The 542,669-nt window shown below is 40.2% G+C and overlaps 1 protein-coding gene and 2 long non-coding RNA genes across 4 annotated transcripts; 2 read left to right on the top strand and 1 right to left on the bottom strand.

Moving 5' to 3' along the window:
- Positions 1-171,886: 171,886 nt before the first annotated feature.
- LOC116719158 (uncharacterized) lies at positions 171,887-179,877 on the top strand. The gene is made up of 2 exons (XR_004339109.1): positions 171,887-172,600; positions 177,707-179,877. It is a non-coding gene; the product is annotated as an uncharacterized LOC116719158 (long non-coding RNA).
- Positions 179,878-231,098: 51,221 nt separating this feature from the next.
- ntrk3b (neurotrophic tyrosine kinase, receptor, type 3b) lies at positions 231,099-530,000 on the bottom strand. Of its 2 annotated transcripts, XM_032560214.1 has the most exons (17): positions 529,148-530,000; positions 480,394-480,468; positions 475,102-475,173; positions 412,867-412,935; positions 386,132-386,286; positions 385,567-385,709; positions 382,768-382,909; positions 364,733-365,032; positions 364,247-364,261; positions 361,183-361,232; positions 357,931-358,033; positions 291,881-292,069; positions 274,246-274,376; positions 268,438-268,610; positions 264,439-264,682; positions 247,349-247,507; positions 231,099-234,726 (listed from the first exon to the last, which is right to left on the bottom strand). In XM_032560214.1, exons 1-17 carry the CDS (start codon positions 529,387-529,389, stop codon positions 234,541-234,543), a joined length of 2,448 nt encoding a protein of 815 aa, XP_032416105.1. In that variant the 5' UTR covers positions 529,390-530,000; the 3' UTR covers positions 231,099-234,540. The 2 variants fall into 2 exon arrangements, with proteins under 2 accessions (XP_032416105.1, XP_032416106.1); XM_032560215.1 differs by lacking the exon at positions 364,247-364,261 and having other exon boundaries at positions 529,148-529,999.
- Positions 239,713-255,676, top strand: LOC116718352 (uncharacterized). Its single transcript, XR_004338919.1, has 3 exons — positions 239,713-239,978; positions 248,965-248,969; positions 255,665-255,676. It is a non-coding gene; the product is annotated as an uncharacterized LOC116718352 (long non-coding RNA).
- Positions 530,001-542,669: the final 12,669 nt, after the last annotated feature.

Here is a 542,669-nt window from a genome sequence, read left to right as displayed (position 1 = left end):
AAAGAATAAAGTCATATAAAAAATTCATACAAGAATAAAGTCACAGTATTTTCAGATTAAAGTTGTATTAAGAGAATAAAATCTGACTATTCTCCTAATACTATGAATTTATTCTAGAAATATTGTGACTTTATTTTTGTAATATTATGACTTTACACTCGTAGGAGTTTATTCTTGTAGTTTATATTTTTATTTGTTCTTAGCATGGTCCTAACATTCTGTTGTAGTAGTTCAGTAAATTCTTATGATGCAAATTTTGATTAGATTTTCTCTTTATATAGAGACACATTCATAAAAACGGATATTAGCTAATTAAGGTGTCTATTAATCTGATGATGCAGCCAGCCTGCAGCCTGCTGCTGTACAGACTGGCAGCTCATTGGGTGGAATCGTAATATTTCATCCAATATACAATTGGGTGAAATATCTCTGCTTATATTTGCCTCCAGATTATAAACACAGATATGTAAAGTCATAAAAGGCTCTTTATACCTTTTGCTGTGACTTTTAATACACTGCCTGGCCAAAAATAAAGTCGCCACCAAAAAATGGTCACACTCTCTAATATTTTGTAGGACCGCCTTTAGCTTTGATTACAGCCCGCATTCGCTGTGGCATTGTTTCAATAAGCTTCTGCAGTGTCACAAGATTTATTTCCATCCAGTGTTGCATTAATCTTCCACCAAGATCTTGTATTGATGATGGGAGAGTCTGACCACTGTGCAAAGCCTTCTCCAGCACATCCCAAAGATTCTCAATGGGGTTAAGGTCTGGACTCTGTGGTGGCCAATCCATGTGTGAAAAAGATGTCTCATGCTCCCTGAACCACTCTTTCACAATGTGAGCCCCATGAATCCTGGCATTGTCATCTTGGAATATGCCCGTTCCATTTGGGAAGACAAAATCCATTGATGGAATAACCTGGTCATTCAGTATATTCAGGTAGTCAGCTGACCTCATTCTTTGGGCACACAATGTTGCTGAACCTAGACCTGACCAACTGCAGCAACCCCAGATCATAGCACTGCCCCCACAGGCTTGTACAGTAGGCACTAGGCATGATGGGTGCATCACTTCACCTGCCTCTCTTCTTACCCTGATGCGCCCATCACTCTGGAACAGGGTAAATCTGGACTCATCAGACCACATGACCCTCTTCCATTCCTCCAGAGTCCAATCTTTATGCTCCCTAGCAAACTGAAGCCTTTTTTTCTGGTTAGCCTTACTGATTAGAGGTTTTCTTACGGCTACACAGCTGTTCAATCCCAACCCCTTGAGTTCCCTTCGCATTGTGCATGTGGAAATGCTTTTGCGTTCACAATTAAACATACTCCTGAGTTCTGCTGTTGTTTTTCTTCGATTTGATTTGACCAAACGTTTAAGTAATCGCCGATCACGATCATTCAGGATTTTTTTCCGACCACATTTCTACCTGGAAGACGATGGTTCCCCACCATCCTTCCAGTTTTTAATGATGCGTTGGACAGTTCTTAACCCAATTCTAGTAGTTTCTGCAATCTCCTTAGATGTTTTCTCTGCTTGATGCATGCCAATGATTTGGCCCTTCTTAAACAGACTAACGTCTTTTCCACGACCACAGGATGTGTCTTTTGCCATGGTTGTTTAAGAAATGAGGAGTTACTCATTGCATCAGCTGGGGTTAAATAACTTGTTGCCAGCTGAAAGATAATCGCCTATGCAGTACTTATCCAATAGGAGGCTTGTACCTATTTGCTTAGTTAAATCCAGGTGGCGACTTTTTTTTTTGGCCAGGCAGTGTATGTTTGACCAAAGATGGTGAGCAGTTTTTAAGAATGTAAAGGTAAAGAATAAATGTAGTGAATGTTTTCTGTAAAGTAATTTTCTTTCTCCTGTAGGTTGCAGAACGGTTTTAAGATTTGATGATGCTATTAAAGAAAATGCATTAATTCTCTTTTATGATAACAGTTGAAGAGTTCAAAGAAGTTGAAGTTGCTTTTTTCTTTTAATGATTTTTTTTTTAATCCGAAAGAAGATATTGTAAAAAGTGGTTTTGTTTTGAAGGGCCGTGTCTCTAAAAAACTAACCCCTGGTTTAGACTCTGGACAATTCATAAAAAAACTTTTATTCTGAAATTTTGGCTTTTATTTTGAAACTACCTTCTTCACAAACATATCACTTATGTGTTACAGGGTGGCATCAGTTCCTTCTAACATGGGATGTAATTTCCTGCTCCTCCACTTTACCCACACCAGCCGGTGAAGTGTCACAAGGCCGCATGCGGTTCACCACAGCCGCCGCCTCATAAGCCGCTCCTTTGATCTGGTTACGGCAGCCATCTTGTCACTGCGCCGCACTGATCACATGGTGATAAACGGCATTCAGGAAAACCATTGACGCGCTCTGCCACACATGCTAACACAGAGATAAACTACCATTTAGCCTTAGCTAAATAGTGGCAGACAGTAGTTTATATGAGGTTGATCACATGTCATTGGTTTGTCCTCGTTGGTTCATGTGCTCTAAGATAGCTGCTGTTAAAAAAAAACCTGAATTCAAACTATTGTTCTACCAAATGACACACACAGGCTGGGCCTGACTTTACAAAGAGGGCAGTAGCCCAGGGCCTGAAATCTTGGGGGTTTGGAGGTGTCCGGGTTTTTTATGTTTTTGTTTTTTTTATAATGAATGTGTTTTACGTTGTACTTTATACCAATTATTCAAGTTTCTCTGTGTAGCAGGCTAGTTTCAGCAACTAGCCAGATGAAAGTGCTTTACATCATAAAAACACAAGAACACAAGTCATAGAAAAAGACAGTCGCTGAGTAAGAAACCAACAACATGTGGGTTCTTATGGCTCTCTACGTCACCCACAGCATCGACACGCATCGAATATGTCGGTCATTTATTATGGCTCAACTCTAAACAGCCTCGACTTGAAGGAACTCAGTGTTTCAGCTGTTCTGCAGTTTTCTGGAAGTCTGTCCCAGATTTGTGGTGCTTCTCCCTGTTTGGTTCTGGTTCTATAAAACCTTTTTATACCACATCCGATAAACTGTATTAAAATGTTGAGTATTGCTTATGGAGATAAACAAAACAATATTTGATAATTAAGAACCTGTAGTATTTTTTCAGGAACATCATGAAGCCGTATTCAACCTACCTATTAACGTACTGCAACCTGCAATAGCAGGAGAATTTTTCAGCAAAAATGGCTCCGGGCCAATAAAAACTTGCACTGTGTTGATTTAGTCTAGAGGTGAAATTGGTGAGAACAAAATCCAATATCAGAGTGCATGAGGAAGGAAGGAGAGCAGAAGATGTGTGCAGCTGTTAGCCTTTCTGCTCACCTGCTGACTGGACGGCAGCATGTGGGAGGGAAGATCCAGTCATCAAGGCAGAGCTTCTGAAAAGCTTGGAGCCGGAGCCGGTCCTCACTCCCACATCTCCCACAGCCAGGTAATGACCGGAACCTCCTAAGGCAGCCTTTGTTTCCTCCGACACAGCTGGCTAGGACACTGACGAAGAACATCTTCTCTTCTTGGGGCTTCGCTCTCTTTTCCTTTCCCTAAAGAGTCGGGTATGGAGCAGAACTGGACTTCGGTCTGCAGAGGAGGTGCGGGGTGTGTGCAGGGTTCATTATAACAACGAATGAGAGACTTTAGAAAAATCTGGAAACGATTCAACACTTTTCCTGTTTCCCCAAAACCCCAGAGCTGTAAGCGAGCGTCTGCCTTGGATGCCACCACACCTCCTCTTCCTCCTCCTCCTCCTCCTCAAAGGTCCACAGATTTTACTGTTGCACCGCAGCAGGCATGTGGTAGAAAAATACACACCATGTTGATTTTAAAGTAACACATAGAGTCGTTTTGTTGTCACCGTGACTAACAACTGTAGCAAAAGCTATGATTTTATCCTGGAGGTAAATAGATGTGCAGCTGGTGTGTGTTTAAAGCAGAATCCTTCCCGGTTCTCCTCTGTCCGCCGTAACAATGTGGTGTTTTTTATGACTTAATTATCCATAATAGATCCCCCATTTGGCTGGTATCTTTAGACAGCTGCAGCACTTTGATGCCAGCAGCTGCAGCACCTATCCGTGTGTGGAAATATTCAAGCAGCTGGGGTATTTTGTTATCTCTTTTTTTGTTTTGTTTTGTTTGCAATACATTGTGACATGTTTTTATTTCTGAATCCAAGAGTTTTGAGGGTTTTTTTGCCAATTTTAAATTTTTTTTATTTCTTTTTTTTTTGTGTTTATTTATTAAAGCGAGTGCTGGGTCCATCGTAATGGATTCCCTTTTCCAACGTGCCAGGCTCGACAGCAAATGTTTCTGGTTTTGTCCTCTTCACGCCTTTTAGAGCCGGTCCGACTCACTGACTCCAAGCGAGAGGAAAACCTGCCACCAGGAGGCGCTCTTCAGATGAAACGACGAGACACAAGACCGGGAGTATCACGTATGTGTAAGAAACAAATTACAAGACAAATCAATTAAGAATGATTAAACTAAAGCTATTTGCACCCACTTTTTCCACTGTTTTTGGAACTTCTTTTGCTTCGATAAACATAAAATAAATCTCATCAGTCAGAGAACAGTTATGATCTCTGTCTGCTCACGGTCTAACCAGTGGTCAGTGTGTGCGTTCATATTGTTTGGCAGGCTAATGGCAGCAGTCTGGGTCATAAAACTATCAGGTGGTAAGTGGAAAAATCTTGTTTTCTGACGGTGTGGTGGCCCCACACTGCAAAAACACAAAATCATACCGAGGAGTTTTGGTCTAGTTGTAAATATCTCAGTACGCTTGAAAAAAGGCAAAAAACTGGCTTAAAACTAACTTTTAAGCAAAAAACGAGCAGGTTTTAAGTCAATAATTCATTATTATTGATGAAAAAAATAATTGTTGCATTGACAAATGATTTCACTTATAGCAAGACATTTTTCCTAAGTGATAAGTGAAATAATTTGCCATTGGAACAAGTTTTTTTGTGTGTCAATATTAAATAATTGTTGACTTAAATCATGCTGCATATTTTGCTGAAAAGCTACTTGTAAGTTATTTTTTGTCCTATTTCATGTGTACTAACATATTTGCAGCAGAAACTAAACCAAAACCAGATTTAGTGTTTTTGCAGTGCAGCTTTAGTAATGGGTGGATTTATTTTCCTGCTCGCCTCATCTGCATTCTGACCCTGGGCGGATTTGTTTTGTTTGGACTTCGTGTCCAGGAAATAATGAAGCACAACAATAACTCACTTATTTCTGTTTTGGACGCGATCCAGTCCCGGAACGCCAAACTGGATTAATGCTTGATGTCCGGGTTCTGTTTGCTGCAGAGCAAAACCTGGCAGCGGTTCTGGTGGATGGACTGGATGAATGAACGTCGACCTGCTTTCAGTTCCTTCTTGTTTTAGTTTGTTTCATTTTTCTGATTTTGTTTTTCCAAAATCAGTCGATGAGCACGGAGTCACCGCAGCTTCTGATAATTTCCTGTGTTGGACTAAAAGGCTCTGTCTCGTTTTAACAGGGTCCACTGATTAAAAGAAATACAAAAAAATCAAGTCAAATTAGAATTTATTTAGTGTAACAATTTGCATACATTTACCTTGGGTACATTTTAATCAATATTTCCCAGACTAAATGATCCAAGCAGCAGCTAAAAGCCAAATAAATCAGTTAAGATGTACTTAACAAAATTAGGTGAATTATAAATGATTTATAAAATACAATATCTAAAATGAACTCGTCTAATATAAATTCATCGGGTCGTGACTCAGACTTTCATCGGGCCAGTTGATGCTAAATATTTCCACACTGTAAAAAATAAAAACTTTCTCAGTGTCTGATAATAATAAAATACAGAAATATAGAACTTGTTTTTAAATAAAATAATGTTATTATACTCATTAGTTATATTGATAGATTGTTTTTACATATCAAATCAGATGTTATGACCAGTCACTCGGTACTTTAGCAAACCTTTTCACCAAATGCCTTTTTGTGTAGTTTCTTGAATGGCTACTTTATAATTTTGAGTATAAATATATTGAGGTAGTGCTGCACCACTGGCAGGTTTAGTCAGATTTATTTAGGAAAAAAAAGTTGTAGTTTTTATCATTTCATTATTTGCTGTATTGCTTATTGTTATTTCCTCATTTTTAAAGTTTGTAAATTAGTAGTTGCATTTTTTAATTAAGCTATATTGAAAGCCAGCACACACCCTGGTTCTTGTTTTGTTTGATCTCTGGATTGTATTTATTTTTCTTCATGGATGTGTTGCGTTCCCATGGTGATTTCACTGCGCAACATTTAGATTTGGATTTGAATCTAAATAACTCACAAGGATGTAAACTGAAAGCCTTCCCCGGCACGGCGAGCCTGTCAGTGAGCTGCAAAGACTGAAAACCGGCTCCGACTGTCAACGGCGGCAGGAATACCGAGAAAAGCCAAGTGGAGGGGGGAAAGAAACACTAACTTAGATGTGAAGAAAGGGAAGTCTGCTAAATAAATAAATATTCTGAATTAACGATTCCATCACGGCCCCGTGAGGAAGATGGAGGAATAAAGCTGCTGTGCTAATCTCGCAGATAAGGCCGGGAGGCTCCAGCGAACAAAAGAGGGAACCGCTGAGAGTTCACGGCGCTTTCCCGGCGTTCCGCATCATCTGCTGCAGATGGGATAAATTTAGCATTGTGGCGCTTAATTACTGTCGCGCGATAACTGTCTAAATCTGTTTAATTGATAGTTTGAAAAGCAGCTTTGAATCATCATCATCATAAAACAAGCAGTTTAATCAAAGCATCGGGGCTTTTCTTAAAACACTGATCCCCAACAACGCAGAGCCTCCGTTCAGCGGATGCTGATGCTGGAAGGTTTCACCCAACATCAGCGGCGGCGGTCGGTCTGCTGCGTCTCGTTTATCTAAGGATTTTATTTTTTTTAAATGCTGCTTCAAGTGAAAAAGCACATTATGCTGGGATGCATCAGCATTATCGTCGGTGCTCTAATTTGCTAAGCAGAAAGTATCAAAACAAAAAACCAGTGAAAACGAGTTTTTTTGGAGTTTTTTTGGTGCTTCATTAGTTAAACTTTAATCTGCAAACTGACTAAAAAGTGACATGTTTAGAGTTCATGATGAAGCTGAATGATAATCCTGTGTCACTCTACAGCAGTGTTGTCAAACTCATTTTCATTTTGGGCCGTAACAAAAATCTGACTGTTCTTAAAGGGCCGGTTGTTCCAGATTGTATTGATAAAACCTATTAAATTGCTAAAATATCAATAAATAGCTGTTTGTTTCAGTATTCAATAAGCGATTATTAAAATGAAATAATATTGAACATCTTTTCACACTCCAGGACTTTTATTGTTTGTTTGTTTCTTGTTGTTTTTTCCAATCAAAATCACAGATTTCGTCGTGCTAATTTAGAAATATTTGTAAGGAATTTTTATGATCTTTGCACTAATGTATCATGTAACTTTTTATTACATTTTGGTCATGGACTATAACTTCAGGTAACTCTGAGGCGGCAGCCACTTAAACCAAATGTTTTCGGCCAATTTTAAGATCAGAAAAAAAAAAGTGGGGATCTGTTGATTTTGTGTGAATTTTGCAGATTTGTGTAAAACTGGAGGGACTAGTAGATGTAATTTGGAAGTCAAAAGGGCCACATAAAAAGTCTCGGCAGGCCAGATTTGGCCCCCGGGCCTCGAGTTTGACATGTGCGGTAGCAGATGATGAGTGTATGAGCGCTGTCTCGTCTTAAACAGTGAATATCTCATTGGAAAGGTGCTGATTGAGCTTTTTATACACAAGAATAAATCAATGAAACTAAGATTCAACATACTGTAAATGAATCTTTCATCAAAAACTGCCTGTGTGGGAATTTTGGGTGGAAACCAGCTTGCTTTTCATCCGGTGCAGCTGCTCACAGCCGTACTTCATGACAAAATGACTCAAGTAAAATCCAGAAGCACGGCAAAGTCAAAGCACATTTCAAAAAAAGTAAATGTAACTAAATGTAAATGGTTGCTATCCAGCTCTCGTAATGATGCATTCATTCCCCGTCGTTCCTGACTTGCTTCTCTTTTGCTAAAGAAGAAAATCTTCACCACAGCATGACGTTGCCACCACTATGTCTCACAGTGGCACCGGGTCATATTCGGTGTTAAAAGTTTGGCATGGATTCATCCACGGTGTCCCGAACACGGCCTCGCACCAAACTGAAAACAACACTCCTCGTTGGTTGTCTTGAAGCGTCGGCCTCTCCGTTTTCAAATCCCGCATCAAAATATGTCGGGATATTGTGTCAACTCCTGAACATCCTGAATCCTCGTCCTTCCACCTCACTGTTTTGTGCCACTCCGTGTTGGTCTCCTACATAACATCCCATTAGAGCGCACTCTGAAGGAGAACCTTTGCAAAGCGCTGCAGCTCTTTACCGGGGGAAAGGGATTATTGGGCGGAGAGCCGTTTATTGTGGATGTTTGAGTCTCTCTGAGTGCTAAACTATTTTTCATCAAGACTGTCCCCGCTCTTTCAGCTGGCAGCTTATATTTTCAAGTCCCTTCATTATTGTTCTGTCTGATTAGAAATAACCACATCATTGATTGGATGTCTGTTGTGATGAACAACTGTGTTTTTTTTGTTGTTGTTTTTTTAATCACCTTTCCCTTGTGACAAGAAAATATCCCGATAATATTTTTGGAGAAATGTCCTCAGTGTTTGCAAAACCTTTCAGAAGATGGAATAATTAAAAAAATATATTTTTAGAATCACTGAGTTCACGTCTGAATCTGGTGAATGCCGGTTCCCTGCTTTAAACGACACCATATCTGTGTCGGATGTTAATGTTGACAAAACTTTGTCAGTATTCAGCTGAACCATGAGATGCAGTGTTTTCATTAAATATTGAAGCACAATTTAAAAAAAAAAAAACAATCACATGTTCACTTAAGCCATTAATAAACATCCTCCAACTACTTCCTGTCTTCTTCTTCTTTGTCTTTTCTGTCAGCAGTAACATCCTGTTGATCATGTGACTCATGTGATGTCATGAAAGCCTCTCCGTTACAGTTTTGTGAAAAAAAAAAGCACACCTCATCCTAGAAACAAAACTTTTTATCAAAATATTTTCAAAATTTGCGTCTATTAAACAAATTAATGTGAAATTGCCTCAGTGGAAATTCAGCTGGTGGCGGCAGAGATGGCCCTCCTCATCTCTGCTTGTAGATCATAATTCAGTCTCTAGTCATAACTCAGCCACAAACACCACAGCCTGCTTGTGTTCATTTCTCTATCGGCTCATTTTCCGTTTCACGCCCGTTTCTCTTCTCCATCCTGACACTTTGACGTCATCGTCTGTCTACTTGCTTGTTTACCTTCTGCAGGCTTCCAGTTTTTAATGTGTTTGTTTGACATTTCTGACAATGCTGTGTTTTTTTTTTTGTTGTTGTTGAATTTTCCTCTTAATGAACTTTTAAAATCCTTCCCCTTGCCTCAGCTGACAGCTCTCTGGTTGCGGCCATGTTCCCCGTCAGTCACTCAGCAGCAGCAGCTCGTTAAGGTCTGCAGGTTTTCTCCTCTAACTGCTCACTCATTTGCACATAACAGCACTTTGCAGGTGCTCAATCGAGAAACGCAAAAATACGTAGTTTTATTTATTTATTTACTTTTTACATTAAAATTTCTTTTCAGAAATACTTTTTTTTTTTATTATTATCCCTCCAGGGGTTTTTTTGTGGGCTCTAGTGTCCCTTATATGACAGTAGGCTGACAGGAAGCGGGGAAGGAGAGGGGGGAAGACATGCGGCAAATGTCGTCGGGTCCGGGAGTCGAACCCGCGACGGCCGCGTCGAGGACTCAAGGCCTCCAAATACGGGTCGCGCTAACCGCTACGCCACCACGGCACGCCCCTTCTCAGAAATACATTTGACATTAATTGCAGCCGTACTAGTTGGCCTGATTTATTTGGGGCCTCGGTCGTCGTTTTGTCATGTAAGTGAATTGATTGTTTACCATTGTTGAAAAGTTTATTTGAAGATCTTTTGACATTTTCACCTTTTGCCCTCTTCCAATTACAGATGCACCAATCCGATATCAATACCTGTATCGGCCCCAATATTGAAAGACACTCTAGATCGGTTATTGGTAACAATGTGTCCGATTGAGAAGGGCAGATCTATTCAGTCTAATTCTATGCTTTGTGCTCTGGTTGACTTCATGCTTTATTAATATTATTATACATTATAGTTATAATTCCTAATTGCTCTTTCTGAACCGTTTTAATGAAGGTTTGCTGCAGTTTACTTTTACATGTTTGACCAAACTACTGGTGTATTTAAATGAGCTGTACTAGTGCAGAGATATTATGTGTAAAAAATAATAATAAATGTTTTAAGTCAATTCAGCCATTTTTCTGTGTCAGATCGGTACCGATACTACACCTCAGATATCGGTATCGCCACTACCACCCACAGACTTCAACGTATCACTTTTGATTTTCTGTGTTAAAACAACTCAAAATAATTCATAACCAGAATGTCAGGTCACATGCGCAGCGTATGAAAGTGCGATGTCATTTTCTAGCTCTTTGCTCCGATTTCCCTAAATAAAATCCCGGGCAGCTGATTGGCTGCAGAGGTAAGCTAATTAGCAAATGGGGTCCAGCAGAGTGGAATCTGTCACTCACACTGGAAGGCAGCAGACAGGTCAGAGGTGAAGCTGTGGGCAAGTTCAAAACACAGTTTGGTGATAAACCAATATTCTAAATTTTGAACATGTAACAGTTTCTGTGAATCGGGTCGTCATAGAGACACACAGAAGACCATGAGTCTTTTTTAATTAGTAGTAAAAACAAAGTAACAATTACTTTATTCACTTAGTGCTTCCTATTCCTACATTTGTAGACAATAAACTGGATTTCTTTTTAAAAATATGATAGTAAGGTAACGCACACATACATGATTACAGCAGACACGCAGATCGCAGCCAGACCGTGAGAATCCAAGGAACTAAAGGGAAAAAAGATGCAGAACAGCAACGAGTCTTTGAGCAGGAAGTGTGGCACAGCTGTGGTGACCCTGCCCTCTCTCTCTCTCTGGATATTTACAGAATGCTGACTGGATATGAATCCGTTCCTGCAGGAGGTTGAGGGGAAACCGCGGCCGTGAGCAATATCTGCACCCCATTTGGACGAGCGGCGACGTGGAGGTCGGGCGGGTGGAGGCGACGCCTGGTCCTCCATCTTGGTCAGAGGCGTGAGGATGATTTAAGAGGCCTGTCTCTGCCAGAGAGTCCTGAGAAGGAGTAAGGCCGAGCAATCCTATTACTCCCCCGTGACCCTGCCTTCCAACACGCCCCCACACACACACCAGATCTTTACACCAGCTGGAACTGGGTTCATGCGTCCTACAGGAAGTCATGTCCACACATACAGACCACGCTGTGGACAAACAGCAGCAGATAGTGGACTCTTAACAATAACACTTTGGACAGAGTAGCTAAAAAAAAAAAACATGATTCATCCCAAATGTTCAGATTGTATTTATTCACTTCTGTGCTATAGAACAGACAAAGTCAGTGTGGTGAATGCCTGACGCAGCACTATTCACCATCAGAGCTGTGTGTGTGTGCGTGTGTGGGTGTGTGTGTGTGTGTGCTGTGGCGGCTAAAGTCCTTTATAGTGGCTGAAAAACACAGAAACTTAACGGTAGTGACAGAAAATCCAGAATGACGTCAGGATCAAGTGTTGACCCTCCCACTGAACGGTTCTGCTGTAGGCTTCGTTCACACAGCAGGCGAAACGACCACATTGTTTTGCCCATATGTGGGCCATACCTGCAGAATCAGGCCATCTGAACAGCCCAGTACCAAACTTTCACTCCCCCCAAAAAATCCAATCTAATCCGGATCTGATCGTTTTCAAAGCGTCAGAACGGCCATGTTGTTTTTATGTCATTAATGCGAGCCGAGCGTCGTGATTCTGCACCGGGACGAAGTCAGTCGCTGTAAAGGTGAATCTGTGAGAGGGAGACCAGGTTTATTGGCCGAGTTTAAAATCAATCACTGATTATTGGTTATTTGCTGTGATGTATTTGTGAACAAACCCAATTCAAACACAAAGATTACACCATATTGTAGCCATGGTAACACAACAATCAAACTATCAAGATGATTCTTTAAGCTTTTACAAAGTAAACGTCCTAATTAAATCCTAAATGTACTTTTTATTTTTCTCAGCTGAATGCATTAAATAAAATGTAATAACATTGTTATTCTCTATAAATGATGCTACAGGTTTAGATCTACAGTCTGTGTTACAATTAAACCATTTCTAGGGGCCCCTGAGTGTCTGGAGGCCCCTGAATGTCTGGAGGCCCCTGAGTGTCTGGAGGCCCCTGAATGGCCCCTACCAGAAGCTACTGTGTTTTCTTTGCCTTGATATCTCAGTCTTATTATTCTAGGTCTTAGAGATTTTTTTTTAATTTTTTTTCTCCGAAGAGTTTTTGCGGCGCTAGTGGCTCGTATTTTTTCTACAGTAGGCAGACAGGAAGGAGGTTGAGGAGAGGGGGGAAGACATGCGGTAAAGGTCGCCGGGACCGGGAGTCGAACCTGCGACGTCCGCGTCGAGGACTAAGGCCTCCAAACGTGGGGCGTGCTAACCCCCTGCGCCGCCACAGCACGCCCCGGTCTCAGAGGTTTAACATCAAACTATTATATAGAGTTAACCCCTTTGAACTTTTTGATCTATAAATCAGTCTGCAGCCAGGTTGTTCTAGAGGTTAAATAGATATTATTAGGGATTAATTAGTAAAATGGCAGCAAATTTGCTTATTTCATAACTTCATGACCTTTGACCTTCTCTCCTCTGGTCTGTTTAACAGCTACAGTCTCAGATCAGCTCAGCCCTCCAGGACTGTCAGCAGCAGAAACAGAAACTTTTTACCTGATGGGGAAAATATAGATTATATTTGCTTTGCATTTCCCCACATGATGGCAATGATACAGTAGGATCCAGTTAGATTCTTGATTAATATGGGTTGTTGCTATGTTGTTGTACGGAGTTTAGGTTCAATGTGGCCCTTTTTTAAATTTGAGCCCCTGCCCCTCCAAAGGTCTCTGCACGGCCCTGCGTTTTCGGTTTTTATTTGTAAAAACAAAATTCAAATTTCCTTGTACGTCATATTAGCACATTATTTTATGCTAATCCATCGCCTGAAATCTCACTGGTTTGTATTTGTTAGCATGTAGTCTGTAGTTACAAGATGGGGATATGTTGAGGCTGTCAGTGATTTTCACATTAAATGGCTTTTATTTCCCCCCACAACTTACACTAGTTTTGATAACTTAATCCAGCAGGGCTTAAGTGTCTTTCTTTCTTTCTTTCTTTCTTTTTTGTTAAATGATCTTATCACATGGCTCTGAGCCTGAGCAATGTGTTGTGAACGGACCGCGGTCTGGAGAAATGGTCTGGACTGATTTTCAGGATAAAAAGACTTTAATGGAGACCAACTTGCTGTCACTTCTACCTTTGCACTAAATGTCAGAAACGAGCCACAGATAGGGCTGGAAAAGGAGGAGAGCTCAGACAGCAAGACAATAAGGAGCCGCGCGTTCGCATGAAACAAACTTTACTAAAAAAAATAAAAACCTAAAAATAAAAAAACAGATCTGACAGTCAGGCGTTAAAAAGTGACCGCCGTACACACTCGCGCACGTTCACATGTCTGCTGGGAGGGGGTGTTGTGGGGGGGTGCTCATCAGTGAAGCCTGTTTCCGAGGTAACGGTCAGCCCGTCTCATTGATGACCTCAGCGCTGCTCTGCCGAGCTCAGATCAACATGTTTTCCTGTGTCGCCTCGACTCCCCGCAGGTCTCCCACAGAAACAGGAAGTTCAGCCTTTGTTGCTCCTCTTAGCCGCCGTCTTCACCGAGGAACCGGGTCGGCCGCCTCGTTTTGCTCTTCTGTAAACTTTGTTGACCAAAAATCCGGCAGACGGGAAGCCGGAATCATAAATTGTTCTCGCGTCGGACGCTCGAGAACAACTTAGAGGAGTATTTATGACGGGTTTTCAAGCTTTAACGCAACTCTGTTTGACATGTCCAGTCTCCAGTCCGTCCTTCAGCTACAGAAAAGGAAGAGGCAGAAACATCCCTTAAATTACATGATATGTTGGAGCAACACAGGCGCGCTCTGTTGTGTATCTTCTCTTTGGTCGTTGTCAGAGAGAAAACAAGTATACGTTACACGTCTCAAAGGGCAGCGGCGCTCCTCACGTGTTGAATACACTGTCAGCTATTTTCAACTGCGTCTGTTCTGCAGAAACCAGAAACTGTGGATTAAAGGCGCTGAGCTCAGAACGGGCGAGAAGAGGCTAATAAATAAACCTCCATGTTGTTGGTTTCACTGCAGCTGTGAGAAACTAAACCTTCTTTACTGCATCATGGGTCAACATAGGAATCTAACATGACTATTAGTTACATTGAAGTTCTCTCTTTATTAATACCAGAAATATTATTTGCAGCTGTCTTGATTTTGATTCATAAACTTTCAAATTAGCTTACGGCGTAGAATATTATCCCTTTGGATTTTCGCCTCTTTATAAACAACTATAAGAGTTCATTTTAGAGGGTTAGTCAACGTATCTGCTCTGGAATGAGAAACATTATTTATATATTCGCATAATAAGAAGCAGTGAAGCAGCTTTAGATGGTTTAAGAAAATGTGACTGAAATGCCAATCTGAAAAGAGTCAAGAGAAGGCAGATTAAGTTCCAGAGTAAATGTTTTCATATGTTTGTCAAAACTGTCGCCATGTTGTGTGTGAGACAGATAATCTGTGAAAAAAAATCCAACTCTTCCACCGCCTTCCTGTGATACTGTTGCCGTCTGCAGAAATTCGGTCAAAAACAACCAGTCAGAGCCAGGAGGAGGGTCTTAGCGCTGTCAATCACCCTCATGTACGCTGCTCAATCTGCTGAAGGTGGAGAAACAACTTACCGTTTATCCGCCGTCATCAGCCGCCATGCTAACTAGCATGAGGATTCATGATATGCTGTTCTGTGGAGAGGTAGCCGTAGCGTACACAAACTTGATTGGCAGCTCTAAGACCCTCCTCCTGGTTCTGATTGGTTGTTTCTGACTGAGCGGTGTATTTCTGCAGATGCCGCTGGGAGACGACTTGTTTCCCACAGATTATCTGTCTTCTGCCAAACTGTCACAATATAGTGACAGTTTTTAACAAATAGGCAAAAATAAATAAATGAAATAAAAGTTACAGACTTTGTCTTTAAGGGGTTTGCCTGGATTCTCTCGAGAGATTAGTTAATCTGTAACGATTCACTTCAACCTGAAATCATATCACATGTTGAATAGTAAATTCATCCTTGGTCAGACATTTACTGGCTTTTAGTTTAATTAGTCAAACTGAAAGACAAATTGCTAGTGAACTAAAACAATCAGCACTCTAGAAGCTCTGAGTTTAAGTATTTCTTAATGAGCTTTTATTATTTTATTGTCAACTAATAAGCCGTTTCCCCTTGGGGATCGATAAAGTCTATCCCATTCTGCTACATCTGCTACTACATACAGGAACTAACTACCAGAAATGGCTGCCTAATTTAGCTTTTTTTTTTTTTTTATTTATTTTTCTCTCATTGATATTGCAGTTTGTTCACTCAAATTTATTTGTGAAGTACAAAAACAAAAATTGAATCAAAGATAAATGACAAAAAAAAAAAAAAACACCCCTGAGATCTGATGAAGACGACACTTTGACAGAAAATGTTCACGATTCTGAATTGCTGCGCCTTGCTAGCAGCTCATGCCTAGTTTCCAGTAGCCCGTCTCGAATGTGGCAGCTGTTGCGTCCAGTTACCATGGATACACGTGTCGTCCCTGTCTGTTACCCCGTTGGTGAAAGAGTCTCTGTTTGGTTGTCAACACGCTCGGTGTGAATGTAACTTTGCTCAGCGAACCCAGACACCATTTCCAATCTGGGGCTGTCTGCGCCGAGCCGCTGCCTTTAATCTAATCTGGAGTCTGGTTCAGCGCCCACTGAAGCTCTGCTGTCTCCGCTGCAGATAGACCAACTTACCTGCTCTTTGAAGTCATGTCTACTGTCTGAGTTATTACTGGAGGGAGTTTCTGCAGGGTCGCCTGCCACGGTGATTTATGTCCAAGAAGATTCGGCCAAACACAACCTGTTGACACACTGTAGATTTAAGATTTAGATCTGGCAGCGGCGAGGCAAGGCAGATAAGTTTACTTATCTAACGGCATTCATGAGCAAAGTGATCTTTTATAAGTAATCTCTGAAACAGTTTATTAGTCAGAATCTCTGATCAAAAGCTGCTGAATTAAAACACGTTTTCTGTCCTGATTTAAAGGAGCACACAGTTTCTTCACATCTCAGGTTTTTTTCTTTGGACAGTGAAGGTGCATTCACACCAGCCCTGTTTAGTCCGCTTTAATCCAGCTCTAGTTCATTTGCCGAGAAAGTCCGGTTCATTTGGGGAGGTGTGAATGCTCAATAGAACTCCGATGTGGTCCAGAAAGGTGTACTCTCGAGGTCTCGATTTGGTTGAAGTGAACTCTGGCACGGTTTGAATCCATATGTGGATGCCAAGCGAGCCAGAGACCGCTCCAAAAGCAGGAAGTGGACCAAGCAAATGCCTGGAGCTAGCGCTAGCAAGAGAAATGGCTCGAAATCTGACTCCACTCCATTTTTGTTTACACTTCATAAAGAATAAAGTTATGCTCTGGTTTTTGTTTTGTTTTTTTAGAGGTTTTTATGTTGTTTTCTTTAGTGGTTCTTGGTGCAGCGCCACCACAGGCGAGGAGGGAGAACAGCTTTTTCAAAGGGTTTCAACTGGTTGCAGTGTGAAAGCGAACCACAGCAGCTGAAAATGTAACATATGTTACAATTTTGGCCCCCAACTGAACCAAGTGGTCCAGGTTTGAAAATGACCAACAGAAGTTAACACTGGCTCAGGGGTCTCAAACTCCAGTCCTGGAGGGCCGCTGTCCTGCAACTTTTAGATGTGCCTCTGCTGCACCACAGCTGAATAGAATAATTAGGTCATTAAGGCTCTGGAGAACTGATCCACACAAGGAGGAGGTAATTAAGCCATTTCATTCCAGTGTTTTGTACCTGTGGCACATCTAAAAACTGCAGGACAGCGACTGGAGGCCTGGAGTTTGACACCCCTGCACTAGCTGCATTTCCATTGACCATATGAGAGAGAATCATTTAATGGCGAATAAATGTGCTTAATGGCGAGGAAGCGTGCCAATTTTGCAACAAAAAAAAAAAAGAAAAAAAGCAACAATCAGGTTGTTTTTTTTTGGCCGTATCAAAATTGGTTTTTCATATGATAAACAACCGGATGTCGCCACAGGCGCAAATCTCGAAGGAGATGACAGGAAGTAGTTGGAGGATGATGGCACAAGATGGTTTCTAATGACTTATTGCGTGAACAAACTTCGTCACGTGTGATTTTAATCGTGTTTCTTATTCAATCTAAACACCTCATTTGTGAAGTCGTGCTTTTTCAGCACTAGCGGAATATTGACAAAGTTTCGCGCACATTCGTAATGGAAAGGCAGCTAATAGGACAGTTAAGGCTGAGAGGTACATTAAATATTACTGTACACAACACATATAATAAAACACCCTCAGACGCTGCTCGATATATAAACCCTAACGTTCTGTCTCAGTGTGAAATGTCTTTATATGAGTGCCAAGACAGTCTGGCTCCACATGCTAACAAGTCTACAAATATCGCCAGCTCAAACCTTCGATAATTAGCGGGACATCTTCTAACATTCACAGCCTACTGCACCAGTGGAGCCGGGGCTCCTAGCTGCCTGTGCCAGGGTAGGACACAGAAGTCGGCTCATTTTGCTTTCAAATGGAGCTAACAAGGTCCACTGGGATCAGGCCAGCACAGCAATTGATGTCAGTTTGGAATAGTTAAGGAGGGCTGATGATGCTCGTAGGAACGTCCCAGCGGCCCAATGTTTTGTGTTGTTTTTTTGTTGTTGTTTTGTTTTTTTTTCCACACTGGATCACATCGGAGCGAAAATGGACTCCATGGATCCATCAGCATTCTCTCCGCCTGTTAAACGAAAACGGCTTTTAATAGAATCGTGTCGTTAACACTTCATCTGCTAACACACTCCCATTTAAGACGCCAAGACAGATTGTTTTGGCCATCTTCAGAGTATCTAGAGCGACGGGTGAAGCCGTCTTACTGGCCCGCAGGTCTGACTGGCGTCGCCCCGGCACCTTAAAGACTTCCAGTCAGAACACTGCGTTTAAATCTGGCCTCTTCTCGGCTCGTTAGGCGTGTTGCAGCCTTGCGTTGCATGCCAGATGCGGTGTTGCAGAGCGGTTCCTTGAAGTCGCAGTCCCTGGGGTACTCGCAGGCATAAACCTGTTTTTTTTTGTCAGATCACTGAGCTCATTGTTAGGGAAATAGGTCAGCGGCAAAGTTTAATTGAATTCACCTCGTGGAGGGCGGTGCTGCCCGGGAGGCAGTGGGGATGGAGAAAACGTCTCTGAATGGCAAAACAGCAGCCATTAAAACTTCCTGCTGCTCTGCCTGTCTGCAGGTTGGAGTTACCGGAGAAACACTCGGCTAAATCTAAGCCTTACAGCTCTCAGATGAGCTTCTAGTTCAGGTTCGTCATTGAAAGAGTGTGACTTAGCTTCAAGTTGTTTGTGTAAGACGCACGTTTTGTCACACTTGCACGTTACGAGACAAAAATAACATCAAAAAATAAAGTGCAGTTTTTAGATTATGATTTTAATCAACCTGGGCTTAAGAGATAAAGTGACAGCCCTGTGGCTGCGAATGTTGGTGATGACTAGCATTTATTCGGATACATTCATGAACCGTTTCTATTTTTCTAGCAGAGAGCTAAATTTATGCCTTCTTTGGTGACAGCAGACCCACAGCATCACACTACCACCATGGTGTTTTTTCTATGTATGATATTTTTGCTGTCTCAGTTTTACATCAGATGCAGTGGGACGTTATTGGAAGGTCTTGATTCGTTGGTTTACAGTTTTCTCACAGGTTTTCGGCGTCATCAAGATGTTTTTAGCAAATGTGAGATGGGCCTTTGCTTTATTGTTGGTTTTCACCTTGTATCTCTACCCTGGGTGTTATTTTCACCCACTCACTTTCTTGAGGTCGACGCAGACTGATCTTAAATGAAGTGAGGCTGGCAGTGCTGTAGATGTCGTTCTTGGTATCTTTGTGACATTCTGGTGAGTCATTGATGGACCGTTGGAGTCATTTTGACTGATCCGTCGCTGTTGCATATTTTCTCCATTTGTGGGTAATGGCTCCCATTCTTGTTTGAGTCCCAAAGCCTTAGAAATGGCTTCGTAATTGCTTCCTAGCCTGATAGATGTCGAGATGGGAGACTTTGTTTCCCATCTCGGCATTTATCAGTCTAGAAAGCAAAAAAAGTAGGGAGCTTTGTTTTTGTTCACCAATCCCAAGCCCGGTTAAATCGGCAAGAGTTTGTGTCCGGAAGCGCATCTGACGAAAAGGTGGTTCAAAAACAAATGAGCGTTATCACCAAAATGGCAGTTTGGCTTCATGCTAAGGTCGTGCACCACAGATGTCACTTTTGCTAGCAGCCCGAGCTGAGCTCCAGCACGTTTGGTCAGCTGTATATGCCGTACAGGGGCTTTTCTGATGACTTAACATCCAGAAACCACATGCTGCATTAATGTTGGTTGTGCAGGAGGCTCCACTTCTGCTTCTCAATGATGTATTATGCCAAACAGAGGTATAATTGCGCCTCTGTTTGCAGCCATTTTCACATGCTGAGTTGAGGGGGCGTGAGCGACACGGCGCCCTAAAAACAGCAATTCAGAATATGCAGAACAGACCAGACTAAAATCTCATTATCTAAGAACAATTTTGTGCAAAAACATGTAATGGCGTCACCGTGATAAGATATAACTCCTATGGAAAAGGTCGTGGGAATGTTCCTGTTCATTTATGTCACTTCTGTTTTGTTTCTACATTGTCTTTCTTACTCTTTATGCCTTTAAACATCAACAGCTTTGTATAGTTGATGTTTCTATTTTCATGACTGAACCTTCAATAAAATTGTTTGACAACAAAGACATGTAATGAAGATGTTTGGTAAAGCCCCAATAAACCTATCCAAGCTGAAGCATAATGCTTCAGGTATAAGTAAAAATCTGGTGGCTCGGCTTTTGGATGTGTTTAAGTAAAAGAAAACAAAGAGTGAGAGATTAATCGTCTTTCTGATTTTAAACATTCTTCTACTGTCACTTCTACTTTTTATTCTGTGCATGGACTTGTCACGTGACAACAGGTTCATCATAAAGTATGCAGATGTTTCTGTTGCTGTCAGTCTGCTTGAGGAGAATGAAAGCCGACTTACCACTGATGAGAGCAGAGCTATGATTATTGATTTTTACGAGGAAACCTCACAGGCACAAAGCGCTTTGATCAAAGGATAAGCCATTCAGAGGCTGCAGCCTTACAAATATCTTGGGACTGTTTTAAATGAAAAATTAAACTTTGAAGCTAGCTACGACAAAAAGGCCCATCGGCGCCTTTTCTGTTGAAGGAGGCTCTGCCCTTTTACACCAGGCAGGTACGGCGGGCAGCCTTTTCTGTTTTAAAGCCCAACGTTCCTCCTCTTCACAGGCACTTTCAGCGTCTTCCCTCCGGAGGGAGGGTCCCTAAATGTTGAACGAGACGTTTGAAAAACGGCTCCGTTCCCACTGCTGTTACTGACGATGAATAATCTGAAATGACGCTGCTGTTCTCGATGGATTTAAATAGACTTTATTTATATTTAAATTTTTATTTCTTACTCCCCCCTTCTGTGATTTTAATCGCTGTGAGCACTTTGAGCAATGTTACATGCAAACGGTTCTAGTTATGTTGTTTTTTTACTTTTGACATTGTGTTTTTGTATATATATATATATATATATATATATATATATATATATATATATAAAACATGGTACATGGGAAAATGTCTTGTTATATGTGAGATAATTTGCCAGAGGAACTAGTGCTTTTTCACCAACATTAAGGAATTATCGAGTTAAAACAACCTCCTACTTCCTACTGAAATGTTACTTGTAAGCAGTGGTGAAGAAGATACTCAAAAAATTTACTTAAGTAAAAGTACAAATACTGTAGTAAAAGTACCACATAAACATTTTTACTTGAGTAAAAGTGAAAAAGTACTGGCTTTTAAAAATACTTAAGTATTAAAAGTAGAAGTACTTGCTGAATGCATCACCTAATTGCTAATACAATATCATTAAGTGTACCTATTGTATTTTATTTTAATACATTAGTAATGTGCCATTTTAATGAACAATGCCATAGAAAAAACATGGTTTTATTGTGTTTACTCTCTGTAACATAGTTTAGTCTTAGATATGTGATTCTTTGCATCATAATTTCAGGGATGGAAACATCTCGTCTCCTGTCCTAACATAGCATCAACTTCACTTTTTTTTTTTCTTGCCACTAGTGGCATTTATTTTGAAAGAAATTCAAAAGAAAGGGGATGGAAAGAAGGCGGGTGGGGGAGGACATGCAACAAAGGAGCCACAACGTAGCAGTGTTGTAGTCAAGACCACCGAACCCGAGACCACGTCAAGACCAGAGTGTATAGAGACCCAAGACGAGACCAAGACCAGAGTGTATAGAGACCAAGACCAGAGTGTATAGAGACCAAGACGAGACCAAGACCAGAGTGTATAGAGACCAAGACCAGAGTGTATAGAGACCAAGACGAGACCAAGACCAGAGTGTATAGAGACCAAGACGAGACCAAGACCAGAGTGTATAGAGACCAAGACCAGAGTGTATAGAGACCAAGACGAGACCAAGACCAGAGTGTATCGAGACCAAGACGAGACCAAGACCAGAGTGTATAGAGACCAAGACGAGACCAAGACCACCTGCCACCATGACAGGTGATGAACACAATCAAAGAGCAAAGAGCATGCTCTGCATTCTTACGTTCTTGCTTTATTTATTCGCCAATTAAATAAAGCAATTTAATTGCTTTACATTCGGCCCCTAATTACATATGTAACCCCTCCGGTTATATATATATATAACTCTTTTCTCCTACACCCCTTAAACATTTTCTTAAATACAATATAGACCTTTTCACCTTAAACAGTAATAATCACCTTTTACTTGGTTAATGTTTTTACACTCACATATTGGAAGTTTTACATACTGGAAAAGTCCATAACAATATAGTACACACAGGTATTTTCTGTTCTCTTAAAACACAGTAAATGTAGCGTTTTGTTAATAACTGTTATTTACTACCGCCAGTAAATGCATCAATTTTACTTGTCTCTACCTGACTGGTCAGTCAAGGTCAAAATCAAGTTTAAGCAATGTGACTGGTTGTGATGGGGTGAGAACGGTACCGCAGGTGAGAACGGTACCGGAGGTGAGAACGGTACCGGAGGTGAGAACGGTACTGCTGCTACGTACTGGCAGTCGGCCTGAGGCCGTTCATGGACCAGGTTGGACCTTTGCCGCTGTGGACTATTATTTATTTTTGCTAACCAGTTGGAGCTACAAACTTTTCCTGAACGTTTTGCCTGGTTTTTGGAGCCACAGAACCGGACCACCTTCAACGTTTTGCCTGGTTTTTGGAGCTGCAGATCTGAACCATGCCCGTGGGCCGGAACGGACTGTTGGACCGGAGTTGCAGCAGTTTTATTGCCGTTGGTTTAAAACTGGTAATCCATGGCGGGGTGAGTAACCCAGTCCTCCTGGTTGTTCTGGGAGCCGCCATCATTGGAGCTGCTATTCCGAGGACGGAAGCTAACTGAGTCCCTCAGGCCTGCAACGTTTGTAAAGCTAACGGACTGTTTTACTAACTCAAGAAACTGAATAGTGTGGTTGATACCGCCAGTTTGATACATTCAGCTTTGTTTGTTTTTTATGTATACGACTTTTTTAAAGGGTTGTTTTGAACAGTTCTGAGGCAGCACGGTTACACTAAGTGTGCTTAAAATCTCATTACTAATCTATTGGGGTTGTAATATTTAGTTGTAGCACTTCCTGTGATTAATACCTGATTAATGGTGGGATACATTCTGTGCTATTGTTCTACTGTGCTGGAAGTTTACTGTGCTCCGTTACTGTGCATTGCCCTTGGTTTATTACTGACCAGTACGGTTTATTACACTGGTACGTCTTCAACTTCACCAGTTTTCCTTCCTTATTTTAGTATAAGGTCAAAGTTGCACTGCATTTAGATCTTAGTTGTAGTTATCTTAGCCTTGCTCTTAGTATTTGATAGAGTGTAGGTCAGAGAATCTGGGCGCTGTTCATAGGGAAAATTAGAACAGTGGTTTCACATAGGTAGGATGCATAACAATTACACTTCAAAAAGAGCCATATAGCTACTAACCTACCAAAAAATCTGTCAAGGTTTCGCCTTTGAGTCAACTAGAAGTCTTTTCTTAACTCATTCTGCTTCCTGTAACAAACAGAGCTTACTTATAGGTCCATCTAGCAAACTAGACTTGGTTTGAACTTGAACCCGTCGCACAATTCCTCTGGAGTCCAGGAAGGTCTTTTGGATTCTTCCAGTCAACCAAGCGTTTCTTGGGGCTGAACTGTCAACAATGAGCACAAGATCTCCAGGGACAGAATTTCTCCTTTGAGTCCCCCATCTCTGCCGCTCTTGTAGCAATGGAAGATATTCCTTTGTCCATCTCGACCAAAACAAGTCGGGCCTTGTATTGTGTCTGTCTCCATCTTCGACGTGAGTATATATCATTACTGTCAAATAAGCCTGGAGGAAGGATTGGCTGTTTCTTCAACAACAGAAGATGATTTGGGGTCAAAACCTCCAGGTCATTTGGATCATCTGATGCAGCAGTCAAAGGTCGATCACTTATGATTGCTTCCACTTCACATATTAATGTGTGAAGACTAGGCCTGTCACGATAGCAAATTTTGCTGAACGATTAATTGTCTCAAAAATTATAACGATAAACGATAATATTGTTTGAAGACCTTTTTACACTGAAAATGATGTAATAATAAACAAAACCAAAAACAAAAATAAAATGGATTCTCAGTCTCCATTAATAAAAAATGTACTGTAAAAACTAAACAACATAAAGCCAAAGTGTAAATAAATACTGCATTCAACCAAAAGAGGGCAGATTATGAAGTCTGTATATTATGTTGCCCTTCAGTAATAATTAGATTTAAATAGAGAAGATGGGCACATCGACTACCTGATGCAATAGTTCACACTACATGGTTTTTTGCTCCTATTTTTCCCCTTACAACAATCTTAAAACGTTGGTCTTTCTAAGATTGTGTGGTGTGTTACGGTAGATCATCGTTGCAGCTCCGATCTAAATTAGGGATTTTCCCCGACTGGGATCTTAACGCAGCCTGTTGAATGTGACAAGTAGCCAATCAGAAAGCGTGGATTCTTTCTGAGGGTAAATTATGGAGGGGAATCCCAAACAGCTGACACGGCGCAACCCGAAGTCCAGCGGACATTGGAGATGATATGTGGAAACAACATTAATGTTTATTCAACATGCAAAGAATATAGAAATGACAAGGGGAGGAGTTGGAGCGAAACCGGTAACTTTTCAGCTGTTCTTCGTTAACGTGACGTAAATAGGTTCTGATGATTTTCATTCAGTCAGGACTTTACGCTGACACTAGCCACATGCATTGCAGGTAGATTGTAGTAAAGCATTGATTAATGCCTGGTTTTAAAATTAGTTCACTGGACTTGTAGCCATTATTTTGTGCCCATTGTTGGACACCACACGGCAGGACCGAACCGATCGAACCGTTATACCTAGGATTTCTGTCGGCTAATGTGTGATCTGTCAGGTTTTGAAAATGGGCCGACAATCGGCCGACAGCTCTAAGATCGTGTCGTGTGCGCTGGGCATTAAACTAAGGAAATGAGGAAGGGAGGAGTCAAGAGATACAGCCGGCATTAGGAGAGCAAGCTGAGTAGTATAAAAGTTGAATGGTGAAAATAGCACAAAGTATGCAGGAGAAGAAGCGTGGCGAAATTTACGGAGCAACCAGGAAAGTGGAACTCAATAGTGTGAATGAATGCCTACAGCATTCACACTAATAAAAATGTGTAGGGGGGTAAAGTGGAGGGACCAATGGTTCCCTGGCCCAACCTGTTCTGGCGAAGCTGCGCAGGTCACTTCCAGTTCAGACTTGTGGGAATAATGTATTTAGTGCCCACAGATTATTTATTTTCATAGCGCATGCTCACTGTGAGCTATTAGTACCCCAGCAACAGTTGCCATGCTACTGACAATGATGTCATCAGCCTGATTTCAAATGATGTCAGTGCCACGAGGCCCTTCTAAGGATGCCTCTGTGATGTCATAGTCCATGACGTCACCAACTGATCAGTTGAGTCTCCGGTCAGTCAACACAAAATTCATTTGGACACTTTAGCTGACGGAATAAAGATGAGCAACGAAAGCGACGTTTATGTGAGACCCAAGGTCTCCTTTTGGAGCAAAGTCAGAAAGACTTGTTGTTCTAACAGAGTTCATCCTGGGCAAACCACCCCAGATTATAGGAAGAAGAAATTTCTCAGCGAGCTTCTTTGGAAAATAATAGAGAAAGTGGCAGACGGCCCCACCATGCATCTCGTCAGGGAAATCTTTTTGGAACAGCACAAAAAACTTTTGGCCTTACTGCTAAGGAAAACGGGTGAAATAAACGTGGACGTTCTTTCAGATGTAGCAGAGGAACTGAGCGAACGAATTTTTCAAAGCATTGCGAGGGACGCGTTCCACTTTGCTTCAGGTCTTAATTTAATTGCCCTACTCGACTACCCAGAAGGACATGCATTTATTGTAAGAGAATTCAAACGCCACTTGGAGGATCCGGTTCCAAAAAGAAAAATGTTTACGACTACAAAAATGAAGATCAGGAGGACATTTTTTCCCAATGAAGACTTGTATAGTGATGAAAATTGCCTGAGTGAGTCTTACACTCAGGCAGAAATGGATCCAGATCAGTTTTTAAAGGACGCAAATGAAATGGGATTTAAACGGGGAACTGAAGCCCAAAGAAAAAATATGGTGGAAAGAATATTTTGGAGACTAATTTATATCTCAAGTTACAGATCCAGCTATGGTCATTATAAAATGAAGGACACCGACCCCGTCCACAAGAAGCTTGGTCCAAAACTGTGGGAAGCGGTAAAAGATATCGATTTTATATTTTTTGAGGACATGGAGACAAAACTCGGCCAGGATATCTTTCAACTTCTGAGCGGAAATGATGATGTAGTACAAGAGTTATTGTTTAAAATGATAAAAAGCGAAAACCCGCTGGTCATTTATAAACTAACCGAATGTTTCCGAAGAACCCTGGCACGTCCAAGAAAAATTCATTTTAAGAAAAGTTATATTAGAAAGGCGTGGAAGTGGTTTGAACAGGCAATCTGCTGTGGAGAAGATTTAGAAGAAAGTCAAGACATTTTTAACAATGGACCAAATGTTGAGCGTCGCCCTGTCGCTGACTCGGAACCGGCTTCTGAGGCCGGTCCGGCCCCTGGCTCGGGACCGGCCTCTGACTCGGGACCGGCCCCTGACTCGGGACCGGCTCTTGGTTCGGGACCGGCCTCTGAGTCGGGACCGGCCTCTGAGTCCGGTCCGGCCCCTGGCTCGGGACCGGCTCTTGGTTCGGGACCTGCTTCTGACTCGGGACCGGCCTCTGAGTCCGGTCCGGCCCCTGACTCGGGTCCGGCCTCTGACTCGGGGCTGGCCTCTGAGTTGGGACTGGCCTCTGACTCGGGACCGGCCTCTGAGTCCGGTCCGGCCCCTGACTCGGGTCCGGCCTCTGACTCGGGGCTGGCCTCTGACTCGGGGCTGGCCTCTGAGTCCTGTCCGGCCTCTGACTCGGGACCGGCCTCTGACTCGGGGCTGGCCTCTGACTCGGGGCTGGCCTCTGAGTCCTGTCCGGCCTCTGACTCGGGGCTGGCCTCTGAGTCCTGTCCGGCTTCTGACTCGGGACCGGCCTCTGAGTCCGGTCCGGCCTCTGGCTCGGGACCTGCCTCTGACTCGGGACCGGCCTCTGACTCGGGACCGGCCTCTGACTCGGGGCCGGCCTCTGAGTCGGGGCCGGCCTCTGAGTCGGGGCCGGCCTCTGACTCGGGACCGGCCTCTGACTCGGGACCGGCCTCTGACTCGGGACCGGCCCCTGACTCGGGACCGGCCCCTGACTCGGGACCGGCCCCTGACTCGGGACCGGCCCCTGACTCGGGACCGGCCTCTGAGTCGGGACCGGCCTCTGACTCGGGACCGGCCTCTGAGTCTGGTCCGGCCTCTGGCTCGGGACCGGCCTCTGACTCGGGACCGGCCTCTGAGTCCGGTCCGGCCTCTGACTCGGGACCGGCCTCTGAGTCGGGGCCGGCCTCTGACTCGGGACCGGCCTCTGAGTCGGGGCCGGCCTCTGACTTGGGGCCGGCCTCTGAGTCGGGGCCGGCCTCTGACTCGGGTCCGGCCTCTGACTCGGGACCGGCCTCTGAGTCGGGGCCGGCCTCTGACTCGGGGCCGGCCTCTGACTCGGGGCCGGCCTCTGAGTTGGGGCCGGCCTCTGACTCGGGGCTGAGTTGGGACCGGCCTCCGAGTCAGGACTGACCTCTGAGTCGGGCAATAGGGCGAGTCGCCTTTTTGCATTTCAACTTAGGAAAGCCCAAATAAATAGACATGTCCCCAAAATAAAACACCCCTCAACAATGCAGACTAAAACACAACCCAAAGAAATAGCTGAAGCATTCGCAGAATACTATAAAAAACTATATGATAATACGGACAAAAACACTCAGGAAGATGTAACATCCTCTTTTTTCAAAAAGATTAATCTCCCAACTTTGTCAGAAGAAGAGTCGCTGGAAATGACCCGACCTATAACTTCACAGGAAATTATGATCGTTATTAAAAACCTCAAAAACAACAAATCCCCGGGGACAGATGGACTGCCAGGGGAATTCTACAAAACATTTAGCCAAGAACTAACGCCAGCAATATGTAAGGTATTCAACTATGCACTAACAGAGGGGGACCCCCCTAAATCACGGTCTGAAGCCATTATATCGGTAATCTATAAAGAAGGTAAAGACCCAACTATGTGTGAAGGCTATAGACCCGTGAGCTTATTATGCAACGATTTAAAAATACTAACAAGTATAATGGCAAAAAGAATGCAAAAATATATAGCTAAATTGATTAAACCAGACCAAACGCGATTTATTCTGGGGAGGCAGGGAGCAAACAATATTAGAAGAATATTAAATATAATGTCATATACAAAATTTAAATCATTATCCTCCCTTTTAATTAGTTTAGATGCCCAAAAGGCTTTTGACAGGGTAAAATGGAGTTTTCTATACCAGACATTATTGAGATTTGGATTTTCACAGCAGTTTGTTGAATGGGTGAAAGTAATCTATAAAAATCCAAAATCCCGAATTCGAATTAATGGGTACTGTTCAGAATTTTTTGATCTCAAGAGAGGAGTTAGACAGGGGGACTGTCTAAGCCCTCTACTATTCGCGGTTAATATTGAACCGATGGCAGAAGCAATAAGACAGAATAAACAAATCCAGGGAATAAGAGACGAGGGAGGGGTGGAACATAAAATATCACTGTTTGCCGACGATCTATTAGTACTCCTAACAGAACCACTCCGGTCAGTACCAGCTCTACTAGAAAGCCTTAAAGAATATGGGAATATCTGTGGGTATGCGAGTAACGAAAGTAAATCAGTAGCAATGATGGTATCAGGGGAATGCCCAGCACAGCTAAAAGATAAAGTAAAGTTCAAATGGACCGATAAAGGATTTAGATACTTGGGCATAATTATCACACCTCCAACTTCACAATTATTCAAAGCAAATTATGAGAAACTGAAGAAGGAAATTATAAAAGACCTAGAAAGATGGGAGATCCTACCACTGACCCTCAGGGGGAGGGTAGAAACAGTCAGAATGAATGTATTACCAAGACTACTGTTTGTATTCCAATCACTCCCAGTTTCCATTCCTAACTCCTTTTTTAAAGAGATGGATAAAAGAATATCAAGGTTTGTATGGCAAATAAAAAGGCAAGAATCAAATTTAAAATACTTCAGTCCTCAAAGAGTAATGGAGGGTTAGGTTTACCGGAAGTAGAGAATTATTATTTAGCTGCTCAACTGAGAGCCATAGCTCTATGGTTAGCAAAGGATCAAGAGACAATATGGGTATATATGGAGCAAAGAACCTGCCCAAATCTGTCCCTAGAGTCACTGCCCTTTACAACAAGGAGGGTTCAAAGAAATCTCAACAGATATGACCAAGACTGAAGAAATTTTATTATCAATAGCAAAAGGTGAATCAACAAAAGGCATGATCTCAAAACTATACAAAAGCCTGCAATATGAATCCAGTGTTAATAATAAGTAGGCCTGTCACGATAGCAAATTTTGCTGAACGATTAATTGTCTCAAAAATTATTGCGATAAACGATAATATTGTTTGAAGACCTTTTTACACTGAAAATGATGTAATAAGGCATGCGATTTCTTGCCAAAGTTAGATACACTTTATTTTCAAAAAAGTTTCAAGTGTTATAGTTTTATTTTGTTGGTACGTTTTGTCTAATTGAGTTACTTTTAGTTAGTTTTTAGACTGTGTTTGAATATTCTTTTTAGTTATTATGAATTAAAAATGTTTTAGTTTAGGTTTTTCATTCATTGGTTAATTTTTAGGTGGAGAATATAATCATACTCGGCCAATAGTAGACCAAGTATGATTTTAGATGAATCGATTAGATAATGAATAATCAACAAAAGAGACCATTTTCTAAATAAAAATAAATAAATTAATTAAATTATTGTTGAACAAAAACTGACTGGTGTTTTCTCCCAGCTTCTGCTGTCGCCATTTTGTGGACCAGCATAAGCGCCACCAAGAGTACGGAGTACCGTACTTTGCCGACAGCTGAGGTAAACTATCTGTGTAGTTTACGGAAATCAATTTCACATCAGTTTGAAAAGCCAATAAATAGATTCATGATGGATTCATAAACTCGAAAACGAACAATATATCTATAATTTCCGTATGTCTTAGTTAGTTTTTATGGATGCACGATATACAGTACAGACCAAAAGTTTGGACACACCTTCTAATTCAATGGGTTTTCTTTATTTTCATGACTATTTATAAGACAAGAAATCCCACTTATTAACCTGACAGGGCACACCTATGAAGTGAAAACCATTTCAGGTGACTACCTCTTGAAGCTCATCAAGAAAATGCAGAGTGTGTGCAAAGCAGTAATCACAGCAAAAGGTTGCTACTTTGAAGAAACTAGAATATAAGGGGTATTTTCAGTTGTTTTACACTTTTTTGTTTAGTGCATATTTCCACATGTGTTATTCATAGTTTTGATGCCTTCAGTGTGAATCTACAATGTCAATAGTCATGAAAATAAAGGAAACTCATTGAATTAAAAGGTGTGTCCAAACTTTTGATCTGTACTCTACTTCCAGTTAGTTATCGTTTTCCCCCATTAATTACCGGTTTTTATTTATTCGAGTTAACAAAAAAAAAAGTTTACTCAAGCTCAGTTTTGGTTATTCCGTTAGTTTTAATAACCTGTTATAAACCACATGAGCTGCAGGACGTTGCTATTCCCTCAGCGCCTCTCAAATCACGCCGCCATTGTTGCTGCTGTTGTTGATTTCACAGGAAAGCTACCGGCTAGCAGGGCGAACGCTCCTCCTTCCTCCTCCCCAGGGCAGCAGAGGAAGTCTCGGCGTTTCTCCGTGGCTGACGGTAGCAGGCCGTGCTTGTCTGCCAGCGTGAGCGCGTTGGATTTATACGAGCGTGAAGCAAGGCGGCGCTGGCAAACAGCGTGCGGCTCAGCCGACTCTCTCTGAATAATTACAGTCAGCTTTAAAGAAGGCCGCCGCTGCTGCTGCTGCTGCTGCTGGGGCTTATCTGTGTCTCTCCGCGTCGCCTCGACTCCTAAGTGCACCATCTGCTTTTGCATCGAGTCTGGCTGAACTGTGACACTCCGTCTGAGCGAACTCGTGTGCTCCTGCTCCCACTCAGCAGGTCACGCTGCAGCTAGCAGATGCCTTTTTCTCAGCCTTTGATTTGTTACTGTAGCGACGCCGCGTTCCCGCGGAAAGCTCGAGCGCATGCGGCGCGCCGCGAGTGTTGCTGGTAAAATATTAATATTCGACTGCTGCTCGCTATTGCAACAAAGACCTATTAAACCTCAATTACATATCGTTTGAATCTCCACGGGGTGTGTGCGCGCGCGAGAGATTTCTTTCTCTTTTAAGCAAAACAAAACAAAAATCGCTCTCTGTGTGATTGCATTGAGAAAAATCTTTGTTTTTTCGTAGGGTGAAGTTAATTACCGAGTTGTAAAGAAAACTGCAGAACATTACAGCGAAGGCCTTCTGTTCCGCCCTGCTCACTGCAGGGAAGTTGGACGGCGTCCATGTGAAAACCTGCCGAGAGTCAGAGGAGAGGCGGCTCCTCCTTTAGAGAGGACAGGGGAGGCATCTGTTGGATCCTTGTTGCTTTGTTGGCTGCTCAGGAATACACTTGTGACACATTACTAGCTTAACCAACCATTCGGCTGTTCGGTGTGTGGAAAGAAAAAAAAATACAGATCAGCCTTTCATAATCTCAGAAGATTAATATCAAATGTAATATCAAAACCAAGCCTCATGTAATTTATAGCAGTGGAATCATGCGCTCTGCACCAAAATCATGTTGCCAAAAAATGAGCCTTTTACTTGTGTACATCAGTGAGAAGTTCACCTTCGTTAAATCAAAACATGAAACTGGAGTGTTTATTTCTGATTATTTTAAACTTAAGCGCGGTGATTATGGACTACAGTTAAAGGGGCAGTATTATTTAAAATTGGCTTCTGTAAGCTTTATATCATAATATTATTCCCTCATCAAAGTGTTGCCTTGATTTTTCTTTTTTTGTCCATGTAGGTTTGAGAAATCCTTTAATCTCCCATAGCAACAATTCAGCTGCATAAAACACCTGGTTGGACCTAGCTCCGCCTTCAAGATGCAGCCCCTCCTATGAGCTACAGCTTCCAAGCTCCCACCACACAGAGCATCCCTTCCCCACCATCCCCCCACTCAGCTCCTTCAGACTAGCCACCAGCAATTAGCAAACACCTGGTGGAATCTGCTGAGCTCATTATAGGAGCTATTTCTCAAAGCAGTGCTGATAAAAACGTTGATAAAGAGTCAATAGAGGAGCCATGTTGTGATGACTTCCTGAAGGACGAGTTTCAGGAAGAGCAGCAGTTTTTAAAGGGACAGAGGCCCAATTTTAAGGTGTTAAATTACAAAGTCAAATTTCTGTTAAGTCAAATTTCAGATATGTTAAGTCATATTTGATATATATAGAATTTTTATTACAACTTTAGGTGCTGTATTAATGATACTATTTGGCTGGAAAACACATAATACCCCTTTAATGAAACCCCCCCGATCCAGTCTCTCAGAATTTGAAATAAACATGCCGATTTTTAGTACAGCAATGTTACTCTACGGAAAAATCTGACCATATCCGCTCAATGCTGTTACATGAGTTACTGCATCAATGCATCTTGGCATGGAGGCGAGCCTGTGGTTCTTAATGAGGCGTAAAGAAAGCCCAGATTGCTTTATTAGCGGCTTTCAGGTGTCTCATCTTCCTCTTGATCGTACTGCATAGTGTCTCTATTGGGTTCGGGTCAGTCCGGTTTGGTCTTCAAACCCGAGTTTGGTACCTTTAGAAATGTGAGCATTTGCCAAGTTCTGCTGGGAAATGAAATCAGCATTTTCTTGAAGCTTGTGAGAAGAGGGCAGCAGGAAAGGCTCTGAGATGTCCTGCTGAGCCGCTGCTCTGATGAAACACAAATCTTCACTAATATTTAGCCTTTAGGCGGCTCCTCAACGACTCTCTGCATCTCCACTCTTACTCCAGACTCTATGACAAAGTCCTTTTTCATCTTTTGACCTTTGAGCTTCACTGCAAAGACACATAATCTTGCCAAGTATTTTCGGTCTCGTTTCTAGTGCAAATACCTTAGTACACATGAAATACGGCAAAACTATTCATAAAATGAAAGAATGTGCAATCCTTTTATAGTTCTATGGCTTTCATGTTTTGGTATGTGTGCCACGGTTTGGCCAGTAATTTTACTCATCGGTCTTATCACCGTGCTTACAGCCAAGTCTTGTTAAAAGACGACTTTAACACCGAACTTCCTTCCCTAAACGCTTTGTGACGATCTAGGAATTTGACACAGTGGACACAGCTTAAAAGTTCAGAAAGACGAATGAGGGAATGGACCAATAATTGGCTCTATTGCTGTTTAACTTTTAAACGACAATCGTACAAAAGTGTAGAAAAGAACTAGAATTGATTGTGGAAATAATAATCCTACTCTGTTTATATGTTATAAAACCTCTCTATGCACATAAACACTTCATGGTTCCCGTCTACAGGGTATAACCAAATTCTGTTGGAAACCTTTTAACAATTTAATTTTCTTACCCGTTTTCTGTGTCTTCTGTTCTTGATTCTGCTGTTTGTTCCCCAACAAACCTCTATTTGACCGTTAGGGTAAGAAGTTAGCTTTGGCTGTATTTAATTAAAAGTAGCAAAATAAAGGGGTCAAAATGGAAACTTTTAAAGTGGTTTATCTATACCAAAAAAAATAAAATATTTGACCTATCTCATAAAGTCTCCAGAAAACACATTGAAGGTTAACAAAAAAATGGCTAAACGGGGCAACGTCCAGAGAATGCTGCAACTTTTTGTGACAATTTCAGGCTCCTACTTTACAGCAAATGAATATTTTTTGCCCCATTTTCCAGCGAAAGGAAAGCGAGGAGCAGACTTGCTGCCCCAGGATGTTGGCCTGGCTCGCCCGTGTTTGCAGAGAGGCTCGGCCGCGAATGCTGGGGACATATGCTGTGCCCGGCTCAACCATATGCCCCTTCTGCTGCTGCTGTTCTCCAACAAACTGCATCGCTTTAGCACAACAAGTCTGTTTCTGGCACGCCTGCGTCAAGCAGCATTAATACCGAGACAGTGAGGGTAAAAAAACCCCAAATATATATATGAAACAGAGACAAAAACATCACCATAAAGCAGACACAACGCCACGGGGAAATCAAAACCGCCCAGACTAAAATCTTCCGAGCGTGACGGTCATTACAGCGGTGAGCTTATTTTTCTGTAATTCAACATGGTTTCTTTTTTGGACTAGTTGCATCAGGAACGTTGAATTCCTTCCTTCCAGCTTTGATTTCTGACAACAATCTGAAATCTCAAGAAAAGCCTCACCAGGACGCGGCGTGTCCCTACAGTGGTTGCATTATTCAGAGCGTATGGATTAGCGTTAGCTTTTCGTCTCCAGAGAACCGGACAGCAGAGTTGCTGTTGCTCAATTTGAATACACACACACGCCCACACACACACGCATACAAATTGCAAATCCTGATTAAAGAAGGGTCCAGTCACTGCAGTGCATCAATGTAACAAATGTCGACTCTAGCTGGACTGTGTTATAGAAATATTGGTAGAAATGCCTATTTATTCAGCCTAAAAATAGATGGAAACCACGGGCAACCGTATCAGTCCCCCGTATTGTGTATTCGGCGCATACAAAGCGGCCAGACATGGAAAGCTGAATATTTTCCATCTCAATGGTAAACATTCACATCCCACTATCATGTAAAGCTGTTTGCTATCAAATGCAGCCCTGAAATTGAGTATGCATGAGCACAGCACGGACTGCCAAACACTTGGCAGCAAATCCTTTTCATATTCTGAAGGGATGCCATTCCGTGAGGGTCCCACGAGCCCCCGCTACTTCCCCAAGCCGCTTCTCCCTGGTTTGTTTCCTGCTGGATTCAAGTTCCGGGGGTTTGGGAGGAGGGGGGAGCGCTGGATGCTTCCTCAGGGTGTCCGTGCCGCCGCAGCCAGTGGGGGGCACTGTGACTTTACAGCAAAAGGCAGCGCCTGTTGCTCTCTCCACCTGCAGTGTCTGAGTGGATAGCCGGTGCGCCTCGGCTACATCATATCTGTCTTCCCTCAGAAGCTTTCACGGCGGGGAGAAAATCACTGTGTTTGCCGATGATAATGCAATTAATTAAAGAGCCAATCGTTTTTGGCCCCGCACGTCTAAATCTGAATGGAACTGGCGACATATCGCGGCGTGTTGGACATTTTCTGCTTCCAGTTACCAACAGCAAACTTACCCCTCCCCCCACCTCCCTTAGTAACTGACCACAACAATGCAAACCACGCATTTATATTAATTTTTGATACTTGGGGAGCGGCATAGTAACAAGGAAGACGGAGACAGTGATGCACGCGCACCCCTGCTATCTTTCTGTTAGCTAGCTTGAATGTCATTTATGTTTTTTTCCTCCATTCAGGTCGTTGAAAGGGCTTTCTGTGCGTGTGTGTGTGTGCGTGTGTGTGTGTGTGTGTGTGTGCAGACGAACTTCTGCTCCTCTGATATTGTTCGGTTGGAGTTAGGAGGCCATGTTCTCACTGAGGATACAGGAGCAGGACGTGTTGAGTGTTTTAACTAAAGGCAGCAGCTGAGCGAGGCAATGAGGGGAGACAGCCCAGGCCCACATCTGCAGCCGTATCTCATGACAATGCACATCACATGTGGTTACAGTGCAGGATTACGGGTGTCTTGCGACGACACGCGCTCATTGTGCGATGTGGCCAGAGGCGCGAGAGCCAGTCAGTCAGCATTACCCGCCGGCTCTCTGATGTCAGAGGAGGAGAGCAAGAGGAGGAGGAGGAGGGATGGTAATACCGTCAGCAGGAAATGCTTCTGGGGGTTTTCTATTTTTCTTGCCTTCCAGCTATAGTGGAAAGTAGAGAGAGAGAGAGAGAGAGAAATCATGTAAGGTACTCTGGCACAGCCTATAATATGAACTTTGTGTGCGAGTAATTTTTCTTTCTCCGGGCCCACAGGGATCCGATTCGCTCTGCACTGAAAGCACAGAGCAGGCTGTTTGGAAGCCGGTGTGCACACACACACACACGCACACCCCAACACACCCACACACACACACACACACACACATGCCGACGCTTGTATGCCACAGTGTAAAACTGCATAATGCTCCTCTGATTGACTGATTATCTGCGAGCTAAAAATACACACATTTGCACACTGTATTTACACAGAGAAATTACAGTTTGCTCTGATGGAGGAGAAGAAGGAGCAGGATGAGAATGCGTCGGATGAGCAGCAGCTGGGCTCGGATCAGTGAAGGAGCTGGGCGTGTTTCTGCAGGTGCCTCCGCGGTGTCTGGGTGAAGACCGTGATCCGGTGATTGCCGATGCGGAAGCCGGTTGTTAGCTCATTATTATCGAGTCTTCCCCGGAAGCGCTTTGGGAAACGCTTTCCATCAGAAGAGCGTAAATAAACATCAATGGTGGAAAATATATTATGAACATCAACAAATAAGGCGACTTTCCAAAGTATGCACGACCCTGCCCCTGCAAAAACACTAAATATTACCAAATGGTTTGTTAGCACACTTGAAATAAACTATATTACAATAAATTTTCAGAAAATGTAGGAGCTTGTTTTAAGGCAATAATTAAGTTCCAACTCCAATAGGAGATTATCACACTTATAACATGTTATTGTGAAATAATCTGCCAGTGGAACCTATACTGCTTTTGCAGTGCAAAAAAAGCAGGTTGTGATGTGAAAAAAATGCTAAAAAAATTGTAAAACTTTTTGTGACATAATGTTAGACACAATCCAACCAATAAACAAATATATTTTGGGGGACATACAAATTACAAATACAAAGAAACAAATCCGGCAATAACTCAGTTGCATAATTGATCATGCTCTTAAAGGGACAGTATTATGTATTTTCCAGCCACTATATAGCCACTATATAGCATAATCAAGTAACTATATTGCTTTCAGTTATCAAAAATCCTATATCTGATATGACTTAAAAGAAATTTGACTCTATTTAGTGCCTTGAAATTGGGCATTAAATAAAGTCTGTCTCTTTAAGAAACTTCTGCTCTTTCTGAAACTCCGCCTTCAGGAAGTCATCACAACATGGCTCCTCTATTAACCCTTGTAACTATGTTTTTTTTACCAGCTAGCAGAGTTGTGTGGGAGAGCTGCTTTGTGAGGCAGAAGCTCTCATGTATATACTTGATATATTTTGGACTTTGACTAAGCCACTCTAGAAACCTTGCTTTTCCTTTCTTAAAGTATTCTGCTAATTTGGAGGTTTCCTTGAACTCCCTGAGTCGCTGAAAAGAAATGAATCTCCATCATGAGCTTTCTAGTAAACAGCTGAAGGTTTTGCTTTGGCAGCTAGCCATGAAGAGAACTAAGAGAACTAACCAACCCCAGTAATACAGCCTACTTACTCCAATTATTGTTGACTGTCATTACTATTCAGCTAAAAGGGGGGAAAAAAATCAGGAATCCATTTTGACATGATTTATCATGGTCTCGTTTTTATTTTTATATCACAAACCCTGGTACTTTAGCAGGGGCGCGTGGACTTTTGAGTGCCGGTGTCTAAGAGAGAATTAGCATTTTGACCTGTGATAAACTGTGATAAATCTGACTCCTGTCGGTCTGACAGGCTCCTCTTCCTCACCTGTCTGGGTCTTCTGGTGTCCCATCTGTCAGCTTCACTCTTCATCTCCTCCACTCCTCCTGCTCTCATTTCCTCTCTGCAGTCCTGCTCCTGCAGACTATCCACCCGGGCTTCCTGCGATGAAAAATAATTAAATTTTCTCATTTTTTGGTCCAATGACTAGGTAGATCCTAAAAAAAACACACAAAAAACCCCCAAATGCTAATAATTCATATTTTATACGCTCACTTATCAGAAAGCTTGACAACAACTGTGCCTAATTACTTTGATTCAATATGATTTAAAATCTAATAGCTAAACTTGTTTTTTTACGTTATGAATCTCAAGACTTAACCTGTGCATATGTTCATATTGATAACTTTTTATCTTGCGATACAATTTCAGTCAATATTTTAGATTATTTCTGTTTACTTTTCTATTCTGCTAAATGCACTAAGATTATGTGTGGCAGGAAGCTGGAGCATTGATTCCACCGAATCAATGCACTAGCTTAATAGACCGGCGTGTTCGAGAGTTTCCACTGCCAGCTGGACTTTTACTGAGCAGGTGGAGTTAAACCCAAACACCTAGCATTGTGTCATGCTAGTGTGACGACAGTGTAGTACAGCTAGTACAACTAGTAGCGCTTCATCAAGCCCAGGGGACTCCAAAGCACTTCGGTCATTCACCCATGATTTTCCACGTTATATCAGGATGTATCGATACCTAAAGACTCAAAAGACAAGACGCTATATATCGAGTTCACAAGAGCAAGATAGAACCAGATTTTAATATTACTTTCAAAAAATCATAAGAGATCAAATAATTTTAAAAACATTTTTATTTGTTTAACTCTATGCATCAAAAAGCTTTCATTTTACATTTTTGTTGATGTTTTCCACTCACAAACCCAACAAGCTCATGTCTATCATTTCCAGATAACTGTGCTTGATCTGCCGTACAACATTTCCCCGTTGCTAATGCTATCGATAGCGTGCGGTGCAATCATGATGTAGCGCAGCCGTCGTTGTTATAGCGATGCTTTCTGCCTCCTTCGACGGCTTACATACTGTTTGTGTCTTGTCTGTCACTCTGTTGCCGTTTATAGGTTCTTCTGGAAACTAAATTGCTGCTAAACAAATTGATTTAAGAGTCGTTGGTGTATCTTACACCACAACTTCAACTGGCTAGCTCTCACAAGAGAGGCATTAGCTCCTTGTAATGTTTTAATATCGCAAAATGTCGTATGACATGTTCTCATTTGATTCTGTTTTGTCCGCAGTTGTCACTCCATGCCGCCGTTTATTTTTCAGCAGTTATGAGGCACAGCGGCGAAACATGAAATCATCGTGTTGCTAGGTAACCAAAGAGTGAGTGAGTTAGTTCATGTTACCGCCCTAGCTTATCTAGCTGTGAGAGGTTTAGCAGCTAAAGCTTTTCTTCCCAGATTACTGTGCGGTTCTGGATCTGAGTTCAGTGAATTTTCTATATATTGACTACTGAACATTCTGTCAGATGCATTGGTTATTGATATCGATCGCATGTCTGTCGCGATATGTTGATTTATTGTCCAGCCCCATGTTTAGTTCTCACTGACACTAACCCTCAGGGAACGACTCTTGTTAGTTGGTTCTAGATCAGTAATGCATGCACCGGTCTTAATGCAGCCATGCAGGAAAATCCCCCCCAAAAAATAGAAAATATTTAGCTTTTCTCAGTTGAATCAAGTGCTTCGCCAAGCATGACAAGGAGGCAAAGAATGACTTCTGGCAGCAGCGTCTTAATAAATATGCACCTGATGAGTCTGAGGAAGCTAAAGCTGAATCATGCTGGCTTCCTTATTGGTGAACGATTCTAAGGATGAAGACATAAAAATGCTTTTTTTTTTTTGTTGTGCAGGTAAATTAGAGTTTCAGACGGAGCAAATTTGATTAGAGTAATTTGTCCTGCCATGAAACAGTTTGGTTTAGAGGCTGAGAACTGACTAGACAAGCCATATTTTTATGTATTAATATTAATCTAATAAGAGACGGGATGAGTAACTGGTTTGGCCGAGAATCAAAGCCCCTGAATTACAGAGCAACAAAATGTTTTGCATTTGACATTGTCGTGTCCATCTCTAAGCTACACACTCCATAAAACGTCATTGTCAGCTTCAATGTGTAATTTATGACGGCATAATGAACACGAGGGTTGAATTACATCATTAAGACGTTTCCCTCTAGATGTTATAAGGAACGGTTAGCGCTTGTGTACCGAACTACCAAGAAACCGACCCTGATGGTAGAACAAGAACCACTTCGTAAACTAACTCAGAGAATTTGTTATGATTTCTTTAAGGAAGACTTGCTTTCAAAAGAAAATAACTCAACAGATTGCTGCTGAAACATTGCTTTTAGTTTCAATCAACAAGAGCAATTTGATGTAAAAGAACTTTGATATATATATAAGGAAGTGAACTGAGAGGTTATGAATATGCAAAAACAATATTTAAACTGATCAGTGCCATATCTATGGAATAATTTGACTAAAGGGGGCTCTCGTTATGAAGCTACGTTGTTATTCTAAACAAGAATGTGTGGCAATAAAATATTTATTGTCGTGTTATGTTTAAATTATAATTTACTGGGCAGTCAGCAATGTTGCAGAGCAAGATGGGAGGAATATTTGAGCCTTTTCACAAATATAATCAGGAATTAAATTGATTAATAATCACAAATATCCATTAACTTATGATTTCTTCAAGCAAATACTAAACTAAAGATGAAATATGTAAACATAAAAGTTAGCATTTACCTAAAGAGACATTTCTGTGACTGGGCAAAGAACATCCAGACGATCCAAAAGATTAAACTTATTACATTTATCCTAAATTCATGAATTTTATCTTAAAAGTTGAGTAATGATATCTGGAGGTCACTTAAAGTTTTATGTGTTTTCTAGGCATATATTGCTATTTTGTAGCACAATCAAGTAACTATGTTAGCTACAGTTGTTATAAAAATGACTTAAAAGAAATTTGTCTTTCTAATTTAACAGTTTGAAATTGGGCCTCTGTCTCTTTAACAAACTGCTGCTCTTTCTGAAACTCCGCCTTCAGGAAGTCGTCCCAACATGGCTCCTCTATTAACCCTTTATCAATGTTTTTTTTAACCAGCGTTTCAATGAGAGGCAGCTCCTATAATGAGCTCAGCAGATGTGCTACCAGGTGTTTGCTAATTGCTGCTGGATAGTCTGAAGGAGCGGTGAGGGGGAGTTGTGGACCGGGTTAATCTTATTCCTGTTGCTTGCAGCTTGTGGAAGATCATCACGAAGAGGCTCGTTATCCAATCAGAGACGGGTTAAAACAAATGTTTATATCCACATTAGGCAGCCTATAGGAGGAATGGTAGTAATTACTTTTTGTTCTCGACCCCTAAACATTACAAAGGGCAGAATGGAGGATAAAGAATCATCAACATTTCCGTTTAATTTCCAAATTTCACACGTTAATCAAGGTTATGACCAACCCTAGGTCTGAAACAAGGAGACATTTTATTTGACACACACTAAACTAGCAAACTTTGATCAGAATGCTCTTGTAACTTGTTAAAGACGTTGATATTTCGAAGGTTTCATGTTTCATATGTGGGGGTTGATTTGACCAGACCTGCAGTCTAAAGTTATTTTAGAAAAGCCTTGATGGGAGTAATTAACTATGTTTGAATGGCTGAGTCTTAGTGTTTGTATGCACTTCAGAAACTATGTCCAGAGAGACGTAAACAACCCTTTGGATTGATTTTTCTGTAAACCACTTTAAAACCTCTCACTTCTTTCAATATGTTTTAATCCTACGCTTTGCATCGAGTTTCTCTTGTTTTCACTGTCTAGGAAAATCAGGCTGATTCTGGTTTAGTTCTCGTTTACCGTGGAACCGTTGCAGAAAACAAAAACGGTGAAATGTGCCCGTTGCAGTAGAAACAAACCAATGTAAAAAAAAAAAATTCATTTGATGCCGCGCGTCTACGCACGGATATGCGGCGTATATAATAATCATAACCATAATGAGTTTCTGGCTTCATTCCTCCAACAAGATACAAATGAAAGGAAACGCCGTCTTCTGCTCCGTCAGACGGCAGAATGAGTGGAAACAAATTACGCCTCGATTTCTTCAGAGTGGTCCCAGCAGCGATGCTAGCGTCCACACAGGCAGGCGGCGAGCGTCCTGCTCCGTCTGGGCCTGAGTCCAGCACCAACACTGAACGCTGGAGCTCTGTTCTTAAAATCCACTTCTGCAACAACAAAGACGACTCTTTGTTTTGTTTTTCTTTTCTTTGTTTTTTTTTATATTTTCTGGTTAAAATAATGTGTAATTAATTAAAACAAGGCCTGTGTTGACCACATGTTGTGTTATTAATAAATTTCACAATATTTTCTTACAGCACCTAAAAGGGCCAGAACACTGGACCGTTTAATTACCACAGCTGGGATATAATTCTTGTTAGAACACAAAAGGTTTTTTTTTTTATTATTATTATTTTAACAACATTTAAAAATATGTTGCTCTGAAAGATTATGGCTTTTTAAAAAAGGGTCTTCCTCTGACTCCCTCCATCAAAACTATTTCTCAGGGATGTAATTCACTGTGGCTAGCTATCATTAGCGCCTGATTGCTTTTGCTACTGCCATTCTACTTCATCTTGTTTCGTATTTATTATAGTTATCTTTAACATCTTTGCTTAAAGCTCACAGTTATTTTTTTAATGTTCATAAAAACAGTTACCTGTTTGCTTTGCAGTTTGTTTCTCTATTACAACTGCCTCACGCTATAATGTTCTAACCCTAAACCAATCAGCTTACATGTAGGCGTTAGCATGGAGTTGTTAGCAGTGTGTCAGACTACATATCAATATGGATTCATAAGGTGAGTATAAGCTATTTTTAAGTGTTGCACCGCAAAATCACAAAATCTAAAGTATTTTTGGTCTAGATTCTAGTCAGATATCTTAGTGTATTTAAAATAAACTAAATTACAAGTAACTTTTCAGCAAAACAGGAGCTTCTTTTTTAAAGGGCACTAACTATAAGTGAAATAGTCTACCAGTGGAACAAGCACTCAGACCAATCAGAGCCAGGAGGAGGGTCTTAGCTCTGCCAATCATCCTTGTGCACACGCTGCTAAATGTGCTAATGACGGAGAAACAAGTTACCGTTACATGAAAAACGTTTATCCGCCATCATCGGTCGCCACGCTAACTAGCCTTAGCATTCATGACAGAATGCTCCTAAGATCCTCCTTGTGGCTCTGGTTGTTTCTGACTGGGTGGTGTATTAGTCCTGGGAGCACTGCGAGAAGACAGAGGAGCCCATTTTCCCACATATTGTCTGTCTTATACTGTTACAATCATTTGGCTCAGGCGTGCTGCAGCAGGAGTATAACTGAAACTTTTGTTGCCTCGTGTTCACAGGAGGCGCAACGTGAGTTAAAGCCAGCGGTTTTAACTTGACAAGATTTCACAAAGCAGAAGCTGCGTGGAGAATTATGCGACACTCCGAACCTGCTGTACGACGGACGCGCCGTTAAACTGGGTTCATCCTCAGACGTCGTTACCTCTCTGCTTTAAAAAGGCTCGCTGCTGGCGGTTCGGTTGAAAACACCCACTGGTGAGGCGCCACATGCAGATTCGTTTCAGCGTCCAGCCACACCAGAGTCAATAATCCACATTCACTGCAAGTGGTGAGTCTGAGCAATTTTTGCAAGGACATAATCACTATGCTGCTGCATGACGCGTCGGTCCAATCAGCATCCAGCTGATTAGATTGAAGTGGGACGACTTCTACAGCTCTGTGAGGATCCAGTGCTGCTGGAATCAATTATATCACCACTACATGTAGCTGTTAACTGAAACTATGAATAACAAATATCACCAATCTGGGGTTTTTTTTCTTACTTTTCTTCAGAACAAGTCTCGTTGTACAATCTTCTTCTGTCCACTAATTTAATCCATTAAAATGTGTTTACAGAAATAGACCGGGATTTAAGAAATGACAGGACTGTGAAAAGCATCTGGACCACCGCATCGCTTTAGTTTTGATTTTTCAGGTCATAAAACAACCAACATGTGAAAAAAAAAATATTTATCCTCTTTGTTAAATCATGTATTTAAGAGTATTGGGGACACACTAAGAAAAAAATAAGTCATATTGCAACCACACAGTTGCAGTAATATGAGAATGACATGGAAGTATTAGTAATATTCCAAATTTATTCTCAAAATATTATGACTTTATTCTCATTATTTTTGACTTTATTCTCGTTTGACTTTATTCTTGAAATACCATGACTTTATTTTTCATAATTTTAACTGTTTTCTCACAAAACTATGAATTAATTTTCTTAATATGACTTCATACCTGTAAAAAGTCATATTTACGGGACTTTTTGTGTAAATATGACTGACTTATGTAAAAAGTCTTACTTATCCTTATTATTTACTTAGGGTTAGTCTACTCTTTACTTTTTAAGAAAGTAAGAATGAGCTACAAATTTTTGTAATTTTATGACTTTATTGTCATTATTTCATTTCTTTAAGGAATTTTTTTTTTTTTTTTAAATTTTCATTAGTATTGTCCTAATATTCCATCATGTGTATTAACTGATTAAACTCTATTTTTGTTTTTGTGTTTTCAGACATGCAGGATCAAGAAGTAACTCGAATCAAAGATGTCTGACAAAAGGAAGCAAGATAAAAGATCTCAAACAGAAACGGATCTCGGTGTTGGGGGGGATTCCAGGGAGAAAATTACCTCCGACTAAACAGAACACAAAGACCATCTGACATTTGCCTACAACATATTTTATATTACTCTCAGGAACGACGAGAGATGGAAGGAGAACTGCTGGGAAAATGTGCAACCTGATTCATGTTTTGTAAAAGTAACACAGCATTTCAGACAAGAAAGTACATTATACCAATAGTCAGATGTGGCGGGTGCAGAGTGTGATGAATTGGCTCTGCTCTGCTACTTCAGGACCTGAACGACTTTCTGTAGATCCAGAAGCTGAATTTTGCTCTGGTCTAAAAAAAAAAAAATATTAGAAAAAGAAAAGCTGGTCATTCAGTTTTGCCCTAAGTAAAATAAGAAATACATGCGAAGCACACCGGCATCAACAATAAACAAACAAAAAAAAAACTACAACAAAAAAACCCACAAAATAAACTAACAAAATGGAGGCTTTTGGAGTAATGCTGCGTTCCAGTTAGCTGGGAAATGGGATTTCTGAGCTGAGTTTGATGTCCGACCACGAGGTTTCAACGTGGCGACGCCCAGAGACATTGTTTAAAATGTTTGTAAGACATATTGCTAACACCACTTTCAATTTGTTCTGTTCACAGTTGCCGATGCCGCATGTAACATCGATTTCAGTCGCGCTTTTGTATGTGTGTCTTGTAAAATGAACACGTTTCCACCACATTTTACCGCTGGTGATGCGAGGAGCGGCCATATTGAAACAGGACGTCGTAACTGGATGGAGTGGGAGTTGCTCCCAGTTTCCCAGTGGCAGTTCCAGTTGATTTTTCTGAATGGGAGGTCGGAGTTTCCCACATTCAAGTACAACTGGAACGCAGCATAATAATTTTTTTTTGCTTAAAACTCTCAACTTGTGTGGCTGAGTTGAAACCGTTTAGCAACGATAATTGGGCCCAAATTCCTTCAGACTGACAGTCATTCTCACAAACACTTGATGAGAACTATAAGTAAAATATGCAATGAAAAACATTTATCCTTTGTATGATTAAAAGTACAGTAGCTTTTGGTATGTCTATATGATGGTTTAAAGGAATTTAATGAATGACATGTAAAGTAGCATTTACTTAATTTGAGAATATTCGACATATTCTGAAAATAAGTCCCGTATCTTATGTGTATATATAAAAATGGTCTTGTTTTTAAGTGAAAATACACCACTTGTCAGATATTTGTGTTTGTTTCGGATAGATATTTTTACTTGTTTTGGAAAATCTTGACGAGCCTCATTTTCATCTGTTGGCAGATCTTTTTTTGTTATTATTTTAAGTCATACTTGCCCTGTTTTTGTTTGGGTTTTTTCTTGCTTTTGAAAGGCGACGTTTTGCAGTGCAGTTGTTGCCATCAGGGATTGAACAACCAGCCATTGAGTTTAGAAACTGCTATTATTTGACAACTGCATTTTGTATTTCCTTAGGTTATCTTTGCCTGCAGCACAAAATTGTGACCAAAGAATTTTGTAGTGGCAGATTTCTGCTGCAGAAACAGCAGGAACCTGCCAGGTGGAAATGTTTCCTCCTGGCTCTGTGGCAACACTTCTCAGGTGCCTCCAAGCTGCAGCTCTCTGCTCATGATAATCCAAACTAGTCTTCAAACCCGACAGGCTCGCTCCAACCCAAGAAGCAAAAAGTGATTTTCCTTATTAAGAAATTCAGTTTTATCCACTTATTTTTCTTTATCACAGCTTATATTAAATAGCTGTTTTTTTTCATCTCTAATGTTTGTGAATTAAACAGACTTTAATCATATGTTTCCCAACAGACGACACGCTGGGTAGTTTTATGTTACATGATGTTAAATATTGCATGTAGAGCAGCTTCATCTGGTGTAGTCAGACCAGCCTCTGATAGATGTAGCCGGGGGTTTTGAGTTTGCGGCGATGGTTTTTACCACTCGTGACAAATTCTGTTTGTATTTTGCCAAAACGTTTCAAATAATCTTATTCCAAAAGTTCATTTGCCAAGCTAATGTTTTCCTACACAGGAAGGTGGCGCTACAAGGTGACCAAGACCTGATAAATCTCTAACGCTTTGGGTTGTAACTAGTTACTCAAATAGTTTTGGAAAAAAATTACTTTTAAGCATTTTTACTATGCTGTACTTTTTACTTTTACTTGAGTAATTATATTATATTATATTATATTATATTATATTATATTATATTATATTATATTATATTATATTATATTATATTATATTATATTATATAGAACCCAGAGAGTTAAATTGGCTGGCTTCACTTCTTCCATTCTTACTATTTTAAATGGTGTACCACAGGATTCAGTTCTTGGTCCACTTTAATTTTCTATCTATATAAATAACTTCAAATAATCTTCCATTTATTTTCAATTTAACTTGACAGTTTGTCTAATGCTTTTTATCATTTTTATGCAGATGATTTAGTAATTTACTGCTATTCTTCATCACTATCACAGGCAATACAGGATTTGCAGTCTGCTTTCAATGTAGTTCAAAGACGCTTACAAACTCTGAAGTTGGTTTTGAACGTGGATAAGACGGAAGCAATTTTTTTTCTCACACTCTAGAAAACCACCAGAAATCTCTCTATTGCTTACAACTCCTGTAGGAGCACAAATTGAGTTCGTCAGTAATTATAAATATCTTGGCTTTATTCTAGATAAAGAGATTAATCTTGTAAATGAGATCTAGATCTCAATGGGGTTTACCTGGTTAAATAATGGAAATTTAAAAAATTAATTAATTATATTATAATATATTATATTGTTACAGTTACTTGAGTAAATGTCTGGATCCTCTACCCACTGTGAGTAAACTTCACTGGATGAAGAACAAACATGTTTTAACCAAAAACTCATCAGACACACCTGCAGTTTTTGTCAAAGTTTTGTAAGTTTTTTATGGAAAATGATTTGGGGGGAAAAAAGTATTTTGCCTTACTTTGTTTTGTTTGTTTATTGTTATCTTCTAACGATATTAAATTATTATTTTTTTCATTTTGAAACTAAATACCAAAATTTGTAAAATTGACTTTTTTTAAACTTTGCATCAAGCTCTCTCACCCAGCTCCTTCAGACTAGTTAGCCGCAATTAGCAAACACCTAATGGACCAGTGCAGCTGCTGAGCTCATCATGCCAGTGTTATTTTACCCTTTAACAATATCGCTAAAGCATTAATAGAGGAGCCGTGTTGTGATGACTTCCTGAAGGCGGAGTTTCAGAAAAAGCAGGAGTTTTTAAAGAGACAGAGGCCCAATTTGAAGGTGTTAAATGACAATGTCAAATTTCTGAAGCCATGTCTGATATATACAACACTTTTATAGCAACTGAAGATAACAGTTACTTGATTGTGCTGTAAAATGTACATGAAAACCATATATTACAATATTAAATGATTGGTGGTTTGATCAGTAACTCGGTACTTAACTTAACAAATACTATTTGACTCTTGAGTAATTTCTTGCATTACTAATTTTCACGTTTACTTGAGTAAACATATGTTGAAGTAATGCTACTATTTGAACACAATTTTCAGGTAGTCTACACACCTTCCTATAACCACTGCATACATTTGTCGCTCCGCTGCTTTGATTCTCCACCTGGATTTATCTGCAGAGATTTCTGCCTTTGGCTGATTGTGTCTCCTGTATCAGAAACTGCTGCTGAAATACTCTTGGCATCTTAGCGCCAGGTTGGATTTCTTACTTTTCGGAGAAACGCCATGCAATTTTTAGTTTTATTTTCCCCCAGTGAAGACAGCCGGAGTGACAGCCCTTTCACCACGTAGGGGACAATGTTCCATACTGAGGAAAAAAAAAATCGTCCGGCACTCTAATCTGTTCCCCCTTTAAAGAGTCGGCGCTGGTGGGCAGGTGTGATGCTTTGAGTGGACCGTTCTGAGTGACTTTAAAGGACTGCCGCCATCACACATCTCTATGTCAATGCAGCCTCGGCTCACCGTGTGACAAACGCAAATTGGCAAGCCATTTGGCGGCCCCTTTCCCCTCATTACATTTGTATTTATTTCAGCTGCTTCTTCCTTTCCTGCCGTCCACTTCTGTCAGAGGCTGAGCACCGACGTGCATCAATGAAAGGAACATTTCTGACTCGGGAGCTGATGGCAATGCTGCAAAATGATTGAGCGAGAAAGAGACGCAGCGACAGAAAGATGGAAAGAAGGGCAGAGAAGATAACTGAGACAGACAGAGGGTCATACATTTAACACACTGATAATAGTATCATTTTGTTGTAAAAATTTAATGTCTTCAATCTTGGTGCTGATTTGAGTTAAATCACCCCCTCACTCTGCTACCATTTCTATGCTATAATCGTTACTAACAAGCCAATTTTGAGCTCATGGAGAGATTTGGCATGGCCGTGCAATGAATTTTGAGAAGGAGTCTTATACGGTACCAGAAAGGCAAGTAAAAAAAAAAATTTAAAAAAATACTTTGCTTCATCTGCTGTCAAAACTGAAGGGCAGAAATTTCCTTTGGGAAATGTGAAAGTGTATGTAATAGTTCAATTCATTTAAATGTCTGAAACTGGGGAAATATATATTTTTTAAAGAAACAAAGGAGAGCAAAAAAACTAACAAGGCGGACAACAAATCAAACCAAGACGTTCCACTGGTTCACGTTGACCTTGGGCCTCCATGCATTACACCATGACCTGCAGAGATAAGAGCTGCAAGAGCAAAGAGTTTCGCTCACATGCAAGTTCATAAGCTGAAGATTTATCTGCCAGTTTGTCTGGTTGAGGATGAGGAAGTTAAAAGAAATGCAAAGTAGGTTGAGATGTAACACACCGGCACTCTACCCGAGGATTTAAAAGTAATGTGTAGTGCTATGCTACATGTAGATGTTATGTTCAGAGTAGATGGTTTAAATTAGGACTGGACTATAAATCAGTAACAGTGTATATCAAGACAGACACATGATATCAATATCAATAGATAATACATCTGATATGTTGAATATTCTGCGATGGACTGGTGACCTGTCCAGGGTGACCCCGCCTCTCGCCCGAAATGCCTCGCTGGAGATGGGCACCAGCACCCCTCCTGACCCCACTAGGGACAAGGGTGTAAAGAAAATGGGTGGGTGGACGGATGTATGTTGAATATTCAAATATTCAATATTTAGAATATTCACTGAATTCTGACCCAGAACCACAAAGCATTCTGGGGGACATGGGTAGATGAAAAGATACCCTCTCATGGTGAGCTAAGCAAGGTTGGTGTTGTTGGTGGTTGTTAAGTTTTTCTGCCATATCGTCCAGCCCCAGCTTAAATAAGTACTGGTCTTTCATGGTATCGAATCGAGATGGTTCAGTTACATAAGACACACTGACATAAAGTCACATTCACTGGCACAGTGTTCATCATGCATACTTACTGTACGTACGCGTTCATACTAAAATAACTTACTAGCAATTGTTTCTCAATAGCAGAGGGCCCACACCTTCTGTACAAAGTGAAGTGTAGAACAAGAAATTGATTTTGACTGAGTTACAGGGATCCAGAAAAGGTCTGGAAAGTTTGGGCGAGTCTGAGTCTGCATTGCTCAGAAACTGATCTTGAGCAATGCACTGGAGGGCGTACAATGCTTGGAAGACTGGTCCCACGCAGGGCCGGCCCAAGGCAAAGTAAACTAAGCAGCCGCTTAGGGCCACTAAGGCGCCCCTCCCCCAGTGGAGCTGATATTATTTTTTTTTAGTAATAATTTCTGTCATAATATCAAAAACACACAATTTCACTGTGAACTGATTTGTTTTTACAATAATATATATTTGATAATGTATGTAGAAATCATTATTTTAGTGATAAAAAGAAATAAATAAATTACTCTTGGGGCCCTCTGGTGGCAGCAGTAGGTACCGCACGCTTCGCCGGTATCATGAGCCGCCGTGCAGAGCGCGTCCAAACGTCCAAAGCTGCGGTCAGAAGTGAAGTTAGCAAAACAATGTCTCAAAAAAGGACTTATCCTTCAGGGAAGGAGAAAAGAAAGAGGAAGAATAGAAAAAAGGCAAGATAAAGTTTGTTTTAATGTGTCTTTGTAATGAAATATAGTGTAAAAGATTTGTGACGCTGCTAATAGATTTGATCTTGATAGCGACCTGGAGCGGTCCAGTTCAACAACCAAACATTTATTCTGTATTCTGAAAACCACTGTGTTCATGAAGAGCCTGTGGCCGTCTTCAAACACTACAATTCATTTTAATCAACTTTTATACGGAGCCGATTCACAACAAATGACATATTTCAATGTTGCTGTACACAAAAGTAGTCAATTAAAAATCACACATACTGTACACAGATTAAAGGTCAATTTCAGTTCAGTCCCGTTTGTAAAAGTTGATTTTGACTGCATGGAGAGACTCATTGTCCAGCTTAATGAGTGTGGTGCCAGTTGAAAATTAATTGCAGTGAAACTTTGCAGCAACTCCATTTTGAATGAATAAACCAGTAGCGCCAAACAGATCGGTGATATCCCAGCAGCAAGAAAATCAGAAACCATTGTTTTTATATCAATGTTGAAGTAGGGTGGGGTTTTTGTTTGGTCTTAAATTTGATTTAAAAAAAAGATAACTCCTGACGGCTAAGAGCAACTCCGTTTATTCCAGCCATTAGCTTCTGGTGAAGGTGTGGCTCAGCTTTGAGTCTGTGCTCAGAAAGAACCAGCGTACTGGTGCCGAATCCTGCGAAGCAGCACTGGGAACATGATGCAAAGCAATCACCTGTTTAGTTCTAGAACTGCTTGGTGAAAATGAGGCTTTTTACTGCCGGCGTGGCACAGATTACAGATTATCACCGTGGAGACGGCCTGCCATGTCTGCATAAGCTGCTAAAGTGGGCAACATTTACCGACACAAATGAATCATTTGAAAAGGTTTATTCGGGGGAATAAATCAGAGGAAAACATATACTGGAAGTAACAAAGAGGTAACAAAATAACATATTTTCTTATTTGTTTGATGTAGGACTTTGACATAAAGGGAGCTGGTGAGTTCCTTGCTGTTACCGGAGGTGTAGCTGGTCGAGGAGAAGATGGATCCAGCCACACTGGTTTAGTTTGACAGGGAGCGGGTAACTGGTTTACCTGATGCAGGTATCTGTTTGATCTTCTGAATGCAGCAGCAGAGAGAAGAGCGTTGGAGGTCCAGGTGGGCGGGCGGAGGAACAGCGAGGAGAAATGAGAGTAAGAGAACTGTTACTGAACACTGAGCTAGGACCCGTTTTACCAGTGAGAAAACAATCTGCATCTGCCTTAGGGGTTCTGCTGCTAGTTCTGCTCTTCCGATTGACATTGATGAGCTTCAGCTGGGAACCTCACCTGCTCATCACAGCCTGCAGCAGAGGAAGGTAAGACACACACACATGAAGTATGAATTTCATACTAAACATGGCACCACTGTTTGAAAAGGTTGTTTTTGTTGACATTGTAGCCAGTGATTTACTCAGTGGATGTGCAAAGTGTCCTTCTGTTAACGTATCAATAGTGGCGGATGCAAGTTCACCTTGATGCTGGAAGTGCTCCTTTATATACCAGATAGGAAACATGATATTGGTCAGAAAAAATATTATGTTACATTTTTCAGAGGAGCAACTGTGTGATAAGAGAAATCCTGATCTCTCTCTTGCTACTCAGGCTGCGTAGGTGTGGAGGGGGGGAAAAGACAGATGTGTATCAGGAACTGGTTCCACAAAATTTACAAATGGCCATAATTAGACACAGACTCCAAGGTGATTTATAGAGAAGTGAGTATCTAGATGCTGGCCAGTGGAGCATTGAGTCTGTCTGCTTCACCGCTGTCACATCTTTGACTAAATAAACCAGAGAATCTTCTAACAAGCTCACATACTGAGTACCGTACCTAATAAAGACAAATGGTCTGCCTCCCTTTTTCTTTTATTTATCAGGCATACATTTTAAGATTTAGGATGTTCTGTTGTCAACTTGGCAGCTAAAACCAACGGTAGTCGTCGTCACTGAGCAGCGTTTTGCCCACAGGGTCTATTGTGACGTCACGTCGCAGCGTGTCTTACTTCTGCTGCCGTTTAGGTTCAGGCTGCTAGCTGTGTCTCTTCCTGGAAAAGCTCAACAGACTGAGCTCTTGCTGTTTTCACCCTTGAGTTCTCTCTGTTCTTCCCATTCAAGCTGTGTCTCCCAGCTAAACAGCTCTGTTTAGCTGTCTCTCTCCTCTTTTGGAGCCATTAAGCAAGCATACTACCATTTTTCTCCCATAAGTACATCTGGACCAGCCCCCTTTTGTGCTTTTGTGTCGTTTCAGATGGCTTTTCCTACCGGGCCTTTCATTGAGCCTGTGCCTGTTGGACGTTTCTACTTTTGACACACGGTTGATGGGTCAATGTAGTCGACTGGGCTTCCTTAGGCACATTATAGAAACAATTGAAGTTGACAGAATTCTATCTTATTTAGGATCAAATTGTATGAAATTTCCCCACTGTTGGACAATAAAGGGTATTTCTATTCAAAGATATTATTCTGCCTTATGTGGATCACTGAATGTAAATTAAATGTTGACCAAATAGGATGCCATTTACCTATTAAATAAACTAGATGTTCATTTAATAGGTAATGAACATCCAGTTCTGCACAAAAAGTGGCGTTTTTGACCTTGTACACTGACGCAAGCGCAGCTGGTGAGCAACAGCTAGCAGGATAGCTAGCAGGACAGCTAGCAACAGCTAGCAGGATAGCTAGCAGGACAGCGCTGTGTCATTCGCGGGAGTCGAATGTTGTCGATTGCGGAGTCCCATAAGCGGCGGGGGGGGGGGGGGGGGGGGGGGGAGCGGGCTGGCGGGTATGGCAAGCCGTTTTAACATAAATTCGGTTTCGTCTGCCTATCCGTAATTACATTCTAGATGCATTTTGACTAGACAAAATTACATTTTGACTATCCGGAATGGTAATTTAAGATATTTGCATTTACATTCTGACTAGTAAGAATAATAATTCAAGATATCTTCAATAACATTTTGACGAGTCAAAGTTCCTTTCAAGGTATCTCAAATTACGACACTGGATTCGTCATTTGACGGGGGACACATCCGTAATTACAATTTAAGATATCGTGAACTTAATTATGACTAGTCAAAATTACCATTTTAGATATCTGAGTTAAGAATTGTGTGGAAGGCCCTTTGTGCTGTCCAAACAGTTGCCTGCAGAATTTTATGTTTCCGGCACAAAACTGTCAGTAAATGCTACAACGTAGAAAGAGCTCGGCCATGTTGGATATGCGGAGAACGCAAAACTTCATCAACGATAAGACTGCTTCTCAAATCTGGAAAGAATTTCCTGTTTTTTCATTTCCACCAAACCGAATGCACTTAAAAACAGCTTTGAAAAGCTAAAATTGCTTTATGTCAAAGCATTTTCAACATGAAAGTTGTGCATTTTCAAACATCTTTTTTCGTTCTTTTTATTTTTCATTGTTTTATTAAACTTTTAAATTGCCACGTAAGTCAGGGATGTTTTGACTGTACAGAATACATATTCAAGATATCAGTAATGTCATTCTGACTAGTCAGAATGTTAATTTAAGATATCTTAAAAAGAAAAGCTGTGTAATTCAAGATATCTCTAATTCATTTAGAGATGTCTTAAAAGGAATTTTGACTAGTCAAAATTACAATTCAAGATATCTTTAATTTAGTTTTCGCTAGTCAAAACTACATTTCTCCTATCCAAAAATACATTTAAGATATCTTGAATTATGTTGTCATTCGAGATATCTTTAATTAGAATTATGACTAGTCAAAACTAAAATCAAGATATCTTGAATTTACTTTATGACTAGTCGTAATTTAATTGTAGATATCTGAAATGTGTATTTCAGATAGTCAGTAATTCATTGTAGATATCTTGAATTGAAGTCTCCATACAACTCCATGGTAAATCTGACGTCATTTCGACTAGTCAGAATGTAATTAGAGATATCTGAAATAGGTATTTTGTCTAGTCAAAATATAATTAGAGATATCTTAAATCGCTAAAACGTCTAGTCATAAAACAATTTGAGATAACTGGAACGTAAGGGCGGCAAAACCGAATTTATGTTAAAATTGCTTGCCATATTAGAATAGCCTAGCATACGCAAAGGCGCTTCAGCAGACCAACGTAGATTCTCAGTCATTGGATGAAAAACAATGACGTCACAATTCATCACTGACATGTGATTGGTTGGTTGATGTGTCCCCATTGGACAGCACATGTCTTTATAAATAAACCCCGCCCCTATAATTCATATAAAAATATTAATTGTATTATACAGCATTAAAAAAATGCTGTATTAAAAAAATCTATACAAAAATACATGCTGCATTAATATATATATATATATATGATGCTGCTTATATGCAACATGTTCATATATGAGGAACATTAATGAGGCACCGAACTTGTTTTTTCTTTATTTCATTTTTTTTTGTTTTCAGTTTCCACACAAAATAGGACATAAATGCTTGTTCACTTCTGGACCATCTGGCAGTGTTTTTTTTTTTTTTTTTTTGTCCAAACATTATCCAACATTGTGCTGCGTTCAGGAAAGGCCCGACGTCTCTCCTGTAGTGTAGACCTGACCTCACTGACCTCCTGGCTGGGGGACCTTGGGGTCTCCAACCGTTAGGTGGTCCATCCTGACACCCCCTCAGGTGCCACCATCCCAGAACCCCGCCTCCTCTGCTACCGGTACTCTCTGCCTTCCTCCATCAGCTGTGAACACAGAACAGACAATCATTATGAGCTACAGGCGTCTTTGTTGTCATTATGAAATTACAGTGAAATTTTGTGGCAACTCCCAGCTTCGAACGCACACCCAAAACATTAAAAACTCTAAAAAAAAACATCCTTTTAATACATTCTTACAGAAAATAAAACAACTTTAAAGAAAAAAAACTGGAAAACACTCAGAATAATTGGAAGAAAAAAAATTAAAAGCACTTGGTATTGTAAAAAAAATCCTCAGAAGAAAAATATGTACACAGAATGTAGCATATGATGTGTCGTTTGTGCCAAAGCAGGTTATGAAATGAACAGATAACATGCCATTTCTGGGGTGATTGATGACCAAGTTTTTATTATTTCCAAGGAGACCAATAAGCATTATTAAAATGAATGATTAAAAAATGTGTGATGCAAAGAGTACGACAACGTTTTTCCTCCCTGAGCTACTGCCTAGTGGTCAGTCAGAGCAAATGGCAGCAAAGTGTGTGGCTCCATCTGTACTTATGCAGGTGGAGTGCATAGACAGAGCACCGCGACTGCTGTTCTTAGCATAAAGGTAGCTTTATGGACAAACTGGAAAATAAATGTACTACCACTCTGCCCACAACAGACCGGCGTGAACATGGCTGGCAGATGTTTCAATGTATGACGTAGGAGCCAAATCCTGTCCTGAGCTATAAAGTCCTGGGCAAAGTGAGAGTTGATCTGTTAAATTGACTGAATATGACAATATAAATTAAAAACAGGACTATGGAATTTTTTTTATAAGTGTCTTGCTTTATTATTAAATTGATAAAATATTGGTTAATACAGCAGTATTAATATCGTATATCAATATTGGCCCAAATTTTCTAATTTGTGCATCTCTAACATTTACTTTTCTGCACTTGTGACTAACCTGTAACAATAATAGCTCACAGTCAACCTGAAAAAAAATATATACAAAAATCTGAAATGATATTCATTTTAATAACAAAGCAGTAGGTCCACAAAGACACTTATGAAAAGAATGTCTATACTCCTGTTTGTAGTTTATGTATTCAAATTCAGTCACTTTAATAGATGAACTCTCACTCTGTGAAGTCATTTATAGCTTTTGTGTCCAAGTTAGCGACAGGATTTGGCTCCTTCATCATATAAACATCATATAAAGAGCGTTGAGATAACATTTGCTATTCTGATCATAAATAAATGAGCTGAAATGAAATGAATAGATTATTTAGTCTCTAATATGGCGTGTAAAAAAATAATGGAGCCTTTACTCTTGTTCTGCTGTTTTATATCTGTTAATCTTCCACCTCCCAACAAACCAGACAAGAGCAGTAAAATGTTTCACAGAAAACATTAATGGCAATTTAAAAAAAAAATCTTTTGATTTAAAAAAATGTTTATGTTAATAATTGCTTGACTATATATTCTTTTGCTTTTTTCTCATCTCAACCAGTTACATAAAAATGATTATTAGCTTACAAAAAGTTTAAATAAAATCTTCATTTCTTTCAAACGTGTAAAATGTCAGAGGAAAAAAACCCAATAATTAACAAAACCCAGAACTTTCAAGTCCAGTTCTAAACGGAGTCAGGAAGACGCTAAAGATGATTAAATCCTACGCCCAAATGTTTTGTCCAGACACGTCCCACATTATGCATATTTACACATGTAATTTTTATTATCGTGCAACATTTTAAAGATGTTCTGAGTTTTTTGTGGGGTCTTTCATTTCGTTGCAGTCACATAATTTCAGTTTGACCAAATAAAATGAAGAACTCTTGATAAATTTTGCCTTCAAGTGGTTTATTGTGTAAAATGTACTTTTCTGAGGTTTTATTTATTTATGTTTATCATGCTATAATATTATTCCCACATCAAAAATACACCTGGAGTGTTGCTTTAATTTGTTTTTCATGCATGTTTCGGAAATCATTGATCGGTTGTATATTATACGTGGTGTATTGTATTTAGTTCTCGATCATTCGATTACACTTTGAGGGGAAAAAAAACAAAACAAACATTTGATCTGATATTGAAAACTGTACTTGCAAAAACAACGTGATTCAATCGGATTCCACACACTGATCTCAGTTTGTGTATTTCTGATCAGAGTGAAGTCTTGATCGTCGCCGCGATGCAACTCTGGAAGTAATGCGGCTTTCAGCCAAGCATTAGAGAAAAAGCCTCTCTCTGAGTAATCACTTGCAAGACAAATGGTTGGCATTGAAAGATCTTACATTCCCCGTCTAATTAATAGCTCCCTTCTTTGTCCCCTGTAATAATTCAAGATGAAGGACAATAAATAAATGGTGCTGCCATGACGCTGGGTTTTATCTGCCGCAGGAAGAAGGATTCAATTAAAGGGAAGATTTCGAGCACAAAGTTGCCCCGTCCTAAGGGCGAGCAAACACCTGCAAAAGAGGTGTTTGAATATTTAATTAACAGATGTCATTAACTATCCATTGATTTTCCAAAGTGAATATATTGTCTAGGTTTTAATAGAGGCTTATTATGTAGCTTTGATTAAAAAGAATATTGTTTTTTACATATTTCATTAAACTGTCATATTTGTACATCTGTGGAAAAAAAAATCAAGCTCCTTTGCCTTCTTTTAGTGCTAACTAGAGACAACCAATCAGAGCCAGGAGGCGGGTCTTAGCGCTGTCAATCACCTCTCAGCAGCTAGCAAAGCCTGTCCTGAATGCTAAGGCGCATGGCCACCGATGACGGCGGTTTTCCTGTAATGGTAATTTGTTTCTCCGCCGTTAGCACAGTTAGCAGCGACTACATCAGGATGATTGGCTGTGCTAAGACCCTCCTCCTGGCTCTGATTGGTTGTTTTTGACTGGAGGCGGTGCATTTCTTCAGATGGCAACAATAGCTCAGGGAGGATTATCTGTCTCATGACAAACTGTCACGACACGGTGAAAGTTTTCACAAATATGTAAAAAAAACACAAAAATTTTGTGTAAAAGTTACATACTGCTCCTTTAAAACTTCTCGGAATCGGATAACAGAGGCAGAGTGGACAGAAAAAACATTAAAGTCAGCACAAAGGGACTCTAAATGCAAATTTGGAACATGGAGGTGAACTTGAACAAACGGGGCGTGTGTGGGTGGAGCTTGTGTTCGGCGAAAGGAAGAAAAGCTTGGAGTGTGACAGTCGTGGCTGGCTTCTCAAACTGTTTGACTCGCAAATATTTAAGCCCCGAAGGGCCCCGAAAACTGATACCCTCTGAATATCAATGGGACTTGATTTAATGTGACACACATTAGTACAAACCCCCGCAGCCCGCCAATCGGAATCTGTCTCAATCCACTAATCGCGCGCTGTGGCTTTACAATATCGTCTCTTTCCTGGAGTGCGTGTCTGCGTCCGCGGGGCCGACGCCCAGAACCACGAGGCGAGTGACGCTGACACTTAAAGAAAGAAAATAACTAAAATGAGAGCCCCCTGCACAGATAAAACAATGATCTTTCTTTGAAGTGCTTCCTGAACCTCACCTCTCACCTTCTCTGAAGCTTCAGCCAATTAAGACAAAGAAAAAAAACACGGTTAATATTTTATATTTCGTTTTGCCCAGTGCTTTACTCGGATATATCTCCACCGTCACGTCCCACCTGTTGGAGGTGACTTGACTTCAAGAAGGTTTTTTTTGTTTTTTTTTATGTGCTGCTTGAAAAGCCTGCTGCAGCAAATACAAATACAACGCTAACTAGGAGGAGAAAAAAAGACACGCTAAGGAGCTTTCAGATGGCTAGAATACAAATTCCAGTGAGCGTTCATTTGCATACGGTGTCAGACTCACAAAGAAAGCAGGCTTTATTGAACTCAAATGTGCTTAGAGTGGAATCTGAAGATGCCATGCATCAGCATGAACTTCTGCAAATATTAATATTGCGCTGTTCTGGACTTTATGAGCCTAGTTTAAAATAGGGAAATAAGAAATAAGAAGATGTGGAGGTGGGGGGGCAGAAAGCAGTGGGTGTTTTCTGATATCAGTCAGGGACAGAGATCTTTCACACACACACACACAAGCGCGCACGCCTCCACACATGCAGGATGGTCAGTGTGTAAGCTGGGGATGACTCTAGAAATGCTTCTGATTACTACATTAGTTTTACTGGGCAGCTAAAGGAGACTGGAAGCTGTTAGTTCGTGGCCTCTAACCAGATTTTGCTAGGTGGGCGCCAGTTTGTGTAATATGATCAGGGAGTGAGCAGCGCCTTGTAATCAGGTTAATTACCGTTCCTCTTGTTTAGCCCTTGTAGTGTGTGTGTTTGTTTCTAATACCTTGTGGGGACCATTTTCCTGACATACTACGTTGTGGGGACCCACTGCTCCTTGTGGGGACCAAAGCCTGGTCCCCACAAGAGGTCAGGGGTCAGATTTACAACTAAGGTGTCAATTGAGTTTTGGATAGGGTTAGGGTTAGGTATGCAATGGTTAGTGTTGGGATAAGGGTAAGGTTTAGGCTGTAGAAATGAATGGAAGTCAATGGAAAGTCCCCACAAAGATAGCCACGCAAAACATGCAGTGTGTGTGTAGCCTTGCTTAAAACAACACAGTCTGGTTTATTATGACATCTATTCACCGAGGCACAGCAGTGTTAAGTGTTAGCAAAGACGATTTGCTTCAAAAGCATACAAACACTAAGATTATTATTTCTGAGAATTAGAAAAAGGCCGATGCTCTTTTTCTTATCGCTTTTCTATCCCTGTGATTAATTAACATTTGAGTTAAAAGCTTCTTCATGGGAAAATGTGATGAAATCACCAAAGATATCTGGGAGAGAATCATAGATCTCCATAAGTCCGGGCACGATTTTCAGTTTGATTTGGGACCAAAGTTGCAACATTTGTTACATTTTCAACTGCTGTGGTTGGATTTCACACTGCTCTGTATCAAACTATGAAAACCAATTGAAAAATCTGTTCCCCTCCTTGCCTGTGGGGGGGGGCGCTTCACCAAGAACTACTGGAGGAAACGACAGGAAAACCTCCGAAAAAGACATGAGCCCAACTCCCTTCATCACAAAACGTTAACAAAACAGGAGTAGCGTCAGATTTTAGCGCTTGCAGCATTTCTCTCCTGTCGTTGGGTAGGAGACGAGGAGCCATTTCTCTCTTACTCGATCGTTTGTTTTGGTTGTTTTTACCCAGAATGCCCTGCGATACATTCCGCTTCCTGCTTTTGGAGCGGTCTCCTGTCTGCTTATATCCACATATAATTTCAAACCACACTACAGTTCACTTAAACCGAACCGAGACCGAGGTTTGTAGGCAGACCAGAGTTTGGTCCGTTTGGTCCACAAGCGAACCGGAGTTTGATTAAAGCGGCCATCATATGCTGTTGTGAATGCAGCTTTAGTCTAAAGTCTAAAAATCCTCCAGAAAGCCTGGACATCTACTGATCAAAACTACCTAGAAAGGTTACGGGAAACCTTGTCTCCTTGGATATATTTGCTCAGAATTACATGTGCACATTTCACGTCCTGCACAGACTGGACCAGCCTGTCATTGTAAGACCTCAGCCTGACTGCGTACAGGAACAAGCTCAAACAAACCCGATAGGCGGAGCTCCCAGGAGATTTTTCTTTAGCATTTAAAAAGTCTCCCATCCCTGAACAAATCCCTTTTGTATTTAGTATTCATCCCTGTGAGGTCAATGCTCTGACCTTGGACCCTGCTAGTACATGTGAAGTGGGATGCAGAATATGGCAGCAAGCCAGAGGATTGGAAACTTTATTTCTTTTGGACAATGCTCCAGGTGAGCAATTTTCATCCGTATGATTGGGCACCATCTTTAGGGTCTGCTTGCATCTGCTAGTTTAGGCAACACTGACCGAATAATCCATCAGTAGCAGGAAGTAAAACATGTTCTTTGTTTACTTCTGCTCAGGCAGAAACTCAAGAGAAAAATTATTCCTCACACAGAATATCTAAACCTGGAAAAGATCAAGACCCCCCTTCAAACTTCAGGAGCTAAATCTGTCAGTGTCAGAGTGCAATCACATTTAGATTAATTAGGATTTCACTTTTGATTTTATTTCAAAATATTTTTATCAAATATTTTAATTTTATTTCCAGCAGACCCGTTCATTAGACTCGGCTGAACGACGGCAGCGTTTTTAACGGTAAATATGACCGCTATCCTGATTTTATTACTGACAACAGATGAGAAAAATTTTTCCAGATAAGAAAATAGACAATTTAGGAATTTTATTTTTTTTTTGCTCTTCTGTTATCTTGCCACTTTTCAACAAAAACCCAGATTTGGAATATAAACTAAATCTTTTAATATCACTGGTAATGTAACCAAGGACTTTTATGGGTTTTTTTTTCTCGTTATATAACGCTGTTTTCCCCCATTTCTTTCTTATTTATGAACCATATCAACTCAAACACACTATGAATACCTAAAGAAACACAATGGACTCGACTTGTTACTGGATTTCCTGCCTGCATATTCAGTTTTGCTTCTGTGTCTGTTCACTTTATCTTAATCCATTTGTTTGATTCGTTTACATCAACAACCAATAGTCGTCCCATGAACAGCGTTTTTCACCCGAGTTGTGGATCTCTGAGGCTCCTCCAGAGTTGCTGTTGGTCTCTCAGCTGCTTCTCTGATGAAGGCTCGTCCTCGCCAGGCCTTTAGTTTGAAATCTCTCGCCTTGAAATCTCTCGGTAGCTTCCCTTCCATTACAAATGTGCGTAAAACGTCTTTGATATAATGTTGAAAAACAACACAATTGAAGTGTTTCCATTTTACAGGAACGCAATTAATAACAGATAAGTTTGTTCACGCCACAAATCCTTCAAAATCACGACGCGCCATCTTCCTCCTTCCACTTCCTGTCGTTTCTTCGTCATTTCCGCCAGCGGTAACGTCCGGGTGTTGATCACGGGACTCGTGTGATTTCAAAGTGTTTACATAAAAAGCGGCTTTATGAAATCCAATAATTTTGTTGCCGCCTAGTGCAAAAACTTTTTATTGAAAACCCTGAGTTTTTCTCAAAATGTCCATGTTTCTATTAAGCAAATTCGTTTCTGTTTTTCCAATTTGCGCAATTTTACAGTCAATGGAGCCACAGCTGTTGTCTTCCTTCCCTCCTCTACAGTATTTGAGCTCTGTGCTCCCGTCTTCTTATTTCCCGTTGCTTGATCGTTCTTTTATTTCATTTCCAAAAATTCTTGATGCATTTTTCTCTCTCCTTCTTACCGCTCTCTAAACAAACCACTGATGCCTTCACAGAACCCTCTTTTCAGATTTTTATTTGTTAAAAAACAATGCTGGAAACTACGTACATCTCTTGCTTCAGCTGCCAAACTATTCACCACTTTGCTGTTCGATCACATTAAGCCTCGGTAGTCGGTTTGTGATTGCAGCGTGATAAAATATAGCGAAGATAATTGTATAATGTTATTCACAGTTCCGAAAAAAAAACAACAAAATAAGCAGATTGTCTCTGAAGCAATTACATTTTTTTTTTCCAAGTCTAGATTCAAGGATCACAATAAAAACGTAGGCAAAACGACCACAAGGTGCAAATCAAACAGACCATCTGTTACTCATCGCGCGGCAGCCTCAGGCTGATTATGTGTCCTGTTAAAAGTCTCGTTCTCTGAGTAAATATTTCCTATAGTGTAACGCCGCACCCTGTGGAAAACATCAAACGGCGTCGTCCATCTGTCCTGAATCACCGTTAGATTATGAGAAACCAGCTTGTTCTGATGTGATCCTGTAATGTCGTCTGCTTCGAGGAAAACCGGCAAAGCTGAGCTTCCTTTTACCTTTGCTATGGTTGCGGCGTCAAAACCTAACGGCACACGAAAAGAGTCTGTGGGTTTGTGGGCGCTCCCTCGAGGACACACACACACACACACGCATACACCCATTCATACTAGCATGTCGGGCTTTTTGTGGAAGTATAGCAAAGGGAGACGATCTTAAATGTGGTTGTGATGAATTATTGAGCTGGTGGAGACGGTGGTACAGCGCTCTGTGTGATTCAAAACCTCCAAATGTTTAGTCTCTTATCTTAACTTTAACATTTGCTGCATAAACCCCGCATTTTAGTTGGCATACACCGGCTTGCAAAAGTATTCATACGCCTTAATCTGTTTCATGTGTTGTCACATTGCAGCCACAAACATAAACATGTTCATGGCATGTGGAAGACCAACACAAAATGCTAAACAATTGTGGAGACGGGAGAAAATTATGCGCGAAACATCTTTAACAAATGTATAACGGAAAAGTGTGGCGTGCGAAATTATTCAACCCCCTTTTCTCTGGGGGCAACCAGTTGCCTTCAGAAGTTGCCTGATGACTTGCTAGCGACTAACCAGAGTCCACCTGTGTGTATTCATCATGGAGTCCAAGGAAGGTCAGGGAAATGACCACTGATCAGATACCAGAGTGGGTGATATGGACTGTATGGCTGTGACTGTGTGCCGCAGACACAAATGCTGTTCTTCGAAAACATTCGCAATAGAAAATGGCCTCATTCAAGATGGCAGCTACTGAATGGGATTTATGTCACCAAGATTCACAGAGTAGCTGCATTTAACCATATTTTCGAATTTCAAACGGTGGAGATGTATGAAAATAAAGTCGAAAATAATTGTAATATGAAGAAAAGACTCATTATTTTGAGAATAACCTCATGATGTTATGAAAATAGTTGTAATAACATGAGAAAAAAGTCACAATAGTCATAATATGAGAATAAAGTCGTAAGATTATGATTTTATTCTCATAACACTATGAATTTAATATTGTAAGATTTCAACTTTATTCTTGTAATTTTATTATTTTTATTTTCTTAATGGTTCTAAGACTTTGTCGTAACATAGTTACATGTGCCTGGAAAACATGCAACTATGTAATACTGATCAAACCTTTTTTTTCCCTTTAAATTAATCCATATTAAAAAAAACCCAACATATTGCTGATCATAACTTGTTGTTCAGATGGCCCAGTTGTTCCCCCTCCTCCGCTCTCCCACAGTGGTGTCGGGACCAGAGACCTCCATTAGTGCTCCACAGCCCTCCAAACACTTTAAGTCTCGGCGATATCAACAGAATAAATAGATATCATATGTGCTTATTGCTCCAGAGCTGTGCTTGGTAACAGTGCAGTGAAATATGTTTTCTTTAGTTGGTAACACGTAAAAAGTGAGAAGTGCTCTGGTGGGAGTTTGCTTCTGGTGTTTCAGTGTAACTCTTCCTCACAGGGGATTTCTGTGAGCTCATTACTGTACATCACGTCTGGAGCTGCAAAGACTCTCATTAGCTTGCAGAGGAAATCTTTCTATTGTGCTTCTAAGAACAGTAAAACCCTTGATCCTGCATATATAAACAGCATAATAAACAATGACATAAAGAAATTTATTTTTTTTTTTTTTTTGGGTGCTTTTTGCAATTCCTGAATTCTTCAGCGTGTTTATCCGTTTAGGCTTCTTGATTCATTTTTTTTTCTGCTGCAAGCATTCGTTGTCATTTTCTCTGCTTATGTATTTTACAGTAATCATACGTTTCGGAGCCAATGGATCCACACCGCATTTTCTGCAAAGGTTTATGTTGCTCTCTGTTGTGAACCAGACTCTCTCTTCCTCTAAAGCTACAGTAGGTACCTTGTATAAAAAAAACTGCGCACTGACTGATGGAGAAAGTAGCTGCTCCTGATATTTTCATATTCGGCCCACTCTGTGTTTGCCCTTCCGGGTCTTCGCTATATGCCACTTTCCATGCTGCGTGTGTTTTGACAGGCGGGGGAAGAGGGGCGCTGATGGATGTTAGACGTTTTCAATCGGGAGAAGAAAGGAGGTGAGAACAGATAAGCAGGAGAGGAGGAGAGAGCGAGCGAAAAGGTCGGCAGACGGAGCCGAAGACGCGCCGAGTGGGGAAAGGCAAAAAGGCGAGGACAGTGCTGAAGCAGCTGTTTTCAGACATGTGGAAGCCGGTTGTGCGTGTGTGTGTGCGTGGGTGTGTGCAATTTGGCCAGCATCCGGCTTTAGCTACAACTTCACCGCTCCACCGCCACCATCACCACCCTCCCCATCAGGTTGATTAATTGTGAACAGAGCCAGGTGCGTTTCTCTCCCCACAGAGAGGTCAGGCATATGGCACATTGGAGAGCCAAGCAGTGGAATTATCATATCAAACCCGTTCCCCCCTCAAACACTCGAGAGAGCGCGTGTCTAAGACACTGATTCTGAAAAAAAAAAAGAAAGAAAAAAGTATTAGGAAGATCAAGGTGCTGAAGCCTTTTCTGTCAACCACTGTTAGCTTTGAGATTATGATGTTTTCTGGAGCCGGGCTACGCAGGAGCTGCAGGACCTTTTCATCTTCCTGACTATATCTGTCCTCTCTCCGCCTCTCTCTCTCTGCGCCGCTGTAAATTATGCATGGAGCAGCACAGCCAATTTCCCCAAATGTTAAAGCCGGCAGCCTCCGAGGCACGGTCCCGACCTCTGCCGTCCGCCGAGGCCGGCGGTAGATCTTCAGGAAGGCAGAGCTTGTAGGAAGCGTGACGGGGTCTGTGCCAGGCAGCGCCGGCGATTAGACCAATCAGGACCTGCAGGGACGAGTACAGTTTTTAAGCCGGTAGCAGCCTTTCTGTGCTTTGTTAAAGGTGAGTGCCGATACAATGTAATGTGGGCAAAATCAATGACTGGGAGTGTAGCCGTACATTCACCTCAGGAGATGAGGCCAAGCCCGATTGTTTTGGGGGGGTCGACATTAGAAACTTTGTTTTTAAGACGTATAAAAATCCAGGACTTTTTTGAGGTTTCCAAACTTACAAACCGTGATTTAGGGAGCATTCATACCAGCCTTGTTTAGCTCACTTTAATTGAACTTTGGTTCGTTTGTCTAGAAAGTCTGGTTTGTTTGGGGAGCTGTGAATGCGCAACCGAACTCTTATGCGGACCAAAAAAGGCGAATTCTGACCCGTCTATGAACCTCAGTCTCAGTACGGTTGAAGTGAACTCTGGTGCGGTTAGAATGCATACGTAGAGGCCGAGCAGACCGAAGACTGCTCTGACAGCAGGAAGCGGACTATAGTGCAGGGAATTCTGGGTAAAAACAACCAAAACAAATGTGCAAGTCTAGCACTGCGGGGAGAAACGGCTCGTGGTCTTTTATCCGGGACAAAGGAGAAATTCTACAAGCCCTAAAATCTGAAGCTACTCCATTTTTGTGTACATTTTGTGAAGAAGAAAGTTGCTCTCTGTGTCTTCTTCAGAGGTTTTTCAATTAGTTAGCATCATTTGACACAGTGCAGTGTGAAAGAGCAGCTCAAAATGCAACAAATGTTGCGATTTTGGTCCCAAATGGAACTGAGTCTGCCAGACTATCAGGTGTGAAAACACCTTTGAATTAAGTGTATTGCAGGGATTAATAGGTCGCATCTACCTGCTAGTCTGGTAGACTCGGTTTGATTTATGACCAAAATTGCATTTGCTTTCTCAATTAGTTTGGTTTTCTCGAACAAACCAAACTAGTTGAAAAACCTGTTACCCTCCTCGCCGGTGGCGGCGCACCAGGAACTACTGAAGGAAACGACATGAAAACAGCTGAAGACACTGAGCTCAACTTCCTTCTATATAAAATATAAACAATAATTACTCTGACTTTAATCTCAGAATAAGGAGAAAAAAAAAGTCAGAATTCTGAGACTGAAGTCAGAATTTTAAGAATTGTAATTTTACAGATTGTTTTCTGTGGCCTTAATCCTCTCCCATTTTTTTTTTTTTTTACCATAATTTGTAATGTTTGAACTGAACATTTACTTCATGTAGGTCACAACTCGCATATCTTCAAAACATCTCCCTCTGTTCCTTCTGTCTACACGCATCAACAGAAATGGCAGAGTTTGTTTTTGCCTTGGTCTTAAAGGCACACTAACAAAATGAGTTTCGTTCTAAAGGGTATGTTTAATTCATTTCCATTAGATAATGCCGCTCATGTGTTTACCTTGGTATCTTGTTACTCTGCCTTTGAAGAAGCCTTTGCCTTGGAGAGGCCCTCTGCTCTCTCATCGCCACATCTCATTCAAACTGCATGCTGCCCAGAGCCCCTTGTGATCAGCAATCGCAAAGCTACACGATTTTGCATAAATTCAAACGGGCAACCATCGGACGTCATTAATACATTTATTACAACAAGCAGACTTGTCGTCTCTTTCTGGGGGCGAAAACTCAAACACCATTAGAAGAACGGATCCTGCAATTTGCAGCAGCTAATTGCACCTTCTTTTTTTTGTTGTTGTTGTTGCCTGAATGGCGACGGAAAGTGAGGGAGACCGCCTCAGTGGCAGTGTGAGAAGAAGCTACAGTGTTGGTGTGAAGATGGATGTCAGGGAATGCCACTGATTGGAAAGTGAACCATGGAAACTGTGAAAACCATTCTGGTATTGTTTTTCTTGGACAGTGCTGTTTTTAAGCAGTTCAAACTGTTTCCAGAAGGACGGGGATGTAGTGAAAACATTTCCAGGATGAGATAAGAAAGAACACCAAGCTGCAGACGAGGTAGTCCAATCTCAGCAGCGGTGTGGAGAAATCTTTTTCCTTTTTCTCTGCGCTCAGAGAAATGGGCTTAATCTTTCAGTTTGTTTGGGCGTTTTATTCCCCAGAGGTCTAATTTAAAAAGAAGTGATCTGATTAGCCGAGCTCTCCCAGAGACCCCCTCGTGGGAGCCACCACCGACGGCACCACTTGAATCACAATCACAAAGATGCATTGACATAAAAAAAAAGAGATGCATTCTTGATCTTTTTCTCAATTCGCATTGATCGTCTACTTTTTTCCCAGCTCCTCCCTGTTTAATGGGACATTTCCTCATAACGTTCTGTTGTTAGTCATAGTTCCCATTAGAGTGGATTATTACTTTCAGTAAACTTGCATGCTTTGCTGCCATCACCATTATGGCACCATTTCATCTTCTTTGCCACTTTGAAGCCCTTCCATATTAGTGGTGGGACTCGGATTAAAATCTCTTGTCGAGTTAATTGTGGGGTCAGTAATTAATTGAAAATAATCACATTTAAAGCAAAAACTGTGTTGACGAAATAAATATTTATAATTCAAAAACTGCTTTGCTGCTAAATTATTGAGGAAAATAGACATATGAGCTGAACAACATTGTTTAACTGTTATTTAGGTTGTTATAACATCAAATTGGTGTGAAGTACTGTTACACCCATTCAGCTTTCAAGATGTTCAAAAAACTGATCATTCTGCGGACGCTGACGTTAGCGTTGGGGACGTCTGTGCTGCTGCTACATGATTAGCATTGAGATGCTAATCTAGCCTCGACTAGCTTCGTTGATGGACTAACTATTTTTAGCTCATCTTGCACACATTCTTTTCCTGCGTCTCATCACATATTTTTTTAAAAGCAGAAACTAACTGCCAGTGGGCCAAGAGAAACGGCTTTTATCGTCCAGGTCCAACGCTTTTGTTTGCGGGATATAGCTTGTGCGCCAGATTAACGGCCATACTAGAAACATGCAACAAAGGTTCCGGCTCGAAACTTCGTATGTAAAACGGGGGACAAAAACGCAATTCAGCGTTAAAATTCTTATTTAATTTGTTGAAATTGATACACTAATATCCTATATATATATAGATATATATATCTATATATATATATATATCTATATATATATATAGATATATATATATATCTATATATATATATAGATATATATATATATCTATATCTATATATAGATATATATATATATCTATATATATAAAACTCAACTTTATCAAAAGTGGAGCTTGTCATTGTGGTGTTCCAGACAAAGAAATAATGGAACCTACAGGATTAAGATTGTTAGACACTTTTGGCCTGATTATGCTCCTATGTGTTGGAGGCTGTTTGGTTGTATAATCTGAAGGTAAACGAAATATAACAATTCGCCATTGATGGCGCTCTTGCTGTGCACAAGAGAGGTGAGCGAAAACCTGTGAAGAAGAAGAGATGTTCTCCGTTCGAATAAACGTTGCCATGTGCTACTTCCAGTTATCTGCTTGAACAGTATTTTATTTGACCTAGTGTATCAAACACAACAGTCATATTTTTGAGTTTGTCGAAGCCGTAGCTCTATTGTAAAATTGCTGACAATTTTTTTATCTTTTTAAACGCTGCGCAACCGCTCCAATGACGGCGGCTGATGATGAGCATGCCAGTCATATTTCACGCGTTTACGTGATTTTTGACTTATTGCAAGTACGTAATTGCATTTTTTATTTAACTATTGTGAAATTTCACAAGTCCACAATAGAGAAATTGTGTTTCTTTTTATTCAACATTAGCATAACATCATAAAAGTTCTGCGCAGGTTTGTATTCAGCTAGAGATGTATTAACTGCTTGCAATCTTTTAATAGGACCTCACGTTAAATTTAAATTTCCTCAATAGTGTTCTGCATGCTGTAAAAAGTGTCCCAGCAGTCTGCATTTGATTAACAACAAGAAGAAAAAAAAAGAACTACTTTACCGCATTAAAACCATTTTAAGCCATAATATAAACAAGGTCATTATCTGCAACCTACACTGTGCACCCCTGGCTCCCAGCAGGGCCCTGGAGCTTTCAAAGGTATTACAGCTGAGTAGTCGCGTCAATGCAAATGTGTTTTTGTGTTCTGCCCCGTGGGAGTATTTGTGTGTTGTTGTCAAGTGATCTTAATGTCACCGTGCGCGGTTGAAGAGATTGTTGTCTACAGCGGTGTACGCCGGGCACCGCACAGCGCTGATGTCTATTTATGAGCAACAAGCTGACAAGGACATGAGTGAGCACACGGCACGTGTTGCTTATCTGCAGCATTACTCATTAAAACACAATATGTTTTACAGAGCGGCGGAACGGGGGGGACTGCACCAAGTCACGCCGTGTGCAGGTCGGTGACACACAATGGAGACGTCAAGCGGCAGAGTGGCTATCAATCAATAGTCACGATTAATATGATCACGTTATTCTTGGGAGCTAAACAGATTGAAGGACAGCGTTAATCTACCTGTCGGCTTCCTCCAGCTCTCACCCCTCCGACTACAACGGCGACTGTCAGTTTGATATTTGTTTTGTTTGGGGGTTTTTTCTTTCTCCTCATCCTGTTACTGCTGAATCATTTAACTGAGTAACAACTATATCACCGCCGTGAATCATTACACAGGGTTCAGGGGGCCTGGCGGAGGGATGGATGAGGGGTTAGTTATGCTCCCTTGCTTCCTCTCCTCTCAGCCGATCTTTCTTTTTCCCCCCAGTCGCTCACTCACTTAGACACACACACACACACACCCACGGTGAGTTTCACCCCACACACCTCCGAGCGCACCAGCCCCATCCACTTTTTCCACCTGGTGTGGGAATATAAATGATCAATTTCCCCAAGTTGAAGTAGAAATGCTCATAGAGGAAAATTAAATCCCATGCCTGAGGCTGATGGGATATTTATCTCTCCCGGTTTTATCTACTGCTCTCTTCTCTCAGTAGTTGGCACATTTTCCATCAGTGGCTTTCTCCTTCAAACAGTTTGCACTGTGTGTGTACACCGAGTTGCCGCTTTCCTCTCATGGCAAGTCAATGTGTATTTTATGTTTTTCTTCTTCCCTCCGTAGCAGACGCACCTCGGACCTCCGATCTTGCTTACATCGTAGCCATGAAGTTGCAATTGCGCCACACAAAGCCAGGGTGTTTGGTACATTTTTAAAGACAAGTGCCCTGACTGTTCAGAGGCGAAGACAACCGAGTCCTAATCGACCAGGGCAGTTTCAGGCACGTAAACAGTTGTTTATCTTCAGATGGAGTCTGCTCCCCGATTCCTGCAGCCAATCAACTTCCAAGTAATTATACTCCCGGCTAATGGTAAACATGGCTACCTGACGTCTTTTGGGATGGGAGGGGTGGAGAGGTGGCTGGTGTTCATTGTTATTGCTTTGTGCTCTTGATTTCATTGGTGAAGATGCTGACAGCTGCCGGTATCAGCAGGTAGTTCAGGTGATGGAGCTAGTTTCTCTCTCCTCCCGTCGATAGAAAGCGGTATTGATTGGGGGCAATGATGTGGAGGGAATTGAACTGCAGGGAGCTGCAGGGAGCTGCGGGAGACGGTGGATGTCCTCCACCCCCCGACTCCCTTGGGTTTGTCAGCGTGGCTGGCTTTCAGGATCCTGGTGATTCTGCTGACAATCAATGACCTTTTTAAGTAATATCCACGTCCAGAGAGATGCATACGTATGACATGCTTAAGACATCATTAAAACAAGGTTTCTAAGGGCACTGAAGGACTCCCATAGGCATCAAAACCACTTACTGACACTTGGCAATTGAAGAAAAAAGATTTTCATACTTTATGTAATAGATGCCTTTCTAAGAAAGCGTTCTTCTTGGTAAGTCCGGCAATAGGTCACATACAGTGCCATGAGAGTTTTTGTCCCTTTATCCCGTCTGTCTTTGATTTCTTTCTTTTTTTTTTGGCCACGTTTTTGTTTTGAAATCATCAAACAAAAACAAATGAGAAAAAAACGCTAAATTGTTTCTCTGCCATTAGAACATTTAGCACGAGCATGACTGACAGCGCTAAGACCCTCCTCCTACCTCTGATTGGTTGTTTTTCACTGGGAGCGGTTGCAGTATTTAGGGAGGAAGTGGAAGAGGTCGATCTTTTCACAGATTATCTGTCTCATATTATACAGTCATGACATGGTGACAGTTTTAACAAATATGTAAAGAAAATATTTTTGTAAAGGTTACATACTGCAGCTTTAAGGGAAAACGCTATCCAAGCTAACTTCCCCTCTGAGTAAAAGTATTTGTCCCCCTTTCATAAACTTACTGCAACTAATCAAATCAAAAGCATTGTTTTGTAGCCAAACCAAGGCCTGAAAACTGCTTTGGCAGTAGAGTTAACAAAACTCTAACATGGAACATAGCACAAATTTTAAGACACAAGCGTTGAATAAGATTAATCTGACAGGACCCACGTTTGGGCACTGACCATTTGAAGGGACCTGGATAAAAATAGTCGTGCTCTACCTGGACCAAAGGAGAGCTGAGCGTGAATTAAAGCTTCCTCGCCTTTTCTTTATATTGCCAGGCTCAAACATAGTGAATTGAGAAAAGTTAATTTAAATTAGTTTAATCAAATATTTAATTTACATTCTCCGGTTATATTGGCTTGGTAGATTAGTGAGAAAACACTGAAAATGGACCGAGTTAATTGATCGCCCTGCAGGCTAATCTTTATTTCTTTGTTAATCTAAACCTGGGGGCATGGTCGTGCCATGGTTAATGCAGTTCGGATGCCTCACAGGAATGGGGTTGTTGGTTTAAATCTGGTCGTTTAAGTCCCTACCGAGGCCTTTTCATGAGACATTTGCATATTGTTCTTGTACTGATTTGGTGTCAAGACAGGGAAAGGAATGAACGATAACAGGTATAGATGCTTACATTTTCCTCAAAGCCTTTATATAACTCTGAATGATCTCACGTTATACAGAAGTTCGCAGGCAGAGCTGCTTCTAAAGGTGCTTTCTACCATCTATAAAGAAATTAGCATTCTATACCAGTTCATCAATATATTCTGTTCAGCCTGTGGTTATAATTAGGTCTAGTGAAAGTCTAGCAGGTTGTTTTGATACTACACTTAAGGCCATGTGCAGTGTTGGTTCTGGTGTCTCTCATCTTCCTCTTGACAAAACCCAAAAGATTCTCTTTGGGGTTCCGGTCAGGCGGAGTTTGTTGGGTAATCAAGCACAGTGATACCAAGTATTGATACTTTTGGCGCTGTGGGCAGGTGCCAAGTCCTGCTGGAAAATAAAACTAGCATCTCCATAAAGTTGGCCAACAGAATGAAGCATTGAGTGCTTTAAAGTTTCCTGGTATCCGCTTGCACTAGTTTTGGATTGGATGAAAAATAGCAGACCACCGACAGCAGATGACACGGATGAAGAATGGGATGCCATTCCACCGCAATGTGTGACCAGGCTGGTGGCCGCCAAGAAGAGGACGTGCCAAGATGTTGAGTCAGCTTGTTAGATTGATATACTCTTTGGGACCACAATGCCTTGTTTCTTCAAGCTTCAATCAGTCAATTCAGTTAACAACAGCAGACAAGAGTCGGTACCTCATCACGCTGTTCGGCATTGGCAGAATGTATCAACAACCATATTCTGAACTTTCCTACACAGTTCGCAGATTAAATGACCTTATAATTTATCCCCTAGAAGTTCTTTAACATCAAATGAGTTATCGACCAAATTCAACTTCCATACTTATTGTGCTAGATATATATCCAGCCCTAATCCCTGATGACCCTAAATAAACTGCAGTGCAGCCAGTGGTGCTATTTTCAGTCTATGAATAAAATGATGGAGTACTAAAGTCCCTTGATGCAAAGCTTTATATTTCTGTGACCATACTTCATATTAGCCCACTACAATAGCCTGCTACAGTCACAGAACTGGTGTGTTTATAGTATCTATCAATGGATAAGGTTAGATACACATGCATGGGAAACAACCGAACAACCATCAGGAAAACTAAACTTAATTTTAGTAGGTTAGATCATAGTAGTAATGTCTTTATTGATAACTGTAAAACTGCACTGGTCCCCTGTTTGTAAAAGGATTATATTTAAATGTCCAATGATGGTCTATAAGGTTTTGAGGTAAAATATATTTCAGATTTGTATAGTCAGGCATGAAGCATCATCTGTAACCTGCTCACTCAATGTTTCTGAGACCAGAACTAAAAGGCGACAGCATTTAGTGTGTAAGCTGTGTAAAGAACTCGCTGAAAACCTTAAATGTGCACAAGCTGCTGGTTCATTTACACCAAGAATAAAAACATTGCCATTTAATATGGCTTTCCCATAAAAAGCTGTAAAGCACTTTGAATTACCCCGTGTATGAATGGTGCTGTACAAACAAACTCGATATGCCTTCAGAACTCCCCAATTAGTAAACAGAGTCCAGCTGTGTGTGATTTTAATCTCTCTATAAATCCAGCTGTTCTGAGAAGGCCTAGCTGGTGAGTTTGTCGGGGAAAATTAAAAGGAAATAGAAGATCAAGGAATACACCAGGGAAAAAGTTTTGAAGATGTTATAAGTCAGGGTAAGGGTTTGAAGTTCCTTTGAACACATCGCACAGCGCTCTCCATAAATGTAATAAATAAATAAGTAAACTGTGAAATTTTCCTTCCGATTTACAATTAATTATATGTTTCTTTGTGTTGGTCTATCACACGAAATCCTAATAAACTACACTGAAAGCTGTAGCTGGTTACTATAAAGTTATCAAGATTTCTGAGTTGCTGGCCCATTTTCCTCATTATAGGTTTGACTATACATTTTCTCTTTACAGTGTATCTGAAAAGTGCTTCACTACAAACTTTTTTTCCCTCCAACATTGTACATACAAATACTGCATTATACCAATGTGTAAAAAAATGGTTTAGAGGTTTTTGCCAATTAAAAATAGAAAAACAAAAAAAAAATCACATTTATTTAAATCTAATACAATCTTGAACAAGGCTTTGACAGAATGTAGAAAAAATGAAGTGGTGTGAATACTTTCCAGATGCATTGTAGGTTATTTTGAAGATGTCGGTAAGGTTTAAGATAATGGTTTGGCTGAGAAGTAAAACCTGAGTAGGTTTGATCAAATAACAGAAATAACAGATCAAATAAATCCACTCAGAGTACAAGACGACAAACAAGGTCCAATTTAAATATTTGATATAGGATGTTTCCCATCTGATCCTCGTCAAGGTTCAGAAGGTTTTATTTCATGTGAGCAGAATTTTCTTACATATGGGCTGACATGCCGCCAACATGCCGTACGCGTTCTGTATAATTTTATTCAAGAGCAAACCGATACTAAGTCCCTACCTCATTTATATGCAAATTCATTTTTATTCCATCACTCCACTCTCAGTCAGACTTGGATGAGGATGTATTTTCCGATTGTATTGTTTTCGGGTTATGATGGGCCTCGGGGATTTACCTGAGGGTGTGTGCTCGGTTTTTATGTTTATGAAGATTGATTCTGCCACGACTGCTTTCTCCTCTTCCTCCGACTTCATAAGTACAACCGAGCTCTTAACTTGTTTGTCTTTTTTATTTTCCAGATTTATTAGCACTTCTTGTTTGTTTCATAGCCGCTGCTGTATTTTTGCCTTTTTACTTCATAAAATATACTCTCTCCCAGCCGGTGCTACAGCCATCTCTTCCCGTCAGTGACCCAATGACTCCCTCTAAGCTTCCACAAATAAGACGTATCCAGTGAAGAGAATCACTTTGCACATTATTTTCCCAAAGTTGAGAAATAATGATGGAATTTAGCTCTGCTCCCTGACCTCTGCCTTGTAGCAGATCGCCCAAAAGCTTTGTCTCCTCGCGCCGCGGTCAGCTCAGGAACTTGTTCACATGGTCCTGCATCCATCAGGCCCGCCACAGTTTCTCCCTCATCAGTGTCAATAAACACAAACAAGGTGAAAGGCAAAAAAAAAAAAAAAAAAGCAGCCGTGGTGGAAGCCGCTGTGCCTGGCTCTCCTATCTGCAAAGGGACAAGAAAGGTTGCGTTTCTCTGAGCAGACTCAGCGAACTACATTTAATGAGAAAGGATAAGGCACAGGAAAGGGTTGAGCAAAGTGAAGCCACCGCACATAAAAATGATCCCCCTGCAAACACCCGGCACAGACGGAGTTCAATTAAAAGCAATTGAGATATTAATTCTAATGGGTTTTGACGGATGGTTGTGTTCAGCATGTTGTTTTAAAAAGTGAGTGAAGGTCATTTTTACATTTCTGAACATTTTACTTCACCAAAACAAAAAGAAATATTGTACAAACTGAACTCTCTTTAGAATTGATGTTTTGTTCTGCTGTTTTCCTGATTAATGTCTGCATCCTCGTACCATCTTAAAGGGGCAGTACTGTGTAATATATATATATATTTTTAGCTTTTAAATAATGTTATAATGTTATTCCCTCATCAAAAACACACATACCTTCTTTCATACATGTTTGAGAAATCCTCAAATCTCCAGTGGCAACCATTCAGCCAGCTACTACTCATTGTTAAAGGGTTGATGGAGGAGCCATGTTGTGACGACTTCCTGAAGACGGAGTTTCAGAAAGAGAAGCTTCTTAAAGTGACAGAGGCCAAATTTCAAGGTGTTAAATTACAAAATAAAATCTCTTGCAAGTCATATTTAATATATAAAGCATTTTGATAAGAACTGATGAAGGTAACATAGGTACTTGAATGTGCTACGTGCCTGGAAAACACGTGATACGGCCTCTGTAATGTCATTTTGTTAAGTTAGGACCAACTCGATCACGCCAGTATTTATTCACCATTTAAATGATTGCGCTGATTAAATTCTACACTGCTGTTGTTTTAAACTTCATCTGTCACAAAACATTTAATTTCCACTAAAGGCAATAAACAATCTGGCTTCTATTACTTTGAACACAACTGTAACTCAGCAACTTCAGTTCATTTAAAAGCTGATGTAAAATGAATCTATAATGCATTTATCAATTCCTCCTGGCTAACTGCCACTTCGCCGGCTCAGGTCAAGCACTCGTGCCCCGCTGGCTCCACTCCATTAACCAACAGTTAATAATTTTTGCTGATGCTAGGTAAGTCATATTCCTGAACTCTGTCAAGTTTCCACTACACAGCCGGATGGGTTTTTCTTGAATGAGAGAACAGCATTTTTCTTAAGTGTGTCGAGGGTTAGCTGTAGATGTTTGATCATAATCCTGAGCCGATGGGTTGGGTTAATTGTTAGACTTCTTTTCGTGCATATTAGGAACAAGATTTATACGAGTTATTGGAAGTTGCAGAGTTTTAAAAACTCAGAGGAACAAAATATCACGATAAAATGCAAAAGTCCGTATCACCCACACCTAGTATCAAAACATTAGAATTTAGTGCGATAATTTCTTTGACAATTTATCGTCCAGCAAAATTGGTTATCGTAACAGTGCTGTTTACAGATACCTGAAGACAACACATTTATCTTTCACTTAATTGTAAGTATTAACAGTAAAATAAACAGCATGGAAATGTTCAGGAATTAGTCCGTTTCTGTGTCCCAGAAATCAACGTGCTCTGATGCAAAATGTACAAATCAACCCCAGAGCAAAAGCAAATGTTTTTGTGAAGACGCTGGAAACAGATCGGTAACAGAGTGTCATTAACCACAGTGAAGTCCCGTACCGAAAGGGTTAAAATGTCTAAAAGCAACAAAGAAACACAGATTATAGTTCCCAAATGCACTCCGTGATAAACTACTCTAATGTTTGTAGACATGCCCTGTGGTCTGATGAAACTAAAATGAAAGTGTTTGGCCATAATGATCATTGTTACATTTAGGGGAAATAAAAGTTTGAAATTAATGCAGTGTTTTTTTTTGTTGTTTTTTTTAAAACAACAAAAAAACTTCAGTTCAAGCTCGGTTAATTAAAAACTGGACCGGGTTGAAGTTACTTGAAAGAGGAGCAACCGTTCAACGCAGTCATTACTCGTCACCCAACTGCGTGGAAAAGCACACGTACTCCTGGTGAACGTTTCTTTTTTTTCTCCCCAGATTGTGCTATCTGAGTATTACTGCATTACTAATTGGTCTGCTCCCTTTCTGTCTGTTCTACTCGTCACCTTGAGAGGGCAGATCCTTCCTCTTCAACCAGATTGAAGTAAGAATACCAAATCCACTGTGACCACCCAGCCAGCCGTGTAGTACGAGGATGATATGGCTGCCAATCATAAAGAAATATTGACACAATTCCTCCAGACTAACCTGGCCGATGCCTTCCTACGCAATTCCAGTAAACAATCTACCAGTAAACAATAAAATAATTCATTAGCTGTCACTGGTGGCCATGCTAACTAGCCTGAAAATTCACATCAGGCTATGCTAGCTGCAGAGGGGGGTAACAGCGCTAAGCCCCGCCCCCTGGCTCTGATTGGTTGTTTCTAGTTTTGTACTGTGAGCACTGCTATAAAGCAGATTAGTTTCTTCTTCTTTTTTTTTTTTTACGGATTATTTGGCTTGTATTATACTGTCATGACAGAGACAGTTTTAACAAATATGTAAAAAAAAAAAAAAATAATAATAATAAAAGTTACTTACTGCAGTTTTAAAGTGTCAAATAATCTAAAATAATTCTCAAAATATTTTTATGACATTCACTTGTTTAAAATTTGCTCCTGTGGAGCAGAAAAGTTAAATGAGCCGCCTCTCCTACTGGTCTGCTCTTAATTACTCCACTAGTTTAATAAAGTAAGGATTTCAGACACAAGATATTCCTGAGTTTGGAAAGCCTCAGGAAGTGAGCTATTCCCAGCTGTGATGTGCTGCTGAGGTCTGCCTCTCCCTTTGTTTTCACTCTCTCATTAAGTTTTTTTTTTCTTTTTAAACCTAATTCTTCACGAAGCCTTGTCTTTACCCCTCTTTCACTCTTTCGCTTCTTTATTCACTATGTGTCACCTTGGATGATAATGGCAAATCCATATTCGCACCCTTCTCATTTGAGCCTCTGTGCATTTCTCTTCATAACACATCAGCGCGCTGGCCCTCTGGAAGAGGCCTGCCTCTTATTAATTGCGTGCAGAGTGATCTGTGCCCCGCGTCTCCTGCAATTGAATTGTGTAAATATTCGCTTGGCAGCTATCCGGGGTTGTGGCAGTATTGTTCCGTCTATTTTAAAGGGTGGTGGGCTTGGCTGTTTGGGAGCAGTAAAGGGCTTCGTTTGTGTAGCTGCAGGGATGATGTGGCGTTCCAGGTCTGTGCATCATTCCTCTTTATTTTTTATTTTTATGTCAGGCGCCTTTATGTTTTTCAGCGGGGATTCCTTTGGCTGTTATTCACCGGCAGCTTTATGACAGCCACATAAAATAACTTAGGCTCGTTGCATGTGGCGGTACGGGGGGAGACAGAGGACATAATCCATATGTAGGTAAGCGCCTCGGCTGCTGCACTTTGTGCACTCTAAGCAATCGGGAGAGAGCAGCGGAGCAAGGACAGAGGATGACCTTGGGCTCGGCTCCGTCAGAAATGGCCGAGCCGAGCCGCTGTGGTTCTGCGGGAAATATGGAGAGCTGTCAACATGAACAATGTTGTCGTCCTGTTGTCTTAAAATTTAAAAAAAGCCATCAGTCCCCGCAGAACACAGCCTCCGCCAGAAACGACCTGCACAGAAAAATGACCCCGAGGTATGTCATTAGGTACTAGACATTTATTAAACCAACATCAGAGAACAAAGTGAAATATTGTACATAAGATTGTAATGAGATCTTGTGGAACCAGGACAGATATTAAAACACACTTATTTATGCTTATGTTAAATCTGGCACAGTGCAGTCTAGCTGTTGAGCTGTTATTATGGGTTATATGATAACAACTCGCATATTGTTTCATTCCCAGCTTTTTCATATATGAGCCAGAGGCCTTTCTGTTAATTTTGTCAGCTAATAAACTAAGCTAATTTTGTAAACCTGCTCGTGGTTTAGTGCAGTGATTTCCAAAGTGTGACACGACCAAAATTCAATGCTGGTGAAAGTCTGGGCCAGCAGAGAAGAAGCTAACAGGACATCTGCTCCCACAATTTTTGAAATCATCTGTGTGCGAGTACAAAACGCAGTTGGTGACAGAGTAAGATAAAATCAGGTTGTAAGCAGTGGGAGCCTAGCTAAACGTTAGCTTCTAACACAGCTAACATTAGCATCTGCTTCATAACTTCCTGTTAGCGCTAAGGGGCTAGCTCAGTTATAGGGAATTTGGACCACAGCTTTGTACATCTTGTTAAAAATCTAAAACATTTAGAATGGTCAAGCTTTAACTAGATAACTATGTACACTGAAGAGAGATTACTTTAAACACTGTTTAGTTTTTTGAATTCCTGTTTGTGAAACCTAAAAGGAGAATTATTGGAACATATGTCATTAGGCCAGTCAAGCCTGAAATAGTCGACACTGATTACTGGTTTGTACAAGTTAAAACCTTTACACACAATCTCTTTGTAAAAAAAAAAAAAGATTGTTAGGCTTCCTAAAATATCACGTCACATCTCTTGTCTCACACCCTTCTATCTCTCTATTCTTGTCTCATAAACTGGATGTATGATTATACTTTTGATAGTACTTCATAAGGCAACAAAGCTTTTTATTCCTCCTGGCAAAATGGTCAATTAGGCATTTGCTAAACTGCTTCCAGACACTGCAGATGTTTATTAGATTTGGAAGATGTATAAGGACTGAATGGAGTTTAATTGAACTGTGTTTTACGGCAATGAAAGATAACGATTTGCAGGTATGGTACCATTTCATCTGCTTTCACTGCCGTGTTAAATTTCACCGTTGTGGAAACACGGTAAAAAAGAAGTGCGCTGGTAAAGAAAGCCTGGATCGTTCTCAGCAGGAGGTGACAGAACGTAATAACAGAAATCTGAAGAATGGTAAAACCATCAGACTCCATCAGACGTGACTCGAGATAACAGGCAGGGATATTTTTCAGAACGTTACAGTGAAGGTGTGAAAACGGGGGGGAGAAGTATCAGATGGGGGAGAAAAGAAAAAGTCAATTTTACTATCATAATTTAGCTGTCAAAGTTTCTTTCCCTGTGCAGAAATTGGACAGGAGACGAAATAAGAAAATCTACACCATTAAACAAATCTGTTCCGAAAAGGGAAAGTACGCAGGTTTCTTTGTAATTGAGTTCTTGAATTCAGCCAGACAGACCTTCAGAGCTACATGACAGCAGGTAATTTATAAGGATCACAGAAAGTATCTGCAGTGGAAACACAGAATAGGTCAAACAGGTCCACAGCTTGTAGAGGACAGGTAGAGGGTTAAACAGCATTAAAATGTTTGGATGCCTTTCTTGCCATCGAAGCCTTTGACATTGACTTAGGGTGACACCTTCCAACCTGTTTTGCTTAGACAGGTAAATGACAAATGGCCCTGACTGTCAGCCAACATCTGTTATTCAGCTGCAGCTTGGGCTGCCACTGGGACACACACACACACACACACACACCCACACACCGAGCGTGTTGTCCTGGCTCCAACCCATAAAGCCAGCCTCCCACTGCACAGTCATGCAATTAGCGCCAATCGGCGATCAAATACCGTTATCAGAGCTAGCTCAAGTGCAATCACACACAAGTTCCCAACGAGTTTGGTTGCTTGTGCTTGTGTCAGTGTGTGGTTAAGTTAGATTGAAAAACACGGTGGGGGCTAAACTCTAATCTTTCCTTTGGGGAGGCAGTGTCAAAAAAAGGTCCTAAAAGTACAACAAGGACAGATCTTGGAAAGGCACAACAGCCTGCACTTTATCGGGTTGTTACTGTAAGATAACCAAGTTTTACTATTAGGTGTGGTATTACACTGAGCAGGCATAACATTATGACCGCCTGCCTGATTGTGCGGTAGTTCCTCTTTGGTATCAGAACATCCCTGACCTATAGATGGACTCCACAAGTCCCTGGAAGGTGTGCAGTGTTACCTGGGACTGACATGTTAGAAGATTCTCTGTGTCCTGTAAGTGGAGTGGTAGTACCTCCATGGATTGGACTTCATTCAGAACTTCCCACAGTTGCTCAATCTGATGAGGGAAAACGGGGTCGGCCACCTTGTTGTCCATGTAGGGGCAGAACTCCCACCTTTGAGAACATCAATAGTGTCACTATATTCTGGTTCCCATAGCTGACCCTCTGCATTTCGTTCGGTAGTTTTTCTGTAGTTTTAAGGTCGCAACACGTTTGGTGGGGAAAAAACAGTTAAACACACTGACTGACCCATAGCTAAAATCCTCAGAAATAGTGATCTGTCTCGTTTCAGCAACCTTTAGCCTCTTCAGTGAATGACATTGCAGTTTTCATCCAGGAGTTCTTAACCAGTCTTATTAATAATATAGTTATTTAGTGAAGAATCGTACAAATGTACATAATTCTTCACTGCGTCAGGTAAACGTTCCTCAAAAGTACTCATGTCTCCCGCAGTTACAAAAGTCTGATATTGGAAAAGGACTAGCTGAACATTGCTGTCGGCTCATTTTCACATAAAAACAAACTTCTGACCAATAACACACCACTTCGCACAGAGCTCTGTACAAATAGTTCGACCAGGGTCTGGTGTTGAGTTCGGTAGTCGAACGAAATGACGCAACTTTTTTCACGCGTCTGATTTCGCCACTTCGGATGAAGTAAAGGAAACACAGGGGAAACAAATACTAACAACTACGGGGGAGATTATGAAGGCTTTAGATGACTTGATGGAGGAAAAGTGAGGCTAAATCAAAGACGAGCTAGAATGTGATAGATGTATTAAAACATGCAGATAAAGATGGAAGTCTGGTTTGTTGTGTCTGCCAAGAAAAAAAAAAGATCTGGAAACATTTGTTTCTGTAAATGATGCAGTATCCTACTCCATACTGCTTCACCCGCGCTTGGTGCCATTGTTAATATCTGTGTATCCTCTGTAGGTGGAAGTCGGCGTTAAGTCAAGGTTAAATGGGCGAGTTTTTGAGCTGCATTGTGTTTGGATGCTCTGTAATGTGCTAGTTCTTTAGTGATTATGTATAGCAGTAGAGCAGCGGCGGTGTTTAGGGACTGTTATCTGCAGCCTGTTTTCATTTATGATGCTTTTATAATGGTCTCTCCTTCATGGATCACACCCTCACAGGCACTACACCTCACAATGATGCATTCTTTATTATATTTAACAACAGAGGTTAAGCACACAGTACACAACGGTGTCCTTGAGGATCCCAGGGAAGCAGTGATCTCTGTTTAGGCTCCACAGAGAAATAAGCTAGATATCCTCACATTTTCTCTGCACCCTGCTTGAAGCTGTATTTGACAGAATTAGGTCTAGGACAGAGAATGATGTGCTAATTATCCGAGACAGCAGATTATCCTCCTTTGACTGGATTCAGGTTAACAGTCTATCTTTTTTTTTACATTTCTCTGGTTGTGGTCTGGCCCTATTCCACTGGTATTTGGTTGAAAGATGTCACATGTTCTCCCAGAATAATCCGCAGAATCAATTTTCCAGGCAGCCGTTTTATTTTCGTGTCTATGGCGCTGCGTTTTACCAGCGTTTCCTGCAAAACAAACAACCCGAAATATCTGTTGCCCACTCACTTCTATTCAGCGGTTCTAGAGGAATGAGAGGATGTGTTCACACTGGAAAACATTGAGCATTTCGTCTCTCTTTTTGTGTCATAACACCTAACAGTTGCTAGGGAAACCTCCTGGTCAGATGCACAGCTCACCTCATACAAGTCTTCAGATAACAGCGTCATTTTAAAAAATGTCTTCTACATCAAGTACAGTCATTTGGAACCGCTCATCTCCTTTGGTTTAGCAAACTCCTGAAAAGTATAGCTGCAGCTCTAAGACCCAATACCACTCTAAAGCCTCAGAATAAGTGGCCTGTTCTTGTATAGTGCTTTATCTAGTCCAAAGGATCCACAAAGTGCTTTAAACTATATTATATTATAGTTATTCACCCACTTATACACACTTTCACACCCTGATGGTGGTAAGCTGCTATTCTGTAGTCACAGCTGTAGTAACAGGTCGAAAGAACCGACACCCTTTAACCAACCACATTTTTTCCGCTTTCGCTGCTCAGCTCTCACTCTCTGTGACTCCGCCTTGTTCAGAACTTTGTTTTGATTGACAATATGGCGGCTTGTCTCCTCAAAAACAGGGCAAATGCTAACTAAGAGGATGAACCGCATCAGCCCATCCAAGCGGAGGTGTTATATTTATTTGAATGCAAATTTGTGCTGAGGGAATTGTTTGGTTTATTCTGTTTTAGTTCTGTGTCGTAGATTTTTAACAGTATTTTTTTCATTTGTTTGTTTGTTTTTTTGCTAATGTTCACCTATTATGCTTCTGATCAGATTACGATAGGTCTGTGCAAAACAAAACATCTTCATTACATTTTTTGCACAAAATCATTCTTAGTTAATGAGATTTTACTCTGCCCAGTTCTGCCTATTTTGAGTTTTATTTTTAGGGGCTCTTGTCCCTTTAAATCCAAATAAGCCACTGGTGCCCCCCCCCCCCCCCCCCCCCCCCCCCCCCCCCGCCCCCCCCCCACCCCCCAAATGGCTGTGAACAGATGCACAATTATAAAACTGTACATCTTTGAAAAGCAGAAGTAGAGCTTCCTGCACAATCAACAAGAATGCAGCAAGTGGTTTCTGGATGTGTGTTTTTGGTTTTTGTTTAAGCGTTTGGACTGGTTTTTTTTTTAAACAATAGAAATAGAAATGGATGTACAAAAATATGCAAAATGTGACATTTTCACAATATGTCCCCTTTAGATAAAAATTTAATGTTTGATTAAAATATTACACAGAAGTAACATGGTGCCATAACAAATAGATAAAATTAGAAAATCATAAGGCTTCTCATTAAAACACTAAATGCAAAAGGATTTAACATAAAAACAATTCATATTCATAAACTGGAAACCCACAACAAACACATACTGCCGTCCAGACAGCCGCCCAGATTGTTGTTCCTCTTTGTTTCTCCTCGTCTATTCTGATTATTTCCTGGTTGTGGGTGGCATCATTTCCTGTTTCAGTATGTTGAAAGGAAAACTCCCTTTTCAAGCTCAATGTGGATATATAAGTTAAAAGCTTATTAATGTGTAGCTTTCATTTAAGGTCAGGTTAAGATTCATAAGCTTAAGGTTATGAAAGTAAATCGTCACTGAACATGAGAGCAGTGGGTGCTGAGAACGTGAATGTTTCTTAAAAATGTCAAATAAGAAACAAAGGAATGACTTTCTTGTTTTTTGGTATCTTTCCTCTGTTGTTCACAATTGAACAGTAAAGAGGAGCTGGACAGAGGAGCTGGACAGGCCAGCAAAACACAGTTCACCTCCACATCCACTTTTATGTGTAGCCATAACTTTTCATTTCCTCTTTAGGCTCCATTTTGTTTCAAACCGTTTGATATAAAAACCCGCCATTAAATAAATGATAATAATAAAAAAAACAATCACTGTAAAGTGCTCATGTATTGTATGGCTGTTACTGTAATGCTGGAGTTAATTTGGTGTTATAGCAGCTTTTGGGATAACAAACGCTGCTGGCAGCTGTTTTCAGGGAAGCAGCCTTAAAAGCTCCCTGATTATCTACTAAACGCCACCATGTTTTTCCTGCAAGGTGACGGAAATTTCAAAGCATTTTATCAAGCGGCAAGCCAGACACTCCACTGCTGGGCTTAATAGACGCACCACGGGTTTTCGTCCAATGTTTCTTCCACGTGCCTTTGACGCATTTAATTAGTGCGTCGCAAGCCACCTCGGCGTTTGTCAGCGGGGATTTATATTTGTTTCTATCTCGAAAGTGAAGACAGTAAGTGTAATCTGAGCTTCTAGTATTTGTTAAAAGTTGGTTTTCTAAGGATTATGACAAACATTTTTGCTATTTTAATCCAGCCTTTGTAATGTGTTGTGAAAAAAACTCTGCTCTTTGTAAGGGAGTTGAATTGAATGCAAGAGATTTATTTAAAGCAGATCTAAAGCAGCAGGCCGGCTGAAATTATACTTAGACTAACTTGAATCACTTAGCATGCAGCGGCTTTGGCCCCCTTCGTACCCCACAAAGATTAAACCGCAGTATTAAAAACTAGCGAACATACATGGCAACTGCCTACTTAAAGAGAGGTGCCCAAGGGTGCATCAAGAATTCACTGAGCTCCCCATCAGGTGCATTAAAGTGACCCTGTTTCCTGACTGGTTTGAGCTTTAATTGTGGTTGTCTGTGACTCAAAGCTGCTTGGTGTTTGTGTTCACCAAGCAGCAAAAACAAATATCTCCCAACCTCCTACAGTCTCAAAGGCCCATAAAAAACACACAGTGCCACCATCCTCCTACCACTTCCTGCCAGTGGCAGTCCTGGTCTGTTTGGCGCCGTGGGCGAGCCACCTTTCTGTTGCTGGCTCATGCCGCCCGGCCACAGAATGCCTCCCTGGGCGGTTGCCCATGTTGCCCATGTCAGAAATCGCCACTGCTTCCTGCTGTCTTCTTTGTCTTTTCTGCCAGTAGCAACATCTGGTTGTTGAGCACTCGTGTTTCCATTGCAGTCTTGCAAAATAAACTAATTTCAATACATCCGGAAAACCACCTCATCCTAGCACAAAAACTATTTATTAAAAAACGTGAGCTTTTCCGTGTTTACAATAAAGCAAATTTATTTTCGTAATTCCAATTTGCGCAATGATATGGTCCATGGAATCACATCTACTGCTCCTCCTCTACAGCTGGTTAAATACACAGCAGAACAAAAGCCGAACATGAATATTAAAAGTCCACAAAGTCACATCAGTGGAACATTTTCTGCTGCTGTGGTGTTGCTGTCTCTATTAGTCGAGCTGGAACAGCACAGTGTGCGGTCAACAATTAGCTTTTAAAATGCCACTCGCTTCAGTACCAAACAGGCCATGCAACACGACAGCGAACAGAACGCGTCGCTGGCTGACTGCTGGGCTTCGGCTCCACCGGGCCCGTTGAGAAACACCAAAAAGTATGAAAACCTCAACATGGAAGGCGCCGTGAGCGTCCCGCAGAGTCTCAGTCAAATAGCAGACTCCCGTGACGAGCACTCAGTCACATTTACATTACAAACCAGCACAAACACGCCACAGTGCACTCCCAGTTTATGAAAATTAATCAACAACTTAAATAGGGAAATGGATCATTTATGTACAACATGTTCAACTTTTTAGTGGGCATACATATTTAGCGGTTCAATAGAATTTGAAACATCTTGCAGGAATTTGCAAACAGAAGATGACGGGCGCCCGGCAACATTTTTTGAAATGACAAAAAGCATTAAAAATAAATAAAGATTAAAAGCAAACCTTCAAAGCATAATAAAAGTTCCCCACACGTTTTCCTTGGAAAACCTTAGGAAATGGCGATTGAGAATCCCCTTAAAGAAAGAATAGTTCCCTGATTTGTTTGAGGCTACCGTTTGCGCTTTCAGCCTCGCTGACTCGTTAATGATGTGGTAAAGTCACGTATGAAACCAGACGGATGAACTCCGCCAGACTGAAACATGGTATCATCTGCAGCCAAGAAGCGTCCGTATTATGTTTTGCATGTTTAAAAGCTCGGTAAAAAGCTCGCAGTGATTTTTCTTTTCTCATTTTACTTCAGCATGATTAAAACATGAGTTTCTTCTCTGTCAAAACACAGCTGCGATTTGTTTCCCCCCCTCCTCTCCCCAACATTAACAAAAGGAGACAAAGATAGGCCTGTTTAATCCCAGCGTCGTGCTTTTCGTTTAGAGAGAGAGAGAAAAAAAAATCTGTTATTAGATATAAAATAAATCAGCGAAAAGGCTCGCGCTACACATTACCGAATAGATCTTGCGATTTCATAACAGACGAAGCTGGATGGCGAGGTGGGGGAACCTGCTGTCTGAAAGTGGGGCGCGGAAAATCATAAAACTATGGATAATGGTGCATGCAGGGCTTAGAGCGAGGCAAATTTGGTGGACTGAATTGTGTTCCCCGGTCGGAAAATCACATGGAAAGAAGAAGAAGCGAAGGGAAAAAAGATATACAGGAAAATAGACATTTTCACGTTTGTGTGTTTGTGACCAGAAGTGCTGTTGCTTGATGAAAATGTTTTCATACCTCAAAGAAATGAGAATACTACAAATATTTCAGCATGTCTGGTGTTGAAGTTATAACAGATATATGTTTTAGCACCAAAGTATCATCAACTAAAATATATAATAATAATATTATTTCAACATCATGTGTTAAGTGAGACAGATTTGTAATTTGTGATAGGCACAAATAATCTGCACAAGATTAATGCTTAAACTAGTATTTATGCATTTATGTTTTCCTGTTTGAAATAAAGTGGACAAATGTTTGGAGTTCATCATCAATTTTGCTGAAATACTTTTATTGTAAAGGGGTGCTGTATCATAAAGTGGGGTGGTTTGTTAGATCTGTTTAAAAATGAATAAAAACAATAATTATTGCAGTTTTATTCATGTTATTTTGATTTAGAGAGACAAGTATATACTGTTTTGCTGTAGAGTTTTTAGAGTAACACAACTATTAGAAACTGATTTTAGCTGTTTGGTCATCCTCAGGTAGCGCTTACTACATACAGCGTTATGTATTTTACAACCACATAGTGCCACTATATACCACAGTCAGACAATAGTGTAACCTTCATTTGTTATAAAAATGCTGTATACACCAAACATGACTTAAAAAAAAATTTTTGACTTTGCAATTTAACGCCTTGAAATTGGGCCTCCGTCTCTTTAAGAAGCTCCTGCTCTTTCCGAAACTCCGCCTTCAGGAAGTCATCGCGTGAACGTTTCTCTGTTAAGCCTGTCACATCGTTCTTAGGAGCTTTGCAGTGCACAGCATAAAGTCAGTACTTTCATTTTACACAAAGAACTTCAATAAACCGTTGTTCATAGGAATTACATGAGAGAATGTTTTGTGGTATTGGAGCCTTACCGTTTTAAATCCTTCAAACTGCTCTGCTGTGTCTAATAGAGCTGATTTAATGAACACAAAGGCATTGTGGCATTCATTAAACACCAGGATCGTTAATATCAAGTTCATTTCTTGTCTCGTCTCATGTCTTCGCTATGTTACTGACTGTCTCAGGAGAACAACAGGTGGCATCAAATCTCTTTTATACCCTCACTTTTATTCAACATCTAAGAACATCCAGGTCAGATTCTCTAGATGGACGAAATCTGTTACAATAATCACCTTTCTATATGAAACGTATTCACTCGGAATCTGATTGAAATTTGCGGGGTTTTTAAAAAATACTTTTTTGTATGATGTTTACACTCTGTTTTTCTGACATATTTCATGTTACGAATATGTCTCGTCTCTGTTCTGTTATTTATTTATTTATTTTTTTTATTATTAATAAAAATGGTTTGAATCCCCCGGGGCACGAACAGTGCTTTACAAAGGACGTAGCGGTACCGTGGATACTCGCCGCACCTGATTCGGATTTTTTTTTTATTAGTCGAGAGTAAGCATAAAAAACATGAGACATGAAAAATAGTTGTAGAGAAAAGTCGGCAGCAATAAGAAAATCCTTTTTTTAAACGCTAGTCTAACAAACGCGGTATGTTTGTGACGCGATTTCACTCGTAAGAACAACTGAAACCTGTAATGAAGAAATGACTTTGGCCGCACAAAAAAAAAAAGGTTTAAATCAAGTCATTTTGCTGGATAACGTCGTAACGTCACGGACTCTGCCTATGAGCAGTTTCTCTCCTTTCTGCTTCCTCCTCTGTTGTTCTTGATTACAGAAGCAGCTCCGGAGTGCGAGGGTCGGGTCACAGCTGCAGCTCATCCATCACCTGCTCCAGAAATACCTGGCTGCTGCCTCCACACATCATCCGATCTAAAAACTGCTTACAGACCCCAGGCTCGCCGGCTCTGTCGCTTTGTTTTCGCTTTTAGCTTAGCTGGTCTTTCCTCATGGGGACCTGCTCACAAATCTAAGAAATATATATATATATGTATATTTCCAGCAAGTTATGCTTGGCCTCTAGCTTGTACTTTAAGAGCAGAAGCAACGGAGCGTGGCAGTAAGTCGAGGAAACATTTTACCAGTCAGATAATGATGATTAGTAAAAACACGATGAAGCTAAATTAAATCACAGCATAAACACAAAATCCTAGCAAGTATTTTCAAACTACTTTCTAGTGTAAATATCTTAGTGGACTTGGAATAAGACAAAAGCAACTTATAAATAACTTTTTAGGAAGATATAGGAGCTTGTTTAGAGGCAATAGTTCTTTAATATTGAAGAAAAAGTTCCAGTTCCAGTTGGCAGATTATTTTACTGACAATAAGGCAGAATTATAATTATAATTATATAGTTATAATTGGAATAATCTGCCAATGTAACTGGAACTTTTTCATCAATATTAAGGAATCATTGACTCTAAACAAGCTAATATATCTTGCTGAAAATTTACTTGTAAGTTAGTTTTGTCTTATTTCAAGTGTAATAAGATATTTGTACTAGAAACTAGACCAGAATTACTCGGTAAGATTTTGTGTTTTCCTCTTTGCTGAGCAACATTAAAAGAAAAGAAATCCGACGTGACAACCAGTCAGCAGTTGCTGCATGGCTGCATTGCGCGATCTATAAAAGCCGTGTCTTCTTTTAATATTCACTGTGTTAACCGGATATGAAGCATGTGAGTAACATCAAAACTGGAACGAAACAGCAGCAAACGTAAAGTCAAGCAGTGTTTGTCATGTCATCTGACCTCACATTTAACTCGCGTCGCCTTTGTTTAACCTCGTTTAGCAAGTGAGCGAGGCTGTTGAGATTAAGGAGGCTTTCCCAGGGAGAACTGAGGAGAAAAATCAAGAGTGGCATAATGCAGATAATTCAAAAGGAAAGGAGCAGAAAGGGGGGATGGCGTATGCGTAGCTTCTCTGAAATCTTACACTCTCTCTTTAAGGTTAGAGGGAGTTACTGTGTGTTGCGTAAAACTGCAATAACTGTTTTGGTTTGTTTTCGGTTTTAAACAGCTCTCACTCTTCTGGATAAAGCGATTAGAGGCGTTTTCCAGCCTCGGAATCATTTTGTAGTAAAGTAACTTACTTTAAATCAGTGCTTCGTTCAGTTGTGCAAAATGCCTGGGTGGATCTAGCCCCGCCCTCAAAGTCGAAGCTCCTCCTTCGACCAGGAGTTTCAGAAAGAGCAGGAGGTTCTTAAAGAGACAGAGGCCCGATTGCAAAGTGTTAAATTACAAAGTCAAATTTATTTTCAGGCATAATTGATGAATAGAGAATTTATTTAAAGCAGTGCTTCTCAAATCCAGTCCTCAGGCCCCCCTGCTCTGCATGTTTTAGATGTGCCTCTACTCCAGAACAGCAGATTCAAATGATTGCATGACCACCAAGTGCTGCAGAAACCTGTTAATCACCAAAATATTCAATCCAGGTGTGTGGCAGAAGGGAAACAACAACTTCAACTTTGAACATCTCAGTTACTTAGTGCTGCAATCTGTTTTTTTTTATTTTTTTATCTGAGCAATAAGTTTGAAAGAGCAAAACGAAAAACGCATCCTGAATCTAACACGAGACTAACAGGTTTATAAACATTACATGTAATAAATATCTCACCCTATCTGACAGTAACTCACTCCCTGGAAGTCTGGATTTTGCTTTTGCTGTGTCGCAAACTGTTCCAGCATGAGTGCTGGAACAGTCTTTTTAAGTAACAAGTTGTGCAAAATCTTCCTCCTCCTCAGTCATTGAAACCACAGCGCTACGCACAGCTCTGATATTTCATCTGCAGTTAAATATACTTAAATCGTTTTAAAACAACACCGGTGTTAACGTCAAGAGAAGCGCAGCCTCTGGTTTTCCTCAGATGCCGCCTGAAGCTAACGACGTTCCATTTGAACCTGTGCTTGCTGAAAAAAGGACTTTTTTTTTTTTTTTAATGAATTTATGATAAATTGGATTAGCTCATCAGGACATCCAGCTCCTCTCCAATCCAACATTAGCCAGATCAATCCTTTCACCTTGTCTTTCGCTGATTGCGCTTCCACAAATGTCAAGACATTTGCGAGATTAGATTTTGATGATTTGGGATGGATGTTGGTGGAGGAAATGGGCCTTCCCTACCTGCTAATGCGCTCCGACCTTCAGCTTTGCATGTTCCTGCACTCGAGGTGGAGAAGCACGATCGCATGATTTCATCCAAGCGAGAATTTATGGCAGAAGTCCATTTGAGACGTTTAAATAAACGTGTTTTTGTTTTTGTTTTCAGGATTTGACAAAGCTCCTTGTTAAGGAATCATGGCTATTTTTGATGGTTTAATATAGTTAAGCTAATGCCATGTGCGTTTAAGTAGACCAACATTCCATTTGGACAAAAGCAGATGCAAGGCAGGAGTTCACAGATAAACATTCTTTTGGCAAGGCTGTAATTTAGACCAGCCATAAAACACAAAGCTCTTGAAAGGTTTTAAATTAGGAGGCCATAAAGAATATCTTCCCCGGCTCGCAGGTCAGAGGTCGGGGGTTTCTCAGGAGTTCAGAGTTGCATCTGGAGTTGATCACAACTTAGGAATCTTGGAAAACACTTAGTTTAATTTCTGATATACCTCTTAATATTAATAGCAATAGTGTGTTAGATTAAAGTATATTACCCAAGAGACAAATACTAATCTAGTAAATGGAAATGTATTTGAAAATGTACTAACTATGACAATATTGGAACCCAAAAGGGAATGGTTTGAATGTTATGTTTTACAGGATGAAAAAGACTTCTATCTCATTATTGTTTGTGATAAGGTAAAGATTCAAATCTTTGGAGAAGCTGACTGCAGAGGAGCAAGATAGGTTTTGTGAAAATAACTTATAATTTTAATAACTAAAATGACTCTTGATATTTGTCATTAAAACTCAGGGGAAGGTCTAAGTTTTTTCCAAGGTAGCTCTTGGTTGGTCAAAACAGAGGTACGCCCTATTTGCATATATTAACAAAGAGAAACGCCTTCACTAGAAAAAGGAATGCTCAATAATAAAAATTCAGACATCTGCCCTGTTTTGCTTTTAAGCATCAGCTGTCTCCAAAGGCGCCTTTGTTCTTATTCTTTTAATTCTTTTGTCTCAGGTAAAGAAATGTACTTTTGTGTACTCTGAAGTTTTCTTGTTAAATTCATACGGTGTTTTCTATTGAATTAAACTTTGTATTTCTGTGACGTCATCGTGCCTTGCCGTTTCCTTGCCGGCCGTGACAACATCCACTCGGGACCCGGGCATCCAGGAGGAAAAGGAGAGCCATGCTTTTTCCAAAATTTAAGCTAACCTATTAACTTTCCTCCTTAATATCCTGCACATTGAGAGCAAGAGCCTGGATAAAAATAGGTTGCAGAGGTGTTAAACATGACACTCTTTCTCCACAGGGCATTTACCCCTCTGCTTTCTAAAGCCTTGTCTGCATGCATCCAAGTCTGAATCCCCTGCTGACAAGAATTATTCAACAGCCCTTCATTTTCAGTGCCTTGGGCTTTCTGCGTCAGCTCCTGTTGTAAGGCAAAGCCTCGGTGTCAGGGGAGTAAGACCCAAATTCGCTGCATAAAGGCAGATAAATCCATTTCAACTCAGTTTGCAAAAACGAGGGATAGTCAGGAACCGTCTCAGCTAATATCTACAGTCGTCCTTATCTCGGCTATTGGTGATAGCCGGTCAGCGGCAGGGACAGTGAACGGCGCTCCTGGATTGGCTGCTATGCAAACCCTTGCCAGTAGCGCACCAAGTAGCAACGTGCCTTGGAGTTTCAGCTTCCCAAGATGCATTTTTAAAATTATTTTCTGCATGTTCTAGAGAACACAAGTGACAAGAAGTCATCCTGGCAGAATTTGAACATTTGCAGTCCTTTTTTACGTTGCACTGACCTAATAGCAGACATGCAAGAGCTAATGTACACATGTAATGACTGATCTATTGGTAACTATTCACTCTGATTTGTTCCCTCTCAAAATCCACAGTTCAGCTTTATTATGTTTGTACTTTTCTTTGATTTACCAAAAATATATAAAGTAATACAGCTGCTCTGACTTAATCATCATTTTAGCAACATTTGAGACAGACCGGGCAAAGTGAGGCTGTAATTAATAATATCGCCGCTGGACTTCTGAGATATGTTACTGAACATGTCCTTTGAGTCAATGTAACTTTTTTTAATTCAAAGCCTCCTACTTTGGTGGCAGCAGGGACAGTGTTTGGCACCCACCGCAGCCGTCCATGTAGCCACACTAATCTTAACTTGGCTTCTGGTTTTATCAGCCCGCCTGTGACTCGTCAGACAACTGCAGTTCCACCAAAAGTGGAGCAAATGCATTTAGTCAGCTTTAATCGAACTCTAGTTTGGTTTTCTCTCTAAAAGTAGAGAGTCCGGTTTATTTGATGTGGACCAAAAAAAGCGAACTCTGGTCTAAAAATCTAGATCTCGGTTCGGCTGACGTGAAGCCTGGTGCGGTGTGAACGCATATGTGAAAGCCAAGCGGAACGGAGACCACCCCAAAAGCAGGAGGCAGACTGTAGCGCAGGGCATTGTGGGTAAATACAACCAAAACAAATGTGCAAGTGTATTGCTAGCAGGAGAAGTAGCTTATAGTCTTTTTACCAAAAACAAAACAGAAATCCTGCAACTGCTAAAATCTGACGCTACTCCTTTTTTGTTTACATTTTGCAAATGAGGAAGTTGCGCTCATGTCTTTTTCTTCTGAGGTTTCTGTGTCGTTTCCTCCAGTGGTTCTTGGTGTAGCGCCACCTCAGGCAAGGGGGGGTGGAACAGGTTCTTCTCAGGGTTTGTTTGGTTTGACAAAGTGCAGAGTGTGAAAGTGAACCATCCCAGCTGAAAATGTAACAAATGTTCCCCAATCGAACTGAGCCTGCCTGTCAATTAGAAAGTTTTCGGCAGTTTGTTGCAGTCCAGCAGCCTCGAACGTCATGAGTTTCATCCATTTGATATAAATATTTTTCCGTTTGAGTTGTATAGAGTCGATAAATAGGCTAAAACAGTTACGCTATCTGAAGCTAGTATTGAACTGCACACGATGGGTCATGACCTCTGAATGTTTGCAATTCAGCATGGAACCCGCATGCCACCTTTCACTCAAACTGGACTATTTGGGAGGTAATATGGTAAATCAAGTCTGCCTGCACTGGTATTTATGTAAGAAGACTCATTTTTGGAGAATAGAGTACCAACGTACGCGTCAAGATTAAAGCTAAACCTCTTGCTTGGCTCAGGTGCACTCAGTGTGAACTTCAAGACTCAAAACTATACCAGCTATACTTTGCCTTTCACCACTCTTATCTACAAACTCATGCTGATATTTACCAATACAATTACATTTCCCAGAATCTTGCTTTAAAATGTAAACTATCCCTCTATCACAAAAGCAGCAACGTCTGAAGACATTTCTTGACACGGGATTGCTCTGATCGACACGTCCAACACTTTGACACCAGATGGACCTAATCATGACTTCATTCTGAAATGGTTTTTATATCAAGATTGCCTGTTAGGAGAGAAAGCCATAGACTGTGTGATAATGGTCTTCCAATTGATGTTCCTTTTAGTTGGAAATGGTTGCCATGAGTGAAACCATGAGATGAGTGAAATGATTGAATTCTAAGTCACGTTTCCATCTGTCCGGTATTCATTTCCTCTGTGTTGTTATAGGTCTAACCTTGTGTAAAATGTGAGCGTCCTGCACCCGAACATAAAAGGGTTTTTAGTGTGACAGCAGCAGAGGTGAGACATCTTTTTTGCCCTTTTTGGATAATATGTTTGAATTTCAGCACACCCCAGTGAGGATTACAAATGCGGCAATGCAAAATTGTTTTACTGTTCACACATTGCTCATTTATTTCACTGTCCAATCCAGGAAATTTTTTCTAAAAATGTGAATATAAGTCTTGGATTCCCTGAATATGATTTATTACTTTTTGCTGCTGAACATTTTTTTCTACCATAATTCCCTGTGAACAAAGCAAAAAAAAAAAAACTATCCATTTGACTTGACAAGTGCATTTTAATGACACGGTCTTTGTTGGAGCTCTGTAATGTCACTGCCCAATGATTAGGTCAGCAGCAACACTGACTGAGACGCAGCACTGTGTCAGTCAGATCTGAGGCTGACAGCCTGCGGCAAGTCAAGTAAATTAAATTCTGATTCATTTTCTGACAAACCACCGTAAGCACAAGGGTTTTTTTTTTTAGAAACAACATCAGATTTTTCCATCATCTGAGCGTTGCATACAGAAAAAAGGGGGGATTTCACCACACTGACTCCAGTGGCAATGGCTGGCGCTAGGTTTTAGTTAGTCCTTAACTAATTTCTACTGGCCTTTAGCTAGTATTTAGCTAGTCTTTAGCTAGTTTCTACTGGTCTTTAGCTAGTATTTAGCTAGTTCTTAACTAATTTCTACTGGCCTTTAGCTAGTATTTAGCTAGTTATTAACTAATTTATACTGGCCTTTAGCTAGTATTTAGCTAGTTCTTAACTAATTTATACTGGCCTTTAGCTAGTATTTAGCTAGTTTCTACTGGTCTTTAGCTAGTATTTAGCTAGTTCTTAACTAATTTCTACTGGCCTTTAGCTAGTATTTAGCTAGTTCTTAACTAATTTCTACTGGCCTTTAGCTAGTATTTAGCTAGTTCTTAACTAATTTCTACTGGCCTTTAGCTAGTTTCTACTGGTCTTTAGCTAGTATTTAGCTAGTTTCTAGTGGTCTAAAGCTAGTATTTAGCTAGTCTTTATGTAGGGTTTAGATAGTGTGGAAAATTATCCTTTCTCCATTAGATGAAAGGATAATTGGTTGAAGAAGAGTCAGTGAGCTGAATTTATGAATTTCATTTATTAAGACGAACATACAGCTGGTCCATTTCTTCATGCTATCTTTATGGGCTAACAGATCAAAATGGCATCAAACAGCAGTTTGTAATTCCCTTTGTTAGCCTATCTAAGCCCAAAGACGGCGTGCCCTAACATGTAATTTCCCTTTAGCCTTAGCTTTGTGTGTGTGTGCTATGTGTGCAAAAATGAGCATGCAAATAGTTAAAAGAGATAGAGGAAATCACAGAATTATTTATTCTCAACACTAGTATTTAGCTAGTTTTTAGCTTGTCTTTCACTGGTTTTTATCTGGCTTTTAGCTAATGTTTATTTCTAGCTAGTTTTCTGCTAGTTTTTAGCTAGTCTTTAGCTAGCTTTAGCTTTTAGCTAGTGTTTAGTTAGTTTCTAGCTAGTTTTTAGCTTGTCTTTAACTGGGTTTTTTTCTGGCTTTTAGCTAGTGTTTATTTATAGCTAGTTTTCTGCTAGTTTTTAGCTAGTCTTTAGCTAGTTTTTAGCTACCTTTTAGTGAAACAAGCTAAAAACTTGTTTTCTGATTCCTATGGAAAAAGATCCCATTCTAACAAAAAAAACATAGCTAGCAATCATACTTGATTTTCAGAGATATAACCTGGAGAGGGTTTGTCTGCGTCCTAAGAAATAATCATCTTCTTTCTTTTCATTTCTTCTCTTCTGCAATGAAAAGTATTTCTCTGTGAGGTATGAAGACAGGCACACGTGTGTGGTTTAGTGACATGCAGTCAGGGGAGGCAGATGAGGCAGAGCCTCACCTGTCATCATCAAATAATATATGATAAAATAATTTATATTGCTATTTTCACCCTGTGGTTTGTATTATAAAGTACCTATTTTTCATTTAGCTTAACCAATACTTTTTTGTGGCGTTGTCAGTTGCTATGGCAACGAGTCTGTGCTTAGATGCGCTGATACAGAGAGCGAGAAACAAGTGGTTTTGAGTTGTACTTCAACTGTTTTTCGCTTTGCTAGATATTATTATTAATTTCGTGCTGTGGAGCACAGCACGAAATTAATAATATCTACATGTCCAACTTTGATTGAGTTAATGGAATTATTCTACGGCGGCAGCGCAGCTTTGGAGGACATGTTAAAGAATTGTGTTTTTCCTCTCCAGCGTTGTCCGTATGCGCAAAATTTCCTCACCTTAACAATAACATGCAGGGGGTCTATATTTGTAAATATGATTATGATTAAGTCAGTGCCTCACCAGCTATGAACCTCACCTCACGTCACTGGTGTGGTCGTATGAGGAAAGGTTAGGAGGATGTCTCCTTGCTGTGAAACAGGGAGAATGAAACCATTTATGTACATTAGCAGTATTTTTTTTTCTCTGTCTTTATTTATAAGAGTGTGTGAAGAAACTGAGAAGTTGAAGCAATTCTATAGTATCAAATATTCACACGCTTGTAAGGCCTTAGTCAAGCCTAAAATGATTCAAATCTAAATCTGCCAGGTCATGGATAAATGTGCAAAACTGTGTCTGAACTTAATTATATAACCTGAGCACAAGTTGCTTCATTCAGTTCTTTTATTTCAGCTTCCTCTCAATGATGGTGTCTGGTCTTGCACTTCATTCTGATCCATAATAAAGCTCATCACAGATTTTTTTAATTGTATTTTTTTTTTTTTTTACATTTACCTCGAAGTAAAGTCGTTTATAAGTTCCACTTGGCATTGCTGGAGCGCGTCTCTACGACATCGAGCGCGACCCAAAAAAAACGGGAGACGGCGTAATTTGGGCCAGAGAGGGCATCTTCTGCAAATGAGCGACAGAAGATGGATTTAAATGAAGAACCTTCTCTCCCTGACAAAGTTACAAAATAAAAAGGATGATATGGAAAAGAGACCACGGGAGATAGTGTCACAAAAGAGCTTGGAAATCGGACTGCGTAACACGGCTCGCTCTGAAGTATCAACTCCAACGCTTTCTTCCCCTGATGAATACATATGGCCGGGGAGGGATGATGGATCCCTCCCTTCCTGACGGCAATAAAGATGCCCAGTGAATGTGAAATAGAAGCAGGTGGTAGCCTGAGAAGCGGCGACACACGCGGCACTGTCATGATGGGGAAAAATAAATCAGGCCTCACAATAAGTGAATGTCTTCTTTTTTTCCCCCCCTGAAACTTCCATGAAGGGCTTTCAATCCATTAGCATTTAACTGGAAATATGCTAAATGTGTTTAGGTTTATTTACTGACCCCATCATGTATCAGCTTGATTATATTGATGCACTGATAGCAGATTAACAGAGTAAAAGCTGGTAAGACAGAGGGTAGTGTTAAAGAAATAACGCACAAAGAAGATTGTTGTGACTCACACGCGTCCTCCATTTCTCTTGAAAGTTGAGCAGTTAGGTAGATTTTACTCATTTTTGTTGGTAAAAAAAAATCACTAAAGATGATCACAAAAGATGAATTACAGTTTTAAAATGAAGTGAGTCTCATTTTGCAAAACTAATTACAACATAAGCTGACTTCTTTTGAAGTTCATCCAAGGCTCTGTGATTTTGGTAACTTTACAAAAATTGGCACTCACCAAGTTCAAATTAAATTTGCATACAAAAGTGAAGGACACTGCAAAAACACAAAATCTTACCAAGTAATTTTGGTCTATTTTCTACTACAAATATCTCAGAATATTTGATGTAAGACAAACCTAACTTACAGGTAACTTTTTAACAAGATCCAGCAGCTTGTCAATAATCCCTTAGTGCTTAATATTGATAAAAAAAAAAAAAAAAAGTAGTTCCATTGGCAGATTATTTCACTTATAAAAATACTTTTTCCCATGTTATAGATGAAATAATCAGAACTGGTACTTTTTAAAATCAATATTAAGTAATCATTGACTTAAAACAAACTCATATTTCTTGCTGAAAAGTTAATTGTAAGTTAGTTTTGTCTGATTTGTACTAAGATATTTGCACTAAAAACAAAAATACTCAGTAAGATGTTATGTTTTTGCAGTGAAGGATCAGTTTTCTACTCTAAATGGTGTGAAGATTCAGGGATTTTTTTTATTTAATTTTTTGTTATTGTCTATTTGCCTCTCCTGTAAAGTTTATCTGTCGTCTATTAAAGTCTGGAATTTGCTTCTATTATTTTCCAGGTCTGCGTAAACACACGCTGAAAATTGCAGATGAAAAATATTTGCATTTCAAGATAAGAGTCTGAATTCTGTAAAACAGTCGTTCCCAATGTTAAAGAGGAAAGTTATTATGTTAGCTTAAATTTTGGAAAAGCATGGCTCTCCTTTTCCTCCTGTTAGCCGGGTCGCGAGCGGATGTCATCACGGCTGCAAAAGTACGGCGAAACAGAATGACGTCACAGATCACAGAGTTTAATCTCATACAAAGCAATCGACAACAAAGCTGCAGAGATACAGAGATATGCATTTTCTCATGAAAATAAAAACACACAAGGGAAGACAGACGAACACAAAACATATAAGACAGACAAAGGCGCCCTCGTGGAGAAAAGATGAAAAAAAACTCTCTCAGCCCCTCTCCGGTGCTGCCCTGAAATTTTAACCAAAGAGGCGTTTCCCTATTTAATATATGCAAAGAAGGCGTTCTGCTCTTCGACCAATTAGAACTCCCTCAGGCCCCCAAAGAAAGTTGTGACTTCCTGATTTATAGCAAAGGTGTCTGTTTTTTTTATCTAAGCAAAGGCGGACCACTTCGTGCCCATCGCTGCCTGATACGGAAGATCCCTGGCGCCAAACGTCCTAAGATGAGATTTCACAGACACCTCCGTAGTCCCCACTTCCATTGGAATGCAAATTTATTGCTCTAGTGTGGGGGAGGCAAAGGGCCCTGCTCTGTCTGCTTACCGCATCTCAGACGAGACCTGTTCCAAATAAGAGTATTGTATATAACTGTTACACATGTCGTAGATTAACTGTATTAAGCGCCAACAAATAATCATTTTCCTTTACAATCCCCCTTTTGAGGTCTTTTTCAAAAGACCTCAATAAATTGAGTAAGCCTTCTAATACCGAACCAAAACTATGTATGAAAAAACGAAAAAAACGAAAAATAAAAAGACAAAAGAGTGACGTACCCTAATTACATACAATCCCCCTTTGAAACAAAACCCAAGGTGTAGAAAGACTTATCCTTACAAAAATATAAAAACATAAAACAAAATTATCACAATCCAACCAAAACACAGGACAAACAAAAACCCAAAGTGTAAAACAAAAATAAAACATAAAGCTGGGACATACATAGAAAATCAGGAAGAAATGCTCTGCAACTTAAAAGACAACATTCACCACAAAATTACAATCTATCAAATGAGAAAGACACAAAATTACAATCTGCTGTTCGTCTTTTTCTGTTTTTTTTTTTTTTTTTCTTTTTCAAATGTCCATCGACAGTCTCTCAAAAAATACGAAGTCTTCGTCAGGAAATGTTCAAAAAATGCGCGCAAAAAACGAAACGAAAGTCCTTTTCAGAGTTCACAACGAACGAAAAACACGCAATAAAAAGTTAATGATGATCCTCTTGCAGCCTGATCTTCTTCGGTCGGAAACCTCAAGTTTCCACCTGAGCGTCCGTTGCTCACTGAAAATGGGATTATTAGGTCAATATTACAGAGAGATTTCAAGGAGAAAATGAAATCTCCTCGTGAGGAAACTAAATCTCGTGAAGCGACCTGTCACAGGTTATTAAACATACATTTTGTTTTCAACATGAATTTCATTAGCATCAGAAACACAATTACAACATTCTTTATTATCATCTTCATCATTGTCAGCATAATCAAACGACGGTTTCACCTAAAAAATAAATTTGTTTTGTTATCTTCCATCCAGGGAAATTATTTTAAGCCTTTTATCAAAGAACGTAGATTTTGAAGGAGATCACATCCGCAGGGCACCAGGAAACCAGACTGAAACGACAAAACAGAGATCAGATTTGTCCAAGGGCATCATTCATTTTGTGTATTCAACACAAACATCTTAAAGTCACCCCGTGTCAGAGTGAATCCTCCACCGCTCGTGACTCTGTGGCTGCTATCTTCGAAATAAGTGTGAAGCCGCTTCTCCAAGCAGCCCCACCCCCGCCTCGCATGACAACAGCTTGTGTGACAGAGTCCAAAGTCCCACCTGGAGCTCGGAGCTCCAGGGCAGTCTGCGTGTAAAACCATGAGCAACTCATCTCGTGAAGCCTTATCTCCTACTTTGTCCAGTTCTGCTCATCAAATGGTGGATGTGATCCCTTCAATGTACGTTGCTATTATTATATACTATAGCTCCAACCGATGAAAAATACCAAAACCCTGTAATCATTTGCTTCAAAAGACATGTTTCCAAAGTAACGTTTTCCCAGAATGTTAAACAAATGCAGATCTTTTCTTAAACCAATCTTGTAAAAATAGGATCAAACAAACGAAACAAAACAAACACAAAAACCTAAAAATGTAGTTGTAAAGCTTACATTTACCATCAAAAATGAAAATCGCTGTGAATTAAACTGTCCCATTTAAATTACTTTTATAGAACAAACTAGATCTTATTGGTTATTTATCTAAATCATTTTACATGCGTTCCTTAAACAAAATTCAAAAGAGTTAGACCTGGAGAAATTATAATGTAAATGTATGCCTTAACAAAACCAAACATTTTCAAAATATACCAATTTTTACCTCGGCTTTTACTTGTCGTCGAATTTAAAGTATTATTTAAAATCGTTTTAAATGGATGTAAATCAAAAAATCAAAATCAAGTTTAGAAAAATCATTATAATCCCGCCTTATATACTTTTACTGATTAGTGATAACTTTAATCAAGAACAGATTCTTCAAAACATTTCTTAAAACATTCATGCTCCATTAAATTAATGCTCTGAAAATGGCTAACACAATAATAATTTAATTTCTATAATTATTTTCCCAAGTTAATTAACCAAACTATGCTTCATTATCACTATAAATTCATCTATTTTCTCAAAATATGTTATCCCATTATCAGAACATCCTTTAATGGAGAACAACTCAAATCCATTCAAAATAAGCACTTATCAGACATATTCTTCAAAAGTTTTGTTTAAGTAATAAGTGTTTCAGTAATCTAATTAAGTAATATAAAAATAACCCATAACATATTCTCCCTCTGTATGATACATTACTGGCTAATGTATCATCATTACCTAATATGTTAACTAACGATGTTGATGAAACAGGGTCATTCTTTTACTGAGAAATTCTACCCAATACTGCCCCGTCCTAACAGGCAAACTGTCAAAACAAACAGAACAATTTATTATAGCATGCTGTAAACCTTCAAGATTACTATTTTCAAAAAAACATTTCACATTACAGTTTTAAAGCTCATTATGCAATTTTACTCTCATGATTTTCAAATAATTAATTGTAGAAACGTCTCAAAAATTCTCAGCAGTGTTTGACAAAACGTGTTTACCAATTAAGACTATGTGAAGGTTATGCATAAACCAGCCAGAGAGACGTTGAAGAAAAAAAAATTCAAACACAGTTAACAAAGAAAATCCAAAAATAATAAATTGGGCCCCTACTGAAATCAACATAACAAAAAAACAACACAGGTAGTAACAGAACGACGTAAGCACAAACTGACCTAACAAGACATGAGGGGAACTTAGATAATGGCTGATCAGACCATTAACACACTAAGGGGTAATTAAACACACAAAACCCTAACGAATACTGGTCAGTATGTCACTCAATCTACAAATGAAAGAAATTAAACTAAAAACTAAATTTCCCCCTCCCTGGGTGAACAAATGGAATGGCCCGCTAAGGAAGCTAGACACCCATATAGGGACACCGATCAGCTGGAGCTCATCAGTGTGACTTTCAGGAACAGGTCCAGAGGAAACTGATAACTCAAAAGAAAGAAAGTAATTCGTTATATTTAACAAAATAGACAAAGAACTGACACAAATAGCCAAATAAAAAGTCAGACTAATGAAAAGAAATGTAAAGATTAAAATCCTAAATTACTCACTACTTAATATATAAAGTAATATGAAAGGAAAACAGAAAATCATTACCAAGAGTGTCTGTGTGTGACAGTCGACTCAATGTTTCAATGCTACAGACTTATATTTAACATTTTCCACATTATTCCTTGCTCACTATGTATGTGCTTGTTTAAACTATCTACTTGAAAGAGAAAATGTTTCACTAAAGCTGGGAAACCAAACTGCATCAAATTCCTGTCTTATGTAATGAGAAAAGACTCTCTACTCCTTCCTATAATCTATAATGTGAAACAATACCCTAAAATTTAAACAGCCAATCCCTATGTTCCTTAGGAAAAAGAAAAATTAAATCCTTTTGTACTTTTAGATTTCACAATTTAAATTTGAAAGCCACTACACCAGTCTGAGCAATCTCCATTGTCAGACCATAAAACAAATTCCTAAGCCCACCATAAAACCCCCTTTTCACCTCTCGGAGGAACTATTTGTATGGCAGGAAAGAGAGCCAATAAGGATTTCAGGAAGAACTCCCAATTCTTCAACAACAAATCTTGTAAATTTTAGCAAACTTTTCTATATTTAACCAATTTCTATTTAACAAGAGAGTGACTTCTAATTTATCCTGTCTAATTATCCGTAAGTCCTGTAGATTTAACAATATTTTATCTATCTTAAAGTTTTGGTCAGTTTGAAAAAGACTGATTGTGAAAATATCTAGAGTCAGTTGCATATTGCAGTTTGTTGTCATCTGAGCAATTCCTCTTACAGTCAGAGCCTGTGTCTCTAAAAATCTCCGTTTATTCTTATCCTCAACTCATGAAAAAAAGTCCTGTTTTACTCATTGTAATTTATTCTATTTTACTACTTCCTCGTCAGCCTAAAAGGAATACTTAACATTTAAGCTAATATTTTAGTTGTCTACGCTACATACTTTTTAGTTTATTTATTTCTCTACCCAATCATGTGTGTATTTATCTATTAATTTGCCAAGACAATATTTCTACAATCCTCTGTGACCTAATTTTCTTGGCTTATTCTTTCTTTCTTTATTTATTTATTCACTTATTTAACCGTAGAACCCATAATTTATTTTCAAGTTGTTAAGATGATTTATTTAATCAAGATTCTATCCTTTAATCACCTTCCAAACTTTTCACTGCAGGTCACACTTACTGCTGTTATTGTTTAATTTTAATAATTTAGTCCAATTTAACACAGAGGATGTTCGTAAAAACTGGAAATTTTGCACCACATAACAGCACTAAAAATTTCTCTGTATTTATAAGACATGAAATACCCAGTGATATTTTATCTCCAATCACACACACTTTCACACCAAAATGAATTGCAACACAACACAAAAACACAAAACATGTTACAGAAAACACAAAACACACACATCTGGCCAGGTTTTATAGTCAGTCAGAATTTCATCAGTCCCCAAGTGTCAGTCTGTGGTCATTATTCTATCAAATTTTACTGTAATTTATATCAATTTTACTGAAGTTTATATGAAAATTTACTGAAGTTTCAGGAATTGTCCAATGTTTTATTAACATATTTTCATGTGTCAATTTAATTAATTTTAAACTCCAATCGTCAGGAACCTTTTAATTCCCCGTGCACGTTTAAAAAAAAATCTCAAAGTTATGTTAAAATCAAACCACAACCAATAATTTTGTTTGCTGGTACCAGTTTTATGTACTTAACTCCTATTTTTATTTATTTATTTATTTATTTTTTAAACTAAACGACCACGTGTTCGCCATCGTTCTACTGTCCCCGTTAAGACGAACCCCGACCATAAAATAGCGTATAGCACGTGTCGCAACTCAGTGTCCATAATAACTTCACAATAAAACGCAGCAAAAACAACTCACGTTCACGCAAACAGCGCTTTGCAAACAACTTACCACTCTGCTCAAACACACAGCCAGCCCGAACTCGCGCACGCGCACACACACGGCCACACAGATACACACGCAGATACACGCATGCACACATACACACACCCAGACACACACCCAGAGCTCTGGAGCACACAGCCTCGTGTCGCGGCAACAAGCACAGATCGCGACACACAGAGAAACACAAAGACGGTGTCGGACAAACGGAAGAGACAACGGGGAAAAAGAAAAATAAAATGCCGGCTTTAAAAATGCATTTCTATTCGTCACCACGGGCGACGCAACCCAGCTCAGTCACTTCGTCTTACTGAAGACAAACGATTTGCCTTGCTAAGGCACTACGTCTGACTGAAGACAGGCGATTCAGCCTTGTTAAGCCAATTGTAAGTCTACTGGAGATGAGTCAGTCTCCGGGCCAATACAAGCCCAAACTACCAAATTGATACACAATTACCAAATTCTTTTTAAATTTAGAGGTACAAGAATAAACCCTCCGGGGAAAAGAACCAAAAACTAAGAAAACCCCAGCCTTCTGACAATAGGGTAAGCTAGCCCTACGTCTGGACCCGCTACGGTCCTCTTGTGTCGTGTATTTATAATCCAATCACTCAACCACCGACTCTTTTATAAACACAATCTCTGTACCTGTGCAGCTCCGTGAACTCCGCGTGGCTGGATACAGCCGCAACAATCTAGCTCGCCTTTTTCCAGCACACGGCGGTGCAAACAACAAAAAATAATCAAAAGTATCTCACCTCACCGAGCCGAACCAGGCCAACGCGTGACAGCTCCACCCGCTCAGAATCCGTAACCGAACGAGCCCCCAAATTGTTAAAGAGGAAAGTTATTATGTTAGCTTAAATTTTGGAAAAAGCATGGCTCTCCTTTTCCTCCTGTTAGCCGGGTCGCGAGCGGATGTCATCACGGCTGCAAAAGTACGGCGAAACAGAATGACGTCACAGATCACAGAGTTTAATCTCATACAAAGCAATCGACAACAAAGCTGCAGAGATACAGAGATATGCATTTTCTCATAAAAATAAGACACACAAGGGAAGACAGACGAACACAAAACATATAAGACAGACAAAGGCGCCCTCGTGGAGAAAAGATGAAAAAAAACTCTCTCAGCCCCTCTCTGGTGCTGCCCTGAAATTTTAACCAAAGAGGCGTTTCCCTATTTAATATATGCAAAGAAGGCGTTCTGCTCTTCGACCAATTAGAACTCCCTCAGGCCCCCAAAGAAAGTTGTGACTTCCTGATTTATAGCAAAGGTGTCTGTTTTTTTTATCTAAGCAAAGGCGGACCACTTCGTGCCCATCGCTGCCTGATACGGAAGATCCCTGGCGCCAAACGTCCTAAGATGAGATTTCACAGACACCTCCGTAGTCCCCACTTCCATTGGAATGCAAATTTATTGCTCTAGTGTGGGGGAGGCAAAGGGCCCTGCTCTGTCTGCTTACCGCATCTCAGACGAGACCTGTTCCAAATAAGAGTATTGTATATAACTGTTACACATGTCGTAGATTAACTGTATTAAGCGCCAACAAATAATCATTTTCCTTTACACCAACCCGGTACCGGTCCGTGGACCAATTGGTCTGCACAAGCTGTAGTTTCTAAACGTTGGACTAATTACCTCGTACGTTTGTGAGTATACGTCATTCACAACAAACATCAAATAGAACAAATATATTTCATAAAATTTTAACAAACAAATGGCTTCTACCGCGATAATTACCGTATTTTCCTCACTATAAGGCGCACCGCATTATAAGGCGCATAGAATAGAGGCTACAGTAGAGGCTGGGGTTAATTTGTGCATCCATTAGATGGAGCTGCGCTAAAGGGAATGTCAACAAAATAGTCAGATAGGTCAGTCAAACTTTATTAATAGATTACAAACCAGCGTTCTGAAAACTCCGTTCATTCCCAAAATGAATAAACAGCTGTTTTATTATTTTCCCCGAGGTAAAGTCAGTGACGTGGTATTTTCGTGACACAGTTTATCTTTTAACAACAGCAACGTATAACATGTAGTGGAGGGGAACTTTTCCTCGATTCAATAAACGCGTAAAAAACAGTCTGATACTGTTACGGTAAATCAAACGTTAGTGGAATCACAATATATATCCACTTCCGCTATAACCACTGATTCGTTCATGTTAAATTCTCTGGCTGCTGCTCTATTCCCGTGTTTTACTGTGTGGCTGATCGCCTTGAGCTTAAACTCTGCGTCGTAAGCGTGTCTCTTAATAGGAGCCATTTTGGGGTCTTTACACAAAACCCAGCATGCACCGCGCGCTTCTTCTTCTACGGGGGAAAATGAAGTCGGCGGCTGCTTACCGTAGTTGCGAGACCTGTTGTAGCTCAATATTGGTCCATATATAAGGCGCACCGGATTATAAGGCGCACTTGAAGGTTTTTAGGTGCGCCTTATAGTGCGGAAAATACGGTATGTGAAATTAAATTAATTATATCCTAACTTCAGAAGAGAAGTGGCACTAATCGAGTCATGTTTACATAGAAACAAAGGCTTTGCTTGTGAGACTTGCGGTCACGTGGGTCGGTTGTGGGCGGAGCTTGGTAAGGTCCATTGAGCCCACAAGCAGCAAAATGAGTAAGAAACAGATCATATGTCTTTGGAAAGTTTCTTTGCAACGGGAAAAGGCCCAGAGAAGAGACAGGAGAATGGATTTATCCCGGTGGGTGACTCCCATATTCCAAGCGATAATGAGGCCATGAAGCTTCAAACTGCTTTTCCACTAGAGACCAAGCCCCCTGTAACACACCTCGGACGCCGTTGTCTCTCATCACTCCCAGATGGAGCCGTCTCGTTGCAGACAAATAAGCTCAGGTTTCCCATTGATTTGTCGTTATCGAGAGTTAAAATTTTCATGAAAATAAAAAGTTCGTTTTTGTGGCACATCTGTATCTTATTTTGAAGGGATATGTAAACCTTGCCATAGCGACCAGAGTCAGAGAGCGTTAGGGCAGTGGTGGAGCCGATTCCACTGACGATTCCAGAAAAAAATCCAGTGAAACCCCCAACATACCATACGTGAATTTAGAATAATCAAACATGGATGACGATGTAGAAGCAGCAGTGATAGTTTGTTGACTCATTTTAAGCCATAAAAGATGTAACAAAAATAAAAGGCGTTTGATAAAAGACGGTGTGAGCAGCCGCTCTATTTGCTGCACTAAACACTAAACCGGGCTCGCGGTCAGCTGTTTGGGATTCCCCTCCATTCTTACGTCACTGCGCTTTCTGATTGGCTACCAGTCACATTCAACAGGCTGCATTCTCGCTCCCAGTCAGGGAAAACCCCACAGGCTGAGACAGTTGGGCCAAGACAATGTTGAATATGCTGGATTTTAGATCTGAGCGGTCCGACGTTCTACCGACTGGACCAGATCAGTCGTGACACGCCTCACAGGACCGGATTATCGCAAGCCACGACATTCTGCGACAATTGCCAAGCCTTGACCGGTCCATGGTGGTAAAAAGGTTGGGGACCACTGTTTTAGAGGATCCAGAGGATCTTTAATGGCTTCCAGAGTGAAAATGTTGCCCTGGTAAATACAACAAAAACACAAATGTTCTAAAAATGCTGACATATTAGCCCAACATCTAAAGTCTAAATGCATCATAAATATTAACAATTAGCAAATTACATGTCTGCCATTTTGTGCTCTATTAGTTTTATAAATGGAAAAGAAGCTCGACTTCGTCACCATTTCACAAAAAAAGACTCCACCCACAGTTTTTAGTTCTAGTCTTGTTTTTTCTAGCTCTGTTTACCATTATCCTCACCCGAAGGCCGTATTCTCATGTCCTATACTCAATGTTTAGCGCCACTTACAGGTCTGGAGGAGTAAAACTAGTGTTTTTGTGTGTTTCCGTATGGATGACAACATTTCTGGAAACGTGTGTGGACGACTATAGGATCACTTAACATTTATGTGTTTTTGGACTATGGAAGAAACTCTAAATGCTTTGTTTTATATTTGTCTTTTCTTCCTTTAATGATTTCCTTTGCTGTGCCATTGTTCAAGTATCATACGATTAAACCTTCCTAATAATCTGCTGAGTTGGAATAGGCCGCATGGTTGACTAATTAGGACCCCACAGATTTGTTCTGCTTGCACAGAAACAACTTCACTGCCCGGTGTTGTCCAGGTTAATCTGACTAATGAATTTAACAGCAAAACTAAAACTCAGCTTTCTTCGGATCATGGTATTACGAAGTAAAACGCATCGAAGTGTTAAATCATAAATTACTTACAATCACAAACCAAACCAAGTCCGGATCACTAGGAAACTTCGACAACGTTCTGCCAATGTAGAGAAAACACAATTTTGCAATTGTGGTGTTTTGATTTAAAGAGAAGTGCAGTAAAATCATCATCATCAGCCATCAGGGGAGACGATGGTGCAATATGGAGCTCAGCGTTGGAGTGATAAGCCCCTTACATTTGGGATTGGTTACGTATATACGCAGCGTTTTGAGGGAATTGTAGTCAGCAGTTTTACATTAAAGTTATTGATTCAACACTTTCGAATGATGAGCTCAACTTTTGACGAACTGTGTGATGCTGTGAGAGCTCTGGCGGGGCCAGCTGCACGTTATCCAAAGAGGCCAGTGGGTCCAAACATTGGCGTTGCTGCTGTCTACAAACTGGTGTCATGCAATAAAAGTGCTTCCATTGCAGTTTTGCAAAATACACAAATTTTGATGCGGCTCATAAGCTTCCTCATCGTAGAGGAAAAACTTTTTGTCGAAAAGCGTCCGCTTTTTTAAAAATCAGAAAAATTGGTATGCTTCCGTTAAGCAAATTTATTTTCGTGACTTTATGCCTTACTAATGGAAACGCAACTGTGGCCACAATCAAGAAATACATTGAAACTGTACCCGTCTGACAACACGAAGTAGGCTAAGCGATCTTAAAAATGTGACGCATTATTTCCTAAACAAAGGCACATCAGGCCTCACTTGACTCCGGTGTGGTCTGTGTTTATGTTCTCTGATAGGAAAGAGACGGGGTAAAATGGCTGCCGAGATGAAACCAACTGCTGATCAAAAAATTTAAAAATGTAAACACAAATCCTGATCTCACATTTCCCCCAAAAATACCTTAACGAACCACAAGAATATTAGTAACATATTCTGTGGACTGATGAAGTTGATAAAAGTGGAGCTAGTTCAACACATTGTTTCAGAAAATGACGTGCCGGCATGATCTGTGGCACTGCAGGATTTCTCTCCCTGCATACAAAGTCTGCTTTGACACCAGGATGAGATCCGGTGTTAATGAGCTTTGCTGGCTGGTTCCACTCTGCTGCCGGGATGATTGCGGAGGCTCTCCTGCATCACCTCAGACGTTCCGTCGCAGATGTGCCTGAAAGACCAGTGGAGTACGTCAGAGGAATACTTCCAGGCCTTGTGAGATGTAAAATTCAAGAGATGGCTGCAGTTTGGTGGCTTAGTTTAATGTTTCTGCTCCGCGCAGCCCCCCTGCCGCCGCCGTTGAGTCGTGCATTTTTATTAAGCCCGAGAGAAAAGGAAGTGAGAGCCGAGGCGTGCATATTCACAGCAAGAGGCGCCTCTCGGTGTCCTCTGCTGTAACTAATTGTTACCGAGCCGATGCAAGCATTTCTGCTGAGATTCTCCTTGCCTTCGTGCGGCTCTTAGAGCGACGGCGGCCTCGTTAAAAGAGCAAGGTTCTGCTTGTTAGGAAACGCTTCCAGTCAGGTCGGACTCCGTTCCCCCCGCGTGTCGAGGCGGATCGGGGGATGGGAAAAGGAGATAAACAGCGAGGCGGAAGAGGGCATGGAGCACAAAGTGATGCGGGGACGTTGCTGCGGCTGCGTGTGGAGGACGTTGCTGATCTGAAGAGGGTCTGAGCCACGTGTGGGAAGCACCTGCCCGCTATGACGGATCTCCTGTGATCCTGGAGAGATACCGCAGCCTCTCGGCCGCGGTTTGAGATGTGACAGAATGTGGTGTCGGCTGACTTTTTTTTTCCCCCACCTCACCCACGGAGTTATTTCATTTTACAAAGACATGAAAGATTGACCCCCGGGTTATGTCTCAGAATGGCCCTCTGAAGGCATGAGCTGCCTCTGGATGAGTAAAGAGCGCCGTGGCAGAAAAAGAAATATAGAAAGATATCTCAAGTGTTACGTGTAAGTATGTATAAAGCAATAAAAGGAGTTTGCGAGCTTCCACCTCACAGAGCAGCCCTTCCCCCACTCAGCTCCTTCAGACTAGCCAGCAGCAATTAGCAAACACCTGGTGGAACTGCACATCTACTGAGCTTATCATGTCAGCTAATTTACAGTAGTTGGTAAAAAAGAAAGTAGCTAAAAGGTTATGTCGTGATGACTTCCTGAAGGCCGAGTTTCAGAAAGAGCGGGAGTTTTTAAAGAGACAGAAGCCTAATTTCAAAGCGTCAAATTTCTTTTAGGTCATATTTGAATTTCTAAAAGTTAAGAGTTATATGAGATATATTCATCATCTTTCAGCTGTCAGAGCAGACGCCAGCGTCTTATTCAGGCGTCGGAGCGACAAGCTGCTTCTACAGGGAGCGGCTACATGTGCAGCGTGTTTTGGAAAGTGTACTTGCCGATTTTAGAGAAGATTCAACCTGTTGGACTGACACTCAACTTTCCATCCATCCATCCCTCCCTCCCTTACACACTTGTCCCTAGTGGGGCTGGGAGGGATGCTGGTGCTTATCTCCAGCGAACTTTTCGGGCGAGAGACGAGGTCACCCTGGACAGGTCGCCAGTCTGAAAAAACCATGTTGTTAGCAAAATAAGTCAATATCTTCTAAATTGGCGCTCTTCAATTAAAGACATTTACTTCCGTAATTTAAATTTGCGCATTTCTATGGTACAATCAATCAATCAATCAATCAAATTTTATCTGTATAGCACATTTCAGCAGCAAGGCATTTCAAAGTGCTTTACATCATTACAAACACAAAAACACAATGCAACATAGAATCAACAATCAAAACACGACATTAAGTCAAGTTCCATTAATAAATTTGTAATTGATTACGTTTCAAATACAATCCTAAACAGGTGGGTTTTTAGTTGAGTTTGAATCCATAGAAGATTTACCTGTTAGACTCCTACTGTGTTATATGGAACAAAATACCTATTGCTATTTTTATTCCCACTCATGCTCACAGTCACACAGTTTAAAACGATGTAGACAGCATTTTAATGGGCTTCTGGCACCAGGCTCCGTACACCTCATTCACTGAATTTCGAGCAGGGACTCCTTAACTTCCATAGTGATAAAATTAAGTATTTTTTTACTCCCAGAATGAAAACCTGGGAATAGCTTTGGATTTGCCGGCAACAGAAGTGAGCTAGTGGCGAAGATGAACGTTATCCAGTCAACTGGAGATACATTTACACTTACCTACAATAGATCCAAAAAAAAGCTCACTAGTCCCTCATGGATTTTTGTGCAATTCTATGGTACCTGTTAGTGTCTAGAATTTACAGGGTTTCCGTTACGCGCAGTGACCCTCAGTCACTCGCCGTTTTTCTTCCGGCACAAGGCGCCGTACACCTCTCACGGAATTTCGCTCTGGGACTCCGTCGTCCCTCACGGATTTTTGTGCAATTTCAACATAGAACCAACAATCAGACCATGACATTAAGCCATTGATTGATTACTTTTCAAATACAATCCTAAACAGGTGGATTTTTAGTCTAGATTTAAAGGAAGTCAGTGTTTCAGCTGTTTTACAGTTTTCTGGAAGTTTGTTCCAAATTTGTGGTGCATAGATGCTGAAAGCTGCTTCTCCTTGTTTGGTTCTGGTTCTGGGGATGCAGAGCAGAACCAGAACCGGAAGACCTGAGAGGTCTGGAAGGTTGATACAACAACAGCAGATCTTTAATGTATTGTGGTGCTAAACCATTCAGTGATTTATAAACTAACAACAGTATTTTAAAGTCTATTCTCTGAGCTACAGGGAGCCAGTGGAGGGACTTTAGAACTGGTGTTATGTGCTCTATCTTCCTGGTTTTAGTGAGAACGCGAGCAGCAGCGTTCTGGATCAGCTGCAGCTGTTTGATTGATTTGTTGGACAAACGACAAATCAATCTGTGAAGACGCTGTTGCAATAATCAATGCGACTGAAGATAAACGCATGGATGAGTTTCTCTAGATCTGGCTGAGACATTAGTCCTTTAATCCTGGAAATGTTCTTCAGGTGATAGAAGGCCGACTTTGTGACTGTCTTTATGTGGCTCTGGAGGAAACGAAGCAAGTGTACTTAGTTTTCCCCATGAGGCCACTGACATACATTTGCATTGACTCCATTTTTTATTTTTTGCATGTAAAGACATTGATATTTGCACTGCAGATGTTTCTAGAACCGATCACTCAGAAAAACCTGCTGGATCATGGTAACACGTTGACATTTTGTGTTTTTTTCCTGTTATTTTCTGTATGTCATAGTGTATTAATTCAAGTTATAATTTATTCCTGTTGCATTTTTTTTTTCTTCAAATATTTCTTTCAGGTGTGTAATTAAAGGAAGGCAGGCGCATACATGGTATTTCGCAGTGAGGATGAAAGGCCTCTCCTTGTGCGGGTTAGCCGCAGTGAGAGGCGTCACAGTCACTCAGATCCACACCCTGCTCTCACACACACCAGAGGACAGATCATTTCATTGCCTTTCAAAAACCCCTCATAATCCTTGGGCACGCCACTTACTGTAATTGGGTAAAAACAAATGAAGTGCCAAAGCCGTTCAGGAGACGAACGCTCTGAAGTGTTGTCTTTGCTTTTTTTGTTTTCCCTCTTCTGTCGTCTGCGTTCTGCACTTGAGTCTGCCTCTCTTTGTGTCTGTCGAGGACATCTGAGGCGAAGAACGGAGCGGGATCCGCTGCAAGGTGGGGGGACAAAAGAGCTTAAAAGAGAAATCTAAAGTTGACTGACTTTTTTCTCAGAAATATGTCAACTCTGTGATTTATGACTTCAGTCTCCTGAGAAAGTCGGAATTCCAAAATTAATTTGAAAATTTGAGAAAAAAGTCAGAATTCTGAGAAAGATTTTTTTTTCCCGGTGTTCCTAGGCCTGTTGCGATAAACGATAAATCAATTAATCGTACGATATATTAAAACTATCGACGTCATTTTAATTATCGGCATTATCGTCTCTTCCGGCCTTTTCCTCTTTCTGTTGATGACACTGAATGAAAAAAAGCTCAACTCCGGTGCTCTCCACTGACTCCTCCCTTCCTCATTTCCTTAGTGTAAAGCCCAGCGCACATCACGATCTTAGAGCTGTCAGCCGATTGTCGGCCCATTTTCAAAACCTGAGAGATCACACATTAGTCGACAGAAATCCTAGGTATATCGGTTCGATCGGGTTCGTTCCTGCCGTGTGGTGTCCAACAATGGGCACAAAATAATGGCTACAAGTCCAGTGAACTAATTTTAAAACCAGGCATTAATCAATGCTTTACTACAATCTACCTGCATTGCATGTGGCTAGTGTCAGCGTAAAGTCCTGACTGAATGAAAATCATTAGAACCTATTTACGTCACGTTAACGAAGAACAGCTGAAAAGTTACCGGTTTCGCTCCAACTCCTCCCCTTGTCATTTCTATATTCTTTGCATGTTGAATAAACATTAATGTTGTTTCCACATATCATCTCCAATGTCCGCTGGACTTCGGGTTGCTCCGTGTCAGCTGTTTGGGATTCCCCTCCTAATTTCCCCTCAGAAATTCTCGCTCCCAGTCGGGGAAAATCCCTGATTTAGATCGGAGCGGCAACGATGATCTACCATAACACACCACACATTACAGGATGACCGGTTATGAAATCGCGAGCGACAATCTTAGAAAGACCAACGTCCTACGATTGTTGTAAGGGGAAAATCTGGGCAAAAAATCATGTAGTGTGAACTATTGCATCAGGTAGTCGATGTGCCCATCTTCTCTATTTAAATCTAATTATTACTGAAGGGCAACATAGTATACAGACTTCATAATCTGCCCTCTTTTGGTTGAATGCAGTATTTATTTACACTTTGGCTTTATGTTGTTTAGTTTTTATTCCAGTACATTTTTTGTTAATGGAGACTGAGAATCTATTTTATTTTTGTTTTTGGTTGTTTTGTTTATTTTGTTTACCAGTTCCAGTGTTTAGTGTTCTTTTGAAAATAAAGTGTATCTATCTTTGGCAAGAAATCACATGCATTATTACGTCATTTCCATTAAATCAGTGTAAAAAGGTCTTCAAACAATATTATCGTTTATCGCAATAAATTTTGAGACAATTAATCGTTCAGCAAAATTTGTTATCGTGACAGGCCTTAGTGTCCCTTATCTTCTTTAGTAATATCAGGAAAAGAGAAAACATTTTAATAACACTGTTTTACTAAACACACACACACATATATAAACCAAAAATTATTTGTTTTACTTAAGGAAATGTTTTACCACCCTGCCTCATGGCTGGTACTTCCCTCCACTCCCTCCAAATACCTCCAGTGATGCTTGTTTTCTCCCTGCACCAGACTGAAGCGTCAGTCTGAGGAAAATCCTCACTGTGAGCTGTTCATTGCAGATTCAGTCAGTTTCAGATCTCCCTACAGCGATGTCAGAGATGTCAACATGTGTGTTCTGACTGCCCAGAAATTAACCCTATTTAACACAGCACTCAGTCAGACCTTGGCGGATTTAATATGCTTGGCTCAATATCACGTTGGAGGGTTCAGTTCTGATTCAGTTTAACTTATTTTATAGAATTTTTTCTCCTCATTTTCTTCAAACAGCCCCTGATGCTCGGTAGACTCCATGTTGGATTGCGATGAATGAGAGCTGAGTAGAATCTGCTGCAGCAAAGCAAACCCAAACCTGCAGACGTCCTCCTCCGTGCTTTGCAAAAATGTTTTTTCCTTAGACTTTGGGGGAAAAACTTGAATATTTTCTTTCTTTCCCTGTCTTTCTTTCTTTCATAGGAAGATGAAAAATAGACTTAGAAAAGTGACACCATTTTTTTCCCACTTGCCCTTCAAGGTCTAAGGCCAGCAAAAAATAAAAAGACGATCGAAAATGTTTTTTGTTTCCACTCTGGCTGGTTGTTTGATGAAATAAATATATTTTTATAGTCAGAAACACCAATTAGAAAAAAACACAATGACCAAATTTTGCACGTTGTAATCTTTCTTTATCCTCCCTGTCAGGAAAAAAAACAAACTTTGTTTTAATTTAATTTTAATCCTAATTTAGATCTTCTTTTTATGACTTTTAAAGTGGAAAGAAAAAGTAAATTTGGTCAGACTTAGAAAATGGCTCTTCAAACAAAATGAGTTTTCCTCCCTGACTTTCAGAACTTTCCGTAGGTAGTCAGTTTGGACAAGATAATTTGACAAAATTAAGTTTCAAGATATAAAATCAGAACATTTTTCCTAGTGACAAAGAAGGCTGACGCTAATATTTTGACCTCTAAGCTTAAATAAATAATGGATAATGTATAAAAGTTGGGTCCATATCAAGAAAACAATCAGTTTATATTAGTTTAGATTAGTGCTACCAATTAAAAAGTTCAGCTTCGGTAGAGCAATAAGATCCTGAAGAGCCCAGTTTGTCTGATCCCACTTGGGGCTTTGATGTCAGGACAATAGTCGTTTTTGCGTTGACCTTGTAGCTGTGCAATGTGACATTTAGAAAACACATTTTCTTAATACACGGCAAATCCCAAAAAACTCATTTTTCGATTAAAAACGTTTTGCCGCCACAATGAGGTGGACTTTTCTTTGGCTTATTTCGCAAAACTGCAACGGAAACACTGTTTTCAAATCACAGGAGCAACATCTGGATGTTGCCTCTGGCGAAAACCACAAAGAAGACGACAACAGGAAGCAGTCTGAGGAGGACGGCGAGGTATATATATATTTTTAACATTTTTCTTATCTAATGGAAACACCAAAATTGAGAAATGATTTCAACATTAGTGTCAACATGTTTTACACATTTGCAATGGAGACGCAGCTACTGCTGGCCACTGTGCAGGACTTGACATTCGACTCTTATTCGCATTACTGGGAGGATCACATCATCAGACGAACCACGTGTTTGTAGACATTAAGTCGGAACGCCTTCGGAAAGAATCGGTGCTGTAGCTTATCCATTTAAAAATGAGCTCTGAAAAAAAACAAGCCCTGCAGACCAAAACCAGCAGGATTATGGATTACATTCCCCTCCTCTCTCACCACTCCCCAAATATTCCCTTACCACATTGTTACACTTCACATTTACCTCATGGGAGCCAATCTTATCATCTGCTGAAGGAAACCATCAGGAGCCTAACTGTGCGGATTAGACAAAGTTGAGGGTTTTTTTTGGGAAAGTGCACTCGAGTGGTTCTGAAACAAGTGCAGGAGAGAGACTGTGCCACACGGGTGGCTGAACGCAGCTCCTAATATGTAGCACATCCCAGAACGGAGGCATCTCTAGAGAATCCATCTCACGATTTATGACAGATTCCCTGAGCGTTTGTTTCAGCCAGGCGTTCGGCGGTCTGACATGGAGACTATGGGAGGAAAGGAGGCACAAAGGAAGGTTAAGTGCTCTGCTGCCTCTGATGTCTACATGCAGAGACTTGCAGCTCTTCAGATAAGTGTCGTAATGTCGTTTTCATTATGTCAGCTCTAAAGGAGACCACACAGCGAGCCTCAGAGAGAGAGAGAGCTGCTCTCCGCTTCCCTCCATCTTCATTTGCTGGCCGTTTTGTTTCCATTTCAAATGGCGGTCTTGCGTGTTTGGCTGTGAGGGTGCCAGAGCTTTCTTGAGCTCGACAGCTGGCCGTCTGACATTGTAGAGCGATGGCATTCGGCCTGATTGGGCTGGAGTTTGGACGGCTGCCCTAACAGACATTCTGCGGCCCAAGTTTCAAACAGGAAGCCGGGCCAAGAGCCGCTGCGCTCACCTCCCAGTAGACCAGTCTGGGAAAGTATTTGGGATTAGTCATGGGCCGGTTACTGGTGTCAAGGTATACTTCAAACTTTTTGAAGTAGACAAACTACAAAGGTTCCTCACCAGACCATTCTGCCTCTCAGAGAATAGACTTTAGAATCCTTTTGTTAGCTTATAAACCACTGAACGACTTAGCACCACAACACATTAAAGATCTGCTGTTCCAGACCAATTGGATCTTCTGGTAGATGCAGAGCGAACATGGGGAAGCAGCGTTCAACTTCTATGCACCAGAAATCTGGAACAAACTTCTAGAAAACTGTTGAAACCCCAAGCTCCTTTAAATCTAGATTTAAAAACACACAAAAAAAATGAAACCAAAGTCCTTGGCTTTTACTCAGACACAAACTCTAAAGATTCAAAGTTTGACTCAAGGTTTTGGTCTTCAGTCTTCCCTAATTTCTTCTAATCTGAAATGATTTCATTTCATTTTTTGCACGCTAACTTCTAAAAAAAAAAATACTCTAACACGTTGCAGTGCCTGATTTAAATTTGGAACCTTCAGCAGTGTATTGTTTTAGACATTAGATGGGATGGATCTGATGTGTTGGACCTTCAACTTGGTGTCATGTTCTCTGTTTACCCTGCGTCTTCTCAGGGCAGTCTCTTTCTCGTGAAAAATCTGATTTTGCTCCACGTTATTTAAGAACCCTAGTTTGAAACGCTTCCTTTCACCAGATAATCACGTCCCAGTGATCGGCTGCCGTTGTCAGACTGCATCCTTTGTTCCACAACACGTTCCCAGCGTGCATCATGGATTCCCTTTTAAAGGTTTTCCTTTAACCCTGCCGCGGTTTTGATTTAGCTCTACAGCAGCAATCATCCTGGTCACCTGCTGCAATCGGAGCTTTATCGTTTTTCTGCACCGAAGGGAAGTGAAGGATACCGTGTGCAGTCAGCGGAGCCTGCAGCCTTTCTCCCCTCCATTAGAGCGGCAGGTTTTAACAGGCCGCTGGTTCCAATAAACCCCGAGTACGAAGTGTCAGTGACATGCTCAAAAGAGCAAATGAGCCGGTGATCACTGTCACCTGCGGCTGTGGTGTAAACACAGAATCTCTTCGGCACGGGGAGGAAAAATATTTGTCCAGCAGCTCAGTGTTCAGACTCACATTTCATATGTTTGTTGTTCTTCTGATGGATCGGACGGGTTGGATTGTTTTCTTTGTTTGTTTGGGGGGTTTTTTCCTCAGAAATCAAGCTGTTTCTTGCGCTCCTTGACCTACGAGAGGAACGGATTGAACTTATTCCGTCATTATTCCTCAGAGGTGTCGAAGTGATCGAACCAAGTGGAATGTCATGTCCAAGCAATCAGTGAGTTTGTCATTTTGCCTTTGAGTTTCACATTGTTTTAAATTTTCCAGACCAAAATTGCTTGTAAGATCTTGAAACATCTTAGTGCAACTCGAATACGATAAAATTAACTTACAAGTAACTTTTCAGCGAGATACAGGAGATACATTGTTTTAAGTCAATAATTCCTTAATATTCATGAAAAAGTTCTAGTTCAATTAGCAGATTGTTTCACTTATAACAAGACATTTCTTCCATGTTATAAATGAAATAATCTCCCAATGTAACTAATACATCTTTATCGATATTAAGGAATTGTTGACTTAAAACAAGCTGCTGTATCTCGCTGAAAAGTTACTTGTAAGTTAGTTTTGCCTTACAGTTTTTACCTAGAGTGCTGCTTTGATTCCCCCAAATCTCTGTTAAGTTATATTTGATATATTCAGTACATTTTTAACAAGTGAAGGTAACAAAGTTACTTGATTGTGCTATAAAATTGCACTACTCGGTTTCTAAACACATAACACCGTCCCTTTAAATGCGCCGCCATGTCATTTTCAAACAGTTGCTCCATATGCAGACAGAAGAGTTGTCTGCATGTTGAAGGTGTGTTGGTGTGTTGATGATGCGTTCGGTTCCTATGTAATTACGGATTGGCTGACACCTGCGAGTTAGCTCAGGCGGCTAGCTCCAGCTCCTTCACAATATAGCTAAAAAAAACCCAAAAACGTAGGAAACGCCATGATTACGTTAACTTTCAGTGAAATCATGCCCAGGTACAAAAACCCGCCGTACTTCCTGTTCACTGGTCATTCTGCTGCTTTGAATGAGAACTCCTTAATGGCTCTGATGACCCTCACGAAGGCCACGAGCCAGAACGCGTCGGCGATAAAGCAGGTTCCTCTACGCTACACTTGCCGAAGTCCTCACCTGTTTGAAATGTTGAAAGCGCTCTTTAAAAGCGCTTACCCAGCACTGGAAATGCCAAACATCGAGGCTCTGCTGCCGCGAGAGATGAATCAAAGAGGTTTGAGGCGCCGCCAAATGAAACGGAGAGGGGAGAGGGGAGTTGGGGCAATCAGATTAGCGAAAACCAGCATCTGGTCATCCAGATGTTTCAGGCATGCGTGTTAAGGTGGAGCCGTAAGCTCCGGCGTCTTTGATTAGAGAGCCAGTAGTTATTTACCTAAAACTCTTCTGCTGGCTGGCAGTGCGGAGACTACCAGGCAGTAAGTGGGGAAATTAAGTCGAGTCACATTTCCCTTTCAAAAGGCCCGCGGCATCGAAGGACGGTCAGAAAAGCAAACAGATTAAAGAAAAAAAATGTGTGTGTGTGTGTGTGTGCGTTTGAGCATTTTAGTTGGGTTTCTCCTGGTTTGTTATTTTAATCCAAAGACAGCCATTATACTGTGATATCTGACATGGACAGATTAACCTTTATCACAGCAAAGCAGCTAACTGGACAAACGCAGACAGCTCCCCAATACGGAACAAGGTAGAAAGGGCATTTAAAGTGCTGTTTCAAATACCACCATCCCGGTGATTAAGCCCTTTTCCTGTTGAGCCTCGCGGCTAGCCTTTTCAAATCAAGGCGATGTTAGTCAAATATTTTGCAGTCCTTTTCTTCCTACCCTGTGTTAGCTTAAGTGCCCATGTAAGCTCTCAGGACTCGACAATGCTTCAAACGATGGCGGCGGAGCAGCCGTGAAGGTCAGTCTCTTTGGAAGCAGGTTCCTCTTCATACAATATTCATCAAAGCCTAATTTCATATGAAAGAGACATGACATGTAGGGCTTAAAAAGAAAAAGAAAGAAAGAGGGGGGGGGGAGAAAAAGGAAGTGTCGAATGAAGGAGGATGAAAAAAAACACGTCCTGGAAGCTGGAGAATCCCACAAGATGGATGTTTTTTTCGCCACACAAAGCCTTCGATTGGACTGAGTGGCGTTCAGCTGGGTAGTCTGAAGTTAAGATAAAAAGAGGGATAAATATATATATTTTCTATATTCAAGTGTCTTGCAAATGCATGAACTCCCTTTGAGCTTTTGCCGCTCTACAACTGTGTTTGTTTCGTTGAGAATTTATGTGACAGACTGACAGAGTGGTGCGTAGCTGTGAGCTGGAAACGTTTTCTGAATTCCTTATAACTGCAACTTCTGAAACGTGTGGCATGCATTTGTCTTCGGACATTTTGCGTTAATAGAACCTTCTTTGGACACATTCAGACATTGCTCTGGTCGTGGTCAGGCCGTGGTGGAGGTTTTGTTTCATTCTGGAATTGCTTCGCTCATGATGACGCCATGTTGGAATAGTTCTGCTACCTTATGTTCTTTTTGTACACTTTTATTCATTGTTTTCTTTTTTATATTTATATTTTGGTTGAGGCATTGCGTGTCTGGACAATTGTCCCCTCAGATTTCAGATGCTATTTAGAAGGAAAGATTTTTGCTCTTACATTTTTACTTTTGGACAGATGATGTGTAACCGTGTCAACAAGGTGTTTCATTGATCCTAGTGGAAAAAGGAAGATTCTACTGGAACCCGGCTTTCTGACCCAACAGCCAAGCGAAGATTTAAAGAAGAGTGGCAAAAGCAAATGTGACAGATTAGCAGTGCCCTCAAGAAAACCGATTGTGTCACATCACTGTGAGATATCGTCTCAGCCGCTAAGAAATTGAGCTGTTAGCAGGTCATGACGGTCATGAATCTGTCATGTAGCAACAGTCTTCAGTCAGAGGCTTTTTCAGATTCAAAGTGAGATTGACTGCTACCGTTCTTGACCACAGCGTCACAAAGACTCTTAAAAGATACCCTCATTACCTTCACAAAAACATAAAAGCGTCACAGTTGCATTTAATGCCAGAGGGAAAGCATAACCTCCATCTGAAGTATGCGGAGGAATTCAACAAACTAGTCGAAGACTTCCTGAAAGACTGAGGCAGATCATTAGTTGTTTTGTAGCCTGCAAACACTAATCTTCATCTTGGATGCGTTTGTTTAACGTATCCAAACGTATCCTGTTTGTCCAGGGTTAATGTGAAAAAATCAGCTGAAAATCATCTTGAGTGAAATGTGTTGCATCAGCATATGGTTTCCCTTTGGGATCCATAATAGTAATTCTTTTAGCTTGAATTGAATGACATTGAAGTAAACATATTCTTTAAATTATCCATTTGCTCATTTTTAACATCCGTCCATCCAAACTGTACTTTACCGTACTGTAGCTCATAAATCCCCCAGTCTGACCGACTTAGATCTTTCTGAATTTTCTGATGTTTTCGTATCACTTTTTGAATGGGAGACGGTTTTAATTGAGTCCTTTTACCTTGAACAACATATTTCTGGGGTCCCTCAGGAAACGGCTCGTTCACCGGAGCCTGTTTTCTCATTAGGACTAAAGAACTGAACCATTTCCATGTCGGAGGGATTCACGCGAGTGGCCACAGCTGCAGCTTCTCTCATCGTTGCTGTTGATCCCGTTCCTCTTAAATTAAAGTCATAAAGACGGCTCGTTAATCAGCCAGAGGTTTGTGGTTTTCATGCGTTATTTGTGAGAAACTGAGTTGATGGAAATGATCCTGGCTCGTTCGTTCCATCCTGTAATCTGCTGTGAAACAGAAAGGGGCCAGTTATTGGATAAATGTTAGCATTTGTGGTAAGAAAGTATGTTGGAACTTCAAAGAATGCACTTTAAGGAGCGTCTTTGAATGAGATGATAAAAAGTGCAGCGCTGCTTGCTTTCAAAGCTTATGTCCTCAAACAAAAACAACTTCATTTTTTTATTTGATGCTAAATACCAGATCTCATTTCCCGCTAAAGCTCGACTCATATCTGTATTTTCAAAGTCTGACTCTAACAACTTTCTGACATCCTTTGAGAGTAAAATTAGGAATATGGATTTTTCATTTCAGCTCATTCTCTATTCTTCTGTTTATCGAGCTCCTTTCCATTCACAGGCTTCATTCCCACTGGGAAACTTTAAGGACATTTGGAAAAAAACATGAAACCCTCAGTCAGTATTCTCCTATCTTTTTGGCTTCCGCATTGTAACAAATATTCAGTCCCGCCAAACAACCGCTGTTCTTATCGCTCTTAAAGGTGCAGTATGCACATTTCATAAAACTGTTTGTTCCAAATGTATTAAAACGGTTACGCCGTGGATAATCTGTAGCTTAGCAGAGAGCAAGCAGGATAAGGTGAGCGTGATTGACAGCGCTATGACCCGCCTCCTGGCTCTGATTGGTTGTTTCTGATTTCTGTAGATAGCACTGGGAACACTGGGAGAAGGCAGAGGAGCAAAATTTTGACACAGATTATCTGTCTTATTTTATACTGATAATTTCAACAAATTAAAAAAAAAAATTCTCTAAAAGTTACATACTGCAGGTTCAAACATGCTGTGGCTAAACTTATTTTTTAGGAAACCCAGCTTGAACGCCGTCGGCCAAATAGCTATTGAGTCATTTCTGAATTTTATTCAACTTAAAAAGTTTTCCTCAACCAATTGAATAATTTGTTTCACATTACTGATGTGTTTTTGCAGAGAAAGCTTTGCATCATGCAGCTGCCAGCATCATGAGGACAGACTCAGACACTTTACTGTTTCCGTCTTATTAGACCTTTCTGCAACCGTTCCTGCTTCCGATCCAACCCTCCTACTTAATAGACTTCACAGGTTGATGGAAATTCCCAGAACCGTCCCGCGTGGTTCCAATCGTACCTTTTAGAAGCGGAAACCACGTTATTTTAGATCGAACTAATTCATGAGGTTCTCCAAGGCTCTGGTTTGGGCCCTGCTCAGTTGTTATGTTCCTTCAAGAAATACGAGTTTTTCAAAGTGTTTGATATGCTTGAGTGCATAAAATGAAGTAAATAAAAACTCTATGAAGTCTGAGTGTGTGATTATTAACCATGTCGACATGATTAATTTGATCAGACGACAGAATGGACTTTTGAATTTGGCCATTGAGCCAAACGTAGGTGCTTGTTTTTCGACCACTAACTATAATTGTTGTATTTACTGTGGAAGCTCGATAGGAATGCTCTCCATACAGCTGGATCTAAACATTGCAACAAGATTCCTTTGTTTTTTCATTGTCCAGGGTTAATGTGAAAAAATCAGCTGAAGATCATCTTTGAGACTTTTGCTTACACTAGGTTTATTTTTTGTGGTATCAGAGTAAAGGGGCTAAATGCAACTGCATACCACACTCTTTAGATTTTTATTAGGGAAAAAAATGAAATGTTGTACCAACACAGAAAATCTTAATAACAACAATGAAACTTGTGATTTTCACTGGACAAAATGTGAAAAAGTTTCGCAAGGTGCCGCACGTGAGAAGCAGTTCTCCATTTCCTCTTTTTGATATTCCATGTTAGGTATAAAAATTATATGTATACATGTAATACAAAATGCATTTTCGGAACCAAATTACTTCCACCCATGTAGAAGTTTTCCGGTGCGGTGGCAGCGTTTTACATTCGGGTCAGGAAGCCGTCCGGCCCTCTCTCCATCCCCCCCAAATGCCTGGTAAAAATAACTACAGATGAAGACGCACCTGTACAACCTGACGTCCCCGAGGAGGTTGCCGAGCGACCGTCCTCCCAAAGCAAACTGCTGAGAGCCATCTGCTCAAGCTGCACCGCAAACTGCAGAAACATTTACCTCAACCCGAACCGGGCTCAGACTCCGACGCTTTTGGGTAATTTCATCCTTTTTTAATTTACATTTCCTTTACCGTCTTCAGGCTGGCTTCCTTTCATAATCGCTGCAATATTAACAAACAGTTAAGAGTTGTTAAGAGTTGATAGAAAATGAAACAGAATTCACTCAAAAGAGAGGAAATCATGTAAAAGGAGTATGTATATTTTATTAAAAAAAGTGTATTTACATATTTTACTTAAAAATGGTGTGCATAAAATGTTTTAATGTTACTAAAGCAAGCTCAACCTTCTTAGAATTGCTGATAAGCTTTTTGAATGTTTTAGTGCTAATTTGATTATCATTTTTATTGGACTTTACATTCAGAGCTTCAAGTAGAACAGTTCAAAGTCATCAGCGTAGAGCGTCATCCTTTTTTGTTTCTTTGAAGGAAACTTCTATGACTGGACCATATAGAATATGAACACTTTTAAACCGCTAATTATAAATTATATGCTGACTTTCTTTATTACAGGCCAAAACATATTCCATTGCAGCAGAAAAATTAGTTCTCACTTCCAGAGGTGAAAGAAGAAAGTGACTTTGCTCTGTTGTTGCATCCTGTTCTTGTCGCCTAATCTAGGCGGATTTTGTAGAGATTGTCCTGCAGTGAATGTGAGACACTTAAACCGTTTTAAGTATAAAATGCCCCTGACAGGAAGAACCTTGTTCTTGGTCTTGTAGAAGAAACTTCTCCTTTCTTTCTGAGTTTGAACGTTAAATTTAAATTAAACTAAACTGAAGTTATTATCTTTGGATCTAAAGAAGAACAATCTAGAGTCAGCACACGGCTCCACTTATTACAGCTGGAAACCAGCGATCAGATCTGAAATCTGGGTGTAGTGATGGACTCAGATCCAGAGTATTTCGTATTTGACCGGTTATTTTTTTAAACGACGGGAAAATTTGAAGGCTTTCGGTTGTTTTGACAGGTTATAATTGACTGGTGTACATGGGCAGACATTATATACTTTACGCCAGTGGTCCCCAACCACCGGGCCGCGGACCGGTACCAGGCCGCGGACCAATTGGTACCGGGCCGCGCAAGAAATAATGAACTACTTCCAGATCTTTTATTTAGAAAATCCTAAACCGGATTTTACCGGTTACGTCTTGCCCGTCAAAATTGAGCCAACTTGCAGCAGAGTGAGTAACAAAACAGCATCGGAGGACTGCGGCGCCAGTCCTCGACGGCCGCAGTCCTGCAGTTTTTAGATGAGCCACAGGTACAAAACACTGGAATGAAATGGCTTCATTACCTCCTCCTTGTGTAGATCAGTTCTCCAGAGCCTTAATGACCTAATTATTCTGTTCAGGTGGTGCAGCAGAGGCACATCTAAAAGTTGCAGGACTGCGGCCCTCGAGGACTGGAGTTTGAGACCCCTGGTCTAGAGAAACTCATCCATGCGTTTATCTGTAGTTGCATTGATTACTGCACTCTCTTCACAGTATTACTTTACTTTGTGATGTAAAGCATATTGATCTACCTTTTTCTACAAATAAACTTGACTTGACTTAAACGTGTGTTACATTGGTACCTGAAATCCAACCTGCTTCAGCTGATATTATACATCCTTCGTTACTGTGGAACAATTTGGTGTCCAAATCCAAAGTGAAATAAACTCCAGAAATTTAAACATGGCCTCTAAAACCATTTAGTTGGTCGCTGGTCGGCTTTTCCTCTCGCCCAGTTAGAGGTCAATAGGAGTTTGTTGGATCTCAGACAAGTTTATGTCAAAGTTGCAGCACTGGAAGCAGAACTGGGTCGGTGGAGGCTCTACTGCCAGTTTAGCACTTACTCAAGGTCAAGTTGCCACCCAAACACAATGGAAGGGATCGGGCATGTCTGGAAAAAAAACAGAGGACCTGTCAGCAGACCTGGTTCATGAGAAATCAGTTGACCTGACCCTAAAGCTTCTTTCTATACCAAGCTAATCCAGTCAACGTTAGGATGTTGGAAATGTGTAAATTTAACACTAACATTTAGTGAGTTAAATGTTCAATCTGTGCAATCCATGTTCCTCTATGCTCTCCAAAATTTGAAGAAAAGATCAAAAACTGGATTTAGACAACTTGAATATCACCTTCGCCCTTTTGTTAATGCGTTTACGCGACAGTTTCCAACTTCAATCCATCAGAAAACGCGAGGCGTCCTCTAAGATTCATTACACCCCAGACTCATTTACTCCCTTTGTCCTAATCTCATCTCTCCGCCGCCCAGGTGCGAGCTGGCGCCGACCCAGAGCTGTAATACCGAAGGCTGCAACTTGGCAGTTCCCTGTTAATTTGTACGAACAGTAACTGATTAGGTCTGCTGCTGATGTCACTGTTCATCAAAGATCCCGCTGCTGCCAGAGGAAAATGACTCTGCCGTGTGTCCACTCATACCGCGTACGAAAGCTCTGCTTCAGGCCGAGCCGACGCCGGCGTGGCGTTTACAGATGGCTTGCTTTGTGACATCAAGGTCAGGGCAAGTTCATTTACCTTTGACTTGACAGCAGCCTTTCAGAGACAAATGGTTCGTTCCAACGATTCCAGTGACTGAACTATTGAGCCCCAAGGTGTTTATGTGAAGGGAAAGTCTGCTCCATCTATGTGGGATGATGGGGGTCCATCAGCACAAAGCTGGTCAATACAAGATATGTGTTTATAGATTCTAAACAAGCCAGGTTTATTCATCCCGGGGAGAACTTGGAGTAGATACTCTGCTTTGGAAGAATGAAAGTTGTGCGTTGAGGTGTTTCTGGCCTGCGATCGTTCTGCCTCCTGGGTGTCTCTCTTTGGAGGTTTCCTAGGTAGTGGGAGGAGACCCCGGGGCAGAACCAGAACAAACATGATGTTCTTACTTCACCTTTGGCCTTGGAGTCTCTCAGATCGCCTTTTACTCACACTGCCACACATCCAGAGGCTGCCTGGCTGGATGTTATTTACTGAGGTCACATACATAAACGTAGACTGAGTAGAATATAGAAATTTACTTTCAATCATAGCCGGTAAAGTTCCAGTTCCAGTTATGAACTGTTTGTTCATAAGAATCGGTTCATCTTCAATGTTTAGAGGCCCAACATTCCCACACTTTCCTCCTATGATTTAGATTTCGTACCCGTCTGCATAAAAATCATTTCAGTTTACTTAAGTCTGCTGATGAAAACCAAAATAACAACAAGCACCACAAAAGGTTTGCTAGAAATGAAAACTTTTATTGATTTAAAAAAAAAAATTTAAATTATTATTATTTCAAACTCCAATGAAGTAATCTGTACCTGACTGAAGCAATTACAGTGATTTGTGTTTTTCCCACAAATGGACCTGGTCAGAAGGTTTTCATGAAAAAAAAAATAAAAATTTAGGTTTGCTACTCCTGAAATGCAATATGAAAGAAAACCACTTCAGCATTCAGCAGTAATGAAGTATTTGTGAATTTAGCAAAAGGATGAGCTAGCATAACAGCAAAACCTGAGGAACAGGAAGCAGCAGGTTGCTAAATGAACCAGAAGGTAACTGGTCGCTACTCGATGCTAGTCTCTGATTTGCTCTGACCCAATGGCAGCTGGAGGAAACCTGTCAGAATCTCAATAGAGAGACTGACAGGTTTCTCTATTGACATTTTTCAGTGAGTTACTTGGCGTGTTCGTTTGTCAATCGTGTTGTGATCGCGCTCTGATGAAGCGATGACTTTTCCATTAACCATGAAATTGTGTAAATTGAAACGATGAAAGTAAAGCGCTCCGATTTTTAAAAAAACAACAAAAAAACTCACGTTTTTTGCTAAAAGGTTTTCCGCTAAGATGAGGTTTGTTTTTTTTTTCATCCCTAGCAAAAATATTTTTGATCTACAGACGGACGTTGCTGCAGGTGAATAAGACTTTGGGAAGGACGTTGTTTTTGTTGTCCTCTCAGTTGTCTCATTCCAACGTGCTGGATCCACAACTCTTCTCTAAAATCGTCGACTACAATTTCCCCAAAACGCAGCATACGTAGCCGCTCCCAACTAGAACAGGTTTGCCGCTCCAATGCTTGAATGAGTATAAATATATCTCATGCAGCTGTTTACATCCGTCGCTGCCAGGATTTTTAATGACTCATCGCGTGAGCAAACTTACCCACGTGGGATTTTGAAATATGATGGAAATAACAATTTCACAAATGCGAAATTATTATATATAATATATATCTTTTTGGTCAACATCAGCAAAGCATAGACAAAGATTTGCACATGGTTGTAATAGAAATGCATCTATTAGAGCTTTTACTCTACAACTGATGTCTACACTTAACTTTGGCACTGATGGCAACAACTAACCGGAGCGCTGTTGAAATGAAAAAGTGATTAAAAGCTTTTACCGTAATCTACTTTACATTCTTTTTATTGGTTAACGTTGGTTTGTAAGTAATCGTTATTACTTAGCACTTTATTGAATGTTTACATTAAAAATGTCAAATTGTTGTCAGCAGGAATGAATTCAAACCCTTAAATCTGTTAAATATCCATGATTTTTGGATGCAGGTATTTGGATTTAAAAGCACAGCTGCTTCTCTTGCTGGCTCGCTGATTCAACAGTGAGCAACAGGAAGGAAATAAAAAGACTTCAGATATTTTCTTTCGACTGCCTTATTGCTCTTTCCAGCTTATTTGCTTCTTCAAATGTTCAGACTTTCAAGCCCAGAGGACAGAGAGATGTTTCTCGAAATGCAAAATGGAAAAGGATTTATCCATATAACAGCCTGAATGACTGCAAGTCTTTTTACTTTTTTCTTTTCTCTCTCTCGCTCTTTTTTCTTCTTCTTCCTAATTCCCTCCAAAAAGCACATATTGCTCTGTTTGTGAGCAACATGTTTTGGAGAAGTTGTTTACTGGGATGAGAGCGTGTTTTCCAGCTCGCCCAAACGGCAGTGTTTACCCGAGATCTGTAGTCAAAAGTGTTTGTGTTTGTTTCTGTGCGCCCGGCCTCGGCTCTGCGGTTATCACAGCGGCTGCGCCGAGTTCATTAACCGTTCCACGCCAGAGGCCTTTGAATCACGTTGTCATTCTTCTAATTTGGTTTCGGCTGTGCTGCTGCTTTTAGCCATTCGTTTTTCCCCGCTTTGTTTTCCTAATCTAATTAGAGATTGCAAAAAAAAAAAAGAAAGAGCAAATGCTACAAATGACTCGTATTCATAAGGAAACAGATGACAAAATAATAAATGCCATTTTCCATGGAAAACATCCCCCCCGAGAAAAAAGAAAAACTGAACGTATGCAGCCGTTATACGACGACGCTGGGGAACGAAGCGGCTGATTCGTCGGCCGCGGGGTCTGACGATGCGGCTTGTGTGGAACTGAAACCGAAACTCCAAGCGGAGGCGCCGCTGATTCAGTTCAGACCAAACAATAAAACAGTGTCACTGCTGGAAGGTAATGGCAAATAAATATCAGAAAGAGGATTCAAGCGGCCGAAATGGGTTTTCTCCGTAGGGTGTCTGGCTCTCCCTTAGAGATGGGTGAGAAGCTCAGTCATCTGGGAGGAACTCAGAGTAGAGCCGCTGCTCCTTCACATCGAGAGGAGCCAGTTGAGGTGGCTCAGGCATCTGGTCAGGACGCCTCCTGGACGCCTCCCTGGTGAGGTGTTCTGGGCTCGTCCCACCGGGAGGAGGCCCCGGGGAAGACCCAGGACATGCTAGAGGGACTATGTCTCTCGGCTGGCCTGGGAACGCCTCGGGATTCCCCCGGAGGAACTGGAACAAGTGGCTGGGGAGAGGGAAGTCTGGCCTGCCTTCTGAAGCTGCTACCCCCGTGACCCGACCCCGGATAAGCGGAAGAAGATGGATGGACGGATGGATGGATGAAGGAACAGACATTTCAGTAGCACAGTCCAATTAAGGAGGGAATAAATTGTATAATTGTAATAAATTGTGTTTTAGTTTAAAGAGATGGTGCAGCACTGTGTGGACTCAAAGGATGAGGAACAGATGCTTACTAGCTGTTTTCTACACTCACTTTCACAATTCTCATGTAGATGTTGGCGCTGTCAATCGATTAAAAAGCTTTAATCAGATTAATCACACTCTGGCACTGTGATTAATCACTGTGCCTCATTTTGTAGGCCTAAAATATCAACATGAAGGCATCGATGGTTCCTGCCCAGAACAAGTCCCGCCTTCCCCCTCCATCCAATTAAAATTCAGCCAATTATCAGAAAGGAGGTAATGCTTCGTTCTCACCTTAGTACTCAACAGAAACTAAAGGAAACTTTGTCCGCTACACATTCATACACATACACTACCTGAACAAGTAGTGAACTTGTTCAGGCAACATGTTTACATATTTTTTTCCTTTTCTAGATCATGGGTGCCCCGCCAGTTTTTCCACTGGTTTTTATTTTCTCAAACCAAACATGCCTGAAGATTCTCAGCTTTCCGGGGTTGTTTTTTGTTTTTTTTTTATATCCAGGAAGGTTCAACGGCAGCCATTTTCTTTTAAATGTTAATTTAGAAATGTCCCTCTCCGTTCAATTCCTGTGGAACTTGTGCGATGAGGCGACCGACCGGCGTAATGCGCGCATGTCGAATTTCGAGCTCGTTCAGGCGGGACGTTGAATTATGTTCAGCTTTTGTTGCCGTCTGCTGCCGCGGCCCGCTGTGTGTGGAGCCCAAAACACTCTGCTGTGAGCGATGTAAGGCCGCGGAGAGAGGCTGTTAGGTCAAAATAGTAATTCAATTAATCTGCGTTATGTAATATTAAGGTGTTAACATTTTCACACGCACGCACGCACACATAAATATATATATATACATATAGGGAGTGTCAATGTAACGCATGCGTTAACGAGTTAACATTGACACTAATATATATATATTACAAAAACATTAAATCAATTTAAAAAAACACACACATAGTTCACAAATCAGATATGCTTGTGCATACTGACTGCTAGATATAAATAAACACTGTAATGTTTTTTTTTTTTCATCTAATAAAAGACATAAAGTAACAGAATGGATTTGTAGTTATGTATATATAATGTCTTCCATTTCACAATCATTTTTGTACAGACAGCCTAACATCGTCTGCAGTTTCTCATTATACTTTTTCCAAATCAAATGACAACAGCAATAATAATCGTTACTTGGGGTCAGAATGGGAACTAAATTGAGCTCAGGAAATCTGTGTCTGAACCGGCCCCCATTTTCTCCAAACGGCTGCTTAACGTAATTTAAGACATTTGAGCAGCACTGAAGGTCTTCATGTTGGTCTGCAGCACTGTTTTAAAAAGATAAAATAAAATAGACAGCATTAAGAGATAAAGTAGTGCTGCAAATTACCTCTGACTGGAGTCATTTTCCTTCAGTTCACGCAGAATTACACAGCATCACATAATATCTGAAAATATTCCTATTGATGATTTAACCTGGATTTATGGCTGCATGGTGGGATTTTTTTTTTAGCTTATGTTTTACTTCATTTACTCCTTGAAAAAAAATATATATATATATATTGTGGACTTTACATAGCCATTCCTATATTGAACTGTGAAATAAAACACAAGTTCTATTTTTTATTTTTCTTCTTTTCATCAAAGTGGTGCAGACTGAGCGTCTTAAAAGCTTATTGATTCTACGGTTGTAAGAGTGACTCGAGGCATAAATCCTAATAAACAAAAGAAATAGTGTCTAGACCAGAGTTTGTGAAGTTCTGAGTGTTCGCAGCGGCTGAAACCGCGAGATAGAAGAGGCTGAGAACTTCCAAGATGCTCCCCGTGTGCCGCCCCGCTGATAGCGCTCGCGTCGCTCTCTGTTCCTTCTGGAACTGGAAGATGAGCCCCGCTGCCCCACTGCGCCTCCCCCACTCATGCACAGTGTCTGCACTGAAGAAATAGCAACACTTGCACATGTGAGGATTTTGTGTTTTGTCTGCTAAACAGGAGAAAGAAAAAAAAAAACCAACCTCCTCCTTGCCAGGACCATAATGGTATATTTATGTTTGAGACTGAAACTGGATTTTCAAAGCATCTCTCCTGATGTGTTTGGTTGCTCTGCTTTAAACAACCCTTATATTTCCAATAAACTCTTCCACCTCGCCACGTATCGTGGTATGTTGAACAAAAAAAAAAATAGATAATATGTGGCTTCTATGTAATAAAATGAAGCAAATCTGTCACGTAACTGGAGCACTTTTCATGTGATTCTGTTCATTGTGAAATTCACAGTGTTATGCTGCATCAGTACAAGTTGTGTTACTTTTGCCATGATCTTTATGTCTTTCTTCATCAGAGTGTCTGCAGGTTTCTTAGAGTCACATTTAAGGCTTTTTAAGACATTTTAATACCACCTTTGAATAACATTTAAGACTGAAAAATCTTCAGTATTTTATAGAAATAGTTGTGTGATGGGAAAAAACGTCACACACAGACTAAGATCGCAAGAGGTTTGTTGTAAAATGGGAAAAATGGATTATAGATATATGGATCATGCTACTTTTACAACCAGATGATACAGACACTGATAAATGAACATTTGTAAAAAAAAAAAAAGAAACAGAAAAAAAAATTAAGAATGTAAAACTAAACATAGATAATCAATGGGAGGATTCAGCTGTATTACAATCAATAAAAAAAAGAGAGATTTCTGGGGTCTGTTTGTGTCCCAGTTGTTTTGTGCTTTACAACCTTCAATCAAATCAATCAAATTTTATTTGTATAGCACATTTCAGCAGCAAGGCATTTCAAAGTGCTTTACATCATATCAAAGACAGAAACACAATGCAACATAGAATCAACAATCAAAACACGACATTAAGTCAGGTTCCATCTATAAATTTGTAATTGATTACGTTTCAAATACAATTCTAAACAGGTGGGTTTTTAGTCGAGTTTGAATCCATAAAAGGTTTACCTGTTACACTCCTACTGTTATTCTGTTATTCCCCCTCACGCTCACAATCACACAGTTTAAAACGATGTAGACAGCATTTTAATGGGCTTCTGGCACCAGGCTCCGTACACCTCATTCACTGAATTTCGAGCAGGGACTCCTTAACTTCCATAGTGATAAAATTAAGTATCTTTTTACTCCCAGTGTTAAAAGTCCGTCTGTTAGTTTAGCACTACATTACCCAAAATGCATCTGTTCATTTTGTGATTCCGTTTCACGTAGTTGAGTGGATTGTTTTTTCTGTGCTACTGTGTGGCTCGGTGGCATGAAAGTGGCATCCGCTGACATCCACCATCAACCTATCTTGGGTCTTTCGTGTAAGAAACCTGTGTGCGTTTTTTATGATGTAAGTGTGCAGTTTCATGTTCTATATTTGTGTTTGTGTCGGTTGTTGGCCCAGGAGGTGATGGCGTCCTCGTGTTTCTCTGGCTGCCGACAATGCAGGCGTTTAATTATGATAGCTCAATTTATACTATACTTTACCAGATACATATTGTTATTGCATTAGTATATGAGGGAATTACCATTCATTTCATGTGTTCTGACGGTTTTTGTCATTTGTATGTTTGTTGCATTTACCCGACTGTTCATTTGTAGTGTTGTGGTGCCCTCCAGTGGATTTCTGTGGTGCTGCAGGCCATTTTCGTCCTGTATCTACGTGTATCTGTGTTTTGCTTGCATGGGTATTAATATGTACCTTTATTGTTTTCTGTTTCAGATAACCACACACACACACACACACCCATACACACTCATATACGAACATCAATAAACTTTTGAGCTGCACCGTTGGAGTCGCCCTAGTCCTTCTGACCGAGGAAGAGTCGATTGACGAGAGATCTGGATTTAGCGCCTGTTTAGACGCACACAGTCTTCTACAAGTGGTCCTTCGAGCCGGATTCTCATTGGTCGAATCAACAACATGGCTACTTCACAAGACAACGCTTCTCAGGAGAAAGGTCACAAGCATAGTCCCCGTCCACGCAGGAGCAGGAAGCTTCCGGGACATCTGGCAGAGTATGACCATGACCTACCTGATCCAGAGGAGTCAGAGTCATCAACAAGCAGCAGCTCAGAAGAACCTGATAAGGATAAGAAGCAAAGATGGGACAAGATGGAGGCAGTATGGGGCAGCGTTTTAGAAGCAATGAATGAGATGCAAGTCACTATGAAGGAGACCAGTGGTGCATTAACCAAGCGTGTGGAGCAACTAGAGCGAACATGTAAGTCATGCAGCCCTCTCCTACCACACAGTCACGCTCAACAACATGGTAGAGCAGAATCCCTTCCTGCATTCCTACCACATCCTAGCAGTGTGGATATATACAGCAGTCACACCAGGGATCAGTTGAACATAATGGCACCAGCAAGGCAGGACAACAGAACACCTGTAAACCTACTAAGACCAGTAGAACCTGCTGCATCCTTCTCATCTCTAAAGGCAAGCCCCAGGGTACAGACAGCACCATGGCCAGTTCCACAGCCAGATGTACTTACAGCACCTCCGCATATGCTTCAGTCACCATCTGCGTCCCAGCCTTGGACGAACACGGCCTTCCAGCCTGTAGGTCGGTCTGTACCTTCACCTGTTCCACAGCCAAGAGGCCCTCCGGTTTACCCAGCGATCCAGCCGGCATCATTACCAGCTCCGCCTCCTGGAGTGAACCATGTGATACAGCCTGCTCTACAACCTGACATCCAAGTATCACAATCCATGCAGCTTGGGCAGCTTGAACCACAGCAGGCTCAGTCTCTATACAGTCAGAGATACCAACATCCGCAGCTACCAAGCTGCGCCAACCAGTTGCACTCTGCACCATCATACAACCTCGCTGCAGCCTCTGCTACACCTCTGCATCAGCCACCAGAGAGAGTGGCAGCACAACAGAACTACAGCCAGCATTATGCAGTTCCACCTGCTGATTTTCCCAGACATTACTCTGCTGCCTATCCATCACCTCCAGGTGAATACCAGGCAACAGCCTCCCTACCTTCAACAGCAGAAGTCAACCAACCAAAGCTGTTGGAGATGATTGTGGCATCATCATACGGCATCCCAAAGCCTAGACTGGTAACATTCAAATCAGGCCGAGAGAGTGAATTTGCACTGTTGAAGAAAGGATTGGACAGCCTACTAGGGCCCCATGCACACCTCACAGAGGATTATAAATATCACATCCTGCTGGATCATTTAGAGCATCCATGTGCTCTACAAGTTGCCAGGCGCTATATTCACGACCGCACTCCCTACACTAGTGCAATTCGAGCATTGGAGCAGAGATATGGACAGCCTCGACAACTAATCCAGAGTGAACTCAGTGCTATCCTTAACTGCTCTCCTGTTAAGGCCGGTGACCCTCAAGCCTTTGAAGATTTCTCCCTGGCAGTGTCTAGCCTTGTAGGTCTCCTCAGTACTATGGATGATGTAGCAGCCAGTGAGCTCCAGTGTGGTTCACATGTAGACAGGTTACTCACTAAACTCCCTCCTAGTTACAGAGATAGTTTCATCGAGTACTGTATCACACGTGGCATTATACGCACTGGTAGCAGCCGCACATACAACATGTATGACCTCTCTGAATGGCTCGAACGCAAGTCCCACGTTCTTCAGCTATCCAGGCAAGCGACTCAGCCTCAGTCATCAGACAGACCACGATTGGAGAGAAGTAACTTCAGAGCACCCACAGGATCTAAAGCACAGAGTAAGTCTGCATCCATATATTATGGCTCAGATCCTGCTCAAATACAGCCAAAGACAGACACTAAGGCAGACACTGTGAGTCCTTCTTCCCCTTCCAAGAAGAAACAGAAGTTTAAGCCCTATTGCCCATACTGTGAAGGAACAGAACACTACCTCAGTGGCTGTGTAAACTTTAAGAAGCTAGACCTCACAGCTGTCGCCACTTGGCTAAAGGATAAATCCAAATGCTGGCGCTGCGGCCGTAAACACACTCCAGAACAGTGCACTCTGAAGAAGCCGTGCACCACCTGTGGAGAACAGCACTTATTAGTGCTTCATGACCTGGCTGAGGCTAGAAGGCGGGACCCTAACATCCTAACAGTGAGTACCAGCAGAGTAATTTTGGGTCCTGTCAGTCACTCTGGCCGTGTAATGCTCAAGGTTGTGCCCATTCAGTTACACCATCAGAGGAAATCTCTAGACACGTATGCTCTCCTCGACGACGGCTCAGAGAAAACCATCATACTCCCAGCTGCAGTTAAGTTATTAGGCTTATCACCAGAAGAGGAAACTCTATCTCTGCGCACCATCCGTCAAGATGTGATCCAGATAAAGGGAGGCAACGTCTCATTCCAGGTGTCCCCGAAGGCCCAACCAAAACTGCGTTATAAAATAACACAGGCCTTTACTGCTCAACAGCTCAGCCTAGCTGAACAGTCATGTCCAGTGGAGCTCTTGAAGGAGAAGTATCACCACTTGCAGCAAGTGCAGCTGGAGGGATTCAAGCAGATACAGCCTCTTGTGTTAATCGGTTCAGACAATGCTCACCTTATAACTCCTGTCCGTCCAGTCAGACGTGGCCCAGCCCGTGCTCCTGTCGCTGTTTGCACCAAGCTGGGGTGGGCCATCCAAGGTCCAAGCAGTAGTATGCCTACACAGCAGGGAGACATGCACTGCCTGAATATATCATGCCTTTCTCCTGCTGAGGCCCTGCATCAGGACGTTCAACGTCTGTGGCAACTAGACGCTCCCATACACAGACCTGAGAAGGAGGTCACACGCTCAAAGGAGGACAGAGAAGCCATAGCCATGTTAGAGACTAAGACCATCAGGATGTCTGTAGATGGCGTGGAGAGATATGCCACTCCTCTGCTGAGGAAGAAGGACTTCCCTCGGATGCACGTCCCTCCAGAAGTAGTTAAAGGTCTGCTGAGGTCCACAGAGCGGAAGCTGATGAAACGTCCGGACCTGGCACACACATACAACCAGGAGATCAAGAAGTTGGTTGATTCTGGTTATGTGGTGAAGTTGACTCCAGAAGAGATTCATAGTTCTACTGAATCTTGGTACGTGCCACACCATATGGTACACCATAACAACAAGGCTCGGGTGGTCTTTAATTGCTCTTTTGAGTTCCAGGGCACCGTCCTAAATTACTACCTCCTGCCAGGCCCTCCACTGGGGCCTACACTACTGGGTGTACTCCTCCGCTTCCGTCAGTATCCTGTGGCAGTGAGCGGAGACATAAAGGCCATGTTTCACCAGATCCGCCTGCTCCCTGAAGACTGTCCCCTGCTACGGTTTCTGTGGAGAGATGGTGAAACAGAGAGGCTCCCAGATGTATATGAGTGGAGAGTCTTGCCCTTTGGGACAACGTGTAGCCCCTGCTGTGCTACATTTGCCCTTCAGAGACACGTGAAGGATCATCAAGACACTCATAAGGACATCTATGAATCTGTACATACAGCCTTTTATGTTGACAACTGCCTGCAGTCCCTCTCTGACCCACAAGAGGCCAAGTTGCTCATCAACAGGATGAGAGAGTTGCTCCTCCAAGGTGGATTTGAAATAAGACAGTGGGCCAGTAACCTCCCTGAAGTGGTTGCCCATCTGCCCAGTACGGCCAGGTCAGAAAGCTGTGAACTGTGGTTGAACTTCAACAGCCTTGATCCACAGGAGTCAACATTGGGTCTCAGCTGGCACTGCCCAACTGATGTCCTGGGATACAAGCATCGCCCAGTGTCCTACACAACTGTCACGCTGCGCAATATTTATAAGGTGCTAGCCAGTCAGTATGACCCATTGGGTTATATCTGTCCTTATACCACAAGAGCAAAGCTCATTGTGCAGGCCCTGTGGAGTACAGAGAGAGGATGGGATGAGCCCATAGAAGGAAATCTGCTTCAGTCCTGGATTGAATGGGAGGAAGAACTGTCTAATCTTCAGCAGATTAGCATCCCTCGCTGCTACAGCCCGCACAGCATCACTGGTGCTACAAACGAGGTTCACATCTTCTGTGATGCCTCTGAGAGATCCTATGGGGCTGTTGCCTATCTGAGAGCCACAGAGCAACAGGCACACATTTCCACCTCCTTCATCATGGCACGCTCAAGAGTTGCACCCCGCAAACAGGTGTCGATTCCCCGACTGGAGCTGTGTGCTGCGCTGACCGGAGCCCAACTAGCCAAAGTTCTGCAGACTGAACTCTCATTACCCCTGCACTCTATCTACCTGTGGACGGATTCTACTACAGTGCTGCAGTGGATCCAGTCCAGTTCCTGTAGGTACAAAGTTTTTGTTGGGACTCGGATTTGTGAAATACAGGAGTTGACCTCCTCAGAGCAGTGGGGGTATGTGAACTCTGATGAAAATCCAGCTGATGACATCACAAGAGGGAAACCACTGTCAGAGCTCACTATCTCCAGCCGCTGGTCACAGGGCCCACACTTTCTCACACAGACTCCTGACACCTGGCCAAAACCCCCAACAGAGTTCCCAGATTGTGGCAGTGACGAACTCAGAAAGACTGCTTTCTGTAGCTTCACATCTATATCTCAAAATCTACCAGATCCTGCACAGAGCACATCATTAGAGGACCTGGCTCTGGCCACTCACCAATCTCTACATGGGACAGCTGCCACCTCCTTCACTGCTGCTGAGCGTCTAGAGGCAGAGACTCAGCTGCTTCGCTCTGCACAGAAGGACAGCTTCCCAGAAGAGGTCCGAGCCCTCCGTGCAGGTGACTCTGTCCGCTCAACCAGTCGTCTTAGTGCTCTTTCCCCTGAATATGACAGCATCAGTGGACTGATCAGAGTTGGAGGCCGCCTGCGCCAAGCTATAGATGTAGACCCCGACAGCATCCATCCGGTTGTGTTAGCTCCTGATCATCCTCTGACTCGTCTCCTCATAAAGCACTACGACTCCCAGCTGCTTCACCCAGGTGCAGAGAGACTCTATGCAGAGATACGGCGCACATATTGGATTCTCAGAGGTCGGCAGGCCATTAAGAAACACCAGTACCAGTGTGTGGAATGTAGGAGATGGCGCGCCTCACCTTCCACACCAAAGATGGCTGACCTTCCTTCAGCTCGTCTGAGACTCTACAAACCCCCATTCTGGTCTACAGGCGTAGACTGTTTTGGACCCTACCTAGTCAAGATTGGACGTCGAAGAGAAAAACGCTGGGGGATCATCTACAAATGTCTGACCACTCGATGTGTTCACTTGGATCTCCTCCCTAGCCTTGACACCGACTCTTTCCTGATGTCATTACGCAGGTTTATTGCTCGCCGGGGAAAGCCGTATGAGCTGTGGTCCGACAGAGGCACCAATTTCAGGGGAGGCCACAAAGAATTGCAGAGCGCCTTTGAAAACATGGCCCCAGTGTTGCAGCAACAGTTAGCCAAACAGACCATCAACTTTAACTTCAACCCGCCGCATGCTCCTCACTTTGGGGGAGCCTGGGAGAGGGAAATCAGGTCAGTCAAATCAGCTTTACAAGTTGTCCTGAAAGACCAGGTTGTGGCAGAGGAAGTGCTTCTAACAGCTCTCATGGAGGTTGAAGGCATCCTTAACTCTAAACCTCTCGGTTATGCCTCCTCTGATGTGGCTGACCCGGACCCTATCACGCCAAACCTTCTGTTAATGGGGCGGCGGGATGCAGGATTACCACAAGCAGTGTATGGTCCTCATGATGCCCTGTCCAAGAGAAGATGGCAACACAGTCAGGTTGTCAGTGATCATTTTTGGAAACGCTTCATCCAAAACTACCTCCCAGGACTTCAGTTAAGACAGAAATGGAGGAAATCTACTGATAATACTGCTGTGGGACAAATTGTGATGATCGCTGATTCCAACCTTCCCCGAGGACTATGGCCTGTAGGGACCATCGCCAAGGTCTTCCCTGGGACGGATGGCGTCGTTCGAGCTGCTGAGGTGCAGGTCAAGGACAGTCTCTACATTCGCCCGGTAACCAAACTGGTGGAGCTTCCTGAAGTGCCTGAAGATTTGGATCGTCCTTCCGACTAGCGGACTTTGTATGAGTGTATTTGTTGCCAATACAGGGGCGGCTGTTAAAAGTCCGTCTGTTAGTTTAGCACTACATTACCCAAAATGCATCTGTTCATTTTGTGATTCCGTTTCACGTAGTTGAGTGGATTGTTTTTTCTGTGCTACTGTTTGGCTCGGTGGCATGAAAGTGGCATCCGCTGACATCCACCATCAACCTATCTTGGGTCTTTCGTGTAAGAAACCTGTGTGCGTTTTTTATGATGTAAGTGTGCAGTTTCATGTTCTATATTTGTGTTTGTGTCGGTTGTTGGCCCAGGAGGTGATGGCGTCCTCGTGTTTCTCTGGCTGCCGACAATGCAGGCGTTTAATTATGATAGCTCAATTTATACTATACTTTACCAGATACATATTGTTATTGCATTAGTATATGAGGGAATTACCATTCATTTCATGTGTTCTGACGGTTTTTGTCATTTGTATGTTTGTTGCATTTACCCGACTGTTCATTTGTAGTGTTGTGGTGCCCTCCAGTGGATTTCTGTGGTGCTGCAGGCCATTTTCGTCCTGTATCTACGTGTATCTGTGTTTTGCTTGCATGGGTATTAATATGTACCTTTATTGTTTTCTGTTTCAGATAACCACACACACACACACACACCCATACACACTCATATACGAACATCAATAAACTTTTGAGCTGCACCGTTGGAGTCGCCCTAGTCCTTCTGACCGAGGAAGAGTCGATTGACGAGAGATCTGGATTTAGCGCCTGTTTAGACGCACACAGTCTTCTACACCCAGAATGAAAACCTGGGAATAGCTTTGGATTTGCCGGCAACAGAAGTGAGCCAGTGGCGAAGATGAACGTTATCCAGTCAACTGGAGATACATTTACACTTACCTACAATAGATCCAAAAAAAAGCTCACTAGTTAGCAATGGTATATTGTTAGCTTGTTAACGTTAGCTTCAACCATAGGCACAAATGCATATTTATGTCTGTGGCTTTAACTGCCTCGTGTCACAGAAGATGTCTGCGTGTGACTCAAACTTTTGCCTGGCAGAAAAGTTAAACGAGAGAAAAATATACATGTGTGTTTTATATGTGCAGGTTTGCTATGACAAGATTTAACAGCCAGCCTCCTGACAGATGGCTGGCTGGAGAAGTGCATTGTACAAATATTCATACTGTAGTTTAGCTGTGTGTTGCTTTAAACAAGAGACCATCAGTTATGTTGTGGTAAAATCAAGACAACGCCTCAGTCATTGTGTCAGAGCGTCTACGTTTTGATTAAGAAACTTAATCTGTTTCAAGTTTTGTAAAACTCAGCAAATTGCTGAAGAGCTGTCACTATATCACTGCCATTTTCTGGACGACGTGTCTTTAACATCCCACGTCTATCTGTCAAGAAAGACGTGTGCGCGACTTGATTGTGTGTCCATAGCTTAGTTACTGTCACTGGAGCGCATCCATCACAAGCTTCATGGGAGCCATATGGCACAGTGTGGTTTCTATTATTCCTCCTTGTGTATAACCTAGCTCCTAATCCGTTAGCAACCATGGACACAGATATCTTCTGGTGCCGCTACATGCTCCGCTCTCCTTGGTTATGTTGGCCTTCTAATTACGAAAGAAAACGCCTCGTTCATGGCATTTACACAGATTATTTTTCTTTTTATCGATGCAAACTGCATTCGCATTCAAAGAAACTCATTTGCAAGTACCTCAGAGACCAAGGACCCGGAGGAGACCCCGGCGGTATCCCTTCGTCTAAGTGAGGTAATTTGATCCCTTGGCATTAAATCCATTGGAATGTTCAGTATAGCGTTCTGCTTTGCATCAATTTGCCTCAGGAGACTGAGCAACGGCAACATTGCCCTGCAGAACATGACTTTCATTCGGAGACTAAACTCATCCACCGAAGGTTTGTGATTTGAAAAGGTAATTGGTTGGGCTCCTATTTATGAACGGAGATCATTGGGATGGGCTCAGTGAAAGTGGTTTGATCATCTGGTAAGGATTCATTGTCATACTAGGAAAACGCCTCATAGCTGGACCTTCAGTAAAAATCACTTGATCAAAAACCTTTTAATCGAAAACCGCGTTTTTTCAAAGTTGACATGTTCCCATTAAGCAAATCCATTTTTGAAATTTCAATTTGCACAATTTTATGGTTAACTGAAACGCAGCTTCTAGTACAATGGTCCTCCAAATTAAACATTACTAAGTAGGACAACATGAAACAACTTCCCAAAACAAGGTCTTGATTACAACTGTGACCGGAAAACAACGACTCCTTTAGAATTCAACGCTGTTAGATTGGAAAAAATTAAAAATGCCTTATTTTTAGGACTAAAAATAGTTTCTTTTCAGACATCTATGAAAGCCATTAGACTTTTTGAGTCCACATGAGAACTGTGGACTCAAAAAGTCTGTTTTGTAGATGACTTGCATCGACTTTAGCAGTGTCATCTCAGCTCAAATCAAATTTTTGGGGTTAAAGTTCATTTTGCCCATTGGTGGTGTGTGCGTACGCGGCGATGTCTCTCTGTTGGTTCGTCAATGCTCTGGCAACCCGTCCAAAGATTACCGAACCTCATTCTCTCACTCTGCTTGATGTCAGGCAAACCCCATGATCACGTGTAGCATTAGGAAGTTAATATGTGGAGGAATTTTATTTCATTGGGGTTTCTGGCTATTTCTCATTGGTTCGTCCTTGTTGAAACGATTCTTCTGTAAATGACGCTTTTGGATTTAATCCTTATAACCGCGTGTTGCTGCTACTCATCTGTATAATCTGAGGTCGTCCTTATTGTCTGCTTTTATTGAACCAACTCTGGCACATCTTTTCAATCTCTGTTTTGGACAAATGAATTTTCTTTTGTGTAGAAGGAAGCCTTTTGTCCTCTCCTCGTTTAAAGCAGGTGACCTTAGAGAGACGAACAATTGTAGGCAGATGTGCAATTTGTCCGCCTTTGTTAAGGTTCTTAAATCTCTGGTGAGTGAAAAATTGGAGTAGTTTCTGCCTTTGATATCTTACTGAACTATCAGTAAGCTTTTGAAAAAGTAGAACTACAGCCGCTTTAAAAGCTATCAAATACTTTCTTTTAGGAGCCGAAGACAAGAGAAAATATATGCATGTCGGCCTGGAGGATCATAGAATAACAAAGCAGGAACAAATATGGCAAGTTTGGAAAGTTAGCAATCAGTCAGAGTGGAGCTAAATTGTTTTACCCATTGACTCGTCACTGAAAGAAATCTATTAGATTTGACTTTTTTCTTAGGTTGATAATCTGTTAAGGTGAATGTGATGACATACAATCAAACTGTCTTTCACCTGCAACAACGAATCTCTTCAAACTTGGTCCAAAAAGCTGGTAATGAAAATCCAACAATGAGACATCCCACATCTGCACCTTAGGCAAACTGCCAGTCAGTGGTAATGAGGTACAAGTACTTTGTTACTGTACTTAAATACATTTTTTATGTATCTGCTCTTAACTTACATAGGATTTAATCGTGGGTACTTTTGACTTTTACTCCACTACATTTTAACAACGTGCTGCGTGTCACTTCACAACACGTTGTGTTATTTCATTATTTCTTTAGTAATATGAAAGTAATCAGCGACATATTCGAGTTAACCTGTTCAAAAAATGACTTTTGGGTCCAAGTTTTGAAAATGGTGTCAGGAAATTGAAATGTTGTTCACGATTCACCAATTACAAGGATGAACATGGAGTTTGTTTTAACTACGGAATTGATGAGAGTTGAAACTTCGAGTACTTTTACTTTCAATACTTTTCAGTATTTTTAAAAGGAAGTGCTTACTTACTTTATTCAAGCAAAAATATGGTGGCACTTTAACTAGAACACATTTGGCTGTTTATTTGTACTTCTACTTAAGTACACCGTTTGAATACTTCCTGCATCGTCAAACTGGCTCACATTTAAAAAGAAAGTAAAGGTACAAAGTGGCTGCTTTAATTAAAATGTCTGCCTTTTCTGTATTAGTTTCCACATTGGCATTTTATTCTTTAAAACAATGCAGGTTCCTCTTTTCTGCACCAAATTGGTCTTAAATATGATACTTTGTGTCCTTGAAATCGGTTGCAGAACCAGAAAAACCTATGCAGCCATGTTTTTCTGAACAATGAACTTGTTCAGAAAACAAGTTCATTGTTCAGTCATAATGGCAGTCTGATGCCATTACGTCAGCAGACTTTGACATAATGGAGATTTCAAACGTATGTCCCTGTTTGTCCTGCGTTGGCTACACGTACATAGTTTATGTTTAAATGGACGATGCCGTCATGGTTCATATGACGACCTTATGATTTTACTTATTGTTTTGGTGCCACCAGCTTTGTAATTTGTCCGATTCATAACCTCAAACTTTAATGTCTTGATATGAAATATGTTGTGTGTTGCATTTGTTTTCTGTCGTCCCACTGAGTCAAAGATTTTTTTTAAATATCCAATTGCAGCTGTCGCAGAGTGGATAGCATGTGTACATGCTCGGTAGCCATAGATGATAAGGTGATAATAAGTTAACACAACAAAATCCTAATTAATCTTTGGTCATTCTGAATTTGAATGATGCACAAATGAATGCTTGGTACTGTGTGCACAGGAAGAAATCACAAGAAAGAGACATAAAGAGAAAGACTTCAGACACATTCATGTGTTTTCCTGCACTTCAAAGTGAAAATCCTAAATAAAAGGCTGCTCTCTGCATGCTAATATTCTTAAATATTTCAAGTTTAGAAATATATGCAAACAAAATCTGCTGTCACATCCAGGGAGCTGCCATTTCCTTCATTTTCTTTGGCATTTTATTTGCTCTATGGAGAGATAGAGAAGCATAAGTAGCATTATGGCACTTGGCACTTTTAGCCGTGATGGCTTGGAGTACACAGTTCTGCTTCCGCGTTCTGGCCCGGCGCTGCAAGTGCCTGGCTCTGCAGGGCCGCTGCGGTTTAACACACAGGGAGTACGGATATCTGTCACCCTTCAGTGGACCATGTCCTCAGTATGGAGTTACATTTTTATAAATGGACTAAATCTCTCGCTCTTTTTTTCGTTCTTTTTTTTAAGTTTGAACATTCGCTTAAGGCTCTTCTTCACAGCTGAGCAGCTCTTTGGCAGCAGAAACCTCTTCTTTCACTCAGGTTCCTCCATCTTGTCTTCGTCGTCCAAACCTTCGACCTTCTAAGCGTAGACCCCGCTTCCGCAACCTCCAGCACACACAGCTGTCCCAATTTGGATAAAACATAACGTCGCAAATGATGCCCCACTGGGAGATCATTGAAAGTAAATTACTGCCATCATCTTCATGGGTCTTAATGCGGTTCCATCCGCACTACCCGGTGATATTGCGGCTGCAGTTAAATGTTACAGTCATTAATTGCAAGCTGTAACAGTCGGTGCGCAGCTACAGAACCGCACTTATCGGAGCAGATCGTTTGTTACTCTCATCGTGTCATCAGTCATTCGCCATCTACAGCTGCACAGTGTTGGTGCGGCGGACTCGGATTAGCCACCGGGAGACAGGCTGATGGACGGCCCGACCGGCCTGAACACAGACCGTGTGTCTGTCTGGAAGGCTATCTGTACAGGCTGTCTGATCTTTCTTTCCAAGATAACTTTTGAACTCCTGAATTAGTAGCTCTTCACCAACTGACGTACGTATCTGCCTTACTAGCCAGCTACTGGATCTAACATATTTTCCACATATTTGTTAAAACCATCAGTAAGTCCTGATTGTAAGTAGCCATGTTTCCATTTCAAATGTGCGTAAAATGTTGATGTCGAAAAAACACAATTTTGCAATTGCCATGTGTCCATCAAAGCAGAAACGCAATTAATAACACACACGAGTAAGTTTGTACGCGCGTCAGGTATTTAAAAATCATGTGGCACCATCCTCCTCCTACCACTTCCTGCTGTTGTCTTCATCATTTCTGCCAGTAGTAACTTCCTGTTGCTGACCACGATTCGTGTGATGCGAAAAAACTGTTTCCATTGCAGATTTGCGAACTATAATAACTTTGATAGCCAAAAAACCACATCGTACTTCTTTGTTTTTTATCGAAGCAGAGAAGAAAAGAGGTTTTTTTTTTCAAACTTGCCGTGTTTCCATTCAGCAAATTTATTGTCGTAATTCCAATTTGCGCAATTATATGGTCGATGGAAATAAAGCTTTGAGTTTACCACGACAAATAAAATGGGAAAAAATTGAGCTCCTCCTTGAGCTACTATTGCCGTCTGAAGAAACACACCACAAAACCAACCAATCACAACCAGGAAGAGGGTCTTAGTGATGTCAGTTATGCTCGTGTACACGCTGCCCAGAGTGCTAATGGCAGAGAAACAGCTTAACGTTCCAGGAAAACTGTTTATCTGTCATCATCGTGGGCCATGCTAACTAGCCCCAGCTAGGAACTGCAGCGTAGCAGAGAGCGAGAGTGTGACCTTTTTGCCAACGTACAGTACAGACAGCTCTTTCGCTTCTTCATCTATTCCATCATTGTCTTCTTCAGAGAGAGCGCGGATGTGAGTCAGATTGGAACGGGAAGCCATGGAGCTGTTGACTTCTTTTGTAATTACAGAGGACAATGACTGGGGTTGTTAACCAGCCAGAAGAATGTCTCGCACTCCTTTCTTCGTGAATGGATCGGCGTGGTGTAAGCTCTAAGCTGCTGGGAGAATTACAGGCCTCTTACTGTATTAAACGGGATCATAAAACGTGTACGTTTCATAAGGATTATACTCTCCTTTGAAGAGACGATCAATACTTCTCTCTGTCCGCACAGCGAGTCTGACAAACCGTCAATGTTGTCATGAGATCTTGACAATAATCTTTTATATGTTAATCAAAGACTCTGTATAATCTTAAAGCAAGCATTCGCCGTTTGCCTGCTTGGCATTTGTCGGTAATCCCTGATCGAACTGTGAGAACGTAGCGATTAGCTGTCAGGACTTCCTGTCAGGTAACTGTTCTCCCTAAAGAGGAGAGGAGGAGGCCTGGACCCAGAGCGAAGGAGATGGGCTAATTAGTGAGGAGGCTGTTAGCTCTTCGCATCTCAACTTTGTGGGGTTTTAAAAGTGTTTTGTAGGTCTAGTAGCCTTCACTTACAGTTTTCAGGCAGGAAATGGGCAGAGAGAAAAGAGAGGGAGAGATTCAGTAACGGTCCCAAGGTCAGGAATCAAACCCCTGGATGGCTGCGTCAACGACTAATATGCTACAAATATTAGTATAAACATATCACTTATCATTTATTGTGATAAGCTTCATATCATGAGAAAACTTTTGACTTGTCCAATAAATGTTTTAAAAACAATTTTCAGCATTTTTAGTGTTACTAGTTTCTATTACTGCTTCTTCAATGAAAGTGTCAATAACTATAAATAAATTAGATAACATAATTAAATGGAGTCACTATATGCAATTTAGCGATGCAGATTCCTCGTCTTTATCTCATTAGTGCTTTAAAAGAACCGTTTAACAAATGGGAATGTTTTTCCAAGAACCGTATTTGTGTTGGTGGGGCTATTATTGCTGTGACACGCAGTCAGACCCATACAGTTACTTAAAAACGTATTAATAATTAGCTCTTATTGTAATTTTTTTTATCATTATCACAAAATTGCCACAAAATATCAAAATAAAACTTTAAGTCCATGTCGCCCAGCCTTACTCTGCACCATACAGACACATTTTGTTTGAAATTTTGTTAGATGACTCATTGTAACACTTATTTATGTCATCTTAATTGGTGCTACATTGGTGGCAAATCTCCTTAAGCATCAGTAATTTACGGTGGCCGACAGGTGCAAATGCGCAGCAAAAGAGAAACATGCAAACAAAAAAAAAAACACGCGCACAAATTAAATGCGGCAAGCAAAAAGAGAGACGCAAACACCCCCGAATGAAATGCAGCAAACAAAAAGAGAGACGCAAACACCCCCGAATGAAATGCAGCAAACAAAAAGAGAGACGCAAACACCCCCGAATGAAATGCAGCAAACAAAAAGAGAGACGCAAACACCCCCGAATGAAATGCAGCAAACAAAAAGAGAGACGCAAACACCCCCGAATGAAATGCAGCAAACAAAAAGTGTTGAAAACGGAAGTGCTCCAGACCACTAGGGGGAGTCAAAGAAAATAGTATTCATTTCTATGGGACCAGATGCAAGATTCAGAGAAAGAAATTTGAAAGAAAATAAAGGTATCTCTCTGAATCTTGCATCTGGAAAGTGTGATTATTGTGAGAAGTCTGAAACAATAGAGCATGTTATTTTAGAGTGTTGTAAGTATGAAGAAGAGAGAAGATGCATGCTGAGAGAGTGTGTAGGTATTAAAGAAAGGTTTAATTTAATAGAATTTTTGAGGAGAGATTTCGGGAGTAGACATATTCAAATAATTATTCGGTATCTTAAAAAAACAAAGCTATTTCATAGGATATGAGTAGAGCAAGTTGGGTGTGAGTGTGTAAAGAATATCAAAGAGGGGTATATAAAGCTATAAGCAAGTTGGATAATATAAGCAGGTGTGTATGTGTGGGGGTATGTTTAATCAGGAGTTAATGGAGGGAAAAGGTAGAAAGTGAAAGTTTATAGACCATCTCGAACCACACTCCATACTGGTAAGTGGCGGTAATGCTACTGTAAGTTTGTTGCCAACCGCCAATAAATACCAAGAAGAAGAAGAAGAATCTTGCATCTGGTCCCATAGAAATGAATACTATTTTCTTTGACTCCCCCTAGTGGTCTGGAGCACTTCCGTTTTCAACACTTTTTGTTTGCTGCATTTCATTCGGGGGTGTTTGCGTCTCTCTTTTTGTTTGCTGCATTTCATTCGGGGGTGTTTGCGTCTCTCTTTTTGCTTGCCGCATTTAATTTGTGCGCGTGTTTTTTTTTTTGTTTGCATGTTTCTCTTTTGCTGCGCATTTGCACCTGTCGGCCACCGTAGTAATTAGTGTCTGGGTTGTAGCCATGAAAAATTCACCCAATCCCCTTTGCTGAAGCTGAGCAGCGTTTGGTGGAGGCAGTGTGACGATGAGGGGTGGCGTCTCCTTCACTGGAAAACCAAGGCTTGTCCTCCCTACAGTCAATCTCAATGCAGAGACATTGAGAGGAGACTATGTGTGCGTCCTGTTTCTTCAAACTTTCACCCAATCCCATCAACAGCTCCAAACAAGAGTCGATAGCAGAATCAGATGATTCATTCTTTACAGGCAGGATTGGACACGCTTTTTGTGGGTCAACTTGTAAACACATTTTTTGTTACAAAGAAAAAATAAATGTGCTTTTGAACAGCATAACAGTTATTCCAAGTAGTGTCATTTAATACAAAGAAATCATTGACCGAACATATATTTTCTGACTTTATGTGCATTGCAACAGCTGTTACATTTTCCACTGTTTGCTTCTAAAAACAGGCCAAGTGCTGAGAAAAAAAAACCACCAGCTGTTTTTTGGTAATAATTTATTCTTTCTTTGGTGTCTGGAAAATGAGCCGTTTCAAAAACCTCTGGAAAGTCACGTCACAAATCAGCAAGCGCTGCCCCTCCTGTCACAACCCCAGCTAAACCCAATCCTGTTACTTAGCAACCAAAGCTGAGCTCCAGAACATTTGGTCAGCTGGTTTTATTGCTATATGCGTTGTACAATGGCTGCTGGAAAAGACAAGTGTTTTGTTGTTGACTTTGTTGGTTGTTTAATATCCACATCTGTTTGCAGCCATTTTCACATGTGAGTGTAAACGTTGAGTTGAGGGGCGTGGCCAGACGCAGGTTATTTAGATTTAAAGTGACACAAGGCTTAAAACGCCTTAAATTTATCATCAAAGCATTTAATGAACATGTTTTTTTACAGCCCATAGATCTATCACAACCTTTTCAATGAAGCATAATAGGCCACCTTTAATGTAAATATATGGGTACATTTTAATTTCTAAGATAGTCAATATTTAATAACAGGTCGTGGAGGAGCTGATGACTATCTCATGCTTGCTAACTCACAACTAACTTTCCAACAGTTCATCACAGATTATAAATATTAACAGACTTAGTTAAACTATAAATGTTTAATCATAAAATCCTGAACATTTCAAAAACATGGCTGCTCCTGCGTCAAGTCTTCTGATTTGCAAAACTGAGTTAAACGAGAGAACAGCTAAAAGTTCACTCAACTCATTACATTTTTAAAGGAAGGAAAATGGCACGTATTGTTCTGAATTTCCCACGAGTTTGTGAAACACACAGCGCTTCGTGTTTTATTAACCTCGTGGTATCGCCGTTCCGCTTAATGAATTCACTTTCAGAGACCGATATGTTATTCCCTCTATCTCTTCCGTTTTTTAGAAAGACTTTTTCTAATAAACATTTTGAGGATTTGGCTGGGTCTGCTTCCTGTCTGTGTTCTTTGCTGTGTTTGTGTTGGACAGCGGGAGCGGGAAGCAGGCTTGACCTCTTTTTTTTTCTTTTTTTTTCTTTTGTCCAAGCAGAGCTGGTAATGGCTGAGAACGGGTTGGAATGATGCGCTGGCACATCTCAAACCGCTCCTGCAGAAAGTGAATTAGCAGCTTTGCCACGTTGGACGCAGAAATCCTCCACTCAGTTTAATGAGTATAAAGCCCCACATTAATCCACTTTGTTGGTGGAGTTCTTGGAAAATAAGAAACATTAGCGGGTTAATTTCCTGAGTTGAATTGCTCCACTATTTGCCGCTCCTTATTGATATTAAGCCCATGTTTTCAGTCTATTGTTGGCCTCAATTTGGTCCAAGTTTACCATTAACTGCATTAAAATATAGACACAATCATATTTACATTGCCCTAGCTACAAATGCTAATGCATATAACCTGGTAATTGTTCCTGTCAAATAAATATATACATAAATAAATAATTTTTTGTTAGTTCTGTAATTCTGTGCTGTTACTGATGATATGGACTCACTTGTTAAAAATCAAGGAATAAATAAAGTAACTAAATAGCTCAGTAAACTCTTAATCATGCAAATGGAATAAAGTTGGAGTAACTAAGTTTAAATGTTTTTTCTATGAAATTTGACTTAATATGAATGTCTCAATGTATTTGTTCCATTTAGTTTTAGAACATCTTATTATATTACTTTTTATATATTTTATATATTACTTTTACCATCTTATAAAATGAACCAAGAAGGTAGCGTTTGTTCATTTTTGCACATATTCATGACTATGTCAAGCTTGGTTACTTATTATGCTGCTGTGCAGCATGTTTGAAGCATGTTTACACGTAGTAAACATGCTTAAAATATAAACTGGCTTTCAATTTGTTCCATAATATCAGCAAAAAACTCTTTACAACTTAAAGATATTAAGCCCCACATTGTTTGATCAGAAACATTAAAAACATTAGCTGTATTCTGGAGCTTGAAACTGGACATTATTACTTCAAGCACTCCACCATATATTCTGTCCAGGTGCAAACAAATGTGCAAAAATTAATCCATACTTACAAAAATAGCTACTTGGTATTAAAAGTAAGTAATGCAGCAAATGACTAGTCACGACAGATGTTATGTTGTATTCAAAAGAACATTATGAAAGGAACACATGCAGTAAGTTATAGTTGGGAGGTAAAAGGAATTATGACATGATGTGGCATGCATTAGGGCATTTTCTCACTCCAAATTATTATTATGCATATTTTGTCCCGAGTTTTAGCGTAAAAACCTTAATTTTGTCTTATTTCATGCTTGCTAACTCACAACTAACTTTCCAACAAGAAACAGGAGCTCATTGTGAGTCAACATGTCCTTACTATCGATGAAAAACTGCTTGATCCGTTGGCAGATTGTTCCACTTACAACGTGAGAGAAATGTTTGGTGACGCAGTCCTCTGATTCAGGGTCGCACTGAATGTTTAGTCATGACTGGAAGACTCTGGATGTCAGCTTGAATCTGCTGGTTCCGATTGGCAACCAGAATCCATGTGGTAATTATCCCTCGTGACATTATAGCCCCACTCGTTTTGTATTTACTCTTCATTTTCAAACAAATTCTGTGTTTTTGGAACTTTTTTGTGTGATCCTATTCATCTGACGCCTCTATTACATTTGAATTTCCCCTCAGTGAGACAATAAAGGCTTTATAAAACTCCTTGTTTACTATAACCCCAAAATTTTCCTCAGTCTGACAATATGATTTTTTGTGCTGTTTTTCTGGTGTCACTGTACAAATACTGAATTTGTAAAAAAAAAAAATCATCTTTCAGTCTCAGATCTTTCTCCAGCCAACACACTGTGATGCAACTGATGTTGCTGACAATGAGGTTTTTGCGTTGATGACAAACCATTTCTCGGGCCAGTCGCACATTACAGATTAAGAGCCGCCATTATATGTTGTAGAAAATTCGATATTCTTACGTCTCTACGTATCAACACAGCTGACAGTTGACAATTTAACTTATTGAACGTGTCATAATTCCCCATTCTTGTAAGCCAAGCGCGCCTGGATCTTGGTGAATGGAATAAAAAATAAAAAAAAGAAAAGAAAGAAAGAAAATGTGAGTGTAGGAAAGAGGAAAACGCACAGAGGGGTGACAGCACAGTGGGATGGGATAAAATGAGGCATGTTGCTGAGAGAATGTGAGATGAAAAGGAGGGAGACGTGAGGGGAGAGATGGAAATTGAAGAGCTGTAGTAAATCAATGTGCTTGTCACATCTCCATCCCTCGGGATCCGTGTTTCTTAATCTAATTAGCCGGCCCGGTCTTTGTGCTGCCTGTCTGTCGGCGGCGGCGTTTCAAGGTTGGACCCTCCTTCTGAGGTCTGAGCGGGAACAGCGCTGCTGTCAGTATTCAATTACAGCTTAGCCTCCCGCTCTCCGCCTCCGCAGCCAGGCCTCTTTGTTCGCCCGCAGCGGCCGGCGGAAAAACGCCCGGCGCACGTGGTGTGTTTGCTCGCCTTTCCACTCGCGCTGTAATCACACACACCCACCCCCACACACCCACACACGCACACACACAGCGGACACTCTGATTACTCTAATGCACACTCATTACAACTTAGAGGAGGATTTCAGCGCTGCGTTGAACTCTGCGTGTAAAACTCAATCAGTCTATCAGACTCAGTAAATTAAACTGAGTCTCATCAGCAAATGTATTTATGTGCAGAGAAATCTGACCGGATAGCCTTCCATCTGGACTAGAGTCATCCGCTGGTTTTCTACGTCCACTTCATTTGACGGTGGTGATTCGCTGGGCGAGGTGGGCGACTTTTCTGCAGGTTTCACCAACTCAAAATAAGAACTTTATAAAGGAGTTGTATTGCTTTCCAGGCACTTAGTGGCATTTTATAACACAATCAAGTTACTATGTTAACTTCAATTGTAAAATATCAAATATGACTTAAAAGACATTTGATGCCTTAAAAATGGGCCTCTGTCTCTTTAAAAACTGCTGCTCTTTCTGAAACTCCGCCTACAACATGGCTCCTCTGTTAACCCTTTATCAATGTTTTTTACCAGCGTTTCATTGAAAAGTAGCTCCTATAATGAGCTCAGCCGATATGCAGTTCTACCAGGTTTTTGCTAATTGCTGCCGGCTAGTCTGAAGGAGCTGAGTGGGGGAGGGTGCGCTGTCAGGTGGAAATTTAAGATCTTTTTAAGACCGCTACGATAATAACATAGCCTGTATCTCCTCTGAAATGTGTGGACGTTGTCCAGCCAACTGATGGTAAGTTTGCACTAACCTCATGATAGACGCAAAAAAGCTAGCATATATTAGCAGCTAGTTAGCGGTAGCCTCGAGTCACAGAATGCAGTGAGGATGTTTAAGTGTTACTGGAGCTTTTGCCTGACAGAAAAGTACGGGGAGAACAAAAAAAATACATAGAATATGCAGGATTTAAGACGTGCGATTAACATATTTAAGGCCAAATTTCTTTTAAAATTGTATTTAAGACATTTTGAGTCCTAAACAACAGTCTATCTTTCCAACAGTCCTGTTGAAAGGGGTGGAAAGCTGCTACTGAAGCTCTATTCTTAAGCATTGCTATAGATCAGTGTTTCCCAACCCTGGTCCTCAAGGCTCACTGGTTCAGAGGTTTCCCTGCTTTAATGTGCCTGATTCAACTGATTGCAGTTCAACAAACGCCTGTTAATCAGTCATCAATTGAAATCAGCTGGACTGAAGCAAGGAAATACCTAAAACATGCAGCAGGGCAGTGAGCCTTGAGGACCAGGGTTGGGAAACACTGCTATAGATTACCAATTGCATTTGGGTCTAGTCTTTGACTAGACCATTCTAAACCAGGGTTCGAGAGCTACTGTCCTGCAACTTCTAGACGCATCTCGGCTCCAACGTTCCTGAACCAAACAAACAGCTCATCACCAGGCCTCTCTGCACAACTGAATGGCTGCCGAAGATTGAAGTCAGCAACTTGATTCATTGTATTCCAGCTTCGGCTTTATATATCTAGGTTTGTCTTCCTGCTGGACATCGATCCTCAGAAGACAGAGGGGAAAAATTATGTGTAAACAGCAACAGTAGCAGCCGTCCAGAACGGCTATGGGAATTGCATTTACAGTAACTCAGAGTTAATCTTTTTTTTTTAATGGGAAACGGATGAAATTTATACACATATCACTTTTCTGTCATGTTTGGTTAAGACTGAGACTCTAGCAACAATCACAGGCGCTAAGTAGTGGCGTGAAAGGTTTGTTGATAAATGAGCTATGCAGTGAAAGGAGGTTGACTGATAATGAACAATGTCATTTACTGCTCTACTGCTGGAGGAGGAGATGACGTTATGTTGGATGTGTGGCAACGGCGAGTGAATCTGTTTGTTTCCAGGTTGGAGGTGAAGGAGCAACGGAAAGTTCCAGGTGAGGGAAGCCAGAGGAGCGAGCTCTAGAAAGATGGAGGAAGTTAAGAAAGGCAAACACAGGGAACCAGGAATGAGGGAAAGATTGCAAAAGTAGAAAGAACCAGAGCAATGAAATATCACTAAAAGTTGAGCCGGATTAATCAGCAGTCTCCAAGTTTCTCCAGGAAAACAATTTTTCATCGGTGATAATTGTAGCAACATTCGGACATCGCAGTGTTCAGTGTTAATTTAGTTAAATGAACTTTTCAATAACTTTCTAATTTATTGAATATGCCATTGTCATCACTGTTGTTTCTTACACACTATGACCTAATGTTGGAATGAGACTAAAAGAATCTGATATGACATAATTGACTTTGAATAATGTCAAACTGTAAAGGTGCAGCGATTATTTTTTGATGGTGTCTAGTGGTGAAAATCACCAAAATGAAATTATCAAAAGTTGAATATAATTTGATCTATTTTGGCATTGCGCCGACATAAAACGTTGCGCTTTATGTGGTCTATTTCTCTACCAGCGCTGCCATTCAATACAATATTGAAGGGTTCAGTACAATTATAGGGTTATATTCAGTTTTACAATCATATGCAGTAAAAAAATACTGCATATGATTTTTATTGTACAAATCTACAATCTGCCCAATTTATCTTATATATACCTGCAGTGTGCCGGCTTTCTGCAGAGCCGGAGAGTTATAAAAACAAAGAGGTTTATAATAATTAAAAATATAAAAATTATCTGATAGAAACTTAGGACTCAACTTGAAACGAGTGTGTTTTCGGAAAATATGGTTTGATATGCACTGAAGTTATACATTTATAACCTTTTATTTTTTTTAAAGGGCTGCACAGTGGTAGCACTGTTGCCTTGCAGCAAGAAGGTCCTGGGTTCGATTCCTGGCCTGAGGTCTTTCTGCATGGAGTTTGCTTGTTCTCCCTGTGCATGCGTGGGTTCTCTTCGGGTTCCTCCCACAGTCCAAAAACATGACTGTCAGGTTAATTGGTCTCTCTAAATTTCTCCCTAGGTGTGAGTGTGTGTGTGCATGGTTGTGTGTCCTGTCTGTCTCTGTGTTGCCCTGTGACAGACTGGTCCATGGTGACCCCGCCTCTCGCCCGGGACGTTCGCTCCAGCAGCCCTTCCGACCCCACTAGGGACAAGGGTGTTAGAAAATGGATGGATGAATTTGTTTTTTAGCTTCACATCATGTTATAAAGATATTCCCTCACCAAAAGCCGAGCGCTGTCTTCCACACGGCTCCTTCCTGGAGCTGCAGCCTCCAAGCCGAGCTTCCGCCTCTCAGAACAGCCCTTCCCCACTCAGCTCCTCCAGACTAGCCCGCAACAATTAGCAAAGAGAAATATTTCTCAGTGCAACACTCCTAAGCACAGTGCAAATGGCTTAATTGAGAAACATTCAGTGTCAGAAAGATCAGGAGCTTCTTAAAGTGACAGAGGCCCAATTTCAAGTCGAAATTTGAAGTCAAATTTCTTTAAGTAACATTTGATGGTTTTAGCATTTTTTGAAATGACTGAAGGTAACGTAGTTGCTTGTTTGGGTTTTAAAATGGCCATGTGCCTGGAAAAATAAATAACACAGCCCTTAAATATTTGCATTGTATATATTTGTTGCCTTTACTAGGTTTTTTGGTGGCAAAGGTGAGAATAGTGATCTTTTGTTGAGAAAATAACATAAAGGTTCAGTCTATAAGCTATACATTTTAGATTTTTTTTCTGAAGTATAAAAATGTGGGTTAACAATAACATAGGTTCCATCAAATTTAATTTAGTAATTTACATTTTTCATGTAAATGTGACTTTTCTACAAAAACGATATTTTGCCCCAACTTCTAGGTATAAATTAAATCATTATGTATTTTTCCAGGCCCATAGTGCCATTTTATAGCATAATCAACTAACATATAGTCAGTTGTTAAAAAGCTGCAGATATGACTTAAAAGAAATATTATTTTGTAATTTAACACCTTGAAATTAGGCTTCTGATTCTTTAAAAACTCCTGATTTTTCTGAAACTCCACCTTGAGGAAGTTATCACAACATGGCTCCTATAAGCTGAAGGGATTCTCATTTGGTTCAGGCCAAATCTTTCAGAACAGTGCTCAATTGCTTGCTCCTTCAAATCTTTTCAAAGCTCAAGGAGACCGGTGGAAACAAACCATGGTTTCCCTCTTTTTTCCGTTTTAAGATGACATTGTCATGTAGCTCATTGTACGTTCAGGCCAGACGAGCCACTGCGCCGCTAAACGGATGGGTCTCCTATACTATTGATCTCAGAGGCCCAATGAGAGCAGCCAAACATCAGCTCCCGTCTCCAGCGCATCGATTTTACAAGCGCGTAATGCAACGTTCTCCCCCTTCTCAACGCCAGGTTTGGAACGCATCATAGAACAGTTGCAGAACCGGGCCTTTTTCTGGCCCATAAAACAGCCAAACAGAAGGAGAGGACGGTTTTGAGCCGGATGGCAGCTGGAGATGTGAGGATGACTGCTGGAAAACCGCTGCTGAAAGGGGTCAGCAAAGATTCAGGGAGCGACGGATCAAACATCCCCTAATGAGATTAAAGCACAATGGGAAGAAAAGCTGTGTGGATAAGCTTGTAACCTTTCACTCATAGCATACGATAAAACAATAACCCCTTTGCCTGCTGAATTATTAGTCAGGATTACATTTAGTGGGTTAAGCCAAGCCTTAACTCACAACCTGAAACGGGTGACGAAACGGCGAGAGTTTGCAGATGATCTATACATTTTTATTTTACGCACAAATTATTATGTCACACACTGAAGCGTTACCACAAGTGAACGTCCCCTTTTTTAAGTAAGATCTACTTTTTAGAACTTTACATCAAAAACTTACCTGGAGCATTGCTTTGATTCTTTTCATGTGTGTTTGAGAAACCCTTTAATCTCCATGGCAACCATTCAGATGTGCAAAACGCCTGGGTGGAAATAGCCCCGCCTTTGAGGCCGAAGCTCCTTCAGACTAGCCAGCAGCAATTAGCAAACACCTGGTGGAACTGAATGTTGTCAAAGGGGTAAAAGAGGAGCCATGTTGTGACAACTTCCTGAAGGCGGAGTTTCAGAAAGAGCGGGAGCTTCTTAAAGAGACAGAAGCCCAATTTCAAGGCATTAAATAAGGAAGTCATATTTGACATATATAGCATTTTTATAACAACTGATTACTATCTTTTTTTTTACTATTACTATTACTATCACAGCAGTCAAGCCATTCTTATTGAAGACCAACTTTTTGTTTCTTTCCACCAATATTTTGATAACTTCTCCTTGGCGTTGAGCTCCAAGAATGTAGCTCCAAGAAAGGCTCCTGGTTAGTTTCCAGATTATATTTAAGTTTGGACTCTGACTGGGCCACTCCAAAACATTGGTAACATTAAAGGATTACTTCCTGGAAATTACCCACTCAACATCTGAGTTCAGCAGAGTCACCAGAATACACAAAACCAGACATGAAATGAGAGTAACCCTCCCTTACATGAGGTCAGACCACTGGATGTGTCTGTTGAAATGTAAGTATTTGTGCATCTGAAAAGTATGATCAATGTATACGTTTTTCAGTAATGGCTTCTTCCTCTCTGCATGTTGGTGCTCTTTTACCCGCATCTTCACCAAGTCCTTTACCTTTGTTTTGGGGTCGAGCAGCACACAACTCGTTCCTCTGAGGCAGAACCTAAACCTTGTGATGGTTTAGGTTCAGGCATCTACTTTTGTATTTTTGTAAATTTCTCTACAAGCAGTGACATTTTCAATTCTTAAAGGCATTGTAATCTGTAAACCTCTGACATAAAAAGAAATTTCTCATTTTGGAATTTAGCAACAAAAGAAATGACTTTTGGTGATTCTACACAACTAAAAATAGGGAACACTGATGATGAGTTTAAAATGTTTTAGTATTTCTTTTCCTCTATAACTGTGGTTAACTTTTGAGATCAGTTTGAGAATTGTTAATTCTGTCTCTATTACAATTTCCTCTAACTCATGCTTCATCTTCTTTTTTCTTCTTCTTTCATTTTCATTTTCATTTCTGATTCCCTCTCTGGTACTCACATTTTCCTGACTGTTATTCCGTATTTCTGCCAACCTTCATCTTTATTCTTATCTTTTCTACCAACAGATCAAAGAGGAATTACTTTACAGTTGCTGTTTTTTTGGTTAAATTATGTCTTAACATGCAGACTTGACCAATCTTAGCCTTGTTTGCTGTGTTTCCTTAAGAGCTGGAGGGTGGACGACTCGGGAAGACCAAAAAAAACAAAAAAAAAACTTAGCGGAGTTAAACAGAATCAAAGTTTTTCAGAAAAAAATAACAAAACCTGACACTAGATCCAAAAGAAGCATTAACCTTGAGACAATACATGGACATACTGCACACCAATATTTTGGGGGCAAAATCATCTTTAAAAATCACCTTGGGTGTAAATTTTCGATTTTCTGGCTGTCGTTCTGTATTATCGTCTCTTTTTCTTTTGCAAAAGATGGAACTAAATAAGGTTGAAAATACAGGACTGGGAAACGCTGAAAAACAACATGTTTAAAGACCTTCAGTAGTTTGATACTACCTTTTCACTTCCTTTCTGGAGGAATTAGAAGAAAGTTTGGTGTTTGGAGCAAAAATAACTCTACCCTTGTCTTTCAGCTGCACTGAATGCGAGAGACCTTGAATAAAAACACGAAAACATCTGCGTGAAAAAACATCTGGCGCTTTCATGCCTATACGTGTAACTTTCTTCATCTACAAATTTGATTAAATTAAATAAATAAACCACATTCCGTCACAGTTTCCTACTAAATGCTAATTTCCGACGAAACAACTTCTTTGTTTTAATGCGCGGAACCACTGTTTTCCATGTCTTCATGTAGGTAACCATAAAATAAAAATACAAATCAGACTTCCAACTGGCAGATGTACTGATTTCAACTCGTGAATGGGAGAACTGCCCGAGTGTGTGAGAGAGACTTTCCCCTTCAGAGGTGTCTGGGATGTGATATGATGTACAGAAAAGTCTGGACCTCGTTGTTGAACTCCCGGAGCTTCAATCAGAAGCCAACTTCACCTGCCGCTTTGTCCAAACTATGAAAAACACGAGATTTTGAACCGCTAGCTGAAACACGCATCTTGTCTGAGCGCCCACACGAAAAATAGTAATAAAGTCAGGGGTTATAGCATTGTTTTCTGATAAAGTTACTAAGCTTCAGCTCACTGAAACTGGTGGCAGGTCGCCCTCTTTGTTGAAGCCAGTAGGGCGTAATGCTGACCAACCAACAGGCAGGAGCTGGAGCTTTAAGACTCCGCCCTCCTCATTTGCATAATGAAGCAGAAATGCTTAAAGAAATGGAAAAAGGATAGGCAGCAGTAAAGACGCAGGAACGATTGAACAAACAATGTGATCGTTGCAACTTATTGTCAGTGTTGGTCCTCCATACTTACCAGGTTCACACATGAATGAATTCTTTAATTAGTGCCTCCTTCAGACGCGCATGTTTCATTTCTCTGCAGCATCAAATTACGTTGTTGCTGTTGTTGCATGAACTGTGGGGAGTTTGTTGTGAGCGTCTGCCTTTAAAGGTCTACAAAACGTAGCAGCTCATAATTGTGTTGGGTGTCTCTGCACACACATAATGACCCGAGTGTGTTCTGTGAATTACCGCCAATAAACCTGTACCATACATGAAGAAGTGTCTCGAGGTTGCTATACGTTCTGAAATATGAGCTGTATATGTGTTTCTGCTGCTTCCATCTCTGCAGAGCTCTAAATCAGAGTCTCCTTTCCTGAAGCCATACCGGCTGACAGGTGTGACAGTTAAGAGTGTGGATAGGAACAGGACAAATATAAATTTTTCTCAGGAATTTCTAAAGCATGCCTCCATGTTTCCTCATTAATTTGTCATGGTTACTGGAAATACCCGGAGCATGGTGCTGTGTATTTTTGCAGCACTCTGGGATCTTTTATCTTCACAGATGATAAAAAAGTAAAGAAAAGAACACTGTCTTAAAATGGCCATCTGAAGTAAAAACGGTGCGTTTAGAGGTAATGTGTGTGTTATCATTGATGAAATATTAAAATGCTTTTTAGGTTTGAAATCTGTTCCTCTACCAGAAGACTTTTTATGGCCATGACGGTCGTGGCTTGTCCATTTTAAGACAGAATGTTATGGACATCGCACACGCAACACTACTCTGGCTTTTTTCTGGATTTTTAATTTTTTTTTCCCCTTGTGCTGCACACTTTTGTTTTTTTTTAAACCAATAGCTTGAATAATTTAGCTTGGATAGACTCAGACTACTTGCGTATCCATTACTCATAAAATTGCGCAAATTAAAATTATGGAGAAAAAATTTGCTTAGTGGAAACACGGCAATTTAAAAAAAAAAAACAACTCATGTTTTTCGGTGAAAGGTTTTTGCGCTAAGATGAGGAAAGACGAGGTGGTTTTTCAGTCGTAACTAAATAGATGCATTTTGCAAAACTCCAACGGAAACACTTTTCACACAACATGAGTCACGTAAACAACAGCTGGATGTTACTACTGGAAGAAACCACAAAGACAAAGAAGTAGCAGGAGGATGCTGGTTTGTTTTTGTTTTTCTGTTCACAGCATCACACGGTTCATAAAAAAATTATATGTCATCTGAATTAAAAAATCGTTGACTACAATTTCCCCCAAAATGCCGCATACGATATAGCCGATTGAACAAATATAAGGAAAACGCAGTTAGTGTTGTAGACTTTATTGAAGGATCGATCCAGTTTAAATACACCATAAACAATATTCTGTCAAATATTGACAACATCCCTCTAAACTGTCACTTCATGTGCTTCTATATCAGGGGCCGTCCCTACTGCCAGCCCTCGAATTCATGACGAAAATATAATCCAATAAGTGCCTTAAGTTAGTCACTTCATACATTTATTTATATAATGGTACAATAAGAGCAGTTGTTGATAAGCTCCAGGAGAATGCAAATTTGAAAGAAGCAGGAGGATTAAAACGAATAATAATGAAATTGATTCTCAAGACGCTACTTTTTCAATAGCTTTGTTGTAGCATTAAATAAATGGGGGCAGAAAGAACAAATGTGGTGAGAGACTATAGCTTTGTTAGGTCAGTAACTGAATGCATTGACAGATTTTAATTTAAAAAAAAACATTTAAAATGCCCGCGTTTTAGGAGATTCTCAAAGACAAAGAACCCCAAGTTCAAGGCGTTAAATTACAAAGTCAAATTTCTTTTAAGTCATCTTTGATACATGCAGCATGTTTAGAACAACTGAAGGCAACATAGTTACTCAATTGTGCCATAAAATGCTTTAAGTAGCAGATTGGACCCAAGACTTGATACCCGTTCAAGAGTTTTTGTTCCCGGTGCTGAGAACTATATGTTGGTGGTTTTGTGGATTGGAAAAGAAAGAAAATAAAAGCGGTTCAGTCCACTTGCAAATTATTTCTCCAGGCTGTGGTACACCATAAAAGCACTCACACAGCTAACCCTGAGTGAGAAGCTTGAACTAACGCCATTTAGCAGAAGGACTCAAGAAAGGCGATAAAGTCTCAGAGGAATACCGAGGAGGCCAAAAGGATTACCGAACGAGAGACTTGAATTTATCACTTTAGAATCTCGACCCGTCACTGTGACGGAGCCGCGGTACGTTTCGTTCTCCGCTCTCAACACAGCCGACAAAGACGCTTAGACCTCTGTTGTTTGCCCCGTTAACGCTCAGCCAATCAGCACGCTTGATTGGATTCCGTAAATTAAAAAAAAAAAAAAAAAGCCTAACAGTTTCCGATACTGCAGGACGTATGAGCAATCAGAGCTAATCAGACGGAAAACAGACTGAGAAAATGTCAACGTTACTCAAGAAATCACTGAAACGCTACAGCAGTGAGAACACAAGTCTTATGTTCCGGGAAAGAAATGGAAAAAAAAAAAAAAAGCCGACTACATGACAGCGCAGCCCCAGAATACGGCTCCATCAGCACGAATTGCAAAGAGCACGGGAGATGAAATGAGGTCACCGTGACAACAGAAATCAACCGCCGTCCAATCAAAGAGCCACGTTGTGACGAGCGGGATGTGAGGCGCAGAGCAAATTCATCACCGGCCGCCCCGTCCTTGTTCTTACCTGCTTTATTAAACACGACACATGCAATACCAGCTGACATTTATTAACTGTGTCTCTGTAGTGGCAGGCCATTAATAAATACTAGAGGTGGGACTGGTTAAAGCGTCTCAACCGAGTTAATTGTTTTAACTAATTCGTTGCATTTTAATTGAAAACTTTATATCTACAAAACAAGAGACATTTTCAATTCAAAACTTCTTGCTATAAATTGATATATATATCAATTTATTAAGTAAATTGATATATATACAGCACAGACCAAAAGTTTGGACACACCTTCTAATTCAATGGGTTTTCTTTATTTTCATGACTATTTATAAGGCAAGAAATCCCACTTATTAACCTGACAGGGCACACCTATGAAGTGAAAACCATTTCAGGTGACGACCTCTTGAAGCTCATCAAGAAAATGCAGAGTGTGTGCAAAGCAGTAATCACAGCAAAAGGTTGCTACTTTGAAGAAACTAGAATATAAGGGGTATTTTCAGTTTACACTTTTTTGTTTAGTGCATATTTCCACATCTTATTCATAGTTTTGATGCCTTCAGTGTGAATCTACAATGTCAGTAGTCATGAAAATACAGGAAACTCACTGAATTAAAAGGTGTGAACAGCAGAGACATTTATTGTTGTTGTTTTTTTTATCTTTTATTTAGGTTTTTGATCCATGGTATAGATACAGCGAGCCATTCTACTCATTCAGCCTTCAAGTGTTTCAGGAAACCCTGAACATTCGTCTCTTCTCTGAACAATGACTTGTTTAGAAATGTGGAAGGAGGCTTATGTCTGTGCTGCAGCAACATGTTCAGCATTGACATGCTGCTGTAGGCCTGAATAGTTCTGCTGATAGGTTGAAATGAGGTAGCCTGTCTTTTCCAGCGTCCCATCAGATCGACTCTTTTGAAGCAGGAAAAAGCCAAGAAAAAGCAGCTTTTTGTCGTCCATTGCTAAGACCCGCCTCCTGGCTCTGATTGGTTGTTTTTGACAAGCTGTACTGCGATAGTGGCACTGGTGGAGGAGCTCAATCTCTTCACAGATTATCCTTCTCATATTGCACTGTCAGGACATAGAGACAGTTTTAATATGTAAGAAAAAAAAAATTTTATAAAAGTTACACACCCCAGCTTTAATCAAAATTAACACAGCCCTACTAAAGCAGAGGAAGTGAGTAAACCCATTCAAACAAAGCAATGAATTACTTCAGGAGAAAAAGCAGATTGAATGTTTACATAATTTATCAAATGCAGATGAACTAAGTAAATACTGGATTGAATTAAAGAAAAAAAAAATACAAGGAAATCATCTTTATCATAGTAAGCTGTTACAAGTAATATTCTTTTTAGACAGATCTCATAATGCTGACCTGGAGGATGGTGCAGCATAAGTTATTTGCAGTCAGGGTGACATGTCACTGGTGACCAATAAAAAGATTAATAATGAAACACCAGGAAAACGTTTTTTTTCTTGACAAATCAATCATCTGAATCAGCTGCAAATACACCCACCAGGCATTATGTCTTGGTGTGTAAGGTCCCAAAACAGCCCTGATCCAGAAAGGCTGAGTATATCCAGCACAACCCACAGATGCTCCATTAGATGGATTTGTAGGAAATTGGAGTCAAGGTCAAGACCTCAAAGCCATTGTTGTGCTTCTAAAACCACGCCTGGCCCATTTCTGCTTTACTACAGCAGGGCCCATTATCCAACCGGAAATAATGCAAGGTAGGTGCAACATCCATATATACAGATCCATATGGTAAAGAAAGAAAAGTTTGATTCCATCTTCTTATTGGTCTATGGAAAGCAGGGTTTCCTCCACTGTATTTTAAGGCTGGCGGGCTGCCAGGCTTTACTTGAGATGTAAAATGTGAGTTTCCACTGGATTCCATCACTAAAGGAAAATCCAGCGTGAAGGATAATGGTCAAATATTTTTGCTGGTGCTAGTTTGTGTAATTGGGTCTGATGATTGAATTCCAAGATGGAGAAATAATGAGACATTAGGGTAATGCTGAAACTGGTTCTCCACTGGAACTCGTGCTGTCAGTGGCTCATTCAATCAAATTACATTAAAATCAATAAATCAGTAAAGTCAATTTGCAACAATCACTCTAAATGTCTTGGTCAACAAAGCATAAGCTTTGCCTGTTGCAGGTTGTTTAGGCAAAATACAATGAACATTTTCTTGTCTGCCTCTCACACAATGTAATAATTTACCAACCAGATCGAATATGTGCAGCTGTTCCTACTTTCTAAAACATTCCTCCTGGCGGCAATGTAAACTGAAGGATTCTCTACAAGATGCACAAACTCAACATGGAGCGCAGAGGAAGACGTCACCACTTTTAGGAATGTAAATTTCAGACAATTCTCAATATAATTGAGGCTGTGGAGGAAGACTACTGATCTGCTGAAAATCTCTGGAGAACTTAGGAGTTTTGCTTTGATAGATGATCGAAGTAGTCTTGGAAACACACAAGTGGAAAAGGATTTTTTTTACTGCCTTAAAGCAGCTGTACATAAATTTTATAATAAATATGATTTTTATACAATTGTCAAAACTGTCACTATGTTGTGACAGTTTGGTATGAAACAGATAAAGGCTCAAGGAGATCTATTTTTTCACATTTTGCCTGTTCTATACAACATGTTGACAGTTATAAAACAATATGTAAAAAAAAACACATTTCTGTAAGAGTTACATACTATAACTTTAGCATTGGCTGTCCAGTATTGACCACCAAGACATATCTTACCTGCCTTACCTGCCATGGTAAGGAGCTGGTCTCATGTCTGAAAATAATGTACAGCCATCACATTCCCAAATCCTTACAGTTGTCCATTTTGTCCTGTTTTTAATATAACTTTGAGGACATAATGTTCAGCTGCTGTCCCACCCAGCATGATGTGCTGAATGAATTTCTCATTCAGACATAAACAGCATAAGATAAAATCTTAAAATAATCTCAGCAACAGCCGCTAATTCTCCAAATGACTTTGATTTGTTCTGTTTGGGAAAATTTGGGATGTTGCTCTCCAACAGTGACATTACTGTTTGTGCTGACTCTACCGTCAGCATGTTGTTCTCTTTGCTGCCCAATTGCTGCAATTAACACCCTTTGTTTCTGGAGCTATTTGGGGGAACCTATTATCAGGGATGACTAATGCGGTCGTTTCCGCAGCCATGGTGTTCTACATGACACGGGAGGATCTGCGGCCGGGGGCGGGGGGTAGTGCACATAAGATATACACAATACAAAACAGGAGTGGAAAAGCCAAGAACCACAGAGGGGTAAGCTTGAAACAAGCAAGCTGTCATGTTTATGAAAAACTGAGTACAAGCAAGGTGAGGAGTGGCGTCATTTTGAGGTCAAAGTACAAAACAACCCAGTTATTCCTGCTATATAAACCTAAAAAGGTTCATTAGGTGCACATGAATCACTGTTACACTGAGCTGTGCTAACTGATTTAATATAAGAATGGGCTGAAAATAAAATAGTACAGAACAGAACAAGGGCTTTTTTAACCATCTGTGAAGAAATGTGGTACGTTTTAATGATTGCGCACTGAAAACTTACATAAAGCAAACTGATCACCAGATTAAAAGATGGCACAACTATGAGTCAAAGCTTCTCCCATGAGGGGCCCAGAAATGTTCCACTTCAGCAAATCTGGCTCCAAAGAGGATTTGCATTTTCTCTCTGTCAAGCATGTCTAACCAAGAGTTTTGCAAGCCAAATTGGCCGGCATCCTGTTGGCTCTCTGCACCCATCTATTAGAGGAAAAGAAATAATCAGGAAGTGGCTCCAAGTACTCCAAATGTTTCTAGAATCAATTGATCTTATTGTTAGATGCCATGCTGAGGGCTTTCTAACACTCAAAACAAGTGAATGTTATATAAAAACTGCTCCACGTGATTCAGTCTGACCTAACTAAATACACATTTGTTAAAAGGTGAAGGCTGGCTATTTTCCACTGTTTGTTTTTATCACCTGTCGTGGCGCCTCTGTGTGCGACCTGTCTGCCTCACTGACACAGGCTACATCATGCAGCGGCAGAGAGGAAGAGGACGGCAGTATCCTTCTTCCTGGTTTCTTCTTGCTCTATTGGTTGATGTTTGTTGTTGTTGTTTACTGTAATTGTTAATATGTAGTTATGCAGATGAGGAAGCAACTCAAGCCCACTTGTTTCCTTTATTGTTTGTTACATGTTCCTTTTATTTTGTTTCTGTTACAGTTATCACTAAACATTATTTATGTGCACAACACTTTTCATGTGTGTGTTTGGCCTTTAATACAGATGATTCAACTTGTTTTTGTGGGTGAAGGTCACAAAAACAAAATAAAACAAAATTCTAGACGTATGATTCTCGCTTCAGGTGCAAGATGTCCTGGATTCAGTCGGCCCATAATAGTTGGGGGCTCGTCCGGGCCCATAATAGTTGGGGGCTCGTCTGGGCCCATAATAGTTGGGGGCTCGTCCGGGCCCATAATAGTTGGGGGCTCGTCCGGGCCCATAATAGTTGGGGGCTCGTCCGGGCCCATAATAGTTGGGGGCGGACTATTTTGGAGACGCACCATTTATGAGAATTTTCTAAAGTATAAACTAATTTTAAGCAACCCAAGATTTAATCACAGTTTCTAATCATTGGACCGTAGATCAGCTCTTGGAAATGAATGGAACCTGAAGATTTGGTTTCCATCAAAGAGCCACAAGTGACCATCAAGAGGCTGCTCCTTTTGTGTCCACCATTTAGGGAAAGAAATGTTGAGGTTGGATGCAAAACCATCTGTTTGGTAGGTTACATTCTTGTTTTTGGGACACAGCTTTTTATTCTACAATATTCTTTAACCATTTTACAGTGTTGCTATTATTATACAAGGTCTGATGCTGTTTGTTGCTGTCAGTTCAACAAACAGCACTGACAGCAATACATGTCTGCTTATTCCCTTAAAAAAAAACTCAGGACAAATGAGTGTCAGAAACAAGAAGTATCAAGAGAATAAACATCCCTTTTTCCAAAATCCATTTTCAGTCTGAATCGTCGTATTCTCCTCCTGAGACCGAACAAAAGCTTCCATCAATTTCAGATTTTACTCATCTCTGTGCCACACCCTAATGATTATTGATGTGTATTGTCACTGAATGAAATGTGCTTAGTGTGCTTGAAATCGAATTGGAAGGCGTACATTTCACTTGGCGCTGCAGGGCAGATACCAGTGGTCATTAGACTCTTTACATAAAAACATGCAGTCTCTTTTGCTGTAAATTCAGCATCTTTCTCCTGATGGAGAGCTTTATTAAGAAAAAAATAGAATTGTGCAACTTCATCTTCGCTTTAGCATACAATTGTTATCTCAAATATCAGATGCTGTGTTTAAAAAAAGAAATGTAAAGAATAGCGTTGAGTCAGACCCAGAGCTGACTGTTGCAAATATTAACAGCACAAAGAGTTCACACAACATACGGTAATCCAGGAAGTGGAAACCACGCTCTCATATAGAATCTAAGGTGAGTCACTGACAGACACGTCTTACATTCATCTCCATTTTCACATTGAATAAAGTCGCCGAAGACTGCATGAAAACCATAAATGAATCTCAATTTAGAAGCTTTTAGTGCAAATTGTTTTTCTGAATCTCCTTCCAGTTGTGTTTATTTCCCCTCGCCTCGTCTTCAACAGGTTCTTCGTCAGACCTAAGCAAAGGGGACGTTCATGACGGCATCTTTAAAACAACATAAACCTCAAAAGGTTCCTAATGAAGCTCTGCGAGTGCACACCATCTGCACAAGGTTATGTTAGCTGTCACTGTCTTTCTTGTTATTTCAAATTAGGGAAAATATTCCACTATTTTCCTCTATTTTCATCATTTATACCAAGAAAACACAATACTTAATCTGCTCACTGAAGTTTTTTTTTTTTTTATCAAGACAAGTTAAAAAGCACAAATTTAGGAATTTAAGCTTATGGCACATTGCAGCAAAAAGGCAGTTCAAAGTGCTTTACATCATAAAAACATCTTGTAGTCATCAATTATGAAACAAGCAATAAACATTACATTTTGTCAAATGCCATCATACACATCAAATATGTTGATCAGTGTTCTATTTACTACTTATCAAAGGGTTTTAGCCATGATTTAACAGTGGCTAACAGTGTTTCAGCTGTTTTGCAGTGTTATGGAATTTTGTTCCAGATTTGTGGTGGATAGAAGCTGAATGCTGCTTCTCCATGTTTGGTTCTGGTTCTGGAGATGCAGAGCAGATAAATTTATAGATTAAAAAATGGCACCTGAGATTCTGTTCAAATTAAGTGACAAGAGGAAAACAAGTAGAACATTTATTTAACACAATTCTATTAGGTTCCATACTGTTTCAAATCCCATGAGTTTATATTGAAACAAAAATAGGTTTGTAAATAAAATTCAGTAACTTGAATTACCAGTAACTTAACTTAATTTAAAGGATAAGATTTAGATTAGCTTTAGCTTAGCTGACCTAACCTAACCTAACCTATTGCTATGTATAGCCAATCTTAGCTTAGGTTAGCTAAGGCAGGTTAGCTTCTTTAGCTAGTCTTAGCCAGGCAACTTCTTTAAAAAAAAATCTAAGATTTATTCAAAGTAGACACGGTGGGCGAGACGGCCTTTTACGGTGGCTGAGTAGACGGCAAACTCAAAAGTAGGAGCGGCAAAGACGCTCAACTTAAATGCATTTCAAAATACATTTTTGAGCATTTTAAATTGGTTCAGAATTCCCAGGAAATGCGATTCTCTATAGGATCTTTTATTTTTCACCTGTACCTCCAATGTGAAGGCCTTTAGTCACTTGATAGGCTAATTACAGTACCGCAGTCAGTATGCCTGATGCCAACAGACCCGACCGCCCCACCAGGTACATGCGTCATCATCTTAATGGATTAGGGTGCATTTGCACTGGTCTAGGAAGCATTGAGCCTCAGCGCTGGTTTCTGTTGAAAGTTGATTCTCACAGAGCAAAAGTGATGAATGCTGTCGGAGACGTCGAGGAGAACACTATGCCGAAGCTGTTGGAGGTGGCTGTGTTACGGTGGGTCAGAACTGCCTTACATCTAGCCAATCGTACTTCGACAACTGATACTATCGTCATAACATAATTTCTCCAGTTATTGTGCCTCCATATGAGTGACACGGGCCTGATCTTATCTCCATGGATAATAATTCAGGTCACATCAGCAGGGAACGGCTGCTGAGGGTTGAGCTTCCTCAAATACAGTGTCTTTAGACCTGGCCTCCATAGAAAAACCTCTGGGATTAACAGGGATTAGAGGGTCGTAACCCCACACCCAGAACCTCTATGACCTGAGGACAGCCAGTCTAGGAGAGAAATAGCATTATCTTCTTGGGGTTTGTTAGAGATTTTTTGGTATTATCATTTATTATTCCTTCAGATTACATTCAGTCTAAAGAACATTGTGATTTTCTTTTAAAGTGATTCTCTTCCTTATGTGTGTATGAACTGACCTGGAAGTCACTACTGTCTGTTTATCTTCATGTGAAACAGTTAACAATGTGTTTCTCAGACCTTTGATTAGTTATCACACCTAGGAACTGGGTTGCTAGTTGATTGTATCAGAAGTTTTACGACCTTTGTTGTTTTTCCTGACTGTCCCCTAGGTAGAAATTCCTTAGTCGTAAAACTGTGTTTGATTGTGTTCGTTTCGGGGGCTCCTAATCTTATCAGCACCAGCCCCCTTTGCTTTTGTTTTGTGTTAATAAAAAGACAAGCTCTACTGCAGAGTTTCAGAACACATGGTGAACTGGTCAGAGGAGCAGTTCTCTGTGTTTTCTCCTTTTGCAAAAGCTTGGCTATAAAATTCATAATACGTTGTCTGTGGTTCTTTCTTTTATTTAGGTTCGAAAGGAAAAATACCTATCATTTTGGTGCCGAAACCCGGGATCTCTCACCTCCCCCGCTGACAGGCAGAGGAAGACGCGCTGAATCCGTGCACGGCCAGATTCAATTGAACCTGGAAAGACAGACTCAGGAAGCAAATTCTTCGCTGGGCCAGCGACGTAGGTCCGACTTTGTCTGCCAACGGCGGAGTGACGAGATCCGACTGGACAACCCGAAAACTACAGAAACGTAGGTGAATTTTAAGTCATATAGGTTTGAGTCCTTGTCAAATATTAATTTGACTAAAGAAATACAGGTTTGAGTCCTTGTTGTTAAGGAATCATGGCTATTTTTGATGGTTTAATATAGTTAAGCTAATGCCATGTGCGTTTAAGTAGACCAACATTCCATTTGGACAAAAGCAGATGCAAGGCAGGAGTTCACAGATAAACATTCTTTTGGCAAGACTGTAATTTAGACCAGCCATAAAACACAAAGCTCTTGAAAGGTTTTAAATTAGGAGGCCATAAAGAATATCTTCCCCGGCTCGCAGGTCAGAGGTCGGGGGTTTCTCAGGAGTTCAGAGTTGCATCTGGAGTTGACCACAACTTAGGAATCTTGGAAAACACTTAGTTTAATTTCTGATATACCTCTTAATATTAATAGCAATAGTGTGTTAGATTAAAGTATATTACCCGAGAGACGAATACTAATCTAGTAAATGGAAATGTATTTGAAAATGTACTAACTATGACAATATTGGAACCCAAAAGGGAATGGTTTGAATGTTATGTTTTACAGGATGAAAAAGACTTCTATCTCATTATTGTTTGTGATAAGGTAAAGATTCAAATCTTTGGAGAAGCTGACTGCAGAGGAGCAAGATAGGTTTTGTGAAAATAACTTATAATTTTAATAACTAAAATGACTCTTGATATTTGTCATTAAAACTCAGGGGAAGGTCTAAGTTTTTTCCAAGGTAGCTCTTGGTTGGTCAAAACAGAGGTACGCCCTATTTGCATATATTAACAAAGAGAAACGCCTTCACTAGAAAAAGGAATGCTCAATAATAAAAATTCAGACATCTGCCCTGTTTTGCTTTTAAGCATCAGCTGTCTCCAAAGGCGCCTTTGTTCTTATTCTTTTAATTCTTTTGTCTCAGGTAAAGAAATGTACTTTTGTGTACTCTGAAGTTTTCTTGTTAAATTCATACGGTGTTTTCTATTGAATTAAACTTTGTATTTCTGTGACGTCATCGTGCCTTGCCGTTTCCTTGCCGGCCGTGACGACATCCACTCGGGACCCGGGCATCCAGGAGGAAAAGGAGAGCCATGCTTTTTCCAAAATTTAAGCTAACCTATTAACTTTCCTCCTTAATATTGTCAAATATTAATTTGACTAAAAGAAGGTTTGAGTCCTTGTCTGATATCAACTTGACTAAAGAAAGGTTTGAGTCCTTGTCAAATATTAAAATTTCAATTTGACTAAAGAATAATGAAGGGTTAGAGTCCCAGTTGACAGAGAGTTTCAACTAAAGGCAAAAGGTCAGGCTCTTAGAGCTTCCTTAATTAGAGGACACCTCTTAAGGGAAAGTCCTCACTTAGATAGAAAGTTAGTTATTTGCTGTGCTGCTATTGGTGTTTTGTTTGCTGTTTTGTTGATGTGTGTGCATAAAGGAGTGAATGGTGTTTCTCTCTCTGGGAGTAAAACTCTCTGCCTTCGGAATTAGAATCCAAAGTGAAGAACCGCTTGGAGCTAGGATCCAAGTAGAAGCCTGTTCTTCAGGAGGCACTGAGTGCTGAACTACGGCACTTTCTATGAGAGAGCACATGATACCAATATTTTCAAGCTACAATTGCAAGTGATTTAAAAAAAAAAAAAAAAAATGGGAAACACAAATTCCTGTAATTCCTCACTCGTTGAGGGCCTCGAAGGGGATGAAAAGTACATGCTGTCCAGATTTCCTGGTAGCATTGTACATATGAAAAAATGGAAAAAGAAATATAAAATAGATGGGAAGCTAAAAATTGATCAATGGCAAACAATTGTGGGAATTTTGGAGAGTAGTGTAGCAAGAAAAAAGGGAATAAAAAAGGTTAAAAAGGAGGATGAACTAAGGTGTGCTAAATTATGGTTAAAAGCAGCCATAGACCGGAAAGAACAAATTAAAAAGTTTTTAGAAACAAATCCTGTGATACTTGATATGACTGAAATGTTCACAGACTGAAGGTCTTATGCAGCTGTGACTGTGCTCTTTCCGACTAGTCAAACAGAACTTTATAAGTTACCTGTAAACCCATACATATCGCTTTTTAAGCCGCATAATATTACATGGATAGATGTGGGTAACAGAATCAAAATGGAATTACAACTTTCCTAAAGAGGGAAGCTTAAGTGTAAAAGAATTTTAACAGGTGCAAAAACAATTTGATGAGAAATGGAATGAAACAATAAAAACAAAAAAAAAAGGAAAAGAAAATTTTTCTCAGAGAACAATGTTTTTAAATGTATTGATTACTGGGTAGAATAATTATAAAAGATTAAAACACCCACTTGGTGCTATGATCCTTTGGCTGTATGTCTAGAGGTGTCAGCGATCAGAGTTTGGTACCGACCTGGACTTTATCCAGCCTCATATCTCACTTAAATTCCAAATGAGAGGAGGGCTGCTCGCTGGCTTCACAGATTCAGCATTAGGATCAATAAACTTAAGGTAATTCATTGATCTCTGATAAAATGATTACACAGACTAAGTTAATTTAAATGTAAATTAACTTACATTCTACATTTTAAAATTAAACATGGCAAAGGATGAAAGAGACTATGGGTTTTAACATGTTTCATGTTTATATGTGTTTTAAATGATTTATGTTTATAACATATAAACAATGTTGGGTACTAAGTGGCTAAAACTATACAATCAAAAGAGAGAAAATATATATATAAAGGAATAACAAACTAATAAACTCCTATTTGCTTCTTTCCTTTTCCTCTGTCTGAGCCTCGCTGCGGTGCGTCTAACCTCTGACCTCAACTCAAACCTGTCTTGCCATGGCCGAGATGATGTCCCTCTTTCGTCACTAGCTAATGACGGCAATCAAGAAGACAAAGAAGAGTTCTATCACCTCCAGACACTGAAGTATCTGCTGATTTTAATTCCTTGACACCTGGGAACTGTCGTTGAGCAAACTCTTGTATGGTGTCCTGCTGGACATTGGACTGAAATTACGTTCTTGTGTTTGGATGCAACTGAACTCTTACAACCTCTGCTGATCTACTCCCTGACATCAGCGTGGAGAAGGAAAAGATAACGTACTTCTGAGACAAAGACAACAAACTGAACTATTTGATGCTTGTTTTATTTGTGAACTGTTTGGAAATTGACAGAGGGACAGTTTGGACAACTCAAGATCCAACACCAGAGCCAGTTGGACTGACAGGAAACTGCAGAGAGAGTAGGAGGGAGGAGGGAGGATTACACCCCAGCGACGCCAGCACTGGGAGGAGGAGGGAGAAGTGAAACAGAAAGGAGAAATCCAAAGATAAGTGTATCACACACACAGCTGTCATACACTGTTATTGCATTGAAGATTTGCTTGCTAACCCTGCACACAAATTATCTAGCCAGAAGAGGAAGTCTTAGAGGCTTTTATGTTCAATGATAGACAAATTCTCTCAGTTTGTCCCTGTTAACTCTGAGTCCTGAACAGCAGGACCACTGCTAAGGATCCTTTTAGGGTCCACGAGCCAAAGGTTGGGAAACCGTGAAGGGAAAACTGCAATCATTGAAAGTTCAGCAAAGAACTAGCAAAAACTTATGCCACTAAATTACACCAACTAAAAATCATCAAAGATTATAAGCTAATAATTATTTGCAAAATTTCCTTTTTCCTTTTTTAAAGGACATGCTAGTTTGGATTTAAAATTAAAATATCTCTAAGTGTTAAAACTAAAAATAATAATAAATAATTGATGCTGCAGTGTTTGTAGACCATTAAATATTTGTTGCACAGTCAAAGTAGAGTTAAATTTTTTAATGAATCTACATTTTATTGAATTGGGTGAAGTGTTACAGCAGCAGGAAAATCAGTTACTGCTGGATTCTAACACATGTAGCTCTTTTAAAATGTGCACGTTGCCTACAACAGGATTCTGACAACTAGAGATAAATGTTAACAAATTAAAAATGTTATTAAGAAATATTGGAAAAATTCTTAAAACGTCAGAAAATTTGATAATAATTTGAGCAAAGAAAAACAGTGAAAGTAGACTGAAAATTTGTTAACTGACTGAAAATCTGATATATTTTTATGTTTCTGTTTGTGTCATTTTGCACTGATGAAAATAAATGTGAGGTTAAAATAAACTTAGATGTCAAGTAACTGGATACTCCAAACTGATGATTGTGAATAAGAATAATATTTTCTAGACTAAAGTTTAACATTTTGAATCTAGGTTTGATTGATTGATGATTATTAAATTCATAAAGAAATACTGAATTAGAGGATTTGAGATTTTTGTTTAATTTTGGGAAGGTCATTTTTTTTTTTTTTTTGAAAGAGTAAGGAAATGTTCTGCAGACGAGCCAACTCTGGGTTGTGCCATCTGACAGGAGTAGAGCAGAAGTGTTCCACCTTGATGAATTTGACAACTTCCACATAGACAAACCTTCCTACCACAATCCCTGTAAGGCAGTTGCAATGTTGACACATGGATATTGTCAATGTGTCAACTGGGAGGAATGATTATTAAAATGAAATGAATCACGGATTAAAATGAAATGAATCAAAAAAAAATCAAATTCTTACTTAAAAAATTTTTTTTAGTACTGCATGACCTCTTTGTGTTAAAAACAATCCTCAGGGAAACATGAGACCAAAAAGAGGAAGTTTCCCTAAACCTTCTTATCAATTCCAGACAATGCATATGGATTTTAGTGAACTTACACAAAGCGGACCATATAAATATTGTTTGTTAATGATTGATGCTTTTTCTAAATGGGTTGAAATAGTCCCAGCAAAGCACGCAGATGCTTTGGCAGTAGCTAAAGCTATTTGTAAAACTGTTATTCCATCACATGGCATACCACTACCTTTTTATAATAAAAAGTAGATTAAGAAATGTATGGAAACAAATACTTAGATTTGGTAAAGATGTAAATAAGAATTACACTCACACAAGAAGGATTAACCATTTGAAATAATTCATGAAAGACCATACAGCTTGCCAATGTTTTCTGCAGATTTGCAGAAAGCAGATGTGGAGAAAAAATTGACAGAGTACATGATCAGGACGCTAAAGCAGAAAGAGGTGTCAAATGCAAATTTACTGCCCTCTGCCTCTACTCTCCCACAGAAAGCCCCTCCCATCAAGCCAGGAGACTGGCTTGTCAGAGAAAGGAAGAGCTGGGCCAGCCCACTGTGGGAGGGACCATTCCAAGTGCTGATAACCACACCAACTGCTGTAAATATTGCTGAAAGACCCAGATGGATACATCTCAGTCACTGTACGGTACAGAGAGTGTTAGACTTCTAGATTGAGTGATGGGGAAGATCTGGCTACACAGGGAATTCACTGTATAGATGTGTTTTGTCTCAACGCCAGCAGAAGAATTCAACAGATCCTCACTCTTTTAGCCTAGAAATTCTGACATCTCTGTAATCTGAGCAGCAATGGGACTCTCACAAGCCAGGTGGAATCCCTGCTGTGCTGTGACTGCAGCATGTTTATTGTGTTGGAGTGGGGGCTGTCTCACCCTCAACAAGATAAGGAGAGAAGCAGACACATCTTTCCCCCAGACTCATTCACAAGATTACAGCCCCTATTTGTGGTGGCAACTGATGAATAGAACTGAATATGAAGAAAATGGGACCAACACATAACTGTGGTCTGAGACATGGAAACAAGCACACACCCAAGTGACACCATACATCTGCCACAGATAGACCTCTGACTACCAGAAGTAATTATTTTGGTTAGTCTTAAGCCAGGAGCCCTTGGTGTCTGTGTGTATAATGGCACCACCTTTCTGGGGACAGCTCCATAGAACCTGTGAAACAAAAAATCTACACCTCCTGTGACAAGAAAGCAGACATTTTTGACTGTGACGACTGCCAAGCGACGAACCACATCAGTACTGCCTGTTCCAAAAGATGGAAGTCTGACCGCAACTGTACCAGAGTTATTCTTCTAAAGATGAGGAAGTTCGACATCGGAAGCAAGACCAGGGGACATCAAAGTCACCTTCTGCAGCACCATCATTCCAGGGAACAGAGGATCCAGGACAATGGCAGACTGTGACTTTCCTGAAAAAGGTCCAGGACGTTCACAGCCATGGACGCTACTGCACTAGGAGAGATGTCATGCCGAAAGCCCAACCCAAAGGTGGGGAGGCCTTACTAAAAAAACTGGAGTTCCTTGGAAATTCCGGATCTGGAGCGGCAGAGAAGAGTGTATCCAAAGTCTATTCCCATCAGTGGGAGTAGCTGAAGTTCGAGACCATGTTGAGATCAACAGGAACTGGAGGAACTATACATGATGCCCTGCATGAATGGGAAGAGCTTAAAGACTATGTGGACGATGCGACTCAGAGGTCACAGCCTTTTGACTCTATTTCTTGGCTCACCTCCAGACCCTGGTGGCAGCCTTTTTATTAAAGATTGGAACACCCATCATGACTGTACTGATCCTATTCTGTCTCTATACAACCTGCATCATTCCAAGTCTTCGTAGCATTATGTTAAAGACATTTAACACTGCTTTGATCAGCTATCAGATGGACAGGGTAACCTCTGACACAGATGAGGACTACATCTGGTTTCCAGAAAAATGAAGATAAACAGGAAAACAGGAACATATGATGATGTGCTGTACCTAATAAACAGATTAAATCATTTGCTCAATGGCTCCTGCACTGAACATGTGACAATAGATGATGTTCGTGATTTAAAATGCATTTGGGGTATACTGTTTCTTTATTTTTCATTTATTGCATTATATTCCATATATTCATTGTGTATTTTCTGTGTTTAGATTAGAAAAAAAAAAAAAAAAAAAAAATCTTGCATTTATTGGTTCTTTTCTTTTCTTTTCTTTTCTATGCTTAGCTTTTGCATAAAGTTTACACGCATAATAAAATGATAAAAAGGGGGGAATGTTAGAGATTTTTTGGTATTATCATTTATTATTCCTTCAGATTACATTCAGTCTAAAGAACATTGTGATTTTCTTTTAAAGTGATTCTCTTCCTTATGTGTGTATGAACTGACCTGGAAGTCACTACTGTCTGTTTATCTTCATGTGAAACAGTTAACAATGTGTTTCTCAGACCTTTGATTAGTTATCACACCTAGGAACTGGGTTGCTAGTTGATTGTATCAGAAGTTTTACGACCTTTGTTGTTTTTCCTGACTGTCCCCTAGGTAGAAATTCCTTAGTCGTAAAACTGTGTTTGATTGTGTTCGTTTCGGGGGCTCCTAATCTTATCAGCACCAGCCCCCTTTGCTTTTGTTTTGTGTTAATAAAAAGACAAGCTCTACTGCAGAGTTTCAGAACACATGGTGAACTGGTCAGAGGAGCAGTTCTCTGTGTTTTCTCCTTTTGCAAAAGCTTGGCTATAAAATTCATAATACGTTGTCTGTGGTTCTTTCTTTTATTTAGGTTCGAAAGGAAAAATACCTATCAGGGTTTACCTCACGACACCTTTGTTTCAATAAATTGTAAAAAATTACATCTCATTATTATTTTAAAAATGTCCTACTTTCACATTGTAGTATCACTGCAGCACTGACCTTTTACATTTTCCACAAATTTCACCCAAGGTTTAAATATTCCTTAAATTTTCATGAGCAGTATAGTTACATTTACAGCAGACTTAATGTAAGCAGTTAGGCGCTACACTATAAACACTGATCAGGAACAAAAGGCCAAACCAATAAATGCATAAAGACATTCTTCACTTTTCCCTTTGAATTTATTCCATATGTTTCAATCTCCAGTTTGCAATAAATAAACAATAAACACGATGAAATTGTGTCCACTGTGTCCATTCTGTTTTTCATGGCTTTTTTTTTTTTATTTCAAATCTTGGTCTTCTGCAGTAGTGCCTTCTCTTCATTACTTTTTTATTTTTTATTGTTTCAGAATACGCACAGCTCAAACTATGCCTAAAGTTTACAGCCATTTGCAGTTTGTTCAGACCCGTTCAACTACCCTGTCAGATTGGTTTATAGGAAGTACTAAACAGCAATTGTGTCATATCAGTGAAATTGTTATATTTTAGTGTATCACTATTTATTAATAAAAATTAATTAATTAATTAATTAATAAATAATTAATAGCAAATGTATTCTTCTCATTTGGCTAGTCATGATCCCTGTAAGTTTTTATTATCAGCAAACCAAATCCTTTGTCTTGTGATTTTTTCTGTTTAAGAAGACATAAAGTTGCCATGGAAATCTGATTCCAAAACAATGGAAAAGTGTCCAAACCAGAACCATTTCTCAACTGCTGTCAGGGGCCACACTTTGGACACCCCTGAACTAAGCAAAAGCAAATAAAAGGAACATGCATGTCCCCAGATGGACAAAAGACATTTTGACTCAACAACCAAACTCCCAAGACTCCTTTGGCAGTTTCACAAGAGTAAAGATGTAAATTCAGTATTTTATGGCCGGCCATGAGCCACGCATCTCCTGCTGAACTTATGGTTTGACATTTGACCAGACTGTCGTTTCCAACTCTGGGTGGAGGCTGGAAAAGTTGGTACCACTTGCTCTTTTGACACTCTACGTGTGTTATCCAAGTCCCCTATGTAGCATTTAAGAGCTCTGTCAACCTGCACAGCACAAAGTCTTCAGCACCTCAAGATGTATTTTATCTGCTGCTGGCACCCTGTTGCAGTGAATCCTCCTTATTACCTTGGTGTGTTATGGATGGGGATGGGCCCCTGAGGTAGTGATGAGTGAATGGAGGAGAAACTCAAAGGGATTGTTACAGTGTATTGATAGAAGAAAAGAAAGAGAAAAGTGATGGTTTTTATTTACCAAGTACAGGAAAGTTGGTTTTTTTTTTTTACTTGTTTGACAATAAACTTCCAATATTTTATTGAATCAAGAAAAGTATAAAATAAAAGGAATTTTTACATTTTTGGTGAATAAAGAGTCTTGGCTATTTTCCTCTTTAAAAGCGAAGGCAGAATTTTATAATTTTGGGAATTTATTACTTTTTATTATGGCCAAGAAGAAATGACTCTGGCTCAGCAACAAATGAGTCTGGATATGAGTTGCTTTCTCCTCAAACTCTTTAAGTACTGAATTTAGTTGAATTTAAGAAAATGGTGAGCCAAATGCTTTTTTTTTTTTTTTTTTAAAGTAGCTAAATGTCTTTGGTCTTAGAGAAAAATTAAGCGCAACATTTTGCATCAGTGCTGCAAAAAGCCTGGCGTATAAAAGACAAATACTTTGTGAGAAGGAAGAGAAATGTTATGGAAAGTTACGGCATGTTCACACATGCCGATGGTCTCCAGTAGATGTTTTAATTTCACAAGTGACAAATCTAGACAGTGATGTGGAAAGACAGCTGTCAGAATGCAGTCACAGTGCATTTAAAAACGAGTGAAATGGCACAGGTGGTAGTTCAAGCAGGAAATATTTCTGTCTCCTAACTGCAGAACAGACAGAAAGAATGATCAGGTTAAGGGATTACGAAATTAGGAAATATTTTGTGCACGTGATTTGTATTTTAGGTTATGATGGAGTTTAATTAGAAAGCTTCAAAGATCGCCTGATTTGAGGATAACAAGATGATAAATAGATTTTCTTCTTAACCATTTACAAAACAACTAGGTGACTAGGTGCCACCTCCCTATCACTTTTTATTTTTAGGCACAGCATTGTTTGGCCAATTCCAAACAGGCCTTTAAGTGAACAATAACTAAAATACACAGTCAAACATACCAAACAAAATGCAAATAAACATTACACATTTGACGAATATCACTTGTGGTGTTCCACGAGGCTTTATTATCAGACCTCTTTCATTCTATCTATATGCTCCTCCTAGATTATGCTGCCTTCCAGCATCTATTACCACACATATTCTGAAGACACACAACTTTATATTTCTTTTAGACTCACTAAAAGCCCCACAGTGTATCTGTGATATCAGTTAGCAGATGGGGGCAGAATTGTAACCAGGGGTTTGGGTTTTATTAACCAAGTTAATAAAAGTCCGAAGCCAAAAACAAAAGGAATTTGACCGAGCTCTGGCCTTGAGGACAGCGCTCCTCCTCAGAGCTGAAGTTTCTAAGCTTCCACCTCACAGAGCAGGACTCCCCCGCTCAGCTCCTTCAGACTAGCCAGCAGTTATAGGAGCTACTTCTTAGTGTAAAAATGTTGATAAAGGGTTAATAGAGGAGCCATGTTGTGATGACTTCCTGAAGGCGGAGTTTCCGAAAGAGCAGAGTTTTTAAAGAGACAGAGGCCCAATTTCAAGCAAATAAATTGTCGAGTAAAATTTCTTCTAACTCACATAATATATATATATATATATATATATATATATATATATATATATATATATCTTCTAAAGAATTGTAACAAATCTCCTCATACACTAAAGAGGCAGGCAATAACAGTACCAAGACAAGTTAAACTTGCTCTCTCAACAAAACTGATGCTTTAAGGGTAAAATGTGCCCTGCAAACTGACCCAGAGGACTACAACTCACCATGTGTCATTACTTGATGAGTTGAGGGTTGTAAAACATGCCCTATTGAGCTAAAAGCAACACATCAAATTGATTGCACATCTCATTTTATTCAGTCAATCATTTTCTTTACCCACTTTACAGCGTTACGGGTCAGTGGAGCCTATCCCAGCTGTCACTGGTTGAGAGGCAGCGGGCACCATGGACGCATTGCCATAAAAACATCAAGCCAGTCAGACATGTGAGAAACACAACCGAGAACACACACTTCTGTTTTCAATTTCACTTCACAGTTTATCAAATGTGGAAGGTTAAAGAAAACCGGAATAGAAGTCGATCAGTTATTATAATTACAAGAACATTTCATACAGTCCGGTGTAAGACAAAGTGCTTAAAACCTCTGTTTGAAACAGGTTTCAAACAGACACACAACCCCTAAAGAAACAAAAAAAAGGATAAAATCCAATAAAGAAATGTAAAACAAAGCAGTAGAATCATGTCAAAATGATGAATTAAAGTCAGAGAAATCATTCCAATGAGGAATGAGGAATGGTATATGTTGAAATCAAAGGTGCGTGTCTTTTGAATAATTATGTTAATGATTTTTTTTCTATCCACCAATTTTTTAAATTAATCAATTAGTGCCTATTAAACAAGCACTGATCTACAGTTAGGTAAGAGCACAAAGACAACAAAAATAACCCAAAATACCAACAATCACCCCCAAAAAGTACAAATTAAACTGGATACATTTTTTGGAGCGAGTGGTGTCACAAAAATAATTTAATTGTTCAACATATGTGGGCTTGAATACTTTTTTCCTTTCTTCATGGCAGTGATTTATATTATTAATTTTTCTTTTTTCCTACTATTTCTTGTTTCAATTAACCCTCCTGTGCAGCAAATGTCACGGTCAGACAGCGGTTTTGGGACCGTCAGTTCTCAAAGCAACACAACAACAACAACAAAAACACACACAGGGTCGACGCCGCCCCGCCGGACTGCGCAAAGAGTTAAAGATTTGTTGGGTTCTAAATAAATATCAATAGGAAATTCTACTGGACTCTCAATTGGACATATCATCCAAACACTCTCATCACTTTCTATTCTCATTTTTTATCCACTTCTCTTTGTTCCAGCTTCCATTCGGGTGACCCAAAGTTGGCTCACAAAAACGCAATTTCCTCAAGACTGCAGCCTCCTCCCAAGCCTTCGTCATCAAGCCTCTCTGGATGATCCATCTTCACATCCTGTCCATCCATCCCTTCGACCCATTTCATCAATAAGCCTTTAAATTCATATCACTGCGGTCCCTGCTGGCGAAACTCAAGTTCAAGTGTAGAAAGAAAAACAACACGAGTGTTTTTTTTTTTTGTCTTCCACAACCTCTGAGTGGAAAAGTGCTACTGCAGAGAAACAAGAAGTGTTTTATTTTTATTTTTTTCCAATCTTCAGATCACAGTACTGTGCTGAAAATGTGTGTGCTTCCAGAACAAGCAACTAAAGCTGAGGAATGAACAGGGCCTGGTATATAACTCAGCAACATTTAAATGAGAAATATGCATAAAATGTGTGTCTGGAACTTCTTATATATTTGCTGCGTTGCCTTCATGCAAATATTCGTCTGCTGTCTTCATGTCACACCGTCCTCATATCCCAATGCCATCTAAACCTCCAGCTATTGGTCCGTGGCTTCCTCCCAAAGTGGATCACAGGCGTAATGTTGCCGGGTCAGCTTTCACTTTCTCTTTCAGCATCAGGAGTTACTGCATCACTAGATCCAGTGATCTAGAGAGGCTCGACACTTGGCTCTTTACTCTGTAGTAATATATGCACTTTGAGTTTTATACAACAGAGAATTAGAGCCATACTAAGAAAAAAAACCCAAACAAGAATAAAGTTATAGTAAATCACATGAGGATAAAGCCGTAGCAAAATGAGAATAGTCATGATATTTAGAGAGTAAAGTCACAACACTATGAGAATAAAGCTGTAGAATTATGAGAACAGAAGGATGAGAATAAAGTTATGATACAGAGAATAAAGTCAATATTTTGAGAATATTGACTCGTACGAGGATGAAGTAGAAATCATGCAAAAATAAAATCTGTATCAAGAGAATAAGGTCGTAATATTACAGGAACAATGCAGAAACAAGACGAGAATAAATAATACGACTTTATTCTCGAATTGTTTCTAATTTATTTTCAGAACTTTATTCTTGCAATACTATGAGTTTATTCTCATAATTTTTGGGGTTTTTCATTTTCATAGCTTGGACCTAGTACTCCGTCGTATGTTATTATGGTCTCTGTAATTTACTTATTTTTTTTATTTTTATTTTACATGCCTTTGGTTTGTGGTGAAAAAGGTGATGGGAACCGCGGCCTTTACTAGTCTTTGTATTTCAGGTGGAAATGTGTCATGATGCGATCGAAATGATAAACTTTGCCAGATTTTGGCCTAAAATAATGTGTATATTTCTAAAAGACTTATGTCTTATAGGAACTTATAGGAAATGAAACACTTATCTTAAAAACGTAGAAACAATATACAGCATTTACTTTGTTTATAAACATATATCAAATGTACTTTTTATTCTTTTGCATTTTGTCCAGGGTGATGAACTCTGTATGTCTCCTTGACAATCACGCTAATCTTTAGCTCAATCCATAAATCCTCAAGTAGAGCCATGCTTACATGCTAGGCCGCTCCCAAACATTGCTATTGTTCATCAGTAAGGAAACATGTTGGCAAAGTTATGTGTAAATCATTTTCCACTCCGATGGGAACATTAGGGGAGAAGATTCTAAAATAGCATGAGGAGGAGGAGAATAAAAAAGAAACACTTCTTCAGCAGCAGAGAGTGCAGTGCCGTTGTTTATCCTGTCCGTCCCCTGAAGAAATCAGACGTCTCCCACACTGGGAAATACATTCAGTCGGTGAGATTGTTGGATCATGACAGTTTCTCCTGTGGGGAGGCAGGGCAGCAGACCCGATTCACACTGAGTCTTTGTTTTGAATAAGCATGAAGGAAGAGAATTTCATGCGCAGCAGGCAGAGGATTACCAAGGAAGGTGAGTGTTCAGTGAAAACCACACGATAACGTTCACCTCTGTCACGCCATATTACGGCGGATGAAGCCACAGAGAGAAGGTTATTGTTGTGATAACCTACAGGAGGAGTTAAGTTACTGATGTTAAAACTTTATTTTAAAAAGTGATACAGTTTCAAGTATTTATTAAAACAAATGACAATTTCAGTCACTGTTCATTCTGCGCTCCGTTCATGTGAGAGTAAAGCCGCTCTCTCATGTAAAAACGTACCTTCATGGTCTCCATTTAAGGAAATTAATCACATCTTGTAGAACATCATGTCTTTGATTTAAGTGTCTTGATTTTGATGCAATGAAAGTTGCAAAATTTACAGCTGGATTTATTTTTCAGTTGCAGAAGTAATCCAATTGAAATCTTAACACAGGTCTGTTTTAAACAAGATTAGATGTAATACAGATGTTCTGAGGCTTGTTAAATGATTTTATTTAGTGAAACATAAGAATTAAAAAAGTGCTTGTGGTATATTAGCATTTAGTAAGTAATAAGTAGTGAGTTGTAACTTTATAATTAGGTTTATAGGCACCAGAGGCGGATCAACGCATATAGTAAAGCTCCATACTTACATAAACTAACCACTTGTTTTTACTGAAGCATCTTAGAGTCTTCAAATTAAATATTAATTCACCAAAAATATATATAATGGCAAATATAACCTTAGGTCCCTAAAAACTTAGGCGCTTCCGTCAAATGCCATCTACGTTCCCCTCCGTGGCCACCCGCTACAGAGTCGCCATGGAAACATTTATGAGGCTAACAGCAGCACGGCTAAGTGGAGCTACCGAGCTACGCGACTTTCTCCAGGTAAAGTGTTAACACACAAAGTTAAAGTCCAATTAAGCCTGCAATAAATTAAACGTCTACTGAAGGTGACAGACGTTCACAGTTAAATACGTCCATTAATCTCTTGAAGATATCGCCTCATTCGCGTACAGTTTGTAAGAGCATTAGCATGTCTCTTGAGCTAGTTTTGTAGACAAAGAAGACAAGTACAATTTATAAAAAATTAGAATGTAGAAAATGTTTGGGGCTTGTTGTTTTAACCTCCAAACAATTCTGTTCAAGTTTCACCGACAGCTATATGAATAATCACATCAGAACCAGACTCAAAGGTTCTGGTAATAACAAAACTTAAAAGCAGAAGTCTCACTTTAACTTTATTTTAAAAAAGTAGCCCTAAAAGTGTAGGTTTTTCAAAAAGTTACTCAATTACGTTAATATAGCTAGTTACGACCCCGTACTTCAGACGACGTGGAAACCACAACAGCGTAGAGAGCACGGCTATGAATAAAACATCTGTACTCAGGATGGAGGGAGAAATAAAATTAAAAAAGGAAAAACAGGCTATTAAAAAGCCTTAAAGCTCTGGCTGAAATTTTGCTATTGACAGCCACTCAAAACATTTCTCAACAAGGCCATGATGAGACAGAAACCTCAGAAAACAAAGTACATCTCATGAGATATTAGATTTTGTGAGCAAACCTGATGAAATGTAAAGTACAACCAACAAACCCGCTGAAAATGAGATTCAGGGATGTTCATCTGAAATGGGGAGAGCGGGCATTTCCAACATAGTTAGAGAGAGAGAGAGATTTATTTTTTTTCAACAAATGACACAAAAGACATTTCTAATTAAAATTTCTCTATTCTTAGAAGACACAGTGAAACAATAAATAGCGTCCAAGTGTCTGTGGATATTTTGTTGACTACACTTAGGACAGGGATGTCCAAACATTTAGTCACACGGCACGAAAACGTCATGTTGGAATCACTCTTGGGCCTTAAAAAAATTATTTTATTTTACTTTTTATAAAACTTTAAAAACCAAAATCACAAAGCTTTAATATTTGGTTTTTCATGTACAACAACAAAGTAGGAATTGAGTTGCTTGATTTCTTTTTTTACATTGAAATCAAAAAGGTTTATAAAAAGAAAGGTAACAAGACTATATATTTAGTGTATTCTAAGCATTTAGACCAGATTTTGTTTCACTCTTAAAAAAAATTAAAAAACGAGTATTTAATTGATTAATGATTGAAAAACTGCTATTGCAGCATCACACTTTTACTGCATAGTGACTTTTACTAAGGAATAAAAGTCACTATGCAGTTGTGGTCGTATTTATATTGAAATCAAAAAGAAAGGAAAAAAAACTGTGGTTACTTTTAATTTATCAGAAATAATTTTGCCCTCATCATAAATAAAATGTCTCCATCTGCATCCATCAACTAAGGATTTGACAAGCCAAATCTGTCGCTTTTTAGCTGCAGCCCATGGTACCTTTTAATTTTATTTATTTATTTTTTCTCTTAAAGTATGCAAACCAAACAATGTAAAGTGTGACCAGTTGGTAATGTGCATTTCAGAGAGCTTTGCTATTGTCCTCTTATGCCTCCCTGCTGTACAGTCTCAATCAGCATGCTCCTCTGCTGCTGTGTCTCTGGTTGACCACAATTGACCTCATCATTTCCTCAATCCCAAGTGAACAGGAATAGCCTATTAACTTTTGAGGGCTGCCAATCTAAAGATAGAATGGCTTCTGAAAGGGGGGCATGCATTGTAGGTATACAACACTACAGAAAGTATGACCATGATAACAGCACACACATACAACTTGCACTGTCGAATCTCTTCCCTTTAGGAAATTGTCAAATTTCCTCTCCTGGGGAGCACAAAATGGGCATTAAACATCAATCTCCTCTCGCCGAAAACGGTTTGCTTTCCTCCCTGTGGAGCTTATAGACAAGTCGCGTATCTCAAAAAGAAATGGCGCTCCTGTGCTGGTCACTGAGATCTTGCAACTCACATTTAATTCAGTCATTTACACACCTACTTAATCTGTTGTTAATTTCAATGGCAAAAATGGCACAAGTATGTGGAGTTGATTTTTATCTATTTTTTACTGTATGGTGAGCCTTTTCAATATAGTCCAAGCAAAGGCAGCACCGTAAATTAATGATTTTTAGCTTACAGCTAATGAAAACAGATAGACCAATAAAAAATACTTTAAAACAGAAATGTTGGATTAATGAAAAGTATGCTTAATACCTATGTACATTTTTTTATTTTTATAAGGCATTTTTAATATAACTGTTCAGAAAGCATGTTCTAATTTATGGAATATGAATGCAGTTAAAACATTTTGAAAATTATATCGCAGTACTTTAATCATAAGCCGTCTTAAGCTAAAGAATATGTAGAATAAGTAATTCCATAATCCTACTTTTAAAATGATCCAGCCATATTCTAGGAAGCTGCCATTTTCATGTCTGGACTGAAGTTCAACTCTGCCACCATCACAACATGTGAACATTACATATATGTCTTTTCTTTCCCTCACACTGACAGAGGAATCCTTAGTAAAAACCAAAGTGTAACACTGTTTTTTTGTGACACTCAATAGCTGCTTTTCCATTAACCATAAAATTGCGCAAATTGAAATTACTTAGCCTAATGGAAACACGACAATTTTGACAAAAAAATCAAAGTATATATATTTTGATAAGAAGTTGCTAAACTAGCTTTCCAGTGAACAGTAACACTGTAAAACCATCTCCTTCCTGCTCGACTTTTATCTCCTTTCAGTGCTCTGTCTGGGATTTGTCCCATTGAGCTCGATTCCTCCAGATGAATTTCAGCCGGTCCAATCAGCAAACAGAAGGAGAAGTCGTGAACGACTGACATCGATTTTCCGCACCGTTTTAGAGTCTGTCTGTATAGGATTCTAGTTTAGCCGTGGCAGCGGATGAAGTGAACAGAGTCACTCAGTTTGTGTTGGTCATGCCTCCAAATATAGAACAATTAAAAGTCACAGAAAAAGGAATGTACATGGTATTGGTTTTTGTTGGGTTTTTTTGCTGGCAAAGATGTCATGGCCATACACCCACAGGTCTCATATGGCGCACCCAATTTCTGGAAAGCTTTGTCGAGCTGGCATGTTACATGAGTCATGGTCAAACGTCAGTGATTGGGTTCCAGACTTTCTGTACGAAGCAAAGCGTAGAAAAAGGCGGCAGTTTTTATGAGGCCACTTCCAGCAGATTATGACAGGTTAAGGCCAAATCTCTTTCCTCTCATGGTGACAGCCTGTGAGTATTTTTGTATCTACATGGATTATACAAATCCACACAATGTTAGTGTGGTGCACTCAGTTGTAGCTCTTTAATATGTTTAAAGTTTGATAAACTCCAAATGAAAAAAAAAGAAGAAAGGTTCGAATCCATCTTAAAACAAGTTAATCAACTGAGGAAATTAATATGATATCCATCCTCATTTTGCGTGTAGATAAACTTCTGACCCTGACTGTAGTTTAATACTCCGGTGCGGTATTTAAGCAAAGGCTACTTTGCCCTTAAACACAATTCGTATATGATACAACTTCTAATCTCTTTTCATCATATCAGTGATTTAGCAAAACAGGATCCTGCTTCGTGCTGAGACGCACTAAGAATCACATCTTTAATGAAACTTGAATATCCGGTCATAATGCAGATAATATTCAGAACAAAGAAAGAGGTCAGGAGTTCGACACTGAATATTAATGATTCTTTTGAGTTATTAGCAAAGATGGCTTGGAACCAAGCATCCGGAAGAGCAGTCCTTGTTGCACAAGGCAGACTGAAGAGTGCTTTGTGTGAAGAATCTGCCAGAATGTATGGCCACTGGTGAACAGCAAGAAAAGACATAAAAAGGAGCAAGACGTACTGAAAAAAAAAAAAAAAACCTACATGTATCAACCAATTAACTAGTTTTATAATGTCACTTGCTGCAGTTTGAGTTCATTTAATTGGAGTTGATGTCCAAATTAATTGCAGGGAAGCCGATAACATTAACCATTTCTGGCCTTCAAAAGAGGAATTGTTTAAAATATCTGAGCAATAAAAAAAAAAGGTTTGATTCCTTATCAAGATGTGAGGCTCATGGCTGTAAATAATCCATTGTGCGGTGATGAAAGCGCGGCTAAAGCTGCGGACTTAAGAAATGGGTGAGAAAGTGGTTTTGAAATGGAATGGAATCTTTAATTAGGGGATTTTATATCAAAATCATTTTAATTGTGCCCGGAGGAATGTAATTGTTACATTGAGATGAACTCTACAACGTGCTCATCATCTTTTATGCCTTGAAAAGTAGTTGAAGTGTTTCTTTTGCTTACTTGAAGTGACCTAATTATTTTTGCCCGAGTCACAGACATCAGGTATTTTTTAAAGGTTTTAACTATAAATTCTTATTTTTTTCTCTTCTCATTTATTTATTTTTTGTCTATAGGCTTCCTACCAAAGCCCCCACAAATTCTCTGAACATAGCGAGATTATTTTTACTTCGTCTCCCACAAAAGATTGCGAAAAAGTCAGCTAAAAGGCAAGTCCAAGACGTTGACGTGTTTTTCCTACCGGGGGCATTGGCAATGACAAATGGAAGACTGGCAAGCACAGGTAAGTATGGCATATTTTGACAAGCCCTCCATGTCCTTTAACTTATTTCATGGTGTTTCTGCCTGCAGCAGATAGGTGCATGACCCTGACAGAACGAGAGCAACAAACTGAATTGGTCTCTCAGGTGGTACTGCCGGATCTGCTAGCTTTTGTCACCCTGAAGTCTTAAAGGTACAGCAGCTAAGACATCAGCTATTGTACGTTAATATGATGAAAGGATTACAATTTTTTTTTTGTAGTTGTCTGGAGTGTATTTTATTAGTCATTTATCTGCAGTAGTTGATCATTAGTCTAAGTTTAGAGAACCAACAAAAATATTTTCTAGGAGTCAAGCAGTATTTCTAGGAGTCAAGCAGTAAATCGTGACAGCACAAATGCACACAAGCTACTAAAGCACAAAAAGTTACGATTTCTATGCATTTGACCCAGATTTTATATGACGAGCGTAGAAAAAAAGAGTGCAGTATTAGTACACAGTAGCAATTCTTGAGACCTTTGCGCAGTCAGAAAATAGAAACCGATATCTTATGATAAAATATGAAATTTGAGCAAGCGTGCCAATGGAAATTAAGGCCAACAGTTATGGTACTGAAATAAAGAGATATTTCTCAATAAATGAGACCTGATTTAAATTTTTGTGAAAAAGTTTTAACTCTTTCAACAATGCCACAGCTCTGTTGTCACTATTTAGTCACTTGCCTAAAACCGATATTTGTCATTCGAGTTTCTGATACGTTCCTGAAGCCAATAAATGTTGGCTAGTGCACTTTAGATATCAAAACTTCTATATCTATAGATATGTTGCAACAGGAGCACGAGATCATGACATCTACCGCGAGTCTCCTGAACCCCGCGCTAAGACTGCAGGAGGGTTAAACAGTTAAATCTAGTCGAAACTTTTACAAAAGAGGAGAAATTAAGCAAACAAGGTCGCTTCACCTCCTCACCTGAACATGGGGTTGTCCATCCTCCTCCTCCTGTGGATCACACTGGTATGCTTTGCTTCCCTGTCATTATTATTTAGTATAATAATAAAAAAAAGTACATTAGATCCGCTGTTTTTATGGGCCACGGGAATTATGCACGACTACCTGTATATGTGCGGTTTAGGTTTGTGCTGATTTTGTGCAACTAGCAAGATGTGGTTAGCAGATGTTTCTGATATGCGTGGCATGGGCAACCGCCCAGGGCATCATCATGCGGGCGGCGGCATGATTAAGTGACTGTATCTATACCAAAATAATATATTCTGGACACTTTTTATGAAAAACTGTACTTTCTTTGGTACTTTTTCAGATGGTGGGTAGTAGGGAATTTTCCATAAAAAAAATAAATAAAAAAGTTTCTCCTGTGGAAAAAAAAAAGTAGCTTCACAGACAGTTCCCCTGATTCAATCATGCAAATCAATAAAGGCTTTTGCTCCTGAGCAGCTCATTCACAATGAATCAAAAATGTAATCCTCATGTAATTATTACTGATGTCAAAACGCAACAAATGGTTCTGTGGGAAGCATCGCTGCGGCTGACCTGTGAATTACTCATGGCAGGGTCAACAACCCTCATTTGCATGGCTACTGTTCCTACTGGCAGGGGCTGCCCTATCAGGGCGGTGGGGATGGGAGCTTTTTTTCCCTGTTTATGACAGTCATTCATCTTGCTGACACCTGTCAGAACCCCGCTGACCCACAGATCTCCAAAGGCTTTAATGAGCCAATCGGTAACGTAGGCAAAGTTCTCGCAAAGGTTGTTTTTAGATGGCCCATCGCTGACCCTGTGACCCCGTTAGATCCTTTTCCACGGCAGTAATCAAAGAAGCTCCCACCCTGTGAAAAGTAACGTCAGCCTTTTAATAAATAAAAATAAAAAAAACGCCTTGATGTGTGACTCTATAGAAACAGGAAAAAAATGGCTGTAGAACCTTGTCAGAGGCCACGCGGCGTGTCACGGTTCACCCTTTATTGTGGCAAACACCCCATTCGCTTGTTGTCTTTTTGTTGCTCCTATCGTGATGAAATCTTTGAGAGGTGCAGGAAATTCTGTCATCTATTTCAGCCCCGGCCAAAGAGATTCAGAGAACTGAAAGCTTACTTTAAAGCTCCGGGGCTAGAGTCATTTCTGAACAGCAATTTCTCCCCCTTTTTTCTCCGCCATAACCACTCTGTCAGTTTTCTGAAAAATACTCGGCAGGGGATTGCCAGCTATAAAGTGCACATTAAAGAGATCTATCAGAGTCAGATCATTGGCCGGGACCTGCACTAGTGTCCAATAATACAGTCTGCCTTCTCCAATTTCACATGACAGACAGGGATATGGGGACAATAAACACATATCACTTCCTCTCACGTACGCTCTGGCTGGCTTTCAGACCAGTCTTTCCTCTGGTTATGGTTTGATTATCAAATCTCCATTTCACACTAAGCACTGGCTATTTTCAATTTACTGTTGTTATTCCTATGTTGGCTTAAAAACAAAGTGTTGATAGTTTGTTATACTCAATTATTTTATTACTACAGCCTCTAGAACCTCACTTCTGGGCATACTCTATTTTGTTGTTGTTTTGTTTTTTAGAAGACATTGAAGCTGTTTTGGAGGCCCAGAAAGATGGATGGAGCTAAATACATGGAAGGTATCTAAGAACCTTCCCTGTAGAGAATGCAAAAGACTTGAGATTTTGAAACATTCGAAAGGAAGTGTCGTTTGGGGTGCTGAAATACTTCTTGATATGCTGTTTGTTGGTGTTTGCAAAGCACCTAATCCAGTGGCACCATAAACCTTTCTTGCCACTAATTGGCTGTATATGTTAGCTTCTGCAGTGGTGGTTTCTACTGTGCGTATTACTAGATATATTTGGTGTTTGAACCAATAAAGGTGGGTAGATGCAAGTACTTCAGCTATTTGTGGTCAGCTGTGGTGACCAACTACCATAAATACCAATCCATTGTGTTTTGCAAAGATGAACTAGCGAAATCTAATTGGGATTATTGATTTAGGGGAGTTAAATAGCTGTCAGGTTAATTGGTCTCTCTAAATTCTCCCTAGGTGTGTGTGCGTGGTTGTGTGTCCTGTCTGTCTCTGTGTTGCCCTGAGACAGACTGGTGACCTGTCCAGGGTGACCCCCGCCTGTCGCCCGAAACATTAGCTGGAGATAGACACCAGCACCTCCCGACCCCACTAGCGACAAGGGTGTAAGAAGATGGATGGATGTGAGTGAAATACAACTTAAATACAGCATCCACATATATGTTGGAACTGCACCAGAGTTAATTTACACCAGACAGAAACCTAGGTTTTTAGGCTAATCAGAGTTCACTTTCTTGGTCCGCATCAGAGTTCGATTGCGCAGTCACAACTCCCCAAACAGGCCGGACTTTCCAGACAAACAGTTTGATTAAAGCAGACTAAACGCCAAATACCATCAGAAGTTCCAGAAACACTTCAATGCTGGATGGGTATGTTAGCATTTTATACCAACCACAAACGGTTGAACAACCTAAAGGATTTGTTGTGGAGTTCAGATGTTTATTTATTCAATAATCTAGAATCAAAACCGTTTTTTTAATTTCAAATGTTGCTTATTTTTGTCAATATATTGCTTTCGATAAAAAATGCGATTAAATGCAAATTTTAGTCAAGACCCACCACTTGTTAAAACATTGCATTTTATCTAACCAATGTGCATGTATTTTGTATCCCCAACATTGCAAACAGCATAATTTATACTTGACGTAATATGTTTTCCTTTAACAGCAGCTTCCTTCTTTGACGTTTTCCATACAGGCGAGATGTTTATAAGTGTTGTTCTGTCCACAGATTCCTTCATCTCAGCTTTACATCTCTGCAGCTCCTCCAGAGAAAACAAAGCAAGCCATGTGAATACCTTTCTTCTTTCCTAGAAGCCAGGTTAAGGGGCACCCTCCTACTTTAAGAGTTGACGCCACTGTTTCAGGTTTTACGTTGTCATGGCTAGGCGCGCTGAAAGCAGCGGAGCAGAGCAAGGTCGGGAACTTCCTCTCCATCTCTCCGCTCAGCGCCTCGAGTCGTAGGAGGATTTGTTGGGATGGTGGGGGTAAAAAGTGAGGTAAAATGTCAAGAACGGAGCGATTGCTCGGGAAAGGGAGATATTAATTAACTCTCTCCGGTGGAGCTCTCCTGCCACCTCCCCTCACGCCGCGTGAGCCCGTATGAATCTTTCATCTCGTCCTCCTCGCCGCGTCTCTGAGGACGTGGCTCCAATTGCGAAGCCAGCCAAAAGGATAGGCACATACAACAAATGCAAAGGTCAAAAAATAAACAGTGTGGCTATGAATGACAGTCTCTCTCTAAGGGAGGCAGACTAACAGCACACCGGCTCTTGCTGGGCTAAAACACTCACAAGTAGGACAGAAATGACATCTACAGGAATGCTGTACAGATACTGAGAATGTAGGCCTTCATGTACAACACAAGTTGTCTTGGTGTTGAATCTATACCCATTATAAATGTATATAATAATATATATTTTATTCAACATAATTTCTAAGATGCTAATCTAAATCCTGGTAATTGTGCCTGTACTACCACCACTAAATCGTCATGACCTTTAAATATGGACTTTATCTGCTTGCAAATGGAATGAATGTAACTGTGTTTCTCATTGCAGTCATTTTTTTTGTGTTCATTAATTAAACATTGAATAAAAAGTCAGTTTCCAGGGAAACTGAACATTCCTCATCTGAGAGTCTCTGCACCAACAACCACAATGATCCCCATGGTGCTGAGCAATAAATATCAGCAATTATCAATAATATTAATAATTGTATTTGATTGGATGCATAGGCTGAATCAATTATCGCTGCGCAGTGCAGTGCTGATGGAGTGGCTCGCGTTGGCTCTGGGAATGTTACTCTGACTGGCCAGTAAGGGCTTTTATTTTACAACTATGCAAAGCAAAACAACTCCAAATGGTGAAAATCCGTCAAAATGACTAATTGTATTCAGTCATATTGTAATTTTATGTAAGATCACGAAGCAGGGTGATCATTTTAAACCCCAGTGTTGTATATGATTAACGTTAAATGATTTGAGTGCAGTTTCGGAACCTTTCAAATGTATTCAAACCCCTTGAATTGTTCCTCATGTTGCATCTTTAACTTTTAGTGTATATTATTGGACTTTATCTGGCAGATCAACACAAAGTGGTCATAGCAGTGAATGGGAAGCAAAATTTACACATTTTTTTTTGTCTTCATTGTGTCTTTGACCAAAAAGCCAAAACGTTGTCATTTTGTCATTGGGGGGATCTGGGGTCTTCTTACAAGTTTCTATCTAAATGTTTGACAACAGAGTTTAATCTGACCAATATTTTACGAAAGAAATGGAAATTTCAGACTTTTAAAAAGTCAAACAATTTTGACTTGAAATTTTGAGGTTATTGTCAAACAGGTTTTTGTAGCAAATGTTTAAGTTTCAGAAATTTCCAAGTTTTTTCTAGAACATTTCTGAGAATAATCTCAAAATTTCTGAGATTTTTTTTCTCGCTGATTTTTTTAGTTTTCAAGCTCAGAAATGTCCAAGAGTGGCAAAATTTTAATGGCATTTTTGAAAAGTAAAGAAAGGATTTTGATACATTTATTGATTATAAACCTATTGCAATGTGATGTCACGAATGCAAGATCTTGCCACCAGCTCTCTGGTGAGGGGCAAAAATCTGATCACCAATGATGACTACTACTGGATTTAGCTGTAAAATTGTCAATATAACACTAAATCTTAATGTATGTGTGATATATAAAAGAAAAAAGGACATGATGCTTTGCTTCTAATTGTCAACACTATGACGGAGAGGGTCAGTTATGCTAGCTTGACTTTGACAACCGCAACATGTACTGTAGATGTGCTGCAGAATTCAGTGTGTTTTGGTACAGCAAAAAAAAATAAAATAAAAAAGGATACGTCATCCATAGAGCAGATGTTTAAATTGGCTAATCTACCACAGCAACCACATATTAATAATCAAATTCATAATTGCTAAATGAACAGTAAGCCTGAAAACATAATATTGTAAGGGACAATGTTCTGTTTTTTTGTGTGTGAAATATTTGCGTGTTTTTTGGTGTTGAATCCTGATACATTCGTGGTAGTGATGTCAGTCAGTTGCCATGTCAACGGGTCTGTGTATAGTAGCTGACGAGGCAAGAAAAATAGGAAACATGGGTGGTTTTGAATTATTCTCCAACAGTTTTTTCTGCATCATTTTTCCCTTTGCTGCGGCGCACTGTACTTAATTAATAATACCGACATCTCCAGGTTTCATTTTGTTAATGGGATTGTTGATTGTTCAAGAATAGTCTTTTTTCCTTCCAATATTATGCGCATCACCAACATTTCCCGCAACATGCCTATGTGAAGCGTAAAAGTATCGTAAAATATCTCTGTAAAAATATTGTAAAATAACTCTAGAGTCATCATAGTATGCCATAAATATCTCTGTTTACATGACTCTCTTTTTAAGCTCCAAACTTTGAGAAGCTGTCTCATGTCAGACTTCGCTAGCAGGCTTGCCTGTTCCAGTTCTGGAACATGATGAGAACCAGGAGCTTTCAGGGCAGATGGAGGCCCACGGTGATGAACGTCTCTCTCGGGACGGATCATAAGCAGCCTCCTGCTGAGCGCACAGATCAAAGCCAACCCAATTACAAGCAGACCTACACCTCTGTCTTCTTGCTGTGCTCCGGCTGAAGCGAGCTTCAGTTTTCCGGCTGGCTGGTCAGTCCCAGACATGCAAGTCACTTTTCTCGTTCTCTAAGTGTGTCAGAATTCCACAGAGACTGCATCATTTATTTGTTTGGTATTTAGCAAGCCCATGTCTGTACAGTCAAGTTCCCATGGAGAAAATAACCCTCCCTCATAGAGGGGGTCAAAGTCATTGACCTGAATTTATTTGTCTTAAGAACCGCTAATGGCCTGGCATGATGGGACATTTATCGCTGCTGTTGCTCTGTGGCAAGATGAGTCCTGACTGGGACAGCTCTGTGTGGAGTTCACATGTTTGCTCTGTAAATATGGGATTTCAGGTGTTCCTCCTTCATCCCAGCACATTGAGCTGGCCACGTTCAAGTCTTCCTTAAGGGTGTCTGCCTGTTTGTACTTTGTCTAAACCTGGATCTGCCCGTCACTTAAGGCTAGACCATAGGACTGAAAAATATATAATGACATAAGGGTTTCATATCAGTCGATATGAATCATTACTGATTCGTTTTTTGTTTTAAATATCTGGACTACTTAATCTTGTGACGTGACCTTTCCTGTTTTATCCACAGTTTTCACTCCATGTCGTTATTTTTTTTAATTTTTCTGCAGTCATGAGGCACAGGAGTAAAGCCTGAAACTCCTGCTGCGCAAGTTACCAAAGAGGTTATTGCTAGGTAAGCAAAGAGGGAGTGAGTTAGTTGATGCCACCAACGTTATTTAGCTAGCCGTGAGAGGTGGAGCGGCTAATCCTCTGCCTTCATCTCCCAGAATGCTACGCAGTTCTGGATCAGAGTTTGGTGAAATTATTTAAAATTCTGTCTGGCATAATGATATTGATCACTGGTCTATCACTTATTGATTTATTGCCCACCCCACTTGTTGACTGGTAATGGCAGTCAAAGATTGACTGATTATAGAAAATTAGTGGATAGATAGATGGAAATGAGGTAATATGTTTACAAAAGAATAATAGTAATTTACATACACAAATCAAAGTTTGTCGTTTTATAGGGTGTAAAAAGATATCTGGATTTAACTGTAATGTACCAAAAGAAATAAACCGATTATAATTTCCATTGTTAAAAAAAATGGAAGTAGTAAGAACTGGAATGGAACCGAGAAGGTAAGAAACCTACAGAAGGAACCAAACAGATCCTCAGCCTGCTAGCTTTTCACAAAAGCAGTCATGTATTAAAACAGACTGAGCCTTTCAGTGCTGAGTATATTGGAGTGAGCCTTGTCCATAAAGGTCAAGAGCTTCACTGAAATCTACTGAGGTGCCACGAAGGTATCCATCAAACGAGACATGGATGTGATGTGCGTGCTTAATGAAGACCCATAAGTCGTCGTGGTGTTTCGCACGGCTCCGAGTGTTTATGGATCGCGGCTGAATGACATTCCTTGAGGACGTGTGTGTTCTCAAGGGACTTTGGAGGTGCATTTCTGCTTTATGCAATGACAAACATGCCTCTAAAAGCATTTTCTGATGACCAGACATACAGAAGACCTGGTTTGCAGGTCACATTGATAGCAAAATGTGACCAAAATACGCCAAATGGGTTTGCCTGTTTCTGGTATAGGTTAGGCATCAGGAAGCTCCTCCATCTTTGAAAATTTAACCTCAAACATGCACCTCTTCTACACTTCAAATTCCAGTCAGTATTATAACCCTTGCAGAAGAGGTAAGTCTGTGGAAGATTCGTTTCAATGATGTTACATATTAGAAATAAAGTAACTCTGCACACGCTGACAGATTTTCAAGTCACATTTGTTCTGTTTTACAGCACAGAGATCTTCAAGAAAGGCATTTATGGCCACAGTTTCCACCCAACAGAATAATCGTGTTTTACACAGCTTTCTATTGGTCTGTTGGAAAAAGGAAGCAAAAACAAAACCTCAACTACAAAAATTAAAAAACTTATCCTAGTGTTGCACCGGAGTGTAGCGTTTGTCACTACTTAAAACAAGCTCCTTTGAAAACCAAGATTAGATCCAGATGCCCTGATTTTCCCCTACTGCAAAATAAATAAATATCTTAGGTTCATTGAATATTCCAAACAAGACCGGGGCATTTTAGAGCCCTCAGGCCACATCCGGCCCTTACAATATCCCTGCATTGGTTTGAAGCGATGCAGTGTTAGCTCCAGCATTGAGAGGATTTTGTCTTTCATTTTGTAACAAGTGTTTTTGCAGTTTTAACCCAACCCACTCCTTGTTCTTCAGCCATTGTTTATCAGCTTAATCTTCATTACAGTTAGGTGTTTGCACAGGTTATGAAGATAAATTGTTCACATATAATTAAGTAATTTTTTTTGTGAAGGCTCTTGATTTCCTTGTTCCTTGGTTGCAGTTTACATTTTCATTCAGATAGGTCCGTGTTAGACCCAGGAAAGTAAGATAAGGAATTTTTAAAACCACATCTGTGGTCAGAATGGTCAGCACTTTTGTACATTTAACATTTATTTGATCAAGTGAATTATTAAGACTTTAACTTTACTTTAACTCTTTATTCATTGGATTCACAGTTAAAGTGGCTCTGTTTTACAAAGAACAGATTGTTCTCAGAGATTGCAGCTTTAAACTAACAAACTAAAATGCATGATTGTGGGCATTTCTCACTAATTAATTGTATTTCAGAGTTTAGTTACAGAGGCCGCCCGGGGGTCGTTATTTTGAAGCTGCAACATGTGGAAAGGCTATTACGATGCAGCGACAGCTAACTACCCTTGAGCATACCCAGTTAATAAATCAAACTCACCCTTTAACAAGAGAACATGTGCGTCTGCGTAAGACCTGCGGGCTGCGACTGACTGACCGTGAATGTTTTCTTGATAAGTAAAGAGACAAATTCTTGACAAACGCTTTACACTGGAACATACGGTTCATAAACTGTACACTGTTATATAGCCGCCAGGTCATAATATGTCGAATGTTAGAACAGTAACTTAGAATGTAACATTTGAAAAAAAAATTGTCACATGTTTGTTCAAACTGTCACTATGTTATGACAGAATGATATGAAACGGATAATAAAGAGAGAAAAAAAAAATTCTAGAGAAATACACCGCATGTCTGAAACAACCAATCAGAGCCAGGAGGAGGGTCTTAACGCCGTCAATCACCCTCCCCGCTACCGCTAGCTCTCCACAGTGGAGCCTGTCATGAATGGTGAGACTAGTTAGCATGGGCTCAGATGACTGCTGGTAAACAATTTTCCTATAATGATAAGTTGTTTCTCCACCATTAGCACATTGAGCAGAGCGTACACATACCAGGAGGAAGCGCTAACACCCTCCTCCTGGCTCTGATTGGTTGTTTTTGACTGTGTCCTCTACAGATGGAAATAGTAGCACTAAGTAGCTAGTGCTTAGTGAAAAGATCGAGATGTTGATCTTTTCACATCATAATGTGGCTCTTTGGAAAGGTTGTGCACGCCTGTTCTAAACTAATCAAACTAATTATTAATTATTAGCGTGGACTGGTCCATGGTGTACTGCAGCGTTTGCTTGAATGCTACACCGACAGTTGTGACCAGATAGATAACCTGATCAGTGCAACTTCACAAAATTAAAGTGAAACATGACATTTTATTATAATTTAGTCAGTAATTTTTATGGTGTTTATGCTTTTCCTCTGCTTTTTGCACAGTCAAAGGCTCAGATAAGGGTTTTTTTCTCTATCACCTCAAGGTCACAATATTTCCTTGCTTGCATTATCACTGCTTGGGGGGCTCAATGGTCAGACCTGGGGTTATCTTTTGCATCTTAATCTACAAATTACATTGTCAGAACAATAATTGAAAAAAACAAAAGTAGCCTACTGATTGGGAAGTTCCCCCACAGTCATTGTTAAACATAGCTGGAGCACAGCAGTGGGCAGGATTGTACTTTTTCTTGTCTCTTGTACGAACCAGTTTCCACCTCCAGAGTTTCCACCGTATGCTGACCTTTTCAGACAAAATGGATCCCAAATCCTACCGGACCAGACTGCAAGGACTTATCTTGTGCGGGTGGCATTAGGAGAGGTTTTAACCAACGCACAATGACCAATTATTATGCGTTTACGTCCCCGAGCTCCTTTTATGCAGTAAAAATATATATCTTAAACTGAGGTATGAACTTTAAAGAGCTAATAAAAAAGTTACTTTTTTTGTGGCTGTCCTCTGGAGACGCACAAAAACGTTGGGGACTCACCGAGTTATCGGAACAGTTAAATGTACTTTGAGTCCACAAGCACTTAATATCAGCCATTCAGGTGGATCATTTTGCTTATGTATTTTTTACATTACTGAAAGAGCCTCCTCTCGCAGGGGGGGAAAAAAAATATAAAAATGCCAAAGTAGTTCTTTGGTCGTCCTTTCAGATAAGGTGCTGTGCATACTAAAATGGGTTTTTGGGGAATTGCAGACATTTTTTATCTGCTCACACAGTCCATGGAGGATTTGGGCATGAAAAAGCATGCAGCTTTTATGCTTAAAGGGGAGAAAGGAAAAAAAAAAGAGGATCAATCTAGGCCAATCCTTACAGTGGTTAGTCTTTAAGTCGGAGGTTCCCAATTCTCTCCGTGTCTGTATTCATTTGTCTCCGTGAAACACCATCCCCATTTGGGACTAACTGCAGATGTACTTATTTTGGCACTGTGCCTTCCACTTCATCATGCTGTTAAGAGTCCCAATTCAAATCAACTTGGCTGCGTTATGCCTGGTCTGTTGGTGGCTTTCAGATTAGAAAGCTGGACCGATGAAAATGTCACCAATTACAATCCGCAGACTACCTAGACAAAACCTAACAGGAGGGGGGGAAAATAACCTCCTTGTTTTTTTCCTCATCCTCGTCAATTAAGTCGCCAAATTAATGAGAACTAACCGTCCATGTTGGGTTTGACTTTGAGTATAATTGCAATTACCCTCCAAACTCTAATCAAATGAGAAATGGAAATTTGCACTCGTGTTTGTTCAGTTAGAATCTTGCCGCCATGGAAAGGAAATCTAGGGCACCCTGGATTTGTCGGGGGGTTTCATGTTTATCCAGTAAATATTCATACTGTATCAGCCAGTAAGAGAGCAAGCAAGTATTGGGATACAATTATAAACCATAATCAGTTTATGGACTGTTAAAAGTGGTATAACAATTTACATTATTTGGATAGATTCGATCAATATTTCTGATTGTAAATTATGTTTGACTGCATGTCAGCAAATTAGAATCTTATAGAATATCATTGTATGGATTTATTGTATAGAGTGACACAATATTTCAAGTAACTATCTTTGTTAAATTTAGTGATCGTTGCTTATAGCCCAAAATTCAGCTTCTCACAAAAAAATAAAAGTACAATAAGATATTCCATATGCAAATATCAAAGGTATTGGTGCAAGAATAATACATTGTGACAATATTATAGCCTAACACCATCAAAAGGGAAAGCTACTGATTGGACATTTGTCCAGCAGAGAGTGACATCCTCCAAACGAAAAAAGTTCAAGCAGCTACAGAACATATTAGTTACTAGCAATCTGAGTGGAAGGAAGATGTGTTTGAAACTGGTGCACAAAGAGAAAGAAAGATATTAGCATTATAGAGCCAAACACATTCAATAACTTGTTTCCTATTTTGTCATGTATGATGCTGCATCTAAAATGTCTTCTGTGGGACTTGCAATGAAGAAATGGAGAGCATTTGTCAAAGTTCTGTCACAGTTTTAGTGTCGTTTTTAAAGGTGTCTCTTGTAGATATGGACTTGGTTTGGATTGATCGTCATCAAAATTGATCTTTTTTTTTTGGTCAAATATATTTGTCTGGCATGTCTTTATTCATAGCAATTTTTTTGTATAACCATGTCCGACAAGATGAAATGTGATCATATGGGGTTTTACCACGAAACGTTCCAAAATCACACGTACACATGTGCTTTCACATGTGATTCACATCATTCACATGTGAAAAGTTGTGTGAACTACATGTGCGGTTTTCAGGGGATTTTGTTGCAAGGGTCTGCATAGCTTCGCAGGTATGTTAAGAGTGGGGTAGCTCTTTCATGTGTGTTGTATATTTGATCTCAGAGTTGCAACTCTTATCCTACAAACACATTTTCAGCCTGGACTTAGCTACAAACATTTACATGCAAACATTTGCATTGGCAATACTGGAGTGTCATTCACTTAAAGCTGAGAATCGACCAGAGCACATAAACAATTGTGGGAAAGGGGAATGAGTTGCAGTACTTCTGGAGTTAAATTTCCTTAATTCAGTAATCTTTCTTTTTATTTTGTATGTTTCAAAGTAAGCCTGAACCTGACAGCTTAGCTCCTGCCGCTACTCTGCCCCCATCAGCAGTGTTTCAGTCTGCCTCACTTCTAGTTTGTCCTCATTCACAGGGACCAGACCTAGTTTCTCAGCAGAATGATGTTAATTTCCGATGGCATCGTAAACTCGTGTCTGGCCTCAGCAGCTTTCTTGGGGAAAGGCAGTCAAGTAAACACATAAAACGTCAATGCTGGCCTTAAACAGCTTTATCAATGTAAGACCAGCTTTCATTACAGGAAGGAAAAGTGACTCTGGGTTTGACTGGCAATGAGATGTTTGGCTTTTTCCATCAATCCCAAATTTGCTGAGGCAGTGTTAACCAAGTGAAGTCCTTAAAATTTCTTTTTAGAGAATTAAAATAAAAAGACTTAACACTTACGGAAATACATTTATGTGTAGTATATGTATGTATGATAGAATTCTCTTGTTTTTTGTTTTATTGAGGATAATATCCTTAAAAAGTAAACATAATACAAACTTGTACATATTTTTGTCCATCTTCAATGCTCATGTTCCAACTAATGACATTTAAATATGGAGTGAAATGTGCAAAGAAGCGTAATGCATTCTCATGCATTGGACTTAAGCAGTGTAATAAAATAAATATTTGATCCATTAAATATTCTGTTTTTGCTTTTTTTGTCGCACTTAAATGATTTTTAATATAAAAAAATAAACAAATTTAAAGTTTTCAAATGACCAAATTTTTTAAGGGTAAGTAATAGTAAGGCTGGACAATAAATATATATCGCCACAGACACGCAATTAATATATATACAGTACAGACCAAAAGTTTGGACACAACTGTGTGTCCAAACTTTTGGTCTGTACTCAATACAGACCAAAAGTTTGGACACACTTTCTCATTGAATTCAATGAACATGAACAAGTTTTACTAAATATTGTATTACAACCGAAAAGAGAGATGTAACTTCTATCATGAATATAGATTAGCAAAAAACCCTACAAATTACATACTGCTACTTCCGGTAGGCGCCGGAAGTAAGACCCATAATGGTTTCCCCAGTAAGCCTCCCAGGAATAAGGTGGATAGAATATTTACTGAATTCTGATCCAAAGCATTCTGGGAGATGTAGGCAGAGGAAAGGCATTACTTGGCAACAACCTGTAGAGGAACTTGTGCAGCAGCAGTTTCAGGTTTCACCACCGTAACTCATTATTGCTGAAATATAAGAAATCAACGGCGAGGAGTGAAAATTGTGGATAAAACAGGAAAAGCAGCGACCAATTTGGCATATTCAGTTATGAATATCAACTGATATGAAACACGTATATGGTGATGATTTTTGGACCTTTATTTTTCAGTGTACTGTTTGTATTCTCTGGGATACTTTGCCTGTTTGGGGTTACAAAATAACAGGTCAACATCTATGTAATGTTTTATGTATTAAATTGTAAAACATTCTAAACAATGCTTTAGCTATGGTGTGTCGAAACATATAAAAGTGGCAAAAGGTTAACATATTTGGTAATGAAAGCTCCACCGTGGAAAGACTTAACTTCTTAGAAACTAACTCCTAGTGGCTGTGAAAGCTGAGGAAACAGAACATTTTGACAAGTAAGAATCCAATCTGGCACATGACTGAGGTCTGTCCATTCTGGTGCATCCTGCATCGGCCCTTTACTGACAGAATAGGGAAGTGCCCAGTCCCATCATAACACATATCATCCAGGGGCCTGGAGACTTTTGGATGCTTGATGGGTTTTCTGATCCTGTGGAGGTGCTTTTCCAGATAGACGAGTCCTCTGGAAACACTTAATCTGAAGTCTTTCAGACGGTGGTGTTTCTGATTGAGTGCCGCTGCATCATAGTGATGGAGACAGCAATGTCAACTATTTGCCAAAGTATGGTCAGGTACCAGCGGTGTGACTTTGCTGGGGTGTGATATAGAGGAATTAATCATGTCTGCCATATCTACTACTACCATGTGAGTGCTATACTCTGACAATCTTTGGGCAAGGCACCAGGATCTTTTTTTAAAAAATTATTTCTTAGAGAAGCATTGCACTTGACAAATTCACAGATTGACAGAGTCACCCTGGCAAGTCATCCGAACTTGCCAGGGTGACTGTTTTGTTGTCTGCCCAAAACAGTCTACGCTCCAAGCTCAGCATCACTGTCCAAACGGAAGTAAAAGCTGCGTCTTTGTTTTTTGAGAAGATCTTTGTAATCTTCCAACCTGCATCCCATCAGCCGGTTCTTCCTTATGGTCTCCAGACTTCTGAGGCCCATTTGACACTTCCATATGTGAAATCAACCTCAACGTTGAGAAAAAATGGTCAAAGTAGACAATACAGTCTGATGGGGTTTCTGATGGTTCTGCACAGGTGCAGAACAACATTTTCTCTTAACCCAAACTCTTTGTCACGGGTTTGACATGGCTCATCAAATGTAGACCTACCAGTGTAAGCCATAAAGTCATAGACAAAGCCAGACACACCCGCTAGCACGATGATTTTAAAGCCCCATTTCTTAGGTTTGCTGGGTAGGTAAGGCACCATTATCTCAACTGAGAACTGGTTCTCACTTTCAACATTTGAGCATTTGCTTCTCATGTAGTCAAGGGCAGGCTTGATTTTTTCCAATGGATCTTTATGGGAGTCAAAAATCATTATCTTGAAAGTGAATCATTCATTTAAATCTCTTCTGTGGCATGACATCATCCACCATATCCGCTAGTTCCCCAGCAATTCTCTAAAGCTGGCATTTTTACCACATCTATGATGAGTCTCAGTCCAATGAATGCCTCGATTTCAGTAACATTGGTGTTGATGTTGCATCCGGTGACATGAGATGAGTACAAATTTGTTTGGTGAGCAGTATCCTCAAAGAGATCCTGATCAAAGAACCTAGCGAAGTATTGAAGGGGAGTGGAGAGCTCATCGGGTTCAGTAAAGCTGCTCGGTGTACATGTAGACCGTTGCTCAAATGTGGGTTTCCTCCACCTGATAGCAGAGCAAAATTAAAAATATATGTATAGATATACCTATATATATATATATATATATATATATATATATATATACTCTTCATATGTTTTTTATATAATAATAGATAATTTTTTCTGCAATAGTTACCTGACCAGCATCCTTTTTTTCTGTCTTGCTGCGTCCTCCTCTTCTTCCTTACTGGAGTTATCAGTGAAACATTCGCTGCTGCTGCTATGCTGCTCTAACTGGTCCTCTACATATCAAGTGTCCTCGTCATCCTCTTCATCTTCACCACTGGTTCCCTCTGATGAGCCATCAGGTGGCCGCTTCTCTCTTACTCTGACCATAGAAACTACTTGCTGAAATTCCTTGATTACATATATATACTGTAAATTTATTTTACAATGCACATTTGAGTGTATATATTTTAACTGAATACATCTCTAAAGAATATTCAAAGTTTGGAGTAATTGGACGTTGGCCAGTTGTACCGCAACCCATCTTCCAGGATCTTCCAGCATCTTCACCAGCTGTTTTTATTAAATTCAAACTCTATAGGCTTTGGTACAGTTTGGCTAGTATAACTGAATGAAAAGCTGTGGTTGATCGCAAATTGTTCATGATTTATCAGTGAGGATATTTATTCTCCACATTGGGCCTGGTTGGTTTGGATAGCTTTTTATCTCTAAATATTGTAAATAAAACCATCATCCGAAAGCAGCTTTTTTTATTTACTTGGGTTCCGTTTGCGTGTGACAAACAAGGTATAAACAGAATAAATCTGTGAAAGGACGTAGTACTTTCTCTCCCAGCACTGTATGCTGTTCCTTTAAGACATATCATCAAAAAACATTTCAGACCTGCTGGCTCCGAACAGAACCTTGTTTTTCCTTCTCCGAGATGAAAAAGACGCACTTCTCTCGCTATAAACCAAACACTTAGGCCGAGATTAAAGAGTGGAAGGAAGATGAGAAGCTGCAGATTCTTATGAGCTCTCCCTTGTGATAAGAGGGACTAAGCCAGAGATGGGAACAACATAACAACCCTTGTTCAAAAACACAGTCTGCATTTCAACCCTAATCAACGCTTTTGAAGTCTCATTTTCTTTCTTATTTTTGAAACATAAATCTGCAAACGTTCATCACAACAGATGGAAAGCATGCTCCTTTTCCACTTTCAAACAGCTCCAGACTCATAGACACGTGTGTTATCGTGGCCAACCCATTCCTGTGGTTCACTATATTGCATGATGACTTTTCTTTTTTTTTTTTTTCCCTCGAAGGGCTTGTTCACTTCTGCTTCAGTTGGTAATTTTCTGCATTTCACAGAGTAACATTTCCCAGTGAGGCAAAAAAGGTTTGAAGTCGATGTTTTCCAGTCAAAGATAGCTATTTGGAGAAATGGTCTCTGATTGCAGTCACGGTCCCTTCAGGGGGAGGAAAAAAGAAAAAGGAAAATATAATCTTGCCCGTGTTGTAAAATTGGAACGTTACCTTTTCAGGATTTCCTTAAAAAAACACACACACAAAAAAACGACATTCTGCATTGCAGATTTTGTATATGACTTTACATATTTGCGATGTATACCAACAAGGTGAAAAAAAAACTACTTTTGATACTGGTTCTCTTTCAATTGAAATTCTCAAAAATTTTGAGAACTTTCTGGAAAAATATGTTTTTTGTGTGTTTTTGTCAAAAGAAATAGCTAAAATTTAGAGTCAGCCAGCCATCCTCTATTCCTGGATTTCTAAACAAAGTTGAAAAATGTTCAACTTTTGTGTCCGTTGCATGGCACTAAAACCAATCAGCGAGGATTTTGTTGATCAATAAGCAGAATTTCCTTCTCAACCACTTTCAACATGGAGGGAAGCAAAATTTTAGCTCTGACTTTCCCATATTATGACATTTCACATTGTGATTATTGAATTTTGCTAGACTGGAGGAGGGCATACGATGGTCGCCTCATCGCACAAGACTCATAGGAAATCAAGTGAGAGGGAGCGACGTCGCTCCACATGTCGGGAGCCTATAAGTCATTAAAAACATGCAGTGCCATCATCCTCCTACCACTTCCTGTTGTCTTCTTTGTCTTTTCCGCCAGTAGTAACAGCTTGTTGATCACGACTCGTGTGATGCAAAAAAAAAAAGTGTTTCCATTGCAGTTTTTCAAAATACACTCATTTTGATACAGCCGAAAGACCGCCTCATCGTAACGCAGAAACTTTTTATCAGAGCACATGCGTTTGTTTCACAACTGCTTCCACTAAGCAAACTTATTTTCATAATACCAATTTGAGTAATTATATGGCCAATGCAAACACAGCTAGTGCAATGAATATTCTCATCTCTCCAGGTTTGTAACAAATGCGAACGCCAAATGCGAGAGTTTGGCAACGGTGAGTGATTAATCTTCCTGCTCATTAGAATATGGTTTTCAGTTCACTTCTAATTATGGAATGTGTCTTCTTGTGGAGAAAACACTTCCTCCTGTATCAGTGCCCATATCTGAATTTAATTTGGCCAAACGGAGTAAATCAATGGCCGCTCGCTGTGAGATATTGGAATGCTTCTCTGTGGCAGAGCACTAACTTGGTTTATTAAGACGGATCCCTCGCTACATATAAATTTGCCTTGCTGTCAGTGTTGCATCGTATAAATATTCAGGCGTTAAGCCTCGCGAAAACAGCCAGCATTTGCACATGGTCAGACAGCATGTCACAGCGAGTCTGTTTTTCTGGTTGATCTCCAAGCGGACAGTCCCTCAGGCCTCGTCTGATGGCTCCCTGACACTATCTGCATTTCTGCAGTCAGAGCAGCTCACGACATCACTCAGAAATCAAACAGGACAGAGCATTGCATCTCCCCCCTCCTGATAATATCTCCCTGCCTCTTTTCTTGCCACCGTAGCGTTCAGCACCCTCTATTGAGCACTTCATCCCATTCATCCAGCACCCAGAAGGATGAGTGTGTGCGCTGCTTGCATCCGAAAGGAGATGAGTGAGAGACCCAGCTGATAATCTGCTTCAAATGCTCAGGGATGTGTCTGGTAATATTAAACCATTGAATATTGCAGATGTCTTATGATTGCAATAAAAGAGAGAGGAAAAAAACAACTTAAGGCTGCATTTATGATTCATTATTAATTGGTTATATTGGGCCCCTTACATATTTTTGATTTGGTAATGCTACGAGATGTCTATTTATTTGATCAAAAACTTTTAGCTTTTTAATATATATTGTATGCATTACGTTAAATATTCATATTGGAAATTCCTGCAAGTTTTGCACAACCATCTTTGGCTTTTGTAGAAAATGTTCCAAAGCAAGAGAAGATGTTAATTAAATAGCAATTAAGAACTACAAAAGTACGTTTTGATGTCAGAAGTCAAGAATGAAAGGCTGTACCTAAACGTGTCGTAATGAGTAATCAAGTAGTCGCATGATAAATTAAAATGGGCTCTATAATTTCCATTCTGATTAATATTTTTTGAAGGTTCAATTTTGTTGGCAGAGACTTAACATATTTCATTTATGGTTTTGGATGATCATTTTTACTTGTTTTAGGCTGCGTTCACACTGCAGGCTGAAGTGATCCAATTCCGATTTTTTTTTTTACGTAATGCGACCTGCATCTGATCTTTTCATGACAGCCTGAACAGCACAGGTCGGATTCTTTTCGAATGCGAAACAGGCCACTTGCATATCCGATACGTATCCGATTCAAATGCGACCTAATGTTCAGGTCACATTCTTCCAAATTGAACATCACTGATACTCAACAAATCTCACTATTCTGCGCCCTGATGCACACAAGCAGGACGTATAACAACCACGACGGACTATAATGAGGATAAAGTTGTTAATATGCTACAACTTCAAATGTATAAGCTATGCTCCACCGTTAGCCTCCATGTTTACTTCCGCAAACACCTAGCACTTCTTTTTATGGCGGTTGGCAGAACACTGAGAATGCTGACGCTATTGCGCCCTCTACTGCGCATGGGGGACACTTTCAGGTCCTTTGCCCGTTCAGACTGCAGAACACATACAGGTCCCATACGTGTGGCAGTGTGAACGGCCCCGGCAAACAAATCTGATTTGACAAAATATCGGAATTGGGCCATTTCAGTCTGCAGTGTGAACGCAGCCTTATTCTTCTTTTTTATTTAAACACATTCCATGTGATAATAAACTGACTGAAGTCAAAGCAACAAATGACTATGATTATTTTTAAAGTATTGGCCCTACTTACTTTGTATCTGATCAACACCAGATACCCAGGATCACACACCCCTATCAAAAAGGTTCTAGTTCTTAACAAGGACTGGTACGTAATGCCAATTCTTAACTCTGGAAAAGAACCAGTTTGTTATTGCAGCACCAGAGAAACCAGTCAGTCACACATTATTATAAACTGAAGAAAGTATCTTACTCCTGCAGCTTTTCATTGGCTGATGTCCATTCTACGTGGTCACGTGCGTGGCCGTCTCACAAACACACTTAGCTTCCCGTTAGCTAAGTATAGCATAATGGCAGAACTGATACAACTTCTACACCTTGAAGCCTGTCTGCTACACAGTCTTACGTTAGCTAAACAGATCAATATGCAATGTGTCTGTATCTGACATACACTAAAGATTTTATTTTAGCAGAAAAGGCTTTGGACTAAACTGTTACTCCTGTTAGCCACGCTAGCACCAAGTACAGCTAGTCAGTCAACCATCGCTGTGTTCAGGGAAGCGCTGATTAATAATCGAGACATAAATATCAAGCCTGGAAACTTGATATCGTAACGGACTGAATGTTATGTTTTTAACTTAATCTTTGCTCGTCTTGCGGGGCGCAGGCGGTTGCCATGGTAACAGGTGTGCTTAAACTACAAAGAGAGAGAGAGAGTAAAAAGGTAGGAGTGGTTTTGAGTTGATCACCTGTTCGGGTTACTTTACCTTTGTTTACCTTTGCTGTGGCGCATTACAGCCGCTGTAGTTTCTAAACGTTGGACTAATTACCTCGTTCGTTTGTGAGTTTATGTCATTCACAACAAACATCAATTAGAACAAATATATTTCATAAAATTTTAACAAACAAATGGCTTCTACCGCGGTAATTATGTGAAATTAATTAATTATAGAAGATTTGCCTTTACCTTTACAGAGCTCTTTGGTTCCTCCTGTCAGTCTGTAGCTTCTCATATTGACGTCATCAAACCAAATGTCAGATCTACCATAACTGACTGACACCTGCTGGCCTCAGGTTTGCAACCAGCTTGTGACTGAGAAACCAGTAACCTCCTCCCAGATGATGACATGAACTTGTTAGTTCCTCTGTCCATTTAGTAGCTGATATATTGTGAAAATCCGGTAGAAATGATGCACTAATGGAGTCATGTTTACATAGAAACAACGCGCTGCGAGGCTGTTTGTGAGACTTGCGGTCACGTGGGTCGGTTGTGGGCGGAGCTTGGTAAGGTCCTTTAGGCCGATTCTCAAGGTACGAAATCTGTTGCTGTTTCTGTATGTAATTACTTAAAATACAAAAAATGTCTCATATTTGCTGATGTGATTTAACAGATGAGTGGTCTGTCCTGGTGAACTGAGTTGTTCCCACTTACGACTGTTCACAAGGCTTGTTTTAAGTTTTCAAATTGTTTTTACAATTCAGAAGTGTTTTTCTCAAGGACACAGATGGAGCAGGGATTCAAACTGGCAACCCACTGATTACAAGACAAACACCCACTATTGCCACGATGGAAGAGCGCACTTGTCTGACAATTTGTACAAATTGAAGAAACTCTACACGGTGTGTTTGGGTGCAACGGTATTGTGAGTTGTTAGGGCTCGCAGAATGCTCGCAAACCTTCAATAAAAGGCTTTTTGTCAGACCCCAAATCTTTTCTCTGTCTAATGGGTTCAGACTGTGGAGGGCTTGGTTTATTGTTTCTGACAACACTGGCAGCTCAGCTTTCAGAAAGTCAAGTTTCCAGAAGTGGAAAAATGTCACAAATTTGAAAAACTCAATGCCACAAACCACATTTTTCAAATCCTACAGCAAAGACACGAAATCAAAAACCGAGTCTTTCCAGCAGCCATGTCTCGACCGTTCAGATTCCCATTGATCTTGATGGATGCAACTGTTGTTTCTTGATAATTGTAATATTTTTTTTTTCCTTTTTGTTCTCGATGACCCTGCCGTTCAACTCTCTGCCCGTCCTCCCTTTCGAAACACATGTAAACTGCCTATCTCATCTCAAAAAACACTCATCCCTTTGTACAGCCGCATGTTTATTCATGGCACGACGCTGGCTGTGGCACATCAAGAGGCTGCTGGAGGAAGAGTGGCAGGTCGCGGCGCATTTTCCGCCCTGACAACGCGTCAAAGGAGGACAGGCACAAAGGAATTATGAGCGTCCACATTGAATCACTGTATAAGGCTTGGAATCGTGATTCGAAATGAACATTCAAGGCACTACGCTCACCGTGACAGTCGGAGGTATACATTAATCATTTCACCCAGGTGACGGCTGCGGCTCTGCATATTTCAGCGAACAAAACTCGGCTCAGAGCCGCTGATTCACAGAGACAAACCAACATGAAAAGACATGGCAGATCAAAGGCCATCAAAGCAAAGATGACACCTCCTGGTGACAAATATGCAGAACCCTAGGACTCGTACTACCCTTGGCAATACTTGCCACGTATAGCTTAAAGGTATGAAACCTTTGCGGTGAAATAAAGAGCAGCAGATGGAACGTAAAGAAAGGCAAGACACATGACTCACCCTGGGTTTCAGCTGCGGCTGAGGAAATAGTGTAGCTCTACTTCTCCGTCTGTAATGGGGCCTAAGGTTAGACATGCTGAATAAGTAATACAGAGAAAGTAACACCGCCACGGCCAGGGAGTCTTCTAAGCCTGAATACATAATTTAGGGAAAAAAGAAGCTCTTTTCTGCTGTGAAAGGCGCTGTCACAAGTTGTTGCATATTTTCCTCTCTTTGCTATCACCGGCGCTGGCAGAAAGCAGTGTTCTACTTTTCAACAAAGGCAGAAGTTGAATGGTAAATTTCAATCTCTGAAATGGGAGGCAGTTTAGGATAAAAGGTAAAGATGTGTTTGTGTGTGAGAGAGAGGTAAGAGTGCTCCTTCCTGTCCAAGATGGTGCTACTGTACTGTACTGTACTGTACTGCGACGGAATGATTCACAGCAGCAAAGTCTGAGAGTCCAAAGGGAAATGGTTAACAGCAAAGTCTTATTGGACGCTCATGAACATATGCTTAGTCTTACGGAAACACCCACCAGCCATGCTGAGTGGCTCCATCGAGCGGGGATGCTCTTGGAATTTAGAGCATGTCTAATCTATATATCGCCCCAGAAACCTGCCCAGCAGAAAGGCCATCCATGTCCTAAACGTACACATACGCAAACACGTGTTTCTGCACAGGGTGGTTTAATATCTAAAACGCCTGTGAGCCATGTGAGGAATGATTCGTTGGGAGATCCTGATTGGAGCTGAAAGATATTTGCACCAAGCGAGGCGCAATAGTGCTGCACACACAGAGCGGGGCTAAAAAGAAAAGAAACAGCACACTTCATCATCATTCACTGCCCTCCAGTTAATTTGGCCCTAATCCTTCCATCACACAGTCGTAATCCCAGATCAAAATGCCTATAAGGGCCAAAGACTTCTGCACAGCAGTGAAGTTAGGGAGACGTGTATAAATAAATGATTAGACTCCTTACTTTAATGTCTGGCATGCATGTATTTAGGTCAAGATCGTCTGCATACCCAAGCAGGGATGGGCTAGTAAGATAGGAATCAACCACAACATTTCAAAACCCGGCCAATGGGTGACCAGTTTTATTTGGCTGTATGGAGCATGAAGTAAATCAGCTCTTCCCTTCACACTGTAGGCCAGGTACCTGAAAGATGGATCATATTCCTTATCTACAAAATGGAGAAATTTAACTGATTGTGGATATTTAAGCAAATACCTGCGTGTCACTGTACATCCGTCATTGTTTTCAATGGCTTAATTGAGTGCAACAGCTCTGACAGGCCATGTACAGACAGGTTGCGACGTTACATGACCCCTGTGGTCCCTGTAACAGGAGAAAAAAAATAAGCTCACCGATGATTTGATTGTGTTAATCAAATGAAACTGCTTATAAAGTTGGACACAATGAGGAGTTACGCTCCAGCCCCTTCGGTTCATAAATTAATTTCTGTTAAAGCCCCCAAATGTGTTTTAAATGAATAAAAGCCAGTTTGAAATGAATTTAGATTTATTTTATGACAAGACAGAGGCAAAATGACATGACACCATCGCATTTGTCCCCATTCTGAAGATCCTAGCTTGGCAGTGAAAGAATGGCGTCTGAAGGAGGACGGCCTGCATATTTTAAGACAAGACATTTTTAGACAATTTTTTTAATTGTCTATAAAGAAAGAAAGGAAAAACAACTAGACCCTGGTCTGTAGAGAGGAAGAGCAGAATGAACCCAGAATCCTGTCCCGAAGTGTAACATTCACACCGACCACTGGAGAGTAACCTGAACACAACCTGATCTTCTGCTTCCTCATCAGAAACATGTGCTCTGTCAGACTTGGAGCGTTCTTAACATGAGACGGGCGCAGCGTTGCTACGGGGATTTAGCGTGAGGCTTCATGTCTTTCACGCCACTCGAGCACCCAGTCAGCACGTCCACAGCTCAGGAAATTCAACACTTGTTGTAAGATACAGAATTTGAATTATAAGGTGAAAGAGAAATTTGGGGAAAAAAAAGAAAAACATTGGCAGAGAGATTGAGGGAAGCTCTTGTCTTTGGAGAAAAACCTGGAAACTAGCAGGTATGCTACTGCAATAACAATTCATTTGAAATGTTTTAGAGACTATTTTAAATGAACAAATACAATCACAAATGTATTTAAAAAAATGGAGAAAAAAAACCCCCCAACTCATTTATACATGTATTTACAAACTCTTGTCCCATGAGTTGATCTTTCTGGCCAAAAAAATCGACTAACTTATTATCTTTATTTCTGCAGCTTGCTCATTCTAGAAACAATTTTGAGCCACGCTAAAACAATTGAGGGCTAAATGAGATGTGCAGGTCATGTCGTGCCTGATCCTCAGCAATGATCGGCTTTTTCAGAGCATCATCAGGGAGCAAAAAAGAGAAGAGTGAGGGATTTCCCACCTGGATTTCACTTCACTGTTTGTACACTTATATAACACAAAGATTCTCCCAGAGAAACAGAAAAACTATCTGAGGAAGAAGAGTGATGATAACGTAAACACTGAAGAACGGTTCTGATTACTGTTTGCGTCATTTTTTGCTCTATAGAGCCTCATGAAAAGGTCATTTGTCTTCAGCTGCTGTCCTCAGCAGAAATCTATCATCGTCTTTTGGGTTAATTCAGACACACTGTCTCATAATACAGAGCATTTTTGAAGGAAATGCTGATTAATAACAGTGGAAACAGTTAATACTGTTGGCTGGTTAATCAGCTCCACGTCAACATCAGTCTTTTTTAATCAAGGATAATGAGGAGAGCAGGCCCACGTTTGCCGCGAATGATTAAAGAGCTTTAGTTCCATTAGGCAGCTCAACCTGTAATAACCAATTGTAAAATGGTGGATCTATAAAAAAATAAATAAAGTCTATGGAAGCTGTTTGATTTGATGCTAGAAAAAAAAATAGAATAAATTCAGCCGTTTTTTAAATGTTAAGCTTCATCATGAGTTCTTTTACTGAGGAAGAAAGTCAAAGAAAATAATTAATTGTGAGGGGAAAAAACTATTTATAGTCTGTTAATTTTTAAAGCACTTAACTTGCTCCTTACATCACAGGACTTACCTTTACACCCTTACCGACTTTTCACACCACCCTGAGACCTCCAGCCCCACCATTACCCATGGTGGTGGCAGTATCATGCATGGGGATTATGTTCTTCAGCGGGGACAGGGAGGCTGGCCCACGGTGGTCTGTGACGAGGCTTGGACGGTTTTTAAGGATTTTATTTGAAAAAATAAAATAAAATAAAGTTGAAAATGATGCATCATTTTTCTTCTTTTATTATGTCCTACTTTGGAAAATCCATGTTTGATCCATAAAGGTTTGTTGTGGTAAAATGTGAAAAGACATTTTATATACATTGATGGATTTAATTCAAACAAAAGAGAGTGAAATAATCAAATAAAAAAACTAGTATTGTGCTTTGGTATTTTTTTCCATTTCATTGCATTGCAGACGATTTTGAACATCTTCCCTTGATGAGTCTTTAATGAAGAAAACCCTGTCTACATTTTTTAAAAATATATTTTTTAATAATATATTGTTGTAAAGTTGGAACTTTAATAAATTAGCATAAAATCTAACCTGACACAGCCGTCTGCCTCATGTTCGTGGCATTCTTTGCGAATAGTTGTGTTTCTATTAATTATACAACTGCACGATTTGACATTCAAAAATAAATTAGTTTTATGTAAAACATCAATTTCGGAAATGATCTTTTTTTTTTTTTAATAAAACATTTTGGCGCTATGATTAGTTGTTTTTTTGGCTGTACTGAAATTGGCTTATTTTGCAAAACTGCAGTGAAAAGACTTCACATCACCCGAACCACATGCTCAACTACCGGATGTTACTACTGGCAGAAACCACAAAGAAGACGACAGGAACTGTGTTTGGAGGATGACGCAAACTTATTCTAAATGATTTTCTTATTTAATGGAGTCATCACAATTGTGGAGTTGTGATTTTTTCCCCCGACATTAGTGGGTTAATGACAATGTTTTGTGCACATTTGTAACGGAAACTCAGCCAGTGTTACTGAATAAAAAAGGCAGTGCGTGAAGACGTGCCAAGACGTTCTCTCTAACTTTAGAACACACCGTTGTCAAAACAACGCCGGAAAAGGGTCAGTGTTCAGATTTGACGCTCGGTTCAATAAGACGCGTGTCGTGCAGAAGACTCCATTGCTGCTGTTTGCTTGCAGTAAAACGAGTTCACAGGGATATCTCTGAACATATGCAGAGTTAAGCGTCTATAATGATAGAGCATGTGCCGGGGCTGAGCCCTGGAGAGCTCCAGCTCAATTTAACCTCCGTTAAAAGTCTCGCCAAGTTCCCCATGCCCTTGCCGCCGCGGCGTGCCCTGATGGCCCTCTTTGATTGAGAGGCCAGCAAATGAGGGGGAGTACCTGGGAGCCCTAGAAACCAGGGACTGGATATTAGCTCTCTGTGCATTCTAATAAGAAACTGCCTTCCAGGGGGAATTGGGCTCAGCAATCCAAGGTTAATCTAGATGTCAACACCTGCTGAGTGTGCAGCCGATTGCTGTGGGGTGACAGCTCTTATCTTCCCCTCTTTGCTGTGGAAACGTAATGTGGCGTCTGAAGCTGCCCTCACTGCAGGACGAAGCGTGGAGGGCGGCATTTCAGCGCTGCATCCACGAACATTTCTCATGGTTCTCTGGCTGTCCACCTGCTTATTTGCTGGCTTGATTGCCTTCAACCCACTCTGGCCATGCTCCCGAGTTTCCCCATGTCATTCCTCTAAGACACCACTGGAAGGAGTGGGAAGAGTCCGTCTTTAAATGGATTTTGGAGGATTTTGAGCTGCATGGTGACTAATAGGGTCTTTAAAATTGTTTCAAATGCAAAGTCATCCCTTACACACTGCTTATGTTTGATTTGCCGTGCATAATGTTTAGTACTTATATACATTTATTTTTAAAAACCTGGCTTTAGTTCAAAAATGTTACTTTAATGTGAACTTCAGAAATCACTATAATAAGTGAAGAAGGGCTACAACTCAATCATTTTAGTCATCGATTAATGGATTATTCTGATGATTAATCGTATAAAAAATGGCACATTCTACAGATTTTTACAATTTAATCACTTATGCCTTTTTCATACAATATTAGAGCATTAAAATATGCTAGATGGAAATAAACAAATAATTCAATTCCTTTCTTAGATAAGAAAATAACCCTTTTATTGCCTAAAATGAACTTCTTGTTGAACTTGAAAAGAATAAAGCTAAAACTAAATCACTTCAGGGGTTTTGGATAAAACATATTTACAGACAAGAGTGATTTTAACTTTAAATGCAAAATGTTCAGGGGCCTCATGCATAAAATAAAAATACATTTTAAAGAAAAAACAAAAATCCAAATTAAAAAAAAAATAAATAAAGAGATCCTGTTTGAAACAGTAGCGCGTTCAGCCGGGATTTATTTAGAGTCCTTTGAGTGGGAAGGTGGACGTTTATTCTAAATACTAGAACGCTTTATATCTATAAGGCGCATTCACAAAGCTGGCGATTCGACCGAAAGATGACTGCAGCTGGACCGGTACCGGTACCGGTACCGCACGGCTCGTTAAGTTCTGCTCAGAGCTCCAGGATGATCAGTCTGAGTAATCTAAACGCTCATAAACCATCATCAGCATTTCCCAGCTGATCAATATGATCAATCGCTCCCTCTGAATCCTTCCATTGGCGATGTTCTCCATCAGAGCCAAAGCGCTTCACATTTACACAACTCACCTTTACGCAGCTACTTATATATTGTCTACACACCTTGATCACTTTAAAAATAATCAAACCTGTTGATTATTTTTAATCAGCAGGTTTGAGTTAATCTGCTGATCCAACCCTGTTTTCTTCTTATAGTGAGAATGAAATGACCCCATAGATGCATTTCACTACGAACCAATGCGTTACATCTGTATGAAGCAAAAACTGAGAAAAAGTATTATTTACATTCGAGCAAGGTTTTCACATACTTTTATTTTCTGTGCGTGTTAGGTTATTGTCTGAGGATAAATGCAGTTCAGTTTCGTTTAAACAATAAAATATTAAAATCATGAAAAACATCGGCTTTGAAACTTCTTGGTCTAAATAACACAGAATGTTGTCAGATTTCAGTGTATTTAGGTGAGTTTTGACGCTTTGTAGTTTGATATTGTCCACAGAAAAAGTTTGCGTGGCTGCCGCACATTTTCACGCCAGAGAGAAAGTGTGTGTGTACATTTACGCAAACTTTGACGCAAAGTTACATTTTTATACATGCCGACTTGTGCGTAAAATATGGCGCCGCACATTTTTTGTGCGCGCGCACGCTTTATGCACGAGGCCCCAGATTGTCTGTAAAGTTTTGGCTTAATTATTGTTCTGAGTATGTTTTTTTTTTAAATCACCAAATGGATGAGAGAGAGAGAGAAGTTTACATACACTTAATTATTAAATTAGTTGACGAATATTTCAATAATCGATTAATCACTATTAATCATTTCAGATCTAACCTGCTGTAGAACTGTGCAGAGGATATTGAAGATACTACAGAAAATGCATATCAAGCAGTGAGAACTCAAAGACCAACAGCATCCTTTCATGGTGGCAGAGCAGCTTTCCTGTGTCGCCCTTTGTTCAAGGTTAATGTATTGATTTGCTTTGCCTGTTACATGCTGGTTAGTTGCGGAACTGTTAAATACAAGTTTAAATGTGTTGGTTCTGCTGAAAATCGAATTGTCCCAGGCAGCAAGGGACCAGGAGAAATCAACACAAAATCAGCGCTAGTGTCATGAAGCCCCAAATGGAGGCCAAGCACGGAGTCTTCTCCCGCTGATGGCCCATGTGGCAAGAGTCACCACACCACAGCAGCCCGCTTCTGATCCACCAAGCAGGCATCAGCCCAACATGGCAACCGGAACTCAGAAGGAGCAAAGGAGGAAGGATGCAGTGAAAGGCAGACAGAGAGGGAGGGATCCACATCAGAGTCCAGCCCACAGTCAGTCCGACATGACAGCCAACACCACCAAAGACTAACCCACCATGCCGCAACGAGTGCCGGGTCCTCACACAAACAGCGCCACACCAGGCGGGGAGGACCTCTGAACCAAAATGTATCTAAAACTTTGTCGACATTCCACTAATACTGAAAGAACACAATTTTGAAATTGTGTTTCTTATTTAATGGAAACACTACAATTAAAATAAGTTTGTTCAAACGAAAAGTCATTATTAAAGAAAAAAACACTGCGCCATAATCCTCCTACCACTTCCTGTCGTCTTCGACTTTTCCACCTGTAGCAACATCCAGTTGTTGATCATGACGAGTGCGGTGCGGAAAAAGTATTTTCATTGCAGTTTTGCGAAAGACACTAAATTCAGTATGGCTGAAAAACCAACTCATCTTAGTGCAAAAACGTTACCAAAAAACTTGAATTTTTTAGAAAATGGCGTGTTTCCATTCAGCAAATTTATTTTTGTAAATCCAATTTGTGCAATTTTAAGCTCTGTGGCAACTCAGCTCACAGCTAGTGGCTGTACAGCCACCAGTAGCGTTAGTGGCTCTGTACAGCCAGAGCAACAATGGACCGGTTCAGATCACTCATGCTAGGACAGACAACATAAGGCCCAGACCTAATTAAAATCTGTAGCATAACTTCTTTCACCATCTGAAAAGGTTTACACCACCATGTAAAGAAGGATGGGAAACAATTCCAGTCTCTAACTGTACTTAGCTGGTAGCATACGCCACAACGAGGCAGATTATCATAAATTATCTTAAGATACCACTTAAAAGTTGAAGTTGTTGCAGACCATTTTATTGCTTTAGGTTTTAAAACAATTGCCACATCCAGTTTATGAACTCAACTTTGAATATATAATAAAGACTACTCTGACTATTTATTCTGAAAAACAGAAATATGCACTTCATTCACTGTAATGGGCATTTTTACACTAACGTTAAAACCGTTAAACATTATCAGCTTATTCTTTTTCAAAAAGGGATTATGACTTTTTTATATCTTTTTGAGATAAATTTGCAACATCCAAAGTTTCGGTTCAAAGACACTATCCTTCTGATTCGTCCGATTGGTGTTTAAGGTCGTAAGGTGACCTGTAAAGATAAGCACAACTTATGTCTCCTAATAGCTGCTGTTTTTTTAAAAAAAAATCCGCTTTTGTTTAACATTTAGTGAAGCCAAAGTTTGTTTCTCAACCTGCCGTAATGAGTTCGTGTTACGCGTCAGGTTAAGAAAATGTTAATTTCCTACAGAGCATATGATTTTTGCATATGGAGTCACCACTGTGCCGTTCACATTTCCAACAAGCCCTCTCAATGAATCCCCCGTAGTTTCATTTCGCTACACTGTCCTCTTATGCACTAACAAAGCTCACCAAGGGATACAAAAACCGCCTGAGGCTCCTAGATAATTATTACCTACTTGACCCCAAACATTAACTTTGACCAATCACTGTGTTTTCTTTCTGGGGTTTTTTTCTGGACACACCTGCAGCCATGAAATCTCATTTCATAGGTAATTGTCCCCCATTCCCTCACAGAGGAGTCACTTAACCCCCGGCTCCTCGTCTGCCGCAGCTCGCTTGCGTAATCCCTCCCAGCACGGCGCTTCTTTCTCATTTTGTCAAAAATCATTTATTTTTGCCACAGATCATCCAAATTAGAAGGCCGGCTTGCGGTGAAAATACGTCTTTATTGCTGTCATCATTGATATCGCACTCCTTATCTGGGTCACTGAGCACTGATTGGCTGCGCGGCAAATGGAGTGGAAACTCTCCATTTTGTTTCGGAGCCTTTCATGTTTCAAAAACAACAACAACAACAACAAAAAATAAAAACCGCACGCCCACTGGGAGAAGGATGTGCATACTGGTGGGGGGTAAACAGTTAACAGGTCTCCGCTTTCCCACAAACACCTTCTTGTGGAGCGAAGTGAAAGACACAGGAACAGAAAATAAAGGAGATAAGGAGCAGTCTGTCTTCCGGGGACTGAGGGCAGTATTCAATCACACTTGATAAGAAATCCCCGGGGGATTTAGTCAAAGGCATTCTGCCTGGGTGTTGAGAATGCAAGCCCAAGTTCAGGAGCTGAACACAAATGCTGTTTACGTGGGGATAGAACTGGAGACCGCTTTGAGGCGCAGCAGAAGATTGGGATTTCTCAGCTTATCATAAAGCTGTTTTTTTGGGGGGGGGTTGTGGGTGAAATAGTAGCAGCCATTTCTTTTTTATTTTTCGTCAAGGTCAGTGCTTTTGTTTGAGCATCTGCAGGTGATGAAACAAAAATCTATCATAATATACACTCAGTCACTTTACTGAGTACATCTTGCTAGTACCAGGTTGGCTCTTTTTTTTTACCTTCATAACTGCCTTTATTTTTGGTTAGTAGATTCAGTGGTGATAGCATCACGCAAATACTGTGTCAGTAAATATACTGGTTGGCTGGACAACCATAATAATGTCCCTACCATGTTCCTGGTACCGCTGGCTTGGATTAAAAGACAGAAGACGCTGCTGGAACTGTTCAAGAAACCAGTCGGATAACTTGAGTATTGTAACTGGTGGTTATGCTGTTTGAATTTGCCATTTGAGAATCTGAATATTACAAGGCGAGGCAATCGCATTTATGGTGCATTTCTGCAACAGGCATTGGGCTGCTGCTGAAATGCGCAAAGTGAACTTACTTTTCAGAACTTACGTTTTCTGCAAGGCTTGATGGTTTTCCACATATCTTGTTGCAAAGGTTGATTGTTTGAGGAACTGTTGCCTCTCTTCCATCTCAAACCAATCTACCTTTTACCTCCGACGCCAACATGGTATTTATAACTTTACAATCTCAGCTGGCTAATTTTTTTAGGCAATTTTCTGTAAACAAGAAAGATGTTTGCTCATAAAACCCACCCAGAGCAGATCAGCAGTTTCTTCTTAACTAATCAGATCAAATCAAATCAGCTTGAGTTTTTCTGATGGGTCGTCACCCTTTCTCGTTACCCAAGGTATTGAGTTGCTGCTAGGCGATTGGCGGATGTGCTATATGTGCTATGAAGCAGTTGAGTGGGAGTACCCAATAAAGCAGCCGGTGTGTGTGTGTGTGTATGTGTGTGTAATGCAGTGCAGCTTCTCTTTCTATTTGCGCAGCCTGCCTCCTCGCAAATGAGCTCGCCTTCTCATATTTGCAGAACAGAGAGGGCCGATCCGGAGAGCCTTCATCTCCCATTTCCTGTGCTTGTGCGTTTCCCCGCGCAGCTGCCACGGTTATCAATGAAGTCCAATACCTGCTTATCTGAGGTGAGCTGACACAGCCGAATTCACTTCGGGATTGCTTTAACGCAACAAGACAGGCCAACTTTCCCCCCGGGGAAGGATGGAAAATAATTTCCTTGTAGTCATTTTGTGTTTTTAAAAAGATACGGATGAGACCGGGGCTCGGATTGTTGCGCAAATTGCCAAGGCAGCGTCGAGGCACTCGATGCTGACAAGCCACACTGGCAAGGGAGGATGGGAGAAGGGCAAGGGAAGCAATCTGCCTTGAATCATGTTCACCTTAAGCACACCTTCAGCTGGATAATACGCGGCGACCAGCTGGTATGCATGGTCCGGCTGACACGGGCTGCTCTGTGCCGCTTTGTTGCGATGATTTTCATCACGCTTGCTGACCTTATTCTATCACACATCACACAGGGACACATGTGCCTGCCGTGCGCATCGTGATTTGATTTCTTTCAAAGCATGTTGCTTTAGAAAAAGAAGAAGAAGAAGAAGAAGCAGTAGCAAAATGGCTGAAGGGTCTACGTTTGGGTTTTTTTATCTCTGGGAGTTTAGCAGGGCCCTCAGAGTGTGTGAATCACGCTGGATGTCAAAACATTACGCATCATATTTGGGTGTGTTGATTTGAATTAATGGCCGCGGAGTGAAGGAGATGGGAGTGAAGCCATTTATCCTCCTTTCTGGGATTTTTATGAATAAGGACAGAACATTCTCAACGCGGTCAAAGTGAGAACAACGCGACAGGAAGTAGAGAAATTCACGGGGCCATTTCCCACATCAAAGGGACACTGCTTGTTTTTTTGGGGTTTTTTGCCACTGACACGCTCTGATATTATTTCACAGAGTCGTTGACTGCATTACTTCTATCCAGGTCAACTTCCAGACGGTTTTTAATATACCCCGTCTGAGGCCGACGCTCTCAGAACTACTTTCATTTCCATTAAAGGTGAGCAGTATGTGGCGTAAACATGGCGCTATTTTGTCTAACCTGAATATAGGACAGCGTGGATGCGGGCGGGAGGCTCCAGAAGCATCTATATTCAGTCTGTAGGGAAAGTCTGTGTTGTACAGTGGCTCCCAAACATTTACACACACGCCAGTGGGAAAAAATAAGATTTTTCAAACCTGTTTTCTCCTTTCATGCGACATACTGCCTGCGGAATTCATGTGGATTTTTTTTTAGTAGAAAAATAAAGAAAAAGCTCCAATGACCTGGTTTTATAGGGTGTACTCCCTTAAATCAATATTTTGCTGAACCATCTTTTTCGAAGAGTTTGTGGTGTTGTGAAGTGAGGGGCTCATAGACACTGACGATGACTACCGTTGGTTTTAACTCAACTGTCAACATAACGCGCTGCATCTTAAATGCTCTGCATGACGCATGTAACGGAAAAGGGCGCAGTGCTTTGCGACTGATTGTCAACGCTATGACAACCAGATAAAAAGGTCAGAGGGTATCGCATTTCACAGGGCAGTAAAAAGTTTTATTTAAAAAAACAAGTAGCAAGGAAAAAGAAAGCAGGTCAGTTATGCTAGCTTGACTTTGACAACGTCGTCATGTAGATATGCTGCGTAATTCTGTATTTTAGTTCAGTTTCTTTAAAAAAAGAAAAAGCCAACCCACAGCACTGTTCTCTGACAGAAGATCAGTTTAAATGAGCTAATCAACGACCGATCACTTATTAATGATAGACATAAAATAGACATAAAGCGTGACCACATTAATACTGTAATGGACTTAATGTTCTGTGCTTTATATGTGAGAAATGTTTGCTTTTTTTTTTTTTTGGTGTTGAATCCTGACAGACTTAAAGTAACCTCTGCTCTGTCAGCTGGTGGAGCTGTTTGTCAGTTGCTATGGCAACGGGTCGGGTGTAGCACAGCTGAGACGGCGAGAAAAAAAAATAAAGGTGGTTTTGAGTTATTTTTCAACTATTTATCTGCGTTATTTTTCCCTTTGCTGAGGCGCACTGCACTAAACTTCATAACACAACTTCATCTTGAGGTTTTATTTTAACGGCGGTGTTCTACCACGACAGCGTGGTTAAAGATGGCAAGGAAATGAATCTCCAGTCTTTTAGCACATGCTAAATTTCCAGATGTAAACAGTAACATGCAACGTATCTATAGACTCTGTGTGTGGGTGCCTACTCCAACGCTACACCTTAATTAGATCTGTGGAGGAAACTAAAGATGGTGATGATAAAGTTAAAGTTGCCAGCTATACTTGGACTCATCAAAAGATAAAACTATCCACATGCCAACTGAAATGTGGAAAAGTTTTACAAACAAAACCTTTATTATATATCTATATTTCAGACGTTTTGAAGAAACGTCAGTCTGAAGGGAGGGGTGAGATGTTTTTGGGTTTAAAAATGGAGCGGGCACAATGTTTGCTCCACTTACTCCATTGTTCAGGTTCCTCTGTGTGTGTGTGTGGAATATATAAGGTTGCAGTCATAATGCTCTTATTGTGAATATTTTTGACTCATTTAAAAAATAATTAAAAAAATCCATCTAGGTCTAGCTTAGCTAGTCATCATATTGTTTATGTTACAATCAGGTTAGCAGACCTTCCCAAGCAATTGAGGAAAAAAAGAGAAACTTTAACATGGCCACCTGTGAAAATGTTGACAAGTAAAGTCCACTAATACAGCATGTTTCAAACTTATATGAACATTTTCCTCCTAATTGAGTCACTTTTGAAGAAGCGTACTAAGACAGAACATCTGCCGAGTGCAGGTAAGAAAAATGTTTGGTAATTTCACTTCATAACCAAAAACCTTTCCATTTTAAAGGTGGTAAATAACATCACAACAGTCTAACAAAGCAGTTTTTAAGCTGCAAGTAACCTATGATGCAACACCATGACTGATTCTGTTATGTTTTGGACTCATTCTGTGTCAAAAGGCACTTCACCTTAATCTCTGAACCTGCTTCCCAGAAGGTAAAATTGCCCTAAATCCGGGTCAACAAGCCAGTTTTCCTCCAGCTGGGCGGCGCAGTGCACCACGGCTGAACGGGGATATTTGAGACACTCCAGTCTGCTGTAACGTGAGCACACACACACTCGCACAAACACACCCCGACTCGCAGGCAAACAGTGAAACCTGTTCACACGAAAACACTGTGTAATTGTAAATCAATAAACAATTACAAAACGACCATCACGCAACACGCCGCTTACTGACCTCAAATCCCTCGGCGCGGGCTGCGCCTCCGTTTTCTTGTTTGTCGGGGCAGCTGAAACGTTGCCGCGGTAATGTAGCTGCCGCTTAACACCGACGTCCCTGAGCAAAGGCTTGAAGAGGGTAGCAGCTAGAAAAATGTAAGTGTTTCTGTTTGCGCCTGGCCTGTGTCACAGGAGAATAATAAAGTGTGTGTGGTTGCTGTTCATGTAAGAATTGATTGGACTCACTGCAAGTCGGTAAAGTATTTAAAGCATTTCATTAAAAAATTGCAAAGCTTGGAAATCAAGTCAAATCACAGTAACTGTATACAGCGCCGTGAAAGTTTCATCCCGGTGATGATTAACTTAAAGTTGGTTTTTTTTGACAAATTACATGGATTTAATTTCATTCTTTTCACATTCAGCTCGAGGGTGCGTGATATTGACGCGACATTCAAAACACTGATACCAAAGATAATAAAGGCCTATAATAACAAAATGGTTTTAAATAGCTGATTTTACCACTTTCATTTCCCGTTGAGGTTTTGCAAGAGAAACATGAACACAAACAGACTGCTGCTGGTAAGATCAACTATTTACCTTCAGTAGAGGTTCAATTACTATAAAAACAGCTTCAGTTTGCCCAAGAAACAGGTAGCAACTCGCAGGCTTGGTGAAGAGGACTCAGTACAGAGCTTGATAAGGAATGGCAGTGGGAAGGTGTGATTGACATCTTAGGATTTCGCCCTACAGTCAAGAAGGGGAGTGAAGAAACCACCTCAATTTCAAAGAAAAACATCAAAGACATGCTGACTTTTTTTTTCAGGAAGTTACCAGGATTGGACTTAAGAGAACTGATGTAAAGAGATTTTCTCAGATAAAACACCCTTCAGACGGTTTGGGATAAACGACTGGAGAAGAAGAGGTGAATGCTGCCGTGAGTCTTTTTGTGTCACGCTGACACTGAAGCGCCTTGAGATAGTGATGTGTGGTTTTGCATCTTGTCGGTGCCTCAAAACGTGGTTAATCTGGTGATGGGCAACGTTTATCCAGATTGATGGAGCACGAAAGGGATAATCACTCAGATCATGTGGCCATCGGCAGGAAACTCCCAAGTTATTCCTTCAGTTGAGAACCTATCGACAGTAGCATCACGTTGACGTATTTCCAAACTTATAACATTTATGTTATTGAACTTCTATATAATTTTAGGACTAAAAGGTCTAATGTTAAATCATTGTCCAATTTTGGTCGAGGAGCAAATGTTTACGAGACCGGTTCTGACACCAGAACGATGTCAAAGGGAAATTTCAAAACAGTTTCCTGGTCAGACATGATTGTTGAACCTTGGAACAGTTGACACCAGATGGAGATGTGTGCCGAGCCTCCGCAGTAACAAACCCAACACAAAAAACCTGCAAGACAAAGAAGCGCTTTGACAGAAAAGAGCCAGAAGGTAATGGTGCAATGTGGACATACAGTACTTCCTTACACTTTGATTGAAAGGTCTGCAAATGTTTTGATTTGAAAGAAGCTGACACACCCAGAGCAGGAACCAAACGGCATCAAGTGTTGAGTAAATGTAATACAGACAGTCGCTGGAATGTCTGATAGTCAAAATGGGAAGTGAAGCCCATCAGACGGAGTGATTGCTTCCAAAGAATCGATTAGTAGGACTTCATAGATTTTGATCCCATTTCAGGTACGCACCAGTCCAGGGAGTCGTATCATACATCTTTTGAAAAACGTTGGCCATGCAGATTCCAGCTTGATTCAGAACCCAATGAGCATCAAGGTGCAACCTGAACAATTTCTGAAGGTTCCAGCCACCGAACATTGTTCTACAGAACAACCTAACATCAGCACATTATTCCCTATTCTGATACTGCACAATATAACTACTTAACATGTGGACTCATTATCCAACCTCAATAAACTTAACAAATGTGAGTGATGCTGTCTAATAAATCAATAACCTCCATTTTGAGATGGTTCTGTAGTGGTGCAGCTCTGCTCATTATGTTACACTTTATGACCATCTGCCATCTTCCTTTTGTCTGTGATTTGGTCATGAGGGTAAAAGGTAGAGGGAGAGTCTGGCATCCTGACCAGATACCTGAATCCCATTAATAGGTGAACCAGGTTCTGGCAAATTAAATATTTTACACATCGACTGAAGAGGGAAGTGTTTGTCCTGTTGTCGATGTAGGCTACATTTACACAAGACAGTTGCCTGGAAACCGCCGGTATTTTTAGATGTTGATTGGGGAGAGTTCCCCGTTTTGAGGGCAAAGCGGAGACGCCTTCAATACAGACCACTGTATGACGTTATTTTTCCATGTTGTCAAATGCGCATTCCCTTAGCTTCCACGTCGTAGTAAATGTTAAAAATCCATCTAACATGAACAAAGTGCTGATGTAACACAATAATTCCTCAATGGACACAACAGGTTAAGTAGTACAACACACTACAATGCTGTCCGCCATTGTTTTTGCTGTTATTTGTCCGTTCTTGCATAAGATGATCCCTACTGTAGTGTGTTCTGTGCATGTGAGCTTTCACACCAGCAAAGTACAGAAAGGTTTCACTCTGAGATTTGGTTTCAAAAGGTTTCCGGTGTGAAAGGCTCCGGAATTATACATTCCACTTATTTTCTCTGGACACATTTTTATGTTACTGCCCCTGAGCCCCTAGAGCTCGGCTGCGCGACGCCGGTCACTGGCGTCACGTAAGAAAGCGGCAGAAACGCAACAAAAACGTTACGGTTTAACTAAAGAGTAAAACGGGTTCGTTCATAAAGAATGCAGCCATTTATAGAAGCACGTTACTAGAGTTCTTGATTTTGGATCGATGAATGACTCAACCACTTGTTACTTTGGGGCAAGTAGGTGGAGTTTTGCCAGATAGGTGGGTGATCTGGTCTGGCAGAACAGAGAGAACGTTACCAACAAGAGCTGGCAATTAGAGACGAGGAAGAGGAAGACAAGCATCTGGAAATGTGAAGAGTTAACACTTCTGGCTTTGAGGAGGTTCTAGCTCCCCTGCAGCTTTATTCGGTGTTCATATACTCCTACACAAACCGAACCTTTAACCTGGCGCATTTTTTTTTTGTTAAACAATCAATGATTTTAACTAAAATCGAACAAAGAGCTGCAAAAATATGAAACATGTATCTGGTCGAGTGGAGGAGCAAAAATATAAACACATACAGAAGACAGGACGTTCATCTCTCTCAGAGATTTAGAGAAGGACGAGAGCGTTTCAAATTCACATGTTTTTATAAGACAGGACAAAATGGAAAAGGAGATCGTCTGATTGTTTGAAGACATTTTCTTAAGAGAGTCACATTAATACAAAGATCTATCATGGAATACCAGTATTTTATATACTGCAGTCGTTATACCACATTTTTATATTCTGTAACATGTGTACATGGTAATATGCCAACTTTGCTTCAAAAAGTGTTCAGTTAGTTCATCCAAGAAGAAGAAGAAGAAAAAAGAAAAACATATTAAACAATATATAACTCACCATGAAAGGATTACAATACCCTGCAAATGCTCACGGTCGGTGTCATAATGTCTTTAAGCGTTTATCTTTACCACAAGAGAATACACAAAAACTCAATACTTTGGGTAACTCGATGGATTTGATCCCGCTTGTCATATAAAAAACACATGGAGTAACTGAATGGTCATTAATGCTTTACATAGTCCCAAAGGAGAACGGAGACGAACACAGTGACGCTGTGAGAAGTCGTGTCGCGATGAAAAGAAAGGAGTGTAAAGAGATCCACACAGAACTGCTATATATTCAGACACAACGTGAAACAGAACGGTTGCCTGAGGTTCGTGGTTCAGATTGAAATCTCCAGGATGTGAAAAAAACGAATTCAAATTCAAAACTAAGCATGTTTCTTTTGAAGCTCAACCTTCAAAATTAATCTCATTTTGATCTTAATGTAGATTTCGTGTGTGTGTTTTTTCCCAGCCTCCTCTTTCAGGAAGAAAACTTTTTATACTACCAGGTTCATTTAAGACAAATGATCAAACTTCATCAACAACAATCAGCTGATTTGGTATCAGTTGATGCTTTGTGATATAATAGCAACAGAAGAGGCTTCTCTGTCAGATACAGCAGGTGTAAAAATAGTCACCACACAGGAATAGCTGATGGAAAATATAGCTGTATCATAAAAAACATGATGCAGTTTCTTTTTTTGGACAGTAATGTATCAAGATCTGGATGTTATCAACCAGTAAACTCTGTAGTTTCAGTTTCAAAGTATTATGCCTATTTGCTTTCTTGCTAAGAAAAGAGAGAGGAATGGTACAGCTGTGAGTATTTAGTCAAAATGCAGATTGCGCCAGAGACACATAAGCTTAGCTCAAAGTCTAAAAACAGGATAAATACTTTCCAACCAGCCTTGAATAACATTCAAATCCATTTAGACGTCATTGAAACTAATCCTAGTTGATGCAACACTCAGAACTTTAAACAGAATTAACAAAATGGAACAAAGAAAATGATGCTGTTTAGAGTAGACACCAATAAAATCTGGGTTTATTTTCCACCTCGGTTTCCAATACATTTTTTGGGAGGTATTCTAAGACGTCTGGGAATTATGTCACATTCACTGTTACCGTTTTCCAGTTTCAAGTCAGAAAACCATTAAAATGTGTTGCAGTCAGTAACCTGACGTTACTAATTTAAGATATTAGATAAGAGGCGTCGCTTACCAAGGTTTTGAAAACATACGGCCTCCAAAACAATTCAAGTTCTCAACGTACTGTTCCTATAGTTTTAATCCATTTTTCTAAAATGCTAAAAAAAAAATATTCTGGATTGACCAAAGTTTTGGGTCCCTCTAAACTCAAAGTTAGAACATTCCAGATTTCAACGCTGCATTGCGCTAGCATAGCATAGCATAGCTCTGACTCTGAGATCTTGTCCACTCAGATAAAAGGTATATTTTTAAAACAAGGTTATTCACAAACATAGATTGCAAAGTTGTTATGCAGACAGGGAAAACTCATATACACATTTTTATTTCTCTAGAAATTAAAATTAAAAAAAAAGTATGATTATAAATATTAATTTTTTTATGTTTGGGGTAAAGCTTACTCTGACTGTACCGGTATTCTATACAGCTTTGACATTTAGAAAAATTAGATCATTTATTTTAAGATGTTAATGAAACAAAAGGAAGATTAATGTAATTCCATTTTCATAATTTCAATCCTAGTTTTTTTTGTGAGAAGACAAGAAAACAATTCAAAAACATAAAAAAAAAATCTAAATCTGACTGCAGTAAGAAATCCCAAATAATGTGGTTAATATTAACCAGTTTCAGAGACCGGTTCTCCTGTTGATGACTTTAAGCTAAGCTAACTTGACTGACTGGCAACGTTATGGGCCTCGCAGTAAGAAAGCCATATTTTACAAAACGTCAAACTGCTCCTTTAAAGATACCAAAACATGGATGTGGTCGGACTTACAGAAATGTTTTCTTTAGCAGTTTCACACCAAAAAACTGCTTGAACGTGACAAAGCCTGTGTTTGTGTTTCAGGGTTGTGGCGTGACGGATTACTGAACTCATTATCCTTGCTTTAAAAAGCAAACGAAGTGGAACGTAAAGGCGAGGCTTCAGCGCCTCCGGTACGTGAAGCATGGCTCTGAGTCATCCCGCGCTCTCCGCAGTCTGTGCGATGCGTCGTCAGTGGGCCCGTTTGAACTGGGTTCGCCGTCGCCACGTTCAGCAACTCGACCGGCGGCTGACGCGGGTCAAAATCCCCGAGAGAAATTCTCCACGGAATCGGGATGAAAACGAGGACCGTAGCGCGACGCTTTAGTCACAGTCAGGAACAGGAACCAAAGTAAAATCAGGAAAAAATAAGTTAACACAATTCTGACACGTAGAATTTTACAATATGTACATTATTTTTTAAATTAAAATAGATTTTGTCAGTTGTCTGATTGGATAGGTCCTCTACAGAGCACAGCGTTTTCTCCGAGCAGCCAGTGTTGCTCCACAGTTTCTCTTTGAAAGCTCGGAGCCGGCCAATCAGAGAGCGTGTAAGGCTTCCTCATCTCTAGTCCCTGCCAGGAGTTTGTTGGTTTCGACTTCGGACAGGGGCCAAGCCCTTGGCGACGAAAAATGGCCGACCCTTTAACACCTCGACCGACCTTGAAAAAGAAATAAATATAAAATATATGTAATATTTCTATATATATTCATAAAACCAAACCCAGGATAGATTTTAAACTCTGATGTATTCTCTCCATCGTATCAAGCTGCAGCCGTTTTCCTGTTGCCAGCCCGGTTCCCTTTCTCAATGTCTGTGTGATTTTTGCAGTTTTTTTTCTCTCCCTCCCCCAAGGGGAAAAAAAAATTTCTTCAAACATGTACATCTTATGCGCAAGTAAACAAAATGTAAAAGTGCGTGTTTTTTTTCTCTCTTTTTTTTTTTTTTAATATGTTTTAATCCACTATATCCAAAAGTGTTGCAGGCACTTAAGTCCCTCCCAAACAAAGCAGGTGTTTTTCGACAGTGGATCAGGTTGGTTTGGTTATTCCTGGGTTATTTTCGTGTGGGGGTCTCTTTGTCTCGTTTTTGCCTCTGTCGATGTTTTCCGTCTGTCGGGGAACGGGGGGGTTGGTTGGGGAGGGAGGGAGTGTGGTGAGGGGGAGCGGCTGCTGCTAGCCCAGGATATCCAGGTAGACTGGGGTGGCTTTTCCCATGGCGAACAGGACCTTCTGGATGTCCTTAATGTTCAGTCGCTGCTGCGGTTCCCTCTGCCAGCAGCCCAGCATGATGTCGTAAACCTCCTTGGGACAGATCCGTGGCCTCTCCAGTACCCGGCCCTGGGTTATGCACTCGATAACCTGCGGAGGAGAGAAAGAGACAGCAGTGGGGTGAGAGAGGCCGTCCTCACAGGCTGGTTGCTTTGCTTCCTTCCTAATGAGAAAGCGGTGACACCAGGCGGACCGTCCGTTGAGATTTGAGCTAATGAAAGCGACGTCAGTAGCACAGATTCAGTATTAAAGGACAAACAGGATTTCTGCTGCAGGATTTTTTATTGCCCTGTCCCACATCATAAAATCATAATAAACAAAAACAGTGAAGGTGGACGTGTGAAAACCAGACTGATCAGTTGTTTACTAGGCTTGTGCAGCAATTAGTCAGATGACTCACTGTTGTCATGACAATTTGACTTCATTATTTAAACTGATAAAGCTGCGCGTTTGATGGCTTCCATGGAAAAGCTCATCTTTTCCCTTCAGGAAACTCTCCTGTTTTAAGTCTCATGTTTTTGTTGTTTTATGTTTTACATCAGAAAATACATTTTATGATCAGACAAAGATAACCTGAGTAAGGACAGTACAAAAAGCTGTTTTCTAATAAAAATCAAGGTGAAATTTAATTGCCTTTGTTAACTCATGAATTTACATCGTCCTCCTGCAAGATCGCGTCAAAAGAACCTGTCTGGCAACATGAAGTAGGCCAAAAGATCCCAACATGGCGAACAAAATTCAAGGACAGATGAGGAACAAAACGTCTCCGGCATCGATCAGATTGGGACTCAAGTGAAACACAATGAGAGCCGTTATCCACGAGTAAACATGCCACAGCGGTGAACTTAGGAGGTCCTAAATAAATCCAGATCACAATTCAAAGTTGGAATCATTGGTAGCGTTACAATGAGAAAGCAACGGCATATTTTGTCACAAATTCACAAAAATAGGGGGAAAAGCAGTTTAAGGATGATTGGGTTTCAATAAATATATCAATGAATAAAATTTTTTATTTGAAATCTGCATATTTTATTTATTTTGGTTGTCTTTGTCCAAAATTGAAAGTTGTTTAATGATGTGACAAAATGAAAAGCTAAAAACAACTAATCAGGGGGGCAAATAATTAGAAATACGGAGCATGGGACGCTTCTGCAGGCCGACCGTAAAATACAAACTTTGAAAAATGTTTCTGATTTACAATCGAAAACCGAATTCCCTGTAATATCTATGACAGAATTATTCTATTTAAATATACTGTCACACATGGAGCAAATCCATTGTGAAACAAAATGTCCCTGATGTCTTTTGTTCCTCGCTCACGTTGTCTCAGTCTGTACGTCGCGTTCTGCCACCAGCAGCGAGACAGACATGGCAAATAAGGCGGCGGCGGCGGGGAGTGGCGGCGGTGCGATGGAGGATCACGTAGAGCCTCTTTGCATAAATTCCTCAATGACAACCAGCACAATGAAGCTGCCGTCTCCTGGCAACAGCACCCAACCATACAGAGCAACCCTGGCTGAGAATCTGGCTGATTTATCAACGTTACTGGGAGTCAGTCTGCTCAGTGACGCTGCGTTTGTTTAGGTTGATTTAGGTCATGTTCAGTCCTTACACTGCTCATTATTATGGAGAACTTGGTTGCTTTTTTTTTTATTGCATCCTTTGAACATGTATTGTGGATTCATGAAATGTCATTGACACTAGTTTCTAACATTTCCAACATTGGTTAGACAACAGAAACGGCAAAGCAAAAACAAAATAGTTTGGACCGTTTGAGTCTACGTAAAGTCATCAGCCACTGTCGCTGAATTAGAAAGCCGCCACATCTCAGGGAGTTTTTAGAAAAAACAAACCTTTAAAGAGGTTACCGACTAATTCTAGCCATTTGAAACTGCAATTCTACGCTGTAACAGCAAACTGTGGGTGAGTTTCTCAGCAGAGCAATGTCGCTGACTGAGGCTGCCGGTCGCCTGCGACTCGTCGGTCTTTTCTAAAACATTGCACCCTGCAATTTAAAAAAAAATCATACTGGACTTGAACATGTCGCGGTGCGAGTTCAACATCACGAAATCAAAACAGCATCTCCCGTCGCACTGCGTGATTGATGGCTGCAGCAGCAGATCTCCGTCAGGCAGGTCTGACAGAGATACGAGTGCGATGATAAATGCACAGCTGTGTTAATGTGCTTTTAATTGAGAAAACAGTGAGTGGAGGATGGGGGTGTGGGAGCAGAGCGGTGTGGCGGCACGCATGGCTGCTTTATATTTATTGCAGATCGCCTGTGGTCAGGAGAGCACTGAATCAGACGGTGTGTCTGTCAAACTGACCATCCAGACACCGGCCGTATGGCTGTGTGTGTTTAAATCGCAGATTATACCGCAATCAAATAATTATACTATCTTTATTTGTTATGAAAAGGCCATGAGTATTAACAACAACTTAAAAGAACTGGACTTTGCATCTTAGCCGAATCTGACGTCTTAAAATCGGTCTGTGTCTCTTTAAGAAGCTCTAATAAAAATGTCGGTTTTGCATAACACCTCCCCTTTAACCCTTTAAATCTGAACTTCTGGACAGGCGATGGTACAAATTTGTGCTCTTTCCAAGTCTTGCCATTGTTTTGAGATGAACCCAGTAGATTGATACATAATATCAAATCAATCAAACAGCTGCAGCTGATCCAGAACGCTGCTGCTCGCGTTCTCACTAAAACCAGGAAGATAGAGCACATAACACCAGTTTTAAAGTCCCTCCACTGGCTCCCTGTAGCTCAAAGAATAGACTTTAAAATACTGTTGTTAGTTTATAAATCACTGAACGGCTTAGCACCACAATACATTAAAGATCTGCTGTTGTTGTATCAACCTTCCAGACCTCTCAGGTCTTCCGGTTCTGGTCTGCTCTGCATCCCCAGAACCAGAACCAAACGAGGAGAAGCAGCTTTCAGCATCTATACACCACAAATTTGGAACAAACTTCCAGAAAACTGTAAAACAGCTGAAACACTGACTTCTTTTAAATCTCGACTAAAAACCCACCTGTTTAGGATTGTATTTGAAATGTAATCAATTACAAATTTATTGATGGAACTTGACTTAATGTCGTGTTTTGATTGTTGATTCTATGTTGCATTATGTTTTTGTGTTTGTAATGATGTAAAGCACTTTGAAATGTCTTGCTGCTGAAATGTGCTATACAAATAAAATTTGATTGGTTGATTGAATATCACACAGTAAGCAGACCTTGTTAGACTGAGGAAACAGCAACAAACTCAACAGGTTCCAGCAAAACTAGAATTTTCATATATAAAAATATAGTTGGATCCTATAGTCATAACATTTTCAGTTTGACTGATAATCTAATATTTTACACTGATTTTTCTGTCCCAAGCCATATGTATGATGTAGGATTTTTTTTGTACCCTTCTCTTGACTGATACTTTTGTAAAATTATATCCTAACAATCCCTGTAACTTCTCTGCCAGCTGCAGCTTTAGCAAAAGCTGAACGTCGTTCAGACTCGCCGTAAATCATGATGAGTTTTAACTGAAAGCTGGAACTGAATCAAAATGTGTTTCAGCAAAGTGTTAAGGGACTCCACATTTATTATCACACTGAGTATGTTTTATTTTTCTCACAAAAATATGTTTTTCACGTAAATTGGGCAGGATACATCCCACTTTATTTGGAGAAAGTCACTTTTGAAAGCTGTTGTGCTGCACATCAAGCCCCCGCTGTCGTCTTGAAGCGCATAACCGTTTTCGCCAAAACTGTTATCGGCAAGCAAATCCACGGCCACACGGGATCAGGTGTGACAGACTCTCGCGGTGATACTTAATGGTGTGAGAAAACGGTTGTTCTAGCCCGGCAATTTTTGCATCTCCGATCGATTGGATTGAAAACGAGGGTTTGGAACAATTAAATGTGAAAATCAATTTAGCTGTTAAGCTGCAGAAAACACGCGCCTGTTGAGGATCGGAGAGAACCGGAGCTCCCACAGGAACCCGTTTTATTCGCCGTCCTGGAGGAATTCCATCATGAAGGCGAAAAGTGGCCCGTTATCACGGCCCAGAGACTCACAATAGCCACATCAATGGATGATTTGTCGAGCTACAACAAAAATGAATAAGTCTTTGAGGTCTATTTGTCGCACCTATCTGATTGTGTTTCATGTGCTTTCTGCTGTGCGGATGACAGCTGTGTGGCACCACGACAGTGAGTAACGATCGACCAATAACTGCTTTTGTCTGCTCTATCTTTGGATGCAAGTGGGTACTGCGCATACTGTATGTTGACTCAGAAGTACAACAAAATAAAATAATTTATAGGCCTGGGCCAACACAACAAGGCTGGCAGATAAAGCTGATGCTAATTTTACTGTGCGGCTCCAGAGAGGAGCCTGCCTGCTCACAGGAGAGACGGCCGCGTTCGTTACAAGTTCCTGTGGTACCCAGGTAATAATCTATCACTTCCACTCCAGCCACTCAGGCCCATTAATAATTGTTGTAGTAATGTATCTTTGTGCAACCTAAGGAGTTTTGAAAAGCACTCCTCCGCTTGGAGCCGTATAGGTTCGGCTGGGGAGCATCGTCAACCCCTGGCGTTCCCCAGGGCTGTGTTCTCTCCCCACTGCTCTTCCCACTGTACGCAAATGACTGCACCTCAGTGGCGAAACTCTTAAAGTTTGCAGATGACTGTCAGTCTGATCCAAGATGGTGTCTGGTCTGCTTACAGACAGGAAGTGGACCTGCTGGAGCATCGGTGTGGTCAGAACTCACTCAAGACCGTGGAGATGACATTGGACTTCATCCTCAGGATATTAGCTGTGACTCCATTACAAATGTGCACAAATCTTTGTCTATATTCTACTTATATAAAAAAAAATAAACAAACACAATTTTGCAATGGCGGTGTTTCCACTAAAGGAGAAATTAAACTTAAATCATACGTGAATAAACGTGGTCATGCGACATATGTCACCAGTTGCATGAAATATATTCATAATTCAGCCGTTGAGCGAGACATCTGCGTTTTATTCAGGAGCTGGAGCGACAAACCTCTTATACTACGTACGCACTGACGCTGTAGAACGTAGGCCCAGCAGAGACTGAACTTCCTATGGCAACTCAAGTAGCAACAAAGGCGTCCTGTTCATCTTCTACACAGTCATTATTCAGACAGGACCAGACTGCAATGAATAATTAGGTCTGCTAACAGGAACATCTGGGCTGACATTTCCTCCTTCCAGGACTTGCACAAGTCTAGGGTTCAGGAAAAGGACAGCTAGCATCTCTGCAGACCACACACACCCTGGACAGAAACTGTTTAGACTTTTGCCATCATGTCGACGCAAAAGCTAGCTGCCGCTGAGACAGTTTCTTCTCCCAGGACGTCTCTCTGATGAACACAATGAACACTTTTCACAGCAGCTACTCTGCTGTGAAACAGATAGTTCCTGTATTGTGACCAAAAGAAATATCACAATATATGTACATAGTGTTCTTTTAGAGGTCTTTAATCTCCTTGAAAGTTAATATATTTAGATTTAATGTCTGTTTGCTCTGAGCTTCTGAAAAATGTCCTTGTAATTCATGTAAAGCACTTTGAATTACCTTGTTGCTGAAAATGTGCTATATAAATAAAATTACCTTAATGATGATTCTAATCTTTCTGGTTCAATTAGTTTTTATTTCCTGCTATAAAATGTAGAAATGCCAGTTTGTGTCAAGCTACTGTTACAGTTTGTGCGGCCTAAACATCTAGACTCTAAACTATGAAGGCCTGATCCACCGGGATTCCAAATAAGGAGTTGTAAATAACATGAGCAAAACAATCAATAAAAAACTGAACGCACAAGAAGTGAGCATGCTGGACTTCCGGTGGAGCGAATGGCGGGGTAGGACGCGTGTAGCTGAGCTCCCGCAACTATTAGATATAATTGTTATTTTAGGCACATTTTTGCTAGCTTTTAACTCCCTCTCGGTGTGTTTTTTTGTTCACTCGTCTCAAGTCTTGGCTTTTTTCTCTTAATTAAAATGCCTCCAAAAGTCAAACCGGCCACACAGCATCAGAGGCCTGCTTCTCATGCTATATCCTCGCCTCGTGGTGACTCTCCTACTCGCTCGGATGAACTCGCTGACATTTCTCCTTCCTCGGCCTTTAAGTCTGAGCTGCTATCGGCTCTTCGGGTTGAAATGGCACTTATCTTCAAGACTGAACTCCAAGCAGCTCTCACTGAAAATTTGTCGAGTATAAAGGCTGAACTCCTAGCAGTGAAGTCGGAATTGACTAGCAATATTACAACTGTCCAGCTGGATGTGCGCGCCCTGAAGGACACCGTGGGCGAGTTGGAGACATCATGCTCTACGTGCGCTGACGATATCACTACTCTACAGGCTAAGGTGCAGCAGATGTCCACGGATTTGAAAAAATTGGACAATAAATGTGATGACCTGGAGGCCAGATCTCGTCGCAACAATTTGCGACTGATAGGCATCTCAGAGGATTTTTCCACCACATCTACAGCCATTTCCACTTTGCTTAAGGAGGCTTTTCAGCTGGAGAAAGAGCCCTTGGTCGACCGTGCCCATCGTACTCTCCAACCGAGGCCGAAACCTGGTGAGCGACCTCGTCCTATAGTTGCTCGTATGCACTATCATTCGGACTGTGTGGACATTTTACGTCGAGCTAGGACCCAGCAGCGGATCACGGTTGGAGGCACGCGCATCTCTGTTTTCCCTGACCACACGTCGAGGACCGCCCGAGCCCGTGCTGCTTTTAATGATGTACGCCGTCAGCTCCGCGAGATCCCCGGGATCCGTTTCGGTCTGCTCTACCCAGCGCGACTCCGGGTCACACACAATGGTATGGAGAGGGAGTTTAATTCACCAGATGAGGCCAGCGTCTTCATCAAGTCCCTCAAAGTATAAGAGAGCTTTGCAAAGGTACACGGCTTTGATTAAGCAGCTACGTGTCACATTTACTGGCTATTATTATTATTATTCTCTTTGCCTTACAGAGCCTATGTTCTCTTTTTGTAATTAACATTTTGTAATTTGTTATATTTTGGTCTCAACTGGATGTGCCATAATGACGAATGTTGTTGAGCTTGCGGGAGCTTGGTCTGCAGCTTTTCTGCTTTTACGTTGCTAAAAACCGTGAGCATCCATTTTAGGGATCTGACTCCTTTTGGGGTCTGCACTGGGTTCCCCATCGTTTGGGGATGGGGTCGTTGTAAGTGCTGCGGAGGTGGTGTGGGGGGGAAGTTGTTGTTCTATTTGTTAGGGTTCCTTCTTTTCGTTTTTTTTTGTTGTTGTTTTGTTTTGTGGTGGTGGGGGTCGGTACTCCATACTCAATTTTCCTGTCTCTACATTTACAATCGTCTTGAAACATGTCTACTAAAGATAACAATGTGAACATCCCACAAACGGGGTCTTCTGTGAGATTTTTGAGCTGGAACATCAAAGGTATGGGGAGCCCACTTAAGAGATCAAGGATTTTTGCCCATTTGAAACATCTTAAAGCTGACCTAGTGTTTTTACAGGAAACCCATATGCGCATCAGAGATCAGGTCAGACTAAAATGTCCCTGGGCTTCTGATGTATTTCATTCAAATTTTAACTCTAAAGCCAGGGGGGTTGCTATTTTAGTTAGTAAATCAATTCAGTTTTCAGCTTCTAAAATTATTTCGGATAAAAATGGTAGATACTTAATTGTTATTGGTAAATTATTCCATGTCCCAATTCTATTAGTGAATATATATGCCCCCAACTTTGATGACCCAAACTTTATGAATAAGCTTTTTGAATCTCTTCCTTCTTTAGATAATAATCTCCTTATTGTAGGCGGGGATATGAATTGTGTCATCGATCCCAAATTAGATAGGTCTGCCCCACGCAGTTTGGTCCCTACATTAATGTCTAGATCACTCTCAGATTTCATGTCAAAGAATGGATGCGCTGATCCGTGGAGATTTTATAATCCCCAATCCAAGAAATTTTCTTTCTTTTCCCACTTGCATCAGTCTTTCTCTCGTATTGATTATTTTTTTGTCGACTCTAAATTAATTCCAAATGTTCTATCTGTTGATTATCACCCTATTGTTATTTCTGATCATGCCCCTCTTTCATTAGATATTAAGTTTGCTCTTCAACATCGGTATGCCACACCTTGGAGATTCAACCCTCTACTTCTTTCAGATGAAAGGTTCAACACATTTATCGCAGCTCAAATTGATGATTTCATTGTACTAAATCAAAATGAGAGTAATCCAATTTCATATTCTTTACTTTGGGAATCATTAAAAGCGTTTTTACGAGGTCAAATTATCTCATATTCCGCCCACTTGAATAAGGTGCGCAAAGCGAAATTGTTAGAACTTAGTACTGATATTACTAATCTGGATCAACAAATTGCTATTTCCCCCTCTCCAGGTTTACTTAAACAACGGGTTGACTTACAGACTGAATTTGATCTTCTTACCACCAATGATGCAGAGCGACTTCTCTTACGGTCACGCTCTACTTATTTTGAACATGGTGATAAGGCTAGCCGACTTCTCGCTCACCAGCTTCGTCGTCGGGCAGCTTCGCACATGATCCCACAGATTATGGACTTGTCAGGCACTCTACATCAGGATCCCACTACTATTAATTCGGTTTTTCAGTCTTTTTATTCTGTGTTATTTGAATCTGAATTTCCAGCTAATCCTACTGAAATGAATCAGTTCCTTGATAGCCTCAACTTCCCTGTGATAAACCCAAATGTTGCTAAGGAACTTGACTTGCCTTTAACCATAGAGGAGATTGTTGCTGCCATGAAAAGCATGCAAAGTAGCAAAGCTCCCGGACCGGATGGATTCCCTGTTGAATTTTTTAAAAAGTTCCAAGACAAGCTATCCCCAATTCTCCACGCGGTATACAAAGAGTCACTACAAAAGGGCAGTCTCCCTCATACTTTAACACAAGCCTCTATTTGTCTCCTCTTAAAAAAGGATAAAGATCCCAATATTTGTAGCTCATACAGACCTCTCTCTTTAATAAATGTAGACGCTAAGATCCTTGCTAAGGCTTTGGCCTGTCGTCTGGAAAGTATAGTACCAACTATAGTCTCACATGAGCAAACTGGATTTGTTAAGGGGAGGCAACTCTTCTTTAATGTCCGTACACTCCTGAACATTATTTACTCTAAATCCTCCACTGAAATACCTGAAGTTGTGATCTCGGTCGACGCTGAGAAAGCGTTCGACAGAGTTGAATGGGATTACTTATTTGCAGTTTTAAAGAGATTTGGACTGGGTGATGCATTCATTTCTTGTATACGTCTCCTTTATGTTTCCCCTCATGCTAGTGTCTCCTCCAATGGTATTCAATCCAGTTTTTTCAGACTTTTCCGCGGCACTAGACAGGGATGCCCGTTATCCCCTTTGTTGTTTGCTTTGGCTATAGAGCCTCTCTCAATCTTTTTAAGGTCCTCTAACACTTTCACCGGAATTTCCCGATTAGGCACAGAATTCAAACTATCTCTTTATGCTGACGATTTATTGCTGTACGTCTCAAACCCTAGTCTTTCCATCTCGTCAATTTTATCTACTTTTCAAAGGTTTGGATCTTTTTCTGGTTACAGAGTAAATATTGCTAAAAGTGAATGCTACCCTATCAACGCGGCTGCATTAAAGCTTTTACACTCCGACATTCCGTTCAAGTTGAGCTGCTCTGGTTTTAAGTACCTGGGCGTCAGTATAACCAGGTCATTAAGCTCTCTTTTTGCTGCTAACTTTTTGCCTTTAATTGCTAAAGTTAAATTGGACCTCCGAAGATGGAATAGTTTACCTCTTTCACTTATAGGTAGAATCAATGCAATTAAAATGAATGTTTTACCTAAATTCTTATTTTTGTTCAATAGTCTTCCACTGTTTCTGCCGAAACATTTCTTTAAAATGTTGGATCAAGTTATTTCTGGCTTCCTATGGTGTGGTAAATCACCCAGAATCCGCAAATCCACTCTTCATAGATGCAAATTCAACGGTGGTTTGTCACTTCCAAACTTCCTGCTGTATTATTGGGCGGCCCATATCCACAAGATTTCATTTTGGTTTGGATCCCTGAACTTCCCATGGTGCAAGTTGGAAGCACAATCATGCTCTCAATCCTCACTAATTGCTCTTCTTACTTCTCCCATTACATCCAACCCCTCTGGCTTTACGAACAACCCAGTAGTTCGCTCTGTCTTAAAAATTTGGTGCCAGTTTAGGAGGCATTTCAAACTTAACTCAGCATCTACACTTGCTCCTTTGATGAGGAACCACTTGTTTCAACCAGCGCTCACAGATCCCGCCTTTTTGTCATGGGATAATAAAGGGCTGTCATGTTTCAAGGATTTTTACAAAGAAGGTATTTTTCGCAGCTTCACAGATCTTGCATCAGAATTTAATCTCCCCCCTTCCCATTTATTCCGGTACTTTCAAATCAGACACTGCGCCAGGGCTCTGTTTCCCGGTTTTCCCTCTAGGCCACCAAACCTGTACTGGGAGCTGTTCCTGAGTTGGGATCCTCTTCAAAGGTCATATATCTCTAAAGTTTATAATGAAATTCTGTCTTTTAATTCTTCACCCATTACTAAGATTAAGGCTGCTTGGGAACTCGAACTTGGTCTAAATTTGGGAGAGGATTGGTGGAATAATGCCCTTAAAAAAATTCATTCAAGCTCAATCTGTGCTCGACTTTCTCTTATCCAGTTTAAAGTTCTCTTCAGGGTTCATCTCTCTAAAAATCGATTGTCGCAATTTTCCTCCGTTCCTGACATTTGTGAGAAATGTCGTGCGCCTACCTGTAATCTAACTCATATGTTTTATTCCTGTTCATCACTTCATAGTTTTTGGCAGACCTACTTTGTTACTATGTCAAAGATACTCTCATTGGATATTAAACCTTCTCCCCATGTTGCCATATTTGGGCTTCCAGTTAACTACAAACAGTTCACTTCCAATCAATTGGACGTCTTAGCATTTACTTCCTTATTGGCAAGACGCCGTCTTCTTTTCCACTGGAAATCAACTAAACCACCCTCTAGCAATCAGTGGCTAAAAGACACCATGTCCTTTCTAAAACTGGAGAGAATAAGATATTCAGTGAAAGGCAACACAGCCAAATTTTATAACTTATGGTGCCCTTTCATGACATTCTTTCACTCTCTTCAGTCTCTTCCCCCAGATTGAATGCTACACCCCATCCCACCCCCCCTTTTTTTTTTTTTTTTTCTTTTATCTTTTTTACTAGGTTTGTTCTTGTGTCTTGTTCTTGTATGAAAAAGAAATATACTCATAGGAGGTAAATTGTATGCCTTTTGTCAGTTAGGTACTTTCTACCTCTTCTATTTCTGTAACCTGTTCGTTTCTATCGATGCCATAAAGAAGATGTATATCACGGCATACTTTGTTAAGAGTAAAGATTTTGCCTGTAATGTCTCCTTCCCTTCTAATAAAAATATTAAATAAAAAAAAAAAGAAGTGGGCATGCTGCATGCAATCTGCAAATATTACTATTACGCAAGTCCAGTTGATGACGGGGGCGAAAGGAGTGCAGATCGCCCTCTTTAACGGAGGACTTTGTATGTGCAGCTGGCTGTCATCATCGAGTGTTGGAGAGCAGAGTGGCCATAAAAGAAAGATGACATAAAACGCCATCATGCTAAGGGAATAGTAAAAATAAAACTACATTTCATTTAAATAAGTATACAATGTGGTACAACAAGACAGTAAAAACATTTAAAGATCAATTAAAATAAAGCTCTAAACTATTGCATTTAACGAACAACTTGTTGTAACTGCCCTTTGGTCCTCTACCCGTCCAGTCAGCACATTGTCTCTGCAACAAACCATGGAAATATCTCTAATATAGCAAGATAATAGTTCTAAGTCGGCTGAAATGGTAAGTGGTAAGAAACAGCCTGTTCTTGTAAAGCGATTCATCAAGACCAGAGGACTCCGCGGCACTTTCTACTACATATTCAGTTATTCATGGACACATTCCCATGCTGATGGTGGCAAGCTACTACAATGTAGTCACAGCTGCCCTTGGGGAGTCTGACAGAAGTGAGGCTGCCGCTACTGGAAGACAATGCGGATGAAGTGTCTTGCCAGAGGACGCGAGGACTCAGACAGACGCAGTGGAGGCTCGTCCTGTTTCAATGCTAAGGGACAAATTCCTATCATTGCTTCCCCTATTAAATGAGTAATGCTCCCTCTTTAAAAAAACAAACAAAAAAAAACGTTGAGATCCATTACAAGGATAGGTGTTTGTCTACCTTCCAGTCACACTGTCAATAAAAAGACAACCTTAAACACGATGGTCATCCGTCTTCCTTCTCTCCAAACCTATCGACGTTGCTCTGTTAAGGACTAGTCATAGTAGAACCACTGATAGACCGGCTGGAACCAAAATGTTCAATAATTGTGTGAGAACGGACCTGTCTTTGTTTGAATCTGACATCATAATTAACAAGCTTACCAATTTCACAAGATTTAAAACACCAAATAGATTGAGTGAGATGTTTCATCATCCCCTTTCCTTAGTTTGTGGCTTTGCCACCTTGTCATCCATTATAATGCTCCTGATTTGGAACCCCGTTGTTCCTGACCACATCAGGAGCAGCACACTGCGTGTAGCCTGCTGTGTCTCGTGGATGTTCATTGACATGCTGCAGGCTCTCCGTACCTCATTGTTACCCAGCTGAAACCAAGGCTGCTTCCCATAGGTAAAGATCTCCCAAAGGATGACCCCAAAGCTCCAGACGTCACTTTCCGTAGAGAACTTCCTGTACATGATGCTCTCTGGGGGCATCCAGCGGATAGGTAGCATGGTGTGTCCTCCAACCTGAGCAGACAAGAGAACAAAGGCAAAGAGGGAGAGAGAGATTAGTACTGAAATGTCGTTTCTAAAAATACAGCTTGTCATATTTGGTCATCAGTATGGCATCATTTAAAGATTGGCCGTCTGCCTGTAAATGCAACTGATCTGTAGGCTGTAATTATGACTCTTTGCCATGTTGCTTGGGTATTAGCAGTGACACAATGCAAGAAAACAGCGACCTGTCTGCCTCGTCTTCTCTATGTATTGGATCACTGCATGGAGCATTTGTAGGTAGGCCATTAAATCCCCTCTACTTTGACGCAGGGGCGTGGGCTAGCCTTGAAATCTGATTGGTCATCCTTCCTGGATGCCATCAATAATTACACCACCAGTGATTTTGTAAAAAAAAAAAAAAATCAAATGTCCAAGTAGTTACTAACATGTTTTTTTCCCCCCTCTCAATATATTCAAATTAATCACTTGGTTGTTTTTTTAGAATAACACTATACTACTGCAAAAAAGAAAAAAAAAAGGGTGAATTTATCTTGAGGCGTTTTTGAAAAGCTCTGCTTGGGCTGCAGGTAAATATGGTAGGCTCTGTATATGGCAGTGGGAATTCAATATCTGCTCTACTTGTTGCCTGGATTTTGAATTCCTTTCACTTCCTGCTGTCTCTCATGTTTTGCTGTGGTTTAGTTTTTCACCTCTGCTGCTGTTCCTTTGACAGTTTTGTCAATAGAAAAAAAAAGATGATTTTGAAGCCCACTTTGGGGGCTTTTCTTATCTACAAGGCAGCAAACATACTCCTGCAGTGTATCAGATACACACCTATCATCCATCCATCATCAAAACCACCCACCCATCAATCCACTCGCCGATCCGCCAAGCTCCAGCATGCCCAAACAAACACCTGTGCTAATTTTCTGCGCTCAAAGATAACATCAAAATGAAAGCTACAGTCAGAATTGAGGCCGAAAAACGTACGTGCCTCCGCCAGGCGAGGGGTAAATAAACTTGCCTCCTATGTGCACCTCTGGGTTAGAACACAATCAGATTCATTTAATCATAACAAGCTCCTCTCTAAACTCCATTTACCAGCTCTGACATCTGTGTGCCATCAGCTGCGAGTGCAGCGTGGCTTTTTAGGAGCCAGGGGAGAATAAGAAAGTCGACTCAAGTGTTTTTAATTACCTCCCAGTTCTGTGGCACACTCATTGCAGATTTCCTTTGAATGTCATATCTGTGTCAGCTGGATGTCGCAGCCGACTCTAGTGGATGTTTCTAAAGTCAAACTGTCGAGCTGCCAAAAGGCTGCTTATTGCTTGGCGTTTTTTTTTTTTTTTTTTTTTTACAGCATCTACTAGTTTCTACACTTCATTAAATTTCATTCCTTGGTATTAGGCTTGTTTGTTCTCCTTCACTTGTTACTCTCTCTGAAGTTGGGCTTTTACAAGCAAAATTTTTGTTTTTGATTCTACTAGTGAGTGTACATGTTGGCCTTGCCTTACTACTTACCATTGGCAGATTTCAAACTGTTTCACAACATGAACTTGCGCCAAAGTGGATGCTTTCTGTCAACAACATCGCTTGTAAACCGTTTCAAAACGTCTTCACTGCCAAAATGTCAATTTGAAACCACACATATTTCATTCAGGAAACCACGGCAGCAACATTTTTCAATTTGAACAACATGATGTGTAGAAAAAGCCACAGCACATTCCCTGTGTTGCCTTTTAACACTGCGTGCCGTCAGACAGCAACGAGGTACGCCTTTTGTCAGATTACAACCGCAAACCTCAGTGTGATTTATTGGAATAGTGCAACATATTGAACTGAAGGCAAATGAGAAATGTTTTCTTTCTTTCTTTATTTTTCACAAATACTATTCTAAACAAGCCGGTGTGGATTTGCACTCATTTATTCGAGTCACAACCTGGAATAACCTTTCGTTTCTTTTACAGCTGCTAGTCTTAGTTGGATGTGTCCATCTGTATTGATTTTTTTGTTGTTGCAAAAATCACTTTTGGCAAAAAATGACTTAGGCCGTTATTTTAGGAATATGAGGATATGGAGAAATTGAAATGTCTGCCCATTATTCTTTGCAAAAAACCTCAAACTCAGATTGGATGGAGAGATGCTCGAGTCTTCACACAGATCCCTTAAACAGTCCAAACATCTGAAGATAAAAACAAATAAAAATGAAAGATCAGTTTGTTAAATTTGTGGCAAAATCCAGAACAATGCACAATAAAGGTATTTTTCTAACATAAATTTCATCTTTGAAATTTTCTTGAAAGTAATGTTATAATCTCGTCCAGTCTTGTTCTTGTGAAATCAGTATTTTGTTTCGTCTTGTGGGTTTTAGGTATCGTTTCACCCCAACCGGCCAGTCAAGACTGAGTGCAAAATTATGTCCTGGCCATTGTGGAGTTCAGTGAATTGGTTGTGAGGGAACAAAGTGTGAAAAAGTTCGAGTGGTGGGAATATTTTCGCAAAGCACTGTAGTTTGCTTAAAAGTGAAACTACCCTGATTTTTATCAGTACCGTCCTCATAGATGTTACTCTACATCACAGACAGGTAGGTAGGTAAACACCACCAGCCTACAGCTTTGTGCTACTCAGGGAAAACATTAAAGAGACATTAGTTTCAGTGTCACCCCAATGCAGTAATGACCTCAGCCCGTAGCTAAAAACATCATTAGAGAAGGACACAGAGTCACTAGATGGTTGTATTTTGTATCTTTTTTGGCCCTTGCAACGCATCAATGTAGCACCTTTTCTCAAATGCCTTGGACAAGTCGATACCCAGTGTGTACTGCTTCCCATGCAATGATATCCCAATCGCTGTGTGCTGTCCTTCCATTTACCACAAATCGATATGTGTACAGAGGGCCTGCAGGGGAACACGACTGTTTCGTACACTAACACATATATGCTGACCGAAAGCCAAAATCACAGCCCATTAGCCTCCACAAAGTCAGACTTCTGAATTTGCTGGCGTTTCAGCAAAACAAATGCAAAGCATCATTTCTCTTCCATTCATCCCAAATTGAAAACACATTTGAACAAGGCCTCTTAAGCGTCAACAAAGAAAACAGAAACTTCGAAACAGCTGTAGTGTCACTGTCTCTTCCCTTTCCGTGTATACTGCTGTCAGTGTAAACATCAGAAAAATGAAATGCACCGTCAAGTCCTGTCACTGCTTTGAAGCAAGTGCATTGCTTCTGCAGCACCTTTTGGTTGTATAATGTGTGTATACTGGGATGAAATGTGTGAGATTCACAACCTTCTACTGGATCTTGAGGTAATAACACCTTCTTTTTTTATTGCCTTAATTATATTTTAAGATGAGCTGACTTGTCAGTTTGAGCCGCTTAGGTCATTCAGCATGCCGATGTGAGTAAATCATCATCAACAAAGACAGAGCAACTGCTTGGCATCAATTCTATAGCAATAACACACATATGCATGTCTCAGAGGGTGAAAAGCTCTTTACCTGAAACTACTAATCTGTTGGCAACCAAAGATAATTTGCAAAAGAATGATGGGGATATAACATTTAATACATATATAAATATGTTGGAAGTTTGGTGTTCAGTCCAATTACTGTATGAACTGATTCAAACCAGCGCACTTTTCTTTCAACAAGTGAAACAACTGCTAACATTTACATTTCAAGGGTAAAAATAACATGTAAAGGGGTGAAGTAGTTGAGAATTATTTAAAATAAATACCTGAACACTGTCATTTTATATTAAATAACATGGTTCATATCGTCTATTTTACTCTTGTGCTAGCAGTAGAACAGCAAAAATGTAGACGATCCTTTTGAGAATTAAATACGATTTTGGGATGTAAACAAATCTAAGTAGTACAGTAACTACATAGTAATAAAATTCAGAGTTAACTTTTCTCAGTTATCGGTCAAACTGCACCAACATAATGTATTTTTCTCCTCAACCAGTTTCTGTCGCACTTCCTGACTACAGATTTAGGTCTAAACGACATACAGTCTTCTTTTGTTTTAAGACAATTGAATGCTGGTTTTGTGAGGAAAAATGAAATGTATGAAACAAGAAATGCTAACAACAAAAAATTCATGAGACCCAAAGTCTCATGGGTTACAACCTTGTTCTCCATGTCCAAGTTTAGACCTACACATCTATAAATTTGCTTCAAGATACAGGAAGTCTGGTTGGAAGTTGTGTTTTTCTTTTCTGTTTAGTTTTTTTGGAGCACAGACAATGCAGAAAGTGGAGTGACTCGGCTAGAAAATTGAAAAGCCCATTGCCAAGTAAGAAAAGTATGGTAAACAAGAAAACATGAAAATAATTTCAAAGATGTGATATTTTATAATAAAAAGGCCTACAACTGCTTCCAGTATTGTGGGAAGGTGACACTTTGTCAGTTTAAAGGTTCAGTTTTTAGGTGAAGAGAAGCTTTTTTTCTACCAAATTGTCTTTCTGTTTATTGCACATAGACCTCCAGCTCTGAGAAAATTGAGTAGAAACTTTTTTTTCCGCTGTCATATGTCAGGAGATTAATCCAGCCTCGTCCTCCAAGGCTTTTAAACTGCTGCGAAAATGCAGACAACTCATAGTCTGGAAGAGCCTTGTAGTTCACAGCAAAGCTCCTGGGACCAGACCTCTGTAATTCGGATTAGATTCCAGCTTGTGTTTAAGTGTGTCACAGGAAGCAAAAAGCTAATCTGATAACCTCAAAAAAGGCTGTAAAATGAAAGAAATTGTTTTTCTCCCAAGAGCAAAGCCACCAGAACCCCAAGGTAAGTTGTAAAGAACTCTAATGTTCAAGTTAATGAAAATACTGAACAACAATGGCACTGAACCCTGAACTTGTGAGGAGAAAACTACTGCTTCTATTAAAAAACATAAATGCAGTCAGGCTGTCGATAGAGCCTGAGAACAAGAAGAAGAAGAGCAAGAAGTTTGTGGACTATTACTAAATTAACTTAAGACGAGCCAAAATGATGAATCTTTGGTTTATGTAAGAACCTGTTTGTTACGGAATTGAAGATGATGCAAAAACATACACAGTCATAATGGTGTGATAGGAAGGGCCGGTTTAGAGATATTGCCATCATGAAGCAACTACTAACGAGTCAATAGAAATTATAATCCTTAAGGCTAAGTTTTATTAATCAGGAGAATAACAATCCTTTCTGTACATTATGTCCACACAAGTAGTTTATGGTTTTACCTTATGGTTTGACGTCTTGTGTTGTTGCCTTAATATTTCCACATAATGTCCTTTATGTATTATGCTATGTTGTGAAGTGCTTTGGTCTCTCCTGCATTAAAAAAACACCTGCACAACATAATGCTACCATCATTGTACTAAACAGCTGAGACTTACAAATGCTCCTCATTATTGCTCAATAGGTAATAATGGTCATTATGACCAAATAATTCAATTTTAATTTTATCAAAACAAAAGACTTGGTTTGAAAATATAGCCATTTGTCCATTAAAGATTTGCAAACTATGATCTGGCTTTTAATGCTGCTTCTGTGGTAATGGCTTCTTTCTGATTTGACTTGTAGAACTGGGTAGTGCAGAACTCATTCATTGTGGAAAAGAAAACTTAGGCAGGGAGAACATATTCCCCTTAAATCCTCCAAACCTGCCACTGCATGACTCCCCCAAGGACACCCAGGACACCCTTAATTTCCACCGAATTTCTGATTCCTTGCCCCACTGGCCTGCAGCCTAAGCAAAGTTTGATTTGTCCGCCGCTCCTGGAGAATAATCAAAGCTGCTGTTTTTTTCTCTGTGGCGGCACAGATAAAACAGTAATTAAGATAAACATAAATCTGAAAGGTGCTTAGAGTAAGGTGCCCTTTCTCTGGATGTTTAGCACACGAAGGCCGCGTGAATCTCGCAGTCGTGAGGTGGGGCTGGCAGTAGCCGTAAACTCATTTAGCAGCCTTTCACTTCAAGCTAATGGCTAAATGAACAATGACTTGCACCCCACCTGGTCTCATTACACCCCACATGTTTTAGCAGTGTACGCAGCATTAGGCCAATATTGATACGGAGACCACTCACCTCCCACTGCGTCGTACCTCTGGGTCGTGCTGCGCTAGGTGGGCTGAGTTGTTGAGGGGATGTACGGCAGTGTGTCCTCCTTGCGAAGGTTTGTAACGATTACACCAAATTAATTAAGTTTCTGTTACTCTAAATGACTTATCTGAGGCCCAGCCAACCCATTGGATGCAAGACCCAACACCTCATCCGATGCATACTAATGATACGTGTAGCTGTACTGCGGTGAGGGATATTAAATCTGGCTTGCTCACCGTTTCCCAAACGACAGAATGCTATCACCTTGGGTCTCCGTGACAAGGCTGTGGCAATTAGCTAGAGACATAGAGGTAGGGAGAAGTAAAAAAAAAAAAAAAGACTGAACACATAATAAAAATTAAATAATTGCTGTGGTAATTATCCTCATCGTTCTCACTCAATGTCACATGGAGAAGCTGGCAAAGCTCTGTAGGGAAAGAGGAATGAGTCTGGGGCTTTTTTGTTGTTGTTGCTGTGTAAACTGGATTAGTGCTCTGCCTGTCCCACCGTGGCAGGGGAGTGATTGGATTAACGGTGTGGAGAGCAGAGCGGCATGGCAGGGGGATAGATTACGAACCCAGTCGGGCTCTTCGATGGGCGTTGCGCGGGCCTCATAGGAAGCCTTTGGGAGGCCGCAGATGTCTTAAAGGGTCCCTGATAACCATCTAGACACACTCGCACTCCCTGCTCCCACGTGCTGCTATCTCTGCTCTCCCAGCTCAAACAGCAGCGAACACAGGTTCACTCTTAGAGGCTATGATGTCCATTAGGGTTCTCCCTGCTGCGCTGCTGCCAAGTGGAGATAAAGTGGTATCTCCTCTGGCTGGTGCATGCTGGTGGGTGGTGAAACTTTCTATAGGGTTTTTTTTTTCTACGTCACACATACACACAAAGTGCAGTTGCTTGCTTCTAATGTTGGGGTTATATTTGTCTCTAAATCAAAATGTAATTGAAACAATGCATTCTAATCAGTTCCTAAAGTAATTTTTTAGATCCTTTGCATGTTGCTCAAACAGCCAAAAGTGAGAAAAGGTCTACTTCTTCTCAGAGGTAGACCTCTTAGGTCAAGATTTAGGTCTGGACCTAAAACTTCGGTCCAGATGTTTTAGGACTTTTGGACCGAAGTCCGAAAACTGGGAAAAAGTTCCTATCATTCATGTTTGGAGCTGCTGGATTGTTAGTAAGGGTGCGTTCACAAAAGCCCTGTTTAATCAAACTCTAGTCCATTTGTATAGAAAGTCCAATTCGTTTGAGGAGGTGTAAATGAGCAAGTGATCTCTGATACGGACCAAAAAAAGGCAGCGTTGGTCCGTCTAAAAACACAAGTCTTAGTTTGATTAAAGTGAACTCTGGTGCGGCTAGAAGTCATATGTGAGTGGAAACGGATCAAAGACCGCTCCAAAAGCAGGAATCGGACTGTAGTGCAGGGCATCCTGGGTAAATACAACCAAAACAAACACAAGAGTCTAACGGTAGAGGGACAAAAGGATTGTGGTCTTTTGCCAAAGACAAAAGAGAAATCTTACAACCGCTAAAATCTGATGCCACTCCATTTTTGTTTATATTTTGTGAAGGAGGAAGTAATGTGAAAGCCGGGGGGAAGAACACATTTTTCAAAGGGTTTGTATTGTCTGACATAGTGCAATGTGAAAGCAAACTGCACCAACTGAAAATGTAACAAAAGCTACCACTTTCTTACACGTTTGATGAAAGAGTTGCATGTAAAATGGTGAGAAAGTCGCTTAATGTGGCGAATATGGCATCATGAAGGCCATTCATCTTCAAACCAATCCTAAGGCATTTAGACCAGGAGAGCATGTGGGATGGTCCAAAAGAGGAAAGTTGCTCTTCTTGACGGGTGGCTGTTGAAGGGTTTTCCTGTCAAAAGACCCAGTTATCACTGCAGAGATGGGATCCTCAATCAAGAACCAGCTGGAACAAATCCACTTTCCCAGTCACACAGTTTGACACTCCTGCGCAAAACTGAATCTCCAAGATTATAATGGAGTCTCCTCAAAAATGTCTCCAGTAAGATTCCTTTGTTATGACCACAGTAGCATACAAATCCATCAAGGTCATCACATTCAATTTTTTCTTGGAGGATAAAAACTTTCTCCCACTTTTAAATATTCCATGTTTGTTACTGCTTTGCATTGTTTGTAGCGATAGAGGACATATAGCCTTTAAAGACTTTTTTTGTTCTCTAAGCCATTCTCTTGAGGATGCCCTAGATTTAATGAGCTGTGACTAGAATAAGTAAAGGTCTTAATGTTCTGCCCGTCTCTTTACTGACAGTCAAGCAGATTCCCCGGCTCAGTGCAAGTGGTCTATCAGTTTACTTTTTTGTTTCGAAGCCTTCGAGGTCTTAAAAGACACTTAAATTGTGCTCTTCTTTTGTCCAACCTCAATAGAGATGGACCTTTGCGAGACGCATTACTTGTCATCGCAGCAATTTGGCCACATTGAAAGCTAGAAAGTAGTTTTGTATTTGCTGTGAAGGGTCCATAATGGTGTCAATGCCTGACGGATAATGACTAGAAAACCATACTTTGGATGGTTTTGACGTTTTAAAGGTCTTGAACTATTGATCACATAGTGAATAGTCTTTTTGAGTTTAATAAGTAGCGATCATTTTAGCGTCTCATTCCTGTTTCTTCTCTTTGGATCTTACGACTCGTCCTGCTACCTGCTCATGATCCACAAAGACAAAATGAAAATTCTAGTTTCTTCCTTGGTCTTAAGATCTTGATCTAGTGTGGATTTCAAGAACTAATCTAGATGATTATGCCTTATGGCTAATGAAAACTAAAAATCTTTTTTTCTGATAATACTTTGACTGGGTTCCACCTGTATGTGGTGTACTTAATAATAACTATGGCTGTTTGTTCACTTATCTTAAGCTGTGTAAATGAACCACTCAGGTCCCCTTATTCAGTCACACACCAATCGATTCTTCCCTGAATAATCTACCAACACCTCCAAACTAGGAATGTTCATCCAGGGAAGAAAAGGCTGTTGAGCCTTTAAGTTTTCCCCCATGAAGCTGCAAGGGAAAAGAAAAAGGTGAGTTTATGCTCCGTCCTTCCTGCAAGCGCAGAGTGGGAAGGAGAAGGTGTCACTGAAGCAATGCAGTGTAAGGATCAGAATTTGCGCACTCTGCAAATTTAGAGCCAAGCAGATTTAAAATGATGTTATAATAGCTCTGACCCAGACTTCTCCGTGAGTGACAGAGAGGACATGGAGATGCTTGAATTAGCAGACAAGTAATTAGATGTGAGGAAACCACCATTAATTCTGTTACTTCTTTAAACACAGGACATGAACATCAAAAATATGTCTGAATATAGACTTTGTTTTTTACACAATTCTTGCACAACAAGTATTTTGTGCAGATTCACGGTAGGGTGCGACAGTAAGTGTTTATGTACTGAAACCTCAAAGTACAGACGGGTAAAAATCTTGTGCATTCATTGGGGAATAACACTTTCATCCAGGAGACGACACAAAAATCTGCCTGCACAGTCTTTGTTAATGGCCGCTACAGAAAATAAGTGGATATGCTCCTTATCTAAGGCTCTTTATACCAAAGGAATACAAGCAAGACCATTAATATTGAGACAACAGAGGCTGGAATGCTTGACTTCACTTATCACTTTAAAAAAACACAATTTTTGCACAGAGAAAACAGCTTTTGACAAGAACTGGCCCCTTCATCAGCTTAATCAGGCGAAACCAGCGCTTCTCAATCCTGGTCCTCAGGGACCACTGTCTGTTGAAATTTTACCCAATCTTTAACGGTTAGTATGTAATGCGCCGGTTTGAAGCTATGAACTCCATGCTAGCTCTTCTTCTGGGGGCCTTCTCTATCAGAAGTGATTTGATTTTCTTTCAGTCAAACAAATCCTTTAAATATCGCATCTCGTTTTTCTTTACATGGGTAACAAGCAAGACTGCAACCATTTTGGATCTCTTTTTTTTCCTCTATATTTATCATCCCACAAGCTTTTTCAGTGTTCTTCCTCTCCAAACTAGATCATGACTATATCATTAGAGCCAGATACACAGACAGAAATCAGACTCCTTGACTGCTTTTACTGGAAAGCAAAGATGTTTCTTAAACTTGCTGAGATAGCACTCGTATCTGTGGTAGGCCAAGAAAGCAAATACAGAGCCTAAATGTCTAATTTTTTTTTTTCACAGTCTCTTGCAGATGTAGTAAATATGGTGTGTGTACTCATTAGGCTCAAACTGAATACGGTTTCTAGTAACTCAGTCTTGATAAATAATGCAGTGCTGGAGTGTCTGTTTGATCCTGAAGACAAGAGAACGCTGGGGACCATTTTACTTCAAAGGAAAGTGAGGTTTCTTGGCAGCATCAGAAGGAAAGACCAAGTCCTTGAAGGTGGGCCACTGGCTATGAGATTATTAGTATGCTTAGTAGTCCTCGGTCCATTTTAAATGATCACAAGACGTGTAAAAACCATAGTGTCCATATTGTCATGTACAATTTATAACCACAATTCTTTACCAATTAAAGTCTAAAATTTGTGGAGCCATTTTCCTCCAGATGTCACAGAAATAATAAAGAAAAAGTCCAGCAGTGCGTAATGTAAGGGTGTTTTCACACCTGACAGCCCGGCAGACTGTCGGTCTGGTTGGGGATCAAACTTGCACCATTTGTTACATTTTCAGCTGCTGGAGTTTGCTTTCATACTTTACTGTCAAAAGATCCAAACTAACTGTAAAACCTGTTCCCCACGTCTCCTGTGGTGGCGCTGCAGCCTAGAACCATGGAAGGAAACAACATAAAAACCTCTGAAGAAGGCAAGAGCGCAACTTCCTTCTACACAAAATGTAAGCAAAAATGAAGTAACGTCAGACTTTAGCGGTTGTCCGTTTTCTCCTTTGTCACTGATAAAATAACCATGAGTCATTTCTCCCTACAGTCTTAGACTCTAGTGTTTGTTTTGGTTCTATTTACCCAGAATGTTCTGGGTAAATAGAACTGGCTTTTCTAGGCAAATGGACTAAAGTTTGACTAAAGCAGACTAAACAGGGCTGGTGTGAATGCACCTTTCATCTCAGTGACCAAGGTACGCAGCAGACTGCTTTGGGAGAAAGTTGTGGGAAGGTTTTAAACCAGGGATGCGTTACAAAACAATATTCTAAGATTAGAGCGTCTCAAAGAGCACTGTTCAAAAATGTATTAAAAGATGACAAACATACCAAGCCATTGCAAATATGAGCAAATGCTCCCCAGAAATGTGGAAGTGAAGGCTGAAGAAAGCCAGTGTTGAAAGAAAGCTGGTCAGAGTTCACTGAAAGGTGGAGAGTATCGATAGACGGCAAAACACTTTTGGTTCAACTTCCAGCAAGACAGCAACCCTAAACAGACAACCAGAACTATGGATGACTTGCGTTCTGACCCGAGATTCTGCAGCAAGACTAGAAATCTGGTGTTCGCAGATGCAGTCAGTCCAATCTGATTGGACTTGAGTTAGTTTGCTAAGAATGGGGAAAATTCAGTCTGTATGTGTGCAGCTATAATGGCAGTAAAAACTAGTTGCTCTACATTTTTTTGTTTTGTTTATAAAAAAGTTTGAAAACCATGTATTTATTTTTCATTCATTTTACAGTTATGCTCCACTTTTTATTGGTCTATTGCATAAAATCTCAATACACTGACATTTGTGGTTGTAATATCAATGTTTTCTGTTCGTTCACTTGCATCCTTATGTATTTTTCCAGACAAAACCAGTTTAAGATCTTAAATACTTTGGTAGGCAGAGCGGCAGCATAGGCTCAGATGAACACGAGCTCCCCATACGGACTCCTGGAGTTTTGACGCCACCTGGTGCGATGACCTCACTTTAATACTTTAAACATCATTTCCTTTTAGTCTGGTCCCACTGAAATCTGTAAAATAAGCATGACTTCGCAAAATCAAATTACCTGATGGAGGGACCTGAACTTTCTGTCAGACTGCAGGGATCAAAATTTGACACAAATTACAGAAATACGCTTCATTATTGTAACAAATCAGGGAGCAGCTGTCCTGGACTTCTCGTTCGAGTCAGCCAATGGAGACCGCGGGAATTTAAATAGGCATTTTAGGAAAAATGACAGAAGAAAATTAGCTGTCAAACTTACCGCACTGCACAATGTACTGCTCTGTATGAAGGAGGACGTGCAATATAAAGATACGTTGTCATTACACTACAGGAAAATAATAGCTTTATTAGTGACACCTGAGAGCTCTGGGTTGTCAGAGTTGGTGCACATCCTCAGTGTGTTAAACACACACACACACGCGCACACGCCCACACACACACACACAAATAAAAACTATGCAAGTTTCAATGGACAGGGCCTTTTAGAGCTTTCAGCAACATTTATAGATACCCAAACATGTATAATTCAAAATTCAGGAAAACTTTTCCAATGCGTCTTGAGTAAGTGGGAGGGAGGAGAAAAACATGTAGAGCCGTTAGAGCTGCCGTCTGTCTGCTTGAGGTCTGGAGTTGTCTCTCTTTAAACAACACAGTGCAGGTGGAGCAGAAGGATGCGACAGATGGGTGGGATTTAGGACAATATTCATTTCTATCTCAAAGTTGCTCCCTCGTGCTGCAAAGTGTTTCCTGGTGTCCCACAGGGCAATAAGCTTCCATACGAATAGTCAGCGCCAGGGTAGTTGTAGCCCTGGCAGGATGCTGCTATTTATAGTTACTCAACACAGTTCAGAGCACCTGGTCTGTTGGCTCTGAGGATAGCATGGGTAGTGATGCTATCAACAGCATAGAAAATTGCCTAGAGTTAAAATTGAACTGCCCTAATAAAACTAATTAATTTGTGGCATTTTACGATATATATGGAGCATTAGAGCATTTTTTGTTGTAGTCAAACAGGTCATCCTGATTTCACACCCCGCAGCCAAATGGTAAAGCTGAAGATGCACAACATAAACCAATTCTCCATTTGGGAAAGACAGGGACTTTGTGCTACTGTATATGTGCTAACTTCTGTTAGTTTATTACTTAGAACAGGAATTAAACATGGAGAACAAACATGTGCCTTTATACTTTACAAATCTAGAGCAAACTTAGAAAGTACCATCTACTTCGCTATCCAGAATGACTGGGGTCAACATCTAGTTTTATACTTATAAAGAGCAGCCAGGAACAAGAATCAAACATGGAGAACCAACCAAAGTTTAGATTTTACTCTTGTTATCCAGCAACCCAGAACAGGAGCATTTAGTTTTATGCGTCACTTTTAAGATCTAGAAACCACAGGTTATCATCAGACATTCAGCTTGGGGATGAAACTTGCTCCAGTCCAAGACTGTAGAGTAGCTAATTTGAGATTAGCACTCTGGTTTTAGGATCAGAGTTTAGCATCAGGCACTCTGCTCAGTGTTGTAACTATCTAGTCGTGAACCAGCTTCTTAAATATTTTTTAATATTGCAATGTATTGTAAAATGTTGCTTGTTATAGAAACTCCATGTAGGTGAAGATAGACATCATTGCCGTAAGAAGTCATGTACGACACACTGCTCAGATCCAGATTAGTAATGGTGACACATTGTTGTTCCCATGCCTAAATTCTTCTATACTGTATCTATGTGGGTGTTTTCTACCGTCTTGACACAGAACTTATTTCAGATTTATATCCGAACAATAAGCAGGAGGTTTCAGCACCGAAGCTTCAGATGGTGTTCCATACCTTTCATTGTAAATGTCCCTGGGTCGGCCTAAAGAAACAGATACTCTTAGCCCAGACCAAAATGCTGGGTGGGGGGAAAGACTCTTGAACTGAACATGAACTGTTTTTATTTTTGGCCACTTGACCCTGTTTTTATGAATTCCAGCTGAAAGGATGAATACTGATTCACAGCTAACCCCCTCTGTTATCCTGGTCAGAGTCCAGCTACACATCCCGTATCCTGCTGTTTCTTTTCATCTGTCAGTGAGGAGCACACGAGGACCGTAACCTTTTCACCTCCCACCGGTCCACCTCCCATCGCACAGACAGCTTGAACTATCAGTGGGACTCTCAGGAGTCAAGGGCATGTTCCCTTGCTGCCTTGCTGCTTCTGAGTAAAACCAGTGTGAGGACTGAAACGTAGCACCATGCAGCAGAACCTTCCTAATGTGCCAGGAAAACCAGCACTCCTTACTTAAAATATTATATTTTCAGTAATGACATGGGGAAAAAAATACCATGCAGCTCATTTTTGCTCTGTTGCGTTTGGTAAAATGTCTCAGTTTATTCGCTTTTATGTACAGTATATTGTGCTTGTAATTGGTGAGATGGGAACAGCCAGCTCATCCAGTCTTCCAAGTGAGCGGTATCCGCCTGCTAACTCAGTTGTGACTGACACAATTAGATAAGCTGCTCTACAGCCAAAACAAGGAGACGCATTCAGCTGTTTTATTCAACGATCTAGGAGATACATCTCCAGTCCCAGTGGTAATCACTAAGACGCTCCAAGCTCTGGAGCTGAGGGGAAAGATTTAAAGATCCTTCAGATATTACAGTAACACTTCCCGATAAGCTCCACAGAAATGCACTTTGGTGAAACGGGACTAATGTTGAACCAAACATCGTTACTACTATTAGTTAACCATTAACTAACTAACTGATCAATCAATCCTTCATTAGTTTTTCTGTTTACTTACCATTTATAAAGTGGCGACGTTGCTTTCAAAGCCTCATCGTTAGAAAATGTTTTATTATGGTGTCCTACTGACAAACTGAGTAAGCATTCTCCAATTTTAGGCCTCTTGACTGTTCAGCTCATCATTAGGCAACCAGTAAGTATCATCGCATTAAGAATTTGCTAATGATGAGGCTTTTAGGATAAAAAGTTTGTCATTACCTAACCCTTAATTAGTTGGTTAGGTATAATTAGTTAGGTTCATGATTCGTTCATAATTGGTTCCTTTTGAAACCCTTATTATAAAGCAGAAACTAATTACCGTAATCAAGAATCAAGTTCATCAGTTTGTGATAAATTAATAATTATTGCCATATTAAAGTATGACTTATTGGAAAATTTTACCTAATTAATTAAGAAATAACTGCCAATTTTTTTTTATAATAAAGAGAAGAGTTATGATCAATAACTCTTCATAAGAGAAGAGTTATGATCAATAACTCTTCATAAGAGAAGAGTTATGATCAATAACTCTTCTCTGTTTACTGAGATTTAATGATTAGCAAGCCACTTATTCAACATTATCAAAACAGCAGGACATTAAGTGTTACCTTATTAGGCAATGGCTAACCAGAAGATAAGTCCATCATTAGCAAATGGATAACTATCAGTAAGTTGATAATGAGTTCATTGTATTAGACACATTTATTGTTTCTATTTATGGCAGAACAGCAAACACCGACAAAGACCTGACCTGTAACAGATCTAAAGCAATGTGTGTATTTTTGTTTTAATCCAAAGAACCAGCGCAACAACCGTAGAAGACTGATGGCAAACAATTAGCCATGGTTCATATTAAAAACTGACCTGAAGCTGCTGCTGTCCAAACATCCAATCATCCTCCCTCACCAAGATTTGATTCTAAACCTATTACAAGCTTTGAATATTGCCTTTACAGGAGGATGCCTGAAAAATGAATATGTCATTAGGCTTAACTTGCACAGATGGAAAAGAAAAAAAAAAAAAGTTGCTTTTAGACGTGTGATGAAATTCCATTCTGCTGAGAAAACATTTTTAAACGTAAAATATGGAATTTAACGGTGAATCAAAACTACATGTGTGTTTACGATATTTTCATGTCTGATTTAGTTTGAGTAGTTGGTTTTAAACATCACTGCAGTACTGCGATCTGCCTCCCTTTGCAGAACCAGACAACAAGAGCACAACTAACCCGTTCCAACCAGAAACCAAACTCTCTCTGGATCCTCAGTCTGCGCTGAACGTGACGCACAGATTCCTGCTGCATCACGTTCAGAACTTAAGCAAATTGTCTGCTTTTAAGAAAGTGATATAGTAATCACGCAGACGGCAAGCATGGATAAGCTATGAGCTAGCCACAGAAACCACCTGCCTTCAGATTTCCTAACAAATCATTTTATGGGTCCAGGGGTGCTCTTCTCCCCCAGCAGGCAAGTGCTCTATAAGGGCTGGCAATGCCCCAAGCAGCATCCAAACGGGCCCAGCTGTCACGCTGGGAAAACACTATCAGGCGCCCCTAAAGTCATTTTACAAAGCCCAGCTATTTGAGGCAGCCAGATCTGCAGCAGCCATCATCTGCTCAGCAAAAATGCAAAAAATAAATAAATCAGCAGCCTAGCATTTGCCGCCTGGTTTGAGGCATTCATAGTTGCTAATCGTGTTAAACAGTAGAGGAGACACGATTCACAAGCAATATAAACAAGCCTCTAAGCGTCAGGCTGCAGGCTCAGCAGGCTCGTCTCCTAGCGCGCCGTTAACGCGCTCTATCCTCCACCGTGGATGCAAGAGGTGTGGCGAGAAGGCCCGAGGCTGAACTGGTGATGGGAGAGCTGCTAACTCTTCTTAGAAGAGGAAAAATTTAGAAGCATAAACATATAAACAACAAAGCACAGCAGAGCAGCGGCTACCACCTATTAAGAGTTAGCTTTTTATTTGGGAGCCCAAGAGGCCTGATGTAGCGCTGCTTTGAGCCTAATTAGGGACCAAGAGAACTAAACTAAATTTAGTTCACAAGTTTAGAGCTTCCATTTATTAAAATGAATGGGACTTTATCAGCTGAAGGACATTGGGTTTGACGGCGTCTCCACGGCAGAAACTCTAATGTTTCAGTCACCATGGTACTTCAAATAGTTTTATTTTGTTGTCGGCGAAAACATCATCATCATCATCTGAAGCTCACCCTGTAGTAGTCGCTGCTGTAGATATCCCTGGACATGCCGAAGTCTCCAATCTTGACCAGAAGGCCGTTTCCAACCAGACAGTTGCGAGTTGCCAGATCTCTGTGAACAAAGTGCTGGGAGGCCAGGTAGACCATGCCTGAGGCGATCTGGGTAGCGATGTGCAGCATCTGGGAAAGGCCCAGCTCTCCATTGGACTGCAGCGGCTGGCCGTCCACCAGGATCATGGCGTCAGGGCCGTGGGCTCTGAGTTAGGAATAACAATTCAGGTTGATTCAGTAAAGAGGAAATGTGAGACCTTTGGTCAATTTTAGAGGCCTGTTGGGATAAACCACTTTAAACAGTAAAGAATTAGGGAGGAAAGTACTTCAGCGTTGCATAAATATAGCACCTTACAAAATTGTTATTACTCCTTTTTCAGATTTAGGAATGGTATAACCAGTAGAGTTAATGTGTTTTTGGAAAATATAGGAAGTAGCAGAAATCACTACACGTGCTACATAATAAAGCAACACAAGCAAAAATACATTACACTTCAGTGGCAAAAGAAAGGCAAGTGTTAAAAAGTTGGAACTCCAGACCAGAATTAATAATAGTTATTATTAATCAAAGGCAGCAACTAAACTGGACAAGATTGGATGGGTTTCTCATAATCTTGTTTGGACAGTTTCTTTTAATCCCGGAAATGTTCTCAAAGTAGTAAAAGGCCGATTTTGTAGCTGCCTTTATGTGTGTCTGAATGTTCGGGTCAGAGTCCATCAGTTTTCAGGCCTCATTACTAGCTTCTAGCTGTAATACCTGAAAGCTGTGCATTGGCTCTTGATCTTCCTCTTCAGGTCCAAACAGTTACTTCAGTTTTATTGCCAGTTAGCTGAAGAAAGTCATAGGATATTTGCATATTGATTTCTTTTCTATGCATCTGCTCAGTGCTTAAACGGGTTCACAGTCACCTGGTGTGTATAATCTGCATAGTTATAGTAACTAATCTTGCGACTTTTATAATCTGAGCTTGTAGGAGCATGTAGACATTAAATAGGAGAGTTCCCAGGGTTGAACCTTGGGGTACCCCACATATAATTTTTGTCCACTTCAAGGAAATGTTACCTATTGATACAAATATATCAGGGTTTTTTTTCAGGCAAGACTCACCCTTTCATGTAATACAACTCTCCCTTCACTTCAATAATATGTTGTGGTCAACAGGGCCAAATACTGTGCTGAGACATAACAGAACAAACACTGTGCTTCTTCCATAGTCCATATTTATGTGGATGTCATTGAACTCTTTGAAATCGGACTGAAATGCATCAAGCATGGATAGCTCATAGCTTATCCATGCTTGTCTGGTGACTTCTTATTGCCAAGAAGTCATTTAACTGTTGAAAAGCAGTTTTTTTCAACAATCTTGCTGATTTACGCAAGATTGGCCAGTTATTGTCCAATGGCAAAAAATACACTGGAATTTGTGGTCATATGGCAAATTCATACATGATACATTTAAGGGAGACGAATATCTTTTAAAAGGTACCGTCCACACCACAACAGGTAGTGCTGCAGTAGCTCTATGCTAACTAAAACATAACCGTACACATCATTGCTTATGAAAGACACGTTGGACCGTGTTAATTCAGCTTTAAGAGTGTCATAGCCGGATGCAGACGTCTAAGTGTGTGCTCGGCTTGACAGACCGCCCTTTAACACAGTAACCCACAGCCGCATTAATAAAGCCTTATCCACAACACATTCATGTCCCATTCTGCGTGTTCAGAGGAATTAGCATAATAAAGAGAAAAATGAGAGAAATGTGAGCAAATTAACTTGAACCTGCAAGCGCTCGGCCGGCTTTAATTGCACTGATAAACTGTTCTGTGCCTGCACCGCTCCGATTAATTCTGTGGCTGTAATTTGAGCTTCGGAAAAGCAAAACTTTTGACTTCGCCCGACACGTCAGGGACTCGAAACGAGGTCTGTGGAATCTCATCCACCTGCCGTGCGTTTACCAGAACAGGCTGAGTGCAGGTTTCTGGGTGACAGTGAAGAACTCATTTCCTGTGAAGTGTCCCCGCTGTTCCCATCAGCTTCTTGTCAGCGTGATTACCGAGCGGGCGCCGCACAGGAAAGGCTGATGCTCTTCCGCTCTGTCAGCCTGGCTTTCAATCTCCATTTTGGAATTTTAGTGCCATTCTGTGCTCTTTGCTTTAGGTGTGATGGTTAAGGGGAATTAGAGGGGGCGCTTTTATGGCGTTGCTCTTTCTTTCTTTTTTACCCCTTCCTCCATATGCAGCAGCGTCTGATTGGACGCAGGCTGCCCTCAATTCATCTGAAGGTTGAGTGAGACCCGAACATCTGATCTGATTCATTCCCATTGATCTAGTGCACATCACATCTTTTAAACGTGACCAAAAGGCCCGGTAGATGAAGAATCAACGCTGTCTTGCACCTTGGATGAAAGAATTTCATCACTCGCGACATTGCCTTTCATTTCAGGAATGATTTCCCGACTGAAAATCTTCACGCACTCTTGAGTCCGCGCGCGCGCGCGTGCGCGTGCGAGGCACTCTCGCACTCAATCATAACATGTCATCTTTTCATCCACCGCTCAAGATTTAAAAACAAGAAAGACCACACACACACACACACAAAAGCATACACACAGCTGCAGCCGCTGTCATCGCACTTGAAATAGCACGCTTCTATCTCTCACTCCTCTCGAGCGCGCTGACATCAGCTCCAGTCAAGCCTCCCATTACCAAAGCGCTTGCCATAGCGCCGTCGTGTCGCTTTTGTTGGAGCTTATCGGAGGTCGTTTCCCTCAGTGCAGCCTGACAAAAAAGGCGCCGGGCCGTGTCTGTATGGACGTCAACAGTCCTGAAGGGGGCTGGACATTTTAGCACCGGCAGGACTTTGAGTTTTCTTGGATTTCTGTTAAAAAATGCCTAAAAATGCTTTGTGCCTTGTAAGGAATTCACATTCCTTGAACTTGTTCATGTTTTGTCAAATTACAAGCACAGACTTCAATATTAGGATTTTATGTGACAGACCAACAAAATGTAGTTCAGAAACTGGGTAGGTGAAACTCTCCCCCCCCCCCCCCCCAACTCTGACAACACCACCAGCGCTGTGTTTCACAATGAGCTTAATGGATCCAGGTTGACATGTGGTGTTAGTTTTCCACATAGCCCTTTGCATGTTGGCACGTCGACCATCATTGCTTGTGAAATAGCTAAAACCTAGTCAGACTGGGTGTGTGAAAAGCTATTTTCTTGCCACAAACCCCTTTAGCATTTTGGTCTAGCCATTTCATCTATTGCTTTGCAGCTGACTGTATATTTGGGACCAATGTCCTGAGAGGGGACAGAAAGAACATGAAGTCTCTCTGTCTGTGGTTTGAAAACAGAACCGGCCACCTTCAGTTCAGTAATGATAAGCACCGAGTGCAGAGTTTGGTTGTCACAAGTTACATTTGCTTAGTTACATTTACATGAGTTACTTTTTGGAAAAAATTTACTTTCAGGAATATTTTGACTGTGTTCCACTTTCCTCTTATACTTGAGTAATTCCATTATGACTTATTGCTACTCTTTTGGTGTCACACCTGCAGTGTTTGTTAAAGTTTCAAAATCTTTACATACTGAAAGAAATGTTTCTGAACAACATTTTTTTGGCCTGATTTTGTTATTTTGTAATTCTATTCATATGCACTGCTTTCATGTTGATATTTGAAATACCAATATTTCCACATAACTTTATATTTTGGTCCATCTTATGACGTGATTTTAAAATACTGATTAATTGATGTTTGATCAATTACATGAGAAACATTTTTACCAAATACCTTATCAATCTTTACTGTAGTAATTTCTTGGATGGCTACTTTTTACATTTACTTGAGTAAAAACATATTGAAGTGGTGCTACTCTTGCCTGAGTAAAAGTTTTGGCTACTCATGGAAAAACATACCTCAGACATGTATTTCCATGCACATTTAGTGAAACACTGACCTTAGGAATTTATTCAGGTCTCCATGCTTCATGTATTCGAACACCATGATGAGCGGGTCTCCGTCCACGCACACTCCGTAGAACTTGACGATGTGGTCGTGCTGCAGGTTGGTGAGCAGCTCCGCTTCCCGTTGGAAGTCCTTCCTGGCTGACAGGTTGGGATCTTTGAGTGTCTGAAGGGGGAAATGAAAGGATTTATATGAATGACTTGTCTTGCATGTCTCTAGGGAAAACAGTACCAGTTTCTTTGAAACATTTCGCCTGCAAGAGGTGTTTGTAGACGTCTTGTTTGATGAGTGTGTTTAATCTGTTTGTGTTCGGATTTGTCAAAATCATTGGATAATTATACTGAAAGCTTTATTTTATTCTCAAGTGACTCAGAGGAAGCCTGACAAACAGATGTTTGTAAGATAGCAAATCTAGAAAGACAACACAAGCACAGTTTGTTTTTTTGTTGTTTTTTTTTGCAAGCCACTAGGTCAGCTCTCCAGTTGTTTTTCGTTCTTCAGTTCTGATCTTTGCAAAGTCACAGTTTAGTTAAAGTGCAATAAACAAGTGAAGATCATTTATTAGGTTTCAGGTGATCATCTCTGAATCACATAACTACAGTACTCAGTATTCCTGGTTACAATTGGATGTTGAATTACAACGTGTGTGTTTCCGGCAAGCTTCATCGCGCGGGACTGGTGCGTTGCATTCGTCGACGCCAAACACTGGCAATTTGTCAACATTTTAAACTTCAACAGTATCTATGTTTCCAGCAAACAACCGTTTCTCAGTAGCAGAAGGCCCAGACTCTCTGGGTGAATGTCACCAGGTTGTGAGCTGGTTGTTTAAGCAGAACATCCTAAAGATGCTTGACTGGATTTTTCATGATGTATTTGTTTCGTGAAAAATTGTACAACAATGCTAAAGTAGAACAATGCTTAGATAGATTGTCTTGAGTGAAAGTCATATCCACAAGCATGACACCGCACAAATTTCTTTTCCAGCAGAAAATTATTCAAGCCATCACACTGCCACTACCTCCATCCTGGTGCTGCGTTCCCTCATCTACATAATTCACATTACGTCTGTCTGTCGACGTAATGGACGTGGAGGAAGACATGATCTATCAAACCAGGCCATTTCTTTTCTGACCCAATTGTTCAACCGTCACCATCAAGCCTTTGTAAAACCCACTTAAATCTTTATGCTTGTGCAATTTCTCAGCTCCCCTAATTTCACAACTCTCCTAAAAATTCAATTTTTTTTTTTTACCAGGCTATATCAGTATGGCTCACCCTACTGTTATTTGATCTGCAGCAAAACAACAGATTTTTTGTCCATTGATCAAAACGACTATTTTGGAAGAAGAAATCTTCGATCTGTTGGCCACACTTGGGATTCATAACATCTTCACATAAATTTTGTTTCCACATCGCAGAATTTCAAACCGATTTTTCTTTTTAGGAACCAATATGGAAAAACAAAAAAACACACAAAGAGTGGCTATTTAATTTTCCCTGGAATACAGTTTGATTTCTTTTCATGTTTAAAATGAGAAAAAGCAAAACAAAACGCAGATCGGTTATCTTTAAGCTCAATTTAAATAACATGTAGTCAATGTTGCCTGCTATGTAGGCGGAGGGAAATGCACCTTTAGTGTCTGTTTATACAGCAGCTGTTCACTGTTGATAATTTTATGTATCCAGCAGTGAAATGTAAATGAAATGGTAAATAGGCTCTGTATACACAGCATTTGTCCTGCCTTGTTGTTCAACTCTAGCACCTTTCATTTATTATTATTATTACTATTTACAAGAAGTCAAACTCTTTATTTTTAGTAAATAACTAAATGTTAAATATGATTTCTTTTATAGTTTGGTGACATATGGCTTTTAGGGTGCCACAGATCCAGACAAGCTTTACTTATTCTACTTTTTAAAGTCCAGTTGTTTTCTGGTTTTCCTATCTAGTTGACAGGACGGTGTGGTACATGTAGCCCTCTGGCAGGCAGGGGTTAATCTCCATAGAGATTCCCCAGTTCACAACCGAAGACCGTAGGCTTTGTCAACCGAAAGCGCAACATTGCATACCTTTAAATATACATACACACATTTTACAACACTTATCTGAGCCTTAAAAGCATGCCAAACACCCCTTTCAGCAACTGCTTTCAAACACAGACTTAAACTCTTGCCCCTCCCTTAAACTCTTCCAGCAGCTGTGTGGCACCGTTCGACTTACTTCCCACTAAACGGAGCTGTGAATAATAGAAAATGGCATTGTTTAGCAACTCGTTCAGAGTGGTTACGTTTGAAAGCACATAAGAACACAATCTTCCTCCCGCAGGCTACCGTATAAGCCCAAAAGAGAGCTCAAGAGAGATTTTCCCGAGCTTCTCCCACTGAAAAACACCATGAACGAGAGGGCGAAATGCATCAACATGTTCTAGTTTTGCACCGTATTCATGCTACTATGGACAGAATGTTGTTGTTTTTTTTGTCTCTAGCTTACACACAGCTACATCGACACGTTACAAAAGCTAGCCTTGCCTCGTCGTAAAGCATTGCCTCTATAATCTAGCGTTATAGCAGCTGTCATTTTCTACCCTCTTCAACGTCTTGTACATATTGTAGCAATGAGGTCAACAATCACTGTGGCTGTAATGTTCTGGAAGGAAAGGTGGAGCTGCGGGAGCTGCACACAAAACAACCTGATCTGATTGGTAATAAGATGAAGCACAGAGGTGCCTTGAACCTGCCTTTCGGGTGCAGAGCACATAAAATGCCAACTCTTGATGGGATGTCAGGTAAAGCCTCCAATATGAGAAAAGAGAAATAAATAACAGCTATAAGCCTTATTGCGGTCTCTCTCCTGGAGAGAGAGAGAGAGAGAGAGAGAGAGAGAGAAAAAAAGACTCTTGACACTTCATCAGCAGCAGGAAAATACACAGTTGCCACTTCTGATCTCCTCAGCCTTGAGTCCTGTTTTCCCAGCCTGCTGCTAACATCATCACAGATGGAATGACCTCAGGATGGAAATGCATTTACTTGTATGTGCGCCACTATTTCAGCGCGGTGCTTGAGATGTACGACGGCGTAGATGAAATGATCATAAAATTCTATTACCAAATCAAACGGCGCTCTTGAGGAAATGTTTTTGGTCTGGGCTTTTCTCCAATCCAGTACCTTCAAAGTGCACGCCGACAATAAATTAAGGGAAAGCACTGCGATGAATTTTTCCCCAGAGTTGACCTTCGAGCGTGTTCAGAGAGCCTCTGTGTCCTCTTGCTTCTTTTACAGGCAGGAGAAAATGGACATTGTATTGGCTTTTAGACAGGTTACAGTAGCTGCGTTTCCATTGACCGTATAATTGTGCAGTTTGACATTTAAAAAATAAATTTGTTTGGTTAAAACGTAGAAGTTTTGAAAAAACCAAAATTTTCAATTAAACGTTTTGGCGTTAGGATGATGTTTTTTTTTGACCGTATCAAAATTAGTTTATTCCGCAAAACTTCAATGGAAGCAGCTTTTTCGCAAAACACGAGTCACACGATCAACGGTCAGATGTTGCCACTGGTGCAAGCCTAGAAGAAGACAACAGGAAGTAGTTTCAGGATCATGGTGCGGTAAACTAATCCACATGTAATTTTAATTGCGTTTCTTTTTTTAATGTAAACACCGCCATTGCAAAATTGTGTTTTTTGACATTAGCGGAATATTGACATGGTTTTGTGCCATTTGTAGTGAAAACACTGTTACTCAAGCAGGCTTGGTTATATAAAACCTATTTTACTCTGTGTTAAAACTTAGTTTAAACTTGGCCGATATTAACCAGAGCGTCAAGATCACATTATTAAATACGGATTGCTTAAACCAGGCTGGACAACCTTGTACTTTCAGAGCCCCTCGCATTTTTAATGGCATTGATTCAATACGGGGTTCGAAACATTCCTCAGACATAATTGGATTTAGGTCTAGTGAGCGTGGAGGAAACGGGAGTTCATCGCTTTTTAAGAAATCAGTTTGCCATGATTTGAGTTTTGTGCAGTAGTCCATTATCATGCCGGACATAGACATCCAAAGATGGGTACTTCACCAGCAACGGTGTCATCAAGATAAAGTTTTCATGTTGCTCACACAAAATGTTGACGCCACCATCCGAACGTTGCAGCAGAAACTGAGACAAGCCAGACTCTGTAACATTTTTCCAGTATTTTATTGACCTATTTTGATGAGCTTATACCCAGACTTTTGCCTCTTCATGTCTTGATTGTAGCACTTGGTTATTTGAGCTACCTTTGCTGTTTTTAACCCTTGTTAGCTACTCTACCCAATCACCTCTGACAATCAAAAGAGATTGTGCCAACATGACTGCTGTTTTTTCCCTTTTTTTGGGCCATTCTCTGTAAATTGGGAAGGTAATTGTGTCAGAGTGTCTTATATCTGAGCATCAGAGATACTCAGACAAGCCCATCTGGCACCAACAACCACGCCAGGTTCAATATCACTTAAATCCTTTTTCTCTCATTCCAAAGCTCAGTTTGTACTTCATCAAGTTGTCTTTACCACACCCGGATGCCTAAATATATTAAGTAGCTGCCATTTGATTGGCTGTGTTGCCATTTGTGAGTTAACACAAACTCTCTTACATAAGCGAGAACATAATCCACTTGTCGGTAACCCATCCTGTTAACCGAGGTACGAACCTAGGTAAGAAAAAGCAAACTATCACTACAAGAGGCGCAATTTAAAACAAGCAAGTCTGTGGCCCCAAATAACACTTAAAGGACTTACATGCCTTTTGCCATCTGTGTGTGTTTTCTGAAAGGACAAGGTCTGTGTCGAGAGTTGTTGTCAACCCGCTGCTGTTATTTCTCTAATCCATCAAACGAGACAGCGACCGGCCCCACAGCAGAAGACTTAAGGAAGTGTTTGCCGGCTTGGTAGCTCAAGAGTGTGATGTACTTGTACTGATATGACAGATGGTCTCTCTGACCAGCTGGTTGGCAGATTTTAGGCAAAGACACACCAGGACTTTGCCGGTGAAATGCGTCATGTCCGTAATTTCTCGCCAGTAACCAGACACCTGATGGGATCAGCCGGAAGTGTGTGACAGAGGAGACCGCTGGAATTCAGCCAAGGGTGGTTTCTTTAGGCAATAGAAAACAATGTGTATGCCTGATGTGTTCAACCGATTAGATAGGGGGGCGGTGAGATGGCGAACACAGTTCACCTGGCTAAGTTTCACTCCATATGTCCTTAGATGGGGAAAAGCTCATGTTTATTGGACACGGTCAGCTTGATAAGTGATTGATGAGCAGGTTCGAAAATGCCTTGCTTTGTTGCGTTATGACAGAACTGTTTTGTGAAAAGGACGTCCGACTGCATCGTTTGAAAAAAGATTATACACATTTAAATAATTCAACCTTGAAGGATGATAGAGGAAAGCTTATTTATTTAACACATGGGCTGACTAGCCCATGTAGAAAAAAGTCTACTCCAAAACATTGCATCTTTATTTTTTATTTGTGTTTTCGTAATTCTACATTCATCCAACTTGTCATATCGGTCTGTGGCTACATTAATGACCAGCAAATGAAAAGTATATAAAAGACCATTTGGCTTAACTGTGAATTTATATTGAGAAAAGTTACATTTTTGAAGATGCGACATTTCTGGGTGACAGCAACAAAATGTAATAACCCAACTCTGGTTGTGTTAACTCTTTGGACACCATAGCAACATTGGACAAATTTTTTCACTCCAACACAGACACACACACACACACACACACGCCGACAACCAAGTAGTGAAGATGTACCTTGACAGCCACCAGCATCTTGTCCTTGGTGGGGCTGAGGTTGTAACACTCTGCCAAGAAGACTTTACCGAACGCCCCTTCACCCAACTCCCTCTTCAGGATGATGTCTCTCCGCTTTATATGCTGCACGACTGAAACAGGAGACAGAGGAACAGTAAATACACAGCTGTTTAGACATTTACCTACACTTATCCTAAACTTCAACCTCATGTTGATTTCAAGCTTTTAATCATCACCTTCCTAAAATAATGGTTTAAGTTGTTTTTTTTTTGCCCAAAACATCTTTTTTTTTTTGTTGCAAAAATCCCTTTTTAAAAAAAAAAAAAAAAAGACTTGGGCCATTATTTCAGAAAGGTGACAAAATAATTTGTTCAAAGTCTGCTCTTTTTTTCAGGATGGTATGATGGTATAAGACTTAGAGCTGAAGCAGCCGCAGCCATATAGGGCGCCGCCATTGATATACCACCAATAATATCCGCCATGGATCATACAACAACTCGCTTTAGCAAGTTTTTAAAACAAGAATTTAGTTTAAGTTGAAACTATATGAGATTTTTTCCACTCCAAAAGATACAATGTTATACAAACATGTTCATATGTTGAAGGAACATTCACACGCAAGAGAAAGATTGTGTTTTTGTAGCAGTTATAAGGTTTTAGGATCATTCTTACTGGATATTTGCAGATTTTAAGCACAGCCTATTCATTTTGTTCACTTGCAGAAAGTTAAAGTCCTTTTATTGCTCCTCCTTTATTCCCGAAACCAATTTAAGGTGTTTTAGGATCACTGTACATCTGGAATACCCAAGTTTCATTCATCCGTACCAAACCGCTCCCTGTGATGAAAACAATATGGTAAAGATATTAAACAACAACAACAAAAAGGAAATACCAAGGTCCAAGCCTCACATCAATACTTGGATACCAGTGTCCATGTCCATGGTAACATGAGTTTTATATCACCATTTATGAAGAAGCAACAGACCAAGAAGGAAATATCTCAAACGGTACCTGATTTAAATAGAGAAAAACCATCATATGACATTCAGTGGTGTTTTTTTTTTGCTGTACCACCTCAGCACCCCCTTGTACAGTTCAAATGCATAAATACTTAAAAGCCCAAAATAAACATTTCTGAAGAAACATGAGACAAGTCATGTCAGGGTAACAGAAGAATGATCTTTTCTTTGTGTTAGGACTAGAACACAAAGAAAAGATCAGAATGTGTGATGCAGTCAATCTTTTATCTCACGTTGAAGCTGCTTAAGAGAGAATACCAGGCACATGAAAGCTCAAGAGACTTTAAAACTTTCCAATGCAAATAAACACAGTGATAATACCGGATCTGTGGAGCTGCATGAAGACAAAATTGTAAAATTTTACAAAACATCTAAAACCTCTCGCTGAAGCTAGGCAGAATAAAAAACAACAACAACAAAAAACAGATTATCTCACGTTTTCTCCCCAGATAACTCACTGCAGCAAGAACAGCACTGTAAACTTTACGTTTTTAGCTCCTGACCGTAGATTATTTTCATTCCCGGCTGTCATTACTTACAGTGTTTGTGCAACCAGAATGGAGGTCTGTTTCTTTTATTGATTATCCTTTAAAACCGCCACGGTATAAGATGACCGAGTAAGTGACTTGGCGTGTCGGGGGGAAAAGGTAGAAAGAGCAAGAAAGGAAACGGATTGTGGAAAAGACGAGGAGGCGTGTAGCGCTTGTGAACAGAGCTGCTGTTTGTGGCTGATCCTGAATAAAACATGACGGTTTGTAGGTTTACCATGAAAGCCCAGTCGCTCCATAGAGCTGCACTCATAAGGGCACACAAAGCTTCCACCGCACTCCAGGTTAAAAACCACAACAAATACATCATACAGCGACTTCAGCTTTATCTCCGTTACAAAACGGCAATCGTGAGAAAACTGAAAATATGATGCTTAGCAACAGAGGAAGTGATGTAGGGATGAAATCGTTCTGAAAATTTACACGAGAAACTAAAGTAGAATTTCTCAAAATATTTTGAGTGTAGATTTTTTTTTTTAACCATAGGAAATGAATATTTGGCAGGTTAACGTTTTTAACTAAATATATTTTTAACTGGTCCGTGGGCATGAAATTCAAGGAAGATGTCCATGACAACACAAGTAGTGCACATATACATATAACTAAATGAAAGCTGATAAATAAGTCATGTGTAATAAATTGGAATGACACAGGAAATAAATACTAAACAGAGGGAAGAGAAGAAGCAGAAAAAAGGCAAAGAAAGCAAAAAAAGCAGCTAAAATTCACCATTATTTAGAAATCCATCTGGTTCATATAAGAATCTATTATCCACTGATTTAGTCCCAGTGGATTTTGTAAATGGCGTTCTCATCGGCAATCATACTAGAGGAAAACATATACAATATTTCCATTAAAAACATAATATACTGAGCTGCCATGGTCTCTATCCAAACTCAATGCATGAGTCTCCACTGCTCAATAAAAAGCATGCTAGAGATTAAAGTTGGACGCAGGACATTTGGGTAAAAACCTCTGAAATATTGGGAGGATACATGCGGTCTTGGACGAAACTGCAAACACTTGAAATGAGACAAAACTAACTTACAACTGCCTTTTCAACAAGACATAGGAGTTTGTTTTAAGTCAATAATTCCTTAATATTAATGAAAAAGTGCTAGTTCCAATGACATATTATTCACTTATGGGAAAAATGTCTTGTTATAAATGTAATAATCTGCCAGTGGAACAAGTAGTTTTTCAATCAATATTAAGGAGTTATTGATTAAGAAAAAGCTCATATTTCTTGCTAAAAAGTTCCTTGTAAGTTGGTTTGGTCTTTTTTGTATTTGTAAATGGTAAATGGACTGAACTTATATACTGCTTTTCCAGTCATTTTGACCACTCAAAGCGCTTTACACTAGAGTCACATTCACCCAGTTGCACTCACAAACACATTTATACACTGATACGCAGATTGGTAGGCAATTTAGGGTTAAGTGCCTTGCCCAGAGGCACATCGACATGTGGAAGCTGGAACTGAACCTACAACCTTCCGATCGCAAGACAACTACTCTACCATAGACCCACAGTCGCCCTGTAGTCTATTTGTAGTAGAAACTAGGCCAAAAGTACTTGGCAAGATTTTGTGTTTTTGCAGTGTAGAGCTATATTTCCTGAGAAAATCGTCAGTTTTCATATCTGCCAGATGCATACCGGGTGCCTGATAACATGGCTACTGTTTCAATCTACACCAGTTTCGCCAAATGGAAGCTTAAATATTAAACATTGAAATTCCTTACACTTTGTATCAACTATATTAGCAGGGAAGACAGGCACCAGCTCCACTCCACCATATATGAATAAGGGACATAGACAATATGTGTAATACTCCAAAATGTTACATTTAAAAAAAAAAAATGCTGATGGACCAAACAAGTGAGAAAAATCATATTTGGTTAGAATTTACTTAATTAAGTGGAGTTGGTGAATTCAAAAGGTTGCCATTAATTTAATTGTCTTTTCGCTTTTATTCGTACTCCGATAAACTGAATGCTACCCAAGATTGATGCGCATGCAAACTGTCACACCACTTTTTTATGCTAATTTCTAACAGTTGGTTTTTATCAGTGCTGTCTTCTTCTGGAAAGATCTGAGTAACAGCCGCAGCGTATCCCCATGCAAAGTCTCACACTCGTAGCAGCTCTTGGTGAAGAGAATTAGCTTCTTTTATGTGTGCACCCAGGCCTAAGTGGGGACTTATCAGTGGAGACACAATATAAACTGATGAGGTTTCCCCTCCCACCCCAAAGCCTGCAGTCATAATCTGTCCACACAATACCGTCAGACATCTTTCTCTAAAATGTCACTGCATGCTTTATCCTGTTGTTCTTACGTCCAGATTCTTCCCTCAGGCAGAGAGGATTCATAGTGTAGAGGTTAGATTTACCGACTTTGTAATTAGACAGTCCAGGTTCACCGACAGGACACGCTTTAATTTTTAAACTGTGCCGCTCGCAGTGGGAGAGCAGCGACAACACTTTAGAAGGAAAAGCTGCTTAAACCAGCCACAGCATAATATCACTGAATGCTACAAAAGCTAGCTAAAGCGAAAAATATGTATGTATGGAGAAGATTACAAGACAGATAAAATAAAACAGCAGTAGCCCTAAAGTTTCTATGTTGTTCCTATTTATTCTCATCTTAATTTCAAAATACATTTTAGTCTCATCTTTAATACCAGCTTTAATAGGTTTTATCGATGCGTGTGCTAAAATGTGACTGCGTTATCCTCACCATAATAATAAGTGCCTCTTTCTTTCTTCTTTTTTGTTTGATGAACGATCAAATTTAACACATCGGTGGCAAACATCTGGTAATTTAATCCGTCCTCCATCTCTGCCTTCTTCGCTTTCATTAAATCAAACTCATTTGTCGGACTCGTGTGATGGACAGCATGTCATCCAGTAGGTAATTGCACACGAGCTAAAAGCAGTCAGCGTTTAATGCAGTGATACTGAAAAAGCATTTCTGCGCCTGCACTTAGAGCACATGAGGTGTTGCATCCATTCCCAGAAGACCATTTAATCTTCTTCTATTTGAGCTCCCTACAATTTTACTAATGACTGTTGGCCTAACCCTGCCCCCCCATGGCTTGTAAATATAATGCTTCTTCTGTAAAATGATAAATTCTTCTAATAGATGTTAAGACATGACCTTGCCAAGCTGCTTAATTTGGTTATCTCTACAATTCAACATTTGTTAGTTTAAAAAAATAAAATAAAAAAAATCATAAAAAAGAAAAATCATATTGTAAACAGCTTACAACAACTATAAATTAAAGTGGTGGAGAGATCATTGTTCAGTCTTTTAGTTATTTTAGAATTTTGTGCATGAATAAGTAGAAAAGCTACATCTGAATGGTTGATAGAAGTATGGTCTAGTAAAAGTCCAAGCTATAGTTATTTTCAAAACCAAAAAAACTTATTTTTACCCAAACAATATACAAACCCTACTTAAAAGATATTTCTACAAAAAGGCAACAAAACACATGGTATGTGTAGGATTTCCTGTTAAGTTGGATGAACCCGGTTTTGCACCAACAGGAACACATCAGTTTCTGTTTCTAGGCAGATGCAAGCAATTTATCAGCTGTGTTATCAGCAGCCCATGTGTAAAATGTTAAATGTTAAATGCAAAGCTACAAAACGTATCCACAACATGGCAGGAACAATAACCAATAATAACCTTAACGTGATACGATTTGTAAATATCAAACTATTATAAGTTCCACTGAAGACCAGCAAACACGAGAGCCTGTATGATTGTTAGGGTAAAGTGCAGTAGCAGCTAGCTGCTGTTGGCTATGTTAGTGTAGCTGAACTGCTGACTGTGCTCTGTTTGACTTAAACTATTAATGTGAAGTTGAAGTGTATCACTGAAAAACGTCGTGTTCCAAATTATTATGCAAAGTGGATTTAAGTGTCATAAAGATAAAAATTTTTGTTGTGCTATTAAATTTATAGATGGTATTGTGTGTCAGGGCTCTTTGAATCACTATAATTAATTTCAGAGAGCTGGTTGATTAGTTTGTCTGGTGAGTTCAATTAAAGGAAATCTACTGAAGAAGGATGTTCCACATTATTAAGCAGGCCACAGGTTTCAAGCAATATGGGAAAGAGAAAGGATCTCAAATTATTGTTCGTTCACAGAGATGTATGCGCTCAGATCAGTCTCACTGCACGCGTGGATTGGTCACTGATGAAGCCGGTGGGACAAACGGCACCACAGTGAAAGAGAAGTAGTTTCAGAATCATTTTACATGAACTACTGAAGCAACGCTAAAGTGATTTGAACAAATGAAAATTGTGAAAAATGATAAATATAAAAGCATCAATGACATGAGAAATGACCCCATGTTCATGAACATCTGCAGACTTTGAGGATTAAGTTTTGTCACTTTCTCACATCACCATTAACATTTGCACAACAGCTGGTGCATTTCTTAAAACAGTAAAAACTACAAAACCTGGTAAATTAAATAGTGGAAGCTGAGGTTAATCTGAGACAGAGAAACAATTTCTTGTAAGAATGATGAAGAAATGCATAAAAATGACAGATTTTGAGATCTATTTCAACATGTTTGTAATGACTCAAGGAAAGGAAATGAGGATCATTAGTTTTAGACGGAAAGACTGTTCGGCATGTATAGTTAATTCTTACTGATATGAAAGAAGCAAAATGGCAGACAGTTATCTGGAAGCAACTGATGTCTGTCCTAAATGATTTGCAATTTGTTGGAAAGAATGAGAAACTGTTACTATGATGCACGACGGACTAAAGCTTATGTGGTTTAACCAACAGTTAGGAGAAATTTAATTTGATTTGAGAAATCCATCAAAGCAATTACAACAAAAAGCTCTTCCTGATGAATCTTCATAAAGAAACTGGGTCAGGTTCCTAAGTAAAGTCCATCCTGTTGGTTGATTTTTTTTTGGAGGATTCAAACAAATAATGTTGAAACAATACAGAAATAAGTATTACTCTAACTAGTTAGGACGAGTCCTGGTTCTGAGTTAAATTTCCAAATATTACATTTCACTCATTGGTCTCCGTTTCCTCAGTGTAATCCCACTTGGATGTTTTTTGTGAGCCTTAATTTTCCACCACCAAACAGACAGAAATATTTGGATTTATTGCATTATGGCATTTTAAAGATGGCCGAACTGTGACATCTTGAAACTGTGAACACCTGGTGCACAATCAATCGTAAAGGACTGATGCTTTTAGACTAGAGTTCAAAATGAAAAAACAAGCCTGCACCCACATTTATTACTTCAAATAGCAAACACAAGGTAAGACTGTGAACAAACATAGGAACATATTTGTCTATAGCTTTAGCCGACACTAAAAACATTCCCGTCAGATGATCAGTAAATGCTCTCTCTTTCCTCAAAAAATAAAAACTGTGGATGTACAATAGGATAAAGTGCTGCTGGATCTGACAACAAAATGTTAGATTAGCATACAAACAGACATCAAATCCTACCTTTGCTTAAAAAAAGGCTAAATTTACAAGAAAAAGAGGCCAACATTTTTTTTTAAATGTGTAATTGCAAATCCATCAGTAAAAGTGGTCTTCATTCAGGTGTATGCAGAGGCTCAGACTTGATCTTGTTGTTTGTTACTCACAAAAAGTTCATGCGATGTGAAAAAGAGAGAAAAGAAAGCGGACGATCTTTCTGACTGAATGACTTGCTGAGATTCCAGCACAGCCTTTCTTTCATTTACATGATTTTGTTGGTGTTTTGTTGAGAGCAGCGGCTTGGGAATGCCTTGAAAGTGATTGCAGGGAAGCATGTAGCTTAAATGAGGGCCTTTTTAGTCACTGTTTCAGAAGAATCTGCTGTTTTATATATTAAAAAAACAGAGTCCCATGTCAAAACCGTCACCAAGTTGTGACAGTGTGATAGAAGAAAGATAATCCGTGCAAAAAAAGAAAAGAAAAAAAAATCAAACCCTCCACCTCCTCTAAGTTCTACTATTAGGTCTGCAAAAATGCTTCACTCCCAGTCAAAAACAACCAATCAGGATCAGGAGGAGGGTCTTAGTGCTGTCAATCATTCTCCGGTTTAATACGCTAATGGCAGAGAAACAACTTACAATTACAGGAAAACTGTTTCTCTGCAGTCTATGCTAACTAGCCTTAGCCTTCATGACAGGCTACATTGTGGTGAACCAGCTCACAAATTATCTTTCTCACATTAGACTCTCACAACATAATGAGAATTTTAACAAATATGTTTAAAAAAAAAAAAAAAAAAATGATAGAACTTACAGACTGCAGCTTTAATAAACAGTGGATTTTGTATGTTCACAGTAACCATTAACTAATAATTTAGCTTATTATTTATTAAGCTAAATCTTACTCTCTGACATTTTGCCCAAAAGACTTTCCCCAAATGCTTGATCGGGTTTTTCCAAACGGTTCTTCAGTCAAAACAGAGATTAGCTGCTCAGTCTGATTTCCTCTGGGCTGTCATTCTTATTTCATCCTTTCTGATATTCATCACCATCTGCTTGAAACATGTTGGGGGGGATGATTCATGAAAGTGTCACCTGTTCCTCTGGTGTTTCTGATAGACTGTGTCAAAGCTATATGTATATATGTGTGTATACAGTGTGTGTGCGTGTGTGTGTGTGTGTATATATAGCCGTCTGCAGAAGCTGGCAGCCACTTTGCTGAGTGAGAGCCCCACCAGGGACTCCACCACATCACTGTTGTCAAAAGCTTGATCCTCTAAAACTCTGATGTCGCAGGCTGCACATGTACATTTTAATTCAGAATGTGTTCTGACAGGATTTGATGGGGCAAATGTCTTTGACACTTTCCCAGCCTCCCAAAGTGTGAAGAGTCTTCAGCCTGTATTCCCCGCTGAATCCAGCCTCCGATTCTGCTGCTTTGTTGAACCTTCGTTTAAAGAGTACAAAATAAAATGTCACCTCAGACCGTAGATGGCTGCATTCCCCGTCACTCGTTATTAACTGAATGATTAACTTTACAAGATGATGTTTTCAGTGCGGTAAACTTTCAAATAAAGTTTTTTTTTTCCCCCCCTGTCTTTGCCGTTGTCCGCAAGCTTTTCTGGATGAAATAAACAGGATAGTAAATAAAATAGAAGACACAGGCAGGTAATCATAAGCCGATTAAGGAGAAGAGATTGTTTTGGCTAACAGTACGGCATCCATCTTTCTTTCTCCTTGTGGTTTCCTCTTCAGTCCGTTTGATTTTTAGATAGTTTCCCCTTATTGTCACCTTTGTGCTAAGCTGATACATCTCAATGTTATATATATTGAAAGTATTAAAGCTGCTTTTATAAATAATATGCTTTTTACATATTTCTTAAACATGTTGGTGGACAGTGTGCGAGGTGGGAGGGAGCGTTTCCATCGCAGTTCTGTGACATACAGAAATTTTGTTACGGCTGAAAAACCACTTCAGCCTAGAGCAAAAACTTCATTAAAATAGCTTTTATTTTTGAAAGTGTAGTGTTTCTAAGCCAGTCGCAATTAGAAATAAAATTAATCACATAATTCAAAGTTAACTCAATCATCTCCATTTGCAGGATTTCTCGTTTTTCTCTTTACTCTCTACCAAAAACAAAAGTCCTCAATCTGGTGCTTTGCTCTCAATCAGCCCTTTTTTTCACGGACAATATTGTTTACAGAGACTCCATAATTCATTTTATTTGTTGTTTCTGTTTTATTTATTTTGGATATTTAAAATGTTTTCCAGTTCTAGTGTTAAATGTTCATTAGAATTTAAAGTTTCTTGATATTTGACAAAGTGTTCTTGGATTATTATGCCATTGCCATTCTATTACTTGAAACTTTAATCAAAACAGCAATGTTATCGTTTATCGCGATAACTTCTGGGACAATTTATCGTCCAGCAAAATTTGTTGTTGTCACAGGCACAAGTGTTTCCATTAATCAAATTTATCTTTGTAATGTCAATTTGTGCCGTTTTACGGTCAATGGAAGCGCAGCTAATGATGCAACGACACAGATTAGCTTACTTGACAAAAAGCGCTAAAAGAACGGCCAAACCTCCTTAGTAAGGAAGTAAGAAGCGGTACTTCTCAATCTGCTGCATTAAAAGCCCGTTTCATTCTACGTTTGCACCAGTTGTTCCAATTGCTTTACTTTCTCACCTGAATAATTCATCCGGCGTGTTTGCTGTAGCCTCTAACACGGGCCTCTAGCACCCCGCTCCACTCCACTGATGGGATGGGAGCCACCATTATGCCAATTGAAAGTGGCGCAGACAAGTTACTTTAACCTTCAGTTTCCTCTGCAGGCCGACTCGGGCTGCATCCTGCAGCCTATTTACCCAGAGTGGCACGCTGAAAGGCCCCGAGATTAAATCTCTATCCCGCAGCTCAGCATCATTCATTTGTCCAGGCTCACTTGAGGCCTCGATGCCGGCAAACATCGTCCCCAGACGGGGAGACGGCGCCGCACTGAGATTTACTCAGCTAGTCAGGTCAGGCTGCTGGGGGAGAACAGATGTTTGGAGGGCTTTGTTCTGTCCCTCAGCATGTGTGTGGGCGTGTGCAGGGGTGTGTGTGTCTATATGTGTGCTCGCATTTCACCACAGATGCATGCCAACTTTTTCTGCTGTGTATGCGTCTATTTGAATGTGCTTTTGTTTCTAACTACCTGCCAAGGTTGTGCGTTTGTGTGCGTTTACAGCTTTCAGGTGTGTGAGCAGTGAATATTCTGGTATCCTTCCTGCACTGAGATGGTCACTGTACGGCTTCTGGTCCGCATTCTCATCCAGAGACACGGCTTTACATCCATTTACGTGCAGGGGGCAGCATTGTGTTCAATTAGCTGATGCAAATGCTATTAGTAGAAGAAGAACCAAAAAAAAAAAAAAAACTTGGCTCAGAAAAGAAAAGAGTTCCTGCAAAAGTTTACAGCCAAAATAATCATTAAGAAAAATAAATAAAGTTGAGAAAAGAACAAAAAATGCTGTAAAACGCCTTAAAGGTTGAATTACAGTAAAAAAAAAAAGACAGGACTCGCAATTAATGGGTTTATGAGCCGACTTATTAAATCAACAAAAACAAATATGTTCTCTCAATTAAAAATAACCGAGTCATCTTTTCCCACTTTGCTTAGCTATTGTAACCGTCACATAATAAATTAAAGTGAAACACATTTACAAGGGGTGGCTGCGATGCACCGGAGGAGGTGAATATAATAGTTAGATTAGAGGCACCCATCCAGCAGCTGATGGTATAAAAAAAAGAGCCTCTGGCATCAAATTTGCAGCAGCTCAGAGGCTCTGCGTCATCTGGCATCGACGGGAAACTCTGACATGAAGGACAGTTTTCACTGTTGACTCTCAGCGGGCATCTCTTCTTAACCTGCTGGCTGAATGCCGGCCTGCAGGAGCTTCTGCTGCTCCTGCCCGATTTCTGTCTTGTAGCTCTTGCTTTGTTTACACAGGCTTAGAAATTCAACCAAAAACGGTAGCAAATAAGCCCAGTGATTATTTTTATTTAAACACAAAATGCTATTTTGCGTCTTTTATTTATATTCACAGCAGCAGGGTGTCTTTGGTGTTAAATCAAGATATTCTGTTTTACACTTTCCCGTTCAAATATCTTTTTAGGTGGCGTAACCGTACCGTTAAGTAGGTCACTTTTTTGACAGTTCAAATGGGATATTGAGAAAATGTACATTTTCTTGGCTAATTGCTGTTTCACTGCAGGACCACTCAGAGTTTGAGTTTAGACTGAACAGTGCCTTATCAAAGTATCATTTACAACTTTACACTTGAATCCTTTTTATATTGAACTGGATTCACGGTTCAGTTTTAGAGGACTTTTTTTTGCAGAACATAAGGTATTCACAAAAAAATAAGCCTATTTGGGCATTCTGTTGCTCAGCATATCTAAAATTGGGAAAAGCCTTCAGATAACATTTCTTGTCAAGTTGTTCAATAATAAAATTTCAAGGGCTATGAAAAGTTTTGGGAGAGATGAACAAGTCTGGCTCGGTTTCACACAAATGTGAAGGATCCTTGATTCTACTGTCGTTTCAGCTCCTTTTGTCTGGAATTTCAATCACAAAAAGCACCAACTAATTAAGCCGATGAGATTCTGCTTTACGTCTCTGATCAAGTCATTTACTGTAAAGTTGAAATCTAAACTAAAAAAATTGTGTTTTTTTCCACCGATGGTTTGAAATCTGCTGAATAGATTGAATAATGACATCACATACGGAGTTGTTTTTATTGCTTAAACAACTTGAACACCAGATGAAACGATTGAAATCTCTTCTTTTTTGTGTGTTTCAGGCTGAAATGCAGGAACATTCATGAATACAACTACCTTTCTAGGTTCTCCTGAGTTCATAGTATCTTAGCAACCTGCAGTATTGGAGGAACCATCTGCAGTTCAGCGATTTAAAAAAATAAAAATAAAAAATAAGCACATATTTTATTGGTCCAGACAATTCTGAAAATATAATTTTAAACATGGGAATCACTTTAAAAAAAAGAACCCAGATAAAGCTAAAGCTATTAACTTTAGCTTTTGAAACGGTTACTTTAAGTTTAGCTGTTACATTAAGAGTTGATTTTTCTACCATAAGTACTAATGAACATACTGAATGCATAGTTAGGTTTTTATAGCATCGCTATAATAAATAATAACATATTCAAATGGCATTGTTGCAAACGTACGACGAATAAATTCCCACTTGAGAGATAAGAACTTTCCCTCTCCGTGTATTAAAATCAGTTTATATCTAATAATAAACACTGAGTGCTTCCATGCAAAAGCTTTAATAGAATAAGGAGATAAAACTTGTCACTGGGGTCCTTTGGCAACGGCTTGTCCCTGAGCATAACCCCAGTGTTATTGCTGGATTAAACTTTAAGCTTTAAGTACATTTAGGCACTAAGTACTTTACACTAGCTGCTCGAGGGAGTTTCTTTAAAAGTCTTCTCGAACTATATTTGACGTCTTAGCGAAGATGAGGCCTGCTATCTCCCCCCCCCCTGAGCTGCCAGTCCCCACAGATACAGTGTAAATTGTGTTTCTATAAAAACATAAAATGCTTTATGGAAGATTTATGGGGAGAGGTGTTGATGATTGAGCTCTGTTTTACGCTACAGCTGAGACACTTTAGGGTCGACCCTTTGGGATCTCAAGCGCCTGAGCAGCACAGCATTGTTCTGTCACACTCATTAGGAAGTGATAGAAGTTTGAATTTAGACGTCTTTGTGTTCATACAATGGAACAAAAGAATGCTGTGTTGTACACTGAATGTTTTTAAAGGAGCAGAATCATGTAAAAAAAAAAAAAAAAATACTGTATATATATATTTACATCGCGTTATGTTATTCCTTAATCAAAAACATACCTGCAGTGTTGCCTTGATTCTTTCATGCATGTTTTAAAAAATCCTTTAGTCTCCCATGGCAACCATTCAGCTACAGAAAACGCCTGTTTGGCCCTAACACCGCCTTCAAGACGCAGCTCCACTGTGGAGCTGCAGTTTCCAAGCTTCCACTTCACAGAGCATCCCTCCCCCAAGACTCTCCCACTCAGCTCCTTCAGACTAGCCAGCAGCAATTAGCAAACACCTGGCAGAACTGCACACATGCTGAGCTCATCATACGAGCTGCTTCCCAGTGCAGCGCTGGTAAAAACGTTGTTAAAGGGTTAATGGTGGAGTGATGTTATGACTGTCACATATCAGTTCAGTTTTATGTTTTATGACTGAAGGTGGAGTTTCAGAAAGAACAGGAGTTTTTAAAGAGACAGAGACCCAATTTCAAGGTGTTAAATTACTAAGTAAAATTTCTTTTAAGTCATATTTGATATGATTTTTATAACAGCTGAAGGTAACATTGATTGTGCTATTAAATGGCACTATGTGCCTGGAAAACATAACACTGCCCCTTTAAAACTAAAAGTAAATGAACTTGTATTGCCTTTACTCGTGGTTTGGTACACGAGCCTCACACTATGGTAAACACGCCTTTAGTGTACCGTCTGTGTCTTTCACACACATGTAAAACAATTGTGTTATACAAGGGTATAACACAATATAACAGTTTTTATTTAAAAATGAAAGACAATATTATGCCATCTGTTGATAAATAAACATATTAATGTCTGAGTTTTTCTGGGAAACCCCAGGACTTTTTAGGTAACAAACTGAAGGAAAGTGTTTGAATACAAAGCTAGCCAGGCTCCTGGATCCTTAATTTTATATATATATATATAGAGAGATTTTTTTTTAATCAGACCATAATTTATGGAATCATAGCCTTGGAACATGAAAACTGCCTTTCCATCAATCTAGTGCCCATTTACATTCCCTTACAAAGCTTTCAGGCAGCCACATTAGTCACTCTTTGTCTCTGCTGGGAACATTAAAATCTTCAAAAACATCACCTTGAGCACAATTATGTCTCCGTTTCAGCAGAAGTAAAAGGGGACAAAGAGGAGAGGTTTGTCCGAGCTATGCCCAGGAGTTATATCCCCAATAAAATGGATATAATGGAAAGCTTTACGGTACACTCCAGCATCAAACGCTATTGTCTAATACTCGCCAGAGGGATGGGACAACTCTGTAATTAAAATCGCTAGCTACGTGATAAAACAAAGGCATTTGCTGGGAGACAGCAGATCTAGCTAGATATAGATCTATCATTAGGCTAAAGAATTGTCCTTTGACTTCTGTGCTTTTATCTCGCTAATGCGGCAACATTTCCCCAGAAACGGCCTTTTACAACTCTTATAGAAAAAAAACAAAACCACAGCCAGCGTCAAACACAATAGTTCAGAAAAGAGATAAATTAATGGAATAATTGCTTTTTGAGGTTTTAAATGCTTTTTTATTTTTTATTTTTTACAATTTATAAGTATCTAATGACCAAAATTAACTTTTTTCATTGAATATCGTATGATATTCAATGAAAAATATAGGCAGATATATTGATTATATACAGATTCTTGTAGGCAGATTATATCATCTGCCTATAAGAAAGTATTGTTGTTGTATGAATTCATATCAAGTTTTTCACCCCTGAGCTGAACTCTGTTCATCTGTTTATGAGGTAAATTTTTTGAAGTGGAGTTTTATGAAGCCAGAGTTAACATGAATAGATTGCAGATCTCTTCATCTTAACCAATTGATAACCCACAATCCTCAAGTATCACTGGATAATAACTGTGACCTGTGGCCTTGCTTTCGAAACAGCTTGGGAAGTTTTATACCCCTAAAGTGTAGTTTCGTAAAACCATCAAGATACGTTTGGTTTTTAGTCCCTCAGCCGAAGGTCTAACTCAAGCCTTCAGTTTTTAGACCACATATCAAAGTCAAGTCTTGAGTCTTCAGACCAGAGATAAGCAAGTTCAGTCTTTGAGGGCTGGCAGCCAACAGGTTTTATGTGATGTCCAATAACTGGTGAAAATATTTGTAACTATGCCAACTCTAATCCTTGGCCCTCAAGCATTTGAGCTTCCTCCCATGCCTCGGACATCAAGTGTCACTCAGGTCTCGAGTCTTTAGCCCACAAGTGTCACAGTCTTGAGACGTTAAACCACAAGTCCAAGTCAAGTCTCAGGCAGCCTACCACCACACATCCCACACAATGCCTGGTGATAACGGCTCATTTCAATGACCAAAATACTGAACTCTGTGATGTATGTTGAAAGGGGATGGCAGCAGCAGCATTTTACCTCTTCATTGCTATTCCAGGAGCTGATCTCTTAAATGCTCAGAGTGCAACAAGAGTCTGACCATCGCATTAGCGAACTCCTGATGGACTCGGGTAAAGACAGGCGTCACAGCTGTACGACCTGGACTCCCACTGCGTTTGTGTGTATATTTTAGCAGCACGCTATTCTCTCGGATAAGAAGCTTTCAAATAAATTAATGAATACATTATGTATTAGTCGACATACTGTATCCAAGCGAGTGGTGCTGAGCAAGGCCAGCAGGACAATGAGAACCAAAGGGGCACCAAAGGGACACCTGACACATCAAATCATAGAAGTAGTGAGGGAATATAAGGTGACATTAGAGCATTTTTCTCCCCTTATTTTTATACCTACAGGCACACAGACAGCACGCCTACATCCTTGTATAGACGCAGATTGATTTTCAGCAGTACACCCACACAACACACATTTACACACGGAAACACAGAGAAACTTCCCTTCCTTGTGTGCCTGTCCTGAGGGTGAAGAAGGCATTCGTATTCAGTGAATGATGTTTTCTTAGCCAGTGGCAGAAAGCAGTGGCCATTATGACCTTGTGATGAATTCAGGGCTCATTTCCTACGATTTCCTTTTATGTGCATGCATGTAGAATTAAATCCAAGAAGAAAAAAAAAATAGAAAAGAGACGGTCCAGGTCAAAGCCAAGGCACTGAACACACATGTTCTGACTTTTAATTCTCCGAGCACAGTTACTGGGGGAAAGTTTCACTCCTACCCAGCGCCATTTATTCATTAGCGCCACAATCAGATCTCCTGTCCGAGACATGAGATGTTATAAATCAGTCAACGGCTGGACATTAAAAATTCATGCAATTCATAATGCATAAGACCCGTCACTTATTTATCACCTCTAAATGGGTTTTCCTCTCTCCTCATTGGCTACACGCTCAGAGGCCGACTTTTGTTAGCATGACGTGCGGCCATTTTGAGATAGGGCCACGTCCAATCTGGACAGGGCAGGTTACGGAAAACAAGAATCCTACTGCGATCAGACCGAAGGAGAGAGTCTTTACCCTTAAAATGCAGGCGGTCTGATTGGAAGGAGCAGGAGAGAGGCTGCGGGTTGCTGCTGGAACAGTTGCTTTCTGCTGATTCTCCTGAGCAGCCAGTCTAATTGGGAGTAATTAGGCCTTAAAGTGGTCTTGTCTTTTCCCAAACTTGGAACACGAGTCCCAGTGGAGGGTGGGTGATTTGGGGAAGGGGAGGCTGAGAGTATATACACACTAGTCGCTGGAACAGTGATGGTTGTCTTCACCCAAATGCATAAAGAGTCTGGCACCTCTCCAACCGAGGCTAAAGCCATACAGCAGCACAGACACACAGCTGCAGCTGAGACTAAACTGATGTTTGTTTTTGTTTTTTGGCTGGCTTGGGATGATAATCACACTTTGCAAAATGAACTGATATGTGACAGTAAAATTTATTCTTGCTAAGGTTTGTGAATGAGTGCGAGCCAAGTGTCTCTCAGACGAGCGTTTGGCATCCAGACAGGCCACCTCAACAAAACCAGCACACCTACAGTACGAGCCACTGTGGTGCATTTTGCATCTAAAGCAGAATGTATGCTCTGTTTAAACTGATTGTGGCTTGGTCAGCAACTCCAAGACCCTCCACCCCTCCATCTTTTGACCTTTACATTTTGGGACCAGGCCATGTGGAAGGTCAGCAAACACACACACAGCTGATAGACGGCTGGGGAAAGACGACCAGCAGATGTAAAATGGACAGCGCCTTCATACGCCTTGAGATTTTTCCACAATTCTTCTCATGATTGTTATATATATTTATTTCATCTGGATTTTTTCTTTCATACGCCGATAGAAAACAGAACTTAGTTGTGAAGTGAAGTGAAAATCTAAGAAGTGCAGTTGTAGTCTCAATGAATCAAAGCCGTGACACATCAAATGTCTCGATAAATTTTGCTGGATTATAAATTGTCCCAGAAGTTATTGTAATATACGATAATATTGTTGCTTTGACATCATTTTCAAGTAACATGATGGTAATGACATAAAGGTGTAAGAACACATTCTCAAGGATCAATAAAGTTCAATTTCTAACAAACCTTTAACACAAACTGGAAGACGTAATATTCAAAATGAATGACCAAAACAACCACAAAGAACCATCGCTTGCTTCAATGAAAATGTCTGTTCTATTGCCATATGTTTCCACCAGATTTACACGTATAGAATGCAAAACTCTTTTCTAAGTCCCCTTTACTTGAGGAGATATCTGCTCGAATAGTTCAAGATGAAGGAATATTTATTTTTGAGCTAAGGATTGGATTGTATTAGAGTCAACAAGACAGACTTACGAGTGGTCGGCTTGTTGCAGTTGTGTCCGTGCCTAAAGTACTGGGGATTTTCCACCACAGGTATGCGAGTCATTCCTATGACGACCGCGTCAGGTCCCGCATCCAGAGTACACGGCGTGATGATCCCGTGATTGACGTGATGAAGAGGGCTGGCAGAGTCTTCCTCACCACTGATCACGGCTACGGGACCTGTAAGAGCGGAGAGAAACTCTTGACTTATTTTACACTTTAATGCCATCTTCACATGTCGGGTAACATAAGGTCGCATTATCTGAAGCCGTCGTAGAAATTTATTCAGATTTTTTTGTGCGTGTCAAAAGAAAAATATATATTTTTTAAGTGCCAAGTATGAAGTTGATAGAATCCATAGGTGAATTTTTACTGGCCTGAGGGCTCCGGTGAAAACTTGCAATCAAGAAAAGTTTGAGTGTTTTAATATATTTTGTATTAGAAATATATGTATTAACCTCATAAAGAGTAAAAATATCACAAAGAAGGAGGAATTAAATGGAGAAAGCAAACAATGACTATTATATTTAGGCAGCAAGAAAGACAAACTGAACTTTATTTAATAAAAAAAAATATATATATATATATTTGCGTGTAATGCATTATCCTGGCAACAAAGGTGGGAGTTTAATGATAAAAACATCCAGTGTTATCTAGTATTGATCTTATCTCGCCAGATAATCAACCATATTTCCCCTCCTTTTAAAATAACAATGAAAAAGCAAATTCCCTTTCATTTAGTTTCCACAGGACACATTTACATTAGACATTTCTGCTATTTTACCTTAAGAAACTTTTAAACCTGAATTGCACACCGACATGATAAATGACATCCTGCATTGCAAATGCAGCCACATTTCCCATTAGGACCTTCTTGCCTCCACAACAACAGAAGCGTACGACCATGCCTCAGTTCACTGACTTGGGCTGACATCTCTGGATCAACCGGCACCAATGAGCCAAAACATTACAAGCTAAAGGTCAAAAGGTGTCAAGATATGTGAAACGGTGGATGACCTCTGAGCTGTGAAATGTGCGGAAGCAAATCTTATCTTCAGTTACTCTGAAACAAACAACTCAGATCTCTTACAGCTCAAAAAATAGGGCTGCAGTCCTTCATTAGAACCAGCTCCCTCTTCTTAATCACTCCATCTATCTTTTTCCTCCAAAACTGGAGATAAATCGCTCAAATCTTCGATGAAATCGCTCACAACTTCTGCTGCTTCTGTGTATTAAGCTTATTTACTCTTTGACTTACCCTCATTACATCATAATGATGATTATGATGTAATGAGGCAATGTGAGTGGTTTTATCGTGTCAGACACTAACAGAATGGCTTTAGCAGATTTTTGGACGAGAACTAAAGCTCTACCTGAACACATCAAACTTTAGCGCAAAAGTATAAATGAACATGGACGATAATCGCCTCCCTGCTGCTCTTTTTCACGACCCAACGTTCATTTGACGTTGTGTCAGTAAACAGTTCACTTTACCCGCTTATCTCAGAAGTCCACTAAAAAAAAAAAATGTAATCATGTTTGAATGTGTGTGATGTAAGTTGGCTTACACAATTACAGATCTGTGGTCTAACTACCCATGTCAACTCTCCCAGTTAGTGCACACGTTTTATTTCTGGGAATTGTGGACAAAATTTAGTGGAAAAAAAAAAATCATGTAACTTGTCCTCGGCTTTAGACGGATATGTTATTTATAGCTGAAGAACACACGTATGTGCAGCAGAGTGTAGGATTTTTCTTTCTGATCATTTCCATGGCGACAACTCTAAAACTAACTGGTCCTACTAACGGGCTGCAGAAATAGCTTTTCCATCCAGACGACAAAATGAGTCTTCTGTGGTAACTATGTCCTGATGCTTTTGCACGTATGGAAGATAAAACCCAAAGTTAATAAAGAAACTGGTTGAAAACACCATCACCCACTGGCCAGTATAACAACTGGTTACCAAGGAGACTGAAAGCAGGCCAGAGAAGAGATGCTGTTGACTTTCAGTAACCTCGGTTTGATCCCTTACATCTAATGAAAGAACTACTTAGGAGTCCAATTAAAAGTTCTTATATTTTTCGTTACTTGTAAATTTCAGATTGCAAATTATAAGCACATCAAAAGTAACAAAATAAACGGCATGTATAACCTTATCAACGTAATAGTGCTACAGGTATGAAAAAAGCGTGTTCATATTTGAAGTTGAATTCAAATATGACAGTTTAAAATTTAGAACAATGATTAAATTTGTGGTACTGAACGTAGCTCTATTAGAACCAGAAACCTCCAAGAAATACTTGATCAAGCTGCTATTTAATTGTTACTTTCTTTAAAGAAAAATTAAAAATAGATAAATAAATAAAACGTTTCATATTGCAGACATCTTGTTATATACCACGACTAATTTTGAAGCATCTTTTAAGTCATTAATGAGATCTTGTAATATTAAAAAAGCCTAAGTATTCTTTTATCAAAGTCAAATCTGTCTCATGACAGATGGCGACGAAAAGCATAAAAAAAAAAGTTGCACTCCAACATTGACAGGGTTGGCTGATGTAGGCTGCCTGTCAGCCTTGCTAACACAATAGGAAAAAAGACAGACAGAAAAATACAAGTAATTTCTGAGTAATGTGAAAATACCGGAACTACGACAGCGTTCTGGAGCCACTGTAGATAAAAAAAAAAAACCCACAACGCTCTTAAAACCTGCTGACTCCCTCGTCTGTGGAGGAGATGCATCAAGAACCACTGAAGTAAAAAACACAGAAACCTCAGCAGAAGATATGAGCAACTTAATTTTCCGCAAAATGTAAACAAAAATGGAGCGGCATCGGATTTTAGCGGTTGTAGGATTTCTTTTTTGTCTTTGGTGAAAAAAAGACCAGTCATCTCTCCTGCCAACATTAGACCCACATGTTTGTTTTGTTTGATTTTACCCAGAAAGCCCTGCGCTATGATCCGCTTCCTGCTCTTGGAGCGGTCTCTGCTCCGCTTACATCCACATATGCATTTAAACCGCACCAGAGTTCACTTCAACCGAACATAAACAGAGGTTCTTAGACGGAGTAGAGTCCGTTTTTTGGTCCACGTCAAGAGTTTGATTGCACGTTCACACGTCCCCAAACAAACCGGACGTTCTAGACAGACCAACTAGAGTTTGATTAAAGCGGCTGGTGCTAATGGACCCTGAAGCTTCACACATGTTCGCCGATATCAAGCAAGATTTTCTAACTTATCAATTTAATCAAAGTGCAAAGAAAATTCCAGAAAAGGTTGCGAGTCACTTTCAGTCGGTGAGATCCGGTCTACATTTCTATCGCTGTTGTTTCAAAAGACTTCTCGCAGCTCCCACGTCTTCACAGACGAGTAAGAGAAAGAAGCGAGGACTTGCAGGGCTTGGAAACAGCAAGTGGATATAAAGTCAGCAACGGCAGATCTGGCGGAAAAGTGGCAGCGAATCTGTTTACCCACCATGTTGAATCTTTTCCCTCACCTTGACAACACTGTAAATAGTAATCAAGAGCCCGTCATTTCAAATTATGGAACCACAGTGGCACAGTGAGTTGGTGAGTGATTAAGTAAGACGTGTGAGCAACAATTTATTCACAACATTTGCTGTCATTGCGAGGCTTTCATACCTCAGCGCTCTCTTTATTAGAGAGATGTGCACAGCAGAGCGCAGGTTTTTTACCGGGTGACTACCTACCCAACCACTGGGGCCTAAAGGCACACCGCGGCTCCAAATCTCAGCCGAAGCCTCGGGCCCGCCCACGCCGCCGCAGAGCTCACACACAAATATTACCACAGGAGAAGTCGAAGAGTTATCTAGGAAAACATGTTGAGAGGGCCTCGAAAAAGATTACGCATTCAACAAATTAGAAAATACGTCTACGTTTGGCTTTATCATATGGCATCAGAAGAATGAAAACCACTCCGGAGCTAGATCGATAAGTCCTCAGGGAATCACTGGCTTCATTTCAAGCCCACCTCCTCAAAACTGCACAAGAATCTCTCACACGATTCCTTGCGAGGTGAATCTTAAAAAAAAAAAAAGAAAAAAAAAGTGAAGGGCAAATTGGACTTCTAGAGTTGAGAACATCTTAAAAATTACATTTATGTTGCCTCGGTGATGGAAAAGCCCAGGAGCATCCTGGAGGAGTTTTATCATCTGAGAGGCTCCCTCTGCACAGAATGGATTTCCACACTGGACGTCTCGCCCCCTCCAGAAACGTCTATCGCAGAGCAAAGTTCCTCTCCATTACACTAACTTTGATTCTTTTGGCTGGAACAAGAAAATGTAATGAGCCAGAGTTCAACATTTTTCTGCCTCCTCCTTGTCTCATCTTCCCTGAAAATCTATCCAGTCAATAGATTCGGCCGTAGCATGACTTCAAATAAACCTGAGCCATTTATAACGGATGAGTCGTTGGCTGCAGCGTTCAAAATCTTTGGACTAAAGGTAGTATTCTTGGATATACGTAATATACAGTATTTCTACAATGAATATTTTTAACCATAGATTTCATTGTTTACAACAAGAATTCACACTAAAACAAAGAGTCCATTACTTTGGGACAAAAGGATCAGAATATTCAATCGACTTCAGTGGTTTAATAACCAATTTATGCAGCAACGATTGTGTTAATCATGATTTTTTTTTTCTTATTAATGTGAAAGAAAAAATGTTAGGTCTTTGTTACAGGAATGTTGTACTCAACTCCCACTGTGTTCTTGAGCGACTAATACTGGCAAGTACAAGCGAAACCAGCAAGTGATTGTACAAGAGAAGACAACATATTCTCTGATTTCCAGAAAGAGAATATTACTATATTGTCTTTACATTCAAATATACAGAGAATATATATTTCTCTTTATATTTTCAAATAAAAAAACAGCTGTTTTGTACACACTACATTGCATTTTGAATGAAAAAATAAAACCAATAGGAGGTTTATTATTTGTTTGTCGAAGTAAGACGTGAAAAAAATGTTTTTATAATCAGAGTGGAATATTCTTTGAACTCAGACTGAAGACTTGCAGTTACAATTGTTATGTTTTCCAGGGTGGAAAAGCACAAAAATAAGGAATATGTCTCTCTAAAGCTTACAAGCAATGCATGGACAGCGTGTATATACAGACGTAATAAGCCTAATTAATGGTGAGTCATTAGCTATAGCAATTTATTGAACACTTAAAGGGGCAGTACGTATTTTCCAGCCACAGAGTGCCATTTTACAGCACAATAAAGTACATATGTCATGTTCAGTCGTAAAAATGCTCTACATGTCAAAGGTGACTCAAACAAATCCCTTGAAATTGGGCCAATGTGTAACAAACTCCTCCTCTTTCTGAATCTACGTCTTGACACAACATTTCTCCTTTATTAACCCTTTAACAATGTTTTTACCAGAGAAGTAGCTCATATACTGAGCTCAGCAGTTCAACCAGGTGTTTGCCAATTGCTGCTGGCTAGTCTGAAGGAGCTGAGCTTCATCCTCAAAGGCGGTGTTCGGTCCCTCCAGCCATTTTGAACAATTTTGCGACAGGAAATTGAAGGATTTTTCAAACATGCATGAAAGAATCAAAGCAACACTCCAGATATGTTTTTGACGATGGAGTAGCATTATAACATGATTTAAAGCTCATAAAGGTTTCATTTAATTACAGTTATGTTTCAATAATCATTCCTATTTAGAATAGTATTTTTACATTTTTATCAGTTTTAAATCTTTTAAACATCTGTCTAATGTTTCTAATAATTTTTTGGGGGGTAATCACAAATTAATCGCTTAAAGTCTTTAAGTCGTTCTCTCTCTCTCTGGAACTCAAGCGATCACAAAGTATTTCCCACATGGTTTGGATTTTCTTGACATTCGTTGTGACTGCAAGGAGATTTTGGGAAGGATTGAAAAGTTCAGTAAAGGAAGACATTCCAGGTTAGAGACGCTCTGCGACCAGGAAGCATCCTTATCCATAGATGAGTAGGAAGAGTGCTTCCAGTTGCTGTTTAGTTTCTCAGAACCAGCTTGGGCCTGTCCTCCAGGTTCTGTCGGTTCCCTCTCATTAGACCAGGAACCTTGGCTCACAGAGTACCGTATTTTCCGCACTATAAGGCGCACCTAAAAACCTTCAATTTTCTCAAAAGCCGAGAGTGCACCTTATAATCCAGTGCGCCTTATATATGGACCAATATTGAGCTACAACAGGTCTCGCAACTACGGTAAGCAGCCGCCGACTTCATTTTCCCCCGTAGAAGAAGAAGCGCGCGGTGCATGCTGGGTTTTGTGTAAAGACCCCAAAATGGCTCCTATTAAGAGACACGCTTACGACGCAAAGTTTAAGCTCAAGGCGATCAGCCACACAGTAAAACACGGGAATAGAGCAGCAGAGAGAGAATTTAACATGAACCAATCAATGGTGCGGAAGTGGATATATATTGTGATTGCACTAACGTTTGATTTACCGTAACAGTATCAGCCTGTTTTTTACGTGTTTATTGAATCGAGGAAAAGTTCCCCTCCACTATATGTTATACCTTGCTGTTGTTAAAAGATAAACTGTGTCACGAAAATACCACGTCACTGACTTTACCTCGGGGAAAATAATAAAACAGCTGTTTATTCATTTTGGGAATGAACGGAGTTTTCAGAACGCTGGTTTGTAATCTATTAATAAAGTTTGACTGACCTATCTGACTATTTTGTTGACATTCCCTTTAGCGCAGTTCCATCTAATGGATGCACAAATTAACCCCAGCCTCTACTGTAGCGTCTGTTCTATGCGCCTTATAATGCAGTGCGCCTTATATATGAAAAAAGTTTTATACTAGGCCATTCATTGAAGGTGCGCCTTATAGTACGGAAAATACGGTAGCTGTCTGCCTTTGGTAGTTTACTCTGCCAAGGTTGTTGAATGTTTTCCAGTGGCTGGGTGTCTCGGCTTAAATTTAAAAAACTACCTTGTTATTTGTTTTAGAGTCTGCAGAACATTATCAATAAAACAGTGGAAACGAATTTTAACCAAGTTGATCTAGGCTTGATTTGTCCAACAGGGGGCAACTTAAAGTCTTAATGAATCAGTGAACAAAACTGTAAAAATTCAAAGTTTATTTCTCAAAGTATGAGATTTAAACCATCTTAGAAAACCTGTCATGGTTCTTTTAGCGCTCTCGGTTGCCTCCGTCTCTTTATGTAATCCCAGTTTGACACTGAGATGATGAGTTCAGTGTTCTCAGGGAGCCATGCCATCTGTTGTGGGACCTCTCGCTGTTCTCGTTGCTCAGAAACTTTAGTGAGCCACTGCATTGACATTTGAAGCACAGACTCTTTAATTATGACAGAAACAACAATTCACTGCAGGGGAAAAAACAATATGTGTTGTGCAAATTTAGATACTGGTTTGTAGCAAGATCCCTCTGGAGACCACTTAAGTGTGTTATTTGAAAAATTGTTTGATATTTAGCTTACGGTATTTGGTTGGCCAGTCAAAGAAATAGTAAACAACATCCTAGTTCTTTTCTGAACTTTGTCACTAAATCAAAGGTTCATCCATGTATCTCCAAACATCACGTACCTTTCTTTCTTACTGCTCTGAAGCTGCCTTTCTATTGACCGTATAATTGCGCAATTTGACATTTCGAAAATAAATTTGTGTAATGGAAACATCAAAAAACCTAATTTTTATACAAAGTTTTAGCGATAGAAATGAACTCGGTTCATTTTGCAAAACTGCAATGGAAAGACCTTTTTTGTATCACCTGAGTCACATGATCAACAACCGGATGTAGTTGGAGGATCATGTTTTTTAATGACTCATCGCATGAGCAAACTTATTCATATGTGATTTTGATTGTATTTCTTATTTAATAGAAAAACTGATCAAGTTTTGTGCACATTTCTATTGGAAATGCAGCTAATGTTGCTTTTCTGCAAAACAATCTTAATCCTATTACGGAAGGAAAAAAACTTTCTATGTTTATGGCAAACTGTTAAGATGTACACTGTCTAATTTAGGCAAAACGATTGGTCAGCAGTGTTGAGTAAGTTGCTTTTAAAAAGTACTTTTTCCAAAGAAGTAACTTAGTAACTGAGCTACTATATAGTAATAGTAATTACCAGGGAAAGTACCTATTGAGGTAATTGTTTAGATATGTAAAGGGATTCTGAGTCGCCTCTAACTACAACTTTAAAATAGATGTTAAAATGTTTGTCATAAAACTGAATCGACAAAAGGGACACTAAAAACGAATTACAAACAGGAAGTTGCACATAAATTACCTTCCACACAGATTCTGTTTTGATGTTTTGACTGCAGGGTAGACGTCTGAACATTTTACTTTTGACACTACGGCTAAAAGGTTGATCTTGTAATGGAGGCATCCTTTGCATTGCTGGTAAAGTATTTGAGTTTCACAAAAAACAAAGAGATTTTTGAGAGTTTTGTGCTGATGTTTAATGTGCTGCTCCCTGCTGTTTGACAGGCATCCGCGTCTAAAAATGAATGGGCTGCAGTTTGATTAAAAAACCGGCTCATCCAAATGTACTGTTTGACATTTCAAAATCTTGTACACACATGAAACACGCAGCCCCTAAATTATAGATTGTATTTGCGTTTTGATGTGTTGTGGGCGAGAGACGGGTCCTAACTTTATAACACTCCACAGTTAAAGGCTCCCTTCAGAGCATGCAACCCCATGCTGATGCATTTACAGACGGCTCCGATGCACGGGCATGAAAAATAAAAGCCGAAGAGAGGGAATCCACACCTCTCTGTAGCTGAAATTACAGCAGAGCAAAAGAAAGAGAAAAGTATCTGCCATTGTTTCACATAAGCCAGAAGTTATAGTTATCTGAGAAACGATGGCGGATAAGGCGAGATAAGCTCATCTGCTTTATCTTCGGAGATAACATTTTTTAAAGTTGATAGATGTTTCGTAGCTTCCTCTAAGCTCTTGAAAAGATTAAAGCTAGAATACTCATTCATCTTCTATCACTTCTGCTGAAGTCCTCCAAGTATCAGTGTATAAAAGTCCCAATATTTTTTTATAGCTCAGGCTAGAAAACTAAATGTTTCTAAAGCACATTTCTTCTCCATTTTTACAAAGAATTCAAAGTTTCGATCAGAAGTTCACATACACACATTGGGGGCATAGAAGGTGAAAAAAATAACGTTACTAAAGTAAATAATTGTCATTTTTAACCTACTTAGATTTTTCTATTACGTAAGGTCAAGCACTTGTGATGTTCCCGTCAACAGAATTGAATGTGTAATATGGTCTAACCAGAATTACATTAAATATTTTGCTTCTCGTGCACCACTTCTTCCTTCAGTGCTGCGAGAGATACCGCTTTGTTCGCTTTATTAAACCCTATTGAAGTTTCTGCCGATTCTAAAATGTATTTCTGCAAATAGACTGAAGCCAGTGAGCGAAGCAGCAGGGGTGTTTGTCTGGAGCCACCTGATTGTTTGTGTCTCTGCTTCCACACGATTGAAAGCGAGCGGTGAAGGTGATTCTTAGGACAAGGGAAGAAAGGGGGGGGGGAAAAAAAAAGGAGTCGTCAGAAGGCAGCGGGTGACTCTGCAGGGTTTTCCCTGCGGTGGGGGAATAAATTGCGGAGAGTGTGATTGCTTCCGTTCCACCTCCTTGTGGTAATTATCGCACAGATTCCTTTCAAAGGTAGTTAATTAGGACTGGAATTAACTTGAGGACATGTAAAATGAACAAGAGAACACAGGAAGGATAACCCACTGAGGCAAGGCCCCACTTTTGGTTAATGATGGATTTGAAACAAATTAAATCCGTTCGTGGGAAGGGTTGGAAACAGCCACATCAAGGCTATCGACACGATTGGGATGAAGGAAGAGCAAATGGCCGCCAGGAGATACATATTAACACTCAAAGGGAGCTCAGAGCCTTTTTCACAGAGAGACGTTTGCTGATCTGAGCTGAGATTATTCAGCAAGTTATTTTACTGATGTCCTGCTGTCAAGGTAAGCAGGAAACTATCACTTCACAAATAACATGGCCTAAATATTTTTATTTTGTTTACGGAGAAGACATTCCGAGTCTGGAACTTCTAACTGCGTCAAACGTGGTACATCGAGCGTAGCGTTAGCTTAGCGTACAGTTAGGCTATTGCTAATCAGAACATCTTCACATTACAGATACCCAGCAAAACTTTAAGGATAACTTTCCCTGATGTGCTGAAGTAGTTACTCACTGCTCTCCAGACAAGAACGGTGAGAGTGTGACAGGCCGGCGGCAAACATATGCTAACCTGATTTAATGTGGTTTCACGGTAGCAGCTTTTGTAGAGTGATGCACCGATCAATTGTTGCTGAACTTTACATGGGTTTAAAAACTACAAATGTCATGTAAATTATGAATTTGAAGGGAAAACATGCACACTTTCTGAAGTTATTTCCATATGAAAAGCACAAACGGTTGCCTTCCTGAGTCACCTCAAGAGAGAGGCTGGCCAAGGCCTCAGAGATTTGTTGGAGAAATTAGTGACCAATGATCCTCATGAGGACCAAGGAACACAATAATGAGTCTGAGATTAAGTTTTAATAAAGTTTAAAGCAGGACTAGGTTATGAAACAAGATCGCATGTTTTGGACATCAGGTGAAAACAGACAGTCTGGCATAAGTGCAAACCTACCAAGATGGTGCTGTCCACTTGAGTTGATAAGATGCTAGCTCTGGAGGAGATGCAAAGATTCACAGCTCAGGTGGAAGATTCCGTCCACAGAACAACTATTATTCTTCCAGTCCATAAATCTGGGCTTTTTTTTCTAGAAAAAAAATTCACTTTTTGGATGAAAGTCACAAGAAAGACTATATGCTGTTTTCCACAAGCAATGTAGAGAACACAACCAACATGTGAAAGAAGGAGCTCAAATCAGATAAGATTGATACTAATTAAAACTTCTTTTTTTTTTTAGCAGGGACAGGTTATCTGGTTACAGTTGATGGAAGAATGGGTGGACCCAAACACAAGACCGAACTGGATAGGAGGAATTGTGTCGATGAAAGCATGACTGTGTTTTACGGCGGCTGAATCAAATCCAATTGACAATCTGTGGCAAGACGTGAAAACTAATGTTAAGACGTTTTCTATTGAACTTTGAGAAGTTTTGCAAAGAAATCCGAGCAAAAGGTCTGGTGTTAGATTTTAATCGAGAAATCTTCAAAAGACTTTTTGCATTTCTCACCTTTTAAGGCCCATTTTTCAAACAAATACTGCGACTGATTCCAAAGCCAGGAAGAAGTTCTATTTTTAAGCTCGGGGTTAAGTTTAGGACTAAAGTCTGACTAGTGTAGGTTAGCTTTAGGTTTTAAGGTATGTGCTGGTAATGGTTAGGTTTAGTGTTAGAAAGGAAAAATGAATGGAAGTCAATGCAATGAAAGTCCTTGTGAGGATAGAAAGATGTAATATATGTGTGTGTGGAGGACATGCGATCAACAGTTTTCCTATATCTATCAGCACAACTGTGTCTCCAATGAAATAAAGTCTCTCCTGCACATCTGACATAATATACGAGGCAACACTGGTGTACCAATTACAGTGTGTGTTGCTGCACATCTCTGCTCTTCATGTTCAACACGATGATAAACAAAAATCCTGACATTGTTATTCCCTCCTCAGCTCCCCCAACACCCTATCAGATTTTCTATCTCTGACAGCACATTACCCTGTGAGCTCCCCGAAGACAGACGAAGCAATTTTACACAAGTCTAAAAAGTGATGGAAAATTACATCATCCAGCAGCTGAGCTGTCCGCGCCGCGTTTCTTTGATTTATTACTACGAGCCAGTCCTGTTCTTTACCCCCCCAAAAAATGAAGACCTACACTTTATTAGACACAAATTGAAAACAACATATAGCAGTCAGAGTAAATATTCAAACAAATCATACAAATTCCCTCTCGGGTGAGGTTTCGTTCCTTTCTCTGTTTTCCCCTCACACCGTCATGCCTGTGCAATCGGAAGGGCCCAAATGAAAAGCTGGCGGAGGCATTGTTATTGAAACCAGCCCGCATGATAAACTCGGCGGCGAACGCGCGTACGGTACAAACATGCGCACGGCGGCGTCCCCGCGCCAGACGGCTGCGTTTCTTCTCACGGTGTTGGAATAAGAGGCGATTCCCCGGGCGTCGGGCGCCTGGCAGTTTGAATGTAAATCACAAAAAGGGCCTCATTCAGGCACCGCAGTCCACAAAACCGTTTGGTGACAGTCCACATCAGTATACCGCGAGCGAAACCGCAGCATGCTAATGTGTCACATCAGCCTACAACCAACAAGTGCTTCCCAAGTGATGTGGGACTGCTTGGGAGGAAATTAATAGGCGCAGACTCCTGTAGTGTACGACTGCATCACGGCCAATGGGGAGGAAATCTGGATGGAGATTTTTTTTTTTGTTCTCTTTTTTTCTTTGACAGACATGCTACATATCAGCAAAAAGGAATCAGTTCAAAGGCTAGCGCTGAACCTGAATTAATCCCTATTTATAAATATTTATAGCTGCCTGGATAGCTAGACAGACAGCTACTTCATCGTGCTCCCGAGAGAAAAAATGTTTTCACAGTCTGCGCATGGAACATGCACAGTTCACTGCACACAGTCGCACACTGTAGATGTGTGTAACTGGATAGCTGACAAGGATGCTGAGGATACAAGGACCCCGGTCACACCGTATTTTTGCTCAAGTGAAAAAGAGGAGCGGTATTATTTGCAGCAGAGTTCCTTCATTTTGTGGCCCCTGGTTAATGAGATGACAGCCTGCGGCCACCGGAGCTGCCTTCTCTAGCTGCAGTGGCAACAACAAGACCACCAGTCCACACGGCGTTATGCATACAGGGGTTGTGGTGATAAGGCCATGTACCAACATTAAGAACATCTCTAGCTGAAATTAGAATTACGGAAATAAATTTGCTTAATGGGAACGCGTCAATTTCGAAAAAGGTTTTTGTGTTAGGATGAGGTTGGTTTTCAGCTGTATTACAACATTTGTGGATTTTGCAAAAGTGCAATGGAAACATTTCACAACACGAGTCATATGATCAACAACTGGACGAGATACTACTGGCAGAAAAGACAAAGAAGATGACAGGAAGTGGTAGGAGGATGTTTTTGATGAGTTATTGCAAGAACAAACTTATATCAGCAAAGTTTTGTGCACATTTGTAGTGGAAACACAGCTACTATTATCTTGATTTAGTGTTTTTAACAACAGTTTATTAACGGTTCTTATTCCGGATGGAAAAGGTTTCCAAAAACAGAACTTGCATTATTCCACCCACTCTGTTCAATATTAGAGAGCTTCCAGAAGCATAGGAGCCAATTTCAAGGTGTCAAATTACAAAGTCAAATTTCTTTTAAGTCATGTTTGATTTATACAGATTTCTTTATGACTACAATTGTACCATAAAATGTCACGAGGTGCTTGGGAAACGCATATTATTGTCCCTTTGAATATCTCCGTACACATTAGTTAGCTTAACCGTATGAACAGGGTCTTCTTTTTTGTGTGTGCTAAAATTCAACTCAAAAGCAGAAACATTTTCAAAAAGATTATTTTACACTTCCATGAAGAATGAAGACTTTTCACTTTCCCCCCCCCTACCATATTCTGTTGCATCACTGCTCTAACAAGCATATATGAGGGACAGAAACATGAAATGGGGCATTCAAATAATTCATTAAAAATTGGAACTGTACCATGTCAAAAGTGAGAGCTGAAAGTAAAAGATGTGATCACAGTTAATATGAACATTGCAGCATTTTCACAAAGTCTAAATTAGGACAGCAGCAGCAGCATCATTCCGGCTGACGCTTCCGGGTGAGTCATTCTCTCATCAAACACAAGGAGTTCTTCTTTTGTAGACAAAGGGTAAAGAAATGTGTTGAGGGAGAGGAATTATTTAAGGACAAACCTTAGAGAAAAGTCTCTGTAAATATGCTTGTTTGGAGCTGAAAATCTTTGACACAGTGCTGAAAATCATTGCCTAAGAGCTGAATCAAAGGCTTCAGAGAGAGACAAGAGAGCGCTTTCTACCGCTGCTGGGAAAGCTCGAGACCAAGAGCATCACAAAGGATGGAGTTCAAAGACGAGACGGCAAAACAGGAACCTACCAACAACAATAACAAAAAGAAAAACTCAAAGGTTATACATATTTGTTAAGACATTCAAAACCTGCGTTGGTGAAACCCACGTTCCAACGATGGCGACTGTCGGCATCACAGATGGCGAGCCTTCAACGGTGGGCTGGTCCGCGAAATTCATTGCCAAATGTAGAGGATGACTAACTTGCTGAAGTGTCAACAATAACGCATCAACAAGAACAATGTGCAAAAGAAAAAAGAAAAGGAAAAAAAAAGGCAAACACGAAGGAGGTCATGGACGTGGCAGTGATTAGTCGTGCTAAAAGCCCGACAATAGATGACAGAGTCGCTACTCGGAAAACAAAAGAGCAAAGGAAAGGAGCAGAACACAAACGGGCCGATTGTTCTGTTTTTCATTGATCTCACTAGCAATAAATCAGATAATCCCCTTTACTATTGTTGAAAAGCCACCATTTTGAAAAGCCCTGCAAACTTTTGACAGCTAGTATGAAACAGTTTGCGTTTTTCTTTTTAACAATCCTGTAACTTTTGCCTGTTCTCTCTGTCAAAGCTGAATGATTAGTATTTCTTAAAATGCAACATCGGTTATTGTTTTGTTTCTCATGTCTTATATTGCCGTTTTCCAAATTTATACTAGATAAAGCACAATTTTCTTTGGCAAATTAAGTTGTTTTTTTATCTTTGAGTGGGTATACTTGCAATAATATGCCATCATTATTGAAAATGGTATAAAAATGACAATATTATTGTTTATCGCAATCATTTCTTGGCCAATTTATTGTACATTAAAATGTGTTATTGTGCCAGGCCTAGACCTCACAATCAAGTTAAATAGGATTTATTACAACTAAAAACAAATATATAATGATTAATTCTCACCATTAAGATCTGACGATTCTGTTTCCACAGCTGAAGCAAAATGACTTATGCTGATCTTTTAAAATGCTGCGTCTGACTGTGCTCTGTACAGACAGGATATCAAATGCCTGGGACACTTTAAAGGAAAGCTTTGAAAATTTGGTTGAGTTCAAGAGATCAGAGCATTTCTGACATTGAGATTTATTCCCCGACCCTCAGAAATCACAAGATTCTTCACATGAACCCAGTTATTCTGAAATATTAGATCTCGTCATTCCAGGCGGACGTTCCTTTGAAGCCTCGGGTCATGCAGGACAGTTTAGGATGTTGAAGGGAAAGTGTCCAGAGGAAGCGGTCCACTTGATCAGAATATATTTCTAAGGTCTGCATTGGATTGAGATTATGTCTTTATTGCTGTGCAACATGTTTAACTGCATCTTCTGTAGCATTAAACAAAGACTTTAAAAAGCCACTGCTGAGCTGGTCTGGCTCACTAGTCACCAACTTCACAAAGTAATGTTTGAACACTATTGTTTCTGAATGATTTTATTTCTAACATTCTTTAGAGATCCTTTGTTTAGTGTGAATCACAGGTGTGTTACTTTAGATTTTGATACGAAGTAAATACAGGATCAGTATCGCCAATACCAGTACAGATATAAAAACTTAAATCTACCTGTATTGTATCAAAGTTTCTGACCTTTTGTTGTTTTTGTGGGCTTTTCTTTGAGTTCACTTGTCAAAACCCAGGAACATAGTTTTGACAAAGTCTACAAAATTATTTAACATATTAATAGAAATAGAAAAATAGAGCAATCCGTTTTTTGCAACAAAAAAAAAATTCCAGTGCAAGAATTTTTTGGGAACAAATCAAAACAAAATCTTAATTGAGACAGAGCTGAGTAACTACAATACAAAAATCATAAAACTTCAAGATGGAATCTGAAGCTAAAGAATCAATATGATATGATATGGTATCAATATCATTGATATTTTGGACTGATCTGCCCATATCCAGTTAGTATTACCCTTTCAGGTTTGATCAGTCTCAGCATTTTACACTTTGAACTAGAAATTAAATGTATCCAAAGTCCTGAAAAATCAACAGTTCATACTTCACCATTGGTAGGCTAACAATAAGCCAGTTGTGCTTTTATAAAGTTTCAATTTTCTGTCAGTTTCCTTTTATTACCAAATACTCAACATGTTTGCACTGAAACAAATTTAAAAGCTTCTTGAATGCTGTTCAAAATCAGGGCCATCTTTTTTAGCCAGCTATTTATCCACCTTGTTCCTGGGAGGCTTACTGGGGAAACGATAATGGGTCTTACTCCCAGTGCCCACCGGAAGTAGCAGTAATTTGTAGGGTTTTTGCTAATCTATATTCATGATATAAGTTACATCTCTCTTTACGATAATTGTACAATATTTAGAAAAACTTGTTTACAGACACGCCGTCTGTTATCAGAGAGCTGCTCAGTACAGAGGATCGCAATTATGAGTTTAATCACGGGGAGCGACAGGAACACAGCGTTAAGTTTTATAACGGGAGTTAGCGGCGCTGCTAGCAGCTCGTTCCTCTGAAGAACTGACGGTAATAAAGAAGAAAAAAGCAGCGAGGTCAGTTTTGAGCTGCCGTTCTGCGCCCAGTGATGGCACAGTTACTTTGAAAAACTAACTTTAATTGGATTCCTGATTACTCCTTGAAAAAGTAACTTAGATTACTGATTACTTGATTTGGAAAGTAACTAAGTTACATTGAAAGTAACTTTTTTAGTTACTTTCAGCAGCTGCTAACAACAACGCTGTGAAAAGTACATTGATCTTTGCCAATACTTAACTGTAAACTATTTTATAATGATTACATCAACAATGTGTCTCCACTTATAAGGTTGAACTGAAGAGGAGATTGTTTAATGGTTACTACAGTACAAAAAAAACTTTAGTAATTTGTGCGTGTTTTGTGTGGTCCACTGTTGTCTGGAAAACTATAAATAGGATTTTAGGCTCCTCCCCCCCGGCCCCAGCCTCCAGGTTGTGCGTTACGGCCCTGCGTTTGGCGCTTTGAAAAAAAACACTCAAAGTAGAGAGAGAGAAAAAAAACTGTCTTTGATGTTAATTCAACAAGTTATTTTTTGTGTATTGTTCCAAGAGGGAAATGAAGAACACAATGCTAAAATAAATAGGGCTAAAATAAACAAGGAAAGTGATCCACAGGGGGTATAACATTAAATTAATGGTGTTGTTAACTATGTCTTCTGAACTTAAAAGCCTCCGGGTTTAATTTCTCCAGCATTTATTCAGGCTTAGTAGCAAACAAAACACACACTTGATTAAATCCTTGCCCTACTGTGTGATATCAATCCATCACCTGTCAACATCTTCTTTTTCCTTCAGCCCCCCCTCCCATCTTTCCACCCGGTTTTGTTTTCTTGGCACAGTTTTCCCAGATTGCTTCCTGTTCGCTCAGCGTCCCGTTGTCAGGCGCCTCAACGTGCAGCAAAAGCTCAGCAGCAGCCCCTACTAGCACTGATTAAAGCATTAAATACCTCCAGAATGACAGCAACAGCAATTTATCAAAACTTAACTTCCTCTATCAGCATGTTTTACTGAAACAACTGCTGCTTCATCATAACTTAAATGCTGTTTTTAGACTCACATCATTTATTTCATCTCTGTCTCTCTCTCGGTGTCCCTGCCTCTTTTGCTTCCTCTTTCTTGTTTTTAGCCCCAGGGGCCTTGAATCCCGTCTCAGTAGTTTCTCAACCTCCCTCCACTGGAGGGTTTACAACCAAACAGCTAGACATGCAAGAAAGGGGAGGCAGGAGAGCATTCGTGTTTATGCGCCTGTCTGTCAAATTACACCTCTAACCATGACGGGAGCGCGAATCAACCTTCATGCTACGCTCCCTAATGCGCGCCTTACCGGCGTGCAGACCGTTTCTTTTATTTTGAAATTAGCAGGTGGAGCAGAAGGGTTCGTTTAATAAACAGCCTGGACGTACTCTGCTTTCACCTTGTCATTTATGCAGGATAAATAGATAGATACAGAAAGTATCGGTTTTGATGCTTTAATGAAATGCATTACATTTTTAAAATGAAATTGTCTATAGAACGGCATCTGGAGACCGAGCCACTCGAAGCCTGGCTATTTTATTGTATATGAAATGTAGTTTAAAAAATAAAAATGTCACTGCTGACAAAATCAGTAGGCAGAATGGCTGTTTGCAGTGTGCTGTACCTGAGCAGTGCCTAATAGAAAGTTGGGTGAAAGGAAAAAGTGTGGAAGGCAAAAAACTAAAAGCAAGAAAGTTATGGGTTGGGTGATCTGTTCGCTTCAAGTTATTACCAGCTTAGACTTCCAATATTTTAGCTTATCCTTGGCAAAAGAAAAAAAAATTAAACACGCTGTTATATATACATTAATGCCTGAAGGTGTTTCATGAGCGTCTACAGAAACAGATGAACCAAGACAAAACGTTTTCCATGTCCTCACAATAAAAGTCTTCAGAAAAATGTAATGCACTCTGAATAAAAAAAATTATTTGCTATTTTTTTGTTTTATCTCTTCCAATCGAGTCAATAAACGTAAGAAAAAAAAGTATGAAGACACTTTAGTAACAGGAAATAAACAAAAAGCTTTTTAATCCGTTCGAAATTGTCCCAGTAAAACGGAAGCTGACGAAACACTCCAGCAGTCTTTTCACAGCATTAGGTGACTAGAGTGAGGCCGTCTCTAACTAATAACTATGAACCGAACAAATTAGAGTGTCAAGCTTTGGCAAAAATATCCGGTTCCTTCATTAGAGAGGTGTTGGTATCACTTCATCACAGTACGGTCACTTAGTGCTTCATTGTTCACCGAGGCAAGGGTTGTTTTTTTTCTTGTGATTGTTCTGCTTATGATTTTCATCAAGTTTTCTCCTGAAAAGCTTGAGTGGCTTACTAATGGAACCGAGGTGTGATATTTCAGACAAACTTTTTACTTATTTATAATTTTCTTTCTTCATTTTTCACTCAACTTCCATTCATCTTTTTTATTTAGACTCAACTGCTTCTGTGGTTTCTTTGTTTGACATTACCCTTTGCCATCTACAAAGACTGATGGCGCCACTCATTCATGTGGAGGAAATGACATAGGGTTCTTCTTTCACTAATATTTTGCATGTTATTTTTACCCAGCGACGACCCCTACTGTGCAACATCACAGCTGCAAAGGCCTGCTAACTTACAATATCTGGAATCTCTCTCCAGTAGTTTGACCACCATTCATTATTACTGAATGTTACATCTACAACTAAAATAGATTTTAGCTGCCAACATCAAAAAGATGATGATGTAAAACACTAATATGTTGAAAGGGGCAGAATTATTTGTTTATGTCGAACATGATAGCATTATAAAACACATGAACGAGGAATGCAAAAGAATGCAATTTATTTTGTACTATAATAATCTTAACAAGCTCGAAAAGGACTAGGAAGAAGTAAAAATATTCATGAACTCCTATCCCATAAACTCAATATTTTAAGATGGACCCTCATTACCAAAAAACAACAACAAAAAAGCAACACATACCCCCACACACTCATGTGCCTCAGTTTACATAAACACATTAGTGCCAACTCTCACCCATATTTCTATATCTTGTGAAAATAACCTCCTTATATTTTAAACTGTATTAAATTTTGACTGTTTTAACTCCTCATTTAACTTGTTCCATAATTTTAAACCATGAATTGAAATACAAAGTATGATGTAAAATCAACTTTTTTGAGCTCTACATCATGTTCTAATGTTATTCCCTCGTCAGAAACATACCTTTAGTTTTGCTTTGATTCTTTCATGCATGTTTGAGAAATCCTTTCATCTCCCTTGGCAACCGTTCAGCTGTGGAGAATGCTTGGTGGGACCGAGTGCCGCCTTTGGGTTCAAAGCTCTTCCGCTGAGCTTCAGTTTCTAAGCTTACAGAGCATTCCGCCCCACTCAGCTCCTTCAGACTAGCCAGAAGCAATTAGCAAACACCTGTTGCTGAGCTCATAATACAAGCTACTTCTCAGTGCAACTCTGGTAAAAGCGTTGTTAAAGGATTAACAGAGGAGCCATGTTGTGACGACTTCCTGAAGGTGAAGTTTCAGAAAGAGCAGGAGTTTTTAAAGAGACAGGGGCCCAATTTTAAGGCACTAAATTACAAAGCCAAATTCCTTTTAAGTCATATTTGGCATATACAGCACTTTTATAACAACTGAAGGAGCACAGTTACTTGATTTTGCTATAAAATAGCAATGTGTGGCTGGAAAACACATAACACTGCTCCTTTAAAATGTACATCATTCAATACTGGAAATGTAAAAATACCTGCAGTATTGAACCTGGTGTCTTGCACAGTCATGTAGGACAGTGATAGGTGACTTCCATCTTCTTCATACCAGCGCAAGGGCACCACTCTAACATGATGTATTTATACACTGGCAGTTCCCCCCCCCTCTGTGTGTAGCTAATATGATCTACTGTGGACAGGTCCCCTCAGTCTTGAATGTGCAGCTGACTGGATAAATACATCAAAGGGTGCATGGCGATGCGAGTGTCAGTTTATACAGAGAATCATTTCTGCTCTTGTTTCACCTACGTGTCCAAGCGTCACGTATTCGCAGCGGCCGACGTGCACTGCGCCCTGCTCCCGCCGTGGCGAGGTGCTACAGTGGGTGAAAAAGCAGGCTCTTTAATATTTTGGTCAGACTCCCAGCAGACTGATGGCTTACAGGGGCAGCCAGACGGGGCCCACAGCCAAGGTTAGCAGTAACATCAATCTCCCTTCATTTGAACCTGAACACTGTAGTGCCGCACTCAGAAAAAGGACGCCTCTACTCCACAATTCCCTTCAGTTCGGGTTAGAGGTCCGCATCACATAATGCCTCAAATATATCACTGAGCTGGCAAATTCCCAACATGCTCGTTTTTTTTGTGGGTTTTTTTTTCTGTGGCCTTTTGCAACGTCTTTTTGATGCTGATCATTTTGTGAAACCAGAGAGGTACTGCCTGCGTTACAAGCTGCAGCCTGCAAGTCATGCTAAGCATTTAAAGGGACAATATTCTCTGTTTTCCAGCCTGATTTCCAGTATTGGATGACATACGTTTTTAAAGGAGCAGTATTATGTGGTTTCCAGCCACAAATTGCTGTTTTAAAGCACAATCAAATAACTATGTTACTTTCAGTTGTTATAAAAATGTTATACATATCAAATATGATTTAAGCTAAATTTGGCGTCTGCCTCTTTAAGAAACTCTTGCACCGACACTCCGCCTTTGGGAAGTCTTCAATTAACTATTAACCTTTTAACAATGTTTTTACCATTGTTTCACTGAGAAGTAGCTCGTCTAATGAGCTCAGCAAACAGATAATCAATTATACAACCATACGTCTTTGAAAAGCAGAAGTGGAGCCTCCTGCACAACCAACAAAAATACAGCAAGTGGATTCTGAATGTTAAGTCAACAACAAAACAAGCAGCCATTGTACAGCGCATACAGTGGTAAAACCAGCTGACCAAATGTGCTAAAGCTCAGCTTGGGTTGCTAGGCAACAGACTGATTGTCACTGGGGTTGTTAAGAGAGGGAAAGTGCCTGCTGATTTGTGGCATTACATGCGGAAGGTTTTTGAAACAGCTCATTTTCCAGACACCAAAAAACCCACATGTATTGCCAAAAAGACGACTGGGTGTTTTTTAAAAATTATTTTTAGCAGCAGTAGAAACCCAAATGGAAACACCAAAATGTGCAAAATGTGAATTTTTGCATAATATATCATCACAGTCCGTGGTGATTTTGGGAGCATTTGTTGGCTGACAGGACTGGGAACTAGTGTATTACTAGGGATATCTGGGATCATTTGATGTTTTTGGGGGGCTCAACTTAACCGAGTCAAAAGGTTCAAAGGCTGAATATTCTTTGAAGTTCACCATCTTGAAAGAGGGTTAAAACGTTTTAGTCTACACCTGCTCCTGGTGATCTGACAGGAGAGAAATATGCATTTCCACAAGAAAGGAAAGTGAGATACAATTTCTTTAAGAAAAGAGGTGGACAGCGGTAAGCTAGCACATGCAGTTTGAGCTAACATTAGCATTTGTTGCCTCAAAGTGAAAGAAGCACATTAGAACCTCCTTTTAACAACGCAGATTAATTACTGAGATAAACCCACCAGTATCAAAGCTATCATCTTATCTCACTTGATACTAAGATGTTGTGGAAAGCATTTCCACTTTGTATTGCTCTTCCCAATAATTAGCTAGCTAGCATTTATATTCTGGATAATCTCACTATTCTGAAGTCGCCACTGTCATAATTTCTTCTAAAAATAAAAAATAAAAAACACAATGCATCTGGTCTCAGAAACTGGAATGCTTATACCAAATGTTCCTTAATTTACAGAAGGTTAAACCTGGTCAAATGAGCCAAAGTGAATATTCCAACATTAAAGTCATGATAAATGATGAATAAGCCAGGGTCTAAATATTATATGACCTACTGTTGTTGCATTTGAGTAATATTTAATGCCTCATAAATTATTTGTGTGATAATTATTACTTAGTTGCTTAATTCAATACATCAAGCAGCAAAATGTCTACGGAAATGATGTGCATAAAAAAAGGTTCAGTTCAGCATGAAATTATAAAAAAATACAGGAGAAGTAGCTGAAAAGAAAGACAGGAAGTACAATACAAAATATGAGTTATGAGTCACTGTAGGAAAAGTGTAACAAGATGTTTATTGCATGAAAATTTGGCCTCCACACGTTAGAAATTAACAGAGTAATTCCTGAAAAGAAGTTTTAAGTGCATACTAGGTATATTTTTCAAAAGGTAGTTTTTCATATAAAATTGCAATTTTATTGGTCTTATGTAATTTTGGATTTTCTTTGGCTATAAGTTGTAATAATCAAAATATGTAGAAATGAACGCCTAATATAAATCACACTGAGTGTAATTAATCAATATAATACAACTTTTGCCTTTTGAATTCAATTGCTAAAATATATTAACTGTTTGACTGCATTCTAATTTATTGAAAGGCAAATAGTAGTTGACTACGTCCACCATCATAAAACATAAACATATTGTATATTACATGGGGTTTCTCGCAGGCTATTTTGAGCCAGATCATTTGTGTGCATACACTGCACTCAGCAAAGTGAAGTGAAGATGGTTTATTAAATCAGCTATGTGCTCAGAAGGAATAATTCAGTTGCAGGAACTCGGATCCCGGTGTTTACGGATCCTGGGCCCGCTAATGTGCTTCCCTTATTGATGGTCGCCACAGGCAGTCATTGGAGAGCTGAGCACGAACTCACTGAACTGGAGTCCCAAACCGCAGCTACTCATGCCTGCCAGAAAAGCTCGATGATGTTATATAAGATACGTGTCATGTCTGAATCAACATAATGTCTCGCACGGCTCTTTAAATTAAACACAGGAAGGTTGCTCGGTGGTGAATGAACGCTGCTGGAGACGCTGAAGTCGAGACGAGACAAATTGCAGACTTTCGTCCAGGTAGGTTTCTTCAGTGCGCTGGGCGTTGAAAGCAGCAGCAGATCTTTGCCCAGCCAAATGAAAAAATAAAATAAAATTGTTCTACAAAAGCAGAGCACAATACAAATTGGCTCATTTGGACTGTGGCAAATGAATGAATCTCAATTTCTATTTGGTAACAAAGATAATCTGTAGTGAACAATCCTCTGATGTGTCTTCTAATATTACTGTTCAGGTTAGATTTGGGAGAACAGAAGGCAGCCAAAGTCTGGAAATGATGAAGTTGCTAAGATCAGAACCAACGAAGAGAGTGCACTGCTGAACAGAGGAAGTATTCACTGGGCCAAGCTGGTAAACAGCAAAATGTTTCTGTCCTGGAAATGTGAGTTGCTCAGCTTTTAAAATCGAGTTACACTTTCCGAATAAGCCACTGACATTATTATCTGTCATATCTGCAAAAAGCTGCTAGCTAAAGATGACTAACTTTGGCTTTAGCTGTCAAGTGGTCAGAAAAACGCAATAAATCTTAAATGTACATGTCACATATAAAAGAAAAAGGGATGCAACTATAGAAGCTCCCAGGGTGCCACATTTCACAAGTCACAGTAAAGTTTTAATAAAACAAAATAGCAAGGCAGAAGAAAGTAGGTCAGTTATGCTAGCTTGACTTGGACAACCTTAACATGTAGATGTGCTGCAAAATTCGGTGATTTTCAGTTCAGTTAAAAAAAAAAAGGCGACCCTTACACCAACTCTCTGGCAGATCATCAATAGAGGAGGTGTTAAGCTAATCAACCAGCACCGTGTTCAGAAGATCACTTATTAATAATTGCAAAATAAACATCAAGCTTGAAAACATAATACTATAACGCACTGAATGTTCTGTTCTTTGTGGGAAATGTTTTTGTGTTCTTTGGTGTTTAATCCTGATACACTTGTCAAGTCAGTTGCTATGACAACAGGTCTGTGTGTAGCACAGCCAACACAGAGCGAGAAAAGAAGATTGAGTGGTTTTGAGTTGTTCTTCAATGATTTTTCTGCGTTATTTTTCCCTTTGCTGCGGCACACGAAATTAATAATACCTACATCTCCAGGTTTCATTTAGTTAACAGAGTTGTTCTACCGTGGCAACGCGGCTATGGATGGCAAGGAAAAGAATCGTCTTTTTGCCCTCTGGCGTTTTACGGGAAATGCATGCGGGAGATTTCTGGATGCAAACAACAACATGTAACGTGTCTGTAAATGAGATTGCAGACAGAGAGAGCCAGGTCTCAGGTCGACCAGAGTTGGATGAAGCAGAGCGGCGTCTCCCAATCACCCACCAAAAACCGATCCGAGTCGCTCTCATCCTTCAGCTGAGGGTCTGGATACTGGAGGAGCACTGCTGCTTTGAAGCAAACGTCATCAAGCTGTATGAGTAAGCATGTCTGTCAGCAAGATAAACAGCTAGAGTGTGCTCACCATCAGAGCAGATAAAACAGCTAATTAACCAGCTAACAATGTTTTACCGTTTTGTTTTTACAAAGCAGAAAACTGTAGCAAAGTAAAATTCTGCACAATTGAAATGCTTTCATGAAAACCATAATTACAGAAAAATGTTTGTTTTCTATTTTTGCATAAATCTATACACACAAAATCATAACATTAAAACGGTCTTCTGGCTTCCTGGTGTTTTAGCTGATATTGGCTTTGAAATTAACCGTTTACTTGAGATTGAAATTGTTTTCAGCCTCAATTAAACTGTAAATGGCAGGCGCTGAGTGCACCATCAGTGTTTTTGACTATAAAAAATACATACATTTCTTTTACTTCTACAGCAAACAATCAAACAGAGTGGGAAAGAAAGATCTTTGTTTATTGCTTAAGCATTAAAGCGCAAGCAGGGAAAAAAAATATATTGTGCCATTTTCAAAGTTTTGTACTTCTCATTCAACAAACGATTTGTTTTATTAAATCCCCTCTTGTCCTTCCGGCCTTCCATAGAAAGAAAAAAATTTTTTTTTTGAGGACCCATTTTTTACGTCTGAGCAAATAAAATTTTTCTCTTGACTTTAAAAGTCGTGTGAATATATATATTTTTAAAGTTAAGATTATCATATTTTCAAGTTTTTATTTTCCTAGTGAAACATTTTTTTATGGATTTGACCAACTGTGCTATATACGACTATATATTTTTTTCTTTTTGTATAAAACCCATCACTGGGTATGAAATCTCCTTCTCCTATACGTGAAGAAGTGACTTCCAGTGAATTATCATCTTCCTGACACAGATTCGCCACCTTGTCAGTCACATCAATGGATAGAGAAACAGAAATGATCAAGAAGTGATCAAATCACTAACGCAAAGATGTTTCGTTACAACTCAAAATAAAAAACTGTGACCACTTTTGCAACTATAAGGACACATTGTGGTTTCTCTAGTAAAGAAAGCTAAATAATTAATCTTAAAGTTGCCTGTTAAATAATGTTGATTTAGTGAACAGTTAATGTAAATTCAAAGGACAATAGTTTTTTATATCCGAGTTTCATTCTAAAGGCCTTGTTCTCCATGAAAACTTCATCCCAAACACACTGAAGGATTCATAGAGCGGTACGTACAAGAGTGTACGGACAATTCAAACAAAACAAATCTGAAAACCTGTCTGAAGGCGACCGCTGTGGGCGACACGTTGTGAAAGAGAAAACATCATTACCCACAGTGGCCTGTCAATCAACGTCATGAGGTAGCTAAATTTAACTCTGCTGCAATGCGCACGTGTGTGTGTGTATTGAACGCGGCAGAGCTGTGGACCGAAGCCCGACGCCGTCTCGTGGCGCATTTCCCTTTTTCCTCAAATCAAACGCACAAGCGCTCCGCCTGACAGGAACCCGCTCAAGACGCCGCGCCGAACCTTCCGGAGAACTCCCGAACGCGGCGGCGCCAGGAATCAAGAAACGAGACGGAGCGACTCGAAAATTTAGGTCACCGCCGTATGGCCCGCTTGCGACTTCTTGGGCCCAGAGAAAGAAGAAGAAGGAGCAAATCAACTAATACAGCCAATTTAGCAAACCCTCCAAAGTGCTCCCATCAGCTAAAGGCTATAAAGCGAACGAGCTGGTCGTAAATGGAGCCTGGGACTGTCAAATGGAGCTCATCACACTGGGAAAACAGAAGCCCCCCCCCCCCATCATGCTGTAAAAGCAAAATGGGCGTCCAGCACGTTCTGCACTAAGGGGAAAAAAAATACAACAGAAAGGACAGCAGCAGGTGATCGCAGACTGAGAGGACATTTTCAGTTGATGGCCACGTTGGGTCGATGGCTGCGCTTGTGAGAGCTGGGAAAGAGGAGTGACATTATTAGCGTTCTGTGTCAGAATGTCCTGGAAGAAAAAGCCGTACCCCCCCATCCCCATCACAACCCCCAACGCCCGCCCAGCAGGAGCTCTGAAATGACACCCTTGCCTCACAAAGAGCCTGATGACTAAATCTGACAAAATAGAACGCTGGAGTGTTTTTGTGAAATGGAGGACGGATCCAGTGCGGGCAAGGGAGGAAAAAAAATAAATAAATAAGCGAAAAGGAGAGATCTTTGTTTTCTAGCTCAAGGTAACACGGTCTCACAGCGCCAGAACTGGACCGCGATAATTCACACGAGGCCTTTCCGTTTCATGTGTCGCTACCTTTAACAGGAATTCAACAGCTGTAAGACTATGAGGAAAAATTAGGACGGCTCATTAAAGATTCGGTTCTTTAAAATTACGCATATTATCGTTTAATCTCTTATATTAAGTTAGTCTCATGAAGACGGTAGCTGCATTTCCATTACAAATGTGCGCATATTCCGCTAATGTAAAAAAAAATTAAATAAAAAACTATTTCGCAATTGCAAGTCTTTCCATTAAATAAAAAAACAATAAAAAAATGACACACAAATAAGTTTGTTCATGCGATAAGTCATAAAAAAACCAACGTCCTACCACTTCCTGTGTCGTCTATGTCGTTTTTTCCAGTAGTAACTGGGCGGAAACACTAATTTCGACATGGCTGAAAACCCGCCTCATTCAAGCACAAGAACGTTTTGTTCAAAAACTTTAGTTTTTTTTTTCTTTTTCAAATTTGACCCGTTTCCTTTTGTGTTTTAATTTAGTCAGTCTTATGGAAACAGAAAGGACGCCAGGTGAGTCTAATCATGGGAATAGTGAACAGCTGCGAGGGGAAATGAAAAAAGGTGGGAAAAAAAATGTGTGAAACTAACAATTAAAAGCATAAACCAAGATGCACAGAGAAAAAAAGCACAAGAAATATTTTTAGAAAACTGAACACAACAGAAAGGTCTATAAGGAAATAATAATGAGCAACTCAAGTTAACATGAACAACTTCATAACCAATTCAGGAGGAATCAAAACACAAATGGAAACCAAAATCCAAACACCAATGGGTCATAATAGTTATTTACAAAAGTTAAATCGGTGAGGTCAGTAAAATCGTCTTATTCTCAGTGTAACTACTTGAATGGGAACGGTCAGACTAAACGTTGCAAGAACTGGCTCAGTTATTTATATTTTGTATTTTATTTTGTAAAGCTAAAGTGCAGTACATGTAGGGCAGTGCAGCCAATATCAGCGTAAAATGAGTGTGATATTAGTGAAAGTAACTATGTACGTCTCAAAACATTATTTTTGATTTACTGGAACACAAAAGGATTACTATAAAACGATATATTGACAAAGGAGTCGAGGATGCTGTGAAAGATAAGAACACTAAAGCAGTTAAAGAAGCAGGGAAAGCTGCAGATTAGCCACCTGGATAGATCTCCAGGTTGGATCCGTTTTTTGTGGAGTGCTACGAGTATGAACCGTGATTTTGTAAAATTACAGAAAGTAGTGAGCGTCGATGGAAGACGACTGTAGAGACGCATGTAAAGGCAACAGGCTGAGTCTGACAGGTTTGGATTTTATGACACTGAACAATCGGAGAAAGTGGCAAAATACACCCGTTGGCCACTTTACTAGATTCAGTTGAGGTGCAGTTGTTTGATGGCATTAGTAGAAAATCAACCAATCACACAACTATCCAGACCATTTGGGCATCTAGTTGTGACGTTCAAACCGAGCATCAGAATGGGCAGAAAGGGGATTTGTGGTTTTGAATAGAGCATTGTTGTTGGCGCCAGATAGACTATTTCAGAAATGACTGCACTGCTAAGATCTTCCCTACCCAAATGTGTCAGAGGTTCACAGAGAATCATCCAAAAATGAGAGAAAAAAAACACGCGGCGTCCATTTTGTACATGACGTTAGGGGAGAATAACCAGGTTGATATGACATGCTAGAGGGGCAACAGCATCTTAAAGGAGCAATACCTTATAAAGTCGACTTTTTTTTTTTTTAGCTTTACATCATGCTACATCTTTGATTCTTCCATGCATGTTGGAGAAATCCTTTAATCTCCCGTGGCAACCATTCAGCTGTGAAAAACGCCTGGGTGGACCTGGCACCGCAGCTCCTCCTTCAATCTCAGCTCCTTCAGACTAGCCAGAACCGAAGGAACTGCTGAGCTCATTACAGGAGCCATTCTTCAGTACAACGCTGGTAGGAACGTTGTGAAAGGGTTCATGGAGAAGTGCTCCATTAACCTCCATGATTAGACTTGTTGGGTAAACGAAGTGCTGTTATGATGACTTCCTGAAGGCGGAGTTCCACAAAGAGCAGAAGTTATTAAAGAGACAAGTCCCAACTTCACGGCGTAAATTTACAAAGCAAAATTTGTTTGATATATAAAGCTTTGTTAACAGCTGAAGGTAAAGGTGTTGCCTGCTTGTCCTATAAAATGGAACTATGTGCCTGGGAAATATACTATACTGCCCCTTTAACCAACAAAAACACTTTCTAACACCATGTTTAAATGCACAGCATGTTGAACCTTGAAGCAGAACAGTGTCGGGCAGCATTCCTGTTAGCCAAGAACAGAAAAGTGAAGTTGCATTTCACTCAAAACTCAGCAAAGCTGAACAATCACAATCAATGAGTCAAACTGGGCTGCCACATTTAGATGGGCAATCAGAATGTGGCATAAACACCAGAAAGGCTCAGATCCAGCCTGCCTTGTATCAAGGATTCAGACTAGTGGTGATGATGTAATGCTTTGTTGAACATTTTCTTGGTACACATTAGAGTTCATAGTAAGTAGAGGGCATTATTTGAAGACCAAAGTCTTTCTGAGTATTTCAGCTGACCCTTTGGGATCGCACTGTACCCATGGATACATTCAGGTAGGTAGAGTATCATGCAACAAAGCTCATCTATTTCCCACTATTTTCCTGGAAACGATGCTGTGTTCACTGCACTGCTACGGCCGGAAAGGTCGCCAGATCTCAATCTGTAAAGCACCTTTGGGACATTTTGCGACAGCAGATATGTATGATGGAAACAATTCAATTCAAAAATACTTTACTTTTTCCCCAAAAGGGAAATTAAATGTTGTGACACATCATCCAAGTATCTTCAGCGTCGTTGTGGACGGTGATGCAGTTAAACATCTAAAACCAATCAATTAAATTTTATTTCCATTAGCACTTTACAATAGTGACTGCTGGACCAAGTGCTTTTCTTTAGTGCAGCAATGAAAACTGTCCACAGAAAGAAAACAAACAAAATGATGACATTAGGTAGGCACTGAAGTGTCATAGAGCTGCAGTGTGCTTAAAGTAGTACTAAGCAAATATGTTTTTAATCAGAGTTAATCCAGACTAAGATTTAAAGTCATCCTGGGTATATTTGGTCATATCACTTGAACAGAATTGTTGTAATTTAATTTCATAGTTTTTACTATATGTAGAGTTGTTAGCTTGTTTCATATCTCAACGTTTAAATTCAGTTTGCCCAGCTTGAACGGCAGAAAATCTCTTGGAAAAACAAAAATGCAAATGTGAAAATGTAATCATCATTTATTCCTCAAGATAAAAAAAAAAAATATGTTATGAGCTTAAAATATTAATTGATGCATGCACAGTTACACCATCCTCTTCTTTATTTTCCTCCTGTTTTTTCTATCTTGCTCTCCAAACTACTCTCCCTTTCTCAGTTTCGCTTCCAGAGTCCAGCTGTTCTGTGTCCCGCTGGGCACTCGCGACGGGACCGTTTCCACGCCGATCTGAGCGTCATTTAAATAAACATCAACAGAAAATGTCAGAGGGGGCCTCTGACTAACACCAGGGGCTTATCCACTCGCGCAGCTTTGAAAAGAGGGAAGAAGAGCCGTCCAGCTCCGTCATCTCTGTCTCTCTGCATGCCGTTTGAATAAGCAGCGAACAGCCATTTGGCTTGGGCCCGCGTCCGCTTTGTGGAAGCCAAAAGGGGGTCGGTGGGGGCCAGGCCCCGGCTCCCGCAGTAGTAGGTCTGGCTCCCCCTGCTCCACTGGAAAGATTTCTTGTAATATAGATGTGCTTTTCTGAGTGTTTACTCACTGGCTCTGCCTCGCTATCGCTTTTCTTTTTTTCTTTTTTAACGCTGGCTGTCATTCCAAAAATGTCAATACAGTTCATGTGAGGATGCTTTAAATGTGTCTGGAGGCAAGAGTTGCCTTTGGCTCTGCTTTGAAAAAATTTAGAGAAGCGTCATTCCTGCTGGATTGTAGTTAAAAAAAAAAAAAGAATAAACAGTTTGCATAAATTACGTAAGTTAAAAAGATTTGTTCCTCTCGTACAAGTCATCCCACGCCGCCTCGGAAATCAATCAAACTCATCCCAGTTGCTGGCTCAGGACCCCGGCTAACGCTCCTTCGTAGCTCTCAATCCCCACTTCTCTCTGTTCTCAGTACCTTTCATATTTCCATTGGAAAGCTGTTGGCAGCAGTTGTCATTTTGTTTCGTAAGTGATTGCAATTATTATTCTAGTGCCCGGGATCAAAGTGACACCAAAAGAAGTTTTTTTTTTTTTCCTGTTTTTTAAGACAGGAGGAAAACACCAGGCGCCCCTTTTCCCCACTTCTGTTTACACAGATAGAGGCTGAGGCCCTACGAGGCAGAGCGGATGTGAGTGACAGAATGGGAATACACTTCCTACTTCCAATCCTGGAGGAAGGGCGGAGGGTGAGGAAAAAGAGTGGAGGGAGGGATAAAGAGGAGAAGAGCTGCTTCAACAACAACAAACAAACAAACAAAAAAAGAAGGGCAAGCTTTAGCGTGAACCATGAGGTTCCCTCCTGCTCACACTTGGATTAGTCCCATTACCGATTCTTTTTCAGGTCTGGGAAAGCTGAAAGCGTGAAGCCGAGCAACAAAAACAACAGTCGTGACGAGGCAGCAAGGCCTTGGGTTCATGCAACGAGCCTCCTCAACACATTCCCTTTGCTGAAACGCAGAGTAAAATTTTACATTTCCGCGTCACCCGGACTCCCCTTTCCACCAGCCTTGTAGCTTTCTTCATTGCCCGGATGAAAACGTGGTGCCACACCGAAAAGCATTCGGCAGTTCAACTCTTCACATGGAGAATAAGTTTGGTTACAAAAATAAAACAAAGGTTATTTCGTTTGATGAAACGGACAGCTAACAGTCTAGTGAGCAAGCAGAGTCCCTGATAAATCAATCGAGTTTGAATTCCCCCGTTGAAAATATGTTGTTAAATATGTAACGGAGAAAAGCTGACCTTTTAAAGCGTCACTTGAAAATTAGCTGGCTTTTTGCATCAATTTTACAAAGATAAAAAGACAAAGCGTCATAAGATATCTTCATCTCTAAATTTTGTACACTGATCTGGCATAACATGATGTCAAGTCGTGTTTTTCTCTCCCTTTTTGTGTCGGTAGAATTCATACCTGTGAAGCTCCAGACTTCACCAGATCTCCAAAGACGTTCCTGTAGTTCCTGTCAACAAGATCTTAGCAGCAGATCCTCTCAAGTCTTGAGAGTTGGGCTTTCATGGATCTTTGACTTTCACATTTCAGAGATGCTCCGTTGGATTGTGATCTGGCGAATTGGAAGGGCACGTCAACACATCAAACGTGTGCTGCTCAAATCATTTCTGAAGTACGTTTGCTTTATCCTGGTCGATTCTTTAAACATATTGGTATTAGAGTACTGTTTCTTTGACAGGGTGTGTAAAGCCTGTAACAATACCTAAGTAGGCGGTAAGTATCAAAAGCCTCTTTCAGATCTTGCTTTCTTTCCATGACCTACTCCGTTGATCAGTGCTTGCAGATCAAAGCTGTTGGAAAGCTGTTGGCAGCTAAAGTGGAAAAACACTTACACTTAAAACCTTAAAAGGTTTCAAGGTAGCACTGACATGACACTGTCCTAAACGCAACACCTGGCATGAACATGAAGGAGTCTTCATGAATATTTTCGACTGTCAAGAAGTGTCTTCTGGTAAATAATGACAATGCAAAGTCACACTAACATGTTGTATTGAAAGTCCATTAAAAGCATCAACTTTGCATTATTTGTCTAGAGACAGTTTTAATGCAAAGTTCCATTAAAACTTGCATTGAAAGTGTCATTGTTTACCAAATGACACTTGATGACATGAAGACACCTTCATGTTCTTAGCAGTTATGTTTAGGACTGTGTCATGTCAGTCTTACGCACACCCCTTCAAATACGGAGCTGAAGTTGGTTTCTGATTACAGCTTCAGAGGTGGACGGCTTCGTAGACAAAAGACGCCTGAAGGTAGTAAAACATTTGGTGGAATCGCCCTTTAGCCATTTCCCGAATCGGAAGCTTCAATCGGAAGCAAACTTCAGCTTTGTTCTTCAAACAAAATGTTATGGGTCTGAACGTGGAAACGTGGGCTAAAGTAAACCCAAGCAAAAATAGAAAGCTAATTCACTTGCAGTTAAACAGGTGGCCTGGCCGTCGCCTTCCTAAGCAATTCTGCTCGATTCTAATCTTTCGTTCCAATTAAAAAATGTTGTTGCTAATGTAAAACCAGCCACTGTAGAACAGAATCCTTTTTTTTTTTTTAACAAGTGGTACTCTATTCCAGTTGTCCAGCCATTACTGCAAGGCATAACATTTACCACAGAGTAGAAAGGAGCTCGGACGGCCCGGCTGTAATCTCAGCTGGTGATGCTGCCAATGATCTTTCATCTTCAGACGTGCAGGATCTCCAAGTATTGAACTGTTATTGATGTTGGAATTGGGGGTTTATTTTATAGTCTAATTGGTGGGAAATGTAAATAAAAACGCTATTGGCCCAGTCACACCACTCGATCTGTGGGATTAATCGACAGCTCAGTCGTAGGCCCAGCCTCGGCCCCTCATCTCCGGACCATTCATCCCGACACGTTCCTTTCGCTGCAACGGGGGTGGGTGGGGTTGAATGGTGCCTTTTTCACGCATCTCTGCCCTCATTAGTATCCCTGGTTCATTTGCACCATTTGCTCAATAGCACTGCTTGAGTTTGTAAATGAGTTTTACAATTGTCACTAATTATCAAGCTCAATGAGTGGAATTGGTGCGTTCGGTCCCCAGCGGAGCAGAAACACAACAGGCGGAGGAAGGATTAAGACTCTGGGGGGGTGGCATGAGGGGCCGGCTATCTGAGGGATACAGTAGCGCTACATGCTAATCAACAGAGGATTACATACAGATGGTGCTAATGTGGCACTGGATCTCCGCGCTGGATGTCTGGTGAACTTCAGATGCACTTTGGCAGGATTCTCGAGAGGCAGCCAAAGTTTGTTTTTCCACTTACTTAAGTCGACTAATGCATGAATAATAATAATATTTGGAATAGAAAAAAGGCTTAAGATCATGCTGGCTTTTATCTGAAATGACAGCCACTCCTACAACAGCATGCAAATGTCTATCTCCATTACAAAAACGCAAAAGAAGCGACGCAAGCCTCGGTTAAAATTGCAGAACTACATCAATTAAATAAAAGACAACTCGAATTTACATTATTTTGCTCGTCTCATTACTGTAAACATCTTCATCTTGATCTTAGTTGACAAGGCAGCGATAGCTGCGGTGAAATCAAGTCGTGGTAGAAAACATAAGATGGCGATGTGAGAGGAGACGGCTTCTCTTTTTAATTCATGGTATCAGATGTAGAGTTTCTCTTTGCCTTCCTCTGAGTACGTGCTGTGCTGCTGCATTGCTGCATTTCAGTTTGGTTTTTTTCCCCCATTTTGTCACACTTAGATGATTCAGATCATGTAACAAATTTCAATATTAAACGGACAGAAACAGAGAATACAACGCTCACATTTCATTTGTGAAGGGAAACGCTATTCAAACCGAGCTGGCGATGCGTGAAATTTAATTCCCTCCCTCGTTATGAAAAATTTCACCTGTGATTAACCGCGCTTTCGGACCCGGTTTCACTAACTACCGCCGGGTTACTGCCAGATGGTTTTTATATTTTCTGGGAGATCCAGACATTTTTACAGGCTGTTGACAAGAGGGCCATCGGCCACATGCACATTACATCACTGGACATGTCCAAGGGGTCAGACGGGGTACATACTGAAGTTATGTGCCTTATGCAAGCACACAAAAACAAACCAAAACATTTACATGATGTCCAAAATGGGACGTCATGGGCGGAGACACACTGTGAGGGAAGAGGTGTTAGTTTTTACATGCATACTCATCTGAAAGTTATTAAAACAATGATTTGGTATATATAAGAGTTACATTTAAACGACTTTGATCAAAAGGCATTAAGTGTCAGTGGGCTCGGGGCTATGAAACGGGAATGAATCCTCTAAAGACTTTTTATGTTAAATCTTTTAGTTTCTAAATGTTCGATGTTATAAAATGCCATTTAATCAAATGGGGATTATTTAAAGTTATTCAGGGGATTTCAGAGTGCAGTTTTTAATGGTCAGAGAAAAAGGAAGTGGCTGTAATTTCGTCACCTGACGGCTTGTCAGATTAAGAGGGAACGAGTGACGAAGATAAAGAGTTTAGTCAGAGCATGAAGGCAGCAGTAGCTCTGCTGAGGCAGAAGAAGGAGGAGGTAGAAAAATGGTAAAAAAAAAAAAAAGACAAAAACCAGGAACCCGTTTTGGGTGATTTGAGAAAGGAACGCTAACTGTGACATTAAAAGGTTATGAGAGAGTGTGATTGTTTGAATGTTTTGTTTCTTCCCAGCATTTGAGCAGCACTCGCTACGCTATTTTACTGTCGCTACATGCGTGCTAGCTGAGGTGGAGCAGGAAGAAAGTCACGTTTACATTATTTTGTAAGCTGTAAACATCCTTATCTTGATTTTAGTTGACAAGGCTGGGACTGTAGTTGTGAAATCAAGTCGCTGTAGAAAACCAACATGACAATAGTAGAGGAGACTTTTTTTTTTAATCTCAATTGTGTTATCAGATGGTGAAGACTTTGAAGGTGCATTACTCAGATTACATACTGTGCTGTATTGATGAATTCCAGATTTCTTTCTTTTTTTTTGTTGCAATTTTGTCATGCGTGACAAAAGATTTTAATAATTAAACAGACACAAACAGTGAATACCAAAAACACATTTGGTATTTTTGATTGAAAAAGCTATTCAAACTAACCTGCATGAAACTTAACTTCCTCCCTTGTTAGATAACGAATGATCTGTGATTAACCTCGCTTTTAGACCCACTACCACTAACTATCCCTGCCAGACCTGTGAAATCAATTACTTTAAGAGAACCTTCATGACAACAGGAGAAAAGATGCAACACTTCCTAGCCTGATCTAAAAAGCAAAGTAAATAAATAAATAAATCAAGAACAGATGAAAAGAAATGTCTGGAAAGAGAATAACCACTTATCAGTTTGCGACTTTCAATTCAAGTGAGTTTGGATTACGCTCTGAAGCACAACCAGCAAGTCCGCCTCTAAAATATCTAAAGGAAAACGAATAGAAAAAAAAAAAAAAAAGAATAAAAATGTATGCTTTGTAGTGGCCTAGTCAAAGCCAGTAGCTGAGTTTGATTGGGATATTTCACACAAGTTATTCAGAAGCCAAAACCCTCCAAAGTGGTCAAATTATAACAACTTTGCACAGAGGGGCAGGCCAAAATCTTTTCACGCTCGATTGTAGTCGTTCCTGCCGAGAGCGCCGTAACCAGTCAATAAGGTTAATAAGGCAATCACTGTGTTTTCAAAATTCTATTTGAAATCTTATTTTTCAATTTACTTTGTTTGTGTCTGACATTAAAAAAAAATAGCTTGATGCGAAACATTCACGTAGCAAAAACAGAAGACATCTGAAAGGAGGCAGATGCTCTTTTTTTATTGCTCAATGGATTGTTCCGCTTTTTTCACGTTTTAAGCGACGAAACATAACCGGCCATGCCAACATTCCTCGCTGCCCTTCAGGCTTTTGTTCCCCCGAGTGTTTTCAACACGACTGTGCTTTGAGAAAGAGAGAGACACGGTCAGCGCTGCACTCCCGAGGCCGTTATTTTCCAACGGCTTACAAAGCAGCCAGTTTGAAGCTCAAACCGCACAGCTGTAGATCTGTGTGCCCACAATGCACTTTTCTACTTGGTTAACTTTCAGCTGTGGAACAAACGGGCAGCCAACAGACGCGGGACATAAAGGACGGAGGGGGAGAAGAAGCGATGCTGATTGTGTCTGAATCCCCCCGAACGACATCGCACAACTCCGTTAGAGCAGAACGGCGGGACGAAAGCTGTGCATCAGAAATTTGTTTCTGTCCAACTCGGCACGACGAGGCAGCGTTTATGAAAAGACGGGTGCTTGTTGCTGGAAACGTGTACAGATATGCATATAGCGAGCTCCCCATCCGCCAAGAAAAATGATGCGAAAAGTTTTGAAATATTTATTTATCCGTGCGGTTGCTAGGTTTAGTAGTCGGCAGGGGGACAAAATGTTTCTAAGATAGAGATCAAGAAGTTGGGAAGTGGTTTTAGAGAATGCCAGCTTCCACAACTTTTCATTCTTTGACAGAAAGTCATATTATTCTCCAATATCACATCATGAAATGTGAAAGTATTCTTAGTGCATTGTAAGAATAGTGAGTGTAAAGGTTGAAAAATCCACTCTGTTTTGTCTGGATTGGACGCTATTACAGCAATACCACTCAATTTATTTTCCCATATTGAAGGATTAACTGATGTAAATAAAATACTTGAACTTTCAGCTTGGGATTAAATTAAAGTGATCTAAAGTTTGCAAATAGAGTGCCCCCGTTGTATCGCAGGTTATTAAAGGCCATACATCAACGCCATGCGCCTTTTGATTGTTTTCTGTATGTTTGGAATAATGGGAGCAATAGCTTGGACACATTTACCGAAAGCTTCCTGCAGGTTGTCGATGGAAGACGGTAAAACAAGGCTAAGACAACCCAGCTGTAAAAAACATTACAATATAACAGCTTCCTTCAATAAAAATAGCAGAAGTGAGAATTACTGGCAGAATAAAGAAAGGATTGTTTTGGAGACTGAATGGAGCATTAAGATTTTCCCATAACGGCGTGCAGTGGTACAAGCGTGAGCCACAGCCACACAAATATATCGACTGAGCAACTAAACAGCACGGCAACTCAGATTGATACGTTTCATTACTGCGGGTGCCTACGTTGACTCGTTAGGATTCAAGGATTTCTCAGATATGGATGGAAGAATAAAGCAACACTCCAGGTCTGTTTTTGATGAGTGAGTAACTAAATTACAATGTAAAGCTCAAAAAAGTCAATTTAACATCAATGCATTAAGCATTTTAACGCTTTTTTTTTTTTACATTTCAAGCTTACGTTTTGCGCTAGTGTGGTTAATCTGATTACAATTTTTGACCAATAGACAATAGTCATTACTAAAATTAGTTATTATATGACATGAGTAATGTTTTAAGACTTAGCTTTACGTTCAACTGTTAATTTGTGGCAATCTTAATGACAATGTAGGCAAACAGCATGGGGTTTCACAAAGACTCAACATAGTCCCTCACTTGTTATGATAAGGCTGAACGAAGCCTTATGGTAAGTTAATTTCATGGATACTTTAAGCCATTAACCAGGGCAGAGTGCTAGCTTCTAGCCTTAATCTAAAAACAACATGCATACATACCCACAGTGTAAAAAATTCAGAACTCATACTGTTCAAGGAAGGCATCTGTAGCAGCTTCAGCATGCAAGAGAACTGAGGCTAAACAGGCCTGCCAGGGCTTGTCAAACGACCCGAGTGCCGCATGCCCTGATGTTTGTGTACGATAGTCTCATGCTGACCTATGAGCAAGTGTTCCTTCCCACCCACGGCGTCACGGTGACAGGGTCTGATTCAAGCGTGGAGACGCGAACGCACCGCGAGCCGTGCTAGCTTATCACCAGCTGATGCCAGACGTGCCCGGCGCGGAGAACATTCAGCTAGGAGACGGCTAATAATTGAGGACGGCGCAGTTATCTGAGAGACTGTTTTCTCTGTCATGTCAGCGCGAGCTAGACAGCTCGGCCTTCTGAAAGGCCAGACAATTTGCGCTCCAAATGTCATGTTGCGCGAAGGCAAACATGGCCTGGTGGAAGAAGGCCAGGGAAAGACAAAGGCTCAGATTAAAGATGTGCCAGACAACTATCCTTCCCCCCACTCAAAAAAAAATAAAGTCTATTAGGTGATTTTTTTTTTTTGGTCTCACAAGAATAAGCTAGAGATAAATTGTCAGTCCTTTCCAAAGCATTAATTGTTAATTTAAGAAAAAAAAAAAAGAGTTTGGATTTCTTGTTTTTCTGCTCTTTGCCTTTTCTTGTCAGAGCGTGCAGGAAATTGGATTTTACCCTCAGGCACAGAGGCGAAATCAGATTCCGGTTGCAGAAGCGTGGATCTTATCTTTGCTGCGGCGAGGGGTCCAAAACATATTGCTGGCCTTCTCTCAGTGGAAATGGGTTTCAGCTGGGTTTTACTGCTCCCAGAGAAAAGGTAGCAATCACAAAGCAAACACGCAGATGCAAAATGACTATGTATCTCGCCTTTATTTGACATTTTTGTATGGAGCAGATCTGCTGATTTAGAGGCACTCACCGGCCGTGTTACCTGTTGGATCACGTTCCGTCTTCAGGTCTGTCTCAGGTGTTCATGTAGATCCAACAATTGGTTAGGAACAGTGTTTGGTCAGTAGTGATCATATACCATCTCACAGATGCAGCAGAGTTGTGTGTTGCACTTTCCATAATGCCAATATCCCGTTCCCCCCTCAGCCGAATCGGGGGTGAACAGGATGTTCTGTTGTATAAAGGGTCCTACATGAGCAAACTCAAACCAGACAACAGCTGCGTTTTCCATTAACCATATAATTGTGCAAATAGGAATGTTGAATAGAAATGTATTCAGTGGAAACGTGCCAATTAAAAAAAAACTCATTTTTTGCAACATAGTTTTTGCAAAAGGATGAGGGTTTTTCAGCTGCACCAAAGTTAGTGTCACAATTTCACAAGACTTCAATGTAAACGCTTTTTTCTCATCACACGAGTCAAGTGATCAACAACCGGATGTCACTACTGGCGTAAAAGACAAAGAAGACGACAGGAAGCGGTAGGTGAATGACGACGCAGCACGTTTTTAAACAACTGAATGTGTGAACAGACTTATTCACGTGGGATTTTAATGATGATCGCAACTGCAAAATTGTGTTTTTTCGACATTAGTGGAATATCGACAACGCTTTGCGCACATTTGTAGAGGAAACGCAGCAGGTGCCTCACGAACCGGGGTATATATTTGCAGTGGAATCAGACCACGATCCCTGAAGGTGGTAAGGAGTCAAGTGGAAAACAGACTGTGACATAAACATGTGCATAAATGTAAGATAACAGTTTTACATCCGCATACATACATCATTCAGTGAACATGTTATAACTGCAGCATCAGGGTGGATGGATGGATGTTTTCCTCCACATACGTTGCATGGGAATGAGGCCGTACCCGGTGGATTGATGTCAGCCACAGATCTGCTGAAATCCATATTCATGTATTATTCATAAGTATCTTGGTTGTTTGAACCTGAAGCTGACCGTACATCTGTCAGGAGCAGGGAGATTTATTTCAGAGCCCCATCAGCTGCCTCCTACAGGGGAAACGTTCAACCCCCACAGCCACAAAGGAGAGTCAGCAGAGCAGCCGGCTCAGCCATTAGCTAAAACCCAGCTGAGGCAGCCAATCAGGGCTCCCTGAAAGCATTCATCCCCTCTCTCTCTCTCTCTCCATTTTAGCTCCTCTATTTTCTACCATGCTTCTTCTCCTCTGGCTCTCCTCTCCATGTGCGAAGAACCTGCTGCGTTCAGCAGACTCCGTTATGCTGGAGCGCTGTTAGCCTGTTTGTTTAGCTCATCATCACCGCTCTCCCTTGGGCTACGCGGAGTTTATCTTCTCGCCAGTTAGCTGCCATGAAGCTCAAACACAAGGAATAAAAGTCACTTTGCCAGGCAGCTGAAGAACAATATCACCGTTACAAGGAAATATTACAGCTTCTACTGGATTTTCAAAAGCATTGAAAAAATACAAAATAAATAATAATAATAATAAAAAATAGGAGGAAGATGGAATTTCTTCAGGGACTTTTTTTTCTTATGATTTTTCTTTGCCACAGTGTTTTAACTGGATCCAATTTCAAAAAGAAGACCTGTTCAATAAATGTATCTTTTTATGCTTTTTGCCTTTGAGTGTTGTCGGGTTTAACGAGCTGAAAGCAGACGAATGAATGTACAAAGCAGAAAATCTACCAAAAACAGCATTTTGGGTGAAAACAAACTTTCAAGTCAGATTTATATGTAAACAAAAAAAAAGAAGGCAGTCATGTCAAAAAAGGGGGGGGGGGAAGCAGAGAACCTGTGTGTTCCTTAACATACTCGGGCATACAGATATTCAATATCAGTTTTAGCAAAAATAAGACATTCAAGAGATACAAACAAACATTCAAAACCAGAAGAAACGGCTTTTCAAACGTTCAGTAAAATGGAATGAAAAAAAAAAACGCAATTACTGCCAAGGTCTGGCCTTTCATGTCAGTTCACACTGAGATGAGATGAATGGATGCTAAAAGAAAACCCAGAGGCGTCGCCACGGGAACTAAAGCGGGCTCCTCCTGCTGCTGACACAAAACCTCCTGCCTTTGCGATCGCAAAGAGGCGGTTCAGGTTTACCGTTACCTGAGGTCTGCGAGGAGCAAACCTTTGGTGTGTAAGAGAAACATCAGGGTCAAACAACAGTTTGTCATTGACGATGGAAGTCCATGGAAAAATCCGGAGGTGTTTGAAAAAAATTAAGCTGGAGAAGAAGCGGACAATGACCCAAAATGTACTAGAAAATCCACCAAGGAATGTCAGGGTTTCCTCAGACTTGTATCACAGAATGTAGGTAGCAACGAAAAGTGTCTCATGAATGAAGTTTCAGCCAAAAGGGCCAAAAACTAATGTGGAAAGTTTTATTTTAGTCTGACGTCTTATGACTTTGTTCACGTGATGGCTATGGCATGTTATGTTTTATTGTATAAAACCATTCTCAGAGAGAATTGGCCCAGGCCATGTTTCTCCCAGGAGAAATAAACTTCAATGGAGCAAAGAAGTTCAATGGTTTTACTTTATATCGAGAAGGAATACATGTTTCTGTTACATTTCTTTTCGGTGGGTAAAACATGGCCAATTTTGATGCTTGGTGATTAAATTACATCAATATGTGAACTTCTTTTTTGCACAAAATATTTTTTTCCGCTATATTATCTCATCTCAACCAATCAGTAAGTTTAATGCCGTTCCTAAATTAAAGCAATTTTCTTTCTTGCATGAAAAATCAGTAATTATATTTTCGACATGTAGTATTAGTTAGAACAACAACAGAGGAGATTTTACCACTGAGCGCATCTCAAATGCTTTTGAAGCCGATTTGAAACAGCCAACATTCCTGTGTGCTTGTCGGAGCAACAGGACGTGACCCGACACAGAAACACAAGCTCAAATTCACCACATTATAAAAAAACGCTACTGCATCACACAATCCCCATGGTACACAGCTCCAACAGAGCAATGTGCCACATTTGGTGGGGATTTAGTTGTAATATTCCTACTGGCTTTACGCTTGAATACATGTCCAAAGAAGCTGTGGCTCTATAGGAATCCCGTATAGACTGAGAACTCACTGGGATTAACCAGGAATATTACACAGCTTTTGAGAGTCTGAATGTACGGGATTTTTATTTTATTTAGGGAAATTGATCAGCACAATGTTAACTGCGCAAAATCCCAACATTGATATTTGACATTCTGAAACTAAATTCGTCAAACGGAAAGACGCAAATTTTGACAAAAGCTCTCGTTTTTCAATAAAAACGTTTCTCACGGCAATGAGGTGTTTTCCTTTGGCCGTATTAAAATTGGTTTGTTTTGCCAAACTGCAATGTAAACACTTTTTTTTCGCATCACACAAGTTGCATAACAATAACAATCAATTTTACTTACTGTGCCCTTTACAGATCAAATTAAAACCTGAAAGGGTTTTTTACACGCTGATGATGGAAACCTACTGTACAGTAGGGTCAGTCTGACACGAGAAAGGCTGCCACTGTGCGCCATCGGCCCTTCTGACCAACAGCAGCAGGAAAGGTGAAAGCACCTTGCTCAAGGACACAAACAATGAGGGCAGATGGACCGGGAATCGAACCGGCGATTACAGGGTGAACTCCTACCGCTATCTCCACTGTCACCATTGATCATACAATTGCGCAATTTGACATTTCGAAAATTAATTTGCTTAATGCAAAAGGCCAATTTAAAAAAAAACAACAACTCTTTTCGATAAAACCTTTTTGGTGCTGGGATGAGGCGGGTTTTCAGCTGCATCAAAAGTTGCTTTTTGGAGTCGCATAAGTGAACAACCGGAATTTGCAGCTGGCGCAAACCACTAAGAAGCAGACAGGAAGTAGTTGGAGGATGATGGTGCGCTACATTTTTTTTGATGACTCATCGCATGCGCAAGCTTATTCACGCGTGATTTTAATTGCGTTTATTTAATGAAAACGCCGCATTTGCAGAATTATGGGGTTTTTTTTGGTCATTTGACAAACTTTTGCGCACATTTGTACTGGATACGCAGCTACAGAGGTCGATGTTACATAAGATGTAAGCCTTTACTGCGCCTTTAAAACTATGAGGTGGCAATCTGCAGAGATATACAGCACAACAGTAATCCGTTGCTCTGGTTACAAGCTGCGACATCGCCCTGCCATCTGGCGGCACCCCATCATCTCCAGCCACCGTTTAGCCACCGCTTCCAGGTCTTGTGGCACCGACGCAGGACTCATTTCCATTCCAGGCACTTCAGGACTCATTACTAAGTGTTAAAATGTCGCAGGGACAATGCGGATAAGAAATGCGGCGGCCCACGAGACTGTGACCTGTAAAACTGACATGATGTGCTGCCTTTGAGGAGCCGGTAATGACCTCTCATCGCGGGGTGACACACTCTCCGTCTTCATTTCACACCCTCTTAGAGCTGGCACAGATGGCCTTGGCATTTCCTTAACGGCCTCTGAAGTCTGTCATGGAGCCGGCTGCAGAAGCCGCGCGTCTTCCTTTTTGCCTTGAGGAACGTCGACGAACGCACGCAGAAAACGACAAAGTCAACTCAACACTGTGTGCAACTGTTACCGGCTTCATGAACCCAACCACCAGAAGAAGAGAGAGAGAGAAGGGGGGGGGGAGTACAAATGGATGTAATTGTTCTCCTCCTCATTTATACATATATCCCCTCCATCTATTTTGCCTCGCTGTGTACTAACAATGCTATTCCTCGGGTTAATACACAGGTTAATGAGGTGGGACAAGGCCACTGTAAAATGCTGGTAAAGCAGCCATGCAGGATAATTCGTCTTGCCTCAGAAGTGTCAGCTGCCGCAGCGCCCCGCTCTTTAATTCATTCAAATGAATTTCGTTTTAATTGTTCCAGCCTTGGTGCTCACTAACTCCATTAGAGAGGAAACGAAGGGTGGGCGGCGGGCTGCGGAGAGAGACGTAATTGAAGGCTGAGGAAGCGGAGAGACGGCGGCGGTGCTCGCATGTGTGCGCCGTACGCACCTCTATAAATAAGTAATCCCCCCCCCCGTTGTGATTACACAACAATTACTCTCCGGAGCTGCAACTTTAACCAACCCTTGCAGAACAGGTAGGCATGTTCTCTGGCCATTAAATAAATAAAAATAATAATAACAGAAAATAGAAAAGAGTTCAGCCAGTCTCATAGGTGTGCTATTGCAAGCTGATGGAAACATGGGGCTTGGTGATATATGAGGGTATGGCAGAAATGGCTCATGCAAGGGCAGTGCTATATTTTATATATACATATATATATAGGAAGGGGAACTGGGATGACCTAAGGCTGAGAGTCTGGAGGAGTTGCGCTGCGATGATGAGGATGCTGGCTTTGCATCGATGGCGATAACACACACACAACATATTTTTTTCTCTGCAAGAAAGGAGAAGAAGAAGAAGAAGCAAAAACAGCACAGGTTTCAGCAACATTAGCAAATGTTCTTTCCATTTGTACAGTAGCACGTTGCTTTGGAAGTGATAATAACATCTCAGGGTTTTTTGTTTTTATTCCTTTCGAAAAACCTGGCCAAGGTGTGCTGTAGTACAATATGCAGATGACAGTTATGTACACAGCTACCAAAACACCAGAGCAGGCTGCTGCTGACCCATCTGTATGTGTGTGATTATTGTCCAAAACTGCAAATTTTAAAATTTGCAGAGAATGTAAAGAAGGTTTTTCAATTGTAATTTAATTGGAAGTTTCAGTTTAAACAGAAACAAGCAGCTTATTTTACTGCACTTTACCCACGGTCACATTTGTTGTATATAAATTTTCCTTCCATTTGATTTATTCTCAAACTTTTAAGCTGTACTTATTATGCAGAAACTTACCAGGAAAGCTACGGCCTATCTTCTTCTGGCCTCTTAACTTTTTGTGTCATGGTGTGAATTCAGAAAGGAGATTTTGATGCCTAGCATGTGTGTTAAGGTCTCGGTTATTTTAAATGTGGCAAACACGACCACAGAGGGAACTTTTGTTACATTTAGTAGAGATGCACTAATCAAAAGATGACAACCATTCTTTGATTTCCTCTGATCAGTAAAGAACTATATATTTTTTAATCTCTTTTCTTTAAATGTATAAAAATTTGGAATGCTATGTTTAAGCCACAAAAAAATAAGCGCGTTCTGTAATTTCTTCTTTTTTGAGTCATAGAGACGATCTTGTCATTACTTCATTTTCTGCTGCCTTTAAAAACCGAACTCCAAGGAGCTCATTTCACGTTTTCATATTTTCTTCATGGTAGTGCTTGAAATAACAATAATAATAATAATAATAATAATAATAATAAAAAAAGGAATTGTGAAATCAGTCCTTGAAGAAAACTGGAAATCACTCTCGGCCAGGAAAAGCCTGATTGGAGCATCTCTGATTTTTGTAGAGGATTTTTCAGCGATTTCAGCTCAGAAATAATGAATATAACTAGTGGGGCTCTAAAAAGTGCAGTGACTGCTCAGATGATCGCTTTGATTGCTCCACCTCAAATCGTAACACAGACATTATGTTTATCTCCTGCTCTCTGATGAACGCTCTAGATGAGTGCATCTCTAGTAGGATCAGCCACAATAATAATACATCCACAAAACCTCCATATTCGTTGTTATTTCCCCACAAAAAACTCCCAACCCTTTTAGAGGCTCTCTTTGCTACTTCCAACAGTGCTGGAGACTAGCTGAAGGGTTAAAACGCTTTTCAAATAACTTATGATTCTGCAAGAATCAACTCTTTGTTTAATTCTTAATAGAGGCACTCAATTGAAAACAAAATGCACATAGAAGTAAAAGGATTTCACACGGTTAACTTCTTAATTTCCACTGGGTCGGAATTGCACAGTTACACAACTAGTCGCTTTTTGATCCAAACTCAATTCTACGGTGCCCTGCTGAAGTAGTCACAACCCTACGACATTGTGTGTTACTGGACTTTTGCGCCATAGAGTAAAAACAAAAGTATACTGAATCCCATTACAGAGCGCACGCCGCCATGCCGACTGTTTCGCATTGTGGAGAATTATCCGTTCTCCAACCAACCGCATGAGATTGAAGGGTCAGTGAGTTGAATTCATGAATTCCATTTATTAATACCAAAATACAGCCAGTCCATTTCACATGCTACCTTTAGGAGCTAGCAGGACAAAATGGCAACAAGCAACAGTTGGTAACTTCCTTCGTTAGCCTCTGTCTAAGCTAAGCTAACCTAAAGAGGGCGTTTCCCAGCGTGTCATATCCTTTAACAGTAGCTTTCATTTGCATTTCCTAACATGTCATTTCCTTTAGGTTTCGCTTACCCTGACTAGCTAAAAGAGATAGAAGGAAAACACAGAATTATTTATTCCCAACAACATGTAGACCTAAAGTTTAACCTGAGTCTCCTCTGACCCTTTTTCACAGTTTGCTGTGTCTCTAAAAGTCTAGCGCCAAATGGAACATCTTCCCAGAATGGTTTACTTCCCGCCTCTCTTACAAAAGCACCAAATTTGTACCGTTAAAACAAACGATCCTGTTTGGATCAGAGCTGCAGAGTACGTCGTGACATCGTCGTGACATCGTCTAAGACGACGGTCTCCTTATCCAGCCCGTCAGTCATCGGGACAATTTCAGTTATGCTGTCAGTTTTTGGTAGGTTTGCCATACTCTTCCCATTTTTGAATAATGGACTGAACAGTGTTAAAGAGTCCCAGGTCCTTGGAATATATTCCTGTTATAACCCAAACCTCTGATGCGGTCACAAAAGACTTTTATTCATACTGAGGCTAAACTGCACAGTGGTGGATGCAGTGTGCTGATTACTTGATTAACGTATTTCAGAACAAAAGGGAATAATTCTGCACTTTTTAGAGTTTTACATGGTTTTTTTTTTAATCATGTACTGTATATTTTTGGACTAAAGACTAAAAATCCTATATTGCCTTTTCAATCAATAAAGGCTTAACTTGTGTTAAAAACTAGTCAAACCTTTATTGTTACTTTCACATCACCACTAATGCTCGAACAAATAGCTGTGCATAAAGCAGTTTCTTCCTGGAACGTGTTGCCTTCTGTAATTACATTAATTGCTGATCATGTAAATTTTACAAAGAACATTTAAAAAAAATAAATCGATAATCGATAATGAAATAGTATTGCATTGACAGCCTGGGTGGATATGTACTTGTAGTGGAGATTGTAATTGTGTTTACTTTATTTTTGGATCGTTTGTACGTCCTTTTGTAATGTTTGTAAAATGTTACATTTCTTGAAGTGGTTGACGTGAATTTTGTGATTTTGTTTGTGTCTTCAGGTATTTTATGGGTTTTTTTGTAATGTTTGTTAATGTATGATTTTATGGAACATTTCAAACCAATGTTTGTGGCATGAACCCAAGGAAAAACAATCTCTATAAATTTTCGCCATTTTGCCCGCAGCTTTAATGACATGTATTGTGTAAGTCTCTGTGTACAGTAGATGAAAAACATGGCTGTAATTGAAAATCTTCCCTTTTTTTCCTGTCAGAAATCAGTTCTGATTCATTTTGCAGTAGAATATAATGTGCCTGTATGGTTTATGAAAGGCCTGAGTGGCTCTGAGTCTAGTGGTACTTCAAACCATCTCCCCTGGTGCTAAAGTGCTAGATGGCTCTGCTTTAAGTTTCGAAAAGAACATTGCTGACTGAGTAGCATTAGTAAAGTGGAAAAGTTGGGATTATTGTGAAAATGACAGAAGTCATTTTGTTTCTTGCAGCAGTGCAAGGCACTCTGACATCTGAAATGAAGGCTGGTTGAATGTAAAGTAACGAGACTGAAAATAAAAAAAAATAAAAATGATCACGGCACTAGAAGGCTGTGCGGGAATGTCGAGCTGAGGTGGCTAAAGTAACATTTATGGAAAAGATGCAATGTTGTTTCAAAACAACCTGACGCTTTGAAATGACCGTCTAAAAACAGAGGAAGACATCAGTCATATCTTATGTCATCTTGTTATGAATATATAACATCATCTGGATGTAATATTACCCCCATGTTCAAGGCAACATTTTTAAATTATCAGTCGATTTTCAAAATTGGAGAATTTACAAACATGACAATAAAATTATTGCGACTCAATTTTGATCTGAATCCTGGACTGGAAGTAGGTCAAATTAGACCCTAATCATTATTTAACTCATTACTGACATCACTGCTTGATACATAAAAATCCTGTAAATTTCAAGGATGGAAAATGAGTAACAAGGCAGAACCGCAAAAGTAATATAAAAAAAAATACTAATAATAAAGGGGGATAAAGTATAGATCTTGACCATTTTAAAATTTCTTACAGAGGTTTATTTGCCTGAAAGTCAAATCTAAAAAATAGACGTGTTTTTTTTTACTTTGTATTTAACTTTAGAGAAAACTGAGATGGTTAAATAGTGCAGCACCTCTTACATTTAGAGAACAACGTGAACGTTTTGAAGCATTTAGAACACTGTAGCTCCCTCAAAGCAATAAATAGCTGCTCAGTATATAAAAACAATAACTAATCAAGTGATTACAGTTGAATATTTTCTCAGTAAATACATTCATTGTTACAAATATAGCACAAAATAATTGTACAAAAAAATAGAAAAGCCGGATGCAATTTCTGCACATCATCTTCGGTACAACAGACGAATTCAAGCCGCTGCGAGAATTGCTTTTTCATATTTGTCAATACAAAACGAATCCGTTCCGGTCCGGCGTGGGAGTCGGCGTGCGCCGTCCCACATTTGGCGGTTACATAACAGAGAGCTGTTTCCTGGGCTGACGGCAAAAAATAAAAAATAAATAAATAAATAAATCACACTAAATTAAGCTGCGGCTCGTATGGGAGCTGAAATCCCCTCACAGCCTGCTTCTCCTTTTTTAGGATTTGTGATTAAAAGAATTAAGCAAGAATTTCATCCTTGAAAATTACCTTCCCACCTTTGAGTTCTCTCTTGGGGTACGGGAGGAAAAGCAACCTCCACATGTTGAAAAGCCAGCTGGACCCGTACCAAAATGCTTCCCCCAAAGAAAGAAAGAATAAAGAAGCTTTTTCCTTTTTTTTTTTTACCCACACCTTCACTTTCACTGGCTTGTTTGATCATAATAAAGCAGGCAGCATTTATAACTCCTTTTATGCTCACGCGGTGGAGACAACGGGGGGAACCGCAAGAGGCGAATTACAACACGTGAAAAAAGCTGCCCAAGCTGACTCGGCATGTACGTCAGGGTCGCCTGGTGAGAGGCGCTCCCTTAATGTTCATTAACTTAGGAGAAGGCGCATCAAAGCTATAGAACGAGTTCATTTCAAGGCATCATGTAAACTGCAGGCGGAATGAGAGCAGCAATCATCAGCCGAGTCCTCCAGGAACAGGGATGGGCTTTATGGATGGGAGGTTGAATTAAAGTTTACGGCAGGAATAAATATGATCGCTTGCAGGAGGAAGCTTATGTTAAGAGTCTCTTGGAAACAAAGACAACAGCCAACAGAAAATGTCAGATAAGATGCTTGTTATGCGTACAGGCAGAAAAATTAGAGAAAATCAAACTGAGAATTATTTGTCCTTTATGGTACAAAGTTATGTCAAGCAGTGCAATTTTTCAAATGGTGTAGCCATTGTGAGTCTTATTTGAGTACTAAAGTAGCATTACAGGCTGACTCCATCAGTGTGCACTTGCCTTTCTACTTTTGAAATGGAAAGCATTTTTTGCCAACTGGGACAGAGTTTAGGATTCATAAATCACAGCTTTACCTAAAGGGGCATTATCAGGCACATCCAGTCACTTGGTGCCCTTTTATAGCACAAGTAAGTAACTGTAAGTAAGTAACTGTCACCTTTAGTTGTTATAAATATTCTACATATCAAATGTAACTTAAAAGAAATGTAACTTTGTAATTTATCCATCTCATCCATTAACGTACGCGTTTATGTTGCCTGTGGTGCTGGTGTCTATATCCAGCTGTCAACAGGCGAGAGGCAGGGTCACCCTGTCCAGGTCGCAGGGCAACACAGAGACAGACAGGACCAACAACTATGCACACACACACATTCACTGAGAATTGAGAGAGCTCAATGAACCTGGCAGTCGTCTTTTTGGACTGTGGGAGGAAGCCGGAGTACCCGGAGAGAACCCACAGCATGCACAGGGAGAACATGCAGAAAGAACCCAGGACCTTCTTGCTGCAAGACAGCAGTGCTACCAACTGCTCCACTGTGCATTTAACGCCTTTGTAATTTAATGCCTTGAAATTGGGCCTCTGTCTCTTTAAGAAACTCCTGCTCTCTCTGAAACTCCTCCTTCAGGAAGTCATCACAACATGGCTCCTCTGTTAACCTTTTAACAAGGTTTTTACCAACGTTGCACTGAGAAGTAGACCCTATAATGACCTCAGCAGATGCACAGCTGCACCAGGTGTTTGCCAACTGCAAACTTTTTAGAAACATGTCTTTATAAAAAGTTAGAGAAATACTTAACCAGAGTACCCAGAGAGAACCTACATATTCACTCCATTAGAATTCGAGCCCAAGCTGCAAGGCTGCAGTGCTAACAGAGTTGCTCCTGTGCCGCCCACAGAACAACAAAGGTTTCAATGATAATATTAAAATGGTAGTATTATGTGATTTCCAGGCACATAGTGCCATTTTGCAGCACAATCAAGTAACTATGTTACTTTCAGCCGTGAAAAAAGCTGTATATATGAACTATGACTTAAAAGAAATTTTAATTTGTAATTTGACGCTTTGACGTTGAGCCTCCTTTAAAAAGCTCCTACTCTGACACTTTGCCTTCAGGAAGTCATCACAACAATGCTTCTCATTATGCCGTTTCCAGACGTTCTTAAGAGCGTAGGATTGAGAAGTAGTTTCTATGATGAGCTCAGCAGACGCGCAGTTCCAATAGGTGTTTGCTAATTCCTGCTGGCCAGTCTGAAGAAGTAGCGTGGGAAAAGAGCGCACTCTGAGGTGGACTTAAAGCAACACTATGTATGTTTTTGATGAGGGAACAACATTGCAACTTGATATAAAGCTCCAAAAAGTTAACTTGACATAACACCACTCAAATTCACTGTGATGCACGTAAAGCACAGCAGATTATTTAAAAAGAATATCATAGCAGTTCAAAAAACACAAATCTGCTCTTTTCCGAGCCGTCCCGCTTGAGGATAGCGCCGCAAAGGTGAAGCGATTCATAAACCCAACCTCTTAACGCCCCCACTGGCATTTTGGCCGTATTCTGACATTTAGAAAAACGCTATATTAAGCTGCTGGTAAACTCCGAAGGACTCGGGTTGTTTCCTGAACTATCGGTGGGTGAGATTTAAAAGGAGGGAAGCTTCCAAATACTCGGTTAAAGTGCTCTCAACAAGTGCACTCTGCAGCCTTGGCCTTTCTGCGGGAGCAACGGACCTGTGCACATCTCCACAGGAAGAACACAAAACACCGAGCTATTAGCAGTCTAGCGTTGAATGCCCAAAATAAAATAAACCCCCCCCCCCCCCAAAAAAAAAAAAAAAAGATGTGCTGGGAAGACAATATCCACAGCAGCAACTCCAGGTCACGCCAGCACTCTACACCCATTTAGGGACAGATGGCGCAGCCGCCAAACTCCTTGGGATGCCTCTCATGCAACTTTGAATGCAATAAATTAGTAAACAGTCCTCCATTTTCTCTATTTTTTTCTTGCTATTTTGTTTCCGACACAATCTCCAAATAGACGAGGAAAAAAAAAAAAAAAAAGAAAACCATGAAAGGTTGCGGGCTGCATCCGAATCCTTTTAGGGTTTAACTAAAAGCCCTGGCGCTCTGTGGCCTGATGCATCAGAGATGGAAGTAGTTTGGAAAAAAAAACAAAACACAACAAAAAAACAAAAAAAAAAAAGCGACATCACTGAGTGATGACAGAGACGACGGAGAGATAAAGTTTGCTTTCTAAAAGCTTCCTTTTTTTGTGTGTGTGTGTGTGTGTGTGTGTGTGGAGAGCGACGGCGGAGGAAGGCAGAGCGGGCGGCGCTTCCCGGTGGCCCTGTTGCCGCTGTCTGGCGGCGCCCATCTGTCGCACGCGTTCAGGAGAATGAATTACAGCCAATTAGGATGACGGTGCTGCAGCAACTGAGCAAAAGGGCAAACACTGTTAGTGGAGCAACGGCACAAGTCGGCGGTGGCGGCGAGCATGTTCGTCCTCTACTCTTTTTTTTTTGTTCGCTTCAGAGACGATGCGATGAGCCGTCTGGGTTTCAGAGATTTAAACCAAAGAAGGAAATTGTTAAATAACCAAGGAGGTTTTGGTTGAAACTGTGAAATTGAGTTAGAACTTTGGTGCCAAGTCCAAACGCTCAGTATATTTGAAAACAATATCTGAATAGTCTGACTATTAGGCATGTACTAAGACAAAAAATAAATAAATGAATTAACAGAATAGCGTCAGACAATTACATGAATAAAGTTGAAATAATGAGAATAAGGATTAAATAAGAAAATAAAGTCATAAGATTACAATAAAAAAAAGTCAAAGTGAATTTAGTCAAAATATTAGAATAAAGTCATAATATGAGAAAGTCATAATATTACAATAAACTTGAAATAATCCAAGAATTATGTTGTAATATCTGAATAAAGTCATAATATTATAAGATGAAAAGTTGAATACGAGAATAATGTCATAATTATATGAAAAGAAATAATTACAGGAATAAAGCTGAAAATGAATTAAGTCAAAATATTAGAATGAAGTCATAAGGTTAAAATACAATAAAGTCGTAATAATATGAAAACTAATTTGAAATATGAGAAAGTCTACTATTAAAGTCAGAATATTATGAAAAATAGTCTTAATATTATGACTTTATTCTTGTAATATTACATATTATTGCAATATGAATTAGGTTAGGTACAGTAAATAGGACAGTACTGTTTTACCTGTAGAAAGATGTAATGGACCTTACCAAGCTCCGCCCACAACCGACCCACGTGACCGCAAGTCTCACAAACAGCCTCGCAGCGCGTTGTTTCTATGTAAACATGACTCCATTAGTGCATCATTTCTACCGGATTTTCACAATATATCAGCTACTAAATGGACAGAGGAACTAACAAGTTCATGTCATCATCTGGGAGGAGGTTACTGGTTTCTCAGTCACAAGCTGGTTGCAAACCTGAGGCCAGCAGGTGTCAGTCAGTTATGGTAGATCTGAACTTTGGTTTGATGACGTCAATATGAGAAGCTACAGACTGATAGGAGGAACCAAAGAGCTCTGTAAAGGTAAAGGCAAATCTTCTGAAGTTGGGATATAATTAATTTAATTTCACATAATTACCGCGGTAGAAACCATTTGTTTGTTAAAATTTTATTAAATATATTTGTTCTATTTGATCTTTGTTGTGAATGACATAAACTCACAAACGAACGAGGTAATTAGTCCAACGTTTAGAAACTACAGCGGCTGTAATGCGCCACAGCAAAGGTAAACAAAGGTAAAATAACCCGAACAGGTGATCAACTCAAAACCACTCCTACCTTTTTACTCTCTCTCTCTCTTTGTAATTTAAGCACACCTGTTACCGTGGCAACCGCCTGCGCCCCGCAAGACGAGCAAAGATTACGTTAAAAACATAACATTCAGTCCGTTACGATATCAAGTTTCCAGGCTTGATATTTATTTCTCGATTATTAATCAGCGCTTCCCTGAACACAGCGATGGTTGACTGACTAGCTGTACTTGGTGCTAACGTGGCTAACAGGAGTAACAGTTTAGTCCAAAGCCTTTTCTGCTAAAATAAAATCTTTAGTGTATGTCAGATACAGACACATTGCATATTGATCTGTTTAGCTAACGTAAGACTGTGTAGCAGACAGGCTTCAAGGTGTAGAAGTTGTATCAGTTCTGCCTTTATGCTGTACTTAGCTAACGGGAAGCTAAGTGTGTTTGTGAGACGGCCACGCACGTGACCACGTAGAATGGACATCAGCCAATGAAAAGCGGCCCCTGTGGTAAGGTCCATTCTATAAACCCATGAAAACGTTTTATTGTGTTAAAAATAAAGTCCCATAAGTAACAGAATATTTCTAGCTGATCTCAGTAACATTTGAATTGTCAAAAGAGTATTTCAGACTCTTCAAGCAACAATTACTGTCACAGTCGACTCTCAAAAACTTTTTGGAAATCCATCATCGGTGGTCTATAACACCATTTAAAGTCTTTGAGACTCCAAAAGAAATCTCTTCATGTGGATTATATAAAAGCCTGTCGCTCACATGAAAAAAAAAAAAAAAAAAAAAAACTCGACATGATTCTGCTGTGAAAAATCCCTGCTGAGGATAAGAAACACTTTTGGAAAAAAAGAAAAAGAAAAACATAGTTAGCGAACACTAACCCACGCCTCTGTTAAAAATGAAAGCTAAAACTTTACAAACTCCAATAACTCTTGAATAAAAGCGCATAAATAAGGAGAGAAGAATCCTAAATAAAAACAAGCAGATCACAAGTTCAGTTTCAATGCGTTTGAAGGAGTTTCATTTTTTTTTTTTTTTTTCTTCTTCAGCCACGTTAGTTGAAAAGCTGAACGCTGTAAGTTTGATGAAACGTATAGTCCTTCTCTCACTCCTTGAGTTTAGGTATTTTGTGGAGATTTTGACCGAAAGCTTTTTTCTTTTTTTCTCCCCGGCAGCTTGTTTGACATTTGCTCAGACATATGGCAGGAGAGGGGGCTCTCTGCGGACGGACACGTCTCACGGCTTAGCGGCGGAGCTCGCCCCGGCCACTGGAGGCCGAGCGAGGCAGTGATGCGGGGAAGTGATGCGGGGAAATGCTGCGGCGCGCGCATGTGTGGGTGTAGACCTGTAGGCGTGTGTGGGTGTGTGTGTGTGTGTGTGTGTTGGCTGATTATCCCCAAGCCTGGTTAAGGTAATGTAGCGGAGAAGAGGGTAAGTCGGCCTGACACTCGCATCTAGATCACAGAGGCTGGCAGACTGCTGCAGGGTAGAGGTTGTGTGTGGATACTATGTGTGTGCAGCACCGAGCTACAGGGCATGTCTGAGATTTATCCACCTGTCTGTCTGCATGTCTGCAATGCAACATCGGAACAGAGCATCAAAAATGTTCGAAATGATTAATCAAATGTCCAGAAAAAAACATTTTTAAAAATTTTTTTTTACCCTGCCTTTGACAACATGCAGATTGAGGACGTCGTCTGTCTGCTTTCTGCAACAATGACTAAATGGCTGCGGCTAAATCTGATTAAATGGGAACGCACGTTGCCTCCCGTGTGTGGCGCACTGCCAAGGTGCTCGAACTCCACTTTATCTGACCTTGACCGAGGCGGGGGAGGCGATGCAGGAAAAGCAGAAACGGAAACCGGAAACAAAAGTCGAGAAATAAACAGAAGGACTTATTAGAGGCAGAAAACTCTGTTTTGGTAACCAACAATTACAGGAAACAGCATTTCTGAGAAGTCACGTGACTTTCTGTTAGTCAACTCAGGCTATAAACACGGTGACTCATGTGATGCCGAGTCAGACGGGCTTTGGGGAAATTGTTTTCTTAAGAACTCTTGCATCAAGAGTTCTTCGAAACAGACATCCGCGCCTCCAGCGCCTGCATATATTTTTGTACATTAGGGGAAGTTTGTCCCTCATTCTTATCAGCAGCATTTACCTTTCCATATTTCACAGAAAAAGAGCCAGAGGCAGGAGTTTGCTTTTAATAATAAAAAACAAACATGAATGAGTTGATGGGCCAGGTCACACTAGTGGTGCACTGGCTGCAATTGTCAATTGCTGATCTTTAAAAAGCCTGACCTACCGATTCCGATTTCTTTTGTCTGTTGTAATATAGTTATCAGGGTAAAGTTTTATGACTATAAGAATTATGACTTCTTATAAAAACAAACCTGATGTCTGCAAGCCCAAAACACCAACACTATGGTTGGATTATAGGGTCTATAAGAGCGTGAGAAGTATTGTATGGGTTGCACCGATCAATTGGAACCAATTTCTTCAATTCTGGGTTCATGATGTTTCCATGTGAAAGCGATCTTATGCACCGATCTTATCTAGGGTGGTGAAGTTCTGGAAATAAGCCACAGTCTCCTTTTCCTCTGCTACAAGATAGACCTGGCTGATTCCTAAAAACAGTCCGTTTTTAGACTGACTAAAAACTGATTCCTAATCAGTTCTAATCAGTTCTGATCAGGACTGACCGGCAGGTCAGGCTTTTCAAATATTGGTGATTGCCTAGAAAACTGCGATCAGTCCAATTCCTATGTCGAAGTCTGATGATTTTTTTTTATATCAGGACATGTATCGTCATCAATAAATACCACAATATGAATATTGATGATGTCACTGCCAACCATTCGCAAGTTGGCCTAACCAGCTTATAAACAAAAAATTATATTCCCGTAAATAGTCTAAATGAGGAGCTAGAGTTTAAAAGTATTTGATGTTAGAATGGAGAAAAAAAATACTTTTAGCACGGAAGAAAAAAAAAGTACATCAGGTCTTTTCGCGACGTGATTTATTAGGTAAACGAAGCAAAAGAAGACAGTTTTCTGGTTTAGGAACCATCACTCTTTAGGTGACTACTTTCCTCCCATCATCTGTCACTTCCTCCTGACGTGCCTGTTTGTTTGTTTGTTTGTGTGTGTGTGTGTGGGGGTGTGCGTGGGTGTGCGTGTGTGTGTTTGCGTGTGTGGGGGTGTGTGTGTGTGTGTGTATGCTCGGTGTACACTGCATTTCCAGTCAAAATGCGATGTTAAAAAGCAGCCAAAAATAGCAGCTGCATCATCTGCTGCTCATGTAAACACTCAGCAGCTCATGGAGATGAGCCGCACACAGGAGAAGCAGAGCGCAGCTCAGTGTGCAGGGGACCGCTCAAACCCACTGGGACCGTTAGAATTAGCTCAGGGTTGTCTTCATACGCATAATTCAGAAGTAGCACGATGATAAAAATCACTACAATTTAAGCTTCTGTATTTTTTTATTTTCAATTTCAAAAAAGTACCTTCGTAGTGTTATTTAATTTCCCGCTGGGATCAATAAAGTATTTTTGAATTTGAATAGAATAGAATTCAACTTTATTGTCATTGCACTGTCACAAGTACAAGCAACGAGATGTAGTTTGCATCTATCCAGTAGAGCTCTATGAGATATAAGGACTGGAATAGAAGATAAGCACTGTTGATGCCAGATATTTAAATTTGGTCAAGATTATTTTTGTTGTGGTCTGAAGCTAAATCAGAGCAGATTTTTCTCGTTTCTCGCTCAGTTAGAATCACCAAAATTTATTCTATTTGATAAATGCCAGAAGACTTGGCGATAAAAAGGATTTTTAGAAATTCTTTTGTAACTTTCCTCAAATTCAAAAGCCTGCATTATATTTGGTCAGGATCTGAGATAACTGTCTTTAAAACAGTTCATTTCTTAAAAAAACAAAACTCGCCAAGTTTTCTGTATGTTCAATGTGACGAGATGTCCAACCTCAATTTTAAGATCCCATATACAAAAAAAAACAAAAAAATTTTTTTTTACTGCAGTTAGTTTGCAAAGCTTCATGCTGTTAGTCAATAAGAAACTTTTAGCAGAGAAGCCCAGAAAAATGCTCCGACTAGCGATTGGTCGTTGAAAACCTAATAATGTTTAACGAACGCAACATACCAAACACTACGACAACCACAGTCTTTAGTACAGAAGGTGTGACTGTGACAAAAAGTTATTTGTTATATTCAGTAGCACTATGGTGTTTAAGAAAGTATAGGAAGCTTCTAGAAATAAAAACTCAGTCTGCCACAACAGGGAGTGACACTTCAGCAAATAAAAGAAAGTTTGTACAGTGGACCCCCAGTATTTGTGGTAATTAGTGACCCCAAGCGGAACATGTTACATGTGACCTTTTGTAAACATCATACTGAAGGTATGAGGTCAATTGTTTTAGGAACATTAACTTAGCAATGCTAAACATGTGAAGCGCGTTTATCCTTAGCGACTATAAAGAGCATTTAAAATGCAAACTTTGGGATAATGAGCTGTTTTATATTATTACCATAGTTCTGTATAATTGTAATGAATTGAGTTAATGGAATACATGACAATAAAACAGCTTTATTCTATCAAACCTCAACTTCGACTCTCGCTAGTTATTTTCAAATCAGATTAAGGAAAGTAAAAAGATTTCGTGATGCGGTAAACTTCAAAATTCTGAGGCCTGCCAAAAAATTAGGCTGTTTTTGAGAAGTTATTTTTGTTTTTGACGTTATATGAACATTCAGTTGTCAAGGCAGTTCCATTTCGTTTGTGCTTAAACAAAGAGTAGAAACAATGCATCTGAAATTAATTTGCTGAAAGCTACAGCAGCCGACTGCTGATCCTATTAAAACGTAACAGGTGCCATCAGCAAAATCGGAAAAACAATTCCACTTCTCTCATAAATAAAACCAACTAAATAGCGTTATAGATTTGTTTTTGTAAAAACACTCTAAAAAAGTGTAAAAAAACAACAAAAAAACATGCTTTAATAGCAACAACAGCCGGCTACTGTGGCTTTTTGCAGATCGAAGACAAACTCAAAATCTGAATGTCAACATCAAATCAGTGATCAGAAATCTGCCACGGAATTTTGATGATCGGCACATCTGCATTTTACTCAAAGTCCAACCTTTGTCATTTTAGCAAATAAAGGATGAAAAGACAGAGCCTCGGGATACAGTGCGACAAATATTAGCCACACTTCCAGCAACAGGGGTGAGGTAATTTTCCAAGAGACTATTAAGAAGAAAAAAAAAATGATAGGGAGAACAATGCTGATTACTGACATGTCTTCTTCTAAAGAAGCGTTATTGATTCCCTGCTGACAGAAATCCGTGGAAAAAGGCACTTCAAAGCCCACTGGTGTGAATCATCATTTGAAAGATGAGTCTGATGCTTTGACTGCGGGGCGTTTTAGCCAGGAGGCGAGGCGACACAATATTGATTAGCAGAGCGGCTTATCTGCAGTCTGAGTAGATGCGCTCATTTAGCTTAAAGTATCATTCATAAAACCACAAGGGATCTACAAAAAGCAAAGCGGGTGGAAATGCGGGGCAGCAGTGGAGCACCAGAAAATAAACCCAATTCCCCTCACATCCTCTCACACACCTTTATATACAGCCACATAAAAAAGAAGGGAAAGAAAAAAGAGAGAGAGAGAAAGACTTTTCTTTTTTTTATTTTTATTGGAGGGCCAGAAACGGTCGGTGATCAAACTCCAACAACCAAAATAGCCACGGTGATTTAGTGGAGCGAAAATCCATTATGGCTCCATCCAAAGGTAATGACTTTTTCAAGCCTCCCAGCTGATTCTCCAGAACAAGAGTGGAAGGAGAAAACACACACGGTGGACAAATCAGGCCTTTGTTCAGAGCGGTGTGGGGTCCTGAAAGAGACTTTTTAGGTCATTCGCTCCCCTCAATCTTTTCTCGGTGGCAGCAGAAGACTGCGGCATCTCTATTAAAGCCAAACTGGTCCGGCGTCAAAACAGCAACCGGAAGGAGCAGTGTGAACCGCGGAGCGATTACGATTGATTTGCAACCTGTTTACCAAAACATTGCACTTTAAAGGTGAACAATATGGAAGCAATGCTGTATAGAGGTATTTGATTTTTATCTCTCTTTTGTTATTATTTTTATACTAAAGAATGATAGCTCTCTGAAAATGATTCAATATTCATGCAAAAAATAAAAAATAAATAAAAAAGTGGCTTGTTCTTCCGGCTCAGATGACTCGCGCTTCAAGGTGCTGCTTCCCCCTGCATCATTACAGTCACTCAGAAAACTATTCATTATATTGAACAAGGCAGCAAAGTCCCAACTACGTTAGAGAAACAGATTCATCAGGAAGCCAAAAGTGATTCGCAAATGTCTTTCCACTGAGAATGCTCAGATTCCCTTTGATAAAAGGGCCTGGTTCTCTTAAAGGAGCAGTATTATATAAACTCAAACGCTTTTTTTCTTTTTTTTTTTTAGCTATCCATCATCTTATGTCATTCCCTCATCAAAAATATACCTAGGTAGTTGCCTTCATCCTTTCATACATGTTTGAGAAACCTTTTAATCTCCCATGGCAACCATTCAGCAGGGCAAAACGCCTGGTTGGACCTAGCTCCGCCTTCAAGGCCCAAGCTCCTCCTCAGGTTTCTGAGCTTCTGTATTACAGTAAAAAGGTAAAAGAGATTGTCTGGGACCAAACAGTACAAAATGGAAAACACGGGTGTTGAATTCAAAAAAGTGGGTTTTTATTTACCCCAAAGTATGAACAATGATTAACATAACAATTCTACCTCTGCTCAACAGGCCCAGGCTGAAGCAACGTCAGCTAGTCCTAATCCATCTACTTCATCTGCTATTCGGTTCTCTCCACAAATGGAGGGCAGATTGGGGAAGTTAGCTGTCGATGATGACACTGAACATTTTTTGGTTACATTTGAACATATGGCTACAGCTCATCGGTGGCAGAAATCAGATTGGGTTTTTCCTCTCATACCCTTGCTCACTGGCAGAGTCAGAGGTGCCTACTTACATATGGACATTGATGACTCATTAGATTATGATAAAGTCAAATCTGCCATTTTCTTAAAATATGATATGATATGAAAAGATGAGCCATGTTGCGATGACTTCCTGAGGGTGGAGCGTTAAATTAGGAAGTCAAATTTCTTTTAAGTCATATTTCGTCAGCTTCCTAAAGTAACATTTTTGCCAAAAGTAATGCTGAAAAAAAATAAAATCAACACCCCTTTCTTTCTAAGAGATCTCAGGCAAAAGAAAAAATTAATCGAGCCATTGTTTTAGGAAGGTGACAATTTGATATTTAAAGCATTTTTGTTACAACTAAAGGTAACGGTTATTTTGTTGTGCTATAAAATGTTACCATGTACCTAGAAAATACATAACACTGCCCCTTTACCATATCTTACAAAGCAGTGCTGGATGAGCAGTGGTTTAAGAGATAAAGTCTGGACCTATCCATGAGGCAACCTTGTGTTCAGAGGACTGCAAAGGGCTGCTGGCCGTCGCTCTGAGAATTCCCACATGCTAGGAGGGCTGCTGCAGATGTGAAGCAGTACATCACCTTCGATTTAGATAGCAAGTATAACTAAATAAATAAATAAGGAAAGCCGCGCAGTAACACAGATTCCTGACAGACTGAGTTTTACAGCCAGATTCATATTGATTCTCTGAAGCTGCGTAGACTAGATGCTGAACTAAATCACACACACGCACAGCGACTCACGGCCGTGGGTGGATGTAAATAAACTCCTCTGCTGTGCAAAATCCAGTTACATGAACTGAATAAAGTAACTTGAATAAAAGAGAAATGACAAAGTTAGGGTGCAGCGGGCGCATCATTAGCGAGCAGATCTCATTTACGGAAACGCCAAGTCTCAGCGCCTTCAATCAGCTGCTCAAGTCGTGTGTGTGATCTCTTCCTTGTCACTGTTGCCTGCTGATTTATGTTTTTTTTTTTTTCCTGCTTCTGATTCGGGGTTCATTTTGTTTTAAATAATGCAAAGTATTCACACACCTTGAGCTTTTTGCGGTTTCCTTGTGCTTCAGCCACAAACTGCAATGTTTTCTATTGGGTGTTTGTGCGACAGACCAACACAACGCAGTGAATAATGCTTAAGATCAAAAATGATCCCAGTAATTTTTAAAAATAAATATCTGAAAAGTGTGACTGGCATTAGTATTCAGCCCCGTCTTGTCAATAATGTGTGAAATTACCTGGAGGATCGGAGACTTTCAGGTGTTCATCTCAGAGAATGAAATTTTTCCTTCCTATTCTTTGCAAAATAGCTCAAGCTCCGTTGGACTGGATGGAGAGAATTGGGTAACACCAACCTGCAAGCCTCTCTCATTTAAAGTTATATCTGGACTTTGACTAGGCCATACTAACACATAAAAATGCTTTCATCTAAATCACTCTATTCTAACTCTGGGTATGTATTTACGGTGAAGGTGTCGTTTCAAATTTTTTGCGTCTTCTGTTTGTCATCTTTCATTTAGCGTTGAACAGCTTCACATCTCATCAGGTTAATATATTCACCGCCATGACAGTGGTGCACTTAAAGTGCGTTTAGTTTTCTCACACAAAAACCGCTGAGAAACAGTTTTTACCCCTCAGCTATCCCCATCTTGAATGCCGCTAAGTGGTCAATTTGACGCCGTCGGTTTCCATTTTACTTTTCAGTTAATTTTTTATCAAGGGGTGAATGCAGTATAAGTAATTATTAATAGTATAATTTTAATTGGGACATTTTGGGCCAATTCTCCAAATAAAAGCAATGTTTCATACAATGACAATAAAGATTCTACTCTATCCTGCTCTTTGTATTGAAGCCAAGTTACATTTTGGATTCGTCACGACCAGAGCGCCCTCATCATGTTTCTGTGTTGCCTTTGTGATTTATGGGAAACTTTAAACAGGACAGAGTTATCCTGCTTAGTTATCCAGGATAAATTGCCTTTCCTACTAAGGTAGGGTAACATATTTTTCCGTCAACAGTCTCACACCTGAGCTGTTGATCGCTACAGCTCCTCCAGATCAGGATCAACTAAAACTGACAAAGTTTATAATTGAGAAAATAATTTGTTAACTGAAATAATTAAAAATGGTTCCTCCAGGCGGAACTTATGCCAGCCACAAAATGGCGGCAGCAAAGGTGTGGAGAAAACACCAGAGTTGGTTGTTCCAACAATAATTGAATAAATGTTTTTGAAAATGTGTCTCCTGATGAACATTCATTACCCAATCGATGTATAAATAATCACAACACTTTGACCTTTTTGAATTCTGCACCTAAAAATTAACCAAAGTATGACCACATGAATATATAAAACCATATTCATACCATAACGAATAAAAACTAAATTGAAATTAAACAATATTTAACTTAATAAAAAACACTCTAAAGATAAATTAAAACCATCTGAAACAGTAATGCAGTTGGTTTTTTTATGTTTTTAATTAGCATAGTTAGGTAGCTAGATGGATGGCCATGTCTTGGTAAGTTTGTAGACTGATTCTTTTTCCATTTTTAGATAAGAAACTAAACTCTGCTCTATATTGAAAGCTTAGGATGTTATTAACAGCCTTACCCTGCTTCCAATTTAGACAGTTTGCAGCATCAGATTGTATCTATGGGTATCGGAGTTGAATGCATTAGAATCAGATTTGTATTTTAAAAAAAAAAAAGTTTTGAAAAGCATTTAAAAGTTCATGGAGTATTAAGGCTTTTGATCCATGTTTGCTAACACAGTTAAAAAAAAATGAATGTGACACAACAAACAGCGTGTGAAACCTCATTAAGGCTTGTCCTTGATTAGAGCCGGCTTTAGGCCTCTGCATTAATTGCCACCCTTCGAAATATTACAGCAGAGATGTTTACTCAGGTAAATAATCTTTAATCCTCTAAAATAGGTAATTAACAGGTGGCAGTCGCTCTTCTGGTTCGGCGCCGTACTTTACGCATTTAATGAAGAAGAGGGGATGTTTGAGGGTCAGAGTGCCGTGTTAATATTTATCAGCATTTTTTTGAGACGACAGAAGTGACGACGTACTTAAAACGACAAACGAACAAGAGAGTTGGTTACGTTAAGGCAAATTTACAGCGACATACAAACGGAGCTGCTCGTCAAATCAAACGCAGCCGCATGCTGTCGACTCTTCGTCTCAGTCTGATGAGAAATGAACCGACAGGAACTGAACTCCCGTCTCGCCTCTGCTCCTGATCCACTCCTAGATCAGACCAACAACAGCCATTTCCGTCTGTCAAAACACCAACAGCCAGGAGATAAGCAACATCTGGAGCCGGCCTGAAGCGGATACTCGACATGATCGACAGAGCAAAGTACACCCAACGTTTCCGGAAGCATCGGGAGCGGAGATGTGCCGAGTGAATCAGCTGCTGACTGGAATCAAGTGATCCTGAGCTTAATGAAAATTCAACAACAAAAAGAAAGAAAGAAAGAAAGAAAAGCATAATTTTCAGATCAGTGAATGTGCTATGCATAAGCGCCATCAAGTGATAGCAATAATACTACTGTGGCTAAGTGAAAATTAAAAGTTGGCCATTGTAGTATTTTTTTTTCCTTTTATATAGTTGACGAAAGCACAGTGATGATTTTTTATTCCGGTTGCAAGAGATCAAGTACGAGAGAGAGTTGTGACCACAGCACAAATTCTCTGTTTTAACCTTTTAAGTTTTCAATCTCTGTCATAAGTTTTGAAAACCATTTCAAAGCTCTCATGAATGGAAACACTGTTTAAGAAATAATAAGTACCTAACTGCTAATATAGGATGACATTAGCAATTAAAAAGTTACAGCTGTCGCTGTAACTTTTTTTATGTTAAAGCTGCAGTACATAACTTTTACAAAAATGTGTTTTTTCCATATTTGTTAAAACTGTCACCATGTTGTGACTGTATGTTATGAGACAGATAATCTGAAAAGACTGAGCTCCTCCACCTCCTCCCTGAGCTTTAATTGCCATCTGAAGAAATGCTCCGCTCCCAGTCAAAAACAACCAATGAGAGTCAGGAGGAGGGTCTTAGTGCTGTCAATCACCCTCATGTACTCACTGCTCAATGTGGTAATGGTGGAGAAACAACTCACCATTTCAGGAGAACTGTTTATCCACCGTCATTGGTGAACATGCTAACTAGCTTTAAGCATTTGTGGCAGGCTATGTTGCGGTGAACCAGCTCAAGCGCAGCAGAGAGGAAGGGAGTAAAGTGGGGTGGAGAACGAGAGTGATTGACAGCGCAAAGACCCTCCTGCTGGTTCTGATTGGTCGATTCTGAGTGGTGTATTTCTGCAGTTAGTACTTGGAGCACTGGGGAAACTCATTTAACCAACAGATTTTCTTTCTACAGATTCCTTATTCTGTCATGACATTATGGTAATTTTAAGAAATATGTAAAAGACATTTTCCCTAAAAGTTTCATATTGCAGCTTTTAAGTGATTTTTGAGCCATAATGGCAGAAAGTCTATAAAAACAATGTGAATACTTCCCTTATACATTCTTTTAACACAGTGGGGAAAATAAACAGCTGCCAGCTTTACAAAAACTAGAGGCATAAAACTCTGATCAGCGCATCTCTACTTAGAAGCCGTGTTAATGTAAGACACAAAAAACACAAAATGAAAGAATTGAGCAATCACTTTGCATGTCCTCGCCAGAAAAATTTTGTTATTTCACTTTGTGTACGAGCAAAAAAGAAAAAAGCAATAAAAATCTACCTAATACACTGTCTTCCTACTGCAGGGAAACATAATTTTTTTTCCCAAATGACTCCATGCAGGGAATATAGCTAAAATGAAGTATCTGCTTATTTAACCTGCACTAAAACGTGGGACTGCTTCAGCTGTCACTCGTGAACGATTTTCAGCTCAGCAAGGCCTGGGAAGATTTACAAGCGGAATTGATTCCACACCGAGACACATCAGCCAGAAAGGCAAAGCAACGGGAGCGGCTTTTTGGGCTTCTCTCCCTCGTCCAGCTAGCTGCGTGGACTCACCTTTCATACCGAATTTGGAGCGTCGGCCGTACTTGTTGATGAGAACAAAAAGGACGAGGAGGAGGACGCAAGCGAAGCCCGCCAGACCCACGGCGATGGTAACCTAGGAGGGGTAAGACGAGAGCAATCAGGAAAATAGGTCTAATCAAACCAGGGTGAAGTGAGGTGATTTCTGCTTTGATTAACATTGCACCATGTAAACAGTCTTTATGTTCAGAATCAAACCTGGTGGGCAGAATGGGGTTCAGATTGAACACTGCTTCCATCTCCTAAACAAGCTCTGTATGGTTTGATTTAATTACGATTCCTACAACTTGTCATTCTGTGTTTCAATGCAACTGGCTTTGTATGAAAGGTTGTAGCTTTTTATAATAGACATACTGTATCTCTCTCTCACACTTAATTAAAGTCTCTCTTGTTTTTAATGTCCTAGCTGTAACCTGAAAAGGATGCTTAAAAATGATATTAAAGTATATCTGTATTTATAGAATAGAAATGAAACATTTGTAAAACTAGGGAAAGCCAAGAGGTGCAGCACATAATTTCTTTCCTTATATTGACTCAATGTTCTGGCGACCTGCCAGGTAGCCACTCCCCTCTGCTGCACCTTTGAGAACCAGGTGGACTCAATCTCCTAGCAGTCAGAGAGAGCAGCTACTTTTGGTGTGACTGACCCGTCACTCCTGTTTGACAAAGTGCCACAGCCTGAGAAGCAAACAGTGTGACACAATCAGTAGTTAGTTAGGTTTTTTTCCCCTCCTTACGAAGTTAAATAATCATTTGTGACTACCAAAATTATGAGTCGACAAAACATCCTTTTCATAGCCAGAGTATTGCGAGACAAATAAACGCCACTGTCCAGTTCAGGTTACAGCGGAAGAGAGCTTCAGTACATCATGTCTGCGTAGACTGAATTTGCAAAAGTACGTTTTTCATTGACTTACAAAGACCCAGCCATCATGTATGGCAGTCTATTCCCTGAACTGCTTTGCACCGGGATGAAGGAGTCATGTTTTGAGCCAGGCCGTCGGCCACTAGATTTGTCAGGCGTTTGCTGGAGTCACATCTGACTTGTACATTAATAGCCAGAACATCTTGGTAGTACCTGAAAACTCACCCCAAAAGATACAAGGTCTTCCAGAAGTGGCAACTCATGTATAGTTGGTATGGTATGGTATGGTACATTGCATCACCATGGTATTTAAATAACAGCAATTACTCATTGGCTCATATTTTATGTGTTAATCTTTGGTCCACATCACCGCGGTGATCATCTGGAGCAAGGAATGTGATGGTGAAAAAACTTTGATGAAATGTTTTGTGGACTTTGATTTAATATTGAGCTTGGCTTGTGATGACTCAACAGCAGAACCAAAGTAACAATGCTATTTTCCCATCATGCTGTTTTCACAGATCACAACCTTTGCGTGGAAAAGGATGTACGCCTGTTTCAGGTGCGAGTCCCAGAACTTTTAGATATTTTCTTTCCGTTTTGTTTTATAATACAACATTTTCTAATGTTACAAAGAGAAAACAAGTGTTCTGTTCTTTGTTTTCAGTGTGACATCTTATTACGTTTACCTCACTCCTTTCTTGACTAGGTTCTGAAAACAGCTTTTATCGGTGTTTTTTTTTTTTTAAACGCCTGTCGTTTTTCCCCTCTATAATTTTACTAAAAGGCTTCAAAAATAACTCTCTGTGTTAACAGGTACGGCAGCAGCGACACATTACACTTCAGTGTTGTAAATGGTACCACGGCAATTTTTCCCAGCAGGGAAGTGGTCATAGCAGGAGAAACACATGTTTAATTAATAACTCCACAGTGGCTCACTTCCATCAGGTATGAGAGGATGGCATGCCAATGACCGGTATGCAGTCTACCCATGAAAGGAGAACTGTCACAGAAGACTGACAGCAGCCATTATGAATGTTATTAATTACACCTGTGCAGTTCCTGCTCTCATATGTCAAAATGTCTGCCATTTATAAGTCTATTAGGAGCCCATTAAAGGTTAGCTCTATCTACTGGGGCACATTGGAAAGAGAAAAATATGGGAAAATATAGGAAATATGGAGCTGTTTAATGATGCATTACACAGTGGCAGATTTATGTACTGTACACAGACATTTTTGGGTCTTGATGAACAAACTGATGGGTGTTCACGGAGGAAGATTAAACACCCGGGAGACACACGCGTATGCTCAGTTTTAGGGCCGAAACAATGAAATTAATTGTGATTAATCGACTGTATCAATAATCGTCAGCTAATCTGGTAATCGATTAATCGTTAAATATACGAGTATGGAGACTCAAAAAAGGTAACTCGCTGAAAGAACAACACACTCGGAGGAGTAACTAAGCCAAGACTGAACAAAAAATAAACAAGTTTTGCATTCAATAAATAAATTCTTCTTTGTAAATATCCAAAAGGTGATTATTATTTTACCATTGTACAAAAACAGACCAGTCCTAAACTGTGCTGATAAGTCCAGCAGAAACGGCTGAGCTTTTTATACGTTGATGTTAGAAGAATTATTGTTAGCTGTAGATGCATCCTTTGCTACAAATTAAGTGTCTAAAAGAATGTAATGTTATTGCATTTTAGGCAATAAAATGTTGATTATCTTTTTTTTTTTTTTAAATAAAGAGAACTGAATTATTTATTTACATTTTTTGTGGAATTTTAAAGTAGTAAGAAAATAGGTTTAAGTCACAGGTGTGAAACTCCAGTCATGGAGAGTCACTGCCCTGCAACTTTTAGATGAGCCTCTGCTGCACCACCTGAACAGAATAATTAGGTCATTAAGGCTCTGGAGAACTGATCTACACAAGGAGGAGGAAATTAAGCCATTTCATTCCAGTGTTTTGTACCTGTGGCTCATCTAAAAACTGCAGTATTGCGGCCCTCGAGGACTGGAGTTTGACACCCCTGGTTTAAGTGGTTAAATAATAAAAAAAAAAAAATCTGATTGTCAGAACAATTGGTAAAATAATCAATCAAATATTCAGCTAAAATCACTATTAGTGGCGGCCCTTCTCGGTTTATGCTGTTTGTTGCCATCTGCATTATTCAGCAGTGCTTTGTTGGTTGTGTGCAAACCTTTCAGTGTTCAAGCCAAGTATGTTAAAGCAAACTCAGAGAAACAAAACAAAAGCTAGGGAATATTTGCAGAAAACAAAAGCATCTCTCCACCGAGATCGTGAGTTTTTTTACCAGCTGTTTCAACCATGTTGTTAAAGAGAAAACTCACCCCAAATGTATCTTCTTCTGGTCGCCCTGTTTCATCCTCAGGGATCCCACCTGCAACACAGAAGCACAACAAAAGGCATCAGAGACTCAGGGAGGGTAGAAAACCTTTCATGACATTGGTTTGGTCCTTCACACACTTTTATTCATTTTAGCCTAAGCCGAGCTGTATTGTGTCATAAACCACCGTCTGTGCAGCTGACCAGTGAATTAAATTAATATGTACACAGGTTCATTCGCAACCTAAAAGATCAGAATTATAAAGAAATGACATGCTCTACGGCATCTGATATTAAGGTTTTTGTTTATGTAAATATGTCATTTTACTTCTACATTATAGAGGATTGCAAAACTCTTCATACCCTTTGAAAAACTAGTTTCAGCTAGTTTTTCCATACTTACAGACTGACATTTCCCCTTTTTTCCAAAATAGAACAACATTGTTTTATCTGTGAATAATAATGTCTCAGGTTGTTGATTGGACTTAGATCTAGACTTTAAAATGGGTTTTTCTAATACATAAATACGCTCTGATCTAAATTACTAACGGGGTGTACGTCTAGGACAATGTTCTGCTAGAACGAATGTTAAACTCATTTTCATTCTGGTCCATATCAAGATCAAGGGCCAATTGAATGTATTGATAAAACCTGGTAAACTGTTAAAATATAAATAGATAGTTGTTAAAAATATTAAACATCTTTTCACATTGTATACACAGAGCTGCTCTGATTTGATTGACAAAGTGATATTTGTACGTACAACTGTTTTTTTTTTTTTATATTCTATCTGGAGATGGGATGCATTTCATTGCATTCTCTTTACAATGATAAACAATTTTGTGTTTGGCCTATCATATTAGTGCTCTGTAAAACACACTGGGGTTTGTAGCTAGAGTGTGAAAGAGGTCAGGGGCTTTGATGCTTTTAAGAGGCTCTGCACCATCCAGCAAGCCCACAAAGTGTGTTAAAATGCACATAAATTATAACTTTAAATATATTCAAACATATCAAAACATTGCTGCACCCAGACTCAGGCTTCTGAGCAAAGATATTGTGAACATTTTGTTGCAGCTGCACAATCACATGCGTGTACTGGAACAACTAAGACACAGAAAAACAAAGGCAGAGTTCATGTAGAAGAAAACATTTATAAAAGAGCCACAGAAGGAAGCTGATGCCGGCATGCCAAATGTCACATCAGGTGAAATAAAACTGGTCAAAAGACACAGAGACTGTAACAAACAAATATTACATGAAAAACCAAGAGTTTGGCAAAATTTTAACCTAATGGACTTAAACTAAGAGGCAGTAATTTTACCAGCCTTGATGCTCAACAAATACACCTAAAAATTACAGAGTTTGGTTAAAAAACAAAAAATAGAGAAAAGGACTTTCTAATGTATGATATCAAACCGTAAAAAGAAAATAACATTTGGCACACTGAAGTGTGTGTGTGGGTGTGTGTGTGTGTGTGTTTGCCACCACTAACCCCGAGTCCCTCCCTCTCGGCTATGATCCCCGTCTTCTCTCCTCCCTCTGCGCTCCTCTCTGCCCAGCAGTGTTAGCATCCCTCAGCCTGTCAGTAGTCTACCCTCTGTCACTGAACGCTCTCACAAGCAGCAGTACGAGTTGGTGCGTGCGTGCCAGCATGAGGCCACAGCACCGCCCCGTGCAGCTGGGCCCCGCAAGTCCATTTGTCTCCATCACTGGTCACACAGCAGTATCATAACCTCTGGTACTCTGGAACCAACGGCTTCATATGGATGAGGGAGGAAACCCAACGAAGGTCAAAGATTGGATTAGCCCATTTTGTTTGAGCTGCCAAAACCATCTAAAAGAACCAAAAACAACCTGAAAGTTGATCTTAGCAGCAGCTTTCCTCCTCAGGTTGCTCGTGATATTGCCCGATATAATCAAAGGAATTTCGGTAACACTGTTATGCAACACAGCTTCAGTAATTCATGCTGTCACAACCAAAGAAAGGCCTTTTTCAATTAACACACTATAGTCATATAACTAAGGTAGACAATTAGGGAAATACTAAATTCTCTCTCTATTTTTTTTTATTCAAAAAACCACTGAAACCGATGCGACAGCTAAATTTGAAGTGCTTCTGTTCAAAACAGCAGATATTGAAATTGGTGGTGGAATCTGATTAAAATTTTAATCACGTTAATTGCAGGGTCTGTAATCAATAATCGCATTTAAATCAAAAACCACAGTCAAAATTAGCAACATTTTCAATTCAAATACTTATTAGCTGCTAAATTGTTGAGTAAACAGACATATGAGCTCAACAACAAAATAAACATTTTTAATCGGTTGTTTAGGTTATTTGACCATCAGGTTTGCTGTTACACTCATTGAGCTTTCAAGTCTTTCAGGAACTGATCATTCATGGAACGTCTTTGAAAAAAGTACTTCTTTACAACCATGGACTGTGGAAGCTAACGTTAGCGTTGGGGACGTCTGTGCTGCTGTAACATGTTTAGCATTGAGATATTATTTTAGGCTTGAATTGCTTTGCTGATAGGCTAACTCCTTTAGCACAACCGCTACATAATAGTCTTTTCCAGCGTCCCTTCAGATGTTGTTTTAAAGCAAGTATTAACCCATAGTGGGCCAAGAGAAGCAGCGTTGCTATCCATCAATATTGTCTGCAGATGTGTGTCAGGTTTACAGCGCATCAGAAGCACAGTGCAAAGGTAGGAAGTACAGGAGGAGAAAATGGTAAAAAAAAAAGAAAAAGAAAAGAAATAAAATGTGGTTGTCAAAACTAACTAAATCATTGCCCCCACACAGCGCTTAGTTCATACAAAGAGGATTTATTCTACTTGACAAAGTAGATCAAATGTCATTGCTAAGAACTACTTTATGGAGAAGAACAAAGTGAACAAATTTCTCCATGGTTACTATCATGAAAGTGTTAGTCAAACAGTGTCTGTGTGTGCGCGCCTCTCTGTATGTGTGTGGGCAGACCCACATATAACAAGGAGTAACAAATGGGAAGGAAACAACAGAAAAAGTTAAATCCAACAAGGTTGCATTGAAAATAGAAACACTCACCTATTTCCACTGAGCCTGTAAAAGAAGAGACAGAGAATGTCACGCTACGTCAATAAACTGACAGGTTTCGCCCCGGAATGCTGACCATGGGGAGACATTTGCCAGACTTCGTGGGTTTCCTTTCCTCCCGGTCTGTGAACTCAGTGTGAACTGCAAGTGAACAACCTACCTGACAGAACCTGAATGAACCAGTGCAGTAGGGATTAGCTACACAGCTTGCATGCTCTGTTGGAACGTTTTACTATAAAACCAAATCCTCCAATATGTTCTGGAGTCATTATAAAACCTGGAAACGTCCAAATTGTAAAGTTCACGAAAGGCCTAGTTGAAAAGTCAGAAGTTGAACATGATCGCTTAAGGTGGAATCAAAGAATGTTTTTTTTTTTGGATGGTAACTCCACCTTGGGTCCACTTTCTATCAAGCCTGGGGGATTGAAGCTTTTTTAAACCGCATTTTGAGAGAAGGAAAAAAAGTCGTCCACTCACCAATGTCTATCTCGTCTTTGAGGAAGTGACCATATACCGTCTTCGTGACTGTTCCCAAATGATTGCTGGCCTCCAAAGTGTAGTTGCCGTTATTGAGGTGGGTCGGGTTTTTAAACAACAGACAACCCTCCAAGTAGTCCTGGTAGGTATCCTTGTCGGTCCAGATAAAGTCATTCTCCTTGATCTCCGTCTGCTTGTGGAACCAGCGCAGTTTGGGGTACGGGTAACCGCGAACTGTGAATTCGATGCAGGTGTCATGGCGTTTCTCCGGCTCAGCCAGCCTCATGATCACTGGTGGAACTGCAGAAAAGGAAGGAAGAGGTTGGAAACGCATGAGAATGGCCAATGCTGAATCTCTAGACAGTTTTGGAAAATGCATGATCACCTAAAATCTCTGTTTCTGTTTTCTGATATGCAGCCGCACATCTTTGAATCCACACCACCACCAAGCTGAGAGGCAATTTATCTCTTTAATACCATCAGCTACTCTTGGTGAACAATTCATCCATTGATTTGTCTTTGCAGTGAGTCACTCTTGCCGTTTCATTATCAAAAGGAAATATTTGGCAGTTGATATTACCTGGCTTGTCTCTCCGTTTTTGTCCTTTATTCTACCCCCTTCCATCACATCTATCCACTCATAATACAGCACTGATTTTAGTAGACTCTAGCTGAGTCTCGCTGTTGCCTTGTGTGAGGAATATACTGCCCCAAAAAAAAAAAAAATAAAAATAAAAGTGCTGCTGTGTTGCTGGCAGAACCCACGCAGCCCCCTGATACTGCATCAAAGCGTTTTTATAGTATGGTCGTTCCAGTTGGAAATTCATCCGCAAAAAAAACAAAACGATGCAACAGAAAAAGTTGAAGGATGGCTAATTTTATAATCATCTGTTTAGCCATCTTAAAAGCCCTCCACAAATTTAAAACACTAATTAAAAAACTGGTAGGACTTATCCTCCAAAGAGCCATATTTTCAGGAAAATAAAAAAAGCGTGTTGATGTTTCAGTTAGCAGATCAGAGCGGTTTCAGTTTGGGCCAACATGCTAAGCAACATTGTTCAACTGAAAACACAGATACAGAGCAGCGGTCAGCAAATTTCAGTGAAGTGTCACTGTCCCTGCGCCAACACACCTGCATCCAAAGGCTTAATTGCCTTCTTGGCATGTCAGGAAGTTTTCAAATCCTGGTCATTAACCCTTCATTTAAATCAGGTGTGGTGGACAGGCATGCATCCAAACATTGCAGGACGGTGAGACTAGAGGACTGGAGTAGCAGACCCCTGGTCTGAAGCAAGACTTTTCCGGTGCTTGTTATTGCCGAGAGTTGTCACATGTCAAGTGACACGTCGCAGCATGGAGGCGTGTGCTTTCAGTTTAAAACCCACGGCTGACGGGTTGGCCAGAGTAACATTATAGAACAGTACACCTGTGAGCCATAAATAGTGCTGACCCTTTCATAAGATGACATTCGTGGCACTGTCACTACCTCCGTCGGCGGATCTGAGCAGCAACACTGTAGCTATTTCATTTTGAATCCTATCGCACTACTGTTTTTCTGGAGATAACACAAAGTCTCGGCTTGAGGTCTTCGTAAAAGGGGCTAAATATAAACTCTTTCCTTTTGGATTTCTTGTATTTCTGTGCAAGGTAAGATAAATGGGACAAACATCACACTGTTCCACGGGACTAACAACATCTGCTTCTGGTTGGAAAACCATAAGACATCTCCAATTAAGCAAATCCAGGATACATAAAGACACAATGAACCACCTGAGCATCTTCTACTGCAAAATTAGCCTTCAATACAAACGACCTGTTCTACTACAATGTCTGAGATTCTCATATTTTTATTAAGGTTGAACTCTACCCTTCATAGAGAAGTTTGACTCCCAGGAGTCAAATTCAGTATCAGATTATCCGCAACATGCGTTCCACATCTAGTCAATCTCTAACATTTAGCACAGCTCATCGCGGGCGTCGTGTTAAGAACCCCTTCCCCGTTGGTTGCTCAGAAAACACCTTGCAAAGCAGCTGCATAGCACAGTGATGTACATTAACGCAGATTTCCAATCCTGAAACATTAAACCAGAGAGTGGCTACTTCAAATTTTGACATAAATTCAACTCTGTGACAAGCCCAAATCAGCAACCTTGGGACCAATAAGGATATGCAGAAAATTAGACTGGGCTTGAGGCAGATACTGGCATCAAAGTGTATCAAACATTTAAAACTAACAGTCTGCCAGTACCCCAACACCTTAAAGCACCTACTAAAAAACTAAAGTAATTACTCTTATGTTGTGTCTACATTCTGCCATGACAGCTTAAAATGTTCCACTTGTGGAACTAATAAAGGATTATCTCATCTTATCTCAGTTCACTTAATAGATCAGAGAACGTGTCAAACCCACTAGAGTTTAAAGCATAGATTAACATAGTGTTGCCCCTACCACACTTGCTGCTGAATGTCCACATAAGGTTCTTACACATTTCCTTCTGTTAAGACAATTGTGATTTTTCCAAAATATTTCTTGTTGCTAAATACTTTTCATAAGGACGACGCTGTTGGGCAAGCTGAGAGTAGGCAGATGGCTACTTGAGCAGATAACCTGACTAACCCGGTTATTTCTGGTGTTACTCTATAAAAACTTATTGCCAAAAAATATATACATCTTCAACTTCTTAGACTAAATATTCATCAAATGAATACAAGGAAAAACTCTGTTTTTGGGGACTGGAGTGGAAGCTGTCATTTCATAAATTTATCTGGTGACAGACAAAATCACAATGAAGTCATTCAACTAATCTCAACGCAAAGGCTTGGAAATGTGTGAGTGGGCTGGTGTGGGCGCTGTGCAGCGCTGTGATTTTCAGAGAGGGAAGAAAAAGAAATTGGGAAAAAACAGGGAACAAGGAGTGAAGACATGTTGTATGTTGAGTTGAACAGAGCAAAGACGAGGAGAAAGCAGAGGGGGGGAGATTTTTATTCTCTAACTGTCTTAATAGACAGTTAGGGAACGAACCATTTCCCCCTCAGCGGGGATGTCAGATCGGTCTTAGTCAATATAATGCAAGTCATCATTAAACGGCATGATTGTCCATGTGACCATTGTGTGAGCGTGGCGTCCCCATACTGATCACATGAATGACAAGCTTTGAAAACTACATGTCCCTGATCAGGGAGAGCTGAAGACAAAGCCAGTCATGTCTCTGTATTTAAACTCTGGTTTATTTTAAATGCCGTTTTCATGCCTGGTTGAAAAATGCAGTCTGTGGCTGGTAGAGACAGTGGTGGTAGCAATAGAGAACTGACAACATTCAAAATAAGTATTGAATACTTCAATGTTTTTCTTATCAGAAATGTTTCTAACAGGCCTTTTGAGATGGATTCACATCATATGTTGGTACAAAAACCCTAGTAGGACATGCAGTTGTACAAGCAAACAAAGGAATCAACACAAATTGCTTTTAAATTGAGTTACTGTATGTATAAAGGATCATCTCATCTCAGTTCAAGAAAAAATTAAACCTATGAAGGAAAAAGCCAAGCAAAGACGGGGAACCCCCCCACCAAACCACCCAACCAAAATAAAGCATTCCAGCAGTATTTGCAAATGCTAATATTGCAATAGTGCCAAATATTAAGGGCTGGTTTAGCCCCAATGGATGGCTTAGTAAAAAAAAAATGTTCCCCATTCTCTGACTCAAGCAGATGGATCTGCTTGAGTCTTTCCGTTCACGAGTGATTGTAGGATGAAACGGGAGATAGACGGCCAGATTGGGGCCTCGTCTGTTCTAATGTGGGCACTGCTCTGATATGTCTTGTTAAGGAGCAGGCTGAGACAAAAAGTAAAATCTCGAATTACAATCTTAGATATTGGATCAGGGTAGAAAGCTTCCTGATGAGATTCCTGATGCAAGGAACTGAAATGAGCTTCCTTCATAGGGAGACCGGCACGGAGCTCCATCATTGCCAAGTTACTTAGAGCAGAGCTGCTGCTCCATCGCTTCAAAAAGAACCTGTGAAGGTGGTTCAGGTATTGTGATCAAGATGCAATTCCCTTTGAAGGGCTTTCAGGAACATCCCACTGGAAGGTGACTCAGTAGCAGACCCAGAACTCGTTAGGGGGACTAATGACATACTTCTGGATCCCCAAGACTAGAGAGCATTGCTTGCTAAATCAAATTTTGTTTCCAGAGAGCTGGAATATGTTACCTCTGTGACCTCGTCTCAAAGACGCAAAAGACAATGAATGGATTGATGGTGTTGAGTACTTATTCTTATGCCATTCAATTCTTTGACTCATTTGTGTTTATATTAGGTTGCGAAAGATGGAGTGTGCAATTAATCTCAAACGTTTAATGGGTTAATATTGCATAATGCAGATTAATTAAAGGACATATTTTGACCGAAGCCCTCTCTTCCACAGAGGATTACCCAGTTCACAGCAGCGTCTTATGGGCTTGACACATGGGGAGACGATAAAAGGCATCAGTTCTCCGCCACTTGGGCTGAACCCAATACTCAGGAAGCGAAACAGCAACAAAAGTTGAACGTTTTTCCAACTTTGTGTTGCTCGTCTGCATTTCCAAGCTTGAAATTTCACAAACAAATTTTGCAGGTCGGCTTGGCTGGAGGAGGGCAAGCAATTGTCATCCCCATCGCACAAAGAAACGAACAGCGATGGAGCGACGTCGCCTCCTGTGTGTCGACCACATTACACGGCCTTGTACTGCGGTCAACGATGCAGAACCGCAAACGGGAGTGTAGAGATGAGGAAGTTTGTTCAAAACCAATGTAGTATGTACATATTGCGACAATGAGTTATCCCTCCACCAAAGTTCATTTCTAAATGAACTTTCATTAAACCTGGGAAATCTTCAGAGAATAAAACATTTTCATGAACGTTTTTTTAACTGATTAACAGGACCTGCTGGTTTATATGCCAGCATTTGGGGACTGCTTGGATTGTTACCAACTTCTATTGAGAACATCATCTAAAATAGGCCCATTTAAAATATATTTACTGGAAAAACTAAATACTTATTTTTCATGCTGCAGTACTTCAAATATATAAAGGGGCTGAATTAGACCGAGATTAAGATGTATAGCAGTGAGAATCACAATAGAAAGGTCAGCATTGTCCATTAATATGAAGCAGTTCTTAAAGATAATGCCTTAGACGTCATGCTGGAGTAGAACCAATGACTCTGGTGACCATAATAGCCAATAATAGAATGCTGTGCCAAATCAAATAAAGAGCTAAAAAAGAAAACAAGGTAAGCTTTGCCAGTCCACACTGCTGCAGAGGCTGCTATTGTTCCTGACAGCACCACAACAATGTGCCTGCTGAACTTGCATTGTGGCTAATTACACTTTCGCTCAAATAGCGAGCTCATCTTTGAATGCAGAGAATGTCGCTTGACGGCTGGTAATTTCGCTGTCAATCAGATTACTCCCTAATCAGAGCAGCAGTTTAAGCTATTTTATGACATTTCCAGAGACAATAGGCTGCACAGGGGAGGAAATGTAATTACCATCCGAGCATGTGGTGAAAAATTAATAAGTTAATTTGCAGCACCAGCAGAGTGTCAACAGGAATAAAAAAATAAAAAAAACGGGGGCCTGAAGACGTACATCCACCGAGCGTCCGTGTAAAGGAAGCCCTGCAGACGTGATGCCGCAAAGTCAATCTGTCACTCTCGCATGGGTCTCAGCAGCCCGGCTCCAGCAGGGAGCGCTTGAATTGTTGACAAATCTCCCTTGTCCTGTAGCGTGATGCATTACAAACAGACACAATAGATTGTGCTCTACAAGAGGAAGCTCTGCTGCAAAGAGAAAAATGTCAGGCACCTTTGATAAATATTGGCTTTAAATACAGTCTGTCCCAAACATGCCCAAGGCCAATCTTCTGGATAGACTTATGTAAGAGCTGAAGTATATAGTGTAATTCATAGTCTCAATGTTAGACAGACATTCTGATGGGTACCAAATCATCATTGCTTTATCACTGCTCAGAGATGGGGTTTTTTTTTTCTCTCCTTCTCTCTTTCCACTGAGATCAAGGCTGAGCTTTCATGTGAGCTAGAGGGTACAGTCTTGCTAATTGGCTACATCAATTTCACTTGGTTTGTAACTGTGCAACACCTCATTGCATTCTAAATGTACCTGCATAATTTGGCTCCTCAGTTTGATAAAGGAGATTTTCACCCCTCCCACCTCCAGCTCTAAATTATTCTCTCAGACTGTCTCTGCTATTAATATGTGATAAAATTGCATCTCTGACACAAGCCCCATCAAAGTTGCCATGAAAGACATTTTATGCAAGTCATTCACCGAGCCGTCTTGACCTGCGGCGTTCATAAGGTACATGCAAGATATGAAATAACACCTTCGCAAAGCATTTATTTGCTTTCAGATGTTTGCTTGAATCTTGAATTTGCAGAGCCTTGCAAAGGCGTAGGTACCCATATTTCATATTTGGCCACATTGCAAACACGATGTTTGTTGTATTGTGTTTTGATTTATGCAACAGACCGATGTTAAGTAGAGCATACTTGTTGCAGACACACCCAAAATGAAGCCATTTCAATAACACCGCAGTGTTGAGAAGGAAATGTTGAATTTCCTGCTTTTCCAAATAAGCCATTTATCAGTGATCTAGACTTGACAGAGTCTAGATAGATCTAGATCCAAAAACAGTTTTGGATTCTGTTTTGAATCCAAAACAGAAAGACTTGCACTGTGTAGCTATGATAACCATTTGTTTATTATTGAAATGCATATCACCACAACAGTCGCCCAGACGATCACGTTTTCCTCTGTAATACAAGAACTTAGTTTAGAATAAAACATATCCATTTGTTGAAATGGTCCAGGCAAAGTCCAGTTTAGATTTGAATTTAAATTTCACGACCACACTTTATCCAGTCCGCGCAACGCTGGCCTATTTCACTAAGCATAATAAAAGGCACAAATGGCAGTTTGAATTTGGAGCAAAAAGTGACTCTTCAAACTATGTAGATCCAAGTTGTCTGAACATAAATGCACACCATGCTTCTCCCAACATGGCTTCCTTTCCCACTTCACAATAAATCACTATGTGTTGCTCTATTACATAAAATCCAAATGTCACAATGCAATGAAATGTGAAAAATAAAACAAAAAGCATGAACAGTTTTGGAAAAGCCCACAGTTTAACAGTGGCAGTAACTCTTAATCCTCCCAAAAATGTTACAGATTTAACAAATCCGCAACATGGGGCTGTCAGCTACATAAATAACCCCAATTTTGCAAGTGAATGCTGTAATTATGGAATCCTTCGGAATACTGGATGTTTAACTTTTAGCAAACCATGGCAGATCCAGCTGAACTGATGTCTTCGCATGTGGATAAGCCTATTCTCAGTGGTAGGTAACTAGATTTCCATTCCAAGTAATCACTGCACCAGCAGGCTTCGCTGATTAGCGCCTTCAGCAACAGAGAAATGTGATTTCACATTTAAAGCGCTCGAGCCTTATTCAGCACATCGATGACAGGTGAGCAAATACGATTTAATAACCAAAACACAACTACTGAGAGACAACAGTACCGACGTCACGTCGAGTGCTTATCTGTCCTTTATTCCCAGTAGCATGCCTAGTCGGAGTTGTTTTTCTCGTTTTTAATCCGGAGCAAACGACGTGACACATTAGCATTTTTAGCCATGCTGGCAGGATGTTTCTAGGCCTCCTGTCCAGCTCAAGACACCCTCATTACTCTTGGATGAGGGGATGTAACATTTTGTACTTTAATGGTCCCTGGACGATGAGTGCTGCTAAATTTGATTAGCCTTTTCAGCAGATATGAGCAAATAGGTGCTCTAACATTGGACACCATGTTACATGTCTTCCCAAGGATGTCGCTGCACATTTGGTCCCAACAGGAACACAAGGCATCAGGTACAAGGACGACGACAAGACACCTTGTTAGGCTCAGAGGCAATGGTTTCTGAACGGTAATGTTATGAAAGGCCTGCAGAACAGTTAGTCGGTTAAAGGCTGATATGTTGCTTTTATATGAGCATTGTTGACCACTTTTTGTTTTAAATTACTGAACTACCTTGCTAAAATATCGTTTTTCGTAACATATCCATGCTTCCCAAGTGTCTACATCTTAAACACCATGATTATATTTAAACATAACCAACTTCTTCATACAAACAGTGGGTGTTGTATGGTTGAAAAGTGAAGCCACTGCAAATTCCTGTAAAGTCAGACATTTGCTAATAATTGCACGTAGAAGATTACTTCTCTGATCTGCTTCTCCAGCATTCTACACTAAACCCTTCGTCTCTCCAATCTCTGTAAATATTGTCTTAATTTTTAGCCTCAAGAGCTCACAGCATGACACTCCCTTCGTCAATTAGGCTCCCAGTTAGAGTAAAACATCTGATAAAGCAGGGCATGCTACATGGTGGGACTTTCTTGTGACTGACATGTTTTCTATGTTACAACCCCCCTCAGCCGTCCGTCTCAAAGAGTTTCAGATACAAAGGCAGACGGTGATTAAATAAATGGAAAACTCGATTTCAAAACATTGGTTTGAAAGAGTGTAGAAGTACAGAGAAGTTGTGAAAACTTGAACATTTGTTTCTTCTTCAGACAAACCTCCTCAGGTACTAACGTTACAAAACAAAAACTTAACTAGTATTTTTTTTTTACACCTCATGTCAGAAATTAAAGGTGGATATTTTTTTTTTTTCCTAAAATAACTAAGCAATGATCCACATATGTGCAAAACTTGTTCACCTTTCTAGTATTATTGTGAAAAACCTTGGAGGTATGACAAAATTGTCAACATTTTACAGTTATTGCAGCTAGAAACTAGAGATTGGGCCTGGAATCTGGGTGTATTGATGGACTCGGACGTGAACCTTCAGAGTCACGTAAAGACAGTTGCAAAGTCAGTCTTTAATTAACTGAACAACATTTGCACACTTAAAGTACTAATGTCTCAGCAAGATAGAGAAACTCATCCATGCATTTAACTAAAAATACTGAACGGTTTAGCAACAAAGTATCTTAAATATCTGCTGCTGTTGTATCAACCTTCCAGACCTCTCGGGTCTTCTGGTTCTGCTCTGCATATCCAGAACCAGAACCAAACATAGAAGAGCAGCATTCAGTTTCTATGCACAATAAATCTGAAACAAACTCCTAGAAAACAGCAAAACCACTGAATACTTTTACATCAAGGCTTGTTAGCGTTGCCTTTGATTAGAAGTGAGTGAAACACTGATCAACATATTTGATATGCACTTCCACGACGACTTTAATGACTGCATTTGACAAAATGCAATGTTAACTGTTTCATATTTTATGATATTTTTATGATGAAACTGTCTTGAAATCTGACATACAAATAAACTTGACATTTGTCTTCTAAGTTCAGTCTAAAACAAGACTCCCAATTAGCTTTTTGCTCCTCTGTAAAGCAGGTTAGCAGCAGACATGTTCATGTAAATCCAGAACAACTTGACACATCCACTATGACTTTAGTGCAGTGCCTTTTAGCTCTCCGAATGATTTGATAAATAGCTTAGTGAGGAAGATACTCAACCTTCTCATATCTCCTCAAAAGAAGGGGGAACGGATGGGTTCATGCTGGCATGCGGTAGACACCCACAGTGAGTCAGTGGCGCGTGTCGTCATGCAACAACCGTCCGTCCATGTGCAGCCTGACCTCAAGCCCAGTCAAACCCTCAGGCTGAAGGGATCCTGTGCTTTGAGGTAGAGACTACGAGAGATGTTCCATCTGTTGCTGGGCCTACATTAGAGTTGGTGTGGGATGATATTCAGCATATTTATAATTTATTGGACCTTACAAATTATTTATTGTTGTACATATGGAGCCCTCAATAGTCTCGCCCAAACTCAGCTAGCGGCTCATTTTCTCTCATCAAGCCTCAGGAACGCTTTGTGCTTTCTCCAGGTCTACTGGTTCCAGTAGCTTGGAAACAAAGGGGTTTTTTTCTTCCAGTGATTGAGGGTTGTGGGGTGTTTGCAAGTACCTTGAGTGTGTTAGCTGATGAAAGGTATGTGGTTTATATGAAAGCTTGATGCAGGTTTAATCAGGTAACCAACATTGACTGCTACTTACTTGCTCCTAGAAAAATGTTTATCATAGTGGCTTATAGAGTCCAATACTAACACTGAATCACCAAAGTATATAGTTTTACACCCACATTGTTTGATTCATAAGAGGTTGCTACCTTAGACTGCCTACTTCATTTCATCCAAACTCAAACAAACTCAGAACCACCTGAAAGTGCTGGTTATAGTTCACTTGCTAGCAAACTCTGACATATTTTGCTATCATAAATAGGCCTGTCCCGATAAACGATAAATCAATTAATCGTACGATAAATTAAAACTACCGACGTCATTTTAATTATCGGCATTATCGTCTCTTCCGGCCTTTTTCTCTTTCTGTTAATGACATTGAATGAAAAAAGGCTCAACTCTGGTGCTCTCCACTGACTCCTCCCTTCCTCATTTCCTTAGTTTAATGCCCAGCGCACATCACGATCTTAGAGCTGTCAGCCGATTGTCGGCCCATTTTCAAAACCTGACAGATCACACATTAGCCGACAGAAATCCTAGGTATAACGGTTCGATCGGGTTCGTTCCTGCCGTGTGGTGTCCAACAATGGGCACAAAATAATGGCTACAAGTTCAGTGAACTAATTTTAAAACCAGGCATTAATCAATGCTTTACTACAATCTACCTGCAATGCATGTGGCTAGTGTCAGCGTAAAGTCCTGACTGAATGAAAATCATTAGAACCTATTTACGTCACGTTAACGAAGAACAGCTGAAAAGTTACCGGTTTCGCTCCAACTCCTCCCCTTGTCATTTCTATATTCTTTGCATGTTGAATAAACATTAATGTTGTTTCCACATATCATCTCCAATGTCCGCTGGACTTCGGGTTGTTCCGTGTCAGCTGTTTGGGATTCCACTCCATAATTTACCCTCAGAAAGCACGGAGGAGAATCCGCGCTTTCTGATTGGCTACCTGTCACATTCAACAGGCTGCGTTAAGATCCCAGTCAGAGAAAATCCCTGATTTAGATCGGAGCGGCAACGATGATCTACCATAACACACCACACAATCTTAGAAAGACCAACGTTTTAAGATTGTTGTAAGGGGAAAAATAGGAGCAAAAAATCGTGTAGTGTGAACTATTGCATCAGGTCGATGTGCCCATCTTCTCTATTTAAATCTAATTATTACTGAAGGGCAACATAATATACAGACTTCATAATCTGCCCTCTTTTGGTTGAATGCAGTATTTATTTACACTTTGGCTTTATGTTTAGTTTTTTTTCCAGTACATTTTTTATTAATAAGACTGAGAATCCATTTTATTTTTGTTTTTGGTTGTTTTGTTTATTTTGTTTACCAGTTCCAGTGTTTAGTGTTCTTTTGAAAATAAAGTGTATCTAACTTTGGCAAGAAATCGCATGCGTTATTACATCATTTTCAGTGTAAAAAGGTCTTCAAACTATATTATCGTTTATCGCAATAATTTTTTGAGACAATTAATCGCTCAGCAAAATTTGCTATCGTGACAGGCCTACTTATTATTAACATTGGATTCATATTGCAGGCTTTTGTATAGTTTTGAGATCATGTCTTTTGTTGATTCACCTTTTGCTATTGATAATAAAATTTCTTCAATCTTGGTCATATCTGTTGAGATTTTTTGCCATTCACTATGATTCTGGAGATAATGTCTAAGTTGCAAGTATCTGTAAAAATCTGTTTTTTGTGGATTAAATTCCCTTTGGATTTGTTCAAAATATTTCATTATTGATCCATTAAAAAGCTGTGCTATAAATACCAGTCCCCCTTTTGTCCATCTCTCAAACCCTGTATCCATAGTAGCTGGGGTAAAATCTGGACTCTTCGCTATTTTTACAATTTTTGATATAGAGTCAGGGAAATTAAATTTCTTTTTTAATTCTTGACCAAATGTTAATCGTTTCCTTAATCCAGCTATTTTGAATTTTGAGATTTCTTTGAACCCTCCTTGTTGTAAAGGGCAGTGACTCTAGGGACAGATTTGGGCAGGCTCTTTGCTCCATATATACCCATATTGTCTCTTGATCCTTTGCTAACCATAGAGCTATGGCTCTCAGTTGAGCAGCTAAATAATAATTCTTTAATTCCGGTAAACCTAACCCTCCATTACTCTTTGAGGACTGAAGTATTTTAAATTTGATTCTTGCCTTTTTATTTGCCATACAAACCTTGATATTCTTTTATCCATCTCTTTAAAAAAGGAGTTAGGAATGGAAACTGGGAGTGATTGGAATACAAACAGTAGTCTTGGTAATACATTCATTCTGACTGTTTCTACCCTCCCCCCGAGGGTCAGTGGTAGGATCTCCCATCTTTCTAGGTCTTTTATAATTTCCTTCTTCAGTTTCTCATAATTTGCTTTGAATAATTGTGAAGTTGGAGGTCTGATAATTATGCCCAAGTATCTAAATCCTTTATCGGTCCATTTGAACGTTACTTTATCTCTTAGCTGTGCTGAGCATTCCCCTGATACCATCATTGCTACTGATTTACTTTCGTTACTCGCATACCCACAGATATTCCCATATTCTTTAAGGCTTTCTAGTAGAGCTGGTACTGACCGGAGTGGTTCTGTTAGGAGTACTAATAGATCGTCGGCAAACAGTGATATTTTATGTTCCACCCCTCCCTCGTCTCTTATTCCCTGGATTTGTTTATTCTGTCTTATTGCTTCTGCCATCGGTTCAATATTAACCGCGAATAGTAGAGGGCTTAGACAGTCCCCCTGTCTAACTCCTCTCTTGAGATCAAAAAATTCTGAACAGTACCCATTAATTCGAATTCGGGATTTTGGATTTTTATAGATTACTTTCACCCATTCAACAAATTGCTGTGAAAATCCAAATCTCAATAATGTCTGGTATAAAAAACTCCATTTTACCCTGTCAAAAGCCTTTTGGGCATCTAAACTAATTAAAAGGGAGGATAATGATTTAAATTTTGTATATGACATTATATTTAATATTCTTCTAATATTGTTTGCTCCCTGCCTCCCCAGAATAAATCGCGTTTGGTCTGGTTTAATCAATTTAGCTATATATTTTTGCATTCTTTTTGCCATTATACTTGTTAGTATTTTTAAATCGTTGCATAATAAGCTCACGGGTCTGTAGCCTTCACACATAGTTGGATCTTTACCTTCTTTATAGATTACTGATATAATGGCTTCAGACCGTGATTTAGGGGGGTCCCCCTCTGTTAGTGCATAGTTGAATACCTTACATATTGCTGGCGTTAGTTCTTGGCTAAATGTTTTGTAGAATTCCCCTGGCAGTCCATCTGTCCCCGGGGATTTGTTGTTTTTGAGGTTTTTAATAACATTCATAATTTCCTGTGAAGTTATAGGTCGGGTCATTTCCAGCGACTCTTCTTCTGACAAAGTTGGGAGATTAATCTTTTTGAAAAAACAGGATGTTACATCTTCCTGAGTGTTTTTGTCCGTATTATCATATAGTTTTTTATAGTATTCTGCGAATGCTTCAGCTGTTTCTTTGGGTTGTGTTTTAGTCTGCATTGTTGAGGGGTGTTTTATTTTGGGGACATGTCTATTTATTTGGGCTTTCCTAAGTTGAAATGCAAAAAGGCGACTCGCCCTATTGCCCGACTCAGAGGTCAGTCCTGACTCGGAGGCCGGTCCCAACTCGGCCCCGAGTCAGAGGCCGGTCCCGAGTCAGAGGCCGGCCCCGAGTCAGAGGCCGGCCCCGACTCAGAGGCCAGACAGGACTCAGAGGCCGGTCCCGAGTCAGAGGCCGGCCCCGAGTCAGAGGCCGGCCCCGACTCAGAGGCCAGACAGGACTCAGAGGCCGGTCCCGAGTCAGAGGCAGGTCCCGAGCCAGGAGCCGGTCCTGACTCAGAGGCCGGTCCTGAGCCAGAGGCCGGTCCCGAGTCAGCGGCCGGTCCCGAGTCAGAGGCCAGCCCCGACTCAGAGGCCGGTCCCGAGTCAGAGGCCGGTCCTGAGTCAGAGGCCGGTCCCGAGTCAGAGGCCGGTCCTGAGTCAGAGGCCGGTCCCGACTCAGAGGCCGGACAGGACTCAGAGGCCGGTCCCGAGTCAGCGGCCGGTCCCGAGTCAGAGGCCGGTCCTGACTCAGAGGCCGGACAGGACTCAGAGGCCGGTCCCGAGTCAGCGGCCGGTCCCGAGTCAGAGGCCGGTCCCGAGTCAGAGGCCAGCCCCGACTCAGAGGCCGGACAGGACTCAGAGGCCGGTCCCGAGTCAGAGGCCGGCCCCGAGTCAGAGGCCGGTCCCGAGTCAGGGGCCGGACCGGACTCAGAGGCCGGTCCCGAGTCAGAGGCCAGTGCCGACTCAGAGGCCAGTCCCAACTCAGAGGCTGGTCCCGAGTCAGAGGCCGGTCCCGAGCCAGAAGCCGGTCCCGAGCAAGGGGCCGGTCCCGACTCAGAGGCCGGACCGGAGTAAGAGGCCAGTCCCAAGTCAGAGGCCGGTCCCGAGTCAGAAGCCGGTCCCGAGCCAGGAGCAGGTCCCGACTCAGAGGCCGGTCCTGAGCAAGGGGCCGAACCCGAGTCAGAAGCCGGTCCCGACTCAGAGGCCGGTGCCGAGTCAGAGGCCGGTCCCGAGTCAGAGGCCGGTGCCGAGCCAGGGGCCGGTCCCGACTCAGAGGCCGGTCCTGAGTCAGAGGCCGGTCCCGAGTCAGAGGCTGGTACCGAGTCAGAGGCAGGGCGACGCTCAACATTTGGTCCATTGTTAAAAATGTCTTGACTTTCTTCTAAACCTTCTCCACAGCAGATTGCCTGTTCAAACCACTTCCACGCCTTTCTAATATAACTTTTCTTAAAATGAATTTTTCTTGGACGTGCCAGGGTTCTTCGGAAGCATTCGGTTAGTTTATAAATGACCAGCGGGTTTTCACTTTTTATCATTTTAAACAATAACTCTTGTACTACGTCATCATTTCCGCTCAGAAGTTGAAAGATATCCTGGCCGAGTTTTGTCTCCATGTCCTCAAAAAATATAAAATCGATATCTTTTACTGCTTCCCAAAGTTTTGGACTAAGCTTCTTGTGGACGGGGTCGGTGTCCTTCATTTTATAATGACCATAGCTGGATCTGTAACTTGAGATATAAATTAGTCTCCAAAATATTCTTTCCACCATATTTTTTCTTTGGGCTTCAGTTCCCCGTTTAAATCCCATTTCATTTGCGTCCTTTAAAAACTGCTCTGGATCCATTTCTGCCTGAGTGTAAGACTCACTCAGGCAATTTTCATCACTGTACAAATCTTCATTGGGAAAAAATGTCCTCCTGATCTTCATTTTTGTAGTCGTAAACATTTTCTTTTTAGGAACCGGATCCTCCAAGTGGCGTTTGAATTTTCTTACGATAAATATATGTCCTTCTGGGTAGTCAAGAAGGGCAATTAAATTAAGACCTGAAGCAAAGTGGAACGCGTCCCTCGCAATACTTTGGAAAATTCGTTCGCTCAGTTCCTCTGCTACATCTGAAAGAACGTCCACGTTTATTTCCCCCGTTTTCCTTAGCAGTAAGGCCAAAAGTTTTTTGTGCTGTTCCAAAAAGATTTCTCTGACGAGATGCATGGTGGGGCCGTCTGCCACTTTCTCTATTATTTTCCAAAGAAGCTCGCTGAGAAATTTCTTCTTCCTATAGTCTGGGGTGGTTTGCCCAGGATGAACTCTGTTAGAACAACAAGTCTTTCTGAGTTTGCTCCAAAAGGAGACCTTGGGTCTCACATAAACGTCGCTTTCGTTGCTCATCTTTATTCCGTCAGCTAAAGTGTCCAAATGAATTTTATGTTGACTGACCGGAGACTCAACTGATCAGTTGGTGATGTCATGGACTATGACATCACAGAGGCATCCTTAGAAGGGCCTCGTGACACTGACATCATTTGAAATCAGGCTGATGACATCATTGTCAGCAGCATGGCAACTGTTGCTGGGGTACTAATAGCTCACAGTGAGCATGCGTTATGAAAATAAATAATCTGTGGGCACTAAATACATTATTCCCACAAGTCTGAACTGGAAGTGACCTGCGCAGCTTCGCCAGAACAGGTTGGGCCAGGGAACCATTGGTCCCTCCACTTTACCCCCCTACACATTTTTATTAGTGTGAATGCTGTAGGCATTCATTCACACTATTGAGTTCCACTTTCCTGGTTGCTCCGTAAATTTCGCCACGCTTCTTCTCCTGCATAATTTGTGCTATTTTCACCATTCAACTTTTATACTACTCAGCTTGCTCTCCTAATGCCGGCTGTATCTCTTGACTCCTCCCTTCCTGATTTCCTTAGTGTAAAGCCCAGCGCACACGACACGATCTTAGAGCTGTCAGCCGATTGTCGGCCCATTTTCAAAACCTGAAAGATCACACATTAGCCGACAGAAATCCTAGGTATAACGGTTCGATCGGTTCGGTCCTGCCGTGTGGTGTCCAACAATGGGCACAAAATAATGGCTACAAGTCCAGTGAACTAATTTTAAAACCAGGCATTAATCAATGCTTTACTACAATCTACCTGCAATGCATGTGGCTAGTGTCAGCGTAAAGTCCTGACTGAATGAAAATCATTATAACCTGTTTACGTCACGTTAACGAAGAACAGCTGAAAAGTTTTCTGATTGGCTGCCTGTCACATTCAACAGGCTGCGTTAAGATACCAGTCGGGGAAAACCCCTGATTTAGATCAGAGCGGCAACGATGATCTACCGTAACACACCACACAATCTTAGAAAGACCAACGTTTTAAGATTGTTGTAAGGGGAAAAATAGGAGCATAAAATCATGTAGTGTGAACTATTGCTTCAGGTAGTCAATGTGCCCATCTTCTCTATTTAAATCTAATTATTACTGACGGGCAACATAATATACAGACTTCATAATCTGCACTCTTTAGGTTGAATGCAGTATTTATTTACACTTTGGCTTTATGTTGTTTAGTTTTTTCCCAGTACACAGCACTTCACTTTTCATTTGTGTAATCACAGCTGAATTCTTCAGTTTCTCACTCACTGCATTTCATTTTGTGCTGCTACAATGGTTTCATGTATGCAGGACAACATGCTCAATAGCGCCGCCGCGTCGTCTGCTGCTCATACTCGACAGGTTCTTGTGATAGCGCCCCATATGGGCACCTGTTGAAACTGCAGGAAATTATTCGGGAGGTTTCGCCCACTTTAAATCCCCGTATATGAAACTTAGCAAGACATTGCATCACATATTCAATTGCAGTCCCCATCACAACCACAATGGATTGCTTGGTTACCATATGTAGGAAGGATATTATATTTCAAACATCAGGGATTAATATTATGCATATCCATAACATGTCTGGCAAGTTAGATGGACTGTTCATCAGAGAGACAGGCGTCAAAATCATGTAAAGGTAAAGAAAGAAATTTGTTGGGAAAGCGTGTACTATTTTTACCAAAAGTATAAAAATTAAAGTGTTTTTTTTTCCTGACACTGGGCAGCACTATTGTGAAAATGAACCAAATCAGATTAAGAAGTGAAATTTGTCCCATCAAATCACACCGACTCCCCCAGGATTTCCCTATATGAGATAATCATCTTCCTAATAGTTGCCAAACGCCAACAGTTGATAATAAAATGTCGTAATAAACCGTGTGGTGTTAGAGTGTGATTCTTCCTACTGTCAAATTAACTTAATTTTTATCTTGCCAGCTGCTAATATTTCTCTAGAGTATTTGCAAACGCAGGCCTCAGCTATCGCTTTAACCCTAAAAACAAATCTGAGATTTTAATGTGCCTCCATTAGCCTTGATAATGTTGAATACAAACAGCTTTGCAAATCAGGAGATTATTCTAACTAATCAATATGAGTAAATATTTCTCAACATATCAGCCTCTGAGTATTTTTTTTGTTGTTTACCAGACATATTTGATAAAATGAGCCACAGGAAACCTTCGACTCACACTGGACATTCAGCTGGATCGACGAGTTGGTCATCCCCACCAGGTTCTCGGCGATGCAGGTCAGCTGGAAATTGTTGTCGTCTCGGCTGATGTTGAACAGCGTCAAGTTGATGGAATGGATGTCCGGCCAGTAAACGTTCGACTGTGGAAGCAGATGGAGAGAAGAGATACAGTTAGGTCTGCGTACGAAATACTGCGCCGCATTTACCCATTATACTGCTGGGCTTTAAAATTTTAATTACTTAATTAAAACAAAGGTTAATTATTCATTAGCTAAAATCCGGTTGAAGGAAACAGAATGCAGTCAAGAGGTGCGGACTAGATTAACCCTAACTTTGCTAATATCAGTTTAACATCATGTGACATTTTTTTACAATGTTCAGAGCAACAACAAGGAACTTTTTCATGTCTTTTTCGTCTTCATATGACCACTGTGTATTTTGGGATGGAGTCGCAACTTATGGCCTAAAAAGAGTCCAAATTACAACAATTATAGCATGCCTGTTTTCACTTTACTCACTCTTATCCATTATCTAGCTTTGCTTAAACGCAAAGGACCGGAGGGTGGGGGGGATTTTTATCTGCAAAGTCACTAAAAACATTAAAGCCATGGATAAAAGCTGCTGTGTAATTTCAGCAGACTGCTGTCTCTTCCTGCCTGCTTGCTTAGCTGCAGTTTTCATAACAGCGATGTCCTTGGGGCCTGTGTCAGAGAGCCAGAATAATGGGTCAGCTGTAATATTCTCCACGCAGAGCAGCTCTCTTACAAGAAACTGTCTTGTTGATATCGAGTGTACATCAATATAGTAACCAGGCTGTAAAAAGAAATGGCGTGGCCAATAGGATGTCACCCAGCAGCCTCGGAGCGGTTGGTTGGACAATTGGCTGCGATCGTTGGGCTTTTATAAGTCTGAAGTGAGTTTGTTTTTTCCTTTTTTTTGCAGGAAAAAAAAAGAAAACTATTGCAAATGCTAATAGTCTAGCATTTGCAGCAGTAGATTCCTTTAGTATAGAGTTGCACGTGTTTTGATCATGCAAACTGTGTGCAATCCAACAGTATACGTTTGTCTGTTTCACAAAGGCATTTCAAATGTCTCTGTACTGAAACAGTTTATTCATATCTAAATGATCTTCTTCCTTTTGTGCAAATCTCCTGTTATTTGCTTTTTTATGCAATGGACTTACAAAGCAGTTTGCACTAAATATACAGTATACAGGAGCATTTCTGCTCAGGCGCAGACTGGACATTATTTTATTAATCAGGTTGAGGTTTTTCTTCTCCAGCCTACAAGACAACTGATGCAGAAACAAAAATGAATAAAAGTTTTACTTTTCGGACATTTTTTTGTGGTTTCAAATTTAATTTGCATAACTTCAGATGTGTTGTTGCAAATGGTATAACGATAGGCCAGATTATGTGAGTTGGTTTGAATTGTATTGGTTATAATTTAGGGTTTTCTTACTCGTCTGTGTCTATTCAAAATTTCTCTTTGTGATTTTGACCCACTATTGGAAATGTTTTTGAAAATGGTTCTATTAAAATCTAATTTCAATTTATATTTTTTGTTTCATTCCTCAAGGCTTAAATTTCTTCTTATTTTTTTCCAAATTGTTTTTCACCGATAGGAAAAAGAATATGCAGTATCGACATACTGTAAAACCTACAGTTTTCCATACTGTTAACCTACCATTGTGCATATATTGAAGCACTGAGTTATGAAAAATGAAAGAGACAAAAGGACATTTTTATAACATATGTTTTTACTTGAAAATGAATGAGGTATAGACATATGTAGTCCACGGTTGCACATGTGTTTTATAAGGACGACAAATTAGAAAAGTTTATTATCGTCTGAAGACCAGTAATATGTTTATTGTTTGATGCTCATCTGTTTTGCCCTTATTTGTTAAAGTAACAGAAAATTGTTTTTTCACAGACAGTTGATTTACAAAGAAAGAAAAACAACCAAATCTATTGCTAAAAAAGATGCAACTATTGTCAAATCTTCTGAAGACCTATGGCCACAAACTATTACCTATTTAAAAGATGGGACAAATTCTCATCTTTGTTTATAGCAGTGATGTCCCGGCTTTGATGAGAAAGGTTGAACCTGTGCTTAACGCTCCCACAGGGTACTGCCAATCTTTGCTGACAACGCTTGTCAAGTGATCAAGCCGTTTCAGGTCAGCGTTGTCCATCTGGTGGCTCCCAGCCTCAGTCAGATAATAACCAAAAGTTCACCTCTAATCAAACATTACAAACAGTTCAAAATCTCACTGACTGTCTGGTCCAGAGGTAGCTAGCGCTGTGCCCGCAAGCATCAGGTCACCCTGAGGGAGCACATGAGCTACCCGCAGGGCAAGTCTGCAACAAAAAGCGCTTGACTTTCACAATAAAACTAACATATGCTGGAAAAAATATAAGTTCTGGGCCTTCTATATATATATGTGTGTTGGATAGAGCAATCAACAAGATTTGCAATTTAGGCTTTCAAAATAAAGTTACTCTTCAAAATACACATATGTGTTTTATGGGGTAGATTTTTGAGCAAAGTGAGTTTCACAACGCTTATTGATATAAACTATTGATGAAGAATTTCTTCTTCATCAACTTATTGATGAAGAAGAAATTCCATTAAGTAGGTTGTTCTTCCATGAGAAGCGCTAACACAGTTTAGCACCAAGATTGCATTCCTCTGCATTTTCCAACTTTCCAAGTTGGGCATTCTTGTTTTGTTTGAGAGGAAATTTACATTTTTGAGTCCTACAATCAGTCGTCTAGATCTGTGTGTTTCTGACCAGGTGTGTGTTGATGGAATGCAGGTCACCGACGTTCCAGTCCACTTCAGGCAGCGGCAGTCTGGATCCGTTGCAGCTCACCGTCACGTTTTCGCCCTCGGTCACCAACACACTGCTGTGGCTCACGCTGATCTCCGGTAATTCTGCAAGCATCCAGGTGCAAGCACACAAACACAACAACAGTATGTGATCAGGTTACCAAGCATGAGCTTAAAGTCGGCATATTTTCCAGATCAGATCAATTAACCTCATTTAATAAATATAATAACTAAGATACTCCAAACGGAGATGGATTCTCACTCATATTGTATGAGGCACTTCAGAGATGAGTCACCACAGGAAGATAACGGAGCAAAGTCTACAGCCTCTGTCAGGTTCAACATGCAGCTCGCCACATCAGATTCACCCTGTGATCTCTGTCACACCTCCTCCTCTTTTACGCATCACCCTCACCGTGCCCTTTGACCCTCTCCTTCGCTTTCCATTTGGTTCCCGTTTCCCTTCCACCCCTGCTGTTTTCCTTCCCAAGCCCACCTATGCCCTGGTCAGCCCCTTGTTTTCTTACCACAGCCGTTGATGTGCATGTTGTTCAGTCGTATCTTGGAGGCTCCGACCCTGCAGTACAGCTGCTGCGTGTGCAGCCCCGCCTCTCCCTTCTCCTGCCACAGCTGGATCCAGCGGATGCTGCAGCCGCAGTCGAACACCACGCCGTCCAGACGTCTAGGAGCGCAGGCAGAGGACAGCGCCGTTGGTGGCAATTCCAACGAATGACAACAGGATAGATGTATGCAGCACTACCAACGAGGAAAACTCAAAATATTTTAAGGATACGGACAACAAATTGCCTTGCATACATTTCCCAGAATGCAAATGCAAGTAGTTTGGCTGGGATTTGAAGAGAACTTAGTAGCAGCTTGTGCTGCCTGAGGCATCCATCCTTGAGCAGGGCTCAGGGATTGGAAAAATTCATGTGTCCTTTCATTAGTGCTGCACTACAATCAGGCATAACACAATAACCGTGTTAGAAGCACTTTTGTTGCCAAAGAATCCTTGATCCACCGGCGCATGAACCCCACTGGATCCCTAAAGGTGTGCTGTAGTATCTGCAACCAAAATGGTAGCAGAAGAACCTTTAAGTCTTGCAAACTCTCCACGGATCAGACTTGTTTGGCAGAGCGTATTATTGTGCTGAAAGACACCACAAGTGTCGAGGTATACCATGCAGTCACGTTTAGGTAAACGTGGATGGCAGAATCAAGAGTTTCCCAACAGAGCATAACCCAAACCATCATTTAGTCTCTACCAGGTTCCTTTATGTTTAGCGTATAGATGGTCCTGGTGGTGTAATAAAAACTTAAGTCAACATGATGTAGAACAAAACATGAATCAACAGACCACATCTTGCATTGCTTTGTGGTCCAGTTCTGATGCTAACAGTTCTATATTTAGCACTTTCAAGGAACATATAAGGTAAACAAAGGGACCCTGATTGGGTCCAACAGACGTATCTGCAATGCACTGCGTATTTCCACGCATTTCTATCAACACCAGCATGTCCACCAAGTCAGTTGAATCAGACCACACCACGCCTTCACTCCTTGCGTACATCATTGAGTCTTGCCACCACATGGCCGCTGTTGATGTTTGAACACCCCAGATGAACTGAAGTTATGGAGACACCCAGTCCAGTTCATTTTGTTACTACAGTTTGGTTAAATCCTTCTGGTTGCATTTTTTTGTGCTTCTAATGCAACAAGTTTGAGGACAAAATGTTCACTTGCGTCCTCATATATCCCACCCACTAAGAGATGTTATTATCAAGAGGATCAGTGATATTCACACCAAGATTATTATTAGGCCCCATCTGGGCACAACTTTTAAAACTTTAACCAGTCTATATTTGACCTGCTTGTAAGCACCATGTAGCCACTTCTGAACTCTGTGTTATTAGCTTTCACCCTGGAAAGCTAACAATACTTGCTGGAGGCGAGTCTGGGTGTGTGGTTGTCCCCACTATCCTTCACTATGCAGAGGGTCAAGTCAGTGCAGGTAGATATCTCGGTAGACGAAGCCACATATTTCAGAGGGAATTTTGGGAGTGTGATTTGTTTTATACTTATCTCAGTTCACACATTTGGGTTGTTCACAAACAGGTTTGTTATTTTCAACTCATGATAGTAAGCCAATTCTGCTTCATGTTGTAGTACCTGTTCTGACTTACATTGTCATGTAAGCAAGGCAAATATGTTGCCTATCAGGTTAAAAGAACCAGCAGTCACCTAGAGTTTGGTTACTGAAACACACATTTTGCATCAGCAGACAAAAAGTTATTATTGTGGTACTACAATTAAATTAGCTGATTTCCATAAGCCTTTTCTTAATTAGTTTTCTTCAGGTAACCCGATGTTTGCCTCGGCAATTAAAAACATCATTAGCAAAATAATAATTTCTCAAGGTCTTAAGGTAAAGTTAGCTACTCTTGCAGTTACATAAGTTGTGTTCGTGTATCACTGTTCACAGCAATAAAATGTCTCGATTCTAACAAGTGTTACTGTTTCAAGGGAATAAAAGCAAAATAGATTTACTGTGCATTTATGGATGCAGTCATGGGAAAAGGACATACAAGTGTGTGTGTATACACATGACCAAGAAGAAGAAAACCCCAGCAATGACCTTAAAGCAGTAACAGTTCCTCATATCATTCCAGGAGTTCACCGTTCTACAGTGAGAATGCAAAAGTAGAAAGTTGTAGTCAGTTATAAGAAAGTTTTCCCCAACGATAAACCGGAAAGCCAGACATTGCAATGTCACAAGAAACTGCCAAGTCAAAATCTCCATGTCAGACTCTACAGGATTCAGCTAGCATGGTAAACGTTAAGGTTAATTACAGTACAATTGGGAAAACAAACCCTGAAAAAGTATGAATTATAAGAAACTGTTGCATTTAATCTCTACAGAATATTGTATAAGTTTTTAAATTAGCATGTTTTTTGGCATCAGAACATTTTTGTGACCAAAGAATAGATGTTAGGCCATAATGCAGAATGACATGTTTGGAGTAAAACATGGACGGGACGGTGACTTCGGTTTGTTTTGAAGCCACAGGAGTTGAACCTCTTGCAGTCAATGAGTCAACTATCGAGTCCTACTATTCCATTATTCCTAGCTGCGGTGTTCAGGCGACGGGGCCTGCTTTGAACACTAATTTTTTTTTTAAGTAAACGCTAAAAGCACCTTACTGTGCACTAGAGTATCCAGGAGTCTTTGCATTATCAGTATCAACATAATACTCAACATAGAATCAAATCTATAACAAAAATTCCAGATTCCCAGTCAAAGTGCAGAACTAGTGCTGACTCAGGTGAAATGTTTTTCAGTGAACTAATCCAAGCCTGTATACAACAGTAGGTCAAGGGTCAGCAACAACCATTTTGAATAATGTCAAGACTGTACCACTATTGCTGGAAATGTCGAAGAGTTTGAAAACTAAACTACAATGAATTCTCTAAACCGGCTTCACAGATTTAGTTTTTCTCGTAGTTTCTAATAACTGGCTCTACTCTCATCAGTCACGATCAGCATAGGCCATCAATGTCAGGCTACTGTAGCACCAGACAAGTATCACGAGTTTCCCTTATTCAAAACTTTCATTTTCAGTCCAACGTGCAGCAGGCGCCAGCATTCTTCAACTCTGCACGCTACCTTTGCATTTTGTATGCGCTCCATTTGGAGGTTCTGATTGTCGAATTTTGTCAAAATGAACGCCAGTCCAAATCTCCTTGAGAGAGGTCAATAAGATATTGCAAAAAGCCTGAATAATGCATGAGCAGCATCCAGTGTGCTTTATGAAGTCATGGGAATGGAGTCCCACAGGTGGTTCGCACTTATTACCAGCTTTTCTGTAGAGCTGATTATTTAGTTGGAGCAGAGTGTCTGTGTCACTATATCCTCCTGAGACCCAGAAAAAAAAAAGTTTTTGAATTTTTTTTTTTTTTCACTACATGACTCTTTGGAGTGAAAAAACATCACTACAATTGAGAAAGTTTCAAAACATGTTATTATTTATTTATTACAGTATGTCCTTTGGAGAGGACATCGGGACTCTCTTGTGGCAAATATGAACACATTTTGAGGCCCAGGATGTCCTCTCTAAGGACCAACAGGATTTAACACAGTGGCATGTATGGTTTCAGAGTTATGAACAAAAAAACCTATGTCCTCCACAGAGGACAAAAATGTATTGCTGGGTCTCAGGAGGATATGACAACTTAGTCTCAAAACTCTCTGCACTTGCCAGATCGGTCCGTTATGTACTTCCACAGGAAACTAATTAAGGGTCTCAGTGCCTGAAATAATGGCCAATTTAGTTGCTTTCTAAGCAATTTTGGGCAAGTTGCATTTATAGTTAGGCTCCTAGTGCATCAAGGTATTCTGAACACCAATAACATAGCGATAGAGTAATTCTACCCATATATGGCCATATTTATGATTTTCCTTAAATTCATCGATTGCTCACATCATTTGCTCCTGATCATTTATTCTGTATTCCAGCATTCTAACTGACTGTCACCTCACATCGGGTATATTCAGTGATTAAAATATTTGCAACAGTAAGTAGAGCACTTATGTAGCACAGCATGAAATGGGTCACAACGGTTTGGTTCATCAGAAATGAAGTCACTTTAATGTGAGCTGAAGAGAACATTTAATTCTATTACATGTCTGTAAATGAACTCTCTCTCTCTCTGGGGTCAGAAGAGATTATTGTCTTGCAATGTGTACAGGAAAATGTGTTTGGTTGCATCCATTAACATCCAACACAGTGTAAGTTACAGTCTCTACACTGCATTGAAGGTTTTTCTATCCAGTTCAGTTTTATACTGTATTGCAGGTTCTTTCATAAAACTCCAGCTGATTTTTATTTGAATCTGTGTTTTTTTCAATTATTTCCTTGTTATTTGTTGGATTGGATCCAACAAAACAGAGGTTAAATTACTCAGGAGGACTATTTACTAATTGGGTGAGTTTTTAAGGCAATTGGTTGCACTCGATTTAATCTAAAGGGGTATCAACGTAAACGGAGCTGGAAACAATGGCACACTTTGCCACACTTAACATGGTGTCCTAATTCTTTTTTCTTCACATTACTGTATAGAGATGTCTTTCTTTTCTTTTCCTGGAAGGTTTGGGGAAGACAAGTACCTCCCTTTATGACAAGCAGGAGAACATTTCAAGGTTAAAGGTTTTCAGTTAACGCTGAGCGTGCAAACCACGAGGGAATGAAACTCACTGGAGCAGCAAGGCTCAGGCTTTCCCTGTTCTGCTGTAATTATGGTGATTATTAATAATAGCTGCCACCTTCACACATTAGCCATGTTGCCTCTAGGCTGAGCTGATTGGCACCTGTACTGGGACAAATACTTTGGTTAAATAAGAAAACCTTGTGGCCCTGCAGCCAGCTGGTGAGGTGCAGTGAGACATCTGTGAGGCTTCGGTGTTACAGGAACAAGACCGAAAAAAAAAGAAAGAAAGAAAGAAAGAAAGATTTCTGACCGGCAGCTGAAAGTGGATGCATGTCTGAAGGAGAATATTTTTGGCTTTGGAAGGCATAAGCGCAAATATGGCAAGTATGGCCAATACAAAGAGTGGGCTGCATGGTGTTTCCCTAACGCTAGCTAACAATCCACCCTGCTGCCGCAGACGGGAGGCAGCGCTCACCACCAGAGGCTGTTTCTGGGATGTGTACACACAGGTGCTCCGGCTTAGCAACCGTGCATCACAAAGAACTGCAGTGGTGTTCGCGAGCTTTGATCTCAGCTTCAACGCGCCGCTTACTTTCTCGGCGCTATTATCAGGAATTATCTAAAATCCTGGGTGTCTAATGAAACTTTTTGATATAAATGTTAACACCTTTCCAAAATTTGAGAGTTTGATCATCGTGACGGGGAGGCACGAGTGATGTCTTGTACTCTTTTGGATGTCGTCACGCTTTGATAGCAAGACACTTAACTGGAAATGAATAATTAATTAAGATATTTACCGTCAAATGAATCGCATCCGGCATAGAAGGTTTTGCATTACATAAAGCACACACTTTTATTTCTTGACAAGAATCTGCAAAATATTCTGGTATAAAACTGCCAGAAAAATAGATACTTATTGCACAGTAAGAGAAGATCTACACCACACAAAAATCCAAAAACGGCTATCTATACAAAAATAATAATCAGTGAATGATACGGCAACACCGCATTTGCAGCATCTCAGAATGATTCAGTACTTAACAGGTCAGCAGTTTTCTAGAGAATATTTAAATAAGCATAAAACAATCCCAAGAGGTCCAGCATTAATAGACCAACAGCTTATTCTACTAAACAATGTTTGCCATCTTGCAGACATGGCATTTTGAAAGATACATTGGTCTAAAAATGATGAAATGAGGTAAGTATAAAAGGACATATAAAGTCTTGCCTTATATTTAATGTATATGTGACACTTTCAATAAACTCTCATTCTGATTTGTATGCATATACAGAGTATGATGGTGTGGAATTCACAGCATTCTGCTCATGACCAGGTGCATTTTTTGAGACGTAAGCAAATAATTTTAATGTTTTTGGTTGAATAAAAGGATTCAGTCAAACATCTGGGGATGAAACTGACTCGAAGAAAAGGCAGTGGGAACTTTCAGTTTCAGGCGTCCAGCCTCACAAGTCAAATGAACTCTCTGCATAGAGCCTAACGAGATGAAGCAATGTTATTGAGTCGTTGCGTATTGTGGGCATCTGTGAAGCAGTGCCCAAGTGCAATTTACTCATGCTGCAATTTTTAAAAATTCTCCAATAAGTCTGCGGCTGACCGGTTTATTGTGGAGATCAAATTGTGTAGGATATAGTCTTAAATTTGTAGAAATGTGGTGTAGGAGAATTGCTTTCCTGTCTATCGTCTATCCTGACACCATTGAAATGAAAGATTGACACAAAACAGCATAAGGAGGATATAAATTGTCATTAGCAAGGCATATAAATTGCTACAAATTGCAACAGCAATAAATTGATCCAAGAATATGCTTATGTTGCCTTATGCATAACTGATTCATATTATGTTTGCATTTTGCAACTCTTAAAATACTTGATAGGTGCAATAATAATATTTTCATAATAGCTTTTAATGATTCTTAAGTCCATAAAAAGGCAATTAGTTAAAGCGTGGATCCAGAGTAACCAGAAATATATTGCTACTTCTTGTACGGCCTGGCAGTCGCTCTCCCTGTCCTGACATAGGAAATTCAGCAACCATTAACCAAGTCAACTCCAAAATGCTGCTTAAAAATCAGTTCATGACTCTATCATTTAAAAAAGGTAAGACAGAATCTGATTCCCCATTTCTAATTTAGCAGTTCAGTATGTGACACAGCTCTACCCAGCTACTGAAAACAAAACTACAAATCAGATGCCAACTATCATTGAGAGGAAAAACACCTTGGATGTCCTAATTCACACTGTGGTAATCAGACATGAAAATGTCTTGTTGCACGATACTCTTCATACTGTTCTTTTTTACTGTTTATGGAGTTGATAGCATTTACAAAAAGAGCATTTTCTGGTCACAGTCTTTCAGTAATTTAATTTAATTTAATTTAATTTAATTCAGTGAATGTCTAGTTTTAGAGATAATGTCTTGTTGCCCTAACAACCTAAGGAGATGAGTGGAGTGGAAAGTGGGTAAGTAGTGATTTACAGTTCTGTGCCCAACTGGGAGGAATCTTCAAAGATAATACTGACTTCAGTTTGCATGTACCTAGAGAACGGCTGATTCTGATTCAAGGCTGATTGATCAGGGCATCTCTAGTTGTGTCAGCAACATTGACATAAGCAAGACTGCTGCTTCCAAACTATAAGCAGATCAAGTCTCTTAGCTTTAGCCTTTTAGCACTGATTCAAAGTTAAAGGCACATATAGCCCCGAGAGGTTTTCACGCTTACTGTTAAAGGTTTTTAAAACAAGACATCTGGAGGTTTTCTGGCACCTTCCTATTGTGGTATCTTGCTACAAGCCTTCTGTGGTTCACACTTTTCTCACTTTCCTGCACCGTCTTATCATGCGGGGAGGGGGGGAACAAATTCATAATTGATGACACTGTGGCTCAAAAGGAGGCTGACACTGCACAGACAGCGAGGAAGTTAGAACCGACTGAAGTTTCTAGAGAACTGAAAAGGACAGTGAGCACCGTCCACTGTGAATAACCGATTGGTGCATTCATTTATCGCCCGGCTCCAGAGATACAACAGAGCCAAAGTACCTGGGTTCCACGCAGCACTGTGCTACATTTAAGTTTGCCTGATACGTCACCATATGTTGATGCTATTTGCCCATTAAATAACTATATGTTACTGGTTTTGACTTGCCTTTAAATTCTCCATGCTCTAACTTATCAGTGATACATATGTACTGTATTTAACAAATACTTCACAGGTAGTATCTGGTTAGTTTATAATTACATTCTATTTGTATTTTAAAATGTCAGGGTGTATAAACAAATTGAGTAGCAACATCTACTTCATGTACAAATACATTTTAGAATGACATGTGTCCATCTGTCTTCTGTGCTTATGACTGCCAGTACCTTTAAAATGTAAAAGCCGTTATGATTAATTGCATATGAAGCTCTAATGAACAAAGTCTCATTGCATGGAAGTTTTTCCTTCACTCCCTTCACAAAGGTGCAAAGTTGTGTGCAAAACTTAAGATGGTAAAGCCACAGTTTCCTTAGCAACATTAAAACATCAACATCAAAAGCTCAACCTTTCGTTGTTTTCAGATTTTCTTTTGCATTTGTGTGTTTTGCTGTTTTGGAAAAGTTTTGATTAACCAACTACTATAATGACAATATAATTTTTTTATTTATCTAAACAGTTTCTCCATTTGACTGCTAAACTACAGTATGCCATGCTCTGTTTAGAATAATTTGCCACGATCTGCCAGAGTTGCTTAGTGGTGCCTGAGCAAAAATAGAACTGATGCTTTCACACAGAAAATACTTTTTACACACAAAGTAATAGTAAAACGGAAGCACACTGTCAGATAATTGGGTTTTACCAAATAGATGACTCAAACGTTGGCAAGTAAAAAAAAAAAAAAAACTTGGCAAAGTTTTGAAGGATTTAACCCTTAGCTACAAAACCAATACGCCATAGATTTCACCATCATTTCATGAATGACATTAATTTGGCACAAAAACAACAAAATGTTAATTATACCTTTGTTGTAACAATGTTTCTTGGTAAAAAAAACTAAATTTGTATTTTTGGAAAGCCTGTTTATTTCCCCTGTTAATGGTGCTGTTGTTAGGAAATGCATTTGCAGGATTTTTCGTCAGTTCCACTTTTGGGAAAAAAAGGGCCATATTCGTCTTGCCAATGCTGAATAGCTTATTCTGCTATTGAATGTTGTTTGGTGTTGCTAATTGGATTTGATGACTGTAGTTTGAAGAAAAAAACACACATTGCCAATTTAATAATTTCTCTAAATTGCAGTCTAGAGTCTTTTGCCCCAAGTCCAAGTCAAATCTGTAACAGATATCAACATTTTCTCATCTCTAACCCTGCTTAGGATTACAAATTCCTACTGTTGGTTCATAGCTCAATGTAACCACACAAATATTTAATATTTTCTTTCAATCTGTATAAACAATTATCTTTTAATATAAATTGTATGATAATATCCTTAGTATGACACTGTTAGCTTAGTGGTAGGAGAATGCCAGAGGAAAAACTATGTCTATTTTGTTCTGGAATGATCTAAAGTAATCTAATACAACATTCAATTGGGCCTTAATGAGGTCATTCATGTGAAGTTACAGCTAACCTGAACGCATCGGTGTGAGGCGTTAGCCTATAATCCACCAATGGCACTGGGTAATAATCAAGCGCATTCTTTCCCAGCAAAACATGCACAGCGGCTACAGTCTATAGCTTACATATCTGTGTCCTTTCATTCTTCATTACATGAGATTAAAAACTGTTAAGAGTGTCAAACCAGGAGCTCCAAGTCATGGTACAAGTCTAGTCCAAGTACGTCGTCTTCTACTTTTGCAACTTCATTTCAACTTGAGTCAGAGTTTCAAACTTGAGATGTCATCCTTGTATTAAGTCAATACAAAAAAAAATAAAATTGTAAAATTATATGTATATGCCTGTATAGTAAAGATCTTATAGATTCTGGGGGGGGGGATATAATTTTAACCCTAAAAATTGTTGATAAGCAGAAGCAAACACTATTAGTCAATCTTGGGTAATGCAATTTCAGCTAAAATAAGAAGTTTTAATGCAGTAAAAGCACATTTACATTTGATCTAAACATCTAACTTTAAATGTAGTCTACCTATTGCAGTACAACTGAAAGCCAAGTGAGAAAAAATAGATATACAAGTAAAAATAGATATACATTAGTATAAGCTAATGTTTCTATTAGCTTATTTTTCCTGAACTGCAGCTCCTGTATAATACGCATCAATAAAACAGTGATTCTACTGGTCCATTGATATTTTTATTGTTATTGTTGTAGCTTAGAAACAGATACAGCCGAGGTGCCACACCATTCGATTGTATCCCAGCGTCTTTGAGCAGTTGAGAGACAAACAGACAGAGATTTATTCAAAAGGTTTAATAAACAAATGCTGCCAGGAGCTGGCACACATCTGCTGCACTGTTGCTTTTCTTCCACCAGCACCACCAAATTACGTTCATTTTCACTGAGCAGCAGGAGGCTGACACATCAGAATTTGGACGAAGAATGGCTTTTAATCAATCGGGGCAAATTCAGTCTGAATAAAGAAAGTAAGCTCAGTCGATGGCAGATATGCATCACGAGACCAAGTCAAGCAGCCAAATTCACAAAATGTTGCCTTTTTTCCCCCCAATTCCTTTTAAAAAATTTGTATTATTGCTTGAGCACACAATCGGTTGTTCCAAGGTGCCATTGTTTTCATGCTGCAAAATGATGAAGAAATCACACTTTGCTTCCGTCAGAGTTTGCTGGATCTATCCTTGTCTGATTTCTTAGCCTGATTTTTTTTTTTTTTTTTTTTGCTTATCCACAGCAAACACCTGCACTGCATTCATAGGAGGAGAGGAAACTCGTGTTGGTTCAGAGATGACTGTGGGTAGGAGTAAACACAGAACAGGAGGCAAGGATTTTAGCTTTCTATTTTTAAATATTTCAGCAAATGCTCTGCCGTGACTCTGTTACTTATCTCGCCATGTATGTTAGCGTCTCAGTAAAGATGTTATAGATAAATGGAAGTTCAAATTAAAAGCTTGTTCCCTGTTGGAAGAAGGTTTGTTGCTGCCCGTTACGTATTGTGTGTGCATACAGGGATGAAGGGTGTAGAATTCACGCTGATTGACTCCATGATAACGATATGTTGCTTTTGCTATGTCACAGGATTTTTTTTTATTTACGTTTTTTATATTTAAAGCTTAAATAAGCTTTATCACTCTAACTGCCCCCTTGTGGTCAAATCATTAACTATTATCTTAATTATTCATATAATAGTGTGGGCTTCTGACAGTTCCAAGATTTCTAAATATAGACTTGAATTGAGTCTTCATCAGCACAGACAGAGCATCTGCATAGCATCACACAAGGTAAAATAATGTTATGAATGGACCATTTATTGGTTGTGACATTCCTGACAGTTTAGACAGCATAATTGAAAATGTCTTCAGGTTACTTTTACCATGGCACAAAATTAAGATTAAATATTTTTGAAAGCACAAGGTCAATTATTTTTGTTGTTGTGGTCTTCATGTCATTTCGAATATGTTCAAAAAGCCTGATGATTACTAGTGGAAACTGTATTTGACATTTCAGGGACACCCTATAGAAAAGCTGGTGCTCTAAATGGTATATCTGTAAGTTCTGGAAGCTAACCAAGCACTTTGCTGCCACCCCGGAGCCTGGAATTAAAAGTGCCGCTTTAGCCAAAGTTTTGAAATCGGGGAACATTTCTCTAGAAGTCGGCAAGACTCTCTGAACAAGGCGTTTCCTGATCCCGCAAGAACGTGTTTCAGTGGTAGGAAATCCCAACGCATGCACTCCTTCTGCCCCGGTCTGCGACCCATAACTCTAACATCCTGTCAGCTCCCAGACAGCGAGATTGACTTCATACGGTATCCGGGTCACAGATGATGCTCTGTTGGGAACTTTTTTCCTTGACTGATTGATTTAGTTGCATCCACAATGTAATCTGGGTGTAAAGATAAAAATGTCTGTGCATCTGCACTAAGTGGTCGGGTGTGTGAATTGTAATCTGTCAAAATGACGCATGGTCTTCAGATTTTTCTGTCACCGTTTTGAAAAACTAGCCAAACATGGAAACTATTCGGTTAACGCCACCCCCGTTTTAATAGACACAATGAAAAACTGAGTAATCGAGAGGAACTTTCTATCTAAAGCAACATGAAAGCAGACAATTCTTTTCCAGCAGATTTGAGGCAAGCTTATTGAGTAATAGATTTTAAATGGGAAAGAAAAAAAAACTATTGGCGTCCACCCATCTGTTTATTTTTTGATGTGTACATGTACAAATGGTCTTTTTTTTAAGTTGCAAAGTAGTGAAGTCTAATTATTTCATGTGTAGTTTCTATAGTTGAATATTTTTATTGGTTTTCAACAAAGTAGATTAACAACTCAAACATTCACATCCACACATCCGTTAAAAAAAAAAAAAAAAAAAAAAAGGGAAGATTGACTTAGTTAGTTTCATGCTGGGTTGACTGATTGGCTGGACGTCCCTCAATGTGACACAAGAATGGTCGCCATACTTTGTAAAATTTGTCCACAGAGCCCTGCCCAGCATATCTCTGCTGTTCAACTTTGAGATTTGAAAGCAAGTCCTTAATCCATTGTTTATAGGAGGGGGGTGCCTCTTTTTTCCATGATAGAAGTATGAGTCGACGAGCAACCAATGTGGAAAAGGCTACAGCTGAAGCTTGTCGGGTGGACACACAACATGTCCGAGGAACAACCCCAAATATTGCAGAAAGAGGATTCGGCGGAATATTAATATTCCAAGATTTCGACAGGGTCTTAAAGATAGTTCTCCAGAAGGTCTGCAGTTTTTGGCATTCCCAAAACATATGACCAAGAGTGCCTTTCTCGCTTTTACATCTTGGGCACGCTTCATTCAATCCTGGAAACAACTTTGCGAGTTTACTATTTGACAAATGAAGTCTATGAACCACCTTAAATTGTATTAAACCATGTCTGATACATATTGATGAATCATGAATAAGCCTTGTTGCCTGCTGCCACTCCACCTCAGTTATTCTCAATCTCAACTCCAGCTGCCACTGTTCTTTAATTTTGTCTAATGAGGGTGCAGCCGCTGTATGAATTAATGCGTATACCTTCGATGTGGCCCCTCTCTTCTTGGGGTCCACCTCCAGGCACCCATCAATCCAATTGGAGTCTGGAGTTTGGAGCGTCTGTGAGAAGTGTTTTTTAACAAAACTTCGCAACTGCAGATACCTAAAAAAGTTCGAAGAAGATAGGCTAAATGAATTCTGCAGCTGTTGAAAGGACATAAGATGCCCATCTTTGAACAGGTCTCCCACAGTGCCCATCCCTTTATTTGCCCAGGCATGGAAAGCAGAGTCAATTAGAGAAGGTGGGAACAAGGCATTCATTGATATAGGCGCTGCTAGGAGACCTTGTTTTCGTTTGAAATGGATCCTAAGCTGTTCCCAGATCTTAATTACCCCTAAGGTAACTGGGTTAATTGTAATTAGTCGTTTATCAAGTGGCAGTGGCGAGCAAACAACTGAGGCCAACGAACCAGATTTACAAGAGTTTTGTTCCATCAGTGACCAAATGGGCACCGCCTCATTTTCTGCTGGCTTAAACCAGAAACAAAGTTTAGAGACATTAGCAGCCCAATAAAAGTGCATATAATTCGGCATGGCCAGTCCTCCCTCCTCCCGTCGCCTCTCCAAAAACTCTTTTCTGATACGAGGAATCTTTTTATTCCAAATGTACATTGAGGTTATCTTGTCTAGCTTTTTAAAAAATGATTTAGGAATAAATATTGGAATTGCCTGAAAAAGGAATAACAGTTTAGGCATTATAACCATTTTAACTGAATTTATCCTTCCTGCCAGAGACAGAGGGAGAGATGACCAGTGTTCCATATCCTGTTTAAACTGATTGAAGGCAGTAATAAAGTTATGTTTGAATAGATCTTTATAATTTCTGGTTATATTCACTCCTAAATACGTGAATTTGTCAGAACTCACTGTAAACGGAAGAGAGTTTTGGGGCATCTTGCTCGCTCTATCACCGACAGGAAAAACAAGGCATTTTGTTCTATTAATTAAGTATCCCGATATCTTCCCAAATTCCTCAATGCACTTTATAACGTTAGGCATGGATTTGCATGGGTCAGCCAGAAAGAGAAGGAGGTCATCGGCATACAATGAAACAGTGTGGATTTGTCCTGCTCTACTAATTCCCATCACCCCTGGATCATTCCTGAGTGCAACAGCTAGAGGTTCTATGGCTACGTTAAATAGCAGGGGGGATAAGGGGCATCCCTGTCTCGTCCCGCGAGAAAGAGGAAAATAATCTGACACCATATTATTTGTCCGAACTGCAGCCAGTGGAGATCTATAAACCAGTTCTATCCACGAACGAAAACACGGCCCAAACCCAAAATGTTCAAGAGCCTTCACCAAGTAGTTATGCTCAATTCTATCAAAAGCTTTGTGAGCATCTAATGACATGATGACCTCTGGCACAATATCTCCGCCTGGTAAATACATTATATTGAACAAACGGCGTAGATTACTATAAAGTTGTCTGCCCTTCATGAACCCAGTTTGGTCCTGGTGAATAATCTTATCTAGCACTTTCTCCAATCTGTCCGCCAGAGTCCTAGTGAGTATTTTGTAGTCACAACAGAGTAGGCTTATAGGACGGTAAGATTCGCATATGAGTGGATCTTTATCTTTTTTGAGCAGTACGGATATATTAGCCTGTGTCATTGTAGGTGGGAGAGCCTTCTTTCTAAATGCTTCTGTATAGACGTTACATAGGTGGGGCAAAAGCTTGGCAGAGAAGCATCTGTAAAACTCGATCGGGAAGCCATCAGGGCCTGGAGATTTTCCCGTTCTCATTTTCTGAATTGCCTGGTCAATTTCTACCAGTTGTATGTCCCCTTCAATAGTAGCCCTGTCTGACTCTTGCAACGTAGGCAACCTCAAATGCTTGAAAAAGTTATGTATCATGTTTGGATCTGGACTGACCGAAGAATATAATTCTTTATAAAATGACACAAACTGCATATTAATCTTCTTTTGGTCCGTAGTTATCTCCCCTCCCTCCTCTTTGAGAGCTGAAATGGATCTTGCTGCAGACTTTTGTTTTAGCTGATGACTTAACATCCTACCTGCTCTTTCACCGTGCTCAAAGTGTTGTTGATTCAGGTTTAGTTGCATCTCTATTGCTTTTTCATTCATAAGGAGATCAAATTCTGCTTGAAGGAGCGCTCTCTCTTCCCAGCAGATGTCTGACGCTGCGGATGCCTGACACTGGTCGATAATTTTAAGCCTGTCACTAATTTCAGACATGCGTTGGAGCTTATTTTTTTTGTCGTTTGCGCTGTAAGAGATAATTTGCCCTCTAATGTATGCCTTAAATGTTTCCCACAGTGTTCCATAGCTAATGTCCGGAGAGCTGTTAGTCTCAAAAAATATATCTATGTGAGTGTTAATGTAATCCACAAATTTTTGTTCTGTCAATAGTCTGGCATTAAACCTCCAGATTTTTCGAGGTGTTATGTGGCCAGTAAAATGCATTTTCATTATAACAGGACTGTGGTCTGAAATGACTATGGCTTCATAATCAACTGAAGCCACCATATGCATGAGTTTCTGGTCCAATAAGAAGTAGTCGATTCTTGAATAGGACTTGTGTGGGGGGGAGAAAAATGAGAACTTTTTCAAGGTTGGATTTTTGACTCTCCAAGGATCAGCAACGCCGTACGTCCGCATGAATAAGTTGATGCAATGAGCTGCTTTGTTGCTCAATTGGCCAGTCCTCTGTATCAGATTTGATCGGTCAATAGAAGAGTCCAGAACACAATTAAAATCCCCGCCTATGATTATATTGTGCGAGTCCAAGCATGGGAGGAGCGAAAACAAGTTTTTGAAGAATTGCATATCATCCCAATTTGGAGCATAAATATTAGCAAGAACAACAGGAATATTGAATAGATTACCTTGTACAATAATGAAGCGACCATCCCTATCTCTGATGACGGAAGTTTCCTCAAAAGAGACATCCCTGTGTATAAGGATAGCTACCCCCCGGCCTCTAGCATTAAAGTTAGAATGATATATCTGGGTGAAACCTCCTCTCTTAAGCCTGTTATGTTCTTTGTTTAACAGATGCGTTTCTTGCAAATATGCTATCTTGGTCTTCAACTTATCAAGGTGTATAAATACTTTGTTTCTTTTAATTATATTATTGAGACCCCTCACATTCCAGCTAACCCATGCCACTCCTGGTTCAAACCTATTGCAAACACTCATAACTCTTTGAATTGATAGAGTTGTAAAGCCATCTTGTTTGTTTGTCAAATCTCAGCTCAGTGTCCCACGCAACAAAAGCAGTCAACCATATAAAACAGAGTAAATACACAGAATATAATAAAGGATGTGTGGAATTAAACAAACCAAAGAACACAGTCACAAACCTCAAACTCCATAACTCTTGGAACACAAAAACTGACGTATTCATGACCCCTCTCCCGCAGATCCAAAATAAAACATTAAATCTCAAGAACAGGAAGGGGGGGAAGGGAGCTCCGTGTGAGCTTCCCACCGGGTCCCGGTATTTACAGTTTCTACACCCGTAAGTGTATCCGCTTACCATGACAGCCTGGACCCGACTGGACCCCCATTGATTGAAAGAAAGAACAAAACCCCTCAACTGTGCAGCGGTCATGCTCGTCCGACCCGGGCGGTACTCATTTCCCCGAAGAGAGCTTTGTGGATATGAACTCTTTTGCTTTTAAAGGGTCTTTGAAGCGATGCTCTTCACCCTCCGGGGTGGTGATCCTGAGCGTAGCCGGAAAAAGAAGGCCATACCGGACACGCTCAAGACCCCGCAGGAGAGACCTGACCTCGTTAAAAGCTGCACGTTGTTTACTGACAGCCATAGTATAATCAGGGAGAACCAAGATCTTGTCGCCGTCCTTGGTGGTAAGTTGTTTACTCCCTGTTGCTTTCCTCAAAATAGCCTCCCTCTCGTTGAAGTAGTGGCATTTGATCACGATGGCTCGCGGAGGCGCGTCTCCGCTGACTGGTTTACCGCGCAGAGTGCGGTGTGCCCGGTCCAGGAGTGGAGTCGAAGCAAGCTGTAATGTCTCCTTCAGAAGTTCAGCCACAAAGCCAGACATAAGCTTCCCCTCTTCACGCCCCTCTTTTACACCCACGATACGCAGATTGCATCGACGGGACCTGGCCTCCAGGTCCTCGCAGCGAATTTTCAGGGTTGCTAGCTCTTGTTTCATGGCCGATATGTCTACCTCCATAGCATGGATCGAATCCGAGTGGGTCGCAGTAGCAGTCTCAAGTTCCGCAACGCGGCCCATGGTGTCATCAATTTTGGATTCTATCTTTCCCAGTGCACATTGTAATTCTTGAAGTTTATCTGTGTGAACCTTAGCCGTAGTTGTTAGCGTGGCCATCAGTTCACCGCGCAGTCCACCAATAGCAGTTAGCACTTCGTCATGGCCGCTAGCATTAGCTTCTTGGGGTTCGATTTGGGGATTACGATGTTTGGGCATTTTGCTGGTGTATGCCTACCTTTTTGCTCCCTTAAGAAGTAATGTTCTTAGTCTGATGCAAGACCAGCGCTGAAATTGAGTTAATTTGTGCCAAAATTGAGGGTCCAGTCGGAGCTCAGATCAACGTGTCCTCACATGGCTCTGCTCAAACCCCTTTTTCATGTGTAGTTTCTATATCTTCTTTAATGTAGTTTTAGTCTTCAGAAAGCTAAGAAAATGTGTGGCTAATTTTAACTTTTTAAATTAGCGTTGGACCGCTTCTTAAGAAATAAACTTGAGTAATTTACCTGTCACATTGCCAATCTCAAGTTCGGCGGTTCATTCCTCCATTAAGTGCAGATTACTGGTTTGATCGGTTCATGTGTCAGACGCCTTCAGAGAAAAATCCATCTTGCGGCAGGGGACATAAATGTTTGACTGTGCGTTGGCTGCTGCATTGTGGATAAAAGAGACACCAACAGAATGAAGAGATTCGCTATGCACATCGCCTCGGGTGGATTGTGCCAGTTGCTAAAGAAGGAGACCTTTTTTTTTTTTTTCTTCCCATTTCTTTCTCAAGGCCAGAATAAGCTTCCTCGAAAACTGACACTTTGGCTGAATGCTGCTAACTCTGCTACAAGTAATCTCCAATAATATCACCCGGGAAGCTGCAGTGGCACATTTCACATTTAGCATTTATTCCCCTCCCCGCTCCTCTCCGTTTTTACCCCCCGCTGCCGTGCTCTGGCTTCCCCTTGGCAGAGCTGTGCAGCACTCTGCAGTACCTGCAGTTGCTCAGCTAAAGGGCAAACAGACAAAGAGGCAGAGGCGATTATCTGCGTCGCATCCAGAGGCAGCGCACAGCAGTCATCTATTATGGAGCCTCTATGTGATGTTGGAGCCTTTCACGGGAGCCACAAAAGACTTGAGATTATTGAGATTCCCCTGATAGCTTTGCCATTGTTAGCGATATTAATATATTGCAGCGAGTGTGAAATGTCTGTGCAGCGAACCTGCAAAACAAAGCAACTGTTGTGCCGTTGCACTGAGCGAGCGCTCGGCAAATACAACCTGATGAACTTGAAGCAGTGACTTACACAGAGTCGTGTAAACCAGCTCCTTTTGACTTTCAACCACTGTCACACGTGCTCAGTTTGTAATGAGCCGGTCGTATTTGTCCGAACAAAGAAACTTTTTGGTTTTCACAAATCTTCAATGGTTGTTTAAAAAGATCGTAATCGATGTACATTATAACCGGTCCAGTGTTTTTACTGTTCTCTAACTGTGCTTTTAAAGTGATTTACTCTCCATGTAGAATTGCAAGGTTTAGGTTTAGTCAGTTCAAGTGTTTAAAATGTGAACTCCAGCTAATCAGCTGCACACTACATTCTTTAAATAAAAGGGTGAAAAGGCTTTATTTAGAGCCAGCAGAAAGACACAAAACACATGCTAATTTAGTTGCTTTTGGCTAACACTGTTTACAGTGGCTAAAAGTCTTTTTAAAATATTATTCTTGTCACTGTGTATCCAATTAAATGGGGAAAGGGTAAAGAAGGAGAGAATTTATCTTATTATTTTACCCTTAAATACTGCAGTAGTTCTGATGAAGTCAAAGTCTGTTGTATGAAGTTCTATTTACTTGCTAAATCAGTCAATGGAACTGCCTCCAGTTTCTGCCTTTATGAATCAGATCAGTTTAAGACTTCTATATTTAAGTAGGAAAAGGAAGTAGCTCCTGAATTGTCCTGCTGTTCGGTGCAGTTGACAGACTGCTCATCTGTTTGCCAACAACCCGAAGTTACATAAACCCTGAAGAAGCCTCAGCCATTTTTAAATTATTCAACTGGTGTCATTTTGGAGGCTTGGAGAAAAGAAACATGACACTGTGGCAGAAAAGATATAAATGATTTGTAAGCTCTGTGGAAATACTGTGACTGGCTGTTAGCTGCTACTTGAAAGTGGCAATCCTTTTTTTTTGTTTTTTGACTATTCGTAATGCGTTTATTCTCATCTAAAACAGAGAAAATGTGAAATACTGACATCGGTCATACCTGAATTGGATAATTCTATTCTTAACAGAAAACTAGAAATTCACAGTTTGAGTTGAACAAATCTCTTATTTTTATTGGTAAAAATATATTTTTTTTAAACTTTTTTTTTTTTTAATTAAAAGTACATCAAATTACACACCGAGCGCTCAAGCCTGGATTGAGTTTACACTGACGGCTGATTCTTTATAACATGTTTTGTTTATATATTTTTTTAAAACAAAAAAAATTTTAGTTTCCCACAGAAATAGCCAAAATCTTCTCTTGCTCTCGTTAGCTGATGTATTGCTCCACCTCTACCAATAACTCCAAACATCCCCATTGAAATGAACTCAGTTGGCATCTCTTGCTATTTTGTAACTCTAGTGTCGTCAGTTACAAGCATGTAAACAACAGGGTATCAAGGTTAAAGCACACGCCTTCATATCCAGCATTCATAATGGCTTACTCTTATTTCAGCGTACAAAATTATGTGCTGAGAGAAAACTTCAGCTCGTGCCACTAGATTACAGCCTGAGTGCTCAGTGCTATAGCTTGTGAATCAGAATCATGCAAAGGCTCATAGTGCAATGCGCTATTGTACTATTAGAGGCAGTTATAAATAAAAAGAGAAAAAAAAAAAAATCTAACTCAACTTCATTAATTGCTACACGCCAGTTTTGATTGAGTCAAACATGTTTTACAGCAAGTTAATTATGAGTAAAGTAGAAGTTTAAAGCAGAAAAGGCTTCTTACAAACTCCAAACAAGAACAATCAGCGCCTCTTTGATAAAACAGCCAATTGTTTGATAGCGGTGATTTCAGTTGAGACGAAATGCCTTTTTACCCCCCTCCGCTCGCTCTCTTTTCGGTCTCCATGTTTGATATGTATTAATTAGCGGTTTTTCAACTATAATTGGTATGTGCCACAATGCGCGCACAACTTTCTGCCTTCGTTTTATTCAATCCTTTTAATACAAAAAATGTAATAAAAAAAAAATATAGTGGGAGTAATTATGAAGAACCTTGAATTAACTGGAATGAAGCACAATGAATTCATGACTGAAGAGATGGTCGTTTAAAGCTCAAAGAAGGAGCCGCGGTCTAATTCCGGGCGCACAAATCGCTTCACACTCATCACAGGTAACTGTCACCGACGCATTGCCGCTTTTAAATTGGCTCTTTTTATTTGCAGACGCGCTAAAAAAAAAAAAATTTATATAAAGCAATGCAATTATAGTCACACTGCCAAGAGTGACTGAGATAACACGAGTAAGAGTCAGTGTGATGGCGAAGGGCTATGCTCTCTTTTTGTCACATAATATGGAAATTATTTCAGCGGGTCTGATCTCCCTGAATTTGCATAATGTCTGTGTGGCTGAGCAGCATGGGTGGATACTTATCACCTGATACTATATTTTGAGTTATTCTAATAATTAAAGGCAACAGCTTCCCTTCTGAGCGTGCTTTATTTGGCCTGATTGAGCGATTGACATTACCGTGCTAATACTGCGCCGAGCGAACACACATACATGGCGAGGAGGATAATGATGTCGGGGTAGCACCGCACACTCTGCCCGTGATGGAGTGACTCATTTCCCATTAGCGGGGCCTGATTCCACATGGTTTCCTTCTTGCATAATGCCCCGGCGACCGTCTGTGCCGCCACGCCGCTCCGACTGACACCTCTTAACCAAACACACGAAATGGAATAGACACGAAGCCTCGCTGCTCATCGGCATTCAGGAGGAATCGCCCTCGCCCTGCTTTTCATGTAGGACAACAAAGGCACCATTTGTGCACATCTGAAACGTCGCTTCAAGAAACGGGACTGAGAGTCGAAGAAGGGGGGGGGGATAAAAAAATGTAAAAATCGAGCCCCTTAAGCTTTAGGAGCGATTTGGTTAAGGAGAGATGTCAGCCATTTCACTTAGCTCCACATAACGAAGACAGTAATTTCAGCTCAATTAACTGCTGGGTTATAGAGAGCTCTGAAAAGTTTTAAATAAGGCCAGAATGTCCTGATCTTGTCTTTTTTTTCCCCCCACATACAAGTGAAAGAGTGCCTTACCACAGTCATGTTGAAAAATTTAGGAATTCCCCATTAAATATTGAGTTTCTTTTGCAAGAAATGTTCACAGAGTGAGTTCTAATCTCATTAGAAGATCTTAATGGACATGCGTTTTCCAGCTAAATTTCCTGGTACATTTTGGATCATGTCCAAACGTTTCAATTTTAGATCCATCTGTCCAAAGACAATTACTTCAGAAGTCCAGCTCTTTGTCCATGTTCTCTCTGCAAAATGTTACTCTGAAATTATTATATTTTCTCAGCGAACAAAAGGTTTCCCACTTGTAGACCCCCCATGACAGCTACATTTGTACATTCGCTTTCAAATTATAGAGGCATTCACTTTGTGTCATCAGTTCAAAGAGCCTGCTGTGGGTTCTGAGATGACATTTTAGGGTTTGTGGAGACTTCTTCTTTTGCTATCTTGTTTGCTTTGCTTTGCCCAGACAGCCACACCCAGACATCTCGGTTGTTTTGACCGTCCTCCATTTGTAGACCATTTCTGAGTTCAATTTATTTACGCAAGACTTGTTTTAATTCATAAGCTGCTATGGTCTTCTTTACAGAGGCCCCACGCAGCTCTTTTGATCTCACCGTAGTGTGTGACAACATGAACTTAACATCAAGGTTAGAGACACAAAGGGGATGTACAAGAAGAAGCTGCAACGTAAGCTCTAGCTGGAATATATAAGGGAATATATAAGCGTTCAGGGATGAAAAATAAGCTGAATAAGAATTAGGCATATGGAAGTCTGAACAGACCCAGTAAACTTTTAACAGGTTCATTTCAGGAATCAGCTCTGCATCCTCCTCTCTTGCTTCCAGCTAACAGACACTAGGGACACCTAGTGTCCCATCCAGTCGACACTAGGCCTGTCACAATAACAAATTTTACTGGACAATAAATTGTCGCAGAAGATATAATATTGTTGCTTTGAGACTATTTTCCAGTAATATGCTGGTAAAGGAATAATGATGCAAGAACACATTCTCAAGTATTACATTTTAGTGAATATTTAAAAACTGGAACTTTAAATATCCAAACAGAAAAAAAACAAAAAATCAAATGAATTATGAAGTCTTTGTAAACAAAATTGACAAAAGACCAAAACACCAGATTGGAGACTTTTATCATCCAGCTTTTGTTAGAAAGAGAAAATCATGCAAATGAAAATGATTGAACTTGTTTTAATTTATCATGCGATCAATTGATTTATTGTGACAGGCCCAGGCGACACACAGCTTCTTGTCACACCTCAGATGGTTCATCTTTTGCCTCAGTCATGGATCATGTTGCTTCCTCATTGTTGCCCTCAGCCAAATCAGGAGATGCTTGTGCTGCCACCATCTGCCCCCCAAGCCTGTTTGACGCAGGGCATCGGAAGAGGCAACTGGAGAGACTGGACAAGAACAGCGCTACAGGTCCAGACCATGTCAGCTCCAGAGTCCTTAAGGCCTGTGCAAATTAAAAACGTGGGATTCTGCTGCACATTTCTAACTCCAGCCTGAACAAGGAGAAGGTTTGTGTACAATACTGTGGTTTCACTAAGAAAGCTCACCCGCCAGTCGCTAACAATTGAACTGTTACCCCAACATCCTACAAGTAAGGTTCTGGAGACTCTTGTTGATGCACATGGAGCCATCATACAACTCAAACTCATTAATTATATAATTTCCCAAGTGAATTTAACACAATTCAGCCAAATTTACCACATTGGAAAGTCCAGAAGACAAGCGAAGGCCTAAACAATCACCTGGATCGATGCCTAGCTAACAAACAAACCACAGTTTGTGAGACTTGATCGTTGAATGTCTGACCAGCTGGACTGTTCTCTCGCCATTTCTTTTTACTCTGTATTCCTCAGACTCCCAGTACAAGCCAGAGGTCTTTCATCCACAGAAATACTTGAATGGCTCTACATTTGTTTGTTGTATCAGAGATTGGCAAGTAGCTGAGTAAAGAGAACTGGCAGACCACTTTGTGGAATAGTGTGGGGGAAAATGTCATCTTGAATGTGGAAAAAAACAAAGAAGGATTCTTGATCTCAAGAGAAACAGGAATAGGTGGGAGGCAAAGGTGACAAAGGAGCATAGATACGCCTAGACAACAGTGAAGTCAACTACAAGAAGGGACAAAACAAACTGTACATGTCAGGACAGCTTAGGTCCTTTAGGTTTTGCAGCAAGATGTTGAGTCTATTGAGTGAAATTTAATCTGCCATCATGTGTAGGGTAATACTATCAAAGTCAGTGACTTAAAAAGCTGAACAAGCTGATGGGGAAAGTTGGGTCTGTTGCCGTAGAGTCCTTAGAAATCAATATACAACGAGCATCGTCTTTGAATGACTGTCACACAAAAACGCTCCCATTACCATCTACAAAGATTCGTTAAAGAAACTTGTATAGCAGTTTTCGCTAGTATAACAGTACGAACAAAGTAATTGCATGCTAGTGTTTTTATCACTTTATTTGAATTTATGTGCGATTGTTTCACAGCTCAATACCTCCATATAACCTGCTTTGTATTTAATTTCATACACAACTAGACCAGGATGTGTGTGCATACACATATCAAGAAACTCGCTGGTTTAAAATTAACATCATTGGACATAGTTGGTGATTATCACGGGACTCGGGGGGAAGCATCAGATGTTAAAGAGCACTTCTAGCACTTGACATATTTGGATCAAGGTCACATTGTGGGTTTGTGTTATTTTGTTTGAGGTCTTGTGGTCAAGGGGTGGTGTTAAATGTTAAATGATTTCTGAATGTCTATGAATACTCCGTCAGTCAATACAAGCCAAGCTCTTTCAACAAGCACTGTTCAGTCCTCTGCTCAGAGGCGAGTCTCATCAAAAAATCTGAAGCTCATGGTTTTCACTCAGGTGAAATAAAAATCTTCACTCAGGTGAAAACCACAGTTTGGGGGGTTACAATTTGTGGTCTGTCTGTGTAGAAAAGTAGAAAAATACAAAACTGAAAAGGAAGAAATAAACTGATTTTGCTACTAGAAGAAAAATATATATATATTTTTTTCTTTACAGACTTCCTTACATCTAAAAGCCACTTGCAGTGTTTTTCTTCTTATGTGACTTGTGATTGGCTTTAAATTCTGTATTTGATATGAACCTTTGAAAGGAAGAGAGGTAGACCAGTGGATCTGCCCTGCACATACAAGTATGTGCATGTGAACAACTGAAGAAGGTCCTAACAAACCAGAGAGGCATGTACAGATGGGAAAATTTATGCCACACAGGTTGGCGGTTGTGCAGAGAAAACCTAATGTGTCTATGATGCAGTGTCTGTGTCTGGTGACCTTTGCTCACAATTTAGACAGACTGCCAGGCCGTCCAGTTCATAACGTTACCACTTATTGCATTCGGTGATCGTTCTAGATCGCCAGATCCTTGCAAATTCAATCACCTACTCCGTTTCACTCGTCTGCATGTGTACCATAAAAATGGCAACATTAAGCCATAGCAAAACAACGTGATTGAACTTGAAACATGACAATGTCAATACAGCAAGACATTACCATGTCATAATTTTGACAGTTCACCCAGTGATTATTTTTTAGATGTTCAGTAAGTAAATATATTTCATTAAATTCAGATAAGAGGTAGGATTAAGTAAGTGTTCACCTCTTCCTACTCCTTTTCAAACAGAAAAGTAGCAGTAAAAAAATTATTTTGTTCTTGGTTATGTATGCACATGTTCTCTTTTCTACTGATTGCTTCTTCTATGGGTTTTTAAAACCTGCTTGAAATAAATAAATACAAAGTTCCCCTTAAAAAATGTCCAAGGGGTTCATAAATGTCTAGGCTAAATTTGATAGGTATTTGGTTTGAAAGTGAATAATTTTCATATTAAAGGTTCAACTTACATTTCAATGTTCAATGACTGCATCCAAGTGGTCAGACAATAGCTGAATTAACAAGAAAGTAAGTCTGTTTCAAGCATACAGCATGCTGAGGTGAGCATAGGACAGACACATTAACATTCCGCCTTTGTTGCAATATTAGTTTAATCAATTTTGCAGTAGAGGCGTACAAGCATGTTATACATGTCCTAGAAATGTGTTGCAGTTGTGTTTAATGGTTAAATTATGCTCACCACAATGTCATCTGCAAAGCATGAAATCACTTCCTCCCAAAACTATTGAAACAAAAGGCAGATGCGCCATGTTGTAATGAAAGTAAAATTATTTTTTTGCGTTGTTTTTAACAAAGGAAATAAAAATACATGAAAAATAAAGAATTCAAACCCCCTGAATACCTGACCTTTGAGTGAAGATTAGAAAGCAACATGCTCCGAATGCTTCTTCCACTTAAAGCATGCATGATTTAAAAGGTGGACTCATGGTTCAGGAAACACCACAGGCCTAAAGAGGGAAGCCAAATGGCAAAACAACAGCTAAGGTGGAGCTTATTGGCTGGGATGAAAACATAAAAGCAGAATTTTCTCTGTTCCAGAGAGGGAAAGAGAGAGAGAGAGAGAGAGAGAAAAATAAATTTACAGCCCACTAACAGGCACTGAGAGGAAGCCAGCGGCCCATCTGCCTCTGATCACAGCCCATAGAGAGGCAACACTTGTGCCGCTCTGGTGTGGAGTTTGGTGTAAGCTCCTTTGTACCCAGAATGACTAAGACGATTCTTCAATATGGGTTGAGAACCCAGAGATAAGTTAAAAGCTTAATGACAAAATGTGTAACCATGGCATTCTTCTGAGCGGGGCTCCTCAACTCTTCCGCTGCTTGTAGCTACAGGAGTACTCGAGATAAGCATTGTGCCAATGCTCTCAGTGGATCTGCCCTGCTTCTACCTCTGAAAATAGCACTATAAGGAGGTCTTCTTGAAATAGTCTCATATCACATCCTGGTACCTCACTTCCACGTACCGCAGGGCCCGTGCATGCAGCGCCAGCGTTCGGAGCCCAGATGAGGTTCAAATGATGGACAGCACCGGCAGGCGTAATGATGTTTAAATTACAAACGGGTCACTATCGCAATGTTTTCTCCCTCGGGGCTGTCGGAGCAAACTCATTTCATAAACACAATGATCCCTAAAATATTCATAACAAACAAGAAAATGGGGTCAGACGCCCTCCTCCTTCTCATCTATCGCATTTTTCTTTTAAGCACATTTATTACACCCAGTAATGACTTATAGGATCACAGCGTCACAACGATGCCTATAAGGTTTGGTCTTTCGCGTGTGCTCAGACAAATTGGAGGTTTTGTACAACAAAGGCAGGAATTATAATGGTATGCAGCCGAGACAATTTGTATTGAGGCTGATAGTGCACTGAGGACAATGATAAAGTGCTGTAATAAAATTCAAACAAAAGCCAGTAAGACAGACGAGAGGAGACTTACAGCTCGGAGAGTTGGAGGTGCTGGAAGAGCTGCCATGACAGGGTGGTTAGCGGATTCTTCGACAGGTTTCTGTGGGGAAAATGAAAAGCAAAAGAGAGCAATAAATTTTATTTATTTCATTCATAATTACCCATATTCCATCTTCTTTACAGAACCGTTTTCTTACATAAAAATCTTATGTATTTTTGGTTTAAAAATGTCCCTTAAAGCTTTTTTTTTTTTTCTTTGCCGTTGCTTTAAAAAACACACACATAAAAAAAAGTGAAATAGCAGAGCCACTTCTTTCACAGTTTGGTAACAGTATGTGACAAAGTGGCTAAGATTGTATTTCTTTACTACTTGTTCCTTAAACATATTTCTAATTTATTTCATATTTCTATAGTTAGGTTAAACATCGAGGTTGTAACTTTGCTTTACTTACTGTCCCGGGTGTGTTTGTTGTAGCATTATGTTGCAGTTTACATGTTTTTTTTTAAGCTAACTCCACTGAACCATTAGATACATTTTAATGTTTCTCTGTTACAAGGTGAATTTCCAGTAAATTACTTGGTTTGTTTCTTTTACACTGACCATTGTTTGTCCCTTTACATTAGTGGCGTCTCTCTGCTCAACACACCTGGCTCCAATATTAGCTCATTAGCAGAGCTCTGAACAGCGCGGCTGCATGCTAGTGAGGCAGTTTTAGCTATTTAGTTCAAGTGTGTAGGACAACAGACACGTCTAAAGGTTGTAGGACTCCAGGACTGCAGTTTGAAACCACTGGCTTTAGATTCTACAGCCAGAACGAGAAGCGTTTCTTCTTCTGTTTGGTTTTAATTGGCGGTTGGCAAGAAACGCTTGGTGTGCATTACCGCCACCTACTGGTACGGACTGTTGCTCAAAATGTCTGTTTCACTTGACACGTATTATCGATGATCATGTTTTGTTAATCAACTTTTTCCCTCCGAAAAAAATGAAGCAAATTAAAATTTGAATACTTTTCCACTCTAAATCTCCATATAATCTATTTATTAGATTAAATATGTATTTTCTTTCTAAATTGCTTCACCATTAGCCTTGTTTCCATCTCATATCTCCTTCGTACTGAAATCACACGTACAGTTGTTTCAAATTTTCCAAAAATATTGACATTTTCCCGTATATTAGCATTTTCTGTTTAAACTGGTATGTAATATCACTGATGGCATCATTGGGTGCAAACAAATTCCGGCTTTTCTCTTTTGTATTGAATTGCTTATTCTCTTCAAAGTAACTTTTTGAGATGCCCTGCACTAAACATTTTATGTTGCAGACCACTTAGTTGCGAAGATGAGTTTGTAAATCAGATTAATAATACTATTCCTGTGGCTTGTTGACTGGTTCGACCCATTTTCTGACGGTATAGATCAATGTGTTTTCAATTCTATGTAAAAACCAGTAGGATTATCTCTATTTACAGTCTACACAAGTCACTGAAAAAGAAAGGAGAAGAAGAACGTGAATATGAAATAAAATGGTGGCAGATTTAACATATGTGAATTCTCTTCCAAGTAGCCATGCTATTTTCTTTTCTGCGAACTTTTGCGATATCTCTTGCTTAGTGATCAGCCTGTTGGTATTTTGCTCTGAATCTCCATCTGGTCCTTGCTCTCTATCCTGCACATTTTACTCTTAAGTGCTGATTTCCTTTCCTCTTGCTTTCCTATGAGTCAGTTTCACATTCAGAAAAAAATAAAAGTGCTTCCTCTTTAATGTTGTTTTCAGGGTCATGTTTGTGTACTTGTGGTGCAAAGTGGGTTGTTATAAGCAGATGATTAATTAGAGAAATGTCAACTATGGAAATTATGTTTGCATGCATGCGTGCATACAATTCCACAATGATTCATTTTTGAAAATAAATCCATATATGTACTCACGTACACACTAAACGCTTTCAAGGTCCTTTATTCTAAGTGAAGAACACGCCTGCATACTGCTCTGTTTAGCCATCTTTATGTGTCTCATTATTAAACCATCAGAGCATTGTGTCTTTGTGGTTCTGCTTTTCATAATTATGTTTCTAGCTCCACACATTTGTGAGAGTATTTAGGAACCCATTTTACGTTTAAATCAGGCTGGAAAACTTTATAGGTGTATGAAACCAGGTATTTCTGCTTGTTTTATCCATTCACTGAAGTAAAACATTCTGTTTTTCAGTTTGATCTCTTTGAATGTCCCACTTAAAATCTATCTTCTGAATTTATACAGTGCTCTCTCACACAGTGTTGAACATCCAACATTTAATCTGAGTCCCCGTTTTTGGTAGGAAAAGAACCAAAATGATGTCCGACTTACAACATTTTTTTTCTCCATCCCATGAAACAAATCTGAAACACATGGCTGAACCTTCAATTTATTTTAAGAACCATTAGTTCCTTGAAATTTCCAGAATAATAGAAATAATGAACCAAATTACTCAGAATCTGAGCGCACAGGCCTGCATTACGGGGGGAGGTGGGGATAGGTCCGTCTCTCAGTGGAGCTTCAGGGCCCATAGCAACTCAATAAAAGAAAGTTGGCTGCTTTCAAGTCAAATAAGTCAATTGACGTAAGGACCCCCTTTGGCTCAAGAAGCCACAGAGATCTATAGCAAACATCCTCAAAAGGGATTTGACCAAAACCTCGAATAAGACGTGCATAAATACATTAGTTAAACGCTAAAGCATCTCTGTGATAGCATGAAAAGATAAAACAAGTGGCTTATATGTTGAACACTGTGTGCAGTGTTTGGTTAAAAAAAGCAACAAAAAAGAGGAGTGATATTAATTATTGTATGGTCATATTTTTATGTTACGTGTTTGCTATAATCTAGCCCTTGTCATTAGCTCAGCTAGCTCACCTCCTTCCAGGCAAAAAGTATCAAGAGTAAAATAAATGGAAGTATTTTTGGTATTTTGTGACCAATTATAAAAATGGAGGGATTTCATCTGTTAAAATTAAAAATCAGCAAAATAAAATTAATGAATGGCAAAATGATCCACTTGCGTTTAATCTTTAATCGGTTTCTGCACTTACCTAAATGTGTGATCTCCTTCATCCAAAGTCCATTTGGGTTAATTCGTGAGGGAGACCTATTAGTCTCTCTTATAACCAGACATGTTACCATAGCAACAGGGAGTTAAGGACGTTCCAGGTCTGCCTTAGTTCTCTGCATCACGCATACAATCGCGTACGTGCAACAAAAAAAAACACGGATGACGTGGAAACGTACAAAGCACATCCCAACAGATAGACGTCGGTGGGTTTGTTTGCTTATGAGTACGCATGCGCGCGCGTGTCTCTCGAAATAGATCCTGCCTAACAGGAAGTGTGTGAGAGAAATATGTAAAGACGATGCATAAAATTTCACCTTGCAAAGAAAACCTGCGGTCTCAAAGGGGCCGTGTTATCCTCGGAGAATATATTAGAGGACAGAGAGAGCGAGGAAGAGAGAGGGAGAGAGAGGAGGAAAGTGGGCGAGCTCGTTAGCTGATGGAGAGCGGGGCCACTCGACACTTGTCAACTCAAACACCCCGAAATAGAGACTCAATCAGACCAGACGTCTTTAAATAGGCGCGCGCCGAATGACATGCGAGTATACACGTTGGACCGCGTGCCTCAGATTGTTTATGCGCGAGAACAACACATGCAAATATGGCGTCGTTCAGCTGTGCCCGCGTGTCACACCGACGGTCTACGGAGTACGTTTACCGTCAAAGGCAGCCACGTAAAAATGACTGAACACTAAAACTTGAGCGACTTCGTTTGGAGAATTACAAAGCCCGGCAGCAGAACGTTATCACGCGTTTAAATTAAAGCTGCTACTGTTAGGGGATGCCGACAACAACATCTATTGTTTATAGATTCTGACCGTCAATGAGTCAATTTTCACGTTCGCCATACAGAGACAGCTGCTCATCATGGTTTGAGGATTCAGTCCAAAAGCAGGTACGCGGATATTTTTGATAGTTCTAAGTCTACACTGACAGATCTTGATGACAAAGTATTCTCACTAAAAGCAGCGCAATTATGCTGTCCATCAGCACCAATTTAAGAATGCATCCAGCTGTATTCTGTCAAGTTTAATTATACAACAAGTAGCTGTCAATATTTGGTCCATAATTATAAAGTACCACTGCTCACAACTGATGCTTAAGATGTGTAGGCCATCTCTGTCTAAGGCTGGAAGGAAATGTGCAGTGAGGGCATCAGAAGACATTTAAAGGAACATATTTTTTTATGCCAGCTTGCATAAACAGGCACAGGCCCATATAATTAAAATGTTGCGTAATCATGTAATGTTTCGTGACAGTCATTTGAGAAAGCTGAAACTCATATTTCATGTAGAAACATCAGACATGTAGTGATATATTCCAAGTCTTTACACTTCCAAAAAACACAATATCTTACTAAGGATTTTTGGTCTAGTTTCTAGTGCAAATATTTTTATTACACTTGAAATAAGAAAAGCAACTCACAAGTAACTCCTCAGCAAGAAATAGGAGCTTGTTTTAAGTCAACGATTCCTTATTATTGATGAAAAAGTGCTAGATCCACTGGCAAATTGTTTCACTAAAAGAAAGAAATGCATTGCTTGAATAATCTTCCTGTGGAACTACAGTAGTACTTTTTGATCAATATTAAGGAATTACTGACTTAAAACAAGCTCCAATATTGTGCTGAAAAGTTACTTTTGTTTTGTCTTCTTTCAGGTGTACTAAGGCATTTGCACAAGAAACTAGACCAAAGATGCATGGTAAGACTTTGTGTTTTTGCAGTGTACTTCTTGTAATTTTGACGTTTCTGGCTTACGGATGATGAAAACCCAAAACATTGTGTCTCTGAATATCAGAATACAGTGAAAAATGAAAACTCACGGTGTCACACTCTAGTCAGCTAATGAACTAAGTTCACCTGCAAAGGTTTCCCGAGCCTTTAAACAGTCTCTCATTGTGTGGCCTACACTCTGGGTCAGTAGCTCATACAATGATTGGGAAGACTGCCGACTGGACGGATGTCCAGAAGATAAGCTGTATGGAGATGGCAATTTTATTCTCCTGCAAGACTTGGCACCTCCTCACATTGCCAAAGGTACCAAAAGCTGCTTCAATGGCATACATAAATACATAAATGTGTGTTTACTGAAATGTTTGCTTAAGACCGGCTTAAAGGTCTCGATTTATGTATTTCACACCAGTACTATAACGTTATGAAAAATGGAAATCCACTTCTCCACACAATCTTCCATGTAGTCATGCGATAGCCTATGTTCTGATACAGATAAAGAATAAAAAAGGAATGTGTAAAAAAAAAAAAAATACTATAAAAGCAAGTGCACTGGGCAACATTAAATATCTTAACACTGAACTTCACGGCTGCACGTTTTATTTTTAACCCCAAATTGACAAGTCAAGAGCAGCCAACGTTTCAAACTGCTCAACATATTTTAGAGACTTTAGAGAGTCCAAAGCAGTAATAGGTAGATAAGTGTTAATAAAGCTGTGAATAATGCCAATGTAGAACAGATGGACAACCACGGAGCCCAATGAGCCCTTACTCTGCAGCGGTAGCACAGACTTTGTTTGTCTAGCTAGCTGGCTTGAAGCTAGAAACGAGAGGCCAGATACAACATTATAATTAGTGAGCTTTAGTGGCGCTGGTAGCAGATTTTGTTCCGTTAACACACAACACAGCTAACTGTTTTCAGTGTTCCCCTTTCTGTCCACTAAATTAAGCTAACCAGCATTTGGAAGTTTACAAGACTCCCCTTAAATAAAGTCCAACAAGGCCCTAATGTCCCTTCAAGTTGGACATTAGAGTTATTTTACATCTTGTCGCTTCAAGCTTCATCACCTTCATTAAAGATGAAACTGGATATGTACAAAAAGTTAGACGGCGCATAACCTCCGTTTTCTTATTGTCTGACATGAAACCAGACGTAAGCCGCTTTAAACAGAACTCCTTGCTAGACTCACAGAAGCCTGGTTTGAGTTAGCGGTAGAGTATTTTCATTCAAGATGTACATCTACATCCAGAATAAAAGCAAAACGGCCCAATGAGAATGCAAGCTCAAGTTTGTTACAAAGCAGAATAAGCTATAAAAAATGTTTTTTTTTAATTTCCTTTCGGTCTCTATCACTGAAATGTCACTGAGAGAGGAAGAAGCTACTACTCCAAAAGCAACATAAAAAGCCAGCCTACAGGTTGCAGTTACAAACAGAGACAAATTTGTAAATTTTTAGGTATGTCCTGTAGATTGATGACACTAGAATTGAAGCATTGGCCAAAATATCCAGTTACATTTGGATAAAAAAATAGAGAACCTTCCAAACATAAGAAAAACATCATAACTGTGACGTACAGCGGGTGGCAGCATGTCCACCCCCTGCTTAGTGAGGGACTGGTGCACTTTACATAATGGATAGCATCATGAAGAGGACAGTATATAGTGTAAAGCATAGTAACAGTAAAGTACAGAGCATTTAAGACCAGATATGAAGACATCACCAGGACGTTATGACACAAATGGGTCATTACTAGATGGGAACGGTGAGTGGCCTTCACAAATCCCTGATCTCTGTCCCACTGAAGATTTGTGGCAGCTAATATGTCCTGTAGTGGTGGTTTGTTGGTGAGGATTTAAACGCAGAGAGGCCCAGGATGAAGTGGAGAACGCATTTAATGATGTCCAAACACAACTCGATGCCAGGAAACACAGATGAGGAACGGGACAGAACTCAGGAAGAAAACGATGACAAATGACAAAGATCCAGCAGGGAAACACAGACGCAGGTGAGTACAAATACACAGCAGAAATAATCAAAGGAACAAGAGACAGGTGGGACTGACCAGGGACTCGACAAGACAATACAGGGACCATATTAACTAATAATCACACAAAAACCCAGATCCTTGCTTAGGTTGTTTGTGACCAGGGCACTAGTTTTGTGGAAGGATACCCAAACCATAGATCCAAATCATGCAGTCTCAAAGACAATTCCACCAAAAAACTAGAAGATAAAAATATTCTCAATAAAGTTCTCCTTCATTATTTTGACATTTCTCAAACGGCAAAAAAAAAAAAGTGTGCGTAAATACCCAGTTGCAATTGTAAACCACACTTACAAAAGTACACAAGGGCCTTTCAATTAGTATTTTTCGGTTGCTCCATCCGTCCTTGCATCCAAATAAGTGAAGAGGATTGTTCCGGCGCGCGCAACCAGACCTCCTCACATCTCAGGCAGGGAGTGCTCTATTTTCAAAGGTCATTCTTCGCATCTTGACAAGAAATGTCAACTAAAATTGGATTGTTGTGGAGGGGAAGAGGTGTACTAAAAATAAATTAATAAATATATAAACAAAATAGCAGAAATAAGCCATCAAAAAAACAAACAAACAAGGCAGCAAGGTCAAGTGGGAAGAGGTTGATTATTAAATTTTTTGAAAGAATATCTGTTTTAAGAACTAGGCAGCATGCCTTCCTGTACCACATACAGTCGAGGCTAAACATGGGCAAACACACACGCACACACACCCCGCCCAACCCGAAGCAGATTCAACATCCACACACTGGCCTTTATTTATCGTTACACAAATCTACAACTCAAACTCCGCTCACTCGAATGAGGAATTGTAATTATGAGATTATCATGAAATTTTCATTAAGCTGGGGTGAAAAAAACAAAAAAGAAGAAAAAAAAAACCCCCCCCGACAAGAACGGATGTGTCTAGGTGTTAATATTGATGGCTCCCTGTTCCACAGCGCGACGGAGGGAATGCTAGGGCGAAACCACCCGAGCGTTTTGCTCGCCTCGCAGAAGAGCCGCGGCTCCTCCTCCCTTAATGATTCTGCGCGGCGTGGACGCCGCCGGGAGGGCCGCGGCTACTCCAGAGGGTCGGCTAATTAGCGCGGCGTCGCCGCTCGCTGCCGCCTGAGTGTGGGGGAGGTCTGCAGATTGACATTCAGGACCACGAGGAGGAGAGCCAGACAGCCGCTGAGCAAATTGCTGCAATGGATTAGCAATACGGATGTGGCAAAATCAAGTCTTTATCAGACATTCGACGCTTTCTGCTGCAGCAGGAAATAATTATCTCCGTTAACGATCCCTGTGTTGCATTACATTGTAGTTTCTTTTAGAAATATATATTTTTTCGTAAACAATGAGGATGAGGATGTAATTAGCAAAAAAAAAGAACACTTCAATGCTAAAATGTCTTGCTTTGAAACTTCTCATATGTTAGCCAGAAGGGATTTTTTTTTTTATTAAACAGAACAGTTCTATCTTGCAACATGTCAACAATTTAGAAATGAATATTGCAGTCTTGAATGTGAGGGTGAGTGCACTTTGATCTATCAGGGCTCAACCAGCATCAAAACACGTCTGATGGCTCAAAAAGACGCGCAGATTTATCTCAAGTGTGAATACATCCACTGGCTCCTTTCCTATCAGCCCAAATTTGAGTTGGAAAGGAATTGGTCATTGACTAGGACGTTCTAACACACGATTACGCTTTGATCTAAACCGTTTGAATGTAGCTCTGATGTTTAGGATCAAGCTCCTGTTGGAAGGTCAGGCTCCTTTTATTGCCGCTAGCAGGTTAATTTTCCCAGAATCGCCCTACACTTGGTGCGATTCATCTTCCCACCATGTTTTCAGTGTGGGGTTCCAAATTGGGTTGATGTCCATCTCAGATGAAGTACATTTGGTCAGTTTTCAGGGAATGCTTCTCACGACTGGAATAAAACACCATAGAGAGTGTAAGAACGTGTTGGTCTTGTAAAGGCGCAGTTTTATCCAGTATCAACTGGTTTGAGTTTGAAGTGATATTCCTTGATCAAAAACACACATGGAGCGCTGCCTTGATTCTGTCATGCATGTTTGAGGTTTCCATTAATCTCCCATGGCAACCACTCATCTGTGCAAAACGCCTGGCTGGATCTAGCTCTGCCTTCGAGGACGAAGCTCTGCCTCAGAGCCACAATTTCCAAACTTCTGAGCTTCTGTCTCACAGACCAGCCGTCCTCTGTGACTCCCTCACTCAGCTCCTTCAGACTAGCCAGCAGCAATTAGCAAACACCTGGTGAAACTGCGCATCTGATGAGCTCATTATAGGAGCTACTTGTCAGTGAAACAATGGTAAAAACGTTGATAAAGGGTTAATAAAAGGAGCCATGTTGTGACGACTTTGTGACGGCGGAGTTTCAGAAAGAGCAGGAGTTTTTTTTAAAGAGACAGAGGCCCAATTTCAAGGCGTTTAAATTATTAAGTCATATATGTATATAGCATTTATAATAACTGAAGGTAACTGATTGTGCTATAAAAAAACACTGTCTGGAAAATACATAATACTTCAACTTTAAAACGTTTCCTAATAACTTAAAATTATGGCTCGAAGACAATCAAATATGCCAGCAGTGGTCATGTGATTATTATTGTCATTCTATTTTTTTTATATATTGTTTGTATTGTGGAGAGCTTTTTACTATATGGCTTGTTCATTTTAAATTTGTAACCCGATATGTTTTATTTTTGGGGGTTTAAAAAAAGCGCTTCATTTAGTATTATTATCATTGTTCTTTTTTCTGATAGTAGAAGTTTAACTTGTCTGTTTTGCACTGTAATGTATCGGACTTGCATTGATTGTACACTGAGGGAACTACAGATGAAAGCTAGCCTTTGTGGCTAACTCTGGCATGTTTTGTGATGTGCGTTGTCCCTTTTGAAACAAACAAACAAACAGCAACAACCTCTGGATTTTTCCCGAGCTGGAAGGACACCGGGAAACTGTCACCTTGAGGGATGGGAGTACGGGGTTAAGGCTCTCGATCGGCGGGTTTCTGCATGACAATGCTCGGCATTCATTTCATGCTTTTCAGGGCTCTGATGTAACCGCGCATCTCACGGGCCACCGATTCAACCCCCGTCTACCGCTTAAATACATTAAACGCAATCTGCCAGGCTGCACAACGGGGCAGAGGACTGAACGCATGTTGTTAGTCATGTCTCACAAATGGAGGACGGGCTATCATATACATCACAGCTTGCCCAGGCGCCAGCAGAAACTGCGTTTTCTCCTCGGACAAGGAATGATTAGCCAGTGATTTTTCATCTCCACTGTAATAATTACAGCAACAAGGGCCTATTCAGGGAGTAGCTTAGTAAATCAATGAGCAAAAAAAAAAATGTTTTTTTTCTTCCTTGTACAAAAAGCTGTTTTCCTTTTTACTTTCTTTTATTTTTTTTAATGACTCAGAGAGAGATTTGACTTTTATCTGTCGGCGTGAGTGATATTTCTTTTCTCTAACCCGATGCCATGGAAACAAGACGGAGCAAACACATTGGTTTAGCAGTCGCATGGACGAACAGGGTCGAGAAAAGGGAAACAAAAGCTATGATGGATAATTATTCTGTCCACTTTCAGGTTTTATGGGAGGATAGGATAAAATGTCAGATACAAAAATATGTTTGAACCTTATTTAACAGTCTCTTTTTTTTTCCATCGTGGTTATAACGGTTGGGTTCTGATTGCAACGGGCGCAGTGATTGGTTCTGAAAATAAATTTTAGAAAATCATAAAAGGGACCAAATGCAGGCAAATAGAGACAAAGTTCAAGAATAAAGGGAGACTTTTGCTAAGTAATCCAGAAGAAATGGCAAAATACACTGGCATGACATCTTAAACGCTTTTTTTAATCACACTACTACTACCACAAATGCCATTTTACGGCTTACCAACAGGGCATATTTTGATGTGGAAGGGAAAAAAAATGCATATTTTGTAATTTTTCTAAACAAAAATCTGGACCTTTTACCATGCATTTTTATTAAGTCTCCTCCTCCTAGTCAATGTGAGTCTGCTGGGGCGTATCGCTACCAGGTTTGCAAATATATTAGCCGATATTTCTGCCCACTCTTTGTAAAAACAGCCAAACTGCACCCATCTTCCTTTTAAATTGATCCAACATCTCTGTCCCTGTTGAATGAAAACATCCCCTCAGCTCTTCATGAGACTGCCTTAGAAAAAACAGTCTTCAGTCAGAGGCTTCTGGAAAACCACTGTAATACAGACTGCTACAGGAGGTCTTTCCTGCCAACATCCATTGCCATCTACAGTGACTCTTGAAAGAATCTGAATATGAGTAACAACAACATTTAATTTTCCTTTGGGATCCATAAAGTGTTTTTGAATTTGACCATTTTTTAAATTTGAGGCCAAACAATTTCGAAGAGGGCTGTAAGAATAAGAGAAAGCAAACACACACAGAATGTGTATCTAATACAAAAAGGGGGAAAAAAAATTACATCGAAAATGGTGGAAATGGTGATTTGTTTATCTCACTCAGTTTCTCAAGTGGAACATAATATACGCTTCCCCCTTTTCACTGCACCAACGGGAGACTCCGCTGTTGTAGCTCACCTGGCAGAAAACCTGTGTCCGGTTGCAGGTCATAAATAATTTCATCGTGAGGGACGAAACGACGATCGTTAAAGTCTCGACTGTGTTTATGACACCTGAACCAGACTCTGGTATGCCGTCTAAATCTATCCGCGGAGCACTTCGCCTTGTACATGTTTCAGAAAAAGAAAAAAAAAAAAGAAGAAGAAGTGCAGCTTGTGAAAAAAACAAACAAAAGAACACAGCTCTCAGCTAACTGGCTATGAGAAGCTGCTGGAACGGCGAGCATCACCAGGAGCAAAATTTACGGCCTGTTTTGAGTGAGCAACTGTGTGGGTGACTGTGTTGCACGGCGGAGCTGGGAGCGCTGCTCTGCTGCTGCTGCTTACCAAGGTTACTCGTCATCGGCTTTAAATACCTCGTTTGAAGTCTAAATGCGACGCGGTTGGCCGGGAGCCCGGGTGCTGCGTTTTGCCGCTCCAGCGTACCTTTTCGGGTTTCAAACTATTGACGCCGCGCTCGGGAGAGGTCGGAGAGGTCGACGCGTGAAACAACGCGCCGGCCTGTTGCCGGTTACATCACCGACTGTTCGGAGGAGAGCGGATATCGGTTTGAAGTAAAGCTACAAGTGTAAAGCGGAGGGGGGAGGGGGAAAAAAAGAATGAATTTTGAATAATGGAGCATGCTTATGAAATTTTTAAAGACGTTGGTTGGAAGATTTGTTGCAACAAATTCAAACCACTTGCAGACATACTGCCTGCAGTCCTTTAAATAACTCTTTGACCATAAACTACTGTTGTTCTGTTCATTTTTAAATAAATGATCACTCTATGAGTCTTAAAGAGAATAACAATAACGGTAGAAGTTTGCCTTTCTTATTACAATGAATATATCCAGCCAGTTTTAAGGTGGATTTAATAAATAGTGAACTTACAAAACATTCAGAAACTTTAATATAAAACACTCCGCATAGACGCGTTCCGAAGTGAATATTATTAATAATCCCAAAATAAATGTCAAGCCTGAAAACATAACACTGTAACAGACTGAGTGTTGTACGTGTGGGAAATGTTTGCGTGTTTTTTCGGTGTTGAATCCCGATACAACGGTGGAGCTGTTGTGAGTTGATCGCTATGGCAACGGGTCTGCGCGTGGCACTGCCAACATGGAGCGCGAGAGAGAAAGAAGAATGCGAGTTGTTTTGAGTTGTTCTCCGTCGTTTTTCTGCGTTATTCTCCCGTTTGCTGTGGCACCAAATTAACAACCCCGACATCTCCAGGTTTCATTCTGTTAACAGAACTGTCCTGACGCATGCGCACATGACATGTCTGTAATTTTACTGAAATAGAGGTGTAAAAAGTGAAAGGTTCAGATTAGTTTGATTAAATAAGGATAATGAGCATTAATGAACACATCAGCCCCGAGGATTAACATAGATTTAGAACTGTTGCTAATTTATATCCGTCGTCCAGGGATCACAAAGAAGGACACATTTTGAAACGTTCTGCAGAAAAAGTCCACAAATCACATCCAGTCAATATGCTACAGTTAAACACATCATAAAAACTCTCAACAGTGCCACACATACACTTTAACAATCTCATATAATGTGTACAACCAACTTCAAAGCAACGTTTCTGTTGTTTTTTTTAACAGGTAAATAATTGTCACAGGTCGATAAAGTGTTTAATGAGGTTGTGCCTCTAACCCTCCAACTAAACTTGTGGCTGACGTTACACAGAAACCTTTTCTTCTAAATAAAATATCCACAATTGAGTAAAAGCTCTTCTTTTTTCTTTTTTTTTGCACAAAGGCAACACTGCTTATTCCCAAATAAACTCACAAGCTGGCTGTTTGGACATTTTACGTCAAGGTCAAGATTAAATTCTGAACAATTCCAGATAAGTGGGCTTAAACCCGCAACCTTCAGGTTTCTGCTGGAGAGCTGGCGTTTAAAGAGAGTTTCATTTTTCAGCCTCGCGTCGAGTACAAACACGACTACAAATAAAACATGAGCGCATAAAAAGAAAGTCCGAAACGCCTAAACACCAATTTTTTTGTGCACAAAATGCTCCTCATTGGTTACCTCCCTGTGGAGCTAAACCTTTTGAGCTCGAACCGAACAGAAAACATCGTTTTTGACTGCAGACTTATCAATCTAGATGGTCTGAAAACCGTTGTGCGCCGGCCATTTTCTTGTTATTGTACGCTGACATTTCTGAAAGTGAATTGTAAAGTGACATTTTCTGTCACACCCGTTGTTGCCTTAAAACAACAACAAAAAAAGGCTTTGCAAAAAGTGGCTCGCTTTCAAAATAAAAGCACGGTTTCTCTTTGTCAGTCGACTTCATGCGGGCTGGTTCAGATCAGGTAATGTGGCCAGTGAGCCATGTTTTAGTAAGGTCTTCTCTAATCCCCTAATCCAATCATATTGTTCCACTTCCTTGAGGACAAAGCTTTGGTCTCCATGAAGGTGATTATACCACACTGCAACAAAAACTAAATCCTAAAGTGTTTAAGTCTACTTCAGTGCAAATATATTAGTACACTTAAAGTAAGTGTACCAATATACTTACAAGTAACTTTTCAACAGGATATAAGAGCTTGTTTTTAGGCACTAGTTGCTTAATATTGATTATTTCACTTATAATGATACATTTTTCTGATGTTATTAGTGAAATAATCTGCCAGTGGTACTACTACTTTAAAGAAAAAACCAATCTATATTAAGGAAGTGTTTACTTAAAACAAGCAAAAGTATTTTGCAAGTTAGTTTTCTCTAATTTTGAATTTAATGAGATATTTACACACACAAGAAAAAGCAAAAATATTTGGTAGGATTCTGCATTTTTGCAGACCAGGCAGGAACACACCCAAATGAAAACAGCATCGATAGAACAGAAGGACTCCCAGTAAAAGCGGCAGCTGTGGTAATCTGCAAATTGTGGAGGAAAAAAAAAAAAACAAACTCCACTTGACCTGGGCTTGATATATTTATGCAAAGACGTCTACAGAAAGCCCTAATTACGAATACTGTTTCCCTCCCCCCCAAAATCATTTAACATTTCTGTTTCGGTTTCTCTGCTAATTATGTTTCTGCTCAGATTGCCAGTTGTCTTTAATCTTGTTGTTTTTCCAGAGGACTATTTGTGTACTTTTTGTAATTAACTCTGTGATCCATTGCCACCACACACACACAAAAAAAACAATAAATTAAAAAAAAAACAGTGAAACATACATTTATTCATCAAACGCTTTCAAGCCTAACAGTTTAATTCCGTAGATGCCAAAAACAACTTAGAGTGGCTTTATTAGTGTAAGAGTACAGTAAAAAGATGTAATTATGGTGAACAATGATAGGAAGTCTCCCGGTCCCAGAAGCTCCTTAGGATCAAATAGTCGATTTTCCTTTGAGCAAATCCAGAGGATTTCGGTTCAACGCTGCCGACACACCGCTCGGTTTGTATAACTTGTTTACAGTAATTACCCAAATGTCCCAAACAAAAATCCACGAGGTAATGATTTATTAATGCTAAAATATGGAGCGTAATTAAAAATAGAGCCGTTCGCTTTGAGCCAATGAAGTCTGTCTGTTGGTATATCCGCGCCTAGTTACGCATTCAGCGCATGTAGTGAAGTCCTCATATTGGAGGCAGCAGACTGCAGCAGTGCAGAGCCTCTGGAGATGAGATGGAGGTGGGGTGTGTGCGGGCGTGTATGTGTGTGTGTGTGAGGGGAGGAAGGCAAACTCTACGGTGAAAAACATTTTTCTCATCTCAGGGACATTCTCAGTTACAGAGTGTCCTCCGTGGGTGTGCTTCACCTCCTGTATGGGGAGCCAGAATATTTGGGTTTGAAATAACTAGCTAACTGACTAACTAGCTAGCCAACTAGCTATGGTTTTACAAAGCCACCGTTTGAAACTGTAACAGTTCTCTGTTTTACTACTTCTGCATTTGTGCTTTTAAAGAGGTGCACAGAAATTGCTGGAGCTTTCTTAAGATGACAGGAAAACAAATTGTAGAAGTAGCTAAAGTTAGCATAGTTAACTACAGCTAACGAAATAGCAAAACCTGAAATTGAGAAAACTTTTTCATGAAAAGGACAATTAATGGGGGAAAACATTCATAAAACTAAAACATACTGAAATGATAGCTATAATAGGCTTTGTATTTTGGATTTATGAATCTATTAGCCTGTCAAACTGGTGCTTATGCTAGTCCACAAAATGGCGGCAGCAAAAGTCAGGAGAAAACACCGATGGAGTCAGTTGGCTGTTGAACAATAATTGATTAGATTATTGTTATTGCTAATAATAGCAAAAAAAAAGAAAGCAAACACAAAGCATTAAAAACTAAAACTAACTGAGTGGCGTGCTGTGGTGGCGTAGGGGACAGCGCGACCCACGTTTGGAGGCCTTGAGTCCTCGACGCGGGTTCGATTTCCGGACCCGGCAACATTTGCCCCATGTCTTCTCTCCTCTTCTTCCCCCTTTTCTGTCAGCCTGCTTTCATATAAGGGACACTAGAGCCCACAAAAAGACCCCCTGGAGGGAAAACAAAAAACAAACAAAAACTAACTGAGTTAGACAAATAAAAACTCAATGAAAAGAAACTACAGTGAAAAACCCAAAACTATTTAAACCCTGGAAGTAGCGCTCTTCCGCTATCTGTTGCTGAAAGCCATGTTGAAAGAGGACTTCTATTCTTTTCCCCTTACTTACATAAAGCAAATTAGATTGCTTGGAGATATTTCCAGTTATGAAAAAACACTGACAGCTCACCATTAATTTATATTTACACCGCTTAGAAAGGTTTGTTGGCAAGCTACGAGCAGCTGACAGCAAATTTCCCAACCCAGCAGATTAATTAAACAGCTAATATCAGCATATTATAATTATAGCTCTCTAAAGAATAAAACAACAAAAAGAACCCAAAGACCTGATGCATTTTTATATTTATATTTACTTTCCAAATATGTGTACAGGAGCTTGGCAGAAACCAAGTACAGAGTGGATTCTGTGATTTCAGCACTAAGATAAAACTTAAAATTATAGATCGATTTACTTTACAAAGATATTTTGGAAAAGTAGCTGTTTGATGTTAAAACACTGAATTGAAATTTGCTGTCAATGTGCAGACTAAATAAAGAAAGGTTTGGCTCACCTATATTTAATATTTCATCCACTCTTATATTCTAAAAAAGGTTGTTAGTCAGATTTTTGCTTGGGATATGTACAGGAAGTGCTATGTTTTGAGACATTGGTGGCCTCTTAAACATATATATATATATATATACATATATATATATATATATATATATAACCATAGTGGACAAAAAATGTGGCGTACCACAAGGCTCCATCTTTTGGTCACTCGTCTTTATTATATGATAAATTCAAAACAAATTCCTATCCTCAACTTCCTGTGAGACCTTATGTCGACATTGGTCCATCTTTGTCTTAGTGGTCACAGTAGTTTAGTCATTTTGACAGGAATATATGTTTCATGCAGAGCAGCTGACATTTTTGTTACATATGAAAACAAACTGAAAGTCATTTCTGGGGTTTTATTAATAAAAACGCCCCAGTACATTACAAATATGTAAATATTTGCCATATTTACAATTCAAATATCTACTAAAAAAAAAAAAAGAAGTTGTTGTTTTTTTTTAATGTTGATGTTTTTACCGTGTTACAATAACAGAAAAAAGGACAAGGCTAGTTCAATTATACTGAATCAAATGAACCTGACAATTAAAATCTGGCTTACGGTTTCATAGTTTTGAATGATTAATATCTTTTTTTTATAGTTCTTATAACTTTCATCTGTTAGCGTTTATTTCTATGTAAATAGCCCATGTGTTTAAGATTAGACCTTGCTTAGATCAAAGCAGTTTTTCTTAATCTAAACATAGATAAATTATTGGAGACGAAATATTTATGTCTAAATCAAGGCAACGTATAAACCTAACATTGACTCGTGTCTAAATAAGGAATCAGGGCTATTGCTCAGAGGGCTATGGCTAAAAATAACGAGAGTTTACTGAAAATGTTTTCAGTAAGCTTTCTTAACTAAAATAAAGATATAAATGTACCAGTTGTGTAACGTTTGTGTAAATACAGTGAAACCGTGATGTTTTTTTACTCAAGTTTATCAAATCGTGAGAATTTCATACCGGACAAGTTCAGGACAAAAATCCCACGCAATTCGTTCATGCAAAAAGAGAGTGTGCGTCTCCCGGTGTGCAGAAGGCTTGGCAGCACTTGAATCTGTAATACAGATAAAGGGGCTAAAATGAACGCACTTTAAACCCCCCTCCTTCGGCACTTCAATCACCAGAAATACAAAAAGAGAGACCGGATCTCGTAAATTGTGTCAGAGCTACAGTGTGGAGTTCATTTAATCGAAAACAGCCGAGGAGAAACTTCAAACACTTCCCGTTTCATTATGATCGAGAACATTATTCGCCCCCCACCCCCCAAATCTGCGCCGCACACAGGTGAGTTTGGCTTCTGGGGGGAGGAGGGGGGATAAAAACGGAGAATTCTTTAATCTCGGGGGAAAATCCTCGGGTTCTGGTGTGTGTACTTAATACAGGTGTGTGTGCATGTGTGTGTATGTGTGGTCTGCTCATCTGCTTTTAAAACCCTGTTTACAGCTCCTCTACAGCCAGCCCGGCTGAATAACATCAAACCTGAACGACTGTCAAAGCACCTCTGAACAAGTTAAACAGCTTTCAGCTTTTCTGTTCAATCCAAATGTTTGTCAAAGGATACCAGCGGCTCTGCGTCTCCGCGGTGGCTGAACTGTAGCTCCCTATGAAATGAAGCCAAAAGTAAATAAATGAATAGATGAAAATACCGACAGAATATTTAAAGTGGAAATGTTAACTGTAAAGCGGAGGATGGTGGGGATGATTTAGTTGGTAGATTTTAGGGATCCAGATGGGATGAATCAACTCTTGGGTCATCTGTCAAAAAAAAAAAACTGATCATAAAACACTTAGAGATCCAATCTGACAGGGACAGAAAAACTGGATCTGGATGCTGTTTTAAATATTTTTAAATTAATAACTTAATCCTTAATTTAACTCTCAATTTCATGTCTAATGGCAATTATTTTTACATATTTTAAATTTTTTTCTATTTTACCTTGCCAATGTGCTTTGAAAAAACACAAAATCTTACCAAGTGTTTTTGGTCTAGTTTCTATATGTTGGTACACCTGAAAACTAACCCACACGTAACTTTTCAGTAAGATCCAGGAGTTCAATTTAGGTCAATCATTTTTGAACACTGATGCTCCACTGGCAGATTATTTCACTTATAACATTGGGGGGAAAAAATGTCTTGTTATAAGTGAAATAATCTGCCAGTGGAACTAACATCAATATTCAGGAATTGTTGAAGCTGCTACCATTTCTTGCTGAAACGTTGCTGGGACGTTTTGACTTTTTTTTTAAGTGTACAAAGATGTTTTTTTGCTTGAAACTTGAACAAAAATCATCCGGTGTTTTTGCAGCGTGCCGTCTTAAATGGGCTCTGCTGATACTTCAGGCTCCGTCAACATCTGTTCTGATGAAGAACCACGCCGGCGGGCGAGTTGTTTACATGCAGCAGCAGCTGATTGAGCTTTCTGAAGCCTGTGTAATGAGGAGCCAAACCTCTCAGGAGCCGAAGAGGAAACACGTCAAGGATGAGGAGCAGAACTTTTGCATTTTTCATCTAGAGATCATCACGTCCGCTGAGCAGGTCTTGGTTGAAATAGTGTCCAAACGGCTAACGTTTAGCTTTACTCGTATGTAAATTGATGTAAGGATTTTATATACACCTTTCCAGTAGTGAAGCTGTAAAGGGAATGATTTAGAATCATGGAAAACGAAAACCTTCCTTACTCACGTTCCAGCAGTGGTAACGTTAAAACAAAAATATTCCAGTTTGATGTATATTGTTGCTAATGCAACCCAAAAGAGTACAGAGGAAACAATCATTCATTAGAAATGAAGAACTGAATGTTCATTTATGCATTGTGTCAGTGCTCAAACTGAGATTTTACCAAGAACAACTAGGAAAAATGAACCATTCCACGGAACAACAACATCCAACATGGCCACCACGTGTTGAAAACAAAGCCGCCTCAAGCAGCTTAGTGAAATGTCTGTGTCTGTCATTCACCATTCATGGCTGGCACTGTACGACTTCTGACAGCGAATGTGTTGCTATGCTAATTACTGATGTGTCATTTCCAACCCTAATTACTGGATTTGGATGTAAATGGAGCATGCCGTAAGCATCCAGCAGCACTACTGTCGTTCACTTCGGCTTCCAGCGACGTCTGATCAAAGCAAAGATCGATGTGCCTGAAAAATGACCTCGTTTTTGGCTGTTTGAGCCCATTAGCTTCGCATCACAGTTCAGATTGTGGAGATTGATTTGAGTTTCTTTTGAATCTTCTGACTATCGCCAGTAGTACTTGTGTTACAACAGTAGTTTAAGACGTCTAAAGTTAAAATAAAATCTTTGGCAAGTCTTGACTGACTTAGTTTTCACACAGTGGACAAAGATGTCTGATACTCCAATGCGTACAAAGGTGGGTAAAGTACACAATACGTTTACGTAAGTAAGAGAAGGACTACTTCAACATATTTTTACTCAAGTGAAAGTCAAAAGTAGTCGCCTAAAAACTGACTCAAGTTAAATAAGCTTTTGGTAAAAAGGGGACTCAAGTACTGAATGATTAAATCATCTAATATTTAAAAATGACATCATCAGACGGACCAAAACGTAAATTATGTGGAAATGTTGGATATTTTATGGACCGAAATGAAAATAATTCATAGAAATAGCAATTAGAAAATTCAAAAGCAGCCAGAAGGAAAAAGAAAAATTCCAAATCATTTCCATGATTTAGTGAAAATGATTTAGTCAGAAACTTTGACAAAAACTGAAGCCGTGTGTCTGCGTCTGGTGAAGTTTTGGTTAAAGCAAGCTTCCTCATTCAGTGAAGTTACTCACGGTTATTCAAGTAAGACAAAAAAAAAAAGACAAAGCAAAGCCTTTGCTCGGAAGGGAACATGTTCGTTTAAGTCGGGACTTCACGTCGAGTCACGTCTAAGTGAGGTCCGCCTGCGGCTCGGATGCTAAAAAACCCCCAAAAAACAAAAATCACATCCAACTCCGTGGGCATGAAAATGTATGGATGAGAACTGAACCTGACTGGGATGCAGCAGGGATATTGGGAATGTCAAACCACCACTGTGGAATCACGTACTGCCCACAGAGATAAGCACAAAGGTAGATGGAGACCCGCCAATGGAGGCTCTTTATTCACGAAGATTATATAATAACTCCATAATCACCCGTCTTTTTCTTCTTCTTTTTGATAATACATTATTCCAAATTACATGTTCTGCAATGATATAATTGACCTTTGGAGATTAATAAAGTGTTATTTAATTCCATTTAATCAGTAGGAGTGTTAAGCTGCAAATTGCTCTTCAATCACTCTCCGTACTGCAGGAGGTTATCAAAGCGATCTGGCACTGGACGACAAAAAAAAAAAAAAAAAAAAAAACAGGCCAGCATCAAAGTCAGCAGGGTTCATTATCTGATGACCACTGTTGCGTTTGTAAAAAAAAAAAAAAAAAATTCTCATTTGATTACGGGACCGCAGAAACGGACGTTCGTTTGATAACGTCATGTTTGAATGGGGGCGAAAGTGCAGCTGAGATCAATTAGGGGTCTCAATCAGAAAGCCTACTTCCAGCTCTGTAACCATTCTGGAAAGAAAGCCACACGATGACTCATCTTGGTAATAACAGCCCCTCCTATCAGCTACTTTCACTCCGGCTACGGCCGCGAACGACGGGTCGTGATTACTTTTAATAAGGCCCTAATCCTGCCTTTTCAGAAGCTTCCTATGAATCCGCGCCACTGGCGCGCCAAACACCCAACAAACTCGTCTCTGAACAGGCGGCATTGTTAGCAAGAATCTAATCTGCGACAAGCATGTTGTCGGTGCGGCGGCGCATGTGAAAAGGCAGAAATGAGAATGAACCGGGCAACGACGACGCTGATCCGAAACTGATGTAGTTTTGCAGTGAAGATTTTAACAGCTGGAATATACAAATAATATACACAGATTAACGTGGAGTGGACAGAGAATCATACTTCTTTTAGCATTTTTTTTTTATTATTACTTTGATCTGAACTTGAAATCCAAGATGCCATTTCACTTCGTTTTATTTTTTATTTCATCCGCTCATTAATAAATATATACAGTTCATGTAACAACTTAGAGAAATCATGCATGAAGAGGAGCAGAAAGAAGCATGAATTTATATTTGCCTCCTATTCACATGAAAAGAAAATGAGCTATTCAACTCAACAGCATATTACAAACATATTTCAAATACACACAATACACACATAAAATTTTTTTAAAAACCCGGCTGACTCAACGTCATATGGCCTCATCATAATAATTTTCAATTTTCTTTTCTATCAAGATTGTTCCTTAAACTGACACCTTTTATTGAAATGAATCTTTCCATCATCACCATTCGGAACCCATTTTTAAACAAATATTTCAGTTCCTTTTTTGCTTTCTGTCTTTACAAATCTGTTTTGAGTATCGCTTGGTAACAGTTTTAAACTTCTTCGTGGTCGGCAGCCTCGCTGCGCTACGCCGCTCTCTTGTACTCTCTGTTGTTTTTTTTAGTCGGCTCTCTGCCACCATTCTGAGGTCAGCTGCACAAAAACAGAAACTCCAACACATCACCCAATCTTCTCTAGGCAATTTTCTCCGTTTTTATCAACAACAACTTTGCTGCGTTCTTGGTTGGCGGAGTTACAAAAAGACATGCAGTCCTCACCTTGAGGCTTTTTTTTTTTTTTACAGACTGTAAACTCCAAAATGATGGGAGTGGGGTTTTTGTTTTAAGCTTCAGCCACGGGCCTCATTGAACCTGCTGAAACTGTCACTTCGTACATCGTGCGGTTTGTGAGGACATGCGTTTGAAATACAAAGACCTTTTGTTCAAACTACAACAATAAAACATAGCTCACTTCACGTCTGAGAACGCCACGTTGGACCGAGAGAGAGAGAGAGAGAGGCTTACTCGAAAGCAGGCAAAGCAGATAGATAAATAAATAGATATATAAATTAAAAAAAATATATATTCTGAATGTGTTTATTGACAGTAAAGCAGAAGCAAAGTCAAATTACTTGTTTGCATGCACAAACGTGGCAAATAAAGCTGAATAAAGCTGGCATTGCAACTGCATTCAGTCCTCTGAGTCAACATCTCTGGTTTTAATTACAGCCGAAAGTCTTTTAGGGTGAGTTTCTACCTGCCTCACCCATGTGGAAGCTGACATTTTTGCCCATTCTTATTGGTCAAATAATTCAAACCGGTCATTTTAGGTTTCAGATTGGATGGATATCACCTGTGAATATAAATTTACAGGTGTTGCCACAAATTACCTGCTTGGTTTTATTTTTATTTTTTTTTACGTTGACTAGGCCAGTCTGACCCTCAATATCATTTGATCTAAACAGTTTAGTTGAGGATCTGGCTATACTGTAGAAGGCAAGCAAACACAATAGAAATAACTTATATTGACCCTTAGTGGGGAAATTCATGTGTTCAAGCAGCAAAGTGACAGGCAAGTTCACTCATGTAGATGTACAGAAAAATAAAAACATAAAAATAGAACGAAAAATAACACGACTCTGGTGAAATGCAATATTTGTTCTTCTCCTCTAAACAGAAGTCAGCCTGATATGTTCTCTCCATAACTTCATTCTTTTTGTGTTCATTAGCTGAGGGCAAAATAATTTATTTGCAGATTACATTTGCTGCAGCAAGGCAATTCACAGTGCTCGACATGATAAGGTGGGAAACAAAACAGCAAACAAGCAAAAAACATGACATTGCAATGGCAAGGTAAGCTTAGACTTACTAAAATTAAATTGTCTGACCTAGCAGTTGCAAAAATACAAAATACGTCCCATAGAAACTTGTCATCGATTCTCATTGTTTACAAAGCGTAACAATAGTTGATATTGGGTGGTTGTTTGTTTTCAGTTTTTTCTGACCAGACCTCCATCCTCCACATACTGAGTTTGGTGGTTGGTTCTAGGGCAGTCATTCATCCAGCGGCCCGTCGTGTTTCTGAGTTAAAAAAATGTTTAAAGTTGACAGGAAATTTGAAAATATCACTTGATAATTATGTGTTATTGAAAGATTAGACCTGAACACCAACTATAAGGTCTTAAAAAATTCAAATATTTTAAAAAGACATAAATAAATAAGCAAAGCTTAGCCTGGTGGGGGCACAAGTAAAGCCTGGTGGCCCGCCAGGCTTATAATACCCTGGGGGAAACCTCGTGTGTCCCCTAATGACTCGTGCCAAACTGCACATGGGTCTTTATTATTAATTGTACAGATGTAATTTTTGAGTTGAAGTTGTGACATGAAGTAAAAATTAGATGTGTAGATATAAATGTCTGGACAAGACATGGAGGTTGGATTTATTAACCTTTAGCTTTTTTTCCCCCACATTATTCCTTTCCAAACTGGATATGAACGTTTGATTTTCACATTTGGTCGTTATTGTTTGTTTTCTCTTTATTTTATTCCCTCACATTTAACCTGTTTGAAATAAAGATTTCATTTCATCTCGTACGACGCCGCTGGTTCGCTGCCGTGCTGAAGCCAGTCTCTGAATCACCAAAAACCTGAAAGTAAATTGCAGGCCGGCGTCTATGTAGGTCATTTCTGAATCGGACTGATTTTATTTAGGACTATCAGAGTAAATGGGGCGAAATGCATATCCACGACGCACTTTTCAGATTTTTATTTGTATATGGAAATCACTGCATCCGTTTTGCTCTACTTCATAATCACATGAAATCCCAGTAAAAAGAAAAGAAAAAAAAGACAAAACGTGGTACGAACACTTTCGCAAAGCGCCTTATTTGCAGTAATATTTCAACTTTAAGCTCCTCTGTAATTAACATGAGGCGCCGCTGCGTACACAGTCGTCTGTCGAAGCGGCTGATTGAAAGGGAGAGATGCGAGTCACTGTTCCAAGACGCAAGCGAACAAAGCCTTTAAGCCATGATTCTGATCGTCCTGTTTTTTTTCCATCAGATATGGATGGAGATGTTAATTTAGACTGAGTGCTAGCTGTGATAAAATTTGTCACTCGTCCAACAAGACAAGCAGCGACAGAATCGCCGGCAGGCTGCCGCAGGTACACCAGAGCCATCCAGCCAGAACTCTTGCTGCATTTGTTAATTCGGGAGATGAAATAAAAAAACGGTACGCAGAAGCAGAAGGAAGCAAACGGAGACGTGTTGGTTAGTAGGGAAGTGGGGTGGGGGGGTAATGGGGGGAGTGCCGGGCTCCCATGGAGGAACGGTTTGCTGCTTGTTCAGCTGAAGGTACACACCGCCAGCCCGCTCTGGCCCGCTGCTTTATGAAATGCCTCTTGCTGAAATCAATAAAATGTTAGAGTTGATTAAAACACCAATAAAGACACTCAGGGGTATTTTTCCCCAGACGGGTGCGAGACGCATTTTCAGCCTGTCTTTTGGCCTCGTTTCAGGGATCGCCTCTCCAACACACAACCCAAGAAAGTAAGAAGTGCTGTGTGGTGTGTGAGGCAGCACTTTGTTTAGCTCGGTCAAAAGACATTAATAAAAATAAACTGGACTTGAGATGGAAGGATGTGCCTCCTGCTGTAACCGCAACAAGAGTTCACTCTACTATTATACCTAAATATTTTAAATGTTTGATGAGTTTGCCAGCCTCAAATTTCCAGAGCGCAGGTCTTTTGTAAAAAAATCTTTTTTAAATACACTGAAAAAAATGTTTCTCTGAAGCAACTTCAAAAACTTACTCTAATTTGTTACAGCTAATTTTATATGTTTTAAGAAAGACAAAATTCTGACTTAGCTTGAGTGAAACTAGTAAAATTAGCTGCAACAAATTAGTCATTTTGTAAAGTTGGTTCAAAGACCTTTTTTCAGTGTATGAACGACACATTGGCTATGATTCTATGGTAACTACGGAAAATGTATGTATGGATGGATGGGAAGATAGAAAAACAGAAAATGAAATAACAGAGAGATATATGGATAACTTTAGACAGCACAAAATAAGAGAAACTTGACAGTGCAATAATAGTACTGGATATTTTTATGACATTGATTGTAAATCCTCCACTTTCCTCATGCTTCTCTTTCTTTTCCATAATCATGATACCCTAACCTCTTACCTTAAGAGTTAGCATCTTTGTCTCTATGATCTTTGGACATTGCGGATAGTAAAAATTCACCCAAATGTCCAAACATCTCATTGGAAAGCAGAGTTTGAATGTGTACCAGCTGAAATAGCCAAACTAATCAGCTACTGCATTCAAACAGAACTTCACAAACTGAAATTAAACGACAGATGTGATTTAAGATCGCGTCCAACTCAACTTCAAGACAATATAGTAAGTAAAAAAAAAAAGACAACCTGAAATACAAATGTTTTTCCTATTTTTTTTTTTGATCCGTCCCCAGACCTGGAGACATGGAAATCTGACTACCGCAAGGTGTTGGTGTGTTTCAAATAGGACGATTGCAGTCAAAATGACTGCAGTCGCTTTCATCTTAGTTTGACAGTAACGTTTTTCTTCTAACTACAACCTCTAAATTGCATTCTTGTGAGCCTTTTTATCTTATTTGTTTCAGAGAGCTGATCAAGGCATTCCTGCAGCCGAGCACAGGAAGCCAGACCAGACACCGGCGGCGGCAGGCCCACCGCGTTGCCAATTTCTTCTCCCCCTGTCCCGAGGACCGGATTAAGCAATGCTTCAGTTAATTAAAACATTTCTGCTCAGCCCGGTCTGCCTTCGCCACATATTTTGTTTCTCCCTCCTCCACCGCCACCAACAGAGACAACACCCAGGGGAGGCACAGGGAAATGGACACTATTTTTCAGATCACTGGAGGCCTGTGCAATAAACGTGCTTATCATCTAGATGCGGGAGGAAAGGACTCTGGCGCCGGCGTTAGGAGCTGCAGGGTCACCTATCACAGGAATCCCAACTTTTATTACAGGCATTAAAGACCTATTGCCCCTGTCAAGAGGAAAGGTCTGGGGGAAATCTAATTTTGTTTCTTACTGCCACCAGGGATTCTTGGGACTCATATATGTTGGTGTAAAACATTAGAATCACCAGTCCCCTTTTCACTGGACAGGACTGCGAATCTGTTCTCTGCAAACACATGGAACACAAAGCAAGAAACAACACCGCTCTGTGTGCAGCACGGGACAGTAAGCAGGGAAACCGGTACCCACTGCTCCCATAGTTTAGATTCCTTCGTCTATTGTCCTGACTTGAGACGGGCAGCATCGTTAGCAAACTCTGCAGAAGAATGATGAGGGTTGAGTGGTACGTCTTTGACGAGCAGAATGTCAAACTAAAAATTACCCATGTTAGCATTTCTTGCATTTCAGTTGGAGGTCCATACCATCATAACAAGCACTGACAGCGCCTTGCAAAAGTATTTGCTTTCCTTGACATTGTTAAAGAATCTTTTCCTGTTAAAACCACACATTTCAATGCATTATATTGGGATTTGATGGGATAGACTGACACAAGGTGATGCACTGAAAGGAAACAATACATGCTTTTCAAAAATATCCAGCCATATTTGGCAGCCTTGAATCAATACTCAGTAGAACCAAATTTTGCTTCAAATCAAGCCACAAGTCTTTTCTTGCATTTCTTTATAATGACCTGCTGGACGGGGAGCGTCCAGGGAAGTCTGAAGTCCTTCGCAGTCTCACACAAGGTTTCTTCCAAGACTGTTCTGCATTTAGTTTAAGATCTTATCAGGTTCTACGCCTTCGCTGGAGAAACTCACCGCCATGTTTCATGCCACACTTAGGTTTTCTGTGTGTGAAATGTTTGGAAACTGTTTAATTTCACATTAACCTAATGTAGTGCATATATGTAGCAATCTGGATATGAGGGATGCTAAAGATTCATGAATTTTTTTTTAAAACCATACCACAAAATCTTACCAAGTATTTTTGTCTAGTTTCCAGTGTAAATACCTTAGTACACCTGAATTAAGACGAAACCAACTTATAAGTAACTTTTTAGCAAGATATAGAAGCTTGTTTTTGGTCAATAATTTGTTAATATAGATTTTTTTTAAAGTACCAACCCAACTGGCAGATTATTTAATTTATAACAAGATATTTTTCTCATGCTATAAGTGAAATAATTTGCCAATGGAACAAGTATTTATTTCATTAATATTAAGGAATTATTGACTAAAACCAATCTCATATTTCTTGCTAAAAAAGCTACTTGTAAGTTAGTTTTGTCTTAACTTAAGTGCACTAAGATATTAACAACAGAAACTAGACAAACATAAATGGAAAGATTTCCTATTTTTGCAGTGCGATCAAATAGTAATCACATTACATATTTATAACCCTAAAAATTCCAGATTTGCTCAATATTCCAGTCAGGCATAAATATATCTCACACAAACTACCCAGTGTTAGTGAAGTCAGTTACTTTCTGTCACCGCAGTACAAACCCCAACCTAGTTTGTCGCAGTGAGAATCCTCTGTATGTCCGTAAATTACAGGTTAGATGCTGCTATTCGGAGCCAGGTTACCAATTATTCACTAATCTAGAGGCTGTCGTTGTGAAAAATGTGCCATCCTTTGTAAATTGGACGTCAAAGCTTATGAGCGTTGGCAGCTCATTTTACGATTTGTCTAAATCATCAATGCACAAAATTTATCCCCAGTTTCTCTAATGCACCAGAAGATGATAAATGCGGGCCTCAACCGGTGCTGCTTGTGCGCCTGTCTGGGAACGTAATACGCCAGTGTGAGGGCCAGCCGAACTCTGCCAGCGAGGCAGGGTGATAGCACTCAACAGAGACGGAGACGCTTTCATTTATTTCAAAGCACAGCCGTCCCTCCTGCGCCTGTAATGTAGCCTCTCTTTATGCACCTCAAGGTACTGCTGGGTACTGGTTACTGTGGAAACCAGCTGACCAACTGCATCAAACACTGAGATATGCACCGGCATTTAATAAGATATTCAAGGAGATAAAAGTCTACTTCCTGTCAGCTAAAGAGGCATAAACCATCAAAATTGTAATGTTGTTGTCATGGTGATAATAATGTAGTCTAAGCTTTCTGCAACGTGCTCGGTTTCTAAAGAAAACGTCAACCTTAGCAGTCAAAGGCTTCAATTACTTAACATTTGGGTGGAAATGATGGAGATTATCTCAGTTTATTGATGAAAGGGAGGGGAAAAAACCACATTTGTAGAGCAGTTTGTCATTCACAACTCAAAACATTTGCATAATGGTCACGGATTTTCACAAAATCAATATATTTAATTATTGGGGTTTTTTTTTTGTCAGACAAGGATTTTACTGCTCTATCAGTATTTATTTTAATGTCAGAGTGAAGATTGCAGAATTTCTTACATTTATTGGGAGGATCCATCCTAAAAGTCGAGAACCCAATTAATCTCCTCTGCAAAGCATCCGAAGGTACAGAATCTGATCACTTGTTTTATGATGAAGATGTTGTTGTTTAATTTTACACTGGTCCAAAATTTATTTCAAAAGTTCACCAAAAAATATTCAGCAAAAATTCGAGAAGGCTACCATAAACAATTTTACGCCTCATAGCGTTAGCTGAAATTGATCTCTTTGTTTTTAGCTAAACAGTTAAAAAGCTGCTCACTGGGTGTTTTATTTACAAATGTGTCCCATTTACTACTCAGAGAAAACGTTTCCATTCTACTTTCAAATTCACCGAAAGAACAAATAAACGTAAATTAAATCATTTGTTTGAAAAGTGTAAACTGGCTAACAATCAAAGTGCATCCTTTCTTTTGGTTCATCTCGTGTATTCAGGCGGACATTTTCACTAACTGATAACAAAATACTGAGCAGTAGCGTTTCATCGTCTGCTTACTTCTGTTGTTACTAAGCAAATTTTGAGGAATCAAAAATAAAAATAAATAATACCCATAAAAATACATTTCTTTACAGCTAACTGTGATTTGATTATAGAAAACTAGGGTCAAAGGTGCTAAGAAACGCACCATGAGGGAGACAAATTGCTGTAAATTACATGCAAAATCTAAAGACAGTTTAATTTAAAAGCTAACAAAGTTGGGTATCAAATGAAATGACATGCCTTCTTATTATCTAAATGTTGTTGTTTTTTTTTTTTTTAAAGTTAGCTGAAACATCTTACTCCGAATGGTCAGGGTTAAGGCTTTCCTTAAGATTGGACGATAGCCTAACCAGGTCAAAAGACCCTCTTGGCCCTTTAGAAAACAACAATTGCCTTTTTAATTTATTATCTGGTTATTCTCAAGTTAAACATTTGAGATTAAACTAAATAAAAAACTGCAATTCACAGCTAAAGACGGCTGATAATCCCTGTTTTATGTAGCAGCTAGCTCGGCTTCCCCCATGTAAGTTACCCGCTTGTTCTCTCAAAGCTAAGATTGCTCTGGCTGCCGCCTGCTGAAGGTAAATTGCTCGCTATTTACCTCTGCTGCATCCAACTCCACCAGAGGGAAAAAAACCCCCCCAAAAACCCCAGGCCTTCACTTTAACATGAGTAGACACAGTTTCATTTAATTTAGACATCTTCCAGGCAACCTCGGTGTGACACGGCTGTTGCGGGTGGGAAGTGGCTCCGTTTGTGCTGCTCTGCCACATGTGTGAGTAAGGCTAGCTGACGTGAAAGGTAATGTGCATGCCAACGGAGGAAATATCAACTACGTGAATGTCGCACACCGTGTTTGACGTCTGACTAGGTTATCTGCGAGGAGCAGCAGCAGCAGAAGACAAAAAAGAAATCCTCACATCTTGTAAGACACGCGGATCTGGGGAAGCGGCGCCGTTGCCGTGTCGCGGTGCGTCACGTGACCGATTCCACACTCTGCGTTCTTTCACATTTGCAGCACTCCTGACGCATTTTTGTAAGCGAGGAGGTTTTCTAACCTCAAGTCTGTCTTCCTTTAACTCTGTGTTTTTCTCTGGAGCGTTTTGGTCACCATTTCTTAAAAGCAAATATGGTATGTAATATGGTAAGAAGAGGCTAAGAAACAAGTTAGTGCATTTTATCTGACTGCACTAACATACATTTTAGGCATCCCATACCAAAAGGCAAAAAACCATTAAACAGGTTGCTGTAAAATCAGACAGAAAATAAATGTATGCATGTTTTTGTTTTCAACACGGTCATTATGAGATCTGGGAAAATTAACTGCAGCTCTATTACAGTATTTAAGATAAATCAATCTTTTATTGCAGCAGCTGGAGGACACCCTCCAGCTCCATTTTTAAAAGTCCCACCTTTAATTGGAAGATTTGTAGATTTTTAGGGACAAAAAAAATCCAATCTTTAGATTTGTGACAGTTGTGGCAGTAAACCTCCTCCTCTGGTTTATAGAGAAAAATGGATCTTTCACCATTAATCTGTGCACAATCAAGAACTGCCGTCCCGCTTCCTGGTTGACGTTTCGACCGCAACAGACACGGATACGGAAAAGAAGAGAGGGGAAGGGAGAGAGAATACGAGAAGCACATTTTGGGAATCTGCCTCTACATCTGCAGAAAGAGAGAAAAGCTAACCGAAAGAAACAACAAAAACAGAGAACCAAGAAACCACCGAAAAGCCATCAGTACTAGTTAAAGCAAGGTGTAGCTAGTTGAGGCAGCAGTTCAAGTCAGTATGTTTCTCCATATGCCTGGATCCAGACTGAAAATAAAAAATCAATTTAAAAAATTGGTGGCTTTTTACAACAGTTCATTACACTGATATGAGCACAACTGTGAAAGCAGCTAGCAAATAGTTAAATGGGATACTGCTGTGTGTACTGTTTAGACCTTAAAAATGGTCAAAGACAGAAATCATGGCGCACAGCCATGCTCTTTTTTTTTTTTTTTTTAATAAATAGAAGTAGAAGAGAAACAAGCTTGCATGTGAGCGTGTTACAGCGATTTCCTTTTACGAACCAAACCACATTTCAGGAGTTCCATTTAAAAGGAAATAATGACATTAATCCAACAGGAGGCATTTTGTAAAAATCACCGAGCGTCAGAATGAATAATATTCCAGAGGCAGTCGGTCGGAAGTAATTACTTGACCAATTCCCACAATAATGTGGAGAATTGCTCATAAAAGCATAATAGGAGCGGAATAAACTGGTGGGAAAAGCTTTTCGCCTTCTAGAAAAGCCACAGTCTGCTTGATGCCAAGAGAAATATAAATAAGGGGTCTTTAAAGGACTTAAGCGGACGAGTGGGAAAAAAAACCCCAACAACAACAGGGGTTATTAAATTGTTGGTAACGCTAACATGAAGCCCTCCTCACTACAGCGGGGCCAATTTTTCCCTCCAAAAAACACAAAAGAGGTCCTCCTCCTTCTAAGCGGCCAGCGCAGCAGCTGTCCGTCAGCCCGAGCCAACTTGTCATGTCCAACATCTGCACAGCTGGCAGCCTCTCCGCAGAGCCGGCGCAGCAGCCCCGAGGCTTCGGGCGGAATGACAATGAGGGATTCAGGTGGACGAACCCCGCGCTTCAGAAAGGCAAGCCTAGCAGGTGACATTAAAAATCATAAACCTTCTCCTGGGCGGGAAACGAGCGCGGCGACATTCAGGGCATGAAACTCGGCCGGAGAGCGGACCGCCCCGCCCCGGCTGCAGCTCGCTCACCGCTCAGCGGGCCCCGAGTCCGGCCGCCTCCAACTGTCCGCCGGAAGTATTCGTTTATCCGTTCACCGCAAACAACGCCGTCACCAACGCCGCGCTTCTCACATTAGGGGGACGGAGGGAGAGGCTTAAGCCGAGTGTCGCCTCCTCAGCAATTCTGGTAATGAGTAAAGAAGAAGAAGAAGCAAAACAATATACAGAGCTAATCATGGCGACTCAGGTGCAGCGGGTTTAATCTCCTCCGGAGCTCGACAGGAAGCAGCCAGGGGCGAAAGATGGAGGGACGGCAGATCAAAAGCACGGCCGTCCTTGTTGCGTTGCTTTGTCCAACACAACAAAGCTGAGAAGAAAAAAATAATAAAAGAAAAAAAAAATGCATGCAGCTGAACAACAAACATTCAGAACAACACAACATTTCACAGAGCGCAGACGCAGAAATGAACAAAAGAAAAGGAAAAGATTTGTAGACTGCCGAGTCCAGGCGAGTATCTTCATAATGTTCTGTAACAAACTGTTTCGGCCTTCAGAGCAGCTGAACTTATAGCAAGTTGAAATCATGTGGAGGGTGACGCTTTACTAATCCGGTGACTTCTGAAGAAAACTGATCACATACGGGGAGTTGCGCATTACATGCCTGCCACAATTTTCCAATTTCCGTTCGTGAAAACAACGGTCAAGCAGCACCAAACTATGCCAGTGTTTTATTTTGTTGACTTTGCTGCATCAACTACAGAATCTTAGCTAATTTGATTTAATTATCCTCGCACCTAACTGTAACAAAGAAATGCTCCTGCTCAAAAACCTGGGACAAAGGCCAGCTAGAAGTGGCTGCCGTCCTGGTGTTAAGACTCTGGCAGAGTTCATCCAGCTTGTTACTTAACGGATCCATTTTGAGAAACCTGCTCTAATAGATTTTTGGCCCAATTTAGGTCACAACACACACACACCCGCACACGCACCCCAACACACACCCACACACACACACACACACACACTGCTATGCCACTGCTAAACTGTAGATGACCTGTATTTATGGTATAACAGCCTCTCAACAGCACAACAACACACTTGTTTTGGAGTTGTGTGTGTGGACTCTTGGCAGGGAAATTTTCTGCGTTTCTTTGCCCTTCTTTTGCTCTTTATTAGCTCAGGAGATAAAAAAAATAATAATCTTGGTTGTTTAAAAGCTCCTCCAACCATATGTCCTGCCTAAATCGTAATTTGGGGAAAATAAGTCTAAAACGACATATTTGTCATCGATAAGCTCACAACAGAACATAAGATTATACTCTGGTGATGCTAATAATGTCTCAGACTTCTTTAGCAGCTGTTTTTGCTCTGGGAAAGTGACAAAACTAATCAACACAACAGAGACAGACTAGGTGCAAACTAAGTGCAAAAAAAAAAAAAAAAAAAAACAGAAGAAGAAGACAGACAGGTGCAGGGGGAAAATATAGACTGTGTCAGAGATAAAAGTAGAACAAAGGCATTAAGCAACAGACCTTGAGTTTTTTTTTTTTTAAACATGCATTTATATAAGGGTTATAAAAGTTAACATGGACAGTTTTCATATTTTCGCTCTTGGGGGTCCAGCCAATGAGCACCAAGAAAAGTAATTGGAATTGCTGGATTGGATACTTTCTTTGCGAACACCAGCCAATGCCGTGTCATGTAGCGAACCTATCAATATGTCATCTAGCAAAGCTCCTAACATGCATTTTCTTTTAAACATCCTTTATATGTGCTATTCACAAATTTTTTTTTTTTTTTTGCGACAGACGGATTTTCTGTAAATAATCGTGAACGTTCCACAGTAAAATTCACAAACAGGTGAATTGGCAAATACTGAGTCATAACCAAACATTATGGGGGTCAAGGTTCCTTCTCATTTAGAGGTCCTCATATCTGAAACGATTAAAAAAAAATTTTTTTTAAATGCTAACAGGTCCTAAAGTTTGAAACAAAAACAAATATGTGAACGCTGATTTATACCGACCTGCTTTGTCGTGGAGAATTAGATTTCTCTTCTATGCAAGTTCATGTTTTTCTTGCCAATAGTCGCAGTAGTTCTGTGTGTGTGTGTGTGTGTGGGGGTGTGGGGGTGTGTGTGTGTGTGTGTGACGGGAATCTTTCATTTCAGTTTTGCTGTCTTTTAAAAAGGTCCAACCAAGGACTGGGTTTGCAAATCAGCCCGTGGCTAGAAAATATGAAACAACGTCTGCTTTGTTTTTAACATGCAGCGTTGTTTAACGTGCTGTCCTTGACGAAATAACGTCGAATGGAACCAGCCCACACCAAGTGATGTTTTTATTCCTACTAATTATGATTCTTTGACATTTAGAGCTACTGAAAATATGACATTTAAGATTAAAATAAAACTCCAGAGGACGCTAACATTGTAAGCTAAAATGGTAGCTTCCGTTAAGCTAACATTTTTCATACAGAAACGTTAGCTTAATGGAAAGTCTGTTTAATACCTGCCTAAAAGTTATTAACTGTGAATGACAAACAACCCTCCTTGGAACACATGTTTTGCTTATTGGAAATTCAGTACTCAGCAAGCTGCTTTTGGTTTCTTATCACTAAGCTGTTTTTTTTTTTCAGATATTAAATCAATGTTGCAGCTAAAGCCCACTCTGCAACACCAGTAAGTGCACACTAAATATTTGATGTGTTTTTGTTATACACTCAACAGGGAATAACCTGGTTTAATTGTTTTTTTTTGTGTGTTTTTTGCAGTCTCAAACACACATACATATTAGTCAGATTTATGATCCGAGACATAAATTATTAAACTTTTTCACAGCCAGAATCAAACTGCTTAGCATGACCCGCTATAACGAACGTTTGGTCATGCTGCGATAATCACATATCCAGGAGTAACTTATAAGGATAAAAAAAACAAAACAACATAGCACATAATCAGTAGCTCTTAAAGAAAAGTATTTGAAGCTCCAGTAACGTGGCACGACAGTCTGCGGCCTGCGGATTAGGGAAGAGTCGCCTCTAATCACGGATCTGTGGAAAACGTGCTGCAGGTTGTTACATTGCCGTCTTGCACCTGAGAAGGTGTCGGAGTGGCTACTTGGCTAAACACCAGCCTGGGCCTGCCTGGATGATTGCCACAGCCACATAGCAACATTTCAGCATGCTGTCACGCGCAGCCGCTCGGGGCTGCCATCTTGACTTGTTTTGACGAGGCTGGGAGGAGGAGCAGGGGCAGATGGCGCTGTTGAACTGGCGGCGGTGACACGGTTGGCGTCGATCCCTCGTACTCCTCTGTGGTCTCGGCGCAGCAGAAAGCCACCTTAAACCGGCCGGGGCGGCTGGATCCTTCTTCTCGTCACCCTGATTAAGACGGAGGGATTCGGGCGGTGGAAATCCAGGCCTGCAGAGGAGCTCGGTCAGGTGGTCCGGCCTCCCAGCATCCTCTGGGGTCGACGGCTATCGCGCTGGCAAACGCCGCTTTAGGAATTACCGTGTGTGTCTCGGCTAACTTCTGGGTAGCACTAAATGGAACAGCGCTATGATGTTCTAATGAGATCGAGAATGAAAGAGAACGAGGAAAGAGGAAGTGAGTTACTAAAAGAAAATGTTATACAACAGCTGCCCTTCTGTATCTTTACCATGCGAACACTCAAGGTGTTCTGTAAATTCAAAGAGTAAGGAGCACAGTATACTGTATGTGCTCTGTTTATAAAGATCTTACAGTAATACCAATGTTCCTTAAAGCTGTAGGGTGTAACTTTTATTTTAAAAATATGTTTTTTTTCAATATCTGCTAAAACTGTCACTATGTCGTGACAGTATGAGACAGATGATGTGTGAAAAGATTGAGTTCCTCCACCTCCTCCCTGTGCTGCTATTGCCGTCTGAGGAAATGCACCAAAAACAACCAATCGTAGCCAGGAGGAGGGACTTGGCGCTGTCAATCACTCGTGTGAACACGCTGCTAAAAGTGCTAATGGCGGAGAATCGACTTTGCCGCTACAGGAAAACCGTTTATCCACCATCATCTGTGGCCATGCTAACTAGCGGTAGCATTCAGGACAGGCTCTGCTGACAGAGAGAAGCTGTAGCGTAGCAGAGCGTAAGGGAGGGAAAGTGGGGAGGGAGTGAGCGGCGCGCACACCGGCATGATTTACAGCGCTAAGACCTGTCCTCTGGCTCTGATTGGTTGTTTCTGGTTTGCACTCGGAGAAGGCAGTGGAGCTTGATTTTTTTTCACAGATTGTCTCATGCTATACTGTCACGACATAGTGGTAGCTTCAACAAATATGTAAAAAGAATTTTCTTTTTAAACAAAGTTGCAGCTTTAAAGACTAAAGCTATTGAGAAAACAGAGCATGATACCACTGTGTTCAGCTTTTTCCTTCTGCTATGTCAGAGGAACATTACAGAGATTATTATTCAGAAGCCTTTTCAGATTTGAAGATATGGTGATACGAATTACGACGACATTTAATTTCCATTTGAAATTGATATTTGATTCAGAGTGAGTGGTCAATTGCAAGCAGGACGGTAACCCTGAACATACAGTCAGGACTCGACAGACTGGTCAAATATTCATAGTAAACACATTTTTTGCAAAGAATTAAAATAAAAAATCTGTTTTAATGCGCATTTTCTTCCATCCTCCATTACTTGTCTGACATCATGAACCCTCCAGTGCTTCCTGTGGCCTTTAGCACGCTCATTCAAATTCAACTCTGCTTATTTAAACGGCGGCGATTCACAACAAATGTCGTCTCCTTACAAACAAATCATTTCAATTCAATCACACATACTGTACATTCCAATGATCCTGGGTATGATTCAAATGAGTTAAAAACGTTTCTCTTTGTACTTTAATGAGGAAAAAAATCCAACATGCAAAAAGAGGCTGCCAAGTAAAACCATAATTTCATGACATGCAAAAAAAAACCATTGTTTTCCAGACTGTTCTTTTCAATACTATTATGACCAGCAGGAACATCTTAAGAGCAATTTTCTGAAGCTCTTGCTAACACTGGTTTCCCCACAGTGACCTTCTGCTCCACTTATGCCACACCGCGTTGGCTTTCTAGTCATGAGGTCCCCTTTCTTGACTTGGAGTATATGTATAAAGGGATTAATGCGCCTGACGTCTTCAGTATAGGATTAGAGGAAAGAGCAGAGAGGCGGGGAAACCTCCGAGCTGTGCGGGGAGGAAGCGTGAAGCTGGTGTTTGTTATCACACAACAACACCGTTCAAACCGCCGGCCGGCGCCGCCCCTCGCCCAGCTAGCCAAGTGTGAAGCCAGAGAACTCTATGCCAATGTTTTACTCTTCGCCGACATGAATTAATTAAAGTGCCACCGCCCTGCTTTAACTTTGTCTCATATAATTGGATCATTAGCGGAACAGATTTAATTACCGCCGCGGCCAAAAGAGTCGAGTTAAATTTGTACCTGCACGACTTGCCGGGAAATCGTCAAAAGTTCTCCGGGAGTCAATCGCACCTGAGGTCCAGCGTGACCCTCGTGTGTCGCTTTAAAAACACTGGCGCTATTCAGCTGGATGAGTGCTAAGTCGCTTTTCAACAGATTTGAATACGTCTCAGAATTTGGTTTGTTTTTGTCTTTGGACGGCCTGTACTGAAATGTATTTCGTACAATGACAGTAAAGGCTGATTGGGAAAGAATACAACTGGCTTAAAAGTCGCTCTCTCAAACCATTACAGATGCTTTTACCTTGTTAAAGGGAATGAAAGATGCAGTCGTTATGTAATCTGGTGACATTGGTGTATTTTAAACTGAAGAAGCAAAGGATAAGAGGCAGAATATCATTAGCAACCAGAACCGCTTTACATAGCCTCGCAGCTTAAAAAGATGTAAGGGAAAGAATGAGGAACATAATTCCAGACACTAAATTATACGCATACGCTTTATTTTCACAAAGCATTTAATTTACTGTCACCCCTCCTTTTCAGGTGAAACAGCTCTTTAGTGAAGGCTTTGAGTAAGGTTTAAGAATGTGCTTATTATGAATATTTGACCAGTCTTTCAGGTCAGGCACAGTGTCCTTGGCGTCTAGAGTCCACTCCCAGGTGCTAGCTAAACTGCTTCAGTTGCATATTTCAAGCATATATGTTTTCCTTCATTTTAAAAAAATCTAAATCTACAATTCATGATGGGATTTTAAGAAAAACACTTTAAAATCATTACTGCACCAGAAGATGTTGTTGACACTGACATGAACTGCCTCCTACTGTCTAGCTTTTAGCTTTGTAGGGTCGTGGGACAGCTGGCGCCCACCTCCAGCTGTCACTGGGCAAGAAGCAAGGAGATGCCTTGACAGATTCTTAGTCTATAACAGGCACCATTAATCGTATTAAAACTGAAAAGATCTTGAGCATAGATGAAGAAGTGCTAGGCAAAACATTGCCTGAAAAAAGCTAATTTATGTCCATATTAAGCTAGCTTTGTGCACTGTTGTGCTGCTATCTATCGTGGAACAGGAAGTGTCCAAACACAAACAATAAACTGTCAAAAATGTGAGTTCCTTTCGCTGGAACAAAGAGTCTAAGACTAAGACTAAACACACACACCATGATAACCCCAACACTAAACCAGTGTGCTACCACCACTACACTTGGTAAGTTTTACCACGACAGGTTCTGGGAAGCTAGCTTAAATGAGATATTTGACTGCTGCGAACTGTCTGAAAAGACAATAAAACAGCACATTTTCAATTCAAAAATTATGGTCTGATAGTATAAAGTAGTTATTGTTTTAACTCAAAACATTTCGGTTTAGAAACCATTACTTTTTGAAATGTTACAGCTAACCAGCTGATCATAAGTTAGCATTCCTGCTAATCCTGCTAATGGTGGCTTACGACTAAAATAAGTCTGTTAACCATCAGACTTCCCACCTAAAAAAAAGTCCTTCAGCGTCATTCAGGAATTTGAGTAAAATAAAATCCTTTAATGGATTAAATATAAGTTAGCATGAACCAAAGACTAATGTCAGATTTTTTTAATCCATCCTTCAACCCCAAATCTTTCATTTTGTGCCCATTTGATCACTTCAAATTGGTGCAGCGCTTTGAATTTTGACAGTGGTGAACAGGATAGTGAGATCTATTAAAAGAAAAAAAAGGGACGACTCAAAAGCTGAAATTAAAACGCTCTGATGTGGACACTGATAGTGACGGCAGAGTGCGGCTGTGTGCGGTGCAGAGCACTCATAGTGACATTTATAAGAGAACGCTCTGCTGATTATCAAAGGGTTCAGTGAGTCCTAAGCCCTGATTGCTAACATCACTTCAGAGTCCTTTAGACATTTGGAGAGAGGCAGGGAGTTAGCACCTCTGAAAATGATCACTTACTCAAGCTGTCTCATCTCTGTAGAAGGGATATGAGGCTGTAATGCGTTTTTTTCTTCTTCTTCCCCCCCGCTTGTGAAATGCTCCAGCCATTTTGAAGATCAATGGCCTTCTTGAGTGTAAACCTTTTAATATGCGGTTTCAAAAGTCCATCCGCACTTTGCTAGCTTTGAGTGCACATTTTATTTGATCGAATCTTGAGTGGAAATACACACATTTTACCAGCTGGAATCTAATAAGACGTGCAGAGTGATTCTTTGCTGTGATGCACAAAAAGGAGGCGAAAGTCTTTGCGTAAGTTGTGAATCTGACTTTGATTGTGATTTGGTTTGAGATAAGCATTTTGATGGATGTAGAATTTAACTCTAACCCTACAGTACTGTCCGTGTTACCGGCGCGTCCCGAACATGAAATAATTAATAGAGTGAGCTGTTTGAGTTAGCAGGGTGATGTTACATTACAGGACTACCTCTGTAAATATTTAACAAGACTTTCTCCGAACATCTCTACTCAAACCTTCTAGTGATGATTCAACAAGTCGAAGGAAGAAAAAAAACAGCTATCAAATTGGTTAAGAATTTTACTTGAATGAGACCAAATTTAGTCTGACTTTGCACAACCTGTTTATAACTAGCTCACAAATGAGCTGCTGGTTTATAGTTACATAAAAGCAATTCTATGTAAAACATTCTACGTTTCAAGTTTTATGGAAACATTTGTGGAATTCCTTTAATAAAAAAAAGTTCCTAAAATGTGCCTCCAAAATATTTAATGGAAATAGACCAACTTTTTAAAAAAAAAAATCACAGTGAACATTAGTCTGCTTTGAGTCCAGAAAGTAATTTATACATATTTTCCATTAGAATATTAAATCATTTTTAAACTAATCAAGTAGCTCACAATGTTTCCCTGTAGTAGAAACAGTGAAGCAAAGGTCACATTGTTGTTCCAGATTACAAAATTAGCAGTTTGTCTTAAAGGGCCAGTATTATGTATTTTTCAGGCACAAAACTCCATTTATAGCACAACCGAGTAAATGTTACCTTCAGTTGTTGTAAAAATGCATGCATGCATACATACATACCACTCATTTCAGTAAATGGTATAAAATCCAAACAACTGGCCTCCGTGTGTGCATGACGGGACGGGTATATGGAACTGTCACATTGAAGTGGTCAACAAAACACAAATAGCGCAGTGAGCGTCCCTACTGGTTCACTAGCCTGTGTACACAGCAGAGCGCTGAACGGACTGTGCAATTTACAAATACTTATTATAGTGAGTTTTGACAAAAAGACTTTATTACGTCATCGTATAGTGGTTTCAATAATACATCTTTAAAAGGAATTTAATACCATTTGGTCTTTTTTTATAAATGAAATAAATTAGAAAAATAAATACAGACAGCAGTCAAAAGTAATTATTAAATTACTTAACAGCACCCTCTGGTGGTTTACAGAAAATAAAGCTGGCAACGTCATGTCGTCATGGAAACAACTAACAAACATAAATTACTGACATTTAATGTAATATAATTGCCTGAAATGAGTGGTCAACAAAACACAAGTAGCACAGTGAGCTTCCCTACTGGTCCACTAGTCTGTGTACTGTAACAAAACTGCAAGATATCCTTTGAACATAACATCCAACACTACTCAAAAGTAGGGCGAATATTTTAGTAATCTATCGTTTATTCTTATGATTAATCGAGTAATCGGATTTAAAAAAAATAATAAAATAAAATATTAATAAATTTGGCATAACACCGGTGTTACTATCGGATAACAATATCAGTCCAGTTTTTCATTTTTGAGCATCCCTAACGGTTACTTTTTTGTAGTTTAGAAAATTAACCTGACCTTTCAAGTTTACTTAGAAAGGTCACTTTCTAAGTAAACTTGAAGAAAAGTTATACAAAGATCTGAAATTCTATTCAATTTAATAATAAAGAGGCAGGCTGACAAATACGCTTATAAAAAATGTCTATGCTCCAGCTTTTAGTTTATGTATTCATCTTCAGTCAGTTTAATAGATGAATTCTCACCTTGCTCCATACCTGTCAAGCTTTAGGTTTGAAAATATGGGAAATGTCGTCTGGAGTGGGGGGCTTGAGGTGGTGGGGGTGGGGGGGGCAATATTTTGTAAGCAATATTTCTACATTTGAATTACTGGCCTGCTCTTCGTTGGACACAGTGCAGTGTGAAAGTGAACAACACGGCCGGAAATGTAATAAATGTTGCAATTTTGGCCCCCAACTGAACCGAGCTACAACACTCACAGTTAACAGAAATAACGGCTTTCAAACATCTTTACAATTACTATATTTTAACATATATTTTAGACAAATTTAATCATATGCAGTGTTTCATGACTATTTTTGCTATGTTTTGTATCGAGGGATCATCAGTCAACATCACGTTCCATTAGCAGTACATTAACTGACAACACGCTAGCAGCTAGCTAATGCTAAAACAGCAAGATTACTGCAGGTAACCATAGCAACCAGTGGCTCTTTCTGCTGTTGTGATGCGCGCGCATCCATTTTGTTTACAAACAAATAATTGCTCCATATGTTTTTGACTGAACATTTTTGACGTTGTGCATTTTAGTTATGTTTAATATTACAACTGCTAGCTGCTGCTAACAGATCATTGGAAGACATTGTTTTTAGCTTGTTTAATTATTTTATCACAACATCACATCACAACATCGCTCCTCTATTAATACTTTAACTACGTTTTCACCAGCTCTGCACTGAGCAGTAGCTCGTATAATGAACTCAGCAGATGCACACAGTTCAGCCAGGTGTTTGCTAATTGCTGCTGGCTAGTCTGAAGGAGCTGAGTGAGGGGGTAAAGGTGGAGCTTTGCTCTGTGAGGTGGAATCTTAGAAACTGCAACTCTGAGGTGGAGCTACGTTTCCAAGGCGAGGCTAGGTCCACCCAGGCGTTTTGCACAGCTGAAAGGTTGCCATGGAGATGAAAGTATTTCTTTAACCTGCATGGAAGAATCCAGGCAACATTCCAGGTATGTTTTGATGAGGGAATAACATTACAACATGATGTAAAGCTCAAAAAAGTCAATTTTACATAACACTGCCCCTTTAAGATCCAATGACTAATTAACCTGGACACCATTAAAACGATAATTGCTGCACTGTGTTTGTTGAATACAGCTGCTTTTAATTTTGTTTGAAAGAGAAACACATTTTGTCGCTACATGTGATTTTAAAGCTGCACCGTGCTACTGTGTGAATTTTAAGGGGAAATGTTGTGGCAACGGAATAAATCTCCAGAACAGTCATCTTATCGGCCCACGGGCAACCGGGAAAAAAGAAACTTTTCCCCCGTTTTTCGCATTATCAAAGTCAGTCTCCCCTTTCTATCTCTGTCACAGGGAAATCAGTCCACTGACTCACTCACATGGCACTACGCGGTATTGGTGTATGAGATGCTGGAGACTGAAACCCAAGGCCAGGCGGCAGGGCGGCCAGGTTCGGGAGGAGAAAAAAAAAAATCCATCTGCTCCCCCATGTGGCACAGCTAAGAGCAATCTGCGGGGCTCAAATCCTCATCCCCTTGTCCAAACACTTCTGAAGGTTCCCGACCGGTGTTGTTTGATTGACAGCGATTGTGTCAGAGGGCTTGGCGCTGTGTACACGGAATGTCAAGCCTCAGCCAGACGAATGTCTGTCAGGACAGTGGTGGAGTGAGCTGTGAGTGATGTGGGAGGATGGAAGAGGAGGATGAGGGGTGGGAGGGGTTTGGTGGAGGTGAAGTGCTGCCTCAGGAATCAGCAAACCTCATCTGGCCCTCGGGATTTAGCTGCCCTCTGCGGAGAGTTCCTGCGGCCCTTCGCTTCCGTTTATAGTCTCGTGGCACTGCGTGGACACATGGCTAGCCAGCGCTGAGAGAGCAGAGCGTGATGATGATGCTGCATGTTAGTAGCCCCCCCTCTCTTCCATTCCCACCACCTCCATGTGATCTGAAAGCACTCCGACACCTCGGCTAAGAGGATGGAGTTCCTGTACGCCTCCTGAAACCAGTCCCTCGCCGAGATGAAAGCGGCTATTTTTAGCCTCCCCTGTCAGCTCAGGTAGGGAAAATGTGGTTTCGTTTCAATCATTTCCTTTTTTTTGCCCCCCCCCGCCCCCGCCATACAAGTGCCTCCATCCGCCCCACCACCCCCACCCCGCCTTTGGTTGTTCCACACTCAAGAGATCAGAAGCGAATGTCAGAAAAGCTACACCTGCGAGGTGAGGACTCGGTTGAACTGTCGGTGGGAGGCTCAAACCTGAGGCTTCTGGCATTACGCATGCTATCGATCCGGTCATGTTAACTTGTCGGCCCCTCGGGGTAGAATGTCCCGCGCCGCAGATAAACTGAGGCCTTCATTCCTGCAGCTCACTGCGACCCACGGCCACCCGCCGCCGTCTCAGGACCGGTGCGTCCGTCAGAAAGCATTAGGCTCTGTAGGACTGCTGCGATTATGGATGTGGAGATCAGCCGCTCAGCCCGACTACTCTTTGTTCACCCCCTGAATGGGCCTTGAAGGTGAAGGACTCCTTTTCCCCCGGCAGTGCTTTCATGCTGAATTTCTTTGTCTTCTCCTCTCTCCTCCAGTCATTATCTGCAGTCAATCTCTCGCAGGTGCTCCTCTTAGATCAGTGTGTCTCATTTTCCTTAAAGTCAATTGACTTTTTTTGTTTTGTTTTGGGGTTTTTTGGCACCGTTTATAGGTTTAATTGAGATAGCTGTGGTGTGTTTGGTCTTGTTTTCCTATGGCTCTTTTATTGCCTTTACCTAACAAGGCATACAGCCTGATGATGTTCCCACAGCACCATAACCTTGAGTTAAAATTCTACTTGGTTTGCTGTATCACAGCATTAAAGCATTAAAGGGGCAGTATTGTGTGTTTTTCAGGCACACAGTGGGAATTTATAGCACAATCAAGTAGTTATGCTATCTTCAGTTGTTATGAAAATGCTGCATACATCAAATGCGACGTAAAGGAAATGTATTTTTCCAGGATTCTTGATCAAGTCTTCTTTAGTGTCCACCTGTCGGATCATATCTTGTTTATTTAAGGTGTTATTTCAATTTGATTAGCAAAAATCATGTACAAGAGAGAACTTATAATAGCTACGCAAAGCTTCCTCTTTTCTTTCCAAATGAATTCATTTAGATTTTGTGATGATTTATTGATATAATCGTCAAAATTAAGGATGTTCCAGTACCAAGTCATGTGCTGCTGTATTAGAAAATCTGAACATTATAACAAATTAGTAAAGTGCCACACCCTTTCTCATGGGACTATACATGTGTCAATGGTACTGACATCAACCAGTTTATATGCTTGACTCCTGCTGATTATAGTAGCTTACTGTATCGATAATGGTAGTAAAAAAGTTGGCTGGACAGTACGTCGTCTCCTCTATAAATGTTTTCTAACTCTTACAAGTTGGGTCTAAAGTTTACAATCTCCTTTCCTGTGCACAGCTCATTCTGTTGATAAGAACCACCAGTATAAGCTTCAAGGAAGGCCTGATGCAAGTGCCCCGTTGTCAAACTGGGATAAAAAGTCAGGCGGTGAGCGGCGGAGTCTTTCTCACCGCCGTCCACACGGCCAGTAGACTCTCGGTGTCACCACTATCAGCAGGCGGCTACAATACGATTAGTAGCACACACACCAAGGAGAGCTGAGAAATGTTCAATTCCAGCCGAATGTACTAATTCAGTGTAGACTGCTTGATTGTTAGTCCTTGTGTCACGACAAGCCTTTCATCTTGTGCTTCTACTGTGTTTCTGTCGTAGGTAAGAAGTTCACTTTTTCTTTCTCAGTTCAAACTAAATATCACCAAGCCTGATTTTTAGTTCACTCCCTGGCCAAACAAAGAGAGATCCATGCAGGAGAGCGGTTTCATGTGCCACGCCGGGGGCGGCGCAGCTTTGAGGAATGGCGGGGGCGGTCTACTACGAAAGCTGGTATTCAAGGGAGATCCTAAAGTACTCTTCACTCCCCCCCACCGGCTATCTCCCATGGTCACGTGGCTCCGTTTCCTGGCAGAGGAAAGCAGCAGGTCGGTCCGTGGGAGGGAATCGGGTCCACGCAACCTTCACCCGCCGAGCGACGCCAACTTCCAATTTAACACACTCGGTAAGCAGAAAGTCTGCCCACGCGGAGCACAGTGGGCAGGAACCGTCAAGAGTGTAATCTCGAATAAATAGAGCTTGATTCGGCGATGGATGCCGCAACGCGATGCAAAGCAGGTGCATCCAGTGGCTGTGTGTGCGGAGCCGGCACCCGGCTTAATCACGTAAAATCATATTCTGGTGGAAAGGAGAGCTCAAGTCGAACGAGCGCCACGGGTCCCCAAAGGGTACAGCCTGAGTGTGGGAGGAACTCCTCCTCCGGAGCGCGGCTAAATTGAGAGAGGACGGGAAGAGGAAGAAACAAACAGACGTTCTGCATTTCTTAAAGCATCAAAAGTCATGCGATGACTCCCACAGAACCACTTAAGGTAGCTTACATCTTTGAACCAAGGAATCAAGCTTTGCAAACGCAACTGAATTTTAATGCTGTTTTATTAGTATAGCTTCAAACCTACAAGCATAGGAATGAAAATCCTTTGTTTTGTTGTTTCCATTCTATGGTGCATTTTATATGGAAGTATTTGCCTTCTTGCAGGTTTATTTTTTGTTACACATACAGTACAGGCCAAAAGTTTGGACACACCTTTTAATTCAACGAGTTTCCTTTATTTTCATGACTATTGACATTGTAGATTCACACTGAAGGCATCAAAACTATGAATAACACATGTGGAAATATGCACTAAACAAAAAAGTGTAAAACAACTGAAAATACCCCTTATATTCTAGTTTCTTCATAGTAGCAACCTTGTGCTGTGATTACTGCTTTGCACACACTCTGCATTTTCTTGAAGAGCTTCAAGAGGTAGTCACCTGAAATGGTTTTCACTTCATAGGTGTGCCCTGTCAGGTTAATAAGTGGGATTTCTTGCCTTATAAATAGTCATGAAAATAAAGAAAACCCATTGAATTAGAAGGTGTGTCCAAACTTTTGGTCTGTACTGTAGATGGTTTAAAGCAATCCTTCGGCAGACACTTCCGTCAACTTCTTGTTATCACTGTGGAGAAATTTGGGTGCACTTGTTCTTTGCAGATCTTTTTGTATTTCAGCATCGCTGAAGAGTTTTTGAGCATGAACCGCCTAATAAAGGTCGTGACTCAGCATCTCATCTGAGATCTTGACAACTTTAATCCAAAATCAGAATGTGTTTAATTATACTCAGCTCTCTACCAGCAAAATCCTTGAAAATATTTCAAAATTTACCTCAAGATTATCATTGAAAAGATAAAATCACCATTTTGTCAAGTTTTCTGGACTGATAAATCAATCTCTATTTGTCTCTATATCACCTCCTTCAGTTGAGGACAAACATGGTATTGGTAATTTATTTGAAGTTTTACATCATGTTATAATGTTATTCACTCATCAAAAAACTTCCTGGATTGTTGCCTTGATTCTTTCAGGCATGTCTAAGAAATCATTGAATCTCCCGTGGCAACCACTCAGCTGTGCAACACGCCTGGTGGGACTGAGCGGCAGTAAAAATTTTGCTAAATGGATAAAAGAGGCGCTACGTTGTGATGACTTCCTGAAGGCGCAGTTTCAGAGAGAGCAGGAGATTCTTAAAGAGGCAGAGGCCCAATTTCAAGGTGGTAAACTACAAAGTCATACTTGATGTATTTAGCATTTTTATAAAAACTGAAGATAAAAGTTACTTGATTGTGCTTTGAAATTATGCCATTATGTGGCTGGAAAACACATAACACTGCCCCTTTAAGAGCCCTTTTCAGAGGAATTACATTATTCCCCTTAATTCATTGTGATGTTCAGCAACTTGCGGTAAAATGTGATTACACTAGCTTACTTTTTGACATTACAGAAAACCACTGGTCAGTTTATGAGACTCTCTAGCAGTGCCTTCAGAGGTGGACTTGCCTAAGCTAAAGGCAACAAACCGATGACTGGGCATTCTTCTTCAGGAGTTCCTGGCACAGAACCAATCATCAAGGTCCGACCTGCAGTCAAGCAGTTCCGGACCATCACACTACCAATGTCACGTCTCACTGTCATTCTATTTCTTAAAGGCTCTGTTAGACTTAAGCAAGATGCAAAGCGATGCCCACTGTGTGCTACACTCTTCTGACTGAAGAGTGGAATGATATTTTAGGTCAAAGATATTTTAAATCTTATAAAAATAACCTGTGGGAGAAAAAAAAAATTGCAAGTCTAGTGTATAACACTTCTGTTCATTTATCATACAATAATAAAGACCTACGTTACGTGATGTGGACTTTTGTCTTTACCCTTTGGCACATCTTAACAAACATTTACAGTAATTAACACCTAGTCTATCCACTTTGCTTAGGCTGCCATCAGGGATGCTAAATCCACTACAGTAAAAGAAAAGATCTTATCCTATTTTCATGTCTTTGAGCTTCTAAAAGTGACGACAGCACCACGTTGCAAGACAACATCTAGTATGACACATAACCCTTCTACCATTTCCCAAGCAAAAAAAACAAAGTCGGCTAATTGCCTCGAGTGTGAATGCAAACATGCTTGACGCACGCGGCGTATCAAGGTTTTGAACGCATTCGCACCTTTGAGATCACCGCTCTATTTTTATATTTGCCTGTGAAGCCGCCAGGCGACAACACCACACAGACTGCAGGTGTCATCTAGATGGCTGTTTCATCTCCGCTGCCAGCTGGAGCGAACATGTCTACCCGACGACTCCAGCGAGTGACCCGGATCAAAAAGTCACAAAATGCGGCTTCTGTTGAAAGCGTGCCGAAGGGTCATGGTGGTGCTTTTTTAAAAACGTTTAAAAGTTTTTAAACATTTTCTGCGTTTCAGAATTTTATTCTCTCTGTTGCTACAACAACATACAAAGACCTAGTCTTCTGGTTGTGGTTCTGCTCTGCATCCCCAGAACCAGAAACAAACATGAAGAAGCAGCATTCAGTTGCTATGCAACACAAATCTGGAACAAACTTCCAGAAAACTGCAAAACAGCTGAAACACTGAGTAGACTAAAAACCAGCTTGTTTTTGCATCATAATAAATAGAACATTGACCAACATATTTGATGTGTACTGATAATGGCACTTGACAAAATGTAAAGTCTATTATTTGTTTCTCAATCGGTGACAGTATGCTACTTTTATGACTTCTTATTTTTCTGTTTTTATGATGTAAAGCACTTTGAAGCTACGTTGTTGCTAAAAGATGCTATGCAAGTAAACTTGACTGATAACCTATTATTAAAGAAAAAATTACTGATGTTATTTTATTATTTGAGATCAGTTAATAGGCATAAATCAAAATGTAAGACCAGTTAGACTTCATAATACCTTTTATACCTTTTTATCCAACACTATGAGTGTAACAAGTTGACACTAGCTGTCAAATCTGTAAGGTTTTCTGTCCCAGTAGCTGGTTTAATAGACAAATGGAGTTTTAAAAAGAGCCATAAGTAGTGCTCTTTTAGTTTGTTTTAATAATATGGCTATCTCTGTGTTTTTGTAAACTGGAATATGTGCAAATACCCCACTTATTTTTCTTTAACAGCCAGGTAAAAATGAATCTCAATTAAAGGGCATTAAGCTATAGGAAAGTTAGCTTAATGCCCTTAAGTATAAAGCTAAATTAGCTTAATGTCCTTAAGTATTAAGCTGAATTAGCTTAATGTCCTTAAGTATTAAGCTAAGTTAGCTTAATGACTTTAAGTATTAAGCTAACTTAGCTTAATGACTTTAAGTATTAAGCTGAGTTAGCTTAACGTCCTTAAGTATTAAGCTAAGTTAGCTTAATGACTTTAAGTATTAAGCTAACTTAGCTTAATGACTTCAAGTATTAAGCTGAGTTAGCTTAATGCCCTAAAGCCCTAAGTTAACTTAATGCTAAGATAAGGCTTTAAAACCTTATCTTGTTAAAAGTTGGCATTCCCTTACCTAAAAGTCACAAAACCAAAGTTCAACACATCATGACAGAAAAAGAAAGCCGAGAGTTTAACCAATTTGACAAGGTAAACAAAGAATCAAACATCTAATTAAAGCTCGTCCCAAGCTGGCTGGTTAGCTCACATGATTCGGAAAGTGACATTTAGAAAAAAAAGAAAAGAAACATGGCCAAGAAAATTTAACGAGAGCATCGCCACTCCTTTCTCCCTGTGGGCTGTGACCTTTCTGACACCCCTCTGACAACATTCCCACCAGATTTATTGGGCCTCTCCCTCGGCTGCTTGGGGATAAAAGAGAGGAGTCGCTTCACCTCCCAGACGCTGACCTTTAATTTGACACAGACAGGGACGAGCGAGGCGCGCGCGACGTCCCGGCCCGCCCGACATCAAACAGAAAAACCGGACCTAGCCGAGGCATCCGCGACGCCGAAGCCCCGAGACCTTGCAGTGGCGCCTTTTGCAGATGGATTTCATTTCCACCTGGTGCTTAATGCGCAGAATAAAAGTGAGAAAGATGAATGCTGTGGCCGTCTAGCACGAACATTCGACATTCCTTTTCAGATATTATGTGTGGGGATCAAAACGGGACTGCAGAACTGATGCTGAGAGGTCTTTGCCTAATTAGCACCCGGCTAATGTGTTAGTGTTAGTCACAAGTCACTGCACCCATATTGTGGCTAAGTGACAGCCACAATGTGACAGCCACAAAGTATTAGGTTCAAGCTAATACTTTGTTGATCTTCAGAAAAAAAAAGGGATTCATATAGTTTTCATGTAAGTACATGAATTTGGTCGTAAAATATAAAAAAGTACTTATTTTCTTATAGAGTTTTTTGAAGTTTCTGATTTTTTTGTGTTTCATATCAGACAAAAATAACATTAATAAATAAACAGCTGTTCAAACCAACCAGGCCTAATGGGTAAAGTAATGAATCCTTCGTTGAATCCTGATTTAGATCAAATATTTCTTCTAGATTGTACGTTTATTTTAACCAGTCACACCAATGCCTGACAACAGGACCTTTAAAAACAACAGAACCTGTCTCCCAACAGAAAACAGGCTACAAGCAACACACCACGGCGCAATCTACATCGATTGAAGAAGAGATGAGAAACTGAATGATTCCCATCAGTCACCTTTCCAGGAAGTCCTGAGAAGGAATATAAATTTGCGATCCTAAGCACAAGCTGAGTTGCATACTATGCAGCAGGACAATGATTTGAAGGGAAACACTGTGTCCACCCACAAAATGACGCATGATTTTGGAGCGACTTAGTCAAAATCCAGAAAAAAGTATTTAAATCTGTAGTATGACCTTTAAAGGGGCGGTATTATGTTTCTTCCAAACATGTAGTCGCATTTTTAAGCACAATAAAGTAGCTATGTTACCCTCAATTGTTATAAAAATGTTGTAGACTGTATATCAAACAGAAGAAATTTGACTTGAAAGAATCAGAGCAACACTCCAGTTTGATGAGGGAATAACATTCTACTGTGATTTGAAGCTCAATGAAGTACATTTTACACAATACACTGAATTAAAAATAACTATGTAAAGAAGGGTGTGCAAAAAGTCCTCCAAGTCAATTAAATGACTCACTACCAGTATCTATAAATCCCTGTTTAATCTTATACTTATTTCATTATCTGATAGATTTATTGACTTTTTTTCTTTAAATGAAGTTACTATGAATTTACTTATTTTATTATTAAATTCATTGTACTTGTGATACTAGTAGTACACTAAGGGTTAGTAATATATATTAAAAATAGAATAAAAAGTATTGGGTTCAACAAAGCGCACCCAGTGCTTATTTTACAGTCATAACTCCTCATGGTGTCAAATTAATGGTCAAGAAAATGAATCAAATTGGAGAGTTTGTTGGGTGATATTGGGAAATTGGATTTGGAATCGGAGCCAAAAAAAAAACAAAAAACAACTTTTAATTTTTAATAGTTCATTCTTTCACTTTAAGAAGTGTTTGTAAAACATTTTCAAATAAGCTAAGGCGAACTCTTACGATTTCTTTCAGTCACAACAAAGCAGGTTGGTTTTAGCCATGCACCACTAACCAAGTGCATATGAAGGCATAGTGGGAATAAACAGCTTTTCCTCACCCTTACTTCAAGTAAAGGTGGTGCATTTTAATGGCTCGGAGAATAAACCTGTTTTTTTTTTTTGAAGAGTCAGTCCTTCGTCTGCCTCGCCAGACAAAGCAAGGTCATATCGACCATTCTCAAACACTGGTGGGAGGGACTGAAATGGAACAGACTACATAAAGGCTATAAACAATAATGATTTAATAATAATGATGCTAACCCAGTTCAGTCCCACTGCCTGTTCCACGCATACGCAATTACTTCCGAAAAAATAAATCTCCAGGTGCCTCACACGACACGATATCCTTTAATGTGATCATTTGTCGGGTGGCAGTGTAGGATGTGAGGCGTGCGGCACAAGATCATCAAAGTGTGTGTGTGTGTGCGCGTGTGTGATCTCAGAAGAGAACCTTCTCCAGGAGATTAAAGCTTTCACACCATTACTGTTATCTAAAGATATGTCACAAGGTCTCCCATCTTTTATATCACCTCTATCACAGCAGGTAAGCTCATGCTACCAATGAGATCCAACGTATGCTTTAGAAACTTTCAATTTATGACGGAAAAAAACCTCGAGGAAGATCAGGATAGACTTGCAAAAACGTCATCTTTTACTTATTCCGCACTGGCTTTAAACAGAGCACACACAGAAAACAACTGAAGCTGTGTAGCAATACCTTAACTAGAAAATTTCTGTGGAAATTTAAAAGGGGCCTGCCAAAGTGTGCGTGCCAGTTGGAACCCAGGGTTATGGTGCTGGAAATTAGCAAAAATGCTATGCTAAGATTAGCTTAAATGCTAAAATGCTTAAATTAGCATGAGGGCCTGTATTGACATACTCCATCTAGTATGCTACATGTAGGTAATTAGGCCTGTCACGATAGCAAATTTTGCTGAACGATTAATTGTCTCAAAAATTATTGCGATAAACGATAATATTGATTGAAGACCTTTTTACACTGAAAATGATGTAATAACGCATGCGATTTCTTGCCAAAGTTAGATACACTTTATTTTCAAAAGAACACTAAACACTGGAACTGGTAAACAAAATAAACAAAACAACCAAAAACAAAAATAAAATGGATTCTCAGTCTCCATTAACAAAAAATATACTGGAAAAAAAACTAAACATAAAGCCAAAGTGTAAATAAATACTGCATTCAACCAAAAGAGGGCAGATTATGAAGTCTGTATATTATGTTGCCCTTCAGTAATAATTAGATTTAAACAGAGAAGATGGGCACATCGACTACCTGATGAAATAGTTCACACTACACGATTTTTTGCTCCTATTTTTCCCCTTACAACAATCTTAAAACGTTGGTCTTTCTAAGATTGTGTGGTGTGTTACGGTAGATCTAAATCAGGGATTTTCCCCGACTGGGAGCTTAATGCAGCCTGTTGAATGTGACAGGTAGCCAATCAGAAAGCGCGGATTCTCCTTGTGCTTTCTGAGGGGAAATTAGGAGGGGAATCCCAAACAGCTGACACGGAGCAACCCGAAGTCCAGCGGACATTGGAGATGATATGTGGAAACAACATTAATGTTTATTCAACATGCAAAGAATATAGAAATGACAAGGGGAGGAGTTGGAGCGAAACCGGTAACTTTTCAGCTGTTCTTCGTTAACGTGAAGTAAATAAGTTCTAATGATTTTCATTCAGTCAGGACTTTACGCTGACACTAGCCACATGCATTGCAGGTAGATTGTAGTAAAGCATTGATTAATGCCTGGTTTTAAAATTAGTTCACTGGACTTGTAGCCATTATTTTGTGCCCATTGTTGGACACCACACGGCAGGACCGAACCCGATCAAACCGTTATACCTAGGATTTCTGTCGGCTAATGTGTGATCTCTCAGGTTTTGAAAATGGGCCGACAATCGGCCAACAGCTCTAAGATCGTGTCGTGTGCGCTGGGCTTTACACTAAGGAAATGAGGAAGGGGGGGTCAGTGGAGAGCACCGGAGTTGAGCCTTTTTTCATTCAGTGTCATCAACAGAAAGAGAAAAAGGCCGGAAGAGACGATAATGCCGATAATTAAAATGACGTCGGTAGTTTTAATTTATCTTACGATTAACTGATTTATCGTTTATCGCGACAGGCCTATAGGTAATATATGAAAAAATGAGCTAAAAGGCTTATTTTAGCTGTAAGGCTAATGTTAGCATGAGGGCCCTCAACCGGAATATGGAGCGACTAGCATGTTGACACTACCAATAAGAGGAGGGTTATCAATAGCATATGGACTAACAGTGACTTATTCCACTCCTTATGCAAACATCAGTGTACAAGCTGTAATTAGCCAAAATGCTAATATTAGCTTAAATGTTGTCAATAGCATGTAGGGCATCACCAGCATGTTACCAGCTGACTTACTCCATCTAGTATGATAAAAGTAGCTGATAAATAAAAAATGTAGCTAAATAAAAAGTTAGTTAAAATGCTTATTTAAGGTACATGGCAATGCACCTCTCTCCTACACCTTGCCATGTCAGGCCCCAATTAATAAAGACTAGTCTATCTTTTAGTTTAGCTATCTGACAGCCTCTTTGTACAGTTCCGGCTTTAACACTGAGCAATGTGATCATTTGAATCTCTTTCTTTGTTCACAGTACAACACACAGAAAAGGAAAAAAATATTCTTCATGGGATTTTTTTTTAGAAGAGTTTTTAATTAAACAGAAAATAAAGGAATTCGCATATCCAGTTTGTTTCAAAGCTAATGTCTGACTTTGATTTTTGTTCCAACTCAAAAAGCGAGTTAAGTAGCTCATTAAGTTGTCGCTTTTGATACATTTAATGCAAATGGAAAATAAATACTACTTTTCCATATTTGACAGTCAGTGGAACACTGTTGCATTCCACATTTCAGGTGTTTTTCTTTGTAAAAAAAAAAAAAAAAGATTTATTTAACCAACAATTTATTCTTATCTAATCTGGCTTCCATTTTGATTCAGCTTTTTATTCACGCCTTAAGTCTTCCTCGCACTTTTATTTAAAAACTGTGTGATGTTGCCCCAGCAAGAGCTTAATTTTCAATATTGTGTTGAAAACATCACACTAGTCTATTTGGTAAAAACAGTCTGCCCTTTTAATCATGCTCCATTTTTATTAGTCTAACATATTTTTGCATAAACAGGAGAGAAAACTTAACCAATTTGCATTTAATTATCGTCCCATATTTAGGTTTTCTGAGGATACTAATTGATAAACCCAACATTCATGATTGGATAATAATTTCTAAATAGCTGAAAACTTTATTTTAATATCAATCATCTCAATCAGTAGAATAATTTATTCTTGTGTTTATTTAATTTTTATCAGAAAAGCTTCTTTTAAATCGAATACAGGATGGAATAGGAGCAGAGATTTAGCTGCTATCGTCAATCTAAAATTACGAAACGCTTCATTAATGGGATGACAGAACATATCCAACCAATAAGCCCCTTTAGATGACAGAGTAGACAGAAAACTAAAAGTTTTGTTTGTTTGTTTTTTTTTAATAAGTGTTTTTGTTATTTTGTAATAAAATTAGGACTGGCCAATTTCTTTGTTCCTTTTGGTTGCTTCTTCTTCTTCTTCTCTTTACGTTCAAATGCGGCTCAGTGAAGTTCAGTGGGATGATTTCATCACCACCTAGAGCTCTAGAGTCTACAAGGGCTAAAAACAACAACAACAACAAAAACCACAGAGACAAGTCTGCTTGTTTACAGAGCCGGAAATCTCACTAGACAACGTTGATAACTTCTGAAACAGTGACACAGAGTCTGGTCATTTTCTGCTACAGCAGTGTAAAATATTACTGATTGTTGCCTTCAGTTGTCCCCTTATGGTACTTAAGAGGGTCGAAGGCTGTTGCATGCAACAATTGAAGGGTTTGGATTCCCTTCCTATACGCTGCACCGCAGAGAAAAACTCAGTTATGCGTTTACTTTAAAGCTGCAGTATGTAACTTTTATGAAACATATATATATATATTACAAATTAGTTGAAACTGTCACTATGTTGTGACCACTATGTCGTCCGGTTGATTGTTTCTGTGAAAAAAAATGTCTTTCTCCTTCTCCTAGTGCTCCCAGTGCTAAATAGAAACAGCCAATCAGAGTCAGGAGGCGGGTCATGTGGCTCTCTGCTACACTGCCGCTAGCATAGCCTGTTGTGAATGCTCAGGCTAGTTAGCATGGCAACCAACGACAAGGGTGGTATAAACGGTTTGCCTGTAACAGTAAGTTGTTTCTCCGCCATCACGTCGAGCAACGAGAACATGAGGATGATTGACAGCGCTAAGACCCTCCTCCTGGCTCTGATTGGTTGCCTTTGGTTGGGAGTGACCAACAACAGCTCCTCCAACTCCTCCCCTATTAGCTCAGGGAGGAGTTGGAGGAGCTCTGTTTTTTTCACAGAGTGTCTGTCTCATAGCAAACTGACAAACACAGTGACAGTTTCAACAAATATGTAAAAAATATATATATTTTATAAGTTACGTAGAGACACACACCTTATGGAGGGATTTGTAATCCAAACTGTTGCAGTGCTAATCAGACTTCATGTTCTCCTTCATGCTGCCTGGCTTCTCGTCCACGACTACCTGAAAACAACCATTGTTTTTCTCGCCGAGACGTGTGAGCAGAGTGGGTTAATGTAGTGGCAGTTGTATGGTTTTAATCTGCCCACCCGGTTATATAATGCATCATCTTTGTGGTCCAAACGAATTACTCTCGCAAGCTCTGGTCTTCTATTGAATTTATTTTGGGCTCTTGTAAAACTGCACTGGCCCACAGAGGTTACCTCATGATGACAGCTATGATGCTTTGACAAGAGCCGTTAGGAAATTAAATTAGGCAACAAAAAGGCCCTCAAACGCACCAGAGTTCATTAGTGATGAAAGAACCCTGTGTATTTTGAAGATATCAAAATGTCTGTGGTTGCATATGCAGCATTTCCTTGTCACATAAAAGTAAAAGAGTTTATAAAACGCAAACTATTAATAGACTGACCTGTTATAAGACCCCTTTAGAACTTGCAGAGCCAATAAAGTAACCTTGCCACTAGCTTACAAGCTATTAGCTAAAAAAACTAAAGCTGCTGACATTTCTTGTCTTGCAAAAACATGTGCTGGTGTACCGGTAAATGTATTACGTGGGTTTAAATGTTGAAAAGTGAAGTATATGTGTGACTTGTAATGTTCCTCCCTTGGATATTGAGTAATTATATTGGGACAGTGTATGTTACCTTTAATTTCTGTAAGAGTGATCTGTTAATCACTGAATCTATGAGAATTAATTAGCAATAGCTAAAGAACTGTTGAATGACTTACGGATGAGAAAACTTCTTTGATGGAGCAAGAATTTAAGCATAAATTCCACTTTATGCTTTAGCTAAAGCACTTGTGCTAAAGTCAAACTATTAATGTTCATGTAATGCTTTATGCCACAATTACTTAGGATTTAACAAATATTGCAGAGTAAAGGCATTTTAAATACTGGTTGGAATTTAGCTAACCTGTTGAAGCATCTTTTAGTTATTAAACTTATGTATTTTTTAATTATTAGTATAAATAGTTGGTAGCAATCACCACAATAAAATCTATATGTATTGTTAAGTCCGTTTTATGTAATTATTTAAATTGTAGTAGTTTATTTTTTCACTGTACATACAAGCTCAACACATTTTTATAGATTCCTGTTTGAAGAGATCGTTATCCTACCAAAGATATAAAGATCAGATCATTAAATTACAGTAGCATGTAGAAATATGAAAAGACAAAAATTGTGTATGGGAAGTTAAACTTCCAGTCTTCAGTGAAAAATCCCCCAAATAGACAATAAATTTGCTGATCTGGAAAAAGAAAGGGATGTTTGAGAAAAAAGTTATTTACTTTTTTTAAAAACTTTTTTTTTTAATTTAAAACAAACTTTAGAATATATCATTCCCCTGACCTGAAAGAAAGGCGTACACTTTGAAACCGAAATACAAAATCCGTACACTTGTTCAGATCTGCATTTTTGCAGTGCATGCACACTGCCTACCGCTAATGCATACTAAACACGGCTATGCATAATACATAGGCTAAAAATAGACGAGTGGAATGCTAATTGGCGATAGGGCATCGCTATGGTGGGTGCTAATTGCAGTCATGATGTTTACAGCACAAGGAATTAATGATATTTTCACTGCGAGTAATTGAGCCCGTTTTGGTCTGGACATGTGACGAAGACAACGGCTTCAGTTCCCCTCACAAAGGAGCAACCGGTGGGGTATGTGACGGTCGGGGCTTTGAACAGGCCGGCCTGACACAGACATCAATGAGCTAGGTCCTCCGGGGCTAAGGACGAGCAATAATTAATCTTCCCTGACATCATCATCCTCATTGTCACCTAGCAACTGTCTACTTAGGGAAGTGCAGAAGAAGCCTATCGGGGGCTGCCCAGAGCGTGTGTGTGTGTGTGTGTGTGTGTGCGCTAGCTGGCTACAATGCAAATGCCATTTTGATCAAAGTGACGCCGTCAACCTTTTCCACATCCACAACAGTGTTTACCTCATTAAATGTACAAAAAAATAAAAGCACGTATAAAGCATGGTGGGGAAAAAGAAAGTACATATCTAATATCAAATGAATTTCTGAAACAAATCAAGCCTCGGTTGAACAAAACCACGCAACAGCGTCACTATTTATGAAACCAAAATCAAGCGGTAATGGAAAAGCTGTGTAGGAAAACAAAGCAACCCCCCCCCCCCAAGGCTCCCCACCTATTGTGCTTAAGCAACTGGGCTCTATTAATCACACCAGCTTAATTAACTGATCAGCGAGGGTTACTACCTCTATAGAAGACGGAGCTTCGGCCATTTACCGCTCCGGATTATACAGATGCGCTTTAACACAATACTAAAGGAGGGAAAGACATTAGTGATGCCTTAAGAGAAGAAACTGTTGCCCATCAATCCGGGAAGGGTAATAATGCCATTCTAGACAATTCGAATGCCATTATTTCACAAGGAGATGCCTCGTTCACAAGTGGGAAACGTTTTCCAAGAAGTGAATGTCCCAACATGTCCATCCTAAGATCTGGCTGCGAAATTCTCAGATAGATAGCAAACCCACCGCTGACCCCCGCAAAAAATACATCTATGTGTCCACAAGGCTCAGTTAGCATGCTAAAGTTCAAAACAGAACAATTAAAAAAAAGACTGAACTTTCATCTTTAGGGTCATGTAGTTGCCTTCGAATGATCAATCTGACTTTAGGAGCAATGTCCTAAACTAAAAAAAAAATAAAAAAAATTTGTTGGACCATAATGCATTGCACCAGGTTTGGAGAAAAACTAAACAGAATATCAGCTGAAACTTCTCATCCCAACTGTGGTGGAGGAGGAGCTAGAAAACTCCATCGAATGTCTTCAAACATCACACACATGGTCATCCGTCAAACAGTTAAAGCTCCAGATTGGATAATAACTGAAACAATGGCAAAGAACAAAATACTACAAGAAAGAATGGCTGGCCGACTGGAATTAAGCAGAAACAACCTTTCTCAATCCACAGCAGAGGAACTTGGGTGCACCAATGGTATGTGACAGCATGCATTTACAAACAATGTATATTATGTACAAATTTACAAATATTATGTCAATGTACAAATATATGTATATTTATGGACAGAAAACAGCAACGGACATTAAAAACGGCTGTAAACACTTCTTGAGTTTGTTTGGAGGCGTAATGGCCGTGGACTCAGCTGAGAGGAAGGATCTACAGTAACGCTCGTTTGTGCAAATAGGACGAAGCAGTCTGTCTATAAAGACATTTTCTGGTTCTGCCATAGCTTCATTCATGGGTGCCTCTGACATTGTCCGACAGTGATGGTATTTTCGACAGAGCTCCCCTACTACCTGCACTAGATGGAGGGGAAATCCTAGGACCCAGCTGGCCTTCCTGTTGAGACCTTCAGAGAGCTGGACAGAAAAAACAAATACTGGCAAACTTTAATGAAGTGGAATGCTAGAATGAAGTATAATAACTTAACCCTCCAATTACTCCTGGAGTAAGCATTCAACCATAGTCGAGCATCAAAAGATGCAGTGCTCAAACCTCTGGTTGTCTCCTGGGTATTTTATCATTTATTCTTATTAATATCAACACGCTTTGAGTCCTTCACCATTGCGCTGAACATTCAGGGAATGAAGGGGACAGTGAACCAAAGCACGTCCCAAACGTTTGTTTGTTTTCTGTCTTGTGCAGGCAAATCCATCTTCTGGAGGGAAAATTAAAACAAAGGCGGCATTTAAATAACTTTCATTAAATGTTGACGGGCTCCATTACCTCCACCAATCACCTGACCAGATAAAAAGAGAAGCTGTTGTCTTTTTTTAATGTCAATGTGCATAGCACACACACCCACACACCCCCACACACATGCACACACACAAAAGGGACCAACCTGGGAATATTACTCAGACAGAGATGCCAAGAACATCTGCTTTTATGACAGCACCGCCTAACTAGTATTTTCTGCCTCAGTAACAGGCAAGATTAAATTGTCACATAAATAATACTGTTTTTTGGTATGCATATTATACAACACAACACAATCCCAAACACACACATCACGCTGCAGACACCAGCTGAAACAAGTCGAGACAGTCCGCAGATCAGGAAAAAAGTTTCAAAAGTAAAATAGCTCTATGGCTTTGGGTGCTGCAGACATACAATTTATGTGAATGTGTTTGTTTCTATATGTTTGAATGTATGCATTTGTCTATGTGCAGGTGTATATACATCCACTTACTGCCAACTTTATTGGACACGTTGCTAGTGTAGGGTCAGGTGTCCTTTTTCCCCAGTTCTTCGTGGCAGAGAATCAACACGGTGCAGGAAACATTCCTCATAGTCCACATTGAAATAATAGAATCACACTTTTGCTTCATATTTGATCCAAATGCTCTAGTCAGTTGAGATTTGGTGAATGTAGAGCTCATTGTCTTGTTCAAGGAACCAATCAGAAATGATTTGAGTTTTTTGGCATGTTGCATTACCCTGTTAGAAGTAATGATGCAAGGTCATAAAGACGTAAAGGTAGTCAGAAAACATATTCGGGTAGTTTGTGACTTGTAAGCTAGGCCTGACTTATGCTAAGGGGCCAAAAGTGTTCCAAGAAATAAGCCCCCACATCTTAAGCCACTAGCATCAGCATGAACTTTTGATATAAGACAGGATAGATCCGTACTTCTCAGTTGCTTATGGCAAACTGAGACCCAGGATGTCAAAGCTGAAATGAAGAGTCATCACACCATCTGTTATTGTCCAGTTCCGGCGAGCCTTTGTGGATTGCTTCGGACCGTGTTCTGCACAAGTGATTATTTCAGCTGTCAGCCCATTCTCCTCTGACTTGAACAACCGGATATACTTTCTTTTTTGAACCATTCTCTGTAAATCGGAAGAGATGGTGGTTCATAAAAATCCCCCCCAACATAAGCATGTTATTAAATACTCAGACCAGCCTGTTTGGCACCAACCAGCAGGCGGCATTCATAGTGATAGAAATCCTCTCTCTGTCTTTGGCATTCTGGTGCTCGGATAGCATTTCAGCTAGTCATTATCAGCATGTTGAGAACCCTGAATGCGTTGTGTTGATTACAAAATGCTTCCCTGGGATTGGCTGTTTTGGTACTTGTGATACTGAGCAATGCTTTAATGAGTAAGTAGGTAGCCAGCAAGGTGGGTACGTAGCTAGCTAAGTGGGAATGTAGACAAGACAGAAAGACAGACAAGACAAGACAGACAGACAGACAACAAGGTAGGTGTGTAGCTACCTAGATAGCTATGTAGCTAGATAGGTGGGTAGGTAGGAAGGTAGACAGATGTCTGTAATTTTTTTTTTTAACCACATATCTATCTAATTAGGAATTTAGATAGGCATCTTTATTTTTGTTGATGCTTGCATATCCCATCCTCCCTTCTTGTAGAGAAGACCTGTCCTACCAGCAAAAGGCAACCAGACCCCCTCACGCCGTTAGCCTAACCTGGCAGTACAAGACATGCTGAATAGAAACTGTCCATAGCTCAATAACAACTGGAAACCGCAGACGGCAGCGCACTCAGGTAAAAGACAGTGACAGAGTTCTTCTGCGTGTTTACTGCCGGAAAATTGAGGAATAACAGCCTGTCATACGGGGACACATCAGCCTTTGTTAAAGAAATTACTTTGCTCTTCACCCAGCTCTCTGATGCCGGGCCTCATGCACAAATTGTCCATTTGGCGAGTGCAGTCTAAATGGAACTGCGTCTTCGCCATGTTGCTCCGCCACGGCACAAAGAGGCCGTGGCGGATAGGAATCCAATTATCCGAGGCAAATAATGGATGTCTCATTTAAGATGTGCGACTGTTGCAGCAGTAATGGCAATGGCACAATTTACCCAAAGCCAGTCCCTACCAAGCGCATCACGGTCTGTTCAACACTAACTCATATACACCCGTGTACGGCGAGAAGTCAAACTCCGCAGATCATAATAAATCTTCCGACGGCGCGGAAAACGCGGTGGAAGAAAGAGTGTTTACTCACATGTAACGCAGGTGTGGGTTCTGAGCGAAGGCTCGAGGCTGGATCACCCGCAGATTACAATTCATGATGGTCCTGAGGAGAGAAAAAAAAAAAAGATAAAGAACAGATACAAGAAACGACTTGATTTACTTTTTCTTCTCCCCTCTTTTTTTAATGCGGACATCTTCAACTCCAAGCGCAGATTCTCATCATGTCGCTATCACACACACAGCGGGAGGGCGGCTGGATTTCTCATCCCTTATCCAGATTTTCTTCCATCATTTTGGACGGTTTTCTCCTTTTTCTTTTTTTTTAGTTTCAAGACAACGTTCATACAGAAATGTACGTAAAAAGGATCTCCTCTAGAAAAAAAACCCACCTTCATGTGTGTCAACTTACAGACGTGCATGCAGAAAGAGAACATATCTCAATCTTTTCTTCATCTTCACATCCTAACCTCAATCTGCGTGCACATCGTGCCGAGACGAGCCGAGGACCAAACAAAAGTTCCCTTTGAAGCACCTTGTGGTGCAAAGTTTGCAAACTACTCTGTCTTCCATGCAAACGGAGGGGAATTTCACAATGACAGAGCAGGCGCTCTGTCATTGTGCCGACTTGTATAGGAGTGAAGTAGTAATGAAATTAAACTAATCCCCAGTCTGCCAGAGGAGACCCAGTGAAATTCCCATAAGGGCTTTCTGGATCTCCCAGCGCCGCAGTACGGGAAACACTGTTCTCAATTGTAATGACTTCTAATCTTGTAATCACAGATGCCTCATTCCAAAGAAGTCCTTGACATCCCTGACATCACCGAGCGCCTCATAAAGCATGGAGCTGATTGCACCCAGCTGCTGGTGCCAATTACTTTCCCCACCCACCCAAAAAAAATTCCATCGTGCCATTCTGGAGATTTGCCGTCACACAAACGATCCAGAGGTCATTAAGTAGGTTTTTAGGGGAATCCTGTGGTATATTCTACAGTAAAAAGTAAAATCTGACTTTTTCCAACCCTTAAAAGCTGTGCCACCATGGTAGGTCACCAAGAAGAGGGATTAGACGACGTTTGCAGTAAGATTGTCAGGTATAATGAATTGTCAACGCTATTTGCATTTACGATGAGGTCGTAAATAGTTTTAAAGTTCTGGATGAACATATTTGACTGAAGAAAAATGTGAATTTCTGGATGCAGGGTTTCTCTCTCTGTACTTTTAATATGCTTTTAGAAACGATTGAGACAAGGCATGAGCCCCATGTGAAGGTTACCGTTTCAAAACCACACTTCTCCTGTGGTTCAGGACCCTCGGATAAAAAAAAACAAAGTTTTAGAACAAACACAATTTGGCCTTGGTCAAACTTGCCCAAATCTTTGCAGTTTCCTATTTTTCTTTCCTCTAAAACATAAATATTGATGGGAAAATTGAAGCTCCCTGTTATATATATATATACATATATATATATATATCTATGTATTTATACCATTCATAAACAGTTGCCATGATGAAGAGATTGTTCATCTTAGGTGTCAGTGGTCATATGTTTTTAGTTTGAATTAGTTTGAGGTAAGTAATGCGAACTTGACACACGGAAGCTTCATCACTTATTGTTTTACTTGAAATAATTCTCTTTTTTGTGTCAGGTTTTGTCAATGAAGTTGTAAATAGTTAATAATTTCTGTTTCCTAGTAAAGCTGCAATCTAAATCATTGATCCTTAAAGAGGCAGTATTATGTAAAATCAACTTTTTTGAGCCTAGTATCATGTTATGCTATTTTTTATTTTTTTTTATTAAATATACCTGGAGTGTTGCATTGACTCTTTCAAAACTGTTTAAGAAATCCTTTGATCTCTATGGCAACCATTCAGCTGGTCAAAACACCTGGATGGACCTAGTCTCGTCTTTGAGGATCAGCTCCTCCTCAGAGCTGCACTTTCCAAGTCTCCACCTCACAAGAAAACTCCTCCCCAGCGACTCCCCCACTCAGCTCCTTCAGACTAGCCAGCAGCAATTAGCAAACACCTGGTGGAACTGCACATCTCCTGAGCTCACCATAGGAGCTACTTATTTGGTATAGATAGCATTTTTATAAAAATTGAAAATGACAGAGTTACATGACTGTGTTATGAAATGGCTCTATGTGTCTGAAAAATACATAATACTGCACCTTTAACAAATTTTACAATAAAACCAATTTAATTTCTTATTGTTCCATCCAATGTCATTCTACCTAAATGACAGTTAATAGTTCTGGGGTATGTAAGAAACGTGACTGTTTAAGTGTTAATTCAGAGTAAATTTTAATGTTAGTCTGATAGAACATTGTTATTTAGTGTTTAAAGTCACTCCAGTTGCCTTTTTCTGTAGCCCTTATCTGAGAAAGTATGCTTAAAAAAAAAGAAACACCAAAAAAAAAATAGAAGGTCTAGTGGCGTTGTCCGGTTTACAGTTTTTACACTAAGCCCCAGTAAGACAGCTGCTCCCACAGATCAGCAGCAGGTAGATAACAACAGTTCTGAGTCTCGCTGTTAGCGTTGGCTTTCCAACTCCGAACAGCGCTCGACATCGGCAAGACGATCTCAAAAACGAAAGCGCAGAATCGATACCAATCACGTTAGATCTGCAGAAGGCTGGATATGATTTGCCCATAATATCAGCCTCCTATTCTGGAGATCTGCTCCTTCATTACCGCACCATCTTTTTTCCTCGTTTTACTCCTGTGGAGGCAGCGGTGAGAAGGTTAAACGTAAAAAAACCCCCAAAAAACCCAGAAACGGTGACGTTTCCCAGGTTGGTTCCTGCGCGCTGCTTACAGAAACGGCAGCGTCACAACAGGCTTGTGGAGGAGCCCCGCGTCCCCCGGATGAGGCAGCAATAGGAGGCAGGCGGTAATGAGAAAAATGCTAATTTGGCAGTGGAGATATTGCACTTGGCCTCCATGATGAGGGATCAGGGGGAGAGGCCAGCTCCGACTGTGGAGGGCAGAGGAGAAGATGGCTCTTTGAGTGGAGGTGGGAGGGTTGGAGGGAGTGAAGGGGGGATTAAGTGGAAGTAGAGGTCTGGAAAGTGGGCGGGTGCGGAGCGAGAAAGCAGCGTCACCTATCTTTAAAAAAAAGAAAACGTGAAAAGATTAGCCATGAAGTCCCTCAGCTCCTCCAGGGACGCTTGATTCAATTTCCACTGCTTCCTTTTAGCATCATCTGATCAGCTGTTACCCAAAGCAGAGCAGCTTCTCCGTGTTTGACTGGCAAGAATTAAAGGCTTCTTTAAACTTCAGCTCATGTTAGCGACAGAAATACTCCCTTCAGGCGGCCCTGCTCACTCAACCAACATCTTCATCTTCTCCTTATCAGCCATTTCAGAGTGTTTTCTGAGGCAAATCGCTTCCTTCATTTTTGCCGCAGCTAACTTGATGTTCTGTGTGCTTTCCGAAGGCTTTCACACCCCTCAGATCTGCTCATATTCTGTCGTTCCGCAGCCGACTTGCTAGCATTTTAGGTCACTGGCTAACGTAAAGTAGCGCATGTGAAGTGGATGGAAAATGATGTTTTGTCTTCTTTTTATAAAATATAAATAGAAACCTGAGAAGTGTGGCATGGATAGTTTTTCGTCCCCATTTATTCTGTTACCTTGAAATTAAGTCCAGTGCAAACCAACTGCTTTGTGAAGTAACCTAATTATTATTAAACTTTATTTTATTTTATTTTTTTCAGAAAAACTAGCAGAAACTTTTCCGTTTTGCGCTTGCTACACTAGCTTGAGGAGCTAAGCTAGCTTGATGAGCTAAGCTAGCTTGATGAATGTGACTGGCAGCCAATCAGACAGATCAGCATGGCAAATATTTCAATCATGTATTTTAACTTATGTTTTATAATGATTAAAAAACATATTAGATTCTGTGTTTTAAAATATATATAGCCTATATATGATTTTTTATTTATTTTTCAAAAACAGTTTGTTAGAAACCATTACAGAAATAACAGCGTCATGAAGGACATGAAAAACAACAGACAGGTCAGTAAAATATTGTGGAGGAATTTAAAGCTGTCAGAGTATAAAACAATATTATAAACCTCAAACATCTCTGTTAGCAAAGTTCAATACTTCATGCCAAAATGGAAAGACTATGGAGAATCAAAAAAGAGGGACAAGAACACAGCCATTTTAAAAGAACAGCGAAAACAGGTCAGTTTGCCACAAATACAGCAGACCTGTGGGAGAAGATGATCTGATTGGATCAAATCAAAACTAATTATCTTGGCCAAATGAAAAACTCTGTATGTGTGGAAGAAATCTAATGCTGCATATCAACTTTTACAGACCATCTCCAGTGTTGAAGACACGGTGGTGGCACCCTCATGGTACGATCAACGAAGTTAGAGTTGTTGTAACCATGAAAGAAAACCTTTTGATGCTTAAAAATGTGAGATGTGGGTGGAAAACATCGACCGGAGTCACAATGACCATTGCTTCAAAGCACATTGATTTGTTAAAATGACCTAGTCAAAGTCCAGACCTAAATCCAATTGGGAATTTGTGGCAAGACGTGAAATTAGACGTTTCCGGATGAGATCCATCCAATCTGACTGAGTTTTTGCTGCCTTGCAAAGAAGAATGTGTTTCGAAATTTGTTTCAATTTGAGCAGGGACATACTGCAATTGGAGTAAAAGTTACTTCTACAAAGCACTGACTTCAAAAACAAAAATACACCACAATTTTCAGACCTATATAACCTTAAAATATCAGGCAGTCAAGCATTTGTCTCATAACACTCTAGAATTACCGGCCTCTCAACTCCGGACTTTAAGTTTTATCACGATATTTTGTGACTACGGTGAAAGTGACCAAAAAGAGCCATTCATCACTTCCTTTATAGGTAACTGTATGCCTGTGACTGTGTGTCACAGCAACTGTAGCCCCACAAACACAAATACCGCTCTTGAGAAGTGTTCCCATTTGTAGTACGATTCTTCAGGACACCGGTCACACGACAACAGTGTCATTTGTATCACTAAACTACAAATCCTAACTGCGTTTAATCATATTTTTAACTTTATTGACGCTTTGAACAAACAGCGGAGAAAATAGTAAAAGTAACGTAATTTTTAACTGGAGTTTATCGTGACAGCAATGAATCAGTACTATGATAAGAAATTTATCACGATAAACGATACGATAAATGCACACCCCTGGTTCTACTTCTGGTTTTTTTTTTCCCCTATCCAAAATGCAAGTCTGGAACAGCATTTAAGTGTGTGTCCCCCCCTTTTATACACATACACACACACACACCACAAGATAAAAGCATCAGCACTCACAGTCTCTGTAGTCCGGTGTAGAGCTCCATATCGACGTCCCTCAGAGTCTGCAATCCCGTCCAGTTCTCTATGTGTCTGAAAAACGAACAAGAAAAAGAGGGATGGTAAATGAGACATACCTTCTCATCCGAGGGAAAGACAAAAAATAAAACACAAACAAACCAAGAGACATGATGGGGCGAGGAAAACTGCTTTTCCAAGTCCCCCGCTGCAAATTAACTGGCTGCGTTTTGTCAAAAGTTTTTGAATCCATATTCATTTAAACTGCAATAATTGGAACAGCTCTGACAGAGTGCTCTCTGCTGCCCTCTGATAGATTTAATTGCCAAGAGGCAGCTTCTGAGGCTTAATCTATGTAAGGGGAAATGGGAGGGAGGAGAGGACCAAATAAACACTGCAGATGGCTTCACTTCTGTTCGCACCGTCAGACTCCGTAGTGAAGCGCTTTCTGTGTGCTGGTGGGATAAGGAAAGTGCAGCTCATGCCTATAAATTAGCTTCGGCGGAGGAAAGCGGCCATAGTGGAATTAAAAGGGGTTTTTTTTGTTACGGTTCCGAGAGGGACGACATGGATCAGGGGCGCGGACTTTAACAGTGAACGAGTGAGGAGATAAAAAAAAAACAAAACAAAGACGTGTGGAATTGTTTATTGTCTTAAACGAGAGAAGAAGACGAGGGGAAAAAAATGGTGGCATGACTCAGGAAACTGTAAACTTAAGTTTAAATCAAAAGGCAGGAGACGAACGCTCAGCGAATAACAGCATCACCGCTAACTGGAACCACATACGCAGTGAACAACACGTTTAGAAGAGTTTACTACAACGATCCAGTTACAAGCTCACGGGAACACGTGCCGGCCGAGCCCGGAGACGGATAATCAGATCGCAGCTTGTATTTTTTTGACAGCGTGGGGGGAAATTATGTTCTGGCGATTGTTTTTGTCAAAACCTATGTTTCCGTGTTATCCGTTGGAGCCCGGGCATCTGGTGTACGATGATGAAGCGGGAGCTGAGACATCACATCACGTTTGCATGAGTCAAGAACTCCGGGGCGGATCACCCACTTTTCATACGGTCGAGGAGAATGCAGCTCTCCCTGATCTGAACTTCCTAATATATTTGTGTTTTGGTTCTTCTGCACTTTAAAAAAAACACAAAAAAAACAGGCTTCACAGTTTCAGCTGTACTATATCAGTTCTTGCAGTTCATTTTTTAATTTTTTCTGGCCAAACACACTAACAGTGGTTGTAGAAATGTCTGCGGATACAGTGACATCTAGTGGCACAAACTGCTAGTTGCAGTCAAATGCTGATAATTGGTCATTTCCAGTCAGTGTTTTGGGCCTAAAACAACCAAACACACCCCGCCTCTCGCCCGGAACGTTAGCTGGAGATAGGCACCAGCACCCCTCCCCACCCCACCAGGGACAAGGGTGATAGAAAATGGATGCATGGACGGACAACCAAACACAGAGAAGTGGCATTCAGCTTCTACGCACCACAAATCTGGAACAAACCTCCAGAAAACTGCAAAACAGTCGAAACACTGAGTTCCTTTAACAGCCGTCTGTTTAGAAATGCCTCTGATTAGCAACAACTGGAGCACTGATCAACACATCTGGTTTTGATGACGGCCTTAGTTGGACTAAACACTTAAAACACTCTCAAAGATGAGAGTGTCTAAGCTTGTATCTGTACGAAGGACTCGTACAAAGAACATCATCCGACTCAGACTAAGCTGCTTCACCCACAGATCCTTTTGTTGTCCTTGAAATCTTTCTGAAGGTTCTGTCTCCACTCAGGCGTAATGAGATCAGGAAGCAAAACCTAATTGTAGATGCACAGCAGATCGGGACTGATCTTTACTCGGACATATAGAGGAAACGGACGCATCACGCTAATTCCCGGCGAATCGAGCGGAAGCCGAGGGACGCGAGCAAAGATGATTTCAATCACCGAATCAGTAATAAACAATGGTAATCAGAGCTAGTATAGACAGTAGTTGTTTTTTTTTTTCTTTATGGATACAATTATACTTTCACTGCGGGGCACCAATAGATGACCCGGCAGTACAAAATGAAATAAAACAGTGTGGCAGCTGTTAGTACCTCAAACTGGCAGTGACAATGTTGCTGAGATCATTTCTAAAAGGAGGGGACGGGGGGAACTGCGGCTCTAAAGGCAGAAGGCGATAAATCTCACGCGGATTTATCCGCTCACAGCGGATGTACAGTTGTGGTCAAAAGTTTACATACACTTGTAAAAAACATAATGTCATGGCTGTCTTGAGTTTCCAATAAGTTCTACAACTCTTATTTTTCTGTGATAGAGTGATCGGAACACATACCTGTTTGTCACAAAAACCAGTCATAAAGTTTGGTTCTTTCATAAATTTATGAAAGAACGCCTCTCGCGTTCTGCTGAAAATGTCACCAAATCTGCTGGGTCAAAAATATACATACAGCAACATAAATTATCAATTTTGGTGATGTAGAGAGTTGTGTCAATCAAATTAGCTTCATGTCATGGCCTCTTCACTTCTTGTAAGTGATTCTGATTGACTACAGCTGTTGACTTCTCATGAGCCCATTTAAATAGGGCTCATTTGACCCAGTGATTAGACTCAGCCACAAAAGCTACAATGGGAAAGTCAAAGGAACTCAGTGTGGATCTGAAAAAGCGAATTATTGACTTGAACAAGTCAGGGAAGTCACTTGGAGCCATTTCAAAGCAGCTACAGGTCCCAAGAGCAACTGTGCAGACAATTATTCGCAAGTATAAAGTGCATGGAACAGTTGTGTCACTGCCACGATCAGGAAGAAAACACAAGCTATCACATGCTGCCAAGAGGAGATTGGTCAGGATGGTCAAGAGTCAACCAAGAATCACCAAAAAGCAGGTCTGCAAGGATTTGGAAGCTGATGGAACACAGGTGTCAGTCTCCACAGTCAAGCGTGTTTTACATCGCCATGGACTGAGAGGCTGCCGTGCAAGAAAGAAGCCCTTGCTACAGAAAAGGCACCTTAAGACTCGGCTGAAGTTTGCTGCTGATCACATGGACAAAGATAAAACCTTCTGGAGGAAAGTTCTGTGGTCAGACGAAACAAAAATTGAGCTGTTTGGCCACAACACCCAGCAATATGTTTGGAGGAGAAAAGGTGAGGCCTTTAATCCCAGGAACACCATGCCTACTGTCAAGCATGGTGGTGGTAGTATTATGCTCTGGGGCTGGTTCTTTGCAGAAAGTAAATGGGATAATGAAGAAGGAGGATTACCTCCAAATTCTGCAGGAAAACTTAAAACCATCAGCCCGAAGGTTGGGTCTTGGGCGCAGTTGGGTGTTCCAACAGGACAATGACCCAAAACACACATCAAAAGTGGTAAAGGAATGGCTAAACCAGGCTAGAATTAAGGTTTTAGAATGGCCTTCCCAAAGTCCTGACTTAAACCCCATTGAGAACATGTGGACAGTGCTAAAGAAACAGGTTCATGCAAGAAAACCATCACATTTAGCTGAACTGCACCAATTCTGTCAAGAAGAGTGGTCAAACATTCGACCTGAAGCTTGCCAGGAGCTTGTGGATGGCTACCAAAAGCGCCTAGTTGCCGTGAAAATGGCCAAGGGACATGCAACCAAATACTAATGTTGCTGTATGTATATTTTTGACCCAGCAGATTTGGTGACATTTTCAGCAGACCCATAATAAATTTATGAAAGAACCAAACTTTATGACTGTTTTTTGTGACAAACAGGTATGTGTTCCGATCACTCTATCACAGAAAAATAAGAGTTGTAGAACTTATTGGAAACTCAAGACAGCCATGACATTATGTTTTTTACAAGTGTATGTAAACTTTTGACCACAACTGTAGCTTCACGGCGCATATGCTGAAGGAGACTGGGACCAGAACAGGGATGGTCCACATTCTGGGATGATAATATAATAATATCATTGCCTTCCTAAAATAAAGTCTTTTTTTTGTCGTTGTCTTTTGTCAAATGTGATTCCCCCCGCCCCACCCGCACCCTCCCTACATCATCTCTTGGCAAAAAAGAAGTGGTGATTTAAAATTACAAAACAAACAAACAAAAAAAACACAATTTTGGCAAACATGACAGACCATTACTTTAGGAAGGTGATGATTTGCATAGCATCTTTTTGGACAAAAACATGCTGTACACCTTTGATTTTTTTGTTTTTACATTAAAAAAACAGGCAAATTAAACAACTCGGCCAATTATTTTAGGAACGTGACAGTATAATACTTTATTTGTATAGCACCAATTTAAATTAAATGCTGCTACATGTATAAAAAATAACATTACAAGTGATAAAAACCCACAAACCCACAAAAAATATACCAAATTGATTAAAATACATGCCAATGTAAGGCAAAATGAAAGAAATTCAACCATGAAAAGCCTTAGAAGAGCTCATCTGCTGTGAGGTGTGGATCTGACCAGGAGATGTACAAGTGACATTTTCTGTTTTAATCACATAGTAGCTGCAGTTTTGTGTAAAGCTATGGTTTCTTTCTGAAGAGAAGAGATTAAAACAAAATGCTAATTTTTGAAGAAGTTTTCCATAAAACTGTCAGGCATGCAGAAAGACTCTCATTACCTTGAAAAGCTACCTGCCTCAGACGAGGCTGAATGGCAACAGGAACAAACTTCCTGTCCCCCACCCTCTCCTCCATGGTAGCAATATTGCTAGTGACAACCCAAAACACCAAATTATGGTTCATACATCCTGGTTACATACGTTTGGCCAGACTTCAAACATCCTAACGGTGTGAGCAACAAATGACGACGTTAGCTGAACAGTCTGCATGAATTTGGAAATATTCTATTTGATCTCAGGCCTGGTGCAGCAGTCGTGCCGCTCCGGCCCCATGGAACTCCGAGGCACATGTTTTCCCAGCATGCTCCGACAGCGCTCCAAATGGAGTTCTGTCATGTTGCTAAATGTTCGGTCGTCTCCTCTCCCTCTTTAGGAGACTGGTAGACGTTTTTTCTTTAGGCCGGGGTCAGACGTTTCGGCGAGCACGCCGCCGTCGTCTTCGTGGGTTTTTAAGCAACTCCTGCGACGCTGTGTTCCCAAACACGCCGCTTAGGTGGTTGTTGTGTTGGTAGCCACAAAACATCACACTGGGAATCACTGAGCAGGAAGTTTCTCCCCCATCATCTGCTGTGAAAAGCTAGTGGCTGATTCATCCACTGGAAAATCTGGCCTTGTTTTCGCTCCTAAAAAAAGTGACTTTTTAGAGAAACACACATTATGGATTGGCCTTAACGAGGGTCCCCACCAACTAATTAAGGACTTGACACTGAAAAAGTCCTGTCATGATAAACTGTCCTAGAAGTTATTGCTGTTCTGAAGCTAAATTTTAAGTAATATATTGATAATGCAAGTTCACCTTCTCAAAGACTTATAAACTATAAATTTGCACAGAAGACTCCACACTGTAACTGTTTAACATTTTAAATATCCAAAATGAAACAGAACCAAAAACAAGAAAAAATTTAAATTAAGTAAACCACACAAAACTGAAAGGTGTTATTATGTCTCTAAACAAAATGGCTCTTCAGAAAATGATTGAGCTCATTTCAATTTATCGTGTGATTAATTCCGACATGTGTACTCTGCAATAATTCATAATTTCTTTTTTTTTTTAAAAAGCTAGACCGGCACCAGAAACTGTCAAACCCAAGCTGATTACCCACAATCCCTTGTTCCAAAACCAGATTGCTAATCCCAAATTAGCTGCCTTGCAGTCCGTGACTTAAATTTCTTATTTTGCTGCCAAAGGAAAAAAAAATAATAATAAATCACACATCACATCCAAAATGCAAAATCATAAATTTCTCATAAATTTCCAGGAGTTATAACACAAACATTTGTCCTTTCCTGTCTCAAATGGGGGAAATCAGGTCGCAGTCTCGTAGCAAATCACAAACAGTCAATAGAATCTCGTTGTATTGACTTTCTAACATTAAAGAGATTTTACCGTACACCTGTTGAATCAAACACCTGGGGCGTTTCCAGGGCAACCATGTGGCTGGAGGGGCTGAAAGCAGGAAAAACTGCCCCGAAAGAGGGCAACTTTTATAGTTTTGGTTGTTTTGTGCCAAACTTCCCAGGTTGTGATGCTTAGCTGTGACACATTATACAGAAATACCCCAAGTGTCGTGGAGGGTTTCATGGTATCAAAGTTTCTGAAGTGCACAATGAAAGTTTAGTGAATAAAAGCAAAACTTACTCCACCATTGATTCCTCAGTAAAACAGTAAAATCCCTCAGTGAATGACTGAAACTGAGGGAAAGATGAATACCGAGGAGAGATTGCTGATAATACAAACAGGAAGCAGCTGGGAGGGAAGGAAAGCAGGCAGATTGAGGGACGTTGAAAAATGAACACAGAAGCAGCTGAACAGGAACTCAAAGGAAAAAGTCTGACAAATATTCTAAAACAAATTAACATAAAAATGCAAGACACAGAACATACGAACGAATTAGTAAACTATATGCAACGAAATTAACAGATACGGCAAAATCTTTAATGTGATACTCGTGTCTTCTTCTGTTTTTATGTACACGATAGTTTATGTGTGAAGCACAAAGACGATAAAGTCAAACTAAAAATGTTTGTCATATTCAGATTACGTGCTGCAAAGCAACATCAATACCCCCACGTCAAGTGGCGCCCTGGGTAGAGAGCCATATCACACATAAAGAGAATACTTACTGGAATTTAAGTAATTTCTCTCTTATTTTTCATAAATTAGCATAACTCTGAAAACCGCTGCACCTCCATGAAACTAATAACTCAGAAAGTGCAGAAAAGGAAAAGGAAAACAGACTGAACTGGCTTGATCATTAAGATTCATTGTAGATTTTATTGGATTTAAGATTACATCAGAGGTTTGGACAAAAAAAAAAAAAAACCCAGAAGAAACGGAGGAAAAGAAAAGAAATGGAAAAGAAACCAAAGATAAATTAAGGCCTTGTTCATAATAAATCTTGCCACAGGGCAGCCAGCAGCAGTAATATTAAATGTCATTACTTTCCCTCCTTCTGCTCCTCGCAGACTGATGAATTAAATTTAAACACGTGAAAAGGGGGCTGTTTGAATCAAGATGTATGGAAGGTCTGAAACGTGAAGGCAAACCTCAGGAAAACAGTCACACACACACAAAAAAAGATTAGCAGAAGCAGATATTGTTACAAGATGAAATTGCGGCCGTATGTATTCACAACTTGTTGCAGTAATGCGACGCGTTTAAACCGTTTTGTCTGTTTCGCGTTTACGGTGCGGAATATTTTACACCCACAGCGATTAAAGACACAAAAGCAGCAGCTCGTGTCAGTCACGTAGCAATTCAAGCTGTATCATGTTTCAAATAACAGACGCAAAATTACTATATGACAAGAGCAAGAATATATATATATATGCTTTTTTTTTTTTTTTTACATAGGCTTTCTGTGCCACCATACAATTCAGCCCGATCCTCATTTTCGTCAACAAACAGCCGAGAGGAAACACACGCGACACCTCCCTGCGGACGCGGTCACGTTGTCTGCTCGGAGCCCGTGGTCGTCCGCGGCGCGCCGAATGCGGATTAGACTGTCGTGAAAAAAAAAACTAAAGTACAAAAATAAATGAATTAGATGCGAATAACAAACGCACTGCAACGACACCGGAGCTTTCAGATCTCAGTAGGAAACAGTTGGAGATGTAAAATCGACATCATTCGCAGTGTTTGGAGTTCCCGGCCAATCAGGCGCGATCGCTCATCCTCACTTTCCAATTAGCAGGCGAGAATGATTATTCAACCTGACCGCTCGCAGGAAGGTTTCTTTTTGTTCCAGAAAAGAAGAAGAAGAAGAAGAAGAAGAAGAAGAAGAGAGATTTGGGACAACAACAAGAAAAAAAGAGAACAGGATTAGAAAGAGGAAATAGTCCGTCTTATGTCTGTCTCCTCTGTTATCTGACTTCAAATAATTCGCTCCAGGCTCTGTGTTTTATGATCCTGTTTTCTTAAAGTGACCCCCCCCCCCAATACATTTCCTGCGACACGAGCGCATTAATAACCGCTACGCGGAAGGAAACGATAGCATCGGAACAAAGCGTTCAGGCGGATCCACCGGCCCCTGCTCTCTCAGACGCGGCGCCTCTCGAATCACAGCCATCTTCCATCTGCTTCAGAAAATGGTCTCCGACGAAGTCGAATGTGAACTGGGTGGTTGAGTGCCGGAGGAGAGCGCCCTGGAACCAAACAGGAACAGATTCCATCTCAGCCACGGCCATCTGTCGTGTTGGAGGGGCCCTGGGCGACACCGCGGACCCCTGCCTACCTGCTATCTTGTCCTGAGCTCTCTGAGTGTAATCGGCAGAAAAAACGTCACCGAAAAAAAAAATACAACCAACCACGCCGAAAACTGGGCAAGTTTAATATTATACCTGCTCTGTTTGGATGAATATAGCAGAAAAGAGTCATTAATACTAACTGTGATGTCACTTTCGTAAGAGAGAAGTAGAAGTATTTGCATTTGGGCAAGCACTGAAAGATTGTCTTCTGGGTTTGGACTATTTTCAAGCACTAACAGCAATTTTTTAACACTTCGCCTCTGAATGTAGGGTTGAAGTTAAAATGGTTGACGAAAAAAAAAAATCTTATTCATTTTTATTCCACAGAAAAGCAAAATCTGAAAAGTGTGGCCTGCATGTGCTATATTTTTCCTTTCTTCTATTTTATGCGTCGCACAAAAGAACTCGTTTTCTATTGCAAATGTGCGCAAATCTGTCAATAAAATATTGAAAAACACAATTTCGTCATTGCGACGTTTCCATTCAATCAGAAACGTGACTAAAGTCACATCTGAACTTAAAAAAAAACAAAACATGCCTTAACCGTCATGATATAACTACTTCCTGTCATCTTCCTGGGTAATGCAGCCGCTGGTAACATCCTGTTGTTGATCACGTGGCTCACGTGACGTGAAGAAAGTGCTTCCGTTGCAGTTTTGCCAAGTAAACCAATTTTGATACGGCTAAAAACTCACAGTGCCAAAAAGCTTCTTTTTTTTCTTTATTGGCATGTTTTTATAAATTTATTTTAGAAATGTCAAATTGCCCAATTATACGGTCAATGGAAACACAGCTATTGTTACATTGCTAATTTTGAACAAAAATAAAAGAAAGCAATGATAATTATTCAAATTCACTTAACAAAAGGACTTCAGTTCCAGATAAAAAAAAATCTAAATAATATGCATATATATTTACATATATTCAGAATAGCGAAGTGTTTCACAAATAGCCTTATAAAACGCAAGTATTAACAACATTACAATAAGATATCTACAGTTCAGTAGGAATATTATATCTCAATCACACCTTGTCAACTCAAAGACAGTTTCATGCTACTATCCAGACTCCATCAGATTAGTTTCAGACCTGCAGCAGGCAAATTTCATCTCACCAGATAAAAGTCTGTGATCAAAAAAAATTTTGATTTACAGTTTATGGAACCTCCCCTATTTTTCTGATATGGCTCCTTCGTTGTTGTTTTACCTTTGCCCCTATGCTCCCATTCTAGCTGCAAGTATGTGAATTTTTTTGGATTCTACCAATTTACACTGATTCCCTGAAATAAAATCCAAAGCAGGCAGTTTCCTTCAGAAGCCTCCAAAAAAGTAAACAAAGTCCACCGTGACCATAGAACCCAACACACCAAACACTCTGTCACAAATAACCAAAGCTGAACTTTTTTTTTTTTAGCCAGCACTCAACTAGCTTTGTCCAGAGGATACCCTGAACGCACCACGCCGACGCATGTTGGTGGTTTAAGATTTGCCAGCAATGAGATGAATTTTTTATGATTTTATTTAGTTTATAGCAAAGCTGAAGCTCTTACAGCATAAAAGTCCTTGAGTTGGTCCAATGTACCTATGAGTAGATATGAGCATCACCTGAAATATTTGAGAAGGGATTCACTAAATCCTTTTCTTCAACTCATGCCAACTGGAAAAACACTAAAGTTCCTAAATAACAAGTCAGAGCTGGAGGAAGCAACCTGAAGCTCTGCTGTGAGCTTTTACATTACACTGAAATTTAAACAGTCTTATTGATGAAGACGAAGAGGAGCATAGCTAAAGAACACACAAGTGAGGAAATAAACAACGTAAACTCTCAAAATGAAATGATTGAATATTGTGAATTTATTTGTTTGTTGTTGACTATAAAAAAAAAAATTATCGATGTAAAACCTAAACATGGAACCCATGTTGCTATAAAGCTACGTTGCTGTGTTTAGGACTAAAGGCACTAAGGGAATGATGAAATCAGGAAATAGCCGTGGTATTTTCAGGACACAAACTGTGAGAAAATTTCATCTGAGGGTGACTCTTTCAGCAAGGCAGCAACCTGAATCTGACATCCCATAGCACAAAGAAATGGCTGAAATGAAAAAAAAAAAAAAAAAAAGATTGCTTTTTAAAATGACCAGCATTGAGTCCTGACCTGAATCACACCGGGAACCTTTTGAAAGAGCTGAAATCTGCCATCATGGAGCCCAAAGTCAAACCAATCGAAGTTTAAAAGCATGTCAAGCAACCTGCGAGGTTTTTGCAGATGGAAGAATAACACATATTTAGACTCTTTTCATTGTTGCGACACAACACAAACCAAAACTGTGTGCATGCTGGAAAAACCCCCCAAAGTATTCTTTATGTCAGTTCTAAGGTTATAAGACATAAAAATAGTCCTTTCTTTGCCATTTCCAAAGTTGTGTGTGAAAATCATCTCACGATTCAACAGCGCCTGTAGCAGCTTTGACTTTTCTGTGTTTTTGTAAATATGAGAGGGAATTTCCATCCACTTTTCCTTACACCACGCGTCTGCACAGAAAGATATCTCTTTCTCCACAGCTTTCTTAGAAGGCCCACTGCAGCATTTCAGTCAAGCTGCAGTCTGGAAATTGACTAGACCACCAAGATTTTTCTTCTTTTTGTTGTAGACTTGCTGCTCTGTTTGGGATAATTGTCCTGTTCATGACTCACCGGTGGCAATGTGCAAACGTCCCGTAGCTGCAAAATAAGCGCAAATCATCAATACCTCCACTTCTGTACACTGGTTTTCAGTTTTCTCCCGCACACCGGAACTTAATGGGTAATTACCAGGCTTCTGCAGAACCTGATGGGACGCAGTGAGGAGCTCCTGCAACCAGTTGAACCAGTTGTGAAGTAGAGACACTTCTAAAACACGCAGGACGGCGTTTGGGGCCCGCCGTAGTAAAGGCCTCGTCTCTCCAATCTTTTTTTATCCCAGAGAGGCTTGTGGGTCACTAAGTTGCTATGGCGGCGTCCGGTAAGCTTTGTAGCGTAGCTTCTTTCACATACACAACAACAAGTCAAACGACTAGTCTGCACATGTACATTTGATTTGAAATTTTAAAAAAGCACATTTATACAAACAGCAACATTCACAAAAGATGAAAGCAGAGGCAGTTAATCATTTCTGAATCGTGTTTAGATCAGTTCATTTTTGTATGTTTTTGTACAGGAATCCCTTCAGTGAACACATTTGTACCTTATTTTTGCTAAAAGCTAAGGACTTTCTCATATCTTCCTAAGCTTTCTTTTTCCCACAGTAAATGAACTACTAAAGCCACGTCAACACGCCAAGTCTCACACTTTTACCCAGTTGCAACAAAAAAATCGTCAATTTCCCCGCAGCAAGCTTAACGTCACACGCGCGACCCGACAGCATATGCCCCGATTTGATTGAACCAGATATGATTCTGACGGCGCACCGTGACGAAAAGCCTTCCTTTGGCTGCATTGTGTGCCGCGTTGAAAGCGAAGGCGGCGCGAGGCTCCGAGGAGCACAAACAGCAAAATAGCTCCTGTTTCTCGGTAATCTCCTCTGATTCTGCCCCCATTGTTTCCAACGCTTCTGTCTGTCTGTGATTTACGACTTTGTTGGAATGATCTACAACGCTCAAGCCGCGGCCTTAATGGGAAAATGTTTAATAAAATAGAATGTCTCTGGTGTGTTCCTGGGATATTGATCTACATTCTGCCTCCCTCTCCGTTTTCATAAAAGGCAAAAGGAGCGCTAGTCTGCAGCCCAAACACTTCTGAGGGCGGGGGACGCGATACTGAAGCAGCACTCCTCTAGATTAAAACACCAACCGCACATCAATCAGATAACCTGCTTTTCTGTGTTTTGTTTTTTGGGGGTTTTTGCCCGTTTCGGAGTTGCATTGTATTGAGAAAAGAAAAAAAAAAAACGCTGAAAAAGGACAGCGAGAAATAAAAAGATGAGGGAAAACACGAAAGGAGGCTATTTTTCCCTCAATATTTACTGCAAGCGGGAGTCAGAAAATAAGTCATCCTCCAAAGCAATCATGAGGGAGATTTGGCATTCAAGGCTTGTAAATTGGAATCAAGCATCACAATCTCTGTGGCTTCGCTCGCTGACACAAACCCACGCCTGTTACCTCTATGCAAATGTAATCACATGCACAGGCAGACAGATGCACTGGCTTCCTTCTTTAATGTATGAGCTTATGAAACGATACCCACCTTCCATCTGTTGGTCAGAATCTCAATTATTCCCCGGCCTCCAACAACGATGTTAATATACAAAGCCAACTGGACTGTGCGCTTTTTCACCTCTGTTTTCCCACCCGGGCTTCTTCATATTAATGACACACGAAGGTGTTCGGGGTCTGCCCCGGGCGGTGAGCTCTGCAAGTTTTCGATTTAAAAGTATGTTTTGATAACGCTGTCAAGGAAGGGAAGAAGAACAAAAACAAACAAATAAATTATAGTTTAGTACATTTATTCAGTTGTGGTGGTGTAAATCTCGAGTGAGGAACGCACAGATTCACTTTTTTCACTTTCGATACTGATATCGATATCTGAGATTTACAATCAGCCGATACCGATACGGTACAGAAAATCAGTGCTGGCCTGACTTAAAGCATTTCTTTTTTTACACACACGCATAAATGTACTAAATTACAAATTTATTTGATAACTCTGCTCCATAAAGCACACCAACACCGATAGCTTCAAGAGCTAGGTCAAACATTTCAAAACAACTTTCATTTTTTACAGTCAGGGCAATTAGGAGTAGAACAGCCAATGTGAAATAAACGATAAAGACACTGAAAACGACAAAAACAAAAAGCTTACCGTCTTGGTCAAACATGTAAAAATGAACTCCAACAAATCTTCTTTCAAAGAAAGCGCGATTATGAATTCTGATGTAAAATAAATAATAAAGAATGACGTCACTCAGAGCACAAAACACAGAATTACACTGAATAGATCTGCCCTCATGGATTAGGCACAACGTCACCAATACCTGGCCTGGAATATTTCCCAGTATCGGGACCAATACAGACATTAATATCGGATTGGTGCATCTCTAACTAAAATGACAAAATATTTCTCATCATTGTAACCTCCTACTGACTGAAGAAGCAAAGTCAAATTCCTGTTTCAGCTTAAGCTGTTATAATGAGCTGTGGATCTGAGGGTGAAAACCGAGCTTCACAAGAAAGTATAAAGTTAACCCTTGAGAGTTTCCTACTACTTTGAGCTTGCAAGAAACACGTCTTAAAATTGGGTTTTAAGTATATGCATCGATCTAAAATTGTCTAAAAAAATCCTTAAAAAAAATAACGATTTAGTCTTGGATTGCACTGTAGATATTTGTTTTGTAAATCTAGTAAATACCTCTTAAATTATTATGCACAAAGTCTGCTTACAGCGGTGTCGGTTCTCCGTTTTATCCCATTATCAGTGTAAATGACACAGGAAATGTAATACACATTTTTCTGAAAGAATGAAGAACAACAACCACCTCAGTGTCATTGTTTTCATCAGAGTGTCGCACGGACAATTCCACTTTAATCCCATAACGCTTTGAACTAGAGACATTATTCAGCAGTCAATTGGCGGGTAGAATACGTAGAAACAACTGTGTCCTCTGTTGTTCCCCCGCCTAATTTTTACAGGGCAAATATGAGAGCTCGGTCAATTTGTCTCAATGAAATTACCAGTGGTAAGTTTGAGCCGAAAGAGAATGATTCTGACATGAAAAAGACGGGCAAAACGAACCGTATTACAGTTATATTAAAAATGACTCTCCGGCCGAGAAACAGCCGACTCAGCACTGTAGACGTAGCCCTACAGCAACTGCAAGGGGAAATAAATAGGAAAGGACAAGCTGAGCAAGAAAAAGACAAGAAGTAGAATGGACAAGAGGAGTCGATCCCAGGACCTGAAAGTGGAAAACAAAATAGCGAGGATAATATTTTTGATTGATTGCTTTTGTTATCAAAGCCTTCCTGTGAGTAATCCTCCAGGATCGTCTGAATTATGAGGCTTTCACACACGGATTTGGGTCTGCTAAGTACTTGTCTCTGTGGTTCTGACCAGGTGGGTGCTTCACAATCGCTTTCATTAAAATGATCAAAACATTCATACAAAATGCAACACGGAGGAGCTACCCTGCAAAAAACACAAAATCCTACCAAGTATTTGGCTGATTTTCTAGTGCAAATTGTCTTAGTAGGCTTTAAAAAAGACTAAACTAACCAAAAAGCAGCTTTTAAGCAAGACATAAGAGCTTGTTTGAAGTCAATTATTCTTTAATATTGATGAGAAAAAAAATCTTGTTCCATTGGCAGATTATTTCTCTTCTAATATGGGAGAAATGTCTAGCTCTAAGTGAAATACATCACCAATGGACCGGCACTGTTTCGTCAATAATAAGGACTTATTGACTTATTATAAGCACCTTGCTGAATTTACAAGTAGCTGTTCAGAAAGACATAGGCTGGGATTTTATAAGATCTCTAGATCTCACAAAGTGTTAAAACTTATGGAAATTTGATTGGATTATTTTCCAAGTGTGTAAGTTTGGGATGAATGGACATATGTTTGGGTTTCCAGACTCTTTTCTTTATCTCATGTTCCAAAAGGACAAAGTGAATCCTTTCTGGACAGTAAATGTTTCCTTTTTTATTTCTTAGTGACTTCCTTGACCTTATTATTTGTCACAAAGTCTTTATGCGATTTGTCCAGTCCACCCAGTTTCAGAAACCGCAGTGAATTGTAGAGTGGAGTTTTTCTTTTGTTTATTGCACATATTATTTACACCGGAATCTAGACCCAAACTAGAAAGTGTGCATTTTCTATGAAAATACAAGTGTGTATGCTGAATGCTCAATGCTGAGTGCTTTTGGTGAAAATGGCAAAAGCATCTGAAGCCAACTGTTGAAGACTTGCAGAAAGGTAAGAAAAGTCCATGCAGTGTGAAAAACCCACTTAAAAGCCTAAATTTGCTAAAAAGCTAAAACTAGCTAAAATACTAATGATAGCAAATAGGCTACCACTAGCATGCTGGGTTACAGTAATGTATTCCATGAAATGTAAAAAAAAAAAAAAAAACTCATGTAAACCCTAAAATCTGAAAAAGACAGAAACGTTCCCCTATTCCTTCTGATAAAAAACGGTGGGTGAATGAAATCCAAACCTTTTATGGTTCCTGAGATATCAACATTTGTTTGGAGGCATCGTTTAGCACGGCGACTACAAAAAAACATGCTACATGGAGTACGAAGAAACCAACGTCAAAAGCTCAAATTATTCCCAGCTTTTATGCTGTGTTAAACAGCATTAAAGCTGTTATAAAAAGTATGAAGGTTATGAATACCAAGAGATACAGCCGGCATTAGGAGAGCAAGCTGAGTAGTATAAAAGTTGAATGGTGAAAATAGCACAAAGTATGCAGGAGAAGAAGTGCCGCGAAATTTGCGGAGCAACCAGAAAAGTGGAACTCGATAGTGTGAATGCTGTAGGCATTCACACTATTGATGCTGTAGGCATTCACACTATTGATGCTGTAGGCATTCACACTATTGTTGCTGTAGGCATTCACACTATTGATGCTGTAGGCATTCACACTATTGATGCTGTAGGCATTCACACTATTGTTGCTGTAGGCATTCACACTATTGATGCTGTACGCATTCACACTATTGATGCTGTAGGCATTCACACTATTGATGCTGTAGGCATTCACACTATTGATGCTGTAGGCATTCACACTATTGATGCTGTAGGCATTCACACTATTGATGCTGTAGGCATTCACACTATTGATGCTGTAGGCATTCACACTATTGATGCTGTAGGCATTCACACTATTGATGCTGTAGGCATTCACACTATTAATGCTGTAGGCATTCACACTAATTACTTGCAGTGTTGCTCTTCCACGCTGTTTCCTGTATGAATGTTTTTGTATTTTTACAGTGAGCAGCACTTTGTCCATACATTTCTCTTTAAACTGGTAGGTATTTTACACCACTGTTTGCTCTTTTTCCTTTAAAAAAAAAAAAAAAGCCGGATTGTATTCGTGACTAATAAGTTTGTATTTACAACTCGGCTCATTATCTCACGTAAAACGGCATCAATATTTGCTACAGTTTTCTCTCTTGTGAGAAAAATTTATGAAATGTGAAACTGATTGTTGGGGTTGGGGTTTATGTTAGACTCAGGAGATTGATTTTTTTTTTCCTTCCTGCATTTTTTTCTTCTCTCCTGCTTGTTCAACTGAACACTAAGAGCAGCTCTATATTGGGTGAAAATAACTGTCAGCCAGTTTTTTTACCCTTCAGTTCACTTGTGGGTGTGTGTGTGTGTGGGTGTGTGTGTGTGTGTGTGAGAGAGAGAGCTGGAGTCACGCCAGAGCCATCAGCTCAGAGTGTTTTAACGCAGCTAATATTCCCAGCCAGGACGCTGGCTGCCCAGCGGACTGTTCTGTGTCACCGCTTTGCCAATCCAGCCCTGGGTGGAAACTACCTAAGCCTCTGAGTGTCACTGCTCACATGAGGCTCAGCCAATCCGCAGCGGGCGGCGGCGGTTGGGGCTGGGAGAGGATTTGGCAGGGCTAAACGTCGCGGGAGCGCTGGTCCGTGCTCTGAAAGGTATCAACTCTTTGCACATGACTAAGCTCAAGTTTTTCTGCCCAAAATGAAAATGACTGTAATTAGCGAGTCGTTTTGCCAAGTGTCGCTGGGCCACGATCCTCTCCAGATTCATTCTTTGCGTTGGAATTATTTAGCCGGGGCTCGGATGATGGCGGGGGATGAGTCGCTGTCAAATGGTTCCTCACGGGGAAACAAACACGTCACGTCAAAACTGATAAGAAACAGACGACACGTCCTCGTTCTTACACAACGAACGTTGTTTTTAAGTGCAGAATCCGATTACCTGAAATGCTTTGTTTTTGCGCTTAAAGCAGCACTTGTATAAAACAGTTCTTCAGCTTGAGTTTTTTTTTTAGTGCTTAGTAAACAATTATTGGCGCTGGTATTAACACACCAAATCACAAACAAAATCAGCTGTCCAGACGCGCAAAACACCGCTCACGTGTGTCCAAAACCAAAATGGCCGCCGCTCTAAAGTTGGCAGCTTGACGTCATTTGGGATCCTGAAGCAAATACTTCTGACCAGCAAGTGGAACATAGTTAGGTTGGTTTAGATGTCATTCAGTGATCCAGAATCCCAAATAAATGGGAAGCTTTGCAGAAGAGACAGCAGATCTGGCTGACACCCCCTCCCCCAAACCCCTGGTCCTCAGAGCTCACCAAACAAAAATATTTCATGTTATATTTACTGACGTTGTCTATTCCTATCGGTTAAGCATCATTATTTTGAAAAAAATAAAATAAAACCTGCGAGTTTTGAAGCCCATCGTTTGCCGGGTGTATTTCATCACCAGTGCACCGTCGATTAAAAAACTCCTAGACAGTAAAGGGCAAAATCCTCACCGTCTTTAAGATTCATCAAGCTTCTTTTTTTTTTTTTGCTCACTGTCAGCAGTTCTTCCTCAACTTTTCTTAGAGCGCCGCTGTCCTGCTGAGCATGACAATGTTTAATCAAATAAGTGATCTTATGGCTGGATGTCGGCCAAAAGTGCCATCCTGCATGCAAATGCAGCAGACCTTGAGCGCCAGGGACGCGCATCGTGCTCAAAGTTGATCACATCTGGATGCATGAATAAATATTGATACATACAGTATATATATATATATATATATATATATATATATATATATATATATATATATAACACAATATTATTCAAATGACCCATCTGCAGGAGCTGCAGTCAGCGTGTTGGGCGGAGCTAAATCGAACGCGGCGGGTTCTCTGTCGACGGACGGAATGAGATAAGACGGACAGGACATGACAGTGTGTGACCTGGGAGGACAGGAGGAATATGACAGGAGATAAAGACCGTCATGGAAGATAGCGACGCGCTCCGACAGGATAGGATAGATTACAATTATGGACCCTACAGGATAGAAGAAGATGGATGGACCGAGGTTAGGTGAAGACGCGACAGGCAAGAATTTGAGTGTGACAACAACCAAATAATGAGGAACAGCTTCTTCCTCCGGGTTAGACTAGCATGAGAGGAAGTGTGACGGCTGCAAGTCTGTAACACAACGCCACTTCATTTAACTGCAGACGTTTGCCCATCAGAATCTTCTTCAGATCCTCCACTTGTCAGCGCTTCATCTCCACGTTAGCCAGAAACCATGGTCCACAGTTCTTCCTCACCGATAGGAGCTTTGAAGAATTATTCTCTTCGTTATGAACTGCTACGTACTGAAATATGTGAATTTCCCTCCAGGACTAATAAAGTATATTCATTCATTTATTCATGAAATGCCGTAAAGGGGCTGTGTCTTGTATTTTCCAGCCACATAGTATCACTTTATAGCACGGTCAAGTATTTGCGTCACAGTTGGTGGTCATAAAACTGATGTATACGTCAGACATGACTTAAAAGAAATTTGACTTCGTAATGTAACACCTTGAAATTGGGCCTCTGTCTCTTTAAGAAGGTCCCGCACCTTTCCGAAACTCCGTCGTCAACACGTCCGCACATCAACATTTCTCCATGAAGTGTTCACAAACGTTCGTCGGAGCGTTGGAAAAGAGAAGCAGCTCGTATGATGAGCTCAGCAGATGCGCGGTTCCACCTGGTGTTTTGCCAACTGGTGCTGCCACTAGTCTGAAGGAGCTGAGCGAGCGAGTCGCAGGGTTGAGGCGGAAACTCAGATTAGAAACTCCAGCTCCGAGGAATGGTTGCCACGGGAGATTTCAAACACGCACGAAAGAATCAAAGCAACTCTCCCGGTATGTTTCCTTACATCATAACATGATGTAAAGCTCATAAAAGTCGATTTTACATGATACCTCCCCTTTAAATAAAACCTGACCTTCTGTTGCCAAAAAGACGGGGAGGGAAACGAACCGCGCCGTGAGGTGGAGACAGAGATTTGGAGCGCAGACATATTGCACCCTGAGCTGCATTCAAAGGGCTTTGATTATAGATTATGAAGCCATCTGTTAAGAATGCCGGTCACATTGTACATAATGCGCCGCATATTTAATGAGGGCTGTGAGCACCTTCTGCCGCTGATCCTTCTTACCTCAGGCAACAATGAATAAAGACACCTTTCCGAAGGCCAGCAGCTCCAACTGTGGTCTAGCGCAAGTCCCAGGGGTAGAAGAGGGAGGGGCGAGGAGGGGGGGGAAAGGCGACGCCCGGCGTCTACGCCTACGTGAGGAGCAAATTAAACGTTCCATGCACGTCCTTCATGGCGCTGGTCTCCTCCAATTTCAGGATATGATAAATCTGCGGTGGAGGGGCATCTCGCCTGAAGAATTCAATTAGGTACGAAAAGAGAAGAGGATCACAGTGATATTAGAGAGCTGATTGGAGAGCTCCTCGGCCCTCCCAGTAATGAACCGCCGCGTTCTTCCACCGTGACTGGATTGATTTGACAAGTTGAGCTCAGAGTTCATCCACTTTTTTTTAAAAGTCAATCCAGTATATATGCATATATAAAAGAGGAGGAGGAAAAGACAGGATGTCATTGTGGAGTCGTTGGAAATTCAGAATCGGATTGAAATGTAAGTGAAACCTCTGAGTTGTGGTGCTGGGGAGTAAATTATTTTAAGGTAACCTTTAAGAGAACTTTGTGACCTTTTCAAACGCGGTAAGGCTTGATGGATGCTTCGGTCTCGATCAGCCGCCGCCGCCCTGTAAACACTTTACGTCTCCATTAGATGTAGAATGTTCCCTGAATGGGAGTCTGGTTTCCCTCCGTCTGGAAGAAAACTAGTTCATGAGGGAACGTTTTTGGCCAATGAAAGAAAACTCAAGGTATCGATTACTGCAAACCAAATAGACTTCGGGCTTGTTGTCGTAGTTTGGAGACGTATTCAAATCCCCTTTTGTCCTGATGTAAAAGAAAAATCTGACTGCAGTAAGTAGTAAGTAAAAAATCAATGGGGGGGGGGAAAAATCTTAATGTTGGATGATTTTCTCAAGCAATTGTGGGATTTGCTATAAGTATTCACATCATCTGAGTCCATCTGTGACTTAGAGGTGGAAATTTTAGTCAATTCTTCTTTGCAAAATAGCATAAACTCAGTCAGGTTGGGTGAAGAGTGTCTTTAGTCATTTAGAAATAAACTTCTTTATTGTGACATTTAGCAAATAGAAATAATTTTGATCGTTTTAATTGACATAAAACAAGAGACGGTTGGCCTGATTTGACTTCAGACAGTGAGGAAAAAAAAAGATGTCTCTTTTAATGTAAGTAAATTTCCATTTTCAATTGTATCTGTAGTAAATGCGGTAAAGTTCTTCCTGGAGATAACAAATGAAACCCAATCAGAAGTTTGGAACGTCATATTTCAGGATTTCAGGATTCAAGCCACATTCACTGCCTATTTCAGAAACTTTTTCAGCCAAGTAAACCCAAATGCCTCTTTCGGGGTTCTGAAACTTTCTCTGTCAGTTTTAGATGGGGGGGAAAAAAAAGGAGAAAAGTCTCACTTTGATAAGTTCGAGGCTTTTTGGGAAGCTTTGCATGCATTCCTTATCCAGAGAGTCCAATCGACTGAGGGAAAGAAAAAACCCCCCAGTAATTATGGGGTTTGGGTTGAGATGCACCTCACTGCACTCCATCATGTTCTGTCTCTATCTCCAACAGACAGTTTATGGAGGGAAAAATGACATTTAAAGGTCCCTTTTATTTCTCTATTGGGTTTTTAGAGCTGTTTAAATGTGTCGGCCGGTGTCTGCTGCGACAAGCTGGTTGTGTGACCTGAAAAAAATGATTATATATATTTTTTATATTTCTCACTAAAAAGCAATTGTGTGTAATATATTGTGTTTAAAGTGCTAAAATGTCTCAGAAAAATTGCTGCTATGACCTTAATTATGAATTTAGTTGTCATTTTAGGCATTAAAAATAAAAAAAATAAAAATATTTTTTTAAATAATCAAAGTTTGAGTGGAGTAACCCCTGTCATAAGAGCAAGTTAGAACATAGTTGTTATTGCACTTTTATTAAAAAGGTAAGAGAGAATAACAAATACACTTTTAGATTTTATTTTTAAACCTCAACCAAGAGTAATAGCAAAATTGCACCTGCAGATAAACATAAGGAGTCCAACAAAAATACATTTTTAAATTATTTCTCTTATATGCATCAAGAACATATTAATACACGCTCTACAATGACAAACTTTTCACTAAATTTAAAATGTCCACATGCTTTAATGTTTTTATTCATAGAAATACAAACTTGAGTTGACACTATTTGAGTGATTGAAAAAAAAAAAGTGTTGTTCATGATTTAAACAGCAAAATCTGCACATATTTATATTTACATAGGTTTGTGGACTAAAGCTCAAACGAGAACCTTTTCGTTCTCAAAGGCCAGAGGTGCTTTTGTTAAGCAGATTTAATCGGAGAAAAACCATGTAATCAAAGAGGATTGCTATTTTGGAACAAGAGAGCGTAAAAAAAAAAAAAAAAAATGGTGCACAGGCCGAACCGCACGATGAGAAACAAAGACGCTCTTTCATTTCAGAATTGAAATCAATGGGATGTAGTCGCCTACGATATTTTACTCTTCATTCTGATCTTATTAAAAGCCAGAGCTAGGTATTTATACAGAAATGTATTCATTTTATGGTGTAATAAAGTCAAATCGTTCTCAAGTCTTGTGTAATCTCTTTCATGTTTGTTTAAAAGCAACATTCCGAAGATGATTCCTCCAGTCAGATTTTATTTATTTATTTATTCATTTTTGTTTGTTTTTATGGAATCATTTTTTTTTTAGATCAGGAACTTGTTTCTTAATCTAAATCAAAAGAGCAGAAAATATTTTTTAACTGTTGTATTAATTTCTGGCATCTGCTGTGTTAGTGACTGAAACGATGCAAAAACACGTTCATATTGTTCCCCATCTGCTGGGCTCGACGGGCTTAAATAAGCTGCATGTATTTATTGTTACCTGCTATGTGAACCCAGTAAGGAAATGGGGGGAGGGTAGGGAGGAAAACACATCTGCACCGTTGTTTAATGTTCCCCTTCCATGTTTTCCACCAAATCCTCCGATACGCCCCTTAGAGCAACCTTTAAACGTTTTCTGGTCTGACGCTGATGTCATTACAGTTACGCTTTGCGTTTTAGCAGGCGACAAATTCAAAAGTCGCCTGTTGGGTTTCCCCCCCCCATTCTGAGCACGTTCTGTTTTGGTATCCGCTGAACCTGGATTCCAGTCGAACTCGAGAGAAAAAGGAGGAAGCGTCAGACCACTGAAGCCGATCAAGCTGAGAAGATTAGACTTTTGAGGGGGGGGGAGGAGGAAGGAACGGAGGTGGGGTGAGATATTTAAAAACGCAATTCATTTGAATTTTGAATGTGAATGTTTTAGAAAATCAGAAGCTATTTGTGGATGTGAAGGCAGGGTTTGTTCTTCAAATCTGAGAATCTGCGACCATCGACGCTAATTGTTCAAAAAAAAAAACCAACCACACAGCACTTTGCAAAAAAAAAAAAAAAAGAGGATCGGCAAAAAGTATTTCAACTTGAAGCACATGGAAATGAGGCCCAGGGGCAAACAGAGTTGTTTACTCGCAAATACCAGGAATCAAGCTTGAGGGAAATCAAAGCAAAAGGTTAAGCTGAATCATGTGTGTGACACTTCCCCACCTGAGTCTTCGTGTTAATTAGAGCTCCGGGTAAATTAGCATTTTCGTGTTGACGAACAACCCTGACAGGAGAAACTCACACCTGCAGCAACGGAGCCGAGCTCACAGCTGGAATTAGATTTAGCCGGGGATGATATTTAGCCAGGTGTTAAATTAACAAAGCTATTTTTTTTTGTTGCTGTTTTTTTGTTGCAGGAGTTCAGACAGTGGTTAGCAGGGCCGCTGGGGAGCGGCGGCGTGCCGGTTCGCGTGTGGGAGGGGGAAGACCCGGAACCGTCATCTCGACAAAGCTAAGAGTCGGACTCAAAGGTTTAGTCAATTTTCATTAAAAAGTTAAAGAAAATAGTTGCATAGCCATCTTTTTTGAGAAATGCTTCTCATCCGTGTTTCTCGATTTCCTCTCCATTTCTCGGTTTTACCCCTGAAGCGGCAAGATTGGTCCTGCTTTCTACTGGATCAATAAATATGAGGTATTAAAGAATTTAGCTTAGCTTCTCAAATCTATATGCAACAGGAAGCAAATGGCCGTCCGGTTCTGAAACACTAAAACAAACGTAATGCTTCCATTGACCACCAGAGGGACTTTTCCTGTCTAAAAAAATTTAATGTACACATCAAAGTCTATGAGACAATAATAACCAAGCTACATAACTGATGAGAGTAAAAACAAACACAACATTATTGCTCAGTATTGAAACAATGATGAACCTGCATTTTCTCTGGCCGCTCAATCTTGTAAGTGTACATTTCTACTGTCGCTGATTAGCCTTTTTATAACTAACAAACTCGACATATGAGTGACTCCCTAAACATCCTCTAAGTCTGCGACTTCAAATTACAGCTCATAATCACCCCCTGCCCCCATAAACAGACAGTATGGGTATGTTATACATTTTCTCAATTCATAAAGTCTGCTGAGTATTTCAGTTGTCCACTCGTGTGACCTTGATGTTCCTGGATACCACTGAGAGAAAGAAATGTATCTAATTTAGCCGAAAAGTGTGGAAAAAAGTGTATTATTCTTGGTTTAACTAGCTCTAGTGGCCTCTGTGTTGGTCAGAGAAATTCAAAACTTGACTTAAATGAAAGCCAAGAGAGTCCCCTTTAAGATGATACCAAACACTATATTACAAACGTCCATCTCACGAGCCTAAGGGGTTGATAGCTATGTCTAAGCTACCAGTTTGGAAGGGCTATCATAACGAAATATTGTCAAGAAGTTACGTTTTGCCCCCCTGAGATGGACTAAAATGTGAAATTTTAGTGACGTTTGTTCTATGAAGCTCTCTAAAACAAATTCTGAGGTCTGGTTGAACTAGATTGCAGTTTTTCTCAGTAACAGGAGATAAATTCAAATGCACACCACACCTTTCAGGTTTCTTTCTACTGCCCAATTAAGTAGGCGGTTTATCAGCATTTTTTTTTACAAGGCGTTGTAATTATTTAGTCAATCTGGGAGCTAAAATGGATGATAAAACAGGAAATGGTTCGACTGCAAGACGTTAAACTCACTCAAAGAGTTTATGAGCTGCTGCCATACGACGCTTTGGTGTGCACAAGATGGAATGTGTTAAGCCTTTTCGCTGGTATGACTTCACAAAACGAGCAAATTTATAAAAATTTTATCCTTTGAAAACGTATTTCAAAGAGAACTTAATCTCACTTCAGCAGGTTGGAAATGTGTTTTTTTTTTTTTTTTTACCCTACTGCACACCCAGAGTGTGTGGAAGGGAGTGAGACGAGCTGACAGGGGATACATCTATTAGTGTCAATCGCCCAGGAATGCCACAGCGCAACTCAATAGAGCACATTTAAATTGAATTCACACGTCCGACGTCTGGTAAAATCGCTGATAGATAATCTTTAAGTAATTGAAAAAGCGAGGCTACAAAACAGGTTTACCATAAAAGAAAAAAAGAAAACCTGCACTTCAACATTTGTATTTCAGCGCAAATCAATAAACATCAGCTTCTCCGTTTTAGCGAAGTCTGCAGACTGGCTCTCGTTAAGTTTCTCTCAAATTACACTTTGTTGTTTTCCGGCTGGGATGCGGAATGCAATAACCTTCGTTCCCCGCAAACAATAGATCCGCCACGCGGCTTCGCAGTGTCAACCAATTACGTTCAGCCAGAGAGATGGGACCGAGAGAGAGGCAGAGCTCAAGGTTGGTGCATATTTGATTTGTTCTGTATTTTTCTTCTACTTAACTAACAGCTTCTCCCTCTCACACACACCTCACAAAAGAAAAATCTCCTAAATCCCCCCTCCTCTCCCCTTCCCCAACACCTGCACGCATTTAGTATTTAATCTAAATGAGGGTCCGTGAGCCCAAACCTAATCCGAGCAGCCAGACAGGAAAGCCTAAGGACGCGTTTGGTAAGTCGACCTGCAGAAACGAAGCCCTGACAGCCGGCTGTCACAACAGAACATGCATGGAGGGAACAGGCCTGCGTGACAATGCAAAACACGGCTACCGTGTCAGGAGAGCCGCAACCCATCTCTGAGTCACCGGGAGTTTCCTCGTTAGATAAATCAATTACAGGGCCCCCGACTGAGGCAATAATACCAGTCAAAAGCTGCAATGTGGCTTAAGTGCAACACAAAATGGCAGATAAGATTACAAAGATGCAAGATTACTTTAAATAAGTCCGAAGCTAATTACAAAGCGTATAGCCATGGGGTGTGCAATTCTCACAGTACGATGCAGTTAAAGGGGCAATATTTATAGCACAATCAAGTAACTATGCTAACTTCAATTGTATATATCAAATATTGCTTAAAAGAAATTCATTTCGTAATTTAATGTCTTGAAATTGTATTTCTGTTTCTTTAAGAGAAACCACTCTCTGTCATCACAACATGGCTTCTCTATTAAACCTTCAGCAATGTTTTCACCAGCACTGCACTGACAAGTAGCTCCTATAATGAGCTCAGCAGGAACGTGGTTCCACCAGCTGTTTGCTAATTTCTGCTGGCTAGTCTGAAGGAGCTGAGTGGGGGAGTTCTGGAGGAGGGATGCTGTATAATGCAAAAGCTCAGTCTGTCCTGGAGAAGATTTCCACTGGACGTCTCAGGTGGATGACATCATAGGGGATTTGGTCATGTCCTCCATCTATTTTTCTTCAAACAATAAAAGCGTTTACTTATATATTTTAATCAGAAATAAATCAGAGTTCGCTAAAAATTACAATAACTTTCCCTCTATTCGCAATAAACAATATGATAATTGACCATATACAGTATGGTGGGGAGACATTATGAGTGTTAGACATTTTAAAGATCAAAGTGTATTTGGGATTATAACAAAAATTGTTTCTAGACAAACCAGCACATGTGAACAACGCAACAATAGCTTTGCGCTAAATCAGAGTATTCAAGAAGAAAAAGGCCAACAATTTCTCTTCCACACAACAGATTTCTCCCCTTCGCTGACACTCTCCCTGCATTTCCCACGTGAAATCACTGAAGAGGAACAAGTTGATCATCAACGCATTAGTGATGCTTGACAAGTGATGACTTCCTGTGGAAATAAAAATCCTCCACAGTTCACAATGTCAGACCTAGACAGCTGCCAACTCAAGTCGCTCCTCCTGACTGACATGCCACCGGCTTCTCCGCCGAGTTCCCATCAAAGAACTTTTCCCACACAGCGGCTGGAGTCACGGCGCAAAGTCAGTCTGACTCCGTAAGACGCCGCTACAGTTAGTAATGTCGAGTAAAGTTTTCTAGCCCCGCTGACTCCACTGACATTGACTCGTAATATTGTGGGGCTCTCGTGTTATTAATAAATTATACACCAGCCTCAGAGTTTCATGAAGGATAGTGAGATGCGGGCTGATGCAATTTGCTGAAATCTCCTGCGTCCTAATGGTGGCAGCGTGAGGTCAAAGTTGGTCAAAAGTTTGTTCGTTAAGTCCAGCATGACTGTGATAATATTGCACTTAATATTATCTTTAAAAAAACAATTTAGTCAATATTAGTTGTTATATTAACAATGATATAGCTAGCACCTAGCTGGATAGCTAGCTAAGTGTAGCTCCAACTTATCTGTTCATGAGACACCTAAGCTTTGCCTCTAGAAAATATTAGCTCACTTTGATACATTATTGTTAGCTACAGCTTTATATCTTTCATGTAAAATAATAAAAATGATATTATATTATACCCCGGGTCACATGTTACTAATGTTATCAGATTTGGTTACTCAGATAACTAGCTAGCTAGCTGCAAGGCTAGACAGCTAGCCTTGCAGCTAGCTATGTGAGAAGCTAGTTCTCCTAATATTTGACACAAAATGATTGAATCAGTTTTGTTACTTAGCCTAACTCATGTAAACAAACTGACTCATGTTCAAACTTGACTATATTAGGTGTCTTTAAGCTGATATTTTTAGAAGAATTGGCTAGAATACTGTATGCCCAAATAAAACATAAGCAACTTATTACACCAGTTCAGGTAAAATGTTTACAGTTTGTTTTGTCAAACTGTCAAAATTTGACAAAAACTGCTCAAAGCATTTTTTGTCATTAAATTACCACAGAGCACTAAGTAACTACACAGAATAGAAATTATTTTTCTGGTTAACTGTTATAAGTTAGGTGTTTTTAGAGCTAAAGTCACTAAAACCACTCTTGAATTGAACTGTTCATATACTAATGTTTTTTTTTAGAATCAAAAGAGCATTAAAATGAGCAACCTAACTGGATAACATTAGTAAACATGTCACCGTCGGTATAATATACTTTTTTTTATTAGTTTATCAAAAAGATAAAAAAAATCTTTAAAGCTGTAGATAGCTAAAATTGATCAAAATGTGGTTTTGATACAGCTACTTTTCTAGAGGTACAAACAAAAGATTAGCTTGGGCCTATGCATTAATTTGACATCTGTGGGATACAAAGATCAATACTGCATTTGATTTAGATAAAGCTGCTAGCAACAGGCTAATGTAGCATAGCACACAGACTTAGAAATTGAGAGAACTTTAGCCTTGGCCTGTCTGATGGTAATTAGGCGTGAAAATAATAGACTAAAAAGACTTGGGCTAATGACAAAATGAAATCTGGAAGAAAAAAAAAAAACAGCCTTTGTGATTTCTAAGCCTAAAGCGGAGAGTGTCATAGAGTAAGGACACCGTGATTTAGCACTAAGAGAGCGGGATGTCAGGCAATTTGTACGACAACAGCTTTTCCAGTTGAAAAGGAAACACGGAGAGTGACTGTAATACTCTGATTAGAATAGCAAGGTCACCTCAGCAACAGAAAGCAAGTAGGAAGAGAAACCAGTCCCAGTGGACCATTTACTTTTAATAAGTTCTCATCTGCCTGCACACAAAGCCCTGTCAGGTCTGGGGAAGGAAGAAAAAAAAAAAACATAAAATAAAATAAAATTCTGCAGCTCAGAGAGCCAGAATGGCCTGATGGCTCCATAATGTTTTGATGTAGTGCTGAATGCTCAGATACTCAACAGAACTGAGAGAATACAGATATCAAGCCATGCTTAGTAATCGATAAATAGAGGCCGCTGTGGTTCTCAAGGCCGTTACGGCGCGCCAGATGAATTGTGCTGCTTTCAGGAAAATAAGGCCCATTTGTTCAGCTCTGCTCTCTCTCCTCCTCTCACTGCTGATGACGCTGGCGGTCACAGCGCACTGTAGCAGCTGGAACTGCGGAGCTTTCAATTTGAGACACGTCTCTACCACCCAAAACATCAGTGTCTCGTTTATCAGCACGGGACGGTGAAACGGAGAGACGGATGCAAACGTGAATATGAAGGCTTGTAATCTGCTTTGCATTGTCTGGGAAAAATACAAATGAAAACACACAAACACAAATAACCCTTTTAAAGTTTAAAAAGGAGAGCTTTTTCCTCCATTCAAAAGCAAAAGAAAAAAAAGGCAATGGCCTTAAAAATAAAAGAAAAAGATTGCATAAACTCATTACATTCCTGCTCCAGACTCTGACTGACACTGAAGAGAAGTACAGACACGACGAAGAGGGAGTTTAATGCAGGCAGGTACAAACAGCACACCGCTGCTGATAAATGAAATGAGCACAATAAAAGCATAATAAAAGTTAATGACAAAAAAAATACATATAAAAATGAAATCCACATGAATGACCTTTCTTACAAAACAGAGAGAGAGAAAATTTAGCAAAAAAACAACGGAAAAAACAAAACAGAGGTTTTGCAGAACTCTCTACCTGTCGCTCACACTGACAGACAGGCCCATTAAAGTTCTCATTTGTTCTCACTCATCATTTTCACAGATCTGTCTCTGATTAACATGCATTGCTCATTTAATTGCGTCCCCTTCACTGAACCTTTAGTTGTCATGATAGTTAATATTCAGGTATGACTCTATACATTCGTAAGGCCTGAGGAGAAAATACAGAACAGTCACCAACCATGCTTTCACTTTTTATGTCGACATCGTCCAAAGCAAGCTTTGTATTTTATTTTATTTTTTGCAACTTCAAAAGAATCAACGATAAAGTGCTCATATAGCCACATATAACAACTGTAATATCCGAGAATTGCACTATTATATCTGTAGAAATATCATCCATCTATCTTCTACTGCGAGTGTGGCGCTGGACCGGAGAGGCAGCATTTTAAGCAGGAACCTATAAACTTCCTCTTTTCCATGTGGACTCTAATGTGTTCGAGACATTTGTGAGGTCTAACTTCTCATGCGATGCTTACGTGAGACCAACGCCTGGAAACTATCAGTATTTTTAGGTGTTCATTGGAGAAAAGCTTCACGTTTAGACGGCACCACCAAGACACTTTAAATCAGCTGTAGTTGTCATTCCAGGCCACTAGAAGGCGCTGTGATTTTAGCTTCCACCTCGTAAACAAAAGCCTCTCTGTCATTAGAAGTGTTCATGTAGCACGTAAATCCTTTATCCGAAATTGTGTTGAACTGAAAAGGTTAAGTAGGACAACACAACACGATGCTAGCCGTTGTCGATTTTGTTATTTCCCCAGTTTATGCGGAGAACAAACTGTTTTGCGCATAAAAAGTTTCACTCTGAGATCCGGTTTTAAACAGTGTCAGTGTCAGACACTATGGTCATTTAACGTTTTTGCTGCGTTGGCTACTAAGCAACAAAAACATGTCCTGCGGCACGACGACGCCGTGCCAAATGCCTTGCATGTGAAAAAAAGCTTGCCCGATAAATTTTTGTTCTGATTGCGAGACGTCAACAATGACTAAACTGACCGGCTGAATCACTCGAAAAGGAGAGCCGCAGAAAAGGCGCAGCGGCACCACCAACACATTCACATTCTCAGGGTTTGCATTTCGTCAGATGACAAGCGACTCTTTGAGTCCGAAACCTCAAACGAATAAAACGAGGTCCTGTTGGCGCGGTACGAAACAACAGCATGGGTGAGGCTCAACGAGAACCTTGACAGCTGCATTATTCACACGGCTCCGGCAGTCATTGCTGACATGGAGGACAGTGAGGTGACTCATCCCACTCGATAATACAAGATGATTGATGCTTTTTGAAACACTAAACATCCCACATGAATAATAAGCAGGGGCCTTGTTAGAGGCGGGGAATCTTTTGTATTTTTCCCTTTTCACCCTTTCCATTCTGGCAGCGGACACACGGTGATGGACGCCGCAAGAGTCGAGACAAGCATCCTCACCTGGGGAGGAGGTTATCGGCTTGGAAACTGATAGTATGTTAGAAAAACGAGAAAGAGAGAGAGAGGTAAGGAAAAGAAGGAGGAAGAGAATTTGAGTAGAAACAAGCGTTTCCAAGCTACCGCCATCACACTTGCTCTATGAATCATCCATCACTATCATGTAGCAAAGGGAATTAGCTATAATGCTGCTTTCTGTGTGGCTTCGCTAAGCCTGCAGATGCATGTTTAAGCATGCCTAATTGTAATAAAGCTTCAGTAAAGCTTACTTTACCTGATTAGACGGTGGAGTGACAAATCCTCGGAGCGCAAGTTTATATACATTGGAAGGGCACACGGAATAAAAACAAAGTTAAAAATCAATCAGAAAGAAGGGTGTTAAAATAGATGTTAGTCGATTAAGAGGAAGAATATAGTAGGGCTTGTCTTTTATCTTTGTGTTACTATGCAATAAATTGAAAAATATATAAATGGACAGTTAAAAAAATGTCTGCTTTAATTCAAGGTTTCAGGGTTGCTGCAAATTCTCTCGACTCAAAGCTCGAGATTTCTTTGTCATTATTTCCTTTTTAGTAATATTTAAGGTTGTGACTACAAAATGTTAACCTTGAACTGCAGGGATAGTAACTGTGTGGAACACAAATTACAAAATAAAAAGCTGGAACAAACTTCCAGTGGGACACTGGGTAATTTCACAGGCCCCCCCCCCCCCCCATCTGAACTCAAGACTATAACTCTTTGTTGTAGCTTTAGGGACTTGTAAAAAAAAAAATAAGACTTGAGTCAAATAGATAATTAATTGTGCTGAGGAATTAAAATAAACAAACAAAAAGCCCACAATATTAGACCTTTGTTATTGGAAAAAACTTACACAAGTTCAGTTAAAATTGGGTTTATGGTGCATTCACACCGGCCCTGTTTAGTCGGCTCCAATCCAACTCTAGTTTATTTGTCTAGAATAATCCGGTTCGGTTGGGGAGGTGTGAATGTGTAATCAAACCAAATAGACCAAAAGAAGTGAACTAAAATCCTGGGTTTCCGTTCGGTCGAAGTGAACTCTGTTGTGGTTCAATTACATATGTGAACGCCAAGCGGACTGAAGACCGTTTCAAACACAGAGAGCCGTCTATGGCATTCTGGGTAAATACAACCAAAACAAGCACAAGAGTCTAGCGCTAGTGGGGGAAATGGCTTGTTGTGTTTTACCAAAGACAAAATAGAAATCCTACAATCGCTAAAATCTGACCCTACTCCATTTTGTTTCACATTTTCTGAAGAACAAACTTGACCTCAGAGGCTTTTGTGTCGTTTGCTTCGGTAGTTCTTGGTGCAGCGCCCCCACAGGTGAGAGGATGAACAGGTTTTTCAAATGGTTTGTAACAGTGTGAAAGTGAAACACAGCAGCTGAAAATGGAGCAGATGTTGCAATTTGTTCCCACATTTGCTCCAATTTTATTCCCCACAATCGACCCAAGTCTACCGGAATACCGGGTGTGAAAACACACTTAAGCTTTAAGGAGTATGAAAATACTTGGATTTTTATTTTAAAAGAAAGAGAAAAAAAAGTGATGTTAAACATTAAAATCAACTTGTTACACAGCAAATGAAGGCCAAAGTATTAGCAGTAAATATGAATCAATTTAAAATGGCTGCATTTGTCAAACATGGTTACATGTTTGTCTAAAGAAACATCTGTCTAAGCATCTACCAAGACCTGGAAAATGATATTATCCAATCCGGTACTTTTCCAGACTGCGTAGGCACTTTTGATATGATAAACTGTTGCACACTGAAGCAACACGGACTCCTGAGCTGCTGCACAGGAGCAGAGGCTCAGCTGTATGTCAACAGAAAGCTGCTGGAATGCTGCCGCAAAGACTCTGAAGGTCTCCTCCAGTCTTGGCGGAAGCAGCAGAGGCTTGAGTTTAGCTTTTCTGGCGTTTTTTTTTGCCCCCCCTCCTGATCATCAATGCATCTTTTGATTGTTAAGTCGGAGAGAAGGGGCTTCATTAGTATGCATCTCTAATGGTGCCTCGGCTGCCTGCAGATGCGGCAGTATTGGTGGTGGTGGAGGTGTGTGGGGGTGGAGGAGAGCGACGGGAGAAGCTGGGTCAGTCACATGGCTGGGACTCGTAGCAGCATCGCTGCATGCAGAAAGATCTGAACCAAGGCGCCGCTCTCTCCTCCTAATTCTCTCATGGCAGCCCTGACCTACTTTTCACAAAGACAGGCTCATGCAAACTTGATGACACGCCTATAACAGTGGGGCCCGTCGTGCATTGCCCGAGGTGGTGCAGGCGGCGGGGGGTCTCAGTGGTGAGAACCAACTGGCAGCATGTTCGCAACTCTGTCCGGGGAAGTTAAACAAGATTAGAGACGATGATGCGAGAACAGCATGGGCCTAAAGATGCGACATTTCATGACATAAGATTTCAAAACAGAGCCATCACTTATTGATGGACCGGAGCAGGTCTCCTACGGACCTACGGAGCCAGACATACGAAAACTAGTTCTGTCATTGAATAGGCTAACCAAGCTCATAGGATACCACTGAGTATCAATGCTGCAAGTTGTATTTGATAAGAAGGTCTCTCTGTCGTTTTCATACGCAGAAAGTGTTGGTAAAATTTTGAACATTTTGTCACATTACAGCTGCAGCTCAATGACTGTGAAGGGGAAGTATTGTGTTTTCCAGCCACATAGTGCCATTGTGCAGCACAATCAAGTAACTGTTATCTTCAGTTGTTCTAAAAAGGATACATGTGTCAAACATGTGACTTTGTCATTTAACGCCTTGAAATTAGGTCTCTGTGTCTTTAAAAACTCCTCTTTCCAAAACTCCGGCTTCAGGAAGTCATCACAACACAGCTCTTAGATAGGCACCGGCAACCCTCCCGACCCCATTAGGGACAAGGGTGAACCGAAAATGGATGGATGGAGTGGCTCCTACAATGAGCTCAGCAGATGTGCAGTTCTACCAGGTGTTTGCTAATTGCAGCTGGCTAGTCTGAAGGAGCCCACTGGGGAAATTGCAGGGGAGGATTCCAAGGCGGAGCTAGGTCCCCCAAGGCATTTTTGCACAGCTGAATGCTTGCCATGGGAGATTAAAGGATTTCTCGAACATGCATGAAGGAATCAAGGCAACACTCCAGGTGTGTTTTTAGTGAGGGAACAACATTATGACATGATATGAAGCTAGAAAAATGTATATACTTCCACTTCAATTGAGCATCAGAAACCTCAATTAAAGGGGCAGCATTATGTAAAATCAACAATTTTGAATATGGTGCACAACGGCACATTTTCAGTTTTTTCTTTTGTAAATAAAAGATGGGCATTTTTTTTTATTCAGCATCCTAAAGGTCATTCTTTTAAAAAAAGAACCTACATTTTAGTTTATAGGATGTCTCTGCCACAATGCTGAGATATTTTTGCTTCTCCTCATTTGCAAAAAAAAAACAACAAAACAAAACAAAAAAACCATCAACCTCAACCATATTAGATGGAGAACATATTGGATTTGGGTCTGGACTTTGACTGGGCCGTTTTAGCACATGAATAATCTTTGATTTAAACTATTGCGTTGTAGCTCTGACTTTATGTTTTTTCACCACCAACAGCATTTTAAAAGCAGAACCACAAAGTCAGATTTTGGTCTCGTCTGACTGAAGCTCCTTATTTTGCATCGTTCTGTGCCCACCACATGATATAGTTTGTGTTTATTTCTAATTTTGATTGGGTTGATATTGAGTGGTAGCTTGGTACCAACAGTACACAACAAATACATCATAAGTGCGTAATTTATACAAGCCCCGTTTGCATGTCACAGGTTTATTTCCTAAGCATGCTTCTTAAGAGCAGCAGAACGGCGACAGATCGCGATGTTTGTTCCACTTCAGCAGTAAAGCAAACCTCAGGAAATGTCAGTCGGGTGTTAGGTTGTGAGCTACGGTCTGTGCACAGCTGGGAAAGCAAAGGTGAGCTTTTGGATTGCTTTGCTTGTGCTGCAAATGATCCTAATGCTCAAACCTTACTCATCATAAAAAGAACCCTCTGAAAGTTTGGGGAAAAAAATCTAAAAAGACACTCCTCACCTCTCTCAAGAAAAACAACAAAAAAAAAATCAATAACGCCACAGAGGGATGTATCAGGATGATAAAAAGACTAAATAAAGATGGATGACAAGCGATCCGGTGGAGGTAAGCATCAGAAGCCCAGACCTCGTAACCTCTCAGCACGACGCCGAGAACAAAGACGCAGAACTGGGAACAGAACAGAAGCTGGGTGGCCAGGCCAGAGACTAAATATAGCTGCAAATGTGAAGGGAGAAGAAATGTTCTGCTGAGGGTTAAAGTGTCTGTTTGTGTGTAAATACGTCTAAGTCATATGTCAGGTAGGTAGGAGGTACAAAGTCTTTAAAGTTTTTTTAAAAAACTAACAACTATTTTCTGACAATCAGATCTGAAAGTTTGTCTTCAAAACGTAGACTTCCAATAACGAAATGCTAAAAATTCTTGGTTACATATAACGACTGCTTTTCTTTACTCTGCTACTTTCTCCTACTACTCTCCAATTTTGCACTATTCCATGTTATTTCAACTCTTAACTTAATTTTCTCTCAGTTTTTTCCTCTTCACTGAAGCAACATCTAGTCTGGATTTCTGTTTTTTCCTGTACGGGCGCTGACTCATCGCTGCTAACAGCTTAGCTTTACGTCTAGAGACGATGCACTCGGTCCTCTCTTTCAGTGTTTGACCCCGTCTCTCTCCTAGACAGAGCTAATAGTTTATTCAAAAACAAATGATCCAAAAGTATTTCTGTATTACACAAAGCAAAACATGTTTCAGATCGAAAAGCGCTCCACGTTCTGCACCGTTCCTTAGTTTCACCGTACTTCAGTTGTCGTCCAGAGATTTGTGGCAACAATGACAAAATTATAACACTAGACCTGTGCTGCGTGGCTCACACAAAATCTACTATTTGAGCAATCAAAACTATTAAATTCCAGACATAGTTGAATTGCAAACTGCACTAATAATGAACAAAGCTAAAAAAAAAAAAATCAATTAAACATTCAAGAAATGTTCAGGACAAAGAAATAGGGACCGTACGACTTATGGTGTGTACAGAAAATATCAAAAACAAAATTAAGAAAAGGTTCAAATTCAGGTTTAAAGACATGACTATAAAAGTGTTTTTTGACTAAAACTATCATCACTATTGGTGTGACTATTGTTATTCTATTAGTCCACAACATTTTGTTCTTAATGTGGAAGACTTGAGAACTGAAAGTACAGCTGCTATATGTGAATATATAAGTGATAAATATGCAACTAGCACTAGGAGATTTACAAGAACCATAACTTGCAAAGGACTTTTGACTTAATTGGAAGCAGAATGAAGTATATGACTAGCACTGGGGCTATATACTGCAGCTATGCTCATATTCTTATATAATAAGTATAATATATATTTTGTGTATTCTTAAAATATTTGTCTACCTTTCTTCAAGGTCATGGAACCGTTTTCCAGCTGATGAAAATGTTTAATTTGAAGTAAAACAGACAGCACCAGCTCTGCTTGTTGCTCACTTTTAATTGCATTGAGTGGAAATGGGAAAACTCCAGTAGGAATGCTGGTTAATTTCACTCTGAGCAATGCAATGTGACAATTTTCTCCTCCTCTTAACGGCCCAATGAAGAAGAATCGTGCTTTCAGATGATCAGATATCCTTTGAGGATTGTTAAATGAGGCGACTTTTAATCCCTACTAGAAAAGACAAAAGAGATTATTTTAGATATGATGCTTTGTTTGCAATGCATTACATAAAACTACACAAACCTGACTGAGCTGCACAAGTTCCACGTGCATGTGTGTGTTATGTGCTTTGGGCACATTATAATTATCTTGGTTTATTTTTTTCTTTCTAGATTGTTTTAGTTGAATAACTTTTTGTTTAATATACTTTGGAGTTTGAATAATTCCTGTTTGTAATTATCTTGGTCTTGCTAATTTGTGGCGCTGTTGGACCGGCTGTAAATAGGCTGGGTTTTGACATGTTTGGGTCAGCCCTACCGCCCTTCCGCTCGCTCCACCACCACAGAAGATGCGTCCTGACGCGGTGCGCGCACGCCTCTGTAGGCCGCAGCTGACGTCTCCAGCCTGCCACGCGGTATTTTTGTTAGCCTTTGTTTGTTTGCCGTTTTTGTTGTGATTTTGGCCTGGTGGGACCGGTTGTCCTGTTTTTCTTTGCAGTAGATTCTATTTTGCTATAGCCCGGTACTAGTAGGGGCTTCGACAGCCCTGTATAGGGTTGGCCCCCTGCTGTACCGTTTTGTTCTTTTTGATCGGCTCACCAGGTCCAACTTTCTGTTAATACTTTTGGGATTTTTGTTTTTTCCTTTCTTTTTGTGGGACACGGGGAACTGAGGATACTTAATTCTCTCTCTTTGTTCCTCCACAGAAAATCAAAGCAGCTGAACCAAAAGAAAAGTTCGAGAGAGTTTTAAAAAAAAAAATGTATTTATTTATTTTTTTTAACCCTGGGTTTTGCCTACGTGTCCTCAAATGTGTTGTGCCCTTGTCGGACGCGACAGTGTGCGTGTAAAATCTTCTCGCCGACAGTTCAAGTGCCACCCAAGACCCGAAGCTCTACACGTTTTTACAACTGCGGTGCAAATTCTACAAATCAATTTCTGCAGAGAAGCCTTATGCAAGGCTCCTGCTAAAGAAAAAAAATAAAAAAAATCTGAAGTCATAAACAGGTGGAAGGACGTGGGCTGCTCGTGAGTTATAACCGGCAGGGAAAGTGGGGATTTTTTTTTTTACGTAATGCGGCAACGCTCGGTGTCTGAACCAGCAGGGGGGGGGGAATCTTTCAGCCCACGCAAGTCACCTCAGCAGACCTTGGAAGCAATTCTGCATTGAACAGGTTCATTTCCTCTGCAAGATAGTCTCAGATTAACTGTGTGCTTGAAAGTGCTGGAAGATTAATACAGAGGTGCTGTTCAGATTGCAAGCCCCGGTGGGGGGATTTCTGATTTAGTTGCGATTTTTCAGACAATCTGATTGATAACGAGAAACATTTGCGTCACTCTCGTTTAGTGGGTTGGGTAAAGATATCCGTTACCAGTTTGTTCCTTAGAAATGATCACAACAAAAACTGCCAACATAAGACTGAAAAGCAGTTCACATAACCTGAATGTTTTCACGGTATAACACACTAACACTCCATTCATACGGATTCAAAGAGCTACAAAAGATGACCATCGTTATGATCTGTTTACTTATAATGTGGGTGTGTGTATAAGAAGATGACGGTAGACTCTGTTCAATTAAAGCAATTTACATATGCAGGGCTGGTGTGGAGGCTCCCATATTGTTAGAAATATGCCTTAAAAATCTTCAATTCTACCAACAGACAACTTTCAATCACTTCTAAAATAACCAAGCACTGCAGAGACAGCTAGAAGACATCTTTTATACTCAATTTGACGACCTTGAGAATTTAATTTGTGCAAGTTCTGCAAGTGAAGGATAATCAAGGCAAATGAAACTTGCGACACGAATGAAAGAGGAGCCAAAACAAGTCTTTAAAAACAAGACGGCACACTCGTTCATGAGCAGGAGAATCAAGATTTTAAAAGATGTCAAACGACAAGCTTCGAGCCACATTTGGCAACAGAGATAAACAGTAAACCATTTAACAGGGTGGGAGTCTCATTTTGTTTGTTGATAAGCAGATGGCATTTTTACAATGCACATAAATCTCTGTGGAAAAAGTTGGAGCAGCGGCAGCTTTAAAAGCAGACTGCTCGGCTCAAAGGCGTGCAGCGGACATTTCGCTCTTCAAGGGTCACATTTTAGGGCAACACAACATTGAGTCACATCATGTGGTGCAATAGAATAGAAGAAAGTGCTTTGTGTGCTGACAGCATAGTTATGCACATTATATTAGAATAGCCCCCATCTTTCACTCAGATCAGGATCAATTAATTTGGCATGATTGGATTTGATCAAATACTGAAAAACAAACACATTTGTCCTGTTCATTAAATCTATCAGATCTAAGAACAGCTTTTCACAGTCTTTAAATGCATCAACCAACAACATTACTTTGATGAAATTACTTTTATTTCATAAAGGTCAGGGACATAAGCTCTGATGCATAAACTGGAATAAATTTGTAGTTCTTTTGCCCTCTGATGGACTCAAAACCTCCACCTGTACGGAAGGGGAAAAGGCTACAGCACAACAAAGTGGGGGCTCGTCCGGGCCGTTTTCCAGGTTCCTGAGACCAGAACTCCCTCACTGAAATGTAAATTTCCTTCTGGGATTAATAAAGTATCTTCACTCATTCATTCAAATAAAACAATCTTTTGTCTGTTAGTTCTTAAACTGCTCTCATATTTTTAGCTATATCACCATGTTATGTTGGTTTAATGAAAAAGGCTTGTAGGGAAATTATTGAATTTTGTAAAGAATCCAAAACTGTCAAAGTAATGTGTTAAGTTTTAACATATTCACACTTTAAAAGGTGTGTGTACAGAAAATAGCTCATGCTGTCAGTTTTACTTTCAGTTTTAATTATTTGGTTTTTCAAGGTGAGTCTTCATATATTTACCCACAATATCTTTGCTAGCAATAGAATGTCTTAAACTTTCCTCTTGCTCCAACTTTAATTGCTCAATATGTGGAAACGGGCCAACACGAACTGACTGGCTTTGTTCACTTCCTCCACCGTTAGCGTCAAACTGTGACCCTATAGAAGCAGACTATAATTCAAAAACACAGCAGAAACTCAACGTCACCGTTTACAACTCCTCCTGTTTGCTGATTGGCCATCATGAAATGGATCCTGACGAATCTAATTCAATGGGAGAAATCCCAGACAGAGCAGTGAAGGGAGATGAGAATCAGGCGGAATTGCATAGGACAGCTATGACCAGGCAAGCAAAAGTGTGCTTTAAGTAAAAAAAAAAAGAAGAAATAAACATGTCAAAATTGAAATTGGCAGATCAGATCTGAAAGAAAAAGGGAAAATAGGACTGGCCAGAAAAAGCCGGATTAGTGAATCTCTACATAAAACACAAATTTTCAAGTTCTTATCTAAATACTGCCGAATGTCTCGCACTATGTTCGAGTGTAGGTAGTGGTGGGACATATTTAACTAATATGACCATTCTTAAGTTATGACTTGATGGATACAGTATATATCAGTGTTGTAGTCAAGACCACCTAACCCGAGACCAAGACAAGACCAAGACCAGAGTGTATCGAGACCGAGACAAGACCAAGACTTTTAGGGTCCGAGACCAAGTCAAGACCAAGACCAAGGGAAGTCGGGACCGAGTCAAGACCAAGACCTGTGCCCCGCGCTACATGACACAATAAAATGTGAAATATGATCAAAATTGCTAATCAAATTGATCTGAAAGATTCACATTCCCATAAAAACACCTAGATATTAAATACTTAGAGCTGAAATAAATTTAACCAATATTAAAAGCAGAACAACCTCTTTGTTCTGCTTATCTAAAAAGATAATGCCCTGCTCAATTTCCCATATCATTCATGCCAGAAATCACCACTGTCTGCACCATTAAACATAGCAATTGAGGCAATGCCCTGACGGTAAACAATGCTCAACTACGAACACTGACCAAAGAGCAACAACCAAGAAGTAACCAAGCACAAGGCGCTCAGCATGACTGTTCTGACTCTCCCTCCCACTACATGAAGCCAGGCAGCACAATGCTGTAATGTCTCCCATCATGGCAGACATTACAGCTGCCATTTTGAACGAAAACAATCAAAGAGCAATGCGCATTCTCTGCGTGCTCTTTTTTTCTTGTGTTTTATTTATTTGCTAATTAAATAAATAACAATGTATATAATTAAATAAAATAATGATAGCTACTGCAGTGTATGCAGAGCATTACAATCACAAAGAACGGCTCTCAGTGAGGCTCCAGTCCTTTATTCTGATCGTTCATCACTATATTGTAGACTTTTGGACACAGTGTTGTCCCATATATGCGACACGTTAGTCAACACTTCCGCACAATAATTCAGCGCAGTGAGGGACTTTTTTTTATCTCAAATGCTAACGTGTCTCTGTACAGCTAGCTTTGCTAGCATCACGTCAACGGAGCAGCTTACCTTTCTTTGAGCTTCTTTTCTAAGTGACGAAAAAGGTTAGACGTAGTCCAACCCGTCTGTGAAAGCGAAGCGCTGCTGAATTAGCTGATTTATGCAGCGCAATTCTATTACTGACGATTAGACGGACATCTTCTGACGCTCAAAGAAACCCACTGCGCATGTCTGTCTCAGAGCGCCGCGTGCGAGTGAAAGGTGGGGAGAGTAACGGAAACACGTAATTGGTAAGTCACGTTATTGCTTGGATTTTAGTCGGTGCGTTTTGCATCCAGTGAAAACAAACATGTTAACAAATAAACTGGACAGTATGCTGTAATTTTAGTGATATTTCCACAGTCGCGGTCTTGACTGGTCTTGAAATAAAATCCCGAGACCTCAGCGCCCGAGACAAGACAGAGACCAAATGCGGTGGAGTCTGAGACGAGATGGAGACAATCAAAAAATGGTCTGGAGACCAAGACCGGTCTCGAGTACCACAATGACATATATTTGCATATATTTGCCATAATGTCATTCTTGAACTAGAACTTCCAAGAAGACAGGCTAGACTATGTGTTTCCTATTCATGAAATCTTGATTCCAAAGATTTATCGTTTATAAAATATTAAAATATGTGCCTTTTACACATATTATACAACTTTTCAAAGGCACAGCAGCTACATGCACTATGTTTCTCCTTGTCCGTTTCACTTTTGCTAGTGTATATATATAAATCTTCTGTTGCGAAGTTGCCGATGGTCTGCTATATGAAGAGATGAAAGATGGAGCATTCACACTTTATCTTGAACCATCAGTCACCGATTGATTTTTATCACTGGACTCTTTTCACAGCAGATAGAGCAACTTGTCATACCGGGGAGGAGAACAGAACCATCATGCCTTCCCACAGGTCATTACAGGAAAAAAAAAAAAAAGACACGTGACTGACACTTGTGTTTTTTTTCTGCCTCAGCGAGTCAAAATGTCTGCCAAAGGTATACAGAGTGCCACAATTCCATTAACAACAGTGACAGCAACAGCATGCAGCGTTGTTGAGTAAACGGATCAAACCCAGGGCCTCAGGAGACGAGGGGGCGGGGGGCAAATGAAAGACACGGTAATGACCGTACAGATCAGTGGCCGAGGCGGCACAGAGCGTGAAATTGCGAACATGTGACTGCTGGTGGAATCGCAGGGCAAGATTCCTGTTAACTGGTTCTCAGATCATAGTTCCTTTTTTTCCACTGTGAACCACTGTAATCCAAAGTCTGTTCTTACAGTGAGCACACTGAGTGTGTTCTCTAACAGTTAAATGGAAAGACAAATTGACACTTAACATTATGGGATTAATAAGATTTTCCTCCCAGTGCAAAGGATGATTTTTTCCCCTCCCCTCCCGTCTGCTGCAGGACCAGTCTACATTCTGGGTTTAAAGCAAACAGAGTTTTCATTGCACCACGGGGAGTCTTTGAGTTTGAGCACCACTACTGTTCCCTAAAAGTGAGAACTTACTATTGTCATCTGTTTTAACTATGACACGCACAACGGAGGCTCCAAAAACAACGACGTAACACGGCCAGCTGTTTGCATTTGCTTTGCAAAAGTATTCTAACCCCTTGAACATTTTCACATTTTGTTATGCTGCAATCATACACATCTCTTTAAATGGTCAGAAATGTCTGTTTTGTTGACATTTAAGTCTATGAATATGCATGGTGTCTGCCGTAGATGCACTAAAAAGTGTTTCTACAAAGTACTGAGTCAAGGGAATCCAAATCAAATTTATTACATTTTTCAGATTTGTATTAGGAAAAGAAATCTTTAAAGGGCAGTGTTATGTAAAGTCAACCTGACTTTGGAACTGTTATTCCCTCATCGAAAACATACCTGGAGTGTTGCATGCCCTCCCCCCGTGACTCCCCACCTCAGCTCCTTCAGACTAGCTAGCAGCAATTAGCAAACACCTGGTGGAACTGCACATCTGCTGAGCTCGTTACACCAGCTACTTCTCAGAACAACGCTGGTAAAAATGTTGTCAAAGGGTCAATAGAGGAGTGATGTGGTGATGACTTCCTGAAGGCAGAGTTTCAGAAAGAACAGGAGTTTCTTAAAGAGGCAGAAGCCTGTTGTATTACAAAGACAATTTTCTTTTAAGTTATATTTAATATATAGCATTTGTATGACTACCAAAAGTAACAGTTACTTTATTGTGTTAAAAAAATGGCACCGTGTGCCTAGAAAATACATAATACTGCCCCTTGAAAATCCAGTTTTTATTTCACTTCACAATTACGCTCTTATTTGTTTTGATCTGCCACATAAATTATGTAGACTTTTGTTGATGAAGGGGTGTGAACACTTTTGCACGCCACCATGTCTTGTCATGAATTCCCTCCATATAGGAAAACTGCTTTAACATGTTGGAAGAGGCTAGCTAACCAACAAAACAACAACTAATAAGCGTGCCAAAATTGCTTGTATATGTTTTAAGGGGGTGAGAGAGCAAGTAAGCAGAGAAGGCACTAGAGCTTGGCTTTACATTTTAAACCCCTACAAGCTCAAAGCAACAGTATTTTTTTTAAAGTACACTAAGAAACACAGGTATGTGGATAATTAGCCCACTAATCCTGCTCTGAGTTAAAATACGCAGACCGGATTCCTGCGCTCGGCTCACGGACACGTTTTCACGAACCAGTAAAAACGCCTCAGCTGCTCTCGGAAAGCTGTTTTTTTGTTTTTTTTTCGCAGCGAGGTCTTATCTTATCCACTTCACACAGCGATGCTTCCTGTGATGAATTTCTAATGGGAGAGAACTGGAAAACTATTATCTGGACTTGGCAGTTTTCTTTGGCTGGCCAGTACCCCCCACTTTCTTCCTGCACTTATTGCTAGTCGCCTCTGCTGCAGCTTTCTGTCTACCTAAATTAGCTTGATCTGCTCACACCTTTTTAACAAAAAGGAGAAAAAGAAGAAGAAGAAGAAGAAAAAGGTGTTCTTGTTGGCAGAGTATGCATCTTCCTACTTAAAAGAGAGAGGATCAAGGACCACTTGTGGTGCATGTGGGCCCTGCCTCTGACTGCTTCTTATTGCTATGGTTACCAGTTATCGTCTTTTAAAAGTGCGGCTATCTGGGCAGCAATAAATTATCATCAAGCATGAAATTGCTTTATTCAGATAGAAACTAAAGATGCAGCAGGTGACGGTGCACTACTTAACTCAACCCTAAGTAAGTCACAAACTACTAAAAGGGAATATCTGAAGGCGTTAGCCATTAGAATGACTCTAATTTTAATCTTTTATACGTTTGTAAATGTGATGTTAGTTGCTAATAATTACCAGTCTCAGTTAAGGTTGTCATGGAGAAGTTCTACAGGCCATTCTGTTAATAATTTATTTAAAAATGCACTACTTTCAGAATGTTTACTACCTTACACCAATTCTTAATTTTTGCTTCTTGTTCATGCATAATTACAAACAAGATGGTAAATATGATCTTAACTATTTGTTAGAATGTAACTAATTTAGCTGAGTAATGATTTTTGAAGCATTTATTAGAACTTGGCTGAATTAAATTCTCCCTGTACGTGCTAAAAGCAGTAGAATGTTTTTTTAATAATGAGTTAGAATTTAATCCAGTTTTTTTTTCTGCTAATCTTCCATATTTCCGTGGCAAAATGGTTACAAGATTCAGAATTAAATCAAATATTTGCAAACTGTTACACCAGTTATATTTTTAAACTCTAGCAGTTTGTCTTGTTAGCGTATGCTAAGTCAGGAGCTAAAACTAAGGCTTTCAAATGCAGTTTTTTTTTAGGAAGTTCTGATCCTCTAAATGAGAGGATACATAGAAAGATATGTGTTAACATGTATATTAATATGGATGACGGAGGAGATCACAAGCTTTCCAGTTTTTAGCAGCTTTTGGTTCGTTAAACCAGGCTTCAGCATTTACTTTTCCACCAACTTGCACCTACTAAATGACAAGTTAAGCATTTAGCAAATTTCTATTTCCGTACTGGAAGTTATTTGAAACGCATGGTTAAAAATATAACCAAAGAACAATTTTTAAAAATCAACAAAAATTCCAATACTTCCATCAGTTTTTGCGGCTCAGACTGCAACCGTTGGTTTGACCAGTGCAGATGTGTTGGGCTGTGTGACATTGGGTGGTGTGGTCTCTGATGGGCCGTCATTGAGCTGCTGGTGGTGCTGCTGGGCGGACGCTGCTGTCCATACTGAGCAGCAGAGGACGAAGGAGAAAGCAGGGCGAGCCGGCAGACTAGGAATGCACAATTAGTCCTGGGTCAGTCGCAATGGGTTTTCTCAAAGGCAAACAAGGCGATCAGATCGTGACTTTGTGTTTATCTAGAAAGGAGTACACTGGTAAAACAAACTGATTGTATATTTTTTTATAGTAAAATTGGTTCAAAGTTTGTCTGCGTAGAATTTTGGTTGATTTTAATCCATATTTCTTACTAAAAAAAATGATGTTTTTGTAACATTATTATTGTTATTCTTACGAGAAGGTCTGTAATCCATCGCCAGCTAAAACGTGTTGGTCATTGGCAGTGTCACAGTTAAGAACCTCGGCTCGCAATCTGACTTCAGCAGTAATGCAGCGTTTAAAGCAGTTAAAGCTGGATGAAACACTTTCCTCTTGTTCCAACACAGAAACCTTTCCAGCATGGAAATACATCGTATTTTAATTTGTGAGAGCTACTAGTGATACAGAAAGAGCAAACATACCCATTTCTAGCTAAATTGAACATTTAGACATAGCTTACACACATTGCCAGCGAAATAACACCAGTAAAAACAATCTTGTTTGAATCAATAAAGTAAACAAGGATAATAAAGAAACAAAATGTGTTTTTTAACAGTGGGGAGGAAAGCTAGCACACCCTGCTGACTGTCAATAGTCCACACTTTAGCTTGTGGAATAAATCAAAGTGTGGGATTAGTTTATATTACTTCAGTGACATATTTCTAACAGCCATGTACAATCTCTGCCATCAGTCTGGTGAAGGGTTTGTCCCACCCCTCCTTCCTTGCAGATATTTAAAGGCCCGTTTCCATGTCCAGCCCACTAAAAGTCTTCCAACAACATCTCGCAAAGACCAACATATTGGCTTTGACTTGAGCCAGGACCTATTTCCAAACTCTCAGCCAGTTTTTGGTGGATTTGCTGACATGTTTTGGGTCACTGTCCTGCTACGAAGTCCAGTTCTGCAAAAAAAAAAGAAGTCATTTTTTCCCCCCCCAAGCATCCTCTGATATGCAAAAGAATTGTGCTAACCAGGGCCTGAAGCTACAAACGATTCCCAAACCACTTCCACCACCGTGCTTCACTGTTGTAGCTCCTTTTTTTTTCTGTCTGACTGTATTTGGTTTGTGTCAGACATTTTGTCTGTTCTGGTGTCCAAGTAATTCGTCTGTACACTCATTTATTCAAACAGCAATATTCCTAAAGTCCTGGATGTTTGTCTACGCTCTCTCTGCCAAACTCTACTCTGGTCTTTGTGTTTTTCTTAGAGACTACTGCAGTAGGGTTTTCTCTTTTTGGAGACTTCTTCAAGCATCTTACAGCGTGTTCTCAGGGTAAACGTGATTGGACAGCCAAACCAGAGTTAGTTGGCAGCTATTCTAAAGGTCTTCCACTAGTAGACACTTCTTGCATACAGTGGAATGACTAAAATACTTTGACGACATCTTTAAATGCCTTACCAGACATCATAAGGTCTTCTTTCTAAAAATGAGGTCAAGAGCACACCAAGCTAGTCGTCTGAGGTTTAAATAGGTCTTCCAAAAATGATTAGCAGCAGTGTTTTCACAATGTAAACCTAATCTGAAAGGCCTGTGTGTAATTTCAGCCAATTTAAGTGGGAATAAACATTGGGGTTGTCCTCATTTATGCCTTACCAAAAATAGCGTTTTTCATGGATTTTACTAAAGATTTAAAGTAGTTATAGCGCTTACATTGTTTAGTGTTGTTAAAAATGATAAATATCCAAATATGTTTAAATATCACACACACTGGGATATTTTTTTTCCACGCCTGCTTACATATCTGCTTAGAAACATTTACATCAAACGTTTTTTTTTTTTTTTGTTTCTTCCAATTGAGTATCAAACAGGCTAAATCGAAAGATAGGTGCGAAATCAAGCTTCTTGCTTTGAGGTACCAACCGTTTGGCCTCATTAAGATTGAAATAATTTCCATGGCTAATATTTAATACACACCAAAAGCTTGTTGGGGTTTTTTTTTTTTGGGAGAGTGTTTAAACAGAGTGTCCATCTTAACAACCAAAAACCAGACGCTTTCCGGACGTTAGTGGTCGAGAGTGAAAGGAGGGGACAAATAAGCCAACGGAGCAGGTTCGGCGATGAGTTCATCTGTATGCGTGGGTCATCCTGCGGCCACGCTAATCACCTACAGTGATTACCTCTGACTGTTCCACCTTTTTACGTAATGCAGCCGAGTGCAACATATAAAAAAAGAAGAAGGAAAAAAAAGAAATTGCTGCGCTCGTTCTGGCGAACAGAGCATGGCAAATTCCCTCCTGATATAACAGTCACGTCAATGACTCCTTGTGTTGTGGCAGGAGAGAGAATATATATATATATATATATATATATATATATATATATATATATAAAGGGGTACCAGGCTACCCTCTAGTGGTCCGGGGAGGCGGTGAACCGTGGCACAGAGTGAGTTGTCGTCTGTATATTTATACGAAAAAATAAAATAATAACATGGTGGGAGGGTAAACGGGACACCAAAGACACTGATGGGAGGAAAAGAGAGAGAGAGAAAAAGTCCTTTGGAGGAGGAAGCCGTGCGGGGAATTCCGCTGCGTTAACGGGAGGTGTTTACTTTCTATGCAAATCAGCCTCAACGACACCGGGGGTCTTTTTTCCTCCTCCTCCTTCTTCTTCTTCTTCTTTTTTTAAGGGTATGTCTTTTTTTCCTCCCCATTCCCTTCCTCACCCCCTACTTCTTCCTCTGACTTTTCAAGAAAGAAAGCTTTGATGTTGGGAGGAGGGATCGATGCCAGAGCGAGAGAGAGAGAGAAAAGGGAAGAGAGGGGGAGGATGTAGAATAAAAATGTAGCTACTTCTGTGGGTGTGCGGGGCGGTTTGATAGTCTGCCGTCATCATAGATGCTCTGTGTTGAGCTGCTAAATCTGAAAGCCACAAGTGAGCATTCATCTCCATCATCATCATCTGATAAAGTTTTCATGAAGAAGGTCTAAGATGGAGCAGCTGACCCTTCTGCATTTTTTTTATTTTGTATTTTCACTAGTATGTGGGAGAGGAGCAGAAAACGGGGGAGGGGGCAGATGAAGTGATGCGAGGTTCTCTGCAACACACACACACACGCCCGCACGCACACACACACACACACACCGCCGCCACCACCGCTTGGATGTGCAGGCCTGCTGATGCTGCTGATGCTGCTGATGCTGCTGGTGCTGCTGATGCTGCTGGTGCTGCTGCGGAGATGCAACTTTATGTGGACGCAGACGTACAAAAAAAAAAATAACATAAAAAATACACTTCCTGATACGGTTTTATGTTGATTCACAAGCAGGACCTTTTTCATCATTCTTTTTTTTTTTTTTTTTTTTTTTACTCAATTAGACGTTCAAATAATAATAAAAAATAAAATTAAAATACCACTTTAAACTGAAAAAAGTCTTCTGATAAAGACAGATGGAGCCAACAAGTCTGATCAGCGCGAGGAAAGCAACAGACAGGAAGTAGAGGAGGGTTGGGTTTGGATGGGGATGGGGTGGGGGGGGTCATTTAATGATTCAGAAACGCGCAGCATAATCCGCAGCTACTTACATGGAGGTGATGTTTTTGAATAAGTCCGCGATATCCACGCCGGTCCCGTTGCTGCCGGTGTCTTGCAGGGCGAGCAGCGGGAAGAACCTGCCGCTGTCGGACTTATTGCAATAGATCTCTGTTTGAGAGCAGCTGCAGGTCGGCGGGCAGTCCAGCATGGAGCTCAGGTAGTCCTGGAAAACACTCATCAGAAGCAAAACCCTCCACCAGCAAATCCGGACCGAGCGAAACCATAGATCCATGTCTCCGTTGGAGAGGAGAGGGAGCCGGAGGGGGGAAGAGAGAGAAAAAAGTGGGTGTGTGGGTGGGTGGAGAGGAAGAGGGGGGTTAAGTATAAGCAAGGGTTCCCGATGTCCTCTGGGTTCCGACAGAAACAAGAGAGGAGGAGGGGGGGGAAAAAAGAGAGAGGAGGAGAGTGGGAGGAAGGAAGGTAAGAGAGAAAGGAAGGAATGAAGGAAGGAAGAACGGCTGGTGCGCCTGTACAGAGGATGCTCTGTGTGAGCGTTCCTGCCGTGGATGGATGCTGTAGTGTCCTTGCGCGTCAGAGGCTGCTGGTTGGGAAGAAGGGGGGGGGGGGAAAGAACACGAAGAAGAAGAGGGAGGAGGTGGGGGGGTAAAAAGAAAAAGAAGGACGAAAAAAAAAAATAGACAAGACAAGACGCAACACAAATAAATAAATTAATGAATAAATAAACGCAGGAGAGAAACGCGAATCAAAAATAGGAAAGCGCGGTAAAAAACAGTTTCCAGTCGCTCGGTCAGCCTCAGATGCATTGTGTGTTCCCACGAAATGCGGCGCTGCCGATGCCCGTCGTCGCCTCTCGCGCTCTCTCTCTCTCGCGCGCGCGCTCTCTCTCTCTTTCTCTCTCTCTCTTTCTCTCCCGAGCAGGACGACTGTCTGGAGAGCCGGAGAGATGAAAAAAAAAAAAAAAAAAAGAGAGAAGTTGGAGCATCAAGTCCCTCCTACTGGCGTTACAGTCACACTGACACCTGCAGAAGCTGCATGCGATCAGCGGCGAGCCGCGCTCCGACTGACGCGCCGCTCACCGGCAGGTCAGCGGGGAACACGCACGGTAGGGGGCGGAGGGCATGTGAAATAATTCACATGTAAATAGAAAAAAAAAAACAATATGTTGCAAACATCCGTGTAGAGAGGATCGACCAGAGCAATAATTCTATTTCCGCTTGCAACCGATTATCGTTTTAAGGTATTCCACAAATATTTCTATGAAGAAATACACACACACACATATATATATATATATATTTTATTGTGAATCCTTAATCAAAATATAAACTCCTCCGCTTCTCCCCAAAATAAACCAGTTTTTGTGACATCTCATAAGGGAACTAATCAGTTTTTTTTTTATTGCGTACATTTTTATGGTTCGTTTAAACTCTTATTTAAAAAAATATGGGGTTTTTTTCTTTACGTATTTGCTAAAACTGTCACTATGTTGCGACAGTATGTTTTGAGACATAATATGTGGGGGAGGAAAAAACAAAGCAAAAAAAAATAAAAAAATCAAGCTCCTCCATTTCCTTCCTCAACGCTAAATGCAGAAATATCCTGCCTGGTCAATCAATCATGCTTGTGTACCCGCTACAGCTTCTCTGTGTATGCTAAGGCTACACTGTAAAAAAAAACGGCCTCATTTTACGGTAAAAAACTGGCAGCTGAGTTGCCAGAAGTTTACCGTCTTTATACGGTAAAAGTCTGGCAACCAAAACTGCCATTTTTTTACCGTATTTCTAAAATACGGTAAAATTCTGGCAACCAAAGCTGCCAGTTTTTTACCGTATTTCTAAAATACGGTAAAATTCTGGCAACCACAGCTGCCAGTTTTTTACCGTATTTGCTAAATGCAGGATTTCACCGTATTTTTGAAATACGGTAAAATTCTGGCAACCACAGCTGCCAGTTTTTCACCGTATGTTGTAAATGCAGGATTTTACCGTATTCTTAATATACGGTAAAATTCTGGCAACCACAGCTGCCAGTTTTTTACCGTATGTTGTAAATGCAGGATTCTACCGTATTTTTAAAATACGGTAAAATACCGTACTTCCTAAAATATTTTAAAAAAAATAAAATGTGGTTTTGCCGTAGTAAATACGGTCATGCTGACTGAGGCATAATATCTACATGAGTGAAAAACACATCCAGACTGTATGATATATTGACATTTTATTGTAAACCCTCCCCCCCAAAAAAAACTTATGGTAAATTACTGGTCTCTGTTCCTACCAGAATTTTACCATACAAATTATAGTACAACAACCAAGGAAGTGTAACTTGTCAAGCATTTCTATACAGAAAGTTATAAAGAAAATAATTTCTAATTAAACAAAAATACAGATTACGAGTAATCCACTTAAAGAAACAATTTCTATTTAAAAAGTCAAGTTAAAAAAAGAACTGATTCTATTTTATGTCCAGTTTCCTCACGGTATTACTGAGATCTGGAAAACAAAAACAAAACAAACAGTATGTGTCCACATAAGAGATAACATATTGTAGAAGACAAAATGGTGATAAAAGGATTCTTGTTCTGGGTTGAGAGTCACAAGTCGCTGAGATCAGACGTTGCTCAGGATGGTTGTAGTCTTCCCAGTCACAGGTTGAAATTGAGACTCGCATGTTGTCAATCGGGTGTTTCCTCTCTGCTGGAAAACAAAAAGAAAAAGTTAGAAAGATGCACTACATGAACATCTTATTCGCTTAAATGTTTGTTTCACCTTTGTTGACTTGCATATGGACACAGGTACTTCAACCAGGTGGTGTGATCATTTCTGACTGAAAATTCAGTAGTTAAACCTTTGTTTGTTGTCAACAGGTGTGATCCTCTGGTCTGCAACCAGACAAAATACACAAACTAAAAACAAATATAACTGTTTTAGGCAATTTATGAAATAGATACTCACCATTTATCTGAGTCTCATGAAGGCCAATAGGTTGTCTTCAACCATTTATGTAAGTTACATTTCCTGCAAGCTAGCAGAAACAAAGCTGTAAATGTGAACACTTTTCATACAGGCAAACAAATTGATACAGCTGAGACAATTTATGCTAGGTTAGTTTTTCTCAGTCACTTTTGGTGCATTTCTCGAGTCATTGTTGGCATTTACAAAACAGTAAGCGCATTTCTCAAAACAATTTGTAGAAACAGGAAAAATAGCATTTGTTTGCTTTCAAAATCCTTAGTTCAGCTCTTAAAATCCTGTCTGTTAACATATCAGTGACTCAAAATAATAAGTTATAGTCTCTCTATGTACAGATAAGACAGTCAAATCGATTAGTCATGAGAAGAGACTACAAAAGGATCATTTACGCCAGTGTTTCTCAACCCTGGTCCTCAACGCCCCCCTGCTCTGCATGTTTTAGATGTGCCTCTACTCCAGAACAGCTGATTCAAATGATTGGATGACAATCAAGTACTGCAGAAGCTTGTTAATCATCCAGAGATACAATTCAGGTGTGTGGCAGAAGGGAAATACCTAAACCTGCAGGACAGGGTGACGCTGAAGACCAGGATTGAGAAACACTGATTTACGCTTTTGCTATAATTTATTCATGGACCATGCCATGGTGATTCAGAAAGAAAAAGACAGAAATGCAGAGAACAAAAAAAGTAGAAAAGGAGCCACAGGACAATCTCCTCAAGGAAAACTGTACAGTGCTGTAGAAATTACATTACATTTTAATTTCCATAGTCACTTTGTTCCTTAACTCCACTGAGGAATCTTTTTTCCTCAGTGGGGTTAAGGAATGAACAGTAGGGTGGGAGGACCTCCATCAGCATCATGTTGTGGGTCTCAGCCATGTCCTGATGTTGGACTGATGGAAACTGGCAGATGTCCTCAGCCTCTTCTGACTCTTCTTCTGCTTTCCTCCCAACTATTTCCTCCTCAGCCTCACTCCTCTTCTTCTCTCTGGCTGTTCACTCTGCCCAGATACTTGTTCATCAGTTCTCAGACATGTAACATTGTGTTGTGTTCTGACTATATAGAGCATAATGTTGCCAACTGATGGTTCACAAGATGCACCTCCAATCTGTTTCAGAAAACTGGTTGATCGTTGGTTGAGCTAATGGTTCATACACTGACCTGTTAGAGAAACTCAGGACTCACTTGGGAGCAATTTACCAATTCAGGACAGATTTAGAAAATAATAGAATATAAATTAATTAATATATGATTCACATTATGACAACTTTAAGACTTATGCATGTTAAGACTTACACAATGAACTGATGCTATTTTGGAAGTTGAGAATTCAACACAGACACGTTGTTGTCCTGTTGTCCTCATTTTCTGTATACACCCTTTATCCTCCGGGTCAAAATGACCCGTCTTCAATAAACCCCCAATATAAGCAGCTTAATTGAATTTTAAACACCAAATTCTATCTTGTATATTGTCACTCACCACAAAATGTGTGAATACTTGACTTTTCCCTCTCCACTTGAATTTCTATAGCTTAAGAAAAAAAATGTGCAAAATGAGTTTCGAATGCATTTTTATTCATCACAGTGACTAATTTTCTTTTACTTTTCTCCAGTGAACAAGAGGATGTACAATACAAAAATATGAAAAATAACATAACCCATTCAACTAATTGGCACATGTAGGGCAGTATGCAAGTGCACAGCCTTTGCAGATATATTTCTTACACCTGCAGCACACAGTATGTGTTTTACAGTCTGAGGGCAGAACTGACATCTCTTCCTCTTACTTGGCTTAGCTGAGGAAGTGGCTGTGGTAGATGGATCCTCAGGTTGATCAGGAGCTGCTGCACTCTGAATAGCTTTCACAACTGCTGCTGAGGCTTCTGTGTGGGGGACATGCTTCCTTCTTTCAATGAGTGGAGTTACAAGTGCCTTTCCTAGCTGCTCCAGGAACACCCTCTTCTTGTTGTGCTTATGAGACATCCAGGTTGGGTTGATCTCTATCCAAATCACAAAGGCATTGTAGGAGGACACATCAATGATGTTGTGGAAGATGACCAGGGGCCAGCGGGCAGTCATTCTTCTGCAGCTATATGCTCCAATCACCTTATCTAGGTTGTCCACACCTCCTTTGTTTCGGTTTTATTCCAGGATGATGATTGGCTTCCTGTCCTCACGGTCACTAATGTCGCCGTCTTTGTGCAGTGTGCTCAGAAGAACTACATTCTTGTTTTTCTTTGGGAGGTAGGAAACTAGAGTGGTGGTGGGTGTGAAGGCAAACTTTGAGGAGAAGACCTCTCTCTCCTTTGACCCAAGCAGTGCAGGTGGGAGCTCAGGCTTGTTCTTTTGAACTGTACCAACCATGGTGATCTTCCTCTTCAGGAGCTGCTGTCCGAGTTCATAAGAGTTGAAGAAATTGTCACATGTCACATTGTGACCCCTCAGTCCCTCTGTCACATCAAGCACAACTCGCAACCCCTGGTTCTTCTCTGGGCATCCACTGGTTGACTTCCCAGTATAGACTTGCATTTTCCAAGCATAGCTTGATTCAGAAGCCACCCATGACTTGATCCCATATTTTGCTGGCTTGCTGGGCATATACTGCCGGAAAGGACAACAACCTTTGGACAAAAGACATTAGCATCAGTGATTAGTATCAGTGTCACAGAAAACAGTCAAAGAAATCAATAGTGAAAATCACTTTTATTACAAATATGAAAACAGATTACCTCTAAATGGAACCAGTTGCTCATCCACTGTTACATCAGGCTCTGGATTGTAGAGGTAGGGCAACCGCTCCACCCACTTGTCCCATACCTCTCTTATGGCTGCAAGTTTGTCTGTCATACGTCTTGCTGGTCTTGATTCACGGTCATCAAATCGCATCAGTCTTGAGTAGGTGTGAAAGAGTTTGACTGGCATTGTGGCTCGGAAAATTGGCCTTCCACTCTCTGCTCACTTCTGCTACTGATTGATCTGAGACACAACTAAAACTTTGTAACATTTTATGGTTTGTAAATAACTCTGTGACCTTGATTTCAACTCCATTTGCCTCACGGGTCATTTTGACCTGAAGACCATCTTTGTACCTTTTTTTGTACAGCTTACATGGAAATGAGAATAAAAGCAACACTGAACTTTTTCTATTGTCTGGGCCAATCTAGGAAAAGTCTTAAAATCTCAAGTTAAAAAAATTACATTTAGGGGATTTTTTGGGGGGGGGGGGGGTTTAACACAGTGGCGGGTCATTTTGACCCGAGGACAACAGGAGGGTTAACATATTTTGATCAAGACGATAAAAGCAAATTACAATTATAAAAGCATAGAAGTGTACATAACCAGCTACATGATGTACAAAAGCAAAACTTGCAAAACTAATTGTTTTGATGTGCAGAAGTGACACAGTAATTTGAAGATTGAACAGGTAGTTTTAAGAATTTCAATTCTGTTCTGAGAGATGCACCCAAACTGAGAAAAGCTGTAAAATATTAATATTTAAATTCTCTTATCTTCAAATCCTTCAACTGTCATGGACCCAGTGACTTTAGTGCAAGTATTTTGGGTGTGAGAGTCAAGAGGTCAAAGGAAAATATTAAATAATATCTCTGATGCCAAGCTTTATACTTCTAAGTATTACCAAAATATTGAAACAAAAGCTAACATGTTCTTCAGAGATTTAACTTGCATGCATGAACATTTCACACTCAAAGTAATTCAAATTAATTATTGAACCAAACTTGGAAAAAGTTGCTTCTGCCATTAACAATAACTTTAAGCACATGTAGTCTGAAGTAGACCAGAAATATAATCTATGCAGCCGTTCCTACAGAAACATTAATGGAAGTGTTGCATCTGTGAAGATTAAATGTTCCATATAGTAAAAATATCTAGCTGCAGTGCATGTACATAAACAGCATGGCTCAGAAACTACACATTTCTTTGTCAGTTGGTTAAAGTTAGCTAACTTCAGTTGAAACCGTGAAAGGGACTCACCTGTGATGTGTTGCCCTTCTCCTCCTGAACGTGCAAAAATAGCAGAAATTTGATTTCAAAGACAGTAGCAGCATCTTGACAAGGACCAGGCCTACTGGGCTCTCAGCACCCTAGTTAGCAACCTTAGTTAGCACAGTGACTTTACTGTGTTGAGTTCAGGACACCACTACAGGAACAGAGTTAAAAGAATCTTGCTGCTGATGCTGAAGGATCAAGCAGCAATGCAAACTAGATAATTATTTGTTTACATGACAAATAACAGTCTCCATTTACTGTAAACCCTACTATTTATCACAATAACAAAATGAAAAACTCTCTAGACCAGGGGTCCCCAAACTACGGCCTGCGTCATTTGGTCTGGCAATGCCGGATCTGGCCCGCCTCCTCATACCAGAGAGCATTCAGTGTATTTTTTCATATATTGTATTTTCTGGTTTGTGGATTTCTCTTCAACCACCAGGGGGCTCTTGAGCAGATGTTAAACTAACTTTCCCTCAAATATATACTAGTCAGTCCCAGTCACCGTTTCACTCACGGTTTTTTCCATTTCCATTCTGGGTAAAAATCTATCTAAAAGCGACCGCGAATGTGTCGTAGTCAGCAACCCCCCCCCCCCCCCCCCCCCCCCCGTCGACAGTTTCAAAGACAGAACAGCCCCCCCCCCCCCCCCGCCGACAATAAGTTTCTAAGGTATCTTTCTCCAAAAACTAAGACCGGCCCCCGAGCAGAGAAAGGAACAGCTATGTGGCCCTCGCAGGAAAAAGTTTGGGGACCCCTGCTCTAGACTATTCTCTACTAATAGCACAATATTTAAAACCAAGTGTGGGATTTGTGAAACTTCAATGATGGGTGACTTTACAACTTGTATGATTTTGGATAACACTAGAATTGTTCTTTATTGAAGTTTCACAAATCAGATAAAGGTTTTACAAATCCCACACTTGGTTCTAAATATTCTGATATGAGTTGAGAATAATCTAGTCCAGATTTGAAGAGTCTAGGTGTTGTAGTTTTTTAGCTAGAGTAAATTAAAGATGCTGATTGCAGTGAAAAATTAGGTGGAATTGCCCTTTAGCCATTTCCCAAATTGGAAGCAGCAATTGGAAACCAACTTCAGCTTCATTCAAGCAAGAGGGGCTAACATACAGTTCTCTTAATGTTAATGATCAAATGCTCTCATAAATGATGGTGGCGTTGGCTGTAGGAGTTTGCTTTGCAATCGGTGGATCGCCAGATCGATGCCTGGTCTACTGCTGAGATTTCAGTTTGGTGTATTAAAGGCATTATTAAAAAAGAAACCAAAATATCACACCAGCATTCTGTTCTTTGTAAAAAATTATTTTGCAGTCTTGTTTACGCTTTTACATTGTAGATCTAAACATCAGCAAAATTTGTAATTTTGGCTGATTGCTACTGTTAAGTTTAGGGTAATTAACTGCTGGCAATATTACAATTTTTTAAGAACTTTACAATTACTTATATTTTTACACTATATTTCTGTATTTTCTACATTCGTGACTGTCACAATTATTTAGGATATATGTTTATTCAGTTATGATAATGCCATGTATTTTCTACGGCAGTATAATGCTGTGAATATTCTGGTCAGTAACTGCTGGCATTTTACAATTTTTTACCGTAAATTTACTGACTTTCTTTGCAGTTTCGACTTACGGTAGTTCCATGTAATTTCTACGGTAATGCAATGTTTTTGGATACGACGGTCAAAAACTGTTGGTTTTTTACAGTTTTTTACCGTAAATTTACTGACTTTTTTTACAGTGTAGTTAGCATGGCCACCGATCAGTCGTAGCGTATTCACAGAAAGTTGAGTGGAAGAAAGAATTTCAGAAATAAAAACTGTTTAACATGTATTTATGCGTTTTACTTTTTGAGCTGAGTCACTAGAATAAACTAACCTTTCAATCATATTCTAATACATTGAGATGCATTGAGCTACTGAAATTATTCGAGGTGCTTTCATGCTTTTCCTAATAATGGAGATTCAGCTAAACTATATCAATACATTTTGGAGGCTATTAATCAGTGGAATATTGGTCATTAAAATCATTTAAATTTTTATCAGGATTATTAGACTGTGAAAGCATATTGCGTAAATTAACTGAGCTACTTCATTGTGGCAACAAATTTAACTGAACATTTTGATAACAGTTAAACTGAGACTGTGTTCAATTTCGACTAGCTTAGCGTCAACGCTAAAGCTAAAGTCAAGCTTGCTAGCCAGCTGAGCAATTTGGCATTTGAAAATATACTTTATGATTTCTTTAAGCTTTTTTATTTACAGAATTTCTACGCCGGCACAATGTCCAACCATGTAAACATCTTCAGATTGTTGCACAGATCCCATTGGTCGAGTTCTAACCGTCTATTTCTGTTAGCGTAACAGCTAAATGTGAACCAACAAAGGCGCATACAGGAAGTGTGGTTCCCTCCATTTCCTTCAAAATGGAATAAAAAAATAAAAGATGCTCTACAGTCAACGAACACCTGAACATCTAAACACAACGCCGCAACATCCGCCAGCCTGCCTGACCTTAGAAGAAATGTGCGACATCTAGAGTTACCTGCCACAAAAGTAAAGTGTTTTGTAACACGATTCTGAAAAATAATTGTAAAATAAATTTTACACATACTACATCCCTCACATGACGAGAATACAAACTCTTGCTGCTTTTAAGGTGGTTCAGAAGTAGAAAGTAGTTTGTTGAATATAGTAATTTGAAGACATTATGTGTTGGTGAGACTCGTCTTTCGCTATGTTTCTGTTTATAAAACGTATTTCATCCCTTCTGTTTCTCATTGCACACAAACATGGCTTTAAAGCCTAAACCTTATTTCTAATTTTTCCTCTTTTTTTTCCCCATTTTCCTCCCCGTCGACCACATTCTACCTGCTACACGTTAACACAGGATTATGTCGTTTTTGCTTTGGTAAAAGCTCATTACTTTGGCTTAATTGGTCCCGAGCTCGCCGGGGTTCAGCCCCAGGATAAATCCTCCTTCAGCAGGGGATGTTTAACTATGCCCGTCGTCTACATCACATAATGATACAATTTCATCATATTTTGAAAAGGGATGAACAAACCAAAAAGAAAGAAAAAAAATATTCCCCTTACTGCTTGTGAGATGTCTCAGCTTGCTCGACTGTGTTTTTGTTACCGAGATTGTGAAAGAAAAAAACTACCTGAGGTAGGGGCTGTGTACTTCCTTTGGGTTCACACTGAGGTTCACCTAAAACACGGGCCCTTCCCTGTGCTCATATGTTAGCACTGAGATGATCGGGGTCCTTAGATAATGGTGAATCAATGAAGAATGGAAACATCTGGCTCAACTTCACACCAGGTTCCTTGCTTGTTTCAATTGCTCTAGCTTGTCAGTTCCTACACCCGTCTCTCTCTTCTCAGCTGAGTTCCTGGTGGGTTTGGCCTCGGTTCTCTTTTATTTCTCAAAGGAAATAGAAGCAGCTCTATCCAAGAAAAGGCACAAGAACCCTTACGACAGAAATTAGCTGCTTTAGCGGATGGATTGAGTTATTTGAGAGCCACAAAATCCTGCATCTCCTCCTCCTTAAAGGGGTTGTAGTATGTAAAGTCAACTTTTTTTTAGCTTTACGTCGTTATAATAATGTTATTCCCTCATCAAAAACATACCTGAAGTGTTGCTGTGATTCTTACCTACATGTTTGAGAATTTTTTTAATCTGTTGTTTCTCATAAACAGATGATCTTATGAGCTAATCTGTTCATTAGCTGAGCTCCTTCAGACTAGCCAGCAGCAATTAGCAAAACACCTGGTGGAGCAGCGAAGCTTCTGAGCTCGTCATGTTTCTCGGTGAAATTCTGGTAAAAATGTTGTCAAAGGGTTAATAAAGGAGCGACGTTGTGATGATGGAAAGAGCAGGGCTTTCTTAAAGAGGCAGGTCCAATTTCAAGGTGTTAAATAAATAAAGTACATTTTTATTGAACTTTGTATATATACGTAGGATTTTTATAACAAATGAAGCTAACATAAGTAACTTGATTGTGCTACAAAATGGAATTACATGTCTGGAAACTACACAGTACTGCCCCTTTAAATATATCCAAAACATCAGGTCTGGTGGCAGGTTCTCTGTGTGGCGTGTGGATGGGCTTGTTGATCCCGTTTTCTGACATCAGTCCCAGGATTCAATGGTTTTTGTCCATGTTTGAAAATTTGTGGGGCAATGAATACCAGCTGTGCCATTAATTTAATAAAGTGAACTGTGCAGTGGCAAGAATACATAGTTTTGCTTTTGGGAAACCCGCTTAGTTTGACGCAAAAATGGTTTAACTTTTATCTTGTGTCTTCTTGGCATTAAAACTGAAATAAATCTGTATAATACGGTGACATTTAGAAATGACATCACCTTGTACGTGTGTTGGCACATGTCTGACATCAAAACGGCGTAACATGAACAATTCAGTGTTACGTCGGAATCAGTAAGAACTGAAGAAAAGACGGCAAAAATGTAGAATTATGAGACGGGAGCGCATATTCTTCAGCTAAAACGTTAAAATGAGCTTTTACAACTTGACTGAGATGAATGTGAAAGAAACGAAAAGTTATCAGCACACAGTTTTCTGAGCATGTTTCAGAAATAAAGAAGAGTTTTCTGTGACTTTACTGGAAATCACGCCATTTGATTTGATTTTACTCTTGAAACGTCATCATCTCCCCTTCTCCAAACCTCACCACATTTGCGACCAACTTCACACTTGAATGTTTCACACTTATCAGACACACACATACATACAGAACAATTACATGTGGAAACAAAGAAATACCACATTGAACAAACTTGGAATTTCCTCAGAGTCCAACAACATAGCGGTGCATGTCAGTGTGCATGAAATGGTTTTCGGCTCGTTTTAAATGCTGCTCTGCTTTGCTCCCTGAAACACGCGGGTCATCGTCCCTCTAACCGAGTAAAGTCAGTTGTGCAACAGAGGGAACATTTCATGATCCCTCCTCTTGACATTTTGTTCTACTTTGCCTAAGCTGTCGGGACAGGACACATAAAAACTATTCGCGAAAACAACACTAGCTTAGCAACGGCGCTAATGCTAAAATCAAACGTACCAGCTTTGTAACTCCGAAGACGTCATTTACAACGATGAATGACAGTGGATGTGAAATCAGGGGAATAGCTTCACATGTTACCTTGTTGGAATAGATCTGAGGATTGTCAGGAGATCCGACTCAATGTTCAAAATTAGCTTTATGCTCAGCTAGGACTAACATTTAGCCGAGTAACATTTTTGTCGCTGATTTATGGGTCTCCTTGCTGTTAAAGCCGATAATAAATTTCTACTCTTTACGAGCAGCTGGTGTGAGACAAGACCAAAATGCGGACGAGAGCTCGGAGTGTGTTAAAGTTTCCTCCCAATAAAAAGCAGAGGACTTGCAAATATCGAAGGGAGAGGTGGCAGAAGAATCCGGCAGGGAGTGAATGAAAGAGAGGAGCTTGATTGCTGACACAGGACAGGAGGCTGATTAGTAACAGGATTCAGCTGAGAGACGAGACCAGGCAGGCAGGCTGAGGGAGAGAGAGCGACGCTGACAAGAGAGCTGGTGAAAGTAACAAACAATAACGCAACACAAAGAACGAACAAGAAAGGATCTGAGTAAATAAACAACTAGGAAAAGACTGATCAAAAAACATAGATACATCTATTGGTGTTTCATTATTTGGATTTGTGTAGAAGCCTGGGCTTTAGAGCACATAACACCAGTTTTAAAGTCCTAAACTGGCTCCCTGTAGCTCAAAGAATAGACTTTAAAATACTGTTGTTAGTTTATAAATCACTGAACGGCTCAGCACCACAATACATTAAAGATCTGCTGTTGTTGTATGAACCTTCCAGACCTCTCAGGTCTTCCGGTTCTGGTTCTGCTCTGCATCCCCAGAACCAGAACCAAACGAGGAGAAGCAGCTTTCAGCATCTATGCACCACAAATTTGGAACAAACTTCCAGAAAACTGTAAAACAGCTGAAACACTGACTTCTTTAAAATCTCAACTAAAAACCCACCTGTTTAGAATTGTATTTGAAACGTAATCAATTACAAATTTATTGATGGAACATGACATAATGTCATGTTTTGATTGTTGATTCTATGTTGCTTTGTGTTTCTGTGTTTGATATGATGTAAAGCACTTTGAAATGCCTTGCTGCTGAAATGTGCTATACAGATAAAATTTGATTGATTGATTGATAGAATGAAGAAGTTAGAGAGAAGACGGTTATAATTTGTTCAGTTTCCAGTCGTGCTTTAACAAGTATTCAGGAGGTAAATTCAAAATCAAGGCAATATATTATATTGGATATAACTCACTCAAATTTTAGGACTAAAAATTATGGCTCTCAAAACTAAATAGTATGGATTCCTGCGCATATTGGGAGTAGTAAGAAATGAATTGACTAACAATTTTGCTAAAAGTGCTACAAAAAAAACAATATTGTTGATTTTAATGTTAAACTAAGTAAAAATGAGATAAAGAATATAATAAAAATGTGTCTTGCATAGAAATGGCAAGAACA

This window comes from Xiphophorus hellerii, chromosome 4 (genome assembly GCF_003331165.1).
Source record: "Xiphophorus hellerii strain 12219 chromosome 4, Xiphophorus_hellerii-4.1, whole genome shotgun sequence".
In the NCBI taxonomy this organism is placed as follows: Eukaryota; Metazoa; Chordata; class Actinopteri; order Cyprinodontiformes; family Poeciliidae; genus Xiphophorus; species Xiphophorus hellerii.
The sequence above is the reverse complement of the archived record's forward strand: the minus strand, read 5'-3'. Positions and strand labels throughout refer to the sequence as shown.

Excerpts from the sequence above, each read along its gene's own strand:
- ntrk3b (XM_032560214.1), bottom strand. The coding sequence starts at position 529,389 with ATGGATCTATGGTTTCGCTCGGTCCGGATTTGCTGGTGGAGGGTTTTG. Across the intron at positions 480,469-529,147 it reads TTCAAAAACATCACCTCCAT|ACACATAGAGAACTGGACGG; the intron begins GTAAGTAGCTGC and ends TTCGTTTTTCAG. Across the intron at positions 386,287-412,866 it reads CACCTCCAACTCTCCGAGCT|ACGTCTGGACGGCGTGGTGT; the intron begins GTAAGTCTCCTC and ends CTGCGCTCCTAG.